The sequence below is a fragment of the Canis lupus genome, chromosome X (assembly GCF_003254725.2).
Source record: "Canis lupus dingo isolate Sandy chromosome X, ASM325472v2, whole genome shotgun sequence".
NCBI lineage: Eukaryota > Metazoa > Chordata > Mammalia > Carnivora > Canidae > Canis > Canis lupus.
Genome location: NC_064281.1, coordinates 16,965,743 through 17,465,123, shown reverse-complemented (window position 1 = coordinate 17,465,123; position 499,381 = coordinate 16,965,743). Strand labels below are relative to the sequence as shown.

Genomic DNA, 499,381 nt, shown 5'->3' with positions numbered 1-499,381 from the left:
GCTCCCATGCCCGTTCAGGTTGTTGGCAGAATTCAGTTCTTTGTCGTTAGTGCCTTGATGTCCCCATGTCTTTGCTGGATGTCACCTGAGAACCTCTCTCCACTCCTTCAGGATGTCACGTCTTTATCATGTGGCCTCCTCCATTTTTACTGTGGTGATGGTGCACACCTCCTGCTTCAAGGCTCTCTGACTTCCCTCTTGCGGTGTCTTTTCTGCCACTGGCCAGAGAAGGTTCTTTGCTTTTAAGGATTTCTGTGATTAGATTGGAACTGCCTGGAAAACCCAGGATAATCTCCCTATTTGAAGGCCTATAGCCTTAATTCTTAATTATACTTGTAAAGCCCCCTTTGTAAGATAGAGTAACACAGTCATGGGTTCCAGAGATGGGGGCATGGACATCTTCGGGGGGCAGGGGCATTCTGCCTACCACAGCCATCCTGTCAGGCTTAGCCAAAGACTCCAAAGATGCAGGTTCCTACCACTTTTATTAAGTGTTGGCTTCTCGGATTTCTGGAGATACCAGGACACTGACCATTTTAATTTATAGATTCGCAGGAAATTGTATGATAAAATGGTGCTATGGATTAAATATGTTCCCTCAAAGTTCATGCGTTCAAGCCCTAAGACCCATTGTGATAGTATGAGGACAGGAGGCCTCTGTGAGGTAAACAGGCTCAGATGATGTCATGAGGGTGGAGTTCCCATGACGGGATGAGTGCCCACATATGGAGAGGAGACCCCAGAGCCTACTCTCTTAGTCATGCAAGGACACAATAAGAACATGGCCATCAGTAAACCAGGAAGAGAGTTCTCAGCCGGAACTGAAATGGCTGGCCCCTTCATCGTGGACTCCCCTGCCTCCAAAACTGTGAGAAATAAATGTCTGTCGCTGTCACTTAAGTCCCCAGTCGGTGGTATTTTGTTACAGCAGCCCAAGCTGACTAAGACCTATGGAGAACATTTTGTCTGCCACGTTGTGACACTAGAATCAATGAACTTTTCTTGCTTAGCTAAAAAAGAAAAATGAGCATCCTCAATAAAGCTTATGAAAGAAAGAGTGAAATATCTGTCTTCCAAGCTTTAGGCCTGGCCAGTCTCCCAGATGACACAGAGCACAGTATTGCCAGCAACGTGGCTGCACCTGAGTCCTCCACCCCGACTTGGAGACATTTGTCTTTAGATGTCTCTTCCCAGTCCCTATGGATGATCTTTGCAATGTGGACACTCTGTCCAGCTCTGTGGGCTTCAGACTTTAATGGATGCCTGGGTATAAAGACTGCCTCCCTCACTCTCAGGAGTAAAAGGAAAATGTTGCACAGCGGTGCTTCTCCAATAACACTGCTTTGGAATCACCCAGAGAGCTTTCAAAATGTACCTGTGCCCAGGCCCCACTCCCAGAGGTCCTGGTCACTTGGTTTAGAATGGGGCCCAAATATCAGTATTTTCAAAAAACTTCCCAGCTGCTTTTAATGTGCAGCAAGGGTTGAGAAACACTGCTCTAAGACAATGGGCTGCAGCTTATCCCTGGGTGGCTCTAACAGATGAGTAGATTCCAGCTGTCAGGAACTATGACATTACCCATGTTGGGAGAACAATAGGGAAAGCATAGTTGTCAAAGCCTGACATTCAGGCAGGGAGCACAAAGTGTCTCAACACTCGTGTTACTTTGTATGCAACTCCTCTCTGCTTCTCTGAGAAGGCAGCATTAGCAGGGGGCGGGTGGGCGGGGCGTGGGTAGGGACTCTGATGGCAGACTCCAGATGGCCTAAATAGAACTGAGGGAGTGACACAGCGGCATACCTTGTGCAGTGTGCAGGTGGCATCGCCATGCCATCCGCTGGGAACTGCGTGACCAGTTAAGGCACGCTGACCTAATGGGAGACTCATCAACCACCCCTCCCTGATGCTCTCGGGGATGGGTAGTCTGGTGAACCTTGTAAGGAACCCCCACCCCGCCCCAGGCCACAAACAAGAGGAGCAATCCTCACATTACTACAGCCACCAAAAGAGAATCACTACTTTCATGAGTTAAACAGTAAGACAGTCTCAAAAAGGGTAAGGATAAGAGCTAATATTGTTTCGAGCACTAAATGCTGTAACAATTTACCATCAACTTGGAGGCTTCAAACAGCACAATGTATTATCTTACCGTTAAGGAGGTCGGCAGTCTGGCACAGGTCCCTCTAGGCTTAAATTGAGGTGTTGGCTGGGTTCCTTTTCCAGAAGCTGTGGGGAACACTCAGTGAAGTTGGCAGCAAAGTTCAGTTCCCTGTAGTTGTAGGGCCAAGGGTGCAACTTCCTCATGGGTGGGCAGCTGAGGGCACCTGCCAGCTTCTAGGAGCTGCCCAGCTACCTTGCTTGGCTCACAGCCCCTTCCTCCATCTCCCAAGCCAGCAATAGTGGATCAAGTCTCTTTACACGTTGACTCTCTCTAGCCTCTTCCTCTACCATCGCCTCCCTCTTCTACTTCGAGGACCCATGTGATCACATTGGGCCCACCTGGAAATCCTAGATGCCTCCCATCTAAGGTCCAGAATCTTAGCTCCATCTACAGAGTCCCTTTGGCCATTTGAGCTAAAGTTTCACAGGTTGCAGGAATGAGGACATAGATGTTTGGGGGCCATTGTTTTGCCTGCCAGAGAACTTACCAGGTTTTCCTCCTATCCCTGTGACTAGTCATTTCAGCCCAGCTGCTATTTCTCTCATTCATTTTCATGTTGTCTTTTCTTGGGGTTCAGTCCCGACCCCATTTCTTTTCTCTCTAAGCTTTCTTTCCAGGCAATCTCTTCCATTCCCCTGCTTTAAATAGCATCTGTACACAACATCCCTAATAAATATCCTCTCTTCTGTGCCCCAGAATCTTCTCTCCAGTGGCCTACTTGACAGCTCCACTTAGGGGTTTCATGGCAAAATTACTGCATTCTTGGTCTCCTTTCCCCACCTCCCACCTATTTCACACACACACCCTTCTGAGCTCCTTCGTGACATCATCATCACCCATTCGATGACGCCAACCCCCTGTGGGTCCATCCTATTTGCTTCCCTCCCCCTCAGCCACTTCCTCAGTCATCCCTCAGCTCCTTTATTTCTTAGCCAGTCAGGACACTGAGCCAGGCTGCCCTGAGCTCTCCACGGGGCAGGAGATCTTTTACAAGCTTTAATTGCAAGTAACAATGTTGGAGTGCTAAGGTTATTTCTGGATGGTGGAAATGTGGGCGGCTGTTATTTTCTTCTTAGTGCTTTTTTGCTCTTTAAACATTTCCATAGAAAACTCAAAACAAAATGTTCCATAAAAACAAAAACAAAAATAAAATCTTACCTTCTCAAAAGGGCTCCCCGCCCGCTCCAGCTCCCCCATCCCTGCATGATTATCTCCAAAAACATCCTGTTATTTTCCTCTCCGTCTTTATCACACTTTGCAGGGGTATACATTTTATTTCTTTACTGCTTTATTGTCTCCTTCTCTCACTAGCTACAAGGCTATGAGGGCAGCATCCTGTTTATTGTGTTGATTACTACATCCCCAGCACCCAGGCCTACCACGTGGTCAAGGTTTAATGCACCCAGGGATCCCTCATCTGAACTCTCACTACTCAACTATTCACTAAAATGACTTAGAAAAATGTTTATTCCAGATTTATTGTCTGAATCAAAAAGCTGCTATTGCAAATTAGTAAGCAAATGCCAGAAAGCCTGTTAAAGGTGCAAGGGAGTCCAGGCAAGAGGACCGGGACTGCGCTGCGGACCTAGCTCAGCTGCAGCCCGGTGGGGATACACGGTGAAATGTGTACCGTTAACATTCAGAGGATCGGTGTTCCCAATTATTAAATGGAAAATGTTTTCTTTGAGAGTAGCACCAGTTCAACTTTATGTTCATCAGCATTTAGAGGAAAGGGAAAAAGAAGATCCATGTGCTGAGTCTTCAAAAGAAACTGCAGTTCACATGCACAGAACCAGCGCTGCAGTGAGTGAGTGTGTTCATGGTAGCAAAGGAAGCACCCCACGCCGGAAATGCAACAGACCCCTCTCGTGCTTCCAGAGCTACAGAATCTTAAGCAGAGAGAACATGAACAGATGCCCACTTTGAGAACGTTTGTTCCCTTCCCGTTGCTCCATCTACAGCTTCAGGGCCACACCTGCTTTGGAGTCTCACACACCAGAGAAAGCTGTCCCCCAGTCCCTCGTGTTTGGACTTAGGAGGTGAGGCACCTAGGGTTCCACTTACTCTTTTACTCACCCCCAAATGCCAACTCCACTGAAGCTTCCATCTCCTTCCTTTGACCACTGGATTCTGCTGAGGCAGCTCTTCCATTGGCCAATAACCATTATTAGAAAATTGCCCTATTATTTCATTTTTCTAAGTATACTTTTCTTTAAAAAAAGATTTTATATATTCATGAGAGACACAGAGAGAGGCAGAGACAGAGGGAGAAGCAGACTCCCTGTGGGGAGCATGATGCAGGACTCTATCCTAGGTTCCATATAACTGCCTAGGCTCATGCAAAGATACATATATACATAGACAGACACTGATAGGGAGGCTTTTAAGAGAATGTCATTTCTTAATTAAAATAAGAATGAGGGGATCCCTGGGTGGCTCAGCGGTTTAGTGCCGGACTTCGGCCCAGGGCATGATCCTGGAGTCCGGGGATTGAGTCCCACATCGGGCTTCCTGCATGGAGCCTGCTTCTCCCTCCGCCTGTGTCTCTGCCTCTCTCTCTCTGTGTGTGTCTCTCATGAAAAAATAAAATAAAATAAAATAAAATAAAATGAATGAAATGCTCTTTTAATTAAAATGTTACTCTTAATTTTACTTAAATATCACAGAAAAGAAGAAACTGACCTGAAACTAGAGAATTCCTAATCAATATTTCTTCACAACAAGATATTATTTCCTGACTCCTGAGTTTAAGAAAGAAGATTCTAAATATTAAGTGGTTAAAGTTGGAATATTTTAACTACGTGTTCCAAGTTTAGACAGTATTAACTCCCTGCTATGAACAAGGAGGATGCTCATACTTTCACATCACCTCATAACTCTCCTTCTCCACTTTCCAGTGTTTCAACATAGAATTCTTTTTTTTTCTTTAAAGATTTTATGTATTTATTTTAGAGAGAGCGAGCACAAGCATGAGCAGGGGGAGGGGCAGAGGGAGAAGCAGACTCCCCAGTGAGCAGGAAGCCCCTGTGGGGCTCAATCCCAGGACCCTGGGACCGTGACCTGAGCCAAAGGCAGATGCTCAACCAACTGAGCCAGCCAGGTGCCCCAACATTGAATTCTTTTTAAAAAACATTTAAAAACTGGATTATAGTTGACATACAGTATTACAGTTGATCCTTGAACAATGCAGGGGTGCTGACTCATGTGCAGTAAAAAATCTGCATTTAACTTTGGACTCCCCAAAACTTTAACTACTCATAGCCTACTGGGTTTTTTTCAAGATTTAAAAATTTTTACATGATCTCTACACCCAAAGTGGGGCTTGAACTCACAACCCCAAGATCAAGAGTCGCATGCTCTACTGACTGAGCCAGCCAGGCACCCCACTAAGAGTCTACTGTTGACCAGAAGCCTTACTGATAACATAAATAATCCATGCATATTTTGTATGTTATGTGCATTACACTGTATTTTTATGATAAAGTAAGCTAGAGAAAAGAAATGTCATTAAAAAAAAATCACAGGGCAAAAAAAAAAAAAAAAATCATGGGGCAAGTTTCCTGGGTGGCTCAGTCAGTTAAACGACCAACTCTTAATTTCAGCTCAGGTCATGATCTTGGGGTCCTAGGATCAAGCCTCACATGGGGCTCCATACTTGGGGGGGGAGTCTGCTTGAGGATTCTCTCTCCCTCTATTCCTCCCCCCTGTTCAATGTCTCTCTCAAATAAATAAAATAAATCTTTAAAAAAAGAAAATCATAAGGAAGAGAAAATACATTTATAGTACTATCCTGTATTTATAAAAAAAATATGCATAAGTGGACCCATGCAGTTGAAATCTGTTCAAGGGTCAAGTGCATACTAGTTTCAGGTATATAACATATTGATTTGAAATTTTTACGTATCACAAAATGATCACATCAATAGGTCAAGTTACCCTCTATTACCATACAAACTAATTCCAATACTATTCACTATATTCCCTATGCTGTACATTGCATCCCCATGACTTAATTATTTTATAATTGGAAGTTTGTACCTTTTAATCTCCTTCACCTTATTTCATCGTCCCACCACTACCCTCCCCTCTCACAATGGCTAGTTTGTTCTCTGTATCTATGAATATGTTTTGTTTATTTGTTTTGTTTTTTAGATCCTACATGTAAGTGAAATCATATTGTATCTGTCTTTCTCTATCTGACTTATTTCACTTAGCATAGTACTTTCTAGGTCCATCCATGTTGCCACCAGTGGCAAAATCTCATTCTTTTTTTAAGGCTGAGTAGTATCCCATTGTATATATGTATCACATCTTCTTTATCCATTCATCTTTTTTTTAATTTTTATTTATTTATGATAGTCACAGAGAGAGAGAGAGAGAGAGAGAGGCAGAGGGAGAAGCAGGCTCCATGCACCGGGAGCCCGACGTGGGATTCGATCCCGGGTCTCCAGGATCGCGCCCTGAGCCAGAGGCAGGCGCCAAACCGCTGCGCCACCCAGGGATCCCCTCCATTCATCTTTTGATGGACACTTAGGTTGCTTCCATATCTTGGTTATTGTAAATAATGCTGCCATAGGGATGTGTATATCTCTTCAAATTGGTGTTTTCATTTCTTTTAGATACATATTCAGTAGTGGTATTACTGGATCCTAGGGTAGTTCTATTTTTAATTTTTTGAGAAATCTCCATATTATTTTCCATGGTAGTGCACCAATTAACATTCCTACCAATAGTGCACAAGGGTTCCCTTTTCTTCACATCCTCACAAATGACTTGTTATTTTTTTCTTTTTGATAAGAGCTATTCTGACAGGTGTGAGGTGATATCTCATTGTGGTTTTGATTTACATTTCCCTGGTGATTAGTGATGATGAGCATTTTTTTTATGTGTCTATTGGACATCCCTAGGTCTTCTTTGGCAAAATGTCTATTCAGATCCTCCACTCATTTTTAAAATAGGTTGTTTAGGGTTTTTTTTTTTGTTGTTATTGAGTTACATGAATTCTTTATGTATTTTGGATATATTGTTTGAAACTATCTTCTTCCATTCAGTAGGTTGCCTTTTTTTTGGTTGTTTTTTTTTTTTTTTTTTTTTGCTGATGGTTTCCTTCATGGTAAAAAGCAGGTATATTATTCTTTTCTCATTGGCAGTTTAAGGACTTCACATCCTACCCTGTCACAGATGAGTAGGTGGAAAGTCTTGCAACTGACCCCTCCTGAGCTCCTCCTCTGAGGGGTATATGATGGTCTTGGTGCTCTTGCCCCAGGTCCTGTGCTTCTCACATCTTTGGTGTGTCACTAAAGTCCCCAGGAACAGCCACCTCAGCACCACTACCACTACCCCCTCATAGGCTGGGGGTAGAGTGGGGACAATTCTCTTGGGATAAGAAGGAACTTATTTCCCCATTGTATCTTATGTTTCCCAACCAACCAGATGAAGCAGCCTTCCAGATTTGGTAGGCTTCAGCCTCTTTTCTTTCTGGTAACTTCCATTACTAACAGCTGTGGGGCTTGTATTTTTAAGGAAAAATAGGATCATAGGAGGAAAAATATGGCTTAGGAAAAGTGTGTGGAATATTTCAAAGAGTAAAAGCAAGCAATTTGCCTAAAGAAGGAGATTCCTGATGAGGTACAGAGCCCTTCATTAGAGAAATTAGAGGTAAGCACTAGGTAACAGGAAAATACGTAAATAGAAAACACAGCAGGGGGTGGTGGGATGGTGGCAAGGAATTCCAGGAGGATGAATGACAATATTTTTACACTGATGAGTATTTTATATTCACATGCAGCAAAAATACGGGACATCTCTCTATCCTTCCCCTGCCTCCCTGCACACATGGTCCTGGGCTGAATAAGATTTAGTCCCTCAACTAAAGTCTTTGTTAAATAATGACTGACTTATTAAAAAGTGTGTTTTAAGAAATACCTATCCTCAAATATAAACAACCACAATGTTCAGCAATCAGTTTCTCTAGTCTCGTCTTGTGACATGCCACAAGTCAAGGGATACCATGGATCGCAGTAAGCCCAAAATTTGCTTTCTATCTCATTGGGAATAGCCCGTTTTTGAAGGACTGTCCCTATATCCCATTCAGAACAGTGTCCTTGGTGTGGTAGTGTGCTTTTCTAAGACGGCCCCCAGTGATCCTCACCTCCTGGTGTTCACACCTTTGTGCAATCCTCTCCCCATGAGTGTGGATGGGATCTTTTACTTGCTTCTAACCAAAAATTACAGGAAAGGTGATAGGATGTCACTTTCATGATTAGGTTATAAATGATTGTGACTTCTGTCTTGCAACAGACTCTATCTACTGACTTCTCAGTTTGCATGTTTTGATAAAGTAAGTGGCCATGTAGGAGAAGCTGACAGCAGCCTCAGCCAACAGCCAGCAGAGAACAGAATGTTGCTAACAACCGTAGAAGTCTTGTAAAGAGGTTGAACATTCAGATGAGACTGAAGATCCTGGGCCAGCACCTTGATTGCAGCCTCATCAAAGACCATGAAGCAAAGGACCCAACCAAGGCATGCCTAGATTCATGACCCACAGAAACTGTGAGTTCATAAACATGTGCTGTTTTAAGCCACTTAGATGTGGGGGTAATTTGTTACACAGCAAGTAGTGAGTATTACACCTGGAATAGTACATACTACTACATGCTTCCTCCAGGCAGATCACCCTTATGGAGAATCACTGAGCCAAGACAAAGCATATGAGAATGTCAAAAGTAGTTATGGGGAATTTACAAAGAGAGAATGAAGTTAATGTAGATCAGATTTTTAATTCAATTGGCTGTGACAAAGCACCATCATTTAAGATTCATGTTCTATCTCAGTACTTTACATCCCATTTCTTTTTACTTCAGGCTCTTACTATATTCTCAGTACAGTCCCCTTTAATGATTGCTAGTATATCTTCATGAATTCAATATAAAATTCTTTGCAGATAAATGACCAGTCAGGAACAAGAGATCCTAGCTTAACATAGTAACATTTGGATGCTTTTGTTGATTTGGCTTCTTGAAGTGACTACCAAAAAAACCACATTTGGCTGTATTTTTCTTTTTCTTTTTTTTTTTTGAGTTTTCAGTACATCTTTTATCTTCTACCAGTTCAGTTCTAATACATGTTCTTATAACGTTTACCTCAAATTCCCATCTTTCAAATGAGGAAAATAGTACATCTCTCAAACATGTCAAGGGTATTAAAGATGATGCTTAAAGTGCCAGGAAACTGAAAAGCACTATTAAATTCATTTTTATCCAATCTACTCTTATGAGCCATTATCACATCACACTTTTTTACAGGCTCTCGATTATGTACTGCCACCCAGAGAACAAGGAGTTCAGTCTTATTATGTGAATCATTTGGTGCTTGTATCAATCAAGGTTCTTGGCTGTAAGCAACAGACATTCTGGCTCATTTAAATGCACAAGGAATGATTAACTGGTATCAAGTGGCTCATAACATTCCCAGTAGGGCCAGAAAATAAGGCTTGGGAGGCTATGCAGCCAAGAAAGATGCCCAAAATCACATGCCAGCACTGAAACCACATAAACATCATTAGATCTGCCACTGGGTTTGTACATCCTATGTACTACTGACTGCTGACCACCACCATGAAGACCACCACTCTTCTTGGAGAAATGGCTGATTCCAGGCATGGGGCAGGGAAGGTACAAGGTGAGCTGAAAGCATCTTGTGGTGCAGAAAGCAAGAACATACTCCAGAACAATGGGGACACATCAAAAGGGCATAAGCACTGGCTGGAAGGGACTCCCATTGGCCAAATTTTGAATAATTTGAGGACCACAATGATTAACGATAGAAATGGGTTACAACAAAAGAAAATCAATGACTCTAGAGTAATACTATATGTACAATATACAAAAGAACGTCAGCTTAGACATACAGAAGAAAGGATAGCATTAAAATGTCGCCACTTCACAATCAACAATGTAGTCATTGATTCGTGGAAATCATCAATGGATGCTAAAACCAATGAGTGAGATGCTGATGGGTAACAAGATATTCATATAATCTCAAAGTATCACCTCACACATTACTGACTAATTTCAAAGGGACAAAAGTAGAGACATCTGGTAGACCCCACTTTAGACAAATGATCAAATTGAGCACCTCCAGTAATGAGATAAACTGATACCATGTTCCTCCTGATATGATGTAGTGGGAAGGACAGTCACTTATATTGTATTCTTGTGATCCTAGATTAAAAAAATACAAATAATATTTTGGATATAATTGGAGAAGTTAGAACATGAAATGTATTCTAGATAATATTACAGTAGCAACATTACATTTCTTTAGTGTGACAATGGTCTTGTGAGTATGGAGGAGAGTATATTTAGTAGATGCATGCTGGGGCATTTAGATGTAATGTACTATATCTGCAACTTATGTGAGTGTTCTGCAAAAAGATTAAGCAAATGTGACAAGGTGTTAAACACTTTGTGACTATAGATATAGGATATATGGAAATTTGGACTATTTTACAGGGCCTCACATTTCACTTATTCTCTGTTCCAGTTTTTCTCATTAAATAAAATTCCAAAGACGAAGAGCCATTCTTAAGTAAGCAGAGAAACACAACTGCTCTCCTCTCAGTGGGAATTACCAAGTGTGGGCAAGAACTGAGATCAATCAGGCTTGCCATATACAGAGATGTTATAGGGGTAAAAAGAAACCAGGGAGTCTTCTTTTTTTTTTTTCCCAGGGAGTCTTCTAACAGTTGAGTGGGCTGGCATGACTGAAATCAGGAGGAGTCCCAAACATATAGACAGTTTTCCTTATTAAATTTTTCCAACAGGCTTTTTGCAAAGTTCTGGGGCAATGAGAGAGGTTAAGAACAGAGGTAACTTGGAAGACTTAAACTGAACTGTATCATAATTACATTAAATGTAAATGGATTGAATGCCCCAATGATAAGACAAAGGCAAACTAAATATCAGGGCACAGAAAAATTAAAAATAAAAGTATGGGAAGGATACATTGAAAGAAAACTCTCTGGCGACCTTTATATATATATAGATTTTATTTATTTATTCATGAGAGTCAGAGAGAGAGAGAGGCATAGACATAGACAGAGGGAGAAACAAGCTCCCTGCAGGGAGTCCAATGCAGGACTCGATCCCTGGACCCAGGACCATGCCTGAGCCAAAGGCAGATGCTCAACCACTGAGCCACACAGCCATCCCCTCTTTGGCTATATTAATGCTAAAGTAGACTTTAGGGAAAAAAGTATTACTAGAGAGAAAGAGGATGATCCATAATAACAAAAGAATCAGCTCAACAGGAAGGCATAGTGATCCTAATTGTGAATGCACTTTTAATAACATAGCTTCAAAATATTTATTAAAAAAACTCGACAGAGCTAGAAGTAAAGACAGATCAACAATCTTATTTGCACAAATTTCAACTTCTCTCATTAATTGCTAGAATGAGTAGGAAAAAATCAATAGAGACATAAAAAATTTAAATACACTACCAACCCACATGATCTAATTGACATTTGTAGAATATCTGCAGGAATCTCATGAAACATTAACCAAAACAGACCAACATTCTGGAGCATAAACGAGTCTCAATGTGTCAAAGATGGAAATTGTACAAAGTAAGCTCTCAGATCAAAGTGGATTAAACCAGAAATCCATAACAGGAATTTACCTAGGAAAAAAAACAAGCAAAAACTTACAGTTGATGAAGAGCATTTGGGTCCCTAATGACCCTGCCATGGACCAGAAGAGGACCAAGGCTGGCTGAATGATGCATGTGCATTATCTTTTCTCCTGCCTACCAGTAAGAGTAGAGTCCCTGAGATGGGATATATGGGTAGTGTGACAAGATATATGCCTCAGAGCAGCCTGAAAAGAATAGACTCAAAATAGCTCCCCCGCTTAATTTTCTGTTGTCACCATCTAAGAGAATTGGGAGGAAGAGTAGTGATTTTCTTATTCAAAGATAAGATCTTATCTTTCTGAAATATTTACAAACGAAGTGGAATTGATTTCAACATTTTATGGGTGAGAACGTCTGAATGGGTATATAGATAAAACAAGATCAGACATGAGTTGGTAATGGTGAATCTGAGTGGTTGGGTATGTGGGCGATCATTCTACTGTTCTGTCTGGCCCATGATTTAAAATCTTCCACAATAAAAGAAATTTTTTAAAGAAAAAGAAAGGCACAATGAATTGGTATGGATAATTAGGTTGAACCACGGGGATGATAAGTGTCTCTCAGATCTGTGCTGGGCATAAAGCAAATGAGAAGGGACAACTAACCATCTTCCCTTGTCCATATCCAGACACAAAAGCCATGGGAGGGTGACAAAAGAACAATGGAGAGGTGCCAGCTGGCTCTGGATGAGAATGTATGAGTTGCACTCAGGATAAAATTGGTTTCCAACTGATTTAGAAATTGATTCCAGGGTCAGGAGTTTTAGAAGAAGCACCATAAATAACTTGCATAGGAGAACTTCGTATAATAATCACTCTTCTGACATTTTCTCCTTTCCAGTTTTTAGTTTCAAATGTATATAAAATTTCTCAGCTGTGGGCCTAATGTTTTCCCCCCTGCATCTGGTGCTCATGGTGCTTAAAAGGCCAATTCTCTATTTTTACTTTTTTGGATTTATCTATTTATTTAGAGAGAGAGAGAACATAAGCAGGAGGGGCAGAAGGAGAGAGAGAGAGAAAGAATCTCCAGCAGACTCTGCCCTGAGTGTGGGGCTTGATATCATGACCCTGAGATCACAACCTAAGCTGAAACAAAATCAGATGCTTTACCGACTGCACCACTCAGGTGCTCCTCAATCATCTACTTTTAACTTTTGGAGGTTTGAGCAGTACTTCCAGGTTCAAGGGACAAAGACTGCTCATTAAAAAAAAAAAAAGACTGCTCATTAATTTCTGTTTAAAAGATGAGGTAATTTCACAAACCAAGCTACGAAGAACAATAGGGATCTGAGGAAACTATGAATATCAACTCCAGTGAGGAGAAGCACGATTCAAGAGAATTATGCAAAATCATGATATGATATAGTTTATTAATCCTTTATAAATTGCATGAATTACTGGAGCATGCAGATAGCATGTGGGCCATGCTTTAATGAGCACAGAGTTGGAGGCATTCATCAAAATAAAAATAATGGAGATTTCTCCACTTGTATTTATGAAACCAAGAGATGCATTCAGTTTAGTGGCTGTATTAAAACAGCCTTCTATTCATTCCTGCTTTCATTCATTTCATAAATGCTCTTAAAGTCTCTATGCAGGGCCAGCCACTTTAGTTTTCCAATTAATGTCCAATTTGCAAGTATCTGATACCCTTCTTTGAACCCTAAAGAAAATTAGTGAGGGGAGTAAAAGCTTACCCAAGAAAAAAACTGGAAGTTAGGATGCAATTTGGGAGCAAAGGCATCTACAGCATTTGCTGCCTGCTGTCCCACAAACCCCACAGTGGATTCACTGGAGAAGATAAATTATAGCCTGGTCCGTACAGAAATCATGATCTAACAATTGCACCCGCTCTTACATATGGCTGACAAGGTCCTTACAATCTGGTTCCTAGCACCTCATCTCTCCAAACTACTCATCCCACCATCCATTAGCTTTCTGTACTTCCCTGGGTCACAGGATGTTCCATTCTTTTTCTCACCTCCTAGATTTCACACATGCTATTCCCACAGCTTCTAACACTTTCCCCACATCCTCCTTCCAATGGCTACTGCTCTTTGCCATTTGGGCCTCAGTTAACTTGTGCATCGGCCAGGATGGGCAACCCTATACATCACTGACCAACTCTCCATCTCAGTAGCTTAAGACTTGACAACTATTTGTTTTTCTTTCACACCAGGTCCTTTGCAGGCCTAGCCCCCTCTCCAGGGCAGCTTTCCTCCTCAAGTGGCTGAGGAATGCACCCCCATATCAGCAGGGCTTCCAACCCCACCATAGCTGGGTCTCACATCAATGAGTGATTGCTCTGGTCTAGAAGTGACAGGTATTACTTGCATTAACAACCCACTGGCAGAACAGTCACAAAGCCAAGGCCCTGCCTAACATCAAAGAGGCAGAAATGTAAGCTCTTTCCAGGTGTCAAGAATGACAATAAGCAGAATTATCCATAAGCAGCACTCACGTTTATCACAAAGTACCACTTCCATTGCGAAGCCTTCCCTTGCCCTCTAAACAGATGGAACTGGTTTGTTGAGGGCTCTCCATCTGTTTGCTTGGTTTTTGACCAATTACTACCTCCTCCTTCTCCACCAGGTAGCAGGTCCTTAGAAACATCTTGACCAGTCACTTTTGATTACCAGAATAATTCCCATTTGGTTTAAATAGTCAGTCCTCTTCACTCTCAAATTTCAATCTCAAGGTCAATTGGAAATTCATCTGATCTCTCTACCCCTAGGTCAGGCGTGGAGTGGGGGATGGCGCATGGTCTCTTTACACACATTCTCTTCCTCTTTGTAGACACTAACTTCTCTGCGTGTTAGGTCAGAGGAAAGGCAAAGGAAAAGAGCAATTGTCCCTTTCTTTACTGATTAAGTTGACATTCCTCTTCTTTGGTTTTCCCTGTTTCTCTGGCCAACACTAGCACACAACAACAGACACCCGTTTCAGCAGGCTCCTTGCTATCTGAGTCTCATGGAGTACATATGGCTCTACGTGGCTCCTTCAGAGGATCTATGAGTCTTCCCCGCTGCATTCTTTCCTGGCTTGGGAGACCAGACTTTACCTGGACCACCTTCATTCCCACTGTTCACCTCCACAGAAACAGTTTACCCTTTGGCTCCTTTCTGCAGCACATCCCTTTGGTGGAAAAGACCAGCAACATGGCTCATGCCCAGCTACCTTCCAGGGGGTCCACTCAACCCATAGGAAGCTCCCCAATCCTCCCTATCCCAAATGGTGGGTAGGCAAGCAAGTCTGTCACCAGCTCCTTTCTCAGCCCTGTCACCATTTGCATGTTCTCTTTGCCCTTGTTCATGGAAGCTGGGGGCCGACTGACAAGTCCAATGGCTAAGCCAGTAGCCAAGTGACAAAGGTCAGGTGACCTTTCCTGCCAACACTTGTGTAACCAGTGATTCTCTTCCCTTCAACAGATACAAGAGAAACTGGCCACTTTTTCTGAACACTGAGGTAACTCAAAAGTCCTCCAACATGTTCCACTCTTGGTGGAATTATGCAGATTTGGAGGATAGGATGGGTCTGAACTATTGCCTCTCAGCAAGCCAACTTGGCTTTCCTCAACTTGTGAAAATTCCTTGACCTTAGAATGTTGGGTACATGATGTCTTGTCTTTAGAATGGATACTAGCAACATTCAGGGGCATCAGGAAAAATCCTGGGACTTGATGGAGATCGGTGCCTTTCACCAAGTGCTCACAGAGACCCTGTGATGCTTGGATCTGGGGCCCATTACACTGTGTGGCTCTTGCTTGCTATATTATCTGTCTCCCTCTGATCTAGCCAATCTTGAGACGTTCTGGCCCGTCCTGGAGAACAACTCAGCGCCCATCACATGGTGAGAGCTCAATAAGTATTCTTCAACAAGACCAGGAGAGATAACGTCAGTGTAGGAAGGTTTTAAGATAAGGTTTAAAAGGATGTGAAAGAGGGGCGACTGGGTGAGGCCATCGGTTAAGTGAATGACTCTTGGTTTCAGCTCGGGTCGTGATTTCAGGGTCATGAGATAGAGCCCCGTGTTGGGCTTCATGCTCAGTGGGGAGCCTGCTTGGGATTGTCTCTCTGCCTCTACCCTTCCCCCACTCTCTAAGATAAATAAATCTTTTTTACAAAAGGATTTGAAAGAAATGTGCCTATTTTCAGAGAAAAATGGAAGGTATTCTAAATAAAGGAAATAATTTGAAGGCTAAGTGTGCAGACAGAAAAATTCTGTGTCTATGAATAGAGTTAGGTTTATTTAAACAGAACAAAATGGTGATCGCATACCAAATCCAGAAATGAGAAGTTACTTTAGAGAATACATAGTTTCACATACTAATTTTGCAGAATCAACTGCCTCCATTGTATATATCTAGTGAAAACAGAGCAATCTGTCAATATCGAGACATATGGCCTCAATTGTTATGACAGGACTAGCCTCGGCCCACTTCCAATATTCCTAGAACAGACACACTTTTCAGGCAGAGATAAACAAAGACTACTGCATCACATTACCTCATTCCTTACAGCTACAGATGCAATCAAGGTTTGCTGAACAGTATAATTTCCACTTTAAAGTTACTATTGGTTCCCTCCGGTAACTCAATATACGCTGAGTGAATTCTGAGATCATCTAGGCTTACAAATGTGGTCATGGAATAAATGCCCTGACCATGGTTTGTAAGTGCTTAATTAAAAGCATTATTCTTGCTGAAATTCTTTGTATGCCTGTGTTTGGTGTTAAGTGCCTGGGGCTCTTTTGTGAATATTTCAGGCCAGATGTAATTTACCTTTACCGGATGGGCATTTGTAAGACATTCTTACAGAGACTTTTCTCCGAGTTAAGGAAAATGTGTGTGTTTTGACCTCTGTATATTTGAAACAGAAGGGCAGAGCTGATTTTCCGGATCACCTATCTCCACAAGAAATTCTCCTCTTGGATCATTCTATGCTGCTTGACTCCTTTTGAACTTTGCATAATCGGTGGACTGCTTCGTGACTGTTGTGAAGAATGTCAAGGCTTGTGTGGAGACCTAGTTAATGGCCTCTGAGCTTGGAGCTGTTCCCAGTTGTGCTCCACCAGGACAGGGGTTTTCCTATAGACCTGTCCTTGACTGCTGTGGTTGATGGTGACCTGCAAAAATCTGGTTATTTGAAGAACCTGGCTCACATCATTTCTGGTTGCAAACTGTCATTCTCTTTGCATTGTTATTTTTTTGGTGAGAATTTGAGCTGACACTCCATACAGCCTTGAGTTTTCCCTTGAACACTTTTTTCTAACAATCCTAAAAAAATGTTCATGTATTTATTTTCCCAAGTATTTCATACCATCACCCCACGATTTCCCCCCCTTTTGGCTTATGTACATGTTGTGTCAGGAGGCAGCTAAAACAAGGCAAGGAAGAGGCAGTTTTTCAACAGGCTCCTCAACGCTGGGAAGGAATTCTTGGCAGATGCCTCTCAATCTCTCAACATTCATTTTGTGAATGCAGACCTCCCTTGCTATCTGCATCTAATCCATTCCTGAAAACATGTGGGACAGCAAATGTTCAGATAAAGGGAGCTTATATTCTATTATTTTAAATAGCAAAAACAATGTATTCCCAGACCATCCAAAAGCTGCAACCAATTTTCTCAAGTGTCACTGGAACACTCTCACAGCTCTCTGGAAGCATGCACCAAGGATGTAAATGTTAAAACACTTAACCATTTAAAACATTGATTACCTAATTTTTTTGTGTGCATATGCCACTATGTGATGGAGTATGCGCTTCTAAACTATTTGAATTCTTCAAAGTAAGCATGTATTGTGTTAACAAAAGAAGGCTAGTTTTTCTTTAACAAAAGAAAAATAAGAAATTAAAGTAGCATTTAACTCTTTTATTCTTATTTTAAATAATAGCATTTTCTTAAAAGCCTCTCTGTGTCTATCTAGTTACCCATCTTTTTGCATGAGCCTAGGCAGTTATCTGGAACCTTCTTAATATCAGTGATAACTGCTTCAAGATGGTGTTTTGTGGGTTACTGTCAACTTTGAAATATGCATGTGTTGTGTTGACAAAAGAATGCTAGTTTTTCTATAAAAAAGAAAATATAAGAAAGACAGAAAGAGATTAGGAAGGTGGGGGCATGGTAAGGGAGGAGGAAACTCTGGAAGCAAACATGCCAAGGTATTAACATTTTCTTCTGGATGTGTAAATGGGAATAATTTTTATTTTCTCCTTCATACTTTCTAGTTATGTTTTGTTTTTAGATTTTCAAAAACAGTTTTGCATGTTGCCGAAGACACTGGAGCTCTCGGTCTCTTTTACTCCCAAAGGACAACTGTGAAGAACAGGACCACTATTAAGTGAGGAGTTGTAAAATGTTGCTACTTTGGACAACGATCCTCATAATGAAAGGCTGGGAATGGGTCCAGGGTGCAGCTTCCTTTAAATTACTCATGCAAAATTCCTGAGGGAGTCTATGGGTACATTTTATGGAATGGGGAAATGAATAATTAACTGCTCACACATGTTGCTTCTCATGGGTGAATCACTCTGGGCACATGGCTGGCTCAGTATTATCCCCCTGGCAAGCAGGTGGCTACCTGGGATCATAACGCGGCGAAGTTCCAAGGATTTGAGCATATTGATTTAGAACTAGTCATACAGACACATTTCTATTTACTTGTGAAAATGTAGTGGCCTTAAGTTTTTAGAGTTACCCTTTGAGATTTATACCTACAAAACTTGAAGATGTTCAGATGTAAGCCTTGTGTAAATTTTAAGTATTCCTCTTGTAAAAACTAAGTAAATGTCAACTTACAAGTTTCTGGTATTGTAACATTTTCTTTGCAGAAATGTTAAGCTTATCATAAAAGGAATTCTTGTGAAAAGGAAAAAAACAACTGCACTATTTTTGGAAGGTCACTGAGAGCTGAGAGAGGGCTTTTGTGTTCAATAGATTTTAGGGCATAACAATGTTGAGAAAGAATCTTTTTTGCATATTTCCAGTTTAACATATTGCTTCACTATGGAAGAATAAGGCAGTTAAAAAAATAAATGAAATGCATGAAGTGGAAAATTATTTTGTAAAATCCCAAGACTCAAATAAAAGAAACAGCAGATTCATGATAACAGATCAAGGGCTGACTAAATGACTAAAATTGTTTTGAAATTTAAAATATCACCAGAGGAAAAAAAAATATCACCAGAAGAGGCCACCAAGGAGCTGGAGGGAGCCTCAGAAGCCATCACTGGTGTCATCCAACTAGAGTGTGGAAGCTGGAAGAGCCTCCAACTGGAGATCACAGGGTAAGAATTCACTTTTAGCTGCGAATGGAAGGCAGGACTTTGGATGGGCAGTCATTTGGGCAAGGTCTTGTGGGAAATCTTGGGTTTCCACACAGCAAGTGACAGGTTTCCAAATAGAAAAATAGCTCTTATTTCCTATTTGGTGGAGGAAATTTGTGTGGCAATCCAGATATCTAGCAGTTTTGAGAAACTTGGTCTTAGCTCTAAATGCATCAAACATGAGCGATGCCAAGACTCATCTGGATGGCTATGGGGCCTGATTTCCTCCCAACTTATGGGAGATGAGGGACTATCTGGCTCAGCAAGTCTAATTAGCTCAAGGAAAGGACAGGCTGCTACCAGCTACTGGGTCTGGAGGCTTCCCCTTTCTAGTGAGGCTACTAGTCCACCCAGGAAACTTCCACTACGTTACATAGTTCCTGACCCTGGAACTACAGTATAGAGAGTATCTGGGGAGAGGAGGGCCCTCTCTATTGGAACAATGGTCATGGTAAGCAGTGGGATAATGCCACTTCGGGAGGTTTGCACTTGCTTTCTACTCCTCTTGTATACATTTTCCCTCAATAAATGCTATTTTTTGATGCACACCATGTGTCACTGGTGGTGTATGTCCTGACAACAGTCAGAAACTAGATTTTTTTTCAGAGGTTTATTTTACAGATACATTTATTCATACCATGAAGCAAATGGAGCTCATCCAAGTGTACAGAGATGTTCTATATTCCCATCTAATGTAGTCTGCTTAAATTTATAGCCCGAGTGACATTTCATCTGAAGCATAATCCAAGTAAAGCTGGTTAATGATGACCATGAGCAGGCTCAGGACTTGAAGTTTTCAAAGCTTTATTTCTTTCATCAATACATCCCCAGGCTAATTGCTTGCAAATAGGATCAGCTAAGTTTTCCAAGTTTAGTTAGAGAAACAAGCCCCAAATCTCATAATTCTACATTTGAAATCTTTCTGATTTGCTACCAGTAACATCATGGCAAGATTCTTTAGTGTTATTGATTATATTTTAAATAAGATTTATCATTTTCTCCCCAATATAGAAGCAGTACTTGTCATTGTAGAAAACTTGGTATATGCAAAAAGGTAAAATGAGAAAAATATCCCTGTAATGCTCTACTAGATATAACTAGTCTTCATTTTAATGTACATCCTTCTGGTCTTTGATTTCCTCCCTATGAGCCCAGACTTAGTTAGAATAATACTGTCATTACTCTTATGTAACGTGACTCTTTCACTTGACAATCATGGGCATTTCCCCATGTTATTAAATATTCTTTAAAAAATAACCTTAAAAGTTACCTAGTATTCTACCATTTAAATCTTCCTTGAATTTCACATATTTGAAGAAAAAAGTTATAAATAATCCATTAAACATCCTTGTATGTAAGTCTTGAAACTCATCTAATTACTTCCTTAGACTAAGTTCCTACATACAGATTTGAAGGGTGATGGGTATGAATAAGTCTAAGGCAGCTCGATTATTATTTCCCCTTGTGGCTATTCTCATAGTCTTCTTGGACACTTGAATTTTTTGTCTTTACTTCATAGTTGAAACTCAAAAAGAAAATGTGTTTCATTGTTCAATGTTCTGTATATTTCCCTAGAATGAAGTGTTACCTTTCAATCAGAAAATTCATTTATTTCTTTATTTCAGGGAGGTTTTCTTCTTTTTTTTCCCTCAAGATTTATTTGAGGGGGAGAGAGAGAGAGAGAGAGAGAGAGAGAGAGAGAGAGAGAGAGCACATAAATGGTGGGGAGGGTGGGGAGGAACGAATCTCCAGCAGACTCCTCCCTCACTGAGCACAGAGCCTTATATGGGCCTCAATCCCACAACCCTGAGATCATGACCTGAGCCAAATCAAGAGCTAGACATTTAACCGACTGAGCCATCTAGGCGTCCCCAGGAAGATTTTCTGGTATAATCCTGATGAGCACACCTTCTTTCATTAGTGGGCTTCTCTATTTCGAGAACATCAGTTATCCTTATACTGGATCATCATTACTTGTCTTCCACATATATTCACTTCTTTTTCACTTTCTTTATCTCTTATCCTTTCATCTATATTCCTGTGATTATCCCAAGTATTTTTCTTAACCATAACTAGGTTTTAGTTGATAGTTCTATGAATATTAAAAACATAGGAGAAAAATATCAATAGCCCTATGAAAATCAAAAATATAAATGAGGACAAAATTATCTAGTTCACTTGGTTATGATTACAGATAGTACTCTGGCTCATACCCTTCCAGACTTGTATTTGCATATGCAAGTACTTATATATATGTCTCCCTTTAAAAAATGCATTCTTTCTAATCTAGGAATTATGTTTATGGACTTTATCCCAAGGAACTAATCACACAGCAATGCAGAGAGATTTGTATAAGGATGCTCCCTGTAGCTTAGTTTATAAGAATGAAAACAAGGAAGTAATCTAAATATCTATTAGAAGAGAACTTGTTAAACTTTGCTATATTCATATAAACAATACTACACAAATATTAGAAAGGGTATATATATACACCCATATATATATTTGCTTTGGAATATCCCCATAACATATAATTAAGTGAAAAATTTGGCCTCAAAATAGCATGTGGTGTGATCCCACTCATGCAAAATTATTTATCCTAAGTCTATACGAATATAAATATGCTCCATTCAGTAATAACCCCCCAGTGATAGCAGTGGTTGTTACTGAATGAAAGGACTTAGGTACTTTTGCTTTCTTTGTTTTGGTAAAAAATTTGGAATTTCTGTATCTTTGAATAGAGATAGGGAAAATTAACAGCATAGTTTATTTAAGGGGAAAATCAGTGTATGTTAGAAAACTGCTAACAGTACTCATTATATTTTATTATGCAATGAGGCCACTGTAAGACATGCTGGCTGGTCTGCATAACCCTTAATGTGAACACTGACACAGAGTGTCATTACCAGGTCACCATGGCATGGGATGATAAACCTTCCAATTAATGGTCACAGGCTTATATCATGTGTCCTGTTTACAACGTCAATTTGTAAAACTCTTCAGTGTTTACTATCTATTAAACTGCTATGCCACACGAGCTCATTCCCTGGAGGTTTGTGGCTAAAAAGAAGTATTTTTTGAAATTCCTTTGTGCTGTTGATTTTGATCTGAGAACATGACTGCAAGGATAATCTCACTTGCTGCTGGTTTTTTGCCTTTTGTGTGTATGTGTTGCAGCATTTCCCATCACTTGCAGAATCTTATTCCAGGGGGTTCTGAAAAACTGGGTTCCAGGTCCCACTCTGCCCCTAAGTAAGTGTGAGTGCCTTGGAGGGATCCTGGGAAAAATGTCATTATAGGGCATGAACCTACTGATCCCTCCCATGTAATGATTTTTCCTTCCTACAGAAGCATAAATTACTAATGAATGGTTGCTTAGTAACTTAAAATATCGTACCAATCAATCCTTGCTATTAAATATCATAGTTCAAGGGCCACCCTATGCTTTTCTCTAAGATGTTTGCATACTTGCACTGAGACAGAATGAACAATATATGAAAATTCTGGAATGAAAGTCATTTTTCTAGGGCTATGTGTATTTCCTTAATGAATTTAGGGGGAACATCTACGTTTATTATTTATAATGTACCAAGTGCTGTTATGAATTAACACCTTTCTTACCCCTTAATCTCTGTATCCAGGATGAGAAGGCTAAAACTGGAAGACCACAAAAATTGTCCCTTATTAAATGACTTGAGAGTGGTAGAGTCAGGATTTGAACCCAGGCACAATGGCTGCAGAGCTCACCCTTTTAACACTGTATTAGATCTGTCTTTTTTGCAGGCAAAAAAGCATGGGGGGCGGATGCGGTGAGTTGCCCATGGAGTTGCAACCAGTTGCTAGACTCAGGGGAAATGTCAATGAGGGAGATAGGGACAGATTAGGGTGAGACAGAACAAAAAGGGCAGGTCCATGCAGTTTCATTTGGATAGAAGTGTGCCAAGAGCTTGCCATCCTTCAGTAAGGTTGGTCTACAATGTCCCTCAGGAGGGTGGGGGTTGGGGGGTGCTGGCTGACCACTGCCCTAGTGGGTAGAGAGAGGATGGAAAGTGTGTTCCATCTTCCTCAAAACACCTGTCATTTGGCCCTGTGATGTGTCTGTTTACTGATCTTTGGGCATCAAGCAGTGTCTTTGGGTCACCAATGCTTAGCCATGCAGCCCCTGAGGACAAGTTTGTTCAGTGCTTAGTGGGCAACCAGTCTATCTAATATTTGATGTCAAAAATTATGTGGGTAAGATGTGTCTTATTCTTATGATGTCATTAATAGCTGGCAATACTGGGACCATGGATACACTCATCCAGTATTCTCCTAGGGTGGGAAAGCTGGGGTCTCAGAGCCTCCCTATATATAAGCAGATGTTGCTGGCCTGTTAGTCTGATGTGGGCATAGGAGATGTAGTCAGTGCTCCACCCATATATGTTGGCTTCCTTCACCATTTTTGTGCTTCTGGTGGGGGTGCTTTCATTCTCAACAGCAGCAACTGCATCTCCTTGCTGGAGGACTGTCTCCGGCTGCTGGCCTTTGCTTTGCCTGTTCGAAGAAAGAGCTGGAAGTGTCCCCAGAGGTACTTGGCCCTTGACCAATGACTGACACCCAGGAGTATCAACACTCCAGTCCCTGTGCTCCCATTGGGGACAATTGTGAGGAATAACCTCTCTTGTCCCAGTGATTCCTCAGGACTAAGCCCAAGTTATCCTCTGTGGATTTGCTGGTTGCTGTACCTTTGGCCTCCTTTCATTCCCAGGCCCCCTTCACCTCTACCTTAGTAATTTTTTTCTGGGAATTCTTCCTACATAATCACTTCCAGGCACTAGGAGTGTATTCAAAGTTTAGACCATTTCCAAGTCTGCCCTGGTGTTTACTTTCTGCCGGACTCTACATCTCCTCTGCACAGTGCAGGCTGTCAGTCAGGGACATGTGTATAAAAATACTTAAAAAATTACTTGAGAGAGAATGCAAGAGAGAGAGCATGAACAGAGGCAAGGGCAGAGGGAGAGGGAGAAACAGATCCCCCACAGAGCAGGGAGCCTGATGTGGGGCTCCATCCTGGAACTCAGGGATCATGACCCGAGCTGAAGGCAGTTGCTTAACTGACTGAGCCACCCAGGCATTTCTGTAAAATGCTTTGAAGGTTTCTCTGAATATAAAAGGGAGGCCCAAGATATAATCATGGAACAAAACAGGGACACCTGCATTCTCCACTGAAATTGAAAGTTCTAGCCAGAGCAACTAAGCAAGAAAAAGAAAATGAAGTAAAATTATCTCTGTTCAAAGATGACATGATCTTATGTGTAGAAAGTCCGAAGATTACACACTTACACACACACACATACACACACTTAGAACCAATAAGTGCATCCAGCAAAGTTATAGGATACAAAATCAACAGGGAACAATCAGTGGCTTTTCTATGCATTAATAACGAACATTCCAAAAAAAGAAGTTAAAAAAGCAATTTTACTTACAGTGGCCTCAAACAGAATAAAATACTTAGGAACTAAACCAAGATGGTGAAAGACATGTATACTGAAAACTACAAAACACTGCTAAAATAAATTTAAAAAGGATACCAATATATGGAAAGACACCCCATGTTCATGGATTAGAAGACTTAATATTGTTAAAATGGCCATACTACTCGAAGCCATCTACAGATTCAATGCAAGCTCTACCAAAATCCCAATGATGTTTCTTGTAGAAACAGAAAACTCTATCCTATTTTTCATATAGAATTTCATGGGACCCCAAATAGCAAAATAATCTTGAAAAAGAACAAAGTTGGAGGACTTGCACTACATGACTCTAAAACTTACTACAAAGCTATAGTAATCAAAACATAAATGGCTGGAATAGAATAGAGAGCCCAGAAATAAACCCTTGCAGATATGGTCAAATGATTTTTGACAAGGATGCCAAGACCATTCAATGGAGAATGGACAATATTTTCAACAAATGGTTCTGGGAAAGCTGGATATTCACATGCAAAAGAATGAACTTGGACTCAACTCAAAACAGATCAAAGACCTAAAATTAAGGGGTAAAACTACAAAACTCTTAGAAGAAAACATGAGGAAAGTCTTAATAAATTTAGATTTGGCAATGATTTCTTGGATATGACACCAAAAGCACAAGCAACAGAAGAAAAAAATAAATTTGACTTAACGAAAATTAAAAACTTGTATGCATCAAAAGACACTATTAACAGAGTGAAAAAGCAACCCACAGAATGGAAGGGAGTATTTGCTAATCACTTATCTCATGAAGGATTAATATCTAGAAAATACAAATAGTTCTTACAACTTAACAGCAAAAACCCAAACAACCCAATTTAAAACTGGACAAAAGACTTGAATAGACAGTTCTTCAAAGAAAATATACAGATGCCCAATAAGCCCATGAAAAGATGCTCAACATCACTAATTATTAGAAAAATGCAAAGCAAAACTACAATGGGATGCCACCTCACACCCATCAGGATGGCTATTATCAAAAATAAAAACAAAGAGCAAGTGTTGGCAAGGATGTGAGGAAACTGAAACCCTTGTGCATCGCTGTGGAAAATAATATGGCAGTTCTTCAAAAATTAAACAAAATTACCATATGACCCAGCAATCCCTCTTCTGAGTATATACACAAAAGAACTGAAAACAGAGACTATAAGAGATATTTGTATACCCAGGTTCACAGCAGCATTATTCACAAATAGCCAAAAGGTGGAAACTACTCAAATGTCTATCGACAGATGAATGGACAAACAAAATGCAATGTAACCATACAACAGAAAATTACTCATCCATAAAAAGGAAGGAAATTCTGACATGTGTTACAACATTGATGAACCCTGAAGACACTATGCTAAGTGAAATAAGCCAAACGCAAAAGTCCAAATACTATATGACTCCGCTTGTATGAAGTACCTGGAATAGTCAAACTCCTAGAGACAGAAAGTAGAGGTAGCAAGGGCTGGGGGGGGGGGGAAGGAATTGAGGAGTTAGTGCCTAATGTATACAGAATTTGTTTGACATGATGAAAAAGTTCTAGAGATAGATGGTGGTGATGATGCACAACAATGTGAATGTACTTAATGCCACTAAACTGTACACTTAAAAATGGTTAAAAGGATAAATTTTATGTTATGTATACTTTAACACACACACACACACACACACACACACACACGCATGCACACACCATGGTCAGGTCTGGCCAGGCAAAAGTGCCAAAAAGAGAAAGCTGAAATGTTCTCAACAGTGAAATGACATGTATTTTGGATTTCTTTTTTTTTTAAATTTGTTTTCTTTTATTTATTATTTATGATAGTCACAGAGAGAGAGAGAGAGGCAGAGACATAGGCAGAGGGAGAAGCAGGCTCCATGCACCGGGAGCCCGATGTGGGATTCGATCCCGGGTCTCCAGGATCACGCCCTGGGCCAAAGGCAGGCGCCAAACCGCTGCGCCACCCAGGGATCCCTGTATTTTGGATTTCTAAACCAGTCTGGGAGACAGGGGGTTTGTGGGGCAGGAGAGGAGAAGGAAGGAGACAGGGTCCTATGTGGCATCATGGTCCCTGGAGAGCATGAATTGGCAGGTGGGCAATTTTTAAAAACTGGAATAGGTATGGGTTTTATCTGCTACTCTACGTTGCGCTGCTTCTGTGTGCCCATCCTACCCCAGTCTTCTGTAAAAGTTTCTTAGTTTCCCACAGGTTGTATGAGAAATCAAGGGGGGAGAATGAAGGCTTAGCGGCTTCTCATCCACAGATGGGTGAGAACATGAGAACACAATAGAAAACAGTGAACAGCCCCAGGAGGCAAAACCTGAGTGCTATGGGGGCATCAGCAGATGTAGACATTGGAACAAGGAGTTACTAGGAGAGATCTAAGTCTTCTGCGTTTCTTCACAGTTACTGGAATAATACTAGGTTTTCCCACCATCTTCAGGGAGAGGGCTGGTGCCATCTGTACTGAACCATTAAAGGAGGCTGAGGCTGGAGTTATTCTCGTTGTCTCTAGAATGGTGGTGTGTGGACCTTGTACAGTAGGCAAGCTCTGGAAATACCGCTCTTGCCCCCATGTCCTCATAACTCTGGTGGTAACGTGCTCTTTGCAGGGTGAGAGGGCAGTGCAGAGCAGGCAATCAGATGATTGCTCTAGTGGGAAATGTCTCCTGCTTGGAATTCAAACTGGAACTTCCTGAGTGACAGCATTCAACGCTGTTCAAGACAATCACTTGTCTAATTACTATTTCTTGCCCATGATTGTAGAGGTGACTCTTAGTAGACATTTCTGCAGAATTTTTCTTGACAAATGGACAAATGCCACGAGATTTTAAGGCTGTTAAGATTACGAATACCTTTAAGAAGATTATAAGCAGTTGAGAGCAAACTATCCTGTAAGCTCTCCACTGTTGGCAGGATCTTGTGCAGAAATTTTCCGTATTAGTCACTGACCGGCATCATTAGAAAAAGGTTCTGAAAATAGCAGAAGTAATTGGCGCAGCTGACACGTTGGCCATGTGTCAGATACAGGGAAAGCTCAGGAAAGAGTATAATATCTCCATGGAAGAGCGCTGGTTAATAAAAAAGCATCTGAGGTCCCAAGCTCTGCAACTCCTTAAGGAGGCCTGGGTGATTGGAGGAATTTACTACCACCCCAAAGGTGTTCCATTATTTTATTTCTGGTCATGCTCAGATGACATATCTGAACCACTTTCCATTGTGTGACTTGGTCTGTACTATGCAGCCATTTTGAAAGATGCATAAGAGACCCTGATGTTGACATCAGAATGCTGTTTCATCTTTCTGAAGAACGCCCAACCATCAAAAGCCATGGGTTTTGTTGTCTGTACACATCTGTAAGTGGTTGACAGCTGGTGCTTTGGGGTCAGATGCTAAGAGCCAACCCAATCCATTGTGAGGTGATTGCAGACCTGGTGCAAGGCGTGATCTACTGATACGGTGCATTCCTTCCTCTTCTGGGACCCCCCTTTGCCAGCCCCAGTGTGGACCTCAGCAACAGTCATTTGGGAGCTGGTGGACAGCTTATTGCCAAATGAGGTAGGAGTGGCAAAAACCTAGTGAAAGGGATCAAGAAGACTGAATTTTCTTGGGAATCTAGAAGCACTGACATGACATGGAATCCATTAAGGATGAGGTTTTTCTAGGGCAGGACCTACCACCGTTGTGCCATCACTGCCTACCACATATGAAACAGGATATTTTCAAATGAACGAATTGAAAATTCTACATGAGCAGTTCTTGAACTTGAGAGCAATGTTTCTCAAACCTTAGACTGCACTAGAATCCCTTGGAGGTCTTGATAAAGCACAGATGGCTGGGTTCTGTCCCCAGAGTTTCTGATTCTGGCGGTCTGGGACTGGGCTTGAGAATGTGCATCTCTAACAGGTTCCCAGGTGAGGTTGTGCTGTGGGTCAGCTGACCACACTGTGAGTAGCACGGCCTCAGAGTGAGTTAGAAACACCCAGGAAGTTTATTACAAGGGTGGATGTCCTTGCTCTGTGCCTGGGGATTCTGATCCAGTTGGTCTGGGGTGTGGCCCAGGAGCCTGCATTTTAATGAGCTCTGCAGATTGTGATTCCGGCAGTCTCCAACCACCGGGTCAGAACCACGGATGGTTCATACCGCTCTTATTTAAGAGAAAGTTATCAGAGTCATCAACTGCCCCTTTAGTGGCAAAGCGCAGTAGCAGCCAAGCCTGGCAAGCCACATGCACGAACACAAATGAAAGTGGGACATCAGCTGTGAACTGTTGTTGGGTGAAGGGACATGAGGCCATTCCATGTAAGAAGGAGAGGAGAATTGGAAGGAAACAGCTGGACTGTTCAAGGCAGCACGTGAGCTGCGGATGGAAGCTGGAGGTGGTGAGGCCAGTGGGCAGCAGCCAGCCTGAGATGGGGGGCATGGCACTGAGGAACCCAATCGATCTTATAGAACAAAGACTTTGGGTAAAGCTCGAACTTAGACGGCACTTGCAGAGGAGGTTTAAGGGGCCAGTGGCATGAAAATGTGGCATTCTGGGTTTAGAAGGTCCCTGGAGTTCATTGAGCTCTCTGCAAGAGCCCTGACAGCCCTGGGTGGGAGTGGAGATGTCCAGCCCTGGCGTCAGGCTGTCTTGACTTCCAGGCCTGCTGTGCCACCAGATACACACATCTATCCACACAGCACATCTGCTGTGTCTTGTCCATGTCTGCAAGTGGATGATGGATGGCCCTTTTGTGGACATAACATGTGTCATCCCCTTCTGAGAAATTTCCCAGTTATATAGCTTGTTCTGGGTTTCCCAGAGGCAGACGTTCCTTCTGAGATGAGGACTCTTGTGAAAGTCATTTATTAGGAAGTATTCCCAGAAAAAAATAGGTAGGGAGGTGAGACTGGGAAAGGAAGGAAGTCACCAAGCAGGGTCCCACAGAAGGTAGCTTTGGCTCAATCCTTTAGGGGGATCTCTGGGAACAGTGTGGGTCACACCTGGAAATGGAGCTGTCAAGGGTGGCCCTCAGGAGATGTAAATTTTTGGGTACTTTTGCTTTTGTTCAGGTGCACTGGCAAGGCGGACTCCAGGGGCCCAGGCGGTCCTGCCCACAAAGAGACGCAGGCGCTGGCTGCTGGGAGGAAAAGTGGCTGGGTTGGCTGTGTGTGGGTGGGGCTCTGACAAGGTTTGCTGGGTCACCTTGGACGAGTCCCCGATATTCTTCAAGGTTCAGGCAACTCTTCGTATGGCCTGGTATATTCTACTTCTATTTGTACATTTTCTTTCAAGGATCCAAATCGCTAGAAAGTTCTCATTTATGCTGTGGCCAAATTTCTCTTTGTAACTTCTACTTCCTGTTCCTAGGGTCTGCCCTCTGTAGCCACAAGACCATTTTTGTCTCTCTTGCCTTTCAGAAAGTTGACAACAGAGATTCTTTAACCACTAGAAGATTCTTCTGTTTTAGCCTAAAATCTTCACCTCCTTTACTTGCTTCCTTTGTGAAAGAAAGAATGTTTCCAGACCCTCTCCTCCTTCTGGCTGGCCTCTTTGGACATCTCGTGATTCATCTGAGAGCCTCTTAAAATGTGGCTCCAGATAGGAAATCAGGGCTTCTGATTTGAGTATTCAATCAGGCATTTGAGAAAATATGGTGCTTAGCAGGTTATCATATTTTATGCTCCAGTGATATGCTCTTAATATCAACATCTTGTAGGCGTATGAGAGGGCAAACAAGTCCACAATCTATTTTTGTTAATATGACCGGTCATATGACATGAGGCAGAGGCCACTAATTTTTCCCATCCGGGTCTCTGACCTCTGACCTTTTGGAGCTAGTGGGCTTCCTCTCTTTGGAAAATGTTGTCATCACACCCAGAACAAGTTGCGACTGAGAATGGTGATTTCAGGATGTAGCAGAAATTAACAATGCTCTATTACAGTGGTTCTCATACTTTTGAGTGCTTCATGTCACTGGAAGGGCTTAGAGAAGCAGATCGCTGGGCCCCACCGTTGGAGCTTTTGATGCAATAGGTTTGAGGTGCGGCCAAGAATTTACACTTCTTAACAGGTTCCTAGGCGATAGTGCAGGAGGACCACTGAAAACCACTACTCTATTACACTTGTTGTGTACTTAGGCTCTGGGGTTATAAATTTTCAGAAAGCTTTAGTCAAGGGAGGGAAAAGCAGGAAAAACTCACATCTGCTGCGTGTACTTATGCCACGAGCAGTTGTATATATATACATATATATACACACGCATATATATACATATATATTATATATACATATATACATATATGTATATATAATCTAATTTTAACAGTGTTATGAGTGTATAGTCATTATCTTCCTTTTAAAAACAATAAAACTACACTTAAAGAATCTAAGTTACTAAAAAAAAAAATTTCTAAAAAACCAAAAAAAAAAAAAAAAATCTAAGGGATCCCTGGGTGGCGCAGCGGTTTGGTGCCTGCCTTTGGCCCAGAGCGCGATCCTGGAGACCCGGGATCAAATCCCACGTCGGGCTCCCGGTGCATGGAGCCTGCTTCTCCCTCTGCCTGTGTCTCTGCCTCTCTCGCTGTGTGACTATCATAAATAATAAAAAAAAAAATCTAAGTTACTTGCTTAAAGTCATATGGGGCAGATCTGGAAGTGAAACTCAGGTCTGTCTGACCCCAAAGCTGAGTCCTTCCTCACTGCTATGGTGCTTCTTAGACTGTCAGCTGGGGCAGAACACCAAAATCACGTGATTAAAACACACAAACACACAAACACACAAACACACACACACACAATGCCCCTTGAAATTCTTTCACTTGAACTGCATGCCACAAAGATAAAATACATTTCATGTACACAAACAGTGGTCTTGGAACAGGGTGAAGGTAACAGAGGAGTTTTTCTCTACTGGGTGTGTGTTATTGTTTATAACTATGTTTTCACAATTAGCTAACATACATGTGTCCATTCCTAATTGTAGGCTCTCTATGGAGACTGCCAGAAGCCATGCATTGGAAGGAAGCATACTGGGATTGAAAGCAGCCAATGATAGATAAGCAGATAACTTTCCAAAAACTGTATCTTAAATATCAAATAGGCATATTTTAGAGTTTTGTGGTTTTGAGAAAAGGTTCCCAATGTTATTACTATTCATAATCATTTTCTTCCTCAAAAGTGCATTAGCATTACAATGACTGCACCTTGAAAACATGCTAAGTCAAAAAAATGAGTCACAAAAGACCAAGTATTGTATGAGTGCATTTATATGAAATGCACAGAAACTGCAGAGATAGAAAGTAGATTAATGCTTGCCTAAGGCTGGGGGCCTAGTGGTATAGAGAAGTCTAGTTAAAGGGCACAGGGTTTCTGTATGAGGGGATGAAGATGTCCCCAAATTAGATTCCAGTGTTGGTTGCATAACTGTAAATATGCTAAGAACCAGTGAACTGTACACTTTAAATTAGTAAGTTGTATGGCATGTGTACTGTATCTCCATAAAGCTGTCACCAAGGAAAGCACATTGCATTTGCAAAAAAAAAAAAAGAAAAAAAAAGAAAAAAATGGTGTGTCTCTTATACGTGGATATTTGCAGTTTTTTATTGTTTAAAACATACACAATTCTTTTAGAGGTGACAACTATGAAATTTAGGTTGAAAAAAAAAAGAAATTTAGGTTGAGCTAGACAGGACTGATTGAGGCCAAGGGGAGCATCATGGCTTCCTAGTGGTGCCACCTTAAAGTCAGGTGGGTGCTTGGAGGGTTTCAGCTCTAGGTTCTCTCACAGGAGGGGCAGATGTATGGAAGGGAATGTTGACAGCAGGTCACAGTCTTGATGAGGGGTTAGGGGTTCAGGGCAAATTTCACCACCAGGCATGCTGGGGTGTGTAGCTGGGCCGTCAGGAGAAGCCCAGCCGTATGAACTGAGGCACAGAGCAGCTGCAGGGGGCTCTGGGGCTCCTTATCCAGCGAGGAATGGCAGTAGCACGTCTGACTAGATTCGAGAGCTGTGTGCAGCTGATCTGGGTGAAGGACCCAGGCTGCACGGCAGCAGTGGCCTGCAGTCGGGGCCCTATGAGGTGGTCTGAGCTTCTCAGGAGCGTTGAGTCCAGTGAGGCACCACAGACAGTTACCCATTTATTTGATTCCTAGGGTTGTTAGCTCACAGCTGACCAGGATGTGTCTTCAACCCCAGCCATGTGAAGGGAAGAAAGAGAACAGGAGATAAGGAACTAATTTTCCCAGTCAAGTTCCTCTTAATAACCCTTTACACCTCCCACTGATGGTACCACTAGGTACCATTCCCCAGATCCGTTCAACTCAAATGATACTTACACCAAGGACTATGATAGGGGCTAGAGGTTAAAAAAAATCAAGAAACAGTCCTTGCCCTTGGGAGCTTATAGTCTAAAGGGGGAAGGCCACTCATAGCAGATGATTTTTAACGTGAGGATTGTATCCTACCACATGTGCTCATCACCATGGGTTTCAGGTTGGGTTGCAGAGACTGCTTCCTTCTAGGGCATCCAACTTAAGACATACATCTATCACAGCAACTAAGAAAGCACACACTGAAATGTTATTTAGCATACTTACAGTTGCACAAAAATTAAAATCTTGATCCTTTCCACAAACGTTACTCAAAGGACAAGAATGTTCTTGGATGGACCGATAATTACATTTCTAGACAAAACCTTGGAAACACATCCAATATGAAAATTTCTTCTGTTAACACAGTTCATCGTATCCTCAACAGCAAAATACGTAAAGGTGGCATGTTGTGCCAGCAATGAACACCTGCTTGTTGTGTACAATCGAATTTTGATGACAAGATGTAAAGCCTTCCACAGCATCTTTATTCTCGAGTAAGTGTGACACTTTGGATTCAACCTGAATGCATGATGATGGACAGATCTGAAGAGATGTGATCAATTTGAGGGTTAAAAAAATCTGTTTAAAAAACTGTATTCAAACTTTATCACTCTGAAATTTGGTTTAAGCAATCTGATGGTGTGTTGCACTATTTTATTTTTATCATACAGGGTCACATAATATAGTGGGGAAAGAGCCCTGGATTGTCGTCCAGACTCTGTAACTCAATATGCAAGTCACCCAGACAAATTGTACTCTCTCTGGGGCTCATTTGCCACATTTGTTTGAAAAGAAAAACAAGAAATTGCAGAGAAAAAGGAGAGAGTTTGGCTAAATGATCTGCAATGCCCCTTCTAGCAAATTTCTTTTAGGTCGAGTAAAGGCCATTTAATTTCACCATTCAGATCTGTGCACACTGAACCAAAGTGGTATTTTATTTTCGAACTAAGAATTTTAGTACTTAAAAAAAAAAAAAACCAACCAGCACCCCGCCTGAATCCATCTGTAGTTTTAACATTAGGAATTCAAATTGGAGTATTTTTAGCCTCTGGAGTTTAAGCAAGCCCTTAACTTGAGCCTCTGCCTGCATTTTATAATTTGGCTAATTTAAGTCATAAAGCAATTCCATCTTTGACAAGAAAGCAGGATCATTTTACTAATATTTTTATGCACTTCAAGAATTCTAATTGGAGACCTTGTAAGTAGGGATGGCATAGGAGGCAGAAAACGATACATTTTTATACTTCCTTGGACTTTTTTTTCTTATGAAACACCATCCCAACTGTCAGAAATGAGAGTTATTTCAGATGCCCTCAAATGGTTCACTTAAAGCAGATTGCCAGAGGGGTTGCATTAGAAAATAGAAAAATCAATTCTAGATGAAAGCAAAACACAGAAGCTCCAAATTGGCAAGAAAGAACAGTTATATTAATCATTTAGTTATTTAAGAGCAGGATGGAGGAGATGGAGAAATGCTTTCCTAATGTCTCAAGATTGGGCAGTTTTAGTCATCATTTCTGTGTTCGGTGCATCTTATAAAAAACTTCACGAAAAGGGGCCCGACGAACCTGTCCCCAGCTCTGCGACCTTACTGCCCAGGATCTCGTCACGGCGTTGAAGATGCAGCAGGCAGTAATTAGATCACAGTCTGCAAAGTCAGGGGGAGAAACTGGAACGAATTATTTTCTTAAAGGAAGTGGTCATTCAAAGGCAGAAAACCCAAGTCACCTATAATTTCCTTGTCCACTTTGCCAAGGGATGGGCTGGGCAGGATCCAAGAACAGGAAGGGAGAGCTCGGCTGGGGTCAGGGAGCGGGGGTGGGAGCAAATTCCCCGGCGCAGAACGTGAGAGCGGCCAGCCCGGGAGACGCGGGCCGCCTCGGGAAGGGCGCAGAGTAGGCCCAGCATCTCGAAAGGGTGAGTCCAGGTGAGGGGCACGATACCGAGCGCCGCTGGCAGGGAGCCCGGTCCCCCGGGCGCGGTTCCCGCCCGCAGCGGCCTCCTGGCTGTCAGCGCGCAAAGTCGCCGCGTAGTCCCCCCCCCGCCGGATGAGTTAGGGCCCCTCTCGAAGCGGCAAGTTTGAGCCCGGGGCTCCTTTCCCAGGCGCCAACGCACCTGGGGTCGACCCCGCCCCCCGCCCAGCCGGCCGCCTCCCCCCTGACACCACCAGGTCCGGGGGCGCCGGAGACTCGCGCCCCTCCAGTGAGCGCCTCCCGCAGCCCTGGCCGAGTTCCCGAGAGCCCCTGGTGAGCGGCGGCTCGTCGGGTCACCGCAGTCGGGGCCCGGGCCCGGGCCGCTCCCTCCAGCGCCGCGGCCCTGGGTTCGCGGCCAGCAGCCGGGGCGCGGGGCGGGGCCGGCCGGGGAGGCCGAAGCCGCGCGCTATTCCTGTCGCGGTGAGCTACCGGCATGTTATGTACGGAGCCCGATCCTGCCTCCGAGTCGCCGCGCTGACCTGCGCCCCCCCTCCTTAATCCCCCAGGCTTTGATTTGATCCTCCGGGCGGAACAAGCTCACCCCGCTCCCCGCCCCATACCCAGTTGTCCCCGGCCCTCGCGGGTGCCCGCAGCGCCCGTCCTCCTCGGCCACCCCCGGGAGGCCAGAGCCCTCGCCCCGCGCTCCCGGGCCGCCCCGAGCCGCCCCGAGCCGGGCCACATCCGCGCATCAGCGCCGTCGGAGATCCGGCGCCCCTCAGAATCAGTGCACCCCCAGCTCGGCCCTTCCAGGTGATGGTGCGAGGCCTCTGCGGCCCCCGGCGCGCAGGTGTGGGCTCCCCCGACTGGGACGGGGAGGGCGCTTTGGGGAACGCGCTGGCAGCCTCGGCAGCCGCCCAAAGCAAACCCCGCTCCCTCCGGAAGCCTCCCAACTCCGCGCCCTGCGCAACTAGCAGCTTCTGGAAACCATTCCCCGACCGGGTTTGCTCTGAGAGTACAGGGGCATCTGCAGGCCCGGCTGAAGGTGCCCGGGGCTTTCGGCCGAGCAGGCAAAATGGGCCCCCGCTAGGGGCTCCGGGGCTCGCGGACTCGGTCCTGGGGCCCGGTGCCCCGCGATGCCTCTGGCCGTCCCCGGTGGGCCCCAGCGCCGGCCCGGCCGCTTCCCGCCCTGGGCAGCATGAGTTATTTCCTCTCTTACTGTAAAGCTCATGGCGGCGCACTGCTCACCGGCTACCAGGCCCTGCGCGCCGAGGGCTTCCTGTGTGACGTGACGCTGGAGGCGGAGGGCAGCGAGTTCCCGGCCCACAGGTCGCTCCTGGCGTGTGCCAGCGACTACTTCAGGGCCCTGTTCAAGAGCCACACCCGGGAGTCCAGGGCAAGCGTGATTCACCTGCACGTGCCGTCGGCGGCCGGCCTGCAGCGCCTGCTGGACTTCATCTACACCGCCTGGCTGCCGCTCTCCATGGACACGGTGGAAGACACGCTGGAGGCCGCCAGCTACCTGCAGGTGACCGAGGCACTGGGGCTGTGCGGCCGCTACCTGGAGCGCCAGCTGGCTCCCGACAACTGCTGCTTCGCCGCCAACGTGGCGGCGCGCTTCGGCCTGCTGCACACGTTGGGCGCCGCGGAGCGCTGTATCGCGCGCCACCTGAGGGAGCTGCTGCTGCGGGGCGCCGGCCCCGCGGGGCTGCTGGAGCTGAACCCCACGTCGCTGAAGGCTCTGCTGGGTGCCCCCGACCTGGCGCGGGTGCCCGAGTCCTGGCTGCTGGGCCTGGCACTGGCCTGGCTGCGGCAGGAGCCTGAGGCCGAACGCCTGGCCCACTGCGCCTCGCTGCTCGAGCGCGTTCGCTTCGGCCTCGTCCCTGCCGACGTGCTGCGGCGCGTGTACTCGGGCTCTGGCCTCGACCTGCCCGCGCGGGTCAAGGGCCTCATCATCCAGGCCCTCAACTACCACCGGGCGCCCTCCCGCCAGCCGCTGTTGCAGGGCGAGCAGACCAGCGTCCGCAGTCCCCAGACCCGCATCTTGCTGGTAGGGGGGCGCAGGGCTCGGGAGGCGGTGGCCGAGGAGGTCGTGGTCCCCCAGAGGGTAGCGAGGGGCAGGGGCGCCGCGCCGGAGCCCCAGGAGGAGGAGGAGGAGGAGGAGGAGGAGGAGCAGGTGGAAGAGGAGGAGGACTGGGAGCTCACCCAGGACGTGCTGGCCTTCGACGTGTACAACCACCGCTGGCGCAGTCTCACGCGGCTGCCTGCACCGCTCCTGGGGCACAGCGTGTGCACCGCAGGCAACTTCCTGTTCGTCCTGGGCGGGGAGAGCCCTCCGGAGGCCGCCTCCTCGCCGCCGGCAGATGGCCCGCGGCCGGTCACGGCGGAGGTGCACCGCTACGACCCGCGCTTCCACGCTTGGACCGCGCTGCCCGCTATGCGGGAAGCGCGGGCCCATTTCTGGTGCGGCGCGGTGGGCGAGGGGCTGCTGGCCGTCGGGGGTCTGGGCGCGGACGGCCAGGCGCTGGCGTCCGTGGAGATGTATGACCTGCGCCGGGACCGCTGGACGGCGGCCGCGGCGCTGCCGCGGGCGCTGCACGGCCACGCGGGGGCCGTCGGGGACCGTGGCGTCGTGTACATCTCTGGGGGCAAGGCGGGAAGCGGCGAGGGCGGCGCGAGCAGCCTCCGGGACGTGTACGCCCTGGGCCCCGGGGAGCGAGCGTGGAGCAAGAGGGCGCCCATGAGCACCGCCCGCTTCGGGCACCACATGGCCGTGCTGCGCGGCGCGGTGTTCGCCTTTCTGGGGCGCTATGAGCCCTTCTCGGAGATCGAACGCTATGACCCCGGCACGGACCAGTGGACCCGGCTGCGACCGCTGCCCTACGATCGCTTCTGCTACGGGCTGGCCGTGGTGGAGGAGACGGCGCTGCTGCTCGGCGGCCTCAAGTGGCGGGAGTCGAGGCAGGTGCCTACCCGCAACGTGGTGGGCTATGACCTCGACCTGGACCGCTGGGAGGACATTGGCTGCGCGCTCCCTTGGGCCTGGAGCGGCCTCCAGTGCGCGGTGCTGCAGCTGGCTGAGGGCGGGGACGAGGAGAGGGAGGGCGGGCGCGCAGGGGCGCCGGATTTAGTGCTGGGCTTAATGGGGTAGTGCGGTCTTCGGCGACGGAGGAGAGAAAGTCGCGCCTGGGCAGGCTTACGCAGTGACGCGTGGGCTTGCCCTAAGAACGGGACTGGGGGGGCAGAGCGGCTTCTGAAGTTTAAGGATGCGCACGAGGCCTTGGTGCAAGAACATTCCCCCTGAGCTGAGGACTTCTGGGACGGCTCATGCTGGTCTAGAGGTGGACTTTTAAAAATACTATATGACCCTGTTCTCCCCTCTGATAGTTAAAGTGTTTCCCTAGGTGCTAACCAGTGATTTCTTTTGTGCCAAACAAACAAGGCCAAAAATGTGCTGCAAGAAGTTATATGCAAAACCCTGAAAATTGTTAGCCATAAGGGTTGTAATAGTAGGAAAAGATGGCATTATCTGAATAAATAGAGAAGGAAAGTGCCTTCAGTAAATAGTGTGGAATCATTATAAGGAGAACTATGATTTCAGGATTCAGAACTATGTATGGTTCTGCCCTGATGGCTTAATATAAATGTGGAACTGAGAGGGGAAAAAATCTCTAAGTTTTGTTTTGTTTTTGAGAAAGTGGCCTGCGTTAAGTTTTTCTGTCCCTCATCCTTACCCCTAGCCTGCTTTTGCCCTGACTTTAGGCAGATCATTGGTTTTCAGTTTTATTTCAGCAGTCCTTAGCCATAATAATCAGGTTCTTCGGGTTATGTGGAACATCTAGCAAAACCCAATCCTATTTCTTTCATCTTCTTTAAGAGTTCATTATGCAGACATGCCAGTAGGTTATAGTTGTAACACACACACACACACACACACACACACACACACACACACACACACACTTTTGGCGGTCCCTTCCCCTCCCCAACCTCCCAAGAATCAGCAGAAAGGAAAGAAGAGTAGGTGAAATTTTCAAGTTTGTGTCAGCTAAACGGGAAAGGAGTTTGATTTTGCAGGGTCTCAGAAAAGATACTGGCACACACTGAACAGCTGCTGCTTCTGGCTTGTACTGCGGATGGAGTGGCAAAGTTAGAGCTCCCCACTAGAGAAGGGAGTAGGGGGCGGTGGCTCTGTGATTAGGTCTCAAAGAAATGTGGTGAGGACTCTGTATGAATAAAGTAGGTGCTTTATAAGGATTCATTAAGAGCTAAATTTATTTCACTTCAGTTTACAGTACTGCCTCTCTCCTAGATTTGAAACTAATGCAATAAAATGTACAGATAAATATAGTGTTAAAAGGTCTCTTTCATGCTAAGCTAATCACGAGTCTTTTAAAATTCATTAGTTTAATTTTTACCATTTAAAACAACAGAGCTGACTTTACAAAAGTAAAAGCTGCTTTAGTAGTAACACAGCTAGTCTTTCCATCAACTGCTCGTTGTTTACAGGGCATAACCTTGCCGCTGTATTCATGACACATCCATCAGATACAGATATTTTTAAATGAATGTACACATTTGGTCTAGTAAACATCAAGTCTAAACACCTGTAACAAGCACACTTCATTTTAGGACAAGAGGTTTTGTTTTTTTTGTTGTTGTTGTTTTTACATATACAAAATTCCACAAATTTAATGTACGTCAATATCCATGCAGTAAATAAATGTTTTTACAAATAGGTTTTTTTAAATGATAAAAATATTACACTAGACCCAAAATTCCATACAAACATTAATACATGATTTCTCATCCATTTTGACTAAATATAGGATTACTGAAAATGTGCTGTAGAAAGGCCACTCTCCTGTACAGTGTGCAAAGTCTGCAAAACGATAGTGATTCAATGTTGGTTTCAAAAGCAAAGAAAAAGATCCCTGCTGTGGAGCTTTTACTTTCTCCTCTACAGCAAAAATATTCACTGGCATATATCTGAACTCTTAGAGATGAAAGTACATTCACTGAGCTGTACAGGCAACAGTATAAAGCTGATTAGAAGTAGATTTTAGAATATAGAATAGTAAAGGAGGGTCCCTTCCTCCTCCTAAAAAAAAACAGCAAATTGTGACTTGTACGTTATGCAGCCAGACACTAAAAAGCAGCACAGTCATTATCATGCTGTGATCACTTTCAAAAACGAGATACTTATAAATGGAAAATATATGAAGAGGACTTTTTCACAGACTTCATCCACTCTATAGAACAATTCATGAAGCTAGGAAAAACCTCTATAAATTCTTTCTCTCATATAATTCAGTGTAATATATTTCTGAATGACCATTATCCTCTTGCTCCTCAGGAGAGAGGCACATTTTTATTTTTCAACATTGTTTTCTGTATTAGAACACACATTGGCCTGTATCTAAATGTATTTTATTTTCCTGCCTTAAATATAATTACATAAGTGCAATTAATGGACTGGGGGAAAATTGGAAACTAACTGGAAAGTTGATTCATTTCTGTTTATCCCTTGTTTTTTAGTAGCTGGAGTTTAAAAACATGAGTTGGGCTGAAATTCTATATATATATATATATCTGTTAGCTGCCTTTCTGGGTGAATTAGCTGTGTTTTACAAAATCCACTCTCAAATTCCTCTGTACACAATCAGCATTTCATCACTACAAAAATAAAGGAAGATTTAAACCAAGAAAATAAAGCAGCTCTATCTTCAATTTTGGTCTTAGTTACAAAAACATCTTACAAAGCTTTGCCCTGATACACCATTAAGTGTCCCCATAGATTTGGAATAATATTTCCATTAACCAGCTTTCACAAGTTAACAGACTGTTAAGACGAATATTAGATACCTGAACTTTTCTTATGTTGATGCTCCTCTATTTTGCTTAACTCTTGTATGCACATCTACATTTCACAAAAATAAAACTACAGCATTAAACTTTGTGCAATGTTTAAGAAAATTCTTAGAACATTTTAATAAATATAAAAAAGGTTTAAATTCTTTCCCACCCACAAGGATGTCTGCACCTGAAAAAATGTGATTTACTTTTGAAGTCTTGTTTATATAAAATTAACTTAAAGGGAGAAAAGATGACCTTAGATAGAAAACTGCCTTTTTGTGGTTTTACTACTTGAAGACCACCTGTCTTCAGAGTTGTTTGCAAAAGTTAATTTTAAGTCATTGAAGACAGTTGATTTTGCACATGGTAAACATAAGCTGAGCACTAACTGCATATAAAATATACAAATGCTCATTAAAGACAGTGGTATTATGACCATATATGGTTTGTTTCATATAGTTTGGTAACATTAAAGTATAGCTTGTCAAGTGTTCCACACACTGATATAAAACTACCTCATATACTTGATCAAAGTACCAGAAGGTACCAGATGGCCAGAGGACAGAATACACTTACACATGTGTTTCAATGTATGAGTGAGTATGTGTGAGAGAGGAAGTGATTGCATCTACTTCAGAAGAAAGACTTAATGGGTCATTTGAGGTGGTGTTTTGACAGATATCCAAGAAAAGATCGAGGTACATCTGCTTCCATTGTTGGAATTCTTTAGATGTCAAGTCTGGATTGTCTAGGACTTTATCAATAATGGCTACTTCCCCTTCTCTGGCCTGAAAAGCAAAAGGATTCAACAGTTAAGGTGGGTACAGACTTTCATTCGCGTTTAAAATAAAAAGTTAATAAATCTTGAGAAGCCCATAAGAAATGGCTCTGGTATGCTCAAACCCAGAGATTTAGACTCAAATCCTAGTGTGCTTTTTTATACACCCAAGGTAGGCCTGTATTGCCCAGTCTGTGTGGTTAGTTTCTCTTGGCTGATCTTGTTTCCCATCTCTGTCTATGGAAACCTTCCTCATTCTTTAACATCCAGTTCAGATGCCTCTCATTTCTTAAAGCCTTCCATCAACAATCCCCCCAAAATGTTTTCTCCCTCATTTATGTCCTCCTAACACTTTATCACTGCCACTGAGTGGACTTACATACTATGTGTTGAGTTACTTTTGCACTGTCCTATCCTTCCTGCTAGATGGTTAGCTCCTCATACTTGTATGAGAGAGAGCACAGCCCTCCTGTCACCACAAATAGTAACTCTTGATGTATGAAGGTCATGGCTCCCTTCCTGTAGCACTGGGGGTCTGCAATGCAAAGGAGCCCTCCCTTCTCTGTTGGAGGCCAGAAGCTCTCAGCTGAAGAATGAGGTTCATTTTGGGGGAGCTCAACATAGCACAGCTATCTCCTGTGGGAGAAGTGAGTCTTCCCAGTGGGAGGAGGGATGAAGATGAGAGGGTCAGTCAGTCTGAGGAGCTAAGGCCTGTCTTTTAAGCACTCAAGGAAGGGGCAGGGAAGTCTAGGGAGTGTTTTGTGGGAAGTGGGAAGGGAGAGCTGGGAAGGAAATACAGCAAGGCGCCTAAGCAGTTGTTCTGGTCCTTGGGGTCAGATGGGGACAGCAGGACTGGGGCTGAGGAGGTTGGGGGTAACCTTGTGCTTGGTGAGGGGCCTGTTATGGTTCCAGGGACTACACACATCCAGGGTTGCTTGGGCAGTTACAATTTCCATCCTCCTAATTTCCCACTCTGAAAAGTATAGGGCTCTGTGGTTTGGTTTTATCAATGAGAAGCATTTCTTCACAGTTGTTTTTCATCATCTTTGTTCCAGAGAGTGGAGCACAGCCTCACACACCTAGTGATTCACCAGTACTCAATGAACTGAACATTGGCAGGAGCTCAAATTCTTTGCTACTGGAAGTAAATGCTTTTGGGGATCTGGAGCATTAAAGACAGGGCTGAGGGGCTGAGAGAACAAGACAGAAGCAGATCTTCAAAATATGTGAGCCTGACCAGCATCCAAATGCCTGTCTGTTTTTATAAGCAGACAGTTTGGATCTGAATGGGGTGGGGGGGCTCTGTAAGGTGGGAAGGTGAGGTTATCTTTGGAATAGGGCTGGTCAGCAGAATCATTCTAAATAAAGATTTAGATTTAGCAGAATCTAAAGAAATAAACATTTTATTTATTTATTTATTTATTTATTTATTTATTTATTTATTTAAGAGAGGGATCATGAGAGTGGGGGGAGCAGAGGGAGAGGAATAGGCAAACTCCGGGCTGAGTGTAGAGCTAGATGTGGGGCTCCATGTCAGGACCCTGAGATCATGACCAGAGCCAAAATCAAGAGTCGGATATTTAGTTGACTGAGCCCCCCAGGCACCCCTAGCAGAATTATTCTTATTGCTATTATAGCTCTTTCAAATTCTTGCCTTAGTTACCAAAAGGCCATTAAGTTGCCCCACAGATTTGCAATAGTGCTCGCAGGAATACCAACTACAAGCTAACTGACTCTGAAAACCTGCCTGCTTGCTACTGGAAACTTTTTATAATCAGGCATTTTCTATTTTGTTTATCTATTTGGTACTCATCAATGCTTCAAAATCACCAAACCTCAGCAGCACTCCATGGATCTGAAATATTTCCCAAAGGAGCCCTTTGACCTTTTGTTTCCTGAAATTCCTGCGCCACATACTCTGTATGGTAGTTCTTTTGTGTTTATGACTTTTCAAGGTTGGAAGGCCCACTTGGGGAGAATTTGTACAGCTGGCCCTCTCCCCTCATACACACACGGTGAGGGGGCTCTGTTTCCTGCCTCCCTCTTCAACCTCCTGCCTCTCTGTTCCCCTCTCTTCACCACCTCCTCCTCAATCTGGAGGTGGCATAATAAGGAGACTACAGATAATGTAAACACTTATGGAAGTGTAGAAAAAGAAAGAAACATGTGAGTTGGGAACTGATAGCGTAAACAGAACAATTATAAAATTTGTATATGGAACATGAATCACTGTGGCTTCACTCCAAATGTGCTGCAGGAGATATTCACGAAAGATCTCAAAGCCTTTTAGTGCCCACTATTGCATTCTGCATGCATGCTGTGTTCTTTTAATAACTATATTAATAACAATATTAATATGCCAATAACATGGCATATTTATCTTAGGAAAATGAAAGACAAAGGAATAACACCAGTCCCACATTTTTGAAATAAAAAATTTAATTACGTCCGGTTTTCTCCTAGAACTAAGTCACTTAGCATTTAGCCAATGCTTTGATATGATAACGAAAAGTTAAGGTGATTTCCTCTTAACCAATGTACTTACAACGCTACAGAACAGCTGAGCTTGCTTCTTCCCCTCTACCTACCCACCCCCACCCCCTCTCCATTTTGTATTTTTTCATTTAGACTATCTGGTAATTCACCGGGCTCAAGAATGAATCTCTAAGGAATTTCTCCTTCTATTTCATATCTTACCTTTAAAGTGCTTTTGAGAATTCTCAGCCTGTGTAGTTTGTCATTCATCACAGGGTCATTACATCTCTTTATAAAGGATAGCTTGTATTCCATCTTAGTTGAAATACGATGTTCTCCCAGCGGTGACAGACTGGCTTGCTCCAATGCCCTGTATAAATCTTGCAATGAATCTCCTAACTTTTCTTCCCTACTTTCACCTGCAATGTTCAAAAAAAGAGAGAAATGAATCCAGTGTAATGGACAGTTAATGGGCACTCCAAAAATCTACTAAAAAAAATCCAAACCATCTGAAAAACAGGATAATGAATGATTGGGAAAACACATTATTACATTAAAAAATCCCCACAGCTGCTAGTTATATTGGGTAAGATTTTTAGAATGGTCAGATAATACGATGTTTGATTAACAATATTCTCTTAACAGCAAATCACCGTACATATCTTGAGTCCATTAAGTTCAAAGATAGAGTACAAAAGGTACACAACACAGAAACAATCCTGCACGTACTTTAATATTTTAACACATTAATGAATATCCCTTATCATTATACTGAGAAGCATAGAAGTGCTGATTAATAGAGCTCTCCTGGTTTAGCAATACTGAATGAACTGATTTTTACATTTTTCCAGACTGCATAAGATGGAATGGCATTCACTGGAGTTATATTTGATTATAAAAATCTTCCAATAATGCACCATAGAGGATTATTAGGTTTCATGTGACTGCCATAGTAGTGCCTGCCACATTGTAAATCTAGTAAATGACCATAAATTATCATGAATAATAATGCTTTAATTAAGGTGAAATATGAGAATGTTTACATGCAAATGTAAGGAAAAACCTGGCACATACTAGGAGAAGCTACTTAGCATTTGTAAGATCTATTTGTAAATAGATCTATTTGTAAGCATTTGTAAGATGAAGGAAATAATCCAATATTTTTGAGAGAAAAAATCGGAGTCTAGTTCAGGAAAGGACCTTAGATCTATTTGAATAAATCAAACTCCAATCTTGTTCTTTAATTGCCTGAATCCTGGTATCATGTCTTTCTCAATAATTATAAACAAAGATAAACTTGGATTTTGCTTTGAGTGGTGGATAGGATTAGGGTTAGGTCACGTTTCCTTTAATAGAGAGCCAAAGAGTACTATTTGAGGAATACTAATTATATTGGCTCAAGGAGTAAATATGGAATGTTGTTCATTCCACCATGGTCCATGTGAATATTTTAGGCTTGCTGACATAGTTTAAAAAAAAAAGACTCCCGAGTTGCTAATCGATAATAACAGTAGTTAACATTTATATGTGCCAGGCAGAAGGGTAAATGATTAACATTCATGGTCTCTTTTAATTCTCACAATGCTGAGAATAGATCTATTTGATTTTCATTTTATAGCAGGGAAGCACCTTGCTCAAGGACATACTTAGTAAGTGTAAGTGGCAGAGCCAGAATTGCAGCTGGGCAGTCTGGCTCCAGAATCCATGATTTTAACAAGAATTCTATACTGCCGATTTTGTCTGTGGTCATTTGAACCGTATTTAACAGCAGGAGTTGATGAATCTGTGAGAATTCCTTAAAAAGCAGCATTCTAAAAAAATGTTTGAGAGTGTACCTAAACTGCTCCCAAAGCCCATAAACACAGCACCTGAACTTGAAAGGATCACCTTTAGCAGTAAAATAGTAGCTTCATGTCAGTTCACATTCAATTTTTGGCGCTGCTGTGGAGGTTAGTAACTAATGGTCCGAATGGTTATTGAGTCCTTCCATTAGAAAGTTCCTTGTTATCATCAGCACATGCTATCATTAATTCCTCTCTAACGAGTTTTTAACTTCCTAATCATATGCCTAAGTTAGAACTATAAAAATACCAAAATCCCTTTTAAACAACAGCTTTTTAATTCTCTGTTGGCTCATTCTTGGACGTCTGCAACACCTAGAGGATTTTGGGGGATGGAGGGCTGTGAAAAGGAGGAATTGCTTTGCGGGTTAAGAGCAAGATCGAAATAAGATAGTGAATTATGACTGGCAATGGTTTGGAGCCGGGAAGGCACAAAATCAGGCCCCAAATCGTAAGGCCATTCAGAGTAACTACATGGGAGATGTAAAAACAAGGATACATTTGAACAGCATAATTCCATTTCATAAATCATAGGCCAAGAAAGGACCCCAAGGAATTATTTGGTAGTCATCATTCTTTGTGCCTTAGGGCAAGACTGCATCTAAAGCCAGGTGTAATTTCAGAGAGTTGGGGTCGGGGGAGGGAGGCTGGGAGGCCTAACTGATGTGAATTACAGCAGTTAATGTATCAGGTGGCCCTAATGGATTAGTTCAGCTCTTGAAAGACTGTGAAGAAAGAAAGGAACTCAGAATTCAGGTTTAGGATTTAAGGGAGGCGGAAGTATTTTTATATTTTATATAGTTAATTTTGATTTTAAGATAACCTTCCATATTATCTACTACTGTAGGGAGTATATATTTTGTTCAAGACCATTCTTACCCAGTTTTCTTTCTCCCCAGTTCTTAAAGTTTGTGGAATACTGGGCCAGGGGACTGGCTTTTTGTAAAATTTCAATGTGGTCCTACTTTAAGAAGGACAAGTAAAGATTCAATATTAAAAAGTGACACACACACACAGTTATTAAATAAATACAAATGGAAAGTCCCCCCCCCCTTGCCATTAAAGGACAACATAATTCTGCTAAGTATCTGGTTTGACAGTTGTTAAGAAGAATTCAGTATAGATTTATCTCTGGTCAGCACATGTGAACAAGGAATCACAATGAAACAGAACACAGAAACATTTCCAAGTATATTAATGGAATAGTGCAGCTCCTATTAGAGATAAGTAAGGCTCTCCTCCCCCCAGTCCATACACATCATACACATACGCAACACCACAAGACACAGTAGTGGGATGAAAAAGGATGAGGGATTGAGATGCCAGGCTACCACAAAATGCCACCAATTACTTAACATTTTAAGACTAGACAAAGAGTCCTTTTATTTTCAAAGGACGGGGGTGAGAAGCAAAGTCACATTATAAATCTGATTCACTGTGCTCAACAGGCAAAACAACACAGAACTCAACATTCAAGACAAAAACAGACCTTTATTTTCTTTTATAATTTTCAATTGGTTTCCTTGATTTTTTTTCTCAGATGAATACCAATTAAGTCAACTGGGGCTACTGTTGCAACTAAAAATATGAAAGCACCGTTATTTTCTTCTCTTTTTTGCCCTCTTCTTCTTCTCCTCACTTCTCTTCTGGTTTTGTTTGTTTGTTTTTTGTTTTTTTTTTTTGTTTTTAGACTTTGGCTTTTCTTCTTCTAGAAGAGGCTTGCTTTGGAAGATGAAGCAAGCAGTTGCTGAGTTCTGCTTCCCAATTGACTTTCCTTCAGTATAGCAGTTCAGCCATTTGGAGCACTGGCAGGACGCCAGCTCTTTTGCAATTTGAAGGAATGTTTTCTGAAAGTTGGCAAAGTGTAGAAGACCACATGTGAACCACTGGCTGTACATAGGAACCTTCTTAGGAACCTTCTGCAATTCCTAATGAGGATATGTATTGCTGCTACAATGAAATTTTAATTTGTATCCAATTTACTCAGGAACTGGGGGGTCTGTGCAGGAATAAATTCCCTCCCAAATTTTACTGAGGTTTATTTACAATGTATAAATTAGTCCTGTGTCAGATGACTTACTCTCCCAATTTTATTAAAACAAAGCGAACATACAAAGTTCTCTTTCCGATACAAAATTTCATTGGCTGATAGATTTGAGGATCACAATGAAGTTACTGATGGATTAACTTGTATTCTGTGTCAGGGGAGCAGGTCATTTCTGGCTGTGTCCTACTTGGCAGGGATGAAAGAAGACCCTCTCTTGTCTCATTTATACTCTAACTACACTATGAAATATGGTGACTCTAGGAATGTGGTATCACAACAATTCACTGTCCGGTTGTTTCAGGTTGCATGTGACTCCCAGGTGGTGATAAAGAAAAGCTCAAAGAAAAACATTAGCTAATGCAAAATAATATGCAATTAGTTGAAACTTCCTTGCCAATGGCTTATTAGCAGATGATCATGCATCTCTCAGATACTAAAAGGTCTTTGGTTGACGTGTTTCTCTACATTCAGGCTCAGTGGTTTCCAAACTTTTTTGATTGTGCATCTTTACCAGTTAAAACACTTCTATTGTTAATAACGTACATACACGTATTACTCTATATTAATAGATATGCATGTTATAAAGCAGACACAGAAAATAAATTTGAAAGGACGAGTTATAAAACCTGAGGAGGAATTCCAATGTTTTTTCCTCCTGTACCTTAATGGTCCCATATGTACCGTATGTACGGAGACCCTAACTGTGACTTTCCCTGAGCAGAATACACCTCCCTCTCATTTGCCCTTCCCAGTCTCCTACCAGGCACCATGCCTTTTGCACCCAACGTTTAAAGTGAGGGATGGGTTTCTCTCCTTTATATGTGAACTACTCCAGAGAGGGCTCCTTATCACATGACTGTGTAGGTTTTAAGACAGTTTATTGTGTCATTTTGTTCAGGATTTCTTTGGTGAACGTCAAGGAGAGCAGAATACAAACTTGGAGACCTAAAATTTCATCCTGGTGTCCTCCCCGTTTCCCTGCCCCTGCAATGACAATGCTGAAGGAGAGGAGAAAATGAAAACAGAACAAAACGAGGTGCATATACCAACTGGGCTCTTGAAGAGCCAAGCCAACAGCAGATAATCATTTCTGGTACATGTTTTGGAAGGGAACTGTGCTCTCTTAAAATTGGACAATGATGTCCTCATGGAAATAGTTGTTCCTTCCACAACACAGCTGGGTCATGAGCACATAAGGCTGGGAAAAGCGAAGTCACAAGTGGGAGAGAAGGCTGGACATAGTAGCATTAGTCACCGGTCAGATGTGAGAGGCATTTGCTCTTGTGCAGCGGCAGAGGGTTCTGAGGCTTCCAGGCTGAGGGTGTCACGTATGTGGAGCACTATTCTTGTCATGAAGGGCAATTAACATTTGCATTGAGATACGGGAATATTTTCTGTGAATACTAATTTACTAGCACGCGCCATGATAAACAACTTATTTATGTGTAAGGTGACAATTAAACTTTTAATGGGTTCAATGTAGACAGGTTTAATGTTTCTAGGTTTTATGCTAAAGATGATTATGTATTCAGGAGTCTACCCTGTAATTTGAATTGTCTTACAATTAAATATTAGATCTCTTAATTCATGCTTTTATATAAGTCAATAGCTATGCCTAGCATTGTAAAACTGGAGGGAGGGCAGTTTGTTATAGCAGAAAAAAAAGCAGAAGATTTTAAAAGCTGGCTTTTACTTGTTGCTCTGTACTCAACCACCCTTTTCATAATTAGAAGTAATTTCCATCTTTTAAGCAAAATGATGAAGAAAAAATGATTTCAAGTAAGAAAAAAACCCTTTCCTTTAACAGAACAGCTTGAGTGAATCCTTTTTAGAGAAGAACATGGGAAGTCCATCCATGTTAAGAATGACCTTGTGCTTTATTGAAATTAAGTATAGCCCATAGTAGTGTCAGTCAATCCCTTCTGCACAACAGAAAAGCTTACTTCCAAAAAGATGTGACTAAAGAGAGACAGAACTGAAGTTTATTCTATGCTTCATTCTCTAAGCATGTAATTTCTGCCAAATTGTGTGGTTTAATGCCATAAATAAGACAGTGGTTGAGTTTTCAGGGCACTGCCGCAGTTTTTATGATGGATAGTTCAGATGGCAAAGTCCTGGTGTCCTTGGCATTGATTTATTGATCCACAGGGAAGGTTCTTTGAGGGTCAATCACAAACATAAATGACAGATTCTAGATTTGCCCATAGAATTTAGAAAATTTAACTAGCAGAGACATGGAGGTCAAAGTACCTGGCTCTCAGGCAGGAATGCATAAAGAGGACAGTTTAAAACCAAAGCTAAGACATGATTGTATTCCAAAATTACTGTGGAGTCACCATATGCCTTAATGAGAAAAAACAAAAATTCTTCTTATCATAACATTTTACTATGACTTAAACAGAGAGAATGACCCAAGATAATCCCACTAATATTGAATGCCAACAAAAAGCTTTTCGATGGATTTCTAAATACCACAACCATCATTTTTATATATACTTAAACAACACAGTAAAATGGTTAGAGCACAGAGGCAAATGTAAGGCAGATCAATGTGATTTTTATTCACAACACAAATTCCATTTGTGAGAAAGAAGCAGAGATTACTTCTCTTTGGAAAGATATTTACTATCAAGCATACTTTGCAAATTATTTAGCTATCTAAAAAGATTTGATACCAACTGGTCATATTTTTATTTTTAAGGAATTTATATTTTTACAGGTATTCACATTAGGCAGTACCACACAGTGCGGCGACAGGAAGGAGAAAGAACATTTCCAAATACAATGTTAAATTCTTTGTTCATTGCACAGTATGAATATCCATTGATTAGCATTGAAATTATTACAGAGTGTCTTCATCCAACTAAATTAAGGAAAGTTCACATCCACTACAGAAGGAAAATAAGCAATATTGAGCCACAGGGGACCCAGTTACATAGTATTAAATAATATCTGAAGCTAGTTTGAAAGACATCCAGACAAAATACTTTTTCAAAAGTGAGAACCACAGCCTATAGTTTCGGAAAATTTTACAGAAAAAGAATAGCTCATGCCTGTCCTATGAGGCAACACCATTTGTATACAAGTGCCAAGAAATAAGGAGAAAGTTAGGATTTTAGCTGAGGAATCTAATAAAGCCTGGCATGAGGATTTTTCTTCATTAGTGTCACCGAAAGCAGTCTCTGTGTTGCACCTGAATACACTTGGTAATAGAATCAACAGAGTAAATTTCAGAGCAGGTTGGGTATACCTTGCCTTAAAAGATTACACTTAGTTTAGTACAATACAGCACGTCAAGTTTTAAAAATGCAAAATACACTTAATACACAGACTTTGCTTCCTCTGCTTTGCCTTAGAGAGGCCACCAAAGAGTCCATTAAATAGCCAGGGTTTTCTAGTTATCGGAGCTGATCCCTCTCCTTTCCTGGTGTCAGGGGAACACAACCGAAGTGTCACCACACACAGCCCCTACCCAGCAGTGCCCTTCCCCTTCTGTTCTCCCACAGAACCGCAGTTTTCTGTCACTGTGCTCCATCTTGATGGGCTTTGATCTTATGCTCCCAGTGTAGGAAGCAAGTCCCAGTGTAGGAAGCTTGCATTCTTCTCAAGAGTGGCCTGCCCCTCTTAACATCCCTTTAGGGAGGCCCCCAATCCAAAACACTTGATGATCTAAGCTTTTTAAAAGTCAGTTTTCTGTTATAAACAGCAAGGACGAGGCCAGTTTAGTTGCTTGCAAGAGGTTGATGCTGAGTCTGCGCCGTGCCGACTCTCTCCGATCTAAATTCTCTAAACATTAGCTTATCAATCTGTGAGTCCAATGGGTTGAGTGCCAACAGAAGTGGATCCGATTTGGCATGGAGAGGTTCTACCAACTCTCGCAGTGTATTAGCCTAATATGATAAAGCAGTGATACAATATGATGAAAGACCTGCGAGTGCCATTATTTCCAAAGCACATTAGTATCTGTATTAGAAATACCATCATGCAATACCCATGAAGAGAAAAGAGAAAAAAACTGGCTAGAATTGCATATGGTTTTAATACCATCATGTCTCTCTGTTGGCATGCAAGTCTACTCGGCCATAAACGGGACAGTTTTTGTTTTATGCTTGGTTATTTGGAAATGCCAATCTCACGTATACAAAATAACACACAGCGCGGATACATCTTTTCCCGCTTCTGTACTTGTATGTGCACGTCTATAACTCTACTCAGAGAAGTTTATGGTGAAAGTGTGCTCCATACACTTGTAAAATGATCAGTCTTTCAAGAAAATTAAACTGCATTTCTATAGGAGATCCTTCCTCAAATTCAGCCAACAAGAAGCATGAGGAAAAATTTCCCGGCCTGCCTTCCACCTAAGCGCCCTGATACATATGCTGCCATGTGTTCATGAGCGACACGGAAGAGCACAGCTCATGTGGCTCCGGCAAGGAGGCCGCATGCTGACCAGTACCAAGTGGAGAGAAATGAAAAGCCCTTACAGGGTAAATGTGATGAAATGACTTTACCCCTGAGCCTAAGCCACGTGGGAAGGAACTAAGAAACAGCAAGAGACTGAGATTTCTGAATGACCTGGGAGACAAGGAACAATCGGGATAAAAGAAACTGTAGCCTCTTTTGGTTCATTTTATTTTGGGTTTTGGGGCATCCAAATATTGTTATCAGGCACAAATCAGCAGTATCTTTTTCTTTCTAGCCCGAGGCAGATTTTTATCTCCAACATCCTGTAGCATCCTTTTTTGAGTTAGATCAAGCAGCAATGAAGTGGGAGAGGGAACAGATAAAGCGTGTTGTTCATTACCACCTCCCTCAGAAAATGGAAGGGTGCATGTTGCTCACAGCACAGTATCTAGATAACAGGATGCAGCGCAGTTCAGAAATCAGCAGAACTATTTTTTATTTCTCACAGCATATCCTTCTTTTGCAGAAAAGGGACTTGGAACTCAGTAAGCATAGGTAGGTCAAATGAAATAAAAGCCAATATGGCATTTTAGGAAATTACAGTACCAGAATGCGAGCTCTGGCTCCTACCACTTAACTTCATAAGGTCAAGGAGTTTCAGACAGCAAAATCAGAGGCAATCTACCTTGGACACAAGGTCGTTTCTAAATTTAAACTGTTCCTAATTTGTCTATCCAATTCAAACAGTTTGTAAGTTGTAATTCCTCTCTTCCCCTCAGAAACAATGTTTCATGAGGGGCTGAATTTCTAGAGCATCTAACCCATACTAAATCTGACTAAGAGCTCAAATTAAGTCACATTTAATGACATTTATGATATTGTTTCTATAGGACTGCTGGATTACACCCGGAGAGACTGCAAACCCCTTCTCAGGTGAGCATCTTGCCCGAGTGCTGGATGGTGGGGGGAGGATGGCTTCCACTAGCTTCCAGTCCACATGGATTAGTAGAAGAGAAGCTGATCCTCAGGGAGAGGTGTTTATTCATCTAGCAGTGGTCAGGCCACTGGCTAGCAAATCTTAGGGGTGGAGGTTTGCTTGTTAAACACAGATTTCTGGCCCTACCTCTCATCTATGGAATCCGAATCTCTGGGCATGGATGTCAGGAGCCTGTGACCTCCTGCATGAAGCCAGACCCATCGGGAGGGGGCTATTCCATGGGTAGGGCTGCTCTGGCTGGTGGCAGTTCGTACTGCATATACAAGCATGTAAGTCACAAGTTCTACAAGTACAACACTACATGTCACAGCACAAACAATTTCAAGATTTTTGCCAAGGAAACAGATGCAAACATCTCGGTCTACAGAGAATACAGCAAGATAAAGGAGGCCTTGGTAAACTGCTTGAATAGATTCTTTAAATCTTTATTTTTCTATAGTGTTAAATAGGTCCTCTTTATTTTTGAGGCAGATAGAATGACTATAGAAATACTTCCAGGCTCAAGCCCACTGAATTAACTGTCTGCCCATGCATTCTGAATCTCAACAATGAACAGCAGTGGCAGGCAGGCGGGGCAGATATGATGGAGTAGTATGTGGCTAATCGACAGGAAATCTCTAAAACACAAAGCCACCCACTTCGTAAATGATACTGTTCCATGAAAGCCTACCTTGGACTTCTGGGACTCTCATACTTATCGGTCTCTTGAACTCCTTCAAGTACCCTTCCGGTTCTCAACACCCTCTTTTTTTCATTCCCTTTGTATTTGCACTGGCCTTTCTTTCTCTCACTCCCTATTTCTACTTCTCTTCTTTGCAGCTGACAACTTCATTTATCCCCCAAGAGTCACAATATCCAAACCAGTTAAAACTAATTTATTTTAGTGAGACTATTTTTTTTTTAAAAAAAAGAACAGGTGGAAATTACATATTCCTTAAAAAGAACACACACCTTAAATTATATGGCCCTTGGTGATTTTGCTTTCTTTTGGCCAGTATCCTAACTATAGAAATCTTCCCAGCATCCTACTATTAAAATAAACTTGACTGTTTAGCAAGCTTTTAACCAATTACATTTTGAAACAACAATAACATACTGTGCTGCCTCAAGAAAATCAGTAATGTTTGATATATTACTTAACAAATAATTTATTGAATTTCCACTCATCACTGAAACCTCTAGTTGTGAGGCCACCAACCCAGCTGGATAAAAAGAAATAGATCCCGTTTCCCTATTACTAAACCCCTTGAGATCTGAAAGGTGAACCCAGAGGTAATGCCATGTTGAGTCATGTATAAGATAACATACTCCAGTCTGGATCCACTTCCTATACAAGTTCTTCACAAACTGTGTTTTGTAGCAATTGTTGAGGAGGATGTTTCTTTCCCTTTTTTGTTTTATAAATTTTAAAATCTCCCCAGTAAGGATCATGCAAATAATGAGAAATAGAGATTCTAGAGACATAAATTTCAGAAATGTAATCAGCCTTCTAATAGTGTGCCTCCTGGGAGTAGCTGATGATCCTTCAATCAAATGCCTGAGAATTAGATTATAGGGTAAGGACATAGGCGCAAACATCTGCAAGAGAATGATTAAGTTTGAATTCAAAATAGGTGACAAAAATCTTTTCCTTAATGAATGAAAGAGAATAAAACATACGAAAATGGAAATAAGAGGTGCTTAAGCTGGGAGAGCATATACAGAGATTCCTACTTCTAAGTTCTAAAAGAAAATTTAGTTCTATCTACTCCATTATCAGTGAAATTGAGGGCAAATTTAAGGGCAAGGCCACTGATTACTGGTCTTAAGCTGCTTGCAGATAAACAAAGGTCACCAAGAGAAGATATCCAAGGTACATTGTACAGTTCCGGGAGAGGAGAACCCTTTTGTGTGCTTCAAAAACAACAAAACAAAACAAACTTGTTTAACATTATTATCCGGAGCCTCACCTTTTATTTTTTTTTTTTTTTTTTTTTTTTTTTTTTTTTTTTTTTTTTTTTTTTATTGGTGTTCAATTTACTAACATACAGAATAACACCCAGTGCCCGTCACCCATTCACTCCCACCCCCCGCCCTCCTCCCCTTCTATCACCCCTAGTTCGTTTCCCAGAGTTAGCAGTCTTTATGTTCTGTCTCCCTTTCTGATATTTCCCACACATTTCTTCTCCCTTCCCTTATTTTCCCTTTCACTATTATTTATATTCCCCAAATGAATGAGAACATATAATGTTTGTCCTTCTCCGACTGACTCACCTTTTAAATATGTATTCAGATTTAGGTTTTTCTTTTTGAAAAACAGGAATATCTAACTGATAATTGGTGATAATTGTCTAGTTTCAGTATGAAAGAGTGCGTTGATACCTTGGTTCAGAATGTTCAGACAGAGATTTGTTAATTGTGGCTTTAGTTTTGAGGGCCTATTTTCTTGTAAAAGTTTAAATTAAAAAAGACAGGTTATCAGATGTAAAAAAAAATACTGTTTGCCTATTTTTTATTTAATCCCATAGGGGGAAGGAACTGGAAAAGTTGTTATTTTTACTTTATGAATGAGAAGGAAAATTTTCATGACAAAGTATTCTTTTTTAAATAGAGTGATAAATAGCAAAAGATAACATAATTTGTTCTCATTCTTTAATTAGCAATTCCATGTAAAATAAAATATTTGATAAACTTAGCCACAGGCAAAACAGATAAGGAAATACTGTTTCCGGATAATTAGAATGTTCTTCTAAATTGCCAAATCACAGTTCTATTCTATGTGTGTAATTCACAAGAGATAGAGTATTTCCTTATGAAAGTAGTATCTCATCTTAATGTACCTATTGCTATACTCTGACACTGGAGTGCATTTAGGACTTAATTAGTTATTACGAGTATACCACCCATTCTGGCTTGTTCTACTTGCATTATAAATCACTATCCGAAATAAAGGCCATCCAAAGTACCCTTTAAATGTAACATATAGGGCAGCCCGGGTGGCTCAGGGGTTTAGCGACGCCTCTAGCCTAGCGCGTGATCCTGGAGACTCAGGATGGAGTCCCATGTCAGGGTCCCTGCATGGAGCCTACTTCTCCCTCTGCCTCTCTCTCTGTGTCTCTCATGAATGGATAAATAAGATCTTTTTTAAAAAATAAATGTAATATATATTAGCAACAGTTGAAGAGGTCTTTTAGATTTAATAGTCACAGAAGTACTTGATATGTTAATTCAATTTACCACCAGTTTATTTTCAATGAAGTGTCTATAGATATTTCAGAAAAATGCATTCTGGAATTTGGCTACATTCTATTGTCATCCTAAATATCACCAGTCAGATTTTAAAATAGAAAATGGGGGCGGCCTGGGTGGCTCAGTGGTTTAGGGCCACCTTCAGCCCAGGGCCTGATCCTGGAGACCCGGGATCGAATCCCACGTTGAGCTCCCTGCATAGAGCCTGCTTCTCCCTCTATCTGTCTCTCTGCCTCTCTCTCTGTCTCTCATAAATAAATAAATAAATAAATAAATCTTAAAAAAAAGAAAGAAAATGGGAGGTTGGGGGGGCTCCAGGATGGCTCAGTCGGTTTAGTGTCTGACTCTTGATTTTGGCTCAGGTCATGATCTCAACGTCATGAGATCTAGCCCTGAATCAGGTTCTATGCTGGGCGTGGAACCTGCTTAAGATTCTCTCTCTCCCACTCCCTCTGCTACTCCTCCAAAAAAAAAAAAAAAAAAAAAAAAAAAAAGAAAGAAAATGGGAGGAATTCATTTTTATACAATGCATTGTTCAATGAGGATTTAATAGGTATGGGTGTATATACTATATCAGATGTTAGGGATATGCAAAGATGGTAGTCTAATTTGAGAGTTCATGGCATAGTTGTACAACCCTTTCTCCATTTCTGTCTTAAAATTTTATAGTTAAGGATTACCAATAAAATTAAGCTCTACTTTATTAAATACAAATATATATATACATATTTAGACTCAATTATAGGACTATATACAATTATCCTAATGTATATTATATGTAATCATAATATATGATTACATTAATTATGTATAGACGTATTAATTTTAATTGATTAAATTCATTTGGAATACATAGAAAATAAAAACATTTGAAAGGGCACATTTAAAGAAGATAGTTAAAACAAATGTATATATGTATGTGCTGAGTTGTGATGCTTACAATAGACTTTAAAACTGAAGGGGATCATAATATGCCACCCCAAAATATGCCACTTGGGCACAAGAATTATTTTGAGCTGAAGGTAATTAAGAAGCAGCAAACATAGAAAGACCTTTGGCTGTTTCCTGATCTGGCTAAAAGCAGGACATAAACTTTTCTTTATGAAGGTGTTCTTCCTCTCCTCTTCAATGGCAGGAGAACACCCTTATCATTGAAGACAGAAAATTGACATTAATATGGGTTTGCACAAACAAACCTTACTAAAATAACCCTTATCTTGCATTACTTTCTCTCATATATTTACTTTTCCACAATTTATGGTCCTAGAAGCCCAAACCCCTTTCCTTTATCTTGTCATTTCTCTACAACTCATTGCCCTTTGTTAAAATGGTATATAAGCTTCCAGGTCTAACCACTTCTATTCTTTGAAGGCCTCTGTGCAGATAAAATTAAAATGCTGACAGAAGATAAAATTTACATACATTTTCTTCTGTTAATCTGTCATTAGTCAGTTTAATATGCAGCCCCCAGGCAGAAGACCCAATAAGGTAGAGGAAAAGTTTCTTTTCTACCGTATAAAACATTTAGATATCACTCTTAAACCATTCCATGCTAATTCATCCATATTTTCCAATAGTTCATAGATAAGATTATTTTGAGATTATTATTAAAAATCACATTAAATTCCAATGAGACACCTTAATAAAAAGTCAACCATTCCTGGCAAATTTTTCTTTCAGCAATGTGGGTGGATGGCAGCTTACTGGCAGAATGGGCTGCTGTTGCAACCTATACTTTTTTAAAAAAAGATTTTACTTATTACTATTTATTTTGAGAGAAAGAGAGAAAGAGAGCATGAAGCACAGGAAGGGGCAAAGGGAGAGGGAGAAGCAGGCCTCCTGTTAATCAGGAAGCCTGAAGCAGGGCTTCATCCCAGGACCCTAGGATCATGACCTGAGCTGAAGGTAGATGCTCAACCAGCTGAGCCACTCAGGCGTCACTGTTGCACCGTCTTATGATTAATGATTACTTATTTTAGAATAGTCTCTAAAATTTTCATTTCCAGACAAAATAGCTCCAGAGGTAACGTAGTTGAAGTCTGAGGCATGAACCCACTATAAGAAATAGATTTTTTTATACCAAGCACTTTAGAGATGCATAATGCAAATATTTTTAGAGATTTATTTATTTATTTTAGAGAGAAAGGACACGAGCAGGAGGGGCAGAGGGCGAGGGAGAGAGAATCTTAAGCAGACTCCATGCTAAGTACAGAACTTGATAAGGGCTCAATCCAACGACCCTGAGATCTCGACCCACGATCTCATGACCTGAGCTGAAACCAAAAGTCTGATGCTCAACCAACAGAGCCACGTAGGTACCTCTATGCATATTTTTAATTTATGAGATTTTTTTGTTTTTTGTTTTTTAAAGTTCATTTAAGTAATCCCCATACCCAACATGGGGCTTGATCTCACAACCTGGAGGTCAAGAGTTGCATGTTCTTCTGATTGAGCCAGCCAGGCACCCTAATTTATGAGAATTTTCAACCTCTACCACAACCTTATATAGTTATAGTAAAAGGGTATAATTAAATCATATTCACTCTGGATGATAATTGGTATGAAATAACTCACTGACGAGAACTTCCAATGGGGTGAACAGGTAAATGATATTGACACAACATTTCATTTGTTACTATATCTGGTCTGCCAAAATAAAAAGGCAAACTGGGACTAGATACATCTCAATTGGTTTCTTGTTTCTTTCTTTCAGTGGGTTCTTCTATGGTACTTCTAACCCTTTTATGACATTCTCTTTGCTACCTCATAAGCATTAAGAAGCAGTTCCAATCTTATCTAGACGTGAACTGCTTATGTGACTGGGTGGTAAAAATGTCTTCAGAACACTGATTATACTTCCATGACCCAAGCTATTTGATTTGCCTGTCACTCTTGACTTGAATGCTCCAAATCAGACATTTTGGTGGAATAACAGGCAAGGGTATCTGTACTTGGGGAATGGGGGTTGTAAAGATACATTTAGTATGTTCAATCCATCAGAATCTACTCAAAGTAAACAAGAGACTTTGCTGTATATCCTCTTCCAAGTTGCTGATTAGCAAAAATGAACTGTAATTGATAAATTTTTATCCTCTGCAAATTGTACTATTGCCTGTTTCTTTAGTAACTAGACAATCAATGGCACAACCTAATTCTTGAAAATTTGATTAGAATAAATGAAGACATATATATTTTTCAAATTAGCAGTAACGAAGATCTTTGTGAGCTTGTGCTTTATAGAGTCCGCCCTACTCTTATTCTTGTATTAAACTCATATACTATCCTCAAAGTACTGCCATCTTGACATCGGTGGAATTACTTTTTAAAAAGTATCATTCAGTATCAGCTCCAGTATCACAATATCCACTTGAGACTAAGTGAGGAAAAAAAAGAGGTATTGATCTTCAAAAGTGAGTAAAATAGTAAATCCTTTTTGACAAGAGTACATCAAAGCATGTGTAGGTGTGTGTGTGTGTGTGTGTGTGTGTGTGTGTGTGTGTATGTATTTGGGAGTAGAGTAAGAAAAAGTAATTCTTAAGTTAAAAATTAAAGACATTATCTCCTTTCATGATGTAACATTGCTTATGATTGTAGAAGCTTGAAGTGGACTTCTGCTTACTTCTGGATGAGCTTATAATATTACAAAAAGTTGCAATATTGATTTTACCTCTACACTAACTTCTAAATGTCACTGCTTTGTTACTGACCTCCTTGGCATACCAGCCTGATATTTGGGATCATTTCCTCATTAACAACACTGGCAAGGAGGAACTGCTTTAGGGGCACCGTGTGCCAACTAAATTTTGTAGCAATAAGGACAACCAAAAATACCTTTCCCAGCAAAACAAGTGCCAAGAAATATCAAAGAGAAAATTCAAGAGACGTTTATAAGAGCCAAACAGTTACTTATCAGAATTCCTATTTTTCTTTACCTTGAATATGTTACACATCTAATCTCTCACTTTAATCAATAATTTTCATATTCTCTCTTATTTTTCTATCTATAGTACTTACACCATAAACTATTCTCATAAATTCCCATTGTTAATGTCTTCTGCATAGTATAATATTAAAATTATTACATTTTTAGGTACTCAAAATGTATTGTGTCCATTATAAGAAAAAAACATTATTTTGATAAAAATCACTATAAAATCATGTTTCTTAGAAATACAGCATGGATGTAAACAAATTATCACAATCATCTTAGCAAAAAACTCTGAGGGTAGAATAATAAGTCTTTAAACTCAATATTAGTTGCCTTGAAATTACTGTTTATTACATTTTGGATCAGAAAACTCATCTTGCTTTTGGGATGGAAAACTACAGAATCTAAGAACATATGAAGACTACTTTTAAAAAATGCCTTATTATATAGGAGTTTCATTTCTCCCCCTCCTGACAAAATTGTATGGCACTGCCCTTTTAAAGAAAGTTTTACTAAAGAGTTAGAGATATGCTGACTCTCACTGTTCTTATGGACAAATACAAATGACTTTATAGCTACTGCAAAAGGTTTCCAGCTATATCTGTGTTTAACATTTAGCATCTCATGTTGAATTTCACACTCATCAGTGTAATTACAGAAAACGAGAATCACACAGGGACTTCAATAGGATGATAGCTCATTTTGCAAAATTCTACTGTTTGAAATGTCAGAAGGTTCTCTGTATCATACAACTTAATTTGTATTCGAATATAGCAATGTATTGCTAACTTCCTGCTAGTGAACAAAACAAAAAATCCAATTATACTAATAAATTTGTTTTCTACTTGTAAATTAATTAATTAATTCATAGCAACTTTATGGTGCTTATTCATAATATTCTGAAAAAATTAAGGACAATACATATTTCATTGGAGCCAGGCTTTAAAAAAAATTCCTATTTAGTGTATTTACCTTAACACAAGGACACATGCTACCTTCTCTAGGGTTAAAAAACCCCCATCAAATTAAAGATAGGAATGTGTAATGATGTGCAAATCAAAGGGTGAATTTGGGATTCTCAAGTTCCAGTTAAAGACTCCTTTACCATCTGTTTTGACTGGGGCCACTGGGTGGGGAGGTGTAGAGCAGAGAGTCTCCAACAGCAGCTATGGTGTAATTAGTATCTCCTTAACAAATATGAGCATCAAAAACTCTGTAGAACTTTGGCCCTTTTTGTGATACGTGTGTGTGTGTGTGTGTGTGTGTGTGTGTGTATGACCACGTTACTACCACAATAATATAAAATTGAAAAACTGAAAACAAGAATACATTAGTATATAGTTATACTAGTGTGTATGATCTTCCATAGATAATTCATCAGCTGTATCTGGATGTGCTATATTGGATTTATAGTGATAAATTACAACAATCCTTTCTTGTTAAATCCCTGTATAGTTATTACCAAATTTCTAGAATAACTTTTCTCACACAGATTTTATTGTGAGCAAGTGAAGAACTAATTTAAAAAATACCAATACTGGCTTTAGAAACAAATTTACACAATCCCACACTAAAATTAAAAGCAGCATTTTAAGACCACCATAAAGTACATTAAATGTGTTAACTATCAGGTAATACTGTCACATAATTTGAAATGAAACATTACTCTGTAGTAACTGACTATGCAGAGTATACACCATAAATATACACAAAACCATAACCTGACCAAGGAAAATGTCATGATGACATTTTCTTTGTCTTTATTGTAAATCTTTAGCACAGGACTAGAAAGCCTGTTTTCTCTTTGTGGAAAATCAATATACTTCAAAAGCAGAAGCAGGAACTCTTCTTTAACAAAACAATGCACTTTAATTATAGAAGGCCTTGGTTCCCAAGGCCTTAGTTTTAGCCATACTAGGCATGGTTTCAGATCTTGGTTGTGTGGGCAGATCTGGTCTCCATGGTAATGAAAAAGTAAGCCTGGGAAGTGTAAAGAACTGTGGTACATTGCTCCCCATAGAAACAGACAAGTTAAAATCAAATGCAGCTTCTGTATTTAGCGTTGACAAAGCCTGAAGCTTCAGGGTACTGGTACTATACCTCAGGAGTTGCCATGGCAATCTGCTAAGGAAGGTGGGTTATGGATACCCACACCAATTAACTACTAAAATGTTAAATTAAAAGCCAGTTCTGGGTTCAAAGTCGTAATTTATTTACTAGTTCTGAATTTGGTTTTCTTAAATAGGACCTAGGAGTTTAACAGAGGAATAATTGTTTTTATAAAACTCATATAATCTAATTAGAATTCCTTTTTAAAAAACCCTAAGAAATAGCCCTGAACAACTTTTACTTTTCCTCAATTTAGTGTAAACATTCTGAAGGCAAATCAATTTAGCTTGTTAGCTTGGTAATAACAAGGAGTGTGATACCAACACATTTCTATTTTGCTTTCCACTTTGTAAAGTGCTTCTACGTACAATATTTTAAAAGAATATGCAGAAACTGTGAGATTTTCACTAGAGTTCACTTTAGTAATGAATTTTCATACTACCTACTGCATAGTACAAGTGAGAAATTAGAAGTTGGAAACAGATGAAAGTGTGAATGTTGCGTTTGTTAATAGTTCCTTACGAGGCACGTGAATTGACTTTTTGGATTCGTAAGAGGTGATAGGAAGTAATGTTTTAAAGATTCTTTATTTTTAAAATGTATTGATTTGAGATAGAGATAGAGAGAGCCAAGCAAGGGGAGTAGCAGAGGGAGAGGGAGAAGCAGACTCCCTGATCAGCAGGGAGCCCAACGTGGGGCTGGATCCCAGGACCCAGAAACCATGACCTGAGCAGAAGGCAGAAGCTTAACAAGCTGAGTCACCCAGGTGCCCTGGGAAGTAATGTTTTATCATGAGAGAAAACCAAGTAACCTACAATACCTCAGACTTGGCATCTGTGAAGAGGAACTGGGAAGATCAGTGGCATCTCCTGACTGTACTCCTAAATCTGTGGCTTTTCTTCCACTCCCTACCTCCACCAAAAGACTAAAAAATAAATAAATAAAAAAGATCCTTTAGCTGATTAAAAAAAGGGGGGCAGAAATATTTAGATTGTTTCAATGAAGATGGATAAAGAAGAACCTGAAAGGAAAAACTGCAATAAACTTGGGGTGCCACATGAGATACTTTTCAAATTGGTCTCAAGACTTAATTCTTTGCAAGTAGTTATTTTTTTCTAATATCCCAATATTACCTTGGCACAAAGAGCTGTGAAAGGAATCCTGCCAAGCTTTAAAATATGAAGAAAGAGTTTTGACTCATGGGGTGGAATTGTTTCACTGTTGACAGATGTCATGGTACATGATTTTTGGATAGTGTTAAGTTAAAATTGGAAACTACACAAATTACAATTTTTAGTAATAAAAGGTAAAGTGATGCATGAGTTTTCGCTTCACTTGATGGAGCATATTAATGGTGATCTTGATCTGCTGTAATAAAACCTAAAAATTTTAGTTTCTTTTATATAGGTCTACAGAAAAAGTAAACATTTTGCTAAATTTCAACCTGAATTAAAGTGATATATCTGGGGGGTGGCAGTAAGTGGTTGAGAGCATTCACTTTGCCATCAGGATGTCTTAGCCTGAATCTCAGCTCTGCTGCTCACTAGCTGGGAGTCCTGGATCACACATGTTCTTTAAACTGTTTCCTCTTCTAGAAGATGAGGACAGTCAGTATTTACTTCTTAGGATTGTTGTAAGGATGAAATGAGTTACATTACGCAAGGACATTAGCTAGTAGTTAGCACTCATTTTAAAAAAAAGTTAGGTGTTATTTGGATAGATTGCTGTTCAATAAACATACGAGATTTAAACAAAATGCACCATACTACAGATGTATTGGCTTTCCCTCAGGGAAGGCAATTCTATTTTAGTGTTTTTTCCATGTGGGAAAACATCTTCTCTTTCTACATGGGAAAAGAATGAAAGATTCAGATTTATGGGCATGCCTGGCTTCGCAGATTGTATTTCAAGTCCAGACTATGTAGCATACCTTTATAGAAAAGATAAATCACTAAAATGTCTTTCATTCAACAGACAGGTATAGTTCACAGGAAGGAAAAAAGAGTTTTCCAGAGACACCAGTGAAAGTAAAGGACAAATACATGGTATTCAGTCATTCCATTCAGTGTCCTTGATATCATCTTTAAAATTATTTTATTCAAAGACTGATCAGTTAATGATGCTGTAAACCTGAATGAACCAGGTTAATTGACACTGACTTTAGCATTGAGGTAGCATGTTAAAACAGCTTCAATTTTCATTTCCTTATAATTCAGGTTATGTTCATCGAATATACTTCACTAAACTGAAATATGTAATAAATCATATTAATATAAATGTGATTTATTTCCCATATCAATGGGTATTTCCCTTTTGCAATTAGATAGTTTACTTTAAATACTAATGTGGCAAGGTATTCGAAGTATTTTTTCTTCAAGAATTAAACATAAAAGTGAGATATTGAAGACTGTTTTGAAATAAGTGCCCTCTGTGTTGGATCTTGCTTTCAAATCCAAAAACATCACGCATTTCAGCTTATCATCATGGTGAACCATGTCACCTCTGAAGTATTACAGCTTTCCCTGATTCCCATTTCTGCTCCTTCTGTCTCTTCCAGTGTATCTAATCTTTGATCTCAAGAATGCAGCCCCGTGCTGATTTCACTTCCTTATCCAATCTGGACCACTCTGACAAGACCCTTCAATTCCCTCACCCTCTTGAAAATGCACTACTCATATACTTTCCAATAATCAACCATCTGCTTTTTTACTCCTGCCTGGCCACTAAGCAATTCTAGAGAAAATTGTATATCCATGCTGACTGGCATCATTCTAAATTTGTTTTCTGAGTTTTGGTCACTCAAGACTACTTGGCAGACCTCTTACTAGTGCTTGGTTAGCTCAATTTCCAATTCCCCATTGGGGCGTGCTCCATACTTCCATTAGAGTCTTCAAGTCTTTACCTGTTGATTTTCTGTTAGCAGATAACTTTTTGCCTACACATTTGCTTCTCTCATTTGAACTGCTGAAACAATTTTCTAACTAAATTTCTAACCCTATCACTTGTATTCTCCCACACCGATGCATCTACATTGCCATCAGAGTGACCTTGCTGAAACTTGCATCTGATTATGTCATCTTCCTAATGAGATCTCCATAGGCTCTCCATCAAGGGTTTTTTTTTTTTTTTTTTTTTGATACAACCCAAACTTCTGGGTATGGATATACCAGGGCCTTCTTATTCTAGTTCTAGCATAAGTTTTTGTCTCATCTCTACTCATCTATATACATGCCATATTTCTCTAAATTATTCTTTTTTTTTTATTTCTGCCCTTGCTGGTGCTACTTTTTTTTTAAACATGTAGAATGCAGCCCCCCCCCTTTCTTTTCTTCTTGGTAAAATTTAAAAAAAAATTATTTATTTATTTATGATAGTCACAGAGAGAGAGAGAGTCAGAGACACAGGCAGAGGGAGAAACAGGCTCTATGCACCGGGAGCCCGATGTGGGATTCAATCCCGGGTCTCCAGGATCGCGCCCTGGGCCAAAGGCAGGCGCCAAACCGCTGCGCCACCCAGGGATCCCTTCTTGGTAAAATTTTACTTATCCAGCTCAAATGTCACAGCTTTTGTGAAGTCTTGCCTTATTTTGCAAGGTAGAAATAATCAAGACTTAAGTGCTCCTGCGGAACTTAACACATGTTTACCTTTTAAAACACTTAACATGCTATACTGTTACATTTGGATGTTTTTTGCTCCCATGAGATGACAAACACTGATTATGTGATTTAAAAAAAAAATCTTTGTTTTTCCAGCACTTAACAGAGTGGGTATTCAGAACACTTTGGCTGCTTCATAAATATTGCTTGAATTGAATTAAATCACTGAAATACATTTTAATTTAATGTCTAAGAATGTGAGATGTAAGCTGAACATTGAATAAAGAGCTCTACTGAACAACTGGGCAAGAAGCTTTACCTCATTAGATTATCAATTTTAGTTAAGAGGATCTACATCAAGTCTTTGATGTGAACTATGTGTCAGAGGAGAGAACCTTAAGAAGGTAGGTCACAGAGGTCAAAATATGCTATTTATGGCATTGTTATGTCAAGAAAGAATGATCTAGACCTTATATGAAGTGATAGTCTAGCCACTGCTAAAGGGTATTTTGTTTGAATGACCTAGATTGTCAAGTTACTCACATGTCATTCATACTAGGAGTAGATGAGGTGAGTCAGAATTTTACTAAGACTGAGGGTGAGATTTTTATTATAAATACAGCTACAACTATACTCTCTCAAGGTCCTCTGTTGACAGAGGCTGATTAGAAGGAACTGCTGCAAAAAACAAACAAACAAACAAAAACTTATCACCTTGCTACACTGAGATGTTGGAAGGGGTTGCAGCCAAATTGCTTGATGTGGGTTTACAGCTATGTCTAAAATTTAGTCTTTAGGAAGATTTTGAATGGCTAGCTTTCTGTACCACAGAGATTAGAAAAAAATAGTTGCTATTATGACATAACTATTACTTAACTATCTTACCATTTTTTTTAAAGATTTATTTATTTATTCATTCAGAGAGAGCGAGAGAGAGGCAGAGACACAGACAGAGGGAGAAGCAGGCTCCATGCAGGAAGCCCGATGTGGGACTCGATCCTGGGTCCCCAGGATCACACCCTGGGCTGCAGGCGGCGCTAAACCACTGCGCCACCGGGGCTGCCCCATCTTACCATTTTGAAATGCCATATTACATATCTATTTATCTTAGTATTTATAAAATATTGAGAATTTAACAGAAAAAGAGTAGCCAAAATTTACTCAAAGATTTGAGTGATTTACTTATTTGTTCATTCCATTTTAACTTTCAGAATATAACATACTTTTATTTTAATAATCTTTGAAAGCTGGATTGAGATCACCTTAGGTCTAAATAAGCATTTTCCAATCACTAAAAATCTCCAATTTCTTATATCACTGGATCAATTAAGTAGTTTGTCTAAAGATTCAGTCACTCATTAGAGACAACTACAGCATAGGGATTAGTACTCTACCTTTCTCAAACCTAATGGCTTTATAAACTCACGCTTTCATTTAATTGGGCAGTAACTACTTGAATTATGAGCTATTGGCAGTAATATACAAGCATGTCAGATAGAGATTTTAGAAATTGAGTAATGGATTGAATAAAAGCTTGGTTAGGCAAATAAATTTTTAATGCATCATTACTGTACTTAACTTGGAAACCAATAGATAAGTCATGATTGGAAACTCAAGGGCAGCCTATTCCTTTTTATATCAGAAGAAGATTCTAGATTGCTCCCATTCTTTAGCCATAAGAATTATAACTTTATATGCACAATACTCATCAATTTAACTCTGTTAAACTCAACTGCAAATAAAATAAAGTGTTCTGGAGTTTTTAGTCATTGGTCAGATATATGATGTGTTAAAAACATCTGGTTTATGATGTGTTAAAAACATCTGGTCTATGACTGCTTTTATGACTCACCTTTGGGATGCTAACCAAATCCTGTTTAGTAGGTTTTTGATGACTATCAAGCAAAAGAAACTGCATTATGTCTTTTTTCCTTCTTTTTCTTTTTTTAACTTAAGACACAGTGAAATAGAATAGCTCTGCATTTTGTGAAAATAGTTTAATTAGCTTAAAGCTCCTGTTTTTTGTTAATCATCTCAATATATTAAATATATATTTCTGAATATCAGTCATGCATAGAACTTCCCTACACATTTCATAAACTGAAGACTGTGATTTGATGTCAGCAGCGGAAATATTACTGATATTTAAACAGTGAGTCACTTGTATCATCTGGCTGTCTCATTATCACTATTGGGGTGTATTTATTAAACTCTAAAAACCTGAAAGTTATTTATAAACTCACGGCTCAGATTAATAGGTGGAAATGCTGAATTTTGGCTGGAATTATAGAAGAAAAGTTCTTCCACTCTCTTTTTTATTCTCCATATTATAATTGATCAGAAACCAATTTTTGGACACCTACGTCTTTCTTCTTCCAATGATATACACAGTATTCTGCAAGCTATAAATCCCTAAAATAGTTTTCTTTAATATTTATTTAGTCTTGGTTCCATAACAATGAAGTGCAGTCTAGAAATCCTGTTTAATACCCACATGCTCAATGAACTTTAGGCATGTATTTTTGAAGGGCTAAATCTAGTTTGTTTTTACCATCAACTATGTTAATATTCAGTTGGGAGGGATGCAGCCCTGGTTTTGTGTGAAAATCTCAAGGAACATGGACAATGGAACTCACTATTACTTTTCATTAAAGCATACATTATAAAATCTCTACATGTATTCTCTAAAAACTGTAACAAAGAGATCACCTTCAAGAAATAGCCTTGTCCTGTATATATAGGCAGCACATATCTAGCACTGGGTATATTATAGCAAGTAATACAATAAACAGAAATATTCGAATGCCACCCCTAATCTTTTTAGAGCAGAAACTGATAATATAGGTTTTTTTTTACTATACCAAGACATTATTGTTTTATTAAAAGGGCTTAATATGAAGAGGTGTGAATGCAAATTGTTTCTATAATTTGAAGCTATGACTTATAGGGGATGTCAGCTGGGTTAGAGTGTAGAAATGATAATTCTTAGGAACTAAGGAATGCAGTTGACCAAGAAATATGGCTGATCAGGGATAGGACTCTGGTCTAAAACAGTAAGTTAGTAGAGATCTCTGGTATTCTTATTTCCATACTTTTTACTAACTTTTGTAGAAGGCCAAGGTATCTATGGTTCTAATACTCTATTGTGACACATTCTGGTATCAATTGAGGGATACAAGAACAAAGATTAAAAATCTTGCAAATTGTTGTAATGTGGTCCCCTGATTTTTATATCCACTTTCCCCCTTATTTGTAAAATAACAGCTGGTGGCTCGGTATCTATGAATCTTTCTGAAGAGGAAACAACAAGATGATATCATTTAAGGTCTAATATTTTAGTTTATCACCAAGATACTAACTGTAAGAGGAATGCATTAGAAATGAGATTAATACATGTAAATAATTGCTGCATGCATTAAGACCCTGATCATTTCATGAATCAAACATACAAAGACGTGAGTAAAATGTATTTGGGATCTAACACTGAACCACAGGGGAGAACTAAGTGGCACTCCAGACATGCAGGGGAGTAGAAGAAGCCCTAGAATTTTGGGTTTTATTTTTGCTTTTCTAGTGGTGAGGAGAAAAAACACATAGCCAAATAGGGACCCTAGGTGATAAGAAATATTACTTTAAAACTTCAGACAGATACCATTTTTTAATGGTCAGTAGTTAAAAAAAAATGAAATTCCAGTAATACAAATGTAAAATATCCCAATAAGAGGGAAAGGAGATGCAGGTGAAGTCAAGGTAGTTACAGGGAGATTCCTTAGCAAATGCTTAAGGTAGAGGAAGATTTCTATAAAACATTGAAGAAGAGGTGACTAGAAATGAACAAACAAAAAATAATACTGATTCTTGTAAGAAGAGCATCAGGAAGGCAAACATTCAGCTGAGGGTTGTAAAAAAACCAGAGACAGAGTTTTTTTTTTTTTTTAAACATTTAAGGAAAAATAAATGACACAAGAAAGTAGAAACATATGGCTTCAAAAATATTTTAGGCTTTTCCTGCATGGAGAAGAGTCTTCAAACTAGGAAATTCAAAAAGAAGTGCTTCTCGGGGTCAGGGACTACTAATACCCACTTTGTGGTCTCTTTGAACCAGCAGAAAAATTTTAGGAACTGAAGAAACTTTCTGGAAATTATCTTAGGGCCACTGTCAGAATCCCTCAAGACTTACTGCTTAAAGAGAGTTCTCTTCTCCGAACAAACAAAGCCCAGCATGGGTTTTACAGAGAACTAAATGATAAATCTGATATAGATCCATAAAAACATTTTAGAATAGAATCTGACTGGGAGGAGTTTAATTTTTTTATTTCAACTGAAGGACCAATGTGGATTTAATAAAAATGAAGCATTTTAAACTGACTTTTCCTTTCTGGACAGTGTCTTTTAGGAGACAAGAGGAAAGCCAAGGGCAGCGTGTCTCGCATGTGATGAAATTTCACATGACATCCTTATGAATAAAGTACTGTGATAGTTCCAATACACTCGGCATGGGGACACTAAAAAGAAACAGGGCGTACAGATGAAGGTCACCAGGACAGTGAGTTATCTAGAATTCAGGTCACAGAGTTAAAGTGGTTATATACGTTCAGTTCAGAGATGAGACAACACAAAATACGTTAGATAACAGAATTCCACTGTATAATTTTGGGCACGTACAATGTACAGGGCACTATGGCCTGAGCAAAATCAAGGCCATTATGCTGGAGAGGACTGTAAAAGTCTAGAGATGGAAGAAGCCATCAGGTTCAAGTGTCCAACTAGCTTGGGTAGTCCTGACTGGTAGCTGGTTACTCAGCCCACTCTTAAACACTGAGGAATGGGGAACCCGCTAAACTGACCAAACCAGTTAATTCATTCACAGGCAAATGTAGCCACTGGACTGCTTTCCCTCATTTCAATAAAAAAGCCCCCCCCCCTTCCAGCCTCTAGGTTCTCTGAAACTTCAAAGACTATCTTAGCCCTCTTGCACCTATCAGCCATTTACATACTCGCTCTGTAGTTTTCTAAGTTGCAATGTCAAGATCCACGAGTGGAAAACTTATAGAAAGTCAGCTTTGGTATCAATACGAGGGTGACCGATGTTTATAGCAGCAATGTCCACAATAGCCAAACTGTGGAAGGAGCCTCGGTGTCCATGGAAAGATGAATGGATAAAGAAGATGTGGTTTATGTATACAATGGAATATTCCTCAGCCATTAGAAACGACAAATACCCACCATTTGCTTCAAGGTGGATGGAACTGGAGTGTATTATGCTGAGTGAAGTAAGTCAATCGGAGAAGGACAAACATTATATGGTCTCATTCATTTGGGGAATATAAAAAATAGTGAAAGGGAATAAAGGGGAAAGGACAAAAAATGAGTGGGAAATATCAGAAAGGGAGACAGAACATAGAGACTCCTAACTCTGGGAAACGAACTAGGGGTGGTGGAAGGGGAGGAGGGTGGAGGGTGGGGGTGACTGGGTGACGGGCACTGAGGGGGGCACTTGAGGGGATGAGCACTGGGTGTTATTCTGTATGTTGGCAAATTGAACACCAATAAAAAATAAATTTATTATAAAAAAATACGAGGGTGAATTTTTAATTAGAGCTGTCAAACATGAATTCCCCTGCCTGGGGGCAGTACGCTCTGAGTGCCTAGAATATTCAAGTAGAGTCTCAATAACAATTTTTCAAGTGTATAAAGAATATTTCTGTATTAAGTGGAGAAAATGAATAGTTCAAGCTCCAAGTTCTGTGGTGAGATGGTTAATTATTATGCATATTTACCTACAGCATTGCACATATTGTACACCTCCAATAAAAAAACATTGATCTATTAAATGAATTCTTTACCTTAATATAAAGCATTTAAATGAGGTCTATAGTATTAATCAGAGAGACACTATTCGCTGTAGTGTGTACCCAAAAAAATGCCAAAATGGTGTTACACGTTTAAAGAAACATTCAAAGTTAAGCCAAATTTTCACTTAATTATTCAACAAAGATGTTCAGCATTTGTACAGAATTATCTTTGGAATGGTAAACATCTTTCCTACCTCCAGTGCTGGGGCAAAAATCTTTCTTTCTTTCTTTTTTTTTCCCAAAAATCTTTCTAATCAGGTTAATAAAATAGTCTTAGAACCCAGGATGCTAAATCAAGAGATGGATGCCCAGCAACTACACCTGGTGTAAGAAGACAATAGAGTACAAAGTGAGGGGGTGGGACTTACTATCAGAGTTGGCAGAAAGGTTGTATTAAAGCCACAGGGATTCCAAGCTGCCCTCCTCCCTGTTCTTTTTAGAAAAGACATGCAAAACCCGCCCCTCCCCCGTGTGTTGGCATTGTTAAAGAATAAGGAGAAAACAGCAGAGATGCTCAAGGTAAAAGGTATCAAGTGTAAGTTCAGTGATATCAAGTTGTGGGCTATTTTCTCTCACCAAGAATCCTAAAGTGAATGACTGTTTTAAAATTTCCATTTTATAACTTACAGAATAGACTCTAAATTAGGCCAACCACAACCACAGCAATAATCTAAGGAAAAAATTATAGTTAAAGAAGCTAATAAAGTCATGGATGAGAAAATTTGGAGGTCTTAAATTTATAGATCTTTGGCATGTCAAAATATTCTATGAATGATTTACCAAAAAAGAAATAGCAGAATAAAAATATCACATTCAAAATCATGGAAGATTAGGGAGTATAAATGTGGAAGAAAGTTCAAAATTGTTTAAAATGCTAAGGTTCAGGTTTACCTAAAATTAGACAATGCTGTAAAATTAGGAAGCATCTTTTCAATCATCAAAAAAATATTAATCTATGGTTAGTATAATACTATGCCAGTATAGTATGAGAGCGACTATAATATTATACTGACCATAGATTAATATTCCTTTGATGACTAAGAAGATGCTTCCTAGTTGCATAGTACAAATCAATGAAGATTGTTAGACATCTGATTTGTGTTCATCAGTATAACTGAGCAACCAGAATGCATTTTCCCCAACGATAATGTTTAAGGAATGAGTCAAAGCAGAAATAGCTCTAAAAGTGATCTCATCTGATTCTAACCAGTTTTATCAATTTTACATGAGCTATAAGTACCTTAAGATGAACACAATATGTTGTGCCATTTCTCAAAGAATTATTTTATAATATTATTAATTGGTTACTTGGGAAAATGACTGGCACAAGATAATAAAGATGTTGCATACTTATCTGTTTCATGTTATCAGAAAGAAGGATCTTTCTTATTTCTCAAAGATAATTCATAAATTTTTGTTGTAAGTAGACTTATGGAAGAGCTATGGAAGATATACTCTTAAGATAGTATCTGGTATGTAGTAAATAAACAATAAAGGTCAAATTAATGAATATGAATAAATGAATACATGCTTAGAACTAATTAGACTACATATTGATACAGCAAACCAAAGGTACAAGATGGAGGTTTGGTTTACATTTTAGTAAAGCTAAATCTAAATATTGAAATGTTAGGGAATCCATAACTGAGAAAGTTAAAGAACTTGTAGCTCTGAACTGAATCCATGAATTTAATAATTGTCATTCTTATTTTCATGTAGTCTATAATTTTTGTGAAACAGAAACTTGATTTCATTGGCATACTTTGTGCTTGTAACAGAAACACATGCATATGAAATTGTCATATTACATTCCTGAGGTAAGAACCTTGTAGAAGTTATCAAGTATGAGGTTTAAATATTAAAATACTTGCTTTATGACCAACTGTCACTTTTGCATTTAAAATATATAGTAATAGGCACTTTTTCCTTATTGAATGACATAATAAGAGTTTTTCCATTAGAGGAAAAGTTTCAGAGTATAATAGATAGAGCTATTAAAGACCAACTATTAGCATTAAGATGTGCCTGTGGCCTAACATAAGAAAGATCAGAAGAATAGAGCTAGTGAGAACACGGGAAAAAAATAGAAGGATGGTTTAGTAGAAAGGTTAGTGTTTTATAACTTAAAACCAAAAGCTACAGGTAAACTCTGAGGACCAGACACACTGGTTCTGAAGCCCATCTCTGCATTCTACATTCTAGTTTTTGGAGGTTAGACTTGCTATGCTTTTTAGCTAGCTGTCTCTGGCTTAGTTGTTTTCAGCACAGAGCTTTGGGATAAGGTAACATTACTAGAAGACCGTCATAAAAAAGGCTGGACAAAAGTCATATGGCACCAAAGCATTAGGAAGGTAGGCAACTGAGCTTCTGATAGATGAGTATGGGAGTGCATATCAGAGGGTGGAAGTGTGCATGTACAGCCATTGTCATTTCTTTCTTCTCATACTTCTCCCACCATTGTTTTTAAAAGGTCAACAGGTAACTGCTGCATTTTCTAGGGTGACATGCTGGGATTTTGCCCAGGTTCTGAGGTGGTATGTAAGTTATCTCAAAGGACTGTTGTTTCTATTAGAAACTATGGTGATATCAAAAGAATTTCTGAGGAAAAACTACCTGAAAACCAACTAAACTATATCCCACCTCCCTTTTCACACGGAGTGACAGGAAAAAGACACATGAAGAAAACAAATTCATACAAGAATTAATTTTTAAAACCTTAACCTTGAACAGAAGTTACCTCTGGAGAGTAAGGAGAGAGAGTTATTCTTTATTTTCACTATTATTTTATTTAGCAATAAAGAAGTTATTACTTTTCAATTAAAACAATAAAAGAAAAACATGGGGACATTTAGGAACTTCCAAGATATGTTCTTTGGTGCAATCTTGTTATGTCTTAATCTACCATCTTCCAGTAGTTGGTAACCATAGAAGGTAGATTTCATATGCAGAGGGAAAAAAGGGAAGCATTTAGGATCTTCAGCTTTCTCTGACAAGGGTGACTAAGGTAAAAGGAGACTGAACTAATGACAGGTTCTCATAAAAACAAGCTAGAAATTACTCCACTGAGATACTGACAATACACCATTACTGACCTGAAGAAAAGTGGTTTGCTTTCCTGATATGTGAAAATAGTAGCAAGTAAAACTGGCTGAACCTAATCAACTTTCTTGGTAAAACAGGCTATAAATCCTAACTTGTCTTCCCTATGCTGGGGAGGGGTTGTCATCCTTTTATATGAACTTTAGTTCTTATTCGGCCACATCTTCTGCTGGTGTGACTGTAGCATCTAGCATTGTTTTGCCATTTAAATCTGGCTTCATTGCTTATTAACATTCCTGAGATTATTTTCCTGGCTACTGCAGGGCTATTGGTTATTCATTCATTCAAGTACAAGTTGCAATTTCAACACGTTTTACAAATGAAACAAGATGAAGTTAGGTGGCTTCATCCACCAATGGAGCCAGCCTTCCTTCCATAGACAGCAGATTTTGTTAGGAAAAACAATTGTCCAGGGCTGTTGGAAGATCTGGTTTCCAACAATGAATTGATTCTCTCACATGTCATATTCTTCTGGCTTTCATATTTGAAATGGGATTAAATCAGGAAAGTACAGTTTCAATAGTAGAGAAGGTGACTCTAAATGAGCCATAACACAAAGAGCAGTAATTCTAGTTATCTGCATCCCAGATTTGTGGTGTCTAGCATGAAGAGGGTATGCTGAACATGCAATATTGTCCTTCTCTTTACAAAATACCCAAAATGAAGAATTTTGCAATGGTTTTATTCCTGTTTTATGCCACACGATGGATAAAACATTAACTTCAGCTGTAACTATTACATACTAAAATGGAAAAGGATTGGTGACAAAAGGGGTTACTATTATTTATTCATTCATCCAATAGTGTCTGGCCTACCATGGGCCACATGTTGTTTTAGGCACCGGGTGTACAAAATAAGAATAAAATCCCTGCTCTTCAGAAACCTATATTCTGGTGGGAGGAGATGGAAAAAAATCTGTGGACAATATTTGATATCATACTCAGAGTGATAAAGCTGTGAAGATTATAAAACAGGGTAATATATCAGAGAATGATTAGTGGTGGTTATGGTAGTGAGGGGTCCTTTGGGTCAGACTAGGTTATCAGGATAGAACTCTTGGAGGGAAAAATATGTGAATGAAGTCCTGAATGGCATCTATAAACACATATTTCAGTAAACATATATAAAGTTATTGCTATTTGGAATACAAGGTTTCTTTTGAGTTCCCAAATGTTCAAAGTCAAAAAGGAAAGGAATAGTGAATGATAATGTAAAATGAGGGACATTTCTATTTTAGCTCCTAGGATATGGCTAACGTATTATGTTGAAATGTACAAAAATGCTGATATTTCATCATTTTGACCTACAAATCAGCAATTCATATGGTTCGACTCAATAGTTGGAACTGAACAAAGTTAGGGCACGTAGTCAGGTAAATGTTATTTACTGAGGTTTGCTAGGATTAATTCACTATTTAAGTATTATAATTGCCCTCATTGCCTAAATCCAAATATGCATAAAATCTACATAAATTACATAATTATAAAAAATTATTGGAAGACTTACGGTGTGTCAGATATGGAAACTAAGTGCTTTCTGGTATTACCTTATTTGATTCTTATGTAACCTCATGTATTATTACCACATGATGTAAGGTAGATACTGTTACCGCATGATGTAACAATGAAGACACTGAGGTCCAGAGGTGTTAAATATCTTGATCCATCATATCACCACTTGCAAGCGGAAGAGTGACAAAGCAAGGATTTAAATGAGGGATATCTCTGGAGACTGTATTCTAAGTTCCAATCACTTAGCGTTTACAGGAAAATATGCTTCTTCATTTCAAAAGTCAACAATAATTATATCTAACTTGATATATTTTCAGGTTTACATAATATTTATCTCCTTTTAGCTATCTAACATTTCATTAGTGCTGAGACTTAAATGATGTGATGTGATCTTGTGTGTATGTTTGCATATATATGTTAAAAGAGTGCCACGTTGCTTGAACAAATTTGAGGATATACATAATAGTGGAGAGGCTCCTGTGGATAGTAATGACAAGCAGTTTGGTACATCTTTTTTCCTTATGATCTTAAAAACAAATCAGGGTTAGTCTCACCTACTCCTAATTATTCTATTTCCCTTGCTATTTGCGCATATGATACAACCCTGGCCAATGAAATATGGAGCTAAGTCTGCTGGAAGGATCTAGGAAAAGTTTTCCTTGATCTTACAAACAGGACTAAAGATAGGGCATCCCTGGCTGGTCTTTGGCTCTCTGCATGGTGTCTTATAAGAAGTGATGCTTAAAGCTGTTCGCATTACAGAAAAGTTAATAGAAGCCTGATGCTACAGAGCTACAAGATTCAATTCAGAACAACCCACCTCTGAACTTCCTGATAATTTTTCCTCATATTTAAGTAAAAAACTGAGGGAGGTATGATTACAAATCCAACCTATAACCAGTATCAGCATATAGTTAGACTCTGTCTTATATCTAATCTTCAAAATCAGAAAATATGGTATTAAGAGAACATTTGTTTACTACTTTCTGGATTTTTCTGTGTTCTTTATATATACTTGTTACATAACCAGCCAAGAATAATGCCCTTAAACTTCACAAAAGAGCGGTATTTAAGGTTCTCTGTTATTTTTTCTCACTTTAATGCATGTCTTTTTTATTCATGTTGCTCATACAGCCTTTCCATCTGTTTCCTTTAGCCCTGAACTATAATTGAAGATACTATTGATGATTATGTCCTTCTAAATTCTTTGTGTTTGTGCATAAGTGATCTCAACAATCAATAAAACAGTAAAACGTGCATCAGTGCTTTTATTTTCAACTTGATCCTTTATTTCCCCTCCTGCACAATTTCATATTCTGGGAGTATCTTCCCCTTGCCCACATACTTTGTACCTGGATGTTCTTAAAAATAAAATTCATGGCTTTTAGAGGCTCTTCAGAAAATTACTCTAGGACCCTTAAAATGATTGAAGAGGATTAATCTATCTTCTTCTGCACTATATTGTTAGTCATTATCTATTCTCTCTGCTAGATAATTTAAGATATTAGGCTATTGAGCTGCATATTTTACACAGCTTTTAACATATCGATGTTGTGCAAAGGAGGTTAGATTAAAAAATAACTTTAAAATACATTTCTCAGAAAACCTCATTTTGAAAGCATCAGTAAATATCTTGGCTGGATAACCTGATGTGCATTTTATCTATAAGGTAACAGATTTTATCCACCCTCCCTCCTCTGAAAAACAAAACAAAACAAAACAAAAACCCAAAAATCCCCCACAAAAAACCAGACCCTAGGTTTTGCTTTAGATTTCTAAGACCAAGCTAATAAATGTGTAAATTAAGCGAGAATACTGGTAGGTTATCTCTAAGACAATGAAAAAGAGCACATTATAACTTCACTGAGTACCTGGAGGCACCAAGAATGTATGGCTAGTAAAGAGTATCCTTATAACTGCCAAGAGGGAAATCAGCAGAATTAAAAGGATAAAGTTTTTAAAAACCTTATCTAAACTGCCTAGTATGGCAAAGAAAAGAGAGCTATTCTAAGTAGACTTCAAACTGCATTAACCAAAACAAAACAGTATTTTAGTGTTATGGCAGATGATTTCTGAATGAAGTATATATCTTTATATTTTGTCCACACTTTTATGATTTATATTCCTTGGAAGCTACATAGGCTGACATAATTTATAATTTAATTTAACTGAGGTATTATAAGGCCCACATCTCAGTAAGCTTTGGAACTGCTAATTGGGATAATAGGAAATTACTTGTCTTTTCCCAAATGCCAGTGAAGTAGGTCAGGATAATTAATATGCAAGCTGACTTTTCAGTCAAAGGAAAACAAGACAGGTCTCATCTGTGTACTTTTAATACCATCCATTTTACATCAAAATGAGTTCAGCCTGTGAAAAATCATAGTATGATTCAGTTAAATAATTGAATTTCAAAATAAGAAAAAATGTAGTCCAACCATGAGAACACAGATTGAAGACTGTTCTAAAGAAGGCTAAATTTACACCTCATAAGCTGAGAAATTGAAAAAAACACATCTAAGTCACTGATTTAGATACAGCTTGCTATTTAGATTGCTTTGTAAACTTGTAAGCACTATATGATATATAACATATTATATAAAGTTAAGGTAAATATAAATGGTAAGAGAGGAGTTTGGCTGATGACATAACTCTTCATCTACAAAGCAGAAGATAGGTTATATTTTCACATTTTCTTCCATTACTCCTGCCTACTTGCCTGATACTTCCTATTTTAAATTTTTTGGTAAACTGAGAACAAATATTTGGAGCCAGAGACATGTAACTTATTTCCTCTGCAGATCTATACTGGATTAGTGCAAATTCACCTTACTAGGTCAAACCCAATGCTGGCCTCGAGCAGGACAGTTAGTAACATACCACCGCTGTACTTTGACTGTGACAAACACAGTGCCTGCCAACCTGTGGGCAACATGGTGAGTGCTCCCTATTGGAGGGCCTGTCATAAGTCTGAGATTGATGGGATGGCCCCTGCTTCTTTCGTGAGTATAATTTTTGCTCTGTTGATATAACTAACACGCAGTAGCTTAACTTGAATAAGAAGCTTGGAATACTTGCTCCTGATGGCCAACCCAGGGCAGTAACGAACACGACACCCCTTAACTAGGCCTTAAAGATTCTTTTGAAGACACTGATTTTAAAGCTGATGTTCCTCAAATGAAGTGTTCATCAAAATGCACACTCCTCAATGCTAAAAACAGCAATGCAGTAAATCCATCATTAGGAAGGCAAACACACATTCCTTTAAATAAAAAGCATCTTCTACTAGGCAACCATCAAATGCACTGCTCTGCTGAGAAAGGTGCAAAGAACACTGACATATCAACAAGTGGCAAGATTTGGGGGGAAATACCCAGAAAGAAATGGGGCCCTGAAAGAGTGCATAGCCACCTCTAGTGAAGTAGAACTGGCTGAATAGCATCCATTGTCCCATGATATTGAACCTAGACAAAACATGCAATGCTAGATTTATGGACACACTTCCTCAGGTTGTTCTGCCTTAACCCAATTATTCTACAAAAAAAAAAAAAAAAGCCACTGAAAGAGATGGAAAGTATCAAATAACTGCCCTCTTGACTCATTTGGGAATGTGAAGGAAAACTGCACCAACTCAGGAGTGCATCTATACGGTAAAAACAAACCCAATCAACAGAACAGCAAAAAAGACACTGGAAGAACAAATTCGAAAGCCATCTAACTACAGATGCTCTTTGGGCTCGGGTTTTCCTTTTGGGACCTGGGACGCGCCTTCTCCTTTCCCGAACTCCCTCACACATGGCCAGGAGGAACCCGGAAGTAACTGGCTTACGTGAAAAGGTAGCATCCGTGACTTCTACCTGCAGCCGTGAGGATGTTTTCTGAACAGAATTCTCTATTCCAGGGGGATGTGCAAATGTCAACACAATCTATTTTAAAATGGCAAAGATAAAAGTATTTTTCCCCAATATGTTTGTATAATACTGAACAAACCTCACATAGTTATAGCAGTTGTGCAGCACCTGGATGACAGTTGAAACGAAGTTTCTAACTCCTCTTTAGTTAAATTTTAGAAAAACAATGTACTAATTCTGGTAAACATCATAACAGTAAAAATGTATTGTCATGCTTTCCAGAAATCCTATAGAGGCCTAACATGGCTCCTAGATATTTTTCCCACCAGACTCTTCCATAATCTCTGATGAATGTGAATGCTGGGAGGCCTTAGCAGGTAATAGATGGTAATTACCTTTTCCTGCACCAATAGTATACCTTTTTTAATGCTCCTCAGAGAGATCATGGCTAAAACACACTTCACATGGAAACTACTTTAACATATGAATTTTATTACAAGCAACTCATATTTTGATGGTAGAAGATATGATTTAATTCCCATTGAATAATTCAACGAAGATCCATACCATAAAAGGAAGTCTACTGTATTTTTTTTGTTAATAATCTCCAAAATGACCCTTATTTTAAATAAGCCAAGTTTAACATGGGTAAGAGGCTCCTGACCTGCTGGTCCTTTGTGAGTTTTGAGTTGTTTTTCCAGTTGTGATGAAGAGCTTAACAGTTCTATATTCCACAATCAAAGTCTTGTATACTCACAAAATGGGCTGAGGAATATAGTCTGCCTGTATCCTTTAAAAGGAGAACTCTAACGCCTTACTGGGACCAAACCAGCAACTGTGGTTTCATCAACACTGGCTTGGGACATCTGCACTAACTGGCCCAAAATTTGTTTTGAATAAAGACATGCAAAACAGTTTTATACTACTACTTTAACACTATTTTGCGGGGGATAATTTTACATTTAGGACTTAAAGCCAAACTCAGATTTTTCTTTCTAAGTAATATAACTGAGTTCTAGCCTTTCCCTGAAACTAGCCTGGGTTTCTGGAGTGGTGTAGCATGTTAACTATAAACAGATGCTTGGAAAGGCATGTTGAATAAAGGACTTGATAATCAGTAAACATATTCTTGATGCCAACAAATCAGAAGATTACTTAATTGACTTTGTCTCTCTTAAGGGTTGATTCACATAAACTGACTTTTGCAATCAACATACATACCTTGAAAGTAAATAAATGCTTTTGGAAACTGGTTATTTCAGCTATTTGGAGTTGACAGAAGAGTCATTTGAAATTTCTTTTTGGAAATCTCTTCTGAATTTTTTCTTTAAATTTTTTAATGATGGGAAGAGAATATGTTTATGTATACACACACACATATGTGCATGCGTGCGTGTGTTCACTTATTATATTCAACCAAGTTTCTCCTAACACCCTGCTTGAAGTATTTAGTTTCTTAACCCAAACTCAGGGGGCAATTACTGTGGACCAAAGGGATGATGCATGTAAGGGAGAAGTTTTTGGATGAGGGGAGGAAGAAAAAGAAATGACTAGTATTAACCTGAAGAGGCAAGTGAGTACTTGGAGAAAACCATTTGCTCTAGCTTTGGGTGTCCTGGGATATAGGGTTCATTGTTCACTTTTTGTCCCCCATGTTACACAAGTCTGAAAGTAAAGCAGCAAGGGATACCTTAACTTCCTGTGCAGCAAGACCATTATTTTAAGAAAAAAGGGAAACAAAATTATATTTTCTTAAAATAAGAAGTTTGAAAAGGTTAGGACTCTGTGTACACAGGCTAAGCATCTCCAACATACTTACTTTTGTCTCCTATGTTTTCCCCTGCTGCCTCCCCTTCCTCCTCCTCCTCCTCCTCCTCTTCCTCCACCTCTGTGGGCTGCACGTCATCCTGTGGGTCACAGGCACTAACCGGCGCGTTCAGACAGCAGTGGTTGAACCCACTATCTCGAGGCAGAGTAAAACTTCGAGGCTTGCCCCCATTTCCATTTAACACTTGCATCCTCTCGCTCTCAGCTAAGGGGTACGGCCCATAGTGATCCTGGAGGTGGCACTTCTGAGTTGGAAGAGTGGACTGCCTCCTGTGCTCCGGGGAGATGGCCGCGGAGTCAGAGAAGACAGAATCCTCCAGGGGCAGAGTCTGAAGATAGTGTAATCCTGAGCTTGTCAGGGGCGTCTCGATTAAATCCTGCCAGGAGCGGCGCTGACTGGCTGTCTTGCGAATGGGGGACACCGCACTGCTCCCGGTCACTTCCTGGCGAAACTCCTCGTGGGAGGACTGTGATTGAGAGGTCTCTGTGGAAGAGAGCCGGCTGTGTTTCGCTTCCACGTAAGGACTGGCACAACTCATCTGTGGAAAGGAGCCTCTGATCAGCCTCCACAGAGGTAACAGGCTACCTCTGTCAGCAAGGCACATGTTAGATTTCCACCAGCTAACATTTACCAGTCAAGTGAATGACTAGTCAAGTTTACGGACATCTCAAAGTTGGGCCTCAGCTGATCTTTTGAGGGACTGACATGAGGAGGGTTGAAATGCAGCTCTACCAGACTCTCATGAAAAATCTGACCTATTAATATGCAAAGCAAAATTCTACAACAATGAAGCATAAGAAAATCTGAGTGCTTATGTAAGAAATATTCAGCAACGAAAGAAAATCTGGAGTTTTAAAAATCTCTATAAATTTGAAACCCCGGACAATTGTTGCCAAATCTGTATTTCCTGATTGTGTGGGGTTTGGGGATGAGGGTGAGGAGAGGCCTTTGGGTGTGAAAACAGGATGCCTATAATCAGACAGAATCCTTCCTCTTCCTTGCAGGAGAATGTCTGCTCCCATGGGCCCCAAGGAAAAGCTTTTGTAGGGTCTTGTCAATTTGTGGCACTTTGTGGAGAGTTAAAACTATAGAGGCAGGATGAGATTATATCCTGATGGGGATCAGCATTTGCCTTGAGCATGGGCACCTCGGGGCACATAAACACAAAAGAAAAATGGGATATTTTTATTCTTGGAATTTAAAGCTTGGGAGTATATAGCACAAAGCACAACCAAGAAAAAGGACTGGCATCAAGTGAATGCTGTGAAAGTCTTGCAGGCACCCCTACTGGGGACGAGGCTTACTCTAGCTCTGGGGGCTGACAAGATCAGCCCCGCCTCCTTTCTGGCAAGAGGAGCCAGATGTGTCAAATGTGATCATGGCAAATGGGGCTGAGGCTGTGGCCAGGACAAGCCTGGCTGAAGCGAAAGCACATGCTGCCCCTCTGGGTAAAGGAAGGGAACTTAAGTGTCATCTTCTGGGGGCAGTTTATTTTCCCACATGTTAATAACATGTAAATGGTTTCCTTCTTGCATAGCAACCCCCAAGTTGCTATGATTAAAGAACTGTTCCCTGAAGCAGCAGCTTCCTTTACTTCCTCTTTTAGAAATATTTTCAAGGAATTATTCAGGCCCTGGTGTTTTAGGGAAAAAGAGAAAATATGGTATGAGCTATGTCTTGTCACTGACTTCATGATTTCATTTCTCTTGCTCATCCTTGCATTCTGCTGCACTCAGTAAACTGCAGCATTTATTAAAGAAACACACACACATTTAGGAACCATTCTTCGGTAAGAGACATTGCTATCAAACGTTGTTATTAAAACTGTGGCTTCCCTTTTAGTTGTCGGCCAAAAGCACCCATTCATTTACTTCAGAAATATTTATTAGGCATTTAATAAATAAGTGCCAGTGCTGTGCAAGGCCATGGGGATATGCAGATCAATCCAACAGTGTCCCTGTGCTCAAAAGGTCCACAGTCTAGTCCAGTGAGCTGTTTGTAGTTCCAGATATTCTGATTTAATGTCTGCGTAGGATTTGAGCACCTGCATTTTAAAAATGTTCCAGAGATGATGCTTTTGCACAGCCAAGGTTGAGAAGTGGCCTCAAATTATACCAACATCTTGTGTAGCGCCTTTCTTATTTAAAATCCTCTAGAGTAATATGGAGTTGGAATTAGGTTGGCTGCTGTTGTCACCTAAATTCAGCTTCCATCTCCTACATGGAAGACTCAGTCCCAAGATAGGCAGAAGTGACTCTTATGATGCCATAACCAGGCAGGCAATGCATTGTGGAAACTGGGACACTACTGAGATGTTCTTAATAATTCTGATGGGAAATGGGCATAAAGTAGGATAGTCCCAAGAAAACCAGGACAGGTGTTTATCCCGTTAAAAGATTAAAGTACAATCTACACACAGACTAATTTACACAGGTTAAAGAAGTCTGGAGTACCATATATACACAGACATTAAACCAGATCCCATGACTGTGTACAAAGCTGTATGTTAAAACATGTCCAATACAGATATAGTATCAAATTTTAGGAGTTGTTTCTGAAGGCCACAGGAATGGACTTTATTAGTGTGGAAATACATAAGGTCCATTTATACATCTTTTTATAAGAAATCTTTTTTTGTTGCTGATATTTCCATGAAAGCTACTCTGACACAAATAGGATTTTTTAAAAAAATAAACATGGGCCAATACTAATTATATCTGGACTCTGTGGTGACTGTTTCTCCTGATTCAACAGTCTTTGCATACTTAAAAATTTTCCTCCTTATTGCTTTTACATTCTCTATTTTCTTTCCTCTTAGGAATCCTGAGGTCTGACATGCAATTCACTATATAATTATTTTTAACATACAAAGGGATGCTTCAGGTCAAAGATTTTGATATCAAATTATTTCCATGCCTGTGGTCAACTTACAGAGGGAGGCCGTGGGTATGTATCGTAGGGGGGTGGAGGGCTGTCCTGTTTGGGTGTTGATGGAGTATCTGCTTCTTCCTTGTCACTCTCACTCCAGTAATCTGTAAATTCACACACAAGGATACAACAACATTCTATTAAATGTTTCTAGTCATATTTTCAGGAACAGATACTACCAACTAACATAAGGAAATTTAAATTGCACCCCTACATCCTGCTCCCCAGCACCTCCTACTCCAGGCCCACCGACTTTTATTTTCAGCTGGATTTTGAGGAAGAAGGAAGAATACAATCACCTCATTCCAGCCTTTAAAGCAAGCAGTTATACATAGCTATAATTTTAAGGAGGTACGAAAAAGACACTGCATAAGGCAAATCAGGTTTAGGGTGCTTTAGATTCCAGGCCAAATTATCCCGAATCTTCAATTAATGAATGATATCACATGATGCCTCTCAAAGGTGTATCATTTCACCCTAAAGATGAACACTCAAAGAAAAGCAATATATATACTGCTGTAGATCTCTACAGATATAAACAGCTCCAAAAATAACGTTCTCAATTCTCTTTTCTGGCTTTAGTTCACCGGTTATCTAACAATCGCTGTTTCCAGAGTCATGCTGACATGAATCTCTATAACACCATACTCCCACCTCTACTTGGAAACACATGGCAAACCCTGATTCTTGCCAAATGCAAAAGGGCAAATTTGCTGATGTGGGCCGTAAGTTCCAAACTTCCAGAACTACTTAAAAGGGTAGAAAATGTAAGCCGCTAGATTTGGCAGACCTCAGGCAAGAGGGAAGGGAAAAAACTCTGAGAGATAAATCAGTTGAGTAAGTAAAATAGAGCATAAAGGCCAAGAATCAGAATGTGTTTCACTAACATCTCAACCACTCTTAACCCTGGGGTAATTCTTTATAAAATTTACAAGGAAAAACCTACAAGTACTACCCATATGCATTTCAGATGATAAGAGAAAAAGTATTAGAGCAAATGTTCCTTATTATGAAAATCCAAATCACAAAAGAACCATCATAAGGCTTAAGTGATATTCCGATTTAGGTGAAAAATCATGGCACCTATTTTTGCAGGAACTTCTCTCCACCCAGGAATTCCTACATTGTAATATTTATATATATTTTTTCTCATGGTGCTTATTAATAAGTATAGCTAACATTTATTGAATACTTACTATATTTGAATAGGAAGTTGTAGTGCTGGGATTTGAACTAAGAAATCATCTTGCTCTAAACCTTGGAGGACTAGGGCTTTTTTGTATGACATAATGGGAGAATTTAATTTGACTTATATTCATGATTCTTTAAGTCTCCCTGCCCCCGGCTCCTCTATTAACTCTGGCTATCCTGAAGAGCAATTATTTAGCAATGAAGATTATTATGTTCAGATATCAAAATATAAAAACTTTGAAAATGCTATTCCTATTTTAATTATTCCCTCTGACTAAAAGATAAGCAGAAACTAGTTAATCTAAATTTGTGTCTGGTATTTACAGTGGACCATGCTGGTGACAACTGGTGTAGTGAGTTTCCCCTCAAATATGAATTGATGTAGTTGCCCAGAGAGGTACCCAAAAATGGTGGGGAAAGCATGAACTATATAGTTGGGCAGATGTGGGTTCAATTCTTGGCTGTACCACTTACCATCTCTGTGTTCTTATAATGGTTACTAAATCTGAGTCTGTTTCAACATCTGGAAAAGGGGGCTAATGATAACTGCCTTTCAGAGTTGTGTGTATGTGTGTGTGGGTATTAAATAAGGTAACATATGTTCAAGTGCTTTGCACCTTGATAGCACTCAAAAAATTATTAGGACCCCTGATCTTGGGAGGATTTATAGGTAGCATGCTAGGGCAGTAGGGCAGTCACACAGGAGGTAAGTGCCTTGTGTTTAACTCCTTGGACATTAGTTTTTTTTTTCTTCTTACAACAAGTTTCAGCAATGAAAAGTGAATTCTGAAGCTCTGGGACCTGGGTTAGGTAGTTTTGTGGGAGCTTGAAATACTACAGGGAAGTCATTCCTGGAGGTGAAGAGATTAAGCACTCCCCACATCACACCCCCAAGCAATGGTTTGGCCAAGATTACTTTGCTCTTGCCCTTCCCACTATTTCCTGAAACTGTGGCACCTGTGTTGAGTTTCTTCTTGACCTTTGCACTGATACATTGGGGGATCTCAAGGAATTAGAACCTCAAGTGGTCCTTATTAGCATGTTGAGAAGGAGATGATCACCATTTTATCAAGATCTCTATAGCTACCATTACAAGTGACAGATGTGGGAAAGTCTCTATTTACTTTTCCTCCTCAGCTGAATTAGGAAGAATTATAGTCCACTATTCCATGTAATTCTTGGTTTACTAAAAAGTACCATCAATCGTTTTCTTGGGTTGCCAAAGAAAAGACTGAATTCCCACTATGTAAATTAACTTTATTTCTCACAGTACATTGTGTGTCTCTGAGAGACCAATGCCGGAGAGGCAACTCCACAGAAAATTCAGTCATGGTTTACTTGGGGTTTGTGTGGAAAAGTACAGGCACCTGTTTGCTCAAAGGCTGAAACCAGTTTGATTTGCATTCTAAGAGCAAATTAATTTATTTTTCTTAGTTTTCTATTTAGCACAAAATAAATGGAGCTTTTAATGTCTCTTGCATGCTACTCAATTTTATAAGTAACTAATCATGAATAAACAGTGCTGTCTATAGAACAGGAAGATTTTCACGTTACTTCTCAGGTTGATATAAAAAAGATAATTGGAAAAAATGACTTTTTTATCTAGAACTACCAAAAAATACAATATATTTCATTCATTTTTATGTCATTAAATCTTTAGAAAGTCCTTATGTATGACAGAAAATAATGTGTCATGAATGTTTGACTTGAAGGTGGAAAAATATAGAAAAATGATTAGCAGACAACTAGCCAAATTGTGATCTTGGCATAATTTAGTGTAACCCTGTTTTCTCTAAGTACAACAACAAATAATGAAAGAGAAGCCCACATCCTTTATACTTCTGTAGCTAAAGACAGCAATTCACTAAACTTTTATTTAAATCAATGCAAGAGTCACTTCCAAGCTGCACTGGGTACTTAAATAAAAACAGTGTTTGGCAGTTCCTCCTTTGCATGTTTGTGAAAGATTCCCAACCCTCGAGGAGCTATATTTTGTATGAAGTTTAAACTTCAGTACTGAGAACGGTACTCAGGAGATGTCAAATAACTCTACAGAAGTGTGAAGTAGACACATGCATCCAGTTGTTTTCTATATAGAATACCATGAGACCTAATTATGCAGAAGGTAGGAAGTTTCATGTTTCTGACCTATGTCAGAATGCCTAAGGAATACATATTCTATGTGAAAATGCAAATTATTTCAGAGATTCTGGTTGCGTTGTGCTAGCAAGAGGGATGTGAATTATTAACTATTAGCTTTTCTGCCAATGAGTGTCTACCACTCCAGAAGGCACTAAAATATATACTCACATGATCAGGTGGCATGAATCCATAGACTGAATACTTATTGGAACCTGCATGTGCAATATAACTTACCAGTTCTTTAATCCTTAATGAAATTAGGCTATATTATACCAAATACAAAGAAAATTCACTAAAATCAAGACCATGTTAAGCTTCAAAGTGATGAAATACAAGGGTTAAGCCTGGAAATCCAAGATTCCTCATTCATGTAAATTAACTTTTTTTCAAAGATTCATTTTCCTATCAGTACATTGCTCACTTTTAATTCTTGTATCTTAAAATCAGAAACAAATCTGTATGCGCCTATAAAGAACCGTCTTCTGCCTTTAAAAAAATCTGAAAAGAAAGGCTAGGTTTTTTTTTAGTGCTATTAACACAATTGTAGGCCTATAAATTAAGTTGAAGCATGAAAGTTTTATTCCTTAAACAAACTTTTAACAATGAAGAAATGTGGCTTATCAACTGGCCTGACACTTCATAGTTCTGGCTGGGATTTGCCTTTGCACACTGATTTGATGGGAGATTGCTTCCATGTTATTTGTGGAGGTATCCATGCTGCTTCCACTCTCAGGAATGTTTTATTTTGTTACTTCCTTTACTTTACTGCCTTCTCATCCTGTGAGAATGAGATCAAATAATGGTATCGACATAAAGCCTTTCCCTATTCCCCTCCTGGAAGCAATCTCTCCAGTCTAATTTCTACAGAACTTGATTTGTACTTTCTTACATTTCATTTTCTGTATTATATTAAAAGTACCTTTTCTACTAGAATTCAGTGTAATTTCAGGAAGGATGGGTGCCTATTTCACCCTAATTTAATCAGAGTGCTAGTTGAAGGCATTACATAGAAAAGCTTCATATTGAATGAAACATTTTCTCTTCTCCTCTGCTGCTGACTTTACATCAGGCTCACAATCATTTCCTCCAGTAAGATATTTCCTCATTAATCAGCCAGTCTCCTTACCAGACTTTTTTTTTTAAAGTTTGTATCCACTTAGCACATTTTTAAAGTCAGTTGCAGTTGTACAATCATTAGTACTCATTGACTTTATGTTGCTGTTTATTTTTTTTTTGTTTTTCTTTATTTTTTCTTAAGCAATTTCAAGTGTGTGACTTTGAGATCCTCAACAAAATGATATATTCCTATTGGCAGGAACCATGTTTTGCTTTCTTTGAAATCTTCCTGCCCTGACTCCTTACTCCTCAGTATTCTACCCATCGTCATTCCCTCACCCAGAGGCTCTAAACCAGGGGTTGGTAAATAAGGCCTGCAGGCTAAATGAGGCTCTCTGTCTGTTTTTATATGGCCTGTGGATCAAGAATGGTGTTTACATTTTTAAATGGTTAAAAAAAATCAAAGGAAGAATATTTTTTGAAATGCAAAAAATGATCTGAAATTTAATCTCAATGTCCATAAACAAAGCTTTATTAGAGCCCAGCCACATCCCTCATGTATGTACAGCTGCTTTCGTACTGTAATGGCAGACTTTGAGCAGTTTAGACAGAAATCTCATGGGCTTGCAAAGCCTCAAATATTAACTACTTGGCTCTTCACAGAAAGTTTCCCAATCCCTGCATTAAACATTTGCCAACAGATTGGTTTTGGGATCTGGTTATCTTCTTTAGATCTCTCTAACCTTTAGCTTTTAGATGTTTAGAAAAGTTTTGGCTGAGGTTTTCCTCTGAGAGGAAACAGAAGGTTTTTAGAATCTCCACATAAACAAACAGGCCATGCCCACTGGAAACACAACTAGAAATATGTTTGCATGTATATCAGTCTGTGGAATTCCTCTGACTTGAGGAAGTCTCAAAAGATTTCCAAAACCTATTGATGCTTCCAAGGGATGCACAATAAACACTTTTTGGAAATGTATGTGTACTCTGTTTTTATATGGCCTGTGGATCAAGAATGGTGTTTACATTTTTAAATGGTTAAAAAAAATCAAAGGAAGAATATTTTTTGAAATGCAAAAAAATGGGTGTTATACTGTATATTGGCAAATTAAATTTAAATAAAAACCATTCATTTGGGGAATATAAAAAATAGTGAAAGGGATTAAAGGTGAAAGGAGAGAAAATGAGTGGGAAATATCAGAGAGGGTGACAGAACATGAGAGACTCCTAACTCTAGGAAATGAACAAGGGGTAGTGGAAGGGGAGGTGGGCAGGGGGATGGGGTGACTGGGTGATGGGCACTGAGGGGGGCACTTTATGGGATGAGCACTGGGTGTTATACTATAGGTTGGCAAACTGAACTCCAATAAAAAATATACAAAAAAAAGGCACATAGTACTTAAGAAAAAAATAATAAATAAATAAAAAAACAAAACAAAAAAAGTAAATGTAAAGCAACTTTGGAATGGTGACTACAGCTTTCATTAGAATTTTAATTCTGCATAACGACATTGTGTTTTGTAAATCTGAATGACTTTAGAGGCAAGTTCCATAAGATCAGGGCAGCCCAGGTGGCTTAGTGGTTTAGCACCCCCTTCGGCCCAGGGCATGATCTGGGTCCCAGGATCGAGTCCCACGTCAGACTCCCTGCATGGAGTCTGCTTCTCCCTCTGCCTGTGTCTCTGCCTCTCTCTCTCTCATGAATAAATAAATAAAATCTTAAAAAAATTCCATAAGATCAGAGAGTTACAGATTAACAGAACTGAAGAACATAATCAATTGAGATAATTTATGGAAGAAGGGGTCATCCATCTGAGCTCTTTGCATAAAAGTCCACTTAAATGTCTATGAAACTGCTAAACAGAAAAAGAAAACAACTCACCAATAAGGACTTGAACTTTGGTCAGTATTTACGACCAATTATAGACTTTTTAAGATTTTTTTCCTCCATGGGAAATACATTGAGAGAAACAGCAACAAACTCCACATTAGGTACTCTAAAACTTTCTGAGTTTATTCCCCATCTGTTGAGTTTACTAAATTTTACTTATAAGATGCTATGGTTTGGATTCAAAGTGCCCAGAAGAGAAATAACCACAGCCTGAGGTATGCATTTTCATTCAAATGATAGTAGTGAATCACTGTTTAGGATAACAGCAAAAGAAAACAAAACAAAAACCCCACAGACTGTAAAAAAAAAATTCCTTTACCTTGTTCTTGCTTAATCCTCTCTCTTTCTGCATATCCTGCAGTCAGCATATTGATTCTGTTAAGCCATCTGAAAAAACAAATATTAAAATCAGTAACGTCACAACTTAATTTCTTATATTTTACTTCTTAAAAATATTTATTTTAAGAATAAAGAAGATGTAGTATATATACAATGGAATCTTACTTAGCATAAGGAAAGAAAGAAATCTTGCCATTTGCAAAAAAAGAAAAAGAAAAAAGAAAAAAAAACCTTGCCATTTGCAATTACATGGATGGAGCTAGAGTGTATTTTGTTAAATGGATGAAATAAATCAGTCAGAGAAAGACAGATACTGTATCATTTCACTCATATGTGGAATTTAAGAAACAAAATAAATTAGTGAAGGGCAAGAAAGACAGAGACAAACCAGGGAACAGACTCTTAACTCTAGAGAACACACTGTTGGCTACCAGTGGGGAGGAGTTCAGGGGATGGGGGAAATAGGTGATAGGGATTAAGGAGGGCTCTTGTCCTGATGCGCACTGAGCAATGTACAGAATTGCTGAATCACTATATTGTACACCTGAAACTAGTAACACAGTATGTTAACTATACAGGAATTAAAATAAAAAAACATTATTATTTTTTTAGAGAGGGAGGGGGGAGCGGTGGAGGGAAAGAGAATCTTAAGCAGAAGCCAGAAGCCAATGTCCAGCATGGAGCCTGAGGCAGAGCTCAATCTCACCCTGAGATTGTGACCTGAGCTGAAATCAAGAGTCAGATGCTTAACTGACTGAGCCACCCAGGCACCCCTAAAGTACAAAATTTAATAAAATATTAATAAAATAAAAATATTTATTTTAAGATATTTATTTTAAAATATTTATTTTAAGAATATATGAGATAATTTTACATAAAAGATGTCTTTGTTTCTCTTGACACATCGAGTCTTCAAAGAGCTATAATTTGCTGTAGTATAAATTGCTCCCACATTAAAGATGCTATTTCGATAGAAAAGTCTTAGGCAAACCTGTTAATATCTGTAATATAGAGGGTTTTAAGATGATCAGAGCCCTATTAATTCTGTTGCTCCAAATTTAGAAGCACTCCAAATATTGCTGCTGACTGTGTCTTCAGAACAAATGCTTTTTTTTTTAACAAATGCTCTTTTATAGGTATTTAATATCATACAATATGTACTGATGAGGGAAAAAGTTATGGACTTTGCCTGTCAAAATGAATTTTACTATTAAATATTAGTTGTGATGAAGGTCATTTAAGTTTAATGATCTGGGGGGAAACATATCTTAGGAGTACTTTGGAAATTCGTCTCTAAATACGAAGGAATTAGGTTTTCCAAAGACAAAATGAGCAAACATAATTTTAACCTCTGTATACATCCTGAAAATCTATTTCCACAAACAATAGTAACTTAATAATAAATCTTAGTTCTTTCCTCTCTCAGTAGCACTACTATTGCCAGGGGAGGGGCCTGCATTATTTCAATCTCCATCTTTTTTCTTTTGTCCCACCAGGTCTCTCCCTGTGTTCATTATTCCAGCTGTTCACACTGCATCTGATTATTAAATCATAAAATCTTTAAATTAACCTGACAAATTTCCATTGGTCCATTCTGAGCTATGATCCATATATTTTCCCAAATCAGAAATTAAGGAAGAACCCCTCTTCCGAACTACCTTAAGTTTGGAATGAATAGTATAGTTAACATCATTAAAGTATGGAATAATCTGATTAAGATACATTTTAAGGGGTGCCTGGGTGGCTCAGTTGATTAACCGTATGCCTTCGGCTCAGGTTATGACCCCAAGGTTCTGGGATTGAGCCCCACATTGGGGTCTCTGCTCAGTGGTGAGTCTGCTCCTCCTCTTCCCCTCCCCAATGCTCGTTCTCTCTCTCAAATAAATAAAATCTTTAAAAAGATGTATTTTTAAGAAAAAATTGTGTTTGAGAACTTTTTCTCCCAAGAGTTTATCTCCTGTGCCAAATGGAAGATGATGTCCTTTGAAGTGAGTTGTATATTTCAGCATTTATGCCCAGTGGTATTCACTGTGCAGCAGACAGAATATCTTGAAAGGGGAGGAAAGTTGTGTCTCTCTTTAACAAAATCACATCCATGGAAATTTAAACTTTAATTTTAAGAATAAGTCACCTAAAGCTCAACTTTATTTTGATAAAACCTACAATGTAATTATCACCTCAAGTATTTTTGGAAAATGAAGAAAGGACTGGAATAGAAAGGGAATAAAATGAAGATTGATCAAATTAATTCAGTAGCATAGAGTACACTCATATACTCCAGAAAATCACAAATGATAAGTTAAGAAGTCAACTTCGTGATGAATAATCTTTTAAAAATGACTCTAATCACTAGTAAAAGGTCAAAATTGAAATTTAGCCTATAGGTCATTCGTGGTGAGAAAGAGGTTGAATTTGCACTACAAGATAACTCTTAGCACTTTTGAGAAAGATTTGTCTGGTGCTTTTTGGGTGAAAATTATGATAAGAGCATTAGAGGAACATATATTACTGGATTTTAATCCAGTACCTCCTATTGACTATTTTAAAAACCACCACTGAAATTTCATTTTGTCAGAAGTTTAAAGAACAATGAGGTCTTTATGAGATGAATCAAGAAACTAAAAAGAGGCTTCCTTGATTTTTCAGTTCAACAAATTTACTAAGTGCCTGCTACATGCTGAACAATGAGCTATGTTTTGGGGGCACAAAAATGAATAAGACATAATTTCTGCCTTTAGTGAGTTCCAGAATTGCTAAATGTCATAAGACAATTGAAAAATTCAACTACTTTTAGGAAGAAAAATTCTGTTCATGATAAAAACTCTTCAGAAAGCATGTGGCTAAACTCAGGCCAGTGTGTATAGGCACAAAAGGCTGAACACCATACAACTGTTTGTGCTGTCTTGGATAAACTTGTCCTTATGGCCTCAGCTAAAAGGGGCTTACCTATATATATGCATTAACTGAGTCAAGAAATATTTAATGAGAACCATGTCTGTTAGGTCTTGTTCCAAGCACCAAGAATTCAGAGAAACAAAGTACCTGCCTCCACAGAGCTACATCTTAGAGAAGGCAATAGACAATTAAAAGAGATACAAATAAACATATGTAAAGTTACTATCAAGTGCCATTTACAAAAACAGCTAGGTAAAAAATTAGAAAGTCAAAGGGGCTAGGGATGGGGGAGGCTATTTTAAGAAAAGCTGGTTAGGGATACAAGCATTGAATTTAATGATGAGGAAATGCTTTAATATTAGATCTACATCCAGCACCTTACTATATCACTAATGTTATAAAACAAGACAATATAGGTATGAGCCTAAAGTGAACTTTCCCATGAACTTGTCAACAATTAACAGAGAATAATGTAAGGAGAGGAAAAAATGAGTAAGAACTACGGGAGAAATGTACAAAAAGTAATTGCCAAATAGAAATGGGTGAATCCTCACAATTATAAGGACATGCATACTGACATGGTAAGGAATATATAGGCCAAATGAATTCAGTAAATAAGTCTCAGAATACTTGAGAAACATGATATTTTATTTTCTTCCCACAGATTTCACAAAGACTGGCAAAATTTTTTTCATGTTTCAGTGCTCATTTCTGAGGAGGAAACAGATGGATGGTAGTGGGGGCCTCAAAAGTGTTTTTGCAAATTACCTCACAAACTTATAGCTGTTCAAAAAATAGAAGGTGAGATCTTAATATTCCAAGTGTGTGTGTGTGTGTGTGTGTGTGTGTGTGTGTATTTTATATATATATATTTGGGTATATATATAAATAAATTTGGATATATATGTATTTGGGTATATATATATATATATATATATATATAAATAAATAAATTTGGGTAATGTATGTATACACACACAGATTTTTTACATAAAAATTAAATTTAAGGGACACCTGGGTGCCTCAGTTGGTTAAGAATCTATCTGCCTTTGGCTAAAGTTGTGATCCTAGGGTCCTGAGATAGAGCCCCGTGTCAGGCTCCCTGCTTAGCAGGGAGTCTGCTTCTCATTCTCCATCTGCCCTTTCCCTTGCTTGTGCTCTCTCTCTTTCAAGTAAATAAAAAAAATCTTAAAAAAAATTAAATTTAAGGAGTACTTTTTTCATTCCAATTACTAGGTTCTGTCAAAACTCAAACTATATTTTAAATATACATATGATAGTGCTTTAGAGATGAAGAAATAACCAGATAAAGCTTATATTTATATAATAATTAGCATAATTATAGTATTATAAAATCTCTTGAAGACTTAGGTACATTTCTTTAAAGGATTATCTATAGAATGAACCAATGCCGAGATTATGTAACAATCAGGCTAATGAACAAAATTGTTGGACGGCATCTCTCCCACCAGTAATCCTCTGTTTATTTCTAGCAATGACATTCCTCCTTTCTATTAACAAATAATTTGCCTATTGAAAGTAGACATTGGGAATATGATTATAAAAAAAGAAAAATTAAAACAAAAGTTCATTATACTTAAATTTTCAAAAAGATTTACTATTTCAAGACAATGTAATTTTGAAGGTTATAGTGTACCTAGCAAGGCTCACATAAAACAGCACTCTTAAATGTATCATGTAGAGATGACATATTTGATCAGATCCATTTTTTCCCTTTGACTCACTGCTTAGAAAAAACAACAAAATGAAACACATGGGTTTGGCTTAGTTTCTTCCATGATATCCTGAACCGGATACTTCTATAGGAGTATTAGGGAAGAAGAGTATCATGACACACTTTTGAAGTTATTGCTAATACAGGGCAGGGAGTGGAGACAAGGAACGGTTTTATAGCTCATGAAAAGGCATTTTCTATGCCTTAAAGAGACCCTGATTAGCATGTTTCATGAATAATTAAGTTATGCTAATTCTTAGAGGTGATTTTATCCATCTTGTAAGACAGAATAATACTCTTTTTACCACTTATTCAGTTTGGTCATGATGTAAACCCTTCATATTCATCCCAAGGGCACTGAGCTCAACATGTGATAAAATAGTGAGTAACTAGAACAGTAGAATTATAAAATTATTAAAACACAAAATAGAGCATCACAACCTCTCTCTCACCTCATAAGCATGTGAATAAACATTTTCATTTTGAGAACACATTAAGGAGAAAAGGCTCTCCAATTTCTAATTGCCTAGTGTGAAATTTCAAGAATGGGAACATAAATCAAAAGAAGATTATGGGAAGTACAAGAAAGACTCAGTCCCCTTATTAATAATAAAATAGTTTATCAAGTGTTCTCTACATCTGTTTGCCATTTCTGTGTATTCATATCCTTGCTTTGGACAAACCATGCTTTTACTCCCAAGTGTCAAAAAAACCCAAGATCGTTTATAAAAGCACATCAAATGTTCATTTAGTATGCTCAAGCACATTTGTAAAGTTGCACAATCTTGTGCTTAAAAATATCTGGATACTGAGGCACCTGGGTGGTATGGTACAGTCAGTTAAGTGTCTGACTTTTGCTTTCAGTTCAGGTCATGATCTCAGGCTTGTGAGATTGAGCCTCTGCATCAGGCTCTGTGACACACTCAGTGTGGAATCTACCTAAGATTTTTTTTTCTCTCTCCCTCTGCCCCCTACCCCCCCTGCACTCTCTTTCTTTCAAATAAATAAATTTTTGAAAAAATACGTGGATGCTAATTTTTTGGAAACACACAAAGAAAGGTAAATGGAATAAGAGTCCAAAGTATATAAAAGGAATATATATTACCAGCAAACACTTAAATAGCACTTACAATTGAGCACAGACTGTTCTAAGCCCTTTATGTGTGCTCATTTGCTCCTCACAAAAGTCCTTTGGGTGGAGATGGTTATTATGTCCATTTTTTAAAGGGGTCAATACCTGGCATAAAGAGGTCTGGTTCTTTTTTTAATTTTTTAAAAGATTTTATTTATTTATTCATGAGAGACACACACACACACAGAGGCAGAGACACAGGCAGAGGGAGAAGCAGGCTCCATGCAGGTAGCCTGATGTGGGACTCGATCCCTGGTCTCCAGGATCATGCCCTGGGCTAAAGGCAGTGCTAAAGTGCTGAGCCACCCGGGCTGCCCAAGAGGTCCAGTTCTATAGCCAAGGTCACACAGCTAGTAAGTGCGAGAGCTGGCATTTGGACAGTCTGGCTCCAAAGTCTATGCTTTTAATCACTGTGCTATGCTGCCTCTCCCTAACTGTTGGCAACTTATATATGTCATATGCACCGCCTGCTGAAGACTTGTAAGAAGGAAAAATCTGAATCTCAAATCCAATTTCTATAGATCTAGACATGAGAGAAGGAGTAAAAGGAAAAGCTAAAGTGGAAACCTGGAGCAGAATGTTGTAGATGATAGAGAAATACATATTATATATATACATATATATAATATATGTATATTTCCACCCTCAAAGCCCCAAATAATCATGTAGCCATTAAAGCATTCGGCTGAATAGCTTTGTCCAGTGATAGAAGAAAGGTGATAGAAATATTAACTTTGCTTAGGACTGAATTTTGAGATGAATGTTGTGTCATAAATACTTAGCATTTGGAAAAGTCAGATTTTTGGGTGATTATCTCCCTGTCCCCACCTGGGAATAAATTTGAAGACAGAATCTTCAAATGGTCTTTAAAAACCTTTTTTACAGTAAATTTTTTAGGTCTATATATGGATTCAGTCACATTTTTTTGTAAACCTGATAAACAGTCAACAAGTTTATTCTGACTTTTAAAATGATGTTCTCTGAAATTAGGTATGGCTAGATGCAGCTATGCCTGAGTCCATTTTATTTTAAAGTGATCAATCACAGTGACATTATTCTCTAACATTAATGTGGAAAACTTAGAATTCTAAGCCTAACTGACTTTCTAAGTGCTTTGAAATTTAAGTAACACTTTACCTGTTCATATCATCAAGATGCTCAGCAGCAAAATAAAAGCTTTTGATTTTAGGATGACAGGCTTTGAATGCACTGCAAAAGGAAACAAAGTACACTTACTTTATTTCAAATTGGGAAATAAGTTAGAACCAAATAATTTTTATGGGTAAAATTACCTCAGCATCTAACCTGAGTTCACATATATAATGCTTCTGCCATGATGACAGAAATCAGTAAAAAATTCAATTTTCTGCCCACAAAACTGCTTTCTTATTACCTCAATTTGAAAGCATTAGACAAGCAACCTCTAATTTAAAAGCTAGAAATTAAAAAAAAAAAAACAAAACCTTCCTTTCTCTCCCTCTCCCCAAATAAAACCAACTTACTATTTCTTGCGGCATTCACTGGCTCTATCAATTTTAAATTCAGGCAGACTGATGAATCCTTCTGCTTTTTCATCCTAAAGAAGCAACACTTTTATTTAGGGTATTATATACAAAGGGTTGAAGCAGATAATATAATATAATCATGTCTTTAAAAATCTATACTAATAAGTTTGTTCATTCAATTTCTTAAATTTAGCATTGGGTGTTATACTATATGTTGGCAAATCGAACTCCAATAAAAAAAACATGCAAAAAATTTTCTTAAATTTGACATTTTAGAGATTAGAGTTTAACTCTAACTTGTTATATTCCATTAAACTGAAGATATATTTTGAACATTTGAAATACTACAAATTAAGATAGACAGAAATTTTGAAAAGTCTTTCTTATATTAGAATGTAGATAGAAAATTCTTTAAATTGTCAAAGTGAAACGTTTCATAAGTAGTTTTCTCACCAGAATGTATATATACTTTTATAACATATAAAATAACTTCAGTCCATGTTCACCATTCATAATTTTCTGTAATTTTTAATGTTCAGATGTGACATATATTGAAGTTTACTAATTCAATTCCTTTTCCACCTCCAGAAAGTTTTTTTAATCAAACCTGAATTAAATATGCTGTGTATTAAAGATTTTATAAATGAAATAAGTTAATGTGATCTTCAAACATCTAACTTGGTATGCATGCTATTTATATACATGGTCATCTTCTACTTGGACAATTGAATGAAATCCATAAAATCCTCCTACTCTAATGTGGCATGGAAAAACAAGATAGGAGAATTATCCAAAATCTTATGTTAGATACAACTTATTTCAACTAGGCTAAGACTACCTTTGGCTAAGTCATTGTTGTTGACCCTTTCATCCAAGGTCCCAGACTTTTACTCCCCCAAACTTTGATCTGTGCTATATCAGTTCATGCCTCCTTACATATCAAGTTCAAGTGAGATTACACCCCCATCTGCTATCTTAAAGAAAAAAATACAGATTCTCAATTCTTTCATTGTGTATGTAAAATGTAAAACTTAATAAAAATATGGTATTACGGATAGTGACTGAAATGTGTGTTACAAAAAAAGAGAGTATTATAACTTTTTCAATATTTTCCAGTATTTGAGTATTTTTTTCTTCCAATCTTGGGGTAAACACAATAGTTTCAAATCTCTTTTTCAACTTCAATGTCTGTCATATCAACCTGGATATCTTTAATTTAAAAATTCTAAATTTTGAACAATTAAAAATATTTTTGGAGTAGATATGATCTTCCTGTAATGTGATGAGGGATTTTTACATTTCTCCTAAAAAAAAATCACACTATGTTCTTCTTATAATGTATACTATGGAATTATTCATTCACTTCTCAGAAGGCTAACATAGTAACAACTCTGAAACATAGCTACTGTTCAATAAAAAAGGGCCTCAGTTTTTTATCACTTACACTTTGAAAGAATATAATATAGCATACAGCAGACAAATCTGCAAGTGAACTTAAAGAGAAACAAAGACTATATTTTGATACTGTTTGATTGGCATATAAAAAGTATTTGATGTTAAATGAAAATATTAGTAAAATTGTTTTTTATATCTAAAATAAGATACACTTAGTGAAATAGAAGACTTTTTAGGTAATTGTGTAATTGGAACAAATAATATCAAAAGTGCAGAAAATAACTAAATCCTTCTATATAATGTAGGCATTTATTTTAAATAGCAAAACCTTACTTTAAGATTTTACAAATGAATAAATCAATTTGAAAAATATTACTAACAGCGTATGTGTATTGAGTACTGAGTGTATGCTAGGCATTATTCTAAGTGGGCTTTACATGAACCGATTGATTTCATCCATATGATAACTCAGTGAGCTAGGCACTATTATTACTTCCCCTTTTTGCAGAGGAGGAAAGTAATGCATAGTAACCCAGGTGGGTTAAGTCTATTCTCTTAAACATGATAAACATAACTCCTCTAGACACTTTATGTTATAATCATAAGTATAATTATGTTAAATTATACTTCAAAAATTAATCTTCAAATGCAAATTGATGCATGTCTTAACATAATAGTATTCCTATAAGACTATGTGGCCAGCACACCATATTAAACCATGTACATTTTTTGAGAAAACAAATGAACAATAGAAATTATTGTTAAAAAACTCTTAATAAGGTGAACTGAAAGATGTCTATGGCAAAAGAATAAAAATAAATGCAGAGTCAAACAACGAGTAAGGTATACTCTTGTGTATCTGTTGTGATAGGTGGTAGGTCATGATATAACTACTCTGGATAAAGATGTGTTTACTGCAAATGAAACAGGAAATGCTAAGAACAACTTAAATATATTATATATACTTCCCTCTCCCCATCCCTCAAATGGGCCAAATGAAATGGATATTTGCAGATTTTTAAAACTAGTCTTCTAGTTCATGTATTCTTTAGGAAAAACTAATAAATTCATGTGCTCTTAATTTACTTAAATTATTAAAGAACTTCCCCCCTCAAAAAAAAAACAAACAGAAAAAATTTAAACTTTATGCAAAAGTGAGACATTTGAAAGTCTACTTCAAATTCCATATATAATCCTAGTTAAGCTATTGCTGGAATTAGTTTGACATGTTGAATTAGATACACAAAATTTTATCTGTGTTTCAGATATGTTGCCATATTCAAATAATTTAGACAACTATCTTCCCCAACCCCCCAAATGTAGTCATTTTAATAAAGGCAGATTAAAAAATAACTAGCGGAACTCTCTTGAATTAACATTAAGGTGGTTATATAGTTTTAAAATAGAAGTCCCCAAATGGTGATTCTTTGGGTTAAAGACAGAAAATGAATGAGAAAATAAAACCTGCTTTGTCTTACCTCCTCATTAATATACCAATACAGGGATGCATCCTTTAGGACAAACCAATATTTCTTCCATTTCTGTGAAAAATAACTCTTTGCATCTTTCTTTTTCCAAAGCCAACCTTCACAGTCACCCCGGCCAAGATCTTTGCAAGAAATCCGTCTTTTGCTCTTGCCAGCTATAGGACCTAAAGATCATAGTAGGTAAAAATGCTCTTTAAATTTTACACAAGTGTGAAGGTAGAAGATTAATCTATAGCTCATAAAGATAAGTCTGGGGCTTAACAACCTTAAAAATTCTTATTTTTATATCATCTCAGAATAGAAAACTATGGAAATCTTTGATAGCTTTCCTCCCATCTAAGTGACATGCAATGTAATCAGAAATGTGTAATCCCAGTCTCAAAACCAGTTGAGACTATTTATTGTAAAAGGAACCCCTTCATCACAATTGACCTGAAAGAGAAGCTGGTCTTGGTAGCTCTTGCTAGGGGACTGTGTTCTTCCAAACCACAGTGGGTTCAGGCAAGGAGGATGGGTTAAAGATGCTGATGATTATCACAGTGCAAACTAAGCAGCTATATATTTCATTTCCTTTCCTTTTCTTACCTTTGTTTTTCTTCTTTGATTTATGTTGCAGTGAGGACTGCTGAAATGTCTGAAATCAAAGAAAGGGAAGGTTATTATTTGATACTCAGGGTGCCATCCACAGTGCCAGCATGCTGCACAGAACTCTCAAGAACTGAACAATGACTCGGAACCCAGGTCAGAGAAAGCATCTTCTTTTTCCAAAGACTCAAAACAAATTCATATATATCATGTCACTTAACTTTCTAATCTCCCACAAAGCAGGAGAGGATATTATCATTGTCTTTCTTTTGTAGTCAGAGAAATCAGGGCAGTGGTGAAACTCAGGGCTTTTACATATATATATTGGTGAAACTCAGGGCTTTTACATATATATATTGGTGAAACTCAGGGCTTTTACATATATATATTGCTCATATATATTGCTTTCCCAGGCAATAGGTCATTTGATTCTCACAAAGTCAAATAGGACTCTCACTTGTTACTTTGAAGTTCATTCCCTTTCCATAAGCCAACAGCACTTGGATGAATATTTTCTTGTCATGCCTATTTCTGTCACTAGTACTGGGAAGTTATCTTCATATAAGTGATGTCAGTACCTTGGCTCTTCAGTTCATCATCTCCAATGATCTTTACTTCTCTTCTCCTCAGCTCCCTATTCCCATGACCAGGTTTGTTATCTTAAGTACACTTCAACCACTGCCTCTATTACTGACATTTTATGTAGCCCAATAGCTTCAACCTAGTCATTTTTAGAAAATCTCCAAGGAAGCATCCAATTTGTCGACCTTACCACCCTTTTGTGCCTTTTTCTTTCTCACTCAGTTTTCAGGAGACATCATTATAATCATTACACTGAGCCATGCTCTCTCTATCATACTGGTCTAGCTAAACCTGTCTATCTGTCTGCTCTATACTAAGTATCAGAAAGGCTTAATGTCTTAAGGGAAAAATCCACAACTGGTCTAGCTTTTTTTCGTAAGGGAAAAATCCACAACTGGTCTAGCTTTCAATGACTACAAATCACTGGTTCCAGTCAGTCAGTCTACTAAGCTACATTGTCATTCAGTGGTATAATGAGGTTAATTATGTTCACATGATTAGCTAGATAACGGGGTACAGAGATAGCATGTGCAATTTCATTCACATATACTCCTTCAAAATGAATTTTAGGTATCAGGATCTTCTTTTTCCTTACAAAGGTATGCCTGTAAGGAGTAATTGGATTTTGTTTACGTAAAATTCGCTGGTCTTGGTTTCATACAATAAATACATTTGTATTCTGTGACATACTTTCTTATTTGGTATCTTTGTTCATAAAATAACATTCTACTAATATAGCAATTTTCTTATTTTGTGTATGGTTCACTTAATTCTCATGAATATGGTATTATGGATGGATACCAGGCCTAAAGACAAGGATCCGATAATTTGCTCATGTACAGTATAACTAAGAAATAATTGTCCTCAAAGCAATAGAAACATGTCTGTATGAGGTGTGTGTGTTTACAAAATTTTGCAGGATACATGGCTACAGAAATCCATAATCAATTTTGGAGAGAAAACAAAAGATAAAATCCGTTATGCTGTGTTGATTGTCTTGAGTGTGCTTTGTTTCAAAAAAAGAGCTCAAATAGTAACTCAGGCTGTGCTCAAGTATAGGTAATTTATTTTTTTATTTTTTTTTTTAGGTAATTTATATATAGTTATTTTCCCTAAAGTGTTTGTCTGTAAAATGATTTTTTTCCTTTTGTGTTTCCTCAAGTACTCATTGTAATCTTACAGTTCATTATTCTTAAAAATGACAAAGATGGGTGTGGTTTGTTTTTAGGGAACTACACGTATTACAGACAGCTCAAAAGAATTGAGTTATATAAGGTACCTCCTATACTTTTTGTATGCTATTCCTGAGATCCTGGAGGTCTACTTTAAAATCTACACAAAAAATATTTTATGTTCTCCAGGCTTTCTTTTAATAAGATTATCTTTTCATAGAAAAGATATATGCATAGATATATTTTCATACTGACTGTGATTGCAGAGTATAATCAGTGTACTTATTGTTGAAACCCAAGAACTCCAAGGCACACAATACAGATTTATCCAACATTCAAAGCAGCAAAGCCATAGATGTCTTTTGTAAATATTACAATGAAATTATCTTAAAAGAGAGTTTATTTTTCTGAGTGACATGACATTTTCTAAAATAAAAAAAAGGAATTGAACTACAGTTGAGCCTTGAACAATGTTACAATGTTGGGGGTTAGGAGCACCAACCCTGTAACTTTTGACTCCTCCAAAACTTTACTAATAGCCTACTGTTGACCAGAAAGCTTACTGATAATGTGAACAGTTGATTAACATATATTTTGTATGTTGTATGTATTATGTACTGTATACTTACAACTTTTTCTTTTTTTTCAGTATTTCTAGGCAATGTGGTTTGTCTGAGTTTTTTTCAAATTGTCACCCATCTCTAAAAATTTTTCCATTATATTTATTGAAAAAAATCCACATATAAGTGGACACAATGGAATTCACATATAAATGAATAACTTGTGTTGTTCAAAGGTCAATTATATGTATTTTTGAAAGTAATAGGAAAAGCAGTGAAAACTACAATTAAGGATAAAGGTCTCTTGAGATGAGAGTTAGTACAGCAGGCTTCAGGCTCTTATCTCAGAAGGGTCTGCTTGCAAGGTTAGACATCAGCTGCCATCTGGGAACTCGGCTGGCAGTTCCCTATACTGATGAGAGCTTCACTAAGCAACAAGACTGTTTTGCCCACCCAGGGACTAAACACCTGTTTTTCTTTGGGGAATCTAGAATTTTTGTAGTTGCTAGACAGAGGATGTCTCTATGACCAATCCAATAAAAGCCTTCGGTGCTGAGTCTTTAATGGGCTTCCCTGGGCAGAGACACTATACACGTGACTGCATTTTTGCTGCTTGGGTGAAATTGCACTCTGCATGATCTGTCACAAGGAGAGAGCAGAGGAAGCCTGAACAAAGATTTCTCCAGATCTTTTTTCCTTACTGCTCTGACTATACCTCCTTGCGGTGTTACTGCAGTAAATCTTAGCTGTGGGTAAAACTACATGTGGAGTCTTGTGAGACCTTCCAGTGAATCACGGAACATGTGGGTGATCTTGGGGACCCCTGAAAAAGCCTCCTATTCAAAAGAGTTCTTACAAACTTGTATTAAAATTATTCATTGTTCATATGCATAAATAAGCTACTGACAGTGAAGGTTTCCTCATGTCATCAGTGGTGGGGTGATTAAGTACTCCTGAAGTGCAAATTTATAATCCTGTGTAGTCTTTTCTAGTAGCACTGATGGAATTATTCATTCTGAGTGACAAATATTTAATTGGTATCACTTTTTTTTCAGATTCTAATGATATCATGAGAAATTTAATGTCAGCAAGACATTAAGAAGAGACCTATGACTGTAATGGCTAACACAGCAGATCATATAAGGTGCAATGACTGAAAAAGAAAAAAAAGACACCTGGAATCTTTGTTTTCATGGTGATGAATGCTTTTCTCATGATAGTGGAATTTACAATATATTTTATTTTTTTATTTTTCTTATTAGCTTCAGATCATCTTTCTTCCAGGTTCATTCTCAAGTATATTCTTTAGAAGTTCTTTCATAACAGTCTATTGAGTAGCAAACTCTTCTAGGTTTTTATGTTTGAAAATATAAAAATCCTTTACTCTCAAATAATAGCCTAGCTGGGCATAGAATACTGAGTTGAAAATAATTTTCCCTCAACAATTTGAATATATTACTTTATTTTCTTTTGGCATTTATTGCTACTCTTAAGACATCTGTAGCTACTCTGTCATTTGTCACAAGTTATGTTTAGTCTCTTGGTAGCTTTTAAAATATCTTTATCCCTGATAGTCTGCAATTGTACCATGAAGTGTTTAGGTTGTAATTTCTTTTAAATAATCCTATTTTTGGGACGCCTGGGTGGCTCAGCGGTTGAGCAACTGTCTTTGGCTCAGGACGTGATGCCGGGGTTCTGGGATCGAGTCCCACATCAGGCTCCCTGTGAGGAGCCTGCTTCTCCCTCTGCCTATGTCTCTGCCTCCCTCTCTGTCTCTCATGAATAAATAAATAAAATCTTTAAAAATCCTATTTTAAATTCATTGTGTTGTCCTTGAAGGTATTATTTCTTTAATTTTGAACATTCAGGCACTATGTCTTCAAATGGTCTTCTTAACCAGTCTCTTTTTTCCCCTCTAGACATATGTTGACACCTCCCAATTTATCATACATGTATCTTTCATATTTTTTATCCTTTATATTTTTGCAATGCTTTTTAGGTAAATTCATTCTGATATCTTCTAATTTTTTAATTCTCTCTCTTATTGCATCCAGTCTAAAGTTTATCCTATTTACAGAGTATTTATTTCACTGACTATATTTTACATATCTAGGATGTCTAGTGGGTATTGGCTCTTTTGCATATCCACTGTTCTTAATCATTCCGTTATTATTTCAAAATTTATTTTAAGTGCTTTGTGGATTTTCCATAGTTTGTACTTAGTAAGGAAAGAATCACCTATGTACAAGTCATAGCTCTGGTCAGTAGCTGTTTTTTTATTTAATCTCCTCACTCATGGGTAAGGAAGCTCTGCTTGCTTTCTCAGTTTTTTTCACTCAATGAGTCAGTCCTCAGTTTCCTGACATGGCTGCAGTCTATTTGTTCCCTGATACCCATTACAGTGGACTCTCAGCCATTTTTAAGTCTTTCTGGACTCAGAGTCTACCAGGTATGTGGTTTTAGTTCTCATTCATCACTGAGCAATTTTGTTCTTTTTTTCTGGTCCTTGGAGACCAGATCTTATTTTTGACCATGATTATAACTTTTTATGTGTTTGGAGTAGGGTGAGTGTGTGAGTGTGTGTGTGTGTATGTGTGTGTGTATTTAAAGCATAAGCTCATAATGCTTACTGACCACAAAAATAGATTTCCTTTCTAAGCATTTGTTTTGTTTTTGTTTTTAATGATTTTATTTATTTACTTATGAGAGACACAGAGAGAGAGAGAGGCAGACATAGGCAGAAGGAAAAGCAGGCTCCTCACAGGGAGCCTGATGTGGGATTTGATCCTGGATCCTGGGATTATGCCCTGAGCTGACGGCAGACACTCAACCACTGAGCCACACAGACATCCCATTTCCTTTGTAAGCATTTGTGAAGATTAACTGCCTTGAAATTATGTTTTTACCTTATTTCCTAAATTATCTTTCAATAAAATCTTTCTTTTTAAAATATTTTTTATTTATCGAGAGAGAGACAGAGAGCGAGAGAGACTGTGCACAAGAGCAGGGGAAGGGGCAAAGGAGAGGCAGAGAAATCCTTAAGCAGACTCCCCGCTGACTGAGGAGTCCGACGTGGGGCTCTATCCTAGGACCCTGAGATCATGACCTGAGTCGAAACCAAGAGTCAGACATTTAACTGACTGAGCCACCCAGGCGCCACTCAATAAAATACTTTTAATGCCCTCACTAATACTTTCTGTTTATTGTAGTAAGCATCCAGGTGAAAGTTCTTTGGATTTTCTCCCTAAGAATGTCTACAAACTCTCATCTTTAGTAATGTACCACTTCATATGGTTAGCTAGGAGTTCTCGTGTGAGTTGCAGGTTTCCTAACTCAATTTAACGTGTACAAAACTGAGCTTATGGTATCCACTACCTATCAGCCAATCTGCTCCTCTCCTGGTCTTCTGTACCTTAGTAAATAGCAAGTCCATTTCCCCATTGTCCTCCCTGCCTCTGCTCTTACCTCCTCTATTTTTAACACAAGAGCCAGAGTGATCTTGTTAAAATATTATTTGAACCGTGTCATTCCTCTACACAAAACTTCAACTGGCTTCTTATTCTACTTTGAATCAATGCAAAAATCCTTGCAATGTTCTCAAAGGACCTGCATGGCCTGGCTCGTCTGCCTCCTGCCCCCCCACCTTTGCTAACTTTGCTCCAGTCACACATGCTGCAGCTAGAGCAGGCCAAGTAGAGTCACACCTTAGGGACTTTACTCTTGCTGTTCCTTTTGTCTGAGATGTTCTTGGCCCAGATGTTGTTGGGGCTCACTCCCTTATCTTCTTCAGATCGTTACTCAAATGCTTTCTTTTTAGTAAACTCTTCCTAGACTTCCCTATCTAAAATTGTTACTCTCGTTGCCCTCAATGCTTCCTGTTTCCCTTCTCTGCTTTATTTCTCTCCTTAGCACTCAGCATTACTGTAAGTACTTATATTTCTTGTTTATTGCTCAGCCTTCCCTCCAAATATAAATGGCATTAAGGGGAATTCTGTCTATTTTATGCACTGTTTCATCTTCTGCCTAGAACAGGGCCTAGTACAGAGGAAGTACTCAAATACTGGTTGAGTGAATGGACGTTGAGCAAACCATCAGCAAAGAGCATAGAATGTGGTCTTAATCAGGTGATTGTTTTAACCTGAAGAAGTCCTGCCACAGGGGAAATAAACAAGCTAGGTATCTTTTGTCCAATAATCCATGTATAGGTCTGTGCTTTAGTAGGCTGTTTCTTTTGGTAGATAAGAAATATTCCTTTTTGTCCACTCTCCTTTAGCATTACTTGCACTGAGACAGTCTTAGTGCACTTAATGGCTTAAATTTGAATTCAAGATATGGCTGGCAAAAGGACATTAAATCTGTGTCAAAAGATAAATATGCAAATAATTATATGATGAATTATGAATGGATGTGTTGAAATCATAATTCTCCCCATAAAAATAGAATGTGCTAAAATAAAAGGCCATTATGAAAGTATTGTTGATCCTCTACTTAACCATGGCGATGCATGCAATAGTATTCTGTTTGGCTATAAAAGATCCCTTTTTCAGACGTTTGCCTGAAAAGACCATTTATCTTTCATTTTGTCCACAGATGTTCTGTTCAAACTCCATTCCCCCTCTTTTGGATGAGGAAGTGTGGGGGAGGGTAATTTGGGTCATTCTTATCCTGAAACTTTCAGAAGCACTTATTTTAATTGTGGAAGAAAATGACAGGTTCTGTGTTACATTTTGAAAGCTCAGCTACTATTAAATTCTTCTCAAGTTGCAAATTGCTACACTTATGGAAAAATTTGCAATCAAAATACTCTCTTGTTGCAATATAGCAACTTCCTCTTACTGTAATTTTCTGCAAAGTTCCAACATTTCTGCACTGACTAGTCAAACCAATAGCTTATTTTCTTATACATAAGAAAAGAAGGTGCTTAGCAATTTCAAACACTCAGGATAAATGATAGCTACTTTCACATATTTAATTTTTAAATAAATAAACAAATGCTTTTGAGATTTAAATATTTCACAAAGAAAAGCATTTTGCCTTACTTTCTCATTATTGCTGCTGGCAGAAAAAAAGTCTAAATATGAAGAAGTGGGGTAAGATGCTAATGGGACTAAATATTAAATCAAGAAATCTTCCACTTACAAGAAATAAGGGCATAAATTGAACAAGTTTGCTGTTTGTGGTAGCCTTGCACATTCTGCTGCATGGGAGAGCAACTGTAAACTGAATGGGGGATGGGGGAGACTGACTTTGGACGCACACGAGGTCTCTGGGTACAGTGGGGTGAGGTTGCTCTGGATTCTGTCAATAAGGTTAACCTGACTTTATATTGACAGAAAATGCTTCTGCAGGCACTCAAAAATAAGCGTGCTTTTCAAAATAATAAGCATGTTAATAAATTAGCAGCCAAAGAAAAAAAGGCAGTAATTAGGGGGTGTAATTTAGAGGTCAAACTCATTAGGTTGGGCAGAATCAACATTTCATCAAAAGAATATCACATGTATCAGATTCTGAAGGAAGAAAATGATTGAATCCTATTCAGGATCCCATTAGGTGATACCTCTTTTCCTATGGGGTGGTAAGGTAGGAAGAAGAGTGATTAGTGGTGAGTAGTTGAGAAGGGTAACAAGAATCACCACCCTTGGGGGGCATCTGGATGGGTGGCTTAGTCAGTTAAGTGTCTGCCTTTGGTTCAGGTCATGATCTCAGAGTTCTGCACCACATGGGGCTCCCTGTTCAGCAGGGGGTCTGCTTCTCCCTCTCTCTCTGCCCCTCCCCCCTACCTGTTCTCTCTTGCTCATTCTCTCTCAAATAAAAGAAAATCTTTTTTAAAAAAGAATCACCATTCTTGGGAAACAGGAACTGTCATTCTTGGTCACAATAATGATCATTTACTGAGGGCTTCCGTGTCCACTCTGTCTTAGGGACTTTATATCAGTTATTGACCTTAAACCTGACAATAAACCTTGAAAGTAGTTATCATTAATACCATTTTAAAGAAGAGAAAATTGAGACACAGGATGTATAAACAGCTTGCTCAGGACCACAGAGATAGTGGCAGAATCAAAATTCAATCCCAGGTCTGTCAATCCCAAAACCTGTTCTCCTAATCGCTCTGTGCAATACTGCCTCCCAAATAAGTACTCTGTAGTCATAGTAACAGTGTGAGAGTAAAGAAAAACGGCTTATGACATGAAGATTTCCACTTATGAAAACCTCTCATGACATGTGATATAAGTACATTGCTATGTGGAAAGAAAGGATTCTATAAAACAGAAAGATACTAAGGGTAACATTTTATTATTAATGGAGATAATTCAAACTGGAAACATTTAACCAATTTCTAATTTTCATGCTTTTGTCAATTTTATTTTAATTAGCAAGTTATATTGCTCTGTGGATTAAAATAGAGATTTTCAGGGTTTTTCTTCTTTCTTGGGGGGGTGACCATTAATCATAATATCTTCATGAGAGGAGCTCTCATGTTAACATTTTAATTTTGCAAATGAAATAGAAACTAAGGTACAGAAAGGTAATAAGGTTCAGCCAAGTTAGACAAGGATGGGACTGCAGTCACATTTTATTCAAACCTATTAATAGTGTTAATTGAACTCAGTGCAATTAAAAAACCCTATGTCAATACTGATGAGGAAATCAGTGATCCAAATAAGGCAAGCCTACCTCTCCACTAATTCTTTACACAGGAGAAATCTCCTGGAGCTGATTCATTGTGTTATGCAATTTTTCACCTGATACACTGCTGATTATTATGCAATGCCTTAAAATTACTTGGTTCGCTTTCTCAAGATGTGGTTTTAACTACTGCATTAATTTCTATAAAGGCAGAAGCCATCTGCTTTAGCTCACCACGCTATACTCAGCTCCTAGCACAGGACCTGATATATAATTATCTGTTGAAAGCATTAATCAAACAGTTCCTAAACCACCTGTGTGTGCAGGACACAGAGGCTATGCATTATGACATCTCACATGCAATCTGTCAGCACATCCTGTCCATTCTCCCTTCAAAACATATCCAGAGTCCAACCTCTTCTCCACTTCCACTTTAGAGTCCAGGACTAAGCCACTATCATCTCTCACTGGAATCGACCAGATCCTATCTTGTCTCTTTGCTTTCACACTTACTTCAGCCCCTTCAGTTTATTCTCAACACGTCAGCTGGAATGACACACTTCGAATGCTTATGCTTCGGCAAGGATGGAATGCTTGGTACCTTACCCCTGCAGCAATTGGGATAGGAATCAAGAGACCTGACTTCTAGTTCTACATGTCCCAGTCTATATTCCAGCTCTGTGATTGCGGTCAAGCCACTGAAGTACTCTTGACCTCTATTTCTTCATCTGCAACATCAGGGATTTGGACCAGATGCTCTGAGAATATCTCACAGTTCACTAAAATGATCCTGACTTAAAAATAGGAAAAATGGCTGGTCGCCAATGTACATCCAATTGTTGACGTTTTATTAATTATGTATATCCATAATCAGTGTCAGTCTTAACACTTAATGCTAGATTATTCATTGAAAGGCACTTAAGTTTATACTTAAGCTCCACCATGTATGGAAGTAACTTATCGCCAGCCATTTTAGATACAGCTATTTTGGGGTGCTTGACTAATGTGTACAATTAACACAGATTTTGCATGAATCAGAGGCAGAAAGTCTAAACAGGTGAAAAGCAGAACGAGGGCAGTTCTTGCTCCTGACACTTCTATTTGACAAACTGTCGACATCTGGGTGTTAGAGAAATCAGGGTAGGCTTGCCCATCTTTCATGACAAAGAAATGTTTATGATCAGGAAAAGCTGAGAGAACCAGATTTTCTATCTGGAGACTACTCAGTGACAAGGAAATAAATTATATATAAAAAAGGAGAAATAAATAATATAAAAGTAATCACCTCTATAAAGAATTCACAAAACCTAAAAATCTCAAATGAGGCTACTGTATATGGCATGATAACACTGTCAGCAATGATATAACTGCATCATAATTATTGAAAAATTTTCCTGGCTATTGACTTCCTAGCTTTACTTAGAAGAGTATGAAACTAACAGCTTTTTCTGGATACCTTTATTTTTAGGTTTGTTGCTCTGATATATTGTACAGATTTTCTCGTCATGAAATTCTTGCCATGTCAGTGTAATTCATTTCAAGAGTGCTAGCTTTTATCTAAATACCTTTATGGCTAAGAGTATGTTTATATTAAGCTCTTATTCTGAGATTTTTGCTTTTAGAGAGTAGACAAACTCTCCAAGACAACCACTTCAAATGTTTCTACATTTGCTAGTTTGCTGCAGTTTTCTGGATCTGGAGATTTTTTTTCTTATCAGAAAATCAAGAAGGATGGTGGATAAAAATAAAAGTTAAATTTAGAAAGTTTTAAAAGTCACTATATATGCAATTCATTTTATAATAAAATACTTGAGAAAGATCATACTCTTCTTTCTCTTCCATTCTAAACCATGTAGTAGGACATGATTTTGAGACTAAGAAAGCAAAACTGTTTTTATCTAACAGAAGGGAAAAAAAGGACTTGATGGGAAGTTTTTTTTTTTTAAATTCTGTGTTTGCAGCAGGAATCAAATCATCATTACGCTATCAATTTAGATGGCATTTTCCAGAGTTCTCTCTGCAGTGCTATGCTCATCTTATAAATGAGAAAACTGAGTAAGAGAAAGAAAGCAATTTATGCAAGCTCAGATATGAAAAATTAGATTTCTTCGGGGCCTGATGTGTGCTGCCACTTCTCCAGAACTAGTTGCCTTAAATGCACCTAGATTAGGTTGGGTTTGTTCTCACCCCAGTGGTATGGACGTTTTGGGAGTATGGTTGGAGGAAAGATACTAAGAATATCGGTGCATTACCATAGTGCCAGACACAGTATCAGATACTTCACATAAACTATTATCACAGGGAGTGAAAGTTCTTATCTAATTAAAAAACATCTATGGCGGGGGGCGCAAAGGAATATAAGATACAATAGCCTTAAAACTATTTTTATAACAAACAAGGAAGTGGATTTCATATGGCTGTTTCTCATGGCAGCTGTCTGATAGAAAATGAGGATGTGATGCTAAAACACAATTACGTGAAGGAGGTTCAACAAACTGGCAAAGGTAGTAACATGATCGAGGTATATGGGCCTTGTGGTACTCCTCCTCAGAGTATGAAAGGAATTCTTTAAGGAGTTGGTGAATGTGTTGTATTAAGTAGAAACCTCTTTAGGTAAATTAGACATGTTATCCAAATTATTGATTCTATTAGTCAATCTCTTGATTGAAGATAGATAAATGACAATTTGAAGTAATATTTTCCAATATATGCTTTGGAAAATTAAGTCAGTGGGCTGTACGGATGATACTTTCATAGATGTGGGCTGTGCCTTGAGTCCACTCCAGATTCATTATAATTTAGAATTTTTCACTTTACCACCGATTTTCATGCGGACTGTCACTAGAGAATTTGCAAAGCAGATTTTACCTGGTAGGCACCTATAGTGGCCACAGAAAAGGAGACCTTGATGTGGTGGCTTCTGACTGTGTCAACCTGGCAAAGCTGGAACTATGTGTCTCAGAATTCCCTTCTCTGCTCTGTATGGTTCTAGTTAGGGCTGGCCACAAATAAATTTGTGTGACTTTTGGAGAATACGAGTGAAATAGCAGCCCTTATGCCCTGAAGGCTGGCGCAGCACATCACTCAGCGCTGCAGAGCACACACATTGTCCTCGTTGTGCTGCTTGTTGGTACGGGTCAGTGGCTGGACTCACAACTTCAGCTCTGCTAGGTCCTGGGCCAGGAGCCTGTGAATGTCCACAGTGGAAGACACCAGCTTTGTTTTAATGTTAGAGGGAACATTCCAGTTTGTGCTCATGGGTTCTAGTTTATCTTTCTCTCCCTGGCTTCACATCCAGATATTCAGGACCACTGTCTCTGCTGAGGTATCTTAACCAGCTCCTTAACTGAGCAGGGTCTAGCCCTTTATTCCACATTACTTAGCACTTCTTCACTGATTGAATCTTGACTAATACACTCATTAATGGCCAAAGAAGATGTATGTTTTAGTCCTAGATGGCTTTCTAATTTGCTCCTTGGGAAGTAAATTCCTCTCCATGTAGATGAATTAATTTCTTTTCCTTATGACATTAAGAATACCTCCTATGTGCCCAGCACAGGAAAAAACTTTATATACAATGTATGATTTAATTGTGAAGCAGCTAGGTTAGGTAAGTATTATCCTCATTTTACCGATGAGAAATTGAGGTTCAGAAATGTGTCTAGGTTCATACAGCTGGCTTCAGACTCATGTTCTATAAGTACAGCATTATTCTCAGCCATCTGAATCTTAGAAAAGGCAATTCTCTTCTTTAGTGCTGAGCCCTTTTATTCAGAGGTGGTTAGATACAAGAACCACTGTCTCCTGAGGCCACTTCAAATTTATGACAATAAAAGAAAATATGAGAAGATAACTTAATCTCCTATTTCTTATAGCAAGAAACTTTGCATCTAGTTAATTTAAAATTATTTACAGGGATGCCTGTGTGGCTCAGTGGTTGAGCGTCTGCCTTCAGCCCAGGTCCCGGGATCGAGTCCCGCATCAGGCTCCTTGCATGAAGCCTGTTTCTCCCTCTCCTTGTGTCTCTACCTCTTTATCTCTTTGTCTCTCATGAATAAATAAATAAAATCTTTTAAAAATTATTTACATATTAAGAAAAGGAACTGAAACATGAATCTATTTCTCAACATTCCAGATGGTTTTGGGTTCAGGTCTATTAGGATCCTGTTCTTGGCCTAGCCTGATATTTCCAGAGATGTTAAAAACCAGATTTAGCAATAGCATTTAGAACTGAGACTCTAGGTTGTGTTTGTGGACTTTGGCCCACTGACAGTTGCTGTCTAAGCCAAAAGCCAATGAAGAGTCCATGGAAGCTACAAACAATTTAACACTCTTCTTGGAAAAGTTTTCTTCAAGAAACTAGAACATAACAGTAGTTAGTAAGTATGCCCTAAACTTCATTCTCATGTAAGATATGGGCCATGAGATGCAGACATGGAGTTTGTTAAGAGAAATCTTTGTATGACATTTGGGTATATGCAGCAAATCATTAGGTCTACATTGTGGAATTACAGGATACTAAAACTGTCAAAGGGGTAATATATTTTAGGAGTTGAGCACAGAAAATAATTTGGTATAGATTATAATTCTTCAATCAAAAGAGGCTTTAAAGAATTGAGGTAAAATAGTTTTACCTGGAGTTTTATTAAACTTGAGACGTTTTATTAAATGAGTTATGGTGGTGAAATAATGTGGGTAATATGATTATGGGAGCTAAAAAGGCCTACTGCCAAAAAAAAGTTGAGGATATTTTTTGTGAGGCTATATAGCTGGAAGACATAGGTCTATAATGCGAGAGAATGGGGCTTCTTTGACCTCTCTGATCAAGGCAGGTACGTCCCTAAATATTGACCTTAACAACCAAGCCAAACACCTCTCATCAGAATTTAGGTCTTACTTTATTTTTTTCAAAGGAAACAAGGAATTTGTAATAAGACTCCAACTTAATAAATTTCAACTTAATAAATTCCTAATTCAATTCTTTTGAGTCCTGTTTTGCATGATGCCTCACTAATGAAGCCAGATTTTGTGTTTGGCTTCCTGGCAGCCATTATCTAACCAGGAACTAGCAGAATGAAACCCTTATTTGTTCAAAAATGAAACTGAAAAGAATGGCTTCAGTCTGAAGCAGGGCATCTTAGCAGTTTTTGATTGTGGCCCCTAAGACATGCCAATAGTCCTCATGGACCACTGGTCTCCGCTTTATGACTATATAAGTACTGTTGGGTATGGATGATTCATAATAGCATTTTTAGAAAATTGTCAGTAATACAAATCACAACATGCTACATAGTAAAGCAAACAACCTAAAACAAATGAAAACCAAAAGCGATGAAGTCTAACAGTTTATAATGAAAAAGAAACAGTAACTGAAAACTACAGATAACTTAAAACAAATCCTAATGGCATATCATTACAGAATTCCTCCCGAAAATGGTGGGAACCCGAATCATCTGCACTTGTGCTTGTGCAGTAAGAGTGTGACTGCACCATTAGTTACATGGATACCAGGCTTTTTGGAGAAACAGTGAACTAGAATGTTCGGTAAATTCTATTAATGCATTATTTTATGATTATTCCATTTGTAACCTTTTAAAATAATGTAGTATGTTATTATTAAGCAATATCTAGTCGCAGGTGAAAATGGAAGTCTGTGCAATTATGTGTTATTTGCCCATAAGAATCAAAGAAAGGACCTCCATTTGTGCATCAAGCCTCAGCCACTAGGAGCCCTTTGCCAAGGACAGCCTATATGTGGAGAATCACTGCTCTAGTAAAATTGCCCAACAGTAAATGCTTTTCACAGTATGCAGGGCTTTACTAACTGTGACATTAACACTCTAGAAATAATCAAGTCATCCACAGGAATCAGAGAGTATCTACAAATACGAGTACAATAATGTTTACAATGGACATCTCACATGTCTGCATATACCATGGTGAAGAGAAACATCATGTCACACTGTACTATAGCCGTTGTCCAGATGGGTTAAGTCAAAATGCAGAGAATGTGGTTATTATAAACAACTGTTGGGTCAGAGATGGCTTTTTAGTCACTAAACTTTAGTTTTATTTCAGTTTCATTGATCCTGAAATAATGCAGCTAAGTCAGGTAGCAATTAGACAAACCAACCTTTATGACTGCAGATACATTTAATTATAAATGTTTATATCCTAACAATATAGCATACTTTGCATCATAATGAAAATAATAGCTGTCTTCCCTAATAGATGGTAAAACATTACTCATAGTAGAAATGGCTTTATTCATCTAAAAATGTGAAATATGGAGCCAGACTGGTTGCACTTGTGTTTCAAGTCTGCTGTTTTCTAGCTGTGTGACAAGTGAGGTAAACTCTGTGTTTCAGTTCTGCAAAATAGAAATAATAATAGTAGCAACCTCACAAGGTCAATTTGAGGATTCAGTGAGATAATGTGTATAAATTCTTAGTATAGGAACTTAGTAAGCAATCAATCAATGTCGGCTACTATTAGTAGCAGCAGTTGCAATATTATTATTAGTTAATATATATTCCATAGCACTTAGATTGAGCTTTACAGATGGTTGACACTACTAGAATTGCTGTAGAGTTTCTGTTAAATTATATGGGTTTTTCTGAGGGGCAAGACAGTATGCTATGAGGCCGACTGCTAATTTTCAAATCCCAGCTCTATCACTTATTATTTATTTAATCCATGGGCCTCAGCTTCCTAATCTATGAAATGGGAATAACGCCAAAATCTTTTTCACAGGGCTGTTATGAGGATGAAATGAGTTAAGACTTGTAAATTACCTAGAAGCATGTCTGTTGCATAATGTTCATCTACTTGTAAAATTAAAAAAATGTCTTTTAACAGCTCCCCACCTCCTTTTTCCAGGAGTTCCACCAAAAATACCTTCACAAGTTGATGAGGATGGCTAAAAGTATTTATTAGACGTAAAACAACAACTGAGTGTTTGCTTTTATATCCTAAATAACAAAGACAAACCACATAAATGTTGGAGTGTTAGGAAAAGATTATCCAGATTTTGGAGCACCTGCTCGATATCTGTTTTAAATAAGCCATCTAAAATCACATTAATCAGTTTATGGAAGTATACATGCAGGTTGCCTGGATCCATAATCAAATTTTACCTGTTTTGGCATCTCAGCACATAGATTTAAAATAAGTTATTATTTTGTTTATGGATTTTTTTAGCAGCTTTAATGTGAGAGCAAGTTGTCATATGTATATCTTATTAAGGAAAAAAAACCCTGAATCTAATCATTCTTTATTTAAAGGCTTTTATCACTACATTTAAATTTCTGTCTGTCTCTCTCTCTCTCTCTCACACACACATATACACACTGCTGCCTGCTTTTTCTTCCTCTGCTCTCAAAGTCAGATGAGGGCTTTGGCAGCTAACGACTCCTATATTTTCAGACAGAGAATCAGTGAGTAGGTAAAATAAAGTTATAGTCTTTTGAAAAATACCACAACATGCTTGGCTGACAGGTATATTGTGACCTCCATAATGAGATGGCAGTGATAGGAAGAAAGCAAGAACAAGCTGGGACTGAATCTCTGAGCTGGAGTAGAGGAGGTGGGGTGGGGGCTGAGGGAGAGCTAATCCTGTTGCCCTAATGGCACCTGTGAAGCAGAGAAGTCTTGTAAATCACCCTGATTAAAGGTGCAAACTGGGACATGCTTTGATAAGAAGCCCAACATGGTAAGTGTAAGTCACAAGGTGTTTCCAATACTCTAAAATGGGTGGGTAGCCAGAGGTAGATTCCACATGGCCTGTCTTCTGTAGCAGTAAACCAAGCCAGATGCTCCTTGGCAGAGGTGCCAGTAAGGGCAGGGTTCCAATCGTTGGAGTGCAATGGAATGTTAATCGATAAAGCAAAGCAGGATTTAGTAATATGGACTAGATAAACATGACAAGGTATTCAGAGTCCAAGGGCTCTCTTCACAGGCACATGGGACACTGAACCTATGGTAATAAGTTCCTGGCAACTTCCACTATGCATACACTCCAACTGAAGGCCTGTTTGTGTTGGGCAGGACATGGAGGTGGCTGTCTGCAGGCTGAGGACATCAAATGAGAGAGCCTGAGAAAGGCGGTGAAGTTCTTGTCACATTCAGTCAATCATTTATTTGTCTCATGTTTACTGAGCATTTATAAGATACAATACCTATATTCCGCATTGAAATATAGTGGGGAACAAGATGGAAAAACTTCCCTTTCTTGTCATGAACATAGACATGCCCTCCCTACTATGTACAAAGGAGAAAGACACCACGCATATAGTCACATAAATGAGTATATAATCATAAATCAAAAAAGGTTTTGAAGAAAATATAGAGGGTGCTAAGAGGCTATAATAGGAGAAGCTGATTGAGTTTAGAGGGTAGTGATCAGGCAAAGCCCCTCTGTAATTTCAGGTTTAGATGGGAGTCAGCCGGGGGGGGAAAGGCATGAAAGCAGTTTCAGTACTGGGCACAGCATGTCAAAAAAGGAAAGAGGTAGCAAAGACTGGTGGATGATCAGGGTAGTCAGGACATAGTAAGTGAGTGCCTGTTAGACAAGTTTAAGAAAAAAATATATATACTGGAATAATACATAGAACTAATAAAAAACTGTATATTTTATGATACCATAAACTTCTCAATCTTCTTTATTATTATATACACATTTCTGCCAAAACTGCTAAGAGGAATGAGTCAAACAGTGAGATCAAACTGTATTTGCTTTGCTTTGTGTATTTTTATTGGGCTGCTTTCCAAAATAGACCAATGGGGATTATAATCTAGGTCTGCTTATGGGGAACCTCTCTTCTCCACCCCTCCCCAACCCCCATCACATAGACTACATTTTTTTGGTAAATTATTTGCAAGGTATTTAATGTTGATATAATCCTACTATTAAATTCAACTAGATTTTGTCTAAATGTAAAATCAGACCACAGGGAGCTAGTATATCACAGCAGAGATAGCAGCCTACGACACTCAGGACTCAAATCTTTAGAGTCCTCTTCCACTTAAGCCCTAGTTCATTAAAAATGGCTGTGTTATCCAAAGGAATAATTAGTAAGAATGATTAGTGGTTCCTCATGAAAGTGATTAAATATTGATATTGATCTTGTGTTTCCAGGCAATTTAACGAAAGGAAAAATCCTTTAATTTTTAAATAGGTGTGCATAAACATTAAAAAACCAAGAATTCCTGTGAAATATAAAAAGCAATACTTTAAGCATATGTTGTTTTGCCTCCAAGGTCCAGACAATTTTAACTACAATGATCTATAGTCTCAGCAATAGATTATGCCAAATAACTACTTGTGCTTTATAACAGCAGCAGATCTGTATGTTTTCCTGAACTTAATGAAAAATAGTAACACAGAGCAAAAGAGAAATCTGGGTACAAGTCAATCCAGATACTGAAAATGTTATTAAAATCAACATATGAAGGCACATGTTTCTTAAAGTGAAGCTTTTTTCAAAATGCATGCAATTGGTCGTTAAAGCATAAATTCATTTGTGTAAGGAATGCCTTCCATGCACAGAAAAGCAGGGTAGAGTGTGCAAACACCACTGAAGTAGGTGATCTGGGATCTCTAGTCCTTACTCTCACACTTTTTGGCAACACAGCTTTGGGTAAATAAATCATTTAACCTTTCTGAGTTTTGCCATTTGCCAATGTGGTTATTGTGAAAGTTGAAAGATGTAACAAATGTGGAAGCTCTCTTGATAACTGTGAAGGTACTAAATTAGTGCTAGCCTTATAAGGTCCTCAGGGGAACTGAGAGCCTCATGAAAACACCACTAATACAGGTTTTGTTTTTTTGAACATTGGTTAGGCGTGCACTTTGGGGCTAACAATTATTTAGCTTCTTTTAAACCTGAGAATAGAGTTAGAAGTGTCAAGCCTACTAATCCTAGAGTCAGTGTTACATGAGAAGACTTCCCCCTCCCCAACAATTAACAATATTCCTTACTATACCCTGTTCCATTGTCAAAAAGTAGTTGGAATAAATATCACCTTCTTACAGACTCAGGTAACATAAAAGTAGGAGTCAAAAGTAGACTGATACCTTTCTTAGAATAAACTTCTAGAAGTGAAGTTACTACACCTGGTTCTTGATACATATAACTAAATAATGCCCTTCAGAAAAGTGGTAACAGTTTATACTCCTCTACAATATTCAATATTCAGGATATTCTTGATTATCAGTTTGATTCACCTTTTACTATCTTCCATAAATTAATAGCTCAAAATCCACAATATTCATCTATTTGCCTTCCTCAAACAGTATACTGCTATCCAGATGTGCTTGACAGGATGGCAAAGGCTGAGTGTTTAAATGTGCTTTCAATGGCTTACTGCTCCTCTTAGGATAAATCTAAACTCTTTAATAGTTTACATGCTCTGGGTGAAGTGGCCTCTTCTTCCTTTTCCAGCCCTGGGAAGTTCCCTCTTAAACAGACCAGCTGTCTCATGTTTAGGTCTTTGTTCGGACAACATTACTTAGGACTGGAGCACCAGATTCTATAGGGAACTCAATATTCAGATGGAATTTCTGACTAGTGACAGCAAAAGTGACCCCCTTCATACAGCTGAGAGTACTGATTTCAGACTGACTACAAATGGCTGTGGAAAATATCATCACTGGATTTGTCAGTCACTTAGGGGAGGAGGTTTTCATATGGGCACTATTCTCTTAGAGAGGAAGAGGCTGGGGGGTGGGTAGAGAAGGAGCAGCTAGAAGTGCTAATTGCTCTCTTTAACCCAGATGAATGAAAAGAATTTTTCTATACTCTGGTTTTATGAGAGAGCTCTAGAGGAAGTAAGCAGATGATTTAAAAGACTGGCTCGGAAAAGTAACTCAAGTATAAGTTATTAAATCTCTCACATTTTGTATCCCTAGATGGTATACCTTCCACTGCATTGACAGATTGAAATTTTTTGATACTCTGACCACCAAGCACAGTTGTTCACATTACTTTAGAACTTGTAATGCATGTTTTTTAAGGGTTCCTAGTAAGAAGCCATAGTTCATTCCATTGGCATGATAAATTCCCTTTTCAACAAAATGGCATACAATGGGTTGATTTCATCAACTGAATGTTCTGGCTAACAAGATTCTCAGCCTCCATACTGTCACTGTCCTAGTTTCTTATCATCTGCCTGGCCTGGGCGTAATGGCTCTGACTTTGGCCTCCTACCTCTTCCCCAGTACTCTGCAACAGAGAGATCCAACAAGCCAATCTCATCATTTGAATCCCCAGCTCAAAGTTCTTCAGTAGTTTTTTTTTTTTTTGATCACTGCAATAATGAGCCTAAGTATTTTCCTATAAAACTCCTGATCTAAGCCCTGCCTACCTCTCTAGGCCCATCTACCACCCCATCCTCATGTGTTTTCCCTCTATTTTGAATGAATTGGTAATTCTGAGCAACATGAAGTCCCTGGAACGTACCATATTCTCACACATTTGTGGTACACTTCCATATACTTTCCCCCCCAAATACTGCTACTTATCTTTCACTCTTCACTCAAATACTCCCCATTCTAAGCTTCTTCTCACTTCCCCAGAAAGCTAAGGCCCTCCTCTCCCATGTTCCTCCTATACTTCTTGCACCTACCCATCACAACAATCAATTTACATTGGAGCTCTTGGCGTGTCTTTCTCTCCATATGCTAACTATGTGTTCTCATTTTTACCTCAAGCATCGTGCTCCAAGTCTAGGAAGAGATGCTCATGAATATATTAAAAATTCTATTTTTAATGTTGAATTTTATAGCTATCCACCTAATATTTATTATTATAGATGATTAACCAGCTAATTATTATTCTCCATCAATTCTGAGCATGTTATTTCATTAAAAAATCAAACCTGCTACAACATATGCATTCACTGAATATATGAACTGAAGAATAAATCAATAAGCCATCAAGATTTTTAAAGGCATTCCTAAACTTAGGATCTTTTATGAAAATCTGGCAATAGGATAAAGATAAGTAATCTGGAATCTACCCAAAAGAGTCATTTGCCAGGCTCCCAATAAAAATTATAGCACAGAGTCTTTGGAATTTTACTTACATGGTACAGTGTGGTCTCCGGCACAGGCGTGCCCATGATGTCTTGTCTCAATGCATCCATTTGCAAACTAGGTAGTAATGAATAGTGAGTCGGGCTATTACTCTTATCACTCTTCTTTTTAGACTTCTTCCCTGTGTCTTTTTTGCTGTTTCTCTGAAACATGTATTCTTCTTGAGCAATTTTTTCATTGCTCATATATCGGAGTAGAGAGTTTTCTATATAAAAAGAGATGAATACACGAATGTAAATATGCAAATATTCCAAATTTACCACTCTTTCCTAATTGTGCTATTAGATTTCATTTCAGAAATGTAACTTAATTTAATTTATAAAATACCTATGTAGTAAAAATACAGAGCATCTTAATAATTTGGGATCACAGGGCAATAAGAAATATCCCACAGATTATTTCTACAAGCTTTATCTCTGGACCAACTATATGAGAATCACTGCAAAACTTGAATTAGAAGTTCTGGTGTGTGCGGCTTATAAAAGTTCTAAGAAGTTTCCCCAGAGGGATTCAGCTAAAAAGTGATGACAAACACTGACCTATAAAAGACTAGCATCCTTGCAGAAGTTAAAGCCCACAGTTTGAACCAAAGGTCAGGAAACTTAGTTCATAGAATCTCTGCTTAAACTGATAGCATTCACTGAATAGCCAGCACTTAGGACTTCATAAGGCATTTCCCCCCAAGTTATCACTATTATATGAAGTCCCAAAATAGTGACTCAGCAATGGCATATGATCTATGTTTCTCTTTTCATTGTTTTCTTGATTAATTCTGTAACACAAATGAAGTTAGAAAACTAAAGTTTGGAAAATGGAATGAATACATAGATGTAAAGGAATCTGTCAATGTTCCTGTATTTGCCAACATTTTCTGAAATGCTCACTCCATGAAATAAGTGTTAATTAAGTAGACTAACGAAGCAGATATTCATGCTTGCTTATCCCTGTGTGGTAAATTCTGTACACTGGCTAGAAGTTAACAGGCAAATTGGTTAGCTAAATTATGAAGGAAGCTTAGTGAGCTGAGGTCCTATGAATAGTTTTTTGCTTGGTTTTATTTTTCATCTACAACTTTATGGCTCTCTGTTTCAGAAAGCTGAAGTAGCCCACCATAGCCACAGCAGGTCGAATCCCATTTAGTAGTGAGTCTTTCAGTGGCTCTTTTTACTGCTCACCTCAATAGCAGGATAAGTGAACATAAAAACTTACTTTTGGTAGATACTTCAAGTGTAGCCCACCCCCAAGTAAGAAGATAACCCTGAACAGCAAACAGAAGAGAAAAAAAAGCAAAGCGTTTTTTTTTTTTTTCCATTTCTATATGGTTTTCATTAGAGTCACTGGCCAAGTTTCCATTAACTTTACTCATGGACATCAATACTCATTTTAAGATTGTACTCCTACAAATGTAGTGAGGTTGCATTGCGGACCAATGGGGACTGATCACAAACTTCCTATTCACCGAACTTAATTCTTAGATGCAGTTTCACACTTCTGACCTTGTTTTCCAAATAGTGACTTTCACATAACAATCAGATATTTATTTTTTTACACTGTACTTATCTACCCTGAATCCCTTAAGAGACATTCAGAGAAGATATCTATTTAATAATATATCAAGACAGTCAAATGTTGTTCTGAGTTGGTTTGGGTGTATCATAAAGTCAGTGAGAGAATGAAGTTTTCCCCTGAAGCCATGACAACCTATTTAACGAACATTTAAATTTGCTTTTTGTTCCAACAACCCAGCCTACACTGAAATTCTAGAACACTTACCTCTTCTACTATCTCTCTTCATCTTATTTGGATCTTCATAGTCCCCCACCCAATTATATTCCACTGGCATAGATATAGGTCGTAGCTTGCCTAAACACAGAGAACAAAATTCACATCATTGTTTTTCTTCCCCATGTCCGCTCATACTTAACACTGATTTTTAGCTGCAGTCTGCAAAACACACTCACTCATATGCAACGTTACGGTTGGCATTTGTGTAGATGAAAAATGTGTGTTTTGAGCCAGAAGGTGAAACTGCCTGTGGCAATTGGCCAGGTGATAATGCAATCTTAAGGCATCCTTTCATAAATAATAAAGAACAGCCTAGGTTTGCTCTCTTAGGAGCCCCAGACTTTAAGGATATGGTCCTTTACAAAGAGTATCACATTTTAGGGATTTTTACTTTCTCTTCAGTCACTGGATCTCTGTCTTATTCCCCAGTGCCCACACGTCTACATCTTGATAGCCATTCTCCACGATACTAGCCCCTTGTGTTTAACCTGCCTGCAAGGACGTTAACCCACTGTGGCATGCTGGAAGGCTACAATGTGAACTTCCCATCCTCACTGCCTCCTAACTCCTATCATAATAAATACCTTTTGGATATACCACCATGCTTTAGCAATATGGCCAGCATCCCTTTTATGGCCTATAGCTGGGTCTGCCCCCAAGCATCTCTTGCTATTGTGAACAAGTCTGGTTTCCAGATCCAAGGAATCACTGCTTTGGCCTGTCCTGTTTCCCTCTGTGTTCTTACTAAATAGCATTTTACTTTAGCAAGCAGAACTCATGGCATAGACTTCAAGGATAACTTTTTGGTGAGGCTGCAGTATATTATTTTTGATCAACTTGAAATTCTTGAAACACAAAAGAGTCAAAGAAAAGCATACAAAAGTTTAAAAAGGATATCTAGCACAATGCCTGGCATATAATAACCGCTGAATACATTTTAAATGAATGAAAAGCCAAAACTCATACGGGACTGGATCATAATAATGATTGATTATGATGCTCTTGGTAATAGTACTAACACTTACATATCATTTACCATATGCCAAATACTGTCTAAGGGTTTTGTTTAATCCTTGTAACTGTGAGAAATATATTATCATTACCCTCATTTTACCAGATGAAGAAACTGAGACAGGTTATGTAACTGGCCCAATGACACACAGTTGGGGTTGAAACCCAGGCACTTAAACACCACTTCTGCCCATAATTCTTGATGACTTCAATATTCACTCTCCAATATTCTGGTCTCTCAGTTTCTTGAGGTTCTCTCCTTCCATCCATTCCTGTGGTCATATGCTCAACCTGTCAACTGCAAAGGCTGTAATCCCTTCTAGAATCCCACTTTTCAACTACCACCTCAACTACCACCTACCAACTGGCACCTATTTCTAGTGCCATCCTCACAGTATTCCAAGTCCAAAAATCCTCCTCCTTAATCTACTGATGTTCCCACCTTCCAGCACCTCTTGGTCACTGTATATCCTCTTCATTTCCCTCCTTTCCCAGCTAAATTTCACGACCAATTACTATGATCAGTCCATGTATTTAAAAAAATTCTTTTAGAATACTCCTAATTCTGTTCCTAAGGAAAAGGTTACCTTATGGATTTTATATTATGTACAGTGACAGTTTACCTAGTATATTTTGCTAAGCTCTTTGAAAGTCTGAAGATGAACTAAATATGATAAAATTATTAATGAGCCAATAAATGTAGTGTTTATTTAAATGTGGCTTCCTTTCAAGGTGTGCAAACACCTTTATAAATAATCACAATTCCAAAATTCTGAGTAGATCTTTGCACTTTTACAAAGGGAGAGCTTTGGGAGAGCGGATGCAGGTCAATATATCCTGCCTTCCCAGGGTTGAGTAAAGCTTTCAAGAAATATTTAGTTTTGTCATGTCTATTCAACTGCCTGACAGAATCAATCCTCCAGACTTTCAATGTTCTGATTTCTGTATTTTCAAAACTCCTACAACTTATTTCTTTAGAATCTGTTTTTTAAAATAAACTCCATCTCAGCACGTGCACACTGAAACTGAAGCAATTAACAGCCCTAACCCTGTTTCTACATCCCACCAAGAAAATCCTTTGGAAAGTAACAATCCAATAAATAAACAGTTGTTTTTCTTGCTCTATATGTTATTATATGTACATATAAAGTAGTTTGATACTTTTCAAAGAATTGATTGGTTATTTGGAGTCAAATATATATGCACAAGAACAAGAAGAAATATATTCACATATAGAATATGAAATACGTAATTGTATTCGTTGTATTTTGGGTCATCTCCGAGATTCTCAAGGAACTAAGTCATTGAGGCATGAGGCCTTTGATATGTCTGGTTATATTATTAACCATAAGGAAAAATTTTCAGAGGATTAAACACTGACTTTCTGGTGACTTATTAGTAGAGTATGTTGTATATTGCTAAGGTAAAATTGAGAAAAAGGTATTGAATTAAACAAAAAACTGAGATAAAAATCTTAATTAACATTCACTTCTGGAGGACATCAGGGCTTTTGCTTTTAGTAGTTATAAAGCTATGAATTTATCAATGCAAGGAAAAATAATTATTTTAAAAAGTATTATTTGTTTAGTTATAAGAAATAATGTTACTTATAAGTATTACTCCTTTCATAAATGTTTTAATTGTGTTGAAAAATTGAAAGAGACTTAATAAAACAGAATGAGGTAACACTCATATAAACAGCAGTCCTTGGCAAATTAAAAAAAGACAATGGCTTAAATAATTTCTAATTCCAAATACAGAGATCTTGAATTGCAGCATGGAAATGTTTGCCACTGCCTACGTCTAGCAGGACTTTAATTTCACAAAACAGCAAAGTTCAAATGGAAAAAGAACTTTATGGTTTATTGCTGCAGTATGGTTAAAAAAAGAGTACTATAAGCATTATTGTTTGATTTAAATCAAATTTACACTATTATGAATATATATAAAGTGTTTTTACATTTGTAATGACTTTTGAAGGCTTTTTAAACACATTTGACTCATTCCTTATGGAAATGTACATATACTAATAATAAATCTCTGAAAGACAATCTGAAAAATGTTAAGACATCTCTTTAGGTAGTAACACTTGTATTTACTAATTCATGATAAAAATTAATAACAATAGTCAAGAATATAGTAAAAAAGAGCCCATTCAAAAATCCTGCTGGCCACTTCCTCTTAATTTTATTCCTCCAACCATAAATCATTTATTAATTGTAGAGTACATTTGACACCCTATTATAAGCCTTGTGATATCTCTGTGCTAGTGTCTCACAGTTAAACTATTTTGTTACCTGGCTTTTCATATCTGTTGCACATCTGGAGCTTTCTTTCTAAGTTGGGTTTTCATAGAGGCAAGTATTATGCACTGCCTTTCTTACTGTATTCCAATAAATATAGAGTTAAAAGATAACTAATTTTGATTTTGTTTGCATTTTTATTCTGAAATTGATGGCAAGTGGTTTTTTTATTATGACTATATATAGCTGTAATTAAACATAAATAGAACACTAAATATAATTTTAGGAATACTGACAATGATGGGCGCTTGGATGGCTCAGTTGGTTAAGCATCCAAACTCTTGGTTTCAGCTTGGCTTATGGTCTCGAGGTTGTGAGATCGAGCCCACATCAGGCTCCATGCTCAATGTAGAGTCTGCTTGAGATTCTCTTCCCCTCTTTTCCTCCCCCTACTTGTGTCCTCTCTCTCTAAAATACATAAAATTAAATAAATAAAATCTTAAAAAAAGAATACTGACAATGATGGAGTACTTTATAATGATCTAAAGTACTTATTTTAAAATGAAATTGCTATGTTTTAATTTTACTGTACAGAATTGCTTGGAAATAAACTGGCATTTCCCTTAGATAATAAAGCATATATTTGGTGCTATTGCAAATGCTCCAATGCCCTTTGGTGGAGCTAATTGCTCACTCTTCTGGTATTTTTCATAGTGTTTTTGGTATATATGCATTATTATATGTTATTATATTATATCTGTCTGTTAAAAGTTTTTCTACTTTTTGGTAGAAATTAGGTCTTAGGTATCTTTGTTATGAGTGCCTCTGGCAAAGACACTGACCCAGAGCAGGTATTGATTAAAAATTTTTTTGAGTGCTTGAATGGAATGATGCTGGACATTAGGGATACCCCCAAATTACTGGGCCGTTTGCTGAATCTGAGTCCCTCTTACTTACTTAAAGGCATCTCCTGTGCAATGCTCACTTATTTCTCCTGCAGCATCGATTCTTCCCTTACTACCCAATGATTCCAACTAGCAAATAAACATGCTGTAATTTCTTCAATCTTTAAAAAACAAAAACACCACCTCTCTTCACCAGCAAACTGCCACTCAGCTACCACTTCATTTCTCTGCTCTCCATTACAGAAAAACTCCTAGAATATAAAACTCATTTATATTCTCTGTTTCTAATTCCTTTCCTTTTTTTTCTAGCTTTATTAAGGTATGATTGACAAATAAAAATATTATATATTAAAGTTGTACAACATGACTTTTTAAGGTGTGCAATGTGATGACATAATACACATATACACTGTAAAATGATGACTACAATCCAGTTAACACATCCTTCAGGTCACATGGTTACCATCTGTATGTGTGTATATGTGTGGTGAGAATAGTTGAGACCTGTTCTCAAATTTCAAATATAAAATGGAAAACAGTATTGAGGTTCCTCAAAAACAACACAGAGCTACCATATGATCCAGCAACCCTACTTCTGGGTACATATCCAAAGAAAATGAAATTAGTATCTCAAAGATACTGTATCTTTGATCCCATATTCACTGTAGCATTATTCATAATAGCTAAGACAGGGAAATAATCTAAGTGTCCATTAATGGATGAGTGGATAAAGAAAATATGGTATATGTATACAACAGAGTAATATTCAGCCATAAAAAGATAGAAATGCTAAAATTGTGATGATGGATGAATCTGAAGGACATTATGCTAAATGCAATAAGCCAGACACAGAAAGACAAATAGTGTAGGATCTCACTTTTATGTGGAATCGCCTCCTCTTTCTTTCTTGAACCTTCTCTGATTAGGCTCTTGCCCTCAAACTATACCAAAATTGCTATCGTCAAGGTCACTCGCACCTTCATGTTGCTAAATCCAATAGACAATTCTTAGATCCTCTGACTTTTCTGACTTATTTGTAGCATCTGACACAGAGGATTACTCCCTTCTTTGAAACATTTCCTTTATCTGGCACCCAGGATTGTCCTCCTCTGGTTTGCCTCTCCTCTTCTCATGCTAAATTCGCATACACTCTTGAGAGCTAAGCAAAAATGTCATTTCTTCAGGGATGCTCTTCTTGACCTTTTACTCTAGGTTGGGTTTCTATGTATTTATTCTCATTTTCTGTATAGTTTTTCCTCATAGTGTGCCATTTATAGTCAAATAAATATTCATTAAATTAGTTGCTTCAATTCAGCCTCTCTTCTAGAATGTAAATTTCACCAAGAAAATTTCTCTGTTTACTGTGTTATCTCCAGCGCATAGTACAGTGCCTTAAACACAGTCACTGTTCAATACTTAGTGACTGGTTATTTGTTAAGAAAGTAAACAGGGGACCTTCCTCACACATATAGTTTCTTTCTCCTTCCTTCCTGTCAACTTTTCCTTCCCCTCCCCCTCATTTTTCCTTCCCATCCCTTCCCTTTCTCGCTTCCTTTTAATGTAGGATGTCAACCTTACCAACCTCCTTCATTTCTAACAAACTAAGCCTTAGAGAGCAGTTTGGTAATCACGTTAGAACTAGGCGTCCTGCTTCCTGATATGCAGAAACATTCCCATGTTAGACTACCCATGAAGTCTGTTGAAATACTACCGAATTGCTGCCTTCTTCAATTTTATTTACCCCCCTTCTTAATTCCGTCCTCAGACATGCTAAAATCATTAAATTTTAGGGTGATAAGCAGCATCTGAGAAGCAATCTTGTCTCTTACAGTTGCCAAAGAGTCGAAAAAAGACTTTAGAGAAATTTCTACTGAAGTCTGACATACCCTTTAACGCTCACCAAAAAAAAAAAAAAAAAAGCTTTCTCTAGTCTAAGGAGAAAAAATATATACATACGCACACACATATACACATCTGTTCTGAATATTTTAGCCAATATTTTGATGAAAATGAGTGTAGTAAGGAATGTTAAGCTACAAGCATGCCACATATACCCATCAAACTCCCCCCATACCAGACAGAAAAATTACTTTCAGATGGTTGACTGCATTTCTAGGAAAACATCCCGAGGTAATTTAAGGTAGACAATCACACATTTAAAGAGGAATAAAACGGAACTGAATGGAAAGTCAGTAATTTTTTAAGAATAAAGGCAACATATCTGGATCTAATAAAATAAGTAAAAACAGGCACTTTGATCTTTAGGGCCATATTTTTTAAATTTCATTTTTAGATAAAAGAGCTTGGGAAAAAGTTGGATCGTAAACATTTCAATGTGATGATTATTTAAATATTGGCTTTAAGGCCTTAAATAATCAAAATCAAATAGAAACCCAATTATTACTAACTTGAGCTCTTCTCAGTTTCATTAATGGAGAACAAAAACAAAATCTAATTTCAAAGAATAAGCTACATCTTGTTTGTAAATTTTCCTATTGCTTTCTAAAAGTGATCTAGACTTTAAATTGGGAGTAATGTAAAAATTATTGTAGAAAATTTTTAACCGTATCAAAAATTATATGGAACTTTTAAGACTTGTTTTCAAGGCCTATTATATTTTGAAGCAGATTACCTTTTGTAAGCATTCTACCAAGAGAACAACTGGGCCGTACACATTAGAGTTTGGAAAGACAGGTTTTTATATGTTGAAATGTCTGCCACTGTGCATAGAGTTACTTCTTCTACATTAGAGGGGTGTGAGGACTGGGAAAGATTCAGATGGTTTAGTGTTTAAGCGACAAAAGACTTCTGGGTCCTTCTCTGAAGGCTCTGGTGGGTAAAAAAATGAGCTATGCTAAAATACTATTGCCCCATGCTGTGCTCAGCATTAATACAGTTGTGGACAAGAAAAATGACATGAGTATGTAAATATTATTGGTTAAAAATATTCCATTTTCAAGTTAAACAACTACAAATTAAAGCCCTCTCTTTTATTTTTTCTGTAGTTTCAAGTTTTTGTTTAAAATCCAGTTAGTTAACATACAGTGTAATATTAGTCACATTTTACAAAAAATTTTAGTAAAGCAGTGTCTTGAAAATCTTATCAACATATGGAAGAGAGTCCTCTTTTCTCACGAAGAGTGAAAAAGACAATGATTAAGACCATCAATTGAAGACTCTCTTTTGAAATAAACAGAATGACATCTTGTAATAACTTTATTCCTTTCACATATTTTTCCTTTGGGAATACACAAGTCATTAAAACTAGCAAGAAAGGTAGAGATGAAAAACTGAAAAGACACACCAAAGTTAATTCCTCAGGATTTCATCAGTAGTCAGTGTTGGAGTCAGTTCAGGAATATACTTTTAACTTCCTATCCCAGTGCTCTCTTTGCTACATCAGATTGCCTTGGTGACAAATTCAAGACCATTGCATTACACAAAAATCCAATTCTTTTATCTTCAAAAACAATTTAGTGACATGTATGAATATTGCTTTTGTTTAAGTGTCCTCCCAGCCAGTTTGCTACTCTTGCAAAAAGTTCTTAGAAGTTATGTGAAGTACTAATAGATGATTGGAAAATAAACTGTGGATGTAGCTTTGTATTTCCTATCCATCATCTTTTTTTTAATTTATTTTTTATTGGTGCTCAATTTACTAACATACAGAATAACCCCCAGTGCCCGTCACCCATTCACTCCCACCCCCCGCCCTTCTCCCCTTCTACCACCCCTAGTTCGTTTCCCAGAGTTAGCAGTCTTTACGTTCTGTCTCCCTTTCTGATATTTCCCACACATTTCTTCTCCCTTCCCTTATATTCCCTTTCACTATTATTTATATTCCCCAAATGAATGAGAACATATAATGTTTGTCCTTCTCCGACTGACTTACTTCCCTCAGCATAATACCCTCCAGTTCCATCCACCTATCCATCATCTTAACCAAGATGGAAAAAACATTGCTTTGACATGATGTGTCAACTTATAAGCTTACTTATAAAATAATGCTAGGTTATCACATGTATACTTTTAAATGATTGTATACTGTCTTAATTTTTTGTTCTAATATCTCTAGTCATTAAATAATCAATGTACAATCTTTAGTTATCTCTTCTTTAACAGAACTCTTTGTAATATTTGACATTTTCTACCCTCCCTTCTCCCCCCGCCCCAGGGATCTATTTCCTCCATGATTTCTGGCAAATTGTTTTGCAGTGATACCATTAATTCTACAAGGAGCCTGGAGGATAGAACACCATGCACTGATCTTTCCAGTTAGTATTTATTACTTGAGTTTGGACTTTTTATCGCAAATAAGATTTATTCTATAAAATGGCTTTTCTGCAAGATAGAAATGAAAACAACATTCAGCAAGCCGTCTGCTTGGGTATGCTTTGACCTAAGAGTAGACGCTTTTCCAGGTTGCCTGCAGTTAAACATCTGGCTCTTGATTTTGGCTCAGGTCATGATCTCAGGGTTGTGAGATGGAGCCCTGCATCAGGCTCTGCACTAGGCATGGAGCCTACTTAAGATTCTTTCTTTTCCCACTCCTCTCCTTTCTCCCCTTCTCAAAAGAAAAAAGAAATAGAATAGAGGCCTTTCAAAATGCTTATCTATTAAGTTAGAGGTTTGGAACTTAAAACACAAACTTTTATCATTGGTATGAATCTTTAAGAGGAGCTGCAAAAGTCTATTTTAGCATTTTCCAAAATATATTCCATCAAACATGAGTTCCATTGAGAGGTTAATAAGTATTTTGTGACCAAAACTGAAAAAGATACAATGTACAAATACATTCAGGAAACAATAAGCTAACCCAAATTCAAGAAGACCTTCAAAGCCTTTAGTATGCTAATGTGCACTTATTAATCGCCAAGAAGGGGATAAAATATTCAGAGCTTCCCAATCTTATTTAACCAGATAACTTCTTTCTTTTAAAAACATACTTTTTCAGAACTAGACATCTGAAGAACATATTTGGGAAAATGATGGATTCTTAATCCACAATGTGATGTGAAAGCTCACACTAACCACTCTTAAATTTTACCTAGCTGCCATTTATTATATTTTTTCCATATGGAAAAATGCATTTTGATTTCAACTAGGGACAATGGGTCCTCTCCTGCTCCAGGGAATACCATGATTAGGTTTTCTATTGTAGAGCAGACACAACATTATATTACTTCTGCCCAGAGACTGTGTTGTGACTAAATGTAGGTCTCTCCTTGCAGGGCAATAATTTCAGAGATTCTTTGAATTAAAAAAAAGGCAATTGGCCCAGTGTCATACAAGGGCTCTTTGATTTTCTACTCACATATACCTGCTTCCATATTAAATCTGTGTGCAGTTGATTCTTCTTAAGTTAGTTAAGGGTTTCTCAATAGCAGAACTCTTGACATTGTGGATTGGATTATTCTTTATAGCTGGGAGCTGTTCTGTTCTTTGTAGGATGTGTACTAGCATCCTAGGCCTCTACCCAGTAGATGCCAGTAGCATTTCCACCTCTGGTTATGACAACTATAAATGTTCCCCCAAATTGTAAATCTTCCCTGGAGGGCAATACTGACCCCAGTTGAGAATCACTGACTTAGGCTGTTTCTACTCTTGGCTTCCCATTTTGTCTTTAAGGGAATCACTATTTCATCTAGTTCATATCTTTCTGTTGATGAATTCATTTTAAGATTGACTTCTTTCCTCTGACAGTTGCATCAGTTTTGTTGACTTGGGTTTGCTAATCTTTCCATTTTACCCAAATACTGATACTCTGGAACTTGGTTAAGAGTTCCTTTTCCTTAATCTTACTATTTTATCCATCGCCTAGCACTTTAATTTGTTCAGGATGATTGTTTTCTTGCCTGGTTTTATTTTTTTTTTTTTGAGAGTCTCCAAGTATTTTATTTATATATTATTTTTGTTCTTCTTTTCTTCCCCTAGCAATTAATCTTAAACCTAAAAAGATCCAAACTGTTTTCAGAATTCTGACGCTGTGAGGTTCTACTCAGGCCCTTCTGTCCAGAATATGAGCTAGTGGTTTCCACAATGGAACTTAAAAGAAGATTTGGATCAGGGCAGTTTTTAGCGTTATTACCTATTTGAATGCTCTTCCTTCTGGTTTTCAAAACCAAACCAAAAGAAATGGACCAATTCTATTCATATTTCTTTTAATTGCTATGATTTAAGTGGCTGGTTATTGGGTAGGTAAAGGGACCAAAACAAGGAAATACTTTCGGCCCCTTTGACCTTTATTAAATCCCTCCATAGGGAGAGGATAAGTGTTAATTTTATCCACAGGCACTTGACAATCTTTGGGACATTTTCATTTATAACCAGGAATAATTCGTTATACCATTTGGACACTATTTCTTGAGTACTTTCCATGTGGCAAGAATAGCCCTAAGTGCCAGACATACATTATCTCATTTAACCCTTATAGAAACACCACAAGTAATATTGCCATTCCATTTTACAGACAAGGAAACAAAAACAGGGGTGCCTGGGTGGCTCAGTGGTTGAGCATCTGCCTTTGGCTCAGGGCGTGATCCCGGAGTCCTAGGATCGAGTCCCACATCGGGCTCCCCACAGGGAGCCTGCTTCTCCCTCTGCCTATGTCTCTGCCTCTCTGTGTCTCTCATGAATAAATAAATACAATCTTTAAAAAAAAGGCAACAAAAACATAGTGAGGTAAGGCTCAAGTTCAAGGTCAATCAGTTATTAAAGGCCAACCTGTGACACCAAACTCAGATCTGACTTCAAAACACATGCTCTGCTATTTCTATAAGTAAAATCACACAAATTAGGGAAGAGTGCCTTCCCTCATTGCTTACTCTGATATTTACATTAGGAACAGACAAGTTTCTATTTCTCTAAAAATATTGCTGAACTACTTTTCTATCCATTATTACATGGTCCCTTATCACCATCAGTTTGATGTTCAAAATTATTTTGTGAAGCTAATCAACACGCAGTCTTTATGAACCGTACAAATTAAGTCCAAAGGTAGAATTCCTGTGACTATAGTATACGTCTCATATTTCTACATTTTTGATTCAATAATTTCTAATACTGTGGTTAGTTCTGGTTTGGAAGTGGTACATTTTACTTGAACAAAGACATTTTGTGTGGTTAGTATCTCAATTTCTTTTCTTTCTAAAAGCATAGCTGATGAATGACAGCTGAACTTTTACCTGATTAGGAAGACAATTTACATTTAAAAATCATAGGAAGGAGAGAAGTATTCCAAAATAAAAAAGTATGACTGTATCATGTATACGTGATGCTTTAAGAAATGTTTTGAATAATGTTATTAATTATAATTTAACTGGCCAAAAAGTAGAATGAGATTATAAGACAAAGACGATGTTGCAGTGTGATAAGAGACTCTGGAGCCTACAGATAATTTCCTCTCCTCACAGTGATAGAGTAGTTCATAGTGTCATTGCCCATAGGTTCTTCACCATGCTGTTTGAAGTCATTTCAAGCCATTTGCTATTCATGTGGATAGATGGGACATGGTAGTTTTCTCTTGTCCCAGCTACTCGAGGGGAAAATGTTAGGTATAATGTTATGGAAATTAATTTTCTTCAATGCACAATGTATACAAATAACATGTGGAACATTTCTAAAATAACAGCTTTGCCCTCATTCACGTGTTTTTTGTGAGGTTCTGGATTCTCAATAAATTGGAAAAGGTCTGGATTCTTTCAAACATATACTATTATGTGATATTATTGTAAAAATATGTGTTCCTCCTATTCTTATAAAATATGAGCACTCAACAGCCACAAAAGGACTCAGCCAACTGTGTCCACCTTTTAGCAGGTTTCTATGCATAGAAATGTGGTATGCTGGAATAGCAAGGGCAAAGAGTCTGTGAACAGCGAAAGGGAAAGTTGATGGGGAATATGGCCATTCTGAAAAGTTGCCAAGCAACTGATTTCATCAAATTTGAACCTTTACCTTTGAAGTATGAGCATATGAGACCAAATAGTTAAAGTGATTTAATGCTGTCCTCTTTCCCCTCTTCTAATTTTCACATTTATTTTTAAAAAAACTGAATCGTCTATTCACCCCATCTAATTCTTCAAAGAATTTAAATGGCTGATATTATTACTATTTACATGTTGAGATCTTTATTTTCTTTTGTTTTTTTCCCCCAGCTGTATTGAGGTATTCTATGAATTGTATATATTTAAGGTATACAATGTGATTATTTGATATATAGAGAATTATGAAATGAGGACCACAATCAAACTATTTTAACACATCCATCACCTCACAGAGTTACCTTGTTTTCTGTGAGATGAGAATACTTAATATGTATTCTCTTAACAACACTAAAGTTTATGCAACAGTGACAACAATGGAAATAAATACCTAGCACATACTGGGCACTTTCCAGGCAACTTGCAATGTGTTGTCATGAAATTCTTACAAAAAGTCTGTAAGACAGGTGTTATCTTCATTTAACAAGGGAGAAAATTGAGACCAACATCCCCAAACTCACACTAGATAAAAGACAGGATTACCATGTAGGGTTGATGCCACAGCCAGTGCATCAACCCTACATGGCCAGCAGCCAGAAGCATTGATCTAGGCTGCTTCCTCCACTGTATCTGTGTTTCCAGAAATTCGTCTCATCTATCTTTTTAGGAAAGTAAAACCCATTTTATGTTCTTGGATTTTAAAAGTACATAACTCATTATTGCTAATTTTACCCCTCAATTTAGCTACCTTTTCCTAAGGTCTGTCAGGGCCATGGCTATGTAAAAACATGTTCAGTTTATTGACAATAAATACAGAAATATACAAGAACACACAAAATCAGACCTACTTCTGCTTGCCTGAAATCAAATGCTTGAATTTGCAAAGAGTGATACAATTTCTGGAAATTATTTCTCTACAATTTAGCAAGTTACTGTCATCACATTTAATTAGCTAGTACCATTGGTAGAGTCCCTGGGTATTTAATCCCAGCTCTACCACTTACTAGTTGAGTAAGTTATTTAACCCATCAGTAAAACAAGGATTCTATGAGCACCCACTTCATTGAATTGTTGCAAGGATTAAATGGGTCCATGCCTTTGAAATGCTTAGCACAGTGCCTGGCATATACAAAAGCTAACAGGTATTATTGACTTATTTCTAGAAGGGCCATCTGCTGTCTGTCCATATTACACTTTTCTGATAGATTCGGGCAAGTAATTGTTCTTCTCTTAACTCATTCTTAGCAACAACTAGTGGGTCTATGATATTAAATGAGAACCTTTGTTAAAAAATGTATTTTAAAGTCCACAGTTAGGATATTTTCGGGTATTTTTCTTTATATGTTTGTTTCTTTGCCATTGTGTCCAATGACAGAGCTTCCCTAAATATTTTTGTCTTATGTATCTAACTCTAAAATATGAATGTACTAAGATAGTATGATAAGTATATACATATTTAACCAAAAGCACATAATAAGAACTGAATCATGTTTCTCCTTTGCTTCTCAAAATCCTATCTATACTCTTACAATCTTAACTCTAAACCTCTTTGAAAAAAAAAAAGGTAATCTGGGGAGTTAATAGTAGAGAATGGTGGCTAAGCTCATATACAAGATAAGGTTATTTGTGACTACGAAGTAAGTTGAGCACTGTAAGCATAAAGGACTTATTCACTACATTTTAAGGCAACACACAAGTGCTAACATGTTAAATTACTGTCATTTCTAGAAAATATGAAACATGAACATTTTTGTACTTTAGGCTTTTTTATAATATGCTTCAACAGAATCATGTATTTTTGTCATTATTTATTTATTTAATGATTTATTTATCTGTGAGAGACAGAGAGAGAGAGAGAGAGAGCAAGAGGGGGAGAGGGGAAGAGGGAAATGGAGAAGCAGACTCCCCACTGAGCCTGGAGCCTGATGCAGGGCTTGATCCTAGGACCCTGAGATCATGACCTGAGATGAAACCATGAGTCAGACACTTAACTGACTGAGCCACCCAGGTGCCCCTATTATCATTATTTTTTAAATCCAAGAAAATACTGTCACACTTGGAAGTCTATGTAATGGGACCACTTTATAGATTAAATAAAAAAAAGTCATTGATAATTGCTTATCAAGTTTTGGGATAATTTGTATTGGGACCTTTCAGGTCTAGGCTGAGAGATTTTACACTAACCCCCAGATCTCAGACCTAGGTTTGGGGATAACTAATATTTAGAAACCCTAGGGGATGACTATTTATCATTTAAAACTCCTCATAAATGTCACTTTTTTAATGTGACTTCCCAAGAAGACTCTGGGGTTTCAGCTCCCAGCCTACTGTACTACTCTGTTCACATACTCCTACTTACCTAAAATTATTACAATGCATCTCTTTGTTTCTTCCCTCTTGGTTATGATTGCCTTCTAAGGAAAATTTATGTTTTATTCACCTTTGAGTCTACAATGACTGGATGACTTTATGTACACAACAAATATTAACTGAATGAATTAAGAAGTGAATTAATCTTTGGGAAAATTAAGGACACAAATTAATGTGTGTGACAGGCAGAATTTATTACTTATGATCTGATTTTAAAAAGGTTTTAATACATTAACTCACTGGTTACCTGGCACAACCTACAGGCTGTGCTAGAAAATCTTCACTGAAGTATCTGTAAGTATCTATTTCCACTGATGGTTCAGATCATATTTCATGTTCAAAAGTTATAAAAACAAACAACCTTCTAGGATCAAAAGTAAAATAACTTTTTATTTTTTAAAAGATTTTATTTATTTATTCATGAGAGAGAGATAGAGATAGAGATAGAGATATATATATATATATAGAGAGAGAGAGAGGCAGAGACACAGGCAGAGGGAGAAGCAGGCTCCATGCAGGGAGCCTGACATGGGACTCGATCCCTGGTCTCCAGGATCATGCCCTGGGCTGAAGGTGGCGCTAAACCACTGAGCCACCTGGGCTGCCCAGTAAAAGAACTTTTTAAAAAACTTCCTATCCCTCTTTTAAGCATATATATATATATATTTCTTTTCTCCTAAGTTGCTTATAAAAATCTATCATATCGGGAGCCTGGGTGGTGCAGTCAGTTAAGTGTCCTCCTCCTGGTTTCAGCTCAGGTGGTGATCTCAGAGTCCTGAGACTGAGCCCCGAGTCAGGCTCCCCGCTCAGCACAGTCTTTTGGAAACTCTTCCTCTCCCTCTGCCCCTCCCCTTGGTGCTCTATCTCTTGCTCTTACTCTCTTTCTCAAATAAATAAATAAATCTTAAAAAATATATCTATAGGATATCTACACTTTCTAAAATTTAGACAGTCTTCTATTTTATTGGGAGAGATAGGATTTGTGGAACATGATGACACTAGGTGGTTTAAAACTGTAGTCTGAAGGGACTAACAATTCATAGCCATTCAAGTAAGAACCAAGTAAACATTCTTTATACAGTTATTGGTAATCTACTTCATCTGGTGACTATGATTTCCCCTTAAACATCCTTATCTACTTAAAAATAAGTAAAAGCAGCCAAAAATTCTAAGAGATAAAAAAGAGTTGATATACATTACTGCCTATCCAACACTAGGCAGTCAATAAGTATTTGGAATGAATGAGTAAAAATAAAGATTTACGTGATAAAGCAGGGGTAGGAATAACAAGGATGGCAGGCTTCTATACTGCTCTGTACTGCAGACATTTATATTATAATGGGGGAAAAAGCAAATGTGCAAGTACCTTCAAATTATGACAGTTTAAAAAAAGTGCCAGCAGAATAGATTAACTGAGGAGCTATGTTAAAAAAAATCATTACTTATTATTATGATAAAAATGCACATGTACAGAGAATAACACAAGGTAAGCTAAGTATGGTTCCTATTCTTTAGGACCATTTTGGGCAAATCTTCTCATACATATTCTCATAATTATTACCAAAAAGCTGTAAGGAAATAAGGCACATGTAATACGGTACATGATGACCAGTCATTTGGGACCACAGGAGGGAGACATATGGCCATGGTGGACAAGGAAGGGGGGCAAGTGAAAAAAAAAAAGCTAAAAGCAACTGTCTGTCCTGCTCAGCTCCCACTGATCATCAGTACTAATTATCAAGGATCATGTCTTTCCCCTTCTCTATGCTCCTCACTAAAATGATTAGTTAGAAAACTGGAAAAGGAGGAGCATAGAGTTCCAATTAAATCCATTCATTCTTGCAATGGGATCATACCTTTCCTACTTTAACTTTAGGCAAATTAATCTGTAAATCTTCGTATACAATGTATAAATTTAAAGTATTTGTGACTGGGTTACTCTCTTGGTCATACATGGAAAAACAGAAGTCAGAGATGAAAAGTCCTAGGGATGTGGTAACTCTAAGGCCATCTCTGATTTAAATACAATGTGTGTTTCCTATTTAGAATTCACTTCCACTCAAATTTTCCAACTTCTTAAAAACACAAAAATTGAGGTGAGATTTCCTTCAGAAAGTTTATCTGAAGTTTTTTTTAATCCCTAAGGAATAAGGAGTTAATTTTATACAAGTCAAGTTAATAGGAAGCATTCATCTTTCTTTAAAAAAGGAAAAGTGAATTATTCCAAGTTGGCAATATCTAATGTTACAAAAATTACATGTGATTCAAGGTTTCCTTAAGTCATTAATGAACTAAAATGCTACCTACCATTCTTACCTATCTTTGGAAAATTTAGAATAATTTTTAATATCATGCTTCATATTGTTGAGATTCCACTTAGAAGTACATGACAGACACAGATCAATTATAAAGATTCAAAAGCTATCAAGTAAATCAAGTAATTTTCATAACCCAAAAGCCTATGAAAAGAAATAGAGGTTCTCATGCGAGACATATGTAAGAAAAGAACTCTTACCATAAGTTGGGGTGCTTTCTCGTCTTCCTTGACTACTTGATCTTCCTTTCTCATATTCATAGCAATACAAGACAGTATCTTCCTCGACAATATTAAACCTCTTTCGATATTCCTGATCCAGAAATGAATTTGGTGATTCAGATCCCTTATGCACTGGCTTGCCAACCATATGTCCTCTGAGGTCTTCACAAGGAAGGTTTCCTTTTTCATCTCTAAAGAAAGGGAAAAATTAAAGGAGAAGGATGTAGGAAAGTGTTAGGGTGGTAAAATGGCAGAGAAGGTGTAACACAGTTCATAATATCCGTTTCATACAATATATTTTCTGATCTTTCCAAACTTTCTTTGAGGTTTAAAGGGCAATTTTTAATTATTCCTATATTGCAGGAAAATAAATGCTGAGGATCAGAGAGGTCAAATGACTTGCCTAAACACCATACAGCTAATAAATAACAACATTGGACATGAACCCTGGATCTTCTAACTCCTGCTCTACTCCATTTTCACTGTATTATGTCATACAGAGGAAAATCATGTCAGCACATAAATTTAGTGTTGAATTCAGTATGTGTAAGTTTAACAACGCTAACAGTATAGGGGTTTTTTTTGTGCCAGGTTAACTACTTGATGCATAGTAGTATTTGTGCTGCTTAAAAACAAGGATGTATTTATAAACTACCATCTCTGTAAGGATATTAGCAGCCTTAAGAACCAAATTAGCATTCTATAAACTGGTATTCTTAAGAATTTCAGATAGCTTGTTATTAGTTTAAAATAGACCTTATTGAATAGACTTTCAGTATTTAAAATCTATGGATCTCATTTAATATTAAAAATATACACTCATAGGGGATCCCTGGGTGGCCCAGTGGTTTGGCGCCTGCCTTTGGCCCAGGGTGCGATCCTAGAGTCCCAGGATCGAGTCCCGCATCGGGCTCCCGGCATGGAGCCTGCTTCTCCCTCTGCCTGTGTCTCTGCCTCTCTCTCTCTCTCTCTCTCTCTGTGTGTGTCTATCATGAATAAATAAAAAATAAAATATACATTCATAGAACTAATTCTAAATGGATAGATCAAAATTTCATTACACATTTCTTATGGAGATAGGGTAGAGGAACCTGACAAAATATGGAATTTAGGATGATGCAGGTTGATTTCTTCTATAGGATTCTAGAAAAGAGAAATCTCATTATTTATGGGATCCCTAAAACTGTTACTCACATATAGTATTAATTTACATAGCCCAAGCAACTGGGCCCCTAATGAGTAGTATTTTGGTAGAAATACTCCACTTTGGACGGGTTAAATTGAACTTGTTTATTTTATGATATGTTTCACTGACTAGCTATGAAGTTTTTTTGTTAGAAAAGCCTGTCTTCTAGAACACCACTATGAATGTAAATGCAATGTTCTTTCCCTTGCAGATCATTAATTTTATTTCCTCCTAGTTCTTAATTGCTTTCAGTTCTACCCTAAACAGTGCCATGAATGCTATCAAACCAGATAAAAATTTAATTTTATGTTAAGTGCTAAGTCTGAAATCTTAAATCAACGGAATTAACTAAATTATAACAAGACAGATAAAAAACCAAAATTTTAATTGATATTATGTCTTATAAAATCGTGATGGGCTTATAAATCTAATGTCAATTCCAAAATATGAGTTACAGTTCAGCAAGAATATTATACTTCTATACTTGTGTACTAGGGTACTACACTTTTGTAGGTATATGCAAATGTCTAGATTTAGGTCTGTCCAAATGAAGAGAGCTACATTCCTAGTATTTGAAATATGCTGAAAGTAGTAAATAATATGCTCAAGACTGATTGAATCAGCAAGTTGCCTCATGTATTTAACTTGTCACAAGCTGAGACTGCCATTTACAATGCTATTCACCCTTATTTTTTTAAAAATAAAAGTATTACTTATTGTTAAATTGTAATTGGATAGCTAGCTCTTAGGCAACATGAAGAAAACAAATACAAAATTCAGACAGAATTTTATTTTCAGCAAGCTAAACATTTTTCCTGAACATATTGCCTGATGCTGTTTATTACTGTTAGTCCTCTATCAAAAAGAGATTGACACTGCAATTAGCTTGAAAACAGCCCTAACGAACTTGTAGCACCGGAGTAAGGTTTTGCCTATCTATAAATGGGCAGACATTTTTATCAGGCCTGTGACATGAATGCTAATGCAGCTGAGATCAGAGGGTGATTCAGCCCTAGTTAATTCACCATGCTCTATTTATATGGACATCCCCATGGCAGAAAATTGCAAGGGCTGGTATTACTCTGTAATGGTATTAGAGGAGGGCCTCATACCAACAAGGAAGATTTATTAGATGTGTCTATATGAAATGCATGCAAATAAAGTTGAATTAAGAAATGTACAAACCAAAAAAAATCTTTGCGGTAGAATGAATTGATATATGTATTGTGTGTGTGTGTGCATATTTGTGTCTGTATCTCTGTATGTGTGCTTGTGTGTATGTACTCACATCACGAGTCCCTGAATAACTCAATGTGTTAGTTTGTCCTGCTGTACAAATTAAAATAAACTTTTTAACGTTATGTGTGTAACAAATCTATGCTTTTACTCTGAAAAGGATTTAAGGAAACAGATGAAAAGTTAGAATACTGCTTTAATGGATTTTCTTAATATTTAATGGCTCAGAGTAAAATTAATGAGAGAAATCAGTGTTTGCACTTGAGAGTTGTGCAAAGATATACACATTCTTGATTTTTGTCATAGAAAAAGAAATTCAGTTAAGTGTGTAAATGCACTATATACTATGGTAATGAAACTATGTAAAGTCATAAGACATATAATTAAAAACTGATCAAATTTCACTCACTCCACATACATGAGTGTTTTAGAGAAAAAGGTACTTTTTCAACTACATTTTCTTCTGGAATAAATGTGTTCAATTGCAAGCCCATGAAAGAATCTCTACCTGACAACTAGCCCTGACATTTTTAAGGTTTTTTTTTTTTGGTTTTAAAATGAGAGAGATTTTTATTATTTACAATTGAAATGAACACTAACATGCCTATCCTACATAAACATGATTTTTAAATATAGGCAAAAAGAAATGTTTAGATGAGTTAAATTAAGTGAACCACATTTAATATCAAAATGAGAGAATGAGATAAAAGTGCCAAGGCTGTATGTATACCATAACTTCAAGTCAAACCAGAAAATGCAGATAATTTTTATGTACAAAGATGCATAAAAAGGAACTCTGATATATGGATTGTTCTGACTGTGCTATATTAAATGACTGTGTGACTTGAATAATAATTTGACTCAAAATATACCTAGAAAATTCTATTAAATTACACACTAGACTAAGGATCAATTAAAGTGATTATGAATTTCATTGAAAAGTATGAAGCTTTCAAGCAATACTGACAAAACAAGTACCACGATGTTGATACTTCAACTTCTTGTATCTTTAGTGTTTCTAAATAGCACGTTCAAGCTTTTTTGTTGGCTTCAATACATTGCCATAATCTTAATCTCCACCATACTGAGAGGACAGAACTCAATCATTTCATTCTTTTGTCTTTTGAAATGTATTTTAAACACTTTCTTTATAGGATATATTTTCTTTATAATTTCCTCCCTAACCAAGAGAAAAAGAAAGAAGATTATAAAACTGCAGAGACTTGATAAAAACAATTTTCTGATGTCTATCTGTATATGTAGCCCTTGGAATGAGGTCTCTGAAATAATCATTTGCATCAAAATAAAAATATTTCCAATTAAATTGAAAATAAACCAAAAGAGTCACTATTCAAAACACACATGTTTTTATTGCTCCTCATGCAAGAGTATTTAGAAAGTCTGACACTATCTTAATAGAATTAAAATGCAACTTGTATTTGGCTAGGATATCAGAAAGATCTGTATATCTGATTATAAATTTAATGTAAGACTGTAAATTATATACTAGAAAGATTTGTGAAATGCCAGCTTAGTAAATTATATTTTCTCATAAACCATGTTCCCACAGCTACATTTAATTTTCAAAATTAAGAACTAAAATGTTTATAAAATGGACTACAGTTTTATTACTAGGCAACAATACAGTATTTGCAGACACACCATGTTGTCATGTAACATTTAGATCGTAAAATGTCAGTACCATCATATCTGAGAGAATGGAACATTAGGTACACTGAAGGATAATGAAAATTAATGAAAACAAGGAATTTCAGTTCTTTTATATACTGAAGAAATTTAATATGAAGTGTGGCTTGAAAAGAGACCTTAAATTACTGTTTTTGAATGACTGCACAACTAATTTAAAAATGGAGCCAAATTCTTCATGACTGGTATCAATTATTCCCATTTAGTGGTGGCCCTTTTCCATAATTTTTATATTCCACAAGGCTGGATATCACAATGCTTTTGGACAGAATGCATTATGGCACAAAGTTGTAATCTCCACACCTGCCAGGAATTTCAAATAGGAATCTGGAAATGAAATGGAGATACAGCCTCAAGAAATCTAGAAAATAGACTCTAAAGGCAACTCATTCTCTTGCAAATTCTTTCTACTTTCTGACAGAAACATTAATGAACTAATAAAGGAGAAATTGTAGATACAGAAGTATTAGGGGAAAAAGAATACTCTCCCTTCTTATCATCTACTCTTCTTCCCAAAAGCTCCCTTGCTGCACATATTTAAGAAGGCACAAAAGTTTCCTGTAACTTTCTCTTTTAGCAAAAAGTATGGAATGCTTCAGAGTAACTTGGGATTTCCTGGGGCTTCTTAACCAAAGACCCTCACTTATTCTTTACTTATTAAAAGAATCTTAATTGCTATTTATTATTACTTTCCAACTCTTTCCTATTATATGAGATAATGTTTACAAGATACTTCATGCATAGTGTTTAATACAGAGTAGTTGTTGTTACTACTATTATTAATCAAAGTGCGTTCTCTACAGTGCAATAGTTTTCCAGAATGCATTCAGAATTACTATCTAAGAAAATATTTCAGGTGTTCCTTGACAATTTACTTCATGGTTTACATACAGTTAGACTAGTCTTTAGATAGAAGTTGCCCAGAACAACATGATGGTTGGTTTTATACCTGGGAATATATGGTTCTGCAGGAGGAGGGGGGATGTAGAGATCCTGGAGAGCAGAACTGTCTCTTTTGGTTGGCGTACTGATGGTGCTGGAAGGCGTAGCAACGCTGCTTGTGGGACTTCTAGGTATAAGAGGCTGGTTAAAATGAAAAAGAAAATACATACGCACACAAACAACACACAAAACAACAACAACAACGACACATAGTTATCATTTTAAAATTATCTATTTCTGCAAAGTTTTTGAACTTGGCTGAAATCAAGAAGCGTATTATTTAGTACATGGATATTCCTTGGAATCTCCAAAACAACTAGTTTATTACTTTTGAGGTTCCCACTTAGTTCTCAACTCACCTTATTCTATGGCATAACCACGTATAAGCTATTTATAAGGTGAAAGCACCATGTAGTGTTTCATAACGGTAAGATTTGTTTCACAGTCAGAAGCTTATTTAAATTAAATTTGCTTTGTTGGAATCCCACCTTTGAAGGGAAGATAATAAAGAGTAACTTTCAAAAGAATTAGCTCACTCACATCCTGATTGATATATACAAGAAAGATATTTCGTATTTTTTTCCCAAAAAGATATACCATTCTCTTAAGTTAGCAGAATGTCACAGATTCTCAGAAAAGGTTACAAAAATGGAGGATGAAAGGCCAATATGAGAAAATACTTTCTTTTTTCATAAATATAAACACAACTAACTGTCTTCTCAAGGTCATTTTATGGTACATCTTCAAAAGTATGGTGATTAATGTAACACAATCATTTCACCTTTCATAGGCACACACATTTATCATTGTTTAAAATAATGTTTAGATACACAACTATAGATTGCATTTTCATGCCTGTTTAAGTATTAAATACTTAGAAAAAATTAAGATAGCATATTTGCTGAATTAAGTGATACACCAGGATGCATTAACTCAAGAGCACTTCCAATTCTAAGCTTCACAGCATTTGGAAATGATATTTTGGTTTGAAAAATTATCCTAAAGTGAGACTAAAATTCACAAATTTTCATGTTTATCTTACAGATCCTACTGATTACCTATATATACAATAACACATTAAAAATAAGAATTTTAGTGCAATCGCAAACATAAAAGTAATGATCACAAAATGAACTATATCTTCACATAAGATGTTGCCATTTTAGCCAATATGCAAACACTTTTAGCATATCTATATAGACCCACAGTTCTATTACTTTAACATGTATCACTGGACAAAAAATGGCCTATTACAGCTATTTTATATTGTGACAGTGCTTTTGTACAGATAAACAAAATGTTCAAAAAAAAACCAAGCATAAATACAATGTACAATGTAGGCAACTAGGGTAGGCTACATAGTTTAGGACTCAGTTCTCAGTTCGTGGATTTTACCTTCCTTATTACACAGCTCACCTTAATAGGTTGAAATCATACATCCTGCCAAAATGATGGCTAAGTTTTAATCTATGTGAAATTAGAAATTAAAGATAGAAGGGAAAAAGAATTGATTATTTATTTTGGAACTCTACAAAATTCTATCTCATATGATATAAAAGAAGTCAGAAACTATACGTGTTAAGGGATTTTGAAATACTATTTGGAGTATGCAGTAGACTTATGTTTATGCTGATTTTGAAAGAGTGTCCAGTTAAATTATGTGTGTCTTTTAGTAACAAAAATCTTGGCAATGGGAAATTGTGAGATAATGTAGGTGATCAAGAGTCATCTGTATGGATGAACACCATGCAGCCTGAGGAAACAAAGAATTGTATTGTTTCTAGTGATGTATTAAATGCCTGTACAACATTCTCTGAATGATAGTTTTTTTTAGATCAAGTCTTTAGACACACTATATATATAATCACTGTGATGTGATTCTGTTTATAATTGCTTTCCTCTTTGTCAGGACATCTTGGTATTAAATACAGACGACATAAAAAATAAGTCTATGTTTCATTATTATAGAAATAAGAAAAAAATCCATTATGCAGTACATTACTTTCCAAAATTTATTAACAGATATACTGTAAGAGAAAAACATTCACTATGCTTTTAAAATGCTCTAACATCTCTTATTTTAAAATACTCTAATATTGCAAGTCAACTTAAGAACAAGTTCTAAAAACATAAGCTATTAAATAACACACTTTTATTCTCTTTTATTTTAGGGTCACTATTTCTATTCTGAAGACTCCTTTCTTTTATTTTACTATCTATAGGACTAAAGATCATCTTTCTTGGTTAGTATCCATCTCTGCCTTCCCCAGACCAAGAGGAAGAAAGGAAGGATGGAAGGAAGAAAGAAGAAATAATAGTTAGTGGTTACAAGTATATTTTAAATAGCCCAAGGAAGTGTGAGGTAAGGACCAACAGAATATTTTATTTTGCCTGGATTATTACTAGGATTCTACTGGGATTCTTACTAGGATTCCTTAGGGTACATGTGCCTTTTCCCTTCTAGTAAACTTAAATATTAGCCATGTTGGCTTCCTTAAAATTGCTATTTTCTCTGGGTTTCTATTTTCAAGAAAAGAGTTGCTATAAATATCATCAGTTAGCATGATGAGCTAAATTAGTAAATATGTGGAAGAAAAAGACTCTTAAATATGTTTACACGGGTAACAGGTTTGATTGTGCCAGCTGGTTCAATGAATTAAAGTGGTTGAAAAAAACAACTTAGTCTTTCAGAGAAAACAAATTAGTCAATCCTATTGTTTAACTCAACTGGTTAGTTGTATTTACTGATAAATCACAGAAAACCATTTCAACTGGTTTATCATGCAGATATTATCTGGCTAATCAGTACGCTTTGTACCAAATAAAACACACATTAAATACTAAATGTATTTAATATATTTTTGTCTACTAATTGTGTTACTTTCGTCAAGCTAATCCACACTAAAAAGTAAACATTCTTCTTGAGAATCTTATTTAAAAATTATACATTAAGCAATGAAAGAATAAAGTATGCTAAAGTAGAAGCTTCATGGGAAAACGGAAATGGCTACTTAACCCCAAAGAAGTCTTTATGATAATTTAAAATTAAATTATAATTTTTTGAAAATGTTTCTACCTTTGAACAAGAACTGAAAGAATACAAAATTAAATGACTAAATAAATGAAAAAGGCATTAAAGAACATAGAAAGATAGGCAAAATTTGACTAAATGAAGCACAGAATAAATGATGCTATTAGCTGAAATCACCAGCAAGAAATTCCTAGTTGTAACAAGTGGCATTAAAATTACAACCACCACCAATAACCATTTAAGTGCCTGAAAATACACAAAAAGTGACAAATACATCTTCCCTCATATCAAAAAAAGGAGTTCTCTCAGCATCCAATTCACATTTTAATAGGCATATTTCTTAGCTTCAGAAAAAATATCCAAATATTTTCGCATAATGCAGAAAGATAGTTTTTCCTATCTTGGCAATATTTACTTTTCATCATTTGTTCATAACATAATAAAAGAAAAGCAGTTACTACTGTACTATGAAGAATTTCTAATTTAAGGAAAAATGTAGAAAAAAAGGGTAAAATTTTATTTTACCTTTTTGCCACTTTGCACTTTCTCTTATATTGGCAAAATATGGAAAGAGAATTAAGAATTATCGTCACTGAAATACACGGTTATTTTAAGACTGTGTCTTGTTACTCAAGTGAGCATGAAGCTTCTGTATAACTTAGATCTGCTATAGGATGCAATCACATATGATAGGGATCCATTTTAGATTCTATGCAAACAGGTATTTTTCCTGGAAGGAGCTTGTCATAACATTTGGTTTTCATATGTAAATAGACATAAAGCTATCCTTCCACAGATTCAGTGAGACTCTGAAAGGGCAGAGGCATTTGCATATATGTTATTTCTCTGCTAAAACAACTCTGATAGATTTCTCAGGGCATGCATCTCTTAAAATATCCAGATTCTAAATAAAATGCTCATGTGCATCTCTTCAAATATACATTGATAGCGTAAAGTCAATTAATGATAACTTACTACAGTCAACGGGACTACTACTAGAAATCTACTAGGTAAAACATACACATACATTTTTTTCATATTGTCAGTTTGAACCACATAAAGGCTTTCAAATTGTATCCTACAATATGGTACTGCATAAATCTTCCTCTGAATCATGTGTGATGACTTTAGTAATGGCATCCTACTCATCCAGTTTAAATAGCATTGAAAGATTGTAATTATTATAAGACAAAATTTTCAGCCTTTGTAAGGAATCATTGAAATCTCACTTTAAATCCTCTTATGGCTCGGGTCTTTTCCTTATGTCCCCACTTCTAACGTCTTTAAGGTAACTGAGCACATCTGGAAGGTATACCTCTGAAACTCCACTGGTCTTAAATAAGAGAAAAGAACTTCCATACTTAAGAAACTACATTTAACATTGAGATTTGACTCAAAACATTTGACATTTTAACAACTCTTGGCAACCTTATCTTAATTTAGTTGTTTCTCTGTCTGGTAAGTGATCTGGCTTTCATAGAGCTATAGAAAGTCTTGAATGACACCAGTGACATAAAGACAGCCCCAACATTAAAGATTAAAACAGTTTGTTACATATTATGTAGTTCTCTCTAAAATTCACGAATGCAAAGATCACAAAGAGCTTGCTTTGCCTTACAGGGGGGAAGTACCCATTGAAAAAAGAATGATTACATCAAGTAGAAAACCTGGCCACTTATTTTAGTTACTCTTGGGAATAAGCGCAGACTCAGGTGGATCACAATACCCCATTATTCTAGCACAGAACAGTTACACAAAGTTCTCACTCAGTTCAAACACATTTTTATTATAATTCCCAACACAAGTACCAGAATACTGTTTTGTGTTAGCAACTTTGTTCTTAATCATCTATACAAATGCTCCAGAAAAAATGTATGCTGGATTTTGGGAGGCAAGACACTGTATACAATTTGTAAGTTTGACCATATAAGAATGTAATGTTAGGTCTAATCTGGAAAATTATTGGGCATTCTTTTCCCTGGGAAAGCTTTTCTTAAGTAGTAAATTATTTGAAAAGAACCTAAGCAAAGGAACCGCATGTATTCAAAATGCTCCCACCCAGTTTTTTCACCGTTTTTCTAGAATCTAAATTCATTAATACAAAAGATTTGAGTCTTCTTTTATAAGCATGTAATCTTTCCTGTCAAACACAAATAAAACATTTTTTTTCTGATCATTAATTTGATCAGGAAACCATATCTGTATAGGTTTAAAAATACAGATATATGTGCATAAAAATACGTAGTTACATGATATACAAGAAATATAGACCAGAGTCATATACTACGAAATGGTTTTATCCACTGAGTCATCAAATTTTGCACATTGTACTGAGACTACCATGAGTGTATTTATTCTTGTGCTGTCCAGTCTTATTGGAATAGTTAATACTGCAACACTAAAAATGGACTTCCAGTTTTTGTTAAATTACAGTAAACATCATTTTAAGATATTAAATTAAAGAATGAGAAACTAAAGAATGAAGAAACTGAAAAATAATTTTTGCATTTTAGGTGATTATCTGTAGTCAGCGTAACATTTGAAAGCATTTGGCTGAAAAACCCAAATGTGATTTAGATACTTTAATTAATTTGCTTAAACACTGCTGAACAAAAATGTGATGTGACAATTGCTTGCAGCTATTTACTAATTTGAGCATGTAAAACATATCATTGTTTCTGCCTCTCAGGCAGCACAATTACATTTTTAGTTAAGATGTATTTTCTTCTCTAGTATCATACCTAATACTGGTTATCTTCCTCTTCAAAACATGCTTTTAAAACAAAACTCTCAGAAACATAAATTTTGTTAGCAATGTTTTTTTTTTGGTCACCCTGACCCATAACTTTGATATTTTTTTTCCCATAACTTTGATATTAAAACAATTTTGTTATTTATGTTTTGGTTTTCACAGAATACTGTAACCATTCATATCTGTATGTATTGGAAATGTTACATAATCAATTAATGTTCTTCAGTTGTTATACCAGTTGATAGACAAAATCACTGTTATGACTATTTGCTTTCTATTTCTTTTTCTGCTCAAAGTTAAATATCCTGTAAAAATGGCATCAAGATAATGCTAAGCAATAACATTTTAAGTAAAAAGCACAAACGACACAAGAAACTCTCACACAAATATAAGAGATTAGAATGCAATTTAGGAACATAATTCTAATGATACAGCTTGATATTATTTCATATAAAAATGTGTTTAATTAAACCTGTATCAGTATACTGAATTCCAACATTGATCATAGTGATCATCTGAGATGCATTCTTACCAAAAAAGCTGTTCTTTAATGTTTTTAAAAAATTGCTGATTCCCAGTGATGATTTCAATCAACATTCTTGCTAGTGTCCTGCTAATCCTCCCATGCATCTCTTATAAGAGGAAAATGACAACACCCACGCATGCCTGTGACCTATGCACACTAACTTAAAACCACAAACATCAAAAATATACCTTGAAGTTTATTCAGAGTTCCCCGGGATTTTTTTTCATTAAATTGGAAGAATTTGACCATAAGCAATCACTAAGGTCACCAAAATCCAGGACATTAGTAGAAGTGCTACTAAGAACACATTTTTAAAAACAGTCTTGGAAAGCAAGAAATCCCTCATTTGTTTCACAGAATAAAAGATTCTATCTCAGGTAAAACATCTCTACTATTTATATATGGGTGCAGATGACAAGAGAATTCAACTCCAGATTAAATCTGTTTGTAGTATTTGACTAAGGTATCTCTAAGTCTCTCAATTCTATTGCAAAATGTTTGAGAAATCAGAAATTTAAAAAAAGAACTGCCAAGTTTCATGAAATGTACTAATGAAATTGCTCTGTGAGCATGAAGTTGAATTGTATGCTTTTGTTTATTTGGCTATAATTTCATGAATTATTTTCACAAGAAAATCCAAATCCAAATTTGTCATTATAGTTGATTGATAACAGAAGTTACTATCCTTTAAAAATATTTTTAGAAATAAAACTTCTTTTATGAAAACATGATATGCTTTAACAATCTTCTACCTTAGGGTAGACAAGGTTAAATTTTATTTGTGTAGGTACAAATTATTTTCTTGTTAGTTTAAAAAATAATTATTTCTTGGGGGAGCAAGATGGCGGAAGAGCAGTTTTCCTTTTTTAAGATGCAAGTATTAGTGTCTGCCTCCACACTACACAAACTTTGCCATATTTTATTTGAAAATGCTAGTAGGTAAATTAAGCCTGGTAGAGAAGAAAAAGTTGAAATAGACATACTGAATTAAATAAATGCCATAAATTATTTCTTTTTTAACCTCTATTTAAATCATTCTTAGTAGACTATTAGTATGGAAAAAAATAACCTAAGGTCCAATTCTCCGGGTGTGAACACTGAAGATTTATATTTAAGTGAGTTAATGGGCATTTTAGCTCCAATGTATTTGGACACATACAAGAAGCAAGAATATAATAAGACTGGTACTTGTGTTTGCACAGAGGGTTATTACTGCATTAAGCTCTAAATTTCACATCTGAGGTCCTTTCTTTGACACTAGGAAAATATGTGTCCTCAGGCAAACTCACAAAGGAATCCAAAACTGCCTGTGAGACCTTCTTATATCATTATTTCTTTGACTTTACCCCCTCTGGAGGCAGTCTACCTTTAATCTATAGATTCTGGTACCATCAGGTTTTGTCCATCTTTGGTTAATCTACACTCTAAAAAACCGTGACCAGATAGTTCCCATTATGCTTCCAGTGTCTCTGTATTTTAGAGTAGGCCAAAGCTGTAAGATCAAGAAACAACTCTATAATGGTACAATTTCAGGTCTTCAAAATTTCAGGGATATTTGGTGATGGTGGTATATAGTATGTTAGAGGACTTACCCATTGCTCTTACCACTAAGACCTTGCTTTACCACCATTAGGAAGTGTTTAATTAAAACTAATACTCTTCTGCTCTGTAAAAAGTCCACCACTGAAGCAATTTTTAAAGAAGTTGTAAGCAAGTCCCCTGCCCTCCCAACAGTATTGTTTATCAATAAGGAGTTGGGCTTGGACAACACATTTTGGTGGAACTAAATTCAATTGATATAACAAATTTTAAAAATGTTGATGCATATAAGCACTTATGGAAATACTGATTTTCTTTTTTCTGATTTCAACAATCTGGAAAAGTAAATTTATAAATATACTCAGTAACTGAACAAGCAATGAGGAAGAAATATAATTAGTGATCTGGTGAGGCATATTTTGGCAATTAGCAATGGACCTAGAAACAGTATCCTAATAACATATTATAATTATAATTAAGACATGATGTGAGATAATATAAAACAATTGAAGTCTTTGTTTCCCAGCTTTGAATATACACACTAAATGTGGTGCAAAAAAAGAAATGTTGGCCTTTCAATTATTTCAGCATTTTATATAAAAGTGATTAACTGGATAGTGTCATTACCTTAATTCTCCAGTTTGTGCTTGTGGAAAAAAAATCTAAAAAGGGAACAAATCATCAATTTATTTCCTAGAGTTATTCCCTCAGAGTTCATGGATCAATAAGAAAACAGTGTCTTTTTGGTGTTCAAGGTGAAATAGAAGGGATTAGAGAGAGTTGTTAAATTTAACTACACACATATATATAGAAAAACCTAATGGCTGAAATCGTGGGATTCTTCTTCAGTGTTCCCACCTCTCAGGATCTTTGAGGAAGACATGTCAATAGGAAAACTACAGAGTGGAACAACAAAGCAACTTATAATACAGCGAGAAAATAAAATGATGTGATGGGAAGTCTGATCTGCTAATCTATGATTAATGAGTCAAAAAACATTGAATTCTGCTTTAATGACATTGAAAATATTTGATAATAGACATATACTGCAAATCAAATGTATTTGGACATATTAATACAGTTTACATATATTCATTTGAAAAATGAGAGATTAACATTAAGAATTTAAAGACTTTAATGTTAGAGCATTTTATATATTTTTATGTTATTTAAATATAATGCAACTTTGAAGTCAATAAATAGTAAAGTCTTAAACAATGAGAAATCATTATAATCCATAAGGCCATTCATGTGTAATGGAGATTTTAGAATTTTAGGGGAAAAAAATCTAAGAATGGTTTAAGGTACTAATATAGAACTTAGGAATAATTTACATTGCAGTGGTACAATGGCATTTACATATATTGCTTTTTTTAAGAATCTGAACAATGGGCAATGTTCTAGTTCAGTGGCCAATTACAATTTTAAAAAATTAGACTTCTAAGAAAGGTAATAGTCTCCTGTTTTAAAAATGTACGTTTTGTGAAAGACAAAATTTCTTTTATGATGCATTTAAAGATTATATTGACTGAAATGTAAGGAGATATATTACTTCCTTGTCTTTCATTAATCAGAATAATATTTTTATAGCTTCCTAGATAACTATGCTTCTTAATGAATATAATTTATCAACATCCAAAGAGTAATATTTTAGAGCAATTTCATGCTGAAGAAAAATGCAGAAGTTCTAAAGCAATAATTTCCCTATTTTGCCACCCAACAAGGTGGAAAAGAAAAAATGATCAGTCAGAAGGAATGTAGTAGGTATATTTTAATTACTATGTAAAACTTCTTTTACCTACTGTTTATAAATAACTATTACTATCTTATGACCTGATTTAAAAGAATTCTATAAACTTTCATCTGGTTTCTTCAAGAAGTAGGAGAGTGTAACTTTTAAATAGAAGATTACATCTCAAAATGAAACCTCTCATTTTCATCTCTATCCATATTTTGGCTTGAAATAACTTTTTTTTGTAATTATGCTTTATATGTTTACAAATTAAGGCAGAGATCTTTATCATTTGGGTTTTAGTTATAGTAACTTACAGATTTCATCACAATTAAGCCTATTAGGATAAGCTGTGAAGAGATAATTTCACAAACCAATTTTCAAAAGCATACAAGATTAATCCATATGCTGCTGAGATGAGGCACAATAAAGAAGCATTACTGAGATAATCTATGGCTAAAATGATGGTGTATGACTTATGATTAAGCTTCATTACCTGCAGAGCAAGGGGCTTCCATCTCATATTTTTCAGTAAAGCTGGTGCTGAGGTAAGCATGCTCTGAGGTCGCTTTTTCAAAGTTAAGATAACACCACTCGGGTCCTCTCGTAGTGCATTCACCAAATTTTTCAACTGCCACCCCACCTGGTAACCAGCAAAATCATTACAATAAAATTGAGGTACAGTACTCAAAGATTTAATGTTCTCCCCCTTTAATAAGATTAGTAAAAAAAAAAGAAAGAAAATCACATAATTGGTGTACCATCCTATCAATTTTTAGGAGATAAATACTCAAAAAAATTTTATCTCTGAATTGATTAACCATGTTATTGCATTAGAGTCCATATTATTATGAAATAACATAATGGACATTTACCATATCAAAGCAGAGACTAAAACGATATCCTACCAATGGAGTAATTTAGAGTTTAAAGAAATTATGTCATTGTTAATGCTGTGCAAGGTCTAGATCCAAGCTCTGTTCACAAGTACAATTCAAAAATCCACATGCTTGAAAACAAGGATTTGGCAATGTCCTGAGCTTGCAAGATATACCACATGCTTTCTCATCACCATCTTTTGGAACTATGTGGTACAAGTGTCCCTAAATTAGACTGACTTCATACTACTGATAGCTGGTACTAACAAACCAAGGCAACATTCCGATGCATGGAAGACAGCATCAACACAATTAACCTTTTACCACACTATAAGGATAGAATAAAAATGACAACACTACTTCCATACAGCAGCTATTGGAAATGTGTTCTAAAAAACCCTATAAACTTACAGTATAATGTGCTGAATTTAATGAAGCCATTCTATTTGAGTATCACCTCAAAACGTATTGTATAATTAAACCCAAGTACTTGATAAATGTCTTGAAACTGGACTCAGCTGTTTTCTGTGTTAAGTTACTTCTCTCATCATCCTTTTAAGCTTTTAAACATAGAATAATTTGTTAGTTTGCTTGAATATGGACTAGTTATGCAGTTATCAGGTAACTGAAATCCTCTAACTATGCCTTAAAGAAACACATTAAAAATGGCTATTGTTTTAAGGTTAAAAGAACACATTTCACACTTAAAAGAGAGAAGCTTTTATCCCAACTCTAATGGATTAGAATTTTCCAGGATATTATATAAATACATTGGATCAAAATTTATCCTGGATCACAAGCAGGATTTAGCAAATTGAACTGTAATCTAGTTTCTTCTTAGGCATCCAAGTGCAAGGGAATGGGTGCCCTTGTCTGTTATTCATCATGTTTTTGCCTGGAAGATAATGACCAAGCTGAAAAGAATAAGCACTTCCACTGAAAGAATCACAGATCCTGAGACTATGATGAAGAGGTACTCTGGACTGCAGCCACTGTGGGATAATGGGAGCTGCTGGTTTTTATAATGAGTGGGCATTCATTTAAATCATAACCTCTACTGAAGAGAAAGAGGACAAAAAAGAACTGAGATGCTACAATGCTTAAAAACTCAGGGGTCTCAGATATGAATCAAAATGATCATTATGATACTTGCCTAACACGAATAAGAGGCTGCCAGTTTAAAAAAATCACATTAATGCAGATAACTAAAGTAATGAAATTGGTCAAATATCTTCCATTACATGTAAGTGGGGATTATTATGTGCCCAAAGGTGTATTACATTGAGCTTGATTCCTCCGATAGCTAAGTAGTGTCTCTGCAGCCATTTCTATAAGCCAAGAGTCAAAGCAAAGTGAATTCAAATCCAAGTGTTCATTTTGCTTGCCAAAAAAATATGTGAGCAGATTTTTGAGATCAAGGTTTGGAGAAGAAACCATGCTGTTTATACAAAGAGTTTATGAACAACTTATTAATGATAGCCACATTTTATCATTTATTTTATTTATTCAAATAATTACTAACTAGACTAAAACAGTCAATACGATGGCCATCTTTTTCTTTCAGGATATGTATTCTCAACAATGAATTACACATTTCTATCCACCAATTTCTTTCCATTTTATTCTGATATGATCATTGTGACTAGCTGGGAATTTCTAAAGCTAGATGGTGTTTTCCTGTATAATGTTCACTGCAATTTAATTTATCTTGTTCTTTCACAATTTTTGTATGCTCTTTTTGAATATGCAATCCCCAAAAATAAAATTATTTTTCCATGAGAAAGTAGAATTGTTTTTTGATAAGAAGGCAGTAATTTAGCTAGATTTTAATTTTATAGCTGAATTTAATTTTATAGCAGAAAAGTTTGTAATTTCACTAGTTTTTTCAGTTTGTTTTTCAATTTTTTATGTAAATTCCAGTTAGTTACCATATGTGTAATATGAGTTTTAGGTGTAGAATTTAGTGATTCAATATTTACATGCAACACACATTTTACTATTTATCAATCAGCCTTCCCACTTTCACTGACATAACATTAGCAATATTTTAAACAAAAGTAAACAAATATCCATGATGACCCATATAAAGTATGTACCTCTGATTCCCCAACTCTACTTCCACTACCATAAGGAAATGACTTGGATAAAAGCAGAGATATGTGCATCATGTGTGTCACAGTGCTGTTTAAACCAACCAAAAATTGATGTAAATGTCCATTAGTAAGAGGTATAAAAATTGTGCAGAAAAGAAGTTCCAAAATAGCAAATGTAACAACTCTTTTCTAAAAAAATTTTTATATAAATATAAAAAACATAGATATACAACATCATTAACAGTGTTACATTAAAGGGGAGTAAGGACTACAGTATATATTTTCTTCTTTATACTTCTATTTCCTGAACTTTTAGTGATAAATACATTATTATATACAGCAAAATTAATAAAATAAATAGACTTAGTCCATGAATAGTAGAAAATCATGAATTTTATGAATTACTTAATGAGGACTGTTTGTTACATAGGGACAATTTCCACAAAAAGTATAGAGCCAGAAAGACAACACTATTTAAAACACGAAAAGGTGGTGATGGGGGAATCATATCTGCTCTGTTAATTATACTTTCAGATAATTAGCAAAAAATTTGTTACTCAACAGTGCTTAATAAGAACTGTATTATCTGTTGATTTTTGGTTTAATGAATTATTTCAGCAGATACTTGAACATTAAATCAGGTTTACATATTAATTACTGAATGGGAATGAAGTTGGCTGAGTAATTCACAGCCCATGTGTGACATTTTTCTCAATAACATACATAGGTTTTGGCTCTATCAGTCCCATCCAGGGCTTGTATACTCCTAAACAGCAACTGGACTTCATGTCTCTCATTCAAATAGTCCTTTTCCTTAGATCTATCTCAAACTCTCTAATTTGGTTCATTTCTTCATTAGTTTCTATATTGTCTACTATATCTAATTCTTAACAATTGTATCCATATTGGGTTGTACCATGTTCTATTCAAGGGCAAATATGACACAATACTAAAGTTCTGGGAAAAATGATTCCCAGCTTTGGCTATGTGATATCCTAACACATCTTCAGCCATATAATAAAGTGTAGTGAATTCTTGAAATTATTTGTCTTTACCTGTTGAGATACTTATGGTTGGCAGATTATAGGGGGACATGGGTAGTTGGTATGATATAAAGAGGCAAGTATGTGATTTAGAACTTCAGGAAATTTGAGAGTTAAAGGAGCTAAAGGTAATTTAGGAGCTAAAGGTAATGGTACACACGTGAAAATACATAAAATAATCATTTTTCAAGATTGGCTTTCCATTTTCTTTTTTTTTTTAAAGATTATTTATTTATTCATAGAGACAGAGAGAGAGAGAGAGAGAGAGAGACACAGGCAGAGGGAGAAGCAGGCTCCATGCAGAGAGCCCGACGTGGGACTTGATCCAGGGTCTCCAAGATCATGCCCTGGGCTGCAGGCGGCGCTAAGCCGCTGCGCCACTGGGGCTGCCCCATTTTCTAATTTGTTTCTGGTTATAGTTTAAAAATATTGTGTGACAGACCCAAATTAGAAACCATGTAAGGAAATAAAAGTAATTTAAAAAATGATTTTAATGTATTCTTTACATTGGCTTCAATAAAAGCCTTTCTGTACTAGGAGATAAAGGGAGATCTGAAAGAAGGGGGAAGAGATCCTAGTGGTGGCTAATATAAGAGGCTAATCCACTAATACAGAAAGGAATTAAATAAGGTACAAAATTTCAAGAGATAAAGGCTTAAGGATACAACTGAAGAAAAAATATTGTAATAATCAAAGATATTCCAACTCTAAGATGCAGAATGGGTAGGAAAATGCAAATAGATGATACAAAAGATTAGGTTCTGGACATCTCTGATTGCTTGTTCTCCATCTTTTCTTTCTCCTCACAACTGATAAAAGCAGGTGTTTACCCTAGGCTAAATGTTGGACCCCTTTCTAAAATTGCATGCTGTCTTCCTACAAGGATCTCTTTCCCAAGCTTCCACTACCAACTTTGTATATATATATGACTCCCAAATCTAATCATCCCTACTTCCTAGAACTCTGGTGACATACTTCCAACAGTTCAGTTCATCCATACTAATAGCTATGGAATAATCAAGCAACAATAATTCACTAGGCTATATTCTTCATATCTTTGTTACATTGCTTTTATTTGTATTTTCATCCTTAACAGCCCTATGAGGGAAACTATTTAACCCAGTTCACATGTGAAGAACTTGAAGCAAAAAGAGATTAGGTTTTCTCAGTCAATATTACAAATTTGTTTACGTGGCAAAGCCAGATTTCATATTTAAGTCTGTTTGATTCTAAAGCACAAAGCATTAGGAGAGCAAGCAAGCCCCACCCTCTAAATATCCCATTGGTAATTCAAATGAATGCAACATTTTGAAAATCAAACTCATTTAACATCAATAAAAAGTTCCCCATCATCCTCTCAAATTTGGAGTACGAGGTCACCTACAACCATTTCCCATCTCTTAAATCCACGTGTCCTAAAGAATAGATCCTTGTAACTAATGTCTCTTCTTACCACCCTAGTTCTGGCTTGCTTTACCTGATTGCTGGACCTAAAATAAAGTCCTAACTGGTCTTCTGCCTCTAGTCTTTTGTAGCTCTGAAATACTGCTACAGCGAGGAAGTGTTCTTTCCTTAAAATCCTTCAAAAAGCTCTCTAAAGGCCCAATTAAAGCATCACCCCCTCAAAAATCTTTGTCAATATGGCCACAGCTGTCTACTATTTCTCTTTAATGTGCCTCTCAAACTTTAGCATGTGTTAGAATCACCTGGAAAGCTTATTAAAACAGCTTGCTGTGTTTTAACTCTCAGTTTTTGATCCAGTAGGTCTCAGGTGGAATTCGCATTTTTAAAACAAGTTCTCAAGAGGGGCTGAGGATACTGGTCTGGGAACCAATTTTGAGAGCTGCTGTGCTACACCATGAGCCTCTTGAAGGCAGTGACTCGCCCATGTCCAGAATATTTTAGGTGCTTAATGTTTTTAAGATTAACGATAATAACTTATAGTCAGTTTATTTATCAGGTACTTTCTACGTAGTATGCATGCAATGGTGCATACATCAGCCTGAGCCTCATTTTTTTAATAATAAATTTATTTTTTATTCGTGTTAAATTTGCCAACATACAGAATAACACCCAGTGTTCATCCCCTCAAGTGCCTCCCTCAGTAGCCTGAGCCTCATTAAAGAGCACGAGCAACAGAAGAGATAAGCTGGTGAAGAAACACAGTAAAGAGAAGAACTTCAAATAAGGTGAGTAGAGGGTGCAATGGGGGTCCCCAAAAGGGGCATTTAATCCATCCTTGTGGGTTCAGGAAAGGCTTCCTATTAGCATAAGCTGAATTTCTTAGGTCAACAGATGAAGGAGATGTGGAGTGGAAAGAGGTGTGAGAAAAAGTATCACTGTTTTTAGCAACTTTTAGTTCTCTATGTGTGGAAGAGGTGGTGGATTGAACTATACACTCTTCTCAAATGCCACTTTCTTCCTCGGCCATGTCTCTGCAAAAGCATTCTTCCTTCTGTTTCTAATTTTTCTTCCACCTACAAAATCTTACCTATCTATAATGGCTCACAGTAAATGCAATATCCATCATAAAGCCTCTCAACATCTAGAAAGAACCCTATTTTCCTCCTGTAACTCTCATAGCACACTGTATCTCTCTAGTGGCAGTTTTTCACATACTACCTCTTATTAAAGTTATATATTTTTCCTCACACCCCTCCTCTCCACCTACCCTCACAAAACTGGATTTTGAGGGTTTTTTTAAACAATTAAAAACAGAGTCTTATTTGTCTGGATATACCTGCAAGCTTTACAAATGGTAGATACTTAATATCTGTTAAAAACTTGACTAGTGGTATCATGGTTACCCGAGAATGTAAGTGTTTCAGAGACAATAAAGTGCCTTGAAACTCCAATGGGAGTTTAGTTTAGTATGTAAAACTAAGATGTATAAAATTTTTCTCTAAATGAATATACCTGATGATACTAAAGCTATAATAGACGTTCCTTACACTAAACTACCAAGTAAACTTTCTTATAAGTGAACACTTGAAAAATAGTATTTGCATCTTGGATACCCCAGACCTAAAGACATAGTGATGTGATTATGAAAAGGAATATAACAGTGGATAAAGTTCCTATTTCATCATAGAAAGACTCTGCTTTATCATACACATTATATGAACACTTTTAAGTTTTTTTTTCTACCAGAAAAATGTTTTATAGTGGTTATAAGTAGTCCAAGTTTCTCAACATTTATTAGAATATTTCATTCATATTAATAAGCTCATGGGCTAGAATGAATCTCTTAAAAGCCACCATATGCATCTTATACAAATTATGTATTATTAGTTATAGATAATATGTTTTTCACATATGTTGAACTAGTAATATTATCTTCCTGACCATCTGAGGTAGCACAAGCCAGTGTCTCTAAGCAATGGCAAGTCATATTACTTATTAGTTTAGATGTAATCCCCAACCTGCACACTGAAATGTATTTTACATACAACACAAACCAGATTAAAATTTCCCAAGAAAGTCTTTAAGGTATCCCAAAAGTGTTAAAAGCCAGAGGTTCTGCTTTCTTGTAGATGGGGCTTGTAATTCCTTGGGTGAAGGGCAACATAAGTGGCAGGTCCTTGGACACTGAGTTGCCCAGATTAGGTGCACAAGAGGCTTTGGGGTTGGTGCTGAAGAGATGAGTGGCTTCCTTTCCTCTTGGTACATAGAGGGAAGAAGTAGTCTCTGACCCCTTTAGGACATGCCCTACCCTAATTCCCAAACACCTGGTGAATTAGTTGACCAACATATGAAAAGAAACTCTATGCTATGGTCCCAAGAAGCCAAAGTTAAAATAAGCATTAAGGTAAGAATTTAAGCCTATCAACCCAGAACTTCTTTACCTTTGTCACAGCTGTATTTGGAGTTACAAGAAAGCATCTCTATACCTAGACAGGAAGATAGGACATTTCTTAAACTATTTTTAAAGTTATTATCCTTCACAAGACAAAGTAACAGATTCATTAACATTTATACATGCTCCTGTGTATACACAAACTCTTACCCACAAGTTGTAATGTATAAATTATACCTCTTCACAAAGGAAATTTCAAAGAGACTTGAGGTGTGCCTATATGAATGTCTGATGACATGAGCCATGCTATACCCAAACATCCTTCTACTCTTTTAAAAGCACTTTAGATACTTAATTCAATACACAACCCACTATGCTGTGACTAATGACACTCTGTCATTACCATATCTTTTGTTGCTGAGATATTTATTACAATGTCCTTCACATTTCTAAAAAGTTATTGAAATAACTAATAAATTCAACATTTTATATCTGTGACTGCCTCTTTCTTTAGCAAAACAAGCTATGTGAAAGAAATGTCATAGTTATAAACATTTCAGAAGTAATGAATTTTGATATACAATATCTTTCAAGGATCCTAGAACTATAAACCTTGGGTACCAAACTTCACCTTCACTTAAATTTTTTTCCACAAAATACTAATGAGAAGGTCTTATGATATTAAATTATAGTATTTGGAAATATCCTAATTCTGCCTTTCCACTCATTTACTGATTAGAAACAGAGATTTGCACATGGTTCATATACAAATGAATATAAGCTAAAAGGTATGCATTTGGTTAAGTAATTATACACAAAAAAGTGATTTAAATTCTAGCATTAAGTAATTAGGTAATCCACAGTATTCAGAAATGTCCTAAGGTGTAACTATTTTATATAAAACCTTAATATTGATATTTTTATAAACATTACTTTAGAAAAGGTAATCTTGGGACAAGATAAAAGGAATAAGCATTTGAAAAGGAACATGGGAATTAAAAGTATTATCTTCATTAGGGGAAAACCCCTACAATTTTACATTTTTATTCATTGAATGACTCTTCATCTCACATCCTCCTTAACATTAAAAGGCATTTATCCAGTGAAATAAGAGGATGCCAAGGCATTTTTAAATATATTTTTTAATTGAAGTTCGATTTGGCATTTGTTTTTTTAAGGCATTTTTTTGGTGGCTTAATATTGCTGTAAAACTTGGGCCATGCTGAGTTGCTTACATTTGATTTACATGTATGTTTTTGTGCTTAATATTTTCATGTGAATTTCAGAGTCATATATACAACGTGTGCACTATATTTAAAGAGAAAGCACAAAGAACATAATTTCTCACTGCCACAGAATGAACAAGTAGTCCAAGACAGAAAGCCAACTTGAGGACTACAATAAACTAGTACTTTTACCTATTGCACACCTTCTTCCTGGAGTCTTTTCCTCCGTAACTAATAAGTTGTGTAGAGCTACATGGGAATTTCTTGGTTGCCTCACGGGGAATCTCATGGGAGGAAAACAGTCATCATTTTTTCCTTTATGTTTTAGGACTCACCCACATAGTTTTCACCAAAAGTGACACATTTACATATCCTGTTACTTGCATCATCTCCTGTTATCTATCACGCATCCTAACTGCAGCCTTTCTATTGCTGGTGTCTCTGCTTCTGCGGCCAGCTGATTAAAAAACTGTGGGTACAGTTTAGCATCTTGAGCATACAGCTCTCTTTCCCTTCTTCCATTTCCATATGGTATTTTGTAATGTTGTGGTCTCTGAAGGCCAAAGGTTTATTTTGGGGACTTAATGGTTTATATTCGTATATGCTATAGAAAACTGAATCAAAGCCAATGTTGTTTTTATTTCATTCCAAAACGTAAAATTGAGTGAATCTGAAAGCCTCTGCTAGGGATAGATGGAGGAAGAAGACAATCACATTACCATGAAAGGCTTTTGGGGAGAATCTTTGATCATATCATAGAACCTAACCCCCTCAAAATTAAGAACATATTTTAAAAGAACCATAATAATACAGGTTTTTAACTAAAAGTTTTAAAGATATTTACGTGAGTTAAATTTTAAAACAATTTTATGTTTACATATTAGGAAATTATTATGTTTCAGCCATTCCTTCCTATATTTCATTTCTGTTCTTCTTGCAAAGATACAGAAATTTGCATCTTAAAGAGTTATAGTCAACAAAGTTAGAGGATGAAACAAAGCACTGTAATCTAAAAATCTACAGGTCGTGCTTATAAGAATTTTGAGAAAGAATAATGAAAACATCTGTACTTATGAAAAATCATGCTTAAATTTAATTTAGGCATCCACATGGAGAAAATAATTAAAAGTAACCAAAACTCTGCTATTCAAAAAGTGACATGCTTAAAAATGTACAATTTTTGCTATTAATAATGTTTATATCATTTACTGTCAGACATTTAACAGACATGTTTACTTGAAAATACAAATACTGCAATAGATGTCCATATATATCAAGACAAAACCAAAGCATGAGTATATATGCCATATATATATATATATATATATATATAGCTAAATAGCATTCTAAACCTTTATTAATAAAAAATTTAATTTAAGAACTTCCATAATGGCTAAAAATACTTTCACTGTAGCAGTTATCTTTAGAAATCATTTTACCAGAAATCCAACAACTCAGACAAAAATAGTAACTCAATGTCAGCTCCAAATGGGGCCATACTGAACTCTCGGCCATTCGTTCCAATTTTAAAAAATTCTTTATTGCCCAGTATTAGGGTTGTAAGATGAGAGAAATGTAAAAGTAATCAGTGGTTACATTACCTAAGATTTCAGCCATGAGGCTGATCAGAATATTAATTTAGTGGATGAAGCCTACATTTGAATCCTAGGGCTAAATAACCTGAAAAGAATGTAAGATTATTATCATTATCTCTTGAATTTCCTATGTTATGGTGCTTTAATGTGTTTACCTTTCATGCAATAATTTTTATCTTTTTCAGACAGTTATCTACTAATTGCCCACCCCTACTACAGACGGAAAGTGAGTTAGGCAATTGTGACCAGCTGACTTTTTGCCTTTTCCATAGGGGTAGGAAAAGGGCTGCAGTTATTGATACTAATTTGCAAGTGAGTCACACACTTAATAAGCTGAAGCAGGTAAGAACATCAGCCAATAGACACATTTGAAACATACATAATAATCATTTATAAAAAAACCTCTTAAAATTCCATATAAATAACTAGATCATATTTACCATATATTGATAACAAAAGATGTATATATACTACTAATAAGAATAAATCAGGAGTAACCATTTTCAAAGGCAATTCCATTTTTCCTGGTGAAGCTAGTAAAAAGTATAGAATTAAGAAATAAGTCAGGATGTAGAAATCTGCAGAGAAAATAAATTGGTTAACAGCAAGTTACCATTGTTAAGGCATCATACAACTTATCTCCTTTATATAAAGACAATGTAATAAGCTTCAGTTGGTAATATAAAACTCATAAAATACTATATTGGATAATAAAGTAATGAATTGATTTTTCTAGGCAAAATAAAATATTATATAGTTTATAGCAATATGTGGCACTTCAAAATCAGTTTCCACATATTCTTATCAAATCTGCAATGTTTAATGCAAAATAGAAAAAAAACTATGATAATCTCATAAACGATCTACTATGTAAGGCAGAACTTGAAATAAAATATTATTATGAGTAATTGAAGTCTATGATGCAGTTTCCTGTAATTTTTGATAAATGACTCTTCATGATTTTTTCCTTCCAAAAGAGAACAATTCACTTCCTGTTTTGAATACCAATTTCTTAGAACCCTAACAGAGTTATTTTATGGTATTTTCATAATCATTCATTAAGCAAAATGTTAAACACCATGCTAATATATTCAATCTCTGTACTCCAGCAACATCTTGTGTTTACAGGAATAAGACATGAGATGCACCAGAAATACTGCCATTTGAGGTCTCAGTTTTCAACATTTTGGGCATAAGAAATTATAAGACAAATACTTCCTCATTTGAGAAGGAAGAACAGAAGAATAAAGAATAAAAATGTGAACAAGGTGAAGAATGGAGGAAAAACAGTGAAGTGAGAAGTGATAAGGATGGTAAAGGAAAGGAGAAGAAAACGGAGTTAGAAAAAAATGTTAAAGAACAAAGTCAACATTTTAGTAAATTTAAAAAGAGAGAAAGAAAGGGCACATCTGGTGTTAGTCAATATCCTGGTATTCATTCCATTCAATGAACCACTCCTTCCTGCTGAAGTGCAGGGACTGGGAGGTAGGGTGAGAGGGAAGGAGGGGAAGGGGGAGCTGGGCTTTAATGGGTCACCACATTTTGCATCCGTTCTGATAATGCTGGCTTCCCTTGTAAATAGTACTCTTCTGGGGTTGAAGGAACAAGAGGGTGAGGACAAAGTAAAAAAGGAGAGACTAGTGGTGAGAATAAGAGAGACTAAGGGAGATACATTTGATAATTATATAAATGAAGTTAGAATGACCTTTCCAGATGACTCAACAGTCCTTTAATATGTTCCCTTCCTCCAGCCACCACTGCCACCACCTGTAAGTCTGGTTGAGCAAATGTTTACCACTTGAGGGATAACAAAGACCATTAGCTTATAGTACTCATCTTCCATTTCTCACTAATCATTGTCCAACATCCTATTTGCTGCAATCTATCTTTTTGACTATCCCAACCTAGTTATTTTTCCATCCCAGTAGCCTTTATGGCTACATATATTTTGTGCCAGAGGGTAGTCACCAGGTTTCAAGAGACCTTTCAAAGTAATAGTGAATATGTTTTAATATTTACACAAAATAAGAGGAAATTTTCCAAATGCTGGATTCAACCACCACATACCCCCTCCTTTTAATTGGTATTCCTAAGAAGAAAATATCTGTTTTTAGTATGGATTGAATCTTTAAAACACTTACACACCAAAAACAGTATTAACATAAAATTTAACAGATTCATTAGGAATATGCCCCAATAGATTTAATAACTATAAATAGTCTCATCAGCTAAAAATACGTGTTAAAAGTGCATCATGAGGGCAGAGTTGCTGGTTCAAACTATGCCGAGGTATCTCCCAGAGAGAGGGATGTAGTGTCAGATGAAGTGGAAAAAATCTTGGGAGATTCCAGCAGCTTTGAGGAGTTGGATCTTCACTGGCGGGGAAGACATGCAATAGGACTCAGTCTGCTTTGCTTGGATGTTCATGATTTTTTCTTCTTCCTACCTGGCAGCCACAGTTTCTCAGCCACAGAAGTATGTTGATTTGCAAAGCTTAAAAGCCATTTATAATAAAGAATATAGCAATATGAAAAATGACATAAAACTTCCAGTTTCGTTTCAAATAAGAAAATATACTTTTTGAAAAGAGAGCAAACTAGAAAATACATACATCTAATTGGACATCTCAAAGATATACCATACTAGCAATTTCAAAAAATAGTACTTGAATTTATCTGTGAGTCATTCAACTTTCTCAGACCCTAGGGAAAAATTTCAAACTGCTTCTCTATGTATTTTAAAATAAGAAAAGTTGTCAGATTTTATATTATATATTACTACCTTTAGCAGTAGGAAATTTATAGAAAAATACTAACTAGGCTGATAACATTCAAAATATGATTGAACTTTAGTCTTCACTATCAAGTCTAAATTGGTATAGAACAATATTCGCAATTATCTCGCTATTCTGGTCAATTACTTGATTAAAAATAATATTAGATAAGTATTCCAAATGTATCAGGCCACACCTTAATGTAGTAATTATATCATAACCAACCCCTACTGTCTCTGGTAATTAATGGAGGGACAGAAGGGGTAATTGTAGACTACAAATAATTTATACTTGTTTCAACTAATTTACCTACCTACCAACTCTTTTACAGTAAAAAAAAAAAACAGATAATTTCCATTTCATCATTTTTGTATATTATCTAGTAAGAAGTTAAAAGCACTGTACAGACCACAAAGGAGGCAAAAGCAAGAAAGAGAGAGCAGACTAGGCTGCACTTAATAAAATGAGCCATTCTTACACAAATAGGCCTCTCATTTGAACACAAAGAAGACAATCTGGTAATTGATCACATTAGTAAGGACGGCTAGTTTTAGGGAATTCAACATATTCTCCTGTCAGAGAATGTCTCTATTATCATCCAAAATCAATTTGGAGGTCCTAGTAGCAGTCTGCTAAGACCAGACTCCAGTTGGCTCAAGAGTGTTGCAGGTAAAAGGGAAGAAGGGAGGTTGGAAAGTTAATTTTTATTGAGCTCTTAATGTGTGCCTGACATTGTGATAGGTGTTTTACGTAACTATCTGAAGGAAAAGAGTGAGGAAGTAGCAAAAAAGTTAAATTTCTAACCCATTTCTAATTTGACTTCAGTTGATACAGTGCCCTAGTTACGTAAATTCTCATTTCCTTTCCTCTTCTCTTACCCTTGCTGCCCTTCCCCCACCCAATCCAAAAAACGAAGACCTTGGAGTCAGAGTTGCAGGTGAGTTATTAATTCTGAGTCTCAATTCCCACATATACCTTCTTTGTATAATTATTTTAAGTAGTAAGTGACATAAAATATGTAAAGTACTTAACATGATGCTTGGCACCTGTAAGAACTCAGTAAACGTTGGTTGTTATTATTATTATTATTATAAAAAGATAAGCTTTTGCTTAAATAGTTACTATGATTCACTTAAAGCCATCAGTCAATTTCAGAGCAAAAACTGGAAGCAAGTTCTCCCAACCATCATTCTATGTCATTTTCAATATTTTAGAATATTCCTGTGATGCAAAGATGTATTTATACATTCTCACAGTATTTAAGTATCACCAACCCATATAGATTTTATTAGTTCACTTGCAGTCCTTTAAGGACTTTCATATTCATTTGGCAAACATCAGAATCTTTGCACCAGAAAGAGTATCCTTTAAACAATTTTATTTTTCCTTAGAGACTAATTTCTACCCACTTAGAATTGACCAACCGGAAATTGGTCCCAACTATTGAACAGATGTCATATTTGTTCAGGTCACATTGCAAAAATGGAGGCAGCATGAGCATTACAAAAGGGAGAAGCTGCTTGTCTACTAAAGCAGCTGCTTTATCCCACTGCCCACAGCCTCATCCTAGAGGACAAGAAACTTTAGTTAGGACAACCACTTTGTATAGTTTCTAGTAATGACAACTTTCTCATTATCAAAACTTGTCATAGTGTGGAAAGGCTTTGCTGATGACCAGAATTCTGCATTAATTACTATTAACCTAACACCTACATGTTTAATTTTTTAAACTTTGATTAACTTTAATTCACTTAGTTAATGAACCCATTGAAGAAACAGTGTAACTTTAATTATCAGTGTTCAGGAGCCTCTCCACAATATTACAAAGTTCTCAGTTTACTCAAGGCCAAAAATGAAATGGCTTCTACCTTCACATCAGAATCAATGAGAAAGACTGGAGTTTTTCTTTTTTCTTTTTTCTTTTTTTTTAAAGGACTGGAGTTTTTCACACCAGTCTTCTTACCCCCAAAATATAGCCTTTCCTTCTAAAAGTTTCTTCTATCGCTAGAATGGGCAAAAACAAATTTAATTAAAAGGTACACTAGGAAACAATTATCCACTCTGAAGGGTTAGTGAGCTATAGTAGAATATTTACCAAAAAAAAAAACAACATTTTTTTCAAATGAAGTTTGTTATATTAATAAACAGATTATTTTAACTTAATTTGTTTTAGAGAATACACTTTATTTTGGCAGATATAGAAGACAAAAGTAAATCAACTGAGACAGAAAACAGCCCAAAGTGAAAATCATGTGATGTTCATTTTCTAAACCTAACAATAAGAAAAATAGCCCTTGAAAGTCTACCATTGACACAAAAATCCACTGTCAAGATCTTAGCCTGGAAAGGGATTTGTGAGGTTCACAGAGCAAGAAAATTTTATGAACTTATGTAGCTACATGCAACAGTTTTAAAACAAAAACTGTTGTCCCCTTTAGGGAAATGAAGAGCCAATTTGGCTATTAATGTTTAAATTGTTCAAAAAACTGACATTTAAAATAAGCCAATCTACCACACACTTCAGTGAGCAAATCAATGTTAAAGTAGATGAATGAATGTATGCCCTTACAAAACATACCTACTAGGTAATTCCATAGTTTGTAGAGTAAAACTTGTAAATTTTATCCAGGAAATGTTGAATTTCGTGCATCATCACATTAATTTCTAGCTCCAAATTATTATCTTGGTTCATGGGGTGTATAACATTATCTTGCACCTGTCTATATAGAAATGCACATCTAACCTCAGCCAACACTAGTATTTCTAAGCCTTATATTAAAACTATGTTTTTTAAAAACTATGCCTTATCGTCTGTCCAATAATTAAGAATATTCATTCAACTATCTTAAAGAAGGCTATTCGATCATTTTGTACAAACAGCCATTTCATTTTATTGGTATTCTTTGAAAGCTTTAGCAAATCTTTATATCAGTTCCTCCCACTGACTCATAAGGTAATTATACATACCACAGTCTGATGATTAACTTGAATCACTTCATCGCCAGCATGGATTTTCTTGCACCGATCTGCAGGTGACTAAAATTAACATAACAGAAATGATAAAGAACATAAATTTTACCAGTCATTTCCTTCACCTGAAAATACTACAATACGTTCACCTCTTTAAATTAGATCAAGAAATTAATCTTTAAAAAATTAAAAATGATTACTAGTGTTTAATGTATTATTGGCACTGTATAGATAACTAATAATAGAAAGCAGAATTTACTTTAAACGTGATTTCCAATTTATTTATTCACTTCCAATTTCCAATTATTTCAAAACAAAGTCTTGATGTAATATTAACCTCAATTCAACAAATTTTGAAATTCACAAAAGAATGATCTGTCATAGGTCAGAATTCAAGATAAGAGGATATTCCAGAGAATTCCAGTTAGTCAAGTAATAATATAAGTATACTCTTAAGAGGGTAGTTCATCTAGGATATGAGCTCAACCCTAAGAATGGTATCACAACAAGAAAAAAAATTTTTATAGCACCTTTAGGAGTTAGGCATATTAACAAATCAGACAAGTACCATGCTACAATTATGAAAGGTTTGTAAATTATTACTGTAATAGGGCTATAACTATACTCAGTCCCTGTGCTATCTGGCTCACAATTGATCTTTTTAAAGAAGAGTATAGAAGAAAAATATCAAGCCAATGGTTCCAGTCATGATATAAAAGAAAATGATAGTTGGCATATAAAATTGAAAGAAACTGAAGCAACTTCTTTCATAGATAAGGAAAAAAAGTAAGTCATATAAATTACAGACTTTCAATGTTAAATGGGACCCTAGAGATCATTTTGTCCAAACTTCTCATTTTACATAAGAGAAAACTAAGAAAGTAGGGCAGAGCAAAGCAAAATAACTTAACCACTTTAGTGAGCAGCTTTATTAAGACTGAGCATAGATCTCCTAATGATAAATGACTGAGGTACCAAAACTAGTAAAATATTTCGAGAAAAAAGAATTAAATGATGAGCCATTAATATATGGTTCATATCTTTACTACTCATAGGCTGAATCTTTATATGATCACTCACCCATTTAGCAAATATTACTGAGTAATGAATATGAGGAGTACATAGTGCTCAACTTTTTTTATATAGACCCCACACAATTCAGAGGTGCATTTCTATCAATTCTTCAAGATACAGTTCAAAATCATATCTGTGATTACTTCTCTGGTTTTATTTGGTGTCATTGATGATTCTTTCCTTTATCTATACAAATTTTACTACCTGTTTACACACACACACACATACACCTAATTTAAAAATTCTTTCAAGACCTAGCCCTATGCCTGGAACATAGCAGATATGAAGCAAAGGTCTGTTACAAGAACAAATAGATAAATGAACGATTGGAGGAATGTACAAATAAATTAGAATGATCAATTAGTGATCAGGAGTATAGTATACATTATCTCACTCCATTTTAAAATTGTAACTAGTTGCTAATATGCATATAACTGCTATTTTGACCCCATATTTAATACCAAATGTGAAGCCAGTACAGCAATCCAACTGCAATGTATATTATGTGTTTTTACTATTCTCAAGAAACCAAGAGAAGTGAGTGGGAAAAAAGGCAATAAATGATTAACATAGTAAGTGAATTAGATGAAGAGAATGTTGATTTTTTAAAAAAGAAAATGCTGGTAAAATACTGAGATCTATGAAAACTCGAGATTAACCAATTCCACCCCAATCTTCCTTGAAGGAATACAGCATAAACATGTAACCTGTCAGAATTTCTAAAAGAAGCAATATTCAAAGCTCAGCACCTTCTTAAGAGCAAGATGGAAGTCTGGGACAACTGAATGGAGAAATAATGATTTATTATACTATTCAAATCTATTTTAGTGACATGTTCAGATTCAATACGATCACTTCACATTTCTGTAGCTCTTTATAGCACAGCCTTTTACATCTATTAGGTTATTTGATTTTCACACCAACCTAGTGAGGTGTGTAGTGCAGATAATATTTTCAATTTATAGCTGAGGAAACTAAAGCAATAATAGGGTCAGTGACTTGCCAAAAATTATACTACCATTAAGATGCAGAACTAAAAAAAAAAGATGCAGAACTAATTGTAGGACTCTGGAACCTAGTGACTCTAACCCACTGCTTGCAGTGGTTCTCAAATTTGAGAATGTCTCAGAAGCACCTGTTAAAGCAAAATCTCTTATTAAGAAACAGGCTGGTCTCCAGAATTTCTGATTTAGTAGTTCTGGGGTGGAATCTGAGACTTTGTATCTCCAGCAAGTTGCCAAGGGAGGCTGATGCTGTTGATCCAGGGAGGGACTCTGTTGTGAAAACCAGTGAGCCAGCAAGTTGCCAAGGGAGGCTGATGCTGTTGATCCAGGGAGGGACTCTGTTGTGAAAACCAGTGAGCTCTATCATGCTGGCTCTTCACTGAATTGAGCTGAATTATAATGCAGTATTCAGAAAGACTGAATTATCTGATGTTTCTTTCTTCTATAAGTTTCTTAATATAACTAACCTATTTGACAGATGGAAGTAGATTCTTTTAGATGTCAAAATAACTTGTCATAAACCAGAAAATAACAAAGACAGATCTCTGGCTATGAACAGAAAACATCTGATTTACTCTAGGTAAATAGTTACTCTAAACTAAATAAAATGACTGAAATTCTTCCCAAACCAGTACTTACTAACTCAATGTGTCTTTTTATTTTTTTCTCCTTATTTGTTCATGTCCTCAGAAGTCAATTTCAATTATGTGAGATATATAAGTTGTTTAATAATAAAAAGCAAAACACACACTATAGTCTGAAATGTTACAATACTTACATTTTCTGTAGTTCCAGTAATTACATGGAGGCCATCATATGTTGATTTAATATACATACCCTAAGAAAAAGCATCAGAAAAAAAGTGAAGTGATTGGAATGTTTTCAAGTATATTATAATCCCATTTACAAAAAAAATTTATCCTATCAAAATTGCCACATGTCCCATGAATCCATATTCAATGATGCTATGTTTAAACTAGTAAAAAAATTCCTATCTGAACGTTCTGGTTTCTAAAGTTTGCCTGAAGAAGCCTGTACTCAACCAAATAATTACTTGATAAGTAAATTGCCTGTGACACTTATAAATTGTAGCATTGTAGCATGGTAATTCAGTATTCTGGAGAAAGAACACAACTCACTCCCCTAACTGTCCTTATTATTTGTTCTGTGGCAAAGTAAAAGTTATAATGGGAAATTCAAATATTAGTTATTAGTGTATTATACTTAATACATATTACACAACAAAAAGTAGGTTTCTATAGAGCCACTTCAAGTACTACTTGAGAAGAAGAGTAATAAAATATTGTTAATATAAACTTTTCTATAGCTCTATTATGGAATCCTATATTTCCTGCCTTTATTTTCATTGATGAAGTTTTTTTTAAAGATTTTATTTACTTATTTATGAAAGACACAGAGAGAGGCAGAGACACTGGCAGAGGGAGAAGCAGGCTCCCTATGGGGAGCCCGATGTGGGACTTCATCCCAGGACCCTGGGATCATGACCTGAGCCAAAGGCAGATGCTCAACCACTGAGCCATCCAGGTGCCCTCTCATTGATAAAGTTTAAAAATTATATCCAATCACTTATATATCAATAATTAAGAGTTAATGTGTGGCAAGCCCTCCTCCTAAAAAAGAGAGTGAGGTTCCACTTTCCACTTAATAAAGCTATTTTAGAAAATGCTTGATTACAATTGAAAGATTATCTAGAAATCCTGAAATTATGTAAGCTTTATGAACAAACAAAAACTTTATTTTTTAAAAAGATTTTATTTACTTATTTATGGGAGACACAGGCAGAGGGAGAAGCAGGCTGCATGCAAGGAGCCTGATGTGGGACTGGAATGTGGGATTACACCCTGAGCCAAAGGCAGGCGCTCAACTGCTCAGCCACCCAGGCATCCCAAACAAAAACTTTAAATTATAGATAGTGATAGAACTTGAAAAAAATCACAAGAAAATATTCACATTGTAAAAAAAAAAAAAAAAAAAAAAAAGAAAATATTCACATTGTAAATATTAAAATATTTTCATTTAAGTAAGTAAGAAAAAAAGATGATTCATGGAATGGCTTTTTTTCCTCCCTAAGGAAGATTCTGTTACTTTTTTCTTTGGGAAAAAAAAATTACCGAAGTTTTACATACACTAGTGCTTTGCATTTTAAAATATTGATTTCAAAAATAAAAAATATGAATTTTAATAAACTCAAAGCCTACAATATAATGGATTTAACAATAACCAACAATATTTCAGAAAAGCACTAATTTTAGTACTTATGTAGGCAATTACTAAAATATTAATTTCCCATACCTTTCGGTTAATTATACATTTATTATTTAAAAATATTTAAATTCAATTTGCCTACTTATATATTTAGATAAGTAAATGTACATGTATCTCCGTTGAAAATAAGTAAGAAATAAAAAACAAGAAGCAGTAAAGTTCATGGGATGGTACTATTAAAAAACTGAGTAGGCTTGAATTCTTAAGTCATTTCAGTAATGTCTTATGTCTAAAACGTTGGTACCTGTTCCAAAAATGATTGAGCCTGGATGATTAAAGTGAAACAAAATGAATGTAATTTAAAAGGTGTTCATTTACCTGTAAACTCTAGTGTTTTAAATGCAACTTCATTATTTCATATAAAATAACCTCAACAGAAGTACATATAGAAATTAATTAAGAAATTGTCTAGTAGTTGTTGCCTATGACCATATGGTAATATTCAACCGTACGCCAGTGACAAGTCTACAGCATACTTACTTTTTAAGTTAATACTTTTTTTAAAAAAAGATCTTATTTATTTATTCATAAGAAATATATATAGAGAGAGGCAGAGACATAGGCAGAGGGAAAAGCAGGCTCCCTACAGGGAGCCCGAGGTGGAACTTGATCCCAGGACCCCAGAATCATGCTCTGAGTTGAAGGTAGACACTCAACCACTGAACCACCCACATGTCCCTTAAGCTAATACTTATCCCATCATTTATGGGGGGCGGTAAATATAACGGTGCTCTTATAGAACCTAGAAGAGGACAAGATTCTTGCCATCATTTGCCTCCAGGAATTAACAAAATCACATCAGATTAATAAAGGATCTTAATTATATTTGTAAGAGCTAAACACTGCTTTATTTCAGTTATTTTTACACAGAAGGACCGTGAGAGAATAAAGTGGGAAAAGACAGGGAAAGAAACAGTATATATCACTTGGATATACAAAACAGTCATCATGGCTTATCATTCTCTATCACCATCATCACAGATATCAACTGGTTACAATGTGCCAAGGACTGTTTTAAGTGTTTCATATTTATTTCACAATAGCCTATGTGGTATAAACTATCATTACTTCTGTCTTAGAGATAAGAAAACTGAGGCCCAGAGAAGCTGGGGAGTCTACCCAAGGGGATGAGGCTAGGTTTCAAGCCTAGGTAGTCTGACTTCATGCCACACACTCAACACCACTAGAGTGTGTTGAGGCTCCTGATTTATCAGTTCATTAACAGGAGAGTTGTGCACCTTCAGTTTTCTTATTATAACATAATATTTGGCAACTGTAGGTATTAAAGTCAACCATTCACTGTTTAACATCTATTCTAAGAGACTGAGACCTCTTTAGCACACATGTACTATGTGCAGTGTGGTTATAAAGAGTACCTGTGTTTCATATTACACAAATTTATTTTATTGACTCATCTTCTCTGAAAAAGATTTTGTTTCTCTCTACATTTCTTGTAACACTGATCATTACTGATTATGAATTAAGGTGTGACAAGAGCTCTAAATAGTTTCATTAATGATTAGGTTATAGAGAAAGTCTAATATCCTAGGATAAATGTTTAAAAAAAGCAATATAGCCATAATAAAAACTCATGGACATAATCTAGTTGTGCCTCTGGAAGGAAAATAAGTGTGCAATTATTGCACACATCAGGAACCTCAAAAGTGGCAATTGTAAGCTAAAGCAGGTATCTGTTATTTAAAGGAAGAATATCTCATCATTGTTTATATATAATAAAATGTTCTATGATTTATATTAAAGTAAATTTTTTTCAGATGGATAAAATTTTTTTAAATGCTTAAATAAAGGAGGATATAACTATGTATACCAAGTTCAATTCTAACAACCTCATGTAAGCAATTTTAAATGCCTCAAAGAATGAAGATACTGTTTTATGCGATATTTTCATTTCTAACCTTAATAAACCATTTGCTTAATAAACCATTTGCTTAATAAATGCTTCTAATAATCAAAATTGACTTCATTCTTTTTACCTCCCTCTGGTAGTATTAATGAGAAAAAATGGCCAAAAACGTCAGGTACTCAAAGAAAGTAAAAGAAGCAAGTTGCTTGGATGAGTTTCAAATTAATCATCTTCCAAATAATGAAGAGTCCACAGTACTACAGCTGATCACTTGTTCACCTCTGAGAAAGGGTCAAGCAGCAGGAGGACATGTAATTCAAATGGCTTTTTTTCTGGAAGTGAGACAAATCTGGCCTTTCATTTCATCAAAACCTTAATTCTTTCTTCCTTTTTTTTAAAAAAAAACAATTAATTAATTCTGGAGCTGACTTGAATAGCTCCTTCTCTCCTGCTTAGCTTGCCAAAATGACATTTGCTTCACTTGGTCTCCGAATGTCAGTTGACCAATGCGCACCAAAGCAACCTCACAATCAAGTCAATGGAGTAAGGCATATTTGAGGATAATCCAAGTCTAATAGCAAAAGAGCTCTCGGAGGCCAAGAGGCTTCCCCAGGGGATGTCCCTCCGAACCCCTTCTTCTCTATTCAACTCATTTCTTGGTTCCAATCTAGTTTTGTTATGTTCTAATAGCTTTCATTCTCCCTCCTTTAATTTTCTGCTAATCATTGTCGTTTAAAAGCATTTTAGAGGCTAGTTGCAGGTTTTAATCATAACTATGTTTCCCATCATTCGTTATAACGCTTAGGACTCTTAACTAAGAAATCCCAGGGGATCTGATTAATTAGGTGGAAAGCTGATGAATAATCTATCCAGTTTATCAGTGGAAGAACCAAGCAATTACCTTTTGCCTATGAAAGATGTTGTTCTGAAACTGGCAGAAGACCTTCTGCAGATGTTTTAAGCTAATTAAACTTCCCTAAAGCTTGGTACTCTCCCACCTCTATTTCTTTCCTTCATTTACCATTAAGACATTTCCTATGTCTAAGCACACGCTAAAAATGTTACCAAAGTCCTCAGATCTATTTATTCCAAACATGACTGATTAAACTTGCTTAATGGTATCTGATTTTTAAAATGAAAAAAATATCATATAAAATTTCTATTTGGGCATCTCTTTAACATGAATCACAATATAAATTTTATTTCACTTTTTATTAATAGTCAACATTTTGGTTTTTTCTTCCCCCCCTTGGAAATATTTTCCCAATGAAATGCTGCCAAGTGTCCTTTAAAAATTGTTTCTCTAGATGGTTCCGGTTTTAAAGTTACCCTCCTAAACCTCTTGTACTTCCCTTTGGCGATTCCAACTTTAGATGTGTGATAATAGGAAAAGCTTTGTTAAGGTATACTTCACTGAGATTGACCTCTATTGTATATCACATATGTGACATAGGGCAAATTGGTGAAAATCTGTGATTCCATTGTTCTCATTTGCAAAAATAAGAAAGTAAAGAGTTGTGAGAAAACCCTTGGCAAATGGTAAGCACGCATGTATTTTCTTTTCTCTTCCAGATCTTTCTCAGACTAACTGAATCTGTTTCAAAGAGCAGACTTACATCTACCTCTTTCAAATTTAAAAAATAAAAGATGTGTCTAGGGCTATACCTTTCACTAAAAACATGAAGATTTCTTAAAGTCCTTTAATTAGCACTGAATTGACTCACTTGACGTGGTTACTATTTCTCACGATTTCAGTGGAAATTAGTGGGGGAAAAAATCAGGCTCCTCTTTTCTCCAAATACTGTCCTTAGCACTGCAAACTCATAGAGGTAGAGGAAACCTTAAGGCTGATCTAGCTCACTCTCCCTTTCTGTCCCCAACATTCTACACATGAAAATAGCAAGGCCAAGAAGGTTAAATTTACTCCTCCATATCTCCTCAAGATCACACTCACAGTTATATTTTATGTAAGTAATTTGTATCCCAGTGTCCTGACTCCTAGTCTAATAGAGTATGTATTAATTCCTGATTTCTCACTCCACAAATCATGCTGAGAGAGATTCTTTTTCCTTTATAACCACTGAAAAGGGGAATACAGAAAGGAAAAATTTTAATATTATAGGTTGAAAGATGCTTTAAATGAAACTGGATTGTGTAAAGATAACCAAAAGGAACAGTAAGAATTTAAAATCATAAATTTAACTTCAAATAAGTTTATAAATGCTAAAAAATAAGCTCTTAAAACTTAAAATCTAAAAATAAAAATTTTGATATTGCACTCAGAAGCTATGATGATGACATACTTGCTAGCTATGTCTGAAATACTGATTTCCATCTTCCCAGGAAAACACTGATAAAAGCCACAAAAGCATGGAGAAACTATAGTTACCAAAAGTAATTTGCCAAATATCAGCAGAAAGTCACTCTGTCGAATAGATGGCCTCACTCTGAAAAATCAGTTATGAATTGAAGAAAAGCCACATAAAAAGTTAAACTTAGAGATCTTTTAGAATATATTAGTTGAATTATATTATTTCCGAGATTTCTATGTTCTAAAATATGAATAATTATATCCCAGGAAAATTCATCCACAGCGAGAAAGTGGAAACACTGCAGCACCAAACTAACAAATCATAGTTGTGTATTGGGTAAGATGTTCTCTAGCCAGTTTCTTGTTTATTGTCTCTCTCTCATTAATAATAATTTTATATGCTTTCTTTCTAGAGGCCTATTAAAGAAAAAACTCTCCTTTGGTTTAAATTTATAACAATACAACTTTAATCAAGTGAATAAAATATATATGATTATCCTCATTATTACACAATAAAAATTACATCTCCTAGATGTCAGCCTAGTTTTGGCAAAATCCACCTGCTTACTCACTCTTGTAAGAAATAATGGATGTGAGTTATAAACAATATCGTGTTTGTTTGGCTTACACAACTTAAGGGAAAAGTGCCCTATTAAAACCATGACAAACCAAAGCAAAACAAACAAAACACCTACTTGCATGGGCAAGTAACACTGATTCTTAGTATAAAACTCTTCAACTTCCTTTAAACCTAAAGAACTTTGGTAGGGGGCGGGGTGAAAGAATATAATAAAAGCTAATTTGTTACCAAAGTAAACAAGGTAATTTAGAAATTGCCATTCTAAATTATTTTTCATTTTCATTTATCTTTATAAAACTTCTTATCGTGACAAACTCCCACTACTTTAAATTACCTCTAGAAAAAAATACCAAAATATTTAAAGTTTGTTAGAATTTATAGATTCCCATATTTGGAGGCTGCTTTTCCCACATCATTAGCTGTCCGCTGATGGATGGCAGCTTTGACAAACGTGGTAGCTCTTACCAGCCCTTCACTTGGTTTGATGTTTGCCAGCTGAATCACTTCCAGGTGTGCAGACTGTGAAACCAGAGGATCCGATGACAGGGATATGATGTGGTCACAGACTCCAGAAAGAGTTTTACACTGAAAGTAAAGAAATTATGGTAATCACAGGTTGTATATAACATACGAATCACTTTTTGTTTTAATGTTCTTACAAGGATAAATAAAAGAAATGGTAGAAGTAGTTGACATTTTATTCTACAAAATCTGCCTAAGAAAGGTATTCAGGCGAATACACACACACACCCTACATTTATATTCTAAATTATGGATATAGGAACTAAACACTGAAGTATTAAAGAGAGTTATGGCTATGTATTGTTTCTATTATTTGATTCATCCGACCTAAAATCAAATGACTGTTTCTAAACAATCTTAATCATCTGAGAACTTCTTGAAAACAACCATTGGATTGAACTGAACTCAATAATTTCCAAAACATTGATGATCATGATCAGAAAAGTTAAAAGAAAAATCCAGTAACGACCAGGAAGATGAATCTTCCAAATCTCCTCAGTGAACTCCTCCTACTTATTTGTTTAGACTTTACTGCTCAAGGTTACCTTGGTATATAAAGTTTCCTACCTCCTCCAGGCAAAGTTTGCCATTTCCTCTATATTGGTTTCTCAGCATTCTATGAAGTCTGAAATTGTATAATTTCATTCTGAAGCCCTCTGGAGGCAGGAACCATGTCCTACTTATCCCTGACTTCTCTTTCTCGCCTCCCCCCCTACCACCCACACCAGGTAGAGAGATCCTGTAACTTATAAGGTACTCAGTAAGTTTGAACTGAGTAAACTGAAGAGAAAATGAGGTTTAACACTTAGTAGAGTGGCTGGACTGAGGATAGAAAGCCAGTACTTTAGGTTAGGATAAATCCATTCATGCTGCTTATAGAATAGATTTAAAATATGTTATATCCATAATGATACAGTTAAGAGACATGGTAAAATTATAGAGAAAGTGGAACATTAAGTGAATGGAGCTTGGAGTATACTCTCCTCAAATATACCAGCCTTTAGACACTTCAGACTCTCACTGTACTTACTAAAACCTGGTGTCCATCGTTTGGTTTATTATTTATTATTGTTACTATTATTTTACCTTTACTGTAGGAAGGGCTATTATTTTGCAGCAATCAAGGTGTCATCTTCTGTTCATTTCCAACATGTTACATTTGTCCTGTGACCACTGCATTGCTCTTTTGTAAGGGAGCACAGTTCTCTCTGCCTGGTCAATATAATAAGGACTCTCTTTTTATTTGCTGCATTCTGTGCATGGCCCATGGCCTCTCAGTCTGTGTTAGGTTCCGCTTCCTCACACCAAACAAACTGCCAAGCTAAATTTCCCTTGTAATCACACTCCTGTTTGTATCTGCTTCTCAAGGCTGCACTTTTATTGCAGCCATCAGCCTCCAGAGCCAGACATCAGCCGGCAAGATACCAATATCCATGGAAAAAACATGGGCTTGATATGAAGACAGATGTGGGCAATCACTACACTGCCAGTTACTTGCTGTGTAACTCTTAGCAAGTTATTTTATATCCTTGAGGCTCAACTTCCTCTTGTAGAAAACAGGATAATAAAAATTGCTTCATATGGTTCATATGACTAATCAGGTTAATGTATGTATTAATGTATGAAAAAGAGCCTAATATGGCTTCTATCCAAATAACATACTAAATAAATGCTTATTTTTCCCCTGTTGCTTTCTCTACCTTCAAAGGGCTTATTCCTTACTCATGAGATGAATTATCTCCTTATTCTTCATTACATGGCTTTGTTGACCATGTTATAATGACCAGTAATCACACTGCAAGGCCACGATGGGAGAGTTCACATCTCTTTACTCTCTCTGATGTTTAAATCTCAATGCTCAGATATAATGAACGTATTTACCCTGAAGAGCTGCTAAGCATAGTGCCAAGAGGAAGAACATCTCCCAGAACTTGGGAATCCTACAGGGCCAGATGGAGGCACGTGACCTGTGCAGTTGCACAGGGGCCTGCACTTAGTATTAATCTCTGCTGTTGTGCTCTTGGAATTCTCCATTGTTCTTGAACAAGGAATGGACTTGACATTTTCATTTTACACTAGGTCTCACATATTATGTAGCATATCCTGGGACGCCAGTTGTGTGTGCCTCTGTGTGTGTGTGTGTGTGTGTGTGTGTGTTTTAATTCTTCTTGAAAATATTCATCAGCAGCCACGGGGAAAAGAAATGAATGGCAGCACTTAACACAACAAGCAGCTGCATTTTAAATCGCTGCTGTTTCAAAGGAAAGAAAACACTTTGGGGCAGATTTAAATCTTTTAGCTATTCCTTTCCTCTCATGTGTGGGTACATTTTCATTCCTGTTTTCTCTTTATCTCAAGAGGAGAGATAATGTAGTTGATTCTTAAGAGTTTCTAAATAGGATACTTGGATTACATGATAATCTAAATGATATATGACATATATATATAACATATAAATACATGTTAATCTAAATCAGTATACTAAAAAGAAACCTTTATAGTTTCTACAAATTGAAGTATTTCAAGAATCCAGTGCATAAATAGATAGGAAAGTAATGGATGTATATAAATGGCTCAATATGTGTACATTACAACATTCAGGGCCTCATAGAACACACTGGTAATGAGCAAAAGTAGCTCTCCTATTCAGGCACTGGAAGCCCTTAGAAGTGTGGTAGAAGGAGGAAAGGCAGAAATACTAGACTGTAGATGTGTTTACAAAAAAGAAAATACCAATTAAATTCACTGTATTAAGTTGCAAATCATTTTCTCAGATTCCTCTTCTTGAGCAATTTTGTTTGCCAAATACTTGCTATGTGCAAGGTCTGCTGGAATACAAAAGATGAGTAAAATGTTGACTTTACAGATTAAAGATCTTGAAAAAAAAATAATGGGAAGACTTAGAAAAGAAACTCCACTAGAACCTTGTTGCCTGTTTTAGAGATAATGTACTAGAACCTTTATATTGTAGTATTTGGCACTTGACTAAGTAAGCCAATTAGAAGGAGTATAAAATGGTCTGGCTTTATATGCTAATTCTGTACTCATTACTGCATCATACATCAAGCCACTGCAGGAAACCACATTAAGAATACTAGGCAAAGTTCCAGGGAAGTTATTTAACGCATTCTTGTAAAAAGTAAATTTGCACATTCAGTAAAATCATGTGATATTATGTTGTTATCATTTTAAAGCACATTATTATCTACTGGGTATTATACTACTTTATAGTATATTCTAGAAAAAGAAAATTAACTGTAAGATGGTAAGAAAATATATCCTCTATTTTGTCATTATAAGTGAACATCAATATTACAGAGTACCTACCACATGTCTGGCACAATGTAAAATAGTTGACCTTTGAGCAACATGGGTTTGAACTGTGTGGGCCCACTTATGTACAGAATCTTTAGAGTACAGTACTGTAAATGTATTTTCCTTAGTATTTCCTTAATAACATTTTCTTTTCTGTAACTTACTTTATTGTAAGACTACACTATATATACTATATGACATACAAACTATATGTTGATCACCAATTTATCTGGTCAACAGTAGGCTATTTAATAGTTAAAGGTTTTGTTGGGAGTCAAAAGTTTATACACAGGTTTTCAACTGCGTAGCGGTTTGGTGCATTGTTAAAGGGCCAGTTATACTTCATATTCATTATCTCATTTATCCTTATAACAATTTCCTGAAGTAGATATTATTATAGCCAGCATAGCAGAAGAGAAAGCAAGGCTAAATAAACAGATCAAAGTCATTGCTTTGGCAGAAGAAGGACTTGAATTCTTAATCTTTATGCTTACAATCTCTTATTTCAGTCCTTAAGTTTCAACTTGTTTTTGATCAAATTCACTTTGTATTGCTTAAAATCTAAGTATGTATTAAATGGATGTTATATAGCACACTTAAACTATGTAGTGTAATGAAATACAAGGCAATCCTGAAGCATTCTTGCAATTTAGAATGCAGTTTAGATAAGGAGTAGTAGATTTGAGACTGAAAGGCACAGCTCTCTGGGAAAACTTAAAGTTATTTTAGCAGCAAAAGAACAACTCTATTCTAGCTAGAAGATGACTTGGTAATCATTTGTATTAAGGGTATTTTTCTGCTATTTTTGCAATATTCATGCCAAAAAATTTTAAATTCTAAAAACAGAAAGAAAAATTTGAACCTAGAATTAAAGCCCAGTAAATAATACACCTTTAATAAAGCTAAAGGAAACATAAAATGGCAATGAGTATTATAATTGACCCTTCGATTCTGTTATAAGCTACCCAAGATGGTGACAAAAAAAAAAAAAATAGTGACTAAATAGCAGTTGACGAACAATGCTAACTCTGACTCAAGAACCTTTTAAAACAAAAAAGGGTACTGGGCTAGAATTAGTGGTACTGTGACTTTTTTTCTCTACAGTTGTTCATGCTGATTTCAGTCATGAGTTAATATAATATTACATATTTCAGAATGAAATGGAAAGTTTTCATATTATGTTCTATATACATACTATATTATATATATATTTGCACATATGTGTATGGCTGGTTCACCCAAAACTAAAAGTTCTAAAGGGAAAAAAAATCTGAGCACAGCATGTTTAGTACAAAATGGTTTTAAAACAGTTGTAAAAGCAACATTTTAGTCACTGTGGAGATTTGAGAAACAGCAACCTTTAGCTAATATATTAACTAGTAATAACAGCATTATTTCGTTATTGCTGACTTTATTAAATACTTTTTAAATTAATATGTGAAGTTTCAGCTATTGTATTTTAAAAAGGAAACACCAAAAGTACTCTAGATACAAACAATAGTGAAAAGCTAAGGGATAGGAAAGAAGTTTTTCCTATGTGGGTTAGCATCGGAGCATACTTAGACATGAATGAGGTACTGAAAATATTTTTATTTATGTTTTTCCAAATAAGTGAAGTACTGGGTCAGTTATTCTGAGTGTTCTAGAAGAAATGAATGGAACTATCTTTAGATTAGAAAATTAGAAATTCATTTGACATATGAAAGAACTTCAGGCTCATAAGCTTAACAAAAGATTTTACCAAAAAAAAAATTTTACAAAAGGACATTTGTTTTGTTTTGGGTATATACATATATACAAGGGACAAGAATATAAAAGCTAAGATAAAATGGGGAAACAACAAACGAATGTATAAACATTTTAAGAAGGCAACAATAATATGAAAGGTACAATTTAAGAACAGCTTAAATGATTCAGGTTTTCTTATCAATAAAATGGAAATAGTAACAAAAGTTTTATTTTGATATTGTATACACTTTAAAAGTTATTAATATAAATAATATTTCAATTAAAATAGTCTAGAGGACAAAGCATGTTTTAATTTTTTAATTTGGTTTGTATATTAGTATAATTCAGTATTATATATCATGCAATTCTATGCCAATTTAGGGCAGCATTTGCATTGTATTTTTGAACAAGACAGGTTTTGTTTTATAAAACAGTACACATTTATTTTAATATTAGTGAGAACTCTAAATGATAAAAGCCTCATTCAGAAATATAGTATTCTTAGTATCTTAGTACTTAACAGATCTCTGTTGAGCTAACAATTTTGTACTTTTTCAAAAATATTTTATTTATATGAGAGAGAGAGAGAGAGAGACAGAGAGAGAGAGAAAGAGAACATAAGCAGGGGGAGTGGCAGAGGGAGAGAGAGAGAAGCAGGCTCCCCACTGAGTGGGGAGCCTGATGTGGGGCTCAATGCTAGGACCCCGGGATCATGTCCTGAGCTGAAGGCAGATGCTTAACCAGCTGAACCACTCAGGCATCCCATAATTTTGTACTTCTAGTTATGATGGTTCCCTAACAAGATGCAAGGAGTGAACAATCATAGGTAACTTTGAAAATAAAATCCACAAACAGAATTTAGATTGGTATTCAAAACTATTATTCCACATAAACATTCTCCAACACAGGAAGAATTTCTTGCTCATATTGAATAAAGAGAATTGAAGGGGAGACTTTTTTTTAAGATTTTATTTATTTATTCATGACAGACACAGAGAGAGAGAGAGAGAGGCAGAGACACAGGCAGAGGGAGAAGCAGGCCCCATGCAGGGAGCTTGATGTGGGACTCGATCCCGGGACTCCAGGATCATGCCCTGGGCTGAAGGCAGGCACTAAACCGCTGAGCCACCTAGGGATCCCCAGGAGACAGTTTTTTAAACTTAAAACGAATACAAAAGAATAAAATTTTAATTTTAACCTAAATTAAAAATTCTATTTGTATACAGTAAAGATTAAGAGTTTCAAATAGCTTCAGAGTGCAACTGTAAGGAACAAATAAATGAAAGTTACATGAAATTTGTTCCAACAAGACCTAGAAAACTCTGCAATTCCTTTAGGTTTCAAATTCTGATGGTGGAGAAAAAAACACAACTAACAACTAACAAAATGAAAAGAAACCACCACCACCATTTTATAAAGCCATTCATCCACTCAACAATCACTGAGTATCTGCTAATGATTCAAATGCAAACTATTATGTTCAAGTATTTCACAACCGGGAGTGTTGCAGGTGATCAGTTTGGCTTTGTGCTTATTATCACTGACATTAAGCATGCTGTCCTTGTGTTCCTGATAATGGAAAGGAGGCGATAACACTTTAAAATAACCATCATCTGCAAATGATGAGGTCAGTACCAAATAGTGAGAGAACATCAGTCCCAAATGTGTATACCAGCTCTGATGAGCAAGAAGTGGACCCATGATACTTCCAACTTACTTCCAATGGCATTCCTGAGACATCCTGGTCTGAATTAAAGTTGAGACAGGAGGCTCCACTCTCCTCTGGTTTCTGATAGGGAAACAGTCATCTGGAAACCAGAATTTGATCTGGGAAAATCTCCATTCTATTTGTCTGTTCTCTCAAGGGCAAGAAATAAAGGTAGGCCGACTTGCAGTGGGTCCCCAGGTAGTTGAGAGAACATTCATTAGGGGTCGTGCTACATTCGAGGCTCAAAATTAACAAGGGTCTGGCCATACCAGTGGCTCAACTAAGATGTAGGTTATTAGGAAGAGGATGCCATTTTCCTTTAGACTCGAATAGCAAGACTGAAGAAGTTCATTATGATTAGACAACTTCATGAAAATCCAGGCACTATATATATAGTTTACAGGCAGAAAGGGAACAAATAGCTAAGACCAGGGAGCAATGTCTTCATTTATAGTTGAGAAATTAAAAATTGCCAATGTGGTTTTTTGGGAGGAAAGAGCTGATTGCATTGTGCTAATTATGGATTTACTGGCTCTCAGCTCTAAATTCACCCTTCGATGCTTGCTCTGTGATATGGTCCGGACTCTTCCCGCAGGTCTGCTTTACAGAAAGCACACTGTTAAGATCTTATCAGTAGAGGGCGCTAAAGAAACATTACAGGGGGAAGGAGGCTTCTCTTTCAGGTTCCCTAGTGTTGCATTTTGTTTTGTCTTGTTCCTACAGCATGGTCCATCAGTGATGGATGTGTGTGAGAACATCCTGTGGTGCCCAGACCCTGCAGTCCCTCAGTAACCTTGAAGCCTCGGCCTGGGCTCAGGGATCACCATCATGGGGTCCTCTCAGCCTCATACCCACAGTACCACCCCACCCTCTGTGAGCCCTCCCACCAGCATCACTTGCTTATATCCTGGAGGATTGTTTCCTACTTGCCTGGTAACAGTGGACCAGCTCTGACTTAGGCAACCCAGTGAAGATGCAACCCTCTGGTTCCAATGAGTTCTGACCTTCAGCCTGAAATCCTTGGTTGGTGGGAGGGTGTCTGCCTATTAGTTGTTCTTCCTTGAATATACTCCTCCTTCACCCCATCCTAGGGAACACTTTACATTTTCTTTACATCTGTATAGGTACCCTTCTATCATAGTTTAATTATCTATCTATCTATCTATCTATCTATCTACCTACCTAAGAATATTTTATTTATTTATTTGAGAGAGAGATCAGAGGGAGGGGGACAGTCTCTGGGCTGAGTGGGGAGCCTGACAGGAAGTTCAATCCCACGACCCTGAGACTATGACCTGAACTAAAATCAATAGTTGGATGCTCAACCAACTGAGCCACCCAGGCACCCCTGTTTAATAATTATTTAGATTAAACTTGTTGTTTAAGTTACAGTTTGATTTCTGTCCAGACTGATTCTATTACCTTGATGAAGAAATTTACAGTGACTGCAACTATAGTTAAAAAAAATCCAGTGTCCAAAAAAAAATCCATACTGTCTTTGATCATATACAGAATGGTCTCATGGCAGTGTGGCAGGATACAAAATCAATGACCAGAAGTCAGTGGCATTTCTATACACTAACAATGAGACTGAAGAAAGAGAAATTAAGGAGTCAATCCCATTTACAATTGCACCCAAAAGCATAAGATACCTAGGAATAAACCTAACCAAAGAGGTAAAGGATCTATACCCTAAAAACTATAGAATACTTCTGAAAGAAATTGAGGAAGACACAAAGAGATGGAAAAATATTCCATGCTCATGGATTGGAAGAATTAATAGCGTGAAAATGTCAATGTTACCCAGGGCAATTTACATGTTTAATGCAATCCCTATCAAAATACCATGGGCTTTCTTCAGAGAGTTAGAACAAATTATTTTAAGATTTGTGTGGAATCAGAAAAGACCCCGAATAGCCAGGGGAATTTTAAAAAAGAAAACCATAGCTGGGGGCATCACAATGCCAGATTTCAGGTTGTACTACAAAGCTGTGGTCATCAAGACAGTGTGGTACTGGCCCAAAAACAGACACAGAGATCAATGGAACAGAATAGAGAATCCAGAAGTGGACCCTCAACTTTATGGTCAACTAATATTCGATAAAGGAGGAAAGACTATCCATTGGAATAAAGACAGTCTCTTCAATAAATGGTGCTGGGAAAATTGGACAGCCACATGCAGAAGAATGAAACTAGACCACTCTCTTTCACCATACACAAAGACAAACTCAAAATGGATGAAAGATCTAAATGTGAGACAAGATTCCATCAAAATCCTAGAGAAGAACACAGGCAACACTCTTTTTGAACTCGGCCACAGTAACTTCTTGCAAGATACATCCACGAAGGCAAAAGAAACAAAAGCAAAAATGAACTATTGGGACTTCATCAAGATAAGAAACTAAAAGACAACCTACAGAATGGGAGAAGATATTGGCAAATGACCTATCAGATAAAGGACTAGTTTCCAAGATCTATAAAGAACTTATTAAACTCAACACCAAAGAAACAAACAATCCAATCATGAAATGGGCAAAAGACATGAACAGAAATCTCACAGAGGAAGAAATAGACATGACCAACACGCACATGAGAAAATGCTCCGCATCACTTGCCATCAGGGAAATACAAATCAAAACCACAATGAGATACCACCTCACACCAGTGAGAATGGGGAATATTAACAAGGCAGGAAACAACACATGTTGGAGAGGATGCGGAGAAAAGGAAACCCTCTTACACTGTTGGTGGGAATATGAACTGATGCAGCCCTTCTGGAAAACTGTGTGGAGGTTCCTCAAAGAGTTAAAAATAGACCTGCCCTAGGACTCAGCAATTGCACTGCTGGGGATTTACCCCAAAGATACAGATGCAATGAAACCCCGGGACACCTGCACCCCGATGTTTATAGCAGCAATGGCCACGATAGCCAAACTGTGGAAGGAGCCTCGGTGTCCAACGAAAGATGAATGGATAAAGAAGATGTGGTTTATGTATACAATGGAATATTACTCAGGCATTAGAAATGACAAATACCCACCATTTGCTTCGACGTGGATGGAACTGGAGGGTATTATGCTGAGTGAAATAAGTCAATCGGAGAAGGACAAACATTATATGGTCTCATTCATTTGGGGAATATAAATAATAGTGAAAGGGAATAGAAGGGAAGGGAGAAGAAATGGGTAGGAAATATCAGAAAGGGAGACAGAACATGAAGACTCCTAACTCTGGGAAACGAACTAGGGGCGGTGGAAGGGGAGGAAGGTGGGGGGTGGGGGTGAATGGGTGACAGGCACTGAGGGGGGCACTTGACGGGATGAGCACTGGGTGTTATTCTGTATGTTGGCAAATTGAACACCAATAAAAAATAAATTTATTATTAAAAAAAGAATGGTCTCAAAGGAAGATGGCCCTTCAATTTATCACTTCATGTGACCATACTGTTTTTTACTGATTTTGTGAGTTATCACCAAAGAATTATGGCATTTAGACCTTAGAAAAACACAGATACTCCAATCCTCCAACTTAATCAGAAAGGCTAATTTAGTTTGTTCACAGCTAGCAAGTGCCAGAATGAGGTCAGGACACCAAATCTCTTTAACTCTCAAATTGGTACTCTTTCTACTACATTACTCTGCCTCACTTGACTCCCCAACAAAAACAAATATTCTTTGAGAACAAGGACTGCACAGTCAGAGTTAGTATGTGTAAGCATTTTATAATGCATAATGTGATCAGCAAATGTAATGTTAGTAAGAATATCCATATAAACGTACTGATGTACATAATGTCTATCCAAATCATAATAAAACACATTAAAAAGAGATTATCTTGGGATGCCTGGGTGGCTCAGTGGTTTAGCGCCTGCCTTTGGCCCAGGGTCTGATCCTGGAGTCCCTGGATCGAGTCCCACATCGGGCTCCCAGTGTGGAGCCTGCTTCTCCCCTCTGCCTATGTCTCTGCCTCTCTCTCTCTGTGTGTCTCTCATGAATAAAAAATAAAATATTAAAAAAATAAAAAGAGATTATCTTAATTCATTATGTATGGCCACATTCACTTTAGTATATACACACACTTTCTTTTTGTCCTAGAAAAGACAAACATTTTTTTACCTCCATTATATTCTGATTTCTTAGTTCCTCCATAAGACATTGATTGTGGAGAAGTTAAGTTACAGTTAAAATAATTTATAAGGCAATTAACCATCAAAATGTCAAAACCTGAAGATAGTCTAATACAACACTCAAGAAATCAATGCCTATTTCAGTAATAGTGTTAGCATGCTTCTTCAGGCTGAGCACAAAGACAGTGAAGGAGGCCAATACAGAAGGGTCACATTAACTGTGAAAACAAAGAAGCCTCTTATTAATGCTTTTCACCTATAAAATTCAGTATTAGAATTCCTGTTTTAATGAGACAGCCCATAATCTGCATGTCTGAATGCTACAGTTGCAACTAAAATATCAACCATACATTTAAAAGAAAAATCTCCACTTGCAACAGCTCCAAACCACAGCTTTAAGAGAGAGTCTGGCTATAATTGCCAAAGTTTCCTTTTCAAAGCATTAGGGACCTTCTGAAGACCAATGTAAAATTATTTTTATGATGTCATTAGAGTGCCACTATTTTAAAGAAATCTTTAAAGATAAAATAGCAATATCATTTTTATTTTATTATGGGATGCTGCTGTCCTACTACTTATATCCTCAAGCTTTAGGGTAATCAGAAGAAAGCTATGCTTACATAAATAATAGAATGTAGATGGTGGGGCAGTCTCAAATAAGCTCTTTATTTTCTCCTCGAGGCTCTTCCCTTAGACCTGTTGGTTCTGTGTAGTTTTAGCCATTTCTAGTCTAGATACCAGAGAAGGCACAATACTCTCAGCTCAGATGGAGGTTAGGAGTAAAGAACACATACATTTAAAGATAGGGAAAAAATTACATGAATATTTATGAAATAAAACAAGTAGTCAACATGCCAAAATAAGCCTAATTCATGATCAAACCTAAATTAGTAAAGAAAAAGAATAGCTTGGAGGAAAAAGAGAAAAGAGAGAAAAGAGCATTTATGAGAATGTCCTTCCTATAAACTGTAAAGTACTATATAACAAAAAGATAATCTTAATACTAACATAATAAAATAGGCATTCGTTGTATTTATTCTTTTAGTTATTTTTATGAAAGCAATGAGGATAAAATGCCAGTACAAAGCAAGTGCCATATATAAGACCACACTGTTGGTCAGTGTAAAAGCTGTATATTTGAGCTCAGTACAATCAGATTTAAACAATGTGACTTTCGTGATCACGTCTGACCTGAGATTTCCAGGAGTTCACCAAAGCTGACAAGTGTTCCAGGCCCACCAACGAGAGCAGCAGGGCTGTGATAAGCACAGTTTAAGTCTGCCAAAGCACAAGGTCTCAAATGGCTTGTCAGGAGTGCTCCTCTCTCCGGATTCAAAGACTTAGTGAAAGATGGGAAAAAAAGTAGGATATGGAACCCAAGAAAACTCCAGATTTCCTGTACCTGATTTACTGTTTATAAAACCAGCATCTGTGCAGAGCAAAAACAGATGGGCTCCAACATATCAGGGAAGGTGTCATCAGGGCCAAAGCCTAACTGAGAGGGAAATATCAGATCAAGAGAGAGGAAATACCTTCCTGCTTATCATAAGCCAATAATCACTCAGATGTATAGTGGACTCATCATCTGCATTTCTTTTTTGCCCTTTATGACTGCACTTTGCTGTCAGTTCCATTATACTTAATGACAAATTCCAAGGAAACCCAAGTTATCCAGTTTCCTTTTGTTCATTCTCACATTTCAGATTCCCAGACATCTCTGTCTACCACAACAATCAACCAACCAACCCTCTTTTCCATCCAGCTTTTTGGTCTTCTGAGTCTCCTACTTTTGAATTTTAAGCATAAAAAACTCCCATCTTAAAGAACTGTGAGCAACAGGAAATCTAATGTGTGTACCATAAAATTATCCACTGAAAGCCATCAAGATTATGAATCTAATAGAATACATACTTCTGTAATTTTATTTTAAAAGCAATGCAAGGGCACCCTGGTGGCTCAGTTGGTTAAGTGTCTGGATTTGACTTTGGTCATGATCTCAGGGTCCTGAGATAGAGCTGCATTAGACTTCCTGTTCAGCAGGGGGTCTGCTTCTCCCTCTCTCCCTCTCCCTCCCCTGTTTGTGCTCTCTCTCATTCTCTGTCAAATAAATAAAATCCTTAATTTAAAAAAAATCAATGTAGGGCACTGGAGTGGCTCAGTGGTTGAGTGTCTGCCTTTGGCTCAGGACATGATCCCGGGGTCCTAGGATTGAGTCCTGCATCATGCTCCCTGCAGGGAGCCTGCCTCTCCTGCCTATGTCTCTGACTCTCTCTGTGTCTCTCATGAATAAATAAATAAAATCTTTAAAAAATAAACAAAAATTTTTAAAAAGCAATGCAAACTAATTGAAGAAAATTGGGAAGATATTTAAAATTTTTTAAAAAAATCAGCTATTATTAAGTAAACACAATAAATATTAACAGAATATTTTCTTTTAAAATTTTCAACAATGATGACTTGTGTTTATCATGCTTTTAATCTGGTTTTTACTTAGCATTATTATTTAGAATCTTTTTTGAACACTGGAACATAAATATTTTAGGTATATTCATAAATATAATTTATTCATAAATTATACATTCAAATATAATTTCAAATAGTAACTATGAAAAATATTTTATCTCATAATTGTACCATAATTTACTGACACATTACCCTATTCTATCATATTTTTCACTATTATACATTATGCTACTCTAAATTCTTGCTACAGAAAATCTTATTGTGTTGTATAATTTTTTAGACCAGATTCTCATGATAGTTTAGGAATATAGACTCGGAGCCAGACTGCCCAAGTTAAATCCTGTCTTAAATCCTTTCCAACTGTGTCACTTCAAGAAAGTCAACTAACCTTCCTGTGCTTTGTTTCCTCATCTGTAAAATGGAGAGGATAGTAATAAAATCTATCTCATAAGGTTGTTATGAGTACAAATGATTAGTTTATATACAGCACTTTTTGAAATTGTGCCTGAGGCATACTGTAAATGCTACATAATACCAGTATTAATGTTTCTGAGCCTTAAAACCTAAAACTTAAAAAGGTTTAAAGAATGTACATGCAAAAAAAAAAAAAGAATGTATATGCATAGCAGTAAGGTATGTCCATTATAATTTCATTCGATTCTCATCAGGATTTGAACATTTTTAATGTATGTTTTTGTATGTGTATGTATTTGTGTTTATGAATTAATATGTGAAAATTTGTACTTCATTACTATGTCAGAGGGATTCCTTGTTTTCTGGGGAAAATAGCCACTGGGAAGTAATGGTAGTCTTTGTGATTTAAGTTGGGGATGCAGAACTTACCTCTTTAAGAAATATATAAATCCAGTGATATTTGTATTACCTTTCTGATTTATCTAATGATACTTATCTATTTCATTTATTTAATTTTTTAATTTAAATTCAATTTGCTAACATATAACACCGAGTGCTCATCCTATCAAGTGCCCTCCTTAGTGCCTGTCACCCAGTTACCCTATCCCCCACCACCTCCCCTTATTTGATTTACTTAATAACCTTCATTTATTTTTTTATTTTTTATTTTAAAAAATCTTTTAAAAGATTTTATTTTATTTATTCATGAGAGACACAGAGAGAGCAGCAGAGACATAAGCAGAGGGAGAAGCAGGCTCCATGCAGGGAGCCCGACACAGGACTGGATCCCGGGACTCCAGGATCACGCCCTGGGCTGAAGGTGGTGCTAAACCGCTGAGCCACCCAGGAGTCCCAATAACCTTCATTTAAAAACAGCATGCATACATTTTTTTATTCCTCACTATCTATTATAGACTCAATGTCTGTGCCTCCTTCTAAATTCTTATGTTGAAACCTAATCCCCGAAGTTATTTTTTTTGGGAGTGGAGTCATCGAGAGGTGACTAGGTCATAAGAGCAGAGCCCTTTTAATTGGATTTGATTAGTGGCCTTATAAAAGAGATTCCAGAGGTTTCCCTCAAGTCTCTTACCTGTAAAGACCCTCTATGAACCAGGGAACAGGCCCTCACTAGACACAGACTCTGTAGCCACCGAATCTTGGACTGCCAGCTTCCAGAAGTATGTGAAATGTTTGTTGGTTAGGCCCCCTAATCTAGGGTATTTTTGTTATAACAGCATGAATGGCATCTGGTTTTGTTTTTCACTCTAGCTCTTTGCTACCACAAGTTTCCTATTCTAGAATTGGAAACTTTTGCTTAATTTATTTGTTAAACTTACTCAAATACATTTTTCAAAAAGGTACTTTAGTGATCTTGTTGATCTAAAAATATCTTTTTGTTGCTTTCACACATGAATGATAATTTTGATATAAATATTTTGGGGCACTACTTTTCTTAAAAGATTTAGGTCTTTTGTTTCATTGTTTTCTGGCACTTATGGTTTCACAGTATACATCTCAATACAATATAATTTTTGTTTCTTTGAAGTCAAAACCTTTCATGTGTCTCTTCCCACTGGTTAAATGAATGTAGTTGCTTCTTGCCATAAAACTGTAAAATGTTACCAGAAAATACCTTGAAACTGTTATCTTTCCAATTCACTCTTTGACTTGGTTGAGAAATTCAATTTTCCCAATTTTTACTCCTAAATTTTCTATTATATCCTTCATTGTTTACTATTGTTTTCTTCCTTAGAAATTAATAATTAGTTGAAGGTGGATTAATCAAAACCTATTCTCTATAGCCATTATCTTCTCTCATTTTTTGACTTTTTATTAGTTTACTAAAAATCTGAGTGTCAATAAAGTTTATTTCTCATCGTTTCAATTTTCTGCAATAACCATGCTTTTACTGCTTTCAGCATGGTTCAATTTCTATTTCCGTGTTCTTAGTTTTAAAGATTGTTTTTTTAGTTCATTTTGTGCTCATTTTGTAGTGGCTTTGCCTTCTTTAGAGTATGGTATTCTATTTTAATGCAAACAATATTCTTTCGATTTTATTGAGATCATTAAATAGATGTTCTAAATAGACTTACTACATGAGGAAGAATTTTCTTCTGATATACGAGAGGATACTTCTTTTTCCATTCTTTTTCTTTACTCATCCTTAAATAAAGATCTATTTCAAGAAAAGACACACCTCACAACTTTTCTGAGCTATCTCAGTTTGTCCAGCTGTTGAAGAGTACTCTGATGCTTATAATTGCCTATGGAACTCCTAGGAAATAGCAGGTTTTCATGATTAAGTTCTTTTTTCTCTTCATAATTAGCCTCCACTACCCTCTAGACAAAATAAAGGTATAGGAATTGAGTCTGGGCTATGACAGTTGATGTTCTAGTGCATATCTCAAGCTACACATTTGTATGAGTACTCTGACTCAACTACCATAGAAACAAGGAGAACATTCAAAATCAATCACAATTTGATTCTAAACAAGTTATATCAAAATTCAGGCTTTTTATTTTCTGGTGTACATAAAAAAAGGGAAATAAAAACACAAATACTGGAAAGAAGGTCATGTGATTATAAACAATTGTACTTAGAAGATATTAATATTCTCATTTTACATAATAAGAGCAAAGTCTCCTACAAATATCAAATCATTATGTTATATGCCTGAAACTAATATAATGTTATGTGTCAATTACAGGAATAAATATTTTTAATTGTTAAAATTTACTTCAAAAGAATCTTAAAGAAAGTTAAAGCACTTGACTAAGGTCATGTAGATAACAAAGTTAGAATTAGGGTTCAGATGGTTTAGACTTAACATGATTTCCTCCACACAACAGGAAATCTGGACAGAGACTTTTTTTGAATATTTTGTTTTAAAGAAAGAATTCTAGTATCATATACCAAGTGATATACTATACTATTTTATTAGTTTTTAAAAAGAATCTTACTTTGAGAAAAGTAACACGCACGTATATAACCTTCTACTGAAGGCTAGCCCATTAAAAAGCCAGGAATGGAGAAGTGGAAATAGACAAATATCACATGATTTCACTTGTATGTGGAATTTAAGAAACTGAACTAACAGGCAAAGGAGGGGAAAAAAGAGAGGCAAACCAAAAAAACAGACTCTTAATTACACAGAACAATCTGATGGTTCCTGGAGGGGAGGTGGGTTGGGGGATGGATAAAATAGGTGATGGAGATGAAGGAGTGCACTTGTGATGAGCACTGGATATTGTATGGAAGTGTGGAATAACTATATTGTACATCTGAAAGTAATATTACACTGTATGTTATCTAACTGGAATTTAAATAAAAACTTCAAAAATGTTAATAAAAAATAAAATAACTCTAAAAAAAAGAAAATACAAGTGCTTTCTAAGCTACACTGATTGGTTAATGCCATCCACAGTCTCAAACATCATCAGACAGCATCTTTAATTCTCACTAGCTGAAATGTGAAATTGCCAAAGTAATATATTGCATTCATTTCTAAACTTCTTCAATGGTATTTATGTTGTCACTCATTTCTAACAGAGGTCTTCACCTCTGAGGACATAACTTGAACACCAAGTTATGGATTTACGAAAAGCAGCAAACTGTTCATTAACAAGAAAGGAATAACTTTCTCTAAAGTATAATGTACTGACATTCCATTTCTCGTAATAAAATATCTTCAAAGTTATTAACTGATTAAACAAATATTGCCAAATTAAAATTTGGACGGTTGTTTGGTGAGTACAGAATTTGATCAAAGGCAGATTAATTATTTTATTAAGTATTTCATCCAAATGATGATAGGTTGTTTATCCCACGATACAACCAAATACTTTTCTCTCTTTTTGTCACAAATGATCAGTAAAAAATTCTGATTTAAAGTTCCCTTTTTTCTAGGTTCATTATATTCCAACCTTGCTACATATTACAATCTTAAAATTTGTATCACATTGTATCATATTTTCCTATTAGCATACAAAAGAATGGTTGTAACTAATATAACTGTTTTTTATTTTTATATTCTTTTGTACTTTTTCTATAAGATAAACAGAGCTCATTTTTATAGACTACAGCTTTTTACTTAATTACTAGTTAAAGAAATATTTTTAATGAAGATGAAAATAAATCCAAGCATACTTACCACGTGAAGAATTTTATTCTCTGTTTCATACACAGTACAATCCTTTAAAAAAAGAAACATATACATTAGTTTTTAAAAAACCACACATTCTTTTTAAAATACTTTCTTAGGAAATGAACTACAATTTGAAAAAGTCTTGACAATTCAAGTAAAAACAGCAATAAGAATAGGAAAAAAATCTGGAATGTTATATGCCAAAATATTCATAGTAGTTAGCTCTGATGGTTAGTTACAGAGATAGTCTAACTTTTGCTTAACTATATTTTTAAATTTTACACACATATAATAAAGAATAATATACATTAAACATATATAAAATCAAATATTAGAAAAAATTATTGTAACCATTTTCTAATATACATTAAACATATATAAAATCAAATATTAGAAAAAATTATTGTAGCCATTTTCTATCTAAATTTTTATGTGATAAATATTTTTAAAAATATTTCCAACATTTCAAATACTAATTTATTATATACCAGAACATTAGAAAAAACACTAATATTTATTTCAATAGTCATATCTTAATCTCAAAAATGCTTTTATATTTTCAACCATTCCAGGCTATTAAATCTTTTATATTATGTATTTAAAATTGGTATACACTACTAATCTGAAGTTCATAGTTTTTACCTAAAATTGGATCCTTGAAATAATAAAAAATTGTTTTTAAAAATCCATTGTCTTTTTTCCTGCAATTGCTAGACTTACAATGAGCCAAAACACAGCAAAGAGATTTTGGCTTAGAAACTTTGTTTCTAAAAAAAAAAAAAAAGAAACTTTGTTTCTATGGCTCATTTTTTCTTAAGAAGTTTATAAAGTAGCAACCCAAAAGGGTGTTGTGAGGATTAAATCAGAAAATGGATAAATGGCTTAGCTTAGCACAATATTTGGCATACAGTAAGTAATAAATACATTTGAGCCATGAATTATCATTGTTCTATGTCTTTATTTTAAAAATTTAAACTAATTACCTTTACTTCAAAATATATAGTTAACTAATTACTATTTGACAATCTAATTTTGAAAGAATAACCATGTTTCAAAATACAACATATTTTAAGGAATGATATAGTCCATTTCATTTTTCCCCTGAATTTAATTAAAAAAAAGGAATCTTATTGAACATAGTTGTTTCTAAAAAAGATTTTATTTATTTATTCATGAGAGACACAGAATGAGAGGCAGAGACATAGGCAGAGGGAGAGGCAGGCTCCATGCAGGGAGCCCGATGTGGGACTCGATCCCGGAACTCTGGGATCACGCCCTGGTCCAAAGGAAGATGCTCAACCACTGAGCCACCAGGCGTCCCTAAATATAGTTTTTGATAATGCCATTTGATAATGCAATACCTTGTCAGAAGTATTATATATTTTTATCAGGGGCAAAAGTTTTATTTTTTTTGTATATTTTTTCATTGGAGTTTGATTTGCCAACATACAGTATAACACCCAGTGCTCATTCCATCCAGTGCCCCCCTCAGTAAGAGACTCTTAACTCTGGGAAACAAACAAGGGGCAAAAGTTTTACATTTAAATTTAGGTCTGATTTATTTCACAAACTAATAGAAATACTTAAGGATTGGGTCTTGCCATACTGTAGGACTTCTGTGCCAAAGAAGAAGTTTGTTATAAATATAGCCATAGCTATGTCTCTATAAATTAAGTATGAATTATGTGTACAGAGGAAACAAGGTATAGATAAAGCATTTATACTAGGAAAATGCATTGTACTTACATCTGAATTTGGAAGAGTCCAATTTTACAGAATTATTTCCAAACACAATTACATTGGTGAGAGATGATTTGGGAAAAGCTGGAAAGTTGCCCAGTTTCCCAAAGCTGCCTGTACAACTTATTTCAGCATTTATAATGGATGCAAGTTTGATTATTTACCTACCTTCCCAGAATCAGAGAATATGATTAAATTTGCAAAATTCAAAGGGATTCCCCTCAAGGAAGAAGGTAAATATGATCTAAATGTATATCCTGCTAGTGATACAATAATCACACAGAGAATAACTATTTCAAGTTCTTTAAAATATAACATTTTACCTGCACATCCCTAGTGTGAAATAACAAAAAGCACTATTAAACAAAATCTTATACTATTGTCAGTGATCATTTTGTTTGTTGGTAGTAGTGTTGGTAGTCTGTTACTGTTTTGCTGAAACTATTGCATTTCATAGGATGAAGCAATCAAACAGTTAGTGATACTATTATCACATGTGATCATTCTATCATTTTTGGTGTCCTAAGTAATTTTAGCATGAGACAAAGTAGAAACATATAAAAGAAGGTAAGTAGAACCTAGGGTCTCTTGATGTATTATGTATACACATCTGTATATATTTCTTACTTTCATCCACTAAAAAGACATAAACGTTCAACTGAGTAATGAATAAATTCTTCACAGTTAGTGATTTTCAAATACCATTTCCTGGACCTTCAAGGAAAAAGATGGATTCCAAATCTGGGGTAGGAAATGTACAAGATGAGCCTGGATTGTACTGTGACACAGATAGAAAGAGACTATTAAACTCTACAAAAATCATGCCAGCGAGACTCAGAAGTCAACATGAAGAAATTCTTACTGGCCAAAGACAGAGCAATTTGGGAATCTAAAAAAATAATAGCTGCAATTGATGGAAACAGTAAAGTACATATTATTTATTACATGTACTAACACAGGTGATGCTAAATTTTATATGTACCAAATACATCCAAATAGATTGAGTAACAGTTGTGTAATACTTAAACAAATTAGATAACATTTAACAGATGTACTTTTCCTCTTCTTCCAGCAAATATTAATCAACTATGTTCAGGGTACAAAGATGAATGAAATATGGGTCCTGACTTAGAAAAGCAAAGTTTAAAGAGTCAGGCATTCACAGAAAGAAGTTAAAATATGTAGAATCCCAAAGTCTTCATGAAGTTTAAGTTTCAATAACTTTACAAGTATGAATGCCACAAAAATATAGAAATCAACATGTGAAAGGCCAATTATTTAAAATTTTAAATTACTGATATATTTCTCATTAAAATGCAAAGTGACCACTGTGTTGTGCTACATACATTGCTCAAGTTAGATTTCAAACTTTGTAAACACATTTACCAGCTGCTGTTCCTCAGTGCCTAAAAGGATTACATCTATAATCTGAGCTTTAAGATTATTCAAAGAATAAAGTACTGATGCATTCTTGACAATTGTGGCATGACCCCAACAAGACGAAGTCTAGAAGAGATACATCGGGTGACTGAGATGGACAAGGTTTTCCATCAGTCTAAAAAACTGTCATAAATATTAAAATTAAAAACTTACTATTTGAAATAAACAAAACCAAATAACTATAAAAGAAATTGGAATAATTAAATTTTCAAAGGATGTCTGCGCTATGTTTATAGCATATTCCCACATGTGAACTTATTAAAGCTTAAATCCACACTAACATATTTGGGACACTCACAATTACTATAATAAAGGCAGGATCATAGGGCTGGAGGAGCAGGGGAGGAAACAACTAACTGCCTGAAAAAAATCAGGAAAGGTGGCTTTTCATTGGGTCTTCGAAAAAGTAAGTTTTTAGGTAAAGAATTGCAAATGACATATCAGATAAAGGGCTAGTTTCCAAGATCTATAAAGAACTTATTAAACTCAACACCAAAGAAACAAACAATCCAATCATGAAATGGGCAAAAGACATGAAGAGAAATCTCACAGAGGAAGACATAGACATGGCCAACATGCATATGAGAAAATGCTCTGCATCACTTGCCATCAGGGAAATACAAATGAAAACTACAATGAGATACCACCTCACACCAGTGAGAATGGGGAAAATTAACAAGGCAGGAAACAACAAATGTTGGAGAGGATGCGGAGAAAAGGGAACCCTCTTACACTGTTGGTGGGAATGTGAACTGGTGCAGCCACTCTGGAAAACTGTGTGGAGGTTCCTCAAACAGTTAAAAATATACCTGCCCTACGACCCCGCAATTGCACTGTTGGGGATTTACCCCAAAGATACAAATGCAATGAAACGCCGGGACACCTGCACCCCGATGTTTCTAGCAGCAATGGCCACGATAGCCAAACTGTGGAAGGAGCCTCGGTGTCCAACGAAAGATGAATGGATAAAGAAGATGTGGTTTATGTATACAATGGAATATTACTCAGCTATTAGAAATGACAAATACCCACCATTTGCTTCAACGTGGATGGAACTGGAGGGTATTATGCTGAGTGAAGTAAGTCAGTCAGAGAAGGACAAACATTATATGTTCTCATTCATTTGGGGAATATAAATAATAGTGAAAGGGAAAATAAGGGAAGGGAGAAGAAATGTGTGGGAAATATCAGAAAGGGAGACAGAACATAAAGACTGCTAACTCTGGGAAACGAACTAGGGGTGGTGGAAGGGGAGGAGGGCGGGGGGTGGGAGTGAATGGGTGACGGGCACTGGGTGTTATTCTGTATGTTAGTAAATTGAACACCAATAAAAAAATAAATTAAAAAATAAAAAAAAATAAATAATTTTAATACATAAAAAAAAAAAGAAAATAAAGGTGACATTACTGCAAAAGCAATAAAACGACACTCAGAAACTGTTAAGCTACTGCAGTAATTTTCAGATTTTAGTTCTGTATATTTGTAAGAATCACATGGAAAGTGGATTAAAATATAGATTCCCAGGTTCAACCCAAATACACAGATGGAGTAAACCTGCAGTGGGGGCTCCAGTATGATTTTGATAAATATGGTATTTTGAAAAACAATCTATTTTATAGGTAGCCTGTGACAGAAAAGTGTCAAGCCAAATCAAATAAAAAACGATCAAATATATAGAACCTGTAAGACAGTAAACTGATATAAAAACAGTACCTGCTGGCTCACTTGAAACAATTCTCAAAAACTCAGAACTACCTGCTTTTGTTTCACATTCCCCCAATTTATTGATTGGCTTTTCTTTTTTTCCCTCTTATTAAACTTACTTCTTTCTTTAACTGCTCACTACTTTGAATAACTGCTTCTACTTGTTTACATCTCTATCTTCTTTCAGCCTGATCAACCTGTTCATTATTGAAAGCCCAAGGCTTTCAAAAGGGTGGGACATGCCATAATAAAAACCAAACAGAACAGAACAATACAAAAAAGTATATATTAACCTGCTACTTTATGTTAAAGAGAAGGACAGAAACTAAATGACTGTGTTCTATTTAGTTAAGCTATCGTGTTAAGGAGTTCATTTTATCATGCTAAATATTTAAATAGCCCTGGTATGGTACCTTAAGGGGATTCATTTTATTAATAAGTTATTTTATTTCCATCAAGACGTGAATAAAAAATATTCGCTTCTCAAGTGTGAGCTTTATTAACACTTAGGGCCAAATATTTTCCCAAAAGATCATACCTCAAGTTTTAAAAAAGAAAATAGCACTGAATATGGAGAAATCCACATTTTTAAGAACCAATTCATGCTAAGGAAAGGTACACCTCTGACGTTCTACTTATTTTTAGGTTAGGATTAAATTTAGATTTTTAAAATTGGATTTAGAGCAATGCCACTATATACTCCCAGGAATTCTTCAGTAGCTCATGCTGTCTTTTACTGTGCATGCAAAATGACACTTGCAATTTCTTCTTTATCCTTTTCCATATAATGCTTCTACAAATCATGTGATATATATTTAAATGCATCAAATTCCTAACAAGACAATATTCATAAAGATAATGAGTGTGTCTTCATTTTTTATCATTTTTTTTGAAGACTGTAAGTACGCACAGAAACCATCTCCCACAGATGAGCTATGTGCCCACACAGGATCATAATCAGTTATTGTTTTTGTGAAACAGTGATGCAACTGCCTTATTGAGCAGAACACGTAGAAACACTTCTATCCTGTGTTACCTACTGTTGATGCTCTTTTTTCATGATACTTTTTCAACACATTGTAAGTGTCCTGGGGTCATGATGTTCAGTATAAGTAATATTTCTCATCAACTGTGTATTATAGTCATAGGAATAGTTCATAGGTTATTATTATTGAATACATAAAGCAAGAGAGTGAAGAGAAATAGTGTATATCTGTAATGCTGTATGCAATTACATTTCATGGAACTTTATAACTGTAAATGCCATAAATTTTCATGTATATTTTTGGTATATTATAGTATATTTGTACAAATAATATAAAAATATTGTTTTCGTGTTTTTTTTTGAGAGAGAACATGTGTGCATCTATGGGGGAAGGGCAGAGGAAGAGGGAAAGAATTTCAAGCAGACTCTATGCCCAGCTCAGATCCCAAGGCCAGGCTCTAGCTCATGACCCTGACATCATGACCTGAGCCTAAATTAAGAGGCAGATGCTTAACTGACTGAGCTATTCAAGCGCCCCTAAAAATATTTTTCTGCTTACACGTAATATTTAAATGATTTATCTAGTGGTGCCACCCCCCTTGCTTGTGCTCTCTCTCTCTCCCTGTTAAATAAATAAATATTTTTAAATAAATGATACATCTATGCAAACCTTTAATGACAGTACCTTCACACGAAACACTTCATATACTCTATTGAAGCTACCAAAATGTCTTCAATGCTTAAGTGATTCATCTGCGTTAATGTTAGTTTTATTCATTCACTCATTCATTTACTGGAGTCACAATTACATTCACCAAAAAAGGTTTTTGGGGCATCTTGTAAATGGAACTCACTGTCAGGCATTATTAAGTAATCAAAGATAAATTAAACTTGGCCCTTGGCCACCATTATTCCATTATTTAGTGGAGAATATATTCAAATAATAATATAAGGTACATGACAAATGTTAACAGAAGATCCCACAAAAAAGAAGATAAATCCTAACTCTGAAATGAACTTCTGGAGGAAGTATTTTACTGACCTTAAATAGCTTTTGAATTTGGAAACTGGGGGTTCACAGGGAAAGACCATTTCAGTTTGTGTGAACACAATGAGCAAAGGCATAATGAGAAGTAAGCACATCAGCCTAGAGCATAAGACATATGGAATGAATGCAACAGGAAAAAAGGTCTAGAAAATAACATGAGGTCATATTGTGGACAGCTACCAATGCTAGTCTGGAAAAATATTTTTGTTGTTAATTAAAGATTTTATTTATTTATTCATGAGAGACACAGAGAGAGGCAGAGACACAGGCAGAGAGAGAAGCAGGCTCCCTGCAAGGAGCCTGATGCGGAACTCGATCCCGGACCCTGGAATCATGCCCTGAGCTGAAGATAGACACTCAACTACTGAGCGATCCAGGTGTCCCTGGAGAAATTTTGTTTTGAAAGGAATAAAATTTTTATTTTTCTGTAATAATCTGTTTGAAGTCCCATTCTACCAGGATACTGCTTAACTTGGTCAACTGATAATTTCTGGTGACTATATTTCAGGAGGGGTTGAAGTCAGGATAGCTTACATAGTGCCATGGCTGGAGGAGGAGTGGAGTTCAAACTCTGGTCCGGCTAACAACTCTAACAGCCATCTCTTCTTGTTCCCTTTCTCATGGTTCTTTTTCCTTTCCCTCAGTTACAAGAGTCACTTTCCAATCATGTCTCACATAAGGAATCTCTGTAAAGCTGTGTGTCTTCCTAGATACACCAAGAAAACATTCATCTCTAGGGAGGATGGAGGAATATGTACTTTACTCTAATACAGGAAGTGCTCAGAGATGTCTGTGGATGGGAAGTATGTGATTAATACACGTTTTATGAAAACAATGAGGAAGAAGTTGTGGATTTGGAAGGGAAAAAACTGGAAGAAGCAAGATCAGTTGGAATGTTCTTTGAATGGAAAATGTACTATGTAATCAAAGCTTGAACTGAGGTTATTATGATGATGGAAAGTGAGTTGAGGAGAGGTGGCTGATACACATAAAGCCAGGAATGAGAATTGGGTGACTGATTCATGAGACACAGAGAATAATGGGGAGAGGAAAGTTAAACACTGGGGTACCTGGGTGGCTCAGTGTTTGAGCATCTGCCTTTGGCTCAGGTCATGATCCCGGGTTTCTGGGATTGAGTCCTGCAGCAGGCTCCCCACAGGGAGCCTACTTCTCCCTCTGCCTATGTCTCTGCTTTTCTGTGTCTCCCATAAATAAATAAATAAAATCTTAAAAAAAGGGAATGTTAAACATTACTCCAGGGGTTCAAATCTGAGCAAATGGGTGAATGGCCAAGTAGAGATGTTAGGAGAGGTTTTGGGGAGAATAAAATACTTGTATTTTAGGCATGTGAAATTAGAAGTGGCTGAAAGGAAATTTGATACAAAGCTGTCCAGCAAATAACTGAATAAACTGAAATGGATCTAAATTAGAGCCAGATCTGGGAGTATTTACATTGAAGATATAGTTACAAAAGAAAACAACAACAAATTCATTATAAACATTTAACATTATAAACATATAAAAGAACATTTATAGTCAGAAGATAGTGGAGGACAGAAGTTCAGACAATGCTTACATTTAGGAGCAGGAAGGAAGGGTTAGTTGTATGGCCAGGAGTAAAGGGGGAAAATGCTGTGTTACAGAGATAAGAGAATTATTATAATTATGTTCTATGTCTGTGATGCTTGAAATTCAGTAGCTTTTAGACATGTGTGGCTCCTGAGCAATTAAAATGTGCAAAGGAGGAACTTGATTTGTAATTTTATTTAGTTTTAATTAATTTAAATTTATATTTCAGTCGCCATGTGCAGCTAGTGGTCACCATGCTAGCCGGACTGTCGGGTCTAGAGAAATATACTATGGCCCTTCCAACAGTTATAAAATGGGAAGCCATTTAACAAGATTTTCAAACAAATAACAATAAAAGCAACATCTGAAAAGACATAAAGGAGTTTAGTTCCAAGTTATTGACCAGACGCTTTGCTTTTTTTCCTTCCACAACAGCAGATTCCAGTCTATTGTGACATTTACAGTAGCAGCATAGTACAATGAAAGCAATTCTCTCTGTAGGATGATATACAGAAAAGAGCTATTAAAAGAGATTCAAAGTCGTCATCACCTAGCTTTGAGGGCACAGAGAAAGCAGTGCCAGAGGTAAAAGATTTGCAATGGATGGAAGATAAAAGTTCAAACTAAATTTGGACTTATCAAAGAGCAAAAGCTGACTGAGTGTCCTGAGTGAAAAGAATGTCCATAGTGAATAGACAGTCATTGGTCTTCTTGAATGTGTTATCAAAATGCTACTGTTTAGCTGTAATTTCAGATATATAAATGTCCTTGGGAAACAAGGCAGGCAGAGGTATAACCAACCACCCACAAGTACCTCCTTTGCAACCCTTTCAACATTTTGACTGCCTTACTGACCACAAACTTGCCTTCTTGCTGTCATTTTGGGAATGAGAAGAGGAAAGTTCATGAAGGATGGTATCTCTGAAATTTTAAAGACATTATTTATTTATCTATTTTAGAGAGAGAGAGCATGAGAGGTGCAGGGAAAAGCAGAGGGAGAGGGAGAAAGAATCTGAAGCAGACTCCTCTGCTGAGGGCAGGTCCTAAAGCAGGGCTTGATCTCACAACTGGGAGATGATAACCTGAGTTGAGACCAAGAGTCGGATGCTTAACTGACTGAGCTACCCAGGCACCCCTCTTGAAATTTTTAAATGACCCATTAAAAAAAGATTTTATTTATTTCTTTGACAGAGGAAGAGAGAGAGAGATAGAGCACAAGCAAGGGGAGCTGCAAGCAGAGGGAGAGGGAGAAGCAGGCTCCTCATTGAGCAGGGAGCCTGACGTGGGGCTCAATCCCAGGACCCCCAGGAACATGACTTGAGCTGAAGGCAGATGCTTACCTGACTGAGCCACCTAGGTTCCACTAAAATGACCCATTTTAAAAGAATTGGCTAAGATTTTCATTAGGTTAAATAAGGTATTGAGTTGTAACATACGAAGAGCAATAAACAAGAGATGGGAGAACTGACTGGGCATGACCTTATGGCCATCTATAGTTTTTCTATCAGTGAACATAGACATATTCTTTTGCACCTTGCACCATATTGCTTTTCAAAATTCTGCTCCAATTCTCTTCCCCCAAGAGGCTATCTAAAATGAAGCCCCATCTGGCTTTTTAAAAATATTAATTAATTAATTTATTTATTTGAGAGATTAAGAGAGAGCACAAGTGGAGTGAGGGCAGCGGGAGAAGGAGAAGGAAAGCAGACACCCCACTGAGAGCAGAGCCAGGGATGGGGCTTGATCACAAAGACTCTGAGATCACAAACTGAGCTGAAATCCTAAATCAGATGCCTAACTGACCTGGCCAACCAGACACCCCCTCAACCTGGCTTTAATCACTCTAGTCTTCACTTCACAATGAAAGACCACTGTTCCAAATGTTGAATGGGTGTGAAAACTAATCTTTTAGCACATAGAGACTTGGCAATGTACATAGAAGTAAAGGTGATTGTTTTTTTCAGCATTCAAATAGCTCTGTAACAAATCCAAAAACCACTGAGGCTTATTAAGATTGAAGTGTCAAAAAGAATAAAAAAGTATAAATGTCAAATCAAGGTATTAATAACTAGAAAACTCATTAGGGTAAGACTGTGATCCCTGTAACTTTAATAACTTCGTTTGGACAACCTGAAGAAGCAGTGAGCTAATCTCCACCATGAGCTAAGTTTGTTTACCCTGCAGGTCTTGAGTCAAAACCTAAATATTTTTGAAAGGCCTATGTACTACATACTAACTGCACATATTTTGTTTCCATCAGAAATCTGTTAGTCTTATTCTCTCCCATTAGATGGTCAGTATTTTCAAAGAAGGAACTGTACTGTCTCTTTTGATTTCTCAAAGTGCTCTGTATATTCTATAAATATAGTCTAAATTTATCAGTTATGGATATTTGAGTCCATTGATTCTTTATTTTCATGTTCCATAATAAACATTCACATTGGCTTGAGATTAGGTACAAAAATGAAACTTAAAGCCTTTTAAAATTTTTATTTATTTATTTTTTTAAAGATTTTATTTATTTATTCATGAGAGAGGGAGTAAGAGAGAGAGAGAGAGAGGCAGAGACACAGACAGAGGGAGAAGCAGGCTCCACGCAGGGAGCCCGACGTGGAACTCGATCCCGGGTCTCCAGGATCAAGCCCTGGGCTGAAGGCAGTGCTAAACCGCTGAGCTACCCGAGCTGCCCTAAAGCCTTTTTTTTTTTTAATTGCCAATTGCCAAACTTATACAGTACATTTAGTTTCTTTACACTCTGATTTTGTACCAAAATAGACTGAGTTTCAGTTTTAAATGTTAATCTGCATGATCTAAGCAGATATTTTCAACAAAATAATTGGGCTTTCCCTGCATGCATGAAGATTCATATTATTTAAAAGATATCAAGAATTTTATGTTCATACTATAAAGCTAGTATTTCTTTTTAATAAAGAGCCTCTCTAGCTTCCAGATGTTCAAGTTATTTACTGTAATGACCATCAAATATATCATAAAGGAAAGAAAATCTATAGGGTCTAAGTGATGAGAGACAATTTTTCCCTTGTGACAAATTCAACTAAGGAGTTCAAGCAAAGATAAATACCATGACCCATCATAAATGAAAATATAAATTAAACATTACTTCATCAGTTCAAGATCATTCACTAGGTTGCCAGAAAATAAATGGAAATTATGGTATATCTGAAACAAATTCTAAGTATCAATTTTAAAAATTCCTTAGTCCATATATCTTTGTCCCTTTTATCTAATTAGATGGCATATTCTTGGACAAAATGGAAGCATTTCTTTTCACTATGTGCTACATCTGAAAAGGTAACATTGATACTCAGGCGCTCAATAAAAATTTTTAGATCACTGATGACAATAATATACTTAAATTCTAATAAATACCAAATTATCCAAGTAATAGTAAAGCCTACATCTAGGCTTAATTTTGTACACCCTCAAAATTCTTTATCATAAATAATCACTATCCATTTAGGGCTTCCTAGTAGTAATACTGAGTCATTATAAGACTGAATATTATGCTTTGAAGAACTTCAAAAGGTCTTCCCTCTTTCACCAAACCTACCACCAATATTGCAGTAGGTTATACTTAAAATACTAAGAGACACACCAATGCACATAAACACATCATTGAGGAGAGAGAAAAAATTCTCAAACTCAACTTTTACTAACACAGTTTTTGGATATTTAAGTTTTTCTACATAATTTAATTTTATGGTACTTTCCTCATTTTCAAATAAACAAGATTACCATCCTTCGAATTCTAGCATAATGTTATACTAGAATTCTTTATAGATTCATTCTTGTGTCAAATTTGTATTATGATTTCTACATATGCATTCCATTTTTTAAAGAAAAAGGTAAACTTCTTGTAGCCACTGAAGTCAGCGACGGCTATATGACTTACTTTGTCCAGTGAAATATGAGCAGAAGTGCTGTGTCTCACTTGCATGCAGAAACATTAAGAACTGGTGCATTGTCACATCATGTTTTTTCCTTTCTGCTGTGATGACCAATAGTGTTCAATAAGAGGCTAGTCTGGGACTTGAGGTGAGGAGAATGTGGAATAGAGCTATATCAATCTAGGATGGACATGAAGCATCAGCACTAGACATGAGTGATAGTAAAAGCACAAATATTTTCAGGTTGTTTACTATTGCAGCATAATCTAGTTTAACTTGACTAATACAATCTTCCACCAAATACAAGGAGAAAAACTAGAATATACATGAAAATGAAGACCTAACCAATGCAGTTTTATGCAATAACTATCCCATGATTTTTTAAAAAGATTTTTTATTTATTCATTCATGAGAGACACAGAGAGAAGGCAGAGACATAGGCAGAGGGAGAAGCAGGCTCCATGCAGAGGGCCTGAGGCAGGACTCAATACTGGAACCCTGGGATCACACCCTGAGCTGAAGGCAGATGCTCAACCACTGAGCCACCCAGGCATCCCTATCCCATGATTTTTTAATGTAAGCTCTAGGTTCAATGTGTGGCTTGAACTCACAACTCTGAGATTGAGAGTCACTTGCTCTACAGATTGAGCCAGCCAGGTGTCCCCATTTCATGAATTTTACATGCTGTACTTCATTTCAGGAAATATGCTACTTTTCAGAGATGCTATGTCACTCTTCACATACTGCAATTTGCAGGCAGCCTCAGATTACATTCTCTTAACTTTGTGCAAATCTAGTCTTTCACTATTTTGTTTTTATATATAATTTTTGCCTCATTTTATTCGTCTAATTCATTCTCACTTGTCCTAATTACTTAATTCTGACCAGTTCTTCAACCTGCCACTATAAATTATAATTTCAGTCCATTATCTCACTTGTTTTAGGGCCTAATTTCACCTGAATTATCTGATACTGGGGGTCATTCTGATCCAACCCAAAGGGCCTGGGTTATTAAAAGCTACTTTGTTAGCAGAGACAAATGCCTTAGAATATTGGTGCCTACAACTAGTAGCTCTCTCTATTTTTTCAGTATGCTTTAATATTTCACGAGTGTGAAAATGTATGTTTGTAATGATTTGATGATAATCCATGTAATGGATAAGGATTCATAACATGCTAAAATGTTATTATTATTTCTTTTTATTTTAATAACCCTGGTTAGTTTAACATTAGTTTCTAACACTGATTTTCCATTTATTACAAATGCACAATGATGGTTTTCATTAATATCTTATGCTTGATAAAGAACATGTTTAATCCTTTTGGATATGCATTTATGACACTGATTGACTATGAACAATTGATAACTAGAGTTTTAAAATCAAAACTTAACTAGCCTCTTTTATAAGTGTGTGGCCTCTGGGCTATTATTACCTATAAATACTTGGACCTACTGATCTACAGTTCTCAGTCATTCAACCTATGGTGGAGTCTGGGAAATCTGCATCTTAACAAGCTTCCCCAGGTAAATCATACTCATGGACCAGCCTTTGAGAAAACACCATTCTTGAACACATACATTATCTTTTCATCTCATACTCATCACATACTAAACCAGTTAAGTATGAGCACAGTTGTTATCAATTTTGGCTCCATATTAGAATCACTGGAGGCATCATTTAAAAACTACTGATGCCAACCCTCACGATAAAGAGCCTAATTTAATAAGTTATGGGGCACAGATACCAGTGCTTTTAAAAAACTCCTCACTTAAATCTAAGGTAAAGCCAAACTTGAGGAACAATGAGCAGAAAGCATTACAAACAATGTTAAAGCATGGATCTAAGCCCTGGCCATGTCACTCATTATGTCATTTTTCCTCTCTGAAATTCCATTACTCACTTACAAAACTGAGATAATGACATCTGGTTTACCTCCTTCACTAGATTATTGTGAAGAACAAATCTGATGCTGATAATATGTTGTAAAAGCACTTGGACAATCTCAAAATAGCAGTGTTATTATTCCCTGCCCATTAAACTTCATATAGACCTTTTGTTCTTGCTAATAATTTTTAAAAATGTCATAAAGAATAAGTTATTTAGATATGGTTTGAAGGATTTAGATATGGTTTGAGGAAGGAGAACAAAAATGAACAGAAGAGCCCAGGGCAGTATACATTTCAATTCTAAAAGGCAGTTCAGTTGGGAGAGAGCAGGAAAATACTTCTGTAGACAGTTAAAAGGGAAGAAACAGAAAGCCTAGCGAGATATTTAGTAGGGTGAGGAGGGCTGTGGAAAACAGTAAGACATTAAAATGGAAATTAACAGTTATATTATTAGTAACTGCTGAATAGTGCCACTGTAGACATTTCAAAAGGCATTTCTAAATGCCTTTAGGGATAGCACTTAAACTGTAGCAAGACACATAAAATAGTTACAGAACCAGGACCAATAAAAGTATCTAATCAAATCTTTTGATTTTTCTTGCTTAGGTACTTTTATAACTCCCACTCTGGCATTACATAGTCTCACAGCATTATATTCTATATTCCTTTACGGCTGAGGTTTCCAAATTTGGTATCAAATCAAAACTGAAATTTTTAAGCTAGAAAAGCTTTCTACTTGATATTCAGAAACGTACACATGGATTTATTGGAGGAGGCTGAGCAGACTGGACAGTAATGGTAACCTTTTCTAGCTCCAAAACCAGCCCTCTCCTCCTAGGTTCTGATCCTCTCCATGAGAACCTAACTTCTCTCCTCTCCTCTCTCCTCCACAATTCACTAGCTCATTACCTGTCTCATGGAAGAGACGGGTACTGTCACCACTGTTTCCTGCCTCCCCCACTCATCTTCCTGGAGTTGCAAGGATTAATAGGAGAAGGAGTAGGAAGAAGAGGCCTTAAAATTTAAAGGAATAATTGTGTATTTGTAATAATGACAATATAGCTGTAATTCATCAACTTTGAAAATAATTTTGTGTGTGTGTGTGTGTTTAGTTCTCTTTAGGTCTTCATCAGCATTACAGTAAGTTAACAGCACTAAATCTACAATCTGTAGCCCTTTTTTGGTGGAATTTTAAGGGGAAAATGAGTCCTTTTATTCTTTCAACAAACATTTGTTTGCTAGGTACTGCGGACACAGAGATGCATAAAGCAGATACCTGCCTTCAGCAAGTCTCCCACAGCAAATCTTTTCTTAAATGGATTGGTGTTACTCTTGATTTCATTTTTTAAAAAGAATCATCATGGTACAAGACAAATGGTAACATATCAGGGACTCTCTTCTGAAGTCTATTTTATCACCTGTAGGGATAAGAATCATGTAACCCATCTTTGTCTATTTGCTTCCATGTACATAACATAGCAACAATGGTAAAAGTTCTATCTTTTTAGGGTCTTTGTGAAAAACTTTTAATAGCCTCTTGAAAGGTGAAATACATCATAGGACAGCATGGCAAACATATTGTAATTCAGAGAGTAGGAAGACAATGAAAGTACATTACATAAATAAGCAATAAAACTTTCAGAATAGGATGTGATACAATTATAAAAATGAGCATGTGCATACTGTATAACATAGCAATTACCCTCCCATGTAATATATTTGAAAGTAGGTATATGTTCAAATGCCCATGGTCAGGAAAATGAATAAATATATTGGCGTATACACACAGTTATGTATGTATGGAGCAAAAGTGAATGAACTACAGTAAATGGACAAAATATAAATGAGTTCAGAAACACAAATCAAGTGAAAAAAGTAATATGCACAGTGATATCATTTTTACAAAGCTCAAAGACAAGCATAATTAAATGAGATGTTTAGAAAAGTATATAATACTATTTTAAGAAGGGAAGCCTTGTGGCTCCGTTGGTTAAGTGTCTGATCTTGATTTCAGCTCAGGTCATGACCTCAGGGTCATGAGATTGAGCCCTGTATTAGGTTCCATGCTCAATGTGGAGTCTGCTTGTCCCTCTCCTTCTCCTCCCTACCCCTACCCCTGACTCACACTATCTTTCCTAAATAAATAAATAAATAAATAAATAAATAAATAAATAAATAAATAAAATATTTTTTAAAAGCCCTATTTTAAGGGAAAAAATCCAATAGACACCCTGAGAAGAGGCAGGGTGCTTTAGCACAAATGTACTAAAACAATATTGTTAATGTTTTACTTATTAGATGATAGATTCATGAGTATTTGATTTATGATTATTATTCATAATATATATTACATGCATTCTTTTGTATATATATATATGAAGTTTTACATAAATTTTAAAATATACAAAAGAAAACAAACGTCTGAGAAATAGTATCCTGTCATTTGCCATGTAAAATAATTGGATTAGTATAATATACCATACCCCTAGTTCTTCTGTTATTGCTGATGGTGATACTGCCTATATCTTAAAGTATTTTGGCAGGATGCTCATGTAATATGATATAGTCTATGTTTTCAAAAGAATAAAGCTATTAAAACAGTTTATTTCAGTATAATTTTCACATAATATATGCAAGTTTTTAAGTTTTTGTTCACAAGTTAGGCCAGTGTCAGAAAGCTGGAAGAATAAGTGGTTATATCCCAGTGTTCTAAATAGTGCTTTTCTAGTGTCTTAGCATGGAGTAATCTCACCACTCTGATTTATCTTTTCATTCTGGCCTTCAGAAAAGGCCTACTACCAATAGACATTTTATATTTTTACCTCAAGAATGAGGATTTGTGTGTGTGTGTGTATTTATATTTATTTTGATTATAAGACTATATTCTAGGACTTTTAAGAGATACAGGCATACATATATAATATAATTTCAGCTTTCCAAATTTTATATATTTTTAGTTTTATATTTGTCTTTGGACTAAAAGTTCTCAAGTTATCTAGGCACTATGCTTAGTTGTTTTAAATTTAACTTCTGATTCACTATATTAGGATTATATAGAGAAATTTTTAAATTTTTAAGAATTTAACTTCTGATTTAACTTCTGATTCACTATATTAGGATTATATAGAGAAATTTTTAAAAGATAATGGTTTTGCTACTTCATAATCAACTAAAACAGCTGAAGAAAAAAAGGATTAAGTATAATTATAATGAACTAAATACACTTTGTTTAAATACAAAGTAAAAAACCCAGAATGACCTTTCATAATTCCATCAACAAGTATGCTAAGTAATATAATCCATATTGTTTAAAATTTACACATAAAACTTGTCCTGGTTTTCTGTCTGAAATGCCCCAGTTTCAATCTCAAGAGTCTCAGTCCAATTTTCAGGTCACCTAGAATGTCTGATTCAGGAAGGTTTAAACACTAACCCTAATATAGCAAAAATAGTATTTAAAGTTCTATCTGAGATGAATGAGAGGCTATCCTGGCTCGACTTTTATAGGGTTTAATACTGACTACATGAACCACAGAATATATACCATGCCTACCCCAGTAAAATTTATCTCCTCACTTTAGAATTTTACATAGATTTACTACTTGAATCTTAATAACCTAACCCTTTTACAACATGCATTCTGTAGGACTGAGTATTTGTGGGCATTGTACCTTTACATGTTTTGAGTTCTCCGTTTTCAACTCTAGGTAATGTGAATATGGGATAGGGATGGCAAGTTCACAGGTGATCAAAATTCACTCCTGTATTACATCAAAATATCTTCCAGAATATGAGGCACAATAATCACTTTGCATTAAAATCTAAAGAACATCCCAAATTAAACCAAAGTCCTTTTTAAAAAAGCACTCATTCTAGAAATAGGTCTTTCTTTACTGCTACTCAAAATCAAAAGTAAGCAGAACATCACTCCTTCACATTTTTGCAGAGCAAAAACTACCTGAGTTTAGAGTTACTAAGGGCTCTTTTGCTTTAGAAGGTAACTAAAATGGTCATTTATAAAGAAGATGAGGTTTATGTATACAATGGAATATTACTCAGCCATTAGAAATGACAAATACCCACCATTTGCATCAACATGGATGGAACTGGAAGGTATTATGCTGAGTGAAGTAAGTCAATCGGAGGACAAACATTATATGGTCTCATTCATTTGGGGAATATAAATAATAGTGAAAGGGAATATAAGGGAAGGGAGAAGAAGTGTGTGGGAAATATCAGAAAGGGAGACAGAACATAAAGCCTCCTAACTCTGGGAAACGAACTAGGGGTGGTGGAAGGGGAGGAGGGCAGGGGGTGGGGGTGAATGGGTGACGGGCACTGAGGGGGGCACTTGACGGGATGAGCACTGGGTGTTATTCTGTAAGTTGGCAAATTGAACACCAATAAAAAATAAATTTATTATAAAAAAATAAAATGGCCATTTATTAAGCTCCCACTGAATGCCAGTTTATGGGCTAGATCAATTTCCATTATTCACAACTACCCTACTATAATCCAACAAGGTATGATCCACTTTTACAGACCCTACTATAATTCAACAAGGTATGATCCACTTTTACAGATAAAACAAAAGTGTATCAGAAATATGAAGCAATTTGTCCAAGTTCATACAGGGTGTCAAAAAGCAGAGCCAGGATGATGAACTCAGATATACTTTATATCAAAGCCCACTACACTATTTTGCCATAAAATGTAAGAGTAAATGATATAAAATGTCAACCAAGAGGTGAGTGGGTGGCTCAGATGGTTAAGCATCCAACTCTTGATCTCAGCTCAGGTCTTGATCTCAGTGTTGTGAATTCAAGACTCATGTTGGGCTCCATAGTGGGTGAACGTTTTTCTTTTTTTTTTAAAATCTTTTTGGTGAATGTTTTTCTTAAAAAACAAAACAAAACAAATAAAATATCAACCAAGAAGGTAAAGGAGGTACTATTAATACAGATAAAATATAATGAAGCAAAATACAATAGCTATTGTCAGAAAATTTATAGGCCAAATTTCCTTCTATAAATCTGTAATGAAAATTTAAAAATCACCTTTAGGCTATTTTTGAAGAATTTTTAAAAATTCTGCAACCTTTGTTTTTTATTTTTATTTTTTAATATTCACAAATAATATGCTCTAAGAATCTAAACCACAAATACCCATTCAATAAGTCCTAAAAAGGCTCTTCTTTTCTCTCAAGTATTTATCTTGAGTAAATAACTCAATAACCTGCTTAAAACAGGAGAGATTAAATTCAAGCAGGAATATGTTTTAAAAAGAGCAATACTGGCCATTGCTGCTAGAAACATCGGGGTGCAGGTGTCCCGGCGTTTCATTGCATTTGTATCTTTGGGGTAAATCCCCAACAGTGCAATTGCTGGGTCGTAGGGCAGGTATATTTTTAACTGTTTGAGGAACCTCCACACAGTTTTCCAGAGTGGCTGCACCAGTTCACATTCCCACCAACAGTGTAAGAGGGTTCCCTTTTCTCCGCATCCTCTCCAACATTTGTTGTTTCCTGCCTTGTTAATTTTCCCCATTCTCACTGGTGTGAGGTGGTATCTCAAACGAACTAGGGGTGGTAGAAGGGGAGGAGGGCGGGGGGTGGGAGTGAATGGGTGACGGGCACTGGGTGTTATTCTGTATGTTAGTAAATTGAACACCAATAAAAAAAAAATAAGTCACTAAAAAAAAATAAAATAATAATAAAAAAATAAAAAGAGCAATATACTTATTATGCTCATTTATATTTTTATTTAAAAATGAACATTTAGAAAATACTTTGCAAATAATTTACTTTTATTGATTTGTATTTAAAATAGTGTAAAGGTAAGAAAAGTGATTGGAAAACACACATACATAATTTAGAGGGAGTTGTCCATCAAAAATAAACACTTTCAATATTGATCTTTGAAGAATATTTTTTCATTTTCTTGAATAAAGACTTAAAAATAAAATAACACTGCTCAAGTTGGCAATTCCAATTCTGGGTATTTATCCAAAGAAAATGTAACACCAATTTGAAGAGATATGTGTACCCCTATGTTCACTGCAGCATTATTTACAATAGCTGAGATAAGGAAGCAAACTAAATGTCTATCCATAGATGAGTAGATAAAGATGTTCTGTGTGTGTGTGTGTATACATACACAATGGAATATTACACCACCATAAAAGAGAATGAAATCTTGCCATATGTAACAACATGGATAGTCCTAGAGGGCATTATGCTAATTGCAATAAGTTAGAGAGAGAAAGACAAATCCTATATGATTTCTCTTATATGTGAAATCTAAAAAATCAAGCAAACAAAAACCAAAACAAAACAGAAATGGACTCATAGATACAGGAAACATACCATTGGTTACCAGAGTGGGGAGAAGTCAGGAAGACAAGCAAAATAAGTAAAGGGGATTAAGAGGTACAAACTTCCAGTTATAAAATAAGTAAGTCATGGGAATATAATGTACAGCATAGGAGATATAGTCAATAATACTGTAATAACTGCACGGTGACAGATGGCAACTAGACTTACTGTGAGGCTCATTTCATCATGCATAGAAATAGCAAATCACTATGCTGCATACTTGAAACTAATAGGATATTTTATGTCAATTACACTTCAATTTTAAAAATAAGAAAAATAATAACAATTCAATTTAAAAAATAAAAGAAATAAAATATATCTGACAGGTAAATGTACTGCATAATGGAACAAATGAATTGTAAGGAAGTCAGACTAACAATTTAAATACAGATATTTATTATAGTAAAGCTCAGAGCAATAGCACAGTTGTTTCTGGTGCTTAGGTTGGGATGTCTGTAAATATTCTTCTTTATAGTTTTCTGTATTTTAAAAAATTAATGAATATTGTTATTTTATAAACTTTAAAAAACCCAAAGTCCTAAAGAATATAAAAACACTAATTCAACAAGATGCATGTTCTCCTATGTTTATTTCAGCATTACTTACAATAGCCAAGATACGGAATCAGCCCAACTGTCCACTGATAGATGAATGGATAAAGAATTAGTGGTATATATATTTACAATTCAATATTACTCAGTCATAAAAACAATTGAAATCTTGCCATTTGCAACAACATGGGTAAAGCTAGAGGATATAACACTAACTGAAATAAGTTAGTCAGAGAAAGACAAATACCATATCATTTCACTCACACATGGAATTTAAGAAAACAAAACGAACACATAAAAAGGGAGACAAACGGACTCTTAAACAGAGAACAAACTGATGGTTACCAGAGGGGAGATAGGTCGGGGGATGGGTGAAATAGGTGATGGAGATTAAGAGTACAAGCATGATGAATACTGAGTAATGTATAGAATTGTTGGATTACTATATTGTACATCTGAAAACAATATAACACTGTATGCTAATTATACTGGATTTTTTAAAGAGTCGTAATATGAACAATGAAGTAAAATTTAAAAATTAAGGTAGAATACTAAATGTGAAATCAAATAGGCAAGATGATAACAGGGATTATCTTTGAGTAGAAGATTACAAGCAGTGTTTTTTTTTCGTTGCTCCAATTTTTCTATAAAGTAGATATTACTTTTGTAATTTTAAAGATATAGAAAAAATTATACTACAAGATGTACTACATATAAACCTTTATACTGATGGTACACATCAATGGAATGAATGCAAATAAAGACCATAAAACCTCTTTCAACATCCAAATAAACTTTCAGTTCTTGATGATGATTCTCTCAGTTAAGATTTTTTGAACAATACATGCTATTTCTTCAAACTTTATAAGGAAGGAAAGTGTTTACTGAGCAGTAGTATTAATAATTACATACCTAAAACAGGATATTTTAAGAAAGGTTTTAGAATTTCCTTTTTCTTTGCAATACTTTTCAGAAGTTAATTTAAACAGTCCCATGTGAAAGACTACTGATCTTTTCCCCTTTTAACCCAACTTTTAGCTGGGAATGGTAAGCTAAAGCAATGTTTCAAACACTATCCAAAAAGCCAGTGATACCCATGGACAGGGAAAATGGATCTAAAAAGGTTGAAAAGGGACACCTGGGTGGCTCAGCAGTTAAGCATCTATCTGCCTTGGCTCAGGGCATGATCCTGAAGTCCTGGGATCAAGTCCCCACATCAGGCTCCCTGCATGAAGCCTGCTTCTCCTCCCTCTGCCTATGTCTCTGCCTCAGTCTGTGTCTCTTGTGAATAAATAAATAAAATCTTAAAAAAAATAAAAATGCTGAAAAATGAGCAAGCTCATTAAGAAAACATTCTAATATATACAATTTAGACAAGACATTTCAGGTAAAAGTATATTACCAGAACCAGAATTTTATCTTTTTTTTTTTTTTTTTTAAATTTTTATTTATTTATGATAGTCACACACACAGAGAGAGAGAGAGAGATAGGCAGAGACACAGGCAGAGGGAGAAGCAGGCTCCATGCACCGGGAGCCTGACGTGGGATTCGATTCCGGGTCTCCAGGATCGCGCCCTGGGCCAAAGGCAGGCGCCAAACCACTGCGCCACCCAGGGATCCCAGAACCAGAATTTTAAAAGGACGTTTTTCCTTCTGGTTTAACATTTCAAAATCTAATCTAAAATGTTTCAGGACCTGTTGAAATTTTCTCTCAGCATGTAATTCAGATTTCACTGTATACGCAGCTAAAGGAAACTAACACTAAATGGAGAAAAAAATTTGTGTATATTCATTATTTAAAACAAAGTTATTCTAATTCTTTTTAACAAGTCTCTTTATTTCTCACTTATTTTATAAATATTACTTTCCTTTTGTTTTCCACTTAACATTTTTTAACCATTTTTAATACATCTAGTTTAATTCTTACAATAGAATTACTTCTGTTTATAGATGGTACAATCAAATGCACATGGTTTATCCAGGGTGAAATGCTCATGAAGCAACAGGGCTAAGCCTCAAGTCTCCCAATACTCACTAGCCGTATCCTGAGTCCCTTGCCCCAAGTATTCTGAATTCTACCAATGCTTCATCTTGCAAACTGATACCTTCATGTCTATTTCTTAACTAGCATAATCATTTTTGTGTTTGAAGTGGAAAATATAAAAATGGCACAGTAGAATAATTTTAGATCAAGCTGCTACCCGTTAGGGCAGGCATCATAGAAATTATTTCAATACTGGCAAGAAATGCATGGGTACCTGTCTCATTTTCCTGATTCAGTTGCTGACAGTGCTCTAAATGAATCTTCAGTTGAGAATTCTTTCCATTTACAATTTTAAAACTAGTTCTCCCTTTTTCTGTAATGTGTTATTACAACCAATCTTATATGGAAAGGAAAGTGTTGGGGGAGGGACCTCTTTAAACCCATCACAACTGTAAATAAGTAAAACAGAGTAGATTAAGTAAATTCCCCCAAATAGAGCTTGTTAAAATAAATTTATATTCTCTTTCTCCTAATGTTAGCACCACTTTAAACATGAGTAGCCAATATCAAGAAGCACTTTCCACCTATTTCATAGTACCACCCCTTTGTGTTAAGAAGGGAAAAAAAAGCTATTTGTGACAGTTTATTTTTAGATATTGATCATCTCCTCTTGCTGCAAAGGGAATAAAAATAATTAAAGTTGAGTGAAAAATAATTTGAAGTACAGCATATTTCAAAGCATAACTATCATCATAACTGTTCAGATGAGATTTCTTGAAAGACTGGTAATAAATGCATGCCCTAGATATATTTTTTTAAATCTACACTTTGCTTATTCAAATTGGCCTCTTTTACTGGTAGCTTAAGTTTAATTCCTGTCTTCAGATATTGCATACAATTCTGAGTGAATGCAGTGATTAGTGTATATACAAGGGCTGAATGAGACCATTAGATGGACACTGACTGTAAACTACACCATTTATTTTAAAATATAATAAGTATTTGTCTATGCTGTGCTCTTTTATCAGACAAAGTAATATTCCTTTAATGTATATAGCATTCATTTTTTTCCGGACAACTCATATTTATTTTAGAAAATTTGGAAAATATAGAGAAGTAGAGTCTAAATGAAATAAAATCACTCATAGTTTCATTATCAAGAAATAAACACTTATTTTATTTCATTATTTTATCCATCAACCTCATTCCTATTGCTATGATAGGTAATAACAGACCAGAACCCAGAAAAACTTGGTGCCAAAGATATGACATCACATAACAGTAGAAAAATAACGGATTATTTCAAAGATGATTTACAGACACTAATACATCAATTAAGTTTCCTCTAAAAGACGTGTTTTGTTAGTATTCTGTATTTGCATAGAAGTTTTTTCAGAAGTTTTGTTCACTTTCATTCTAGCATTGGAAAGTAGTTATGAGGATCAATCCTCTTATTTTAACTCATGAATAAACTATGATGTGAAGTGATAGGTATCTTGGATATTTCTGGGATTCTTTACATAACTAGCAGAAACAGAACTACAGCATTCACACAGGAGATGAAATAAAATGAGTAACAATTCAAGCATTTAATTCCAACTTTTTCTTGAGCATGTGCTAGCCACCAGGAATAGATAATTTGGTCTCAGGTCAATTTATTTTAACAGGTATGTAATGAGCACCTACTATATATGAAAATGAGCAAGACACCGTTTTTGTCTTCAAGGAGTTCATAATCTAATGGAAGTTAGATCATTATTATTCACAGCAGAATATATAACTGACACAGGTGAGATGTGAAATGCTATGTAAAGTAAGTTCAAGGGATTTCTACATCTGCCCACACAGTAAAGAATTACAGCTAGTAAGTCAACAAAGAGGACAAAATGGAATCATAAAAAAATAATAAAAACAGAAAAAAGAAAGAACAAAGAACAAATGGGAAACATAGATGACAAACAGTGAGGTGGTATATTTGATCTCAACCTTATCAATAGTTACATTAAAAATAAATGGTCTAGGTACAAAGATGGTACAAAGAACTGTGGGAAATAGTAACAGTTTCATGAATAAGGCACTTCCTAGAGGCCTTAAAGAATAGAATATAATTTTACCAGGTTGAAATTAGATGTATGGGCATGTTCTGAGGAGAACCCATACCATAAAAAGATGAGACTACAAAATCTATTTTGTAGATTTTCTATTTACAAAATCTATTTTATCAACAATAAATTGTCCACACAAACTAGACTCCATTTAAAATATGTGGGAGTACTGGAAGATAACACTGATATTATGGTAGGACCATACACTTGGAACCTTCTTAAATTCCAAAGAAAGGAGTTTGTAATCAATTTGGAAAATAGAAGAAAATTGCTAAAAGTAACAAAATTAAAGCTGAGCTTTGGGATGACCAGTATGAAAATGACAGATCCTATACTTATAAGTAAATTAAATCAGGATGTCATGAAGATGTTTTATTTTTATTTTTTATTTTTTATTTTTTTAAGATGTATTTTGTTAAGAGAAACTGGTAACTTAACATTTCCTTTAAGGTACAACAGAAAAGGGACACTTGGGTGGCTCAGATGGTTAAGTGTCTGCCTTTGGCTCAGGTCGTGATCCCAGGGTCCTGGGATTGAGTCCCACATCAGGGCTCCATGGAGAGTCTGCCCCTCCCCCTGCTCCTGTGTGCACGCTCTCCCTCTCTGTCTCTCTCAAATAAATAAATAAAATCTTTTTTTAAAAGGGTACAACAGAAAAGACCTAATTAAAGTAGATGAATTAAGATAAATGGTCAGGTGCAAGTTGAGATGGCATGGGCAAGGCAAGAACCAAAACCAGCTAGCTAAAGAGGTTTTGTTCAAAAACATCTTAAAGGTGACACATGGAATAGGACATATGATGGGAAAACGAGAGTGACATAAAAGGAACTGTGACAAATGTTATGAGTTACTGAACCTTAAAAAATAGAAACAAGTAATGTTAGAGCAAAATGTCCTAAGAAGGGTAAGGCATCCTCTTTTAAACAGAGTGTACAGTGGGTGGAGAGTACAGAAGGTCCTTCTACATCTGAGCATATTTGGAGTATTTCAATTATTTGGAGTGTTTTCAATAATTCTGTATGTGGTCAAGTCAGAATATACATAAAGTTCAACTTCTGAATGCATGTCTCTCTATTCTACCTAATGTTTCCTGACCTGTAAACAGAAACACTTAAACCATTAATGCCTTGAAGCAAATTCCTAAGAAGAATGTAGAGCCACAGAGTGCAGCATTTAAAAGTCCTGCTGAGAGCACAAACAAGCCTCTGTGGGCAATATCAGAATGGCAGACGTTCATTGTGAAGTAGTTGTCAATAGCAGGTATTCATGCATACTGGAAACAAAAGCTGAACCACCTGTTACTTAGATGGTAGGTTCTTAAAATAGCAGAATGGGTGGGAGCTAGTCACATCTGACACAAACCATACTTTCACTACCAGACAATCTCTCTACAGGAGACCTTAATTCACTAAAAATCATTTTGGCCATTCTTCTCAATGTAACATTTGAAGGTTAGAATGACAAAGGTATGCTCTGGAGTCTGTGAATTCTAACCTCACTCTATATACTTAAAGTAAAGCTAATTTTCTTTCAAGATCACTTTGTTGATCCCTTTTTGATGTGGGAAAACATCGTATATTAATTAAGAGAAAATGAATACACCTGAGTACTCTTCCTTAGGATTGCCAAGAAAACATCATAATTGTCATTTAGATTTGCAGTCTTGGTTTATAAGGCAACGGAGAATTGGCCAATTACTCAAAAGCAAACTTTAAATAGGCTATCCAGGTCCAGATGTTTGGAGGAGTCTCAAGAATTGAAAAACACCCACTTTCTGTCATAATTATGCTTGTAAATGAAGTTATTTTGCAAGTTGATATCAGATGGATTGCATTCTCATAGAACTGACAATAAATAAGAGTTTCTCATATATACAAAGTTGAAAAATAAACTTTTAATCCTCACATTTAATTCCACCATGTCAACTGTTTTGAGTCTCATGTATAAATAAGAAGCCTAAATAACACACATAATACAGTTATCACTGATCTGGTCATGTAGCACTTAATAATTCTGTATTATTGGGATTGTTTAATATAGATTGCTACTGAGCACATATCTATATTAAAAGGCTATGCAAGGTTATCATACAAATACTGTGTAATATGTATCCCTAAATCAGACAGAATTTCTCTCTCATAGTAAAAAGGAAGAAACTAATAATCTGTTATCCACATCTCAAATCTTTGGTTTAGTTTAATGCCTTTAAAAAATAGAGTTTTAGGAAATAAATCTTTAAGAAACATCATTGATAACAAAGAGCTGTAAGAAAAATAGCCCATAGATTATATTATTACTTTTACCCCTGGGCCCTAGAACAATGTAGGAGAACCAGAATCACTTCAAAAACTAGCAAACATGCAGATTCCTGGGCCCTCACACAGTACATTTGGGATGTATACCAATATTCGAATTTCTAACAGGTTTTCATGTGATGATAATGCTACTGGTCCAGAGAGCACACTGGGCTAGCACTGCCCTACAACACAGGTCAGCCAAAGATGGCCCATGGGCCAAAACCAACCTGCAGCTTTTTTTGCAAAACAAGTTTTACAGGCACATAGCAACCCCCATTCATTTACACATTGTCTAAGGCTGCTTTTGCACTCTAACAACAGAGTTGAGTAGTTACAACAGACCCTGATAGCCCACACTACATAGCCTACAAAACCTTAAATACTCACTATCTGACCTTTTACAAAAAGTTTGTTGACCCTTGTCCTAAAATGCCACTCTTCTCCCCATTATCCAGTTGAGATTTTTGAAATTCAGAAGTTAAATTTACTGATATCAAATATAAAGACATGCAATGAGACTGTTAGGGTATCTCAAAACTCATAAAAATGTTCACAATCTCCACCCATGTCTCTGAGTTACAAGGAGTTGCTGACTTTCTCACTGCCATGATATAATCATGATGTGTTCCACAATTAAAAGTCACAAAGTTATTCTCCTTCCTATAATTATCCCTGGTAATAAAGGACAGGGAGCAGAATAAATTAAAACATCAACTTCTCCAATAATCATCGGTATCATCTTATTTTATTGTCTGCTTTCTTTCTGCATCACTGGCTAGGTTAACAAATGCAGGCACCCAAGAAAGCAGTGGCAACAGGCTGACATTGGGGCTTACACAGCATGATGACTGCGGGCTTCAGACTTCTTAGATGTGTTTTGTTATTACATTTAATTAAATATTGTAAAATATGTACTAGTCAATTCACCACTCTAACGTTTCTCCTTATCTTATGCCAGGCTTGATTCAAACATTTATATTAGCTACGGTACTCCTGAAGGCATTTGATTTGGGGATCCCTGGGTTGGATAGTATTGAAAGCAAAAAACCAGGTCATGTAAATAGACCACTGTTAAAAGCTATTACATATATTCTTTCATATGTGCAATATATAAGTGAAACTAATAGTTGTACTAATAAAGAACAGTGTCTTAGAGCAAAAGTTTTAGATTTTTATCTAAATGGGGCAATTTCATTTTGTGAAAGGCAATACAATCTTCCTCACTAAAATGTGAGACTACCAGACTTACGATTTTTTAAAAGATTTATTTCATTTATTTGAGAGAGACAGAGAAGAGAGAGTACACAAGCAGGGGGAGTGGCAGAGAGAGAGGGAGAAGCAGACCCCCTGCTGAGCAGGGAGTCTGACATGGGGCTCCATCCCAGAACCCTGGGATCATAACTTGAGCCAAAGGCAGATGCTTAACCAACTGAGCCACCTAGGTGCCCCAAGACTTATGATCTTATAATGATTTCTCTGGAGGTGGAGTTGACTTTTACATCTTCTGGTAAATAAAATGCTTATTTATTAGGCTACATGAATAGTTTCCCAAACCACATATATGGTTTATTTAGAACCATTTATCTTTGCGTGAGAAACTCCCAAATTAGTATCTTACTGGTTTACTCTTGGTAAAAAGGAATACTCTGCATTGTTAGAATACGAAAAAGATAATAAATTAACAGAAGGAAAGGTTGTCAGCTAATACCTGTTGCACAATTGTTGTCAATTCCAAGCAGAGCTGTATGACATTATTCCTTGTAACTGAATAGTCTGTGACAGCAGCAAATGGTGACCTACAAAGAGAAAAGGAAAATTGTGATTAATAGGAACAAATTTTGAAAAGTTCCCAAATGCAATAGACTTTTAAGTTAAGATCTTGAATAATAGGAAATGAGTTGTTCTTAAGTTTACATAGTGATAAAAAATATTCAGGACATATTTATGAAAAAATTCAGGAAACAGCTTAGAAGGGAATTAAATTAAAAAAACAATGCTTGCTTTGCTTTTTTTTCTTTAAATATTTATTTATTCATATTAGAAAGAGAAAGAGTATGTAGAAGGGAGGAGCAGAGGGAGAAAGAGAATCTCAAGCAGACTGATGTAGGACTTGATCTCATAACCCTGAGATTGCAACCTGAGCTGAAATCAAAACTTGGATGCTTAACTGACTATACCACCTAGGTGCTCCCTGCCAAAATAATGTTTTCTTTTAATCAAATTTCTTTTTTTAGTTCTCAGTATTTATTTGGTATTTATAAGGTCTCTTCCCCACAACTAAAAACAACAAATAAAGTTGAACTTTAGGTAAAGACAAAATTTTAGTTTACTTTCAAATGAGGATTATGAATACAGTATCTTCTTGAAATATAAGTCAGAGCTAGTAATGATAACTAACACTTACTGAGGACTTATGTGCCAGTTACTGTTTTAAATGCTTTACATGTAGCCAATTATCTTCACAAAAACTCTTATGTAGTAGGTACTATTATTCCCATTTTACAGATGAGAATGCTGAGATACAAAAAGGGAAGGGACAGTAATAAGTGGAAACAGGGGTATTCAAACCAAGGATATCTGAACCTACACACCACAGAGTTAAATACTAATACACTGCTTCTATGGACTTACTTAGTAAGTTTTATTTTGTTCTAAACTGCTTATTTATGTCACTTCACATCCTTTTTCAAGTTTAGAACATAAATAATAAATATATTCTGATATAATGTTTATATTTACAAGATTGTTATGTCGACAAATAGCAGCAGTCTTTCTTAGTAGGTGTTTTGTCACCAAACGAATCCACAGTGATTTTCCATTACTTCTTATGGGTTCTCATCTGTGAATGCTCATCAGGTTTTGTAAGACAACACTGATAGGATTTGGGAAGCTCCATTTAATAAAGAGAAAATAAAATCACTAATATGAAAGAAGGTATGAAGGTGAAAATTTAGTCAAATTATTGAATCCTTAGTGCTTTAGACCTTCTATTTGATATCTTTTCAGGGAATTTACTAAGAATGTGTATATATGGAACTGCTTCTTGGTTATAAATAATTGTTTTCTTCTAGGAAACTCTACAACTCAAGCACCCCCATTCTCACATGGGTCCATCTAAGAGATATCTTTTTTTGGTTATTCTTTTTAAACCTATTTTTCATTTATGTATTTTTGATGTTGGCCATTCTATTAGCTATGTAATTTGAATTTCCCCAAGATATTTTTCTTTTTTTATTTTAACAACCTGCTGCTCATAATGACAAGTACACTCTTTAAATCCTATCCTCTGTTTCATCCATCCCTCCACCGACTTAGCTTCTGGTAACCATTAGTTCGTTCCCTAAAGTTAAGAGTCTGTTCTTTGCTTTGGTCCTTTTTTTCCCCTTTGCTCATTTGTTTTGTTTCTTAAATTTCACATGGATGAAGTCATGTGGTATTTATCTTTCTCTGAGTTATCTGACTTAGCATTATATCCTCTAGGTCCATTCATGTTGTTCAAAATGACAAAATTTCATTCTCATTAGATACCTAGGAATAAACCTCATAAGATACCTAGGAATAAACCTAACCAAATAGGTAAAGGATCTATACCCTAAAAACTATAGAATACTTCTGAAAGAAATTGAGGAAGACACAAAGAGATGGAAAAATATTCCATGCTCATGGATTGGAAGAATTAATAGCGTGAAAATGTCAATGTTACCCAGGGCAATTTACATGTTTAATGCAATCCCTATCAAAATACCATGGGCTTTCTTCAGAGAGTTAGAACAAATTATTTTAAGATTTGTGTGGAATCAGAAAAGACCCCGAATAGCCAGGGGAATTTTAAAAAAGAAAACCATAGCTGGGGGCATCACAATGCCAGATTTCAGGTTGTACTACAAAGCTGTGGTCATCAAGACAGTGTGGTACTGGCCCAAAAACAGACACAGAGATCAATGGAACAGAATAGAGAATCCAGAAGTGGACCCTCAACTTTATGGTCAACTAATATTCGATAAAGGAGGAAAGACTATCCATTGGAATAAAGACAGTCTCTTCAATAAATGGTGCTGGGAAAATTGGACAGCCACATGCAGAAGAATGAAACTAGACCACTCTCTTTCACCATACACAAAGACAAACTCAAAATGGATGAAAGATCTAAATGTGAGACAAGATTCCATCAAAATCCTAGAGAAGAACACAGGCAACACTCTTTTTGAACTCGGCCACAGTAACTTCTTGCAAGATACATCCACGAAGGCAAAAGAAACAAAAGCAAAAATGAACTATTGGGACTTCATCAAGATAAGAAACTAAAAGACAACCTACAGAATGGGAGAAGATATTGGCAAATGACCTATCAGATAAAGGACTAGTTTCCAAGATCTATAAAGAACTTATTAAACTCAACACCAAAGAAACAAACAATCCAATCATGAAATGGGCAAAAGACATGAACAGAAATCTCACAGAGGAAGAAATAGACATGACCAACACGCACATGAGAAAATGCTCCGCATCACTTGCCATCAGGGAAATACAAATCAAAACCACAATGAGATACCACCTCACACCAGTGAGAATGGGGAATATTAACAAGGCAGGAAACAACACATGTTGGAGAGGATGTGGAGAAAGGGGAACCCTCTTTCACTGTTGGTGGGAATGTGAACTGGTGCAGCCACTCTGGAAAACTGTGTGGAGGTTCCTCAAAGAGTTTAAAATAGACCTGCCCTATGACCCAGCAATTGCACTGCTGGGGATTTACCCCAAAGATACAGATGCAGTGAAACGCCGGGACACCTGCACCCCAATGTTTATAGCAGCAATGTCCACAATAGCCAGACTGTGGAAGGAGCCTCGGTATCCATCGAAAGATGAATGGATAAAGAAGATGTGGTTTATGTATACAATGGAATATTACTCAGCCATTAGAAATGACAAATACCCACCATTTGCTTCGACGTGGATGGAACTGGAGGGTATTATGCTGAGTGAAATAAGTCAGTCGGAGAAGGACAAACATTATATGTTCTCATTCATTTGGGGAATATAAATAACAGTGAAAGGGAATATAAGGGAAAGGAGAAGAAAAAGACTCCTAACTCTGGGAAACGAACTAGGGGTGGTGGAAGGGGAGGAGGGCGGAGGGTGGGGGTGAATGGGTGACGGGCAATGAGGGGGGCACTTGACGGGATGAGCACTGGGTGTTATTCTGTATGTTGGTAAATTGAACACCAATAAAAAATTAATTTATTAAAAAAAGAAGATGTGGTCTATGTATACAATGGAATATTACTCAGCCATTAGAAATGACAAATACCCACCAATTGCTTTGACGTGGATGGAACTGGAGGGTATTATGCTGAGTGAAATAAGTCAATCGGAAAAGGGCAAACATGGTTTCATTCATTTGAGGAATATAAAAAATAGTGAAAGGGAATAAAGGGAAAGGAGAGAAAATCAGTGAAATATCAGTGAGGGTGACAAAACATGAGAGACACCTACCTCTGGGAAATGAACAAGGGGTAGTGGAAGGGGAGGTGGGCGGGGGGTTTGGGTGACTGGGTGACGGGCACTGAGGGGGGCACTTGGCGGGATGAGCACTGGGTGTTATGCTATATGTTGGCAAACTGAACTCCAATAAAAAATTTAAAACATTCATTCTTATTATGGCTGAATAATATTCCATTGTTCTGCTTCATCCATTCATCTATCCATTGATACTTCAGTTGCTTCTGTTATTGTAAATAATGCTGCAATAAACGTAGGGATGCCTCTATCTTTTTGAATTAGTGTTTTCATATTCTTTGGGTAAATATCTAGTAATTGTATTTTTAGTTGTTGAGGTATTTCCATACTGCATCCTACCGTGCCTGCACCACTTTGAATTCTCACCAAAGGTGTGCCAGTGTTCCTTTTTCTACACATCCTCACCAACACCCGTTGTTTCTAATATTATTGATCTTAGCCATTTTGACAGGTGTGAGGTGGTATTTCATTGTAGTTTTGATTAGCATTTTCCTGATGATCAGTGATGTTGAGCATCTTTTTGTGTGTCTATTGGCCATCTGGATGTCTTCTTTTGAAAAATATCTGTTCATGTCTTCGACCCATTTTTTAATTGGATTATTTGATTTGGGGCTGTTGAGTTTTATAAATTTTTGTATATTTTGGATACTAACTCTTTACCAGATACATTATTTGCAAATATCTTCTCCCATTCCATAAGATGCCTTTTAGTTTTATTGTTTCTTTTGCTGTGCAGAAACTTTTTATTTTGACGTAGTCCCAACAGTTTATTTTTACTTTTGTTTCCCTTGTCTCAGGCGACATATCTAGAAAGAAGTTGCTATGACCAACGTCAGAGAAAATAATGCCTATGCTCTTTTTTAGGATTTTTATGGTTTCAGGTCACACATTTAGGTCTTTAATCCCTCCAAGGTGTTTATCCAGATTTATGTTATATACTACCTATATCTAATAGTTAACTATATTTCCTGAATGGGTTTCTAATCGGTAATGATGATGACATCTTCACGTGCATATTTGCTATTGATATATATATCCTTTAGTGAAATGTCTCCTCATGCCTTTTGCCCATTTGCTGTTTGGGCTTTTGGTATTCCTACTATTGAGTTTAGAGAGTTCCTAACACATTTTGTATGCAAGTTTTGTTGAATAGGTGACCTGTAATATTTCTTCTCAGTCTATGGCTTGTCTTTCCATCCTCTTAACAGGATCTGTTTAATATAACAGGTTTTTTATTTTAATGAGGTCAAACTTGATTTTTTTCTGGATTATACCTTTAGTCCTACATCTCAGATAATCTTCAACTGACCGTAAGTCATATTTCCTTATGCAAGTTTTACAGTTTTATATTTTATCTTTAGATCTGTGGTCCACTTTTGAGTCAATTTTTATATAAGGTGTGAGGTCTGGGTCGAGTTTCTCTTTCTTCCCTATGCCTATCTAAGTGCTCCAATACTATTTGCTGAAAGGCTATCCATTTTCCACTGTCAAAAATCAGCTAACCAGGCCTATAAAGGAATTGTCTGGACTCTCTTGGTTTCTATCCTGTCAACTAATACTGGTTTTGATTAGCATTTTTATATAATACTTAAAACTGAGCTATTTCTTTTTCAAAAGTAATGAACTTTTCAGTTTGCTTTTTTAATATAAATTTAGAATCATACAGTCTGTGGCTGTAAAAAATAAACCCTGCTGGTATTTTTATATGAATTTCATCATACCTGTAAGGAGACATGAGAATTAACATTTTTACTGAAGCTTTCAATCTATGAACACAGAGTACAGTATGTATCTTCATTTATTTATATCTTGTTTGATATCCTACATCAGTGTTTTATAGTTTTCATATACTGATCCTGTAGATATTTTGCTAAATTTATGTGTAGGCAACTCACTACTTTTGAAGCAACTGTAAATTGTACTATGTTTTAAATTTTGGTTTCCAATTATTCATTGTTAGTATATAGGAATATAATTAATTTTGTATGTGGACTTTGTATCCCACAACCTTGCTACTTACTTACTAGTTCTAACAGATGTTTTGTAGATAGCTTGGAATTTTCTACCCAATGATATGTATGATCTAAGAATAGGGAAAATTTTATTTTTTCATTCCAATCTCCAGGCCTTTTATTTCCTTTTCTTGCCTACTGCAGTGGATGTGACTTTCAATAGATTATTAAATAGGAGGGGTGAGAGCAGACAGCATTACCCTATTCCCAGTCTTAGGAGGAAAGCGTTTAGTTCTTCATAATGGAAGTATAAGTTTAGCTGTTGCATTTTATTTGTGTTTTATATCAAGTTCAGGTATTACCAATCTGTTTCTACCTTGCTGAGAATTCTTCTAATGAATGGGTATAGGATTTTATCATATGCTCTTTTTACATTAACTGTTATTATCATATGATTTTCATTCTTTAATCCATTGATGTGGTGGATTACACTGATTTATTTTTAAGTGTTGATGCAGCCTTGCATACCTGATATAAATTCCACTTAGCTGTGGTGTATAATTTTATTTATATATGGTTAGATTTGGTTTACCAATATTTTGTGGAGGATTTTAACATGTAAGTTAACAAGTTAACATGTAAGTTCATGAGATACTGGTTCATAGTTTTCTTTTTTGTGCTGTTTTCAAATATTGGGATCAGGATCATGATCATCTCATAAAATGGGATAGGAAGAATTACCTAGTCATCTATTTTCTGGAACAGATTGGTGCATTGGTGTTATTTCCTCTTTAAACATATAGTGATGTGAATTCACCAAGGAAATCATCTAGGCCTGGACTTTTTATACCCTACCATAAAACGCTTCTAAGTAAAATTCAATTTCTTTAATACTCAGAGGATTATTCAGAGTATCTATTTCATCTTAGGTAAGTGTTCATAGTTTGTGATTTTCAAGGAATTGGAATTGGTCAATTTCATCTGTCCAATTTATGTATGAACTATTTGTAGTGTTCCTTCATGATTCTTTTATTTTAATTGACTTCTCCACTGTGTTTCTGTTTTCAGTTTCATTGATCTTTTGATCCTTTGTCATTATTACCCTGTTCTGCTTGCTTTTAGGCTTATTTTGCCCTTATTTTTTATTTTCTTTTACTATAAGAATAGTTAACACAAGATTTACCCTTTGTAAAACCTTAAGTGTACAAGATAGTATTGTTAACTACAGGTACAGTATTAACTACAGGTACAATGTTTTATAGCAGGCCTCTAGAACTTTTTCATCTTGCTTAACTAAAAATTAATACATATTGATTAGCAATTTCCTAAGATGGAAGCTTAGTTGATTGATGAAATCTTTTTTTCTGATATAAGCATTCAGTGCTATACATTCCCTTTTATCACTGTTTCTGTGTATCACAAAATTTATGATTTGTTCTCTTCTCGTTCTGTTTAATATGTTTTTTACTTGCCTTGAGACTTCCTCTTTTATCCATGGATTACTTGGAAATGTGTTGTTTGATTTCTAGTTTGATTACATTATGGTTAAAAACACATACTAGCTGGATTTTAATTCTTTTAAATGTGTCAAAATATGCCTTATGATGCAGGAGTGGTCTATCTTGGTGACTGTTCCAATGGGTACTTGACAAGAATTTGTATTCTGCTCTTCTTGGATGAAGTACTCTAAAAATGTCAATTGTATAATGTTGTTTAGTGTTTATTCAGTTCTTCTAATCCTTACTGACTTTATGTCTGGTAGTTTTATCAATTATGAGAGAGTGGATATAAAGTATCCAATTATAATTGTGGATTTGTCTTTTTCTCCTTGTTCCATCAGTTTTTACTTCAGAGCTCTGAAGCTCTGTTGTTTGGCACATACATCTTATCAGCAATGTTTCCTCTTTTTTGAAATGTCTATGTGCTCATCTATTACACTTTGGTATTTTTAAAATATAAAGGTAATATGCACATAATACATGTTAACACTCTGCTTCTGATATGTTTGTTGCAAGTATTTATTTTTCCCAGTTTGTCATCTGTCTTATACCTTGTCACATTTTTCAGTTTTATGTGGCAAAAGTCAATTGGGATATTCATTTGTATTTTATTCCTTATTTTTAAATACTTAAGTCTTTCTCATCTAGTAGTCATTTTTTGTCTATATTTTCTCCAGTTTTCTTACGGATTTATTTTCCATTTAAATAAATGATATGCTTAAAATGTTTTAGTAAACAACAGGTAGCGTTCTATCATTATTTTCCAAAGGCTTTATCAGGTGTCCCAATACTATTTATTAAATGATCCTTTCCTTCTCCAGTGGTTTTAACATACTGTTTTCAAAATGATTCTATATACCACAGCCTATTATGGGCTGTCTTACACTAATCTACATTCCAAAACTCAGTATTGTTTTTCACCATGATTTACTAAAACAGAAAGAGACATTAAGATTTCAAATAAAGTTAATTGAAAAAATATATAATGAATTAATCTACATTCTCAGTTTAAAAAAATTAACCTCTTAGTGAGGAATCAGCTTTGAAAAATCTATTCTTATGGAAGTTTTCTAAAACTGGATTGTAGAGATGTTGCATAGGTGTATCTTATAGAATGTAAATTAGGCCTCAATAAAACCATTTTTTAAAAAGATGTAAAATATAAACCCTCCTAAGACAAAATCATTTAAAAAATGTAACTAAAGGCCATTTTTGCTGCACTGAAGCATAAAAATTGGCATTTTAATTAAGAACTCAACATGCTTCTGGCATGAGTAGAAAGAGTTTGGGTTCCTAGGTTTGAAAAGGTCAAAGTCTGTTAATAAAATCTGAAAACTTCATTCAAAAGTGATAAGATGAAATATAGCATGATTTTTCCCATAAATTTAATCTTCAAAATATATAAAAAGAAACATCTATTCGATGACTGAATGCCTGTAGCAAACCGAATTCTAAGGCATGTTTTCCACTTTCCTGACCATTCACATTTCAAGTAAGACAAGTTTCTAGCTCAAGATTAAATATCAAGAAAACTCTGGGGGAGGGGAACTCTACACACACACCAAGGAAAACACTGATTTTTTTTCTTGTAGTGAATTTCCCTGAAATTTTTATTTTAAAGGCAAATCATGTATAACCACACTAAAGAACCATTCTCATCCTGAAGATATTAATGTTCGGTATGATTATTTTGCCTAGACACATATGTAAATAAATGATGACTGACAGGGTTCCAATCTTTTTGAGTTACCAAAGATGATTATTTAATTGTGACTTAATGATCATCTAGATAAAGAAATAGATCTCTGTAGAGTTTATGAGCACAATCAGTTCATGAACAGAACAAAAAAGAGAAATTTATTCTTCGGTCTGAAAAAAAAAAAAAAAAACCAACCCTAAGCTAGAGCTCATGCTACTTATAAAAATGAACACAGTGACTCCAAGTAAAGGAAATTAAATTCATCACAGGAAAGCTTTCTGATGCCAGAAAATAAAAAAAAAATCCTTGGCTAATCAATAAATGGCCATTACAGGAACTATTCTATTTAGATCCTAAAAGTTAAGCAACTATTCCCCTTAAATCACCATATGGATAATACAATGCTTATAACTCTTTTGAGTACAAAGGTGTATGACCCTCTAAGAAAGTATTTTTTTGTATGTTCTTTTCAAACAGAAGTATTACATTTATGGAAAAGTTATTAGTGGTTTAGAAATGCTAAACAAATTAGAAGTCAATAAGGAAAACTAAAAAGCTTAGAAGTTAATAAGGATATCTGGAATGCCTTGCTATTTCTCAGGCTGGCACAGCTGAGCCTGAGCACAGTCCATAAACAGTGGCAGTGCTAACATTAGTGCTTATCTCTGGAACAAGACATGCCAAGTGAGAGGAGTGAGTATGTGAGAGGAAAGACCAAGCAACAATGTACCACAGTATCTGGTAGTGTCTGAAGTAGTTTGGTTTTTGTAATTTTTTTCCTAGTACACAATTAATTTCTGTTTTATAGTTTCCCATCATGGAAGAAGAAATCAGTTCAACTATTTTTTAAGATAAGGCAAATTATTTCAAAGAAAATATTTTTGCCTTATCACCCTACTCTTATGACTTAAAGATTTAAATTTTTTTTAATGACATAAAAAGGTATCTCATTGATCTCTTCAAAATAGAATGGTTTTGAAAGGTATTTTAGAAATAATTACAGGGATCCCTGGGTGGCGCAGTGGTTTAGCGCCTGCCTTTGGCCCAGGGCGCGATCCTGGAGACCCGGGATCGAATCCCACGTCAGGCTCCCGGTGCATGGAGCCTGCTTCTCCCTCTGCCTGTGTCTCTGCCTCTCTCTCTCTCTCTCTCTGTGACTATCATAAAATAAATAAAAATTTAAAAAAAATTAAAAAAAAAGAGAAATAATTACAATTAGGTGCTAATGCTAAGAATGAGAGAAAATAATGAACTTTCACTATAAATAACAAGCTTTTTCTATAAACAATACTTATGGACACTGTTAATGATGTTACTGTACAATGTGATACATACAGTGATCCATAAACCTCCAAGTATAGATTGACTTGGCAAAACCATATAAAACTGCAGGAAAGATGAGGTGTGAAGAACAGCAGGATACAAGTTAAAAATAGATGAGTAAACCATGCTTTGAAAATAAACAGTAAAGCTACCAAATGGTGATTCATTTCTGAAGCTTTTCCTCTGGGAAAGTCTGCTACTTCATTCAAGTAAATATTTAAAATAGGAGGGAAATAAAAGCAATTTTGTTACCCTTAGATTTTATATGATTTTAAAAACGTAAAGAGCTGGTTTTTGAAAATGAGTTTTATTTGAATGAAAGCTCCACTGAAATTGAAATTTTTGTGAAACTGTAAATATTTTTCCCTAACTTTAAAGTCTTAAACATCCAAAAGGGTTGTTTGTTTGTTTGTTTCAAGACAGAGAGACAGCACGTGTGTTAATGGGTGGGGGGGGGGGGGGAGATGGAGGCAGAGGGAGAGGGAAAGAGAGAATCTTAATTAGTCCTCAAGCCCAGTGAGGAGTCCAAAGTGAGATTTGTCAATCTCACAAATCCTGAGATCATCACCAGAGCAGAAATCAAGAGTCCGATGCCTAAACCACTGAGCCACCCAGGCACCCCAAAGGTTTTCAATGATATTAAAAATATCTCATTTATGCCTTCAAAGTAGAATGCAAACTAAAATTTCTATAAATAAAAATTCTATATAGTGATTTTTAAATATCCAGGCCAAAAGTGGGAAAGTGGCACTCTTGTTTATTAGCACTTGGAGAGAAATACCAAAATGAAAATAAATGTTTATATATGTTGCATTCCTAAGAATAAGTTTCTCAAAATTTTTAAGAATTAGTCAACATTTGAATGGAGATGTAGCATGACAAATGAACGTAACAATTGAAAAACAAGAAGAGCTTTGGTATCAAACAAAAATAGATTCAAATTTCAATTTTCACGTTAGACAAATGACTTTAGGCAAGTCATTTATTGTTTCATATGTAAAATGGGGATAATGATACCTGCTTCATGAGAATTCAATTGGTTGATATATATAAAGCATCTAGTTTAATATCTACAACTAAATTAAAGATTTTAGCATATTCTTTCTGTTCCTTGCTTCTTCTTCAAGTGACATAAAATATAAAAATTGCAATAAACCCATATCATATTGTTGTGCATGCAAGTTCTCCCTAAAATGCAATAAAAAATTTAATGCCAAAATATTTATCACTGTTTAAATTAAAATAAATCTATACCAACAGATCAAAATATTAAGAATTTTTGATCAACATCATTTCTACGGAACTTTTATAATTAAGTACATAAGTTCTAAGTTCTTCAAAAATAAACAAAAATAAACAAGACAAGACACATTCCTACCTTTTATAAAGAAGGCATAAAGAGGTTAGTTTTGTTCTAGAACTTTATTTTTATTGTTTTTTAAGGATTTTATTTATTCATTCATGAGAGACACAGGGAGAAAGGCAGAGACATAGGTAGAGGGAGAAGCAGGCTCCTCGTGGGAAGCCTGATGTGGGACTCAATCCCAGGACCCCAGGATCACAACCTGAGCCAAAGGCAGACGCTCAACCACTGAGCCACCCAGGTGCCTTTTGTTCTAGAACTTTAAAATATTAACTAAATTTATTTAGAGAAGATGTAGGGAATTAAATCATGATTCTACAAGTAACTAACAAATGTTGTTAGTGTTCATCATTTGATATTATTTAAAAGGAAATAAATTGGATATATTCCTCATAAGGCTTTGGTGAACACGATCAATGAATCATAGAATTTTAGTGCTTCAAAGAACTTCAAATTGTGCAGGTTTTACATCCTATTCTAAAAAGAAAATAAGGGGTGCCTGGGTGGCTCAGTTGGTAAAAGCATTTGCCTTCAGCTTGGGTCATAATCCCAGGGTCCTGGGACAGAGTCTGGCATCTAGTTCTCTGCTCAGCAGGGAGCCTGCTTCTCCCTCTCCCTCAGCCTCCTGCTCCCCCCGCTTGTGCTCCCTCTCTCTGTCAAATAAATAAATAAAATCTTTAAAAAAAGAAAATAAAAACAGAGTTAAGGTTCAAGATTATCCAGGACTATAGGCAGAACTGAAATTCAACTCTTTCTCAGCCTTCTGCTCCTTTGCACTATTTCACGATGCATTTTGGCCAGGATTCACAGTAATGGTCATGGATAACACTGCTTTTTTGGTTATTCTAGCAACAATTAATGTTTTTGTTTCCTGTGTATCTTGTAGGACACAATGAAACAAGAGGACATATGAAGTGTTGTCTTGTGTTCTTGCTGCTACCTAAAAATATTTTCTTTCTTTGAAAGGAATAAGAATATAACTTAAATACATACCCACTAATAATCTCTGATAAGTCTGGGTTACTTGTCAGGAAAAAAACCAGCCTAAACATTTCACCTGGCATGGTTACAGATAAAGCATTATTATATTTAAACTGATTTCTGGATCTTCTGAAATTTATATTAGCCAAGGAACTGTTAAGATATTCACATAATCCATGGCAAAGGAGGAAGCAAAATCAAGCTCCCAATTATAGAAACAGCATTCATCATTTACCTCTTTTCTATTACCATTAAAAGATTAAGAATCTGTAAAAAGTGGAAGTTAACATTATATAAACTATTTTTTAAAGATTTATTTATTTACGATAGACATAGAGAGAGAAAGAGAGAGGCAGAGACAGAGAGGAGGGAGAAGCAGGCTCCATGCCGGGAGCCCAACGCGGGACTTGATCCCAGGACTCCAGGATCGTGCCCCTGGCCAAAGGCAGGTGCTAAACCGCCGAGCCACCCAGGGATCCCATATAAAACTATTTTGAACTGCAAACCATTTCACAGAAAAATTTCTTTAAAGAGTAGTTCTCACTTACCTTTAACTCATAACCAACTCATGTATTTCAGTTTTCATGACTTCTAAATAAAACCACTAAATTATTGCTAGTATGGTCACATATATCCTGATTCCCTGATTCACTATACACTTGCAGTCCTTACCCTACCTCATCACTCAGCAGCATTTGACCCTACTGACCACTTCCTTTTCCCGCTAAAACTCTTTACTCTCATCTTAGGCGTTCTCACCACTCACACAAAAAAGTAATTATATGAGGTGATGGATGTATTAACTAGCCTGGATGTATTAATACCACAGTAATCATTTCATAATATATGTGTGTATCAAATCATCATACTGTACATCTTGAACATACATAGTTATTTGTCAATTATGGCTCAATAAAGTTGGAAAAAATAAAATACTGAAATATAAAAAAAACCCCACAAACAGACAAACACCTCTTTATTACCTTTGCTTCCATGACACTCCTCTCATCTAATTCTCTCCTACCTCTTTGGTTATGCCTTCTCATTTTACCCACAAGCTGCACTTTTTCTACTCATCTTTCAGTTGTTGGTGGTTCACAGAGCTCATTCCTTATCCCAGTTCTCTTCATTTACTCAAAAATATTTATTAAGCACCCACTATAAGCCAAGAAGTCTTCTAGATAATTGTAACAGTGTGAACAAATCAGATGAATATCCCTGTTCTCTTAAAGCATACATAATATAATTAGATAGAAATAATAATCTTAAGTAAATTATATGGTGTTAGAAGGGTATAAGTGGTACAGAAGACAAATAGAGTAGGATAAAAGGAAGCCATTCTAAAACTCTCCTTAGACCACCAATATTAATATATCCATGACTTTATCACCTATTCCCAAATCTCTATCAATGATATTTTTTCTCAGCAGCAATACTCGAAAGACCTTTTCACAATTTATCATGCCTCACACTCAACTCAGTGTTCATCTTCCACCATAACCTGTTCCTATTTTGATAATAGCATCACCATCCAGTGGGCCAGCCAAGTCAGATACCTAGATGCCTCCTGTAGTCTTTAGATCTTATCTGTCCCAGAATATTATTTATCTGCATAAATATCTCTAATATTCTTCTATCATCACTTCTGCTCCTCTAATTAAAAACTTCAGTAAACAGCAGGATCAACTGTGCTGTTGAATCATGGTTCTACCACTTACTTGCCATTTGGTTTTGAAATTAACCTCTAAAAGTGCTAGTTTTTCTTACTGTAAAATGGAGACAACCCTCCTAGGGTTGCTTTGATTAAATGAATGTGGCTGGAGGTATCAACATCAAAATCATCAACAGTAGCAGCAGCATTAATTTCTAAAATAGCTCTTAAGTTAGTTTTTCCTTCTCCCATCCTTATTCTTCTCTAATTTTTCCCAACACTATAGCCCTAGTAATCATCAAGATCCACAGGTCTAAACTCAATGACCCTATTAAACAAGTTCTCAAGGCCTTCAGCATAAGTCCAAATGCCTTAGAATGGAAAATTTTTTTCTCCTTTCCTTTCTAAAACTTAAGCTTGTTAATAAATAAAGCATCATCATTATAGGCAAGCCAGCCTAGAGCTGAACTTTTCTGTGAAAGATCTTCAAAATATAAATTTCAGTTTCTTTGTTCAATTTACAGTCTCAGCAGGTGATTTTAAAGTTATCACAAAGTTGTCTTTTTTTTCCTTCCAAGTACATATTTCATTTTTATGGTCAAAATATTAAATGGTCTTTGATTTCGATCACCATGGTATGACGGAATACAAAATAAGCATTGTGAAAACTTTTGCAGCAATGGAAGCCAAACAGATGACTTAAATTATTTCCCTCAGGCTTTCTATCACGTTTTTTCTTCCTATGAAATAAACAAAACATCATTGATTGACTTCAGGGATTGTTATGCATGTGTTTGTATGTGTTTTTGTATGTGTATGCATACTCATGTGCTTGTAGGTGAACTGGCATTTACTAAAAGCATCTTTTTAGATAAAAAAGTCACCATAAAAATTATATAAAACAATAAAATATCAGAAACTACCACAGTGTTCTAGAAGCTATTTATATGATTTTATATTATAGTCTTATCTACCACTAAAAAGTAAAAACATTCTATGTATTCATTTATTTGACAAGTACTAGTGTAAAAATAACATAAAATGAAATTTACTATATACAAATATTGAGGCTGAGCAAATTTACAATTATAGAGCAGGTCATAGTATAAGAGCATATAACTATAATCGAGTATGTGTTCTAATTACTGAGAAGCCTTCTGAAACAAGTATATTATATTACTTAAGGATTAAGCCATATTTTTTTAAGCCATATTTTAAATATATTTTACTTATTGACCATTATGAAACTTGTAGAATTAATATATTTAAAGTGTAACTACTTTAAATGATTGATAAATGTAGTTTAGATAATTATGAGAATTAAATTTTAATGATGTCATAAATGCAAGAGAAATATGCTATGTCCACCAATTAATTACCAAAAAACTAATAACCCAGAACTTAGTATTAAGATTTGGATTTAGTATCAATTATGTTATTATTAATATATATAAATTCAGATAATATAAAGTTAAGTTACCTTAACTTTTACCTTAAAAATATAAGTATTTTAGTTTTACATAAGGCCTCATATTTTATGAAATACATTAATAGGTTTTTCTAATGTTAAATTATAACTGCATTCAGTCATGATTTTTGTATCATTCTCTGCCTCGCTTGCTAACATACATTTTTAGGATTGGCACCCATGGTCATAAGTAAGATTGGATCATAAAAAAAGGCCTCATATTTTTAAAAAGCCAAAATATTATATATAATATATATCTCACTAACATTCACTCAAGAAAGAATTCTGGTAAAATTGTCTATTACTGGAGTTTCTTATGAGAGATAAAATGTATTTTAAAATTTGGTTATTTAATCACCATACATAGTACATATCCCTTATAAAAAATTCTAAAAATGAAAGAGCTTAATTTTTTAAAAAACAGCTGTGATTCACCATTACAATGTTTAACCACATATTCGATTTTAATCTTTTTTCATTTTATATCATGAAAACTTTTGTTATTTTATGTGTTCCAAGACAAATAAAAATTAACTAGGAAAAAAATCTAAAACTATGTTTATGATATCCAAGACTGTGCAGTGTAATAATAAAGAATGAATAAAGCAAGGTAAGGAGACATGCAATGCATGCTATTAAAGTGTCAGTGTCTAATTACTCATTTAAAACAGTAAATAGAATCCTAATGGTCACTCCCTTAAATATGACTAATTAATACAAAAATAAAGAAAATTAGGAGATAAAATAGTACTATCAATCTTGTTATGACAGCTAAAAATGACTTTGCTTGTAAAGCAATTAATGTATTCTGAAATTGCCAGGGACTAATTATTAATTGGCTACTTAGTTAGATATAAAAATTCACAAATGATTAATGTCTATTTGATGATAACCCTACTTACACTGTGGTGAATGATAATTAGACATTTGCAACTTGATATTCCTCTGTCCAATTCTTTTACAAGAACATATGAAATGATGTTATATTCAAGATAGTGTCTGAGGAGGATTATTTATGAAACATGTGGAAGATCTTACCTGTCCAACCAGGCAAGCAGACTCTTGGCTGCTCCTATGAGATCCACAACCGAAGTCAGAAAGTCATTTGGCAATTTTCGGCTGGTTCTCCCATCATAATGGCCACTCCTTCTCCTCCCTGTTATAAAATTCTGTAGATTTTTGGCAGATGCATTCAGCTTGTGAGAAAGGGTTTTTAGATTTTCTGTTTCCAAGCCATAATTCTGAATTATAAAAAGAGAGAAAACAAATATGCTTAAAGTCAGTATTATATTCATTCACTAAAATATTCACTGAGTAGGTTACTACGTACAAGCAACAAAATTTGTATTGACTAAGATAGGATTCCTGGCCTAGCAGAACCCACAGTCAAGTGAGGATCTTGGCAAATGTCAGATAAAGAAATTACAATAAAATGTGTTAAGAGCTAGTATGAACGTGAAAAGATCAGAGTATTATATCTTGGAACTATGCCATGCAGGAAAGAAAGATTACCGGGACTCATAAGTGTTTTTTCAACCCAAACTTAAATTCATTTACTTGTGAAATTCATTTTTATCCTTATTTTTTTATTAAGAGATATTATTTATTTGAGAGAGAGGGAGAGGGGGGCGGGAGAGAGAGCGAGCACGAGTTGGGGAGTGGCACAGGGGGAGAGAGAGAAGCAGGCTTCTGGCTCAGCAGGGAGCCTAACACAGGGCTTGATCCCAGTACCCCAGCAGACCCTGAAGGCAGACACTTAACCTACTGAGCCACCCAGGTGCCCCAGTAATTACTGTTTAGTGTCTATTCTATTTGCATATGTGTAGTCATGAATGTAGATGCTACGAAAAATTCTGCTTTGCCAAAGTGAGGAAAAAAAGCACAACCCAATGATAAAATGAAAAAGAAATAAATCATATGCAATACAGCTTTATTCTGTGTCTTCTCCATAATGACTTATATAAGAAATTTCTTCTATAATATGGTTCCAAAAAAAAACCTCTGATTCCTCATTGGAACCAATATACTTTCTCCTTTTTATAATACAAATTATGACACTGAACTTATTTCTATTTTTCTCATGGTTGTACTAGCTCACGGTCAAATATGAAGCACACCAAAAACAATCATACTGACTTTTTGATAAGTTTGTTTTCTTATAGTTCCTTGGTCTCACTTTTGAATTTGCAGTGGTATTTACTATTTCACCTTAAATATTATGTCTATAAGTTAATGCAGGAAGAAGTTATATGAATAAATATATCTAAGCTTTTTTAAAAAACCACATTGAATGCAAAACACTGTAGGATCTCCACAAATAAACTTTAAGGAAAGACTTCCTAAGTTATAATAAAATTTTAAAAGAGTTAATTGTGCACTGTAGAACACCTCCAAGAAAGGCTGGTCAACCTGCTCAAAGGATGACCTTCATCAAACTACTTAGCATGTACATTATTGTCATGTGTAAAATTAAAAGTATTATTACCTTATAGAAAACCATTAAACCCAAACAAGTTTAGATAGCTTCTGAGGCCCAAATGAATTCTAAGTTTGATTTATTCTCCTTTCATAGTTGATGACAACGAGGCACAGAGAGATTTTTCTCGTGTGCTTAACAGAGCTTAGACAGAATTCTGAATGGGACTATGTCACAAGGCCATATGTGAGGGGATGCCTAAGCAAAATGGTAGATAAAATACTAGGGATATGAAAAAGAGAAGCAAATCGCACAATAAATTTAGCTATATTAAGTCAACAATCATTGGGTAATTACTTTATATGAAATTTGACGTTATTTCTTCTATGATAATTTAAGAAAAGAAACTTGGAAGAGAAAACAAAGGAGGGACTAGTGGAGGGTTTGGACACATAAACATCATATGCCAAGTTATGTAAAAAGAAATTAAAAATATAAATAAATAAATACCAAGTTATGTATGTTATCATTGAAGGTTTCATAGTGATAAAAGTCTGAATGTTCTTTGCTAAAAATTTACATTTTTTATTAAAAGAACATTTCCTTTTGGAGCCATGCGTCTGTTTTTTTTTTTAATTCAGTATATTAAACATTCACTACTAAATTTGAATTGTTGTATTCTCTCAAGTCAAAAGGTTTTGTTTGTGCAAATAAAACAACATTCTATTCAGATTCTCTTGCATCTGAGGGTGGATTATCTGTGAAACATTTGGGAGATTTTACCCAGCTTATCAGTATGTTAAGGAAATCCTTTTACAAGTTTATTAAAGATACTCTTTAATGACTAGGTAAGAACAATTTATAATCCTATCAACTTATTTATTCATTTATTTGGCTTAAAACAACAGAAATTTACTTTGGAGATCAGAAATCCAAAAATCACTACCAGTGGGATAAAAATCACAATGTTGGCAGGTCCACGTTTCTTTCGGAGGCTTGAATCCCTGCCTCTAAAAGCATCTGGTAGCTCTTGACATTCCTTGGTTTGTGGCCACTGTTAACTCCTGTCTCTGTCTCTGAGGTCACATGGCCACATCTTCTGTGTGTACCAAATCCCCTTTTGCCTCTCCCTCATGAGGACACTTGTGATTGGATTTGTGGTCCACCTGGATAATCAAAATTAATCTCCCCCTGCAAAGATCTTTAATCACATCTGAATATGTACATTACTCACTTGCTGGAGGAAGCGAAAGGCCTCCTCCAAAGTTAGGAACACCTGCTGGTCCCTTCCAAAGCTCATTCTCAGCTGCCCTTTGGAGACTCTATGAACTAAATTTCAGACACTTCTAAATTGCTTTCCTGAAAGTATTTTCAGAAGTTTTCCCCCGTGTTAAGGCATCTTCCCTGAAGTACAAAAGTATTTTCATTTTCGTATATTAATGATTTTCATGAGGAAACATTTGTTTATAAACATAATAATTTCTTAGAGATGATCAAGTGATTAGTTCATTAGAGAGGAAACTAATCAATCAACCTGTAATGTAACTTTCACTCTATAGCTATTAGCCACCATAGAAGTTAATTTATCTTTATATACAATACTAGCATCTCAGATATTTTCTGAGAAAAGGTCAGAATAATTTAAAAAGAATACAGATCTTGCAAATAAAAGTGTGAAAGCAAAGTAAAAATACATTGAAACCTTCAAAATTTAAGATAATGCTAAAATTATTTTTTAAAATACAACTCAAGAATTAGGAAATAAAAAAAAGCTTGTAGATAAAACCTGGAAGGATACCCTGAGAGAACTTCTAACCTGGAAACCTACTAAAGAAATATCCTACATGGACTGGAGGTGAAAAATGAGGAGGACTGAGGAATGCAGTGGGCAAGAAGAGACAAAAGATATGTAGTGGATGATGGAGAGGGATATTCTTAAAACTAATTCTAGTTAAGTCAATAAAAAGAAATAAAATGAAATAAAACTAGTTAAACCAATAACTCAAAAGCATTTTAAAGAAAGTTCTTTAAGACCATAGGGCGCCTGGGTGGCTCAGTCAATTAAGCACCTGCCTTTCAGTCTCAGGTCAGGATTGTGAGTTCAAGCCCCACGTTGGGCTCCGTGCTGAGCATGGAGCCTACTTAAAAAAAAAAAAAAAAAGAAAATTCTGTAAGACTATAAAAATAGGTTAGAAGCTTGTCTGTATACAACAGTATCTGTGTCGTACTATTTTAACACAAGGGATAGATTAGTTGATCTCAAGTTAATTTTTATCATCACAGCTCTCAATTCTAAATAGTTCAAAATCAATTACTGACAACACACAGATCTTCTTCCTATTTCCTTCATGAAGGCAGATGGTGTGCTGTCTTACTAAGTCACCAGTAAATCATGCTCCCTTGCCTCCTATACCAAGAAGTGACAAGTGAATGAAGCACCCCTTTGCTTTGGTCCAGAAATATGCAGACAGTAAGCACTGACTCAAATTTTACTTTTTAAAGAGTTATTTATTTATTTGTTTGTTTTTAATTAAAATTCCAGTTAGTTAACATAGTGTTATATTAATTTCAGGTGTACAATATAGTGATTCAACAATTCCATACATCACCTGGTAAACTCATCATGACAAGTGCCTTCCTTAATCCCCATCACCTATTTCACCTATCCTCTCACCCACCTCCCCTCTGGTAACCTTTAGTTCATTCTCTACAGTTAAGAGTCTTTTTCTTGGTTTTTCTCTCTCTCTTATTATTTCCCCTTTGCTTGTTTTGTCTCTTAAATTCCACATATGATATGATTGAAATCATATGGTATTTGTCTTTCTCTATTTCACTTAGCATAATATACTCTAGGTCCATCCATGTCGTTGAGAATGACAAGATTTCATTCTTTTTAAAAATATTACTTTTTTTAAAATTTAAATTTGATTAGCCAACATATAGTACATTATGAGTTTCAGATGTAGACTGTAATAATTCATCAGTTGCATATAACACCCAGTGCTCATTACATCATGTGCCCTCCTTAATGCCTATCACTCAGTTACCACATCCCCCTCCACCTTCCCTGCAGCAACCCTCAGTTTGTTTCCTAGAGGTAAGAGTCGCTTCCATTTATTTATTTATTTATTTATTTATTTATTTATTTATTTATTTATTTATTTAATTTATCTATTTATTTTAATTTTTTAAAAAAGACTTTATTTATTCATGAGAGACACAGACAGAGAGGCAGAGACATAGGAAGAGGGAGAAGAAGGCTCTCTGCAAGAAGCCGGAGGTGGGACTTGATCCTAGGACCTGGGGATCACGACCTAAGCCAAAGGCAGACGCTCAACCACTGAGCCACCCAGGCACCCAGATTTCATTCCTTTTAATGTCTGAGTTAATAACCCATTGTATTATATAGCACTTCTATATCCATTTGTCAGTCAATGGAAAATTGAGCTCTTTCCCTAATTTGGCTATTTAGATAATGCTGATATAAACATCAGGATGCATGAATCCCTCTGAATTAGTATTTTTGTATTCTTTGGGTAAATACCTAGTAATGTGATTGCTGGATCATAGGGTAGTTCTATTTTTAACTTATATTGAGGAACCTCTACACTGTTTTCCGGAGTGGCTGCACCTGTTTGCATCCCCACCAACAGTGCAGGAGGTTTCTCTTTTCTTTACATCCTCACCAATACCTGTTGTTTCCTGGGTTGTTGATTTTAGCCATTCTGACAGGTGTACAGGTGTAAGGTGATAGCTCATTGTGGTTTTGATTTGCTTTCCCCTGATGGTAAGTGATGGTGATAACTTTTCATATGTCTGTTGGCCATCTGGATATTTTCTTTGGAAAAATGTCTGTTCATGTCTTCTACCCATTTTTTAATTGGATTATTTGTTTTTTATTTATTTTTTAATAATAAATTTATTTTTTATTGGTGTTCAATTTGCCAACATACAGAATAACACCCAGTGCTCATCCCGTCAAGTGCCCACCTCAGTGCCTGCCACCCAGTCACCCCCACCCCCCGCCCTCCTCCCCTTCCACCACCCCTAGTTCGTTTCCCAGAGTTAGGATTATTTGTTTTTTGAGTGTTGAATTTTCTAAGTTCTTTATATATTTTGGATACTAACCCTTTGTTGGATATGTCATTTGCAATTATTTCCTCACATTCTGTAGGTTGCCTTTTAGTTTTGTTTATTGCATCCTTTGTTGTGCAGAAGCTTTTTTTAACTTGATGAAGTCCCAATAGTTTACTTTCGCCTTTTTTCTCTTGCTTCAGGAGACATACCTATAAAGAAGCTGCTATGGGCGATGTTACTACCTATGTTCTCCTCTATGTTTTTTATGGTTTCAGGTTTCACATTTAGGTGTTTAATCCATTTTGAATTTATTTGTGTATGGTGTAAGAAATTGGTCCAGTTTCTTACATGTTTTTGCATGTTGCTGTTCAGTTTTTCCAAAACTATTTGTTGAAGAGACTTTTTCCACTTGATATTCCTTTCCTGCTTTGTCAAAGATTAATTGACCATATAGTTGTGGGTTCATTTTTGGGTTTTCTATTCTGTTCCATTGATTTGTGTGTCTGTTTTTGTGCTAATATCATACTGTTTTGATTACTACAGCTGTGTAATATAACTGGAAGTCTGGAATTGTGATGCTTCCAGCTTTGCTCTTCTTTTTCAGGATTTCTGTGGCTATTCGGAGTCTTTTGTGGTTCCATACATATTTTAGGATTGTATGTTCCAGTTCTGTGAAAAATGTTTGTGATATTTTGATAGACTGCATTAAATGTGTGGATTGCTTTGAGCAGTACAGACATTTTAACAATACTTGTTCTTCTGATCTATGACCATGGAATGTCTTTCCATTTCTTTGTGTCATCTTCAATTTCTTTCATGAGTGTTTTATAGTTTTCAGAGTATGGATCTTGTACCTCTTCGGTTAGGTTTATTCCTAGTATCTTATTGTTTTTGCTGCAACTATAAATGAGATGGATTCTTTAATTTCTCTTTCTGCTGCTTCCTTGTTGGTGTATAGAAATGCAACACATTTCTATATGTTGATTTGTATCCTGTGACTTTACTGAATTCCTGTATCAGTTCTAGCAGGTTTTTGATGGAGTCTTTTGGGTTTTCTACATAGAGTATCATGTCATCTGCAAATAAACGAAATTTTGACTTCTTCCTTGCCAATTTGGATACCTTTTTTTTTTGGAAGATTTTATTTATTTATTCATGACACACAGAGAGAGAGAGGTGGAGAAACAGGCTCCATGCAGGGAGCCTGATGTGGGATTTGATCCCGGCGTCTCGGGATACCTTTTATTTCTTAATGTTGCCTGACTGCTGTGGCTAGGTATTCTAGTACTATGTTAAATAACAGTGATGAGGGGCCCCTGGGTGGCTCAGTGGTTGAGTATCTGCCTTTTGCTCGGGTCATGATCTAAGAGTCCTGGGATCAAGTTCCGCAACAGGCTCCCTCCAGGGATCCTGCTTCTCCCTCTACCTGTGTCTCTGCCTCTCTCTCTGTGTCTCTCATGAATTAATAAAACCTTAAATAAAAATAAATAACAGTGATGAGAGTGGACATCCCTGTCTTGTTTCTGACTGAATAGGAACAGCTCTCAGTTTTTCCCTATCGAGGATGAGGTTAGTTGTGGATTTTTCATAGATGGCCTCAATATGTTGAGGTATGTTCTCTCTAAACTTACTACTTTGTTTTTATCACAAATGGATATTGTACTTTGTCAAATTCTTTTTCTGCATCTATTGAAATGGTCATTTGTTTCTTATCCCTTTTTTCTAACAATGTGATGTTATCACGTTGATTGATTTGCAAATATTGAACCACCCTTGCAACCCAGGAATAACTCCCACTTGACCATGGTGAATGATTTTTTAAATGTATTGTTTGATTCAGTTTGCTAGTATTCTGTTGACGATTTTTGCATCTATGTTCGTCAGAGATATTGGCCTGTAGTAGATAGAGTCTTTATCTGGTTTTGGTATCAGGTAATGCTGGCCTCATAGAATGAATTTGGTTTTCCTTCCTTTTCTTTTTTGGGAAGAGTTTCAGAAGAATAGCTATTAACTCTTCTTTAAATGTTCGGTAGAATTCCCTTTGAAGCCATCTGGCCCTGGACTTTTGTGTTGGGAGATTTTTTGATTACTGATTCAATTTCTTTGTTGATCATTGGTCTGTTCAAGGTTTTTATTTCTTCCTGTTTCAGTTTTGTAAATTTATATATTTCCAAAAATTTATCCATTTCTTCCAGGTTGTCCAATGTATTGGCATATAATTTTTCATAATATTCTCCCAATAACTGTATTTCTGTGGTGGTTATTTCTCCCCTTTCATTTATGATTTTATTTATTAAGGTGCTTTCTCTTTTCTTCTTCAATAAGTTGGTCTAGAGGCTTCTCAATTTTATTAGTTTTTTCAAAGAACCAGCTCCAGGTTCAATTATCTGTTCTGTTTTCTTAGTTTCTATATCATTTATTTCTGCTCTAATTTTTATTATTTTCCTTCTTCTGCTGGTTTTTGCCTTCATTTTTTTGGTTCTTTTTCTATATCCTTATGTGTAAGGTTAGGTTGTTTATTTGAGGTTTTCCCTGCTTTGAGGTAAGTCTGTATTGCTATATACATCCCTTTTAGGACCACTTTTGCTGCATTCCAAAGGTTTTGGACCATTGTGTTTTCATTTTCATTTGTTTCCATGTATTTTTTAATTTCTTCTTTGATTTCCTGGCTGACTCATTCATTGTTTAGTAGCACACAGCTTAAACCTCCATGTATTTGTATTTCCAAGTGTTTTCTTCTGGTTGACTTCTAGCTTCACAGTGTTGTGATAAAAAAAAAGGTGCATGGTATGATTTCAATCTCTTTGTGCTTATTAAGGCCTGTTTTGTGATCTAATATGTGATCTATTCCAAAGAATATTCCATGTCCACTTGAAAAGAATGTGTATTCTGCTGCTTTTTTTCAGATGAAATGTTCTGAATATACCTGTTAAGTCCATCTGGTCTAGTGTGTCATTCAAATTCATTGTTTCCTTGCTTGTTTTTGTTTCAATGATCTATCCACGGATGTAAGTGAAGTGCTAACATCCCCTACTATTATTGTGTTATTATCAACTAGTTTGTTTATATTTGTAACTAATTGTTTTACATATGTGCGTGCTCCCATTCGGGTGCATAAGTACTTAACATTTTTACATATCTTTTTGTTGGATTGTCCTCTTTATAATAATATAGTGCCCTTCATGGTCTCTTTTTACAGTCTTTGTTTTAAAGTCTGATTTTTCTGATATAAGTATTGCTACTCTAGCTTTCTTTTGACATCCATTTGCATGATATTTTTTCTTCATCCCCTCAATTTCAATCTGTAGATGTGTTTAGGTCTAAAATGAGTCTCTTGTAGGCAGTATATAGATAGGTCTTGTTTTTTTATCCATTCTGACACCCCATGTCTTTTGATTGGAGCATTTAGTCCATTTACATTCAAAGTAACTATTGATAGATACCTATTTAGTGCCATATTATTACTTGTTTTGCTGTTGTGTCTGGAGGTTTCCTTATCCTTTCTTGTCTTTGTATTTTTGGTCTCTCTTTTCCACTCAGAATCCCCTCAATATTTCTTGTAGAGCTGGTTTAGTGGTCATGAACTCCTTTAGTTTTTGTTTGTCTGGGAAACTCTTTATCTCTTCTTCAACTCTGAATGATAGCTTTGCTGGATAGAGTATTCTTGGCTGCAGATTTTTCCCATTCAGCACTTTGAATATATCCTGCCATTGTCTTCTGGCATCCCATGTTTCTGTTGAGAAATCTCTACCTAGCCATATGGGTCCTCCGTAAATTAGGGACTTCTTTTGTCTTGCTGCTTTTAAGACTTTTTCTTTATCACTGTATTCTACAAATTTAACTATAATATGTTTTGGTGTTGGCTTGCTTTTGTTCATCTTGATCAGAGTTTTCTGTGCCTTCTGGATCTAGATGTTCATTTTCCTTACCCAGCTGAAAACTTCAGCTATTACTTCTCAAATAAGTTTTCTGCCTCCTTTTCCTGGGATTCCCATAATATGAATGTTATTATGCTTGATGGAGACATTGATTCTCTAAGTCTTTTCTTGTGTTGCATAATCCTTCTCTTCTTTGTTCAGCTTCATTACCTCCTATTATTTTGTCTTCTAGGTCACTAATTCATTCCTATGCTTTTCTAGCCTGCTGTTCATTGCACCAAGCCTGTTTCTGATTTTGTTTATTGCATTATTTATTTCAGATTCTTTTATAACACTTTTATCTCTGTGGTAATGGTCTCACTGATGTTTTCCATTCTTTTTTCAAGGCCAATGAGTATCCTTATGATTGTCACTTTTCATTCTCCATCAGGCATGTTACTTTTATCAGTTTTGCTTTGATCTCTGGTCATGGCTGTACCTTCTTCTTTCATTTGGGTTAAGTCTCTCTGAGATCTTGGCATTTTGCCTTCTTCTCTGTGTTAGAAAAGCCAGTTGTGTCTCCTGCCCCTGAAAGTAATGGAGTTATAAAGAAGAGGTCATGTAATGCCCAGGGCCTGGCACTTCAGGGAGTGTCTCTGGTGTGTGCTGAATTCACCGAGTTGTGTTTTGGCTGTTCTATCCTTCAGGTCAGTTGTCTGCACAGGCTCTCCTAGCCTACTGTGGGCAGTGTTTGGTCCCTGGCCTGAATATGGAGAGTTTTAATTAGGTGTGCCCTGACCTGCTTGTCAAATGAGACCTGATACCAGCTCCACCAGAACTGAGACCCTGTGGGACTCTCTGGCTGAAAGATGTGGTGTGGGCAGGGGTTTGTCCTAGTCTTCTGTGGGAGGGTCCTACTGCACTAGGATTGAGGTGAACTTGACTGAAAAGTCAAGAGTGCAGGGAGGTGGGGCCTGGTGTAAGCCAGTTAGGCAGCCAGTGTCCCTGCTGAGAGGTGGAGGAGGGAAATGGCACCAGCCAGCTCCTTTGTTCTGGGAGAGAGAGATGTCTCTGTGAGAGCTGCCTCTCTGTGCTACACCAAGTGGATAATTTCTCCCCTGTCAGCCCCAGGCATTCCTCATATTGCTAATTCCAGGCTGTCTCCCGCCCCCCCCCCCCCCCCCCCCGCCCCAGGTTGTTTGTCTGCCTTCTCTTCAGGAGCAGGGCAGTGTCCTCAGGGCTCTATCCCAGCAAAGCCTACTGACCTTTAAAACTCTAGGCTTTAAGCCCTGCTGGTTGCCAAGAACTCACAAAATTCAGCCCCTCTCGTTTTCCAAGCCAATGGCTTTGGGGAAATGATTTCCTTGTGTACAGTTCCCCTATGTGCTCCTTTCTCTGTAGCCCTTCTCTGGGCCCATGGCTCCCTCCCCTCAGCAGCTCTGTGAGCTGTTTCTCCCCTAAACCATGTCTCCACATTTCTTACCATCTTGATGTGGCCTCTTCTCTCCCTTTTATTTGTGGAGCTTGTTCTATACCCCCCTTCAGGTCAATTTCTGGAGTATTTAGGATGATTGAATAGTTATCTAGTTGTGCTCCTGGGATTAGACAAATTTAGGGTCCTCCTACTCTGCCACTATCTTCCTCTCCTACCTATTCCCTCAACTTTTAAAAAGTGCAGATTTATGTAATACAGACTTGTTTTGTACTGGATATGCATTGGGACAAATACGCATGACTACTATAGAAAGGACTATATCACGAAAACAAAAGCTAGGACATGAAATGTAGTTAGTTATTTTCTTTGTCCTATATGTTACATATTTGTTTATATACTGTCTGTCAAGAACCAGTTGTGGCTACACTCATTCAACATAGCCAGTCTATTCTTAAATAATTGGTGCTAAGTTCATACTGTTCTGTATTAATTAGACGTGTGCAAAAGCACAGGAAAGAAATGAAGGATACACTTAACATTTTAAAAGATCAAGCTGGCTGTATCCTCACTAGTGGCAAATTCCCTAAACACTTAACAAAAAAATATTCAATATTGGCACCACGTATTTTACAATGTCAATGTTATTTTATTCAGAGCCCTTAATTTGATTGCATGATGTAGCAGGTGTTTAGGTTTTATAATACTTTGCTTTATAAATATGAGTGAGTCGTAAAAGGATTGCTTTAATGAATATTTTTTAGAAATGAATTATTTTGAGATGAATGAACCAAGCAATTATGTTGCAAAGAAACAAATCCTAGCAATTGCAGATATCCAAATTTTCATGCAAAATACCTATTATATGAAAAGTACATGAAGAATGAAATGAAAACTGTTCTTATCCTGTCATAAATGATTCACTTATACTTCCCAATAACAAGGTTTATTGTCAGAGCATAAATTAAGGGCTATACATTGAACTATATATTTTATTTAAGCTTTACTATTTCAGTTAATATACTGTGCTCTCTGTTGAAGCACACTAAATGATAGCATAACAGCAGGAAAGAGTTAACACACCTCCAAATCATGAACAGCTTCTTTCTAGAATAACATGGTACGATAATATAGCTGGTGCTTAAATAAATATATGTCGCATGAATGAACAAGTTACTAAATAAACCTTTGATTTTCATGAAATGCCATAACATTTATTCCCCACTAACTTTAAAATAAGGCAGATGAAAATATTCCATAGCTTGAAAGAAGCAGAGGAATTTGGTAATTTTTCTGTGTCTTCCTTTTACAAGGAACAGAAACTTCAGTCAGAGGCAAGAGAAAAAAATTACAGTTCTCTGGGAAAAGGCAGAAGAAAACTTCATTCAGTAAGATAACATTAATTTAATATCCTCTATGTGCTAAGTACTGGGCAGAGAGCATAAAAAAACCTAAGCAAAAAATTCTAATGTGATACAAAATGTAAGTTGCCTTTCTTCCTATCACTTCCCACTCTGCACCAGCCAAATCAAAACTGTCATTTTTCTCTGAATATTTCATACTCTCTCACAATTCTGTCTTTACACATAATATTTCTTCTGCCTAGAAAACTTTCCCCCAACTTTTTGTCTGGCAAATATTCTACTCATCCTGCAAGCCCCAATGCAAATCCCACCTACACTTCCTGGATCCCACAGTAGTTTTCATCATTTCCTTCTGCACTCCCCTGAGATTTTCTTTAAATCTATATTATCTGACTATTGTCTTCTTTACTAGATTGTATACATCTTAACACCAAGTATGCTTTTTACACCTTTGCAATTCTTGTGGCATGACTGTCTGAGCATAAATATATAAAATTTTTAAAAGAAGAAATAAAAACAGTAGATGTAAGGAAAAAAGTAAAGTAGAAAGCCAATAGAGACAGTTAAGTTTCAAAGAGAAAAGACACAATACCCCATTCCCAATAGCACACCTCCTGGTCTAGTCAACTCAGCTTGTTGATGAGGGATCTCACCTCCTAATTTAATAATGGTATGTGAACATAAATCAGAATTCATTGCTCAGAAATTCACTTTATATTCACTGGAAAATATTTATTACACAAAATGGAAGATATCTGCACTTAAAAAAAGATTTTGTTTATTCATTCATGAGAGACACAGAGAGAGGCAGAGAGGGAGAAGGAGGCTCCCTGCAGGGAGTTGGATGTTGGACTCGATCCTAGGACCCCGAGATCATGACCTGAGCCAAAGGTCAATGCTCAACCACTGAGCCATCCAGGTGCCTCGATATCTGCACTTCTAACTTACTGATGTATAGTCATTAGGAAGTGGTAGAAGGGAAGTTTAATATTTGTCCTCTTTGGGGAATGTGACCAATTTATTGCTGAATAAACACAGAAAGAATGAATTTAATGTGTTTTTCCCAAGAAAATGATGCAACACTGTGGTGTTTAAATGCAGAACTATGGAAGAATTAAAACTCAGCATCTAAGAGATTTACCACAGCTCTATGCTGAGAACACTGAAATGGTCTAGACATGTATCTCTCATGCCATCTTTGTAAGCAAGTTTAGGTCAGCAGAGATTGTTCATGGGCCAAACTCTAAAGTCTGGAGGTCCAGACTACTTGTAGGTAGTGCTGTAATCATCAATCTTGTTAGAAGCCCAGCACACAAGTGGTTTATCTCTGAGGAGTCCTGCTTATGAGACATAACATCCTGAACTTCAAACTCTGACATACCCAACTATTTACTGTTATAAAAGAGGTGGCAAATAGGGCACCTGGGTGGCTCAGCTGGTTAAGCATCTGACTCTTGATTTCAGCCCAGGTCATGATCTCAGGGTTATGAGATGGAGCCCCACACTGGAGTCCATGCTGGGCATGGAGTCTGCTGAAGATTCTCCCTCTCTCCCTCTGCCCCTCCCCATTCTCTCCCTCTCTTCAAAAAAAGATGTGGCAAATAGAGAACTGCTAGATGATGCATCAATCTCCAAGCCACTTCTGTTGTACCTTCATGGCCGCACTGACTCAGATCTGGAGACCATTATGCAAAAACACTGAGGACTCCTACCTTACCTTGAGTAATATCTGTTACATCAAGCATGATTTCTGTGATCTGATTCTGATATGAGTTAGAGTGCAAATGTGTGTTCTACTCTAAGCTGATTTCTCTGATCTCAGGAATGGGGAAATAAGAAGATCCCCAAACTATCATGGAAAAACATGTCAAGCCTCTTATAACACCACTTGCAAAATATATTTATTCAGCATCCACTACTGCCAGGCATCTATGCTACACACTAGGTATTTAATAAGCACAATTACTTTTCCCACAAAGCTTACAGTCTAGCAGAAGAATCAGACATTAAACTGATAAATACACACATAAATATGTAATTACAAAATGAGACGAGAGTTAAGAGAATAACAGTAAGTAGTTAACCTCCACCAATGGTGAGGGAATAATCAGAGAATGTATTTTTGAGGAAATGACAATTAACGTTAAGACTGAGATGTATAAATGGGAGGTAAATATTCAATCAATGTGGTTTCAGATAGTACTCTACTTTAGAAATTGTTTTCAGTCAGGACAATTTTTTAAAAGTAGGCTCCACACCCAACATGGGGCTTGAACTCATGACCCTGAGAATCAAGAGTAGCATCCTCTTCAAGTGAGCCAGCTAGGTACCCCTCAGTCAGGTTGTTTTTCCTTGCCTATCCTATTGGCTTTTAGTGAAATGTGATGATATTATTGATGTTCCTTAATGAAAATAACACTCATTCCCCACTGCTTTTGTGACACTTCTTTTGAAGCTGTCTTTATACTTCTCCAATCACTCCATAAGTCTTCTCTGCAGCCTCCTCTTCTTCCTTCCCATCCCCAGTGTGGAGCTGAGTCCTTTTTTTATTACATTCTACAGGCCCTCCCTGGGTGATCTCCTCTCTCTCTATGGATTCAATCTTTATATCCTGGAGACTACCAAATCTCTATCTTCAGCCACTTCTCAAACTCCAAATTCATATGTTCAACTTTTGATGAGTATCTTTTTCTGGATAACTCAGAGATGCCTCAAATCCAACCAATCTAAAACTCAATTTATATTCCCACCTAAATCTGTTCTTGCTATTATTGCTCATCTTCATTATTGCAAAATTATCTACTCTATCTCTGCAGCTAGAAAATATGGACTTTCTCAACTCCTCCCTTTATCTCACTCCTCATATTCATCAGATCCTCTCTATTCCTGTTGCACATCTTTAGTTCAAACCTACTAATAGCTTATTTTTTTAAAATATTTATTTATTTATGATAGACATAGAGACAGAGAGAGGCAGAGACACAGGAGGAGGGAGAAGCAGGCCCATGCCGGGAGCCTGATGTGGGACTCAATCCTGGGACTCCAGGATCGCGCCTTGGGCCAAAGGCAAACGCTAAACCGCTGAGCCACCCAGGGATCCCCCTAAGTTGATTATTTAAAACACTTCTGAATTGTTCATCTGGTCTTCAGATTGTGCCCACTCCATTCCCTCCTTTTCACTACCTTTTTTTTTTGTAGTAGTTATATTTATTTTTTTTATAATAAATTTATTTTTATTGGTGTTCAATTTGCCAACTTACAGAATAACACCCAGTGCTCATCCCGTCAAGTGCCCCCCTCAGTGCCCATCACCCATTCACCCCAACCCCCCGCCCTCCTCCCCTTCCACCACCCCTAGTTCGTTTCCCAGAGTTAAGAGTCTTTATGTTCTGTCTCCCTTTCTGATATTTCCTACCCATTTCTTCACTACCTTTTTAAACAAATATTTGATCATTCCTATATGGTTTCCCAATATTCACACTAGAAAGTATAAATCTCTTATCATGATGTTTAGGTACTTTGTAGTCTGGGCCTATTCTATCTTTTATTTTTTATTTTTTAAAAAGATTATTTATTTATTTATTTATTTATTTATTTATTTATTTATTTATTTATGAGAGAGAGAGACACACACACAGAGGCAGACACACAGGCAGAGGGAGAAGCAGGCTCCATGCAGGGAGCCTGATGTGGGACTCAATCCCAGGACTCCAGGATCATGCCCTGGGCCAAAGGCAGGCTCTAAACTGCTGAGCCACCCAGGCATCCCTCAATTCTATCTTTTAAGGCTAATTTTCTGCCACTGTTTCCCATTTATTTTTGTCATCTCAAATAGATAACCATGTTCAAACCCACCAGGCATGCTCTTTATTCTGTGTGCCTGTGCATGTGTTGTTTTATCTACATGGAGTGCCATTCCCTCTTGTTTTCCAAACACATGCTCATCCTTCCCTAGGCTCCTTAAATATCATCTCTTTTGCAATACGAACCCACCTGCCATAGTTAAAGCTAGTTGTTTTCCCTTCTGTGCCCCCATACACTTAGCTCATACTTTTATTTTACGAATTATACTACGATATTGTGATTATTTGTATGTCACTTCTCCCCCATAGGCTTTTCAAGAGGGCAGGAACTACATCTACATCTGACACACAAGTGCTGAGTGTATTAATTGATTCTTGAATTATGTATAATTATCTACTCATTTCTTATTACGTATCACCATTTTAATAGTTAACTACTTATTGAATGCCTACTGTGTGCCAGGCACTACACAAATACCATCTCATTTGCTTTTCACAACACCTCCAAGAGGCAATTGTTATTATCTCCATTTTATATTAAAAACCCAAGGTGGGAGGTGCCTGAGTAGCTCAGTGGTTGAGCATCTGCCTTTGGCTCAGGTCATGATCCCAGGGTCCTAGGATCGAGTTCCGCATTGTGTTCCCCGCAGGAAGCCTACTTCTCCCTTTGCCTATGTCTCTGCCTCTCTCTCTGTGTCTCTCATAAATAATAAATACAATCTTAAAAATAAAAAACCAAGGTGGGGCTACTGGGCAGCTCAGTCAGTTCAGTGTTCAACTCTTGATCTCTTGATTTCAGCTCAGGTCATGATCTCAGAGTCGTATTGAGCCCTGCGTCAGGCTCTGTGCTCAGTGGGGCATTTGTTTTTTTCCCTTTCCTTCTGCTCCTTGCCGCTCCCACCTCTCTCTCTCTCTCTCTCTCTCTCTCTCATAAATAAAAGATTTAAAAAACAAAAATAAATAAACAAACCAAGATTATGATGAAATTACTTGCCCACAAGTGTCAGTAATGGACTGAGCCAAATTTAAATCACAGATTATTATATTATTATACTGATGTATTTTTTCTCGTTGTAGTTCTAGCCCCTTTACAAATATCTGTAAGAATTTAAAACCAATCAGGTGTCATCTTACCTAACACAGAAAAAAATATCTATGTTCCTTTCAGAATATTTAATTTATTATCAGAATCTTGTAGGATTATTTTGACACTTGATTTCTCTCGTATGTTGACAAAAGTAACCATATAATGTACAATACTCAATTTTTACTGGATGTATACACTTAGAACATTCAAATAATTTGATTATTTTAAGAGTGATTTTTCTAAAATAGGATTTCTTAATATTTAAGAAACTAAATCAAAACTTTTAGAAGGAAATGGACTTTATAACTGATTATATACAATTGTATATTCCAAATGATGCTGTGAAACCTCCCTTAGTGAGCTCTAACATAAAGTTTCTGAAGTAACTAAATGTAATATCACTGGTTGAGTTATAAGCCTCTTTAATTTTTAATTTGGCAGTATATTATATACCAAATTTAACAAAGGAGGAAAATACCATTTCCAATCAGTTGAGAATTAGGGGAGTTTTTCCTACTTGCATGTAAATTATTTTTAAATAGAGAAGAAAAAAGAAGGAAATAAACTAAAAAAGGAAAAGATTTTAGAAGGACATAATGCAAGTTTCCCTTTGCACCAGTTAATGTCCTTACCAGTGCACATAGAAGATCGACTGCTTCCAAGATGAGCTCCTGATGGCCAATGCGGCTGACCCCCAGATCCTCTAGCTCTTGGTGTGTAATGCGCAGCAGCTGGTCCCCACTGATCTTCTCCCTCTCGAAGTTCTTAATGTACTGCTGTAGACAGTCATCAAGACCTGCAGAAGAAAATTATGGAAGACCAGAATGAAAAACCAGGTGAACCAAACACACAGAAAAAATAAAACAAAATAAGCTTAACTCCTATCAAGTCACAAGCTAAGTCCACTCCAACTCTGGACTAGTTCAATCATCCATTTTTTTCAGCCCACAAATGGATGGCAGGAAGAAAAAAACCCCACTCCATGATATTCCTAGTTGCTAGGTTCCTCTCTGAATTTTCCTCAGCAATTATTGGAAATCTTTTTTTTTAAATTTTTATTTATTTATGATAGTCACACACACACACACACACACACAGAGAGAGAGAGGCGGAGACATAGGCAGAGGGAGAAGCAGGCTCCATGCACCAGGAGCCCAATATGGGATCTGATCCCGGGTCTCCAGGATCGAGCCCTGGGCCAAAGGCAGGGGCTAAACCGCTGCGCCACCCAGGGATCCCAATTATTGGAAATCTTTACCTCACTTCTCAATTAGTTCTCTTTGTTGCCTATTTCATTAAGTGTGCTAACAAGCAGGTTCTCCCCACTTCTAACCTTACCTATACCTCACTCCTCCTTTCTTTTCTAACTCCACTGCAGAGGGAAAGTTATCTTTCCTTCCTATAGAAGACTTATTGATCTTCCTGTGCTCTCTGGAACCCCATCTTCTGCCACCTTAACACTACTTCAACAATTAAAAAAGTTAAACACTCTCTTATTTTAGCCATTTCCTAGCCATCAGCTCCTATATTAGAACCTCTGCCATCTTAAAAAACAAAATAAACACAACAAAAAACTTTCCTTGATTTCTTTAATCCTGTATTCCCCACTTGTTTGTTATTCCCTTCAGACACAAGCCCCTTACCTTTTTACCTCACCTGCAATGTATTCCCTAATACATTAACATTTAGATTTCACTCAAATACAAATGTGAAATCCAGACTGGATATACATTTTTCAAGATTACTCAGGGCACTTCATAAGTGAAAAGACAGGCTATAGATTGGGTCAGCTTCACCTGCCTATGAAATAACCTGATACAAAAGATGAACAAATGGTGAACAGGATTAACAAGATTACTTCTCTCCAGATTTTAAGTAAGGAGTACCAAGAAAATGAGGTAATTACCAAAAACTAAAAGGTCTTAATCTTAAATCAGGTCACAAATATCTCTCATCTAGACTAATGCAGTTTTATGAGTTTCCTGCTGCAAGTCACTATCCCTTTCAATTCATCTCTCCCGACATAAAAATTCTGATGCCATTCTTTATCTCAAGACTTTTCAGTTTCCTCATATTTATGACAAAATAAAATCTGAATTCCTTTATACAGTGTTCAAGGCCCTTCCCAATCTTGACTTTGCCTTCCTATTCACTCATTCCAGACACACTCTACACTTCCCAATCTCCCACTCTACAGTACAGACCTTCATTACAACAATAGCCACATTGTATTATAGTTTGTTCTCATCTCCATATGCTCAATACTTTGGAAATTCTGTGAAGGTGGGAACTGTGTCTTCTGAATGAAAATCCAGGGCTTAGCATAGTGACTAACACAGAGTAGGAATCGATAAGTGTAAAATGAACAAATCAACATGTAATTTTATTATGTATCACCTGGTCAGAGAAAATCAGGAACATTTTAAGTAAGAGCTAAATCTAAAAATGAGAGTGGAGAGAAAGAACATTTGGTACATGGCATTTTGAGACACTCATGTCTTAATACATTGCAGAATAACAGGAGACAACATTTTGAGTAAAGGAATGATAAAGGATCTCCTAGAGCATCAATGCCATCAGCATCCTTATTACGGTTACAGACCAAGTGACATAATATGTGGCAGGGGAGAAATAAGGGAGAGATCTCATTAACTGGTGCCTAATTTAACTATCAAGCTATATTACCCCATAGTATAGGAAGTATCTTGGCTCCTATATTTAAAATGTAAAATATTTGGCAAATATACAGCTAGGATATTATAATAAAATTATAAGACTATCACTTTGTGTCAATATGCATATCTATGAACTCTAAGGTCCTTTTATATACATGTTTTCTTACCTGAATTATAAATAATAAATGACCTTATAATATTTTAGAGTTTTTGTTTTGACTGAAAGGTCAAAATCAACATCTCAAATCTGTGTATGGAGAAAATATGGTCTAAAAAGCTAAAAAGCCATCTACAAAAATCACAAAAATGAATATGTTATAATATTGGGCTAAAGGCCCAAACTTCATCATTCTAAGGTCTACACAGCATACATGTAACAGCTAAAACCGCCTTACTCACTCAAACTATTTTATTTAAAGTAGAGCTGTCCCATTTTCAAGAATGAGAAGTTCTTCAGTGATTATGACTAGTCTTCAAAACTGTAACATTTATTCAATACATGAGAACAAATAATATACCAGATTTTATATTATTTTTTAAAAGGATTTTGTTTATTCATGAGAAACACAGAGAAGGACATAGAGATATAGGCAGAGGGAGAAGCAGGTTCCCTGCAGGGAGCCCGATGGGGGCCTGGTCCCAGGACTCCAGGATCACAACCTGAGCAAAGGCAGATGCTTAACCACTGAGCCACCCATTGCCCCATACCAGATTTTAAAAGTGTCATTATCTACCTCTTTTTTTTAAGCTCTAATGTGACACGAATTATTTCTTTACTTTCCACCAAATTGTATCCTTTCTTGTTGACCTATGTTCTAAATGATTATAAGTAAATTTTATAACTTTCATTTACAAATTGCTATTATTCTTAAGAAAACATACAGAAAATAAATTTTGATCAATACTCTAAACCACACAAGCATACCATGAAGAAGATTGTGCACTTTTGTTAAATGAGATATTAAACAAACTATATGCATCATTTTGTCTAAAACCATGCCTTAAAACAATTAAAAAGAAGGTTTGAGGGATCCCTGGGTGGCGCAGCGGTTTGGCGCCTGCCTTTGGCCCAGGGCGCGATCCTGGAGACCCGGGATCGAATCCCACGTCGGGCTCCCGGAGCATGGAGCCTGCTTCTCCCTCTGCCTGTGTCTCTGCCTCTCTCTCTCTCTCTCTGACTATCATAAATAAATAAATTAAAAAAAAAAAAAAAAAAAAAAAAAAAAAAAAAAAAAAAAGAAGGTTTGAAATCATTACTATGACATGCGTCTTTGATTTTTTCAGCGAATTATACTGCTTTCCATCATCTGCAGGGAAGAGGAATGAACATAATCATGGATCTAGACAGATGTTCCAAAAATAATTAATCATTAACAAAATGATGACATTTGAAAACGTCCTAAGGATATACAAATTTCTAGTAAATCAACAATATTACAAAAGATGGAGTAAATAAATTAATCCACTATATGTGGACATAGATACAAAAGGTGCAAATTATTATATTTAATGTTTAAAATCTTTTTTAAAATTTTTTATTTGAGAGAGAGCATGTGTGAGTGGGGAGGGGCAGAGGAGGAAGGAGACAGAATCTGAATTAGATTCTGCACTGAATGTGGCACCTGAGGCAGGGCTGGGTCCCAGGACTAGGAGAGCACGACCTCAGATGAAACCAAGAGTTGGACACTTAACTGACTGAGCCACCTAGGCGCCCTAATGTTCAAAATCTTAAAAATCCACTTAGAAAACGGTATTATGAAGATGACTCTATCCCTGCTCCAGGAAATTTTACTTTTTACACCATTTTATACATAATACATGTGCTCTTATATATACAGAACACTCTAATATTTACAGCAAAAAATAAAAATGTAAATTCATTTTTAAGAGTTCCAATTGCCACTATTTACTGTGAAGAACAAAGATCAACAAATGAAGATTTGTGAGGACCTTGGTCCCTTCTGCAAAATAAAGTCAAGAAATTAAAACAAGCAGATATTAACCCAGTATCCTTCTGCTGGACTCAAATACATGAATGATAATTTGAGGCAGAAAGTCTTAATTTTAATGTAGTTTTCAGTCCCTTTTTTTTTATTTCACTGACACTGCTTTTTTACAAGATCATCAAAGACCAAAATCACACCAGACTCAATTGCCTCATTTACAATCTCATTCTCCTAAGCAAGTTATTTCTCTATTTCTACCACCATTTTTCTAGTCTCAGAATCATCTTAGATGATTCCCCAATTTAATCTCTTATCTTGTCAGTTAGTAAGAAACATTATTTCTTCATTTAAAATAGCTCTTGTTCTGTCCTTTCATTTCTGATCTCATTGTCACCAGCTTCCTTGTGCTGAAGTCTGCCCCGAAGCCCATCTGCTCCCCCTGGCAGCAGTCTGTCCAGTCTATCACTGTCAGATCTTTCAAAACACTCTTTGATCAAGCCAGTGCCCAATTCAAAAATGTCAAAGAGTCTTCCTGCCAAAAGGTTTAAATTCAAAAATCTTTTTTATTATTTTTAAGGCTTTTTTGGGGGAAGGGGTCTTGAATGTTATGATCAGTTAGCATTTGTGTATCAACTGCAACAATTACTATAGACAATAAAAGCATTTTCTACATTATGAACTGACAGAAAGTTCATATAACCATACTTTTCTTCTATGCACTTCTATATAGAAGTTATATACTTCTTCTATGTGCTTCTATATAGAAGTTATATACTTCTATAGTATATAACAATAAATGATCTAGCAAAAGATAATTCCTATTTTAGATCTTATGATACTTCCTAAACCATCTGAAAAGGATGAAATTATATTCAATAGCATTTTGGCACTAAATGACTTTATTGTATTTTAATTATTGGAAAACTGGCTAACCTATATCATTATACAAGCTACTTAACAGATACCCAGAATATTTAGTAGATCAAATTTCTGAACTATTCTAGAAAAATGATATTTTGCTCTAGAACTTATGTAGTTAAAATTTAACAATTCCGATATAGTTCTCAGATGATATAGCCTTATAATTCTTTTTTTAAAAGATTTTATTTATTTATTCATGAGAGACACACACAGAGAAAGAGAGGCAGAGACACAGGTAGAGGAAGAAGCAGGCTCCATGCAGGGAGCCCAACGTGGGACTTGATCCGGGGTCTCCAGGATCACACCCTGGGCTGAAGGCGGTGCTAAACCACTGAGCCACCCAGGCTGCCCTAGCCTTATAATTCTTGTTGTAATTCAGAGATGAGCTGCCCATCACTCTTACTTAGTAAGTAAAAGTGTATTTACTCTTGTAAATACTCCAGTGTATTTACAAACATTTGGAAAATACTATTAAACTCCAAATTTCACTGAAAAATCTTCCTTCTGATGTTTTCTCATGGTGTTTGATATAAAAGATCCAGACCAGGGAACAGTGTTTCCAGCATTCTATTCAGCAACTATTTATTAAACACCTACTAAGTTTGGGGCAGTGTACACTAATGCATTTAACTACCTTTGAAAAGACTCCTTTGCTCTGTTGATGGCAGAGCTGAAAGGCTATGAATACAATTCTCCCCCAAGAAGCTGTTATAGGATACAGGGTATGTAGACTGATGCATTAGAAAACCAGTCACTGCCTGTGGTCTCTGGAGGACTTCTGAGAAGCCCAAGTTGTTGTCGTATCTACTCTTCTCAGACCTACTTTGTTTCTCTAATAATTTAATGTTGTTTTTAAGAGACTAAAAAAAATCTTGACTGGGTAACAATATACGATTGTTCAATTTCTCTAAAGAATTCAACTTCCTTACAATCTGTTTCTGGTTCTTCATTTTTTTTAATAAATTAATTTTTTATTGGTGTTCAATTTACCAACATACAGAATAACACCCAGTGCTCATCCCGTCAAGTGTCCCCCTCAGTGCCCGTCACCCACTCACCCCCACCCCCCGCCCTCCTCCCCTTCCACCACCCATAGTTCGTTTCCCAGAGTTAGAAGTCTTTATGTTCTGTCTCCCTTTCTGATATTTCCCTCACATTTCTTTTCTTCTCCCTTCCCTTATATTCCCTTTCACTATTATTTATATTCCCCAAATGAATGAGAACATATAATGTTTGTCCTTCTCCGATTGACTTTCTTCATTTTAAACCAGAGTAGATTTTAAATGCCAGGCAACTTCAAAATGAATTTCAAAGAAATGTCTGGTTTAAAACTCCCCTCCCTACAAAATGACCAAGAGAAAGCAGAAGTAAAGAAGAAAACTTTATCAGCATTGAAACCAGGAGACAGTGGCAACCACCTAACAGACTCAAGATTGAATGTTAAAAAATAAAAAGGTACTAGAAGAAATCTGGTTCTGTATCAAATGGGAGCCAGAAACTTTAAAGAAAAAAGACAGATATATTTGACTACATAAAAATTGAGTTTTTGTTATGACGTATCAAATCAGAATACTCACAAAAAAGTACTTAAAATGTATCCAGTGATACACTACACCAAGGTCAACTAAAGAGGACAAAGTAACCCATGGACACACTATCAAGTTGCTTAAAAGTGCTCAGTTTTAAAATACTGATATATGGTAATCTGAGATAGCAACCTTAAAATATGCACATCACACAAAACAATGTTTGAATGGTTTATAATTTTTAATTTCTAAAGTTTTGAATTCATAATGTGGTAAAGCAGCTGGGCAAGCAGTTTTTCTCAAAGTGAATTTTAGGATAGGTGACAAGTTAACCTATTTTAGGATAGGTTACAAGAGCATTTAAAATGCTCTTTATATAAACATGAAATAAACTATGTATTATTAGTTAATCTGCACTTACATATTTTCATTTTTAAAAACAATCTAAATGATTTTAATGATGTGTTCAGTAAACAAAGACTAGTTTTATCACAAAGCTTAAGCTATTATATACTTAAGAATTCATATAAAATATTTTTCGACGATAACACTTTCTCCCTCAAATTAACAGTCCACTTCAGATAGTTTTAAGTAACACTGAAACTATCTCTTTGCCAAATCTTCACAGTCTTTGCTAAGAATATTTTATTAATAGAAAAATAACTTTAATAAAAATCACAGGTAGACCAAGCATAAGAAATTAGTTGCAAACCTACAGATTAGTGATGTCTTTCAGTTTAGGACTTAATAGATAATCATTTTTTATTTGCTGGTTTGTTTAAGGAAGCTTAAGGCCATCTAGCCTTGTATCTTTCACTCAAGCATTCAAGAGCCTCCAAGTTCTGGCCCCAAACTATTTTTTTCTGACATTATCTCTTACACATTCATATATCCTATGCTGCAGCCAAACTGAACAACTCAACTTTTCCTATTACCAGAAGAATATTTACATATTCTACATATTTAGTTGTTGAAATCCTGTCAGGTCTTGATCATTAAATCAGATGGATCTCTCTTCTCTTTAAATCTACAGATATTACACTTATGGTACTTATTACTCATGCTGTTTTGTTGTAATCTTTGTGTTAGTGTCTTATTCCCCCCAACAGATTAGAGAACCCTGAAGGGTAGCATCACTGATTCCTTCATACAGCACTGAGCACAGAGAGCATCTGATACATAGTCAGTCCTTTATTTAATCAATATTTATAGAGGTGATTACTATGTGCTAGGCACTGGGAATCACATGCTGAGCAAAGACTGACATGGCCACTGACTTTCTGGAGTTTATATAATACTGAAGATGACCATTAATCATTAATCATTTAATTGACAAAACAGATGTATAAATTCTGGCCATAATAACTGGTATGAAGGAAGAAAATACACTGTGCTGTGAGAAACAAAAAAGGAGACTTAACCCTATGCTGGAGTAACAAGTCAGGAATGGAAGGTTTACTTGAGGAATCAATGGCTACATTATGATTCATAAGCTTAAAAATTGCTACCTAGGCAAAGAGGAGGAATGGGCAATGCAGGCAAAAGAAACACATATGCAAAGACCCTGTGCTACAAAAAGGAATACCGCACATTGGAAAAACTGAAAGTAGTTTGGCTGTAATACAGAGATAATAGAATGGAGCAGGATAGGGTTAGAGAAACAGCCCAGGGGTGAGATGATGCAGTGTGACCCTAAGAGCAATGGAAGGGACTGAAGGATTTGAAAGAGGCAGCATTAAAATTATTCCATGTTTTGTGAACACTACTTCAGCTGTAGTATAGCAAATGAATTGGAAGCTGCCAAGAGAGGCAGGTTGGGTTACATGCGAAATAATGTAATTATTAGATGCTAGTAGTTTGTCCAAGGATCATGGCAGGAAAGGAAGATAAGACTGGAAAGAAGATAAACCATGCGGGAGTTAATACTGGATTAGATATGATGGAGGGGTGGCCATAGGAAGGAAGATGATGCCTATATTTCTGGATTACAGAAATGGATTAACAGTAGCATTATTCATAGACAATGGAAACACCAAAGACGTAGTTAAGGGTAGCTGGCTCTCTCCTGGACATACTGAGATTATAGTTTCTTTGAGACAGGCAGGTAAGCAATGTTGAGTAGTCAGTCAAAAGTCTGTTCTGGGGAAATATATTTGAAAGTCACTGGCATCTAGGTAGAAAATTGAAGCAATGAGTGTTACTGAGACTAAACAAGGAAAATGAGTAGAGTGAAAAGAGGATTTAGAACTGAACTTTAAGAAAACCCCAAATAGAAAGGCTTGCTACAGGCAAACATACAAAGAAAACTAAGGAAGTGTAGCCAGAAAGGAATGAAAAAAAATGAAAGGGTGGTGTCATCGAAGCCAATGGAAGAAAATGTTTCAAGACTGGCAGTAAAGGACTGTGGTAAACAAAACAAAACAATACAAAAACAAAAAACAAAAGAACTCTCCAACCTATGGATCAGATTACTAGAGTTCAAAGCCCACTTTGAATTTGACAATTAGGAGATTATCAGTGACTTTCACCAGAGAGTATTATAATGATTGAAATAGAAGTCAGACAGGACATAGAGTTTATGGGGGAGAAAGTGGAGGGCTTATGTGTGGAATATTCTTTCAGGAGATTATGCAGTATTGGTGAGGATGGAGAGTAGATAGGGAGGTGTCATGCCAGTCAAAGGGACTATTGTGATACCAATTTTAGAAATGAAGGAACAAAACCCTTGTGAATTAAGTAGCTTCCTAAGTTTAAATAGTGAGTAACTGACTGGCAGATCAAGGATTAAAACCTAGTCCCAGAGGATTCTGAATTTCAAACTATTTTTACTATATCAGACTATTTCAAGACTAAAAAAATGTATCTTAACAATAAAGTGACTAATAAAATCATACTCTTCCAGACCTATATGAAAGAAATTATTTAAAACTACCAAGGACTGGGGGCGCCTGGGTGGCTCAGTCAGTTAAGTGTCCAATTCTTGATTTTGGCTCCAGTCATGATCTCAGGGTCATGAGATCAAGCCCTGTGTCAGGCTCTCACTGGGCATGATACCTGCTTGAGATTCTCTCTCTCCTTTGCCCTCTGCCTCTCCCCCACTCTAAAAAAACAATTATAAAGGACTAATTGAATTCCATGCTAATATACTCTGATGAATTGAACACAGAGCACAAAACCTGGCTGACATCTAACCTGAGGCTGCATTCAAATGAATGAAATGAGTAACACTGCATACAGTTTTCAGATGTCACTGAAATCAATGCAATACATGCTCCCTTGAGGACTCCTCTTCCTATGTTTCTCAGTGTCATCCTTTAGTCACCCTCCTCCTACAAGCAAGCAGTTGCTCTATAACAAATAGTATATGATTTCTTTCCATGAGAATTCTAATAAAACCAAATAAAATCGAGAAAAAGAAGGGTAATTTTCTTCTGGGCCTGTTCTCATTTACTCTGTCCTAATTTCTTCTAGAAAATACTAAGCTGGCAATAATCTTCCATTATTTCCAAATGGAAGAACTGATGATTAACAGTAATACCTTCCATTTATTTTTTTGTGCTCACCATGTGCCAAGCACTATTTCAAGCACTTCACAAATATTTTCTCATTCAATCCTTAGAACAATCTTCTAAATTACATATTGTTATCTTGATTTTACAGATAAAAAATTGAGATTTTAGAGACCATACGCAGAATCCCACAGCTTAATAAATAGTAAGGCAAGGTCAACACCCAAGTCTGACTCCAAATCCCTGCCCTTAAAGCCTGAACTAAATTAGAGGAAGTTGAGGAAGGGTGGAAAGGGTTGTTTTCAATCCTTAAAAGGATTGTTCCTAAACTGATCCCCTGTACCATACCAAAAGATGTTATGCCAATAATATTTTTTCATTTTCCATTTAAAACTTTAAATATATTGTTTTGAAAAACATGTATTTAAATTATACTTTGTATCAAAATGGATTCCAGTATGCTGTTTACACACCCACCCATGCACGATTCAGAAAGGTAACACAAATTAAAAGTAGATGAGAAAAATATAGTTAAAGGAAAATACCATTAGTCATGAAATTGGAGCCAGAAATAATGGTAATACAAGAAATTCATACCAATGAAGAACACTACACTTGCTAAAGTGTGGGAAGAGCTAGAACACTGGCTGAGAATTATCTAGAAGATGATAAAGAGGAAAATAGCATTAGGTACATAGTTAAAAATATTCATTAGATAAAAGCAAGCCAGCTTTTCAGAGAAACTCATCCATTCCTGATACTAAAACTAGAAAAAAAGACATCTTAAGGGAAGAAATCCTTGTGTGATATAATGAACACTGCCTTCAATAAACAGCTTCAATAAATACAAGTTCCCATTGGACTGCTTCATACAGCAATGCTGAAATGTATTTTTTCCAAAAATTATATTGTATTCCAAATAACAACTTGTTATCATAAAAATATTTGTATTTACTGGCTTTAAAGAGGTTACAATTTATCAACGGGGGTTATACTACTATGGAGAAAATAGCTAGCAGGGTTTCTCTTTTATAATGGTAAGAAATAAACAGGTGAGTTGTATTTGAATCATCTTTGGAAAACTGATAGTTTTAGTCAAAAGGTGCCCAAGATGTTTTGGAGATGCATACTGTATGTTTATTCAACATAATGACAATATAAAATGAGAGAGTTCTGGGGTACCTGGCTGGCTCGGTTGGTAGAGCATGTGACTCTTGATCTTGGGGTCATGAGTTCAAGCCCCACACTGAACATGGAGCCTACTTAAAAAATAAAATAAAATGAAAGACACACATTGCCATACTTCATATCTTGAAAAGCATGTTTTTAGATTTTGACTTTAAAAAGTATGTCACAGGAAACAAAACAAAAAAATAGATAAAATAACTTTATCAAGATTAAAAACTTTTATTTAGTAGAGGATGCTATAAACAGAGAAAAGGGCAACCCACAGAATGGGAGAAGATATCTGCAAATAATAAATCTGATGGGGGACTAATATTGATAATATATAAAGAATTCCTATAATTTCATTTTAACAGCAATGAAAATAAACTACTCAAATAAAAATGGCAAAAAAAATCTTACACAGATATTTCTCCAAAGAAGATATACAGATGACCAATAAGCCCATGAAAAGATGCTCAACATCACTAATCATTAAGGAAATGCGAGTCAAAATCACAATGAGATATCACCTCACTTCCATTAGATGGCTACTATACTAACAACAAACTCCCCTCCTCCCCCTCCAAAAAATCTAAAAAATAATAAACCTAGAAAATGATAAGCATTGGCAAAGATGTGAATAGACTGGAATTCTTATATAGTGTTAGTGGGATGTAAAATGGTGCAAATGCTATGAAAAACAGTATGGTAGTTACTCTAAACAAAAATGTAAAATCAGAACTACTATATGATCCAGCAATTCCACTTCTGGATATATATCCAAAAGAATTGAAAAACAAGGTCTTGAAAAGATATCTGTACACCCACGTTCATAGCAGCGATATTCACAACAGCCAAAAGGAAGCATCCCAAGTGTCCACAGACAAATGGACAAACAATACATAGTATGTGTGTGTATATAGATATAATGCAATATTATTCAGTCTTAAAAAGTTAGACAATTCTGATACATGCTGTAAGACAGACGAATCAAGAAGTCATTATGCTAAGTGAAATAAACAGGTCACAAAAAGGGCAAATACTGAATGATTCCACCTACATGAGGTACCTGGAATTCATAAAGACATAAAGTAGAAGGGTGGTTTCCAAGGGGAATAAGGAATTAGTGTTTAAGGGGTAGAGAGTTCCAGTTTTGCAAGATGAAAAGAGTTCTGTGGATAGATGGTGGTGACAGTAACACAACAATGCAAATGCATTTAAACATCATTGAACTACACGCTTAAAAATTAGTGATAATAAATTCAATTTTATATGTACCTTACAATTGAAATTTTAATGGTAAAAATTATAAACTATACATATTTTGCCACAATGAGAAAAATAATGTTAACTAATAGATTCATCTTTTTTTCAGATTAATCTTAAATAGCCTAAACTTTCCACTTTCAAACTGTACTTAGACTTAGGCATTTGGGGAGGTATTATGGGTATAAGAACACCACAAGTGTAAATCACTATATCATGTATGACTACACATACTATGTCCAGGTGTAATCCAATTGCTTTAACAGAAACATAACTTTCCTTTTAATTGCCTATGAAGAAACCATCAAAGCCAATGATTTACTAGATTCAGTATATCCTACATAGAACTCATCAATATGATATCTTACCCAAGCTAATTCATCATGAAAAATAATTTGTCTAAGGGCACCTGGCTGGCTCAGTTTGTAGAGCATTCAACCCTTGATCTTGGGGTTGAGTTGAAGCCCCACATTAGGCATAGAGCCTACTTAAAAAAATTTTTTTTGCCTAATCACAATTGGACTTGTTAATACAGCTGCCATTTTACTTTTTCATTTAATGTCTAAACAACACTACTGAATGTTAAGACATGCCAAAAAATTTTCAGCTATGTGTGAATTTTAAATTTTATTTAAAAAATCATGCATTAGACAAACCAAGAGGAAAAAAAAAGAATTTTGTACCCAATGCCATCCAGATAAAATTAGAAAGTATAGTAGTACAAAGATTTTATCAATCCTGTTTGAATGTTGGGACAGAGTCCTTTCCTGCAGGGAGGACATGCTCATGTGAAGAAGGGGGTTGTCTCTTGTAGGGGGTGGGAGGAGATGGAGTTAGTGGTGGGGACACCCTGGAGTCGTGCCATTAAAGAGAGGAAAACTTCCTTATCCAACTTTTCTTCTGGAGACACATCTAATCTTGGTTTATCTTAGCCCTTATCTTTCCTTAGTATGAATGATTTCTTCAGATTTAAATCAGCTTCCTAAATCAGTAACTACCCATTCCTTATACTTCCACCACAACACAGATCTCAATGTGACTTGCATCTTACCAGCTAGCTTGCTGAGCTATGGAATCTCTCCCTTTTTCCTGTACCCCCGATCAGGATCTCTACTCCAGTGCTTTTCTAATTCCTGATATCAACTTCCATTTATTCATTCAACAAATATTTATCAAATGACTAGTAACAAAGTAAGCAGTATTTTAGGGAGTATGAATAAGACAGTGAGTACAAATGGACATGGTCTCTTCCTTCATTGAGCTTACTGGGAAAGAAGTACAAGGAGTAAAGAACTGTACAAGTCACCATGGCAAGGAAATGGAAGGGAAGGAAAGGTGCCTGTGCACGGTGCTCCCAAAGCCTATCATGGGGGGATTTGACCAAACCTACCCTTGAGGGAGTGTGGCAAGAACTGACATATGGAAAAGTGGGCGTCAATAAGGCAAAGAGGGAGGGAAGGGCATTAGATTCTGATAACAGCAAAAACACAGGGGTAGGAGATAGAATGGAGTGTGGGGCACTGAAAGAAAGCCAGCATGACTGAAGGCTGTGTTCAGACTTGTGTTCTTAAAAGTTCTCTGGCTTCAATGTGTAGAAGAACACTTACTTGTGGCCAGTTTGCCTTTTGCCAAAGAAAGGATCATCCTTGTCCAGAACTCATTTTCCTGCTCAGCACCTTCACACTTTATCTGTCATTTCAGCTATGTGAGTTGAAGCATACAGCTTTCCCAAACATGTCCTTTCTCTGGCCATGTTATTCCTCTGCACTGATCTACACCACTCTTCTTTCTTCCTGGTAAAAGAAGGTAAGGAAAAGACCTACAAGTAGAACCTATGCTGTTTAGAACTAAATGCACAGTCTCCTGAATTACAAATAAAAATCAACAGGAAAATGTGGTAATACAGAACTAACTTTTAAAATGGGGATTTCAGAAAACAGTATGGTAATAGATAAAAACTGGTTTTAGAAGTGACACCTGATCATTTTAATTCAGACATATGCAACTCATGAATTCTGACTGAAATAACTTCTACAAAAGAAAACTCCAGCATAAAAGTAACTGAATAAACAAAGGGTACCATCCACTATTGAAGCTAAGCTAATCTCAATACATCTCCTATGATTGTTCCATAATACAATACAAATCTTTTTCAGCATTTCATATCCACTGTTTGGAGCTTCCTTCACTGTTACACACACACAGACACACAGACACACACACACACACACACACTTTCCTACCATAAGTCAATGTCAGCATTATTAACTATTCAATAATATCATACATAGGGTCAAGCAAAAAAGAAACCTTCAGTGTTTTAAAATCTTTATGTCTCCTAAAACAGGTTTTAAGATATTATGCCCAATTTAATTTTCAGTCAACATGTATTTTCCATCTAATGTTTTCATATCATATAGTTTTACTTAATATTAAAATTAAAATAGAGTATGAATTTTGACCTTCTAACACAAAGTAAAAATGTATTCATGGGCAGCCCGGGTGGCTCAGTGGTTTAGCGCCGCCTTCAGCCCAGGGCATGATCCTGGAGACCTGGGATCAAGTCCCACGTCAGGCTCCCTGCATGGAGCCTGCTTCTCCCTCTGCCTGTGTCTCTGCCTCTGCCTATCTCTCTCTGTGTCTATCATGAATAAATAAATAAAATCTTAAAAAAAAGATTTACTAAAAAAAATAATAATGTATTCATAAGGATTTGGGGTGCTAGGATTGCTCAGCTGGTTGAATGTCCAGTTCTTGATTTCAGCTCAGGTCATGATGTCAGGGTTGTGAGACTGAGCCCCGCATCAGGCTCTATGCTCAATGTGGAGTCAGCTTGAGATTCTCTCTCTTCCTCTCCCTCTGTTCCTCCTCCCTATGTGTACTTGCACACTCTTTCTCTAAAATAAACAAATCTTTGGGGAAAATGTATTCATAAGGATTCATTTTCAAGATAAAAAGAATCCTACATTTATCCCATAGCCATTTCTAGGTTATCTAATGGAAACATGTGGTGATATTGCATTTCTTACTCATTTTCCATCATGTACCAGAATCAATATGTAATAGCATATAGTTATATTAAAAGCTAAATAACTTTTATTAGTCTATGATGTAAATTTTACTGGACCTAGGGAAATACGCTACTTGGAGGGGCTGACTTTTTCCCCTAAAATTCCTAAGTCCTCTTCAAAATAATTCTACTAATTATAATTCAAAACAATGTCAGTTTTCCACTGCTTCTCAAATTACATGTATACACAAAACATCTGAGGATCTGATTAAAATGTAGATTATGGGAGCACCTGGTTGGCTCAGTCAGTTGAGCATCAGACTCTTGATTTTGGCTCAGGTCATGATCTTAGGGTCCTGAGATGGAGCCCAGCTTGGGCTCCCTGCTTAGCTCAGCTCAGAGCCGGCTTCTCCCTCTCTCTTCCCTTCTGCCCCCTCCTTGTGCACAGGGACGAGTGCTTGCTTGCTCATTCCCGTTCTTTCTCTCAAATAAATAAATAAATAAATAATCTTTGAAAAAATGCAGATTCTGATTCAGTTGGTCTGGCATAGAGTCTGAGATTTTGTATTTCTAACAAGCTCTCAAGTAACAATAGCCACTACCAGAGTGACGCTTGTCAGAGGCAAAAAGAGACTTGGTTTTTTTCAACAAGTGATGAGGTCAGTATCAAACAGGACAATTATTATGACTGATAATACACAAAGACACAAGTAGGTTTATATCACTAAATATCTAGTCATGTTCTTTATGGGCTTACCAGTCCCAATTTGGAAACACATTTATAATGATACCCAAGGATCAACTAACATTCATCATGAATTTATAAACCACAAAGAAACAAACTTCTTACACTATAAGCTAGACATATTATTTTAACTAAGTGGAAAGAAAAAAGGCTACTCCAAACTAATTGTAATTATGCTTATTTAAATAAATCCTTAATTGCATGTCTTAAGGATATGTATTTAGAACTTCCTAATTTTCCAAAATGTGAAGTCCATGGAGAAATTCATCAGGCTAAAAGAGCACAATTAGTCTCATCCATAACAACTGTTATCAATGACAAAAGAGTGCAGAAGTTTTTCAAAAATAAAGGGAAAGAAACCACAAACAATACAAACTCATGTTCCACATCGTTAAGCATTTCTCAAAGAGCTCCAACGATATGAGAATTTTCTAATATTGATCATAATTCCTCTCTGCTCAGTAAATTCTACTTCATTATGATAGCATTCTCCTGCAATCATAGTCTGTTAGAAGTAGGGTTTTTCCTGTTGCCAATCAGTAAGCACTGCTTTCCCTGTGTTCTCTTCAGACTCTACAAATTCCTTCATGAGGGTCAGAATCAGAAATACTGGAAAATTAGAAAAGAGAAAAAAGTTATGCAGACATACATATGAATCAGAAAGTGGGTGAGGAAGGGCTTCAGGGCCTTGACTAGTACTGTGTCTAACAATTTGACAGCCCCACTTTAAAAAAAGTCTTGCACTCACTCCTACTGCAGAGACAACATTGCTTCTCTAGTCACAAATTAACCTCCACAACATCTGTTTCTTAGCAAATTGCAAGTGCTTGCCAGGAATTTAAGAATTAACTTTTAGATGACATTTGCAAAGTTCCAAGTCATAATTTAATCCTAGATTCATATTGTTGGCAATCCAACAGTTAATGGAGCTTTAATGTCATTGTGATTCTCCTGATTAAATTACTGCTCAAAAGCCTAGCTTCATAGCAATAGTTTATAAGAAGAAAAAAATACATGGACATCATCTTTACTCAGTTCTCAGAGTTGGAAAACTGTCTAGCTCGTTGTGATTTAAGATCACTAGATATGAGAAGACAGTTTTAAAAAAAATTACCTCCACAAGACACAAAGAATAAACAATTAGCTCTTCCAGGGAAAGGAGACTAAGAAAAAAAATGTGGGGTTTAGGGAGGTTAGGGCAAGGGCAAAACCTCACCACATATAATGACTGTATATTATGCATAATGCTACCCCAAAACTTCTGAGCTAGGACAAGAGCACATTCACTCACCCTCCCATGAAGAGTCTGGCCTCTGCCTGAAAGCAGCTGTGCAGTCTTCTATCAAACTTTTATTTCTTTTTTTTAAGCTTTTATTTCTATCTTAAGTCTCTCCATTCGTGAATTTCCATGGAAAGACCCCAAGTGATTCAGGATTTGCATACAAATATAAATATACTACCACTGACTGCAACACAGGCCTATATTCCAGATAGCTGTAAATCAATCTGTGAAAGAACTAATAAGCACTTACCAAGAGTCATCTTAAGAGCTAAGAGCTATTTCCTGCACTGTTTTGCAAAGATTATAAAAAATAAAATTAACTGTAATAAGCATTACAAATGCTGGTGAAAGATAAAAATATTGGTATATATTTTCAAGTGTATAAGATTATTATTGTCTATCTTAATTTTACAGTTGAGTCAAAACAGCTCCTTCCCCAAAGGCAATAGTTCGTTTTTCATAACTTTTTACAGCAAGCCCCTGAATTCCAGAAATGGCAATTTTTTGAAGGAACCTAGAATGAGTAAGAATTTCACATTTGAATAAAGAAAATATGAAATATACTAAAATATATAACAATGCAAGAAAACCTACAATTACTTTTTATTGTCAGTAGCCTCCTACGAAACATGTTCTCTTTAGTTACAGCATCCCAGATTAAAAGCCATTTAGGAGGAATGTGATTCATTCAATAATGATAAAGGCAACTCTAAATACCTGTGAAAGTTTTGGACACCACTAGTGATGAACAAAGCACTCTGTTCCTGACCTCTCAGAGCTATAACCCAAAAAAAGGTAAGGAATTCAAAATGGAACCTTGCATTTCTATTCAAAACTGAGTCATGTCATCCCAGGAAAGTGTTATATATAAAAAGAGCTGATTTCATTACTTTTCATGGCAATCCTGAACTTTGTCAAAAAGGAAGAAAACACAACCAAAATTATTTTTGTTTGAATAGGAGAGGCATGTAGTTGGTGCTATCTTATAAGAACACAGTAAGAGTGGAAAAAAAGAAAAAGAAACTGAAAATGATAAAAGCCTACCATAGGAAGTGGAATAGAACTAATCTAGAGAAAGTGGCCCTCCCTGGGAGGAAATATGGTCATTCGAGTCTATCATAACTGATGTAGGAAAGACATTAGGGTTTGAAGCCGACAGCCAAGAAAGAATTTTTGAGATGTCTTTGGAACAAAAAGGTGGTTTTATTAAAGCATGGGGACAGGACCTGTGGGTGGAAAGAACTGTACCGGAGTTATGAGGAGTGGCCTGTTACATACATACTCTCAAGCTGGGAGCAGGTTAGGGATAGCATAAGTCTCTAAGCAATTTTGAAGCAGTTTCCAGGACCTTGAGGGTGCTAGCTATTGTTGGGAAAGGGCCATTTATTACCATCTAATAAAACCTTAGTCATGAGACCCTTCAGATGTATATTGGTGGGCCATATGCTTGGGGGATGATTGCCAGCATGTATCTTGGGAGTAGGATAAAGGAAGTTACCAAAGGAATTTTTATATGTTAAAGTAGACTTACAGGGTCCTGGGGGTTGGGCTTAGATTGCCTTTTGCCCTTAGCAAAGTGTCAGCATCGGTGCAGCTGAGTCACTAGAGGAAGCTCACTCTGCCTATTTCAAGGACTTGTCAATGGGCTGTAGCTTTTGTTTCCCACATCAATAACTATCCCAATGCTTTACTATGACATCTTTTCTCCAACACATACAATGTATTCCAGCCTTGAGGTTAACTAGTTCAAACGTAGATAGATAATAATACCCTAAATTAGGGTCATTTTTTTTTCTGAAATAAGATTTATTTATTTATCATACATTTCAATCTACTAATAATTTTTAAGATTACGTTAACTACAGTTTTACATTTGTTTCAAAATATCTTACAGCTCTTAGATTTATTTTAGAAAATAATAAATTTCTAATCCATGTTCCACAGCCAGAAGTCTTGGCAGAGTCCATCAAATGGAAAAAGAGTAGTGTTACTCTATGACTATAACCTAGTAAAGCCACAAAATCAAAATCAAAAAGGGTTACAATGAGAAGCAGAGCAATGACGTTTTTCAACTTATGGTTCTTACACACTTTGATTATTAAGAAAAAAATGGAGGATAACACAGACAACACTTCCCTTTTCTTTTTTAAAAGCAGGCTTTATATGGTAATAAGATTAATATTCCTCATATACTTAGAGGATCTCAAGAAGATTGCAAGCTTGTACTTCACTATTTCTATAAACTGAAGAAAGACGGGACACTGACTCTCCTACTCCCATCTCTTCTTTCTTCTAGCCTTGACACAAAAGAATGGAGTGAGAGAGTAGTCCAAAAGTCTCAACACTGCACTTAACTCTCAGAGGCTTACTTTATGAATCCAGTGGAATACAAAAAATAGTTTCCAGAAAAATTCCAGGGGCACATAGTTAGGGACCCTAATGGTTCAATAATTTAAATGTTAATGGTATATCATCAATACATATAAACTGAAACCAACTCAAAATAGAATTAAATGTTATACAGCTAAAATTATATTTTTAGGGAAGCCCGGTGGCTCAGCGGTTTAGTGCTGCCTTCAGCCCAGGGCTTGATCCTGGAGACCTGGGATTGAGTTCCGTGTTGGGCTCCCTGCATGGAGCCTGCTTCTCCCTCTGTCTGTGTCTCTGCCTGCCTCTCTCTCTCTCTCTCTCTCTCTCTCTTTGTGTGTGTCTCTCATGAATAAATAAATAAATAAAATCTTAAAAAATATATATTTTCATCATACAATCTGAAAGCCAGTTACTTGATAAACTAAGTCAAAATATCTATAAATCATCCTCAACATAAATTTGCTTCCTAGTAGATGGGAAGCAACATCCTTAAGCCTCAGAGGCCATTAATGATCATTTCCTTAAACTAACTTTTCTAAACCAATTGTTAGGATTTATATATGGGATATTATTTTAATTAGAATATTTAATCACAAATTTAAACTTAATGTATCAGTTAACCAGACCCTGTCAAATGCAGAGACACATTTAGAACAATCATAATCATATGATCAATATAAAAATGAAACTCAAGAAGCATTTTCGCTAAGGTCAAGAATATTCAACACCGAGCAATGGCCCTAGCCAACATAAAAAGGAAAGAAAAAGAAGAGTTAGAGACAGTAAGAATAAAAAACTTTCAACATATATGTTTATCTACTTAGAAAATTCAAGAAAATCAACTGAAAAACTATTAGACTAATAAGCAAGTTTATTAAAGTGGCCAAATAGCAGGCCAGTATATGATAACTTCCCTACCAAAACCAAATGGAAAATGTAATAAAAAAATTCCACTGACAATAGGAATAAAAATCACAAGCTACTTAGGAATAAACCTAAAAAGAAATGTAGAAGACTATTTATTTATTTAAGATTTTATTTATTTATTTATTTATTTGAGAGAGAGAGAGAGTGAAAGAGAAGGGTCAGAAGAAGAGGGAGAAAAAGACTCCCCGCTGAGCAGGGAGCTGATCCCAGGACCCTGGGCTCATGGCCTGAGCCAAAAGGAAACACTTAGACGGACTGAGCCGTCCAGGTGCCCGAAAACATTTATTTTTTAAAAAAGCTATCAAATTTCACTGAAGGCTATAAAAGAAGATCCAAGTAAATAGAGAACACATACATTCTTAGATGTGAAGAACCAAGAGTGAATGGGATATGAATTTTCCCCAAATTAACCTATAATATGGTGGGGCGGGGGTTGACATTCAGATAACAAATGTTCTATAAAGCAAGACTAATTGCCCTGAAAAAACAAACAGATAAATGAAACACAGAAGGAGAATCCATAAGCAGACCTATCCATGTGAGTTTTAGTTTACATGATTGAAGTTTATCATTTAAATTTTTTATAAAGTTGGCAATTAAAATAACTGGGAGGAAAAGAGAGACTATTCTAATAAATTGTGTTAGAACAACTAACTGGCTACCCATTTGGTAAAAATCTAAAGTTAGACCCCTTACCTATGTATTGTACTTAAAATTTTTTTTTCATATCGAAAAGCTAAATTCAGGTTCAAAAATAAAAACAAATATAGGGGAATAAAATACAGGAAAAGATGTAAGAATAGTGGGATAGAAAAGATCTTCCAAAGCAAGATACAACACTGAGTAGCCATAGACTGGGGAAAAAATGAGAGAGCTATTTAAAAGTCAGTATTTTTTTGATAAAAGATACTTAGAGGACTTTTTCAAACTATACACATGAACCCTAACTTTTGCTAAAAATCTCTGTCCATCTACTCCTTAAGAAGCTAACTCTAGTGAGCCAATGTTTCTTTTAGAAATGTATTGCATCTTGAATATGGATCCCAGAATCAGTCTTTTTTTCTTTCAAAGTAAATTCTGTGAAAAGTTAGTGATTAAGTGCACTGATTCTTTAACCAATTAAGCTAATCTTGCTATCTAGCTGACTTTATGTACATGTGGCTGCATGTTCCTATTTATGAGTATAGAAGCTGCCAAGAAAGACCCTATGTGGAATAGTATGTTACATAATGCTATTTTCTGGAAGCAGTTAAAATGTACCACAGTTTATTTTTTATTTTTATAGTTTTTTTTCTCCCAAATTTTTATTTACATTTTAGTTAGTTAACATACAGTGTAATACTGCTTTCAGGAGTAGAATTCAGTGATTCATTACTTACATCATATAAACACTTAGTACTCAAGACAACAAGTGCACTCCCTAATGCCCATAATCCATCTAGGCCCATCCTCCACTCATCTCTCCAGCAACCCTCAGTTTGTTCTCTATCCTTAAGAGTCTCTTATGGTTTGCCTCCCCCTCTTTCCTTCTCTTTTTCTTCCCTTCCCACACGTTCATCTGTTTCTGTTTCCTAAATTCCACATATGAGTGAAATCATATGGTACTTGTCTTTCTGACTGACTTATTTCACTTAGCATAATACTCTCTAGCTCTATCCAAGTCGCTGCAAATGGCAAGATTCCATTCTTTTTGATGGCTGAGTGATATTCCATTGTATGTGACCTTTGTTATGACAAGTAGCATGTGGTTTAAGTAAAATATAGCAGCTGTATAATGAATGTAAAGTCATATACTGGAGTCATATAATGACCCTTAGGATATAATTCTACACTTAATTTCAGATACTTAGTAAGACCAGCTATGGAACTACATATGACATTTTTGTATTTCCAGAGCAGAACTTAGTTCACAGAAGGTACTCAATTACATGTTTGCATAATGAATCTCTCTTTTCCTTTATTTCAAAACTCAACATAGATTTCTAGTTAAATTTGTAAGATTTCTTTAAATTTTATGTAGGAGTTTTTCCTTCCAAAACCTTTATGTAGTAAACAATCACCAGTTAACTCCCTTTTCTTTATAATTCAACTTTACTTTCATTAGCCATTGCCACAGAATTTAAAATACATTCCCTGTCTCACTATCATGGAATCTGAGTTGCCTCTGATATTTCATTTTGTTAAATAAGCTGATACCAAAGTTTACATAAAAAAATTGAGGGTAGAATTATTGGTAATGTATATAAATCTATATTGGTCATTGGTAATGAGTCTATTTGTAAATAAGTAGTATCAGTAAAAATTCATAGTTTTGGGAGTGATGTTTTAAAAAAGAAAATACATGTAGTTGGTTTGACTGACAATCTTGAAGGAGAACAGATTTTCACTATGCCTGGTACCTGCCAGTTATGACATCTGCAAAATGAGGGGGGAAATGTGCTGTTTTAAAAGAAAATGTTCCTATTGTATGGAAATCCTGTTTTTTTTCTAGTACTTGTATAGTTTCATTTTCTACATTTAGATTTGTAATTCATTTGGAGGTTATTCTTGTGTAGGGTATGAGGTATGAATCTAATCTTTATCATATAGTAAATTTCTGTATGTACTGGGGTCTAGTTTAGGTTTTCTATTTGTTAATTCATGTGGCAGCATCATGCTGTTTTTATTATAGGAACTTTATAATGTTTTAATGTCTAATAAAGCTAATCCCCTTATAGGTTTTCTTTTTCATTGTTTTCCTGGCTCTTCATTTTTTTAAATAAATGTGATAGGTTTATAGGTTTGATGATTGATATGCTCAATCATTACCTTAAGGATTTAACAGATTTAGGAATTATGTCCTAAACATAAATAGAATGGTAAACCAAGCACAAAAAAATTAAATTGTCAAGTAAACATGAAAATTTCACTACTATTTTAGTATGAACTTCTATTGTAGCATATAATATTTACGAGCTAACCAAATGTCCATGTTCTGGGATATCAAAAAATATATTTTTATTTTTAAAATGTTGTAGTATAATCAATATGCTCATTTGCCATAAAATTTCAGATTAGTTGCTAGATTAAAAATAGAAAAAAAAATAGAAATAAACACAGTTCTTTAAAAATATTAAACCTGTTAAATACTGTCATAAATTCAAATACATCCTTTGACATAAGCATTTGTTACCCAATCTAAATATGAACATAAGCAAAATCATTCCAAAATATAAATGATTTATTCTAATTTTCTCAATTTTATTGGATAAGAAAAACCAGTAATTTTATGAAGTTTCCTTTACATAGCCGAGGACACTTGAGTTGTACAGTGCAAAACCTGCACAACGATATACAACATAGTAAAAAGCTACACAAAATGTAGCAGCCATGTTTTTGCTGTTTTCTGTTATCAGAGTAAAGAAAGACTTCTTTAAATGCAGCAGGGTATCAGAGAATTCAACTCAATTTTGACACTATACAGATTCCACATGTAAAAAACTCAGTCTCACAAGATTACCCTCTACTTCAGAGGCTAACTGCAAACCCAAGTTGTTACCTGTGCTTCTGGCTGAACTGTTTGTGCTCAGTTTGTAACTGGATGTTCCAAGATTCCCTTCAAATCAGTATACCGATCCCAAGTCCAGGTTGTTACTTCTGCTTTCAATCAACTGTGTATAAGAGGTTCCCATGACTCTGATTGTCCCTGGGTTTAATTTGCTAGAGCAGTTCACAGAACTCTGGAAACATTTTACTTACTAGATTACTGCTTTATTACAACTCAGGAACAGCACACCGTGGAAGAGATGCACAGGAAAGAGTATGGGGAAAGGGCACAGAGCTTCCTTGTTTTCTGAGCTGGCCACTCTCCTCAAATCTCCACACATTCAAAACCTGAAAGTTCTTTAAACCCTGTCCTTTCAGGTCTTTATGGAGGCTTCATTGCATAGGCAGGATTGATTAAATCACTGGCCATTGTTGACTTAACTCCATCTGAAACCCTCTCCCCTCCCCAGAAGTTAGGGGATAGACTGAAAGTTCCAACCCTCCAAACACAAGGTTGGCTCCATTGGCAACCAGCCACCAACCTTAGGTGTACTCCAGGTTGGCTCATTAATAGAACAAGACACCTTTATTGCTCTCATCACTTAGGGAATTATGAGTTTTAGAAGCTCTGAATCAAAAAAGGAAGGAAGGAAGACCAAACACATATTTCTTACTTCCTGAACCCACAAGTGATTTATCTGGCTTTGAAAAAGGCCAAAATGAATTATCTCTGGTCCAGATCTTAGTAGCTCATTTTGGTTAAATGTTTGTACTTACTTAAGTATCAGTAAATAGGAACATACATTATTTCCAATTTTTTTTTTATTTTTTTTATTTATTTATGATAGTCACAGAGAGAGAGAGAGAGAGGCAGAGACATAGACAGAGGGAGAAGCAGGCTCTATGCACCGGGAGCCCGACGTGGGATTCGATCCCGGATCTCCAGGATCGCGCCCTGGGCCAAAGGCAGGCGCCAAACCGCTGCGCCACCCAGGGATCCCCATTATTTCCAATTTTAAAACCCTCTATTTCTGACCCAGAACATAAAAACTCAAAAGGTTATGGTCTTTTACAAATTTCAACTATTCTAAAACTATCCTCTTAGTGGACCTCCAGCCTTTTTCCTGATAATTTCTTTTCTTTTTTAAATTTTTACTTATTTAAGTAATCTCCACACCCAATGTGGGGCTCAAACTCACAATCCCAAGATCAAGAGTCACATGCTCTGTTGCCTGAGCCAGTGAGGCACCCCTTTCCTGATTATTTCTCAACCCAGTTTTCTAAACTCATTCATTCTAATACTATTGTTATTGCTAACATCCAAGCTTGTAATGGGCTTCCTAACTTAATAAATCACTGCTCAGAAGAGATACATCTTGGCCAAAAGGAATAAGCTTGAACAGGTATAGCTGTGTTTCAATTCCAAAGTGTTCTTAAAACATGACATAAAAAGCACCTGGGTGACTCAGTTGGTTGTGTGTACCTTAGGTTCAGGTCATGATACCAGGGTCCTTGGATCAAGCCTCAAGTCAGGCTCCCTGCTCAGTGGGGATCCTGCTTATCCTTCTGCCTCCACTTCTCCCCTGCTCATGTGCTCTCTCTTGCTTATCTCTGTGTATCTCAAGTAAATAAATAAAAGAAAATAAAAGAACTAAAAGATTTTTTTATTTTTTAGATTTTATTTATTTATTCATGAGAGAAACAGATAGAGAGGCAGAGGGAGATGCAGGCTCCCTGTGGGGAGCACTGATGTGGAACTAGATCCCAGGACCCTGGGATCATGACTTGAGCCAAAGGCAGATGCTCAACCACTGAGGCACCCAGGTGACCAGAACTAAAAGATTTTAAAACTTAAAAAAAATAATAAAATAAAAAAAGATTTTAAAACTTATTTGCATACTTGTACAAACAAAACACTTGTAAAGAACTAAGGAAGAAGGGAGTGATAAAATATATATTAGTTTTAAAATGTTCCTTTCATATAAAAAAATAAAATAAAATGTTCCTTTCATCTACTCTTCTCATTCATAATAAAGTTTCCAAATTTAGATATCTGCCCAAAAATAACTAAGAAAATGTATTCATTTAAAAATGATGTTTTCTGGGGCACCTGGGTGACTCAGTTGGTTAAGCCATAGACTCTGGATTTTGGCTCAGGTCATGGTCTCCGGGGTCGTGGGATCAAGTCCCGTGTCAGGCTCTGTGCTCAGCCCAGTCTGCCTGAACCTTTCCCTCTGATCTTCCCCCTGCCCTCCCTTTCTTTGTCTAAAATAAATACATAAATAAAATCTTTTTTTAAAAAACAATGTTTTCTTCATATATTTTGCTCTGGTTTTTCACTCAGGCAGCAGCCTTTGAACTTTTCATAGAAGAAAAGCTTTCAATAAATTGTTTAATCTATACAAACACACAAAGGGAAAATGTCTGCTCTTGATATTTTTTAAAAAATGTATCTTTCTTAGGTCTTAAAAGGGAGGAAGAGAAGAAAAATATTCCTGTCCCTGTCCCTAAATCTACATATGAAACAGAAGTTTAACAGTAGTCATTATCTTAGATTGGGTTATAATAGCTGAGTTGATTTCATTCATTCTTTCGTTCATTTGACAAGTATTTATTGCACAGATATGCCAGATGCTATTCTTAAAGTCTTCTAAAACTCAGATGTTGGTAAGTCTGAATAAAATATTGCATATAGCCAAATGGAAATATGTGGAGTTCTCCATTTCAGAAGTATGACTTTTTAAATGGTTAGAACAGAGTTATCCAAGAATATCAAGTCATGAGCTGCATAATCAGAAATTTTTGTATGTTGAGTTGGTGGTCCATTCTTTGCAGATTTTTTTTCTGACTTCAATATAAAACAAGTGTTTCTGCAATCTTTATGTCTATAGTCATCTTCTCAGTAATCTTTTATTTTTCTCCAGTTTCATTATGTAATTTCAATGAAGTTAAATTGGAGTGGCTCAAAAAAGTCTATTTACATTCTTCATCAATTATAGTAACTGTTTGTAGGCCACTGGCATGATACCTGGTGGTAACAATAATAACCAATACTTTTCCAGTTCCCACTATGATCTGTACATACATTATCAACCAGACTACAACCTCTTTTATAGGTGCTGTTGGTTGTGGTAATAATAATGGCCAATGTTTACTTAGAACTTACTAAGTACCAATAACTGAGGTTTGGCTCTTACATAGATCACTTCTTTTAAACCTCAATGCTCTTTAAGAGGTAGATGTTGTTATTTGCTTATTTTAAAAAGGAGAAAACTGAAACTCAAGAGGTTATTATATGCCCAAACCCATACAATCAGTAAGTAGCAAAGCTGAAATTTAAAGCTAGTTATGGCTGGCTTGACATCCAAGTGTATTTGGCTCAAAGCCCACATTTTCCCCACTATTAATGTAGTGACTACTGGAGTGGCTTGTGTAATAGAATGACCACTCAAGTAGATTACTGGACGTGGTTAGTTATACAATAGTCATAGTGTTTAGGCCTGACAGGCATTCAAAGTAGTGTGATTAAACAATGTAAAAAATTCTGACAAAATTCAAATTTATAATAGGCACATTCTAATCACCTAAGGAAAAGAGTAAATGCACTATCCTTTTTGTTTTTTAAAGTAAACTCTATGCCCAAAGAGGGGTTCAAACTAAAACGCCTGACATCAAGGGACACCTGGGTGGCTCAGCAGTTGAGTATCTGCCTTTGGCTCAGGTCGTGATCCCAGCATCCTGGGATCGAGTCCCACATCAGGCTCCTTGCAGGGAGTCTGCTCCTCCCTCTGCCTGTGTCTCTGCCTCTCTCTCTCTCTCTCTCTGTCTGTCTCTCATGAATAAATAAATAAAATCTTAAAAAAAAAAAACCCTGACATCAAGAGTCACATGCTCCAGCAACTGAGTGAGCCAGGTACCTCAACTGTACTATCCTTTTTTTTTAAGATTTTATTTATTTATTCATGAGAGACACACACAGATAGAAGCAAAGACACAGGCAGAGGGAAAAGCAAACTCCCTGTGAGGAGCCTGATGTGGGACTCGATCCCAGAATCCCGGGATCATGCCCGAGCTGAAGGCAGATGCTCAACGGCTGAGCCACCCAAGCATCCCTCAACTGCACTATCCTAACAAGGTTTTATAATAGGCTCCAATGTATAGGGCAACTTTAAAAAATACCAAATTATGTAGCAACATATTATATTTTACTGTGAAAAACTAAACAACCCATATGTAAATACAAGTATTATCTAAATATACAGAAATAGCTTTGTTATAATTAGCACAATACATGTTTCAAGTAGGACTACAGAGGGGGAAAATGTCTCTAAAACAAATTTCCTTTGATTTGAAAGATACATAATTAACTTTCATAAACAAATATATAAGGTATAACTTGGGGATGTACATTCAAAAAGAAGCTATTCAATTAAAGTTTTTGTTTTTAAAAGGTGCTTATTTTAATCATATGGATATTGACAGTCATATTAGTAAAATACTCTTAAAAGAGCTTTTATGCTTTAAGGTTGTTGAGTAGGTGGCAGGGGGTAGTTTCTGTGGTTCAAAATTTTATTGGTATTTACCAGGGCACTCGATCAAATTTTCTAATATTGTTTTACTGTTCTTCATAACTGTATAAATAAATACTTTAATTATACATTTAAATGAGAAGTCCAGCAATTATCTAGGCTAAATTAACAGCTGTATATCAACAGATAGGAAAAAAAATTAAGGGTCATAGCCCAGTGTTGTTTGGGTTATTTAGGCTGGTTAACACGTTAAAAAAATGTAAAAACAAGGCACTTGTTTTGCTCTTTACTGTACAAGGCGCTTTATTTTTACCGTTAACAAACTGTAATATAAATTTAGCTAAGTTAAAACACAATTACAAATTTTTACAACAAATATACCTAAAATAAGAATTCAAATCTACGGGTTCAAAATAAGTTATAGACTTCAGTTTTTACACTCCTTAATTTTTTCTGGGACTTAGACATTTGAGAAACTTTTCAGTTACACCATGTGCCAGTTTGCCATTTGTCATGGAACATGAAGAGCCCAGGTGGCTGCCAATGGAGCAAACTTTTCCTACTGGCCCTAGGAGTATGACTCAGTGCTTGTCCTGAGGTGACCACATTTCTTATGGTAGCAAGAAAAGGAAAATTGTTATTAACCCATCTTTAACAGTAGCTATCAGAATATGTGCATAATGCCACAGTTCATTCTCAAGTGATTAAGTTACATAATTTTGCCTTTCTTAAAAGGGTTACAAATCTCGAAAATACCTAAAAATTGAGTAATTCCTAAAAGACAATAAATTCCATTAGAAAGAAATTTACAATAGAAAACACACAATGATACTTCAACAGTGAAAGAAAGAGTACTTTCCATTTTCATCCAGTTACTGAATACCTGACAGCACACATGAGACCTACACACATATTAAACTTGAAAAAAATCCATTAATGTATTTGTTTCCATTTTGTTAAATACTTTTATTTAGTAACTTCTCCCTATTTGGCATCCATATATTTATTAAAATTTTTTTCTAGAAATCTCACTATGGTCATGTAATTTACATGCCATATCAAATCATTGATAAATGCATGTTACACTGCTATACTCTAGATTTTAAATAAATATTCTTTGAAATTAGAGATTCCAACTATTAAGACTTTAACACTGAAACAGGAATGTTGGAAAGAGACAAGAACAGTATAAATGATGTAATGCCTACTATATTAGGTATAGTAGGTATTAGGGGAAAAAAAGCAATATTTAAAATAGGTGCAAAGGAGGATTTCACAGTAAGCAAGCTCTATGAACAAATTTTAAAATAATTCAGTGGCCTTGGTCTTTCAAACATATTTTTTGCCATATCAGGATAGCTATTTGTATTTGATAGGGACCAATTTATTCTAATATATTAATCCCAGTAATGTAAATAAGGTTACATTAATTAATATAGACAATTAAAGAATAGAGGGTCAAAAATTATTCCACATTTTGAGTTTTAGGTGCATGTGTATTGTTCATAATTAAAATGGCAAATTATTAAAATAAGTGAATTGTAACAGATTGTTCAACATAGCAAACCACTTACTCAGCTCTAAACAGACCATAAAAATCTAGTGTGTGTTTGGATTTGGGTTTAATCCTGTTGCACTGGACTACACTACCAGTCTGCAAAACCTCAGAAAATGAGCTTTAGAAGATGATCAGGAGAAGTTTTTTCAGGAGTTCATAGCATTTTAACTCCCTGTAAATGGGGTTTGGTATTCTCAAAATCTTACATTTGATTATAGTAAAATGAAATCTAAACTAAACATTGTTAATGAGAGGATTATTCTGTGAGGTAGACTTGTTGTATGTGTTAATTAAGACATTCTCTAGCTTTGACATCAGTCATCAAAAAAAAAACTCATTCTCTTTTGTTCTTAACAGAGATGTCCTTATTTATAAACAATGAAAAGATCTATGCAACATACTATCCCTGAGCTTTTATACATTGAGTTCTTTGTCATACTAATTTTGCTACTAGAAAGATATGTGATGTTAAACAAGTCCTTTAACCTCTCTGAGCTTAGCTGCTTGCATGTAATACGGTGATGGCATAGGACCAAGAGATTTCTGAAAGTTCTTCCCGGTTTTAACTTTCTATCAATTCATTTCACAGAGAACAAGAGTGTCAGTGTACAGAGAAACTAAGCATATTCTTTTATAAAAAATGTTATAAACTGTTTTAACTAATGATGTGTTTCAATAACACATATGAGAACTGTATTTGAGTTTGTGTTTCAAATTTGCTTATCAAGTATAATTAAAACCATAAATGTTAAAGGTCTATAAAACAGCTATGAAGTTTGCTAAGAATTTAAGGGAAGTACATCCATGATAAAATCTGTGTGATGCATCTGCACATATCTAAACTTAACTGAGAGAACTATTGCATTACACAAACCATAATTTTACAAATATGATTTAACAATGAACATCAAGAACAAAAAGTACTAGTTTTTGTCAGATACTCTCAACTTATACTTACCACTTTAATTTAGGCATTCCTTGTTTTTTTTTTTTAGTGCATTTGTAATACGTAGTTTCATCTTTATATAGTAGGACGTTAGAACTACCTGAAAAAAATTTTTTTAAGTATTACCAAGGGGCAGGCAGAGAAAGACTTATCCAAGGGGTTAAAAGTTATTTGCGGAGAATACCAAACCCCTTCTCCGTTGCTAATTTGCAACGGTTATAGTTTTCGGTAATGTAAGATTATAGAAAATGGAAAAAGAAGATAAAAGGAAAAAGGAGAGGATTTGTAACTTAGCATCTTCAGATTTTGCCAATCCAAAATTTGTAAAAGATAATCTGACACTGATGGCCTAAACTTGGGGGTTCGGATCCACCTAAAACATCAAAAATACACCTTCTGCTTTTGTTGCATAGCAAGTCTTTATGTAAAGCACATATAGTTTTGTGCCTGGCACTACATTTACGGGATAAAATTATATGTTCTAAAAATTCAGAAGGCCCAAGTATCTCTAGGAGTCATTAAAGTAGATATATAAAAATTAAAGGAATGCTCACCATTCATTGCTTCTAAAACAAATATGACAATGAATTAAAAATTCAGAATCACAGGGGCGCCTGCATGGCTCAGTCAGTTGGACAACTGACTCTTGGTTTTGGCTCTGGTCATGATCTCATGGATCCTGGGATTGAGCCCCACACTGGGCTCCGTATTCAGCGGGGAGTCTGCTTGAGGATTCTTTCTCCCTCTGCCCCTCCTCCCACTCATGCATCACTCTCTTTCTCTAAAATAGATAAATAAATTTTTATTAAAAAATTTAGAATCACAGAAACTTAAAAGAGTTCTGGCAGAGAACATATCACCCAACTTTCTTTTATAGTGAAGAAAACCAGAAATTCAAATGATTTTCCCTAGGTAACTCTGATAGAAGCAGTGCTGTCTCATGATATCACTTTTTAAAAAAGGCATTCATTTTGTTTAAATTTTACATGGTTTTCAGGAATGAGTTATAGATGGCTTGGGGCCAACCAAAGAAAAAATCCAAATGATTTTCAAAGTTTGAATGAAAAAAATAAAATCTGGCATTGTTGTTCCCTGTCATTTAGAACATATCAATATCAAAAAGATGGATGAAGTAGCAATAACAACGAAATCATGGTGATTTCTCAAAAGCTTTAAAGCCAAAAACTGTTACACTGTTATTCTAGGAGAAGACTCTTAATTTCTGTATTTCAGAAATTCCTCTAAACCAAATTTTATATGTGAGTTGACATAATCTACACAAAGTGCACCAATGTTGGATATACAGAGCATTTTTCCAAGAAAAACACAAATGTAGGCCAAAATGTGAACTCTAAGGAGAAAAAAATACTGGTAATTAAAAAAAAGCCAGCATATTCTTTGGGAAAGTACATTTTCCAACAACCAATCTATACAACATGGGAACTAATTTGTTGTCTTAATGCTTTTCAATTGTCCTCAACCCAAATACCGCTTGTGACACATGAATGAGAAAAGGCATTGTTTTGCCAGTGATTCTCTCTAGTTTTCAGTGATCCAAGCTCAAATGAATTGGTTCATTTGTTTCTTACAATTGACTGTTTATCCTATGAAAAGTCAATGCATTCTTATCACTTAAATGGAGTTCTAGTGCTCATAAGTGCCTGTCATTTTCACTGCAGAGATTCAGTGTTTAATAATACTGATCGTCATGTATATGCCTGTGATGACAAAACTCTTATACTGCAAGCTTCTGACAAAGCCTGAGAGATGAAATTTTAATGATAGTGAACCTTCTGATTAAATAATGCTGAGAAGTATGAGGAACCATAATATCCAGAGTCTCCTCCTAAGAGGAGGCTTACACCGGTTCAGACTTCTGCAGGTATGACAGACAGCAACAGCAGTACCATAGAGCCTTTGTATTGCTTTCTCTGGCAGAAAGAGTGAGATACAGCATTCTAATTATTAGGCTGAATTACTTAAGTGATCATTTGACTCAAGAAAAAACTGGTCTGGTTAGAAATGCTCCAATAAAGCTGTCAGAGAGAGAATTAGCTACCTGAAATCCATACCCCAGATACATTTTAAAATCAGTATAATCTTCTTTGAATGCCATGTCTTAAGGCAAACATATGTGAGCTATATCCAGTAATTTTTTCTAAATTGAAATATAATTCTTAAAATAACCTTTCCATAAAGATCATTTTAAAATCTGTTCAGTGATTAATAAACTATTATTTGCCAGTGTCAAATGTTAACTCCATTTCTAAGTGGACTGCATCTTGACTGACTATTCTTCAGAATTCTCTATGAAGTTTATTTTCCCTATCCCCATTTTTAAATAAGGAAACTGAGGGCCTGAGAAGAGATGAATTAAACACATATGGCAAATACAGGACAGAGCTGAGGTTGGACTACAACTGGAGAGACTTCCAGTTTCAACTCAATACTACAGATAATTTGTATTGTCTTCCACATACAGTGCTTCCTACTAGATGCTTGTCCCTTTATCTTTTTTTATCCATCTGTGAAAGGTAGTAGGTGGAAGAGTGAGTCTTTTGGCATGGGTACAGGTGATAAAGATGTTTTCAGCAGCCTTAAAAAGCATCATTTGGCATTTTTATTTGAGAAAGTAGAATACTAAATTCACAGCAGCCTACAAGACAGTGGTTACTATACAATGATTACTCTTAATTAATTACGCTGAAAAACTCGTGTCCATCTGCACTCTAAAAAAAGCTTCCAAGTCTACTTCTAAGCCATCTGTATTTTGAAAGTCATGCAAATGACACATTCATTCTAACATTCTGTTTTTAATTATTGTAAGACAGTATTATTGAAATAGGTAGTCATCCTAAATCTGTACAATTTTGTTATGAAAAGTCTCACTGAATGAAAAGTGGTTAAAAAAAAGTGGTGAAAATAAGTTAAATCTAAATGTTATTCACCTATTCTGAGACAGATTCTAACCTGCAATAGATATTGAAGAATCTCAGAAAGTTAATCCATCCTTTCCAGTCACATATTCAAAGATAGGTTCAAATCCTTGATATTTAATGTATAATCTAAAGAAGCTGGTTTTTTTAAGATTTTTTTTTGCAGGCAAAGCATTTTACCTTACCAAAACAAAACAAAACAGACAAACTCTCCTTCATTCCTGTAAGGGCTGTAAGGGGAGCTTAAGAAATACCACTTTGTACAAAAAAAGCAGAAGCATTTCACAGAGAACACATTAATGCATATCTTGGCTGGTACTTACAGAGCATACATAAGGTCAGAAAAAAAAAGACATTTAGTAACAGGCCAGGAAGACAATTCTAAGACATTCATATCAACATAAGCAGAGCTTCACACTTTTATAGACATGGACTAATAACAAAGAATAAGTAAGTTGAAACTGTGATAATTATAACATTTCAATTTATTGTGGCAAGAGAAGAAGAGCTATCAGGTTAATGCATTAAATTCCTGGTCATAGTTTTATGTACTTAATTAGCAGAGCTTGATAATTTTAGAATGTACACACTAGTAAACTAGAAAATATGGAAGATCCTAACCAAAAAGATATAGGAATAAAGTGTAAGTATTACAATAATAGTTCTATTTTCAAATATAATTTCTTAGAGATATGACCAAAGGAGGCCTTAAGTTACAACCACCCTCATATCCAAATCCAAGTACTAACACACTACCATGACCCCACAGTACAATGAAAAGAGGTGTTACATTTAATGACAAAAAGAAAAATGTTTACACCTTTGCAGAAAAACAGTGAGAAAAGGTCATTTAGTTATATTCAATTTCAGTATATCTGTCTGAGGCAAATATCTGCCCTAAGTAAATATGTGCATATATTTACACACACATTTATATATTCAGCTTAAAATCAATTATTATAAACCACAACATTTGCTCAAAAATTTTCACACCTTGTTTAACGTTCCTAGACAGTGTCTGCAGGAAACTACAATTAGGAGGAGTATTGGAAATCAGGCTTTTGTTAACAAGGTTTAGAATAGCACACTCTTCTGTCCAAGAGTTTAACTGCAAATCTGTTTGTGAGGTAAAATAAGAACATGAAGCTATTTGTGGTCTTCATCCTGTCCCATGCACATTCAGTTTCCTTTTCTTAAACACATTTCCTGATTAGCAAAAGGTTTAAAAAAGCTAGTCAGGTAAAACATTAATTTCAGTAGAAGGAAAACTAGGTGAACCAATTACCCAAGAAAATTATTTTTTCACGTGTAGAAAAATATGAGGTTTACACAGGAGAGAAGAGGTAAACCAGAGAGATCTTGATGTCAAGACAGGGCCAATGTTGCCTGTTGGGAGTCTTTTGAGAATTGTGAGGAGTTTGGAGTTATCATAATGATCCAGTTACCAAATTATTCCTAGACAGACACAACACGTACACACTCAAGAACTACCTGTATTCCATAACTTGTTTGTTTGCATTCAAAAGAGTTTATTATTAACACTTATAGACACAAGCCAAAGCTAGTTTACACATGACATATTGCTTATATTTTGGTATTACCAAATTTGAAAATAAGTTAAACTCTATTTTTTATTTAAATGAACTTTTGATTTCAGAATAGCTTTATATCTACAGGAAAGTTACTGTGTGTGTGTGTGTGTGTGTGTGTGTGCGTGTGTTCTATTATTCTTACCCATATTCTATTACTAACAGCTCATATTACTATGATACATTTGTCACAACTAATGGGCCAACACTGGTATATTGCTATTAACTAAAAACACTACAGTTAGGGCACCTAGGTGGCTCAGCGGTTTAGCACCGCCTTCAGCCCAGGGTGTGATCCTGGAGTCCCGGGATTGAGTCCCACATCAGGCTCCCTGCATGGAGCCTGCTTCTCCCTCTGCCCGTGTCTCTGCCTCTCTGTGTGTCTCTCATGAATAAATACATAAAATCTTAAAAAAAACCCACCACATTTAGATTTCACTAGTTCTTTCCTAATATGTTTTCTCTGCTCCAGGATCTTATCCAGGACAATATAATACGAACAATCATCATGTCTGCTTAGCCTCTTCTAGTCTGTTTTTCGCATTTCCCTTGTTTTTTTTGATGACCTTAACAATTCTGAGGAGTACTGGTTAGGTATTTTGTAAAATGTCCTTAATTTGTGTCTAATGTTTATCTCATAGTTAGACGGGGTTTATAGGTTTGGGAGAGGAAGAACTACATGGGTGAAGTGACGTTTTCAACCTATCATATTAAGGATACATCCTATCATCAGCATGACTTATCACTGATGATGCAAACCCTGATCATCTGGCCAACACAGGGTTTGCTAGGTTTCTCCACCGTAAAGTTATGTTTCCCCTTCCCACACTCTACTCTTTGGAAACGAGTCACCAGGTGCAGCCCACAATCAAGGGGTGGGGAATTACATGCCACCTTTTTGAGAGAGGATCATTTATATAAATTGTTTAGAATTCTCTGTAGATTTTTCTTTTCTCCCCTCATTTCTTTATTTATTCAGATGTTTATTTACATCAGTATGGATTCATGGATATTTACGTATTGAGTTATAATCCAATACTACTTTTGTTCCTCAAATTGTTGCGGTTTTAGCCATTGAGAACTCTTTCAGAATGGCTCCCAAGTCTTTGACATGCTCTAATCATTGTGTGTGTGTGTGTTTTTTTTAGCACTTCCTTATTTTTTGGCAATACAAGATGCTCCAGGCTCATCTTAAATATTCTGTCCCTATTCCTAGAGTCTCCTATTTCTCTGAAAAGCTGTGTTTCCTTCCCACATGACTTTAAAATACTCAATAGGAATCATTAGGATGACATATCAAATGAGCCTCACTTGTACTACTTCCCCTAATACTCATTTTTATTCCAGTGTCTTTCATTTCATCTGCTCTTTCATTTTCTTGTACTTCTATGGAATGACTTCTGAACTTATTGATTCTCTTAAATCCAAATATGCTCTTTATAAGCAGGAAAAAATATCAATTAGTTTATCCTGGTATAGTCATATTGAGTACCTACACATAAAAATCCTATTTTAGGGCACCTGTGTGGCTCAGTCAGTTAAGCACCTGCCTTCAGCGAGGGCCGTGATCCCTGCCCTGTGGGGAGCCTTCTCTCCCTCTCCCTGCTGCTCCCCTCTCTTTCTCTCAAATAAATAAATAAAATCATTTTTAAAAATAAAATAGAAATAAAAACCTATTTTATTTTTACAAATTATTTTTCTTTTTTATTACAATATGGTCATTACAGTGAATTTTTAAAATTTTTAAAAATTATATTAATAGGTAGGCTATATTACCTATGAACTTTATTTCAGGAGACATTATATAAGGTAGATACAGAGGGTTTTGGATCCTAAAGAAATGATGTAGGGAAAAAAGAGTAAGGTAGATTACAATGTGTGAACTTTATTTGGATCCTGATTTAAGAAAAAAAACTGTAGAAATGTTTATCACACTTATGAAACTAGAAATTTGAACCACTAGATATTTGGTGTTATAAAGAAATAAATTTGGGTGTGATAATCATGTAATAGGGGGTGGGTATATGTGATGTGTATATTTTTAAGTCCTTACTTTTCATAAATACATACCAGCCTTAATTTTTTTGTGATCTCATTACTGGTGTGTCACTAGGAGAAAAATGTTACTAGATCTGTAGGTATTTTTCTGATGTATTTACTTTCTGTGTGTATTGGTCAAAAATATAAGAATAAAGTGACAAAGCAGCCTCACGTGAAAAAAATCCCAAAATTAGAAACCATTTCCTTTAAACATCAAATTAGACACATCTTAAAATTAATGCAGATGGCGATTCATGGTGTTACCATATTTAAAAGTCTATCTCTACCAGACTGCTTATTAACACAGGATGTTGAGAATTATTTCAAGGAAAGTGATAAAATTCTCAAAAATATCCCCAAACAAAATTAATTTTAATTTATATGGATTTTAAAAGATAATGAGTACTTTGGAAGAGGAAAAGTACTTCATATAATCAAGTGGACAAGAATGCTAAGGCTACTTCAAAATAGCTGGTAATTACCACATTTTTGTTTTTGTTTTTGCCTATTGTCCTGGGTATTATAATAACTTTCATAAATAGTGAGACACTTCAAATCATTCTTTCCACAAGTAAAGAACAATGTAAGTCATTTTCCCTTATTTTAAAACTTCCAATCTAAAGAAAATTCACTTCAATTGCATTAAAGCAAAACAAAGAGAAATAAATATCATTTTTGTGTTACTCTGAACAAATCCAGCTTTTAAGTAAGTTCCTAAAGACTTGCTAGAATATATATTTTATGTATATAAGCAAAAGCATGTGTATCAATTTAAAATATAATGCAGATAAAATTTTACCTATCATTATCACTTTACACTCAATTGATCAAACATCTGTAGCTCAACTTGACCACTCCATATTTTGCATTGACTTCACAATAGTTTTTGACTGATTATGATTAAATTTTCTTTAACACTTAAATTTGTTTTGTAATTCACTCTACTGTTATACTACATCATATCACAATTTGGTCTATGATAAAGGAGTTGCCAAAACAAAACAATTTTGGGGGAATAATTACCATCTAGTAGGTAAGGGTTTCAAAGCTATAGGCATGCACTGAATAAAGTCTGCTGTTCAAAGAAGCACTAGTGAAAGGCAGGCAGCAACGCTAACTACCACTAAGTAAAGTTGAACAAAGGAATATAACAGAAGCCATTATTTTTAGTAAAATGTAAAGCATTTATGAACATCTATTATCAGGCAACTTGTATTTTTACATTAACAATCCTTTTAGAACAAAACATCTAGCACTGGGTTGGTAGTAGCAGTGGACTCAAGTAAATCTTTTGTTTAGGTCTAGACTCAGCAGAGGTGAGAATCAAACTCCTGAGGTTCACGTCAAAACAGGAAAATGTCACCAAAACAGGAAAATGTCACCAAGACTATAATTATATGTGGCATCTTTGTCACTGGCTAAAGTACTATTCTGAGCGGAAACACCTCAACACACACACACACACACACACACACACACACACACACTAGAGGCCAAAAGGACCCAAGAACCACAGTCCACCTTGCTATGCACTACAGAATTTAGGTCTGGTAGACTGGACATCCACATCTTTGAAAGTATTCCCAGGATTCCTCTCATTTCACATCTACCTCTGGTAGAATGGCAAGGTGGAAATATTACATTTTGGAACCAATTAGTAATCTGTTCAAATTCTGCTTCTTCTACTTATGATTTATTAATTCTTTAAAATATTCATTGAATACCCGCTAAATGAGTATTTGGGTATACAGAATAAGTCATTCAATGTTTCTAAGCAAAAGTTTCTTCATTTGTAAAACAGTGATAATTCCAACATTTCAGGGCTAGGATAGGCATAAGATAATGCAGAGAAAGCACCTAGCACAGTACATGCTATGTACTAAATACTCGATAAATATTGTCTATTCGTAGTTGTGTCTCTGAAGATTGCCAAAGAATGCAATCATTTCCTTAATTTAGAAAAAATGGCATTTACCATGTACATATTATGTACCAGGCATTGTTTTAAGTATACCACAAACCTATGAGGTAGGTAATAGTATCACCCCTATTTTACAAAAATGAATAAATCTGGCAAGTTACTTAAAAATCACACATCTAGGAAGTAATAAGAGTCTGGATATAAGTAACCTGGGCATCTGATTCCAAAGTGCTCTTTAGTATATACCCTATATGGTGCCAATTTTTACAGGGTAGAGAATTTAGTAAATGTTTTAGAAGTCAAGTGTGATATGAAAGTGTTGAATCACTATATTGTACACGAGACTAATATTACACTATACGTTAACTAACTGGAATTTTAAAAACTTAAAAAGTCAAGTCTGAAGATAATTATGTACAAACCTGAATTGCGTCCTTCACCTACTGAAGTGTAAACCCAATTCAACAGGGAAAAAAAAGTTGAGGTCCAACCTAATTCCATCACTAAACAGCTGTACAATCACTGTTGAACTATTTAATTTCTCTGCACTTTACCTGTAAAAGGGTGTCAATAACAGTTTTTTATCTTATTTTAAGCATTACTGCTAATAATAGATGTGAAGTACATGAGACCTTCCTCATTTTGGCAAATTAAGGGAAGAACCAAGCTGTATCATAGAATGTTTACAAAAATATTCCAAAAAACTAAAAAATCATGATTCCAAGTATGCAGAAATTCTAACTTAAAATACAACTCACTTCTAGCTAGCATATTTCCAGTATGGAAATGGCTCCTGGCAGAGTACAGTACTTGAAAACATCATCTCCTCCTGGGTCAAACAATTTCTTTTCAACCTTGTGTTATTAGATCAATCAGCAAACCCTTCCTTCACATATTAGGAATAAACTTCAATAAGAACCTACTGTAATTATCACAAATCCCAAATAAACGAGATCTGAATTAGCATGTTTTTACCATAAATATACTTAAAGTATTATATTTAGAGACAGACTAGAAAGAAAAATTATCTACTCCCAAATATTTCATAGAGCGAACTTCTCTCTGTGACAATGGAACATCAAACTGAAAGCCTCAGATTGATAGCTAGAAGGCAAAGGAACAGTCTTTTATTTTTTTTATTTTTTTAAAAGATTTTTATTTATCCATGAGAGACACAGAGAGAGAGAGAGAGAGAGAGAGAGGCAGAGACACAGACAGAGGGAGAAGCAGGCTCCACGCAGGGAGCCCGACGTGGGACTCGATCCCCAGTCTCCAGGATCAGGCCCTAGGCTGAAGGCAGCGCTAAACCGCTGAGCCACCCGGGATGCCCAGGAACAGTCTTTTAGATTAGAAAACCTCTGCTACTGATTTAATGCAATAATGATGTCAACAGAGACTGCCACCAGACTCACCATGGCACTACTATGGAGGGAAATCAGGAAGAAGCAGCTAAGCCCTTCCATGCACATTGGTTCTTTATCACATTGAACTCAAAATCCTGTAGGTTCTGGCAAGTGGTTAGAAAAACCAGCAACGAGACTACGTCTATTTTAAGCTCCATTAACAAAAAAAACCTCTATAACCTTTCTCTTTTATATATTTTTAACAGCTCAGTGGTTTGTTTTGAAAGCTTATAAATGAATTACATGAAATTAAAATATGAATTTTCTGCTCGGCCAGGAAAAAAAAAATCACAAATCCCCAGGAGTGTCAAACATTTTGAAAATATGGATGGTTGGGGACAAAAAGATATGAAATAAACTCCCATGTATATATATGTGAAACATACCAAAATTATTTTTTAAAGATTATGTATTTATTTATTAATAAGACACACACACAGAGGCAGAGACACAGGCAGAGGAAGAAGTAGACTCCATGCAGGGAGCCCGATGTGGGACTCGATCCCGGGACCCCAGGATCATGCCCTGAGCCAAAGGCAGACACTCAACTGCTGAGCCACCCAGGCATCCCAACATAGCAAAATTATAATAAGAATTCAGCTAATGTTGAAATTAATCATTTAGCATACTTACTTAAGGCCAATATTTTATTGGTTAGTCACATTGTAAGTCTAACAGTTTGCTAGAAAATAGATTCCTTTATGATCTTTCGTAAGCAAGTTGAAAAAAGTAAAATCCAGGATCAAAGCCAGCCCTCCATTGATTTGTTGTAGATATTATTTAAGAAAAACATGTTGCAAGCCCATTTTAAAAATAGCAGATGTAGCTAAAACAAAATAAAAAATCCAAACAAACAAACAAAAGGGATATTGGGCAAAATTAAAGAGCAACTAACAATGTGGTGTCTTCTTATTATTACCTTATCACAATGCTTTCCAATCTACTTAATCAGACTAATTTACATGAACATTAATGTCAAGTAAATATAAAAGAGATAAGTGTGTTGGGATGCCTGGGTGGCTCAGCTGGTTAAGTGCCTGACTCTTGATATCAGCTCACGTCATGAGCTCAGGGTCTTGAGATGAGCCCTGTGTTGGGGTCTGTACTCGGTGAGGAGCCTGCTTAAGATTCTCTCTCCCTCTTCTCCTTCTCTCTCTCTCTCTCTCTCCCCTCTCTAAAAAAAGAGAGAGATAAGTGTGTAATACTTAATACTAATTATGTAATTTTTAAAACATTTTTATTGAAGTATAAATGACATCTTTTAATAGTTTCAGGTGTACAACATAATGATTCAATGATTCTATACATTATACAATGATCACCACTATAATTGTAGTCACTATCCATCACCATAAAATATTATTACAATATTATTGACTTCATAGCTTATGCTGTACTTTTCATCTCCATGGTTTGTTCTCTGTATTTCTGAGTCTGTGTATTTTTGTTTGCTTTTTTGTTTTCCAGATTCCACATGTAAGTGAAATCATATATTTGTCTTTCTCTGACTTATTTCACTTAACACAGTATTTTCTAGGTCCATTCATGTTATCATAAATGGTAAAATCTCATTCTTTTTTATAGCTGAGTAATACTCCTGTGTGTGTGTCTGTGTGTATCATATCTTCTTTATGCATTTATCTGTTGATGAACACATAGATTACTTCCATATCTTGGCTATTGTAAATAATGCTGCAATAAACATAGTGGCACATAACTTTTCAAATAAGTATTTTTGTTTTCTTTGGATACTCAGTAATGGATATAATGGCGTTTTCATCTTGGCAAATTATAATACATTAATGCCATTGTGAATTTTGGTTTATTTAAGAAATCTTGGCTTTTATTTTATTTTTTTTCAATCTTGGTTTTTAAAACACTTTTACTTTGTGAATACTTTGTGATAAAGTATTCAACAGATGAACACAGAAAACTAAAATAGCAGGTACTGTGCTTAGTAAAATTTAAGATTCAATAAATCTATGCAAATACCCATAACCCTTTCATTCCTGAAATTCCAAGAGTAAGATTAAGTTAATGAAAATTTTTATTAGAATGATTGTGATTTAAATTGAAATCAAATAAGAAATTAAATACATCTTTAAAGTCTAAAAACTTCTATCATATCGAGTAGTTATTTGTAATCAGGGCACAATTACAACACATTGTTTTATAGTACTAGCTTGAAAGGTTAAGACTGAAGGTCTTAGGTTAAGGTCTGAGGTTAAGACTGTTTTATTAAAAGTTAACATCTGCAGAAAGCTAAATTAAAGTCTTAAAAATTTTGCTTATTTTGATTTATACTGTAACCATTATAAATTTGTGAGGAGGGACTTGCTTTATTAGAAAAATCTCCTATTACTTGCTACTTGATTTTCCAGTAGCATGTAATTAACAAAGAAATCCATATGAGGCACATATATTCAATAAGTTACACTTTACAATAAGTCCCTATGTAGGTTCTTAATAAGTACCCTTCAAAAATAAGCTCAAATTTATATTTACTTTAAAAAATTAAAATTCATTTTTCAAAATCAGAAGGGATGGAAAATTATATAAGAAATGCTGATTTAAGAGACATTTTTAGATATCTTAGTTTTATTCCTATTAATAAAATATAAATTCAACATTAATTATAATAAAGATAATGGTTCTTTTCTTAATTTTTTATTTATTTATGATAGTCACACAGAGAGAGAGAGAGAGAGAGAGAGAGGCAGAGACACAGGCAGAGGGAGAAGCAGGCTCCATGCACCGGGAGCCCGACGTGGGATTCGATCCCAGGTCTCCAGGATCGCGCCCTGGGCCAAAGGCAGGCGCCAAACTGCTGCGCCACCCAGGGATCCCAAGATAATGGTTCTTATTAAATAAAAACGCTATTTTTCCATTTTATCATCCAAATTAACTAAGGGTATTTTCTACTCTCAACAGAAAAATACATTTTAACTTCTTACATGAGTTTTTTTTTTCTTTTATAAGAGGAGAAACCTAAGGCATTTTATCAGTTTCACTCTACTATCAATTCCAAAACAGAGTTCTTTTAAAAACACTGGAATGAAGAAACAATTAGAAAATTTGTATGAAAAAATAAATTCTTCAAGGGTATGTTTTAATTTTTAAGTAATGTTTGCCTATTGTGTTGGCCTATTAAGTGACATCAGCAAATAGTATTTATAGCTTAAACACAGAAGTATTGTAGATTCATTGAAAATATTAACATTTCTTAACGAAAGGAATCTAAACCATGATTTAGGTCACTGAATTGACTAGAGCAACAGAACTATGAATTAAAGCAACCCCACTTCTACTGTATTCTGGCACACAATATACAACTTGGCATTGAATTATCCACTAGAGCATTATAAGAGACTTTACATGCTTTGTCATTTAGGAAAGCAGATTTGCTGACAGACCAGTAATTTGTGAATATTTATGTATCCCTTCCTTCAACAAATATTTTCTGAATGCCTACTCTTCATCAGATACTTTCTTATGCATTGCTAATGCAAATAAGATGAGGTCCCTGCCCTCAACAAATAACCATAGAAATTAATGTAAAAATAAAATTGGCATATGGGACAAAGATGTAAATGGTACCAAGAGAGCACATAACCGAGGATTTGATGTGACTTGGGGAATGGAAAAGGCTATTCTGAGGCATAGAAGGGAAGGCTTGAGATTGGATGGATGAGTAGGACTTAATTGGGTGAAGAAAAGAGGCAAGAAAACCTGTATTAAGTGCAAAGGCCCAGTAGTAGGCAAACAAGATCGAAAGGTCAGTGTAACTAGTGCTAGGAACAAGGCTTACTTCAAAGGCAAAAGCCAAACCTTCAATGGTCTTATGTGCCATATTAAGGACTTTGATTCTTATCCTAAAAACAATGAAAAGCCACTGAACTTTTTAAGCTGATGGAAGTGAGAAGTGAGAGGATAGGATCAGATGAGAAACATTCCCAAGAAGTTTATCCTGACTATAGGATTATGGATCAAGAAAACAAATCAACGAACAAAAACGTAATATGCTATAATTATCATGACCTTGACTGAAAAGATAATATTTTGTTCCTTGTAATAGGAGAAAAGGAGGAAATACACTAACTTTACCTCTTCTAAACCCAAACCAGCACTTCTCAAATTTTTCCACTGATATATGTATCCATAATTGCTGAATGAAGTTTACTCATAACCCTGGAAGGTCTGGGAAATGCAGCTTGAAACAGCTTGCTGGAAGCCTAACATTCCTGTTAAACCTCTAGTCTCATCTTTAAAATCATGCCAATTTTGCTTTCTACACCATGAATTTAATATCTATATTTAATACAAAAACAATGTTTTACAATGCTTAGCAAAAATCAACTCTTTGTCTTCTTTTGATCATTTAGCTCCCACAACCACAGAAATGTTCCATTTTGGGGAACACAAGCCTATGCTATGCATGAAAACTGTGAATTCACTCACTGAATGTTATTCAACACAATGATCCTGTAGTGAAGACTACATTTGCTTTTCTTTAGCCAGACACTAAACTATGACAAAATCTTAAAAGATAAAAAGCTTAAGCTACATTTTTTCAAGTTATTTACTCTCCCTTCCTTCTCTTAAATTAGTACAGATGATCCATCCTTCTAGTACTCTTTAAAGAAACTAATCCTTCATTTTTCACAATAAACCTTATGTGTTGAGGTGCTGTAGGGAAGTCACATAGAAAGCTAAAAGTCATTAAGAACAAATTTAAGTCCTAATCTGAGATCATTCTGCTATACATAAAAATGATACTTTATCATTGCTTTAAGAACAATATCAATATTTAAAAGCCTATCTTCATTCTTCATATAACAATTTGGATGTGTAAAATTCTAAATATCCAACGACACAATGTTAATGATGTAATTAATCTTCAAAATAACTCACTTTAACATTATTTCCAAATTATTCCTGAGAAACAGATTTGAAACAGCTGTACTAATTCAATACACATTCTTTGTGGGCTTATTTTTGGCAACCAAAGTTTTATAATGTGGTATTTATTTAAACTCAGGACATGATGAGAGTTTTATTGTCTTTGTGAAATGCAGATTTGTTCTTGTACTTTTGTGCCACCTACTCATGGCTCCTCCCTTGCTTTCCCTCTGCTGCCCACCTCTCTCCTTCAACCAGACAAACCTAGACACAACCGTTCTGGTTAATCACCCCATCTCAACTCCAAAGTCTCTTGTGGTGCCTTTAAACTACATCCATCTAGAATATGCCTTAGTTAAACAAATTGTATAAAAAGTTGCTAAAACCCCACCTTTTTCATGGATTCCTTCCTGACTTATTAAAGGCATCATCTTGTATTTCCACTGGTGCTTGTATACATACTACAAACATTTTTAAAATTTAGCAAATGTTCTATTTGGCAGCTGTCTCTGTTTTGGCTTAGGTGTGTCAATGTCACTGCCATCCCTTACAGAGGCTAATTTCCCCAAAGCAGAGAATAATTTATTTAAAACAATCCATTAAAACCCCTTCTATATAGAAGTATTGAGTAAATAATCTCTAAGCACCAAAATATATCTACATAAACATATTATTTTTTCCTAATCTGCACTATATCATGAGTGTTACCTTAAGGAGCAAATGTTAATAGCAGTATAAATAAAATGATATTTCTTGTGAACTAAACTCTACATACAGAAAAGGCAAATTTTTTCTTTGTGTGAAGTATTCAGTTTCAAAAAATGTCAAATCCAGAGTAGGTCATTGTTGGTGACTATCTAGTCATACTATGACTGAGGAAAAAAAAACCCAATTTTTCAAAATTATAGGACCAGTTTGATCATATAAGTTTAATATATTTTTTCTTACAATGCATATTTTTCAAGTTCCTGACAGAAAATTATTCCTCTCCCCCCCACCTCAAGACAGATTAACTGAAAAACTTGACTTTTTCCTTCATCTTAATAAAATAAATTTCAACCTCAGCTCTAGGTCCTATGGTGGTGGGGGACTACTTGAGAACAATGTGCCTGTCAGTCAAAATATCTTACCAGATACATTCTCCTTTGTAGCATTTAATTTTTGTAATAAATAGACCTTATTTCATCACTGCATTTTACTCTTTTGCATAGCTGTATGCAAAGTGATGGTTTTATCTTTGTTTTTTACACCTAAAATAATGTATTTCATTTTCTATCATCAAGATGGCTGAGTCATCAAGACAGAATGTAGAAGTCAGTCAGTGGATGGTTTTCAAAGAATATGGTTTGTAGCAAACAGAAAAGGGAAGAACAGTTAATTGTGGCATGGTTTGAGAAAAGGATATCTTAAAAATTTAGATTTTAGGTATCATCCTATAAGAGTAGAAAGAGCTAAGTCACAGAGACCATAAGAGAGGACCAGCAGAGCAGCGTCTGTTGGTTGACTCTGAAAACAATAATTCATTTTATTTTATCAAGAAAGGGATTCAAGATCACTAGAAAAAATGTCATAAAGGGAGTTGCTCACAGAAAATAACTTTATCTTAGTCATATAGATATTTGAAGGAGTTTCAAAGTTGGAAAAAGTGTGAGAATAAAACTAGAATTATTGGGTGTGACATGGACAAGAAAAATTAATAATGAAGCTAATGATAGGGGCCTGAAGTGTTCAGACACTTTTGCTGTATTTCAGTGGACAAAAAGTAAATGCAAACAACTGCAGGTTACAGAGTATTGTATAGGCCCTTCAAGTGAATAGATAAGAGCTGAGATATGATGTGTTTTAAAGTAATACACTGAGCAAAAATTAGAAACTGTTATTGGCCTACTTTTCTACCTACAGCTTTTCTAATAAAGGCTTTGCTTTTACTCTTAAAAGGCTTACATTTTATAATTTTGTCAAAACTACAAGAGGATTGCATGTAATTTCCTACTGAAAAAAGGGTTGTTTCAAATGTTAAATGAGGAGTCTTTGATTTTTTCAAAAAATATTTTTATAAAATTAATTTTGAAGTTCTATATTTCCAAATAGCCTGATGTACTATAAGATATCTGGAATGTAACTGTTTATTTTACCGACTCATGGGAAGTTCATATATTTACTGGAACTAACATTGACACTGTGTCACAGCAGTATTTTATTGTTAGACGAAAACTCAGTGGGTATTGGATTTTACAAATAGTGGAGTCGGGGGTGAGCAAAAAATTGCAAGTGTTTCCTTATATCTTTAGTAATAATTAATATATAAATTTAATACTTGACTCTCTCAAATATATTTTAATATAAAAGATCAAAATGAACTGCAATGCACAAATGGTCCTTCGTAAATAATTTTGAATACATGATACCGAAGCTTAATCTCATCAGCTCATTTTTTCCCTTCATCTCCTTCTCTGCTGAGTTTCTATACCACTTACATAAATTGTCTGGAAGTATAAACATATAGCCATGCCATTTTTATATGCTTAATGTCTCCTTTTCTGTTTAGTGAGGAGAAAAACACCCTAGAAAGAGCATAACGCATGTACCTTACTAAATAGAGTCATAACTATTTATGATTGTGACTAGCTGAAAGCATATGCTATATGCTTTAAATGTTAAAGATGATGAAACTGTCACATTAGGAGCATGCTTTGAAGAACTCCCACAATGTTGCAGTTGTTCAAGTCTTGTTCATTCTGTGTTACTGCCTTTGTAACGCTATACATTATACAACACCAAAGTTTGGCTATTCCAAAGCTACAGCCTAAATTAGTTGACTTTTGAAAATAACTGCATCTGAAGAAAGGATGAAAAGGTTTTTTTCATGTGTTTAGTTATAAAGTTCATTTGGGGAAAGGGGTAGGGAGGATAAATTAATTAAGGTAGCAGTGTAATTACAAGTTGAGGAAATGTTCATTTCAACCAATATTCTTTAAAATCTTATTTTCTGTTATCTTAAATTTATATGAAGATCATAAAAATTTCAGCAGTAAGCAGTTTGAGACTTAAAATATACAGATAATGATATCAGTTTTTCTCTTCCAGTCTAATGTGTACAAAAATGCGTAGATTCTATCTTGGCTACTTGCTTGATTTTTTTTCAAATAGCTCTAAAATTCATCACCAACAGGTATGAAAATAAGTTACTCAACTTACACATAACAATCATTTAAAATCACAGCTAACAACGTTAGCCCAACTTCAAAGATGCTGCATTTTAGGTTGGAGAAATTTTTAAAGGGCTGGAGAGATTTTTAAAGGACTACTGTACTGGAAATTTAATAACGTGTGTCAGAATATGTGCATCATATGTTCTACTTGCTTCATTGGACCTAAACTGTTGGGAAAGAAGAAACTGCAAGATTATACTGGGAGGGTGGAGGTGAAGAAGATGGAGTATGCATCACTCACTCAAGCATCATGGGAATTTGTGAGAGGTAGTCTCTGAAGGTAATCAGACTTCCGTGGAGCCAAGATAGCTTTCTGTTTAGTATTTCAGTAACAGACTCAAAACAAAGTAACCTTTTAAGCAAATTCAAAGAAAGGGTTTTAATGAAGCATTCTTGCTTCTTGCTTACAGCCTGGCTCTTTCTTCCATGACTGAGAAGACAGATGTTTGTCTCTGACAATCCAAAGGGGTTGGGGGTTGGTGGGAATCTAGGAAAGCGTAATTTCAATAGCAAATACGAAGAGAAGAAACAGAAAAGATGAGCCAGTGCAGGACTTTATCTTAGTCATGGCACCCATGGCACCTTAGCACAATGCACCGCACACAGGGGGGCAGTTGATAATTAATTCTACTTAATTCAATACACTCTCATGTGTACTGTTCTTTGCAGTTACGAAGCACTTTTCACATACTGGAAACGAAAAAACACCTAATTAAATGAAAAATAAAGGGGGCAAGTAAGGGAATAAAAGGAAAGCAAATGCATGAAGAAAAATCCATAAGAATAAGCAAGAGGCCGAAAAGGTCCAGACAAGGAGGAAATAAAATGAGTTTCTCTCAGTCAGTCTTAATCATTTCCAATCACCCAACCTTTCGTTCTTAAGTACGTGGAGCTTAGAAAGTCAGTCTGCTGAGCAAGCCCCCAGAAGGGCTCCCTCGGCTTCACAACGCGCATTTTCGCAAATGATAAGCCTCTGGCCCCTGACTAATCTACCTAGAGTGTGTGCCTAGGAAGAACCAGAAGCAAAGCTCTAACATCTCCCAAGTGTGGCCAGGAATTCTTTATTTCATCCCATCCATCCCTGTAGGCATTCCCCAAATCTTAGGAATCTTGGTGGTTTGGGGGGGGAGGCAGCGGTCCTGGGCGGGGGTTGGCGGGGGGTCTTCTACAAGCCCCTTAACTCAGACAACAGAGGGAGATAGTGAGGCAGGAAAGCCCAGGGACTAAAGAAAAAGCCCACGTTTGCGACTAGGAGGGCGAGTGTCTACAACTGTGGTTGTTAGAAATTGCCAGGGAAAAAAAGGGGCGAGCCTTCAAGATGGAAGAAATGAGGGGGCACTTGAATGCGCATCACCTTACCCCTGGCGTTGAGCACCTAATAAAAAGCCTTGAGGTCCAAAATGTCAATTGGCGTGAAGAGGAGGAGGCAAAGGACTTGGGGGTCGGGAGGGGAGGGGGGCGGGCATTTGCGCAGGAGGGAGCCCACAGATACCAGCGCGGATGCTGTCCCAGGGGAAGGATGTTTTCCTTTCCCCCAAAGTAGCGCATCCGCCGAGCATCCTCAGCCCAAACTGGGGGAGTTCCCCGGGTCCAAACCCGGGCAGCCACGTCCTGACCCCATTATATGGGCTTAAAAGTTGTAGGGAGAGTTGCCGCCGCAAAAGGCACCTGGCAGGAGCGGCCACCGAGGGGGCGTTAGGTTTTCCAGGAACAAAGGGGCCCGGGAAGGAACGAGCAAAGGAGCAGGTCCCGGGGGGCTCCTCCCCGAGCAGAGAGACAAGGGTCGCCACGTCCTCCCGGCCTAGGGGCGCCGTGAGGAGCGAGGAGGAGGCGAGACGTACCGGGATTCCGCGGCCCGCCTTCTAACCGTACCCGGTAGCGCCGGCAACCCCAGCGCTCTCCGCGCCCCTCTCTAGCGGGGGAGCGACCACCGAAGACAATAGGAGGTCGGGATCCCGAGCCCCCGCCGGCCCCGGAGGACCTCCGCCCCCCCGTCCCCCCAGCGCACCACCAGCAGGCAGCAGAAGCCCCGATGGCGGGCTCGGCCGCGGTAGGCGCCCTTCCCTGTCGCGCGCCGGGACCCCGCGCCCAGGACCGCCTCGCCTCGCCCTCCGCACAGCGGGCATTACCTTTCATCCAGTCCACTACTTGACTCGGAGACCATTTGCTCACCGGTTCCATGATCAGAGCCATGGGCGCGGGGTCGCTGCCGCGCGGGGCACAGAGATGAGACACAAAACGAACTCGGCAGCCCGAGTCGCCCTCAGGTGGGGTCCCTCGCCGGCCGCTGCCTCGTTGGGCGGGTGGCGAGAAGACGGCTTTTGTGTGTCGGGTCTCGCGGCTGCAGTGTCTGTTAGCAAACGGCGGACAGCGGCGGCGGGAGCGGCGACGGCGAGAGAACCGCTCCGGGGTCGCGGCTCGGTGCGGACTCTCTGCTCGGTCCCCGCAGTGGCGGGTGCTGCTGTTGCTCCGCCGCTCGGCTCGGCTCTCCGTCCCTCCAGGGCTTCAGTTCATGGCTTGCACTGCCGAGGGTCGAGGCGCTGAGAAAAGGAGCCGCCGCCGCACGCCCGCAACCAACTTGCCCGCTCGCCTCGCGCGCGGGAGTGAAGCCCCGGGCACCACAAGCTGCCCGGCGGAAATGACGAGGGGCCTCCTGCCACCCAAAATATCTCTCCGCAGCCCTCGGGTGCGGGGCGCGCGCGCCACAAGCCCCCCGCCTGCTCGCTGCCGCGCGGTCCCGCCCCCGGGGCCGACGGCAGGCGCGCGAGGCGCGTGCGCGCTCCGGCACGAGGCCCGAGCCCGGGGTCTGCCTGTCAGTCAGGCAGGTGCGAGCCGCTGGCAGCTTCGCGTTCCCGCCGGGCGAGCCGCCCCGGGACAGAGGCGCGCTAGGAGCGCTTGCGCAGCGGCGTCGGCGCAAGGTCCGGCCCCGGGGCAGTCAGTCAGTTGCGGGCGGCTCGGAGGGGGCCTCTCAGCGGACGTGGAGGCTGCGGGACGGGCCGCCCACCGGTTGAACGCTGAATGCTCAGGCGGCTGAGGAGGTACCTGTGGCCCCGCCGCCGGGGGGAGGGGGGCCACCGCCGAGCGCGGGGGTTACAGCGAGAGCGCGGGCTTTCCTCGCTCACGCCCTCCCCGCGGCTTGAGTGGGCTTCCGAGGTGATTCCCGAGCCCCGCGCACGCCTGCTGACACGGGGGCGTGGAGTGCCGCGGACGGGAGCCCGCTCCGCCAGCCAGAAACGCAGCGATGACGAGGCAGCAGGGCCAGTGCTGTCGGACCGCCCCGGTGGTGCCCTGGGCCTGGGAAGTCAGGCGTGCAGCCCGGAACCTGCAGGTGCTGCTCGCGCTGACACCGAGACACGCTCGGCCCCACGTGCCATTTGAAGGGCTCGCTGTCGGGTTTGCGGCCAACCCCTTCAAAGCCGTGAGCGCCCAGTACCTATTTTAGGGGATGTCCCTTTGTTTTCAGATAATCCTGTATGAATACTGAGGGGCTAACGCTGGGATTTAAGATGAGTGACAAATGTTAAACACGATCCTTCAAAACTCATGTTCTTCAAAAATCTTATAAAGGCTACTACGCAACCCTTAGTAAAAGACAGTTGCCTAATGAGGCTTCAGTTTAAATGACAGATAATCCTAGAAAATATAGATGCAAACTCTCTAAACTCTCTACCACCATGAGAGATGGGTGTTTTTTCTTTTTTTTGTCCTTCTTAAATAGACCCATTGAATAAGAGAGAAACTCATTTTATTTCTGTGACCATTTCACTAATGTTGATTGGTTTTGCCATTGATTTGTTTCCTACAGTAACCCATTTTCTCTAGTTCTATTGCGTGAACTGCCACTTTTCTCAACTGGCTTGAGTTGACACCCCCCCCTCCCCCCTTGCCCCCACACACAAAGAACTGAAACCACAGTAGTTAAAATATTTTGAGGTTTTCAGGCTAGTGATACAAGCCAGGTAAAACTTAAGATAGCTCGTCTGTATGCTTGTTTATTTTTCTAATAATCCAAACTTAAAAGTATATGGGAAGAAATTTAGAAGGTTATCTAGACAAGTCTAGCTTCAGAGTATACCGGTATAGCACCTTCCATTCACAATCCAGATCATGGTTGTGATTTACAGTTTTTTCTTGGCTAATCAGGTGTGAAAGGCATTTTGGAGTGCTTATATTCCAATTGAGTCTCAGAATATTGCATCAGTATTTTCTAGAAAAGATGATTTTTAGCATCAGCAATTTATAGAGTCGCTTTATGTTCAGAAAAGGAATGGATACAAATCCGTTGTGAATCATTAGAAGTTACAGTCATAGGGAGATGTGAAAAGTTACTTTATCAAAATAATAACTGCTAATAACAACATATATTGAGCAGTGTGCTACATATGTTACATACATTTTATCCTCAAAACAGCTGTCATTAGCCACATTTTACAGATGAGAAAACCTTGGCTATCACATTCACTTCCTCTTCCCAGAGCTTATTACACACTGTTCAATAAATGTTGAATGAATTAATGAATAAGGCTTAGAGGGCAATTTGTCTGAGGTCATGATGCATGATTGTAATACCAAGTTAAGGTGATTTCAGAATATGAGCTTTTAAGACTAGTAAGATTTATAACAGTATTGTAAAGTTAACAGTACTTTGGAAGGAGAAGGTACATTGAATGTTTACTGAGTATGTCTTGTTTGAAAGTTTAACCACAAAGGAGTCTGACACTCACCATAAGTTTCCTGGTCAGCAACTGTGAGAATGTAGGAAGTGACCAAACTTGGCTGAAATGCCAAACTGCATATTCTAACTGGGCTTGCATGACTAGCAACCGGACTATATATTGCAAGCAAGTTTAGAGTGAGATATTGTTTGCATAATGAATAAAGTATCAATAAAAAAATGTCAAAGATCAGTAGGCAGTAAAATAAAAAAATACACATTTCATGAAAAGATTGGTGCCAAAGAAGATGAAGGAAAAAGATCCCAGGGAGAGAGGATTTTAAGGAAGACCCTACATCAGAATTAAGTTGTACATATTCTTCTATTTATGTTACAGTAAGGAATTTAGTCTAATCACCTGAGATAACTAAAATAATTCTAAGAACTAAGAATGACTGAGCCAAAATGTTGGTGTGGACTATCTTATAGAGTTCACCAAGGCCTTGGGTATTTGTCCTAAGTTCTCCTCCATTAGGTTTCCCCTACAAAACACACACACACACACACACACAATTTGCCTTTAATTTTGACAATATAATAGGCATTAATTACTTCATTTAATTAGTTCAGAGCATAACTGGCTATTCACTCAAATATCCTTAATATAAAGAGAACAAAAAGGAATAAATCATCATTGCCTTCACCCTTTTATTCTTAACTCCAAATGACTCCGCTAAATCTTACCTGCAATTTTCTTTCCACAACCTTTCAAATAAACTAGCTTTTATATTCTGCTTATTGTTCAAAATGTTAATGTCTTGCCCCATGTTTGTAAGTATAATGTCACGTCATTACATACAAACTGTGGCAGCCTAACTTTGCTTTCTCTTAATGTACAACACAATCCCAAAGATTAGGGGTAAAAGGTATGTTGTCATAAAATACACATCAAAACATATAAATGATATGATATCATGCATAGTTTAACAGCCTAGACAGAAAAGCCAAACCGATTCTTTGGAAACAAACTTGGATTCTTTTTGGAAGCAGGCAGAGGGTAAATGCTAAGTTAATTAAATTAATTGGAGAACTAAAACTTGTGAGATGTTTGCAACCATATCCAAAAAAGATCATTTTAAATAATCTTTTAATCCAATTGTTGTAGTTTTGCCTTTTCATTCTTCTCCCTCTAGATTTCAAGAAAAAATTAAAATCTCTTGACCAAGATCTTTTCAGTTGAGATTTTATAGAATATGTATGAGTCTAAAGTACTTGAGTTGTAGAATTTACGAAGGTCCTCTGACTGGAATCTAGGTGATTAATGGTTCTGACTCTTAGGGTTTGAGTCAAATAGGGAAGGAAGCATTCCACTGGAAAGACCTTCAAGCCTTTGTCTCTTTGAGGCCATAGACAGGAGTAAATAATGTGAATGTTTCTTCTAATAGTTACAAGCTGAATATCTCTAACCTCCACATTTTCTAACCTACGTTATTTTATAGAGCCCTTAATTGTCAGTTCCCATTTCTTTTACTAAGAAGCTAGCTCTGAGTCAGACCTTAGACTGCCATGCAAGACATATTTTAATGTTTTAAGCTATTTAACATATAGACAAAATGTCTTATCTTTTACTTTTGAATGATAAGTGAGAAGTGACAACACAGAGAGAACAGGTATGAGGGTAGTCCATGTCCTAAAATACAGGAAAGGATAGGAGCCCTCTATTTTCCACCTTTAACTATAATTTCAAAAGTAGGTGTTCTTTGCTGGCACAAAGTTGTATACCTTGATCAGAAAAATTAGCTAGGCAATTCTGATAAGACTGGTAGCGATAAAACAAAATACAAGTTCTTCTCAAGAACAGTGTACGAAAATTGCTCCAGAGAAGGCCTGGCAAAATTTCTGGAACAATGCTTTCTTTTTCTTTTTTCTTTTTTTTGCAGTGCAATTTCAACTAACTGCTATGAGTAAATTACCAAAGCCTCTGATATAACTACCAGATAACAATCTATCCATGCTTCCAATAGTCAAGGAATCAAGTAGGAAGAGACCTTTAAATGTAAATGGGGCCATAAGTGTGCTGCTCTGGGCCAAACCTCCCTTTAGATTATCAGAGAGAAGCACCCAGAGACTATAATTAAATTAGTAGAATTCTTTCTTTGCTGTTCTGCCTCTAGGGTAAACTGTATTAAATCAAGCCATGTCCTTTGCAGACCAAGATTCACAGCAATCATCTCTGGGTAAAGAGAAAATGGCTTGAGTTTAGGTTATCCCAATAGAGTTTTTTAAGGACTCTTTCCAGATATTCCCTGCTGTACTAATCATAGCACAATAAAAATCCCAGAGTCCACCTAGATTAGGAAACCTAGTTTTGTTTTGTTTTGTTTTGTTTTTTAAACACATTAAGCCTTCGCCTATCAGGGAAATTTCTGGTGTACTTTGCAGCCATTAATTAAGAGCATATAAAAGTTTTCAACAAAAAATTTTTGAACATTACCAATATGCTGGCCCAAATTGTATGCTTTGATCAGAAAAATTAGTTTGATTTTGTGAATGCAAAGATAACCCAAGATGCTCATAACCTGTTAAGGGGAGCAGAAACATTCACTGTTAATATAATAGGATAATGTGGTAAGTGCCATGATAGATGTGCCCAGTACTATGTGCAGAGGAGTACCTAACTATTGAGGGGAAGACTATTTGGAGGAGATAATGACTATTGTAGGTCTTAAAGGATGGCAACCAAACAAATACAGAAAAAACCTTGTAAGCAGTTCAGTGTGAACAAAGTTACAGAGTACTGTGTGGAGATACCTAGAAGGCTGAATTTGAAAAGCAAAGTGAAGGTGACAGTAGATAGAATGGGAGGGGTAGATAATAGCCAGATCAGGGGAAAAAACTCAAATTAAAACATGACTTAAAGATAGAGCCATCTAAGAATTTTCAGCAATGAACTGCTCATATTTATATATTTATGTTTTACATTGGCAACCATGGAGAGCATAGATTTGAGAGGGACATTATGGGGAGGGTCGATTTGGAAGATGTGACAATAGACTAGTAAATAGATGTCTTGGGACAGAAATAGAATAGTAGAGGTAGAGATGGAGAGAAGGGGATATATTAAATAAATATTCAGAGCTTGGTGATTGATTAGAAATGAGAGGTTAGGAAAAGAACAATATTGAAAATGATTCCCAGGATTCTAGGTTGGGTGAGTGAATAAATTATCTCTCCCCCCCCCCGAAATAAAATAGAAGCAGCAGATTTGGGAGGCAGAAGTAATCTGAGATATTAGTTCTGTATTGGACATTCTAAACATGAGAGGCCTATGGACAGCCAAGAAGGGATTTGCAGTAGCTAGTTTCTGCATTCACAGATATGAATGGGAAACTCAATTTGAATTGAAGATAAAGATTTGAGAGTCATACTAAAACAAGAATATGAATGAGACAGGGGGAGTGTAAGATGCCCATAGAGGAGGCCCACAAAAGAAAAAGAGAAAATCAGTGAATTATGAGAGGAACCAAGAGAATGCAGTGATATGGTAGCCCTGTGATAAAATAATTTCTGGTAGAAAGGCATGGAAAACTGTGGGAAGCACCAAAATTATGTTGTTCCAATAAGAACTGAGAAGAATCTGATGGTTTTATAAATTTAGATATCTTTCATGCCCTTATTAAGATCTGTGAAAGAACTGGACATCAGAATGGGAGGGGGGGCTTGGTATACAGAGCATTAACTTTTTCATGAGTCAGTTTTTCCTCTGTCCTTCCTCATAGCCCACCTATGTGTATATCTTATTCAGATGGCTCCCCAATGAATGGTAATGATTCTCCAATTTACCACCATTACATGCATTACTCTTTTGGAATAAAGTCTCAGACACTAATGATGATCCCTACTCTAAGGTGATTATGTTTTTGCCGCTTATAGATTGATAGCACCTTTTAAACTAAGCTAGCTTTGAAATCCTTCTCTCCTTGTGAGATTGTAGAACAGCTTTGTCATGGCATTCTGGTGATTTTGTATATCTCTACATAGGTCATGTAGACAAGACTCAACCTCAGTATGACACATGTCTTGGCAGAAAGCCCTATGATCTTCTCTGGAACACGGCAACACAATCTTGTGAGGAGCTATCCCAAATCCATTTCTCATTTGCCATGCTAGTTCCAGTGAGGCATCAGCTTCAGGTATAGCTTCAGACTAAAGAACTGTTCAGCTGTAGTTTAGAGTTTTCTCTTTGATGACAGAGCAACCCACCACTTGTATCATCTATCATTTGGCCCCTCCAGTTTGGTATCATCCTGGGACTAGGGACATGTGAAGCTGAGGGCATGCTGATCTTGCATTGCTGTGTAAATAACTTTTCTAAATCCATTTGGGGTTGTTTTCACCTTACCAGCTGAATTTATGGAAGTGTGATAAGCCAACCTAGCAGCTGTCACCATGTTGCTGCTGAGGTACTACTTGACCACTTGGCACAGATCTGATCTAGGAAGTCCATAAATACTCCCCCAAAGAGTGAGCTCTGTTGAGCCTGTGCCTGAATAAACTAGGCCAGTCCAGCTCTGGCCTAGTAAATTACCAGCAGCAGCAGCAGCAGCAGCAGCACCAGTACAAATTGGAAAAGATTGGATTTTCCCTAATTATTTGGGCTCCCTAAGTTAACCACATAATTAACTCAAAAAAATCTGTATTAATGTTGCAAGATAAAAAAAACCCTGATCTAAATCCTTTCTTCTGAGCTTTTACATTATTTTTTTACAAAACAGATTTTACGGAATTCCTTCATATGTTAGGTTCATTTTTCTCTGAACATTTAGCAGTCTTCCTTGCTAGTGGCAAATGTGAACTGATACAATTGGTGCTAGATAAGTTCAGAGGTCCTCTTTGTAAATTCACAGGTACATCCCTATAGATCATATTTTTTAAATGTAAAAAGTGCTCAAGTAGACGACAAATTATTTAATCTTTTGTTAATAACTGACAGACTACAGATGATTGAAGACGGGGAGTGGGAAAGGAAGATTGCTTTCTTTCTCCATAGATTTTTGTCTTTTTCTCTGAAATGGGTTTCATTTAATTCCAGGAAAATTGGCACATAATGGATGCTCATATCACATGGAACAAATCACTTATTTTCACTGACCAGGAACTGTATCCAGAAAGAGAGAAAGGCATGTAAGTTTGTCACTATTTTTGACATTTTCTTGATTTTGAAAGGAAACTTAGTGATTCTGGTGATCTAAGTACTGAAAATATTTTGGCTTCATTAGTTTTTCTTCAGCACTGTTTCAAAGACTTTGTAGCATAATGCAAAGCTATCATTCATTGATTTTTTAAAAAGAGCATCTACTCTCTATATGCCCTGTGCTAAGCAGTGTTAGAAAAATGAGCAAAACATGGTTGCTGTTTTCCAGTCCCATAAACCAAAGCATACCAATAGATATTTTTGATATAATGTAGCTAGCTAAATGATAGACATGTACAAAGGTATTTTGGGTATATTCCACAATACAGAAATATGAATGTATACCAAAAGAATAAATAAATAAGGATCTTTCTAGATTATAAGATGGCAATGTAATATACAATTGTATATTGGATAATGGGCTAAGCACCATAGGTAAACTAATGAATATAATGGATATGACTCCTGATCCTGTAGAGTTATAACATGGTGGGAAATGTACACTGTACTAGTAAACAAACAATATATATATAAATGCATAAATGCAAATCATAGAAAGTATTGATATGAAATGTACAAGGTGTAGTGATAGAGAATTGTTGGAATGAGGGAGAGAGGAAATTCATTAAGGTGATGAGAGAAGATTTCTCTGAATAGGTGACTTTTAGACACAGTCTTAAGATAGAAGAATACAAGTAGGAGCGGTTTGGGTGGCTCAGTCGGTTGAGCATGTGACTCTTGATTTTGGCTCAGGTCATGATGTCAGGGTCATGAGATCAAGCGCTGCATTGAACTCTGCACTGAGCACACAATCTGCTGGAGATTTTCTCTGTCTCATGGCCCCCACTTGAGCTCTCTCTATTTCTCTCAAGTAAAATACATACATACATACATACATATATACATACATATATTTTTTAAAAAGGAAGAAAAATTCAAGCAGGTAAAGATCAGAAATAGCTTATTCAAGAGAAGGGGAAGTAAAATCATGGGTGAAGTTCTTGTGGCAGTAAAGAGTTGGAGGCGATTGAGGAACAGAAAGGAAATCAGTATGGCTGAAACAGTGAATGGGCAAAGGCATAAGAGGCCAGAGAAATAGGATGGAGTTGGAGAATACAGGATCTTATAAGTCTATGTGGTAACTAGCTTAAAGTGCAGTGAAAAGCCATTAAAATTTGTAAACAGGTCAGTAACATGATCTGATTTATATTTATAAATTAAGGAGAGGGCTTCCTTTTCCAGAAAGATCAAGTAGAGATACCTTTCCTTATTCCTCCCACTAAATTAGACTAAAACCTGTGGACATTATATATAAAACAGACATAAGAAGACTTTGAAAGAAAAAGAACAAAGTAAAGTAGCATGGGAACTCAGACCCAAAGAATGACACGCTGGTGAGTTCTCTGGGTTTTTAATTTTTTGCTCATATAACACAGAGCTGAAGAAGCTGGCACCCTGAAAACATGGAAGGCACAAACAAAAAAGTCCCAAGAAGAGCCTGATCTCTAGCTGAGGATCAGGAAAGGGGCAGCTTAGCAAGGTAGAAAACACTGAAATAATAACTACTCTGCTCCAGCCAAATACCACAGAAAAACTGTGACCCCATCCCCACCTATGCCAGCAAAGGCGAAGTAGGGAGCCAAGACTTTTACTTTGCTAGGCTGTAGCAGGGCATTCCGATATCCTTTCAATGGTGGTGTGAGAGAAAGCCAGGAACTGGGACACTCATCCTTGCCAGGCAGTAATGACCCCCCACCTTTTTCTGTTGTCAGTGGAGCCTGAATTGCTACCTCCACCCAGCAGTAACAGAGTGTCTTCTGGGGTGGTGTCAGAGAAGTCCTTGTAGAGAGTCAAAAGAGTTTGATCACTGTCCAATAATAATGAGAATACCTCCCACTTCATGATGTCAGCAGAGACCAAATAGTGAGCTTAAGTATTGAAATAACTCCTACCCTTCCCAGCCTCATAGGTATTAGTAGAAACCTGTAGGGAAGTTAGAACTCCATCCATGGCCCAGAAGTAATGAGAAGCCTACTCTAAGTTGTCAATCAAGACTGTATAGGGAACTGGATGTTTATTAGCCCTGGCAGAAAGAAGCCAGCACCCTAGCTTCCTCTGCAGGAACAGTGTCATAATTAAAAGAGAAGGTTTATATTATTAGATCCAGAGAGTCATAACATGATACACAAAATGTTCAGATCTCAAATGAAATTCACTTGTCATACCAAGAACCAGGAAGATAACAAATTGACTGAAAAAAAAGATAACAAAAATGTTAGAATTATCTGACATTTTAAAGCAGCTATCTTAAAAATGCTTCAATAAATAATTAAAATACATTTGAAACATATGATAAAATATGAGAAAATGTCAACAAAGAAATAGAAAACAAAGAAACAAATGAAATTTAAAACTGAAAAAATATAATAAAAAACGTAGAGGCTAAATTGCAGAATGGAGGGGACTGAGGAAAGAATCAGTTAGCTGGAATATAGAATAGTAGAAATTATTAAATTTTAACAACAAAGAGGAAAAAGATTTTTAAAAAAAGAACAGAGGCTCAGGGACCTATGGTACAAAAATAATAGATCGCACAATCATGTTGTTGGAGTCCTATAGGAGAGGGGAAAGAGGGCAGAGTTGAAAAAGGACTCAAAGAAATAATGGCTAAAAACTTTCCAAATATAGCAAACGACATAAACCTATAAATTCAAGAGACAATGAATTCCAACCAAGACATGCCATGGTCAAATTCCTGAAAACTAAAAGCAAAGAAAAAAAAAAATCAGCCAGACAGAAGCAATACCTTACCAATAGGGGGAAAATAATTTGGTAGCTGATTTCTTATCAGGAACCAGAGTCCAGAAGGATGTCAGCGAAATGGCTACCTGGAAACTCCAAGTTCTTGTCCCCCCCACAGAAACATTAATAAGCAACAGCAACAACAATAAACACCCCAAAAATTAAATGCAAGACCATGAATATGGATCCTTACCTTGTACTGTATATAAAAACTAACACACACACACACACACACACACAAACTAACACAAAATGGATCAAAGACATAAATGTAAGAGCTAAAACTAAAACTCTTAGAAGAAAACACTGGAGACAATCTCCATGATATTGAATTTGGCAATGATTTTTTACATATGACAACAAAAGCACTGTCAATGAAATAAAAAAAATAGATGAATTAAAAACATTTGTGCATTAAAAAACATTATAAAGTGAGAAAACAACTCACAGAATGGCAAAAATGTTTACAAATCATATATCTGATCAGGAATTAATATCCAGGAGCACCTAGCTGGCTCAATTGGTAGAGCATGTGACTCTTGATTTCAGGGTTGGGAGTTTGAGCCCCACGTTGGGTGTGCAGATTACTTAAAAATAAAATCTTAAAAAAGGAATTAATATCCAGAATATAAAAAAGAACTCCTACAAGTTAAAAAACAACAACAACCCATCTAAAAAATGGGCAGAGGACTTGAATAGACATTTCTCCCAAGAAGATATACAATGGCCAAAAAGCAAATGAAAAAATGCTCACCATCACTAATCATTAAGGGAGTGCACATGAAAACCACAATGAGAAACTACAATGACTTTACACTCATTGGGTGGGCAGCTATGAAAAAAAAAAGAAAATAACTGATGAGGATGTGGAGAAATGAAAACTCTTGTGCATTGCTGATGGGAATATGAAATGGTACAACCACTGCGGAGAACAGTCTGGTAGTTCCCCAAAATATTAAAAATAGAATTATCATATGATTTAGCAATTCTACTTCTAGTATATACCCAAACAAATTGAAAGCAGAGACTCAATCAGATACTTGTATACCAATGTTCACAGCAAAGTTATTCACAATAGTCAAAAGGTAGAAACAACCCAAATGTTCATCAACAGATGGATATATAAAAAAATATGGCATATACATACAATGGAATGTTATTCAGCCTTAAAAAGATTTGGTGTTTGGGCAGCCAAGGTGGCTCAGTGGTTTAGCACCAACTTCAGCCCAGGGCATGATCCTGGAGACCCAGGATCGAGTCTCACATCGGGCATCCTGCATGGAGCCTGCTTCTCCCTCTGCCTGTGTCTCTGCCCCCGCCCTCTCTCTCTCTCATAAATAAATAAGTAAAATCTTAAAAAAAAAGATTTGGAGTTATAACACATGCTACAACATGGACAAACTTTGAAAACACCATGCTAAGTAAAAAAGAAGCCAGACACAAAAGGACTACTATTATAATTTCACCTATATGAGGTACCTAGAATAGGCAAATTCATAGAGCGGAATAGTGGTTATTAGGTGGTAGGGGAGGGAAGTATGGGGGTTGATTTTCTAATGGATAAGCTTGAGAAGTGGATAGTGGTGATAGTTGTACCACATTGTGAATGTACTTAATGCCATTGGCACTGAATTTAACACTTAAAATGGTTAAAGTGGTAAGTTTTGTTATGTCTATTTTATCACAATAAAAAAATACTTATAAAAGGCAAAAAAGGGAGGAAACTCTAGAGTGCAGAAAGTGTTACAACATTTTTCAAATGCTGAAAGGGCTGTCAACCCAGAATTCAGAATTCTATATTCAGCAAAAATATCTTCCAAGAATGAGGGATAAGTCAACATATCTTCAAATGAAAGAAAACTAAGAACTTTAGCTAGCAGATCTACTCTAAAAAAATGGCTAAAGGAAATTCTCTAAACAGAAAGGAAATGATAAAAGAAGGAACCTCCAGAAGGAAGAAAGAACATGGTAAGCAAAAATATGGGTAAATACAATATGAACTTGCCTTCTCCTTTTGAGTTTTCTAAATTATGGTTGATTATTGAAGCAAAAATTATAATACTGTTCTGAATTAGTTTTCAATGTATGTAGAGGATATATATAAGATTATTACAGTATAAATGGAGGAGAGTAAAGTCATACAAAGAGAGGTAAGGTTTCTAAACTTCAGTTTAAATGGTAAAATGATGATACCAGTAGTCTATAATAAGTTATGTATATATAATATCTAGGACAACCACTGAAAAGCTATATGAGATATACACTCAAAAACACTATTGATAAAATGAGTTTCTAAAAAATATTCATGTAACCCATAGGAAGACAGGAAAAAGAAAATAAATGAAAAACAGAACAAACATAAAACAAAAAATAAACTAGCAAACTTAAGCTCCAACCTAATAATTACCTTACATACAAATGATGTAAGTACACCAATTAAAAGATTTGCAGAGTGAATTAAAAAACATAACCCAACTATATGTGGTCTATCAAAAGCTCTAAACATAATGATACAGGCAGGTTGAAAAGTAAAAGCATGGAAAAAGATATTTTCAGCAAATATAATTTAAAAAATTACAGAAGTGGGTATATTAATCTTGGATAAAGTTGATTTCAAGGAGGGAAGAAAACTAAAGGAGAAAGGTGAGAGTGCTGGTATATTCATCTTATATGGGAAAGAGTCATGGGATACTTTATAGAATTGATGGAAAAGAAAATAAACATCTAAATATATTCCTTAAAGATAAAATGGTAAGCTATTCAGGAGCTGAAAATAATCATATTGGGGGAATGAATGAACAGTAGAGGTATGTTATAAATTAGGTGAATCCTGTTCTGCTGTGGTGGAAAGTCCATGGATAATGTCCTAATTAGCAAATTTATTAATAGTGACAGTCAGCTTAAATGACTTAAAATGGGAGTACATGAGAGGGGCAAAGGACTATGGTTTTCTCATTTAAATCCTTTTATACTACTTGATTATTAAATCTTGTGGATGTATTTTAGCAAACATTAAGAATATTTTAAGTAAAACCAGAAGTCTCTGCTATGACTGACTAGAGCATAAAGACTGGAATTCATTGCATGGTGGTTTAAATAATTTACAGCCTGACCCCAGTCTAGTTTTACCTCTCTATTTCTGGTCATTTCCTAGAATACTTTGTTTTTTACCACATCAGAAAACACTCTTCCTTCTCTTATCTCCTCATCTAGTACTCTTCTCACTCATCAAGACTTTATTGAAATGTAGCTTCCTCTATGGAGCCTTTTCCAAATAACTCCTCTATGCCTCAAGGATGGAATTGTTATCTCCTTCCTAGCATTTTTTTTAAATTCCATTTTTATATGCAATGGGTATATATCTTTTGAATTTTAATAAGTAAATAGAAACAAATTCTAGGAATTCAAAAGAAAAAGCATTTTACATATTCACAGGGGGAAAGTAAAGGACTTCTGCATGTAATAAGAAAATATAGGGACAACCACATTAAAAAAAAGGGACATTTGTTAGTAGGAAAGTACAGTCTGTCCCCCTGGCAATTCTAATGGAGCACATTTCATGACAACTCCTCCTCTCTCCCTGATTTCATGAAGATTCACCATATGTCTTCTAAGTCAGAAACCTTATTTTTAGAACAATATATTATTTCTAAGCTTGACTGAAGCAGCACATCTTTTTAGTTACAGGAGGTAAACTTTTTCCCGGGTCATACAATTATAAGTTAACCCAATTTTCATGGGATTTGGAATGGGATAGAAGAAACTGGAATCCATTGATAATGAGATTCTGACAGCATTTTCTTGTTTCCCAAGCAAATAACTTTTAGCTAAAGTCCTGTATGAAGGCATAATTACCAAGCCTTTTCCATTGGTGTGTGGCTACTTTTATATTCTACAAAAGCAATCTTATTTTTTGGTTTATTTCATGGTAGATTATGACCATTAAGGGAAAGAGTGAATTATTATTTATTTTCCTTTGAATGTGTCCAGATTTTAAGTTGGTATCAAGGATTGGTTGTTCTAATACAATGTTTCTTATAGTACCAGATGTCCAGAAATTTGGAAATAATGATTTGAGGCTTTACATCTGCTTACGTATTAATCTGAATGTGTGAATTCAAAGGCAAAGTTAAGGATGTTTTCAGTAGCAAACGTTGATTTTCATTAAAGTATATGTTTTTATCAAAATTATCGCATAGAGCAGCTGCATAATTATGTTATTACAACTTCTATTAAAATATATTTCATATAAAGTTATAAGAAAAATCATAAGCTTCCCAGGATATATAGAATTGCAAGTCAATATGATGTACTTAGCTAAATTAGGAGTGAGAAGAGTTGGGCCTTCTTTCTAAACTTGAGGTTCAGTGCTCTGTAATATTGGGCAAATCATATAATTCTACTAACCCTCAGTATTTTAATCTGCAAAATGGGGATTCCTATCTCTTAAAATTGTCATAAGGCTCAAATGAGAAAACACATTCAAAATCATTATAAACTACATACATGTAATATATTATTTTTCAGATTACATAGAATTCATAGCACAGTCTTCTAAATATCCTCAAAATTGGCAACCCTTTTTATCATTAAGGATAATTTTGATAGTCAAAATTCATTTGAGGCCATGTTTGCCCAGTAAAGTTGATGCTCCAATTAGCTAATACTATTTTTGGTTAAGGAAGAAAATAAAGAATAGCTATAAAATGGACATTTTTTAAAGCATGCCACATAAAATTACTGAAGGCAATATTTTAAAAGTTTACAGAATGTTTTGAATTATATCAGCATCCCAAAGGTAAATATTATGAAGGCTTAGCACTAATCAATTATATTTCTTTGGTTATGATTCTTAAAGGAATATGTTTATCTGCATTTTACTAATGTTTCCATATAATCTTCTATATTATTTTATCTTAAATTTACATGTTTAAGATATCACTCTATGGAAGTTTAAGGTAGAACGCATAATAATCAAGTAAAATTATGTTTGTAAAATGAGACATGCAAATTATTCAGTTATTATGTATTTTTTTTCCAGTGTAGGTATAGAAAGGTAAATAAAAGATCATCTCTCATAAACTATTTCTTTTGTCAGGATTATGAGTAAAGATTAGAAGAGGAAGGGAGATAATGGAAAGGCAAATGTTTGAATTGCTAAATAGCACTTCACTATCAACATATTCAATTTTTTAAAAAGTTTTAATTTAAGCGAACTCTATATCCAACATGGGGCTTGAACTCATAACCCCAAAATCAGGAATCATAAACTCTTGGGACTGAGCCAGCCAGGTACTGCACTATCAGCATATTTAAATGAGCACCTGCATAAAACAAAGTTGTTTTAAAAGATTAAACCTTGCTTTTGTTCTCCATATATAGAAATACACTTTCTGCAGGCTGGATGAAAGTAAACTGTGGTTCAAGTTTTCCCATATCAATCTAGGTACCTGTAGTTCCTACATGGCATTGTCAGAATCTTCACATGGCAGGGGGAGACAGAAGTCATAGGATTATTATATGTATTTTCCTCAGAAAAATATTGTGCCATGCTTAGAAAATGTAGAACTTCACTTTCTTAATGGCACAATTTCTGCTACGCATAATCTCATGGAAAAAGAAGGTCCGACAACATACAAAATATATTCCTGAACAGGAAGATAAAGTTGTAGTTAATAGGGAAAGATAGATTAGAAAGATGATGGAATTGACTAAATGCAATATTTAGTTTAAAAAATATTATTCAGAAATTGGGTTGCCTGGGTGGCTCAGTCAATTAAGCATCCGATTCTTCAACTCAGCTCAGGTCTTGATCTCAGGGTTGTGAGTTCAAGCCTTGTGTTGAGCTCCACAGTGGGCAGGGAGCCTTCTTAAAAAGATACTATTCAGAAATTACATGAGGTACTCATTGTGATCTTGCTTTTGTGGAAGGGATATTATTTTCTAATTTGCAGTGTGTTCCTCTTTTATTATGGCTTTTCAATATTGTATTGATTACCCAATTTTTCTTGGTATAAATATGTGAAAATAGCAAGGCATTGCTCACTTTAGTAGCACATATAATGAAAATAGCAAGGCATTAGGTCTCTTTTAGAAACCGTTTAGCATAATCAGAAGTATTCTGTTAACATGAATATACCTGATTTTTAGTATTAAAAATATACTTGGACTCTAATGGAATCTTACTGAATTTTGGCTCAATATTCATATAAAAATGGAAAATCTTTTTAACACTAATTATTCTGTTGGCGTAAATCACAGAATAAGCAAACTACAGCAAACATTCCTTCAAAGATTTCTTATATCCACTTGACAAAGATGACTCCAACTGATACCTGCCATTTATACAACTGTGTTTTACATTCACTTTAAAGAATTAAATCATTTGCTAACACTTCAGTTGTGCTTCTTAGAAGTTGGTTTCTGCAGATTAAGTATAACTGCCATTTTTACTGTATAGGGGAGGAAAAACGATTTTCCCTTAGCCTTCTGAGTTCTTAGCTGAGACCCCTGTAACCAAAGACAAATTAATTAAGAAAGGTAGCTTTAGAATTCAGGACTAAATACTATCTGAATAGGAAAAGAGGAATCAGATTGTAGAACTCTTAGGGGAGAGTAAATGATTTTTAGGAAAGGTAGGCCCTTAGGAGAATAGTTGGGAGGTGTGAGCATTTGTGACAAAGTTTATCTGAGTGTGGTGTGGACTTCTAGCTTTTTCTCCTGTGATAAGAGTCAGTTGTCTCTGCTTGATGAAATTCTGGGGAGGGGATTTGACAATTGAATTCCTTTTGGAGAATTTAACTTTTTTAAAAGATTATTTATTTATTTATTTATTTATTTATTTATTTATTTATTCATGAGAGACACACAGAGAAAGAGAGAGAGAGGCAGAGACATAGGCAGAGAGAGAACCAGGCTCCATGCAGGGAGCCTGATGTGGGACTCATCCAGGGACTCCGGGACCACGCCCTGGGCCAAAGGCAGGCACTAAACCGCTGAGGCATCCCAGGATCCCCTGGAGGATTTAACTTTATAGCAGATAAGGGGAGTTCAGAGAAAACCTCTTTCTGCATTTGCTCTTTTTAAGCATCTTCAGATCAAAATAATCAGTATACCAAGCAGCATATTTTGGGGTGGCATATTTTGCTACCCTTCATCATCTTACATAGTCAAGGCCTTGGAAGAAATCCGTCTAGATTGGTAGAGGAAACCAAAAGCTTAAGGTAAGTGGAACTTGTGCCACATTTTCCCCATAAACTGTCTAGAAAAATAGTCTCAAGCAAGGAAATCTATGACAGTTTGACTTTGATGTTCTGCTTTAGTGATTTTTCTTTTCCCAAATGAGTAATCAAAGCCTGTTTTTTTAAAAAAGATTTTATTTATTTATTCATGAGACATACACACACACACACACACACACACACACAGAGGCAGAGACATAGAGAGAGAGGCAGGCTTCGTGTGGGGAGCCCGATGTGGGACTTAATCCCAGGATCCTGGGACCACGACCTGAGCCAAAGGCAGACGTTCAGCCACTGAGCCACCCAAATGCCTTCAAGATCTGTGTTTTCAAATTCACTGATACGTAATGACTTCCTCAAACGTAGATAGCAACTAAGCTCTACTATCAAGTAGTTTGGAAGGAAGACCAATATCATCAGTGGTAATTTGAATTGGGGTGAGCTGTTTTATCAGGTACAGACACTTTTTGTTGCATTAATCTGTGATTAAAGGCAGTAAATTCGCATGCCTCAAAGCCAGGCAACAAATATGACCAAGACATTTTGCTATTCAAGATAACTGAGAGTTGATGTACTGACACATCAGCATCATGAGCAAAAGGTTTGGTTATTTCAGAAGAAAAACTTGTTATAGCATCATCATTCAAGAAAAATTTGTTATTACCTATAGAGATACATAAAAGATTTTTCCAGAACAAATAAGAGTCATTGAAGTAGAAGGCAAACCTCCTATAAAGTTGTTTGTCACAATCAAACCGAGTGTAGGGGCTCACTGAAACAGAAGAAATCACCATACAATATGTTGTTTCCCATATACTTATCATATAAAGACTTTTGGGGGAAGTATTTGTACATATATAATCATCATTGAAAATGTTCATGAGAGTTGATCAAAATTTTCTTTTTTAAAATTTTATTTATTTATTCATGAAAGACACACATACAGAGAGAGAGGCAGAGACATAGGGAGAGGGAGAAGCAGGCTCCATGCAGGGAGCCTGACGTGGGACTTGATCCCAGGTCTTCAGGATCAGGCTCTGGGCCGAAGGCAGGCGCTAAACCACTGAGCCACCCAGGCTGCCCAGAGTTGATCAAAATTTTAAATTCAGTTTAAAGCTGTTGGAGAAAAAAAAAAGAAAAAAAATAAAGCTGTTGGAGAAATCAATATCTGTAGTTAGATAATGAGTATATATTTCTCAGGTTGCAAACTCATTTTTGATAGCTATATGGGATCCCAGATAGGATCCTGGAACAGAAAAAAAGACATGCAAAAATTTGTGAATTTTGGATAAAGGTCTGTAGTTAATAATATTGTACCAATGTTAACTTCCTGTTTGTGATAATCAAACTATGGTTATATAAAATGTTAATTATAGGGAAAGCAGGTTGATAGATAAGGGATATGAGGGAGTTTTCTGTACTACTTTTGCAACTTCTCTGTAAGTTTAACACACATACAGAAGGAGAAACTTTACTTTTTATATAATTAAATGTAATCTCTAAATCAAGTCCCCAGAAAATTTTACCTAGTGACAGAAAAATTATGTCTGAGAAAGTTCTATTTGGTCACAATCAGGTTAAGTTGGTCACCTTTGTTATTTTTCTTAAGAAAATTCACAAGTTTTGTCTTCTGCTCTCCAAGGTAGAGGTAAAGCTGGAAGGAAGCTTAAACAAATATATGAAAGTTTCCATAAAGTGGGCATATCTCTCTCCCTGTTATGCTTGATTTGGTCATGTCCTAAACTGACATCCTCTATAATGTAACTCCTTCTGTCTAATCCCTGGGCCTATCCCCTACATGCTGACATCTGCTAAAATCAAACTATATATCTTACTAGAACCCTGACTACACATTCCTCTAGTTTGGTGGTCATTAGTATCAACTGTAGATCTCTTGAAGGTTCATTAACTATTTCTCTTCTTAGCTATTTAGCTCTTTAGAAACTTCCAGATGCTGTCCCATGGAAATTCAGAGGTTTTCTCTGGCCCTCTCTAATATGGACAAACAATAGATATTGTACTCTTAATGGTTTGGAGGATTTTTCTTAAAGGTTTGCCATCTCCTTGGTCCTTTTCTTTTAGATAGATTATTTATTTATTTATTTATTTATTTATTTATTTATTCATTCATGAGACACACACACATACACACACACACAGAGGCAGAGACACAGGCAGAGGGAGAAGCAGGCTCCATGCAGGGAGCCCAACGTGGTACTCGATCCCGGGTCTCCAGGATCACACCCTGGGCTGAAGGCGGCGCTAAACCGCTGAGCCACCTGGGCTGCCCCATCTCCTTGGTCTCTATGCTGGATTTTTTTTTTAGTTGGGGAGAGAGAGCACATCTGTGAAACGGGGGTGGAGGGGCAAAAGGAGAGGGAGAGAATCTTAAGCAGGCTCTATACCCAGTACAGAGCCCAATGTGAGGCTTGATCTCATGACCCCAAGACTGTGACCTGAGCCAGAGTCAAGAGTTGGATGCCCAACTGACTGAGCCACCCAGGTACCCCTACCCAGGATTCTTTATGCTCTCTTAAATATACTTAAGGCAGGATTGTATTTAGCACCTGGAGGGAAGGTCACTGTCCTCCACTACACCTGGCTGTTGTTTTTAGTCTTTAAGTTTTCCTCCCTGCTTTGCCCTACAGCTTCAAGGCTTTTATTTAATTTGTGAGAGGAGAAAACTTAGTAAGCCAGTATACTTTCTCAGTCTTTTAGTCTTCTATATAGATCTTGGATTTTCTTTTTATTAACATACAATTTAAATATATTAGCTAAATACTATATTTGTACTGTTCAGTTTTGACAAATGCATAAACTTATATGACCTGTACAATTATTAAGACCCAGAACATTCCCCCATCTCAGTCGATGTACCTTGCAATGACCATGATCTGCTATCTATCATCATAGATTAGTTTTGTCCATTCTAGAATTTCAGATAAGCAAAATTATACAGTATGCATTTTCTTGTGTCTTGCCTTTTATTCAGCGTATTTTTGAGGTTTGTCTATATTCCGGTGTGATTGTGTAGTCCATTCTTTCTTTTTTGTTTCTGAAATATCCCTGAGAGGAAATGTTATGAATCAAGTTTTTATACATTGTGTTTCATTTTAGTTAATACATGATTTTAAAGGCATATATTTGTGTTTTAATTTTAGTCTGTGTATTTAGTTGATCAGTATTGGTCTGTTTGTGGTTTGTAACATATCCAATAATGAAACTCTATCTTATAATTTTGTACATATAAGAAATTAGGATGGATTTTTGATAGGAACCAATTAAAGGTTGAATGTTGCCTCCATCATAATTTTTATATATCTCTGAAACATTGAGAAATAAAAAAGGCTTTAAGCAGTTGTCAAATGAGATATGGAGGGACAGCATGTTGATGTCAGCTAAAACAAAATATTGGGAGACACTTGACAGAGCAGCTGTGATATTAATATATTGCACATATAAGCATTGAAATAACTCCTGATAAAGTTGTATATACTTCTGTTCGGGAGGTCTCCAGCTTCACTGGTGGACTCTAGCTTCACTAGATTCTTTAGCACCTTCTAGACATCAATTGTATATCTTAAAACCATCAAATATCAAAGCCTTTAGTACTTATTTCATGTTCTCCACAATACTGGTAAATTTTAAAATCCATTTTTAGATTAAAAAAATTGGTGGTCAATACACCATCTTGCCTCCTTCATGCCATCATGTGCAGTTTTTGTAAGTATCCATCCTAACCCTAATCAGCAAATTGAAGGTCAAAACACACATTAACCTCCAAATACATAGAAGGAAAGAATTTGGTAAAATTAATTATTGAATCCTGGTTTAAAAAAATTCTAGTATGGTACAAACAGAAAACATTGTCTTCTTTTTTTTATTTTTTTTAATTTTTTATTGGTGTTCAATTTACTAACATACAGAATAACCCCCAGTGCCCGTCACCCATTCACTCCCACCCCCCGCCCTCCTCCCCTTCTACCACCCCTAGTTCGTTTCCCAGAGTTAGCAGTCTTTACGGTCTGTCTCCCTTTCTGATATTTCCCACACATTTCTTCTCCCTTCCCTTATATTCCCTTTCACTATTATTTATATTCCCCAAATGAATGAGAACATATAATGTTTGTCCTTCTCCGACTGACTTACTTCACTCAGCATAATACCCTCCAGTTCCATCCACGTTGAAGCAAATAGTGGGTATTTGTCATTTCTAATAGCTGAGTAATATTCCATTGTATACATAAACCACATCTTCTTTATCCATTCATCTTTCGTTGGACACCGAGGCTCCTTCCACAGTTTGGCTATCGTGGCCATTGCTGCTATAAACATAGGGGTGCAGGTGTCCCGGCGTTTCACTGCATCTGTATCTTTGGGGTAAATCCCCAATAGTGCAATTGCTGGGTCGTAGGGCAACTCTTTGGGAGACTGCTTGTTCTAGCAAAATGAAGTAGCTTCATTCTAGGTTTTCCCTCTTACAACTAAAAATACCTGAACAATCAGAGAGAGAGAACCTGAAGAGTAGAAAGAAGAAGGATGACAGCCTAGGTACCTTGTGTGTTGAGGAAAGACATAATGGGTTTCCTGGTTGCCTCCCAAAAGTTTTGGTCAGGACATGGCAGAAGCCTCCAACCTAGAACTGCCAACAGGCAAAGGCAAAAACAGTTTTAAGTAAAACCTTTTTGTATTCTCTAGCCAAAGAAACCAGAAAAGGGTGGCCTAAGAACAGAAAGCCGTTTTGACAATACCCCCTCTGTACCAGACAACCAGCAAGGGAACTAGTACACCTCCTCCCCCATGGTTTCAGTGGTGTTCTACTTGGTGCAAGTGGCATTCTGATTTCTCCACTAGGTGGCGTTAGCAAGCTGAGTGGGGATCTGAAATCGCGGCAGTTAGCTTGATTTTTCTTGTAGAAGCAGTAATGGTTGGCCCACTTGGGCAGTTGATCTTCCATCCCCACCTGGTGGAAGCAGGCGCTGCTCTAATTCCCCTCCAGGGTTCTGTTGGTGGGGCTGAGTAGTGAGAGGATTTTCCATCTACCACCTGGCAGAGCAGGCAGTGCTCAGATTCCCCCAACAGGATAGTTTCAGTGTAGTTCAGATGTAAGCTGGGCTTCTAGTCATATTTAGCAATACTGAGGCTTAATGAGATGGTGAGGGGTGGGGCTTGTCAGTACTAGGCTTTACTTCCCCCTCCATGTCACAGGGCTCAGTGGAAAGTTGAGTCTCTACCCCATCTGGGATCAATGAGACTGAATAAGGTGGTTCAAGTTAGGGCTAGTAAGCTCTCCACTTTCTACCTACCTTTGATGTCAGTAAAGCCAGTACAGAGCTGAACTTTCAAACTTACCCAGTAGAATTGAGAGTGAATGATGTGGTGTTAAGCAAGGCTAGACAGCACTTCTCTTCCTTCACTAATAGCGTCAAAGGGGCCCAGTAGAAAGCTGAGCCTCTACACCCACCTGCCAGTGTCCTACTTTCACTGAAAAGGTATCAGCAGGAATGAAGGAGGAGCTAACCTTCCACCCCACTTATCTGCAATGAAGCAGTGTGAGTCAGTGCCCCCACTTTTGCCAGGGTGGAGTTGGCAGGACCCAGTGGAAAGCATAACATATACTTCACCAGGTTTGGAAGTTATACCTCAACAGGTGGACTGCCTGATAAAATAAAGAAGATCAAATAGAATCCATAGTCTCATAAGGCAATTTCCAACATGTTAAGGATATAATTTTATTTTATTTTATTTTTTTTAATTTTTATTTATTTATGATAGTCACAGAGAGAGAGAAAGAGAGGCAAAGACATAGGCAGAGGGAGAAGCAGGCTCTATGCACCGGGAGCCCGACGTGGGATTCGATCCCGGGTCTCCAGGATCGCGCCCTGGGCCCAAGGCAGGCGCCAAACCGCTGCGCCACCCAGGGATCCCAAGGATATAATTTTAAAAAAAATCAGTACAGCAAGAACCAGGAAAATAAAATATTAAAGATAAAAAACAATAAATGGATGTATATTAATCACATCAAAAGGAGTCAGATGGTGAAATTATCTGACAAAATTTTAAAAGCAGGCATCACAAAAATATGGTAAGCAATTATGAATTCTCTTTAAAAATTGAAAATCTCACCAAAGAGAAAGAAACTGTAGCAAAAAAATAGAAATGATAGAATTAAAAATACAATAATTAAAATGAAAAACTCAATGGGTTAGTAGTAGAGAAAACAGAATAAGTGAACTACAGGAAAGTAGAATTAATCCTATCTCAACATCAGAGAGAAAACAGATTGAAAAAAATCAAACAGTCTTAGGGACCTATGGGACAATAGCAAAAGACAACATTTATGTCATCAGACTTCTAAAAAGAGTAGAGAGAAACTGTTGGACTGAAATATTATTCCAAGGAATAATGGCTGAAAATGATCCAACTTTGGCAAAAGAAAACTACAGATTCAAAAAGCTGAGCAAACCCCAAATAAAATAAACCGAAAAAAGTTCATGTCATGACACATCATAATTAGTCTTCTGAATACTAAAGACAAAGAAAAAAAAATCTTGAAAACAGCCAGAGAGAAATGTTCCATTAAAGGGAAACAGTGTTTGGTATTTCGGCAGATTTCTAATATGAGATTATGGAGATCAGAGTAAGTGGCACATTTTTTAAGCACTGAATTAGAGTTGTCAACAGCAAGCTTTATATCTGACAAAAATATCCTTCAGGAATGAAGGGGCAAAAAGACATTCTGGGGACAATGGAAAACTAAGATAAATATTTGTTAGCAAATCTTCCATTAAGAAATGGCTAAAGTAACTTCCCTAATCAGAAAGGCAATGATAACAGAAGGCTTAGAACTTCAGAAAAGAAAGAAATTGCATTTGTAAAAATAGGGGTAAATATAACAGATTATCCTACTTCTCATGAATTTCTTAAATCATATTTGAAGGTTGAAGCAAAAATTATAACACCAGCTGCTGTGGTGCTTAACATATGTACAGGACATACTTAAACAAATATATTTTTAAAGTGATGAGGATAAAGGGACTTAAATGGAAGTCATGTTTCTATACTTAACTCAAAGTGGTAAAATGTTGAAAAAAGCACATTGTGACGTTACGTATGTATATTATAATACCTAGAGCAAATGCTAAGAAAACTATACAAAGAAATGCATTCAAAAACAGTATAAATTTATCAGGAAAGAACCCTTAAAAATGTTCAAATACCCCACTAGGAAGTAAAAGAGAATAAGAGAAATGAAAAACAAAACAAATAATAAAATGGACAGCTTAAGCCATAACATATCGATACATAAGTGTAAAATGTTTATATACACCAATTGAAAGAGATTGGCAGAATAGCTAAAAAAAATCCTCACAATCCACTTCCAGTTTCAAGTCAAACATGTAAAGGGCTTAGAAGTTGTCATTTCTATCCTTACAAGAAAAAAACTGAAGAGACTGGAAATCAACAATGTATCCTAGATCAGAGAATTGTAGTCACAGGGCAAATGATAGATCATCTAACTGGAGAGACAGAGGAACATAGGATCAAAGCTTACTAGGATCAGAAGCTGCAGTTGAAATCTGGTAGGAACACATAAAAGATCATTGACAAATTGCTGGAGACTAAGACTGGACTACCTTAAGAGATAAAAACTCCTCTAAGGACTCAGCCCTGGGATGGGGGTGGGGCATCCATACTTCTGTGAGTTGTATTTCCAGGAGCCTACCAGATTCTCAGGGTAGAGATTGGAGAAAAATCCCCTTTTGATTTTGGCAAAAGAAGGAGAAGTTATTATTTTGAAATATGCCCAGAGCATTATGTTCTCATTAATAAAGACCTTGTCTTCAGAGAAACTATTTTACCAGATCCTAATCTACATGGATTTTACCAGAACCTAACAATATAGAAGAAGGGAAATACCCATCTCCAGCACCCTCTAGCCATCCTGTTTCACTTAAAGAAGGGCAAAGAGCTGGGAAGCTCCCATGAAGGTTACAGCCCAGAAACACAGGCCAAGTAAAAGATAAAGATCTCTTTCTAGGGATACATAATGCTTCTCCTTCTCCCACATCTTTCCATAATATCAATATGGCTCTTCTGTAATAATAGGGGATTGCAGCTTAAAGAAACTATAAGGCTCAGGCTGTATTTAAAAGGGAATTTCTGGGGAAACCCAAAGACAACAGAGAAGACAAAGACAAGGGAGCTACAGGAAATCTTAGTCTCCCATACCTATAGTTATAGTACATCATAAATGCAGCCTACCTCCTTGTCAGATAAATGTAAAACCTTATACTACAGGCCTGTTCACCTCAGTTTCTTTCCTGACACATTGTGTTTGGCTTTCATAAATAAAAAACAAAAACAAAAACAAAAGGCATGCAAGACGGCAAAATGAAACAAAAATATTAACCAAAAAAATCACTCTAAAGAGTCAAGCATCAGAAAATGACCCAGATATGGCAGAGATTTTGGAATTATCATAGTGAGAATTTAAAATAACAAGTGTTAATATCCTAAGGGCTGTAACAGAAAAGTGGGTATGTGGAAGAATAAATAGGTAATGTAAATAGATGAATGGAAGCTAAGAAAGAATCAAAAGGAAATTCTAGAAATGCAAACAAAAATGAAGAATACCTTTGGCAGATTCATTAGTAGACATGACATAGCCAAGGGGTTAGTGAGCTTGAACATAGATGAGTAGAAACTTCCCAAACTGAATATATGGGGTGATTATAGCTTATGTATAAGTGAAATAAATGACAGCAGTGTTATAAGGGATGTAAAAGGGATGAATTGGTAATATTATACTATAAGGCACTCACTCTACCTGAGGAGTGTATAGTGTTATTTGAACATGTACTGGAATTAATTATAAGTGTATATTTCAACCACTAACTTAAAGGCTGAGACTATCAAAGTAGATAAAATAATAAGACCCAAGTATACCACAAAAGGCAGAAAAAGAGTGGAAGACAAAAATAGAAACAAAGAATAGGGCAATACATAGAAAACAGCAATAAATATGCTATTATTCCAACTATATCAATTACTTTAACATCACAGTGATCTGATTGTACCAATTAAAAGACAGATATTGTTAGAGTGGATCAAAAAACAAGACAAAAGTATCTCTACAAAAAAATCTGCCTTTAAATAAAATACATCAGTGTATTTTATGGGACCAGCATTACCCAGATAACAAAACCAGACAAGGATACCACAAAAGAAAGAAGGAAAGAGAGAGAGAGAAAGGGAGGAAATTATAGGCCAATGTTTCTGATGAACATAGATGCAAAAATCTTCAAGAAAATATTAGCAAGCCAGATTCAACTATAAATTAAAAACATGATACAGCATGATTAAGTGGGATTTATTTCAGGGGTTACAGGGATGGCTCAACATCCACAAATCAATGTGATATGCCACAATAAAATGAAAGATAATCATCATATAACCATCTCAATAGAAACATAAAAAGCATTTGACACAATTCAACATCCATTTATGAGAAAAACTCTTAAAAAAGTAGATGTTGAGCAAATGCATGTCAATGTAATAAAGGCCACATGTGATAAACTCAGAGCTAATATAATACTTGATGGTGAAAAACTGAAAGCTTTTTATCTAAGATCAGGAATAAGACAAGGATGTCCACTCGCTCTAATTTAATTCAACATAGTATTAGAAGTCCTAACCACAGCACTTAGGTAAGAAAAATAAATGAAAGGCAATCAAATTGGAAAGAAAGAAGTAAAATTGTCATTATTTACGGATTACATGATACTATATATACAAAATCTTAAAGACCACCAAAAAACTGTTGAAACTAATGGATGAGTTAAGTAAAGTTGCAGGATATAAAATTAATATTCAAAAATCTGTTGCATTTCTATATACTAATAACAAACTATTGGGGCACCTGGGTGGCTCGTTTGGTTGGTAGTTTGCCTTCGGCTTGGGTCATGATCCTGGAGTCCTGGGATTGAGCCCCACATTGGGCTCCCCATTCAGCAGGGAATCTGCTTCTCCCTCTGACCCTCCTCCCTCTCATCATTTCTCTTGCTCAAATAAATAAAATCTTAAAAAAAATTTAAAAAGCAAACTATCAGAAAAAAATCAAGAAAATAATCCTATTTACAGTCATATCAGAAACAAATACCTAGGAATAAATTTAACCAAGGAGATGCAAGGCCAGTACACTGAAAACAATAAGGCATGGATGAAAGAAATTGAATAAAACACAAATAATGTAAGTGATATTTTATGCTCATGGATTGGAAGAATTAATATTAAGATGTCCATACTGTGTAAAGCAATCTACGTTTTTAATGCAATCCTTATCACTTCCAGTCATTTTTCATAACACTAGAACAGATAATTCTAAAATTTATATGGTACCACAAAAGACCCAGAATACCCAAAACAATCTTGAGAAAGAAGAACAAAATCAGAGGTACCATGTTCCCTGGTTTCTAAATATGCTACAAAACTATAATTATCAAAATAGTATGGTAGCGGCACAAAAACAGACACATAGATTAACAGAACAAAACAGAGAGCCCAGAAATAAATCTATGTAAATATGGTAGATTCAACAAAGGAGGCAAGAATATGCAATGGGGAAAGAACAGTTTTCTTTAACAATTGATGCTGAGAAAATGACAGCTACATGCAAAAGAATGAAACTGAACCACTGTCTTACACCACATATAAAAACTCAAAATGAATTAAAGACCTGAATTAAGACCTGAAACTATAAACCTACTACAAGAAAATGTAGGCACTAAACTCTTGGACATTGGTCTTAGCAACATTTAAAAAAATCCATCTCCTCAGGCTAGAAAAACAAAGTCAGAAATTTTTAGAAATGGAACTACATCAAACAAAAAAGTCTTTTGCACCATGAAGGAAACCATAAACAAGAACAAAAAGGCAGCATACTGAATGGTAGAAGATATTTGCAAATCATGTATTCAGTAAGGGGTGATTATCCAAAATATATAAAGAACTCATAAAATGAAATACCATAAAAAACAATCTAATTAAAATATGGGCAGAGGATCTAAATAGACATTTTTTTTCAAAGAAGATACAGATGGCCAGGAGACACATGAAAAGATGTTCAACATCACTAATCATCAGGGAAATGCAAATCAAAACCATAGTGAGATATTACCTCACACCTGTAAGGATGGGTGTTATCAAAACAAAAACAAAACAAAACAAAAAAACAAAAAACCCAAGTGTTGTCAAGTTTGTGGAGAAAAGGGAAACCCTCATGCACTGTTGGTGGGAATGTAAATTGGTGCAGCTCCTATGGAAAATAGTAAGGGAGTTCCTTAAAAAATTAAAAATAGAACTACCATACGATCCTGCAATTCCACTACTGGGTATCTATTTGATGAAAATGAAAATACTAATTCAAAAAGATATATGCACCCCTATGTTCATTGCAACATTAATCACAATAACCAAGATATGGAAACAACCAAAGTGGATGTATTGTTGAAGAAGATGTGGTATATGTATACAATGGAATACTATTACTCAGCCATAGAAATATGTCAAAAGAATGAAATCTTGCCATTTGTGACAACATGGATGGACCTTGAGGATGCTAAGTGAAATAAGTCAGAGAAAGACAAATACCACATGATTTCACTTATATATGGAATTTAAAAAACACATGGAATTTAAAAAACCTAGACACATAGGTACAGAGAACGGATTGGTGGCTTCCCGGGGAGAAGGCAGAGCTTATGAAGGGGGTGAAAGAGTTCAAGTACAACTTCCATTTATACAAGAAATAAGTCATAGGGATGTAATGTACAGCATGGGGAGTATAGTCAATGCTACTATATTGACTTTATATGGTTATAGATGGCAACTAGACTTAGTGTGGTGATCATTTCATAATGTGTATAAATGTCAAATTACCATGTTGTACAGCTGAAATATTACATGTAAATTGTACATCAATAAACTCCCAGCCCTGACACGCCCCCCTCCCCCAAAAAGCACAAAATGGTTCAAAGTTGGAATGGCCCATGGCAAGTGGTAAATCTTCAGTATGGGAAGACAGCACCAACCTAGGCTTGAGGATTTCCTTTTTTTTCTTTAAGATTTTATTTTTAAATAATCTCCATACCCAATGTGGGGCTTGAACTCATGACCCCTAGATCAAGGGTCACATGCTCTACTGATTGAGCCAGTGAAGCACCCCAAGGCTCAAGGATTTCTAACAGATTCAGGGGTAAATCCCATTGTCAATCTCATCAATTCCAAAGCACAAATTTTTACACTTTATATCTCTGTAATTGGAGTGAATCTCATAATCGAAGGATTGTTTTTTCCAGTTCTGTGAAAAATGCTGTTGATATTTTGAAAGGGATTGCACTAAATGTATAGATTGTTTTAGGTAGTATAGACATTTTAATAATATTTGTTCTCCCAATCCATGAGCATGGACTATCTTTCTGTTTCTTGTGACATCTTCAGTTTCTTTCATCAATGTTTTATAGTTTTCAGAGTACAGGTCTTTCACTTATTTGGTTAAATTTATTCCTATCTCTTATTATTTTTGATGCAATTTTAAGATTGTTTTCTTAATTTCTCTTTCCTCTGCTTCATTATTAGTATATAGAAATGCAACAGATTCCTGCACATTAATTTTGTATCCTGCAAGTTTACTCAATTCATGTATCAGTTCTAATAGTTTTTTGGTGGAGTCTTTTGGGTTTTGTATATATAGTATTATGTCATCTTCAAATAGCGAAATTTTTACTTCTTCCTTACCAGTTTGGATTCTTTTTATTTCTTTTTGTTGTCTGATGGCTGTGACTTGGATTTACACTACTATGTTAAATAAAAGTGGCAGGAGTAAAATCCTGGTATTTTAATTTGGGATTAACTTTTTTTAAAAAGTCCAAGTTGGGAGGTGTCTGGGTGGCTCAGTCAGTTGAGCATCTGACTTCAGCTCTGATTGTGATCCTAGAGTGCCAGGATTAAGATAGAGCCCTTCATCTAGCTCCCTGCTCAGTAGGGAGTTTGCTTCTCCCTCTTATGCCCCTCCCCCTGCTCCTTCTCTCCTTCACTCATTTTTACTCTCTTTCAAATAAATAAATAAAAAATTTTTAAAAGTCCAAGCTGGTTGCTTGATGTAATAAAAAAGTCACACAGCAAATTAAATTGCCTGTTTGATGAAGACAGATTGCTTGACTTTGCAAAAATGATACTGTTTAAAGAAATATCTTTTAATAGAAAATTGTCTTATATATAATAATTTTGTTTTCTTTATTAAAACAGAGGAATAGAAAATGGAAAGCTTACGCAATCATTCTGCAAGTTCATTGGCAAAATGAATGAACGTGTGTTTTCGTTGCTCTGTGGAGACAACTTGACCTAATTGAAAGAGAAATGTGATGCCTGGTGACAGAACTGAATAATTATCTTTTAGAAAAAGAGAGTGGAATAATTATCCATCTTCTGTATTTCTTCCACATAGAATTTATGATGACTGTTTCAACCCTGGGAAATAATTCATGCCCCATGAAAGTCCAAAGCAGAAACTCTAATATTAGCAGTTTAATTCAGAGCCTTTATTAGTAAAACAAGCACTTCTTTACCATCACACTCACTGATAAATCTGGAACTGTCCTTCATCTAGAATGGTAATATTACTGCATTACTATCTATAAGACATGCACTCTAAGGTCAGTTTTGGTTTTTGGTTATTCTCATTTTCGGCTTGTGCTTTTAAATTTTTTTGTTTTTGTTTTCCTAGTAACTGCTTAAAATTTTTTCTTACCTATGCATAATCCCTGGCTGTTTTCCTTCTGACCAATGAATTTATTTATTATGATGAATCTGTAGGCCAGAAACAAATTGATGCTAAAAAGCTATACAAAAAAAAAGTCCATCAACTCTGCCTCCTTACCTGATAGCTAAAATAAGACGCTCTTCCCAATTATTTGCTCATTTCCCTTTAGTACTCAGGAAAGTTGTGAGCTCCCTTGAGAATTAATTTTATCTTTGTATTCTCAGTTCCTAGATTATGTACTCAATAAATGTTGCTTTGTATAGTGGAACATCTATGCTTCAGAACAGTGTTGTTATCAATTGAGCAATATCAGTTATTTGACCAGGTTGCTAAAGCAATTTTTCATGGAAAAATACAGAAGGTGAAAGTACGTTTTTTTAAAAGATTTTATTTATTTATTCATGAGAAACACAGAGAGGAGAGAGAGAGAGAGAGGCAGAGATACAGGCAGAGGGAGAAGCTCCATGCAGGGAACCTGACACGGGACTCGATCCCGAGTCTCCAGGATCAGGCCCTGGGCTGAAGGCGGCACTAAACCACTGAGCCACCCAGGCTGCGCTGAAAGTACTTTCTTAATTGAGTTCTTACCCTTGTTGTCATTGGAATGGTAGTTTTCACAAGCTTAATTTCAAAACCAGTATGTAATGTTTTATATTCCTTTAATGTACAAGAAATGTGTCCTATGATAGAATGATTAAAATTGTTAGGGGGTCAATTATATTGCCAAGTTCAGCTTCATGTAAGTAAACCCAACAAGCAGTCATTCAGTTCACTTGATAAACATTTACTGAATCACAGGTTGTATGTTAAATGTTGTGGATACAAAGATAAATGAGATATAAACCCAAGTTTTAGGGATCCCTGGGTGGCGCAGCGGTTTAGCGCCTGCCTTTGGCTCAGGGCGCGATCCTGGAGACCCGGGATCGAATCCCACGTCAGGCTCCCGGTGTATGGAGCCTGCTTCTCCCTCTGCCTGTGTCTCTGCCTCTCTCACTCTCTCTGTGTGTGACTATCATAAATAAATAAAAATCTTTTTTAAAAAAATAAATAAACCCAAGTTTTAAAATACTACACAGTCTAGTCAATCAAAGAGATTCCTACAGTAAAAGAGCTGTATGGACAGGCTATTATGAAACAGAAGAGGGTTGGCATCTATTCCATCCCAGAGGGCTCAGAGAAGTTTTCCTAAGCTGAATCTAAGAGAATGAGTAGAAAGTAGGCAGAAAGGATGGTTGAAGCAAAAACTTAAAAACAGAAAGTACATGGTATGTGGGAGGAAATGTAAACGTTTATGTGTCACAGAGGCATAGTGAATAAGAGTGACAGAATATGTCAGAAAAAAGCAAGCAGTAGTTGATGTAGAGAAGAAAGGCAAAAGAAGTGTAGAAAGAAATTAAATTTCCCTATAACGTGCAGCCCATTGATAAGTACTTAAGATAGGCAGAGTGACCTTCCTCGAGGAACTCAACTGCCTCGATGTTAACTTTGCTAAAGGTGAAAAGCAACCTTAGCCCTACCTCCAGGATCCTGTAAGTCTTCTGTAACATATAAAAATCCTTTTGGAAACTTCCTTTATCTTAATACCCCCCCCCCAAGATAATATGCTAGCAATCATCCTCCAAACATATGGTCCACTGATATACATCTGAAGGGTCTCATGACTAATGTTTTACTGTACAGTAGTAAAAATGACCTTATCTTAATAGCAGCTAGCCCCTCAAGGTCCTGAAAACCTTGCTTTCAAATTCTTTAGAGACTTATGCTATCCCTACCCCCTTCCCAACTTAAAAGTATATAATCAGTCACTCCTCACAACCCCAGTGCAGCTCTTTCTGCCCATGGATCCTGTCCCCATGCTTTAATTAAATCACCTTTTTTGTACCCAAGACATCTCAAGAATTTCTTCTTGACCATTTGCTCCTGAACCCCAATATTTCACAGTGGTAGCTAGATAGTAGAAGACTGAATTTTCCATATTACAGAATTTTAAGTAAAGGAAGCCCTCAAAAAGTTTTAAGCAAAACAATGACAGGGTTCGGTTTGCATTTTAGATAGATCATTTGAATTGGGATGAGGATGAATTTGAGGAGTGTACTATTTAAGATAGGGAAAGCAGTCTTATAATAATATAGGTGAAAGATTGTGAGGGCTTGAATTTGAAAAGAAAAGGGATGAGTTCCAGAAATATTTAGCAGGGTTTGGTGATTGATGGGATGTGGGCTGTGAGAAAGAGACTCACAGGTTTCTAACTGAGGTAGATAAGTGATTGTACTGCTTACAAAGGAGTTACAGAATGAAAAAAAGTAGAAGGTTTGGGAAAAGGATAAGAAGGTAAATATACATGGCGAATTTGAGATAATGCTGGGGCATCTGATTAAAACTGTGTATCAGACAACTAGGTATGTAAGTATCACTCCATGATACTTTGGCAGTTAAAACTAAGATAGTAGAGTTGCTGGGTAAACAGAGAACATGTTAAGAGGAATAGTAACATAAAAGATAGCAAGAGAAGAATTTCAAGGAGGAACTAATTTACTAATATGCCAAACACAAAGAGACCTAAGTGGATAGGAACTGAAAATGCCCAGTAATATTTGATAATTAGCAGGTTTTCTAGAACATAATGAGAGAATTTTCAGTAGGGATAAAGGCAGAAAGCTGGCTGTATTAGTTTCATTGATAAATAATAGGTGATGAAGTAGAGTTGAGTTTAGACTTTTTACATGTAATTTGTTAGATTAACGATAAGTATTTCAGTATTATGGTACTATTAATTCAATCTTATATTCTAATTGTTCATTGCTAGTATATAAGTAATTTTTAAATTTAAATTCAATTAGCCAACATATAGTACAACATTAGTTTCAAATGCAGAGTTCAGTAATTCATCAGTTATGTACAACACCCAGTGCTCATCACATCACTTGCCCTCTTTATTACCCATCACCCAGTTACCACTTCCCCCACCAACCTCCCTTCCAGTGACTCTTAGTTTGTTTCCTATAGTTAAGAGTCTCTCATGATTTGTCTCCCTCTCTGATGACTGATGACTTCCCATTCAGTTTTCCCTCCCTTCCCCTATGATCCTCTGCACTACTTCTTATATGCCACGTATGACTGAAACTATAGAATTGTCTTTCTCTGATTGACATATTTCACTCCACATAATACCCTCTGGTTCCATCCATGTCAATGTAAGTGGTAAGTATTCATCCTTTCTGATGGCTGAGTAATATTCCATTGTATATATATACTATGTCTTCTTTAACCATTTATCTGCCAATGGATATCTTGGCTCTTTCCACAGTTTGGCTATTGTGAATACTGCTGCTATGAACATTGGGATGTATGTGCCCCTGCTAATCATGACATTTGTATCTTTGGGGTAAATACCCAGTAGAGCAATGCTGGGTTATAGGCTAGCTCTATTTTTAACTTCTTGAGGAACGCGCATACTATTTTTTGGAGTGGCTGTACCAGCTTGTAATCCCATAAACAGTGTAAGATGGTTCCTTTCTCTCAGCATCTGTGCCAACATTTGTTGTTTCCAGACTTGTTAATTTTAGCCATTCTGACTGGTGTGAGGTGGTATCTCATTGTGGTTTTGATTTGTATTTCTCTGATGCCAAGTGATGTGGAGCATTTTTTCATGTGTCTGTTGGCCATTTGTATGTCTTCTTTGGAGAAAAGTCTGTTCATATCTTCTGCCCATTTCTTGACTGTATTATTTGGGTTTGAGATGTTGAATTTGGTAAATTCTTTATAGATCTTGGATACTAGCCCTTTATCTGATACGTCATTTGCAAATACCTTCTCCCATTCCAGAGGTTGCCTTTAATTTTGTTGACTGTTTCCTTTGCTGTGTAGAAGCTTTTAATCTTGATGAAGTCCCAATAGTTCATTTTTGCTTTTTTTTCCTTGCCCTTAGAGATGTGTCTAGCAAGAAGTTTCTGCAGCCAAGGTCTCAGTTTTTCCCCATTGAGAATGATGTTTGCTGTGGGCTTTTTACAGATGGCTTTTATGATATTGAGATATGTTCCCTCTATCCCTACACTATGGAGAGTTTTAATCAAGAAAGGATGCATGCTGTATTTTGTCAAAAGCTTTTGATCAGTTGAGAGGATCATATGGTTCTTGTCCTTTCTTTTATTGATGTGATGTATCACATTAATTGATTTGCAAATGTTGAACCACCCTTACAGCCCAGGAATAAATCCCACTTGGTCGCAGTGAATAATCGTTATAATGTATTGTTGGATCCTACTAGCTAGTATCCTGGTGAGCATTTTGACATTCATGTTCATCAGGGATACTGGTCTGTAATTCCTTTTTAGTGGGGTCTTTGTCTAGTTTAAGCATCAAGGTAATGCTGGCCTTATAGACCAAGTTTGGAACTTTTCCTTCCCTTTCTATTTTTGAAATAGCTTCAGAAGAGTGGGTATTAGTTCTTCTTTAAATGTTTGGTGGAATTCCTCTGGGAGGCCATTAGGCCCTGGACTCTTGTTTATTGGGAGATATTTGATTTCTGCTTCAATTTCTTTGCTGGTTATGAGTCTGTTCAGGTTTTCTATTTCTTTTTATTTCAGTTTTAGTAGTTTATACATTTCTAGGAATGCATCCATCTCTTCTAGATTGTCTAATTTGTTGATATATAGTTGCACACAATATGCTCTTATAATTGTTTGTATTTCCTTAGTGTTGGTCATGATATTTCCTCTTCCATTCATGATTTTATTAATTTGGGTCCTCTCTCTTTTCTTTTTGATAAGTGTGGCTAGGGATTTGTCGATCTTATTAATTCTTTCAAAGAATGAGCTTCTAGTTTCATTGATCTGTTCTTTTGGTTTCTATTTCATTTATTTTTGTTCTAATCTTTATTATTTCTTGTCTTCTGCTTGGTTTAGGCTCTATTTGCTGTTCTTTCCCCAGCACCTTTAGGTGTAAGGTTAGCTTGTGTTTTTGAGACATTTTTAGTTTCATGAGAAAGACTCATATGGACTGCCTTTGCTGCATCCCAAAACTTTTTGAACAGTTGTATTTTCATTTTCATTTTCATTTTCATTTGTTTCAATGAGTTTTTAAGAATCCCCTTAAATTTCCTGGTTGACCCAGTCATTCTTTAACCTCCAACTATTTGAGTTCCTTTCAAATTTCCTCCTGTGATTGAATTCCAGTTTCAAAATATTGTTGTCTGAAAATATGCAGGGAATAATCCCAGTCTTTTGGCACCAGTTGAGACCTGATTTGTGACCCAGTATGTGATCTATTCTGGAAAGTGTTCTATGGGCACTCGAGAAGAATGTATTCTGTTGCTTTAGGATGAAATTCTCTGTATATATCTGTGACATCTATCTGGTCCAGTGTATCATTCAAAGCCCTTGTTTCCTTGTTGATATTCTGCTTAGATGATCTGTCTATTGCTGTGAGTGGGGTGTGAAAGTCCCCTACTTATATTGTGTTATTATCAATGTATTTATTTAATTTTGTTATTAATGGGCATATATAATTGGCTGCTCCCAAGTTAGGAGCATAAATATTTATAATTGTTAGATCTTCTTGTTGGATAGACCATTTAAGTATGATATAGTGTCCCTCTTCTTCCCTTCATACAGTATTTGGATAGAGAACCCAGAAGTGGACCCTGAACTTTATGGTCAACTAATATTCGATAAAGGAGGAAAGACTATCCATTGGAAGAAAGACAGTCTCTTCAATAAATGGTGCTGGGAAAATTGGACATCCACATGCAGAAGAATGAAACTAGACCACTCTCTTTCACCATACACAAAGATAAACTCAAAATGGATGAAAGATCTAAATGTGAGACAAGATTCCATCAAAATCCTAGAGAATGGATAAAATCTAACTTTTCTGATATAAGGATTGCTACCCCAACTTTCTTTTGATGTTCATTATCATGATAAATTGTTCTCCACTTCCTCACTTTCAATCTGGAGGTGTCTTTGGGTCTAAAATGTGTCTCTTGTAGACCGCATATCTATGAGTCTTTCTTTTTTTTTAATCCAATCTGATATTGATTGGAATATTTAGCCCATTTAATTCAGAGTAACTGTTGAAATATATGAATTTGTGCCATTTTATTACCTGTAAAATCACTGTTTTTGTGTATTGTCTCTGTTCCTTTCTGGTCTGTGTTAGTTTTGGGCTCTCTCTTCACTTACAGGATCCCTTTTAATATTTCTTGCAGGATTGGTTTAGTGATCACAAATTCTTTTAGTTCCTATTTGTCTTAGAAGCTCTTTATCTTAGGACTCCTGGGTAGCTCAGTGGTTGAGTGTCTGCCTTTGGCTCAGGTCTGGGAACTAGTCACACATTGGGTTCCCCATGGGAAGCCTGCTTTTCCCTTTGCCTATGTCTCTGCCTCTCTCTGTGTGTCTCTCATGAATAAATAATTTTTTTAAAAAAAAAGAAGCTCTTTATTTCTCTTTCCATCTGAGTGACCACCTTGCTGGATAAAGTATTCTTGGCTACATGTTTTTCTCATTTAGTACCCTGAATATATCAGCTAGCCCTTTCTGGCCTGCCACATCTCTGGATAGGTCTGCTGCCAATCTAATGTTCCTACTTTTATAGGTTAAGGACCTCTTGTCTCGAGCTGCTTTCAGAATTTTCTTTTTCTCAGAATTTTGTAAGCTTCACTATTATATATCAGGGTTTTGATCTATTTTTATTGATTTTGAAGGAGTTCTCTGTGCCTCCTGATCTTGAATGCGTATTTCCTCCTCATATTAGGGAAATTCTCAGGTATAATTTGCTCAAGTATACCTTCTGCCCTCTTTCACTTTCCTTTTCCTCTGGGACCCCAGATTCTAATATTTTTTCACTTTTTGGTGTTTGCTGATCTTTCAAATCCACCTCCCATAATCCAGTAATTGCTTATCTCTCTTGTGCTCAGTTTCTTTATTCTCCATACTTTTATTTTTATATCACTTAGTCTCTCTTCTGCCTCATTTATTCTAGCATTAAGAGCCTCCATTGTTGATTGCATCTCAGCAATCAACCTTTTTGATTTCAAACTTATTAGATATTAGTTCTTTTATTTCTCCAGAAAGGGATTCCCTAGTGTCTTCTATGATTTTTTCAAGCCAAGATAGTATCTTTTTAATCATTGTTCTGAACTCTAGCTCCACCAATATCCATATTTATTAAGTCTTTGGCAGTGAGTACTACCTCTTGTTATTTTTTTCTGGGAATTTTTCCTTCTGGTAATTTTGTCTAGAGAAGATTGGATGAACTAGAGAACAACAAAGAAATAAAAATATTAACCATGATCCCAGTGAGATATATACTAGGCAAATCAGAAAAGACCAGAAACCAAAAAAAGGGGGGGTCAAAAGAGAATATAATCAAATAGGTAGACAGGACAGGGTGATACACTTGGTCCTGGGTGTATTTTGGTCTGTTTTTTTTTTATTTTTTTAAAAAGATTTTATTTATTTATTTATTCATAGAGACAGAGAGAGAGGCAGAGACACAGGCAGAGGGAGAAGCAGGCATCATACAGAGAGCCTGATGTGGGACTCGATCCAGGGTCTCCAGGATCACGCCCTGGGCTTCAGGCAGCGCTTAAACCGCTGCACCACCAGGGCTGCCCTTGGTCTGTTTTTTTACAAGGCACTTAATCCCAAAATTGTGGAAGAAAGAAAAATTTATATATACAAAAATAAAATCGAATACAGTGAAAGGAAGCCAAAAATGAAGAAATATATTTCTAAAATATAAATGTAAAAATAAAAATTAAAAAAAGATTTAAAAAAGAGTTGATAAAATAAGATGCTATATGAAAAGGGAAAAAAAGGGATCCCTGGGTGGCGCAGCAGTTTGGTGCCTGCCTTTGGCCCAGGGCGCGATCCTGGAGACCCGGGATCGAATCCCACGTTGGGCTCCTGGTGCATGGAGCCTGCTTCTCCCTCTGCCTATGTCTCTGCCTCTCTCTCTCTCTCTGTGACTATCATAAATAAATAAAAATTAAAAAAAAAGAAAAGGGGAAGAAAAAAAGGAAAATTTTAAACTGACAGACTAAAGAATCATGAGAAAAACCCTCAAATTCTATATACTATTTTCCCCTAGCACAGGAGTTTTTCAGTTCTGTATGATCCTTAAGCTTGGTATTAGCCTGATGTTTCTGCTAGTCTTCTGGGGGAAGGTGTCTTTGCCTGAATGGAGTTGCACTGCCCCTTACCAAGGGGCTAGGCTCAGTGTAAGCTGCTTCTGGTTGCTCTTTGTGGTTTTTATTCCCTGACGGCTTTTTGTGCTGCTTTAGAGGATGAAAAAAAATAAAAATCACTGCACCCCAATCTCCAGCTCTGGAGCTGAATGATCTCAGCCCTTCAGTGCACGCTCATGGAAAAGTAGTCAGTCACTTTTGTATGTGCCAAACTCCACAGACTCCTGCAGTACACACACGTACCAATCTTCCCAGAGGAGGGAGGGGGTCTCACCACAGCTCCACTGCTTTCTGGGTCCCTACTCTAGGAGTGGTTGCCTGTTCTACTGCACCTGCACTGCTCCTCCTGGGAGAAAGAGTAGGGTCTTTCAGTGCTTTTGCTGCTTCCTGGGTCCCTGCTTAGAAAGCGGTCTCCAGATGGTGCTGAGATTCAGGGTTTATGGCAACACCTAGCTGAGAGGCCACGCCAAGGCTCACTAATTGTAGCCAGCTTCCCCTCTTCAATGCTTGTGAACTCTGCCACACTCAGGCACCCCCGTTCTTTCTGTGACCCCAGAGATCCTGAGACTACACTGTCCCACTTAGGATTCTGCCCCACTTAGCCACCTGAGCACCTTTCAGGCAGGGACATCCCTCACAGGAGCAGACTTCTAAAAGTTCTGATTTTGTTTTCTGCTGCTGTATCACTTTCCTGTAGCCGGTTCTAGAGGCTCTCTTCCCCCCACCATCACCCCCGCCACCCCAGTGGTTTATCTTCAGATATAACCCTTCAGATTCACTTCTCTGCACCTCCTACCTTGCAAAAAGTGGTCAATTTTCTATTTGTAGAAGTGCAGCAATTCTTTTCTTAGAGCTCAGATTGAATTCACAGATGTTCAGAATGATTAGATAGATATCTAGCTGAATTCAGGGGAGCAGATGAAACGAGGATCCCCTACTTTTCTGCTATCTTCCCTTCTCCCCTATAAGTGATTTTTTATATTGACCTTATATTCTGCAACCTTGTTCAAGACACTTATTAGGTCTAGGAGCATCTTTGTAAAGTCCTTAAGGATTTCTATATAGACATCATATTATTTGACCTTATTGTTAGCTTTGTTTCTTTCCAGTCTGGAGATCTTGTTCTTTTTCTTGAATTACTGTATTGGATAGGACTCCTAGTATGCTGCTGAATAAGTATAAGTGCCTTTGACTTTTTCTTCATCTTATGGAGAAACAGTCTTTCATCATTGAGCATGTTAGCATGTTAGCTCAAATAAATGGAGTTGACTTTTATTCCCAAAGTGCTGAGGCATGAGGTATTTTTTTATTTTTTATTTATTTTATTTTATTTTTAAAAAATATTATTTATTTATTTATTAGAGATACACACAGAGAGAGAGGGAGAGAGACAGAGAGAGAGAAGCAGGCTCCATGCAGGGAGCCCAACGTGGGACTCGATCCCGGGTCTCCGATAACACCCTGGGCTGAAGGTGGTGCTAAACCGCTAAGCCACCGGGGCTGCCTCGGTATTTATTATTATTATTATTATTATTATTATTATTATTATTAATAGATATTACATTTTGTCAAATACTTTTTCTGCACCTACTAAGATGTGTTACTTTTCTTCTTTAGTCTGTCAATACAGTCAATTACATTGATTTTTTCCCAGCTTTGTTGAGATATAATTAACATATAACATTGTGTAAGGTTAAGGTTTACAACATGATGATGTGAAAAAAGTATGTACTGAAAAATAATTACCACAATAAGATTAGTTAATACACCCATCATCTTACATTCTTGCCATTTGCTTGTTGTGGTGGTAGTTAAGAATACTTAAGATTTACTCTGACTTATTTATATCTTTGCTCATATTCCAGTTGTATTGTTTGTTTTCATACCTTTGACTTTTAAGAAAAGTTTTTTTTTGAGAATTCTTTATACATTCTAGATATTAGTCCTTTGTTGGATATATGTGTTGCACATTCTCAGAGTCTATACGTTTGTCTTTTCATTCTCTTCATGTTGTCTTTCACAGATCAAAAGTTTTTATTCATGAGGTTCAATTTATCAGTTTTATGTTTTATGTATCATGCTTTTAGTATCAAGTCTAAGAATTCTCTACTTAACTAAATCCTAAAGATTTTCTGTTTTTTTTTCCTAAAAATATTTATAGTTTTACATTTTGCATTTAGATCCATCACACATTTTGAGTTCACTTTTGTATAGGTATAAACTTAAAGAATGAAACTAGACCACTCTCTTTCACCATACACAAAGATAAACTCAAAATGGATGAAAGATCTAAATGTGAGACAAGATTCCATCAAAATCCTAGAGAAGAACACAGGCAACACCCTTTTTGAACTCGGCCATAGTAACTTCTTGCAAGATACATCCACGAAGGCAAAAGAAACAAAAGCAAAAATGAACTATTGGGACTTCATCAAGATAAGAAGCTTTTGCACAGCAAAGGATACAGTCAACAAAACTAAAAGACAACCTACAAAATGGGAGAAGATATTTGCAAATGACATATCAGATAAAGGGCTAGTTTCCAAGATCTATAAAGAACTTATTAAACTCAACACCAAAGAAACAAACAATCCAATCATGAAATGGGCAAAAGACATGAAGAGAAATCTCACAGAGGAAGACATAGACATGGCCAACATGCACATGAGAAAATGCTCTGCATCACTTGCCATCAGGGAAATACAAATCAAAACCACAATGAGATACCACCTCACACCAGTGAGAATGGGGCAAATTAACAAGGCAGGAAACCACAAATGTTGGAGGGGATGTGGAGAAAAGGGAACCCTCTTACACTGTTGGTGGGAATGTGAACTGGTGCAGCCACTCTGGAAAACTGTGTGGAGGTTCCTCAAACAGTTAATAATATACCTGCCCTATGACCCAGCAATTGCACTGTTGGGGATTTACCCCAAAGATACAGATAAAGTTGAGGTTCTTGATTGGGGAGAGGTAAGATGGTAAAGGAGTACAGTGACCCTAAGCCTGCCTCCTCACTTGAACACAGCAAGATAAATATCAAATCATTCTGAAACTTATGAAATCAATCTGAAGTCTTGGTGAATGAAGCTGCACATCTACAAACTAGAAAAATGACCTATGGAAAGTAGGAACTGTGGAAAATTGATCCATGGGAGAAAAAACTGGTGGGGAGTCCCCAGGGGAGAGAGCCATGACCAAGGAGGGAGAAGCAAGGGAGGGGGAAGAGAGAAAAAAAGTGGGGAAAAAAAGTGAAAATGTGCACAGGGAACTGCAAAAGAAAACTATTGCTCAAAACCATCAACAGGGGGGAAAGGAGAGAATTACATTACTGCCAGTCTTCTGTAGACAGCAGAGCACAGATTCTGAGGTATTAGAGGTTTATTAGAGGTTTAAAACATACCAGGTTCAGGCCTGGGGAACTGAGCAGTGCCCTGGTGGGGGAGCAGAGCTGAGCTCTAGCAGCAGGCAGACTGAGAATCCCTAGTGTCACACAGGGAGAAGTGGTTGCCTTGCTTGGAGTGCTGAAGTGTTGCAATTTACCATAAACTCTGAACCACTTCATATTCACGCCTTTGCATTCTACAGCAATGTCAGTTAAAGGTCTTTAATTCATTTTCAGTTAATTTTTATATTTGGTGTAAGAAATTTTCAGTCTTTTACATATAGCTGTTCAGTTTTTCCAGCACCATTTATTGAAGACACTGTCCATTCCCCATTTTATATTCCTTTTTAAAAAATTTTTATAAATTTATTTTGTATTGGTGTTCAATTTGCCAACATACAGAATAACACCCAGTGCTCATCCCATCAAGTGCCCACCTCAGTGCCCGTCACCCAGTCACTCCCACCCCCCGCCCACCTCCCCTTCCACCACCCCTAGTTCGTTTCCTAGAGTTAGGAGTCTTTCATGTTCTGTCTCCCTTTCTGATATTTCCCACTCATTTTTTCTCCTTTCCCCTTTATTCCCTTTCACTATTTTTTATATTCCCCAAATGAATGAGACCTGCCCTACAACCCAGAAATTGCAATGCTGCGGATTTACCCCATTTTATATTCTTTCCTCTTGTTATAGATTAACTGAGCATAGAAATATGGATTTACTTCTGGGCTTTCTCTTTTGTTCCATTGATCTATGTGTCTCTTTTTGTGCCAATACCATACTGTTTTGTTTACTAGTAGCTTTGTAATTTAGTTTGAAATCTGGGAGTGTGACATGTCTAGTTTTGTTCTTCTTCAAGATTTGGGTATTTAGAGTATTTTGTGGGTTCCATGGAAATTTTAGTATTATTTGTTCTAATTCTGTGAAAAATGACATTAGAATTGTGATAGAGATTGCACTGAATCTGTAGATTACTTTCAATAGTATGGACATTTTCACAATATTAAGTCTTCCAGTGTGTGAGTATGGTGTATCTTTCCATTTTTTCATGTCATCTTCAATTTCTTTTGTCATTATCTTGTAGTTTTGAGAATGTGGGTCTTTCAACTCCTTGGATAAATTTATTCCTGGGTATTTTATTCTTTTTGGTGCAATTGTAAATGGGATTGTTTTCTTAATTTTTCTAGCAGTTTATTAGTAGTGCATAGAAATGCAGCAGATTTCTGTATATGAATTTAGTGTTTTGTAATTTTACTGAATTCATTCTAACAGTTCTTTGGTTGAGTTTTTACATTTTTTAAAAGATTTTATTTATTTATTTATTTGAGACAGAGAAAGAGAGTGCATGATCAGGGAGGAGGGGCAGAGGGAGAGGAAGACTAGTAGGCTCCCTACTGAGCAGGAAGCCCAAGTGGGGCTGGATCTCAGGATCCTGAGATCATGGCCTGAGCTATAGGCAGATGCTTAACCAATTGAGCCACCGAGGCACCCCTAAGGTTTTCTATATATAGTATTATATCATTTGGAAATACAACTTTCCTTCCTTCTTGGATGCCCCTTCTTTTTCTTGTTTGACCACTGTGGCTAGGACTTCCATTACTATGTTGAATAAAAGTGTCAAGAGTTGGCATTCATGTCTTGTTCCTGATCTTAGAGAAAAACTCATGGAAAGCTTTTTAGCTTGAGTATGGTGTTAGCTGTGGGTTTATCATATATGATCCTTATTATGTTCAGGTATATTATTCCTATATCCACTTTGTTGAGAGTTTTTAATCATAAATGGTTGTTGACTTTTTTGTCAAATGCTTTTTGTACATCTCTTGAAACCATCATCATATTTTTATCCTTTATTTTGTTAATGGGGTATATAACATTGATTGATTTGTGGATATTGAATCATCTTGCACCTCTGGAATAAATCCTAATTAATTATGGCCTGTGATCCTTTTAATGTACTATTGAATTCCATTTACTAATACTTTGTTCATTAGGGATGTTGGCCTGTAAGTTTCTTGCTATCCTTGTCTGGTTTTGATATGAAGGTAATGCTGGCCTTGTAAAATGAGCTTTGAATCACTCCCTCCTCTTCAGCATTTTGGAAGAGTTTGAGAGGGATAGTTATTAAATTTTCTTTGAACATTTGATAGAATCACCAATGAAGCTGTCTGGTCCTGTACTTTTGTTTATTGGGATTTTTGATTATGTTCATTCAGTCAGCTTATGTCTTTTGGTTGAAGCATTTAGCGCTTCCACATTTAAAGTAATTGTTGATAGGTATGTGCTAATTTCATTTTTTTAAACTGTTTTCTGGTTGTTTTTGGAAGTCTTCTCTGTTCCTTTGTTCTCCTTTTGCTCTCTTGTAATTTGCTCACGTCTTCTCATTTTTTAATTGGATTATTTGATGTTTTGGGTGTTACGTTGTAGAAGTTCTTTATATATTTTGGATACTAACCCTTTATTGAATATGTCATTTGCAAATGCCTTCTCCCATTCTTATCTTTTCATTTTGTTCATTATTTCCTATGTGCAGAAGCTATTTATTTATTTGAAACTTTTAATTTTGATATTGTCTCAGTAATTTATTTTTGTTCTTATTCCCTTGGCTCAGGAGACATATGTAGAAAAATGGGTTGCTATGGCTGATGTCAGAGAAATTAATACCTATGCTGTCTTCTAGGATTTTTATGATTTCAGGTTTCACATTTAGGTCTTTTTAAAAAAATATATTTTATTTATTTTTGAGAGACATGGAGAGAGAGGTAGAGACACAGACAGAGGGAGAAGCGGGTTCCTTGCAGGGAGCCTGATGTGGGACTCAATTCCTGGACCTGGGATCCGTTCTGAGCTGTAGGCAGACGCTCAACTGCTGAGTCACCCAGGCATCCCATCACATTTAGGTCTTTAATCCCTTTTTTATTTATTTTTGTGTTTGGTGTGAGAAAGTGGCCCAGCTTCATTGTTTTGCATGTAGCTGAGCAGTTTCCCCAACACCTTTGGTTGAGGAGACTATCTTTTTCTCATTGCATATTCTTTCCTGTTTTGTCTAAGATAATTGACTTTATAATGGTGGGTTTATTTTTGGGCTCTCTATTCTGTTATGTTGATTTATATGTCTATTTTTATGCCAGTACCACACTGTTTTGATTACCACAGCTTTGTAGTACATCTTGCAATCTGGGCCCATGATACCTTCAGGTTTTTTTTTCTTCTTTTTCAAGATTATACAGCAGTCTGTGTTAAATTGAGGGGCACTTATATTCAAACACATACTAGAAGCACTACATTTTTATTACCCCTCCCATATTTTATGTATTTAATTTCATATTTTGCCTCTTTTTATTCTGTGTATCTCACTAATTATTGGACATGTAGTTGATTTTACTACTTTTCATTTAATCTTTATACTAGATTTCTAAGTGATTGATCTACTACCTTTACTATGGGTTTGCTTTTAACAGTGAGATTTTCTTCTTTCATCACAATCTTACTTCTCTTTATAGCCTTTTCTGCTTAAAGATGTCCCTTTAGGGATCCCTGGGTGGCTCAGCAGTTTGGCACCTGCCTTTGCCTCAGGGCATGATCCTGGAGTCCCTGGATCGAGTCCTGCATTGGGCTCCTTGCCTGGAGCCTGCTTCTCCCTCTGCCTGTGTATCTGCCTCTCTCTCTGTGTGTGTCTCTCATGAATAAATAAATAAAATCTTTAAAAGAGATGTCCCTTTAACATTTCTTCTAAGGTCAGTTTAGTGGTAATGAACTCTTATCTTTTGTTTTTCTGGGAAACACCTTATCTCTCCTTTAATTGTGAATGGTAATTTTTCTTGATAGAGTATTCATGATTGCAGTTTTTCTTTTTTATTCAGCACTTTGAATATATCATGATTTTCTCTTCTGGCCTGTTGAGTTTCTCCGAAAAAAATTAGCTTATAATATTATATATGTTCCCTTGTACCTAGATAGTCATTTTCTCTTGCTACTTTTAAGATTCTTTATCTTTAATTTTTGACATTTTAATTTTTAAATGTCTTATTGTTTACATTTTGGGGTTCACCTTGTGATCTTGGGACTCTGTGCTTCCTGGACTTGGATGTCTGTTTCCTTCTCCAGCTTATAACAGGAAGTTTTTAGCTATTATTTCTTTAAATAAGTTTTCTGCCCCTTCTTCTCTCTTTTCTCATGAGATGCCTGTAATACAAATGTTAGTACACTTGATTTTGTCCTAGAGGTCCCTTAACTATCCTCATTTTAAAAATTATTTATCTTTTTGCTATTCGGCTTGGATGATTTCCACTACCCTGTCTTTTAGATCACTAATCCATTCTTTTGCATCATCTAATCAGCTATTGACTCCATCTCATGCATTTTTCATTTCAGTTATTGTATTCTTCTACTTTGCTTCTTTTTAATATATTCTATTTGTTGAAGTTCTCACTCTGTTCATTCATTCATAATTTGGTGAGCATCTTCATGACCACTGCTTTGAATTATTTATTAGGTAGATTCCCTATCTTCATTTTGTTTAGTTTTTTTTTCTGAAGTTTTGTCTTGGTCTTTCATTTAGAGATATTTCTCTGTCTTCTCATTTAGCCCACCTCTCTTTGTTTGCTTCTATGTATTAGGTTGATCAACTTCATCTCCTAGACTTGAAATAGTGTTCTTATTTAAAATGTGTCTTGTATGGTTCAGAAGCACCATTCCCCTTGTCACTAGAACCAGGCCCTCCAAGGGTGTCCCCTTTGAGGGCTGTGTGTACCTTCCTGTTGTGGTGGGATGCAACTGGTGTAGGTAGGCTGCTCAGTAAATCTGGCCCCTTAGTGCAGCTGGTTGAGAGGCCTATTTGTGGGTGCTACAGACTCACTTGTTGGTGGATCTTGCCTTGAGTCTGGCTGGCCACAAGGCCTGGATGCCACTGTTGCAGATATCCTAGTGAGTGGCTCTCCCCCTCCCCCACTTCCCTAGAAGCCTCTTTAGAAAGGTACCATTTCTAGCCGAGGCTACCTGTAGGGTGTGGTGGTATAGCAGCAACTTTTGGAGAGGTGGTAGTCCCAGCCAAATCTGTCCACCATGTATGATGAGATGGGAGCTGCTTTGGAGGGATGCCTGTCAGGGTGGATGTGTTGGGTGGGGTGATCAGGGAAATGCATTGATGGGACAATTGGGTACTAGCAGGGTAGATGGAGTGTCAAATATGATGCTTGTCAGAGTCAGTCCAGTTAGGCAGAAGGGGGCAAGAAAAATTGCATCTGCCAGTGCTTCTGTTCCCAGAGAAAGTTCCTACAGATTCCTGCCCCTTCAGCACTTGCCACAAAATTATTCAATAAATCTCCTTTAGATATGGCCCTGATGCTTTTCAAACTGCTGACTACATGACAGTCTTGGAGTGAGTGAGTATGTGTGGGTCTGTTAAGAGCCAAGTCTTGGTTTCCTGTAGCCCTTTGGCTTTCCTAAAGCTATGCACCACTGCTTTTCAAAACTAGACATTATGGGAGCTTATCTTCCCAGTGCAGATACCCCAGCAGGAGCTGCCTGATGTTGAGTTTGAACCCCTTGCTACTCAGGGAGGACCTCCCCCACTGTGGTATTTCTTCCACGGGTGGGTAACTGTGCAGGGAAGGGGCCCCCATCAGATCACTTCTCTTTGCCTCTAACCCTTCTTGATGTGTTTTTCTTTATATCTTTGGGTGTGGAAGAGCTATTCTGCCAGTCTTCAACTCATTCTTAGAGTTGCTCTATAGATAGTTGCAGCCTTGGTATATCTGTTAGATAAGGGAAGTTCAGATTCTTTGTACTCTGCCATCTTTATTGGGGATGTCTGAGTCACTTTAAATTACATTCTTTAAAAAATAAAAAAAAATAAGTTACATTCTTTGCTCAACGTATTTTTTGGCCTTGCAGATAATATGAATTTAGACTACGAATTCTTGAGGTAACCAGCTTATGGTTATGTATGAGTTTTCAGGGGAGATTTTTTCCATTCCACCCAGTTTCAGGGTCAAGATTACCAAGATTAACAAGTGTTTTTGTTTGTTTTGTTTTGTTTTACTGTCCTTTCTAAATGTAGTTTTTTAGTTTAGTTTTGATTTGACTTTCTTACCTATTTACTTATACACCTTTGGATCCCATCTTTATGAGGGGGTTTCTTGTCATATTTCACACCTTTGGTATCTTGGCTTTATCTCCTGTCCCCCTTCTATGTTAATACAACTAACAAGGCAAAAGCTTGTAGTGTCTAGGACCCAGTAGAAACTGTCAGGAAGAAGTTAACTCTGACATTAACTTAAATCCCAGTTTTCACATGAGAGAGCATGAGAGTGAGTGGAAGAAGGGGCAGAGGGAGATAACCTCAAGCAGAACTCCCTACTGAGCATGGTGCTTGATCTCATGACCCTGAGATAATGACCTGAGCCTAATTCACTGGTCAGATGCTTAACCAAATGAGCCATGCAGGTTCCCCAAAGATGTTATTTTTAAGTTAAGAGGTTAATTGGGTAGCTAGTCTTCCATCCAACTACCCTAGAAACTCCAACCATCCATCTGTTCATTCATTCATTCAGGATGATAAGTTTAGGATGAAAATAAAGTATCTGTCATAATAGAATTATAGCAATGATGTTTAACTGTTCTAAGAAATCACTACTCTATATATTTCTTTAATTTTGGGAACTACCTTAGCATTATTCTTATCTTCCTAAGTTCTTCCTTGGATATCAAGGTCATTGATGTGAGTGGAAAATATTGAGACAGGAACTCTCAATATTTTTTTTAGCTTTCAGAATAAAGACAACTCAAACCTTTATTGTCAAATCATTTGTCTGGTTTTCAAAACTCATTTAAGATTTGGATTCAATGAAAATTTTCTGAGCCAGAGAGATGTTCAGTACTATCACAATATTTGTTTATATCAATTATTGACTATTTAAACTCTTTTGGGGGATGCCTGTGTGGCTCAGTGGTTGAGCGTCTGCCTTCAGCTCAGGGTGTGATACCAGGATCTGGGATCAAATCCTATATTGGGCTCCCTGTGAGGAGCCTGCTTCTCCCTCTATGTCTCTGCCTCTCTCTCTCTCTCTCTCTCTCTGTGTGTGTGTGTGTGTGTTTGTCTCTCATGAATAAATAAATAGATCCTTAAAAAAAAACTCTTTCGGGGATCCCTGGGTGGCACAGCGGTTTGGCGCCTGCCTTTGGCCCAGGGCGCGATCCTGGACACCCGGGATCGAATCCCACTTCGAGTTCCCAGTGCATGGAGCCTGCTTCTCCCTCTGCCTGTGTCTCTGCCTCTCTCTCTCTCTCTCTCTCTCTCTCTCTCTCTCTCTCTGACTATCATAAATAAATAAAAATAAAAAAAAACTCTTTCGGTTTATGGTTGTCATAAATCAGACTACATACTGTCCATCACAAAATTAGCACATCTCTCAGTGTACCTTAATTCCATTTAAAGTCAGTTATAGTAAAAAGATTTATTCTCTCACATATTTTTCAATGAATAGAATATCAAACCGTATAGCCACAAATTAAAATGGTAATGCAGCAGAGCTGTGAAATATGACACATCAACAAAGACAGATCTGGGTTTTAGGAGTTAGACATGTAGAAACTTTTTTATGGCTTTCTTATTTGATTGGCTAGGTATAAAATTCTAGGCCAGACTGATTATTTTGAATATGCAAAGGAAAACTGGGTCTTAGGATATATCTATGTCTAGTAAATACAATTGTTTAGGAGTGTGTACAAATATTGTATTTTTGAAGGGTCTGTATGTTTGTTTTCTGGCCTACTGATGGTTAAACTAGGCAGTGAAAGCAGTGTAGCCTTGTTTGTTGACTCACAGCATGCTTTTTGCTTAAGTAGATATGTTGTTTGAGAAGACAGAGCTGTGAGGGGTGCCTGGGTGGCTCAGTCGGTTAAGCACCAGACTCTTGGTGTAGGTTCAGGTCATGATCTCCGGGTTGTGAGATTGAGCCCTGGGCTCTGTGCTGGATGTTGAGACTACTTAAAATTCTCTCTCTGTCCCTACCCCCCTCAAAAAAAGGACAGAGCTCTGAATAGCAATAGGTTTGTATTTGTGACTGGATTCAGTTAAATCTTTTTGTCATATGCTCTTCTTTTATTACACTCACCAATCTTATAATAATATATTATCACTTTTTCCGTTAGACTAAAATCTTTTAGCATAGATTATTTGGGTATTGTTGATATCTGTAGTTCACTGCTTGTCATATTGTTGTGTTTTTTTTTATATTGTTGTGTTTTAAGTATATATATACACACACACTCACACATATATTTGTATTTTAAAATTAAGTTGTTAAAGCTAAGAATTGAAGGACAGTTCTTATAGACACTGGGTGGAATAAGAACTGTTGATCAAGCATCCTTCCTTTCTTCCCATGTATTGCCCTTTACAAAACACACTTGAAAACAATGAGCATGGTCAGTCCGTTCTGAGGGCAAAGCAGAATACTCTGTTTTGAGTGTTCCGTGGTAGGACTGAATTAGCAGTACTACAGGAAGATCCTTAGCTCTGACAGTGAAGGATTCGGTGTTTCAAACCTTCAAAGTAGGTAACTCTAAGCACAAGCTGCTTTGCATTTTTAATCCCCAGATCTTTCACCATAGAATAAAACATTTGAAGAACATACATTTGGCAGCAAAGTAAATGCCATTTGGTTGACAAGGTAATTCTCTTATTAAGCAATTTTTTTTTCCTAAAGGCAGACTGCTACCTATGCAGCACCTCATTTGGAGTCTTAGAAACTTCACTAACTTATTTATGCTCTTTTGCAAATGGATTTGAGATCTTCTTCGGAGATTCCACTAGGGGAATGCAGTGACTTGACTGAATAATGGTCATCCTCTATTGGGGAAGTTCATCCTCTGCAGTTGAGTACACAGCTTTGAGAGGGACACACACGAAGTAGTGAAAGAGGAAGAGGACACGCCCCTAGCCAGCTAGATTATCTGAATCAACTTTGGCGATCATTGAGGTAGTAGATGTGGGGATCTCTCTTCCTTTGGAGATCCCTTCTTGAAACCCACTGTCCCTTCTCTTCCTGATTGTTTGATTTCTGGGTTTGCTGCCCAGTCCTCTCTGGAAACTTCCCTTAGTCATCATCCTTGGAATTTCCTTCACTCCCCTCCTGTATGGAGTGATTTCATTATTTTTTTGGAACCCATGTCTTCTTTCTTGATTTGTTCCTCTTTTGGTGGTGTACATCCTCCATTAGTTTTTGGAAAAGGGGGACATGAAAGGTATATTTTATTTTGAGTTCTTACCTGTCTGAAAATATCTTTATACAACTGTCACATTTGATTGGCTGTGTATAATATTTTAAGTTGGAAATCATTTTTGTTTAGAATTTTGAAGGCAGTGTCTGTCTTCTTCTAGTTTCTCATTGTTTTAAAAAGTGCATTGGCATTCTAATTTCTGGTGTTTTATATATATGATGTATTTTCTCTCCAGAAGCTTTTGGAATCATACTTTTATGCTTGGTGTTCTGAAGTTTCATTATAACATGCTTTGATATTGGTCTCTCATTCACTGTGTTGAACACTCATTGGGTCCTTGAAGAAACCTTGTGTTCTTTAATTGTGAATTTTCTTGTATTATTTCTTCAATCATTTTTTTTCTATTATCCTCCCTCTATTTCTGGATTTCCTAATTCTCAGATAATATAGACTTCTAGCTCCAAGTCTAATTTTCTTGTCTTTTTCTCTTGTCTCCCTTTTTTATGCTTTTTTTTGCTTAGATTTTCTCAGTTCTATATTTTAATCCTCTTACTTGTAGTTTTTTAAAAAAGAGTTTATTTAGTTATTTATTCATGAGAGACAGAAACAGAGGCAGAGACATAGGCAGAGGAATAAGCAGGCTCCCTATGGGGAGCCTGATTCAGGACTTAATCCCAGGATTCCAGGATCACAACCTGAGCCAAAGGCAGACACTCAACCACTGAGCCACCCAGATGCCCCTATTTGTATTTTTTGTTAAGTAAGTAGGATTTTAATCCATTCATACCAAATTTAACCTTCAACATGTACAATCTTATATTTTATTATTGAGATGTAGTAACTCTTGGGGTGCGTGGCTGGCTCAGTTGCTAGAGCACGTGACTCGATCTCAGGGTCATGAGTTTGTTGAGTGTAGAGCTTACTTAAAAAAAGATATAGTAACTCTTTCTGAATATCTCATAGAGCATCAATAATCTAGTAGAAATGTAGTATTGCCTATAATCCTATTACCTAGTAAGAAATACTTCTAATATTTTTCTATCAAAATTTTAGTGTGTGTGTGTGTAGTCACACCATTTTGTAACTCAAAAACAATGTGTCTTGGACATTTTCAGAGTCTGTTTTTGAAATGACTACACAATATTCCACTTTGTGTATGTACCATTATTTACTTAATTGTTCCTTTATATTGAAAGTTATTTGATGGTAATTATTGCAACTGCTTGTTGTTTAGTAGGAAACCAGAAATACAATGCTGATTATAGAAGACAAAGCAATTCTTGTGATACCTTACATACCAATTAAAGCAGTAAAGTGACTATTAAATCATTATGGAATATATACTGTAAACTTAAAAACAAGTACTTTATCCATTGACCTCAGTAATGACAATTCTAGGAAATTATCTCACAGATAAAATCATACACATATATAAAGATAAATGTACACAAATTTTCAGTGCATAATTTTTACGTAAACAAAAAAATTATAAAAGTGTACATACATACCCTCATTTAGATGTTCCATCAGCCTAGAAATAAAACACAATGACTGGTCTAGAAAATTGGAGTAAGAATTGCCTATTTCTCAGATTACTCCCAAAGAAAGGATATGTCAGAAGTTGTGGATCACTTATGTGCTGTGGAAGCCTAGGAAGCTTGCTTTTTCTAGGATGTTAAGGTAGCGTTTATGGACCAAAGGTTGTTCTCGATTTCAGAAAATCCTAGTCTATCTTAGTTATTTCAGAGTGATGACATCCTATACTCCAGTCCCTGTTAATAATTCTCTTCTATTTCTAAAATATGTGTAGGATACCCCTGTCAGAATGGCTAAAATCAACAACACACAAAACAACAGGTGTTGGTAAGGAAGTGGAAAAAAAAAAGAACACTCTTGCACTGTTGGTAGGAACACAAACTGATACAGGCACTGTGGAAAACAATATGGAGGTCCCTCAAAATGTTAAATATAGAACTGCCCTATGATCCAGCAATTGCATTATTAGGTGTTTACCCAAAGAATACAAAAATACTAATTCAAAGGGATACATGCACCCTGATGTTTATAGCAGCATTATCTACAATCGCCAAATTATGGGAACAGTCCAAGTGTCTATCAACTGATAGATGGGTAAAGAAGATGTTGTGTGTATACACACACACAATGGACTATTGCTCAGCCATAAAAGAGAATGAAATCTTTCTATTTGCAATGGCATAGATGGAGCTACAGAGTATTATGCAAAATGAGCCAGTCAGAGAAAGACAAATACCATATGATTTCACTCATATATTGAATTTGAGAAACAAAACAGATAAGGGGAAAAAAGAGAGACAAAGAAACAGACTCTTAACTATAGGGAACAAGCTGATGGTTACCAGAGGAGAGGTGGGTGGGTGGATGGGTGAAATAGGTGATGGGGATTAAGGATTGCACTTGTGATGAGCACCGGGTGATGTATGGAAGTGTTGAATCACCATATTGTACACCTGAAACTAATAGAACGCTGTATGTTAATTATACTTGAATTTTTAAAAAAGTTCATATAAAAATATGTGTAGGGTGCTAAAGTAGTTATAAGTATTGTTTGAGAAATAACTAATAAACATGATTGCCCAGCATGCTAAAAGCATAAAGGGGCTTTAGGAAAATAAGTAAATTTATAAATAAATAAATTTCTGTTGAACTAAACCTTGTTTTCTTTAGAATATGTGAAATAATCAATTACTTAAAATATATTTTCTTCAGCACTTAGTGATAGCTGTCAACAAATATTAACCACTAATGTTTATCATTATAAATTTACCCTGGCATTTGGAAACATGTTTGAGAATAATTAAGAAATTAAAACTTCCAAACTTTATTTAATATCACTGTTGAGTTATATGTAGTAGGTAGCAAACATTGGAAGCAGAATCATAAGAGATGGTTATGGCTAAAAGTGTATGGAGATAGCGCAGAGTTTATCTATTATAATCATAGTGGATTACTATGGGAAACTAGGATTTTTTATGGAGCATGATGAGCTAAAAATACCAAATGTCCATGTTGCCTTTGCCAGAGAAAAAGTGCTACAGTTTCTCGGACCTTGGGATTGAGCTCTTTAGCTATTGCTTTGCCTGAACATTTTCAGGCAATCTTCAGGAATCTTATTTATCCCATGGTTACTTGTTACTCTTATATAATGACCTAAAAATATCTCTTCTTCACTTTTTCCTGACATTTACCTTTTTTTGTCTTTCTCTAGAGCTCAGAGACCCAAGTTTAGGCTCTGCTTTGTTATTGACTTACTCTGTTAGTCACTTTGTCTTTATAGGCTTTACTCTCCTTATCTCTATAATAAAATATTTAAACAAAATAATAACTATGGTCTTGTTCAGTTTTGTATTTTGAGACTATAAAAAGCCAATCCTTCCATAACCCCTTCAGTGGCTTTCTATTGCACTAATACAATAGGAACCTCCTTCAACAGCCTTTAAAGCTTTACATGATCAGGCTTGCCTCTGTCTCCTACTTCCATTTCATGTCACAATACTGTACTTTCAACAAGCCAGCCACATCAACTTCCTAACCTTTTAGGGATTACCTCAAATATGATCTTCTTAGAAATATTTTCCTTGACCCCTTTACTCCAATTAAGCCACCTTTGGAAGTTTACTCAGGCACTGTCATATTACTTTTTAGTTTCTTGTTTTGTTTCATGCCAGATTAGGATGTTAGCTTCATGGAGATGGTACCTGATTTTTCTTTTTTTTTTTAAGATTTATTTATTTATTCATGAGAGACACAGACTGAGAGAGAAAGGCAGAGACACAGGCAGAGGGAGAAGCAGGCTCCCTGCAAGGAGCCCAATGTGGGACTTGATCCCGGATCCCAGGATCACGACTTGAGCTAAAGGCAGGTGCCCAACTGCTGAGCCACCCAGGTATCCCTGTTTTTCTTATTTATCCATATATCTTCAGTGCCAGCACAATTCCTAACACACAAAAGACGTTAAAAAATACTTGCTCGATGTTAATTGCTGGAAAGAGACTGATGGTGTAGAAATGATACTGAGCCAAGAAGTAGCAGCTAAAAGAGGTCCTATGGTAATTGTGTTTACAGTTGTTGGTGAAACCCTGTAGTCGACTTATGACAACCACATAGCCAAAGAGTCAGTCTAAATAGATGTCTTGAGTAGCTTTGGTATAAACCATAGGAGAAATTGCAACATTTCTTGGCCTTTTCTCAGGAAAATAGTTAGGAGGACTGAGAGTTTGTGGACTTGTAGGTAGGTCTCCATTGTTCTCTAACCAGGCCTTGCTTCTTCTACCTCTTCTCAGATGAGGCTCCAGAGATAATAATATTCGAAAATCTAAATTGAAATGGATCAAGGAAGAAAAGGTTGATTTTGGTTGATATCAAATATTTTATGGCTTAGCTTTTGTTGTTGTTAGTGCTACTGTGTAAGGTGGAGAGAAATCAGAATTTAGGATTTAATCAAGTGTCTATCTGACTTGACCAAAGTCCTACAAGGAGAAAGTATAGTAATGTTTCTTTCAAAAGTAACAAAAGCAACCTAATTCATATAAAAAATGTATATTAGGATCTCAGAGGCCCAAGTTTAGACTCTTCTCTGCTGTTGACATATTCTAGTAGTCATTTTAACCCTTCAGGCCTTAGTGTCCTTCTATATGTCATAAAATAAATAAAGTCATTATTGTCTCTTCCATTTTAGTATTTTGTGATATTATTATATGTGCCAAGTACTAACATTTGGACCATGATCTTTACCTCTTAAAAATTTGTCCCTTGGAACTGAATTTTGGAGTGAAAAAATTGTAATGTCAGGGCAGCCCGGGTGGCTCAGCGGTTTAGTGCCGCCTTAAGCCCAGGGCCTGATCCTAGAGACCTGGGATCGAGTCCCACGTAAGGCTCCCTGCATGGAACCTGCTTCTCCCTCTGCCTGTGTCTCTACCTCTCTCTCTCTCTCTCTCTCTCTCTCTCTGTGTGTGTATATCTCATGAATAAATAAAATCTTTAAAAAAAATTGTAATGTCAGAACTCAGAATGAAGATGAATATTTAGAATAAAATTAGAGACCATATTGTATATATATTTTTTCTAATGCTTAACAAGTAGTAGACACCAATTCTTAAAGTGCTATAATTAAATCAGATGTATTTCACCATATCTAACCTATTGTGATAGAATGCCTTTGGATAAATAGATTTTCCTCCCAAACCATGTTCAGCACATTTATAATACATAACTAAAATAAGATGATTGTGATCAATTTATTGGAATTAGAACTAAATGGCCACTGGAGATGCTGGATTGCTCTTCAGGAAGAAGGTTTTTTTTTTTTTTTTTTCCTTTTTCCCTAGATATCCAGTGGGAAGTGTTTCATATTAATTTTGGTTTTGTCACTTTCCACATTTCTGAGGATAAATATGATTGACTGTTATGAAAATCATATCACAGCTATTTTTCCTACTTTGAACAGAGTGACCTTTCTCATTCACATTCACCTGCTGTCTTCCATGTGTCACAGAATAATCAACCACCATGTGAAAAATGAGTCATCTATCTAAAGAAAATGCAGCCTGCTAAGACCCATTCTTTTTTTACTTAATTCACTTTAGCTTGGAAGTTCAATTGTAGTGATAAGTTGGATTATTTACTTAGGCAATATATGCAGATTAATCTTATTTATTTATAATGCTTTGTGTAAGGAATAGTCATGTTAATCATGATACTCCACAAAATTTTAATTGCTTTATGTTACGCCTGAGATGGACATCATCCTTACCACGTGCTTTTCCACAGTGTGAGGAAACATGCTATGGTAGCATTTTTCTATGTTCACACCTCCATTATCCATACTTATTCCCTTGCACTAGCTGCTATTCTGTTCCACAATGAGAAGCGTAGTTTTCAACTTCCTTTACTTTCAGAAGGTACACTTTATTGCAGGTCAGTTTATGAACAAAAATTATCAATATATATTATTGTAGTGCAATCATGACTGATTTATTTGCACAAAGTTAATTAGAACCAATTTTTTGTATTCTGTTAATAAAAACTCACTTTTTTAAATTCAAGAGAAACATTAGTACTTTCCTTTTATCATCCTTAAGCAGCTGACATAATAATGATATTTTAAATTGGGATGAAAATTTCATATAATAATGACATTAAATTTGTTAGTATATCCTAAATTTAATGAAATAGTGAGAATGACAGCCCTCTACATTTCTTTTAAAATTCCATAGGTCATTTAGACCTTATATTGTGGGGAAGAAATAATTACCATTAAAACATTGTCTCATACTCAATATAAAAAACATTCTACTTCAAATTTAATTAAATAACTGCCAAGAATGCTAAGGGAATGAGATATATTTCTTGTGAAGACAATAAAAACTTTCTCTTTGCTATGACCAGGAATGCTCCGTCCAGAGACAGTCCAAGAGACTCAAGAGAAGACTTAAGAAAACATATGGTTTTAGCAGCTTAATGAAAGACCAGAGCCTTTACTTCAGGAACTATAATTATAAAGACCTATAATCATCCTGCTAAATTAGGATGGGGAATTCTCAGCACCTCACAGTAATTATCTGGGGGGTATGAAAGAACTAAGAACACCTGGAAGCTCTGAGAAAGTATATGACCTGAGGCAGAGTCAGATTCATGGACAAGTGACCTATGTAGTTGGACAGGGTCAAGGGCTCAGAAGGGCCTTGCACTTAATTTAATGCTTTGCTTCTACTCTCTTAAAATGTTTAATAATTTTTTAACAAGGGGCCCTACATTCCTTGTGCTTTGGGCCCCCCAAATAAGTAGCCATTTCCTGAACTGAGGTCACCTAAGAGAACAACTTTTGTATGAGACAGCTGGTTAGTAAGAAAGACCTACACTAACAGCTTTACCAGTAGGATACATGGAGCAAACTATAGAGTAGAAAGCACTGCAAATAGGGCCTTCCTAGGAGGGGAGGATTGATTTGTAGAATAACGAATATTTTTGGAAGGTTTGTGAGAAGGAAAGGCAAAAAGATGGAGATAGATGTTTCTTTTCTTTTGGTTCCTTGGATCCTACATTATTTTTTTTTTTAATTTATTTTTTTATTGGTGTTCAATTTACTAACATACAGAATAACCCCCAGTGCCCGTCACCCATTCACTCCCACCCCCCGCCCTCCTCCCCTTCTACCACCCCTAGTTCGTTTCCCAGAGTTAGCAGTCTTTATGTTCTGTCTCCCTTTCTGATATTTCCCACACATTTCTTCTCCCTTCCCTTATTTTCCCTTTCACTATTATTTATATTCCCCAAATGAATGAGAACATATAATGTTTGTCCTTCTCTGACTGACTTACTTCACTCAGCATAATACCCTCCAGTTCCATCCACGTTGAAGCAAATGGTGGGTATTTGTCATTTCTAATAGCTGAGTAATATTCCATTGTATACATAAACCACATCTTCTTTATCCATTCATCTTTCGTTGGACACCGAGGCTCCTTCCACAGTTTGGCTATCGTGGCCATTGCTGCTAGAAACATCGGGGTGCAGGTGTCCCGGCGTTTCATTGCATTTGTATCTTTGGGGTAAATCCCCAACAGTGCAATTGCTGGGTCGTAGGGCAGGTATATTTTTAACTGTTTGAGGAACCTCCACACAGTTTTCCAGAGTGGCTGCACCAGTTCACATTCCCACCAACAGTGTAAGAGGGTTCCCTTTTCTCCGCATCCTCTCCAACATTTGTTGTTTCCTGCCTTGTTAATTTTCCCCATTCTCACTGGTGGTGAGGTGGTATCTCATTGTAGTTTTCATTTGTATTTCCCTGATGGCAAGTGATGCAGAGCATTTTCTCATATGCATGTTGGCCATGTCTATGTCTTCCTCTGTGAGATTTCTCTTCATGTCTTTTGCCCATTTCATGATTGGATTGTTTGTTTCTTTGGTGTTGAGTTTAATAAGTTCTTTATAGATCTTGGAAACTAGCCCTTTATCTGATATGTCATTTGCAAATATCTTCTCCCATTCTGTAGGTTGTCTTTGAGTTTTGTTGACTGTATCCTTTGCTGTGCAAAAGCTTCTTATCTTGATGAAGTCCCAATAGTTCATTTTTGCTTTTGTTTCTTTTGCCTTTGTGGATGTATCTTGCAAGAAGTTACTATGGCCGAGTTCAAAAAGGGTGTTGCCTGTGTTCTTCTCTAGGATTTTGATGGAATCTTGTCTCACATTTAGATCTTTCATCCATTTTGAGTTTATCTTTGTGTATGGTGAAAGAGAGTGGTCTAGTTTCATTCTTCTGCATGTGGATGTCCAATTTTCCCAGCACCATTTATTGAAGAGACTGTCTTTCTTCCAATGGATAGTCTTTCCTCCTTTATCGAATATTAGTTGCCCATAAAGTTCAGGGTCCACTTCTGGATTCTCTATTCTGTTCCACTGATCTATGTGTCTGTTTTTGTGCCAGTACCACACTGTCTTGATGACCACAGCTTTGTAGTACAACCTGAAATCTGGCATTGTGATGCCCCCAGATATGGTTTTCTTTTTAAAATTCCCCTGGCTATTCGGGGTCTTTTCTGATTCCACACAAATCTTAAAATAATTTGTTCTAACTCTCTGAAGAAAGTCCATGGTATTTTGATAGGGATTGCATTAAACGTGTATATTGCCCTGGGTAACATTGACATTTTCACAATATTAATTCTGCCAATCCATGAGCATGGAATATTTTTCCATCTCTTTGTGTCTTCCTCAATTTCTTTCAGAAGTGTTCTATAGTTTTGAGGGTATAGATCCTTTACATCTTTGGTGAGGTTTATTCCTAGGTATCTTATGCTTTTGGGTGCAATTGTAAATGGGATTGACTCCTTAATTTCTCTTTCTTCAGTCTCATTGTTAGTGTATAGAAATGCCACTGACTTCTGGGCATTGATTTTGTATCCTGCCACGCTACCGAATTGCTGTATGAGTTCTAGCAATCTTGGGGTGGAGACTTTTGGGTTTTCTATGTAGAGTATCATGTCATCGGCGAAGAGGGAGAGTTTGACTTCTTCTTTGCCAATTTGAATGCCTTTAATGTCTTTTTGTTGTCTGATTGCTGAGGCTAGGACTTCCAGTACTATGTTGAATAGCAGTGGTGAGAGTGGACATCCCTGTCTTGTTCCTGATCTTAGGGGAAAGGCTCCCAGTGCTTCCCCATTGAGAATGATATTTGCTGTGGGCTTTTCGTAGATGGCTTTTAAGATGTCGAGGAATGTTCCCTCTATCCCTACACTCTGAAGAGTTTTGATCAGGAATGGATGCTGTATTTTGTCAAATGCTTTCTCTGCATCCAATGAGAGGATCATATGGTTCTTGGTTTTTCTCTTGCTGATATGATGAATCACATTGATTGTTTTACGGGTGTTGAACCAGCCTTGTGTCCCAGGGATAAATCCTACTTGGTCATGGTGAATAATTTTCTTAATGTACTGTTGGATCCTATTGGCCAGTATCTTGTTGAGAATTTTTGCATCCATGTTCATCAGGGATATTGGTCTGTAATTCTCCTTTTTGGCGGGGTCTTTGTCTGGCTTTGGAATTAAGGTGATGCTGGCTTCATAGAACGAATTTGGAAGTACTCCATCTCTTTCTATCTTTCCAAACAGCTTTAGGAGAATAGGTATGATTTCTTCTTTAAACGTTTGATAAAATTCTCCTGGGAAGCCATCTGGCCCTGGACTCTTGTGTCTTGGGAGGTTTTTGATGACTGCTTCAATTTCCTCCCTGGTTATTGGCCTGTTCAGGTTTTCTATTTCTTCCTGTTCCAGTTTTGGTAGTTTGTGGCTTTCCAGGAATGCGTCCATTTCTTCTAGATTGCCTAATTTATTGGCGTATAGCTGTTCATAATATGTTTTTAAAATCGTTTGTATTTCCTTGGTGTTGGTAGTGATCTCTCCTTTCTCATTCATGATTTTATTAATTTGAGTCTTCTCTCTCTTCTTTTTAATAAGGCTGGCTAATGGTTTATCTATCTTATTAATTCTTTCAAAGAACCAACTCCTGGTTCTGTTGATCTGTTCCACAGTTCTTCTGGTCTCGATTTCATTGAGTTCTGCTCGAATCTTTATTAACTCCCTTCTTCTCTTGGGTGTAGGATCTATTTGCTGTTTTTTCTCTAGCTCCTTTATGTGTAAGGTTAGCTTTTGTATTTGAGTTCTTTCCAGTTTTTGAATGGATGCTTGTATTGCGATGTATTTCCCCCTTAGGACTGCTTTTGCTGCATCCCAAAGATTTTGAACGGTTGTATCTTCATTCTCATTAGTTTCCATGAATCTTTTTAATTCTTCCTTAATTTCCTGGTTGACCCTTTTATCTTTTAGCAGGATGGTCCTTAACCTCCATGTGTTTGAGGTCCTTCCAAACTTCTTGTTGTGATTTAGTTCTAATTTCAAGGCATTATGGTCTGAGAATATGCAGGGGACAATCCCAATCTTTTGGTATCGGTTCAGACCCGATTTGTGACCCAATATGTGGTCTATTCTGGAGAAAGTTCCATGTGCGCTTGAGAAGAATGTGTATTCGGTTGAGTTTGGATGTAAAGTTCTGTAGATATCTGTGAAATCCATCTGGTCCAGTGTATCATTTAAAGCTCTCGTTTCTTTGGAGATGTTTTGCTTAGAAGACCTGTCGAGTATAGAAAGAGCTAGATTGAAGTCACCAAGTATAAGTGTATTATTATCTAAGTATTTCTTCACTTTGGTTAATAATTGATTTATATATTTGGCAGCTCCCACATTCGGAGCATATATATTGAGGATTGTTAAGTCCTCTTGTTGAATAGATCCTTTAAGTATGATATAGTGTCCCTCTTCATCTCTCACTACAGTCTTTGGGGTAAATTTTAGTTTATCTGATATAAGGATGGCTACCCCTGCTTTCTTTTGAGGACCATTCGAATGGTAAATGGTTCTCCAACCTTTTATTTTCAGGCTGTAGGTGTCCTTCTGTCTAAAATGAGTCTCTTGTAGACAGCAAATAGATGGGTCCTGCTTTTTTATCCAGTCTGCAACCCTGCGCCTTTTGATGGGGTCATTAAGCCCGTTCACATTCAGAGTTACTATTGAGAGATATGAGTTTAGTGTCATCATGATATCTATTCAGTCTTTGTTTTTGTGGACTGTTCCACTGAACTTCTTCTTAAAGGGGAATTTTAAGAGGCCCCCTTAAAATTTCTTGCAGAGCTGGTTTGGAGGTCACATATTCTTTTAGTTGCTGCCTGTCTTGGAAGCTCTTTATCTCTCCTTCCATTCTGAATGAGAGCCTTGCTGGATAAAGTATTCTTGGTTGCATGTTCTTCTCATTTAGGACCCTGAATATATCCTGCCAGCCCTTTCTGGCCTGCCAGGTCTCTGTGGAGAGGTCTGCTGTTACCCTAATACTCCTCCCCATAAAAGTCAGGGATTTCTTGTCTCTTGCTGCTTTAAGGATCTTCTCCTTATCTTTGGAATTTGCAAGCTTCACAATTAAATGTCGAGGTGTTGAACGGTTTTTATTGATTTTAGGGGGGGATCTCTCTATTTCCTGGATCTGAATGCCTGTTTCCCTTCCCAGATTAGGAAAGTTTTCAGCTAGAATTTGTTCAAATACATATTCTGGCCCTCTGTCCCTTTCGGCGCCCTCGGGAACCCCAATTAAACGTAGGTTTTTCTTCCTCAGGCTGTCGTTTATTTCCCTTAATCTATCTTCATGGTCTTTTAATTGTTTGTCTCTTTTTTCCTCAGTTTCCCTCTTTGCTATCAACTTGTCTTCTAGGTCACTCACTCGTTCTTCCACCTCGTTAACCCTCGTCGTTAGGACTTCTAGTTTGGATTGCATCTCATTCAATTGATTTTTAATTTCTGCCTGATTAGCTCTAAATTCTGCAGTCATGAAGTCTCTTGAGTCCTTTATACTTTTTTCTAGAGCCACCAGTAGCTGTATAATAGTGCTTCTGAATTGGCTTTCTGACATTGAATTGTAATCCAGATTTTGTAACTCTGTGGGAGAGAGGACTGTTTCTGATTCTTTCTTTTGAGGTGAGGTTTTCCTTCTAGTCATTTTGCTCAGTGCAGAGTGGCCAAAAGCAAATTGTATTGGGAAAAAGAGAAAAAGAGAGGAGAGAAAGAAGGAAAGAAAAGAGAAAGAGAAAAAAAAGGGAAGAAAAGAAAAGAAAAACGAGAGAAAAAAAAAAAAGGAAGAAAAAGAGAAAAAGAAAGGAGAAAAAAAGGGGGTGGGGGAAGGAAACAAATCAAAAAGCAAAACAAAACAAAAACAAAAACAAAAAAAAACAAAACAAAACAAAAAAAAGAACCACAGGGGAGTATCTTCTGATTCTGTGTTCTTTAAGTCCCTTGGCTTCTCCTGGAAGTTGTCAGTCTAGCTGATCTTCTGGGGGAGGGGCCTGTTGTGCTGATTTTCAGGTGTTAGCAGTTGGGGGAGCTGCTGTGCCCCTGCCTGGTGCAGGGCTCAGTGGGGGTTGTTTACCCCGTGAGGCCGCAGGAGGAACAGCCCCAGTGGCGGGGCAGCTCTGGAAACCTGGATTCAGCTCCGGCAGGAACTCCGTCTGCAGGGCCTGGAGGCTCCGGGGCGGGGCCGCTGCTCTGCTCAGCTGGGGCAGGAGCGTCCTCGCTGTCCTGGGCCCTCCCGGCCTCTGCCTGTCCCGGGGGAGGCGGGATCCTGGGCTGTGTCCCGGCGCCCTGTGCTCCGGAGCCTGCGCTGGTGGATTCGCGCTCCCGGGCCGCGCAGCCCCCTCCGCGGAGCCGCCGCCCGAGCCCCTCCGAGCTGCTCCTGGAACCGCGCAGCCCCCTCCGCACGGAGCCTCTTCCTCTGCCCGAGCCCCTCCGAGCTGCTCCCGGGGCCGCGCAGCCCCCTCCGCGGAGCCGCCGCCCGAGCCCCTCCTGGCTGCTCCGGTCCCGCCGGGTCCCGCCGTGCCTGCTGCAGCCCTTAGGGAGCTCGGCGCACTCTCCTGGGCGCGCAGTTGCTCTGTTACTGTCCCAGGGAGCCCGAGGGCATCCCCGCCCTCCTGGGTCCTGCTCCAACTCCCTGCGAGCCCCTTTCCCCCGGGAAGGTCGGTGCAGCTCCTGCTCCTCCGGGACGGGGCTCTCCTGTCCTGGGGACACTCGCCCCGGCCTCAGCCCGGGTCCTCGCGGGGCCCCTCCCCCTTGGAGGCCTTTGTTCCTTTACTTCTTTTTCCCCGTCTTCCTACCTTGATAGAAGCGCGAACTCTTCTCACTGTTGCATTCCAGCTGGTCTCTCTTTAAATCTCAGGCCGAATTCATAGATTTTCAGGATAATTTGAAGGTTTTCTAGGTAGTTTGGTGGAGACAGGTGATTTGGGGACCCTACTCTTCCGCCATCTTGCTCCTCCCCCAGCTGGATCCTACATTATTAAAAAGGGATTTCCCAATTGGCTTTCTAGATCAGTATTTCCCAAACATCTCTAATTGCCTACTCCTATCATAAAAATGTATAAATATGTATCTCCCCAATACAGGTTTATTACTTTAAAAATATATATCATTACTAATGATGGTGAGGGAATGTTTTTCTGTCCTTCAAGATTCTTCTAGCTGGTCTAAGAATTAAATTAACATGAGACAGATTAACAGAAGAAAAAACTAAAGTTTTACTATGTGTACGTGGAGGCCTAGTTATGAAATTGAGACCCAAAGAAATGACCAAGGCATGCAGTTTTTATACATTTTAGACAAACATATCTGTGAGGAATTTACAGGACAAAGAAAACTTTAGGAGCTTCAAATAGTGAGGAATTCTGAACAGTATGTGGCCTGGAATAGTAAATTAGTAAAAGTAACAAGGTTTGTTCACACGGCCTTCTTGGCTTTGAATTCCATACCCCTGATGGTAAGAATGTCTCTTTACCTCCTATTATAGGAAGGTACCTTTCACCTGGGAGATTTATTTCCTGCTTTCTGAAGACAGAGGAGGGTCAAAGTGTTCTTCCTACATTTGGCTGTTTCTTTAAGTAACTTTAATTCAAAATACTCAATATACTAAACTGGCACATTTTGGGATGGCTTGTCCTGGGCCCCTAAACTATAAAACTGTTATTATATGTCAGCACTGTCAAATAGAAATATACACAATGAGAGCTACATATGTAATTTTAAATTTTCTAGTAGCTGGGGTGCCTGCGTAGCTCAGTGGTTGAGCATCTGCCTTCAGATCAGGTCATGATCCCAGGGTCCTAGGATTGAGTCTGCCACCAGGTTCCCCATAGGGAGCCTGCTTCTCCCTCTGCCTATGTCTCTGTCTCTCTGTGTCTCTCATGAATAAATAAATAAAATCTTTAAAAAAATTTTTCTAGTAGCCAAATTCAGAAAATAAAAATAATTAATTTTAATGTTTTAATTAAGCCAATATATCAAAAATATCATTTCAAATGACATCAATATAAAATTATACTGAGGTATTTTACATTTTTAAATAAGTTTGAAATCTGGTGTATATTTAAACTTTTAACATCTTAGTTCAGAGTAGTCACATTTCAAGTGTTCAGTAGCTATGTGTGACTAATAGCTACAGTATCTGATACTATAGTTTTATATTTTTTAAATATAAAATATAGGGGCACTTGGGTGGCTCAGTCAGTTAAGTGCCTGACTCTTGATCTCAGCACAGGTCTTGATCTCAGGGTCACGAGTTCAAGCCCTGCATTGGGCTCCATGACCTGCCATGGAGCCTGCATTAAAAATTTAAAAATAATTTTAAAAAGTTAAAAAATATACACTATAAATTAAAGATGCATAACAGTAAAATAAATATATATAAATTTGTATATATATATATATATATATATATATATATATATATATATATACAAATTCTAATATTTTCCTCAATATCAAGGATAGCCTTGAAAATCCCCTGGGGTATGTGCCTCTCATGTTGAAAAGGAGTGGTCTAGAATCATAATTGGATTTACTAAGTTTGTAGGTATGATAATTCTGAAAGATGAAGTTATTTTTATGCTATGGTTGGCATTGATACAGATATTGACACACACACATACACTCTCTCATTCTCTCTCTTGTTTCTTTCACAGGAAAGTAGCATAGAGCTATCTCTTGATGGGAAGATTGTCAACTTTCACATTTAAGAAGAGTGTATAGGATGAGACATATTTTGGCATCCATCTTTGGAAAATACAGTGTGCCACAATTCCTTACCACTATATAAAGTTGAAGTTCTAGGAAACTGCACTAATACTGATCTCTCTGGCATAGTGTCTCATACCTCTGGGCATATATATTCCTCTTTGGGAAGTTCAGAAAGAAATATGAGAAACTGGAATGGTAGCTAGAATATATCAGATAATGAAAGATTTTTTGTGCTATGCCATGAAGCTTGAACTTTATCTCATTTTTGATGTTTCAGCAGGGGAATAGCATAGTCATGGTTGTGTTTTTAAACAAGTTCCTCTGACTGCAGTGGAAGAATAGATTTAAGAGGCCAAGGCAGCCTAGGGCAAGTAGAAAGCAAACTAGTGTATTACAAGCAATGGTCTCAGCTGTTCACCAAATCTTATCAGATACACACACTTACTTATTAAAATGTTCTTTTTGGAGCACTTGTCAAGTGAAGTTCTAAAAATAGTAACAGAAAGAAGCAGTTGAAAAAGCTTATAATGAAAACATTAAGTGTTTGAATTTTAATGACTTCAAATCTTAATGACTTTGAGCTTATTCTTAACAGTGTCCACTCCTATTTCCTTCTCCACATTGCCTTTCTGCTTCCCTACAAACCCAAACACATTTCATTTTGATGTATACAATCAAAGAGATTCTAAGTGAAGACACTTTCATCTGTCTCTATGGCATCCACAAACACAAAAGAAGTCAAAGGCCTAAGAGAACAGGGGTGAAGATGGTTGATATCAATGCTATAGTAAGACAATTGAGGAACATTCCCAGAACAATTGATCTTTTCAAAAATGTCAATGTCAAAATAAAAAGACCAAGGAATTATTTCCAATTAAAGGAGATTAAAAGACTATCATAACTAAATGCAATCCTGGATTAGATCAAGGATGGAAAATATTTACTAGAAAGATCATTTTTGGGAAAATTGGGGAAATTTGAATGTGAACTATTAATTAAATAATAGTGTTGTATCAATGTTACATTTTCTGAGTTTGATCATTGTAATATGGTTATATGAGTGAGTATCCTTATTCTTAAGAGATACATGCTGAACTTTCAGGGTAAAGGGTTACGATATCTGCAACTTGAATGTACTCATATATGACTTAGCAGATAATTGGAATATGTTTACATATATATTTATATACTATATAGAAAAAGGTAAAGTAAACCTGGCAAATATTAATAGTTGGTAATCTTAGTAAAGAAATACTGGTATTCATTGCGCTATTTTTATAATTTTTCTGAAGATTTGATTTTTTCAAAAAAGTATTTTTAGAGATATACAGTTAAATATTTACAAATAAAATGATATAATATGTGAGATATGCTACATAATGGTGGGTGGGGAGTGAGAGTGGGTGAAATTATAGATGAAATAATTATCAAGAGTTATAGATTGTTGCAGCTGGGTGATAGGTATATGTAGGTTCATTGTACTATTCTCTCTACTTTGGTGTCTGTTTGAAAATATCTATAAGAAAACTTTAAAAATGAAGACAACAATTACAAGTTCTAAACAAAGAAGAATATGATGCCCCACCCTGATAAATACGTAAAAAGAAATGGTGTTAATACTAAAGGAAGGAATTCCATCAAAGTTGTAACTTTGCCAATTCTACTTTAATGCAGGGGGAGTGGGCCCGGATATCAAATATCACATTTTTTCACAAAGGGTTTTTGGATACTGCTCTTGTGTTAGTGTCGTAGCATATACTTAATTTGTTTATTGGATAATTCAAGATTTGTTGAAGTAGAGAGGAGAATTAAAAAGAAAATTAGAGTACTGCATTAAACAGATTTATTTTAATTGAAAAGCTTACATGATAAAAAGAGAAACTTCTGGGAGGGTCTCCATTTTTTCAGACCCTAGACTATATAAGTGTTGATCTGTATAGAGCTGTAAAGTGAATTGCTAAAATTCTAAACATTTTTATGTTTTTCCAGTGGTTTAGAGACTAAGAGATTTCTAGCACAGCTGTTTTCCTTTCATGATTCCTCCTAACCATCACATATAAATGTTCATCTGACAAATATTTGTCAGAAACAATTCATATAAAATCCCAAATTCTTAATGAGATGCAGACTCCTGTTTCATGCTTGTGCTGTTTTTCAAAATTCCCTAGGTGACACTTCTCCAAAATACAAATCTATAGAAAAATGAAAATAATTCTGCCACAGTTGAGTTTTGTTGTGAGTTCAGTTATGAGGCCCTTTCAGCAGCACATAAAAACAGACTACTTTGGGATCCCTGGGTGGCGCAGCGGTTTGGCGCCTGCCTTTGGCCCAGGGCGCGATCCTGGAGACCCGGGATCGAATCCCACATCGGGCTCCCAGTGCATGGAGCCTGCTTCTCCCTCTGCCTGTGTCTCTGCGCCTCTCTCTCTCTCTCTCTCTGTGACTATCATAAATAAATAAAAAGTAAAAAAAAAAACAGACTACTTTGCGTTACCTTATGGATTAGGAAAAGATTAGCACTGGGAAAGAACTTTAATGGGGCAAAATGTGAGACACATCACAGTGAACATATAAATCTTTGGTTTGTTTCATTGCTTAAGAGAAGATTTACACTCACCTTCAAAAGTATCCACATACTAGTATATATTCTTTTCACATTAGAGAATTTCATGCAATATTAATAAACCCTGAATACTGTAAAGACTGTTGGTATTAGAATAAAATTCTTTTTAGGTCATGCTACTCAGGCCTTATCTATAATATACAAGATGTCCACTAAATTTCAAGATGATTTGGGAGATAATAGATTATGATCAATTATAAGTAGAACAGTTACAGTGTAAGTATATAGAGAGTACATCAAATCTGCTTGGGTAGTTTTATGAAGATTATTTCACAGATTTTCTTTCAATAATTAAAATATAGGAATAGTTGAAGTACCTGGATACCTTGGTCAGTTGAGTGTCTGACTCTTGATTTCTGCTCAGGTTATATTTTGAGGTTGTAGGATCAAGCCCTGAGTTAGGCTCTGCACTTGGCATGGAGTCTGCTTGAGATTCTTTCTCTCCTTATGCCTCTGCCTCTGCCTGCCTAGGTGCTCTCTCTCAAAATAAATAAGTAAAATATTTTTTAAAATAGGGGAGTAGTTAATATCATTAAAGAAAATTAAAATCTCAGAAATTTAAAACATTTTTTAACCTTAACAGACACATAAATACCAATTCAGAATCATCAGGTAATATGATAAATTCTGACCAAAGAAATGGTATGCACTGTGAAATTTCTCTCATTATTCAAATATAAAAATAAAATTTTCTTAAATGCTCCCATAAGTCATTCTTAATTATGAATATAAAAGTAATTGCCAAAAATGTAGGGAATATATATAAACTATTTTGTTTCTTAAGAAAAGGAAATTTTCATAAGCATATTAATAAAAAGTTTATGATTTTTTGATATGAAATTGAATTAATAAGCTAGAAGACGTTGTACTATTACTCTAACCTATAAAGTTATAATAAATACCCATGTAGAATGGTAAGTATTAAAGTAAGTTAGTATGAACATGAAACAGTGGATTGTATTAATTAGATAATAATGTAACATTTATACATAAAAAGAAAGCAGTTATAAACAACTGTAATAAACACTTCCAAATACTTTAATGTTAGTTGTGATAAAGCTTCTTTCAAATTGGAATCACAGTAACAAACATTCACTCATTCATTTACTTAGTATTTTATTTATTTGACAGAGAGAGAGAGAGGGCACACACAATCAGGGAGAGTGGCAGACAGAGGGAGAAGGAGAATTGCAAGGCTTGATCCCAGGACCCTGAGATCATGACCTGAGCCGAAGACAGATGCTTAACCAACTGAACCACCAGATGCATCAACAAATTTTTATTTTAGACATAGCAGTTTCTATTTCTTTTCTTTTCCTTTGATTCTACATAGTTATTATGACTGAATCAATTTATCTTTAAAATATAATGAAATATTTATTGGCAGAGTGAAAATATCCCAAAACATCCTCAACTGAAGAATCAACTATTCTTAGCTCTTACTACAGTCATCACTTGGATTTATTTCCCAGCCCTGTCTGGGCATAGAAGATACTTATAATAGAAAAAAAGCCCCCAAACCTGGCAAGTTAAAGGTTTTGTTTTGTTTTTGACTGTATTTCCCATTGTGCATTATTATATGCAACAGTATTCTAGGAGTTTGGCATTTATTTCAAAATACATAAATAAATTACTCATGCTTACTGAATGAATTTTGTTATATTGTTTTTGGTCAGTCAAAGCAGCATTTGTGTTTATACATAAATACAAATTTTAGAGCTGTATGTGATTTTGAGATTCATGGAAAGAAAAAATTCTCATTTTACTGTTGAAGGACACGAAGCCTCAGGAAGGCCTTGAGGATACAAATGTACAGTGCATTCTACATATTTCCTGGCAGGGTTCCCAGTGGATTTCAGACCCAAGTTACCAACAGCACTAGGTAGCTCAATAAAGCACACTCTTCGATTGGCTTTCTTTTCTTCACTATTTCAGCCTTTCCATTTCCTCAAAATAAACCACCTGCATGTAAACCCTTGTATCAGATTGCTTTTTTTAAGGAATTCAAGCTGGGACATATAGATTTAAAAGTATCACTAATAAAGTGTGATGTGTGGTATTAAGCAAAATGACTTCGAAAGGAAAAATACCTCCTAAAGTTCTCATCCTTTTCAACAAATTATACAAGTAATTTTTAAAGAAGTAATAACTCTTCATGTTTTAAAATTTATATTTATAATATATATAAGTTACCTGATGTCTGAATTTAAGAGATTTGTCTTAATTTATTAATCTTATTTCCATAAAAGAAACCATGAAAAATACAGGTAGATTCATTCTCCATTCTGTCCCTTGGACTTTCTTAGGAATGCCATGTGCATGTAATACCAAAATATCCCATCAGTTACTTTTATTTTTTTAAATATTTTTATTTATTTATTCATGAGAGGCAGAGAGAGAGAGAGAGAGAGGCAGAGACACAGGCAGAGGGAGAAGCAGGCTCCATGCAGGGAGCCCGACGCGGGACTCGATTCCGGGACTCCAGGATCGCGCCCCGGGCCAAAGGCAGGCGCTAAACCGCTGAGCCATTGGGGCTGCCCGCATCAGTTACTTTTAAATTATCATGGTACTAATATTGATTTACAGTTGTGTTGATAAACCACCTGCGATGGTTATGAACTTTCTGGCTAAGTAGCAGGAGACCTGACTAAAATTGACTTAATTAGGATATTTATTATCTTCATATAATCAGAAGTCTGGAGGTGAGATTTTTCCAAATTTCAGTGTCTCTCCGTGATTTTTTGTTTGTTTGTTTCTGATTTGGTTTCCCTAAGATTCTCTCTGTTTTCCCTTAGTGGAGGCAAGGCAGCTGTTGCAGTTGTAAACAACTTGACTTTATATATGTATGCATGTATATAGCATATAGCATATACAGGTGCATATAATGCATTTTTGGTGCCATTTATAATGTATCATGGATGGCTTTCCATATCAGTACAGGTAGCTATACCTCATTCTTTATTATGGTGGTATAATGTTATCCATTATATGGATGTTTGGTTACTTATTTACCCCTTCCTGTTAATGGACATGTAGGTTCATTATATCTTATCACGATCACAACAATGCTGCAGTATGTATTGTACATATTTTTGTGCAATTCCACAAGAGTTTTATAGAATAAATTCCTAAAAGTGAAATTACTGAGTCATGAATAATTCTTATTTCACAGTCTAATAGAGATTTCTGAATTATTGCCCAACACATGTACTGATTTACACTCCTAACAACAGTGTCCGAGAGTGCCTCATTCTCATACCCTTGTCATCACTGGGTGTCATTACACATTTTAATTTTGGTTATTCTAGTAAATGAAAGAAAACTCTTAATTTAGTTCATTGATTACTGATGTGGTTTTATGATCCATTTCTGATAAATTACCTGTTCATGTCTTTTATACTATTATTACTGGCTATTGTTCTTATTTTCTTATATTTTGCCAAAGTACTTTTTAAAAAATACACATTACAAATATTTTGCTCTGTTTCTTGTTTCTCTTTTAAACCTGTGGTCATAAAAATCAGTGTTTTTTAAAATTACTATGGCTTCTGTGTCATATCAGTATCACCTGAAGATTAGAATATTCTTTTATAAATTATTCTAATATTTTTATGTTTTATACTTTATATTAAAATATTTTATTCATCTTAAGTTTGTTTCAGTTTAACAATTGCTTTTAACATGTATTTTTCTTTTCTACTTGGCAAACCAGTTTCAACTCCATTTTTTGACAATTGATGTTTTCCCTACAAGCTTAAAATCCCACCATGTTCATGTGCTAAATTTTCATAGATATTAGGCCTGACCAATTTATTCATTTTATCTCTTGGTCTATTCCTAATCAGTAACATGCTACTTTAATTACCAAGATATATATTAAATTTTACATTCTGATATGTAGTAAGTACATCCTTATGTATTTTATAATTATTCTTAAAATTCCTGGTTCTTTTCACAAGTTTGTTTTGTAGGTATACTTTGTAATTGTTTAGAGTTTGGGAATAGGTTTTTATAAAATGCTTAGATTTTTAAGGTCACAATTAACATCTTTTCATTACTGAATATTTCTACCCAGGAAAAATGTGACTCTTCATTTGTTGAGTCCTTCTTCTGTCCCTCTGTAGTTTTATAGTTTTGTTATGTAGATCTTGCACAGTCCTTATTAAGCTTCTCAATAACTCCATAGATTTTTAAAATTCACTTTTGTCATGAAATAATAAGAGAATATATACAAAGTATATATAAATCCTAAAGAATTATAGTAAAATGGATATCAGTATACTGACTTCCCAACTTATGAAACATCATTACCAGTACTTTGGAGCCCTATTTGTGCCATTTTCTGAATACAACCCCTATTCACCCAGAACCCCAACCAGAGTAACTACTACCAGGAATTGTGAGTTTTTTACTCTACTTTTTCATTATAGTTTTATCATATATATATGAAATCCTGAAAAATATGTTTATTTTTACTGGTTTTAGAACTTTGAATAAATAATAACTTACTGTGTATCCTTTTGGCATCTTAGTTTTCTTCATTCAATGGCATTTTTTTTACATTGACTCAAATTTACAGTGGTAGCAGTTCATCCCATTGTATAAGTATACCACAGTATGTCTGTCCATTTTACTGTAAAACATTTGAATTATCTATTACAATGTTGTTAAGAACTTTGTATATGTTTCCTCATACAAATTTATAAAAGTTTCTCTGTTGAATCTATATATGAGTAGAATTGTTGGATTATAGGGTATGTATACCTTCTAGTTTACAGATAAGGTAAAGTTATTTTTCAGAATGATCATATCAATTTCCATTTCAGCCTGTAGAGTATAAAAACTGTCTTTTCTCCATTTCTCTTACAATCCCTGATGTGTCAGACATTAATTTTTGCCAGTGTTGAATCTGAAATAGTTTATCATTTTGGTTTATATAGTATTCAATTGAGGAGACCTGTTTTTTACATACATTCTTCTGGTTAGATGTCTCTTAAAAATTTTGCTGGTTTTCTATTGGGTTATTGATTTTTTAAAGATGATTTATTTATTTATTTGAGAGAGAGAGTGAGCATGAGCAGAAGGGAGGAGAAGGAGAAGCAGAATCTCCATTGAGCAGCGAGCCTGATGCAGGGCTCCATCCCAGGACCCCAAAATCAGGACCTGAGTCCAAGGCAGATACTTAACAGACTGAGCCAACCAAGTGTCCCTAGTTGTTGATTTTTAAGGGTTCTTTATATAAGTATTATAGCTTATTTTATTTTTTAGCCAATTTATTGAGATAAGATCGACAGATAAAGAGAAGTATGTATTTAACGTATGCAACTCATGAGATTGTAGATAAATGTAAACCTGTGAAACCATTACCTCCATCAATGCCTTCAATATATTTGTCTTCTCCCTAGGTTTCCTCCAACCCATTTGCTATTTTTATTATTGTTATATCTTTGTGTGTTAACACAACAAAAGATCTGCTTTTTTTTTACCAATTTTTTTACCAAATTATTTTACCAAAATTTTTACCAAATTTTTTACCAGATTTTTAGTATTCAATTAAGTATTGTTAGATATAAGCACTGTGCATTATAGTAGATCTCCAGAACTTATTTATCTTGCATAACTGAAACTTTGTTCCCCTTTGAGGATCACTTCCCCAATTCTCCCTTCCCCAGCCCCTGGCAACCTGCCATTCTACTCTGTTTCCATAAGCTTAAATATTTTGGATTCCACATGTAATTATATAGTATTTGTCCTCCTTTGTCTGCATAATGTACTTCAGGTTCATCCTTGTTGAAAATGGCAGGAATTTTTTTCTGTTTAAAGGATGAATACTATTCCAGTGTATGTACATACCACATTTTCCTTATCTAATTTTTCGGTTGATGGACATTTAGGTTGTTTCCACATTTTGGCTCTTGTAAATAATGCTGCAATGAACATGGGTGCACAAGTGTCTATTTGAAATCCTGATTTTAGTTCTTTACCTAAAAGTGGAATTGCTAGAACATATGGTAGTTCTATTTTTAATTTTTTGAGGAAACTTCATACTATTTTCCATAATGGCTGTACCAATTTACATTCCCACTACCAGTGTACCAGGGTCTTCTTTTCTCCACATCCATTCCAAATTTTATTATTTATTGTCTTTTTGATACTAGCCCTCCTTAGAGATCTGTGGTGATATCTCATTGTGGTTTTGATTTGCGAGAGATGTTTCATTTTGATTTGATTTATTAAATTTTCCTTTATGGTTTATCACTTTTTTTAGTTGTTTAACAAACTCTTGTTTACCCCAAGGTTGTTATATATCCCCATATTTTTTTCTAAAAGTTTATTTTTTTTCTTAAATATTTACCCTACCTGGAAATGATATTTATGTGTGATATGTTGTATCAGAGATCTAAATTCTTTTTTTCCCATATGAATAACTATTTATCCCATCACCATTTATTGAAAACTTCTTTTTCCCGCTGTGATGACAAATATCAGGTTTCTATGTATGTGAGGATCTGTTCTGTTATATGGTTCTATGTATCTGTCTCTGAAACAGTGCTACAATATTTAAATTAGTGTAGCTTTTTATATTTTATTTTCATTTTTAAAAGATTTTATTTGCAAAAGCAGAGGGAGCAGCGGAGGGAGAGGATGAAGCAAGCTCCCCGAAGAGCAGGGAGTCCTGGTGCAGAGCTGGATCCCAGGACCCTGGGATCATGACCTGAGCCAAAAGCAGATGTTTAACTGACTGAGCCACCCAGGCGCCCCTAGCATAGATTTTTAAGAATTATGGATATTTGGTAGGGCAAATTCTCCATTGTGTTTTTTGAAAAGAGTTTTTCTTCCTTTTTTTGTTTTTGGACTAATCTTAGCCCTTTTCTATTTCATACCAATTTCAGAATAAACTTTCATGTTCTGCAAATAAAAACAATTTTAATTTTGATTGAAATTTTATTGAGCTTATAGATCATCAACATAAAGAGAATTAATATTTTAGATTTTGAGTCATCTGATCATGAACGTTGTTGGTCTCAATTTATCCTGATATTTTTTATATCATCCTTTCACTTTTAACCTATGCATGATTTCATGTTTTACTACTTAGTATGATATTTACCATAGTTTTTTTTTTAAGCACGTTAAATTCCCTTCTACTTTTAGATTTTTTAACTTTTGGCTTAGAGATTTTATTCTGAATGGATATTGAATATTATCATCTGTGCTTTCTACATCAGTTGCAATGAAACTCTGTAGTTAAACCTTAGTCTTCTAGTCAGTTTTCTAATGTTAAGCCAATCATTTATTCACAGGACAAATTCATTTGTTCATGATTTATTATTGTTTTTGTATATTATTTTTTGTCATATGATTTTTAGTCTTTATTGATATTTTTCTCTTCTTTTCCTTTAAATGTATTAGTTTTTAAAAAATCTAGTTGTGTTAATGTCTTAATTAGTACTTTTTTTGGATTTCTTATTTCAAAGAATTTTTTATTTCTGTAATAGTGAAAAATAGCTCTGGGCTACTTTTTTACTTTCCTTGAATAATCCTTCCTCTAATTGGTATATGATTTGTATTTTTGTAAAGGTTTTCTAGCTTTTTTCAGCTTATTATTTTTTTAGTAATCCGTGCAATGGTATCCAAATATTTTAGTCACTGAAAAATATATGGATGTTTATTCTGCTGAATCTTACCATCTTTTTCCTGGCACTACTTGAATCATTCTGTTAGAGCTTGAGCTGGAAGGCATATATTTTTCAGTATTGTCATTCAGTTGTTTGAAATGCAATGCTAGTGAGCTGAGGCAACAGACAATTGCCTGCTGTAATTTAAATGGTTCCCCACAAAGTTTTGGTTTTCTACTCTCTGTTCCACATTATTATTCAATGTTTGAGGGGGGTGAGGGATGAAAACAGAGAATTTTAATTGTTTCTCTTGATTCTTGTGTAAAGACTGAATGCCCAAATACTTTCTTTCATTGTTGTTTATTTGGTGTTTTTTACCTTCACTAAGTGAACTCTATTAAAGCAGCTGTATATTTTGACTACAAAGCTACTCTTTTCTCCTTTTGCCTTAACTGTATTTTAGCTGGTTAGTACATTGCTATTTCCTAGCTTTTTTGTGTCCCACCTCATCTCCATGCTATCCTGATTGGCTCAAAGGCAAAATATGGAAAAACAAAAGTCATTTAACCACATGGTAGACTTTACTTCTGTCTCCCTTGTAATACTGCCGTGTGGAAACTGGCTTGTAGTGGAATGCTTCTACTGTGGCCTGCCAACATTCCTCAGACCTCATTTCCAGGTTCAGAGATTTTGGTGGAACTCTTCAACAGTCTCTCATTTATACCTGATAACTTCATCCTTCACTGTGCATCAATCTTGGAGATCTCTTTTAATTTGATTCAAATTTTATTGTATATGACAGATACTTCTCCAAGATCAGTTTCAAGGGAAATGTGTGTGGGGGATGGGGTTCATTGCCTTATTTTGGATGGAATTTTCTTCTTATTTTTAGTTTATTTTATTCATTTCCATGGGTTTCTGAGAAAGGAACTGTGCAAATATGCACTCATATGGTACAGTCTACAGTAATTTGATAGTACATTTGACCTCCCAAGAAATATGTGGTCATTTCTACTTAAAGTTTTAGTCATGCAAATGAATAGTATAAGTTAAAACTTTCACCTGAGGGTTGCATAGATGGCTCAGTCAGTTAAGCGTCTGCCTTTGGCTTAGATCATGATCCCAGGTCCAGGGATCAAGCCCCACATCCGGCTTCCTGCTCATTGGGCTCCCTGCTCCTCAGGAAGCCTGCTTTTCCATGCTCTCTGCTACTCCTCCTGCTTGTGCTCTCTCAGATAAATAAATAAAATCTAAAAAGAAATTTAAAAACTTTCACCTGAGACTAATGAGATCAATGCTACTTGTCTTAAGGGTGAAGTATAATTTTGAGTAAGGTTCCCATAAAATACAGTAGAAGCCCTTTATAAAATTGATGTCAAGGGACAGAGCTCAGATCCACCTTTTTAATTTGGTTGGGACATAATTAGGTCTATATAATCTGTCATATACATAATCACATAATTTCCAATTAAATATAATGGAAAACAATCTTATTTTGTTAACATTTTTGCTTTGTAGTCTAGTAAATTCTTAAGTCCTCTTTTATAAAAACTCAAATGGAAAGAGGAAGGAAATTACACTTTTTAGCTAAATGATTCTCTTCTACCTAAAATAATGAGTTTATAATGAGAAATTAAAAAATTAAATCTAAGAGTAGGACTTGATTAAATAGAACTATAATTTGTTGTAGCATTTCATTGGTAGTTTTAGTATGACATCCCAGGCAGGAAAAAATATCCCATTTTTAAAATACATTACCTTTAGGGACACCTGGGTGGCTCAGTTGGCTAAGCCTCTGACTCTTGATTTCTTCTCAGGTCATGATCTCAGGATTGTGAGATTAAGTCCTGTATCCAGCTCCACGCTGGGCATTGAGACTGCTTAAGATTCTGTCTCTCCTTCTCCCTCTATCCCTCCTCCATCTCTTTCTCTCTCTCTCTCTCTCTCTCTCTCTCTCTCTCTCTCTCTCAAAAAAATAAATGGAATGATAAAATCTTTCTACAGGAGAAAAATGAGTTACTAGAAAGTTCATGAACAATAAAAAATGTGCTCCACCATTCTTTCACTAAATTGGCTACAAATAATGTTTTGGAGCAGTGACAAAAATAAACAGATAAATAATCAAGGCGATTACTATAAACAAAAAATGTGGGGGATTTTAATTATATTTCATTATATCTTTCACTGCTGTCTTACATTTCTTGGCATGAGATTATTGTCTGGGCCAAATACAAGGCCAAGGAGAGTCTGTCCCCATGACAACATTTCTAAGTATGACCTAAAAGTTGAAAGGCTGTGATATAAATAATAAATGGTGGCAGAGAAATAATCAGGCAGCTAAGGAAATATCTTTTGGGTGTAACTGGCAGTCTTTGCTTTAGAAAAGCATACTTGGAGTAGAGTAGCTATATTTGGGGTAGAATAAGGAAAATGCTTACAAAAATCCTAGATAACTTATAGCACACCCAGAAAAAAAAAAAAAAAAAAAACCTTTGCTGAAAAAGTATTCTGATGTTTACCTGGTCTGGCCCTCTAACAGCTCCTTATTCACAATTAAAAGATTCAAATACGATTGACCCAGTCTAGATATAAATCTATAATTATGAAGGTATTTTGTAATTTAAGACTTGATAGATATAGCAAAAAGATTGTTGAAAATTATCAAACCTTTTGAATTACATGAGGTTTCTGTATATTTCTTCATATAATAAATTTCAACATAAACAGTCAACTGTAACAGATGTATGGGGCTAGAAGGGAGAGGTTTTGGTACAATATTTTAGTTCCTCCTTGGATATGAGTGAAAATTATTTGCCAGGGTTGCTAGGGAATTTTGTGTTTTCTGGTCTGGTGTAGATTCCTGGAACATAACATACAGTTTCTTGCTTTTGAACCATAGCTCATGCTGTCACCTCTTTCTGGAATTATCTCAACAACCGCCTCCCCAAACCAACACATACACATTTACTTGGATAATTATTTCTCATTTAGTAAGACTTTCTCTTCTGTGTTGTATAAGTAATTGTACATATCTGTGCATACTTAAAATTGTAGCTATCTATTCAAGTATCTTATCCATTCTTGTAATTTCAGTGCCTAGAAATAATAGTGTTCAACAGAATGCACTCACTCTATTTGTAGAAAATTTCCAACATGGTACAAGAATGTTTGCCTATTTGGTTATTTCATTTTATGGTAGGATATTTTGTCTCAAATAACTAATCATAACGCTACCAAATAAAGTCTATTTCTTGCCATTTGAAAGCCACAAAAAAGATACATGACTTTTAAATCCAGTGAAGGTAATACCTAAAGGTCCAGAATGAGATAGCCTATATGAGTACTTTCAAATTTGGAATCCTTTTCTTAAAAGTTAGGGATTTTATTTTGTTTAATTTTAGAATGACTGTATAGGAAGAGGAATAAATAATCTAGAAGCTAAGTCTGAGTTCTGTAGCTAGAGTATATTGTTGACTTCATCCACATCTGACTCTTGAATGGCTGAAACCAGGATTAGAGAAATTCCAAAGTAATTCAAAAAAACTTATTCTCATTATCATTAAGGATCAAGCTAACTTTCATGAATCATGCCTTTAAAAGTCTCTCAAAAATAATTTTTAAAATATCACAAGGACTCATATATATTTGCTACATGATGATAGACAACAAAAATAGCTGCTATATAAGACTTGCAAATATTCTACTTACTACTCTGCTTTTTAGCCTCTTAGATTCCTTTTTTGTTTCTTTTCTTTTTCAGCAATATTTAATTTTTTTGGCATTGTGAAAATGCTTAGTGCTTCATCAGGATGTCTTTGAGAAAAAATGAATGTATCATCACTGGTGCTCAAGAATTTGTAAAAATTTAAACAAAAGTCACTAAAATTTAAGACAGCATATAAGAACATTGCTTTTATCTGTATTTTAGGCAAAAGAGCTCTCAGTTCACGTTTTGGGAATGTTCTATATCAAATTTAGGCTTTTTCTTTCTACATTTACATAAAGCTCCTATATTCCCTGTGAAAATAGTAATGGTAATTTGAATCCAAATAGTCAATCACTGTCAACATTTATGTCATTACCTGCCAAAAATACTTGTGAAAAACTTATATACTTCATTTTAAGCATAGAAGGAAGGATGTGAGACAAATTTACAATAGAAAAAAATTATTGAAGTTTTGTGTATTAATTACCTATGCTTCATAACAAATTACTCTTAAAATTGATGCCTCAAGACAATATTATTTATTATCTCATAATTTCTATGGGTCAGGAATCTGGTAATAGCTGGGCTTTCTATCTCAGGGTCTCTGAAAAGGCTGCAATCAAGGTGTTGGCAGGGGCTGTATTTGTCTTAAGGCTCAACTGGAGGTGAGTACATGTTTTCAAGCTTACTCAAGTAGTTGTTGATAGGATACAGTTCTTTTTTTCTTCCTTATACTTCCTTTTATTTTTATTTTTTAAATTTTATTTTAATTCTAGTATAGTTAATAAACAGTCTTAAATTAATTTCAGGTGTATGTACAATATAGTGATTCAAGAATTCTATATATTGTGCAGTGCTCATCAAGGAAGTGTACTCTTTTTTTAAGATTTTATTTATTTATTCATGAGAGACAGAGAGAGAGAGGCAGAGGGAGAAACAGGCAGAGAGAGAAGCAGGCTCCACGCAGGGAGCCCAACGTGGGACTCCATTCCAGGTCTCCAGGGTCACACCCTGGACTGAAGGCGGCGCTGAACCGCTGAGCCACCTGGGCTGCCCAAGAAAGTGTACTCTTAATCTGCTTTACCTATTTCATCTATCCCCACCACCACCTACTTCCCCTCTGGTAACCATCTATTTGTTCTCTATAGTTAAGAGTCTGTTTTTAGGTTTGTCTCTGTTTTCCTGTTTGTTTCTTTCGTTTCTTCCTATGTTTGTTCATTTCTACATGAGTGAAATCATATATCATATATTTGTCCTTCTGATTGATGATGTTGGAAATGATAAGATTTCATTCTTTTCTATGGCTGAGTAATATTCATATATATATATTCCATATATATGTGTGTGTATATATATATTCCAGTTCTTCTTTATGCATTTACCTATGCATGGATACTTGAGCTTCTTCCATAATGGACTCTTGTAAATAATGCTGCAATAAACATAGAAGTGCATATATCTTTTTGAATTAGCGTTTTCATATTTTTTGAGTAAATGCCTAGTAGTAGATTTACTGGATCCTATGGTAATTCTATCTTTAATTTTTTGGAGAATCTCCATGTTTTCCACAATGGCTGCACTAATTTGCATTCCCACCAATAGTGTAAAAGGGTTCCTTTTTCTCCACATTCTTGCCAACACTTGTTGATCCCTGTGTTTTTTATTTCAGCCATGCTGACAGATCTGAGATGATCGTTCATTGTGTTTTTGATTTGCATTTCCCTGATGACTAGTGATGATGAGCATCTTTTCATGTATCTGTTGGTCATCTGTATATATACTTTGGAGAAATGTCTGTTCTTCTTCTGACTTTAATTGGATTATTTGTTTTTGGGGTATTGAATTGTATAAGTTCTTTATGTATTTTGGATGGTAACCCATTATTGGATATGTCATTTGAATATCTTCTCCCATTCAGTAGGCTGTCTTTTTGTTTTGTTGACATTTTGTTTTGTTCCTTTGTTGCGCAGAAACTTCCTATTTTGATATAGTCTCAGTAGGTGTTTGTTTGTTTGTTTATTTATTTGATTTTGTTTTCCCTGTCTTAGGATGCATATCTAGAAAAATGTTATGGCCAGTGTCAGGGAAATTACTGCCGCTGCTCTCTTGTGGAATTTTTATGGTTTTAGGTCTCACATTTAGGTCTTTAATGCATTTGAATTTATTTTTGTATATGATGTGAGGTAGTGGTCCATTTTCATTCTTTTTCATATAGCTGTCCAGTTTTGACAACACCATTTGTTGAAGAGATTATCTTTATTCCATTACATATTCTTTACTGCTTTGTCTAAGATTATTTGACCTTAAGTGGTAGGTTTATTTTTGGGCTTTCTATTCTGTTCTGTTGATTATATGTCCATTTTTGTGCCACTACTATGCTGTTTTGATTACTACAGCTTTGTAGTATAACTTGAAAGCTGGAATTCTGATATCTCCACCCTTGTCTTTCTTTTTCAAGGTAGCTTTGGCTATGTGAGGTCTTTTGTGGTTCCATACAAATTTTAGGATAACTTGTTCCAGTTCTGTGAAAAATGCTGCTGGTATTTTGATAGGGATTGCATTAAATCTCTACATTGCTTTGGGTAGTATGGACATTTCAACAATATTTGTTCCTCCAATCCTTGATTATGGACTGTCTTCCCATTTGTGTCATCTTCAATTTCTTTCACCAGTGTTTTATTTTTTATTTTTAAAAAAATATTTTATTTATTTATTCATGAAAGACACAGAGAAAGAGAGAGGCAGACACAGGCAGAGGGAGAAGCAGGCTCCATGCAGAAAGCCCAACATGGGACTCGATCCTGGGACCCCAGGATCACGCCCTGGTGGAAGGCAGACGCTCAATCGCTGAGCCACCCAGGCGTCCCTCATCAGTGTTTTTAGTTTTCAGAGTATCATATTGATTGATTTGCAAATATTGAACCACCTTTACACCCCAGGAATAAATCCTACTTGATGTTAGTGAATGATTTTCATTGTATTATTGAATTCTGTTTCCTAATATTTTGTTGAAAATTTTCACATCTATATTTATCAGAGACATTGACCTTTAAGTTTCCTTTTTTGTTGTGTCTTTATCTAGTCTTGGTATCAGGTTAATGCTGGTCTTGTAGAATGAATTTGGAAGTTTTCCTTCCTCTTCTATTTTTTTTAAATAGTTTGAGAAGAATCGGTATTAATTCTGCTTTAAATGTTTGGTAGAATTCATCTGCTTGTTAGGAGTTTTTTGATGACTGATTCCATTTCATTGCTGGTAATTGGTCTGTTCAAATTTTCTATGTCTTTCTGATTCAGTTTTGGGAGTTTATGTTTCTTACATTTATCCATTTCCTTTAGGTTGTCCAATTTGTTGGCATATGACTTTTTATAATATTCTCTTACAATCCTTTGTATTTCTGTGGTATCAGTTGTTATTTCTCCTCTTTCATTTGTGATTTTGCTTGTTTGAGTCTCTGTCTCTCTTTTTCTTTTTTGATAGTCTGGGTAATGATTTATCAATTTTGTTGATCTTTTCAATGAAGCAGCTCCTGGCTTCATTGATCTTTTATTTTTTATTTTATTAGTTTCTATTTTGTTTATTTTTGCTCTAAACTTCCTTTTACTGGTTTGGGATTTTATTTGTTCTTTTTTCTAGTTCATTTAGTATAAGGTTAGGTTGTTTCTTTGAGATTTTTCTTGCTTTTGAAGTAGGCCTGTATTGCTATAAACATATGCAATAGGACAGCTTTTGCTGCATCCCAAAGATTTTGGACCGTTGTATTTTCATTTTCATTTGTTTTCATGTGTTTTTTGATTGTCCCTTTGATTTCTTGGGTGATTTATTCATTGTTTAATAGCATGTTATTTAACCTTGATTTATTTGTTTTTTCCAGATTTTTTTCTCATAATTGATTTCTAGTTTCACAGCATTGTCATCAGAGAGGATGCATGACTTCTATCTTCTTTAATCTGTTAAAACTTGTTCTGTGGCCTAACAAGTGATCCATTTTGGAGAACATTCCATGTGCACTTGGAAAGAATGTGTATTTTGCTGTTCCAGGATGGAATGTTCTGAATATATGTTAGTGCCATCTGGTCCAGTGTGTCATTCAAGGCCGCTGTTTCCTTGTTCATTTTCTGTTTGGATCTATCCGTTGATTTAAGTGGGATGTTAAAGTCACTTATTAATACTGTATTGCTATTGATTATTTCCTTTATGTTTGTTAATAGCTGCTTTATGTATTTGGGTGCTCCCATGTTGGGTGCATAAATAAATTGTTATATCTTCTTGTTGGATTGTTCCGTCTATTATTGTATAGTGTCCTTCTTTGTCTCTTGTTATAATCTTTGTTTAAAATATATTTTTTTGGATATAAGTATTGCTACCCCAGCTTTCATTTCACTTCTTTTGCATGATAAATGGTTCTCCATCCCTTCACTTGGAATCCTCAGTGTCTTCACATCTGAAATGAGTCTCTCATAGACAGCACATAGTTGAGTCTTGTAGTTTTATTCATTCTGTTATCCAGTGTCTTTTGATTAGAGCATTTAGTCCATTTACATTCAAAGTAATTATTGATAAGTATATGTTTATTGTCATTTTTAGTGGGTGTTTTTATAGTATTCTCTCTTCCTTTCTTCCCTTGCTATCTTCTCTCATGATTAGTTGGCTTTCTTTATTGATATACTTAGTTTCCTTTCTCTTTAGTTTTTGCCTATCTATTACTGATTTCTTATTTGTGGTTACTGTTTGGTTTGTATATAACATCTGCATATAGCAATCTATATGAAGTTGATGGTTGCTTAAGTTTGAAGCCATTATTTACTCCTCCTTCCCCCGTGTTTTAGGTAAATGGTATTATTATACTTTACATTATTTTATTATTATTATTTCTTAAATTATAGTTGATGCCTCTTTTTTAACCACAACTTAAAACAACAAAACAATAAGACACTGTGTCCTTAGCTTGGAGTAAGGGAGTTCCTGGTCTGTTCAGAGAGGGTCATGTCATCCGTAGTATGAAAACCCAAGGTTCAGCAATGTGGAATATTTTCTTCTTCATAAGGTGGATAAACATTATCTATGACAGTAGGTGACGTCACAGATACACTTGTGAGGTGTGAGAAGTCAGAGGGGCACAAAGGGCCTATGCTGATAGTGAGTGAGCACTGAGTTCCAAAGAACCTCCATGTGATCTCAGTAGAGTTACTCTGATATCCCGATGTTGACTACATAAATAAATGTTGATGCAAAACAAACAAGTTCTTTGAAAGTTCCTGTTTGTCGCTTGCCTTTGGGCTCCTCCTGGTCTTTCCATACCCAAGCTTCCCTGCCTAGATAGGGCCAGGATGAGGAAGACAGTGGAAATGGGGAGCCAAGAGAACTGAGTTGAAAGTGGTACTTCTGGAACTGCAGAAAGGGGCTCAAAAACTTTTGGTTTTGCTATGGAGATTTAGGCAGACCAAAAGCATAAAGAAGTAGGGAGGAAAGCACCTGAACATGTATATAAGTGAAGGGGTACAGGATGTGACATTCCAAAATGTGCCACTTTGGCATAAAGATTATTTCAAGTTAAAAGCAATAAAAAAAAAAAAAGCAATAAAAACCCAACAGATGCAGGAAAAACTCTCAGTTTCCCCCATAACTGTGTAAATTTACTTTGGGAAGGCCTTTACATCCATTTATTTTGTGACTCCCTTGACTGGTTTTTACAGATATACTTATGTTTACTGCTTTTGTGCTTCTACCCTTACTTTTGGTCTTTCCACTCAAAGGTTCTCCTTTAAGTTTCTTACAGAGTTGGTTTGGTGGTGATGAATTCCTTCAAATTTTGTTTGTCTGGGAAACTAGCCTTCTATTCTGAATGATAGCCTTGCTAGATAAAATTTTCTTGGCTGCTGATTTTTACCCCTGGCACTCTGAATATATCATATCACTCTTCTGGCTTGTAAAGTTTCTGCTGAAAAATCAGCTGATAACCTTATGGGGTTTCCTTTGTGTGTAACTGTTTTCTCTTGCTTCTTTTAAAATTCTCTTTTATTATTCCTTCTTTTATTTGCCATTTTAATTACTATGTGTAATTAAGTGTGTAAGTCTACTATGTGTAGACTTCCTTAGGTTGATTTTGTTAGGTGTTCTCTGTGCCTCCTGTATCTGGATTTCTGTTTTCTTCCCCAGATTAGGGAAGTTATCAGCTATTATTTCTTCAAATAATTTTTCTGCCCCCTTTTCTTTTTCTTCTCCTTCTTGAGTCCCTATAATGCAAATGTTATTTCACTTGATGGTGTCATTGAGTTTCCTGAGTCAGTTGTCATTTGGCATATTTTTTTCTCTCACCCGATTGGCTTGATTACTTTCTACTGCTCTGTCCTCCAGGTTTCTGGTCTATTCTTCTACTTCCTCTAGTCTATTTATTTCAACTTGTATATTTATTTTTTTTTTAAATTATTTATTTGAGAGAGTGGAGGAGGGGCAGTAGGAGAGGGGTAGAGAATCCTATCTGAGCATGAAGCCCAATATGGGCCTCAATTCTAGGACCCTGAGGTCATGACCTGAACTGATATCAAGAGCTGGCCATTTAATTGACGTGAGCCACCCAGGCACCCCTCCATTTAGTGTATTTTTAATTTCATTTATTGTGTTTATCTCTCATTGATTATTTTTTATCTCTTTGTTAAAATTATCACTGAAGTCCTCTACATTTTTCCATGAGTATTTTAAAGATCATTACTTTAAATTCTCTATCAGGCATGTTACTTATCTCCGTTTGGCTTAGGTATCTTTCTGTGATTTTTCTCCTCTTTCATTTGAGACATAATCCACTGTCTCCTCATTTTGTCTAATTCTCTGTGTCTTTTTCTGTGTGTTAGAAGAGTCATCTATATCTCTTGCTCTTGAAAGTAGTGGCCTCATGGAGAAGAGATCCTGTAGTGCCCTGCAGTAGTACAATGTCTCCCTTCACTGGAGCTTGGCACTTCAAAGGTATTTTTACATGTGTTGTATATGCCATGCTGTTGTGGCTGAGCCACTTTTTTCTTCTGTTCAATGATCTGCAGTGGCTCTCTTTGCCTGTTGTGGGCAGTGTTTAGTCTTTGTGTTGTTAGTGGATCAGTCTGGGGTTGCCTTGGGCTACAGTTGAGTCAGATCAGGCATGTGCAAGATGCAATAGCTTTCATTGGTAGGCAGAGTCTGTCGTCAGACTAGCTATCTGCTCCCAGCCCATTGATGGGGCTGCAGTCTGACTGGTATGCGTGATTATCTTTCCCGCTCTCCAGGGAAAAAATCTATTTGGAGTGGTTCTGTCAACTCTTGGGGGCTTATTACACACTGCCAGGCTTGTGGTACCCCTTTGGATGGGCTCTAGTCAAGAGGAGGATGATTCAAAAGGTGCATGATTCAAAAGGTGCATGGGGGTGAGATACACAGTGTTTATAAGGTCTGTGTGCAGGTCCTCTGCAGGGGGCGGGGGGACCTTCATCACCAAGCCTGAGGCAGGCCTGGCTAGAGGGGGCAGATCCACTAAAGCACCCAGAGGGCAGGGCTAGCAAGCTTAGGTGGGGAGTGTAGTTGCTGCACTGTTTCCTGTAGGTGGCTGTGTGTTTATGGTGGGGAGCAGGGGAGGGAAATAGCGCCTGCCAATTCCTTTGTTCCTGGACCAGTCCCACAATGATCTCTGTCCCTCCAGAACATGTTCTGAGATAAATAAACTCTCACTCCCATATTCCCCAGCTGTTTTTCAAACTGCTGCTTCTATGCTCTTTCTCTGTAGACTGTTGTCTTGTCTGTGTAAGAGTGGGGACTCAGTTTCCTCTCACCCTCTGAGTGCTCCCAGAACAAAGCCCACTAATTTTTTAAAAAGATTTATTTACATTGAGAGAGAGAGAGAGCAAAAGGAAGGGCAGAGGGAAAGGGAGAAAATCTCAAGCAGACTCCCTGCTGAGTGTGGAGTCCAACACGGGGCTAATTTCACAACCCTGAGATCATGACCTGAGGTGAAATCAATAATAGGAGGCTTAACCAACTGACCCACCCAGGCATCCCACACTAATTTTTAAAATTCCAGGTTTTATGTCTCATTGGTTGTAAGAATTCATGAAATTCAGCTTCCTGGTTTTCAAAGCCAACTGTTATGAGGATTCATCTTCCCTATGCAGGCTCCCCAATTTGTTTCTCTCCCCTCTCTATATCAGGGTGTCCTTCCCTCCTGCAGACAGTCCCACAGGTCTGTTTGGCTCGTGACGTTATCTCCATCCTTCCTACACTCTTAAATGTGTCTTCTTCTCTACATTTAGTTGGGGAGTTTGTTCTGCCAGTATTAAGGTCATTTTCTTGGTTATTTACACTGATGTGAGTATTATCTAGTTGTACCTGTGGGATGAGGTTAGGGTCCTCCTGTCATTTTCCCATCAATCTTGGATTTGGTTTCTTGCCATTGGACTAAAGACTTAGTTCCTCACTGGCAGTTGGCCAGGGGCCTCCCTTAGTTCCTGTCATATGAGCTTCTCAATAGAGTATTTCACAATATGGCAGCAATCTTCTCTGAAAACAAGCAAGAGAATGAGAAAGGGAAAGCTAGATGGAAGCCAGAACCTTTATGAAACCTGATCTGAAAAGTGACATACTGTAGCTTTTGTTATATTCTATTCATTAGAAGTGAGTCACTAGGTCCAGCCCACTCTCAAGGGGGAAAGGATTACACAAGAGTGTGGAGGAGGCAGGGATAATTTGGGATCATCTTAGAAGTTTGCCTACCACATTACTTTTATGGAAAGGCCTTTTTACCTAGGCTAGCTGGTTTGGAGTAGAATGTCAACTAGTTCTCATTTGTATTTATTAGTTTTAAAGACAGAATTACAGTTAGCATATAGCATTTCAGGAGAAATGTACTATGTACATACAAAAAAGTACTATCAACATTTTTTTAAATTAAAATATAGGTTAAGTAAAACATGACAAGTATCTGAGACTATTAGGAATTGAGAAGGGGGATCAACTCAATAAGTTAGGGTAATCTTACTCCTGCCTTTCTCATAGTCATATAACATTTTCTTCTTCAAATTTTACATGGAAAATAAGAAAAAGCCAATGTAGAGAAGGTATGAGATTAGTGACAGCTGCCAATTGGGACAAATGAATGGGGGGGGATAGAACTCTCATTGAAAGACTCAGAATTGGCAGTATAGGGGCTGAAGGAGAGAAATCAAATCACAATCTTAGTTTTAATATCTTGTTAAAAGACTTCCCAGAAATGATACAAACTGGTAATAATAAATACACAGCCCTTATTTCAAGAATAAAATCTGTTAGAAAGACAACAAAACAAAACAAAAATCTTTTGCTCTTACAGCTTGGTGTAAAAGAGATCTCAAAGTGTAATTTTATATCCTTATTGAGTTTTCCTCTATTAGGGCTTTTGGAGAGTAATTCAAACTATATTCTAATTTTTAAGGTTATACCTGTGGGATTGCAATTAGGAATCTCTTCTAAAGCATGAGCTGCAGAGGTATGGCTAATAGGAAAATGCTGTATTATAGCTCCTATAATTGACTGAGAAATTTTTCCATATAAGGACTCAAATAAGAGCCCTGGAAATTAGGTAGCAGCACTAGTCCAAAAGGATCCATATGATAATACTGTTTTTACTGCTCCAAACCCTTAGTGCCATTTAACTTTCTGGTTTTAGAGTTAAAGGGATGGTAGTAGATGCTGCCTCACTCAGATCCTGTTTACTGAACTAATGCATCCATTTGCTAGCTGCTGTGAATGTCAACTGCTAAAGGCTCACAGCTACACCCTTCTCTGGCAATAACTGACCTTGAGAGAGGGGAACTGCCTTGCCTGGGAGAGTAGCACCCCTTCCTGTGGGGCATAGGACAGTCTTCAGGCAATAACTAACAGAAACTGAGGTACCAAAGCCTGGCCATCATGTCTTAATATGAAATTAAGGTTTGGAACTCTCTAGGGGATCAAGCTGAAGTTAGTCTCCAGCTGACACCACATCTTCCCTTTGCTTTTCCTCTGCTCTATCTTTACACCTTTATCCTTTTACAAGATTCTTCTGAGAGCAATCTCTCAATAAATCACTTACACAAGAATTTCTATCTCAGGAGCTGCTTTTAGGAACCTAATCTAAGACATGGGTCAACTGCAAATCATATGGGAGAGTGGGCAGTTCTTTATAACATTAGAGAGGAAGAACCTACTTTCCTTTTTGATTTAGGACACTATTTTTCTTTCTTTTTGTTTTAAAAGATTTTATTTATTTATTCATGAGAGACACAGAGAGAGAGAGAGGCAGAGACATAAGCAGAAGGAGAAGCAGGCTCCTCGAGGGGAGCCCAATGTGGGACTCAATCCCCGGACTCCGGGACCATGCCCTGAGCTGAAGGCAGACGCTCAACCACTGAGCCACCTAGGCATTCCTAGGACACTATTTTTCATTGGAAATATCCTCTCTTGTTTAACTTCCTTCTCCCAGCTAAAGTTACAGTATTGAAAAATAGGTAAAATGGTTAAGCTGTTAATACTATAGCCTTCCTGCCTTCCTGTGAACCAGCCTCCTTTCCTCTCTGCTTCCTTTCTCTTTTTATTCTTTTCTTCATTTCCTCCCATTTCTGATTTCTTCCAGAAAGATTTAATGTAAATTAAAACATGGGTAAATCCATCTGTGGGATTATAACTGAACACCTCTAAGTCAGAATCCTTCCCAGGCAGAATAATAGGGCAGTGCCTTGGGGCCTCATAGCTGTCCCCCATCATCCTCACCTTCCAGGTGGCCGGATCCAAGAGCCCCTCCTCCTGGGAAATGGGTTTAGCCAGAAAGGGGGCTGCCCCCTTACCAGTCACACAAAGCATGTTCATGGGGAACCGTGTGCAAAACCATTTGCCAACAACTTGCTTCTGGGTCGGGTTTTGTATGTAGTAGAGCAACTCCCTTGCTACAATCTATTGAAAGTCAGTCCTTGATACGAGGGTTTGTAGAAAGAGAACTGCATAATGGATAAAAATGGCATATAGTAACAAGTGTACCCGAAATGCCCTTCTCATGATGCTTTCTAGGCCAATAACCCTCATACTGGCAAATACTGAATTCTCATTCTACATGAGACAAAGAAATGGCCGAGCCTCCTTACTGACATTCTTAGTTCAAGATTGAAAAACATTTAGCAGAAAAAATATAGAACTATCAATTCCATATATCTCCCAAATTCTCTACCCTTAGTTCATGTACACCAGATAAAACCCACATTTTTAGAAAGAAAAGCAAAGGGTAGGTCATCACTGTGAGAATTTTTTGCTCTGGAGGCCAGAGACTTTGCACTGTGGACTGTTGAGATCCTGGATCCTTAATAACTTTAAATTGGTGCCTTTTAAATTAATGATTTAACAGTTGTTGACCTCCTACAAAATACAGGAGATATTCTACAAAACTCATATTTTCATTACCTATGGATTTTTTAGTTTTTGTAAAAAAGATAGTTACTCCTCATCTTGGTACATTTCTTGCTTGCCACCCTTCATACTTTTTCCCACCATACATGCTTTTTTCCCAGCATAATTTCCTGTGTTTTGCCAGGGTGCCCTAGTAAAAGCAACCATGGCTAAAACCATGGCTCACTTTATGTTACACCTATAGTAGAAAACTACTCAAAACCAAGCACACCAAATAAACCTTTCCATGAGAATCAAACAAGATTGTTTAGGTGAGTTTAAAATAGCTGTAATCAATTGACAAATGCTCTGTATCTGTAATGATATATCAAAGTCCTGTATGGGAAAAAGTTTTTAAGAGCAAGGACTGAATCCGATATGTCTTTCATGGTTCTCAATGGTGCACCACTAAAAACTGCTTATAGAGAGCCCCAAAGGCTTACTCAAGAGCTAAAGGCATTCACATTGGTGCCCTCGAATGACAGGAGAAAATAAGAAAATAATAATAATTGGCAAATCTCCCAATTGCCATCTTCACCTCTTCTTTCTAAACAGCAGCTATATTATTTTATTTGCCCTCTCTCTTTTGGACCAGAAGTTCCCCATATTGTCAAATAAGGATGAGTTTTTCATTCTGCATCTCATCCTGAAAAATCAGAAAGGCCATCATTTTCAAATGAGAAAGTTTACATTTTAAAAAATATGCAAAGCAGAATATGGTGATATGGATACATCCAAACAAAATTACCAGTGCTTTCCTAAGGCAAAATTGAAATATAGGCACAGTTCACATCTGTATTCCTTCTTTCTTCCTTTCTATGCCTCTCTTTTACCAGTGCTTTCCCTTGTCTGACAGAGTCTCCCCATTAAATTATACTGTTCTAACTTGTAGCCCTTGGACTTGGCCTCATACATTGTTTGCCCTTTTCTTGTCGGAATTAGTTGTTCTGTGTCCTATGTCAGTAACTGTAACAATTTAACACATTAACACATGAATTTGAGTTTATGGACTAAAGACAATTGATGATTTTTATGTTTCAACCTTTTAAATTTATGTTAACAGGCATTCCATGGAAGATAACTTTTTTTTTTTTAAGATAACGTTTCTTAACTCAAAGGGAGAATTAGTGCAACTTCAAGCCCTTTATTAGGTTGGTGGGAACAATGGTTGGGAGAAACACGACAAGATCTTGCCTGCTTTGTTTATTATTATTTTTTTATTGGAGTTCAATTTGCCAACATATAGCATAACACCCAGTGCTCATCCCATCAAGTGCCCCCCTCAGTGCCCGTCACCCAGTCACCCCCACCCCTCGCCCACCTCCCTTTCCACCACCCCTTGTTCGTTTCCTATAGTTAGGAGTCTCTCATGTGCTGTCTCCCTCTCTGATATTTCCCACTCATTTTCTCTCCTTTCCCCTATATTCCCTTTCACTATTTTTTATATTCCCCAAATGAATGAGACCATATAATGTTTGTCCTTCTCTGATTCACTTATTTCACTCAGCATAATACCCTCCAGTTCCATCTACGTCGAAGCAAATGGTGGGTATTTGCCGTTTCTAATGGCTGAGTAATATTCCATTGTATACAGAGACCACATCTTCTTTATCCATTCATCTTTCGATGGACACTGAGGCTCCTTCCACAGTTTGGCTATTGTCCTTCCACAGTGGACATTGCTGCTATAAACATCGGGGTGCAGGTGTCCCGGCGTTTCACTGCATCTGTATCTTTGGGGTAAATCCCCAGCAGTGCAATTGCTGGGTCGTAGGGCAGATCTATTTTTAACTCTTTGAGGAACCTCCACACTGTTTTTCAGAGCGGCTGCACCAGTTCACATTCCCACCAACAGTGCAAGAGGGTTCCCCTTTCTCCACATCCTCTCCAACATTTGTTGTTTCCTGTCTTGTTAATTTTCCCCATTCTCACTGGTGTGAGGCCTGCTTTGTTTAGATATCAAGCTAGCCCTGTACAAATGGCCATTATTTTGGTAAACACAAGAGAAATATATTGAAGTTCTATTAAGTGCACACTATAGCACATTTCCCATTGAAAATAAATAACTTTTTGTTAAAAGAACCTTTCCTACATCATGTCCTCCTTTTTATGAATTATTTTTTCCAAGGGGAATAAAAGAAAAATCTCTTGTACCTGCCTTCAGTTTCATAACCAGAGGATCCATTTTTGTTACACCCAATCAGCTCTAATCACTACTTTGAAAACCTGAGATTTGCTAACCCAGGTATGTAGCTCATTCTGCTGGCTCAATGAGTAGCAAATCTATTAGTTCTACCATGTGTAGTGTTTAATGCTGTGTTGGTTGCTGCATGCAACTAATTCTTTTCCTTTTTGGCAGGAACTGGCTGATTGCTATTTCATCAAAGGAATGTGGTGGCAGCTTCAAGCTTAAAATATTTTGACATAATACAATAGTGACTCTTTTCACTTGATTCCAAGGCTGTCTGTTCCTTAGAAATAAATTTACTCAGGGCTATGGTTTTGGGGGTTCAACTGAGCAGGGATTAAGTAAATTATTAATGGTTTTTATATATTACTGGCAAAATGCATCTATTAAATGCATGAAAATTTTACACTTGAATCAGTAGAGAATTGTCAATGAACATAAAGCATTGACAAATAGACATTTCATTTGTCATCCTAATATAGCTAATACTTCTGCCTTGACTCGGCACTGAACAAGACAGAATCTGCCGCACATTTTGAGACTGTAAAACTTCCCATCTTCTGTATCTTATTACTTTTATCAAATTCCTGTGCTGATTCAATATTTATAAAATATCACAAAAAGAATTTGATGTATAAGCCATGAAAATGATGTAATGAACACAAAGCATCTTCTCCCAAAGAGATCTTGAATAAATGGTAGTTATTATTATTATTATTGTTGTTATTATTATTACCATTATTATTCTGAGAAGAAATTTCAGCTTCATTAATAGCAGGATTAATACTTCATTAGTACTAGGATTAATAAGCAATCCAACTTCATATAAATAGCTATTTGTATATTTGGTAGCTAGAGACTATGTCAGGTCAGACTCCATCTATGCTGGCATTTTCCTAAAGATTTAAAAAATATCCTTTAGAAAAAAAATATCCTTTTGGGACAAACAGTATTGGTATGGAAACAATGTAGGAAAACGAAGTGAACATTTAATAAATATAGTTGTCAAATGCATTTTTAAATAAATTAAGTTTTTAAATGAATGAATGAATGAATGAACAATTAAATAAATGAGCAAGGCATGTATATAAAACTGTTCTGTGTACCAGGTAACATAACATAACATTCTTTTGGAAGTGGCAGAAGGCCTTAACCATCTTGTAATCTAACTTCTAATATTATAGATAAGGAAATAGAGGTAAAATAATTTGTGTGATTGTAATGTTAGTTTTTGATGGCCCAAAACTTATGATTGTGCCTCTTGCCATATGAAATCAGGTGGGCTTTCTCCAGTATACTTTAGGCCCTGAGAGCTGCATAGAGCATTACAAAGAACATGAACTTGAGAGGCAGAGAGTCCTGTTGTTTGAGCTTAGTTTTGCATTTTTCAACTTTGTGTTTTGGGGCAAGTCATTTAACCTCAATCTTAATTTCTTATCAATGATAGAACATCTGCCTCACAGGGCTATGGTAAATGATATAACTTGTGTGAAGTACCCAGCAAAGAGTAAACATGACTTGATAATTTCCTTCTCCGCCTTTGATGTAGCACATTGTAAAAGCATTATGAGTTTTTTTGTATAATTTTTTATTGGAGCTTGATTTGCCAACATAGAGCATAATACCCAGTGCTCATCCTGTCAAGTGCCCCCCTCAGTGCCTGTCATCCAGTCACCTCATCCTCCCACGCACCTCCCCTTCCACTACCCTTTGTTCATTTCCCAGAGTTAGGAGTCTCACAAAACTAAAAGATAACCTACAGAATGGGAGAAGATATTTGCAAATGACATATCAGATAATGGGCTAGTATCCAAGATCTATAAAGAACTTATTAAACTTAACAGTAAAGAAACAAACAATTCAATCATGAAATGGGCAAAAGACATGAACAGAAATTTCACCAAAGAAGACACAGACATGGCCAACAAGCACATGAGAAAATTCTCCACATCACTTGCCATCAGGAAAATACAAATCAAAACCACAATGAGATACCACCTCACACCAGTGAGAATGCGAAAAATTAACAACACAGGAAACAACAAATGTTGGTGAGGATGTGGAGAAAGGGGAACCCTCTTGCACTGTTGGTGGGAATGTGAACTGGTGGAGCCACTCTGGAAAACTGTGTGGAGGTTCCTCCAAGAGTTAAAAATAGAGCTACCCTGTGATCCAGCAATTGCACTGCTGGGGATTTACCCCAAAGATACAGATGCAGTGAAATGGCAGGACACCTGCACCCCGATGTTTCTAGCAGCAATGTCCACTGTGGAAGGACAATAGCCAAACTGTGGAAGGAGCCTCGGTGTCCATCAAAAGATGAATGGATATCAGAAAGGGTGAAAGCATTATGTTAACACAGGGTGTCAGTCAGTTCACTGAGCCTACATAATTTATTTTTAATTCAAAACTAATAGCAGAGCTGATCTTGACATATCATTTGAAGATGGGTAAGACTCTTATTTCCCTATGATAGGAAATCTCATTTCACTTTTTTCCCTAAGAAAACACAGGTAATGAATTGGTTATAGTATATATTGTTATGGATAACTTGAATTGTCTTTTTTACTTGAATTCTTCCCTTTTAAACTGCATGAGAGCTGGTAAAATTACCTCTCATTTGAATTAGATATGGAAATTTCCTGAGAATTTTTTTGTACTCCAATCATACCTTAGTCACACCATTGGCCTCAAACTGTTTATCTCTTTTGGCCCCATTCTTCTGTTTGCTAATATTCTGTAGGAGAATCTGTCATTGGGTACTGAGGGTGCTAAAGGCAAATAGCACTGTTTTCTGCATCCTAGAATGACTGACAATCTCTTAGAAAAGAGATGTTGCATCTGGAGCAGAGATCATAGATACAAGCCGAGGAAATTAAAAACAAGATAAAAGACCCAGATCATCAATCATCTTTGCCAGTATTTTTTCTGGGAAAATGGATATTCAGGCATTTCTCCAAGTTAGGAAATAAGATGAAGAATATCAGTGTGACTTTTTGCTCATTTTATTTTCCTCATCTAAAAGCAAATGAAATGCCTTGATGGCAGAATGATTACACAAGAATTAAAGTGATTAACATGGGATATGTATTCTTCTTATTAATATTATTATTAATACACACAAGAGGAGCTAAGATGGTAGTATAGTAGGAGGACCCTAGGCTTGCCTTGTCTCTTAAACACAGCTAGATATCATTCTGAATACCCAAGAAATCTACCTGAGGACTGACAGAACAAACTTCACAATTAATGGCAGAGAAGAGGCCACGTTGAGGAAGGTAGGAAGTGTGGAGACATGTTTGGGGGAGAAATGGATTGTGGGTGCTGTGGAGGGGAGGGGGCCCTGTTTGCAGAGAAAGGTGAGAGAAAATAGAGCACACAGGGATACACACAAGGAGAATACTTCCCCAAAGCCATTGTCTGGGATAATGAGAGGGGCTGATTTTTGTGAGTTTTTGCAACCAGCAGGTCTCAAAGACTGGAGATTTAGAGGTCTGTGGGGTTAGCTGGGATAGAGCCCTAAGGGCACTGCCCTACTTTTGGAGAGAAGGCAGGCAAGCATCTATGGGGCAAATAGCACAACCTGAGGATTGCATAAGGCACAGAAAGAGAGACTGTTCATTTTTCCTGCATCTGTGAGAGGTAGCATTCGTAGAGACACCTCTCCAGGGACGAAGCAGCTGCTGGGCACTATTTCCCTCCCCTGCTCTTCAGCATAAATGCAGAGACACCTTTGGAGGGTGGCTAAACCAGATACTGGCTGTTTAGCCTCCTTTGCTCTAAATCCCTTGCCCCTGCACTCTGGTATGGTTACCCTTCTAGGTCAAACCTGCATCAGTCCCAGCATGGAGAGAACATCCCCGAGACCAGTGCAGGTCCCTGCCATACCAGGTCCCTAAAGTTTAGAGTTTTTAAATGTCAGAAGGCTTGGCTGGGATAGAGCCCAAAGTGTACTCTGCTGTGCCAGGCAGGTCAGCAACCCAGAGGCAGATAGTGTGAAAATAGCGATCTGAAAAACACCTGGGACACATGAGGGGAAATTATTCATTCTTCTGGGAGTGCTTCCCTGAGAGTAGAAAACACAAAGTCCCCTGTCTGGGGACAAAGGAGCTGGCTGGCACATTTTCCTCCCCTGTCCCTCAGTATTAACAAACTTCAGCAAATAGCACAGCACCAATACTGGCTGCATACTCTGCTTACAACAAGTCCCACCTTCCTGCACTCTGTTAGTACTCCTTTTCTTCAGCAAGTATGCTTAAAGACCAGCACAGTAGGCCACGTCCCCAGAAGGGCAGCAGAAACCCTCATGTGCACCACATTTACTGACCATAGGGTTCTGCAAGTCTTCAGTTCTAGTGGAAGTAGCATCAGGTCTCATTTAACAAGTAGACAAGAGCACACCTGGTTAAAACTTGCCACACTCTAGCTTAGGTCCAAACACTGCCCATTGCAGGCAAGGAGAGCTTCTGCAGAGGACTGACCTGAGGGATAAAGCAGCCAAAGGACAGCAGCAGAATGCATGCAGTACATACCAAAGACTCCCTGAAGTGCCTGGCTGTGGACACCATATGACTTCTTTCTCAAAAAGCCATTAGTCTCAGAGGCAGGAAGTATAACAGGTTTTCCTAACACAGAGAAGCAGACAGATACCTAGACAAAATGCCAAGACGGAGGAATTTATCCCAAAAGAAAAAACAAGAAAAAGGGATGGCCAGAGATTGATTGAAATAGATATAAGTAACATGTTTTAAGGAGAATTTAAAACAACAATATAAGCATACTCTTCTGGGCTTGAAAAGGGCATGGGGGACGCCTGGGTGGCTCAGTGGTTGAGTGCCTGCCTTCGGCCCAGGGCGTGATCTTAGAGTCCCGGGATTGAGTCCCACATCAGGCTCCCTGCATGGAGCCTGTTTCTCTCTCTCTGCCTATGTACCTGCCTCTCTCTCTGTGTCTCTCATGAATAAATAAATACAATCTTTAAAAAAGAGAAAAGAAAAGGGCATTGAAGACATCAGGGAAACCCTAACCACAGAGATAAAAGAGTTGAAAAACAATTCAGAAATGAAAAAAAATGCAACAACTGAGATTCAAAACTATCTGGATGTCATGACCACAGGGTCAAGCAGAATCAACACTGAGCACAGAGCCTGATTGGGGGGCTTAATCTCACCACCCTGAGATAGGACCTGAGCAGAAACTAAGAGTCAGATGCTAAACCAACTGCACCAACCAGTCACAGATTGGGAGATTTTTTTATAAAGATTTTATTGCCACCCAGGTGTCCCAAGATTGAGAGATTTTTGATTACTGATTCAATTCTTTCCTGATTACTGGTCTGTTCAAGTTTTCTATTTCTTTCTGTTTGTTGGTTCTGCTTGAGATTCTCTCTCCCTCTCCCTCTGCCCCTCCTGCTCCTGTGTGCATGTTCTCTCTCTTCCTCCCTTTCTAAAATAAATAAATCTTTTTAAAAAATCTCCCAACAAACAAAAGTTCAGCGCCAGATGGCTTCACAGGGGAATTCTACCAAACATTTTAAAGAGAGTTAATACCTATTCTTCTCAAACTATTCCAAAAAATAGAAATGGAAGTTAAACTTCCAAACTCATTCTACAAAGCCAGCATTGTTGATTCCAAAACCAAAGACTCCACTAAAAAAGAGAACTGCAGGCCAATATCCCTGATGAATATGGATGCAAAAATTCTCAACAAAATACTAACAAATTGAATCCAACAGTACATTAAAAGGATCATTCACCACCATCAAGTGGGATTTATTCCTGAGTTACAAGAGTGATTCAACATTCACAAATCAATCAATATGATATACTACTTTAATAAAAGAAAGGATAAGAACCACATGATCCTTTCAATAGATGCAAAAGAAGCATTTGACAAAGTTCAACATCCATTCATGATAAAAACTCTCAACAAAGTAGGTTTAGAGGGAACATATCTCAACATAATAGAGGCCATCTATGAAAAACCCAGTTAATATCATCCTCAATGAGGAAAAATTGAGAGCTTTTCTTCTCTGGTCAGGACAAGACAGGGATGCCCACTCTTACTACTGATATTTAATGTAGTAATGGAAGTCCTAGCCTCAGTAATCGGACAACAAAAAGAAATAAAAGGCATCCAAATTGGCAAGGAAGAAATAAAAATGTCACTATTTGCAGATGACATGATATTCCCACAGAAAACTCAAAAGACTCCACCAAAAAACCATTAGAACAGATACACAAATTCAGTAAAGTCCTAGGATACAAAATTAATGTACAGAAATCTGTAGCATTTCTATACATCAATAATAAAGCAACAGAAGGAGATATAAAGGATTCAATCTCGTTTATAATTGCACCTAAAACCTTAATATACCTAGGAATAAACTTAAACAGAGAGGTAAAAGATTTGTACTCTGGAAACAACACTAATGAAAGAAATTAAAGATAACACAAAGAAGTGGAAAAATGTTCCATTCTCATGGACTATAAGAACAAATATTGTTAAAATGTCTATACCACCCAAAGCAATCTACACTTTTAATAGAATTCCTATCAAAATACCACCAGCATTTTTTACAGAGCTAGAGCAAACAATCCTAAAACTTTTATGGAACTACAAAAGACCCTGAATAGCCAAAATCACCTTGAAAAAGAAAAGCAAAGCTGGAGGCATCAGAATTCTGGACTTCAGGTTATATTACAAAGCTGTAATGATCAAGAGAGTATCGTACTGGCACAAAAACAGACACATAGATCAATGGAAGAGAATAGAAAACCAAGAAGCAAACCCACAACTGTATGGTCAGTTAATCTTCAACAAAGCAGGAAAGAATATCTGTTGGAAAAAAAATCTCTTCAACAAATGGCGTTGGAAAACTGGACAGCAGCATGTCAAAGAATGAAACTGGACCACTTTTTTACACCATACACAAAAATAAATTCAAAATGGATTAAATACCTAAATGTGAGACCCAAAACCATAAAAACTATAGAGGATAACACAGGCAGTAACCTCTTTGACATTGGCCATAGCAACTTCTTATTAGATATGTCGTCTGAGGCAATGGTAACAAAAGCAAAAATAAACTATTGGGACTTCATCAAAACAAAAAGCTTCTGCACAGAGAGAAACAATCAACAGCTCTAAAAGGCTACCTATAGAATGGGAGAAGATATTTGCAAATGACATATCTAGTAAAGGGTTAGTATCCAAAATATATAAAAATTTATAAAGCTCAATATCCAAAAAAAATAACAGATAACTCAGTTAAAAATGGGCAGGAAACATTTATAAACATTTTTCCAAAGAAGACCTACAGAGAGCTAACGGACACGTGAAAAGATGCTCAACATCTCTCATCATTAGGGAAATACAAATTAAAACTATAATGAGATAGCACCTCATACAGTCAGAATGGCTAAAATTAACAACACAGGAAGCAACAGGTGTTGGCAAAGATGCAGAGAAAGGGGAACCCTCTTACACTGTTATTGGGAATGCAAACTGGTGCAGCCACTCTGGAAAACAGCATGGAGGTTCCTCACAACATTAAAAATAGAACTACCCTATGACCCAGCAATTGCACTACTAGGTATTTACCCAAAGGTTAAAAAAAATACAGATTCAAAGGGGCATGTGCACCCCAATATTTATAGCAGCATTATCAATAATAGCCAAATTATGCAAAGAGCCAAATGTTCATCGACTGATGAATGGATAAAGATGTGGTATGAATATATACAATGGGATATCACTCAGCCATCAAAAAGAATGAAATCTTGCCATTTACAATGACATGGATGGAGCTAGAGAGTATTATCCTAAGCAACATAAGTCAGTCAGAGAAAGACAAATACTCTATGACTTCACTCATGTGAAATTTAAGCTGCAAAACAGATGAACATAGGGAAAAAAATCAAGAGAGTCAAACCAGGAAACAGACTCTTAACTATAGAGAACAAACAGGGTTGCTGGAGGGTAAGTTGGTAGGGAGATGGGTTAAATATGTGATGAGGATTAAGGAGGGCACTTGTGATGAGCACGGGGTGTTGTATGGAAGTGATGAGTCATTAATTCTACACCTGAAACTAATATCACACTGTATGTTAACTGGAATTTAAATAAAAACTTGAGAATAATACACACTAGGGATTTCTGTATTATTATTAATTATATAACAGTACTGGGGACTAGGGAAACATAGTCTTAGAGAGTTAAATAATTTAATAAAGATCATACATGGAGTGGATTGAGTACTCAAACTCGGATCTGCTCTTAATCCTACTTAATATTGCCTTAATATTAATCAGATTACTCATGTGGTTTTAAAACCACAGTGAAAAAAGAGAAGTATAGTTCAAAAACTAATAGAGTTGCCATGCTAGGTATTACCCACTGGAAGAGGCTGATCACTGAAAATCAATGTACCAAATACCATTTACTTTAAGGCCTAATTTGTCAAGTGAGCATTTCACCAAATGACCAGTTTTCCAAATTTAGCAATTTACCAAAAAATATTTGTTTTCAAAGACTAAGAATATACATTAAATGAATACACTTATGAACGTATCCTTTATTAATATACTTATATTTGAGAATATAATTGTCATTTTATTCATATTTATCTTCCTTATAAATATGTTGCTAAAAATAGGTTCATAGAATACTATACTATTCAATGACCGTTAGCTTTTGGCCAACAATACGTTACTTAAAATGCTGCTAAGAAGAATATAGGTATTGACTATATTAATTAGATAAATTCAACACTATTACTTAAAATATGCTTTTGATAACTCGACAAATTTAGAGAATTTGGGCAGGTGGTCATGCAGACTTTCATGTGAATACAAATCATCAAAAGTGGTCATGGAACCTTAGTGTACATCATTTGGGGATCTTGTTAAAGCAAATTCTGAGTCTGTAGGTCTGGGAGGGGCCTGACAGTCTGCATTTCTAACAAACTCCCAAATGTTGCCTGTGCTGCTTGTTTCAGACCCAATTATGAGTAACATAGAATTATAGGGAGTTAGCTTTCAGTGATTCCAAATGGGGTGAGCTGAAGTAGAATTGCATACATCACAACTATTTCACTCCCTCAATTGGAATGACCTTTGTTTTAGACATCCTGTATCAAGATTTTACTTAGCTATTAACATGACTAATCTTTAAACTGATACAGATTTGGGTAATGAGACAAAAGCAAAAAAACGCTTTTATTATTATATCAGTAATCTAAATAGTTTGAGGAAAGCCACGATACTATTTGTTGTCCTCTCTAACCCTGCCTAAACTCTCAGCATAAAATATGTCCATGAAAGTTTTAGCAGTTAGAAATATGCATACTTAGAGTTATAGCATAATAATGGAACTTTAGCACCTCACTAACATTTTGAAGTACCTGTTTTTATTGCATTTAATTAGTCTATGTCAGATTTTTTTAAAAATGTGAAAGAAATATAATCTTGATAAAATGAGTTATTATCAATAGTCAGGAATAAACTGTGTATTATCTACAGGTGTGAAGAATGTTTTTTATGCCGATAGAATTGTTTTTTTGCTTTGAGAAAATTATCTTTCAAATAATTGATCTTAAATATCCACTTAAATATGATTGGTAATAGAGTTGTATTGTAGGTTTTGTTTAGTGCAACAGGTCTCAACACTGGCTGTATCTTGGAATTACTGGGGAACTTTTAAAAAATCCCAGTACCCAAGCCATTCCCCCAGATTAGCTAAATTTGAATCATTGGTATAAAAATTTAAATCTCTGCAGGTGATTCTAATAAATACTTAGCATAAATCTCTGAGTTTATATAGTTGCTCCCTATTCTTTCTTTCTGAGCATCCCTATTCTTTCTTTCTGAAGATCCCTAGTAATACTCTACCAATTCTTTCTGTTCTTTGGGTTATTTACATGTAGGGCCATCTGTTAAGATGGCATAATTTTTGCTTATAAATTGGACTGAAGCATAAGTTCCAGACAAAGACATACAAATATATGGGTAATCTTTATAGACCCATTATTTATTTTATTGCAAAACTGAGATCCCCTCCCATTCCTAGGCAATAATTATTTGAACCTTACATCTTTGGCCTGGGTTCATATATAATCATTGAACAATAAATAGAGAAGGAAAGCAATAGCAATTTAAATGACATGCACAAGCAGTTCATTTTATTCAACAATACTTTCATGGCATGTAGTTCCATTTTTTAAAGTGCTGGCTTTGGACACTTACAGACACTCTGTAGTCTTATTTTTTTCAGGTTCTACTGAGTTCTGAAAATATCAAACCATGATATTAAGAACTAAACAATGTGTGAGAAACTGATGTGCTGGTGTGTAGCCTTTTAATGATATTGCTATGTATACAAATACTGTTGTCTTCTATTTCTTGTTAAGAAATGGGGATGCAAATTGATGTAACAATGAGGGTAAGCTCCTTGAAAGCAGAAATGGAGATTAATTTTTTACCTCCCTCATATCCAGTATCTAACATTTGACCTAGCATATAGTAATATATTTGGCTGGTGTAGAGGAAGATAATTTGGGATGAAACTCAATAGGATGAATCAGATATAATAAAGATGCTTTCTTTCCAAAGCAATGATCTTAATCCAGATCACAAAAATTAAACATTCATTAAGAAAGGAATAGGACTTTTTCAGAGATAGGCAAAAAAAGTCAGATATAACTTTAATGACAGAAGAAGTAATGAAATAAGAAACCAGAAAATTTGACTGTTTTAAGCACTCAAATTATTATAGAATGATTTTCTATTGGATCAAATACAAATTAGTTCGTGGTTTTGTTCTTTCTTGGGGGGGAGGGGCAAGAGAGATGAGAAGAGGGGCAGAGAGAGAATCTTAAGCAGGCTCCATGCCCAGTGCAGAGCTGGACTTGAGGCTTGATCTCACAGCCTTGAGATCATGACTTGAGCTGAAATTGAGAGTCAGATGCTTAACCAACTGAGACACCCAGGTGCCATCTGAAAGATCTTTTAACACATATTGATTAGGACTAAGACATAAGTAAGATAATAATGACTTAGAGAAGGGAAAACCTGGAGAAAAGGAATGGGATCAAAAACATTTTGTACAAAACATACTTAAGAGAAAAAATTCTTGACACTTGAATTTTTGGACTTGATGATAACCTAGACATTTATCAGGATTGCTTCATTAAATTTGATTTTATTAATTTATAATTCTAAATAGTTAATCAAGAACTGACACTGAAAACCATCATGTTGTTAGCCTTAAATTTACACAGTGATATTTGCTAATTATTTCTCACTAAAACTGGGGGTATAAGAGTAGTATAGATAAGTGAATTATAGTTCTTTTTACAATGGAATATCATACAGGAATGAAAATATTAAAAATTGCCAAGTTCTTGCTTCAGTAGCACACATGCTAAAATTATAATGATACAGAGATTAGCATGGCCCCTGTGCAAGGAAGACATGCAAATTCATAAAGTATTCCATATTAAAAAAAACTACCAATATTCAAAACAAAGTGAGTGACTCTCATGAAATTAATAATTAATAAAATAAATGCAAAAAAGTGACAGTGACTATGCATTATTTTAAAAGACAAGATAGGGGGAAAACAAACAGTAGGATGGCATAGAGGGGGGTTCTCAAATCTATCAAAACTTGTTCCCTTTTTATAACAAATAATTTTGTAGGCGCTCTTTATTACCATGAAATGTAATTCATATGTAATATGCTTATATAGATAAGTTTTAAAAAAGCAGTAAAATATATGAACTGTTATATAAAGGAGAAATAAAAGGAGAGTAGTTTCAATGTTTTATTAAATATAATACCCTACATAGAAATATGAAATTTATAATATATTTCAATATGCATTTAGGCATGACTACACTTTAAAACATGATGTTTATTGCTTGGATCCTTTATTATAACCAATGTGACTATACCAGCTACAGCTGCAGAATGATGCAGGTGTGTTGTATTGATGACTCAACTATATATGCAGCATTGCCTCAGGGACATGGGTTTCCTGAAAGGTACACAACCCTTAGTAAAGTTTCAAACAAAGCTCAGGAAACAAATACAGTCTAACTGTAATTTATACAAAAGTTGTATTTCTAGAAAATTAAGTGCAAATTAACACCTTGCAAAAAACACTTTGTGTGCCATGGAGTTAGGTTGTAGGTATAAATACTTACAAATGGGATTTTCTTCTATAAGATTGATAAGACATTAAAAACTTACGTAGAATATAGAATAGTTGTTCAGTGTAGTGCTCATTGTAAGAGATCTATCATCCCTGGCTTACCAAATACCTGTGCTATCATCAATTCATTGTGAAAAATAAAAATCCCCCCTCAAGTTTCCAAAATATTCCTTAGTGGCTGTTCTGAGCCTGATAAGTGTTGGTAGTCAATGACACACTTCAGCCAAAGATATGTGCAAACTCTGACCTAACATTCTCTGAAAACAATTACGTCTTTTTGAATCTCAGTTGAGAAAATGGGAGGGAATGGAACTAGGAGTGCAGAAAAGCTATTTTTCATTTTAAGGTGTAGACACCTTATTAGAGAGTTTATCAATCATACAGCAGCTTCAAGGTTTTTTACCTGCTAGCACTTTTGAGGGATCTTGCTCAATATTCTTCTGGGTCTCACATCTCACTCTTCTCAAGAGTTACCCTGATACATTACAAAATTTTCTTTTTTGTGACTCTTGATTAGGCCACCCAGTTTTTAGAGAAAATCAAGGCTAGGAAAACTCTCAGTGGTACCCATCTCCTCACATGATCTGATACCCCATCCCTGCCCCAAAAGCTAAATATCCTCACTGGATCTCCAAGTCAGTGGCTCCTTCTCACCTTACACCTTAGGAGCACTAGAATGTCAGCCCAGGCTGTTGGACTAGGCTCTCTGAGTCTAGGCAGGGAGAAAGAACGACAAGATCACTGGAACTGAGAGTATTCTTCCAAAGCCCAGATTCTCACTGTCTAACAGAAAGGTGAAAAAGAAATAACTTTAACATATTTTAGTAATAGTAGTTGAATTTACTTTTTTTCTCTTTAAATTAGTAAGCAGAAGTGACTTGTGGTATTATTTGTTTGCAATTCTTCTTTCCCTCCCTGTCCTTGTCATGGATTCTCCATGTATAGAATATACTTCCTCTGTGCACTGATGTTCGGCTTGGTCATATGATTTGCTTTAGTCAATAAAATGTGGGCAGAATTGAGAGTATGACAGTTTTCAGCTATAGGTTTTTTTTTAAGATTTTATTTATTTATTTATGAGAGACACACAGAGAGAAGCAGAGACATAGGCAGAAAGAGAAGCAGGCTCCATGCACAGAGCCCGATGTAGGACTTGGTCCCTGGACCCGGGATCACGACCTGGGCCAAAGGTAGACACTCAACCGCTGAGCCATCCAGGTGCCCCTCAGCTATAGGCTTTAAAGAAACATGGAAAGTTCTTGCCAGCCCTCTTGCAAACCTATCCTCTGCCGTGAAAAACACATTAACTGTTTAACAGAATAAAGAGATGTGCAAAATAGACATGTAGTCACTCACAGCCAGGAGCCAAGCTAGACAAGTGTAGTCCAGTCCATTTGACCAACAGCTGATCTGTAGAACTATAAGAGAGGAATAGATAATTGTATTTATATGGTTGTAACCCACTGAGAAATGGAGGAGGGGCAGGGATTTGCTTTGTTAAACATTAATGTAGAAATCGTGACTAATACAGCAGACTAGTTTCATAATAGGCACCTCACAACGGCATGAATGGACACCATACATTGAGTTGTGGTCAACAACCAGGTTTTCCCCTTGAAAAATAGGCTCTGACTTGGAGATTCAATAAGGTACTTAAGGTTTTTGGCAGAGGATAGGTATCAGGTTGTAAGAAGAGATGAATACCACTGAGAGTTTGCCTAGTCTAGATTTTCCCAAGGAACTGAGTGGTCTGTTAAAGCAAGAGTTATATAACAAAGACATTTTGCACTGTATCAAGGGCAACTCATATCTTGACAATAGTGAGATCAGACTCCCAGAATACCATTAGGCAAGATCCCCAAAAGCATTAGCCCCTAAGTCTTGAAGCTGCTATATGATTTACACTTTAAAATACTTTCATTCGATGCAATGAATGAGAAAGAGAACTCTAAAGGCAATGGATAAAAATAACAGTAAAACTATACTCCATGTGTCTGAAAAAAATTAAGGAGAAAAATCTGAAGCCGATAGGACCAGTTTGGTATGAATTGTAATGGAGCCTGTATTGGAAAGCTGCTTCAAAGTTAATTTGCACTTAGAGACTTGGTAAGGAAACTTGAACAGTTATATTGGAATTAGGGGCATAATTTACACAGCTGAAGGGAATGCTTCGATTGCCAATTGAAGTTACCATGGAGAACCTTATTAAATTAAGTCTAATGAAGGAATGGGATGAAACATCATTAGCTTTACTTTCATCAACATTTCAAATTTCAGAGGATCATACAATATTTTCAAGCTGGATCTTGGGGTTTCTGTAATGCTTTAATTTTTACCAGGAAATGGAGATGCAAACAGATTGAGTTGGTCTGCCCAAACTCACACAGAGAGCAGTGGATTTGACACTTAAGTCTAGGAGCCTGTCTACTACCTCTTTTCAACTTTTGATTTTTGTCTTTTATTTAATGAGGGGGGTGGGCAGAGACACAGACAGAGGGAGAAGCAGGCTCTATGTGGTGAGCCTGATGTGGGACTCGATCCTGGGACACCAGGATCATGCCCTGGGCCGAGGCAGGTGCTAAACCGCTGAGCCACCCAGGGATCCCCTGACTTTTTTATTCTCAATTTTATTTTATTTTTTTGTATATTTTTATTGGAGTTTGATTTGCCAACATATAGCATAACACCCAGTCCTCATCCCGTCAAATGCCCCCATCAGTGCCTGTCACCTAGCCCATCTCCCCTCTACAACCCCTTGCTCATTTCCCAGTTAGGTGTCTCTCATGTTCTGTCACCCTCACTGATATTTCCCACTCATTTTCTCTTCTTTCCCCTTTATTCCCTTTCACTATTTTTTTTATATTCCCCAAATGAATGAGACCATATAATGTTTGTCCTTCTCCAATTGACTTATTTCACTCAGCATAATACCCTCCAGTTCCATCCACGTCGAAGCAAATGGTGGGTATTTGTCGTTTCTAATGGCTGAGGAATATTCCATTGTATACATAGACCACAGCTTCTTTATCCATTCATCTGTTGATGGACACCAAGTCTTCTTCCACAGTTTGGCTATTGTGGACATTGCTGCTAGAAACATCGGGGTGCAGGTGTTCCGGCGTTTCACTGCATCTGTATCTTTGGGGTAAATCCCCAGCAGTGCAATTGCTGGGTCATAGGGAAGTTCTATTTTTAACTCTTGGAGGAACCTCCACACAGTTCCAGAATGGCTGCACCAGTTCACGTTCCCACCAACAGTGCAAGAGGGTTCCCCTTTCTCCACATCCTCTCCAACATGTGTTGTTTCCTGCCTTGTTAATATTCCCCATTCTCACTGGTGTGAGGTGGTATCTCATTGTGGTTTTGATTTGTATTTCCCTGATGGCCAGGGATGCGGAGCATTTTCTCATGTGCTTGTTGGCCATGTCTATGTCTTCCTCTGTGAGATTTCTGTTCATGTCTTTTGCCCATTTCATGATTGGATTGTTTCTTGGGTGTTGAGTTGAATAAGTTCTTTATAGATCTTGGATACTAGCCCTTTATCTGATAGGTCATTTGCAAATATCTTCTCCCATTCTGTAGGTTGTCTTTTAGTTTTGTGGACTGTTTCTTTAGCTGTGCAAAAGCTTTTCATCTTGATGAAGTCCCAGTAATTCATTTTTGCTTTTGTTTCCCTTGCCTTCATAGATGTATCTTGCAAGAAGTTACTGTGGCCAAGTTCAAAAAGGGTGTTGCCTGTGTTCTCCTCTAGGATTTTGATGGATTCTTGTCTCACATTTAGATCTTTCATCCATTTTGAGTTTATCTTTGTGTATGGTGTAAGAGAATGGTCTACTTTCATTCTTCTGCATGTGGATGTCCAATTTTCCCGGCACCATTTACTGAAGAGACTGTCCTTTTTCCAGTGGATAGTCTTTCCTGCTTTGTTGAATATTAGTTGACCATAGAGTTGAGGGCCCATTTCTGGGTTCTCTATTCTGTTCCATTGATCTATGTGTCTGTTTTTGTGCCAGTACCACACTGTCTTGATGACCACAGCTTTGTAGTACAACCTAGAATCTGGCATCGTGATGCCCCCAGCTATGGTTTTCTGTTTTAATATTCCCCTGGCTATTCGGGGTCTTTTCTGATTCCACACAAATCTTAAGATGATTTGTTCCAACTCTCTGAAGAAAGTCCATGGTATTTTGATAGGGATTGCATTAAATGTGTAAATTGCCCTGGGTAGCATTGACATTTTCACAATATTAATTCTGCCAATCCATGAGCATGGAATATTTTTCCATCTCTTTGTGTCTTCCTCAATTTCTTTCAGAAGTGTTCTGTAGTTTTTAGGGTATAGATCCTTTACCTCTTTGGTTAGGTTTATTCCTAGGTATCTTATGCTTTTGGGTGCAATTGTAAACGGGATTGACTCCTTAATTTCTCTTTCTTCAGTCTCATTGTTAGTGTATAGAAATGCCACTGACTTCTGGGCATTGATTTTGTATCCTGCCACACTGTCAAATTGCTGTATGAGTTCTAGCAATCTTGGGGTGGAGTCTTTTGGGTTTTTTTATGTATAGTATCATGTCATCTGCAAAGAGGGAGAGTATGACTTCTTCTTTGCCAATTTGAATGACTTTTATTTCTCTCTGTTGCCTGACTGCTGAGGCTAGGACTTCTAGTACTATGTTGAATAGCAGTGGTGAGAATGGACATCCCTGTCTTGTTCCCGATCTTAGGGTCAAGGCTCCCAGTGTTTCCCCATTGAGAATGATATTTGCTGTGGGCTTTTCATAGATGGCTTTTAAGATGCTGAAGAATATTCCCTCTATCCCTATGCTCTGAAGAGTTTTGATCGGGAATGGATGCTGTATTTTGTCAAATGCTTTCTCTGCATCTATTGAGAGGATCATATGGTTCTTGTTTTCTCTTGTTGATATGATGTATCACGTTGATTGCTTTACGAGTGTTGAACCAGGCTTGCATCCTGAGGATAAATCCCACTTGGTCATGGTGAATAATCTTCTTAATGTACTGTTAGATCCTATTGGCTGGTTTCTTGTTGAGAATTTTTGCATCTGTGTTCATCAGGGATATTGGTCTATTAATCCTCCTTTTTGGTGGGGTCTTTGTCTGGTTTTGGAACTAAGGTGATGCTGGCCTCATAGAACGAGTTTGGAAGTATTCCATCTCTTTCTATCTTTCAGAACAGCTTTAGTAGAATAGGTATTGTTTCTTCTTTAAACGTTTGATAGAATTCCTCTGGGAAGCCATCTGGCCCTGGACTTTTGTGTCTTGGGAGGTTTTTGATGACTGCTTCAATTTCCTCCCTGGTTATCGGCCTGTTCAGGTTTTCTATTTCTTCCTGTTCCAGTTTTGGTAGTTTGTGGTTTTCCAGAAATGAGTCCATTTCTTCTAGATTGCCTAATTTATTGGCGTATGGCTGCTCATAACATGTTTTTAAAATCATTTGTATTTCCTTGGTATTGCTTGTGATCTCTCCTTTTTCATTCGTGATTTTATTAATTAGAGTCTTTTCTCTCTTTTTTTTTTTAATAAGTCTGGCTAATGGTTTATCTATCTTTCTAAATAATTCTTTCAAAGAACCAGCTCCTGGTTTTGTTGATCTGTTCTACAGTTCTTCTGGTCTCTATTTCATTGAGTTCTGCTCGAATCTTTATTAACTCTTTTTCTGCTGGGTGTAGGTTTTATTTGCTGTTCTCTCTCCAGTTCCTTTAGGTCCAAGGTTAGCTTGTGTATTTGAGGTTTTTTTCCAATTTTTTGAGAGATGCTTGTATTGCTATGTATTTCCCTCTCAGGACTGCTTTTGCTATATCCCAAAGATTTTGAATGGTTGTATCTTCATTCTCATTAGTTTCCATGAATCTTTTTAATTCTTCTCCAATTTCCTGGTTGACCCTTTCATCTTTTAGCAGCATGCTCTTTAACCGCCACGTGTTTGAGTTTCTTCCAAATTTCTTCTTGTGACTGAGTTCAAGTTTCAAAGCATTATGGTCTGAAAATAGGCAGGGTACAATCCCAATCTTTTGGTATCAGTTGAGACCTGATTTGTGACCCAGTGTGTGGTCTATTTGGAGAAAGTTCCATGTGCACTTGAGAAGAATATGTATTCAGTTGCATTTGGATGTAAAGTTCTGTAAATATCTGTGAAATCCACCTAGTCCAGTGTATCATTTAAAGTTCTTGTTTCTTTGGAGATGTTGTGCTTTGAATATCTGTCATTTGCCGTGTTGAAGTCTCCCAGTATTAGTGTCTTATTATCTAAGTATGTCTTTACTTTGGTTATTAATTGATATACTTGGCAGTTCCCATATCAGGGGCATAAATATTCATGATTGTTAAGTCCTCTTGTTGGATGGATCCTTTAAGTATGATATAGTGTCCCTCTTCATCTCTTACTACAGTCTTTGGGATAATTTATCTGATATGAGGATTGCTACCCCTGCTTTCTTCTGAGGACCATTTGAATGGTAAATGGTTATCCAACCTTTTATTTTCAGGCTGGAAGTGCCTTATGTCTAAAATGAGTCTCTTGTAGACACCAAATAGATGATTCTTACTTTTTTATGCAGTCTGAAACCCTGCGTCTTTTGATGGGATCACTAAGCCTGTTCACGTTCAGAGTTACTATTGAAAGATATGAATTTAGTGCCATTGTAATACCTATTCAATGTTATAGGATTATTTTTTTGGGCTTCCTCTTCCTTTTACAGAGTCCCCCTTAATATCTCTTGCAGAACTGGTTTGGTGGTCACGTATTTTTTCAGCTTCTGCTTATCTTGGAAGCTCTTTATCTCTCCTTCTATTCTGAATGAGAGGTTGCTGGATAAAGTATTCTTGGCTGCATGTTCTTCTCATTTAGGACCCTGAATATATCCTGCCAGCCTTTTCTGCCCTTCCAGGTCTCTGTGGAGAGGTCTGCTATTAATCTGATATTTCTTGCCATATAAGTTAGGGATCTCTTATCTCTTGCTGCTTTAAGAATTTTCTCTTTATCTTTGGAATTTGCAAGTTTCACTATTAAATGTCTAGGTGTTGAATGGTTTTTTATTGATTTTGGGGGGGACCTCTGTATCTCCTGGGTCTGAATGCTTGTTCCCCTCCCCAAGTTAGGGAGTTCTCAGCTATGATTTGTTTAAATATGCTTTCTGTTCCTCTGTCCCTCTCGGCGCCCTCTGGAGTCCCAATTAAATGTAGATTTTTCCTTCTGAGGCTATCATTTATTTCCCTTATCCTTTCCTCGTGGTCTTTTGTTTTTCTCTTTTTTCCTCCACTTCCTTCCTTGCCATCAACTTGTCTTCTATGTCACTCACTCGTTCGTCTACCTCATTAACTCTCATCGTTAGGACCTCCAGTTTGGATTGCATCTCATTTAATTGATTTTTAATTTCAGCCTGATTAGATCTAAATTCTGTAGTCATGAAGTCTCTTGAATCCTTTATGCTTGTTTCCAGAGCCACCAGTAACTTTATAATTGTGCTTCTGAATTGGCTTTCTGACATCGAATTATGATCCAAATTCTGTAACTCTGTGGGAGAGAGTTCTGTTTCTGATTCTTTCTTTTGTGGTGAGTTCTTCTTTCTAGTCATTTTGCTCAGTGCAGAGTGGCTAAAAACGAGTTGTACTCGGAAAAAAAAAGGAGGGGTATCCTCTGGTTCTATATACTATAAATCCCTCAACTTCCCCTGGAGCTTTCCAGTGCTGTTCGATCAAGAACCTTCCCTTCCCCTGTCCTTCCAGGTGGTCTTCTCTGGGAGGGGCCTCCTCTGCTGATTCTCAGGTGTGTGCATCTGTGGGCGCTGCCCCGCTGGCTGCCAGGTGTACGGCTCAGTGGGAGCTGTTTATCCTGTGAGGCCCTTGTTCCCTGGCGGCCCCGCTCCGTCCCAGGCACAGGGTGACACCAGGAGGGGCAACAACACTGGCTGCAGTCAGCTCTCCAGCCCTGGAGTCAGCTCAAGCAGTAACTACCGCAGTCTCCCAGTCTGCAGGGGCCTGGATGCTCTGAGTGTGGCGGGCACCCTGCGGCAGGAGCATCCTCACTGTCCTGTGGCCTCTCCGCCTCTGCCTGTCCCGGGGGGAATGCCGGATACTGGGCTGTGTCCCCCGGCGGCCTGGGATTCGGGGCCTGCGGTGCTGGAATTGCGCTCCCGGGGGCCGCGGTTCCTGAAGGCAGCAGGGCGCAGCCCCCTCCACGCATTGCCGCCTGAGTTGCTCCCGAGGGCCCGCCACGCGCGCACTCCATCCCTTTACCGAGATGGGCCCACAGTCTGTGTCGCGCTCTCCTCCAGGCGCACTTCCTCTGTTAGTGACCCCGGGAACCCGGAGGCCTCACTGCCCCTCCTGCAGTGCTGCCTGAGCCCCTGCGAACGCCTTTCAGTCCGGGAACAATCCGGTGCGGATTTTTAAAGTTCCTGCTTCTCGGGGACTGGGCTTTCCTCTCCTGGAGGCTTTCGCCGCCACCCTTAGCCCAGCTGCTCGTGGGGTCCCCTTCTCCACTTGATTCTTTTTTTTCTTCTGCCTTTCTAACTTGTTAGAAGCACAAACTCTTCTTTCTGTAGCATTCTGGCTGTTCTCTCTTTAAATCTCAGGTCGGATTCGTAAGTTTTCAGGATGATTTGAAAGTTATCTAGGTAAGTTTGTGGGGACAGGTGATTTGGGGATCCTACCCTCTGCCATCTTGCCCCACCTCCCTTATTCTCAGTTTTATTTTATTTATTTTTTTTTTTTTAATTTTTTTTTTTTAATTTATTTATGATAGTCACAGAGAGAGAGAGAGAGAGAGGCAGAGACATAGGCAGAGGGAGAAGCAGGCTCCATGCACCGGGAGCCTGATGTGGGATTCGATCCTGGGTCTCCAGGATCGCGCCCTGGGCCAAAGGCAGGCGCCAAACCGCTGCGCCACCCAGGGATCCCTATTCTCAGTTTTAATCACTGAATCAAATTATCCTGGAAAAGAAAAAAGGAAAAAGAAAAAAAATTATTTTAAAACTGCTGCCTAATCTGTTCCTCAAGAGTTTGATATTTTGCTGAGAAACCATGGGCAATTGATTCAGACCCTTAGCTTTTTTCTTCTCTGACATGATATATGAAGATATTTTTCTTTCTGCTAATATTACTTGAGAATCGTAGTACTTCAAAGCCTTATGTACATTTTACTTCATAGAGGATGTGTTGGCAAAACACAAGTGGCAATATGAGAGGTTTTGAAAGTCCTGAGGATATATACCAATAGAAATACCAATCTTTGTTTAAGGGAGGATAAAGAATGCCTAGATTACTTTCTACTTGCTCTCAGTGAGTTCTGTGTAGCCTTTTTTAGATTTAAATTTTTTAAAGATTTTATTCATTTATTCATGAGAGACAGAGAGAGAGAGAGAGAGAGAGAGGCAGAAACACAGGCAGAGGGAGAAGCAGGCTCCATGCAGGGAGCCTGACGTGGGACTCGATCCCGGGTCTCCAGGATCATGCCCTGGGCCTAAGGCGGCGCTAAACCACTGAGCCACCCAGGCTGCCCTGTGTAGCCTTTTTTTAACGAAAAAAATTTTTGTGACAATTGTACATTACATGCAGTTGTAAGAATAGCACAGAGGAATCAGTGTACTCTTTACCAATTTCTCCAAATGGTAACATCTTGAAAAGCTAGACTACAGTATCACAGAGGATATTGACATTGAAATAATCCACCAGTCTAATTCAGATTTCCCGTTTTACCAGCATTCCTGTGTGTGTGTGTGTGTGTGTGTGTGTGTACATTTAGTTCAATATAATTTTATCACATGTGTTCATGTAGCACTACTTAAGTCAAGAAAAAAAAACCGTTTGATCACTACAAGGATCCCACTCAGTCCCTATCCTGATACATAATCTGTTCTCCATTTCTATAATTTTATCATTTCAAAATGTTATTAATTGAATTATGTAGCATGTAACCATTTAGGATTGGCTTTTTTTATTCAGCATAATTCCCTAGAAATTTTTCGAGGTTGTTTTGTGTATCAGTAGTCCATTCCTTCTTATTGCAGAGTAGTATTCGTTGTATGGATATACAATAGTTTGTTTAATCATTTACCTGTTGAAAGACATCTTCATTGTTTCCAGTTGCTGGTTATTATGAATAAAGCTGCTATGAACATTTGGGTATAGGTTTTTGGGTGAACAAAACTTTTTATTTCTCTGAGGTGAATACCTAAGAGTGCAGTTGCTGGCTTATATGGTAATCACATGTTTAGTTTTTCAAAGAAGTTGCCAAACTGTTTTCTAGAGTGGTTGTATCATTTTACATTTATACCAACAATGTGTGAGTATTCTATTTTCTCTACATCCTCACCAGCATCTGGTGTTGTCACTGTTTTTTAGTCATTCTAATGGGTATATGATAGTACTTCATTATGATTTTAATTAGAATTTCCCCATTTATCAATGATGTTGAACATTTTTTCATGTACTTGATGTGATATGGGGTTTTGGATAAATTTATTAAGTTTCTACTTTTATGGATTGTATTTTTGGTATCAGGTATGAGAACTCTTTCCCTAGCCCTAGATCCTGAAGATTTTCTTGTGTTTCCCTAAAAGTTTTACAGTTTTACATTTAGATGCATTATCCGTTTTGAGTTACATTTTTATGTCTGATGACTAAATCAAGGGGTTTGCCCCCTCATTTGTGTCCAGTTGCTTCGGTACCATTTCTTGAAAAAGCTATTTTTCCTGTTTTGAATTGCTTTGCTTATGTACCTTTGTAAAAAAAATGAATTAAACATATTGATTTGGGACCTTTTTTCTACTTTCCCTATTCGATTACATTGATCTGTGTGTCTATCCCTCTGTTCATATCACATACGATTTTCTAGAGTGGCTCTACCAACTTTGTTTGCATTAGGTTTAGTTTGCTCTTCCTTTTCTAGTTTCTTGCAGTGGGAACTTAGATTAATTGAATTTCTATGTATTTAGATATTTTCCTGCTGTCTTTCTTTTATCTAGCTTGATTTTTATATGGTGAGAGAACAGTCTGTATGATTTCACTGTTTTGAAGTTTTTTGAGGATTGTTTTTTGGCCCAGGATATAATGTATCTGTTGACTATTACATGGGTGCTTGAAAAAAAAAAGTGGAATATTCTGCTGTTGTTGAATGGAATATTATATATGTCAATTAGATCCTGTTCATTGAATGTGATGTGCAGATTTTCTACATCCTTGATGATTTTCTATATTAGTTCTGTTGTTGAAAGGGAGGCTTTGATGTACCCAGCTATAATTTTTGAATTGTCTGTTTTTCTTTTCAGCTCTATTAGTTTTGCTTTATATATTGTAAACTATCTTGTTTGGTATGTACACATTTGATATTATTTTATCTTCCTGGTGTAGCAATCATTTTGTCATTATGTAGTATCCCTCTTTGTCTTTTGTAGTATTGTTTGCTTGTAGTCTACTTTGTCTGATATGCATATTGCCACTTCTTGTTTTTGATGTTTGCATGGTATATCTTTTTCCACCTTTTTACTTTCGACCTACATTTGCTGTTGAATTTGAAGTCAGTTTCTTGTAAAAAACATATCGTTGGGTCATGTTTTTTAATTATTTTACTAATCTGTCTTTTGGTCAGTTTATTTACACTATGTACATGTAAGATAATTATTCATATTTTAGAGCTTAAGTATTCCATTTTATTATTTTTTTCTGTTTGTTTTTACTAGTTCTTTCTTTGTTTCTCTTTCCTGCCTTCCTGTGAGTTACTTGAATATTTCTTAAAATTTCATCTTGATTTATTTATAGCATTTTTGAATGTATATGTTTTAGTTTTTATAGTAATTTATGTGGGTATTAGAGTATATATATATGTAATATCCACTGGTATTAATATTTTATCACTTCTAGTGAAATATGAAACCATATGTCCATTTATTGTTCCATTTACCATTCCACTTACTCTCTCCACTTTTAAATACCATCGTCTTGAGTATCAGAAGGTATTATAATTTTTGTTGTTATTTCATATATGATTTATAAAATGTCTACAGAGCATAATCTATTTTATATAACCATATTTTACTCTTTCTATTTTTCGTTCTTCCTGATGCTCTAATATTCCTTCTTTTATAATTTCCTTTTTGTTTGAAACAATCCTTTAGCCATCCTTTAAAGATAGATTTACTAATGAGAAATCCTTTTAGTTTTCCTTCATCTGAGATATTTGTATTTCCCCTTTATTCCTGTAGGATACTTTCACCAGATATAGAATTTGAAGTTGACAGTTTTTTTCTTTTAGCATGTAGAAAATGTCTGCTACTTTCTTCTGGTTTTCATGATTTCAGATTTTAATTTTAAATGATTTTAATTGATTTTTAATCAGTAGTCCTATATAGGTCCTATATAGGTAATTCATTGTTTCTCTTGGTGTGTTTTCAAGAGACTTTTTCTTTGTCTCTAGTTTCTAGAAGTTTAAACATGATGTATCTTTGTGTAGATATTTTTGGATTTATCCTACTTAGGTAGTACTGAATTTCTTTTTTTTTCTTTTCTTTTTTAAAGATTTTATTTATTTATTCATGAGAGACACACACAGAGAGGCAGAGACACAGGCAGAGGGAGAAGCAGGCTCCATGCAGGGCACCTGACATGGGACTCGATCCCAGGACTCCAGGATCATGCCCTGGGCCGAAGGTGGCGCTAAACCTCTGAGCCGTCCAGGCTGCCCAGTACTGAATTTCTTAAGTCTGTACCTTTGTGTCTTTTGCCATATTGGGAAAATTTTCGGCCATTATTTTTTCTTACACTCTTTCAGCCCCTTCTTTTTCTTTTCCTTTTCTGTGACTCTGATAACAGTCTTGAATCTTTTCTCATTGTCTCACAAGTCTCTGAGGTTGTTCATTTTTCTGTTTTCAGATTAGGTAAATTCTATTGATCTGACCTCAAGTTCACTGATTTTATTCTATGTCATTCAACTTTACTATTAAGCCCACCCAAAAAGGTTTGTAAAAAAATGTTATTGTATTTATTAGTTCTGTATTTACATCTGGTTATTTATAACTTTTGGTTCTTTTTGAAGATTTCCCTTTTTTCATTTTTCAAAAGAGAAATTATAATTTATTGTTGAAGCTTTTTTAATGGCTACTTTAACATCATTCTCTGATAATTCTAACTTCTGACTCATCCTGGGGTTGGTGTTAGTTGGTTGTCTTTTCTCATTTAAGTTACTTCTTGGAATTATGGGTGATTTTTTTACACTATCCTGCACATTTTGTTATTATGTACAGAAACTAAGAATCCTATTTAAATCTTTCTTTTTTTAGTAGGCACTCATCCTGTTCAGGTTTGACACCCAGGTCTTGGCCTACTTTTGTGGTCTGCAGTTCCAATGACAGTTTAGTTTTCAGAGATTTTACAGCTATTTGATCTGCTCAGTTTATCTAGTACCACTGAGATTTCACATTGGTCTTTGCTCCTGCTGCCTGAGAAGATAGAGTTCCCTAAGGTTAGGCTATTCAGTTTCTCTTGATGGGAGAAGAAAATCGTTCTCAAGCTTATGGGGATAAAGAGGCTTCCAAGGTTGGGCAGGTTTTTGTGGCATAATCCCTGGCTGGCCTAATAAAGTTTTAAATAAATAAAATTTTAAAGCCTTTGAAAGTTATTTTATTAAATCTTTCATTAATTAATTAATTTGTTCAGCAAAGAAATACTTATGAGGCTTTCCTATAAACTAATCTCTGGAATATTTGTGGTTCTTCAGTTGTTGACAGGTAAGAACTTTTATGTACTAAAGTGGTTGGGAATATAAGACCTGAATTGACTTTATTTTTTTTAAGGATTTTATTTATTTATTCATGAGAGACACACAGAGAGAGGCAGAGACATAGGCAGAAGGAGAAGCAGACTCCCTGCTGGGACTCTATCCCAGAACCCCAGGATCACACCCTGAGCCAAAGTCAACCGCTCAACCACTGATCCACCCAGGCATCCCCTGAATTGACTTTAATCAGAGTTTAATTTAGCTAAAGCTCAAGGAAAAAAGGTCTTATTTTACTTTTTAGTGGTGTGGCTAAGTGAGACGTGTAACAAGGAAACACTTGACTCAAGATATTCCTCAATTGTATGTTTTTGACTCCTTGTTTTATATTAGTATTGACTTGTCTCTTAATATACGTTATTATGGCAAATTCTACTCATCTTTTAAGACTATAGTTGCCCTTTTCCAATTCCTGCTAGGTTGTATTTGTTGTCTTACTATGCATTTGGTACTGTTGCAAAAATGGCCCCCTTCGTCCACTCTTCCCTACATCCACACCTTTTGCACTGTTACTTTGCTCTACTTTCATCAAGAGGTGGAGCCCATATAATTATCCCTTAAATCTGGTTTGGCCTTGTGATTTGCCTTGGTCAACAAATATAGTGGGCCAATTTAAAACTTAGGCTTCAGGAGCCCGTATGTACTTCCTGTCCTTTTCTTCCTCTACCCGTTCCATGAGAGCTATCTTAGGCTAGGCTGCTAGAGGATAAACGAATACAGGGAGCAGAGCTAAGTGGTTCCCACTAAGATTTTCATATGCCATAAACAGCTGGCCTGCAAGTTGACTTTAAGTCTATCTCATTATAGACATGAGCTTTTGGAGAGTTGGGACTGTTCATTTCAGTATCCTTTGAGTCTGGGAAAGGGTTAAGTTGTTAGCAAAATCCTAATAAAAAGGATAAACAAATGATCAACAGTGATGAGATGAAGACCAAAAGGAGGCAAAAACAAATCTGTTGTTGCACAGTGACAATTTATTGCCCATATAAGACTAATTTTTAAAAAAGATTTTATTTATTTATTCATGAGAGACACAGAGAGAGGCAGAGACATAGGCAGAGGGAGAAGCATGCTTCCTCTTGTGGAGCCTGATGTGGGACCTGTATCCCAGGATCCTGGGATCTCGACCTGAGCCAAAGGCAGATGCTCAACCACTGAGCCACCCAGGTGTCCCAAGACTAATTTTTTTGGACAAAAGTAATACTAAAATATGTGATTAAACTATGGGAATATTTAAAATAAATAAAAGCTGGGGCAGCTGGGTGGCTCAGTCAGTTAAGCATCTGCCTTCAGTTCAGGTCATGATCTCAGGGTCCTGGGATCATCAAGCCCTGCATAGGGCTCCCTGCATAGGGAGCCTGCTTCTTCCTTTTCCTCTGCCATGCATGACCCACTCCAGCTTGTGCTCTCTCTCGCTGTCTCTTTTTTTTTCTCTTGCTGTCTCTTAAATAAATATTTTCAACTAGGTTGAATTAGTATATAGTTCTTCTTTGGAAAGACTTAATTAGAATTAAGGAAAGACCACCTCTTGTTCCTCCAAAGAATGTGTTGTCTTAAGAAATATCTTAAAAGTGGAAGTAGAAAAAAGAAAGGTATCATTTAGTCTTGATTTAATGAAAAACTTTTGATTGAAAAACTCATTTTAAGCTCAGTATTTTGCTTTTTGGTTTGTTTCTTTTTAAAATGTGCCATAATTGATTTTGGCAATATCTTTGTAAGTAGTGAATGTTATTACCCACACTACATAGCCAAGCAAGGTATTTAAGCACAAATAAGAACTCTTAGTAATACGAAGACTGTTTAGAAAGGAGGACTTTTGATGCTTTGCTGTGATATGAATAGATGGGAAATGGTGTCATTTTTCTTAGAAAACTATCAGTGGACACTTACTCCACTCTATTTTTGTTATGACAGGATTTAATTTCCTATTGACATTTTTTTCAGAGACAGTTCTGGATCATTTTAGGAGTAAAGGATTATAATTTGGTGGGTGGCTGCATAGGCCTTTTTACTGCAGTGAAAGAGAAAGGGTAATAGGGAGTCATACTAATAAAGGGTTTAGGAATAATCAAGAGATAGAAAAACTGGAGAGCAAATCTTTTTTCATCATATCTCTTTTCCACATACTCCATGACCTCCATATTTATTGTGTTCTCTGAAATGTAGTGCTACACGTGTAATTAAGAATGGGTTCTATGTATACTCTCTACTTGCAAATCTGTGGTTGCTACCATGGCAACAACAAAGGAACCAACAGAAGAGGCACTCTCTGATTAATGTAATTACACAGCAAGCTATATAATACACTTAAACACCATTTATTTCTGCATGAAGAAGACATTAAAATGGGTATTATGTTCAGCAAGTTAACATTCCTCCATTCTTTAGGATCATGTGATTTTTATGTCATGATTAAAATAATGTTTATCTTGTTCATTCAAGATCATAGCCTAGGAATAGCTATGTTGTATTTTAGTTCAATTCAATTCCTCAGAATAATTGTTGGGTGCCAACTATGGGGCAAGAGCTATTTAGGCTTGCAAATGTTACAATCATGTATATGGTATGATACCTGCTCTTGAAGATCTTAGTCTAATAGACCTAGATTATTACCAAACAAATGTGTTTTTTTTTAAAGTCCAGAGTGGTGTAATAGACTGCAAGAACACTATTAATCCTTGTGAGTTGTCAGGGCATGTTGTATTAGTCAGGGTCTCTGCTGGAAACAGATAGTATTCAAATTGGGTAATCTGAAAAAAGTTTAATGAAGGTACTATTTACAATATGGGGCAAGGTATAGGGAAACCACAGAGTTAGTGGAATACCTCAGAAGATGTTCACAACAAGGTGCTATCACTACTAAAGGAATAAGGGAAGAGAACAGTAACTGGAACCTGGAGAGAAAGAAATTGTGATTTTTAATGGAGAACATGGCCACCCATAGTGACCTCACAAGGAGTCAAATAAATATCCTGGCCTTTCTCTTTTACTGCCCTCTGATCTTCTGGTAGTGCTCTTCTCATTGTCTGAACTTAACGGAAGGCAGAGAGTGAGGAAACCCATTGATGTAATTTATATAGATCATCCTCCCAGGATACAAAGCATGTGGAGAATAGTGGAGAGTGAATTGTGGGAAGCAGCTGGGGAAAGGAAATGGAGGTATTCCAGAACATATATACATATATATGCATACTCACTAAAGGTACACACATGTACACCTATATACACATACCTTAAATACACATGTATATATAGTCAAGCTTATATCTGCATGTAGTGTCTGTATTCTCCTCTTTTTGCTGAGCATATCTCTGGACATTTTAATATTTGTAAAAGACCAGACCTATGAGATCTGAGACCATTTATGTCTCCAGCACCTGGTAGTAGAGGCTGAATTAATTTTGGAATGAAGATGAATTTTAATTTTTAATTTTTTAACTTTTAATTTTTAAAAATTCTATTTATGAAAAAAAATTCTATTTATGTATTTGAGAGAGATCACAAGCAGGGGAGAGGGGTAAAGGGAGAAGCAGACTCCCCACTAAGTAGGGAACTCAATGTGGGGCTCAATCCCAGGACCCTGGGATCATGATCTAAGCCAAACGCAGATGATTAACTGATTGAGCCACCCAGGTGCTCCTGAAGATGAAATTATAATAAATGTGATCCCATGGATCATTTTTCTCTCCCAAGTGGCATATGGACTAAATTATTTACAGATTAGGTAGTCATCATCAAACATTTCTAGACCACATCCACATGAGAATATGCTACTATGGGAAGAAATTTGAAATAGGAATTAGGAGATAGTTATTCAACAAACAATTTTGAACATGTATTGAGTTTCTGAGTTTGCTTCACTGGTTCAGCTGAAGGAAGGCACCAGCATGAGATTATAGGACATGAAGAGAGAGAGATTGGGATAGCTCTTCCCTGTTCGATACTGCTTCATGCCTTGTTTGTGGCTGTGGTTCAGTCTCTCCATGACTACAGCTTCCACTGGATGTCTCCTCCTTCATAGTTCCAGCTCTTATTGGTTTTTTTTTTTTTTGACATTCTTTACTTCCCTTTCCCTTTCAGTCCTAGGGTTGGTAATGGCTTCCAGCTATGACTCATGTCTGGGTGTCTCAACCTATCTTGTTGTTTCTCTTAACCCTACTTTACATCTGTAAGTAGTCCTTTATTAAAATCTCCTCATTGAATCATCTGACTAGAATTCTATTTCCCAGGAGAACCATTTGCTAAAAACTACCAAGCAGCTGAAAAGTAGATATGAGTGACTCTATTCCTAATATTATGATGGAAACAGTATGACAGGAAATGGCTTCTTTATTGTCCATAGTCCTGAGTCTTAATACTTAGAAAAAGAATTTTTCTTCCTCTATAATACTTATAATAGTAACACAAACACAGCTGACTTCTCTGGTTCCTGGGATATCAAGGATGTCATAAGCTATTCCTCTGTACTCTTTTTTAAAGATTTTGTTTATTGGGGGGGAGAGAGAGAGAGAGAGAGAGAGAGAGAGAGAGAGAAAGTGAGCACGCATGCCTTCAGTGGGAGAGGCAAAGGGAGAGGGTGAAGCAGACTCCCTGCTGAGTGGGCAGCCCAGTGCAGGCCTTGATCCCAGGACCCTGAGATCATGACCTGAACTGAAGGCAGACACTTAACCCACTGAGCCACCTAGGTGCCCTATTTCCTCTGTACTCTTTTAAAGACTCAGAATGTGAGCAATATGTGACCAATTAACTTTGCTCATTATGTATTTTTTAGTAACACAATAAATGAATAAAAAAGAAAATGTAGTACTTAGTTATAGGTAATATACTGGCATTTCATAGAAGGCAAAGATAAAGCTACTCTTGGAGGGTAATTCATCTCAAAGGCAAATTGATTTTCCTTGAGCGTCAAGCATAGCTCCCATGTAATCTTTCACTTTGATTAAATCTGTTTTTTATTTCCAAGGTGGTGATATGTACATTATTCTTTCACTCTTGTTTCCCCAGAGAAGAAATCCTCTAAAACTTGTTGATATATGTGAGAATCCCAATGTTAGTAGATTAAATTGGCCTCAATGAAATGGATTTGCTTTCATAACGTTCATCAGTGTAAACTAACCTGATATGGGATTGTCGTCTCTATCAAGACAGTGACTTTACTATCAACTTCTCCTCAAGTTCTTGCCTCATTATAAGAAGAAAAAAATAGGTCCCCAAATACTGGTTATACAACTAGTTAGTGGGCAAGCAAGGGAAGTGACTCAGGTTCAACATCCTCCTACTTAGAATCTGCATAGAAGCCAGACTCTCAGAACCAAATCATTTTACCCTACAAATCTCATTGTATTGCTTGGCTAACCTCTTTTAGAATGTTTCTTGAAATATCCAATTAATTTCCCTAAGAGGCTATTATATATCTGGTGGCTCTCCCTTATATTGATTCAGATTTGTTTTCTTGAAGCTTTCACCCATCGGCCCAAGTTCTGACCCTTGGGGTATTAAAGAACAAATCAAAGCCAGCTTCCATGTGACATCTCTTTAGATATTTGAATTTAGTTATCAAATGCATCTTGTTCCCACATCCTTCTCTAGATACAGTTTAATAGCCAAATTCTTTAAAATGTTTCTCATTTGTTATGGTTTTGGATACCTTGACCTCCAGTCTGTTTATCTCTATTTTCAAGTTCAAAGTGTGTTTCCTGGTGCTTATTAATGGCTATCTTAGTTGTGGCTGTGAGTGTGCTGCTATTTCTGGTTTTGCTTGGGGAGAGGCGCTGTTTTGACAGTGAATGGTAGATATTTCACATTATAATTTACATAGTGCTAGAAGAGACGGTAAGTGCAAAAAGAATTAAGGACCCTAGGGACAAATTGCTATTTTGACCTCATATATCCTATTTCCAGGGCTAAGATCAAATATATGTGTATCCAGAATAGAAGGCAGGGATGTCAGCAGGATAGTTTATGGTTTTTCTGTCTTGCCACCTGACTCTCATGAATTATAACACCCATTAGGATGACTGGAATATGGAACAAATGAAAACAACAACAACAACAACAACAACAACAACAACAACTGAGCTGAAATAGGCAATGACCAGACCATAATTTCTAAAGCTTACTGAGCACAGTCCTATAATGAGTTAATAATACAACTGGTAAAGGGCAGCAAGATATTCAGTTCAAATAAAGCTATTGAATTTTTTCAGATGATAGATTATTGTATTACACAAATGACCTTTTTGCCCTTGCTTTTCTTATAGTTTTACCTGATAGTTGTTTAGTTTTGCCTGTTTTTGAACTTTAAATAACTGGAATGATACTGCACAATATCTTTTGCTATTTCCTTCATTCTCTGGTTATTATGTTTTGGAGATTCATCTACGTCGTTATGTGTTAACTGAAGCGGATTCATTTTTACTGCTCTGTAGTATTCCATTTAACACATGTACCATAGTTTATTCTTACTATTGAAGGACATTTGGGTTGTCTAACTTTTTTTGATGATATAAGAGCACATTTGCTGCTATAAACTTGTACATATCTCCTGACGCACATGTGTGAAAGTTTCTCAAGATTAGTACCTTTATTTACTTTATAATTTTTAATTTTTATGTTGAAAAATTTCAGACCTACAGAGAAATTGCAAGAATGAATTAATCTGTATTTTAATTGTTATATTTGCTGAATTATTTGCAAGGAAATTATAAAAATACTATCTCTTCACCCCCTAAGTACTTCAGCATGTGTCTCCCAGGAATAAGACATTCTTTTACATAGCAACAATATAATTATACAACTGGGGACATTTATCATTGATACAATAGTATTATCTTAAACAGGCACACCTCATTTTACTGTGTTTCACAGATACTGCTTTCTATTACACACTGAAGTTTTGTGACAACTCTGTGTCAAGGGACTCTATTGGTGCCATTTTTCAAACAGCATTTGCTTTCTTTATGTAGCATTTTGGTAAATCTTGCAATATTTCATACTTTTTCATTATTATTATATTTGTTATGGTGATCAGTGATCTTTTTAAAAAATATTTTATTTATTCATGAGAGACACAGAGAGAGAGGCAAATACAAAGGCAGAGGGAGAAGCAGGCTCCTCTCAGGGAGCCCAATGTGGGATTGATCCCAGGACCCTGGGATCACGACCTGAGCCAAGGGCAGACACTCAACCACTAAGCCACCCAGGTGCCCCTAATCAGTGATCTTCGATGTTATTATTGTAATTATTTTAAGGTATTTGACCTATGCTGATATATAAGATAATGAACTTAATTAGTAAATGTTGGTGTATTCTTGCTGCTCCACGATTAACCTTTCCCCCATCTGTCTCCTTCTTGAGCTTCCGTATTCCCCAAAACACAACAACATTGAATCAGGGCAATTAATGACTCTACAATGGCCTGTATGTAAGTGTTCAAGTGAAAGGAGGAGTTGCACATCTTTTACTTAAATCAAAAGCTAGATATGATTAAGTTTAGTGAGGAAGGCATCTCAAAAGTCAAGACTGGCCAAAAACTAGGCTTCTTGCACCAAACTGTTAGACAAATTGTGAATAAAGGGAAAAGTTCTTTTTTGAAGATTTTATTTATTTATTTGAGATAGAATGAGAGAGAGAGAGAGAGAGAGAGAGAGAGAGAATGAGTTGGGGGGAGCAACAGAGAGAGAGGGAGAAGCAGACTCCCTGCTGAACAGGGAGTCCAATGCAGGGCTCGATCCCAGGACCCTGAGATCATGACCTGAGCCTAAAGCAGATGCTTAATCTACTGAGCCACCTAGGTGCACCCCAAAGAGAAAACTTCTTTTTTTTTTTAAATTTTTATTTATTTATGATAGTCACAGAGAGACAGAGAGAGAGGCAGAGACATAGGCAGAGGGAGAAGCAGGCTCCATGCACCGGGAGCCTGATGTGGGATTCGATCCCGGGTCTCCAGGATCACGCCCTGGGCCAAAGGCAGGCGCCAAACCGCTGCGCCACCCAGGGATCCCCCAAAGAGAAAACTTCTTAAAGGAAATTAAAAGTCCTACTACAGTGAATACACAAATGATAAACAAAAAGTCCTTATTGCTGATATGGAGAAAGTTTAAGTGGTCTGGATAGAAGATCAAACCAGCCACAACATACCTATAAGCCAAAGCCTAATCCAGAGCAAGGCCCTAACTCTTCAATTCTGTGAAGGCTGAGAGAGGGGAGGAAGCTGCAGAAGAAAATTTTGAAGCTAGCAAAGGTTGGTTCATGAGACTTAAGGAAAGAAGCCATTTCTACATTATTAAATATAAGGTGTAATAGCAAGTGCTGATCTAGAAGCTGCAGCAAGTGATCCAGAAAATCTAGCTAAGATAACTAATAAAGGTGGCTATACTAAATAACAGTTTTTTAGTGTAAGTCAAATAGCCTTCTATTGGAAAAGGATGTCATCTGGGACCTTCTTAGCTAGAGAGGAGAAGTCAGTGCCTGGATTCAAAGTTTCAGAGGACAGGCTGACACTTGTTAGGGGCTAATGCAGTTGGTGTCTTTTTTTTTTTTTTTCAGTTGGTGTCTTTAAGTTGATGCCAATGCTCATTTACTATTTTAAAAATCCTAGTGCCTTTAGGAATTATGCTAAATCTACTCTGTTTTCTACAAATGGAACAACAAAGCCTAGATGACAACACTTCAGTTTACAACATAGTTTACTGAATATTTTAAACCCTCTGTTGAGACCTACTGTTCAGAAAAAATTTCTTTTAAAATATTGCTGCTCATTGATAATGTATCTGGTCACACAAGGGCTCCCATGGAGATGTACAATGAGATTAATGTTATTTTCATCCCTGCTAACACAACATCCATCCTGAAGCTTATGAATCAAGAAGTTGTTTTGACTTTCAAGTCTTATTATTTAAGAAATATGTTTCATAAGTATTTCAATCAAATACTATTGATCTTCTGATGATACATCAGAAGGAGGATTACCTGCTTCTGAATTGTAGTTGACCATGAGTAATTGAAACCTTAGAAAGTAAAAGTACACATAAAGGGGAGAATTCTGTATGGGAAATTTCTGTATTCTTAATTTTGTTATGAATTAAAACTGCTCTAAAAATAGTCTCTTTTTTTTAAAAAAAGAACAGAGAGAGGAAAAATCTTGTGATCTTGGATTAGACAAATGCTTCTTATATATAATACCAAATACCTGATCCATAGAACAACTAATTAATAAAATGGACTTCGTAAAAGATAAAAGCATTTGCTTTTGTTTTTTTTTTTTGCAAATATCATTTTCTTTTTTTTTTCTTTTTTTATTTTTTTATTGGTGTTCAATTTACTAACATACAGAATAACCCCCAGTGCCCGTCACCCATTCACTCCCACCCCCCGCCCTCCTCCCCTTCCAACACCCCTAGTTCGTTTCCCAGAGTTAGCAGTCTTTACGTTCTGTCTCCCTTTCTGATATTTCCCACACATTTCTTCCCCCTTCCCTTATATTCCCTTTCACTATTATTTATATTCCCCAAATGAATGAGAACATATAATGTTTGTCCTTCTCCGACTGGCTTACTTCACTCAGCATAATACCCTCCAGTTCCATCCACGTTGAAGCAAATGGTGGGTATTTGTCATTTCTAATAGCTGAGTAATATTCCATTGTATACATAAACCACATCTTCTTTATCCATTCATCTTTCGTTGGACACCGAGGCTCCTTCCACAGTTTGGCTATCGTGGCCATTGCTGCTATAAACATCGGGGTGCAGGTGTCCCGGCGTTTCACTGCATCTGTATCTTTGGGGTAAATCCCCAGCAGTGCAATTGCTGGGTCGTAGGGCAGGTATATTTTTAACTGTTTGAGGAACCTCCACACAGTTTTCCAGAGTGGCTGCACCAGTTCACATTCCCACCAACAGTGTATGAGGGTTCCCTTTTCTCCGCATCCTCTCCAACATTTGTTGTTTCCTGCCTTGTTAATTTTCCCCATTCTCACTGGTGTGAGGTGGTATCTCATTGTGGTTTTGATTTGTATTTCCCTGATGGCAAGTGATGCAGAGCATTTTCTCATGTGCATGTTGGCCATGTCTATGTCTTCCTCAGTGAGATTTCTGTTCATGTCTTTTGCCCATTTCATAATTGGATTGTTTGTTTCTTTGGTGTTGAGTTTAAGAAATTCTTTATAGATCTTGGAAACTAGCCCTTTATCTGATATGTCATTTGCAAATATCTTCTCCCATTCTGTAGGTTGTCTTTGAGTTTTGTTGACTGTATCCTTTGCTGTGCAAAAGCTTCTTATCTTGATGAAGTCCCAATAGTTCATTTTTGCTTTTGTTTCTTTTGCCTTCGTGGATGTATCTTGCAAGAAGTTACTATGGCCGAGTTCAAAAAGGGTGTTGCCTGTGTTCTTCTCTAGGATTTTGATGGAATCTTGTCTCACATTTAGATCTTTCATCCATTTTGAGTTTATCTTTGTGTATGGTGAAAGAGAGTGGTCTAGTTTCATTCTTCTGCATGTGGATGTCCAATTTTCCCAGCACCATTTATTGAAGAGACTGTCTTTCTTCCAATGGATAGTCTTTTCTCCTTTATCGAATATTAGTTGCCCATAAAGTTCAGGGTCCACTTCTGGATTCTCTATTCTGTTCCACTGATCTATGTGTCTGTTTTTGTGCCAGTACCACACTGTCTTGATGACCACAGCTTTGTAGTACAACCTGAAATCTGGCATTGTGATGCCCCCAGATATGGTTTTCTTTTTTAAAATTCCCCTGGCTATTCGGGGTCTTTTCTGATTCCACACAACTCTTAAAATAATTTGTTCTAACTCTCTGAAGAAAGTCCATGGTATTTTGATAGGGATTGCATTAAACGTGTATATTGCCCTGGGTAACATTGACATTTTCACAATATTAATTCTGCCAATCCATGAGCATGGAATATTTTTCCATCTCTTTGTGTCTTCCTCAATTTCTTTCAGAAGTGTTCTATAGTTTTGAGGGTATAGATCCTTTACATTTTTGGTTAGGTTTATTCCTAGGTATCTTATGCTTTTGGGTGCAATTGTAAATGGGATTGACTCCTTAATTTCTCTTTCTTCAGTCTCATTGTTAGTGTATAGAAATGCCACTGACTTCTGGGCATTGATTTTGTATCCTGCCACGCTACCGAATTGCTGTATGAGTTCTAGCAATCTTGGGGTGGAGACTTTTGGGTTTTCTATGTAGAGTATCATGTCATCGGCGAAGAGGGAGAGTTTGACTTCTTCTTTGCCAATTTGAATGCCTTTAATGTCTTTTTGTTGTCTGATTGCTGAGGCTAGGACTTCCAGTACTATGTTGAACAGCAGTGGTGAGAGTGGACATCCCTGTCTTGTTCCTGATCTTAGGGGAAAGGCTCCCAGTGCTTCCCCATTGAGAATGATATTTGCTGTGGGCTTTTCATAGATGGCTTTTAAGATGTCGAGGAATGTTCCCTCTATCCCTATACTCTGAAGAGTTTTGATCAGGAATGGATGCTGTATTTTGTCAAATGCTTTCTCCGCATCTAATGAGAGGATCATATGGTTCTTGGTTTTTCTCTTGCTGATATGATGAATCACATTGATTGTTTTACGGGTGTTGAACCAGCCTTGTGTCCCAGGGATAAATCCTACTTGGTCATGGTGAATAATTTTTTTAATGTACTGTTGGATCCTATTGGCCAGTATCTTGTTGAGAATTTTTGCATCCATGTTCATCAGGGATATTGGTCTGTAATTCTCCTTTTTGGTGGGGTCTTTGTCTGGTTTTGGAATTAAGGTGATGCTGGCCTCATAGAACGAATTTGGAAGTACTCCATCTCTTTCTATCTTTCCAAACAGCTTTAGGAGAATAGGAAGGTTTCTTCTTTAAATGTTTGATAGAATTCCCCTGGGAAGCCATCTGGCCCTGGACTCTTGTGTCTTGGGAGGTTTTTGATGACTGCTTCAATTTCCTCCCTGGTTATTGGCCTGTTCAGGTTTTCTATTTCTTCCTGTTCCAGTTTTGGTAGTTTGTGGCTTTCCAGGAATGCGTCCATTTCTTCTAGATTGCCTAATTTATTGGCGTATAGCTGTTCATAATATGTTTTTAAAATCGTTTGTGTTTCCTTGGTGTTGGTAGTGATCTCTCCTTTCTCATTCATGATTTTATTAATTTGAGTCTTCTCTCTCTTCTTTTTAATAAGGCTGGCTAATGGTTTATCTATCTTGTTAATTCTTTCAAAGAACCAACTCCTGGTTTTGTTGATCTGTTCCACAGTTCTTCTGGTCTCGATTTCGTTGAGTTCTGCTCGAATCTTTATTAACTCCCTTCTTCTCTTGGGTGTAGGATCTATTTGCTGTTTTTTCTCTAGCTCCTTTATGTGTAAGGTTAGCTTTTGTATTTGAGTTCTTTCCAGTTTTTGAATGGATGCTTGTATTGCGATGTATTTCCCCCTTAGGACTGCTTTTGCTGCATCCCAAAGATTTTGAACGGTTGTATCTTCATTCTCATTAGTTTCCATGAATCTTTTTAATTCTTCCTTAATTTCCTGGTTGACCCTTTTATCTTTTAGCAGGATGGTCCTTAACCTCCACGTGTTTGAGGTCCTTCCAAACTTCTTGTTGTGATTTAGTTCTAATTTCAAGGCATTATGGTCTGAGAATATGCAGGGGACAATCCCAATCTTTTGGTATCGGTTCAGACCCGATTTGTGACCCAATATGTGGTCTATTCTGGAGAAAGTTCCATGTGCGCTTGAGAAGAATGTGTATTCAGTTGAGTTTGGATGTAAAGTTCTGTAGATATCTGTGAAATCCATCTCGTCCAGTGTATCACTTAAAGCTCTCGTTTCTTTGGAGATGTTGTGCTTAGAAGACCTATCGAGTATAGAAAGAGCTAGATTGAAGTCACCAAGTATAAGTGTATTATTATCTAGGTATTTCTTCACTTTGGTTAATAATTGATTTATATATTTGGCAGCTCCCACATTCGGGGCATATATATTGAGGATTGTTAAGTCCTCTTGTTGAATAGATCCTTTAAGTATGATATAGTGTCCCTCTTCATCTCTCACTACAGTCTTTGGGGTAAATTTTAGTTTATCTGATATAAGGATGGCTACCCCTGCTTTCTTTTGAGGACCATTCGAATGGTAAATGGTTCTCCAACCTTTTATTTTCAGGCTGTAGGTGTCCTTCTGTCTAAAATGAGTCTCTTGTAGACAGCAAATAGATGGGTCCTGCTTTTTTATCCAGTCTGCAACCCTGCGCCTTTTGATGGGGTCATTAAGCCCGTTCACATTCAGAGTTACTATTGAGAGATATGAGTTTAGTGTCATCATGATATCTATTCAGTCCTTGTTTTTGTGGACTGTTCCACTGAACTTCTTCTTAAAGGGGAATTTTAAGAGTCCCCCTTAAAATTTCTTGCAGAGCTGGTTTGGAGGTCACATATTCTTTTAGTTGCTGCCTGTCTTGGAAGCTCTTTATCTCTCCTTCCATTCTGAATGAGAGCCTTGCTGGATAAAGTATTCTTGGTTGCATGTTCTTCTCATTTAGGACCCTGAATATATCCTGCCAGCCCTTTCTGGCCTGCCAGGTCTCTGTGGAGAGGTCTCCTGTTACCCTAATACTCCTCCCCATAAAAGTCAGGGATTTCTTGTCTCTTGCTGCTTTAAGGATCTTCTCTTTATCTTTGGAATTTGCAAGCTTCACTATTAAATGTCGAGGTGTTGAACGGTTTTTATTGATTTTAGGGGGGGATCTCTCTATTTCCTGGATCTGAATGCCTGTTTCCCTTCCCAGATTAGGAAAGTTTTCAGCTATGATTTGTTCAAATACATATTCTGGCCCTCTGGCCCTTTCGGCGCCCTCGGGAACCCCAATTAAACGTAGGTTTTTCTTTCTCAGGCTGTCGTTTATTTCCCTTAATCTATCCTCATGGTCTTTTAATTGTTTGTCTCTTTTTTCCTCAGTTTCCCTCTTTGCTATCAACTTGTCTTCTAGGTCACTCACTCGTTCTTCCACCTCGTTAACCCTCGTCGTTAGGACTTCTAGTTTGGATTGCATCTCATTCAATTGATTTTTAATTTCTGCCTGATTAGCTCTAAATTCTGCAGTCATGAAGTCTCTTGAGTCCTTTATACTTTTTTCTAGAGCCACCAGTAGCTGTATAATAGTGCTTCTGAATTGGCTTTCTGACATTGAATTGTAATCCAGATTTTGTAACTCTGTGGGAGAGAGGACTGTTTCTGATTCTTTCTTTTGAGGTGAGGTTTTCCTTCTAGTCATTTTGCTCAGTGCAGAGTGGCCAAAAGCAAGTTGTATTGGGAAAAAGAGAAAAAGAGAGGAGAGAAAGAAGGAAAGAAAAGAGAAAGAGAAAAAAAGGGGAAGAAAAAAAAAAACGAAAGAAAAAAAAGAGAGAAGAAAAAGAGAAAGAAAAAGAAAGAAAAAAAGGGGGTGGGGGAAGGAAACAAATCAAAAAGCAAAACAAAACAAAACAAAACAAAAAAAAAAAACAAAAAAAAACAAAAAAAAAAAGAACCACCGGGGAGTATCTTCTGATTCTGTGTACTTTAAGTCCCTTGGCTTCTCCTGGAAGTTGTCCGTCTAGCTGGTGTTCTGGGGGAGGGGCCAGCTGTGCTGATTTTCAGGTGTTAGCAGTTGGGGGAGCTGCTGTGCCCCTGCCTGGTGCAGGGCTCAGTGGGGGTTGTTTACCCCGTGAGGCCGCAGGAGGAACAGCCCCAGTGGCGGGGCAGCTCTGGAAACCTGGATTCAGCTCCGGCAGGAACTCCGTCTGCAGGGCCTGGAGGCTCTGGGGCGGGGCCGCTGATCTGCTCAGCTCGGGGCAGGAGCGTCCTTGCTGTCCTGGGCCCTCCCGGCCTCTGCCTGTCCCGGGGGGAGGCGGGATCCTGGGCTGTGTCCCGGCGCCCTGTGCTCCGGAGCCTGCGCTGGTGGATTCGCGCTCCCGGCCCCGCAGCCCCCTCCGCGGAGCCGCCGCCCGAGCCCCTCCGAGCTGCTCCTGGAACCGCGCAGGCCCCTCTGCACGGAGCCTCTTCCTCTGCCCGAGCCCCTCCGAGCTGCTCCCGGGGCCGTGCAGCCCCCTCCGCGCAGCCCCCTCCGCGGAGCCGCCGCCCGAGCCCCTTCAGCTGCTCCGGGTCCCGCCGGGTCCCGCGGTGCGCGCTGCAGCCCTTAGGGAGCTCGGCGCACTCTCCTGGGCGCGCAGTTGCTGTTACTGTCCCGGGGAGCCCGAGGGCATCCCCGCCCTCCTGGGTCCTGCTCCAACTCCCCACGAGCCCCTTTCCGCCCGGGAAGGTCGGTGCAGCTCCTGCGTCTCCGGGACGGGGCTCTCCTGTCCTGGGGACACTCGCCCCGGCCTCAGCCCGGCTCCTCGCGGGGCCCCTCCCCCTTGGAGGCCTTTGTTTCTTTATTTCTTTTTCCCCGTCTTCCTACCTTGAGAGAAGCGCGAACTCTTCTCACTGTTGCATTCCAGCTGGTCTCTCTTTAATTCTCAGGCCGAATTCATAGATTTTCAGGATGATTGGAAGGTTTTCTAGGTAATTTGGTGGAGACAGGTGATTTGGAGACCCTACTCTTCCGCCATCTTGCTCCTCCCTAAGCATTTGCTTTTGAAAGATAGAAAATGAAAAGATAAGCCCTAGACTGGGTTAAAAAATATTTTTAAAATATTTTATTTATTTATTCATGAGAGACAGAAAGGGAGAGGCAGAGACATAGGCAGAGGGAGAGGCAGACTCCCCATGGGGAGCCTGACACAGGGCTTGATCCCGGGACTCTGGGATCATGACCCAGCCAAAGGTAGAAGCTTAACCACTGAGCCACCCTGAGATAAAATATTCACAAAATATTAACAAAGTATATATCTGAGAAAGGATTTATATGTAAAAAATATGAAGAACTCTTTAAAGCGAGCAATCCAGTAGAAAGTGGGAAAATTTGAACAGACTTCAAAGAAAGTATATCAATGGCAAGTCAGTACATGAGAAGATGCTTAACATCATAATTCATTGGGTAAAGTGCTAATTTAAACTATAGTAAGATACCACTTATATTTATTCTCATGACTAAGATTAAAAAGACTGACCAGGGGGTGCCTGAGTGGGTCAGTTAAGCAGCTGACTCCTAATTTCAGATCAGGCCCTGGGATTGAGCCTCACCTCTGTCAGGCTACACACTCAGCTGGGAGTCTGACTGAGGATTATTCCTCTCCATCTGCCCCTCCCCTGCTCTCTCTCTCTCAAATAAATAAATAAACCTTAAAAAAAAAAAAAGACTGACGAGGGTACCTGGTACCTCACCATGAATAGTGTATACAATTGAGGGTTTCTTCTTTACTATTTTTTCTGATCTTCACTTTAAGATGTATACTTTGGGATGCCTGGGAGGCTTAGTGGTTGAGCGTCTGTCTTCAGCTCAAGGCATGATCCTGGAGTCCGGCATCGAGTCCCACACTGGGCTCCTTGCATGGAGCCTGTTTCTCCCTCTGCCTATGTTTCTGCCTCTCTCTGTGTCTCTCATTAATAAATAAATAAAATCTAAAAAAATTAAATGTATACTTTTATTTTTGAGTTAAAACTAGAACATATGTTCATTATAGAAAACTTGGAAAATACAGAATAGTGTAAAGAAGCAAATAAGATTACCATAATCTTAATATCCTCTTGCAGTTTTTTTCCAATATATGTATGTGATTGAAACAAAAGTCATCACAGTGTATATACATAGTTTTGTATATTTTAATATAGTATGTACATTTTTCCTTGTAATACATATTTTTAGATGCCATTTTAATGGCCTTGTGATTTTACATGATACTGATTTACCATATTTTATTTTCTCAGGTGCTAGTGTGCAAATGATTATTTTCAATGACAATACAAAGCTGTAACTTAATTGTTCTATTTGGCATTACAAATGACTGACAGCACTGCTGAGGATCAAATGGAGGCAACACATGTAGAACACTTTGCAAAGGCATAAAAACAACTCTACAACTCTGAAAATGTTCTTATAAGTATTTCAGGAAGGTAAACATATCAAAAGTAAGAAAGGCAAAGTGGAATAAAGCTCTGTATTAAATGAAGTTTTAGAAAGGAACAGTTCTCTACACCGTTCTATAAGTGGGATAAGCACACAGTGAATTTTCTGAGACCATTCTGGCTTTACATATTTTTTCGTGTTGAACCTCCATTAACCTTCAAAATGTCAAAATTCTCAAATTTAAGCACTAAAACTGTCTCTCAGACCGCTTTTTGTATCTGAAAGCAGCAGAAACACCAGTGGATCATAACAATGGGATTAGAAAACAATTTTCATATAGGTTTGAAACAACCCAAAGTTGACCACGCTTTTATCTTCCTTAGCAGGTTATAAGTCCTGTCTAATGTTAAACAGTAATTATTATATGTATTTTAAAATATTATTCTTTTTAAAAATATTTTATTTATTCATGGGAGACACAGAGAGAGACAGAGACATAGGCAGAGAGGGAAGCAGGCTCCATGCAGGGAACCTGATGTGGGACTCGATCCCAGGACTCCGGGACCACACCCTGGGCCAAAGGCAGGCACTAAACCACTGAGCCATCCAGGGATCCCCTAAAATATTATTCAGTGAATATCATTGTGTAATTTTTAAAAGTTCTGTATTGTCAAGGACTCTATTTTTCAATGGCGGCCTTAACAATATCTCCCATTCTACATTCTCTTCTTACAATGTATTTTACCACTGTCTCACTGAGAAGTGGAGTCCATGTGTTCTCCTCCTGAAGCTGAGTGGACCTCTATGACTGTATGGACCAAAATGATACAGCAAAAGTGATGCCATGTTACTTTCAAGGCAAGGTCATAAAAGATGGTAGAGTTTTCATGTCTCTCTCTCCCTCTCTCTCTCTCTCTCTCTCTCTTCCTCTCTCTCTCTCTCTCTGTCTCTGGGATGCTTGCTCTTGGAATCCGACTGCTATATGGAGAGGACATACGTTCTTGTTCCGGCTAATAATTCCAGTTGAGGTCCCAGTCAACTGCCACCACAAACTACTAGACATGTGAGTGAGGAAGACATTGAGATGAGACCAAAAACTAGAATGTAGTCCAATGAGAAACTCGAAGCAAGAAATACCTAGTCGAGCCAAGTCAACCCCAGAAATATGAGAGATAATAATAGTAATAATAAATTATAATTGGCGGCTTATACCACCAAGTTATGCACTAATGCATAACCAGAGCTTTCATAAATAAATTAAAAAGCCATAAAACAGTCAATCTCCATGTATTGATGAAATGCTTGTGCTAACTCAGTCCTACTATACAGTGGTAGGCAATGGATACTCAAATCCCTACTAAATGAAGAACTGAAGTGACCACAAACTGAGAAGGCAGAGGAAGCTTTTAAAAAAATACTCTGAATCACAGCTGCTATAGAGGACCACATTGTTGGGCATGGCTGGAAAACAGTAACAGCTGTTGGACAGGGCTGGCAAAAATCTTAAGGGTACAGGAAAGCCCAGTTTGAACAATAGCTTGAGGACAACGTGTCTCTGAGCGGCAGGGTGGAGAACCAAGTGACTCTGCAAACAGTGGTCACAGCTGCAAATCAAAGAGCTATTTTAGCATTTGGATTTTGGCCTTATGATGGTCATTTTTTTCAACACTCAAGCAAATGAGCATGAGGAGATAGATATCACTGCTTGAAACAATACATGAATGTTAACATTCATCCATGCATATTTCATTAGTAGAGTGGTGCTCTGCATAATCTTACCCACACTCTTTTTTTTTCTTTTTAACTGATTAAACAAACAGCACAGCCTAAAACAAGTCATAACTGTTCTTGAGGGAGATTCTGGGAACTGGGTCAAAAAGAGTCTGTTATAGGAATACCAATCTTCAATGGCATTAAGCTATAAGGAGGATTCTTAGGGTCTGAGAAATCAAGGGCAACAACTGAGACTTGGGAAATAGATGTATCTGGAGAGTGAATAGGATTGGGTCACAACTGTGCAGAGAGAAAAGAAACAAGGGCAATTTGGAAGCTGCTTGAACATTTGTCTATCTCTTCATCCTTAAATTTGGCACTAAATCTTTTGTAAAGCTAGGGATTCATTCTTAAAGGGCAAGTCCCAGGTCTCCTGGCTATCAGAGACAGGCTAGGCCTTTTTTTTGTTTGTTTATCTTAATGGTAGATTTCCTACACTTTAAAGTCTGTTTGAGGTAGAATAAAGATTCTTCAGTCAACACTCTTTTATCTCATGCTTTACCAATATGGAAATTGTCTTGAAAAATTCACTATGTGCTTATTCTACCTACAGGATGTTGTAGAGGGCTATTCCTTTCTAAAACTTGCCTTAATTCAAAACTTTATGCCACTTTGCCTTTCTTTTCTTTGATATATTTTCTTTCCTGATTCACTTAGAATATTTTCAAGTTTCTTTTATGACTTTTCAAAGTATTCTGCATACATTGCCTCTCTGCACTGAATTTTATTATTCACCTTTTTAATTGTGAGGAACCAAGTGGGAGGTGGGCTTCTATGAGACCTGGCAACATAGGGGATGTTGAAACATAAAGTATATGTATAGATGTAGTGCTGATCAGCTGAACATAGTGAACAATTAGATTGACTGCCTAGGTGACTCAGAGTTGTAGGTTGGTTTCCCTATGAGGCAGACCCTGAGAGAGAGATTAGCATGCAAAATGGGTTTATTCAGGGAAGATGCTCTAAAGATCAATATCTGGAGGGTCAGAGAAGAAAGCGTACCTGACGGGGAGAAGTTGAGTGTTAATACACTCCACAAAGAGGCTTCAACCAACCCCCTAGGACTACTGCAACAAAGGGGCTATATCTTTATACTTCCACATTATGCATTATGCTTATTGGATACAGGTTTTCCCTGAAAAATCCCATGACCTTATTGAAGCAGCTCTTTTCAAACAAGGGCAAGTTTGGAGAGGGCTAATAGTTGAGGACTGTCTCTTAGCTGCATTACCAGAAGCTGAGGGAATGGGACTGTCAGTCCTGAAGAGGGATCTAGATGGAACAACACACAATCCACTATACTTGGAATGGATCCAAGTAACTGTCTTCAAGTTTGTGCTGGATCTGGTTGATGCATTTGACCTGAGACTAAGTGCTTGGGAGGAAAGGGGAAGCAAAAAAGAAATCTCTGCCCCTAACTACATTCTCCCAAAGTAGAATCTTTAAATTCTTGTCAAGACATAGATATAAGTTGAAAAAATATTACACAAAACAGTTTGAAATATCTGGTTGAAATACCAGTGTCTAGACTATGATATAAATAGAGATAGTAGTCAAAGGGTAGTGACTCATATATGAATGGTCTGTAAAGGTGATCCATTAGAAATGGAGACGTAAGAGGAGACAGACATCACTGCTTGAAACAATACTTTGAATGTTAACAAAATATTGTTGACAGAAGAATGATGTCATGGAAGCCAAAATAAGAGATAGTTTTAAGAAGACCAATCAGCGAGGGGAGGAGCAAGATTGCGGAAGAGTAGGGTCTCCAAATCACCTGTCTCCACCAAATTACCTAGAAAACCTTCCAATCATCCTGAAAATCTATGAATTCGGCCTGAGAATTAAAGAGAGAACACCTGGAATGCAACAGTGAGAAGAGTTCGCGCATCTATCAAGGTAGGAAGACGGGGAAAAAGAAATAAAGAAACAAAGGCCTCCAAGGGGGAGGGGCCCCGCGAGGAGCCGGGCTGAGGCCGGGGCGAGTGTCCCCAGGACAGGAGAGCCCCGTCCCGGAGACGGAGGAGCTGCACCGACCTTCCCGGGCGGAAAGGTGCTCGCAGGGAGGAGGAGCAGGACCCAGGAGGGCGGGGATGCCCTCGGGTTCCCCGGGACACTAACAGACACCTGCGCCCCGGGAGAGTGCGCCGAGCTCCCTAAGGGCTGCAGCGCGCACGGGGGACCCGGCGGGACCCGGAGCAGCTCGGAGGGGCTCGGGCGGCGGCTCCACGGAGGGGGCTGCACGGCCCCGGGAGCAGCTCGGAGGGGCTCGGGCAGAGGAAGAGGCTCCGTGCGGAGGGGGCTGCGCGGTTCCAGGAGCAGCTCGGGGGGGCTCGGGCGGCGGCTCCGCGGAGGGGGCTGCGCGGCCCGGGAGCGTGAATCCACCAGCGCAGGCTCCGGAGCACAGGGCGCCGGGACACAGCCCAGGATCCGGCCTCCCCTGGGATAGGCAGAGGCCGGGAGGGCCCAGGACAGCAAGGACGCTCCTGCCCCGAGCTGAGCAGATCAGCGGCCCCGCCCCAGAGCCTCCAGGCCCTGCAGACGGAGTTCCTGCCGGAGCTGAATCCAGGTTCCAGAGCTGCCCCGCCACTGGGGCTGTTCCTCCTGCGGCCTCACGGGGTAAACAACCCCCACTGAGCCCTGCACCAGGCAGGGGCACAGCAGCTCCCCCAACTGCTAACACCTGAAAATCAGCATAGCTGGCCCCTCCCCCAGAACACCAGCTAGACGGACAACTTCCAGGAGAAGCCAAGGGACTTAAAGTACACAGAATCAGAAGATACTCCCCGGTGGTTCTTTTTTTTTTTGTTTTTTTTTGTTTTTTGTTTTGTTTTGTTTTGTTTTGTTTTGCTTTTTGATTTGTTTCCTTCCCCCACCCCCTTTTTTTCTTTCTTTTTCTTTCTCTTTTTCTTCTCTCTTTTTTTTCTTTCGTTTTTTTTTTCTTCCCCTTTTTTTCTCTTTCTCTTTTCTTTCCTTCTTTCTCTCCTCTCTTTTTCTCTTTTTCCCAATACAACTTGCTTTTGGCCACTCTGCACTGAGCAAAATGACTAGAAGGAAAACCTCACCTCAAAAGAAAGAATCAGAAACAGTCCTCTCTCCCACAGAGTTACAAAATCTGGATTACAATTCAATGTCAGAAAGCCAATTCAGAAGCACTATTATACAGCTACTGGTGGCTCTAGAAAAAAGTATAAAGGACTCAAGAGACTTCATGACTGCAGAATTTAGAGCTAATCAGGCAGAAATTAAAAATCAATTGAATGAGATGCAATCCAAACTAGAAGTCCTAACGACGAGGGTTAACGAGGTGGAAGAACGAGTGAGTGACCTAGAAGACAAGTTGATAGCAAAGAGGGAAACTGAGGAAAAAAGAGACAAACAATTAAAAGACCATGAGGATAGATTAAGGGAAATAAACGACAGCCTGAGAAAGAAAAACCTACGTTTAATTGGGGTTCCCGAGGGCGCCGAAAGGGCCAGAGGGCCAGAATATGTATTTGAACAAATCATAGCTGAAAACTTTCCTAATCTGGGAAGGGAAACAGGCATTCAGATCCAGGAAATAGAGAGATCCCCCCCTAAAATCAATAAAAACCGTTCAACACCTCGACATTTAATAGTGAAGCTTGCAAATTCCAAAGATAAAGAGAAGATCCTTAAAGCAGCAAGAGACAAGAAATCCCTGACTTTTATGGGGAGGAGTATTAGGGTAACAGGAGACCTCTCCACAGAGACCTGGCAGGCCAGAAAGGGCTGGCAGGATATATTCAGGGTCCTAAATGAGAAGAACATGCAACCAAGAATACTTTATCCAGCAAGGCTCTCATTCAGAATGGAAGGAGAGATAAAGAGCTTCCAAGACAGGCAGCAACTAAAAGAATATGTGACCTCCAAACCAGCTCTGCAAGAAATTTTAAGGGGGACTCTTAAAATTCCCCTTTAAGAAGAAGTTCAGTGGAACAGTCCACAAAAACAAGGACTGAATAGATATCATGATGACACTAAACTCATATCTCTCAATAGTAACTCTGAATGTGAACGGGCTTAATGACCCCATCAAAAGGCGCAGGGTTGCAGACTGGATAAAAAAGCAGGACCCATCTATTTGCTGTCTACAAGAGACTCATTTTAGACAGAAGGACACCTACAGCCTGAAAATAAAAGGTTGGAGAACCATTTACCATTCGAATGGTCCTCAAAAGAAAGCAGGGGTAGCCATCCTTATATCAGATAAACTAAAATTTACCCCAAAGACTGTAGTGAGAGATGAAGAGGGACACTATATCATACTTAAAGGATCTATTCAACAAGAGGACTTAACAATCCTCAATATATATGCCCCGAATGTGGGAGCTGCCAAATATATAAATCAATTATTAACCAAAGTGAAGAAATACCTAGATAATAATACACTTATACTTGGTGACTTCAATCTAGCTCTTTCTATACTCGATAGGTCTTCTAAGCACAACATCTCCAAAGAAACGAGAGCTTTAAGTGATACACTGGACGAGATGGATTTCACAGATATCTACAGAACTTTACATCCAAACTCAACTGAATACACATTCTTCTCAAGCGCACATGGAACTTTCTCCAGAATAGACCACATATTGGGTCACAAATCGGGTCTGAACCGATACCAAAAGATTGGGATTGTCCCCTGCATATTCTCAGACCATAATGCCTTGAAATTAGAACTAAATCACAACAAGAAGTTTGGAAGGACCTCAAACACGTGGAGGTTAAGGACCATCCTGCTAAAAGATAAAAGGGTCAACCAGGAAATTAAGGAAGAATTAAAAAGATTCATGGAAACTAATGAGAATGAAGATACAACCGTTCAAAATCTTTGGGATGCAGCAAAAGCAGTCCTAAGGGGGAAATACATCGCAATACAAGCATCCATTCAAAAACTGGAAAGAACTCAAATACAAAAGCTAACCTTACACATAAAGGAGCTAGAGAAAAAACAGCAAATAGATCCTACACCCAAGAGAAGAAGGGAGTTAATAAAGATTCGAGCAGAACTCAACGAAATCGAGACCAGAAGAACTGTGGAACAGATCAACAAAACCAGGAGTTGGTTCTTTGAAAGAATTAACAAGATAGATAAACCATTAGCCAGCCTTATTAAAAAGAAGAGAGAGAAGACTCAAATTAATAAAATCATGAATGAGAAAGGAGAGATCACTACCAACACCAAGGAAACACAAACGATTTTAAAAACATATTATGAACAGCTATACGCCAATAAATTAGGCAATCTAGAAGAAATGGACGCATTCCTGGAAAGCCACAAACTACCAAAACTGGAACAGGAAGAAATAGAAAACCTGAACAGGCCAATAACCAGGGAGGAAATTGAAGCAGTCATCAAAAACCTCCCAAGACACAAGAGTCCAGGGCCAGATGGCTTCCCAGGGGAATTCTATCAAACATTTAAAGAAGAAACCTTCCTATTCTCCTAAAGCTGTTTGGAAAGATAGAAAGAGATGGAGTACTTCCAAATTCGTTCTATGAGGCCAGCATCACCTTAATTCCAAAACCAGACAAAGACCCCACCAAAAAGGAGAATTACAGACCAATATCCCTGATGAACATGGATGCAAAAATTCTCAACAAGATACTGGCCAATAGGATCCAACAGTACATTAAAAAAATTATTCACCATGACCAAGTAGGATTTATCCCTGGGACACAAGGCTGGTTCAACACCCGTAAAACAATCAATGTGATTCATCATATCAGCAAGAGAAAAACCAAGAACCATATGATCCTCTCATTAGATGCGGAGAAAGCATTTGACAAAATACAGCATCCATTCCTGATCAAAACTCTTCAGAGTATAGGGATAGAGGGAACATTCCTCGACATCTTAAAAGCCATCTATGAAAAGCCCACAGCAAATATCATTCTCAATGGGGAAGCACTGGGAGCCTTTCCCCTAAGATCAGGAACAAGACAGGGATGTCCACTCTCACCACTGCTGTTCAACATAGTACTGGAAGTCCTAGCCTCAGCAATCAGACAACAAAAAGACATTAAAGGCATTCAAATTGGCAAAGAAGAAGTCAAACTCTCCCTCTTCGCCGATGACATGATACTCTACATAGAAAACCCAAAAGTCTCCACCCCAAGATTGCTAGAACTCATACAGCAATTCGGTAGCGTGGCAGGATACAAAATCAATGCCCAGAAGTCAGTGGCATTTCTATACACTAACAATGAGACTGAAGAAAGAGAAATTAAGGAGTCAATCCCATTTACAATTGCACCCAAAAGCATAAGATACCTAGGAATAAACCTAACCAAAAATGTAAAGGATCTATACCCTCAAAACTATAGAACACTTCTGAAAGAAATTGAGGAAGACACAAAGAGATGGAAAAATATTCCATGCTCATGGATTGGCAGAATTAATATTGTGAAAATGTCAATGTTACCCAGGGCAATATACACGTTTAATGCAATCCCTATCAAAATACCATGGACTTTCTTCAGAGAGTTAGAACAAATTATTTTAAGAGTTGTGTGGAATCAGAAAAGACCCCGAATAGCCAGGGGAATTTTAAAAAAGAAAACCATATCTGGGGGCATCACAATGCCAGATTTCAGGTTGTACTACAAAGCTGTGGTCATCAAGACAGTGTGGTACTGGCACAAAAACAGACACATAGATCAGTGGAACAGAATAGAGAATCCAGAAGTGGACCCTGAACTTTATGGGCAACTAATATTCGATAAAGGAGAAAAGACTATCCATTGGAAGAAAGACAGTCTCTTCAATAAATGGTGCTGGGAAAATTGGACATCCACATGCAGAAGAATGAAACTAGACCACTCTCTTTCACCATACACAAAGATAAACTCAAAATGGATGAAAGATCTCAATGTGAGACAAGATTCCATCAAAATCCTAGAGAAGAACACAGGCAACACCCTTTTTGAACTCGGCCATAGTAACTTCTTGCAAGATACATCCACGAAGGCAAAAGAAACAAAAGCAAAAATGAACTATTGGGACTTCATCAAGATAAGAAGCTTTTGCACAGCAAAGGATACAGTCAACAAAACTCAAAGACAACCTACAGAATGGGAGAAGATATTTGCAAATGACATATCAGATAAAGGGCTAGTTTCCAAGATCTATAAAGAATTTCTTAAACTCAACACCAAAGAAACAAACAATCCAATTATGAAATGGGCAAAAGACATGAACAGAAATCTCACTGAGGAAGACATAGACATGGCCAACATGCACATGAGAAAATGCTCTGCATCACTTGCCATCAGGGAAATACAAATCAAAACCACAATGAGATACCACCTCACACCAGTGAGAATGGGGAAAATTAACAAGGCAGGAAACAACAAATGTTGGAGAGGATGCGGAGAAAAGGGAACCCTCATACACTGTTGGTGGGAATGTGAACTGGTGCAGCCACTCTGGAAAACTGTGTGGAGGTTCCTCAAACAGTTAAAAATATACCTGCCCTACGACCCAGCAATTGCACTGCTGGGGATTTACCCCAAAGATACAGATGCAGTGAAACGCCGGGACACCTGCACCCCGATGTTTATAGCAGCAATGGCCACGATAGCCAAACTGTGGAAGGAGCCTCGGTGTCCAACGAAAGATGAATGGATAAAGAAGATGTGGTTTATGTATACAATGGAATATTACTCAGCTATTAGAAATGACAAATACCCACCATTTGCTTCAACGTGGATGGAACTGGAGGGTATTATGCTGAGTGAAGTAAGCCAGTCGGAGAAGGACAAACATTATATGTTCTCATTCATTTGGGGAATATAAATAATAGTGAAAGGGAATATAAGGGAAGGGGGAAGAAATGTGTGGGAAATATCAGAAAGGGAGACAGAACGTAAAGACTGCTAACTCTGGGAAACGAACTAGGGGTGTTGGAAGGGGAGGAGGGTGGGGGGTGGGAGTGAATGGGTGACGGGCACTGGGGGTTATTCTGTATGTTAGTAAATTGAACGCCAATAAAAAATAAATAAAAAAATAAAAAAAAGAAGACCAATCAGCAATGTAAAATTTCAAGTAAGAAAATGACAAAAAATACAATCAAAGGGCTTAGAATATAGGCAGGCAGTGGTCACTTTCAGATGTATGGTTGGGGCAAAAGTGAATTAAAGAGTGAGTGTAAAATTGGGAAGGAGCATCATGAGAGCAAACCACTTATTTTCAGAATCTGGATGAAGAAAGAAATATGGGCTCATCACCCATATTGAAATTTTGGTCTAAAGAAAGTTCTCTTTTGAAAATGGGAATGAAAAAAAATAAAGAAAATGGGAATGAACAGTACATGAGTATAGGCTGAGAGGAAGGAAGTAGGGGAAAAGAAAAGTTAAAGATAAATATAGTTAAAGATTATTGGTAGTTCAGGTCCTAAAGCTGATAGGAGGAAGTGAAATCCATGGCACATGTGTAGGAGTTAAGGTTTGGATAGTACTGGAATCCCCCTCTTCAGAAGCAAAAGAAAAAGAGGTAAATATAATTTTTTTAAATATTCATGAATGATACCACAATAACATGTATTAAGGAGTAAGTAAGAAAGACTGCTACACAGCAAGGACAGCCTTTAACTAATAAAAAAACCAATATGGGTGCCTTATGGTTTCTTAAAGGCATTTAAGAAGTATATGGATTATTTAGAATTATAACACTGGGTGCCTTATGGTTTCTTAAAGGCATTTAAGAAGTATATGGATTATTTAGAATTATAACAGTGAATCAAGGTGTATATACTTGTCATATTATCTATGTGCTTGGCTGGGATATTATTTATTTAAAAAATTATATAATTTTAAAGAAGGAAGGGATTGTTTTAGGCAATGCCTCAGATTGGCAACTATGACCATAAACATAAGGTTTATTGAAGAAAATTGCCCTAAGTAGTTCTAGATACTGAGATGACCCTGTTCTGTACCATGTGATCCCAATAACTCAGGTATCAGCTGTCTGGACTGGGGAGACCATCCAACTCTAAAGCAACTGAACTACAGGCTGTCTGGTGGTCCAGTGGCATAAAGGTCCTAGTGGTCCTAATGGCCTATGAGAACATTATCCATCAGGGATGATAGTGATGGATTGAATCAATTTAATTTCCCTCAGATACTTGAAGTAAGAAACAAAAGGGAAGAGCAAGGAAATTGTTAGTGACAGCAAAAGCTGAAAAATATACAAAGAGAAGGTGTCTAAGAGAGGCCCTGAGGCAACTTGAATGTAAAGGACTTATGGATGAGAGGAAGCTAAGAATAAGGACAAGCTGGAAAATATACAGAGAAGAGGGTAAAGTCAATGGGATTCTAAATGCTTGGCCCAAGATCACAAATTTCATGACTAGCAAAATCTGAATCAGAGCACTGTTTAGCTTTTTTCTTTGTTTCTGTAACAAATGAATGCCTTCGACTATCCCGCAGTGCCTTCCAAATCTGGCTGTGAATTAGAATCAACTGAAAAGCTTTTGAAAAATACATTGCTGATCCCTGGGCCTCACTTCTGGAAATTCTTCTCTACTAAGTCTGGCTATAACCTTTGGGTCTGTAGCTTTGACAGGCTCTGCAGGTGATTCTGATGTGGGAGGGTCAACTGACCTGTGTCTGGGAATCACTTTTCCAGGACATATCTCCTTGTCCAAGTGCTGTTAGTTACTCATTTTAAATTCAGGTCCAGGAACAGTTCATTGTTACTATGGTGACAGAGCAAGCATTAATAGGAATATTTATATTGCTAAATTGGAAATGAAGGGAATTATATTACTGGTATAGCAATTACTTTTTCCTGGGTTGGCACCAAACCTAGAAGCTCCTGTTTAGAAAGCTGATCATGCATTCTTTCCTCTGACTCTAGCAAAATGACTAAGGCTGAGTTTTCATTGTATTTTTGTGATTTTTCACATCTTTGTAAGCATATCTGTATATAGAGAAGTATTTTTCAGAAGTGTCCTCCAGAGAATGAGGTCTTAGTTTAATTACATTGAAGTTCATGGCAAATATATGGGGCACATCAGAAGATGGCCTGTGCACATGGAATAGTTGTTTAAAGAATGGAACCTCTTTTTTTAAACACTGTACCCTGTATCATTTATCTATAAAAATATTTATTTACTTTAAAGATTAATTTATTTTAGAAAGAGGGAGAGAACAGGGGAGATGGGCCGAGGGAAAGGGAAAAAGAAAATCTCCAGCAGACTCCCTGCTGAGCCCAGCGCCTGACATGGGGCTCGATCTCATGATCCTGAGATCATGACCTGAGCCGAAATCAAGAATCAGATGCTGAACCACCTAAGCCACCCAGGCACCCACTGTTTTTTTTTTTTAAGTAGACTCTAGGCCTAGTGTGGAGCCCAATGCAGGGCTTGAACTCACAACCCTAAGATCAAGATGTGAACTAAAATCAAGAGTCCTTCGGTTAACCAAATGAGCCACTCAGGTACCCCTATCCCGTATCTGCATACCTATACAGCACAGTCAAAACCCAATAAATCTCTCATTCATGGGACGCCTGGATGGCTCAGTGGTTGAGCCTATGCCTTCAGCCCAGGGCGTGACCCTGGAGTCCTGGGATTGAATCCCACATCAGGCTCCCTGCATGGACCCTGCTTCTCTCTCTGCCTATGTCTCTGTCTCTCTCTGTGTCTCCCATGAATAAATAAATAAAATCTTTTTAAAAATCATTCATTAACTGATTAGGACCTTAGGTCAAAGTCATGGTAGTCTTTTATTTTCATCTCTTTTCACCATTATTCTCACTCTTCTTCCTTCACTTCCAGATAAAGTAGAAATCCAGTAAACCTATATCTTATAATTTGGAGGCCTTCAAGACCTCCAAGTAAGGCATGCCTTCTCAATGGAGGTGATTTTTACTTCCAAGGAGGTACATATTGGTTCTTGGTGGGGCCAAAACATCTTAGATATTATATGATTTGTGACCCTCCAAAGGGCCACATAGTACATAAATATATACAGTGAATCTGTGGTATTAAAATTTCATGATGTGGAGATATTATTTTGAAAAATATGTCTAAAAAGTCTCCATAGGTGAGGAGTGGTAATCAAAAAAAAAAAAAAAAAAAAGGCTGAGAAATACCCTTTTAAGGACTACAAAGTCCTGGCCACCTACCATCTGGGCTTTGCCTCAGTACACAAACAGATTTCTGTGAGGAGTTTCAGTGGTGGATCAGCAGAGTGTATCAGTCAGGAGGGCTGGCTCCCTGGCCAGCCATTAAAGACTCCCTGAGTAGCATCACATTAGCAGCCAAATGCTCTGTTTGAGGAGTACTTGAAGAGTTAGCACTCTTCAGAGAAGACTGAATGATTATTATAATGAACAGGATTTCAAGGGATAGCTGGACTTTTATAGATGGAGACCCCTCATTCAGCTTTATAAGAGGAAATGGGAATCAACTGATACTAATGGAGGTATTGTAATAGTAGAAGAGCCAACTGATGAATGAGTTATTCAAAATGTTATTTACCCAGAGATGCCTCAAGAAATGGAAGAGAGAGACAAAAGCTTAGGAGTAAATTAACCCAAACCTCATGACTTAGTTGAATATGTTAAGTCCAAAAGTCATTATTGCAGAAGAAATAATGCATATAGATAGTATTTGGAATCATTTCTATAGAAAAAAATTCCAGTGGAGTATTTGATTATTATTGATCTAGATTTAAGTGAACATTTCTGTCATATTATGACTTTTTGTATTCAGGACTAAACCAATTGTGTTAATATCAACAATGCATTTAATTTGAGTTATAATTACTTCATATACAGGGTAACTTTGGGAAAAATAAGGAATGAAAAATTAAGTTACAAATATATTTAAGTTTCTCAGAATATGTTAGTGTAGACTCAGAATTTCACATTAATTTCCTACAATGGATTATTTCACTTCATGAATCTCTCATGTGTTATTGGTAAATACCTTTGACCTATTGAACCAGTATAGCTCTGGTATGATGAATTTTCAGACAGCAGTTTATTAGTGTATCATAACTATAGATGATTGCATTTAGGATATACTATTTGTTATATAGTTTACTTAAATTATTATAGTCATAGTACAGTACATGCTGTAATAATCTTGGCTTTCGCACTATGACATAAAGAGATCTTGGCATTATTAGAGCAGAGTCCAAAAACATCCAACAGTGAGGCAGGGCTTCTAGGCTGAATGTCTTACATGTCCTCCATTTTATCCCATATCCTTGTATCACTCTGCCTGCTTTTGACCTACTGAGCCTCTTCAGTAGGCTCTCTTGTCCTTTGGCTTCCTATTTAGCCAATGGGAGGCACCTGCATAAAATAGGAAGGCAGGAAGAATAGGAGACAGTGGTTATTCCCTGGCCCCCTCTGTCTGGTCATCAGTTTACTGATTCCCTTTAACTGAAGGCCACAGCTGAACGCATATAGATACTGTTCCCAGCTTCTAGTAATGGCTCCCTTCCCTTGTTTCTTTAGGTCTTAGAGTCCCTGATGTTGCTAGCCCTGGGGCACTGCAGTATCCCATATTACTTTTCCTAAACTTGGCCTTTGTAAATAGTTCAACCCTTAAATTCTCCTTAATTACTCTGTTTGAGAATGTCATCTCTTTCTGCTGGAACCCACACTGAAACCACACGTAGTGGACTATAAGAGTATGTCAAATCGTTGACCTTTTACTGTATTGTGCTTATCTGCAAGTTAAAATACCAGGAAAGGACATTTGACTTTCTAAGCCCCAGATATCAGTAAACAAATTAGTTATAGCCAGGCTATAAAGGCTGGAATACTATGCAAAGGTGGAATACTATTGTATGCTATTTAAGATAAATCGAGCTGCCCATTAACTGTGCAGAAGGGCTGTTGGTAATGCAAACGTTTTACTTTCAATTTGAGATAATCAGAGTAAACAATGGACATTTTGGAAGGTACTAGCAAAACACTAGATCCCAGAGAGCTTTGCTTTTATTCCTAAGAAAGGTAACAAAATTAATTTCCTGTGGAGAGTGGATAATTTTTATTACTTAAGCCAAAGTTAATAATTTAAAATGATTCAGAAGAGCTTAAAAATGCCTCAGACTTGTTGTGGACTTCTATAACAATCTTCATATCTACCTGTCAATGGGTAAGTTTTCAAATATAGAAAATACAGTTAAAACCTTATTTACATACATAGATCTAAAGCTAACAGACTAGTGCTAATTTGGGTTTGCTGTGTTATCTTGAAAAGTATACATGAGGCTACCACTCACTGTGCCTGTCACTGGGAAATATTAAGCAATAAATTTCAGAGCAAAGAAAACTTAGAAAATTGTCATCACTTCATATTTAGAAATCCTTTAACTTAGCTTTGTTCCATAGAGAACTGGGAACACTGGACTATCTCTTTATGCCTTTTTTTTTTTTTTTGGTAATCTGGTTCATCTGAAACTTTTGCCTGGATACATTCTAAATGTCAACATTATTACTTTTTTGCTTTTTTGCAAAGGAAAATTAAATATACATTTTTTTCTATAGTTAGGATTATACTTTGTTTAGAGGATTGTACATCCCCTAAACATCTTATTACAGAAAGCTCTATAAAAAGGTCCTTGGCACAGACAAAGGCAGATGTATCAGACAGATGTACCTCTTACTTGCACTAGAATTCCTCTAGGGTCATATATGTCCACATAAGGCAGATGGCTTAATAATTACTTTTGAAGAGATCATGAAGACCAGCTATTCAAGGTCAGTGGGGGTGCTAGAAATTTCCATATTGATGAATACATTCCACACTAGAAACATGGACAGAGGGAGTGATTGTCCTTATTTGGTCCCCCACCCCCAGCTGGGCCTAGCTCACTGTAGACACTTGTTGAATATTAATTGAGGTAGAAATTAATTGGAGCAATGAACTCCCAATGTGGGAGAAGGACAAGGACTGAGGGCATGTTATTAATTGACATGCGATGGGTTTTCCTTTTTCCCTCAAACCCTAGAAGAAATAAAGATTCAAGATCTGGTCGTTTTCCCCTACTGGCAGCTCCATCTGGCATCCACATAAAGAAGTATGTAATGCAACCTTGTGTTTTGTAGTGCTACAGAATCTGGCACTGGGTTTCCATGGGGGTTAGTCAGTGGAGAAGCCCTCCAAGTGGACTCCTGCAGCTAGAGTGGCAAAGAGCCTTTGCTAATCTTTTTTGTCTCTATGGGTTTAGTCCTTGGAATTATGGGACCAAGCCACAACTCGGCATGCAAAAGCCATAATAATGATGATTTCATCTTAGGCTGTTTGTAGAACTCTGACTCCCCTGTGGAGTATGAGAGTTAGGGGAAAGACAGGTTACATAACAGGGAGAAGTAAACACAGATTGGCTGGCTGTTGTAGTGTCTAGGGTTTTCATTGGTACGAGTAGAAAAATATTTGTTCTGTGAAGAAAAGCAAGAGAGGTGTTTTCATTTATATCATTTTGGCAGTTTATGCTGTCTTTTCTAACACTCAAACTATTACACTGCCAGAGATTTTCCTCCTAAGAGCAAAAAGAATTATATACACATACTTTCCCCTCTCTTTATCACCTGCCTCCCCTCTCAACTGCTTGGGTATATTTTATGATATATAGGTTTCCATAGGGTTTTTATTTTACAGTTGATTTTTTTATCTTATTGTTTTATAATTCACATGATAACATTTTGGGTAATTCTTTAGCATGTTTTATAGCCATTTATTAATACATTATATATCCCAGCTGACCTTGACTGAATATGTTGAAACATGTAGACTTACTTAACTGCCTGTTTTGTGATGATTCCAGTAAGTCATTTAATGCCTCCACTTCACCCTCATCCTGTGCTGTTATCACACAACAATGAAACAAAGTTTGACACATCAAAGGTACACAGAATCCTAATTTAAGTGTTCTTATCCAGGTTTATTAATAATACATATATACACTTTATTATTTTCTTAAAAGTTAAAAAAAGAAAGATGGAAATATTTTAATTCATCCAGTCACCTGTATCATTCAAGTGAAAAACCTCTGACTTGGAGGTGACAAAGCACTTTCAAGCCACAAGATAATCATAAAGGATACTTAAATCTCAGTGATTTACCAAGTTGTCCTAATAACACTCAGATTTGTCTTAATGGTTGGCTTACATTTCATGTTGAGGCAATTTACTTTGAAGAAATCAGAACTGAAGTGAGATGAGCCTGTTCTCAAGCATCAGATACTTTAATAGCTCCTCTTCATCTTGCTCAGATACATGGGGCATATTTTAAAAAGGAGAGCTATGAAAAGTAAGCAAAGTATCCCAACTCTGCCTGTCCCCCTGATTTGTAATCAGGCACAGCCACACCAGGACAATGCTCCCAATACCTTTTCTTTTTATTGTGGATGTCTGTGCAGTGTGTAATAATTCACTTCTGAATAGGACATATTGTTTTTTTTTTTGTTTTTTTTCAAAAAGATTTTATTTATTCATGAGAGACACACACAGAGAGAAGCAGAGACACAGGCAGAGGGAGAAGCAAGCTTCATGCAGGAAGCCCGACATGGGACTCGATCCTGGGTCTCCAGGATCACGACCTGGACTGAAGGCGGCGCTAAATTGCTGGGCCACCTGGGCTGCCCAGGACATATTGTTTAGCTTTCATTGGAAATCAGTTTGCTTCCTGCTTTGGAATAATACTAAGTTGTGTTTTCCCCATCTGTGCCTGTGAGTGTAGACCAACAAAGGATTCAATGGAAGAGCTTTCAGAGATTTGATTCAAATAAATCTTATATATGTTGGGTGCACATTTAAAGCTTATATAAAACTTCGTAAATTAGCATAATTGCCAATGTTGTATGTCTCTAATCCTTAGGATGGATATGCATAGAGAGATATAATGGATATCTCCAACAGATATTTCATAGGCTTCTCTGACTCAACATGTTCCAAACTGAGCTCATTACCCCATCTTTCTCCAAACAAACCTATAATCTTTAATGTTATCACCATTCATCCAGTAAGCTAATCTGAATATTGAGAATTATTTCAAGGTCCTTTCTTTCCCTTACTCATTGAACTGAGACTTCTTGATGTTTTCCAAAATCCATTTCTTTTTCTCTCTGGGTATGGAGCTATACTGCATTTCTCAGCTTCCACTACAGTAAGATGTGGCCATGGTATGAAGTACTAGTGGATAGAATGTGTATGGAAGTGTTTTAAGCCATTTCCTGACCAAAGCTATTAAAATGAATGTGTTGTGTTCCCCCTTCACACTGTTTTCCCTTGTGCTATCATGAAGTTCTATTGGAGAGTAGAACCATAAGATGGAAGGAGCCCATATTCCTGAATCACCAAATGAAGGAGTCTCCACCTGTCAAGGAACATCTTCCTTGGATAGCAGTGTGAACAAGAAATAAACTTTTATATTGTTTGAACTGTTATATATATTCAGGTCCATTATTTACCACAGCTTAGCTTACCTAACAAATACCTTGCTATTCCAAAGTTAGTCATTTCTATCTTATAGACAGTTTTCAAATTCTTCCCATCACCTTCAGCTCAGCTGCCCTTTCTTTTATCCAGATTCTCACTTTCCTTAGGCTGAGGCTCTGCAGTAGTCCCAAATTAGCTTCTTAGCCTGCTTTTGGTCTTAGTTCCCTCAAAGCATTATCCTAAACTGTGTCACTAATTCCACAATATTAAATGGGAATAGATTTTGGGCTTGAAAACTATTTGGTAATCCTCATCATCTATATTAAAAATTCTGTACCCTTGGGACAGCACTGAAAGCTCTTTGTAATCTTTTTCCTGCCATCTCTTCTGGTCATACCTCTTGCCTAACCACCACCCTGTAGCCTGGGATCTACCTTCACTGATCTACTCCTAGTTCCAGGAAGATGCTCATGCTGCTCTTTCTCCCTAGAATGCCCTTTTCCCTCTGTTTAATCTTTCAGTTAGGAGGGGCAGCTCATAGAATATCCCACTGCTTCTACTCCCAAGGAGGAGGGAAATTGCTACCATCACTCAGATATATAACCATCCCTTAGTATTTCTTTTTGATCTCCTCCAAACTAAAACTCCATTCACATAAAATGGTTAGTGAGTAATGTAAGTTGTATTAAGGATTTCAAAGGGGACTGCTAGGGAGAGGATTTTTAGTTCACAACACACTGTGGATATTTAAGTAAGTCTCCAGTCAGTGCTTTGATTCTTTCAAAAATCTTTCTTCAGACATTCCAACAGTCAAGGGCCTTATCTCCTTGATCTTTCCCCCAGGAAATTCCCAAAGTTATTCTTACTTAATATGTAGTGACCCTGTCTCATTTCTGATGAAACTTGAGCAATCTGAGAATTACTTCTGCCTCACAGTGAGCTTAGCAAAGCCCGTTTTAATAAAACTGTTCTTTTCCTGCAAAGATACTCTCATATCACCTGCTAATGAGATAAAATGGTTTCTCACATAATTCATATGTATGTGTTGGTCAAGTTCAATGATGCAAACTGAGATGTTTGCAGAGAATGGAGCTTCAGTGGCAGTAGTATGAAATGGAATACCGTTGGAACAAACCTTCTTGTTCTTCCTCTCAGCAGCACCAAGAGTAGCCCCATCAATTTTTTTTTCTTTCTCTTCCACTATTTCTGTGACTTATATTACTACTGTCTCCAGTATTAGCAATTGCTAACATTTGATGGTTTTTACAGTATGCTAGGCATTCTTCTAAGATATTTATATTTTTTCATATAATTTGTTGATTTTTTTGGTCTTTCCTAACATTTCTGTTTGGGTGGAACTAGACAATATGGTAAATTAAATAAACAAAACTCTCCCACAACATTAACAGTTGAAAAATCTGAATAAACCATTACAAACGTCCTTAGAGTCATAACTAAGATTGCAGGTTAGTAAAGGAAACTGTTGGGCCTCATAAATGAAGGGGAAATGGAAAACCAGAGTATCAGTGAGTGGACACTCTGAAGCATATAGTATATAACCCTAAAGGATAACGTAATGGTCCCCCAAGATTTTTCAGCAGAATTATGTCCCAGCCACCTACAGTAGTAACTTGCTCAATAATGTACCCTTTATTGTTTTTTTTCCCTTTCCGATCTCCCCTCTCTCTTACTGAGCATTCTAGAATTACTTCTCAAATAAACCACTTGCATTCAGATCCTTTACTTGGGCTCTGCTTCTGAGAGAGCCAAAACTAAGACAGGCCCTCACGCATGTGCTCATTTTCAGCATAATGTAATAATTTATGCTTTTAAATATGCTCTAATTATAATTTCTATTATATTAATCATAATAAAGGTGACCCTCACAAAAATCAACAAATAGCTTAAAATTTCTGTGAAGAATAAGAAGAATTTAATCAAAAATGATACCAAGAATGTTAATTTTTTTATTGGAGTTCAATTTGCCAACATATAGCATATTACCCAGTGCTCATCCTGTCCCCTCAGTGCCCATCACCCAGTCACCCCAACCCCCTGTCCACCTCCCTTTCCACTACCCCTTGTTCGTTTCCCATAGTTAGGAGTCTCTCATGTTCTGTCATCCTTATTGATATTTTCACTCATTTTCTCTCCTTTTCCCTTTATTCCCTTTCACTATTTTTTATATTCCCCAAATGAATAAGACCATATAATGTTTGTCCTTCTCTGACTTATTTCACTCAGCACAATACCCTCCAATTCCATCTACATCGAAGCAAATGATGGGTAGTTGTTGTTTCTAAAGGCTGAGTAATATTCTATTGTATGCATAGACCACATCTTCTTTATCCATTCATCTTTTGATGGACACCAAGGCTCCTTCCACAGTTTGGCTACTGTGGACATTGCTGCTATAAACATTGGGGTGCAGGTGTCTTGGTCTTTCACTGCATCTGTATCTTTGGGGTAAATCCCCAGCAGTGCAATTGCTGGGTCGTAGGGCAGGTCTATTTTTAACTCTTTGAGGAACCTTCACACAGTTTTCCAAAGTGGCTGCTCCAGTTCATGTTCCCACCAACAGTGCAAGAGGGTTCCCCTTTCTCCACATCCTCTCCAACATGTGTTGTTTCCTGCCTTGTTAATTTTCCCCATTCTCACTGGTGTGAGGTGGTATCTCATTGTGGTTTTGATTTGTATTTCCCATCAGGGAAGGATGCAGGCCAAGGATGCAGAGCATTTTCTCATGTGCTTGTTGGCCATGTGTATATGTCTTCCTCTGTGAGATTTCTGTTCATGTCTTTTGCCCATTTCATGATTGGATTGTTTGTTTCTTGGGTGTTGAGTTGAATAAGTTCTTTATAGATCTTGGATACTAGCCCTTTATCTGATAGGTCATTTGCAAATATCTTCTCCCATTCTGTAGGTTGTCTTTTAGTTTTGTGGACTGTTTCTTTTGCTGTGCAGAAGCTTTTTATCTTGATGAAGTCACAATAATTCATTTTTGCTTTTGTTTCCCTTGCCTTCATGGATGTATCTTGCAAGAAGTTACTGTGGCCAAGTTCAAAAAGGGTGTTGCCTGTGTTCTCCTCTAGGATTTTGATTGATTCCTGTCTCACATTTAGATCTTTCATCCATTTTGAGTTTATCTTTGTGTATGGTGTAAGAGAATGGTCTACTTTCATTCTTCTGCATGTGGATGTCCAATTTTCCCGGCACCATTTACTGAAGAGACTGTCCTTTTTCCAGTGGATAGTCTTTCCTGCTTTGTCGAATATTAGTTGACCATAGAGTTGAGGGCCCATTTCTTGGTTCTCTATTCTGTTCCATTGATCTATGTGTCTGTTTTTGTGCCACTACCACACTGTCTTGATGATCACAGCTTTGTAGTACAACCTAGAATCTGGCATTGAGATGCCCCCAGCTATGGTTTTCTGTTTTAATATTCCCCTGGCTATTTGGGGTCTTTTCTGATTCCACACAAATCTTAAGATGATTTGTTCCAACTCTCTGAAGAAAGTCCATGGTATTTTGATAGGGATTGCATTAAACGTGTAAATTGCCCTGGGTAGCATTGACATTTTCACAATATTAATTCTTCCAATCCATGAGCATGGAATATTTTTCCATCTCTTTGTGTCTTCCTCAATTTCTTTCAGAAGTGTTCTGTAGTTTTTAGGGTATAGATCCTTTACCTCTTTGGTTAGGTTTATTCCTAGGTATCTTATGCTTTTGGGTGCAATTGTAAACGGGATTGACTCCTTAATTTCTCTTTCTTCAGTCTCATTGTTAGTGTATAGAAATGCCACTGATTTCTGGGCATTGATTTTGTATCCTGCCACACTGCCAAATTGCTGTATGAGTTCTAGCAATCTTGGGGTGGAGTCTTTTGGGTTTTCTATGTACAGTATCATGTCATCTGCAAAGAGGGAGAGTATGACTTCTTCTTTGCCAATTTGAATGCCTTTTATTTCTTTTTGTTGTCTGATTGCTGAGGCTAGGACTTCTAGTACTATGCTGAATAGCAGTGGTGAGAGTGAACATCCCTGTCTTGTTCCTGATCTTAGGGGAAAACCTTCCAGTGTTTCCTCATTGAGAATGATATTTGCTGTGGGCTTTTCATAGATGGCTTTTAAGATGCTGAAGAATGTTCCCTCTATCCCTACACTCTGAAGAGTTTTGATCGGGAATGGATGCTGTATTTTGTCAAATGCTTTCTCTGCATCTATTGAGAGGATCATATAGTTCTTGTGTTTTCTCTTGTAGATATGATCTATCACGTTGATTGCTTTACGAGCGTTGAACCAGCCTTGCGTCCTGGGGATAAATCCCACTTGGTCATGGTGAATAATCTTCTTAATGTGCTGTTGGATCCTATTGGCTAGTATCTTGTTGAGAATTTTTGCATCTGTGTTCATCAGGGATATTGATCTATAATTCTCCTTTTTGGTGGGGTCTTTGTCTGGTTTTGGAATTAAGGTGATGCTGGCCTCATAGAATGAGTTTGGAAGTATTCCATCCCTTTCTATCTTTCGGAACAGCTTTAGTAGAATAAGTATTGTTTCTTCTTTAAACGTTTGATAGAATTCCCCTGGGAAGCCATCTGGCCCTGGACTTTTGTGTCTTGGGAGGTTTTTGATGACTGCTTCAATTTCCTCCCTGGTTATCGGCCTGTTCAGGTTTTCTATTTCTTCGTGTTCCAGTTTTGGTAGGTTGTGCTTTTCCAGAAAAATGTCCATTTAAGAAAGTTAATTCTTAAGAATTAAATATAATGACAATCTAATCATGTTCTCCTGAATGTCAACACCTGAATTTATTTGATAGACTATTTGAAACGTAGATTTAGGTATATGGTGATGATGAAGCATGAAGCATGAAGCGTGACTTAGGTATATTGTGTATCTTGAGAGAGTATCTAATGATAGCTGTGAATGTTTATAAGGTATCAGGAGGTTTGGTAAAGGAAAGAGTGTTGGCATCCAGGCCATTTGTCTATCACCTTGCTTCTGTACTCTGAAGTGAGGGCTGCCATTTATGGTGTCCTAATCACAAATGTAGGTTGTTAGTTAGCTTTTATTCAAAGAAGTGGCTTTGGGGAATGATGAAAGGACACCAAAGATCATCCTACTTTTGAGAAAATCAACAGCACAAAAGTGAATAAACAGAGCAAATAAGTCTATAGTAGAATCAAGTAATTCAGAGAATAAAAATATTTTTAAAATTCTAATGAGTTATCTTCAGAAACATTTGAGAAGGGGTTCTATATACAAAATAAAATTCACCTGCTAAGAGAAAAGAGTAATCAGAGCACAAATAAGAGTGACATAGAGGTTAAAAATATTATTGCCAAAACTATAAAATGAATAAAAAGACTGGAATAAAATAACAAATCTTCTATAACATAAAGGAGAAAAAGAAAGTTCTTGGAAATGTTACATTTTTTCCATAATTTTATGCCCTCATACCTGTCTTATTTCCAGGAATTTAGCATGGTTCAATCTTCTCAACTTTTTCTTTTTCTCATATTTTTACTTTCTTTCAAAGTTTATCCCATAAAATACCTGAATCAAACCCACTGTGGGTAGTTTTGATAGATTCAGGTTCCTTGGCTATATCCCAGAACTTTTTAATGTGTGGCCCTGTAATCTTCTTTTTAAGCAAGCAGCAAGCTTTTCAGGTAATATTTGTGTAGACAGCAATTTGAGAACCACTGATTTATATAGTAAGGGAAGTAAAGAAAGATTAACATAAAGCTGCCCATTACAATTGGAGATTACGATTGGGAGTGGCACAAAGATGGGAAGGAGAAACATTATGAAGATTTCCTTTTATTTTCCTCTCTATGGTTTGAATTTTTATTCCCATATGTAAATGTTATATTTGTAATTTTAAAAAGTAAGGCAGGATGGGGTTTGCCAGTGTTCTTACTAAACCCCTTCATTTCATCCCTAGATTATTACTAGAAGACATGAGGAGGACTTGAGGAGGCCAGTATATATTTTTCACTCCTGATTAAGTCATCTTTGGAACCTACGTGCTTCCTACTATTAATGATAATAATATTTGTAACCTCTTAGATATCTTAGTTATGTATATAATGTCTGGGATGGCATGCACATACAGTTCATTGCTAAAAATTAAAAATTGGGGCAGGGAGAGATAAAGTTATAAAATTATCTTCAATATACACTGAGTGTAGAGGTGGGGATAAAACAATTTTGTATTGTTACTATAAAGTCCCAGAGTCCACACAAAGTTACCCTTATATCTGTCACCTCTGCCCCTTTTCTCCTGCCACAAGTACCCTCAGTTTCTTCACCTGACTGTTCTCCTACCATGTTTTTGTTTCTATTCACAAAGGTAACTTTAGATTCTTGTAGTCCTATGTATCTCTGGAGAAAGACTTAAATTTCTTTCTGTTCTTTACAGCAAAACACAAGAAAAACACCAGGATATTTTTTTTCTTTTAATACTGACTTTATGAGGATCCCTGGGTGGCTCAGCAGTTTAGCACCTGCCTTCAGCCCAGGGCATGATCCTGGAGTCCCGGGATCAAGTCCCATATTGGGCTCCCTACATGGAGCCTGCTTCTCCCTCTGCCTGTGTCTCTGCCCCCCCCCTCTCTCTCTCTCTGTGTGTGTGTCTCACATGAATACATAAATAAAAATCTTAAAAAATATATTGACTTTATCTCATCTTCTGATTTCTGTGTTTTGCTTCACTAATAAAGTTTCTGCCTCTTCATTTTACTGAAGTACCCATCCCATCATCTACTGTAACAGCAAGAGGTGCCATATATTGAGTGTGGATTCTCTGCCAGACGCTGTTCCAAATGCTTTATAGGCATTATTATCCTTAATCCTCACATCAGACTTGAGAAGTGGAGGTATTAGTTTCATTTTATAGATGAGATAACTGAGTCTTAAAGATGTTTAGTGACTTGCATAAAACTACACAGCTAGAAGGTGGCAGACGCATGATTGAAATCCCAATCTGTCAACAGAACCCAAGTTCTTAACTTCAACAACATTCTTCCTCTCTAATTAATCCCTATTAGGCCACCATGCCTATAGTCATCCCCATATCTTTCATCCCTACTCAGATTTTGTCTCAGAGATATATGTGGCTCAAGACCAACATCATTCTGGAGCTTGAAATGCCCACATGAAGGCATTAGACTTCTTTTATTAGAGTGAAAGAGTGGGACTCCCAAATATGGGGAGTCATAGAAACATATTTTAGCATATACTCCAAATTTCAAGGAATATGGGTCTCATGAGGAAGTTTGAGAAGGAATTTTGGATTCAGACAGTTTTGAATTTAAATCCCCTTCACCACTATTAGCTCTTGATCCTCAGCAAATTGTATGAGCTACCTGAACTCCCTGTGCCTCATGTGAGAAGAGAGACAGTACCATTATGTCTAACTTAAGGAACTCTTATGAAGTAAAGCCCTGTAATGCTCTTGCATGATGCTTGCCAAATGGTAGTTGTTGCCTTTATTAGAATTACCATCTTTGTCATTGTCAACATAGTTACCATTGCTAATTCAGTAGCATTTTTTTCTTTTTAACAGCTTTATTGAGATATAATTCACACACCATATAATTTACCCATTCAATGGTTTGGGGTACATTATTAATATTTTAAACTGTGGTAAAATTATATATAACATACAATATATATAACATAAAAATTAAAATTTTAACCATTTCTAAATGTACAATTGAGTATTAATTACATTTACAATGTTGTACAACTTTTGCCATGATTTATTTCCAAAAGCTTTTCATCACTCCTAAGACAATCTCTGAAATTATTAAGTAATAACTCCCTATTTTCCCCTTTCCCCTTCTCTTAAGGTTAATATCCTTAATCTACTTACTGCCTCTATGAATTTGCCTATTCTAGATATCTCATATAATGGAATCATGCAGTATTTCTCCTTTTGTTTCTGGCTAGTTTCACTTAACGTGTTTTAGAGGTTCATCTGTATTGTAACATGTATTAGTACTTCATTCCTTTTTAAGGCTGAATAGTATTCCATTGTATGGATACACTCCATTCATCTGTGATGGACATTTGGTTGCTTCCATCTTTTGGCTATTATTGATAATGTTGCAGTGAACATTAGTGTATCAGTATCTTTTTTAGTCCTTGTTTTCAATTCCTTTGGGTTTATACACAAGAGTGGAATTGCTGGGTCATATGGTAATTCTGTGTTTAGTTTTTTGAAGAACTATAAGTTTTTCATAGCATCTGCATGATTTTATGCTTCCAGAAATATACAAGGGCTCTAATTTCTCCAATCCTCTCCCACACTTGTTATTTTCTATTGTTTTTATTATAGCCATCATCATGGGTGTGAAGTGGTTCAGGAGCAACTTTCTATGCAACTTAGACGCTAGACAATGATGATGGACCATACTTTTGGAAACTGTGCTCAATCCTTAGCTCTGAATAGACTGTTGGTGGAATTTTCCTATAATGTCTAGACAAAAAAGACAACCTTTCTGTATCTGCAAGATTTTTGGTAATTTTGTTGCCAAGAAGTTACCTTAATTTGCAAGGTTTTTAGTAAGCTATATGTATTTGCAAGCAAACAATCACAGCATACAACTAACAAGCTTTTTCAAATGATGTCCAAATAGTAACACAATAAGTAATCACATTTTAAAACATTGACTTAAAACACTGGTTACAGGTTTGTGGAATTGGAAACTAAAACAAATGATTTCTGTACAGACAAGATTATGCTAATAGTGGCTGGAAGAACACCTGAAGCAACATCAAAATGAACCACTACATATTTAATAGGGTTTCAAAGTCTAGGAAAAAAATTGAAATATGTTTGTGTGCTATCTGATGGAACATGAGCTTTTTCTTATTTTCTTTTACCTTTAGATATTATTGTTTGTAGTGATGAGGGTACATGCCACTCTGGGTAGATACATTGGGCTGACTAAATGTCAAATCATTGACTCTCTGCCCCTTGGCACAGAGAAAGTATAAAAGAGTGATTTGGGGTGTACTTGAGCTGAAAGAAAGGATATTCACTACAGTCATAAAAGTTGTGAATTTTCTTTCTTCTTTTTAAAAAATTGTAGTTGACATACAAAACAGACATTTTCCTGTCCATCAATATGGCATGAACTGAGGACACCTCCCTAATGATTTCTAGCAACATTGGCAAAATATCTGCTTTTGTGATGTGAAGTTTTTATTTTTTCTAAGTACTTAGCTACTATTAGACATACATACACAAACATTTAATACATACACAGTTAATCTGTCCAATACTAGGTAAAGCCTTGTGAGTCGACAGAACTCCAATAAACAAAAGAGTTTATATAGAGTTTGTATAAAGCCAGTCTATTGATTTGGGAGGTGGTACAGACTTGCTTATTTATTTTGAGCACCAACTTAGGACCTAAAGAGACGTGGCTCAACTATTTAGCTATATGACAGAGAAAGACTGAATTTCTTTGAGTCTCAGTTTTCTCATCTGCATTACAGAGATTATGACATCTATCTTGTAATATGATTGTGATGATTTGATGAGTATCTGTAATATGCTTAGTATTATGCCTCAAGAATCCCCTAAGTGCTCAATAAAAATAAAATAACTAATGTTTATGAACTCTCATCATCATGGTTCAATAAACAGTACCTATTATCATAATTTTATATGTGTGGGAAGTATTTGTCAAATATCTTGACAAATAGTAGATACAACTATGATATTATTTTATGTGTGTATAAAATAGTAACAAATATAATGATAACAAGTAATTATGACAAACTTAAGAGTAATAATTTATTACTATGGAGAGACTAAAGGGGAAGAAATGTTTCACTCCAGTATGCCAAAGATGGAATGAACCAACTCTGGAATCTAAGTATTCTCTGGAATGATTTTAAGTATAGGCAATGACCAGTTGTGGAAGATACTTAAACCTAAATGAGTGCCAACTTCTATTCAAACTCAAGAGTCAATACTTCATTTCCACTAATCCCTTGATATAAACAATGGCTTCCCATCATTCATCAACAGAACAGAAGGTTCAGAAAACTTCACCCTTAAACCTTTCTTTAGAATAGCTGCAGAAAGAACTAGACTCAATTTTGTTCTAATTGGTGGAGAGTAGACTCCCTTGGGCTCTTTGAATGTCAGGTATAACTTGATCTGTTTCCTTTCTATTGAAAATGGGTTGTGTTTACCTCCTTTTCTAAGCTGAGGTTTCTCAACCCTCGATAGGTGGATGAAATATGGTTCTACTGCAAGGAAATCAGGCAAAACACCCACACAATAATCATTCCTCTCTTTCTATCCTAGCTGAAATAAGCCAAAAGACAGAAAGAAACATATCAAGCTGAAAATCTTTCAAGGATAAGCAACCTTGGGGGCTGTGCTATCCTTCCTCATTTTGCCACAGACAGAATGGCTGATGTAATAATAATTTGCAGTTAGATTAAGAAGTGCAGAGATGCATCAAAATATTAACACAAAGCTAATTAACTTTTAGGAGCTTTATGGTTTCAGAGGAAGGTATAATTTTCATTTTCATCATAAGCAGAAAAATCAGTTATTGTTTTGGCTAACTTATTCCAATATTTCTTTTTAGGTCCCTTGTTAGAAAAAATGTTTTTAGAGCATCTTATTTTCTGTTTATTGAATTATTTTGTGGGCACTGTATCCAAAAGGATAAGATGTAGCCCTGATCGTCAGAATCTTATAAGTAATATAGTGCTTAGGAATCAAGGGAGTGTAGGTATGCTACCCAGGCTTTACTTTTGAAGTGCTGCATACTCTTATGTATAACCTTGAATAATGTCCTTTATTTCTCTGAGTTTCATTTTTCTCATCTTCAGCATGAGGATAATACAACCTATTTATGAGTGTTGCTATAAGGATTAAAAGAGAGAGCATATGTAAAGATGAGACAGTATATGAAATCTAACATGTGTGGCCTTTATGTACTGCACCATATCTTAGTGGGCAAATTACTTTCTCTGCCTCAGTTTCCTCTTCTATAAAATGGTGATAATAATTGTACTAGCTCATGAGGTTATTATAAATTAAGTAATATATGTATGGAACTTGAAACAGTGCTTCAATATACTATATACTCAATAAAGGCAGGCTATTATTGCCATTGTTATTATAATTATCATTACCACTACTACTGGAGTTTCTGAGAAATAAGTTGTCCAGAATGGTCAAGAAGTAGGGCTTCAGGTTGTTCTTGAAAGATGAAAAATTTTTTATTTACTTAGAAAGGAAAAGGTGATGGGAGAAAAAAATGAGTAAAAACCCATAGATATAAATGGGAATAGCTGTTTGTGGGAGTAGCATGATTAGAGAAGATGTCTTAGTGGGAAGCAATATCAGATCATTAATTTTGGGCTTGATTCTAGAGGCTTAATTACCAAGATGTTGATTATAGTTCTGATTTTACATGTCCTTTTGGTCCAAGTTCCCCCAATTCCTAATTGATTCAATATTCAGAGTCTTAATTCTCATACTCAGAATAGAATTTGACTGGTTCACCCAGTCTGGGCCATGTATCCATCTGTGGCCTAATCATCTGTGGCCATGGGTTTGAGTCATGGAAGATATTACGTTGAGGATTAAGAAGTGAGGCAATGATTACCAAAGCAGACTATCGTTTTGCTTATGTATCTGGATTGGGAGTAAGGCAGGCCAACATGACCTATGAACAACTTGGGTAGACTGTCTTATACATCATAGTCTTCTAGTGTTTGGTACATAGTACCAAACAAACATTTACTACATCAAACAGACACTTTAAAAGAAGGAACATGCTCAGAAATTCTCCGTATCCCTAATCAACTTCATAGCATAGGTACACAGTCCAGCCTCTGTATTGGTATCACACTCAAAACAAGTGTCACTTAAACTGCTTGAGCAATTGAAAAAAAAAAAGGCCAAGTCTAAAAAATGTTTTACAATTACTTTCTTCAAGGGAGCAATCCATATAGTTTCTAAGTCCCAACTTTCAAATTTGTGAAGTATAGTCCTTAAAGTATATCCACACTCAAGATTTTCTGTATAAGTCAAATTAAAGCTTAAGAAACATCCAATTAGGGGCACCTGGGTGGGTCAGTCAGTTAAGCATCTACCTTCAGCTTGGGTCATGATCCCAGGGTCTTTGGATTGAGCCCTGTATCGGGCTCCCTGCTCTGGGGGAAGCCTGTTTCTCCCTCTCCCTCTGCCTGCTGCTCTCCCTGCTTGTGCTCTCTCTCTCTGTCAAGTAAGTAAATAAAATCTTTAAAAGAAGAAAGATCCATTTAGGGGTGCCTAGGTGGCTCAGTTGGTTAAATGTCTGACTCTTGATTTTGGCTCAATTCATAATCTCAGGGTTGTGAAATCAAGTCCCATATGGGGCTCTGGGCTCAGCAGAGTCTGCTTCTCCCTCTCTCTCTCTCTCTCTCTCTCTCTCTCTCTCTCTCTCTCTCCCATTCCCTCTATCCCTCCCCCACCTCTCTCTATATATAAAATAAATCATTTTTTAGAAAAAGTTCATTTAGAAGATCAAACAGCAGATGTCAAAACATCAGACATTAAGTTTAAAAAATAAAAGGAGTAAACATCCTTATTTATAAAAGCCTTACCTATCTATCTTTAATAACTTTTTCAAATTTATCCTAAATTAAAGAGAAGCATCTACAAACTTTTAAATGATTCATTTTGACTTCTCTTTTCCCTCAATTCTATTTGTCAGTTACTATTCTCCTTTACCTTGATAAATTATATGACTATGATGTGTCACCCTTCTATAATAAAGCATGTTTTGAGAGGCCTTTTGAATGATAGAGGTATGAAAATTTCAAAGGTATTCATTAAATTCAGGGGAAAAAATATGAGCCATGATCCTCAAAGCCCAATTGGTTTCATGTATTCTAAATTTAATTCACATCTCATGACTTCATCACTTTTTACTCATTTAAAAGTATCCTATTCATAGATTCAATCATCTTATTAAGATCTGGAAAACATTTTTCATACTTTAACTCCACTACTGAAATACTCTTTCTTGTTGCCTATAAAATCTGGCACCATCTTAGTCGTAAAAAGGAAAATTCATCCCTAAAGAAATTTTCAGTGTCATATTTAAGGACTTTTGAGTATTATGCTACCAATATTTTAAATGTTTTCCACTTAAATTTCATCCCGAGTCATTTAAGGCCCTGAATTGCTAAGGAGAACAATAGTATAGCATGCTTTTCCCAATATACATTTTGTGTTCATAGGGCCTTCTGATTGTATATCTATACGGAAATCCCCAACTCAATGTTTTTCTTTAACTTTTAGCCAGGCTGTCATTTTCTGCCCTTGGTCCCAATGGTCTTTTGTGAGTGCCTTAATTGAACAGCTGCCTTTGTATGTGTTATGCCCTCTGAGCCTCCTCTGATAGGAGCATTCTAGAGTAAACCAAATACTATCTTACAGCAGGTCTGTAACTTCTTCCCTCTCATCATAGCTCTACAGTAAGAAAGCAACTAATATTTTGAGTAACCTGTGCTTGCAGTTCCCATCTGTTGTGGCCTGAAATTACCATCTAAGTTCTTGTCATGTGAGGACCTGCAGGGTGCCCCTTGATCTGTCAACCAAGCATGAGCAGTTATACAAGTAGCACACAATTTCAAATGCAGACAGGCTGGTAGAATCAGGTTCTATTTGCCTGTTCTTTTACCGTGTTATAAAACTAAGCTGTTCCTGTCTATTGCCCTCAGACAGAGGCCTTTTTCAAATCCTAGTAAACCTGATCTCAGGCCCTTGCCAGCAAAGTCTTAGTTTTATTAACTGATACAGGTAATGAAGTCTATCTGAAACCAAGCTTCTTATGAACAATAGTTAACTCCATTTTCAGATCAAGTTTTTCATGTTTTTAAATTAATTTTTCCTGGTTATAATCCTGATATGTATCAAATTGTGAGAAGTTTAGAAAAATACATTAAAGAAAAGGAAGTAAATACTTAAAAACCAATACCTACAAATAATCAGTGTTAATCTTTTACTATATTTTCTTCCAACCTTGAGATTTCACTCTGTGCATAGTTTTTTATAACATTATAAAATATTCATTTAAAGGAATATTTTAAAGCATTATTTTAATGAATGCATATTAGCCCATTATCTGAATACACTGTAATTATTTTAGTATACTATTATTTATTCATTCACCCAATATTGGACATTGTACAATTAGGTTTCCAATTATTCAGAATGATAAATAACTCTGTCAAAATATTCATTGGCCTAATTATTTCCTTAAAATAGGTATGCATGTTCATCTTTTAAATTCTTAACAGTTTCTCAAATTGCTTTCCAAGAAAGCTGTAATACTCCCACCTATATGCTAATTTTATAGGTGAAAAATTATATCTTACTATTCCACTTCCTTTTAATTAAAATTTTCTTAGTATAGAGATCATTCTGGATCAAGAAAAAAAGTAAGAATGGTGACTTTGACTCTCACCATGGTCCAGCCATGAGGGCAGGACAGTGCCGCTGACGTCCACCACCATCTTCTCTGAGCTCTTATCTAGTGGCCAAGGAGCTATAGAGACTTCTATGGAAGCAGACTTTGTAGAGTGTGATAAAATCACAATTGATATTTTATTAGCATTCTTCAGTTTAAGTCCCTTCACATCAATTGTCATAGTAGATTCTCAAACAAACCTTCTAAGGATGGTGTTCTTGTGGAGATACCTAAGTCCCTATGCCCCTAGGTTTCTGGAATCTAACATTTCCCCTAGCTTCTTTGACTGTGGAGATGTTCTAGGCAGGCAAGTAATAGATTAGGGGCTTGAAATCTTACTCCAAATATAATACTCTTTCTTTCTGTTATATTCTTTCTATTGTACCATAGTCCGTATTGCAAAGGCGGATCTACTGAAAAGAATGTAAGCTTCAGGGCCCCTCAACTGCATAGATTTTTTCTTAGGCCACGTGCTTAATTTTGGAAGACTGCTTTGCTCACCACTGTACCACCAATGCTGGTCCTAATTCTGTATTTGTAGTTTTGTACCTCTTTCTTAAAGAGGGCTCCTAAATATATAAGCTTCAGGACTACACAAAACCCGGGTCCACTCCTTCTCTACAGATAGTAGGATCCTAAGAGCATAAATACAGCTGCCAGAGGTTCTGGGGTAGGAGAAAGTGTTAGAAATGTCAAGGTTGGGATGGAGAGGGCAAAATATTGCTAGAGTATGGGCTGTGAAACTTGTAATACCAAATATAAGGGACATCCCCCCGCAACATGACTCTCAGTAACTTCCTTCTCTGGAGCAACAGATTCAATAATTTTCTTCAGAAAAATCTTGGGTCATTGGCCTCCTGAGGGACAAAGCTTAGCTGATGTATCCAAAGCACTGAGTTAGGACCCAGGGACTTCAAGGGCAAGGTGGGCAGAGAGGAGGCCCTGCTCAGCTGGAGAACCTGATAGGGCACAGTTGAAGCTAGATTGAGCTAATGTAAGAGAAAATGGATTTTATTTCTGCCTCTCCTGTATACAATCTGAGATTAGCAAACAAATCCCCCACCTCCGGCCCCCAGAATAACTCAGGCAAATTTCAAACTGCTGCTTCTATGCTGTATCTCCCTGGGCTATTTGTTGTGCTTTCTCTTTATGGGTGGGGACTCAGTTTCCTTTTACCCTCCTGGCTCTCCCAGAGTTGAGCCCACTGATTTGTAAATTTCTAGGTTTTAAGTCAGCTGATTGTAAGAATGTGCAAAATTTGGCCCATTTGGTTTTCAAAGCCAAATGTTATGGGGATTCATCTTTCCCATGTGGGTTCCCCAGTGTGATAACCTATTTCTCTAAACCACTCCACACCTGCAGTATCCCTCCTTCTGGCAGAGAGCCCTGCAGCTCTGTTTGGCTCCCAACCATGTCTCCGCCCTTCCTACCCACTTCAATGTGGCTTCTTATTTGTTTAGCTGTGGAGAGTTTGTTCTGCCAGTCTTTGGGTCATTTTCTGGGTTATTTACACTGATGTGAGTATTATCTAGTTGTATTCATGGGACAAGGTGAGCTTAGAGTCCTCCTATTACACCATCATCCCTGAAAGTCAAAAGAGAGCATTTCAAAGAATATTAAGTATCAAGCTCAATACCGTGGTTGTCTGGAGGAACATTTCTTTAAAATGTTGTCACATATAAGGCTTAGAACTTACTTTAAAAACTAAATAAAACATTGTCACAAATAACATTTATTGCGACTGACTTACTTCACTCAGCATAATACCCTCCAGTTCCATCCACGTTGAAGCAAATGGTGGGTATTTGTCATTTCTAATAGTGGAACTGGAGGGTATTATGCTGAGTGAAGTAAGTCAGTCGGAGAAGGACAAACATTATATGTTCTCATTCATTTGGGGAATATAAATAATAGTGAAAGGGAATATAAGGGAAGAGAGAAGAAATGTGTGGGAAATATCAGAAAGGGAGACAGAACGTAAAGACTGCTAACTCTGGGAAACAAACTAGGGGTGGTAGAAGGGGAGGAGGGTGGGGGGTGGGAGTGAATGGGTGACGGGCACTGGGGGTTATTCTGTATGTTAGTAAATTGAACACCAATAAAAAATAAATTAAAAAAAACATTTATTGCGAAGTGGTTTGTGGCTGGAATGAGATTTGAGAAACAATTGGGAAGTTTGAGCCTTGAGAGATCTGAATTAGGAGAAGGGAACAGATGTATCAGTTTAAGCAATGTTTGAGAAACTTCCTTTCCTTGTTGAATTAGAAAAGGCATAATTGATGGAATTAGCATTCTGTATTTATTGGGCTGATTTTATCTATATCTAAATTTGTATGTTTTGGTCAGTGCCCGATATGTGGCCTATCTGAAAATAGGAAAGACGAATTACCAAATTAATTATTTCGGCCTCTGGCCACTAGTCTAATCATTTCTAATCATTTCATGATTTGAAACCACAGCTTCTTCCTCTGAGTCATCATTATCTGCCATCATTGAATACTTTTGGATTTCAATGTGATAGTGTGGATTTTGCATATTTTGTGTGCCAATTAAGGGATGGAGGCTCATGTAAATTTTAAGATACTAAATTTTATGTAAAAGTAAAAAGTCTTGCTTAGATTTCAAATGTACATCTGTATGTGATCTCAGTATCACCCCAGAGTTCTTTACTCTCTTGACTACCCAGTGAGCCTGGGCAATCTCCAGTTCTGAGTAAACTCCCTTATCCATTTTCTTACCTTTTCAAAACTCTCATGTATGTTTGCAAGTCATGTTCCTAATGATTAATTACTCTCGAAATTCTTTTATCTCATTCTAGGTGAATACTATTCAATTCCTTTGTTTTGACTCCCTTATTCCATTCCTTATACTCATATTCCAATCTTGTGCTTTTACTTCCCTCAAGCTCCCCCTACTACTTTCCTGCCACCTATCTCAGTCTCCTCTGACACAAAAGTATCTTTTCTTCCTTTATTAAAGGAAAAAGTGTTTTTTCCTTTCTAAAAGTTAACCTTTCTCTCCTCTTCAATACCAGACCTCATCTCCTCCAGGACTTCAACCCTCTCCCTTTTATCTGCAATTTTCACTTCCTAAGGGCCCCTTTTTCTCAGCCTACAGATATTCTGATTGCTTTTTATCTTCCCAAAGCATATTCTCCTATAGGCCTCCTAAGGGCTACTCATATCTATCAACCTCCTTTCACCTCCATATTTATAGCTTAAGAATAGTCTACACTTAACTTTCTCTGTGTCTACTTGCAATTTACTTTTCAATCCACTTGAAACTCATGTCCTTCAAACCTGTTCCTTCTCACTGTACTATTCTCTAGCAATATGTCACTGTCATCGCTTGCTGCTCCTGTAGCCTAATTTCTCACTCAGTCTTTAACCCATTTCACTTCTCTGCTGAAATAGCACCTACCACAGTGGTTCTCAACTTTGGCTGCACTTTGGAATCACTTGGGAAGCTTTTAAGATTCCGGATCCCTAGACCATGCCTCAAGCCAATTACATGGAAAATTCTTGGAATGGGACTCAGGCGTTAGCAGTTTCCTTATCTAAACCAGAGTTGAGAACTCTTGTGCTAAGGCCTAATCTTTGGCTTCCATGCCAGAGTACTTTCCTAAAGCTTCTGGCATGGAGGCAATGTGATGTTGGAATCAGACAAATCTGAGTTTGAATCCTGATCACACCACTTATAATTTATGGGACTTTCAGAAAGTTATTTAATAAATGTCTATGCATCTCATTTTCCTCATCTGTAAAGTCAGTATAGCAATACCTAACTCAAAATTTGTAAATATTAAGTAACTTAGCAGATGCAAGATATTTAGTACACATAGTAGGCCCTCAGGACAGGTGCTTTCTATGACTCTCTGCCTATTCTTTTGCCTCTCACATATGCAAAATGTTCTTGCTCCATCCTCCCCCCAAAACCACATTCCCTTCCTCCCTGTTTTCTCTGTTTATATTGTATTTTCTCCCTTACCTTTAGTTTTCAGTCCTAGTCAAATGATTCCTCTCTTTAGTTCTGTAGGCCAACTTCTCTCCTGTGCTCTGTGCTCCTTTTCCAAGTCTCTGTCAGACATCTTCTGATGTATGTAGTACCTATGATTCTTTATAAACCACAGAAACTAAGTCTTAAGGATATAAGTAGAAAAGCAACCTATTAAAAATATATTGTCTATCTCTCAGCATTCCTGGGAAAGCTGGAAAACGGGGTTGGAAAAATGGCAAGATTATAAGGAGGTTTTGTAGCTGGGACTCTGGCTGAAATCATTCAGCAGAACCGTGTGGTGACAGCAGTACTGCTGAATGCTGAATAGTGAATACTTCAATTTCTGATGGATACTGGATCCTGCCACTACCATCACCTGCAAAATAATTCTCCCCTGGCTTTGTATTTTTGAATCACTGACTTCAGATTCAAACCCCAGGACAGGCATGTCTTTTTTGGCCAAGGCTGGTCTCACAAGCAATATTTAGCTCTTTTTGATTCTGTTTTGGGAAATGGGCTCTTGTTTCTAACAAGACTTACACAGTGGGGAAATTCTTCAATATGGGATGAACATTCAAAAAAAGCAAATGCCCACTATATCATATAAATACCTCAACCTTACTCTGCCCCCAAACAATCTGAATTTACCCCAACCTCACCCCCACCCCTGCCCAAACTGGGCTTGATAGTTGGTTTCGTTATTCAGTTGATATCACAACTCTTTGATATTTACTAAACAATTTCCATACTGTACAGATTTGCTTCTCCTCTTCTCTAGGCTAGATCCTACTTCTTCAACCTTCTACATCTATATCCACCTGCATCAAATGTGCATGATGGAAGCCTTCTCATCCTTCAAGACTCATGTCAAAAATCACCTCCTCCATGAGCCTTCTCAGGTCCCTGAATTAGGATGCCTTTCTACTTCCTTTGTGCTCCCATAACACTAAATTTTGTGCTTACTTGTTTATTTGTGACTCTCTCTTACTGTATTGTTAACTCTGTAATGTAGTAAGTCACTCAGAATATGATTTGTTAGTTGAAATGCTTCATGCTAAAGTTTTTCCCTGTCACAAGTAATTACACATATTACCAAATCAAAGACACCATTGAATATAAGCTGCATTGTTTTTTATATGCTACTAAATTTTTTAAATGCCCATAAAATCATGATACACTATTCACTGTAAGATACATCCTGATTTGTTAGACATAAAAATGTGTAAAATATTGTACCTTAAAATTTATGATATACGGTAGATATCATTGTGGTTTAATAGCCATAGAATTTATTCTACAAAGCCATTAGTTATGGATAATTTGCAGTATATTAAAAAACAGAAATAATTATTGGGGTTATATTCTCTTAAACCCTATAGCGTGGATACTCACACTAATCTGTATATGCTTCATTTATTTTTGATGTTATACATTTAACAAATGTCTTCTCTGTTATCTGAGACATTTTCTTTAAGTATTATGACATTTATAGTATCATAGTATTCTTTAGGCACCATGGCTTGGATCTAAAATTAATGAGGCTACTTTTAAATTTCATGATTCCAGTGTCAGGGTCCTGACATTTGAGAAGGTGGCTATTTCATTTGTTTTTGTTTCTTCCTGCCTTCTCTAATCTAATGATCTTGGAAGGGCTTACAGGGATGATCAAGGCTCATGACCTGGTATGGGGCAGCAGCAAGGAAATGGGGAGTCCTCTGCAAGTGGCTAGACACAGGGAAGTTCTGGCATGGGCCTTTCTTAGGAGAAATCACCTCACCAAGAGATCCACAGATTGTGTATGTAAGTGTTTTCTAGGTAAAAAGAAAATGTGGCCCAATGTGAAATCTGTTGCTTTTAACTTGGGTTGGCCCAGAGTGCTCTTGATCATGTCTCTGACAGCCCCAATTACATACAGATGATAAGAGCTACACAGATATTTCAGTTCAATTTATCAAGAGCACTGAAACAGGAGAGAGATGAATAAGTGGTGATATATTCATTAAAAGTGGTTTTTAAAAAATACTCTATTGCTTATTCTGCGGTTTTGCTTCAAAAACTATGGACAGGGATGCCTGGGGGGCTCAGTGGTTGAGTGTCTGTCTTCGGCTCAGGGCATGATCCCGGGATCCGAGATCGAGTCCCACATCGGGCTCCTTGAGGGGAGCCTGCTTCTCCCTCTGCCTGTGTCTCTGCCTCTCTCTTTGTGTGTCTCTCATGAATAAATAAATAAAATCTTTAAAATAAAACTATGGACAAATGGAAATACTTTCAATTTAGTGTTCTCTTTTTCCTTTTTTCTCCTCCCTCCCATCTTTCCCTAGGCCAAATCTAATCGATTATACTTTTTGCCTGGTAAATAAGGCAGCATCCTGCCCAGAGTTCCTCTCCTCTAGAGGTGGGTAAGTGAATTTATCAACCTTGTGTCCATCCCATCCCCCATTCCTCCCACACGGCTACTTAAAATAACTGCGGAGTCATTGTACCAGAGGCTCCCTCAGCTAGCAGGGTTTCATAATAAGGCAAGTGGGGAACAGACTCTTCTAGGTGAAAATGAAGCTTCACTGCCTATGTTTTGTTTAACCCCAGCCATTTTGTCATTTGAAAAAACCTAGGGCTACTCTGAACCTTGGTTTGTTTGAAGGTTTCTGTGAATGTGCTCAGTGGATATACTAACAAAAGCTCATTTAACGAAAATGCCATATATGTCTTGGGAAGCAAAGAAAGCTTTTTTTCTTAAGAAAAATGTTCCCTGAAAATATTTACATTTTATTTCATTATTTAAATTCAACTGCAAGTATCTGGACCCTCACACTGACATTTCTTTTGCTTGATTTCCCCTTCACCAGAAAGAGAAAACATTAAAGATCACTCTCCACACTTTCACAAGCAGCTTTCACAAGGGTAATAGCTGTTGACATCTGCTTAAATTTGGGAGTAATTTGTTCCTTACATAACAGAATATTTCAGAAAGCACCAGAGTGCAGGAGAGAGTGCGCTTGTCAAAAAAACAAGGCTTTTAGTATGGGAATAAATTATTTAAATCACATTGCTTTCTGAAGCCCAGAGGACAAAGCTAAGGAGGTGGGGGCCTGGGGAGTGAATGAGATTTAACATCTCTAGGCTTAGGTTGGAAAACATCTTGGATGCAATCTGTTATTTTGGGAGCTTTAAACTCTGATTTATGGTTAACACATAGTTCATGTGATTTGATATTTTCAGTCCTATGACTTCAGTGTCTTCAAAGAAGTCTGTAGACCAGTGTTTCTCCAAGTGTAGTCTTGGGCCAGCAGCATCAGCATCACCTGGTAACTTGTTAGAAATGCAAACTTTCAGTCCCTACCCAGACCTGATGAGTCAAAACTCGGTTTGGGGCCTGGCAGTCTGTATTTTAACAAGGCCTCCAAGGAATTTTGGTGTATGTTCAAGTTTGAGAACCCCTAGTCTAAGACAATGGTCTTATCTGAATAATTTTCCTAAGGAATATATCTTTTCTCCCATGTATTAATAATTAGAACCTGGTTTATCAGGTAAATAACCATCTTGTTTATTCCCATCAAATGCATCTACAAACAAGTACCACTTGAGAATAGTCAGGTGTAGAAAATATAAAGTGATCCTTATATGCAGACAGTAGAAATCCTATTTGGTATACTATTTTGTTATCCATAATTCTAACACTGATCCATAACATAAGTAAATTATTTGGGAAATCTGAAGCAAGCACACCAATTACAACTTTAAACATCCTGGAGGATGGAGGCCTTCCTAAAATTTAACTACTCCCATACATAAAATCTATCCTTTAGCATCTATATCTTTGCACATACTGTTCCCTTTGCTTAGAGTATCATTCTTCCTCTCTTACCTGCCTTACTCCTACTTCTTCAATCTTCAGAAGGCCTTTCCTGAACCCCAAAACTGGCACCTGGTCCTTAGCTTGTTCTTACCTTGTAACAACATGTGGCATTATAATTGTTTTCTTGTCTCTCCGTGTACTGGCTATAGATGCTACTTGAGTGAAAGGTTGTCTTTAATAACTGTGTACCTCAGTGCCTCATACAGTATCTGGCTCAGATATGGGCTTAATAACATTATGAATAACTGAATGAATTAAAAACTACTTGCCCCATATACAGGCAACTTGTCAGTGCTCAGAAATTAAAATCTTAGCTATGCTCTCAAATGTCACCTCTGTAGGATAATCTCTCTCCTTTAGTTTTAGTTTTTTTTTCATTAAAGAATAAAACAATCCAGAGATCATATCAGCAGTGTACTATGTTTTATATAGAATATTCCAAAGATATGAATGAAAATGAATAGATTCCTAGGAGAGCTAATCTCAAAGGACTTTTTTTTTTTGAAGAACTGTCACAGTCCATTGTTTTATTTTACAGAACTGCATTCATCTACATCAGGCTAAATGTGCATATTAGGAATCTTTCACAATTTTAAACAGGGGGAAAAGGAATAAGTGTTTCAAAAGGAATTTGAAGGCAGAGATACCATCCCAGTTTCTAGTAAGGTGATTGGATGAAGAATTAATGCCTATTGACTGGAAGCTAGATAAAATGCAAGAAAACAGCTCAGGAGTCTAATAGAACCAAAATGAAAGGGATAAGCACAGTTAGATGAAACAAATTAATGAAATGATGTAAATGGACATAGAGGGCCAGGTGTCACTGACTGCTATTCACCAACTAAATATGTTGGGGAAAACTGCTGTGATGAATACTAAGAAATAATTTGCACGGCAAGTTCCAAAATATTCACAACTTAAATTTTATTGCATTTTTTGCATTTTACTGCAGTTTGGTCCTTTAACTCTAGTGGATTAGAAGATATCTTTCTCCCTGTCTGATATGTGTCTAAATGAGTGTGAACTACTTGGCAAAATGGACAACTTTTTTTTTCAGGACACTGAACACAAATACTAATGGATAGGAAGGATTGGCAACCCATTCTATCTCTGAGGTCATTTTGGGAAATCTCTTAGAACAAATACAAGATCAGATTTAGAAGATTGTCCAGTGTCCTTCCCGAAAGAATAGTGTTGGTTTAAAAGATGACATGCAAAAAAACAAAACAAAACAAAACAAAAAAACAAACATGGCATGCAAATGGATGTAGCATGGATGGCATGATGCTAGTGAAAAAAAACTATTCAATTTTAGTACTTCCAGGTCTTTATTGCCAATATTCTTGGGGTGATAAACCCAGGGAAGCAAATGGAGGAAGGGGTGATTATGTTGGAAAGGAAGGGGAAGGTTCTAGTGTGAATGCCTAATATTCGCTAGGACTCATACTCAGAAGTCTAAGAATGATTCAAGTACACTGTTGTATAGAACATCATTCAGAGAACTTGTCCTGTTAATTAAAAGACAGAATTTTCTTATTCATTCTTTGCTGAGACACAAAAGAATTTTTAAACTCCTTATACCAGAACTAGAAAAAGGGATAGATTTATAAAAAGACTGGTTACTAATCTGGCAATTAATATGTCAAATCAGGACACTTCCTTAAATAGGAACACCCTAGCCTACTAAGGCTAATGTTGGCCTTAGCTGAATTTCATTGAGAGGTCAGCTAGTCACTGCTACCACATTTCCTCTTCTACTCTTGGTAAACCAGAATATAAACGTGATCATGAAAGTCAAGAGTCACTGTGTTCATTACGGTAATTTCCAACACTCTTCTCCACAGTCTAACCTAGATATACCAGGGAATTAGGGGTTGAAAACTTAGCACACTCTTTTTGACCTGGGTCCTAATACAGTATTTTGAAACTTACAAAGGTTTACATACGGCATTGAGGTTCATGTATTAATTATTAAATAAGAGTTGATTGAAAGGGTGGATTTGTACTTTCAGGGTTTCAGAGATGAGATTTTATTCAAATTGATTGTTCTAAATGTGTGATCTCATGAAAATATTACCACCAAGTACCTGTAAAATCAAAAACTTTTTTGTAAGAGTGTGTAAAATTAAATGGGTTTATTATTTAGGATTTGACCTCAGCAAAACATGGAAGCTCAGTGACTTTAAGAAAATCAGAATTTAAAAAAAAAAAAAAAAAAAAAAAAAAAAAAAAAGAAAATCAGAATTTGACTTATTCCATAGTCTAACCTGACTCGTACACTATAAATGCATTTTGTTTGACAGGTTTATTTTTTCAGCTGTTTTGAGTTTAATTGGGGTCCTCTGTATAAACCACAGACAGCTTTGGGAAATGTGGCTATTATTTATAGAACACCACAAGCCTACACTGTACTTTCAATAGAACTTAAATTGGACTAAATCTCTCATGCTATCAGCTCTGTATTCTTTTTGGAGCAAAGGAAACTATTTTTTTTGCCTCTGTGTTTATAATATTAGAAAATGAAAAGAAGCTCTAAAATGCATTTTGATTTAATCAAAGAAGTAGAGAAAAAAGAAAGGAAACAAGGTAGAATAATGGAGTTTTGAGCCTTTTTTCTAAGAAAATATAGTACAACTAAATTACACAGAATGAAATTGTTACAACAGGCTCCTGTATCAGATGTTCACAGGGAAAACCAGAGATTAGAGAACAGCCAGACACCCAGCTGTGAGAGTGATTCCTTTTGGAAAGTCTGGAAGGCCGAGGAAAAAAAAAATGAGTTATATGAAGATGTGAGATATATTTGTGTGGGTGAAGGATGAGAGGTATATGAAGAGCAAGGAGACAGCATTAGGCTGCAAGAATGTCACAAAAAAAGACACAGAGTCACAAGTGGGCAAAGAGAAAAAAAGAAGTGCAAAGAGGAAAATACTAAGGGAAGAGGAGGGCCAGGAGGAGGAGGTAATGATGAAGTTTACAGAGTACATTTGTGAGTATGAAGCAATTTAAATCATCAGAACCAGGGGAACATCTGTGTGGGGTCAGAGCCAAGTTAGCATGTGCTTCACACACACAAATGGGCCTTGGATTATGCCATGTCTCTAATTATAAGGTTTTAGTTGGATGTCTTTGTGTATACTTCGTTGGGACTATGAGGCAGGGCTGGAAGGAGCTCAGGAGCGAAAGGGACGAAAGACCACTAGGCCTGAAACTTCAGCTCTCTTATAGCAAAACGTTTCCTTGATCCCCACTGAAAAACTTTTTACAGTCTTCTAATCATTTTCCCCCTTTCCAAGAGTATCTAGGAAATACTTTAACAATAGCACTGTAACTAATCCATGTGATGTGAGGCTCCAGAGAAACCTCAACAAACGTCCATTTGGGAGAGAATGAAGATTAAAAACTATCCTCAGGGTCTTAATTAAATGTTATGATCGTTTTATGAATTCTAGGTTTCATATGAAACCACTGGACTTGTAGTGATAGCTGACTTTGGGTAACACTGTACTTGGCTTTCTGTGATGCAGGATGATTATCACATTACTCTTTCATCCTTACTACCCTCCACCCTCAAATAGGCATGCTCCTCATAATGAGGAGACTTCTGGCATTCTGCACAGCCTTTTATAGAAGCAGACAAACTTGTGGAGTAGGCTTTGAAAGAGGAAATTTCGTAAGTTTGACCCATGCATCATCACTAAAAATTGGACCCAGAGTTTATCACAATTATTTGTTCACTTTCTTTTCTTCTTCCCTCTCTCCATGCCTTAATTCTTTACCCAGACCTACAGAATCAGAATCTCCACTTGTGCATCCCAGAGATTTGGATTTTGTAAACATTCCCTTAATCCTGATGTGGTCAGGCCAGCACTGGCCTTGTGAACATCCTTAGAGGTTTCTAGGGTTCATAGAAGTTATAAAACAGGATGTGCATTCTGTGTATGTGTCTGACTAATCACAGCTGATTTTGAGGGCCTCCACCTATCTCCCCTATCTTTCAGTTGATTTTTAAAATACGTTTGGCAGGGGACAAGACCTTTCAATTCACATCAAATAAAAGTTTGTTTTTTTCTTTTAGTATGTCTAAGATGTAAGTGGTTCATACAAGATAATTTAGTAAGAATGGTTGAGAAGGGGAAGAGTAAGAAGGTACCTGATGTACATGATGGGACAAGGGAGTATCATTCTAGAGGGAATAAGCACATTTCAGTACATTCTTCACAATCCCACTACAGGTTGAGCTTAATCAAAAGCTAACAGTTTATCTATTTATAAATAGAAGACAGATGCTAGAATAAGCCTAAGAGACACATACTTGGAAAAATTAATGAAAAGGACACTTTGTAGTTACATGAGATAAGTTCAACAATTTTACAAGACCTTAATAAAAAAACAAGAAAGCAAATTTCTTAAGATACCCTTCTCCAAAATGACTACCTTGGACATGGCACACAATGCCCAGTACACAATCACAGGATGAATAAAAGATGACTTTGTTGTAAAAGGCTTAGGAGATGGATAGATGATATTTACATAATGATGTAAATTTGTACATAATGATGGAGAGTAGTTCATTTTTTTGAAAGCTGATAATGCTAACACTT

The 499,381-nt window shown here is 36.8% G+C and overlaps 2 protein-coding genes, 2 long non-coding RNA genes and 1 pseudogene across 11 annotated transcripts; 4 read left to right on the top strand and 1 right to left on the bottom strand.

Annotated features, from left to right (window-relative positions):
* Nucleotides 1-36,124: 36,124 nt before the first annotated feature.
* Nucleotides 36,125-38,904, top strand: KLHL34 (kelch like family member 34). Its single transcript, XM_025438412.3, has one exon. It carries the CDS (start codon nt 36,142-36,144, stop codon nt 38,092-38,094), a length of 1,953 nt encoding a protein of 650 aa, XP_025294197.1. The 5' UTR covers nt 36,125-36,141; the 3' UTR covers nt 38,095-38,904.
* Nucleotides 38,905-39,200: 296 nt separating this feature from the next.
* On the bottom strand, nt 39,201-316,777 carry CNKSR2 (connector enhancer of kinase suppressor of Ras 2). Of its 5 annotated transcripts, XM_025438372.3 has the most exons (22): nt 316,179-316,776; nt 264,780-264,943; nt 247,150-247,352; nt 230,364-230,451; nt 201,069-201,110; nt 183,107-183,226; nt 176,379-176,438; nt 173,520-173,588; nt 157,645-157,791; nt 147,576-147,709; nt 142,477-142,688; nt 125,439-125,528; nt 123,656-123,870; nt 102,628-102,676; nt 102,034-102,206; nt 99,158-99,231; nt 98,793-98,864; nt 91,874-91,941; nt 85,278-85,378; nt 82,338-82,884; nt 44,275-44,471; nt 39,201-41,587 (listed from the first exon to the last, which is right to left on the bottom strand). In XM_025438372.3, the coding sequence occupies exons 1-22, from the start codon at nt 316,240-316,242 to the stop codon at nt 41,372-41,374; spliced, it is 3,105 nt and encodes a 1,034-aa protein (XP_025294157.1). In that variant the 5' UTR covers nt 316,243-316,776; the 3' UTR covers nt 39,201-41,371. The 5 variants fall into 5 exon arrangements, with proteins under 5 accessions (XP_025294157.1, XP_025294160.1, XP_025294170.1 ...); XM_025438375.3 differs by lacking the exon at nt 125,439-125,528 and having other exon boundaries at nt 316,179-316,777; XM_025438385.3 differs by lacking the exon at nt 157,645-157,791 and having other exon boundaries at nt 316,179-316,773.
* On the top strand, nt 41,470-169,170 carry LOC112654108 (uncharacterized). Of its 4 annotated transcripts, none has more exons than XR_007409360.1 (9): nt 41,470-41,616; nt 53,235-53,277; nt 95,453-95,589; nt 102,136-102,222; nt 102,659-102,783; nt 149,791-149,930; nt 163,228-163,351; nt 167,965-168,121; nt 168,889-169,170. It is a non-coding gene; the product is annotated as an uncharacterized LOC112654108 (long non-coding RNA). The 4 variants fall into 4 exon arrangements; XR_007409359.1 differs by lacking the exon at nt 41,470-41,616 and adding an exon at nt 49,031-49,268; XR_003132748.3 differs by lacking the exons at nt 41,470-41,616; nt 149,791-149,930; nt 163,228-163,351; nt 167,965-168,121; nt 168,889-169,170 and adding exons at nt 49,033-49,268; nt 52,235-52,427; nt 105,997-106,763.
* Nucleotides 316,778-316,854: 77 nt separating the features above from the next.
* Nucleotides 316,855-493,322, top strand: LOC118353665 (uncharacterized). Its single transcript, XR_004812945.2, has 4 exons — nt 316,855-317,087; nt 323,796-323,887; nt 398,242-398,307; nt 493,243-493,322. It is a non-coding gene; the product is annotated as an uncharacterized LOC118353665 (long non-coding RNA).
* LOC112656027 (U6 spliceosomal RNA) lies at nt 422,642-422,741 on the top strand (annotated as a pseudogene).
* Nucleotides 493,323-499,381: the final 6,059 nt, after the last annotated feature.

Excerpts from the sequence above, each read along its gene's own strand:
- KLHL34 (XM_025438412.3), top strand. The coding sequence starts at position 36,142 with ATGAGTTATTTCCTCTCTTACTGTAAAGCTCATGGCGGCGCACTGCTC.
- CNKSR2 (XM_025438372.3), bottom strand. The coding sequence starts at position 316,242 with ATGGCTCTGATCATGGAACCGGTGAGCAAATGGTCTCCGAGTCAAGTA. Across the intron at positions 247,353-264,779 it reads TCGATCTTCTATGTGCACTG|AATTATGGCTTGGAAACAGA; the intron begins GTAAGGACATTA and ends TTTATAATTCAG. Across the intron at positions 230,452-247,149 it reads CTGCTTGCCTGGTTGGACAG|GTCACCATTTGCTGCTGTCA; the intron begins GTAAGATCTTCC and ends TTCTCTTTGTAG.